The following is a 572737-nucleotide window of genomic DNA, read 5'->3' as shown; positions in this document are numbered from 1 at the left end:
TTTAATGTAGAAGCTGAATGCAGTAAATGCTGTTCCACCACTAACAATTGTATGCTTTTATATAACGCAAAGGCAAAATAATATTTTTTCTACAGTATTTGTTTTTAAAAATAATCCTCTATATTTTACTGAGTAACTTGCTGGAAACTGAAAGCCATGAAGACTTTTTCAAATGTTTTCTTTGAGGAGGTCCAACAACATGGTTAATATCCTTTAACTATTTTCTCCATGTAAGATTTCATTCAATTTTTTGCTATCCAACCTCATCCAATTTGTTTTCATCAGGTACCAGCTTGCTGTCCAGCAAGCCAATCTCATTCCATATTGATTTGTGGTGAGACAAAAGGATAGAAGAAAGCAAAAAGAAAAGAAAAAGAACGGTAGCCAAAAAAAAAAAAAAAAAAAGAGAAGCACCTTGACCTCTATTCCTTCCATTCTGTGGCAGTCTAGCTAGTCTGAAAATATAAGTGCAGTGCTATATTTGTAAGGAATTCCTCTGACAGAACTGGTACAAATTTATTTGTGCCCCCACCTCCATACGATAGCTGCTTGCTAGGTTTGGTTAGTTAATGTTGTGTGTGACAGCAGTTATGAGTCAGCAGAAAATAATTTTTAGTGCACACTTGAAAAATCCACACGATCAATAGCTAGGGGAAGAACGCAAATGTGTAGTGTGTTTGTTTGCCTCTCCTTTATAAAGTACCTCATTACTGATCCCCTCTGAGCTCAAACATTCAGACCACAAGTATTTTCAAAATGGTTTGAGCCTGTGTCGTATCTGTTTATACACTGTCAGTAAAATGCTGTTGCTGTACTAAGGATGAATGATTTTCAACACCGTTCTTATAGAATATCTCTGCAAAAATAAAGTCTCTGATCATCTGAGATACTGAAATGCTCAGACTGTCTCAGCTCTTGAGGGTAGCTATGTTACAACATGTCAGAAACATGTTTAACACTTGAGGGCTCATAACAAGCACCGTTTGGAATCAGTGGAAATATGTAATGGGATAACAGAGAGCTATGGTATGAGAGCTAAGATAACCAGACATCCTCATTACAATTGCAAGTAACTTATGCACAGAAAGTCTAATGTGGACAGAAATTGAAACAATTCTCTTGTGTATAGTTCACTTTAGCAAAAGATCATTTAGCAGAAAGATACATTGTCAGGAGTCAGCTCTTTTCTCCTTCTGTTGTGTGAGCTATGTCAGTCTTCTGTTGAACAGCCGTCCATCCAAACAGCTTTCCAGACAGAACTTCCTAAGGTGGTGAAAATCTGTACCTGATTTATAGATCACAAAACCAGTCTGACTCAGCTTTGAAGCTGACCTGACAATATTTGTCAGTGCATGGAAGCAAGCTACAGAGCAGCACTAAACCAATAGAAACATTGCTGAGAAACACCAGTGCTGTTCTCGCCTGTGGGATGCTGCTGAACATTGCCAAAAAAGTAACAGACCAGAAAATGGGGACCACGAGCAAATAGGAAACCCGTAGTTTAAATTGTTCATATTTGTTCAAAGCAATCAAAATATCTCCTGGCAGGCCTAAAATACAGTGCATTGGCAAGCAAAATAAAGGTTTAGCCATCTTTTTTCCTGCAAACACATAACTTATATCACCATGTGATATTAAAAACATGAAAGAAACAAAGCTTCTTTAGCATATGGTAGTCAAACTTTAGTTTACCTCTTTTTTTTTTTTTTTATAAATTACACAATTAGCTAAGATTTCAAACAGGAAATGAAGCTTAATAGACTGTCAAAGAAACAGTTTGATGACTTCTGGTCCATTCCTTCTCCCATTGCATACAAGGTAGAAAATGTTATGCACTATTGGAGTAGAATTTCATTCTTCCCTTTGAGGAAAACAGAAAATAACTTGAGTAATATTTAAAAGTTAATGTTCCCTTTATTCTAAGCCATCACATGGAAATGCGAGGGTTTGTTGTTTGTCTGTTTAAAACAAAACAAAACAACAACAACAAAAAAACGAACAACAACAACAACAAAAACACTATTTTTTACTCTCCATAGGAAGAGAGACAAGAAAAGTGAAGAATAGAGTGGGAAGAACTATCAACCTAGAACTGGAAATACTTACCATTATCTATGTAATCTCATATTCATTATATGCAAATATGTTAGCAATCCATCAGCTCAGAGATCTGCACACATTTAAAACATGACAGCTTTAATTTCACTACCATAAATTCAAAGCTATGTTCCCAAATGCAGCTCGTGTCCATAGTGTAAAAAATGAAGTGAATGAAAAAACAACCTTTTTTTCCTGATATTTTAAGTCACATTATTCATAGACCAGAACGTTTATTTGGGGAGGAGAGGTTGCTGGTTATCCCAACCCACCTCTTTAGGGACTGAAATAAAACTCCTGAGGATGGCCAAGAACAACACAAACAAATAATATGAAGTGATTCGGACTCTGGAGAGTACACTTTCAATGTCCTTTCCCCTTTGGTACAGCTTTGCTACAGTAGCTGGCAGACAAGGTTACTGATTTATTGCTATTGACAGGAAAATGCTGGTTCCATAGTCCTGCAGCATAAACATGCTAAATCTACCAATTCTACAGGCATTCCCTGAAGACAACAAGGGATGAGTGGTCTGGTCAAGAAATCTACATTTAATTAGCCATTTTCTTTATTCTGCTGCTCTGCTTAGGAAAAACAGACTGTCAAACCTTTCTGCATATTCTGAGGGGTATCTTCATGTCTCAGTAAGCAGGTATCTTGAAATATATGGATCTGCCAGGGGGTGAAAGAAAGGAATCATCCTTCTACAGTTTTCTACCCTCATTATCTTTATTTTGAGGATGAGAAGCAAGAACATCTCTGTCACTGAACAGTAAGCCTGCACAAACCCATAACAAATATGTGATGTTCTCACTCTTGAAACGGGAATAGAAAGAGTGCCTTTCAGATATACTAGCCTATTTATCTGTACAAGGAAAATAAATATTTTAGATTCACGTTACACCTTCTGGAAATCTCAGAGCACCATCTGTTTTTAAGCAAACAATTGCAATTCATAAAGTAATATGCCTACAGTGATTTACAAAGAATGGTTCAGACCTTTATCCCCAAATCTGATGACAGAAAATTACATATTTTTCTAAATCAATGCTTCCTGGAGATTCAGAATCAATGGAGATGTCCTTTCTTTCTTCGGCATTGTATCTTTTCCTAAATTAGATTAGGCTAAATACTATTAGATTGATAGATAATACATGTATGTCTTTTTTCTCAATTTGACTAAAAGACACTTATAATGCTCCTAAAGCAATGCTCTTTCATTTGAGTCTTCATGGACAAAACTTGAGATTCAACTGAAGTTCGATTTTATGTTTGTCCTGCTACAGTCTTTGACAAAACTTATTTGGATGTGTGAAAATGGAAGAGGATGGCATGGAATCCATTCAGATTTAGAGTAGAGAGAAAACTGGAGAGTAATGAACAGATCTGTATAAAGCAGGAAAAAAAAAAAAGAAAAAAAAAGAGCTCTAATGCGCAGAATATAATGGAAGGTTCTTTAGTGACAACTGTAGTCATCCCTAATGAATCAGGATGATATCAATGTTTCATTAGTGGTGCTTTTACCTTTAAAGTATACATTTCATACTCCTGGTGTGATGATAAACTCCAGTGCAAAAATAATCCTCATTGTTTCATCCCTGATAATTTAAATCCTAAAGTGGTATCTGCTGAACAAGTGCCCTGCTATTCAAGTTCTTCAAAAATATAATCTACCTCAGGTCTTTCATTAACAACAGGCACCCCAGATTATGGAGATTTCACCTTATTTATTATTGAAAAAAGAATTCAACCAAACAAAAATTGTTTGGCTTTACTCTGTACTGTTTCTTTTAGTCGTCGTTCATGTTACCCCTTTTACAATAATTCTCAAAAGTCCTAATTCTGAAAGACAGTCTTATCTGAACATAAGGTTCAGAATTAAAAATGTTGATCTAAAAGTATTCTGATATGAGTTCTTAGAACTCCCATCTCAGGTCTGCTAAGTCAGAAGTAACATTGTTATCTACAACCCTTGGAAAACTGTTATTTAGAAATACGTGTAATGTTTCAGATATTACACAGCTACTTTGCTCATTGTAAATCTGAAAATAATTGGATCTCAGGGAAAGAAAATGATGTGATATAGTAAGTTAAGAAGTGGTTTCATTTACCTTATAGATAAGTGGACATGTCAGGATTTATGAATGGTGTTGGAAGGGTCTGAAATGTTTTCAGGCAATCTAAAGAATTGGGGTGTTTTTAAAGTTCAGGACACGATCAGTTCTTCAGTTCTCTCTTTTAATGTGATATTTTAGCCTTTTGTTCCTATGATAGTTGCCATCAAAATATATAAAAAAAAAATATTTAAGTCCAAGCATTTGCCATTGCAGTCGTGACTGGAGAAATACAAAATAAAAATCTCGGATTCTTTATGTTCTTCTCCAGTTGCCAGTCTGCTTTGAAGGAGAAAGGGCACAAACACAGGAGGCAAAAAAAAAGCCTGCAAGTTCTTTTCCTATGGCTATCTCCATTGGAGGTCTAACAAACCCAAGATCAAATGTTCTGCAGAATTATGCCGTGGTCACAAGTGTATCAGTCAGATATATTGACTACTGGCCTGTTCACAAAGAGATATATTTCCTGCATCTCTCTATTTCTCCGCTGACATCTTTAAACTGTAAAGCTAGCCCTTCAAAAGATTGGACAAATTGTCACAGGCAGCTTGAAGCTAGATCCAGAATTGTGGGTAAGAGGTCAAGGCAGCAGGAACGATGCATAATTAAGTGTGCATTTTAGTGGTCCCTGGTCATCTTCATAAATTAGCAAAGCATGCATCCTTTAACAAATGTTTGGTATATCCTTTGAGATCAGCAGGCTTTGGGATATCCCAACCATTGCTTTCTCCCTGCAGATATTATTTCTTCTTCAAGAAGCGTAGGTGGAAGTGTAAAGTGCTATTATTTCTCTACGTTCTCTCAATACTAACCTACAGAATGCAGCAGTAAGTGGCTAAACTCAATTTACATCCATTCAGACTACCATGATATATAAATTATCTTTAACCCTAGACACTCTAAAGTCTGCCTGTAAAGCTAGCAGTATATTGAAGAACAGATCTGTAGGCTACTTGCAACACATGCAGGCTAATTAATAATTGTTTTAGAAGATAATTGTCATCTTGTTATAGCTGAGGTAAAAATACTATAAGAACAGCTATTCTAAGTATAGAGCAGACATTTGGTTCTGGTGTGATCTGTAAAAGGGTAAAGGTATGAAATTAAAAGGTTACTGGAGAAGTTTGGGAAGAAAAGCAGGTAAACAATCACTGATCTTTGCAGAACCCTTTAAGCAATAATTAACAAGAGTTCAAATAACATCCCCCCCAGCCCCCAACAATTTGTTTGTTCCTAACCAGAGATTTAAACTGTTACCAATGACTGTTATGATGGCTATCAACATGTGTAGCTTTGAATTGTATTTTAGAAATATGCCAGCCCTATTATCACCCAACCACAGCAGAGTCATGAGACAGAGCTGGAAAGAGAACCTTTCCCCTGGTGAAAAGTTCAACATTTTTATATGCAAGTGTTTAGAGCTGAAAGGCAAAGGGTATCCGAGGTTATTTAAGAATCCTGGCATCTTTTTCCCAGCACTCAAACCTGGCAACAAAAAGCATCATTTTTTCTCGTTCAGATCTTTTGGGGTGTAACATTTGCTCAAAATTTGAAGGACTAGAGAATTGTAGAAAAAATAACTTTTATGCAGCATGCCAACTAAAAATGGAAATACTCAGAATTTTAAAAATAAAATGTTCTGATGCATACACCTACTATGGTTAAAATACTTTCAGCAATGTAACAGATTGGACATCTGAATTCTATTTGACTTACTTCTTATCATTAATGTTAAAAATAAAAGTTAAACATACACCTCCATGTCCATTTCTCTGTTAGGTTCCCTACAGCTGCGAGCCTGTCCGAGTTGTATTTCTCAGAAGCAAGTCAAATATTCTGCACAAGCTAAAAATGCTGAAAAATATGATCTTAAACACACTTTTTACAAACTCTAGTTTGAGAAATAAAGCAAGTATTCAGATCTCAAAGCAAGCAAGGACTCATAAAATATTAAGAAAAAAATGCATTATTTTGTCCAGCTGTCACCATTAAATGTTTGTAGCTTACCACAACTGCATTGGTCTACAGTGGCATAACACATATCATTCTGAAAGGACAACTTAACTAAGTATAAATCAGTGAAACTTCTCAGATTTTAATGTGTGAATTTGACAAAGAATCTGAGAAAAATCAGTTAGTGACTTGCTCTCCAAAGATACTCTGGGGATAAAACAATAAATAAAAAATGAGCTGTATTGAACTCTAATAGTCTAATAGATCTGAAGATGGAAGCCTCACAATTTGTTGGGGTTTTTGTTTAAGTCAGACATATTGTCCAGGGTTCATTAAATGCCATGGTGTCCAAAAGAGAAGTCTGGTCATGCAGTAAAATGCTTCTCTAATGGTACAAGAAACCTACATTTAAAAAAAAAAAAAAAAAGGAAAAAAAAAAGTTAAAAGCAGTGCTTCTATGTTTTAAAGTTAATTGAGCTTTTCCAGAGGGAAATTCAGAGCCAGACATTATAGAATGATTAAAAACACCTGAATTCTCTTTGCTTACCTCCTGTGAAAACCCCAGGGATTCATAAGAAATTACACATTAGGCAGTGCCAGTAGAGCTAGGTGAAGTCTTTATCATTGTCTTCAATGGACAGTGATTATATCACTAATCCATTGTTATTTTCTATAGAAAAATTAATTTAAATCAATATTGCTTGCTTTTTTTGTTATTGTTGTTAAAACAATTTTTGCATTGTATTTTCAGTAGTTTTTCAATCATTAAGTTTAGCTTCTTATAACAAAATACTTCCTGTTTTCAGTTAAAAACTCTGGAAAATAGATTAAAAAACTGAATCACAATTTCTCTCATTTTTTCCTAGTTTTTCTTAAATCATAGTTGAATACCTCAATTCTTGAGAGAGTAATTCAAATACTTTGGAATAAAAGACAATTAAATCAGATCTACTTCTACTTGCTCCTGTCACACAATTCTGTTGATGCATCAGTCTTGCTATTTCTACATGTCCTACATGTCTACAGAAGTCCTTAGGGTCTTCTCCCACCCTCTTGATACTCTACAAAGCTGTAGAAGTCCCAGGTTATAGTCAATGAACATACTAATATACTGAGAATGTATTTCTTCCCTCCACGGTATACATGCTTTACAAAAAGTCTAGATTTTTCTATTCAGCTGGAGTCTTCTAATTAAAGACAAACCCGTTGAATTCCATAGACTACTGTGGTCATAACTTCTTTTGTGACATTCATTCTAATCAAGACTTGCAAACCATACCAAAGTTTTCAGAATAAGCACAGTGGTACTCAGATCCCAGGTCTAGGAGATCTTTTCATCAAAGAAACTGAACACAGTTACAAGACTAACCACCTTTAAAGGACACGCTTTTAAGCATTCTAGAAGTAAGCTTGTTCAAAGCCACTTTTGAACGTGCTGAACAGAAATTAAAAGACCAGATAAATGTAAACATTTTAAAAGGAAAACACATGTTTTCCTTTGTTCAGTAATCTCAAAAAGCCTTTTAAATAAATAATGCTATGACATTTGATATAATTAGGTTCAAAACCTATCATGAAATGCCATCCATTTAAGAGTTTCTATTTAACAAACTATCAGGGCTTTGAATGAGGGGAAAAAAAAGAATCCTGATGAACAATTAAAACAAATGTCATCTCTTTACTTGATTCACTTTTATTTATTTAGCAGAGAAAACATTAATAGAAATTCAGATACATTAGGACATTATGATAATTCTAGTACATTAATAATGCAAATGGCATAAGAAGGTTAATTACTTCTGAAATGAGCAGTTATTGTATAATGTTCTTCCTTTGCAAAACACACCAACTCATTCCAAGACAAAAGCGCTTTTTTTTTTATCTGCGCTTTGCAGCTAGTATCATAATACACATAAGCATTTTGACCTCTTCAGTTTGAAAATAATTATCAGTCCACTATCACATGCTGAAGTCCAGCATTCAAAGATCAGAAAACATTGTCAGTTGAAAAATGAATAAATAAATCTAGCCTTTATGCAGCATCAAAAACAGATAGAATTACTTCTGTGCAAAAGGGTCATGTGACCAGAGCATTAATGTATTCTCTGAATTGTTTTAACACTGTAGGAGCTCTAACATATGAAATCAACTGTCCATGCCACGTTCAGATGGTTATCTGAGTTCACTTTCCTGCTTTAAACTGAAAACAGTATTGCCTGAGAATTAGGATTTCTACATCTGTAATATTTTATTAATTACTCAAAATAAGAAAAAAGTTTCACAGTGCCCTGCCACAGAGAAAAAATTGTGTTCTGCTGTTGCAACAAGATCAGCATTGCAGTGACTGTTACACAGGTAGGAGTTACCAATATAGCTATGGGATTAAATCTCAAATCACAGCTTTTATTTATAATCCTATATGTAACAACACATTTATTAGTATGCTCTGCAGAAAGAATCTGTGGTTCTTAATTACACTGAATGCATCAGTACAGGATTTCCACCTTTACCATGACAGCCAAAACATATGCAGAATCCTCTGTCCAGATAAGAACTGCCTTGGATAAAATGTTAAAAGACATGGTCCTTAAAAGTGGAAAAATATGTGTCCATATTTCCAGCAGCTCAAAGCTTACTGGTTGGCTCTGGGCTAAAAGGGCAACCTCTCATTCCCCAAATACTTTATTTATTGTTACCCTTATTCCTCTGATTGTGCTAACCCTATGATTAGGGAGTTTGGCACACCTCTCCATATGACCTGTGCTAAAAGTCTCTCCTTGCTTTTTTTGTTTTTCTCCCTAAGTTAAATCGTGAATTATTTATCATGCACCCCTATGTCCAATAGGCATAGCTCTTCAGATGGACAGTGCATGTCTCTGCAGTCTTATGTCCCAATATAAATTACCATTCTTGACATAGTAATTAACCTTTTCGTTTATCCTCTTCGCAAAATTCAGACAGCCTTGAACTGTCTTGACAGTGCAAGAAGCACACTGAAGTTTATTGCAATGCTCCAGCAATGATATTTTTTCTTCCACTTAGTTCTGCAGCTTTCAGTTTTCCAGACTTGCTCCTACCCAGCTGCAGTATGGAAGTATTGGGTAACCCTGGTCCCCACACTCTAATCAAACAGATGACATATTAATTTGTGTTCTTTGATACATGCACATCTGGTAATTCTGTCCCAGTGCCATGTATCATAAAAATCTATAGACAAGAGATTAGCCCAGTGCACAACCAGATTTAAACATAACCATATTCTGTATGAACATCTGGAAGAGGATAAATATTGTTGGGGGAAGAAAGAAATAAAGGAGGATGTGATATTATGAGTATATCCTATAATTATCTGATCTCTTTCAGTTATCAGATTGCTTCTATTCTTAGGCAAGTCACCAGTGTGTGTGTAGGCCTTGGGCAGCTGGAAAATATGCCTTTTTTTTTTTCTTTTTGCAGATCTTAGTCAGCTTTAAAGAGAAAATATATTTAAAAATAATAATAAAAAAATAAAACCCAACAGACAGCCTCCTTTTTCTGCACAATGGATCTGATGTTTTATTACAGCAGAAGGGCATTCAGGAAAGGTCAGTTTGTTTCTGAGGAGCACTCTTATGAATGCCACATGAAACATCACAGATTCACATCTTGAATCACAAATTTCTGGGTACATATGGCATTTGTACCAGAATTTCCCATGTAACCTGGCACCAGCTTTCAAGCTTGTCACCACCTTCCTCCAGAACCATCTGCACACATACTTTCAGGTCCTGAAATCCAGTGAATCCACACCAAATCATGAGTCGCAAAAAGTATTCTGAAATTATGGAAGTGTCTAGGCCCTTTCCATAAGGCATAACACACCAAAGACACACAGATCTGCCTGCACATAACCATGTTTAAAGCACTTACACTCTCTATGTGCCAAAATTTGTCAGGTAGTAAAACGTAATAGTTTTAACTCTGAATGTCACCGTTGTCAAGGCTGATAGCATTCAAGTTTTCAAAGCTATGTTGCCCTGAGGTCCTTGCTGGCACACAGAATCAATTTCTAGAGTCTGCTGATATCAGCTCCTCATAAGTCTGCCATCTGCACCTCAATCACCAAGGCACACACAGAAGGGACTGCAACTGCCCCAGCCACTGACCCACAGAGCATAACGAAAGTCTAAATCTACATAAATGAAAAAATGTATAAGCCACTTAAAAGAGCACATTTTGGATGAACTTTTATATTTATTGTCTTTTCTATTTTGTTTTATTTTATTTTTTAAAGATTATTTTATGAAATGATAAATACAATTTGTGGCCAGATCACATTGCTTCATTATGATTTGACTTAAAATTTTTTTTTTTTCCTCCTCACATTACAACTTCAGATAATCTAAGAGTCCAAGTATTTGGGAAGCATATTTCAGCTTTAATCAAAATGCAAAGATTTTGTGAAAGAGCAGACTAGAATGGGATGATGTTTTTCTCCACTACAGACATTGCAAAGAAATGATTAAATGGATACAGTCTTAAAAGAACTTAAAGGTGTTAACTGGGTAATTTGATTCAAAATCTAGTAGTGACTTACAGCATTTCAGAGTTATCACAGAAATTCAAGCAGTAATAAATACTGTGATATATCATTGACATGTGATATACCATTTATCAATGTGAAATGTATCATTAACATTACATGTTAGTGTATTTTGCATTAGGAGAAAAGGTGCTAAATAAATATGGGGCATTTATTATAATTACCAGGATATCATATTATAGGCAAATATGACCAAAACTCAAGTTTTATGAGATAACAAACTAATAAATGTTTAAAAAAAATTATAGCTTCATAAAGTAAGTGAGTAAGTAAATAAATAAATAAATAAATAAATAATCAATCCGTAGATCGTTCTGCTGTCCCTGTGACAGAGACACGGCAGGAACAGACCTCTGAACATTTGGCTCTGTGGAACTATGACAATTTCACTCGTGGTCTTTAACATTCTTTTTTCAAGCAAATGTCTTCAAAAAGAAACAAGTAGGAATTTCTCCTTAGATCTAGAAAATATGGGAAAGACATAATTATTAGACAAATAATGGTAAGCAATGAGGCATTCCTCAAAATTCACCTTAAAGTCTCATAAATAGTATGATCCATTGAAACTCAATAAACCAGCTCTGCGGCAGGAATCTGTGTATACCTACATATACCTACAAATGTTAACCTACAAATCTATCTAACATATGCATTATAACATAACACTGGAATTATTATGACATCAAAATTTAAAATACCAAAATTAATAATTATGCTAATATGGACAGGTTAAATATATTCACACGGGTTTATTTATATATATAAGTAAATGTGTGTGTGTGTATAGGATTTTAGTCTAACTTTAAAGCCTATCAGTCTCCAGTAAGGCAGCTGTATGAAAGCTGGAAGTAATCACAGAGCTGTAATCATAGCAGAGGCAACAAAGCATCCCCCCAAATGCTCGACGTGTCAACAGCAGAGCACAGGGTGTTAATAAAAGTAAAATTATAATAATAATAATAAAATAAAATCTGGAAAAAAATGCTCAAGGAAAAGCCTGCTAAATAAAAGGCACACTAGGAGCTGAGCATTAGAGCCTGGCTGACTGCACAAGGCTCTCCCTAGCAAGGAGGCAGCACTGGGGGAAGTGAGCAGAGCAGGGATGGGGAGGGCAGCTGGGAACCCAGGCATCACCTGCAGGTCTGCAGTAGGAGTCACAGAGGGAAGCCAGGTCAGCAGGTGAGGATCAGGGGATGCAAGGTGGAGGGATAGGTGCCATACAGGTGTGGAGAGCAAGGGCCAGGGTCTGAGCTTTAAGGCAGGTGGGGAGCAGAGAAGGCACTGCGGTCCCCTCCACCACATCATCACCACACACTTGCACCCCATTGGAGCTTGCTGTGAGCCCCAGCAGCTGAAGAGTAACAAACGGCCAGGAGGTAACCAAACAGCAGCTCTATTGCTGACCTACTAACCTGTGGATTAATATACATTTGGGTATGAAAACAATGGGGAATTGTAAGAGTGGTCTAAGCAAAAGGGTCCAGTCCTAATCCACGCTACTACAGACTGAAAGAAGTCTTATTTAAATATCAGATTAGTTAAAAAAAAAAAAAAAAGAAAAAAAAAAGCTGCAGTTAAAAACAGGAAAAAATACTTCAGAATAGAAATTCCTGTGCGAACCCATATTACATAGTAAAACAGCCTATATGATTTTCTTTCATCTACTGCAAGTCAGTGCTCAGGAAGCTGCTGCAGGTTTTGAAGGAGGACATAAAGATATGAATGAAGGTGATGCAGTCAGTTCAGTGTCCTTGCATTTTCTGGCAACATCCCTCCTTATAGGCAATAATGGAATAGAAGGGAGTATCCTCTAGCAAAATAATTGCTGGCAAAAGACAGTAAACAAGAGTAACAAGCCATCAATGTGCAGAGGAAAGAAAGGTTGCCAGCATGGCATGAAGAGATCATATACAGATAATTATCTCACAGTGCAAGATCCAACTCAAAGGAAATGGCTGAGTTGCCAGCTTAAAGCAATAGACTTGTTTTCAATTCTATAATTATCTGTGAAGAACCAAAGTACAAATGGATTCAAAAAAGAGGTAAGATAAGAAACTAGGACCCTCTCACCACAGTAAAAAAAACTTCTACATGGCCTTACCAGCAGGCACAACAATTCTCTCAAAGAATATGGTACCCACCAAGTGTCTGCTTCACAGTCAGCTATTTCTGTGAAAAATCTACTACAGCTGTATGTTGCTATGTCCATTGACAAAACGGGAATCATCAAGAAGTTAAAAGACAAAGAAATAAAGGGGAACTTCATTGACTGTGCATCTCCAAAGAATTCTGCTCAAGAATATGCAAAGATTTGCATTGATCAATTGTCTTTTTTATGATGGGATTTTTCAACTATTATTACCATGGAAAAATGAAACTGATATTCATACTTTGTAATGTATTATCCCCCTCTCTTGTGAAATTCATTCTGAATATGAATGTTTATAGCATTAGCTAGATCACTAGAATTTATTTCCTCTTTTGCAGGCTGTTTGTATAAAGTTCCAAAGGACTCAGTGTTTTCAGTGCAAGCAGTAGAAATAGTTCACACCTCACTGTAACCATTCCTTTTTACATTTGGCTCCCTAGGTTCATGTCATTTCAACATGCTTTGTCCCCATCTTGCAAATGAATCAATGCTGCCTTTTTACATTTATTTGTATTCTGACATCAGTATCTCTCTGTCCGTGCAGATACCCTTATATGTTCAGGGACTTAGTTTGCTTTGCTGTTTTCCTTTTTGATTCTTGTCAATCTCCAGGATGATGTACTGTGACAAACATCACCTTGTATTACCATCTTCCATGTTATTTGATGAACAACTTAAAAATGAAATGATATGCTATTTTCCAAAGAAAGCTCACTGTCAGAATTATGATTTACTCTTAGGTTTGTAATCACTGCTTTTTTCTTCAACCTGTAATAAATAAATAGGATTTCCTAAACAGCAAGCAGAAACAAGCTATCCAATACCCCAAACAAGAAAGGAGCTAACTTCTGGAAAAGGTCATAAGAAGAAGCAGGGTCATGCTGCTACTTACGGGTTATTCATGAAATGTAGGAGGGAGAAATCTCCCATCCAAGCTGACTGTTGGCCTTTTACAGATGGTGGCATTCTTGCAAACTGGTGTTCTTACTGAAGTCTTACTCTATATTCCTAGTTACTTTCTGCATTTTCCTTATTTCACTCCGTCCATCAGTTAAGTATGCAAGCAATCCCAGCAAAGTGACATAGGTGTCTGTAGGTACCTTCCAGCACAGTCTCACAATCCAGGAAACAGAAAAGAGGTGGTCTCTTGATGAGCAGCAAGCTCATCAGTTTTTGCAAGACTTTTCACCCCACAGGTCTGAAGACAGACATGTGAATGAACTCTGTGTTCACATTAAAAAAAAGGGTAAAAGGTGAAAGCTAGGTCCTAAAAATTACAAGCAATAACAAACATTCAATTAGCTCAAGATTTGTGTTTGTTTTATATACATATATAAAAAACATATAAAACTATATTATATACATATTTATATATAAATATACGTGTTTATAATATATAATATATATTATATATAGATATATAATTATATATTTATATTTATATATAATATATAAAATATATTTAACTATATATACTTATATAGTTAAAACAGCTACACAAGGCTGGAAATTCTCTACATGCTTGGTCAGTACCTTGCAAAACAAGGTTCTGATTCCCTTCATCACTTTCGAAAAACTCATACAATCAATGTTAATATTAGGAACAATGGCATCAATAACAACAAAATTACACGTGAGCATCACTGCATTTAACAGCAGTTGTTACTATAATCGCCTTTAAGGATCAGTTCCAAATTAAACACTCCTATACATGTTTTACAGTGATTTCCTTTATATATTTTTTTTAACTTTTTTTTTTTTTTTTGGTTCTTAGATATCATGCTTTCTGCTTGTCGGGATGCACTTGGTGTATGATCCTAATACTGACATATCTAAATTTGAATTTCTATGGCACAAGTGAGTTTAAAAGACTTTCTGAAGTGAAATATATGGGTGCGTTTTCTATAACAAAGCTTTCACAACATCAGGTCATTTTGTTTTCATTTTAGAATTTGGTTTCACATTCACCTAACTTATTGCAACAGCAGTCAAACACCAAGGGCATCTCAGCTCTTCCCACCTCCTCTGTGTTGTCCATTCATCACAAACCTACCATTTTTTTCAGAAGGAAATAGATTTCCACCAAGTTCAGCAAGTTGAACCCAGGCCCTCTGGTTGTTACATTTTTGCTAATCCATCTGAAAGCAAATGGCAGGAGTAGGATCAAGCAGAGCAGGACAACATCTGTCAGTGGTGTTCACGGTGGTACAGATGAAGTGTAACATTGATGCTGTACCTTTATCCTTAATGAGAACAACACTTAAATTCTAAACCTCAGATACGTATTAAACGCATGATTTTATGTTACTAATGTGAAATGTAAATACTGTCCCCTCTGTCTGTGACCACTTCTCCTTTTAAGACTTTTCAGTCACTGTTGAAGTGTTAAGAAATCATCTTGCTAGGTTTCCATTTTCTCTCTTTACAACAGAAAGAACAATGTAGTAACACTCCCAACTATTTTCAGGTAAAGCTAAATGTCATTTTTAATAGGTGTAAATTCTATTCATACTTCTGTGTGGCTTTTAAATATTAAATGAAAGAAATATGGTAATTATTAATATGACATGTTGGAAAGAAAGAGAGTTCATAAATATATTTGCATTACTTAGTTAGAGCATTTTATTTCTATTCCCTATGGAAGTCATATTAATATTAAGCACAATTTTTAAGCCACAGAATGCAAGCAGCAGAGATACAGGCTGCAATACTACAAGCCACTGCATGGCTATACCGTACATCATCCTGATGTAGCCTAACCATTTATATCCTACTCTTTACCAGTTACTGTAAGAGAGGACAGTTAGTACGGCTTTACTGGAACTGGACAAGAGACCCATCTTTCATATTATAGATTAACCTGCTTCACAATCCTATGATAAATACGCTGCATTTTTTAATACATTATTTATTTAGTATATTTCTACTCACTGAATCTGAAAAATTGGTATTCAATTTCTAAGGTCTTACCTTAAACTTCACATATAGGTATCTACCAGTAGAGGGGAAATAAAACTTTGAGAGTGTGTCTTAAGTTAAAAAAAGGCAAAAGCTTTTGTGTTTTTGTTGTTGTTTCTTTTTTGTTTTTCTTTGTCATAGAATCATAAAATCAAGTTTGGAAAAGATCTTCCAGACCATGAAGTGCAACACTCAGCCTGACCTACCGAGTCCCATTACTAGACCATGTCCCTTAGTGCCACATCCACACATCTCTTAAATACCTCCTGAGATGGCAACTCAACCACCTTCCTGGGCAGCCTATTCCAATGCTCAACCACTCTCCATGAATAAATTATTCCTAATACCCAACTAAACCTCCCCTGGTACAACTTGAGATGATTTACTCATGTCCTGTCACTCGTCACCTCAAAAAAGAGACCAACACCTTCATCACTGTAACCTTCTAAAATGCATTGAAGCGAGTAACATACTTAGCCAAGTTATATCTTTCTGTTAACCATGACTTCTTAATTAAGAAATCTAGATTTTAAAAACTTTGTAAAATATTTTTGTATTCTTTAAGGAAAAAAATAAATTCTTTAAAGTGTTTTAATCAGATTTGGGTTAGGTCACAGGAAGCTCGTGAACTACCCATTGGATCAGCTATTGCCTTAATCGTCCACTGTTCAGAAGGAGCTCTTCATTTCCTGAGGCCACATGATGCCATTTATATGTCTATAGGAGAATATCCACATTTGCTGAAAATCGGTGTATTTCTGGAATGAAAACTCATCTAAAAACTATACAAAGATTTCCTTTTTTTTTTTTTTCCCCTAATGCTAAGAATTTGGATCCTGTTCTTAACTATTACACTTAATTAAAAAGTCTTCACTGATTTCAGTGAGATTGTATTAAGTCAGAAATGCTTAACATTTAAAAGCATGAAGGCTCAGAGGAAGCAAAAGGAGGGAGTCACATGTATTTTCAAAGTGGTTTAAAAAACACTCAATTAGGCAGTTGTATTCATCCTTTCCCAATCCCTAGCTCACCAAGTACTTTTAGTTTATCTGCCACAGTGTACAGAAATGTATGCCTGAGTTTTAATCAGCACAATCCACTCCTCATTTCATTCACATTTCCTAATAAGAGGCATACTCATCCTCTTAACATATACATTTGGCAAGAGCAGAATGCAGCTTTGGGGGAGTGGAAATTACAGAGAAGCTTTAGGGTTTGTGTTCTGAAAAGAGTATGCGCTTATGGTCTTATACCCATAGAGCCTGCTTTTCATCTGAGCCTGCAAGCAGCACTACTGAAGCCAAGGGCCAGTTAGTAAGTCCATTGTAAAATTTGCTTTTGAGAGTTCACATGTAAGAATTCACTGTGGGATGAAATTTGGCATCAAAGGCTCTGGCATAAAGCACTCTTAAAATGACACCAGTGCAGAAGAAAATCATTTCAGATCTAATTCAGTATTTCAATGGGGAACTGCAGAAAGTGTTCAAACCTGCTAAAAATCTGGCTTTTATAGTATTGTCTCCAGTATGGTGTCTGATATAAAAGTTTCAGTGCCAAGCAAAAACAGAATTATCCTCCATTTAGAAGGAAGTAAATAGATCATTTCTCTCTGACCTCCAAAGAGGAAGAACTATTCTATCCACATGTCAGTGAAATGTAATAAAAAGAATGATACTCTTGGGATCCCTTCTACCAACGAAAAGCCACTGAGCACACTAACAGCATAGATAATCAACGCAGTTGCATGAAAAATGAGGAATTTAAAGGATTGCTGGGAATGGGACTCTGGCCAGTAAGAAAAAAGGCTTGCAGACTAGCTAGGGGCAGTGAGTATAATTTCATATATTTCTGGCAGAAAACAAATAAGAAAATACTCATCTGCAATTACAGGAGATATAATCTCTTCTGAAATACAGTTTGCAGGACCTGTTTGTAAATACCGCTACATTTTTCCTCATCTCCACTCCTATCCCAGCATAAAGCCTTTGCTCTACAATGGCGTTAGTAAGATATATACTGAAAAGATTAACGCACTTTGAAGCAGAGTAATATTTCACATTTCCACTATGCTGCACATTATTTGCAAGTTCATTCAGAAGGATATGGATGAAGTAAGTACTTGGAATTTTGAGATCAATTGGACTTTTTCATAGCCACATGTAAGAGCACAGTAGTTTTGCTCCAGGAAAAGCCTGGAGGTGGTAGCTGGCTTCCAGCCCCTCCCTGCCCTTGCTAGAAATGATCTGTATCGAGTTATGACCCAGCACAGTTCGTATCCCTGGCTTAGCTCCATGGATATAGCACAGGCCCTCCTGCACCCACAGACGTGGCTGCATGAAATGAGATTTTCTAGGGACTGCAGCAGTCTTCGTGCCAGCCTGCTAGGTCTGGCCTCGGTCCAGGTATTGTTAGCAAGACAACTAATCTGTATGAACCATGAGGAATACTCACCTGAGCACCACCTCTCTGTCCCACCGTGAGGTTTAGAGCACTGCCTGGGCACCTCCTCACCAGACACAATGCAGGATCCTCCCACACACGCCAGAGAGCCGCAGATCTCTGCAGTATTGCACCCCACGCTCAGCATGGGTTGCAGGGTCTGGTTCTGCCTCAGACCTTGCTCTGAAAATTTTACAAGGAAAAAACAGCTCCATCTTAAGGAATCTCAGCTGCAGATTTCTATGTCTGACTGAGCAGGGTGAACTGTCCTTTCAACACTTATAAAACCAGAAATTATTCCACTGATTTCGTTTAAGAGTAGGAGAGCTTACCTAGACCTACAAAAGCATTATCCTACATGAGTTAAATAAGTAACTGCTTTTATATGCTGTTTATTAAATGTGAGACTGTGTGTCCATGCTAATTCATCCTCTAGATAGCTGCTTCACTGTGTGAGCTATGCGTTATCAAGCCATTATTCAGCATCGGTTTTCTCATCATTATAGCAAAAAGATAAAACACACAAACTCCAGTGTAAAGCACTGATATACTACGTTAATACCTCAAATTAAGAATACTATCAAACATCGGTGTTGTATCTAAATGCTTAATATATGTAGGCCAGTTGCCATGGAGATAGCAAAGCTTCCTGAATGATTTCGTAGTAATGGTAACAACTTTAGAGCCTAAATACTTCCAATTAGGCTGGAAAGCTGCATAAACAGGGAGAAAAATGGCAATTGTTATTCTTGATACAAGTTAGCTATCTGATATATTTCTGAGCAGGTGTTTCAACAAGAAAACTAGTATAAGCTCTTGCTGTACATGTACCTATGGCATATTTTATTTACCAAGTCCTCAGCTTTTGCAGCGAGTAATATAGTCCATATTACTTTGAACTGGATTTAAGGTGTTCAATAACTGTAACATCTGGGTCTTGCAATTTTCTCTGCCCTACATAAGCACTTTTTTCTTCTGTATTAGGAATGAGAAAAGCAGTCAACAAATTGCTAATTTGCGGTCTGGGTAAAAAACTTACTTAGTAGCTCATAAGGCTTAAGACATCACATTTGGCCCTGGCAGCAAGCATAATAACCTACCTAAACTGTCTTCCAGTTTGACCAAGAATTAGCTTCAAGCCTTGGTCCTTTCAGAGGAACAAACTAATGTGTTCTGTAAGGCTGTTGTTTTCCATGGATCAGACACAGCATGTTGGTTGCAGTCAGTGATGATTCGAGGGGATTTTTGAGAGGCTAAAATAGCACTTTCCTGTTCTGTGACTGGCTGAAGCTTTTACCGTGTCCACTAATCAATATTCTGTGTATATAAGCAATTTTAAATGAGAATTAAGACTAAGTCCACTGAATGTGCTAGATCTGTATAGCAGTAAATCTGACATGAGGGGAACAGATCCTTCTGTATCCTTCTAATTATCTCGTCAGTGATATTCTTTTCTGCCACTAGAAAAAGGCATAATATAAATTACGTAGGGAACAAGGAGGAAGAGAAAACGGAATCATCTCAATCTAGCATCTACAGTCTGATTTTAGAATATGAAAAACAGAGTGATATTCCCTGGCAGTTCACGGCAGAAAAGCTTACTGGGACTGTTTGGACTACCACCTAAGATACTGCAGTAAACAAAAGGGTGAATTACTGATGCACATTTTAATGGACAAAGACTTGCAGCAATTACCCTTTATGTATGAGTACATTATTATTATGTGTAAAAATGCATGAAAAGGATAATATAGGTGAGCCAGTTACTGTTTTGTCCTAGTAAAAGACTGACAAAATAACTAGTTCCATTAACACAAGCTTTCCAGTGATACTTGAGGAAGGGGAGTATGAAGAAGCTCTGTTTTCTTCACCTAACTTTGTCTGAATTGTATCAACAGAGGCCTAACCTTAAGGGGTTTTGAAAAGCATTGGCCTACCAGTTCCAGAGGTTTCAATTTCCAGTTTTTGGGGGAAAGCATCTATTATCCTGCATCTATTGTGGGATTACAAAGAAATGATATCTTTTGTGGAGCCTGTCTATGTTTCTATAACTTCTGTGACAGCAAAGGCAACCCACGGCTTCATGGAAGAGTTATTGCACACATCTTTCGTAAAAGCAGTTGATATTGAGATCTGAGATACATTTGTTTGGGAGGAGCACAATTACAGGAAGCAGACTCAGAAATAAAACACTAAGCCATCATATTTCACCAGAGAAAGTCAAATCAGAAGGGAGTATTTCCAACATAAGTTAATGTCAGTGTTAACTGAAATAACCTGTGCATTTTAGCAGTCGCATATGTGTAGTCAGTAGGGATTTTTCCAGCTACATGTGTTTTTTTTCCCCCTGCATCTGTCAGATAAATCAGAGAGCCAAATGAAAATCTAGTACTCAGGAACATTATGTATTATAATATTATGTCACACCCCCCTGGAGGGTTGCAAGTTCATAATGCAATGAATAAATTACAAGGAAGCAGTTTGAGATCCTGAAAGTTGCACCTGTCCTTTAGGACATGCATGTCAGGACAAATTCCATTTAATTTTGCTGAGCACAGGTGAAAAAAAAATATAAAACAAACAAACAAACAAAAAGCATTATCTTTCTCTCTGATAGATGGAATTTTAAAAGGCTCCATGTGTGTAAAAGCAAATTGACCTCATTTACTGCTGCATTGCTTCATTACATTATAACTCCACAGAAGTGACATTGACATGGATTTCAAGTTGCAGAAAAATAAAGCAACATGGTGTTTCAACAGGCCCATATATCAATCTTAGAAAACAAGGTAAACAGACAAAACTGGCTAAGTGTCGATTATTATATTAATGTAAACACAAACAATTGCTAAGGTGTTTTTTTTTTCTTCTCTTGCCTGTAGCCTTCTCCTACAGAAAGAAAAATGCTCAGCAGTTCCCCGTAATCAGTATTTTGAAATTTTAAAATAATTAGCACAGCAGGAGAATGTGCACAACAAGCAATTTGTTTCCACGTTAAAATTCTCATAAAGTAGATAGCACCTATAATTTCCTTCTTTTTGTTTTACAGTAGTAATTCAAAGCGAACACCAAGAAATGATATGGTATGCGTTGTTTTTATTTAACCTGAGGCTCACAATAGTGTTACATCATTTATTTCACTGATTTTTTGCTGATTAACATTTCTGTTTAGAAAAAAAAAAAGTTAGTTTTTCCAAATGTGGGTTTTGTTCAGAGGCTTATGCCAGGGATGTGAGAAGTTAGTCCATGCATCCTTTTAAGACAGAGCTACAGCTGTTGGTAACTTATCAAGGCAGCAAAGACAGATATGAGACATATTCTTAAATATAAACTCTTCTTAACAAAATACGAAAATGCCAACAGCCAGGTTGTTCTGAACAATTTCCCCATGTAGTAGCAAAGACCAGTCATTGACAGCTTTTAAGCAATCATTAAAAACAAAAACAGCTCACGTGTGTAGGAACCTGTACCCATATCACCCTCAGGGATTTAAGGAAAGTATCTCCCAGTTAGATTATATTTGGCTTCAACCAGCTCCCACTTGAAATCAGCAGTGAGATACCAGCTATCTTCAGCAGAAGCTGGTTAGAGCCATCCAACTCACCTTCTGTGTTGTGTTCTATCCTAATAAAAAAGAGGACTTTGGGGAAAGTGAGTTTTGGTCACAGGGAGAAAAAAAATATATATATTTTTTTGTAAAACCACTGCTTACAGGAACAGGATTGTTTCCAGTGAGGAAGAAGAGAACTGAAAGGATAACAAATCTTTTTGATCGCTGCATCTCTATGGTTTCAGCTTGCCCAGCTTGATTGCAGAGCCATCTTCTGGTTGCAAATAACAATTTCATATTTGTTAAAATTACGTGTACATGTGTGCATTTTACTTTAGCTATGCGTTTTGAAGTGTTTCAATTCCCTGTTTTTAACCACTTTAGAAAAATGACACTGGAAAGAAACAAGCTGGATTATGCTTTGTTCTGAATCCAAATAGCCCAGTGGCATGTCAGGATTTTAAATAAATTCTACTTTATGCAGTTGGGACTACTTGTGATTGTGTAAGAAACAAAGATTGCAAATATGGACCCTGAGAAATGGTGAAAACAGAATGAGAAGATTAAACAGAAACAGGATGAGAAAAGTTCTGGACTTATCCCATGAACAGTCTCTTTCTGTAATACATCTTCCCTGCTGTTTTGACTTCTAATAACGTTACTTTCTGAAACACAGAACCACCTCATTAATTTTCTTTTTTTTTTCTTTTTTTTTTTTTCTTTTTCTTGATTTCTGAGCATTTTCTGTTTTGGCTTGATTGCTGTAAGTTTTAGCTAATACAGCATTAAATTTTGAACTGATTACAGTGTTAGAGGTGTCTGTCAAATGATTATAGCCTAGACAGAAAACTAATCATACAGCACCTCAAGCAGAGCATGACTGTTATAATGTCACTCTGATTTGCAGTAAGTTTTCCTTATAGTCGTGTGATTAGAGATGGTTGATCTGATTCCAGTATAGGTCTCGCCTCACACATTTTAGAAAGGCCAAGGATTACAAAGACACAGAGTTAGCAGTCTCTCAAAAGGATCATTACTAGAGATACGATGCAAATACTAAGGAAAAAACTGTTGTATCAAAAAGAAATGTTTGTTTTCCATTTTATAATGAAAAGAGGCTTTTACTTTTTGGGAGCAGAGACAGCAAGAGATCAATCCCCATCTCAGAACACAAATCCAGTGGCTGTAGCTCACTGTGCCCCAGAGCAAGAAACAAGCCCCTCACACCCTGACAGTTTAAGCTGCGTCTTCCACCTATCAGGTAGATGCCCTAATGACAGCCTACCTCGTTTACCTGGGAGCTGTTCCAGTCTCTACAATAAATTTTCTTCCCATTAGAGCAATGACGTGAACCTCAAGCTGCCACCCGCATGCCAGGTAAGTTTCTTAACCACAGGCTCCCCAAATCCCGTCTCTTTTATTCAGAATGCAGAATTATTTATAGAAATTTAAACAGCTGCAACAGAAATGACTGCAAGAACAACTCTTTAGCCTCTAGACAGCAGATTAGAGCCTTTCTATATATACGTGCCAAGTTATACACTAACCACTTGGCATGTGATCTTTCTCCCAAATAGAAATTCAAATCTGAATAGCAGTTAAAGGCCTTCATTATCAAAATTAGCATTTTCTTACAAAGTTCTTTTTGTTGGGACGCTGGCAAGAAAACATTTACTCCTGACATGCGTGACTAGCTGTAGCAGAGGCCAGCTGATATGACACAACACGGGGTGAGTGTTATATGGGGAGGCAGCCCCGGCGCTCTCAGCACAGAGCCCTTCAGGTCCTGTTGCTGATCCTAAGGCAGTGCAGAGCAGAGAGTCAAATGCTGCTTCCTTAGCAACTCTGCAGCCATCGGGGAATTAAGGTTATTAAAGGCTGAATTTTATGAAAGACTTAAATCCTAAATTCAATAGTACCTAAGCCAGGTACTATTGAAATCAATGGTGAAACCTGCTCCAATTTAACAAGGCCAGATTCTAACAGCCATAAAACATGCATCTGTTGCATTTGAAATGTTCTTGTTCTTTGCCTTATGTGCACACGTTTGTAAGGAAGCAAATATATTTAAACAAAGCTTCAAAAACATTTTGTTATCTAGAAAAGAATAGATCACATTCATTTTATTTTTAAAATTCTATATTGTTTTGAAGTTTAGCTGTAACTGTGAGACAGGTTTACGAATAGTATGCTTTTATGTTCACAGCAGCACAATTGAACTATTTAGTTCACTTTACATTGATTGCTGCTGAATAGAGGACTTCTGAAGTATCACTTTAAATCTGTTTGATATTTTAAAAACAAAACTGCTATATGTGTTATCTTTGTAGTAGAGTCTTTCAAATTATTTCCCAAGAATAATTATTAATAAGTTAAATTATTTATAACATTTAAAAACAAGCAAGTTCTGTTATGCCTTTTAGACCAGTTCTTAACAGGAATTGTTTGTTCTCTGAATGTGCCCTTCACACTGCTTGCTCTTAGAGAGTGTATTAATAGCATATTATTTGTGAGCAAAAATACAATGTTATTAGTAGCTCCTGTTTAACGCCCCCTAATTCCATGTGTGTGTTTCTGCTAAGGAGGGATGTTCACAAGCTGCACCAAAAGTTAGAAAACCAATCCATTTCTGTCTAAAACCAGGCACCAGTTCCTTAACTGAGTAAATCTATGGCAGGTTCAGTAACTTCAGCTCATCTGCAACAGCTGGAACAAGATGAGGATGTGGCTCAGTGCTGTCAGAAACAGGATCTTTTTCTATCAAAGCAAACAGAACAGGTTGCTCTACAAGACTTACCTTACCACACTCAGCACCTACCAAATTCACCAGAAATGGGCAGCAGGGAGCCAACAGCGTTAAGATAGCCCTGCTACCAGTGATGGGGAATGAAACTCAGAAACCCTTGCAGGGGTGGCATTTTTGTGTCTCCTAGGGTGTTTCTGAGGTTTGGTGCTTCATGGCTGACATGGCCTCACCATCCCTCCTGCCTGCCCTCTCATGGCTGCAGTACCACGACCTCAGATGAGAACATGGGTCAGGATGGTTCTCAAACTATTGCTTCATTTCCAAGTAAAAAAAAAACCGATACACAGACATATACACCACATGTATATAATCTTTTCTATATGTGCAAATATAAATATATATGTATATAAGATATATATAACCATATTAAGAAATCTTGCATATGCATAAATCGATGTATATGTATTTTAATATAATAAAAACACTACACATATATGCAGGGTTCCTACTTTTACAATAAAAGCCCTGCTTTTTGTTTAAGAAAGATTTTTTCCAAATTCTAATAGAACAGAAGTCATAGAGAAGATCAATTAAAATGAATGGGGAAATTTTAAAGTGCTGTATGTAAGCTTTTCATTCTTTTCCTGACATACCCACTGGCTACTACATTAGTAAAAAACACTTCAAAGCAACATTTTGGATGCTCAGCTCATGTTCCTCTGTAGCTATTTTTAATGCAGTTGTTATCAGCAGTGCTTTAGTTTCTTCACTTTTTCGGTCAGTTTTCCTAACACTTCAAGTGGAAAAAGAAATACAAAAAGGAGGGGAAAAAAAAAAAAAGATATGCTTAAAAGCTAAAAAGATAAATGTGCAAAAGCATTCTATAATTGCATGTTAAAATGGTAAAGATGGAAAATCAAATCCAAAGCACCTCTTTTGTTACAAACTTGAAGTCTTTGCTTAGCTCTTCTCCTATATGCATGCAATATTTTCACATATTTCCATAAGGTGAATAGTGTCTTTATTTACAAGCAGAGTATTTGTTGATATGAAAAATAATTAGTAGTTATAATATTCATTTTATTTATGCTACCTTGATTATTAATTTCAATTTCTTTATCATCAGGGCTTGTTCTTCTCTCATTTCTACTCAAAGGATTGGAGAAGTAGAATCAAAAAGGAACCAAATATGAGACAGATGAGTGAATTAGACACCATAATTTGTCAAGATACAGATTTAAAAACTACCACATCTGCTGCAGAGCTATATAAAAATTATAGTAAGTTCTAGTGGCATAGAAGACCTTACCTTCATGACTTTTCCTGTGATGTGCTTTGTGATGTGACATGATTTGAAAACAAAATAAATTACTAGTCTCCTGAGTGAAAAACAACTTCGATTGGGATGTTTTTGATTACTAGGTGCCTTATTCATTTAAGCAATTGTCTTGGAAAATGTTTTTACCTGAAGGAAAGCTTGGAAAAATGCAGTTGCATATCCTTCTAGAGGACAGAAATTTGACATTCAATAACAAACTCTTTTGTCCCTTAACCTGATACCTCCAAACACCCATCTGGAATTGTAAGTTTTCAGTGACACATATCTTCAAAACTCATGTCCAGTTACAATGAAGATGTAGCAGAGATATCAACCACAAAAAAAAAAAAAAAAACACTTTACAAAGTTTTTTTTTTTTTATACAGTAATATGAATCTACTGAAAAGTTTATTTCCTCCTACTGTCAGCCTACCAAGATACGACTGCTGTGCACTGAGATCAGAAAGGAACAAAGAAACTCTTTTTAAAAGAATGGACTGTAAAATGCTTTAACATCGAAAGAAAAGGAAAATTTACTACACTAGTCCATCCAAACACAGTTTTCCAGAAAGATGGAAATGAAATACCATAGATAACTATTCTGATTATTGCTCAAGAAATCCATGTTAATTCATAAATACAAAATGAAAAGCTCTTGAAGTTGTTCTTACATGGGAAAGCCTTCCTAAAAAAATACTGTGTTTGCATATATATTTCAATATTGTATTTAATTTGTCTGTAAGCCCACATTTCAACTGAAGCATATGCTTAAACGCCTTGTGTCAATATAGATGGACTTAAATATATGCTTAAGTGTTTTCTTAAAATGGGATTTATGCCACAAATTATGCCTTATATTATTACATTGAAAGAAATTTCCAATTATAATGTATTACCATTTATGTTGTCTATTTTCCTGCTCCATTTAATCAGGTTGGAAGGAAAGCCATTCTGGTAATTTCATCTTTTGTTGTAGATGTATGGGAATTAGAACAGAGACTGCAAGCAGCTGTACTTTGGGGAAATCAGGATTCAGATCCAGAAACATTTAATCTATGTCTTTGAGATGTTTGTCACCTCTTGTAATGTCTGTGTAGGTTTCAGCAATTACATAATAATCAAATTGTACTGGCCACTTTTGGATGCCATCATCCTCATTCCCTGGTTTTCAGATGTACAACACTGCAATCCTTTAATGCTGCTGTTTTCTCTTTTCATGTTTGCTTAATTACATTTCTGCCCATAGATTTCTACCATAATACCATGGGAGATTTCTTTCTACTTTGGTTTCAACCAGACAAGTTATTTAGCCGAACTATTAGCAAAAGGGAGCGATGCTGCACAGATGACAACCTTGAAATTAAGGACTGGGAATAAACAAAGCATTCAAATACAAATCTTAGCCATCCTTCCTTAACACTCAATGCATTAAGGGTACAGGGAAATTCTATTGATCTAATTAGTAAGCATTAAGTGATCTTCCACATTAATCAGCTCTTTAGTGATTTTCTATAAAATTAGTATTGAATTTTTGTATAAAAGCAGTCTTTTCAAATTTTTCACAGCTTTCACTGCTACTTCCAGGGTGAACAAGATGAATTGTCTGCTCACATGCTTGCACACCCAAACATAATGGACGTGTATGTATCTACTTTTTCCACAGCTGAGAAAGGCAAACTACAGACGTAAAAGGAGAGGGGCCCTGGGCCTGGACATATCACAGATCTGTGGCATGATGGCAAGCACCTGCCCTTTGCCAAACACTCCCATAGGATTCCAGATGTGGAATGGGTTCCTGGAGGAAAAAGGTCAGGTTGGAACAACTTCTCTTGGCTCACTGTGTCAGAAGAGAGGAGGGGACAAGGTACAATTATCTGCAAGATTGAGCTGTATCCGGATTGGACTGAAGGTGATTCCCTAGGCTGCACCTCAGAAAGCCTTAGGCAGAGGTTAGGCACAAATATGTTTTTGTAATTTTAGAAAAAAGTGAATTCTGTACTCATTTCTGAATAAATTTTAACACAAGATCTTCATCACAGCTGGTATATTTTTAAAGCTTACTTCAATTATCTATGCCCATGCAAATTTTTTTTTCAAAGTTCAGTATTCCTATTTAAGTCAGATCCTTTAGTCAAATGAATACTGTCACAGATTTCTGCAGTTCCTGTGCTTATGCATATGGCTAAATGCCCCAGCAAATCAGATTTCAGGATCTGCAAATTCCTTTTCACATCTGTCTCTCATAGTTTCCTTATACTATATCTGGAAAAAGTTGCTTTATTTGAACAAGAAAGAATTATCTAGAAATCATCAGATAGAGCTAGTTAAAAACATTCTCACTATAGAGCTTCCTGTAACAAAATGCAGTCTCATCAACTTCTTGTATATGATAGTATTTAATCTTAAAAAGATCTGAATCTTAATTAATTATTGTGTCAGGAAAATATCCATATATTTTAAATAATTTTTTTTTTTTACTCATTGACATTACATGTTTTCTGTCAGTTATCACCACCAATGACATTTTAACTGGACACCAATAAAGCAGTATTTAATATTACAGTTTAATAAACATGTCATATTCTGTGATCTTGTCATATGCCATTTTTCTCAATACTGTATAGGTATAGGAATCATGAATTTTCTTCTTTTCTTTTTCTATGCAGACTTCTCTATCTTTGCACAGAACTTTAGCCTAATTTTACTCAAGCAAATCCCTGTCATATCACCATTGTTTCCCATTCAAACTCACAATGAAAATTGTTAATGATTAATGTTTGAAATAACTGAATATTCAGGAAAAAAAGTATTTTATATACTTGGCAATACACATTTTTTAACATTGAGATGTTTTAAGTAAAGAGCATTTTCCTATAGGGTGTTAATAAAGTGGCCTTTCTTATTTGGGAAAGACCATCTCACCACCTCCTATCCAGCTGATAATATTTGTTACAGTTTCAATTTTGTAAAATGATTTTACTACCTGAATCCAATTTCCTTTCTCAACGAAATGAAGTGGGACTATAGTATGAAGGAAGAGGCATCCAGGCTAATAGTCACCAGACACTCAATGAATTTTACAAAGCGACAGGTTCACATTAGTGTTCTTAACACAGCTGGAAGAAGCAGTTAACATTACAAATGCAAATCTCTTCAATCTGTAAATGGAGAACTAAATGAATCAATCAGCGCATCAGACGGTCAAATGAAAATTTACTTATGACGTGAGAACAAGGCCCCCTCAGCACAAAAACAAATAGCAGTTGGTGTTTTGAAAGATCTGCATGCTCAATGGTACAGGCAAGGATTATGTAGCACATCCTAGCTACGCTGTGCGTGTGGCACAGTTGCTTGGTCCTGGATGAGAAGCCGCAGACCAATATTCTCTATAACACTCAAAAACTGGCACAGTGACACCGCTAACAGGACAGACCCCATGTCAGAAGAGTGGCATTGGCCCTGAATGCACAAGGGGACAGGAAAGGGACCAGAGACGATGTGTAGGGGATTGAGTCTACTGAAATAACCAGAGAAGACCTGAGCATCAAGCACTTGAGTTATGAACCCCGATCTAAATATTACTAGCTCACATCAGACTATCATGGTAGGAAGTGTTCTGAAATATCTGTAGCTTCTTGTGAGATTTATTAGGGCAGCAATTCAATTATCCTGAATCAAATCTTGAAGCATTAAGAGTCCCAATGGCAATGAACATTTGGAATCCCATTTCCTCCTCCCTCTCTTCCCATGGCTCACATAAGTTACCTCATTAACACAGTCACATATTTTTACTTCCAAACCAGAATAATGGAAGAGTAAATTTGTATGTCCAGAAAATGCAACATTAGCATGCCAATGGGATCCAAAAATACAAGCCTCCAACAGAAGAGGAGTAGCTTATCAGTTCTGTCCAATCCCTGGGATTTCTCACTAACAAAAGAAGCTTCAGTTCACCTTACTGCTAGCTACCTGACTCAGTAGATTTGAGTTAATATGGAACTGATGTAAAAGGGGTTGGAATTAGGTCCTTCAACTCAGTGTAATCTCCTGGATATCAAAATAAACACAAATATGTGAAAATGTCATCAACAACTTAAAGAAATACCGAATTTAAATAAAAAATCTAATAAAAGAAGAGCATACAATAATTTTAATTTGCATTTCACTTGAGCCAAATTCATTTATGCTAGCAGCATGGAGAATTGCTTTCATTTAAGTCTTGCTGCAGAAAAAGCACATTCATTTCTTTCCCAAAAGAAGTTTTTTCACCCCTAACAAGCAGTAAATTCAGAAAAAAATGCAGCTTGTCAGTTTGACATTGTTTAATTTGCAACAAACTGTAAACAGAGTATAGAAAATGGAAACTCTAATAGAGACAGGCAGAGACAAACCATATTTTTTGTCACAAGAAAAATCTGTGTGGCAAGAAATGAATCACATATATTTGCATTTGTCCCTGTGACATAATGTTAAGTTTAATTACTTATGTGTGAAGCACCCTATTAGAAGGTATGCACCTAAAAATAAATAAATGCTGGTTTAGTTAATTGCAGTCTGAATTTTAGTCAATGAATGAATATTCTGTATTTATTCACAGACACTTCCTATTTACATACTTCAGAAAGTGTGTAACACTCTCATTTGCTTAAATGTCAAATGACAGAATTATCCTGATAAATACCATTTAAAATCAAGAAATATTCAGAAACCCTCCAACTGCAGCTCAACATTTTTTTGAATCAGAATGTCTAAGTCATCATGTAGGAGGAAAGCATCCTCTAGCTTAAATTTCCACTGAGGAGCTGGTCCTAAATTTTATGCTAATATAATTATACGTGTTAGTGTTTCTTATTCACCATAACATTTATTATAGCGTCCAGTTCTTCCAATTACTCTTTGTTAACCAAAACCAGCCATAAGAGAAGTTGTATACCCATATTCCTTTGGGCAAGCAGTTTGCTCAGTGAGGAGCACTCCTATTTATCCTTAAGTCCTTTAATATTTCCATGTGTTTTAAACATTAGCTCTCCTTGCTTGGGGTTGCTTTGACAAGCATATAATACACATGAGAATGATGTGAATACAGCACTGGAGGCCATTGAGAGACCTTGGGAGAAAAAAAAAAATGTATGACCAAAGCATTTTTAGTAATGTAGTTACTGATCATGAATATAAATAAAAAAATCCCCTGAGCTATTGTATGCAGAAGCGTACATTTAAATATTTAATTATTCATATTCAAAGTATTAAGAATAAAGATCCTGAGCTATAGCCTGTTGTAAGATAAAAACAGAGAACAGATCTTTGGCCATTTCCAATCCTCAAATCTCAGAGATCTTCACACATTTAAAGACGTGAGTTAGACAAAAGTAACACCAAGTTCTTCAAACAGGCAATGATGACACCTTTGCTGAGACCTCGTCCAGAACCTGCTCACACGAGTGACATGTACCACATTCACTGAAAGTCCATATTGTGCATACTCCTCAGTACTCTGGCATATGGAAGACTGTGCTTTGAGTGAGCATCTAATGTACTGGTTCAAATGTTTGCAACAGCTGTTTTGTTGTTGTTGTCATTTTCTTTTGCCTTTGCTTCCTCTCCATTTACCTTCACTAAGTGGGTGTGATGATACTGAGCTTATAAGATGCAATTTCAGCTGCTCAGGCTAGCTGTAAACCATTCAGTCACTCATATTTCTCTTTCCCACTCAGACACATTGGCTCACATGGTGTCTAAATTTCATCTAGTAACTTCTTCATTGGAGAAAATAAACCATTAATGGAAAATAAAAAATACAGCTAATTTGGAGAGCATAACAAAGTCCTTGTACAACTCATTATTGTCCCTGTTCTTCAAGTAAATGCGTAAATTTCAGCATGTTGAACCAGGCAATGACTCAACACATGGTTAAGCCAGGCTTAAATAAGCATTGACAATTCCTGTTTTTTAATTAGGGCCATTAAGAATAAATAAAACCAAAAGTAATAGGCAAGAGAAGAAAGTACTGACAGACAGCAAGCTGGAGAGAAAGAGAACTTATGAGTAACTGACAATGAAAACTGAAGAAAAAGATAAATCTTAGATTCTGGAATGGAAACACTGAACGTTAAGAAAGAAGCAATGAGAAACGAGAAGCACCTGAGTGAGGTGAGCCACAAAGAATCAAGCTCAAAAAATGCATAAAACTGCAGAGTAGAATTGAAATCATACCATACTTTTGTAATTACAGTCAGTTTTTATTTAATCCCGCCAATTATCTAAAATGTGATTCAAGAATACTTGACTTTAGTGAATTATGTTCTATAACACTTTCATATGTATCATTCGCAAAAGTCAAGTGTGCATTGATTGCATTTCAGATAACCAGTTATATTTCTGAAACAACGGCGAGGGAAAAAACAGGCTTAAACCATCTGTTTAGCATGAAGTCATATGGAGCTTGGGCGCATTTCCTCATGCTCTGCTCCTGCCAGGCCTCCCCCTGCTTGAGGCTGTGTGCACCTACGTGTCGGCCGTGACCAAGGACAGCTGCATGCAGTGCAGGTTAGCTGGGCTGGCCGAGCCCAAAGTCAGCTCCTCCACTGACAAAAGGAGTTGTGAAGAGAGCTGGAAGCAAGCTGGCCCCTGTTCTCCCACCACTCTGCATGGGAACCTGACCTCTGTCTCCGACCCTGATCCTGGCCTGGGCTTGCTGCACCTTGGATCCTTGCTGGCATGGCCACAACTCCCATCTGCCTCCTGCTCGGCCCCGGGCTCCCCGTCCCCTGCAGAACAGCCACGTTGATACACCCTGGCAGCAAAGGCTGGCAATGCCTGTTTTATCCGCAGACTCCCTGTACGAGTGGGTCTTGTGGAGCCCAGGATCTGCATAAATACACTATGCATAATGTTGATGTCCTGCAAATCTGCTAGGGTAATCTAGTTCATAAGTCCCAATTGCCATTAACCCTATTCCGATCCTCTTCCCTTTTTGGCTGGATCACCCACTAGAAACTTTGTGGGGTGAATATTCATTCTGACTAACTGCTGTATTAAAGTATTAAAATGTCACTAGATCAAAGCATGAACTCAACACTGGGGAGCTCCATGCAGCATGGTTCTCCAGGCACTTCGGGTAGGGTAGAAATCACTCTTCCTATGCTGAAACAGGAGCTGGGCACATAACCATTGTATTTATGAGGTGTGGCAGCACTTCCCTATTCATAGTCAGCAGTCATAGGCTGTAAACAGACTGTAGATAAAATCCGTATCGTATAACATGGATAAGATATTGACATTAATGGCAAAGTCCTTGAGAATATAAATCTGAGAATTAACCCAGGAAACACTAGCAGCAGAAAATCTCAGTTATGTCAGCAAGAGGCTTCCTTCATCTGCAGTATTTTAGTAAGGTAAGCCTGGAAGAATTACCCCTATCCCCTTAAAAACCTTCTATAGTTGTTGCAAAGCTTTTCATGCAAATTCGGTTGTGCTTTTATTCCAGCTGCTTTTGCCTCTAAAGACACTGCAGGTGGTGATTCGCTGTGTCCTTTGATGAGAGAACAGGCAGTGGTAGGTGTCCTATGGCTGCTGCTTGTAGGAAGTAGCACTAAAACAACAAGCAACCTGTGTCTGTTGTGCAAAGTGTTTGAAGATCAGCTGCCAGCAGATGCATTTTGATCAGAGACAATGAAGGAGCACTTCCTAAGGCATTTTTCTTTGGATATCTGTGATGGAAATTGTTGAACATGGACAGGTTTCCTACTAAGCTGCTTCCACTTCTCTTTTTTCTCCTCTACCTTAACCAGTAGTCCTACAGGGAACTCTAGGGGTGGGAATTAAAGATGCATATAATCAGTTTTGTACATAATCAATAGACAGTATTAGGAAATTAAACTAAATTTCTAGCAAGGCAAAAAACAACATGAATTCAGCATTTTGGTTTGAAAGATTGGTGTGAACTTCAGAAAGATAAAAAACAACAAAGATTTCTCATAGGTACTTCAGGCCCAAGTTTTGAGAGCCACATTTCCAGAGATTTTAAAGCATTTGTTTTTGAAGAAGACAAAAGAAACAAACTCCTTCAGATCACCCCCACAACCCCATTATTATACACACATCTGATAATAACGTCCCAGGGCTGCTGGAAATCTTCCCACTAGTTTCACAGGGATGGCCCACAGATGGTTGGATGTTGAGCGCTGTAAGGGTGTGTCACATTATTCCTTCAGGTGACTTTACTCTCCTGTTTCAAGGGTAAAACGTTCATTCATTTTTGCTATATTGGATTAATTTAGGTCAGAAACATCTTTCTTGCACCTAATTCTACTCTCAAACCATCAATGATCAGCCTTTTCAGACTAGGATCACCCTTTCTTGAGCGAAATTGTCAACAACACCATCCCTAACAATTACGAGATTTATTTTTATGTATCTTTGACAAGGAAACCAAACATAAGTTACTAAGACAGATGTTAAGTTTTAGTGATCACTTTGACCGTTTAACTTGTACAAAATTAACTACTTTCTTGAGGTCACTTTTCAAACGCTCTAGGCAAACTCTTAGTTTCAGTGTTATTCACATGTTCTGAATTCACATAATTCTGAGCCTGTACTTGAAACGCATACAAAATCACGTCCTAAGAAAATCATTTTTCAGCCAAAAACTCTTGTAGCTTAAATATTTGACAGGGAAGGAGGAATTAATTTTTCTTCCAGAAGATCATTTATTCATTAATAATTCCATGTTGGGGGCAGTTGGATTTTTTTTTTAATTCTAGTTCTATTCACTCAATGATTTCTGCTGAAGCAAAAATGACAACTTTGGAAAAGTTGTAATAGAAGTCTACTTCATAGCAAATCTTTCCCTCCCTGAAATCAAAACAATCTAATGCAAGTCAAACTTGGTGTCACAAATAAACTATTTTTTCTTGTTAGTTTATTTGAAAGAAAAAGGAATGTGCATTTTTAGTTGATCCAAATATTTGGGGGGGCAGATCTGTACTTTAATTCTATTAATTCAACTAGTGCTACCTGGCAGCAACTGAGGTGGTGACAAGAACTCAGATATAGTCTTTGGACTTTAAACAGCAATATTTTACCAGTCTAACCCAGAGCAGTCCTAGCTCTCTGGAGGAAAGATAAAATAACTCACAGTTGATCTTGCAAGCCTGCAGCAACGGAAAGAAACCTTCCTGAATCACAGGCTGTTCAGGAGTGCCCGAAGCATACTGGGAGGCACAAATCCAATAAAACAATAGTGTATAAAAACAGAACACTTGAAGCTGTGGGAGGAAGAGGGAGAAGATTTGACTTGCTACCCAATACTGAGATGTGTTGTGTGCTCCAGTAGCCCAATTTACAATTCCCTTAGGGAGGATGAGAGAGGCACCGTATGGTTAGCAAGGCTTAGACCTGCTGGAGAGACTGCAAGAGCCTCTCTGTCTGAAAATCATGCCCAAGAACCTACACTAGTTTTTGTGGAAGTTTACTCTGAAAAGCTGGATAAGAGATTAGTTTCAATAGGTAAGAGCTTATTTCTAGCACAGTTTACATCAATATATCTTTCCTTATTCACTCTAACAGAGGTCAGTTATTTTCCATCATGTGAACGGAGGTAATGAGTGTTTTACCCCCTCTCAACATCACATTGATTTTGTGATGACACAGAAGCTGTATAAAAGCAGTGAGATCACATGGTACACTGAAAATTGAGCGTCAAAGAAGCATCATTTTTCGAAGGCAGATATAGTACCAGTTCAGGACGCATTTCATTTTCAGCTGAACTTCTTCCATTCAGAGTTGAAGCACAGAAAACAAGCTGCTGTTAGAGAGGTCCAGGCTAGTGCCTGAGTAACAACTACAAGTCATCCCCAGCCATGCCTCTGTAATCCACAGGTGTGTCTCTGGAGGGCTTCAGGACAGCAGCGAAAATTATTAAAAATACCCACTGGAAAGTGCTGCAGACAGCAAATGCCTGAGGCTTTTGATGTGGATAAAGCAGGTCCCATCACCCAGGGCCAGCATGACTTTGCTGAGGCACCCTTTGGTTGCAAATGCGTTTGCGTGCAGCAGTGGGAGCCTTTCATTTATTCATTCATTTGCATTTAAAAAGCTACAGCAACTTAACATGTTCTACTGGTGACATCAATAAAAATAACATAAAACTCCCCAAAAGGACACATTCAACAAGAGCAATGTTGCCAGGTAATATGCAAGCTAATGCACAGATTCTCTAATGGTAAAAGAGTGAAAGGTTTGTCGTGAAAAGCCTTTCTAACCTGTTGAAAGTATCAATACCACATGCTGGGGCTGGCACTCTCCAAGAAATAAATATTGATTTCCCTCTTTCCTTCTATACAAATGGCAGACAATGGCTTTTCTAACTCCCAATCTTTTCATTGTTTTAAGGTTGAAAGATTTGGTTAGTATTGACTTTTTATTGTTTCATTGTTCTCTTGCCTTCTGCTATTCCCCCCAACACACTTTGCATCTTAAAATGCTTAAAACATTCATGGGGTGTGGGGGGGTGCTTTGATTATTGTTTTGTTTGTTTTTTGCTAGACAGGACATAAAAAGGAGTAGTTGAAATTAATGTAGCACTCCCTGTACTGCAGTTCTCTGTCAGGTCTGATTCATCTAATTTTAGGATAACTATCAGGAACACTACCAATTCCTTGGGTGCACATGGTGCTAGTGATGATAAAACATTCTTATTTTTTTTTAAAAAGTACTTTCCTGCAGATCATGCTATAAGACATACATTTATCCTATAATTGTGAACTGTAGACATCATATTACACTCACTTCAACTAACAGAAACACCAATCTTTCTGTCCAAAAGAATCTGTAATTTCACAAATTATCCAATGAAAGTGAGATGCAGAAGTGGAACAAAAAGTCACAAAAATATGTAGGCACATGTGATTCAAATGATTCAAACACTAAGCAGAATCTGGAGCAAAATGCAGAGGGTAACAGCAAAGTTTTATTGGTGGTGGTGGTTTTTCTTTTTTTTTTTTTTTTTTGGATGGAATATCTACTATTCTTCAATATTAAGTATATGTCATGAAAAGCTTACAGAATAGTTATTCATTTTCCTGAAGGTCATCCAGACATAGTAAGTTCATTTCATTTTCTTGACAACACATCTAGGCTTGTTACGTACCCTACAAAACATGACAGCGAGTGATTGTCCCTCCCATCCATTTCAAGCAGATGTGATTTTACCACTGAGGAACAGGGAGAGAGAGGAGGTAGCTAACTGATCCAGCTGTACCTGTGTGGGCCCTGGGACAACAACTGAAGGGAAATGCTTTGCAGAAACATCCACCCATCTAGAAATAGGCCAGAGCATGCGGATGTCTGAATCTGGCCTTGCTGTGTGCACAAGGCAGGCAGCAGTGCTCAGTTGCAGAGCAGCCTGCAGGTCTGCCCCTTCACGGGCCACACTCACACAATTAAATCCTTTCTTCCCTCAAAACACAGAGGGAAAACCAGCACTGCCTCAGGAACGGGGTGTCTCCCCAGTGCTGCCCACAGGTGCTGTGGTGGTGGCTAGGCTCTGCAGTCCAAGTACCGCAGGAGACGTGGTGCAGAGCATGCCTTGCAGGATGGTGCTCAGCCCCACGCCCCAGCCCGGGCATTTGCTGGCATAAAGGCAGCCGAGGTGGGAGGGTGCAAAACCGCAGTGTGCTCAGCTCACCTTCTGCCTGATCAGGGCCCTTTGCTCTGACATACAACATGAGCATGCAGAGAAAGCAAGCACGGATCAGTGCATTACTGTGATGCCATGAGCTTATAACATATTAAGAAAAAAATCTTTTGATAATTTATTTGCATGCACTGATTACTTATTTTTCTTTCTGCTTTTCTTTTGCAGCCTCTTTCTAATCTTATGTCTTTTCTTCATCCCAGTCCAATTATCCATGATCCTTTTCATTTTTCGTTTATCTGGACACAACACCTTCTATTCTGCATGGATTTGAAAGTGTACGTCATCGGTGATTTGAGTTTTCTTGTCACATTTTTAATTACTGTCACCTATCTTATGGCATATGCTAGAATGAGATCTTTGGAAATACGGATGCAACTCCCATTTGGGAATTACACATATTCAGACTGACAGCGTAACAAAGGCACAATGCATAGGCTTTTAGCATCTTTTCTAGCGCTTATGTTAGTAATGTGATGAGGACGAAGCAGGCAGCTCCTTCACAACAGAAAATCTACAGAAGTACCATGTTGAGATGGGCAACTGCAGCAATTAAATGGGACGTCAAGCATGTATGCTAAGGATAAACATGCAGACAAAACTAATTAGTTAGAATTTGTCTGGGAATTGTGAATAATAAGAGCTATGAATTATGAGACAGCTGTTAGTATTGCCAAATTTTCTCCTGTCTATCTTTTCAGCAATGAAAGTCTATGAAGACACTGAGCTATGGCTGATATTTATCCATTACCATCTTGGAGAATAGAAATGCTAAAGCAATCTAAGAAGCTCTCTTCTATCTTACTGATATTAAAAGATAGGCATTCTCAAGTTATATAAACCACACTTCTATATTATTATAACTCTAAATATAATTATATAGATATAGTAATAACATTGAGACTTTTTTTTTCTAATTTACTTTTATGGATTTTCAATGAAGTATCAATCTATAGCCTGATTTTTAGCTGTTGAAAAAAAAAAAGTTTTCTGAAAACAAGATATGATCTTCAATAAGAAAAAAAAGAAAATCTGACTTTAAACTATGGCTTTTCATTTTTACACTTTGATAAAGTTCCTCAAATTTGGCTGTCAAATTCTTTCTTTCAAGCCAGCAATTTTGAATTTTTATTTATTATTTTGAAAATCCTAGAACTTGAATATCATTTTTGTAAATGATAATTCTCAAAATTGTAAATGTAAATTCTCATAATCTTCAGAATTCTGTTAGCAATTTAAATGAAATGTTTTAATGTGATGTATTCAAAAGGGAGAAGTTATGTTAAGAAATTGTGAAAACTTGCGTGAATAATTGCAATCATTTTTTTCCTGGATAAGTCTGGGAGAGATGCCAAGAAAACTCTTATCCTCTGACAAAAGTTCCTAAACACCACAGTTCTAGAAAGAGTAAATATGTAAATATTGGTGCTAGTAGTAAATCTTACAAAGAACATATGTATATCGAAGGAAAAGGTGGTCGGTGAAGCTTTAATTTTGCTCCATCACTGTGATCAGCAATTAGTGCTAAATGTATTGTAACATTTTATGACGTGCATGCATCTACTAAGAATTGCACAAAGATTTTATAAGCATAATGCAAGATGATGAACAACAAACAAAAAACATTACTGACTGTCACTAAGTTGGCCAAAATCAAAAGTGTGGCAATGTCACACAAAGCAAGGTAAAGACAGAAGTTTGTTAAACTTAAGAGCAATAAAACAACCCAGAGCTGAGAAAAGTGATAATTTCAAGCCAAGTAAGATTCTAATGAGATTGTCTTCTGAACACTTGTCATCTGAATGATCCGGGAATTAAAAAAAAAAAAAAAAAAAAGTGCTAAATACAAGTAAGGGTTGAAACTGAATAGAGAGCCCTGGAGGAGACAGTTTGGATCCAGATCTAACCTTTGATCAAATTTTGCATGGTCAAACTCAGATTTTCAGTTATTAGCCAGACTCCTTAATGAGAAATTATGACTGGATAGTAAGAGGATGTTTTGGATGACAACTTGTCAAACATGTTTGTAGAAATCAGTGGATTTATAACAATTTACACCAGCCAAAGATGTGGTCCTTTACGTTCCAAAATCACAGAATACAGAGACATAATCTACCACTCTTGGTCATAGCTAGAAACACGTGACTGATGAAGCTGGAGATTCCCATGAGTATTCATGCTTCAGAAGGGAACTGGGACTAAAACTGAAATGTGGATATCATTGCTCGTATCACATAGCAATATCAGACAGCTTACAGTACATTACCTCACTTTCCTGCAATTTAGTGCTTGGATGTCATAAATTACATTGACACACTATTATAAGATAGGTAAATAGAGTAAATAATTGATCCCTCCAGAGAGACATTAGAATCTACTGTAAAAACAGATCTGCAGCACATGTGGGCAAGTCGCTGTTAGAACCTTACATACCTCAATTGTATCTTCTTTCATTCCTACATATACAAAAGTGTTCTTCAAACTAAAATTATTTTCTTGATAGTAACTACTTTGGGGCTGCTATTCATCCACTCTGACAATACAATAGGTCTTTATTATGTAAAATGAGAAAACTGGTTTAGAAATTTATAAGATAACCATGAAACCATTTTTTTTTGCTTGTTTGTTTGTTTTTGAGGAAAACAGAAAGTTAGATTATCTACTTAATCTATGCTGACAGCAAATAATTTTCCACAGTGAGAGAGCGTAAACAAACCAGTAAGGTACCTTAATGTATGCAGGAGAGCAGGGAAATAGCACAGCTGTGGAAACAGGAGCCCACCTCTCAGTGTGGCTCCAGGATGAGGCGCTGTGCCCCTGTAGCCGTAGTGATGTGGCCCTGAAGAGGTGGATATGGAGCTCAGCACGTGCCATGTGCCTGGAACAGTGTTTGGGTCTGGCGCCCAGTGCTTTTTGGATGGGCTTATACTGGTTACTAGGCCTCTGCCACAAGCCATATTAGTTACTGTGGTTCTTTACTCTCCATTCAAAACTTTGCATGGATCAAGGGCTTTTTTGTTTTTAAAGGGTGAAGGTGAGGTAAAATCAGATTAAATAATATCTGGCACTAGTTAATGGAAAGAAAGTTCTTCAGCTTTTTCAAACCATTTTTATTTTCTATTAATCCCAAGTTCTGCATGCTGCGGGTAGGCTGAAAACAGCTCACCATCAGCCCAGCTACTGAAGGTAGAAGCCCCAACATCATCATCTGCTGCCACTTCTTGTGTGGGCAACCAGAGGACAGCTCTATCTGCAGGGAACAGCCTTCATGTCTGGGCGCACAGCAGCACCCCAACAGGCAGCCTGGCTACCGCAAGAGCCCTGTGGATGCTAAACCTGGCACATAGCCTCTCTTTTAATTACAGAGGAGTATTACCTAAAGCATTACCTTCTTAAGAAGTGATTCAGGCCTGGGGGCAGCCTATGTTTATGTGTTTTTTTTGTTGTTTGTGTGTTGTTTTTTTTTTAATTTGTTTGTAAATATTTTAATCATCAGCATGTTCTTTACAGTATTAAAGACACCAAAGGAGAATGGTAATGTTGCAGCACAAACTCACACTTTCCCCATTTGTTACAGTATTACATCTCCATAATGAAGCAAACGCTGCATAAAAAAGACCCAGTTAGGACTGATATTTAATGATGAAACTGCCAATAAGTCAGTTGTGCTCAGCCTCACAAAAACTTCAGGAAATGAAAGCGAATTCTAGTTCTTCCCCTTCACCACCTTGCTCAAGTGTCCTTTGGTGTTTTTTTTTTTTTCTTTCCTTCCCCCCCCCCATTTAGATTTTGGTATGTTTGTGGTCAATAAAGGATGTGTCTGCCAATAGATAAAGTCTTGAACAATTATAGATTATGCAAGAAAACATGAATCATAACTCCAACTGTTTGCAAGAACAATCATCTCTTAATGCTTTTTCCTCCATATACTGTCCTCTTACAATGTCTGCACTGGGTGCAGCTGAGTTTCTAAATGATACAACTGACTAGTATGCATCATTACTTTGTACCTGATTAGAGATCAGTGGTATACACTTCAATTTCATAGAAAATGTTGCAACAATAAAACAAACATTTCTTTCCTAACTTACTGATCACCTCTATTGTTCCAGCACATGGAATGAAAAGTGACATCTATGATTTAGAATGCATTCACCTTTTAGAAAAGGTAATTTGGCCGTGACTTTCTTCGTATGAAACGCATCATTGCCTTATTTGTGGACAGAATTGTTTGAGATAACGGGTCAATATGCCACAGATTTTAAAATTTGTAGAACGTGCATGCTCCCTGATAAAGGGATTATTATGAAGACACAGAATAAGACACAGACAAAAGCTGAACTCTACTGAAGAGAAACAAATAGATGCAGAAGTCAGTGCTGTGTGAGGTATGGCAAACCAACAAAACAATAAGAAGCAGATTGTTTGACTATTTGAGAACAGACAGAAAAGAGAGACAAGGAAATCCTGAAGGCAAAAAAAAAAAAAAAAAAAGGGGAGACAAGGTGGCAAAATGAGTGAGTAAGCAAGAAAAAGAAAACAAGAAAGCAGGAAGGAATCCACCTGAACAAGCAAATAAGATGAGCATGGGAATGCTAGGCACAAACAGATTCACATTTTAGAAATCCTCATGGGCTTTATAGATGTAAAATAGGATGCCATTATCAGATGAATGATATTGATCTGATAAGCAACGTAACTGAAATTACAAAGGTTTGAGGTAATAACAGGAAGGGAGGGAAGGAAAGGAGAGAAAAAGGCCTCTGGAAGCACAAAGAACAGTTTACATTTGTGGTTTTCATACCTTACTAGAAAATATGCTGTTGGTATATGCTGTTTAAAGAAGAGAAAATATGTTAAAACTGGGTTATTAATCCAGCTCTTCGACTCAGCACAAGTGATGAAAGGTAGCCATGTGTTCAGATAGCTGAGGTATGAATCATTTTAGGACTAGTAAGCCATCCCACATTTTCATAAGCCATCTGTTTAGTGAATGAGCATTAGGTGTATGCAGCACTAATAATTCTTACATGTAGCAATTATGCTCAGCATGACACATCATCGAGAACAGCAGAAAAATACTTTTAGATGCCTGTATGGGATTTTAAAAATAGTAGGTGATGGTATGTTTGAGTGGGCAGTGATAAGCAAGAGGAGCTTTGGGCCTGCTCTGAGAACACGCCTCTCATTTTTTCCACAAATTCTAAATATTATCAAAGTTTTATGTTTTCTTTGGATCTGGTCAAAAATTCTCAGAAATGAGACTGAAAAAAAAGCAGAACAAATAGAACACTAATATTTTGACAGGCTCAGGCTGTTTTGGCTTTGGATTCATGTATCACAGTTCTCTTATATATCATGTTCCATTACAAAATTTAGTGGACAAACTCCGGAACAGCAATCCTCAGCTTTGACTTGTCCATGGCAAAAATATTGAGCAAATAATACCCTGATGGTAATGTTCTCTCCCTCTGCCTTGTCCACAGCAGAAATGGTGTCATCTTTATCTTCAAGTTCCTGAGATACTTCAAAAGAGTTTGACAATTGTCCAAACAGCCTGTTGTGACTGAGCTGTCATAGCAGCCTGCTTCCTTACATGATCTATAGTTAGGAACAACTCAAGTTGACCTACTCACACCAGGAGTGCAGTGATTGCACAAACTGTAGTATTAAATTTAAACTTTGGGGCTTTGAATATATCAATAAGGTTCTACATCTTAGTGGAAGTTTAGGTTACCATAAGTGTATTTTTTTTTTCAAGACAGAAGAGAAGGGATGCCACCTCAGAAAGGAATACACCTTCTGAGTCCAGGCTGCAATCAGCTGTTGAGGCTGCTTTTAGTAGACATATGATGACACGGTTTCCAACTGTGATGCTGTTGCACTCCCAGAGAAAGTGACTCTCTTAGTAAGAAACTGGCAGCTCACATACAGATGCAAGCAAACCATCTCAGCAGGACAGGAAAGTTGTGGCCCTCTTGGAACGATGCAATGAGCTGCAAGTATGCCTGAAAGATAAATGAGCACTTGCTATAAAGTTGGTCTTAATAAATGTGCTTGTATCTTTCATGGTATAGTTACCTAGCGTTCATGAATTCAGAAAGAACTAGATAAGTGAATCACAGACATGTTGTAAATAAATATGCACATATCAGAAAGATTATATTTTCGTATTTTCAAATTGTAACAAAAACAATGTGATGAATCTTGTGTAAATTAAAACAGTAAGTCATAGCTTTGTTTATAGAATACAATGGTGATCTAAATACTACTGGAAAACAGAAGCACAAAGCCTAATAAATTCAAGCATTGATCATTCTTCTAATGGGTCAGCATGAAGTGTTTTTGTCATGTGTTCAACTCTATTGGACATACCCAAAGCTTATGACTTCTTAAAACTGACCATTGAGTTCATATTTATCCAACACCAACCAACCTCACCTGTCTCTTTATCTTTACTTTCTTCTGTTATGTCATAATATATTTTTGTCTTATCATATTTCTGGGAAACTTGAAACGCCTTTAGGGGAGCCAAAAGTGCATGCCAATAAACAAAGCCCTCAAGCTGTATAGATCCAGTAATTGCAATACTGTACTTGTATGGCCAGCCATGGAGTATAGAAGCTTAGCAGCCTAACTTTTTTTTTTCCCTCTCCTTTTTATGAGAAAATAAATTGGTTCTTTCTGAAAAGAATTTCTCCTAAACTCAGGAAAACCCAGCATATCCAAGGATACAGTGAACTTTACTGATTTAACAAAGAATATTTTTACTGTTTATTGACAGTATAATTTGTCTAACTATACTGATGAATAGACAGTGTTGAGAACTAACGCTGTATATATAACCCTGTATTCCAGTTTCTTACTCAACAAACACTGGTTTAAACGCACATAAATACAATGTGTGGAGCATGCCTGTGCCTCCCAGACTGATACTCCCTCTACACAGTAAGTCATGTAACTGTGTCCCATCCTGAGATTTTTCCCCACTTCACGAGATTTGAACAGTTCTTCCTAGTGGCACTGTTTCACAGGAACATTGGGGAACACTTGGAGAATACTTCCCTCTTCCTTTTAAGAGGCTCAGTGGTTGGCTTATTGCTTGAAAATGAGGATTTGAATATCCTGGATCTGGACAGAAAATAAAATTACTCTGTCTAAAAGCACCAAGATAGTGTTGTTTTTGTTTGGTTGTTTTGGTTTGTGTTTTTGTTGTTGGTGTTGTTTGTTTGTTTATAAAAGGCTACCTCCCACCTCTTTGGATTGCAGGCATGAAAACTCAGGCAGCTAGAAATCTTTCAGACTCCCCTACATTTTGCATTTGTTAAATGCTAGGTGCTTGCCTGAGAAATATGCTATACTATACAAACTATACAAACTGGTGTTAATATTTTCTAAGCCTAGTCCTCCAGCTGGAATGAATTTTCACAGTATCACAGCACATATTGTTAAATACCTTCTCATTTTGCTTATAGAACATAGGGTTTAATGAGATCTGAACTGTGATCTTTTAATGTGATCACTTAGTTCATTAAAACACCACATCACCTACACAAATTTCTTGTTCGTGAAGTTCACTGCAGTGAATCACAGCACGCACAAGTAACTGTAAAGCAATACTGAGTTTTCCTGCATTTCTGCAGTACAATACCCATTGGGTTCTCAGAGTGAAGACTTTCCAGACGCTTCTGTTCTGAAATAATTAAAAATCCCATTGTGGAGACTCATTTTCATTTTTTTTTTTTAAGAATGGAACTCATTTCTTGGTGAGCCATCACACTAAACCTCAGGTGCATGAAGTTCATCATCCTGCACTGAAGTGCCTGTTCATCCAGCATTACAAATACAGAAAACCATTGCATTTGGTTAAAGTCTGGCATTCTGGGAATCTTCTGCTGTCTAAAAGCAGAGGACAGAGAATGAAAGGATGGAAAAACAGACAAAAAATAAAGAGAGAAAACTTATTTGAGATGGAACCTGAAACTGTTTCAGTCAGCGCTAACACTGATCCCTTCCAGGACTTTGCAGGAATAGATCAGTTTGTAGAACAGTTGAGCATTTGAAAGCACCCAGTCCTACAGTTCTACAAAGAGTTTCAATATTCCTTTTCCCATGTCAGTGTTATCAGACTTCTTCCCAGTAACAAATAATTAAATTCCTCATTCCTGCTCCTTCCTTCCTGCAAGAAGGAAACCAGGGCTGACAGGATGCGCGGAAATGTATGGCATCTCAGAATAATTGCTGGGAGATTAACATTTGCTAAGTGTTTAGGTGACAATGAATACAGGCTGAAAAGCACCTTTGCGACCTAGATAGAAAGGTCCAAGAGTTGATGCCTTTTTGCTTCACTAAATAACTTACATTATATAACTTCAACTCAAGATTCAATGACTCAACTGAAAATTATCCATATATTTTCCTATTTTAATTTTTTGTGGAAGCATATTTCTTCTGTTAAAAGAAAATCCATAGAAACATTTCTTCATTTTTTTCCTTTCCAGACAAAAGACATTATTTTAAAGGTGGATAAATAATAAAAAAAAAAATCAACTAAAACCAGAAAATGTGAGGGACAATGCTCCCTATTTCTGGTAAATATTAGGCATTTTTTGGCAAAAACAAACACTAATGTTTGAAGAAAAAAATAGAGATATACAAAAATATCTACATATACAGAAGGGTTAATCTTTCCATAATCAACTTTCTCCAACCATCCCATTTTCAAACTAAATCTAACTTCACTTTGTACTTATAATGCATGCTTTTCTCCTTGACTATGTAACACTTGGCAAAGGCCTGAAGTGCCTGGGGTAGATTAGTACAGAGAGTGAAAAGACACTGCCAGAAGTGCATGATAAATGTAGTTCATCATGTGGCTGTCCAATTTATCACCCAGATATCACCACGTAGGGAGGGTGTGTAAGTTTTATTAACCTAATCAAAATCCTTCTATTCAAAAATAATTGACTGAGAGCACTACTACTTAGAAATCTGTGGTCTAGCATTGAAAGCCTTGTTCTGGTACTTTACAGCAGCTGAGTAGAGTCCCATGGCTGTTCCCCTAACACATGAGATGAAGCATCACCCTGGGCAATTAAAACTGACAGGTCCTGCCCAGAGAAGTATCAGCCTGTATAAGCTCTCCTCCAGGGAGTGTTGAATATATTTTCCTAGACAGCGTCAAGTTATGCTGCACCATTATTATAAGCTTGACAAGTAAGAGTGCAAAAGGTAAACAGCAGAGAATAATGTAAAAGGGCAGGGAAAACCAGCAGTCAACAAGATGTGAGGAAAAAAAAGGGAAAGGATTTTGGTGGAGAGTCCTTACGCTAAGTTCACTTTAACGCACACAGCAGGAGAAGCAATGTTCAATGTTATCATAGGATTGTTGTACAGATGACCCTAAATCAGAATACACTGAAAGCAGCATTTTTAATCTGATAATCAGAGGTAGAGAGAAAGCAGTAACAGAAGGAGGTATGTCCCAAAAAAATTACTTTTACAAAGAGCCAGGGTCCTGAGCTTCAGGACCCTGCAAGCAGCAGTTTCTGATTAAGCTGAGCTGAGAGCCTTTGGGACATATAAAGAAAAAAACTACTAAATTTTTCAAAATAGCTTGAAGAATAATAAATTTTAAAAACCATTTATTCAAAATAAATGACTAATTTATTCTCAGAATTTTTCATCATTTCTGAATAATATACGTGATGAAGTGTGAGAATGATGCTTGATTAAATGAGGTCCCTGGAGTGCATCAGAGGAGATTTAGTCTGGAAAACAGCATCTGCTGTCTTTCTTTCCTTCTCTCAATGCTGTGTTGTTTCCACATTTCACAGCATATTACCCTCTTTCATTCTTAAGAGAATGGGACAATATTTATTCAGATTTTTCTGTGGTGGCCATACAATGGGTCTTTTAATGCGTTAGGTCTGAAAAGTATTGCTGAATATTTATTTTTCCTGGCTGGAATGATAATAATTATCAGATATGTTCATCAAATCCATTACCTTCTCTTAGTCTTCACAGGTTACACAGACCTAAGTCATTATCTAATATAATCATGCCAGCAAATTTAATTTTACTGGCTTCTTCCCGGACTAAGTTTTTTTGTATTTCTGTTCTTAGCTACCAACTCACATGATATTGAAGATCATGGTTCAAAAGTAGCAGCATTGAGGGCAAAACAGATATGTCGATGACCAACAGTTAGAAATTTGACCACTTTGATCCTTTGTCATTTCATCTGGCTTTATAACAATGAAACACACACATTGTCCAATACAGCTGTGTTGTACACATCTACTCTTACTCAGTCCTAGAAGCTGAGGCCATGAATTGCTCAGTTTAAAGACCAGGTTAAAGTGCAAGTTATTGGACTTCAGATGCAAACAACAATGGAGAATTTTGAACCACAGAAATAAAATGGGTTAGGAGATCCCATTAGCTCCATTCTGATGGTGTTTGGAAAGATGAGGTCGGGGAAAAATTATCAAACAATCATGATAATAAGAGAAGTCAGTGATATCAATATCAAATCTCATTTAATCTCATTATATTGTAGCAAAGTGCACAGTAATAAATGTTGTGCCAGAATAGAAAGGTAAAAAAAATAAAAATAATAATTAAAAAATAAAATAATTAAAATAATATTTTTTAAAATGGTGAATACCTTTGGACAGTCCTCAGAAAGTCATCTAGAGAACACAAGCCCGGCACTAGCCTTCTGCAATGTCCCAGCCCACTGAGCGGGATTTTCATCCCACTTTCTCTTGCTGCACTCACACCATCTGCTAGCAATTCATAGTGCTATGGGAACATTCAGTACCTGTGATACCAGAGGCTTGGATAAAAAAGCCCATTATAACAGTATTTATCCGGCATCAGAAAATGTCAAAAGATAACTAGGATGTAGGTGGCCAGATGCTTGTCCACAAACCAGTTTGGATTAATAATGGCTTCAGTGTGTGTTTGCCTTTTTTTTTCTCCTTTTTTAATCTGAAAGTAAAACCATTCACCCACTTCCACTGCACACTGCTTCTTTATTAGCACACATTTTCTCCCTACCATATACTACATTTGATTAGAGAGACAACCACTTTTACAAGAAAATGTTATGCCAATATTAACTAGCAAAGATAATATCAAAGATAAAACTGCCATCAAATTATTACAAGGCTGTAATTTACTTGAACATTTTTATGAAATTATAAATTGGATATCATATCTATATCTGATTACGAACAGCAACATATCCCTGTGAGTTAATAATTACAGTCTTGTTTTTACTTGTTGACAGTCTATGACTAATTGCTGTCTGAAGAGAATTTAAACAGATCAATTCAAAAACCAGCTATCTAAAGAAAGGTAACATGCTTAAACCAGGTATTTACTGTGAAATTTTTGTACTTTCTTTAGATTTTAGATACCTTTATGATATGGTAGATCTTCAACAAATTAAAAAGAGCATTATCTAAAAAGATAAATTACTAGTTTTATCTTTTAATTCTTTGGGTTTTGCAATGCTGTTATTTCTCCTATCTTTAGGGAAAAAGAAATAGTATAAGGATTCCTCCTTTCCAGCTTTAGATCTTCCACTAACTAGCCATGAGGAAGAAGCAGTGAGTGACCAGACTCTGCCCCAGCAAGAGGCTCTCTAGCTCAGCCTCCAGAAGGGCACAGTGTGAACCAAGAGGAGAGCACCTGAGGAGTGAGATGCTTGGTGCTAGACCTGCTGTCTACACAAGACATCTGGTGTTGGTCTGACAGACAACCAAACAAAAACCTTTTGACTCTTTCTGATCTAGTCCCATGGACTGTATGTCCTTTTGGAGCAGGAATGTATTAGATGCTCAGTCAGCGCATTTTCCAGTTTCGTTTCAGCTGAAAGGAAGCCAGGCTATGCTCAGAGCACTCTGGTATGGACATGTGCACAGTAAACGGGATGATGCAGAGATCTGCTTCAAAAGCATGACTGTCATCCACGTTAAATCAGAAATGCCCTCGCTGTGTTTAGGAGTGAAGCCTGACTGGTTAGTTGGGTAAACAGGAATGACAGAATCTTATCTCAACTTTTTATCATCCAGCTTTCAGAAAGGATATCTCTATTTAAAGAACAGGCACCTTTATCACATCAGAAGGTTTTTATTATTTTTATCCGGAATGCCATTTGAAATTCAGGCTCGTGTGTTCTTTAACAAGCAGGCATCACCACTGCTTCTACAAAGTTCCAAATACTGTGTGAAAGATAAAGCAAAGCTATACAATTTTTCTCCTTCTATGAGCTTCTCTTTATTAAAATGCCAAGTCTGATTTCTTTTAAATATGATATTTAAATTGTAGATAATGGCTGAGATAGCAAGCATACTACCCACATCTGACATACAAGGGGAGGCTGAGAGAGCAGTGAGTTACCAATCTAGAGAAGAGAAGGCTCAGGGAAAATCTCAATGTGCGTAAACACCTGAAAGATTAAAGAAAATGGGCAAATGCTGAACTATTTTAAAAATAAGGAAGAAAGACTTTACTGTGAAGGTGGTCAAATATTGGAACAGGTTGCCCAAAAATCTTGTAGAGTCTCCACCCTTGAAGATAATCAAAGGCTATCTGGACATAGACCTGAGCAACCTGCTGTAGCTGAGCAGAGGGTTGGAATAGATAATCCTCAACCTCAAAACATTTTGTGAACTTATGAAAATTAGTACCAAGCAGAGATAGATCCTGAATTCCTTCCTTACATCAATGACCGCTATTGGGCAATAGCCTTATATTACTTCTTAGAGTATTCTCAAGATGACAGATTAATTTCTCATCTACCTATGAATTTCTGAATCTGATTTTAAAACATTTTACCCGGAAACTTCAAATGCATTTCAACAGATACATAATCTCTTCAAGATAACAATAAGGGCTTAATGTAAAGGGAGATTAGAAAGGATTTAGGAAATTAGTGTGTGAAGTCACAGGTTCATTAAGCAACACATTTATTTGGCAAAAAATAATTTACCCAACAAATTTATTCTGTGAACAGAAAATCATTTTCAGATATTTTGGTGAGTAAATTTAGTTGGTGAACTTTTCACAAGTAGTCTGCTTTCAACTTTCATTCAATATTTATTTTTCACAACTCAAGCTAAGGATGGTCTCTGCAATTGCATCTTACCTTTCTGCTTCTAAAGTTGGTAAGTTTTGTGGTTTCTCCCCCTGTAGGTAGGCTGAAGTGATATGAAAAGAAAGAATGAAACAGTGTGCAGCTGAAGAAGTTTTAAAAGTAAAACTGGAAAACAGAGCAAACAATTCTTCTCTACTGAAAAGGGATTCTTAGGAACACTGAATTACAAAAGGCTACAAGACCTGTACCCTTCAGTCACCAATATTATACAATTATTATATCTTTCAATCTTTTAAAAGATATTCATCTGATTACATTCATATTTAATGCACATAAAAGTAATGGAGATAAATGAGTGTTGTTATTAGTAAACACTATTTTAGCTCATTTATTCCTTCCCACCACTTCTACTGAAAGCATAAGAAAAGAAAAGCAACTAAGACATACACAGACAAAGTTCAGTCTTCAGCAGACCAGTCTTTCAGAATGCCTCTTTGAAAGAACTACCAGCCAGACAAAGCAAAGCATACCCCCCCACACACAGGGACACGTGAAAGAGAGGCAGGTGTCCTCCAGTTCCCGTATGGTCCAACAGGTTCTCTTCCCTACATTTGGTAAGCAGGCTCCAAGGAAAAAGGGAAATCCATGACTGTACTTGGAACTCATGAATTCTAAAGGATGGGAATGAAAGTATCTACGAAAGACCTCTTATTTTCTGTTCCTAGGAAGTTTCCATAAATCTGACCAGATTTCTCAGAATATACAAAGGCCAAACACAGAAAGTTTTAAAGAGAAGAATATAGAAAATTCCAGGTGCTTTAATACCACTGGCAAGAGTAGAGAAACTACTGTTGCCACAGAGAAATGTTGGGTTTAGAATGTGAAGTAAGCCATTGACAGAACATTCTTGAAAGCCTATTATTTGCTCCCCACACATATTATTCCCACTGATGTCAATAAATATTGATCTTTGTTTGGGTATCTATTGAGATTAATTGAGTCAAGAACTAAATATTGACCAAAACAAAAAGGAGGTCAATACGTACATTGAAGGAAAATATATCTTCATCTTTGCTGAAAACACTAAACCAATAGGCCAAATATTTACCCTAATTTATTTACCCTCTGGAACTCCTCGAGATTCAACTAGTGTAACCAAGCACAAAGCAATTATGCTATCTAGAATATGCAACTCTCAGCAAGTAGCTGAAATGAATTCTCACTATTTTGTCTGTTTCAAGGGGAGATAAGGCTATTAAACTCATCCCAACAATGCCATAAGACTCAGCAGTTGGGATTAACTGCTCTCCAGAAGTAGTGCAAGTTAAGTACTATTCTGCAAATTCTATAAGTGAGTAAAACTATTTATGAAATATAATGAAGACATGTTCCCCCTCATATGTAGGGTATTTCAAAATGAAGTATGTTGTTGAGAAAATATATGATTAAGTATCAGAGGAATAAACTGTGTAAAACAGTCCAGATTACCCTCAGATATTCCTTCCTACCCATACTGTTTTATGTTTTTTGAATTTGTTATACACATGTAAGCAGTGTCCAGAAGGTAAATAAAGACTCATTCAGCAGCTATATGGAAGTTTGTTTTTTTTAAACTAGAACCAAACCTGTAATAGTTTTATCTTTAATGATTAGATATTTTGCATAATTGTAACTTCAAATTCTTTTCCTATCTAAAACCTTTTCTAGTTAAGAAGTATTTCATTTGATGTAGAACAAACACTGGGCTTACTGATATTTGAGTCATTATTTTCCTTGCAATTTAATCTGACCTAAATAGGAAGCCTATAATGACAAACATATTATAAATGAGCAATGGGTGCCATTTTTATCCCATCTTTTATGAAACATTTTATCATGGGTTCTGGGTATTATACAAATTAAATAAGCATTCATCTAGCTATTGCACTGGAAAAACCTCATATGGTATGTTTAAAAGGCAACTTTTAACATATTCATGTCTACAATACATTTCCCAGGCAAAAAGTCTTTGCTGAGAAGTAGGCATGGCATAGTAGGGAAAAACAGACAACATATTTTTTTCTTAATTTTTATCTGATTTTGTTAGGAATGGCAATGTTCACACACACTCTGGATGCCACTTTACTAGAAAATAAGAGAAACTGCTACTTTACACAGACAAGAGAAAATTAGACACCTGGCTTTTGAATACATGATTTAATTGCAGCCTTAATATGAAAGCAAGGATCTCTTATACAAAGGATTCAGCTTCAGGTAACAGCTTTTATCTTCATTTTCAACCTGGTGTGATGAAGAAGCAACACATGAGCTTCTTTGTTTTAATATTCCCATTTTGCTTGTGGGCAGCAGTGATAATGTCTTCGTCAAAGCCTGCTATGACACTGTTTCTAAGGGGAAGAAAGCCCAGGAAGAAAAAGACATCCAAATAAGGTCACCCTCACCACTTCAAAAAACTCAGCCTTCTGAATGATTTCTTTGTATTTGTTTCACTAAAAAAGTCCCTTACATACCTTATTAGAATTGTGGTCAGCCTTCCATCTGTGCCACTTTCATATCGAAGAGGAAAATAACTGTAGAAACTGACATTTTAATTTCTATCTGTCAGGACTGAAATATCTGAATGAACACTTACTCTATCAGGGCAGAGGAAACTTGATTGATATCTTCACACTAGATTACAGCAAGGAACAATGAATTACTGAAGTCTCTAATGATACACACACAGAAAAATTCCTAGACTTTAGTTTGGGTGGACATGTTACTTTTGCATAAAATTAGTAAATTCAAAGTATAAGTGAGAACAAAATGAAGGACTTCTGCACTATTTAATGATTACCATCCCAGAATCAAATTAGGCTTTCCTGATACCAGCTAAACCTGTTTAAGTTTCTCCATAGATCTCAATATCATCTCTCCCTTGAAAACACAAAAATATCACCTGTAAAAATACAAAAGTGCCTGTTTACTCAATGTCAATCTACAAGTCAAGGAGACAAATCTCACTGATTTTTACATGAAGAGAGAACGTATTTAAACTGTAAGCCAAATATTTAGAAACAGTTGCTTATGACTAGATAAAAATGATATTTCATATGCTAGTATCATCTTTTAAGAACATCTGTGTATCTTTTGGTATATGCTGAGCTCTTAAAAACATATTTCTTCCTTGAATATATCACATACATTTGTAATAAAAGCAGGTGAAAAAGATAAACTGATTTTTTTTGCTCCTCATAAGAACTGAAGAGAATAAAAACTGCTATTGTCCTTCCCCCCCAAAAATGGATTCCTCCAGAAAGTGTGAAGGAGGAATTAAAAATAGTGACAAAGACAAGTAATTACTAGAAAGCGTTTAAACTAGCAAGGGAATCAGAGTGTCAGAAGTAAAGTCACATAGCCATTCAGCAGCAGCATGTGGAAGACGGGCACTATTACAGAGTAATCAGATTTCTTAACATGCTAACTGCATTGAGAGTATTTAGTACAGCCTAAAAAAGAACTTTAGATTTTCAGATTTACTGGTCATTGATCCAAATTATGCCTGTCATTGTGACAAAGTAATGATAAAAAATATTGCTGTGTCATAGAAGAGCAAAGAGCTCACTACTTGTAAGCAAATAACTAGCTCTACACGTTCTTAGCTCCAAATTAGACCTAGTTCCAGAGATATTTCATGATCAGGTGTGACAAGTGAAAAACCTGTACATACAGCAAGATTGGAGTTAGGCACACTATAAATGTGTTTTATGCATTTCATTTACAAGTATGTCTATAAAGTAAGTCTATATGAAGAAATTTTAAAAGAAGTAGGGTTACCAGTGTCAGTAACAAGCGGACGAGACAAATGATAGCAGGGATAGTCATGAAAGCCTCATTTTGATATATCTGTTGCTTTTATCATACTTCCACAACAAATGCTTTCTATAAGGAAAAAAAAGGCAAAGAAAAGCAGTTCTTAAATATGGTAATAGTAGCCCTACCACATTTTGATTCCTCACACTCTATGGAATGAGATAGAGCCCTATGACAATGTACTAGTACAATACAAACTAAGTTGCAAATGCTATGAAAGCAACTTGTCCAAAGTCAACGGTTTTCTAGGGAGTACGGTAATCAGTGGTGTTCTTTCATTGTTGGTTTGGTGTGAGACTTTTTGTTAAAGAAAAGTCGTTGAGATTTTGATTCTTTGAGGATAACAAAGAAGTACTCATGTCAATTATTTCTGGAGGAGTTAGTTATGACAATAGGTGAACAGCGTAATCGTGAATTAATTGCTGTATATTCTTGCATACAATTGCATTACTTATTGTGCATTTGTAAATGTCAAATGCAGTCTGCCCCAGATTATTTCAACAGTAGAGAATAGGAGAAATTTCATATTAGTTCATTGGAAAAGTTTAGTAATTTGGTTAAGAAAATTGGTTAAGCTGCAAATATACTGATTCAAGTAAGAAGCTGCTTACTGATGCAGACATAGATAGGCTGGCATACAAGCAGTTATTGCTCTGAAATGAAAAATTTCCAAATCATCACTAAGGTATTTCTGATTGTGAGGAGAGGAAGGAGTTACCATGGGCATGGCTCTGGCTCTGTAATCATAAGGTCAGTTCTAACAGAACAGGATGTGGAATTGAATAGTCCAGGACTCATACAGTGGCTGACAGAAGTGCAAAAAGGAAATTTGCTCTACCAAGGACCACCAAACACTTCATATTTCTCTACACTGGCACAGAAACCAGAGCTTCACAGATTCTGTTTTCAGAGAAGTGTAATTTCTACATGCTGGATGGATAAATTTCTGCTTAAGACTTTCTTCCATGAAATAGTTTTTGAGACAAGATTCACACTTTTCAAAGAAATTACTAACTTGCAATATTTTTCTAAGACAAACAGAGCTTTTCAAGTTTTGTGATCCTTTTCCTATGATACAAACACCCACACCTCACAAAAATTGTGAAACTGAGATTGCAGATAATCTATTAATGTATATAAGATCTCAGACAGAGGATAAAACTACTCACTCACATTTATTCAATCCTTAATTACTCTCTAGTAACGTTAATCTTGATGGTGGTTTCCCTAAAATATTGCAAGGTGCCTACCCAAGGAATTAGTTGTAGGTAACTGCTGCAAGTTATCCACAAGAACAGAAGTTTGCTATTATTACCACAAACAGCTGTATACTTCGGCAGAAAAGCTACGCAGTGGCCTCCAAACAAATTTACAAATAAAGCCTCTAAAACTAATTAGAGTCCTCAGGTAATTAAAATGCTGTCCTGGTCTGAAGCCTTGCGCAGGTCTCTGCCAACTCCTGTGCCTCAAATTGCAGCTGTGGCTCAAGGTAGGAAATGATCAAGTGACAGAAGCATGGCGACACAAGGTAACTTGGTAGTAGTCAAGCTCTCAGCAGTCATTGGAGACAATCTTTTCCTTAAACAGAAATTTAGAGCAGGAACCAATTTAGCTGTTCTGATCAGTCCTGGACAGGAGTGCATCCTGAAGGTGGTCTGATTCACCGGTCAAAATAGCTTTTCTGGGTATCTTGCTATTTCATTTCCAACACCAGGGAGATCGTTTTTAAAAAAAAAAGTCTAGTCATGTTTTCTAGGTTCAAAGTATATCTCCATACTTACTACAGCTTTGCCATATATACAATTCCAGAAAACATATCACAAATTATCAAGGTAAAGTCATGTTGACAAATTCATGACTGGTGTAACTCTATCAAGCTCCATGGAGATGAAACCCATTTTCCCTTTTTGTACTTAAGTGATTCAAATTCATAAAACTGCATGTACAGCTTGGTCTATACAAGTCTCCAGTAATACACACCTTGATCAAGAGGGTAACTGTACAAAAAGGACTGCTGGGGTGGCATTTCAGCATGCCTCTTGAGAGAAATTACTCGCTTTGCTTAGGTCGAAGGTATTCATGGAGCCACTGTATTAAAGTTTATGGAATTACACCAGAAATTAATTTTGTCTTCAGTGTTCAGAGTGTAAACAATGGCATTATTAGTGCATTCAGACCTCTCCAGTTTTAATGAACTGATCAGATTATTCTATTCACAGACTTCACAATGATGAGGATCATTATGTATTGTCAAAAGAATCAGCACATAACATTCATAACACTGAAGCTTAGTTGAAGTATCCTAATGTTAAAGGCTGATAAATTAAGCAGCCTCAGAATTCTCATTAAGTATGCCAAGCTGAATTGCTGTGTGTTTTGCCTTAGCTAATGGGTTGGGTGACCAGCAGCAATTCACAATTGAACTGAGGGCATAATAAGATCATCTTATTAAGGAAGCAGAATAGTAGAATGAGTATTTAGAGGTGTATCAAGCAGTCAAAAGCTGTTTAAAAAAGAAAAAAACAAAGGCGAATTTTAAAGTGGGCTCTTCCATACCATAAAATATACTTTTAGAATAAAGTTTTTCATTTTCTTAATAAGACAGGCACAAGCAAGAAAATACATTTCCTAGGACAATATAAAATAAAAAGCGAATTCTTTCATGATGATGGTTAAACATGATTCAAACTGCTTGTTCTCCACCAGTTTCAGCCACTGAAGCAAGGCACAAACACTCCCATTACTGATTCATCCTTCCAGCTAAGTGTTAAATGTCATTGTACACCATCTGTATTTCACTCTTTTTTCAAAGAAAATCTCTCATCTTCCCTATCTGCTACTAATGCTTTCCCCTCGTTTTTATGAAAATCTTGTGAGTTCTTTTCAAAAGTCCCATCTTCATGCACAACAGAACCAAGAAAATACCAAAGATATAAAACCCTAACAGCATTGTTACTCCCTGGTGTCCTTATGAAAGGCCTAAATCATTTTCCATCCTTACTAAACCTCCTCTGATATGCTTGGTTTGGTTTTGTTTAGAACAGTTAAGAGACTGATCAGTAACCCCGACTGTTAATGAAGCTTTACATAAGTGTAGCTGAAGAGAAGAGAAACGAACCTGTTATTCTTAGATATTTATCTGTGCACCACCACTAACAGTTTTAAGTCTGGTAAACACTTCTCACTGCATTTAACGATAGTACTAAAAACTTGAAACAGATACTACTATGACTCTGCTTATATTTGGAGATACTGCAAGCCATTATGTTAAATGACGATTCATTTTCCTTTGAAGAGCCCTTCTACAAATCCTTAAGTAACATTTTTTGTACAAAATGAGAAAAAGTACAGAAGCACTAATCACAAGCACTTTCCCCTGCCCCATCCTCCATGGGCATGGTTCTTCCTTGTAGGAATTGATCCGTGACAAGTTGTCAGTCATTGAACAATGTAACTCAGCAGATTTTAGACTAGCTTGAGTTCTTTATTTACATGTATTCACCACATATGTATAGACATGCATGGACTTTCTTCTTCTAATGCAATTTTACATTAACTTTTGGCTGGAGGATAAAGCAAAGCATTCCTTTTTTTGTTTTTGGTGGATTGACAGTGGGCATTTAAAGTATACACTGCCTTTTTGATGCAAGTTTCCAGATTATTTTTCTTGGTTGTCTCTCAATACTTGAAGACACACCCCTTCCTTATTCTTCTATTGCAGTCAAATGGCTGCGTACCGACACTCCAAAACATTAAAATATTTCAAATGTTTGTCTTCATCACATACAGTTAAAAATGGAAACTAGACATTTCTTTAAGGATCAAGTTCTGTAATTTTTGTTTCAATTTTTGCTGAACAGGTCTGACCTTCCTCTTAGTATCGTCTGTAACCTGGATTGTGAGAACACATCAATGCATTTGTTGGAACTAGGGCGTGTTGAGTGGCTTTGATGTATTTTCTGTGTACATCAGGAATGTTTAGTTAGTGCAATGGAGCTAGTCCAAGAGCCACAATAATAGTTCTGCTACTGATATATTCTACAAGCATATTAGCATTCACACAAATAAACAGTTCCTTGAGGCCACAGTTCCTTCGTTACAGCGTTCCTAAAGCACAGTTATTCTGTACGATATAGAGACATACTCAGGCTCTAAATTATAACTCACCTTTTTAAAAGCTTTCAAAGCTACAGAAGGCAGTGACATTCTTGAATCTAGAATGGGACCAGATATACAAAGGAATATAATTTGCTACCCCTTATACATACATAAGTGGATGTATTTTTCAAAGCAAAAATGCCACAAAGCAATTTAGACTAAATGATACAAAATTCCTGCAATACAAGGTCTAGTTAATGACCTTATTCACTGTGTTTCAGGATAATTAAAGAACATAACTGCTAGTGACTATTTCTTTGAACTTTATTAAATTTTGTGATGAACCCATCCCTATCAGTTTGTCACACGAGTCCCGGGAGGATTGCTCAATGCAGTATCTTCTAACTGTCATCTCAGGAGCATTGCAGACTGTCCCCCATGATGACCTTACTGAGGGTTGTAAAAGGAAATTTTCATTATGTGAAGTGTGGAATTTCTGACTAATAATAAAGTTGATCTTCGACTCTCTTACTGAGAATATTCTGTTTGCCTTTTCCTCATTTGTTGCATTTGTACTTCACCAAATGTTAAAATTCAACCCATAAGAAACTAAAGCCTTGTGGGAACAGGGTGTAGGTGTCTCAAGTTGCATGAAACAGAGAGACTCAAGGGGCTTTCAGTTGCATTTCAGCCTGGGCTCCTGGAAATTCACTTTAAACTCTATAGAAGCACTGACTTTAAAAATGCATAGGTAAAATGTAGATTTGAAATATTCATTAAAAGTAAAAAAACACAGTGACCATCCTGGTACCGGACCTTGTATAATTCAAGCTGGTCTCTCCAGCTAGCTCAGTGCTAAGAGAGCAGAGATGCCCTAGTAACATTCCTGAGATGATCGTTTCCAACAGGAATTTACAACAAACAGTAAATGCCAATAACCTTTTAAAAGACATCCTCAAGAGCTCATCTTCACCATATACAATGTCTATATTGTACAAAGATAGGCATCCAACCTGAAATTTTGTAATTATGAAAACATTTTAAATTTAAATTTACAAACACATTTAATTTTTAATGTAAGTTAGGTGAAAAAAAATATGCTGCCTGCCCAAAATATGACCTCTTATTTTGGTAAAATCTGTTAGCACTTTTCTTGCTCTTTCAAGAAACTGGTCCTAGGTCACCAACTACTTAGCACATACACATTTTAACATAAGTTATGGAACACAAGGGGTTTTCTTCTTTCATCATCTTAAACAAATTTAGTCCCCAAATGCCCACATCACATGGACAACTCAAGAACTCCCAATGAGAAAGTCCATTCTTTATGGATCGAGTACATTTCCTGATTGCACTCATTTTTAAGATTTGGATAGGTACCAAGTATTAAGACCCTTGTCTTCAGTATAGAATTGTAAAACCTCAAGGAGTTTTTAGGTCTGCAGATAACAAAAAGCTTGTATGGACTACAAATAAGCTGGAGAACAAACTAGGAATTCAAATGAACTTCACAAATGGGAAAGCAGATGAAAAGGATAGGATGTTTATTCAGCAGGGACAAAGGCAAGGTTCTGCACCTAAGCAAGAATAATTAGCTATACAAATGTAGGATGTGGATCAAGTAGATAGCAATTTTACAGAAAAGAATGTGATGTTTGTAATGCACCAATGATGAACAAGAATCAATGATATTATACTGTTGAGAAAAGCCAAATACCACCCTCAGACACCTGAAAATGAGAGAGTCAAGAGCCATCTCAGAAAGAAAATCTTTCCCTTTAGAAGAATTGATAAGGCTTTGGCTGGAGCATGCTGTCTGGCTTTTAGCTTTTGTCTCTGAAACATGGATGAACTGGAGAGAATAAAATAAGGGCAATAAAGCAGTCAAAATCTATTAATCAACAAATACAGACAGAAGTATTTGGAACTGCTTTGCTCAAAGAAAAGAGTACGGGAAACAGTAATGATAGCATTTTATAATAAATAAATAAAACAAGTAAAAGCATTTTGTAAAACAGAATTGATTAACATGTCCGTAACTGTGGTGTATAGAAAAAGAAAACTGCAATAATAAGGTTTCAATTTACCCTCCAGGAGGAGAAAAAAGTCTCTATTTCAGCTCTTCACTTTCCTTATCAACTGGAATGAGTTGGGCATCCTTAACACGGGATCTTTAAGACCAGGTAAAAGAAATGGCTGGTAGAAATAAAGAAGGTGTAACAAATCCTGCTATTGTGTTTCTTAAAGTGCCTTCCAGTATTTTATCTACTAAAATGTCTAGGAACTATACAGTTACACATGAACTGAGAAGTGGGGAGTAAAAGCAATAGAAAAAAGAAAATCTTTTCTCCTGTAACTTTTTTCCCCACTTTTCCTTAATTATGGCAGGAGGAAATAAAGGATACAGCTAGCCTGAGCTGCTAACTAGTACTTTGTATTAGAGGAAGAACACATGCCTTACTTTGATAGTTCAGAAAACAGGAAATAATTAGTTTTTTACATTCAAAAAACACTGCAAAATTATATCCAAGAGTTCTGTCAAAGCAATAATCTGATGCTGCTGATAGTTGGTGGTTTATTCCCCGTGAACAATATTTAGCCCATGCCCTCTTAAATAAGGAGTACACATACCTTTGGAGTATGGAACAGAGGCAGTGCTTTTAAGAGTGTACTCCTCTACCAAGAGGACCACTCACTACCATTTCCAGATAATTAGCTGGGAGGAAAAAGCCTAGGGAATAACATTGCAGTGACTCCAAACTGACAAAAAGAACGAAACTGGAACAGAAAAGAATTTCTCCAGATTTGCTTTTGTAGTGTTGTGATTTTTTTTATGTTTTTTTTTAATAAAAAACATGAATATAGCTAATATGTGTCCAAAGTTTGTAGACCCATCACACAATGTAAGTCAGATGCCAAGCTGCAAGACAGAAACAATAGAGATGGTACAGACAGTGGAGGCCAGTAATTTATGGAAATAAATGGTACAGGGACATTTTGTGTTTCAATGACAGTGGATTCTTCTTAAGTCTATAGGAAGTATTAAGCACAGAGGCAAATGCCAGAAGAGACTGATGTTTTTATAGTACATAAGCCATCTAGAAAAGTGTTTTAGATGTTCCATGAAATGGTCATTCTAGAGCAGAAACAATCTGTCAGAGAAATATCACAACTGACAAGTGAAGCCGAACAGAAAGCACAAGCCTTTAAGCATTAATACCAAATTAAACCTGCAATTAAGTTTATTTATAAATCAAAATTATACAGAGGTGCATTTCAATAGTAAGGGATTCTTGTTCACAGATGGCCTGTGGTGCTGTAGCTGTATCTATATTTTTATTATCACCATTTCTATAAAAGCACCTATGTCATTGTTTTGAATCTAATCTTTCCCATCATCCAAATTTCCCCTTCCTTGATCTAAACATACCAAAAATCTTTAAAAAAGATAACATCAGACAAACAGCTACCAGCACTCATAGTATTTTCTAGTCTATGGTTTGTAAATTAAATTTCTTAAAGGGGCTTTCATGTGTAAACATAATAAACAGAATTTAGTTAATCCATAAATGTATTAGCTTAAGGAACAGTTCTACTACATGGTGCTATTTAGAGATCTGTGAGGCTTTTAGAAATTCAGAATTTCATTCTGCAGAAGAAAGAGCTTTAATTTCTGTTGCACTGAACTTTCATAGTATCAGATTTCAGGATACCTATTGGCAAAACAAATAACACTGATTCAAATAAAATGTAATTTATTGTTGAGAAAACAGCTAGACAGATTAGACTTCAGGAGATATTCTCCTCTCAGTACACGTGCTTAATTCCTCTCAGCACTAAAGGGTATTATTTCCATGTTTCAGAATAGACTATATGCCTTTCAACCCTACTGCAATATTTAGGTTCCACTTAAAAAAAACTAATGGGTGTTAGACGTAAGAACATTGTACACAGTACTTAATATTACCCAGTGATACAAATAACATGACCACACCATGACCTGAGGGCTTGAAGCACTGCTGAAGGAGATGCAAAGCAGCAGCTATCACATACTGCTCTTAAGGCCATGAAAATATTTGTTCTTACTCATTTGTGTTTGTTGTGTGCAAATTATATCATCTCTTATTCTATGTCAGGAGCAAGGAACACGGCCAAACTACGTTCTCCTGCACTAGGACTCACCAGAAATCTTGCAGTACAAAGAAGTGACACCAGAAACCTTTCAGTGCTGTAAAATGTCTGTGTCATCATTTGAAATACAGAGTGCTTTTGCTTTGAAATAGAATGAAATTGTGACTGGAATTCATTATCACTACATTATTTGCTCAGATTGGCCACTGATTTTATACAGCCTTGGAGAAGTAACCCAAAATGTACATCTCCGTTCATTCCTGATAGATCTGAGGTTTAACTTCTGATTGTTCACTATTCTGGAATATCAGTAGCAAGCAAGAGAAAAATGCAAATCATTTCTGTAGGTCACATATCTGATACAACTAAGATTATACACGAAATTGTGGTGATATTAAATATAAGGTAAAAATAACCACAGTGCCAGGCACAAACAGGTATTGGAATGAGAAAAGATGGAGAGTGTAAGAATAGCTACTGGATTTGAAGGTCTCTTCAGCTTTGGCTACGATATTGAAGGACTGAATCCTTCAAAGTGTTTGACCAACTGAAGTCCTAGTCATACCAAACACGTCCCTGAGTATTTTTATGCCTTTAGCATTCCAGTGCTCACCAAGAGAAGTGTCTTACAGAGAAACTCTGCAAGTATTTGATATAAATCCAAAAATTTTCATTAACACTGGATATTTTTCAGAATGCAGGTCCATTCAAATGACCAATACCGTGCTAATAATCTAATTTCTTAGGGAACCTACTTAAAGCAAGAAAAAACATCATCCTTCCTCATCTACTATACTGGCAATGAAGCAATATATGACACTTAACTGAGATTATAATCTGGTCTAGAAACAATAAAAGTTTAGGGAAATACGAAACCTTTGATAAAGTCGCATTTCTCAGAAGTTTTATGGAGTTGAGCATTACACACTTTCAAGATGAAGAGTGAAAGGTAGAGCTAAGGAGAAATTTTTTCTGAATAACTTTAAAGATACCTTACAGATACTACAATAAATTATTACTGATCTAGTTTTGCATCCCACCTACATGCAGTCAAACAAAAATACAAAGGAAATCCAAAAACTCTCAGTTTACATTTTTACTGGGAATATTGCTTTTGAAAAGTAAGAATAGCTCATGACAGAAACCAGGAGATAAGAGAAACAAATTTATTTCTCTTCAAAAAGATAATAAAAATGCTTCCCTCAAAACTTACACAAAATGTGCTAATTCTGCAGGAGAAAAAAAAACAAGTACTAAAAATGCTATTTGATGTATGATATTTTTCCAATTGGCAATGTCAACTCCTCCCTTGAGGGATGATCTGGATCCAGGATGCTTGTTGAGGGGCTTGTGAAGCTGAGTGACTGATGCCCCCTCACCTCCTGTACAGCCATGTGGCGGGCTCACCTTGGCAGGCTTCCAGGCACCCACCCTCTCCTCAAAAGGGCAGGGGGGAAATAACATGAAAAAAAAAAGTCTCTCGGGTTGAGATACAGACAGGGAAATCATCTACAAGTTATCACCACAGGCAAAATATGTCATCACCTCATGGCCCACCCCTTTCTCCCTGAGCAGAGCCTCATTCTCAACCGCTTGAACTCCTCCCACCTCCCTGAGGAGCTGAGGGCTGGGTCACCACACAGCAGTACCTCTCTGTCGCTCTGTCCTCCTCACACTTGTCCCCTGCTCCAGTGTGGCTGCTCTCCTCAGCCTGCAGCTCCTCCAGGAGAACCCCACTCTAGCGCAGGCTCCTCTCCTCAGGCCACAGCTCCTGTCAGAAGCCCATTCCTGGCAGGCCCTCCTCAGGCATAGGGAAATGGCTGCCCTGCCACCTGCAGCACCCAACTGTCTTTTCCCAGCTCAATGCTGACAGAGCTACCCTCTACACTTTTCCCTGCCAGTGCCCCTTCCTTAAATAGGTTTTCCACAGAGGGGATGCACCTGTGGCTGAGGGGCTCAGCTGTGCCCTGTGACAGGTCCCTGGGGAACCTGGCCATGGACCAGGCCCCAGCCTCTCCTCACAGCGGCTGATGCAGCCACCCCAACACCAAGGCTGGGTCTAGGCACCCCGTACAGACCAGGAAGGCCATGGCATGGGCCTGAGCTCGAACCCACCAGCAATCTGCCATTTTAAAATTTGCAGCCTTATCTGAACTAGGGGTCTAGAACCCCCTCAGAAGGCAATGGCTGGTGAGGGAGGTGCCTCCTAGCCTTGACACTGAGGACCTAGACACGATCCCATGGTACCTTGTAACCACAGGCACTGAGGAGAAAAAGTAGCTGTGAGTAGCGATGTACCATTTAGCAAGTGATAAGGGCAGATGAGAAAGATCCATGCCTTTCTGGAATGCAGTCTCACTGCATTTTTATTCTGAAAATTCAATGCCCCTTTGATGCCTAACCGAACCAGCAATTAGTTGTCAAGGCACAGCTAAAACAGCAAAATAAAACCTGTAGATTTAATCAGCATTTCCATGGTAGCTGAAATTATGCTGCTTAACGGCTGGAATGTGTTGCAATGAAAATGAGTTGACTGCGTATCCCCAAAAATTGATTCCTGAAAGAACATTCACACACAGTTGCTTCAGGAAAAAAATAATATATATGTATATATATATATAAAACCGTGGATCTCTCAGTTGCCTTAAAACATGGACATAATATCTAAATCTCTTTAGTAGTACACCAAATTTAGCCATAGATATAGCTAGAGAAAATAAACTTAGAAAGAGAAATTTTGTTTGGAATAAACCTGCAGAATGGCCTAATTGACTTTTGGTAAAGACTACTTTTTCTGGGGAAAGAAATGCTAACTCCACTGATGTTGTGAATATTATTTTTGCTAGTGTGAAACACATTGTTTTCATTTTACTTCCACAGACAATAGTGCTCTGTCACTGAGACAGCATATATGAAAAAAAAAAAAATCAATTTGAAAATAACGTGTTCCACTTTGTTACAAAAAGGAATTAAAATGTTGGGGGTACTCTGATGAATGCTGTAAGTTTAGATGTGTTGTTAAAGCTGGACTGTTGCTATTGTTCCAAATACAACAAACATTTTGGATATAAAGCATCCAACATTTGTAGGAGAAAACTGAGAAACAAGACTGTTTGTTTAGGTTGCTGTAGACATCAATTTCCCGATAGCTCAAGAAGAGTGTATAGATTATGTTTAAAATTTTGGGGCTCTGTTATAATATTCATATGTTCATTCTCAGAGACTTCTGTGGTTTGGCAGTAATTAAGTTTTGTTTGTCTCAGTATGTTGTGATTTTATACAAGATATTTGGTAAAAATAATGATGGAAACTGGTATTCTTTTTGCAGTTCAGTTTCTGGATAATAAAATAGAAAATACTTCCATCATGGAAATTAATCTTTTGGAAAGATGAGACAGAATATCGTTAGTTGTTTTACTGTCAAATTTTAAAGGAGTATCTAATTTTCATTGAAATTCTGTAAGTGCTTAAGTCTATCATTATTACTATGTTTAAAAACCAGAGTAAATAGAAAAAAAAAAAAACACACCAAAACCAAAACAAACTTTATTAGCTTTACCCACTTTTTTTTTTTTTTTTAAAGTTGATAGTACTTGAATACCACATTCCTCACAAATCACAGTCTTGGGCCTGTGCTACCAACCCTCCTTGCCTTCCAGGTGTAGTGTTGCTTCACCTTCAGCTTCTTCTTACAAGTAGTCTTCTTACAAGTCTTAAGAGGAGCGGCCGAGGGAGTTGGGTTTGTTTAGCTTGGAGAAAAGGCGGCTCAGGGGAGACCTTATTGCAATTTACAATTACCTTACAGGAGGTTGTAGTAAGGTGGGGATCAGGCTCTTCTCCCAAGCACCAACTGATAAGATGAGGGGAAATGGCCTCAAGTTGCACCAGGGGAGGTTTAGGTTGGGTATCAGGAGAAATTTCTTCACTGAAAGGGTTGTGTGGCATTGAAATAGATGTGGGAAGTAGTTGAGTCACAATCCCTGGAGGTCTTCAAGAAAGGTGTAGATTCAGAACTTAGTAGCATGGTTTAGTAGTGAACCTGTCAGTACTAGGTTAAAGATTGGACTACACAATCTCAGATGTCTTTTCCAACATGAATGATTCTATGATTCTCCCCACATCCCTTCCTACAGAGATGCCCTGCAGCTGTTCTGCCCCAAAGCTGTGTGAATGCATGGGGTTGTTGTAGCCTGGGGGCAGTACTTTGCATTCACCTTTGGTGAAAACAAGCTTCCTTCCATCCCAGTCCTGTAAGCTTGCTGTTGTCCCTTGGAAAGTCCCTCTGCCATCCATCATATCCATACCCTCCATTTTAAAATCATCCAATTTATGAGAGGAAATTTTATCCCAGCATCCAAACCGCTTATAGAAATGTATCTTTGGGCATCAGGTTTTAGGGACTGAACTTTTAATGACTGGTAGTTTTTAGAGTTTATGCAAGATTCATTATTTGAGGAAGTTTATAAAGCTTTCTGCAGCAACAAACTGTGCCATAAACTCATGATAAGCAGCTACTGAATAGGATTACAGTGGATGAAATCATCACAGAAGGTGAAACACTTTCTTCATCAAATTGGAGATAAGAAACAGTAAAATTTTGAAGCCTGACTTTAGAAACTATGAAACTTTTACAGAATGTGATGCATTATTCACAATTCTGAAAAATATTTCTAAAGTTCAGTGATAGAGAAACATCTGCCATTCTGAAAGCTGAACCACAAGAAGTAACCAGTTTGCTTTTTGTCACTGTCTCTGTGGTTAAAAAAGACAAGTGCAATAACAATACAGCAAATATTAGGATTTTCACAGTTAGCAGCCTGCCTGTGACACTCCTCATTATTTCAATTGGTGTGCAGATGGCTTTCACAATACTTTTCCCAACTATGCTGCAATACTGAAATGCATTCTATAAAATGATTTACCATATGTTTATATTATGTACATAATAATTACATCCTAGCTGGAAGAGAGGGAGATTTGCATACAGAAGCTGTCAGACACCTCTCTAATGGACATTACATATACATGCACACCTTACAATTAATTATAATTGAAGATTACTATTGGAGAGGAATTGAAGACACTTGGTTCAGCACAGTGACAGGCTTCATGTAGATGCATTGAACTACCTTAAGACAATTTGAAAAGTCAGTAGTGTTGCGTGGACAGAAAAATAATTTGCTAGTACAAATGTATATCCAGTCACTTATGTCTTTCATCTCAAATGAATGCTTTGGGCCTAGCACAAATACTATGACAAGTAAGATATCAAAACAGTAAAAATAAATAAATAAAAAAAAAAGCCAAGTCTAAGGGCTGCCATGACAGAAATTTTAAGAAATGTTGGGAACGCCTGCCTTTCAAAAGAATTGTTCTTACACATTTGCTTGGCAAAAGACATGGGCTGAAGTACTGAGCTACCAGCAAGTTATAAGAGATGCATTCTTTATCAAATTTGCAAATCAACTTCAAAAATATCAGACATTTTCATTAGCAACCCGATGTTTACATTTATATTTAGCATATTCTTCATGATGGAAAGGACTGACCAGAAAGGTAATGAACCTCGGTCTTAAGACTGAAAAGATGCCATACGTTTTGCTGTAGCTTCTTGCAGTGGTTAATTTAACTCCAGAATAAGAATCCCTAAAACTGCTGGTTATGAATTTTTCTTTGAGATACCAGTTCTAGTTTTTCCCTCTTTCCACTAACTCACAGAGTTTTCTATTGTAAACATGTCAAATTTTTGTTTTCATCTCTGCTTAGAGGACTTCTTCCACTGGAGGACTTTTGTTCTCTCAGCCTGCCCACCAGGACAGCGACTCTCCTCTGTGCAACATGTTATTTTCTTTCACTGTATGTGTTCTGTAGCAGCCGTTACTCTGCACTGAGAGGTTTCCCAAAATGGAGGTGCTGAATTACTAATGTGCGTGTAGACATTTAGAAAGTGTACTCTATGAATCTCAAATAGGATCTAATTTGACATTATGGCTTATTCAGCATGCAGTTAGCCTTGGGTAACAATCACAGTCCACGGTCATGTTGTGATAAGAATTTTGTACAATTGCTTTGGTACATTCACTTTCTGAAAAGCTCTTGTTCCAGCCTAACACATAAACCTGAATGTAAAATCATTGTGTTGGAAGTTTCTCAACAATTAAATCTTTTAGAATAAAGAAAAATATTTTTGTTTAATGAACAAAGCCCTTTTTGATTGCAAGTTGCATGTCTCTGGTCATCATAACAAAATTTTAGCTGGGTTCTTTAAGAATGCAACGCGAGTACAGTATAACCATCTTTCACCAAACATCAGTCCACATCTTGAGAATTGCTACAAGGGGATTCATGCCAGAGATATTTACTGAAACTGGTTACAGGAATCACTACTGGTCAGTCTTAAAGTGGAAAATTAAAAGAAATCCATAGACATTGAAAACAGTACAAAAAGCAACTGATAATTAGCATAAGTTATTCAAATCTATTATATACTTCCTTATACATGTTCTGCAGAAGGTTTTGCAGCATTTCAGATGAGATGCTGCAAGAAGGGGCACTGACTTTGCTCCTGCTCCTCAGTGCTGCTTGAAGCCTGCAAGGTATACAGATACCTGCACCACACAGGCAGCTCAAGGAAACTGCTTGGAAACAGATTTTTACAGCCTTTATATACGAAAATGCATAGGTATCTTTTTTATACTCAAAGATTAAAAAAAAAAAAAAAAAAAGAAAAGAATCCCACCCAATTAATTAAAAATATGCAGCATCCATAATGCAGCATCACTTTCATTTTTTTCTCTCTAATTTAGTAATTACAGGAGTCATCACACTGCAAACTGACTCTTCTGAACATCAGACTTCTCATTGTTTGGAGTAGTTTGACATTAAAATACACTCATTGACTTGCTGCAAAGCCGAGACACCACACACTATTCCCTATGTATCTTTGTTTAGTGGCTCTGCACAACAGATGGAATTTTATGTCATGCGGCATTAGGCTACTGTTAAATTTTAATTTCAATTAATGGTCTTTATACTCTTTCTTTATGCACACCAGGGATATTTTAGGCATCCATTTCCCTTCTAATTAGCTTTTATTGCTGAATTCATTCTGAATCTCTGGAAGTCATTAGATTCTCAAACATTCACAGATGAATTTACTTACTCTCTAATAAAATTAATTAGTCCCTCACAAAAAAAAAAAAAAAAGGCTAAATTTGGTCTACCTCTATATATCTAGGTAAGCACTGAATGTAGAAGATGGATAGAAGCATCAGATGACCTCCCTCTTCCCCATCTCCCCCCTCCGCTTCCAGTATTGACCCGCGTCCTTGCAATTATCATCACTGTTTCTTGGGTTGTTGCATTGTCTGCTTGGGCTAAAATAAAACCCCATTCAAGTGCTTTGTCTTCTAGGTTATGGCACAACATCAGTTACACACTAATCTCTGTCAAAGGGCTGTTGTGTCATGAGTTTCCTTGGAATATGGTGTTCGCTGTAAAATTGCATGTAGCCTTAGAGCTGAACGCACAGGTAGTTTCCACAAATACAGCTTAAGAAATTCAAATTATGTAAGCTAATAAATCATTAAGTATGAAAACATTTCTTTAGTCTGTCTGAAAGAGAAACAACTAAGGTAATATAAGTAAGAAAAGTCAAGATCCCTCCCAATGATTTACTAGAAGAGAGGGTCAAGCAATTTCTTCTGGGAAGGAAAAAAGTCTTGCACTGCACAGTAGTGTGACCTTTTTTAATTTTTTTTTTTATCATTTGGATAGTTGCTTATAAGAAGTCTTGTTTCCTTTGTAGCACAACAACATTAAGCTCAAATTTATCATCATGCTATAATGATGAAAATTGAAGCATATACCCTCAAGGAAGAGGCAATGAAAGACTTCACGTACAGATTACAGGAGAATATTTATGACACTTGCTAAGAATCTGCAATAACTTGTGGTAACCTCCCATTTTAAGTGTAAATTATATGCGATTATGAAGATGCAATGCAACATAAATAATTGGTAAAATATTAAAATATTTGTAAGACTCACTTGAACTTTTGCACATGGTTTATTTATACTTTTAATACTGTTAGCATTTAAAAAGCTTTAATTTTCAAAGCTGATTATTAACATGCTAAAGACATCTCTATTTATGTATCTAAATAAATGAAAAGGTACATTTATACTAGAGGCACCAGGTGTCTCTGGGATTAGTTTCATTCAAATCTGCCATTTCCAAGGACTCAACTTCCCAGAGGCAATGCACCTTCCTCACAGAGAGGCATCACAGCAGACATACGGCAGTGGCTTCTTCTGGACTTTAGCAAATGGGGAAATACTAGTCTAAATACTGTTCACAAACAACAAAACAGAGTAAATGATGTTTCTGAAAGTGTATTTATGTAGGTGAGGGCTGCAGCAGTGAAGACGGGGCTTTATCTCACTGTCAGGTTTCGCATTCCTATACTTACCACTCTTCTCGCCAGGCTCCTGTTTGTGGTCTAAAGCTGTTTATGACCTCAGTAAGCCAAACACTAATTTAAAGAGTGTAATACTACAAAGCATTTGCCACCAAAAAGCAGTAGTGTGAGGATAAGAATTAGCTCAATTCCCTGCTCAGTAGAAGAGAAAGGAAAAAAAAAAAAAGTTTTCTCAAGAAAAAGAACTTTGGAAATTGCATGCTTATTTAACATTTCCCTGGTTTAGCCTTGTAATAGAAGTTGATTTTTTTTCCCCCTTTTGAATTGCCTATAGGGCATTCTTTTGCTCTCCTAATTTCTCTTTTTTAATTAGAGACTACATGATAGACCCGAGAGCAGAAGTACCTGACCTCATTCAGCACGTTCCCCTTCAGCTATTCCCTGTTTGGCTGGTGCCTGCTTTTGCAAAGCTCAAGCCCTTTCCTTCTCTGCAGCAGGGACAAATGACCACCCATAAAAGCCAACTTTTGTGTGTGCGCATGGAAACGGGTACAGAACAAATGTACAGATCAAGAACATACACAAAATAAATGGACTCATCCTAAATAAATGATTTACATTATATATTATATAAACACATTATATCAAGATTAAGCTTGCAGTCCACTACCAATGATACCGTTACATAGCTTAGCAAAGAGATCCAAGTAGAAAGAGGAGACAAGCTTCACCTCAGACCAGAAAACCGCTGGAGAGGGGTTGACCAAACCGCTGGGTTGATTGTTCAAGGAAGCCTATGGTTCCCCAAAAGTGAAGTACGTTTCTCCTCCATCAAATATGAGGCACCTTACTGTATTCCCTCAAAGAGGTGGAAAGCTCATGAGTCTTCACAACCTCATAAACACAAAACAAAGTAAGAAGGGCTCACAATGCCTGAGCATCTCAACAGTATCAATTACTGTGGAGGGAGGGATGAAAAATGTGAGCACCACACATTGGGGATATAGCAGCTATAAGCAGGTATATGCATTAACTAGTTCAAAGCAGTCACCAAATTAACTAGTTAACTGAGTAGGGACCAACGTCTCCTGTTTTAAAGATTATTTTAAGTCCCTTAAAAATCATTTCTGAAGAATAATTTTTATATTCTGGAATATTTCCCAAATTTCATTCTTTCAAGCAAGCAGCCCAGGGAAGTAGTTGAATCATGATCCCAGAAGGTCTTCAAAAACATGTAGATGTAGTGCTTAGTGATGGTCTTGGCAGAGCTAGGTTAAAGGTTGGAATCAATGATGTTAGAGGTATTTTCCAACCTAAATGATTCTATGACTCTATGATTCTATGCTGTATTAAATGGGGAAAACTAAAGAATTTTAATTCAAGTCTTTCCCTTAATTTAGGTGAACTTCAGCTTAGATACATAGTGAACAAGATTGAAAAAACATCTTGAAATTGCTTCATAGATGAAGTTGTTGTGCTGTGTTTTTTTTTTATTTTTATTTTTGTTTTTATTTCCTGTAATGAATAATACTTTAGCTCAATATAAAAGTCAGTACAGAAGTAGATTAAGGAATTAGATCACTCAAGGAAATTAAAAGGCCAAATCTGTTCTGCATTTCCAAAACAACTGGTGGAAACAAAAGCAAGAATGATTCCAAATGGTATTTTCTTAGGTTTCTTCATTATCATAAAACTATTCATTTTCAGGCAGTGCTTTGTCACAAGATTAAAACAAAAGTAGAGTTATTTATAGAAAGTGTTTAAATATGCATGGTCATGAAGCATGGCACAGCCTCATTTTATGTTATTCAGTCTCATAAGACGTGAAATAAAATGATATTTCCCCCCAATTCAACCTTCTTAGAAAGGAAATGCTGACTAAAACAAAAGAATCATGCTAAACAGATGATTAGAATAAAAGGATCATCTGAACTACGGATTCTAATTGAAAAGCTTTCCTTTTTTTTCCTCAAAAGCTATTATAAATTTTCATCTAGAGTTTTTGTGTTGTTTTGTGTTGGATTTTTTTTTTTTTTTGCATAAATAAAAGTTTAAACAATGGGAAATACAAATTTATATGTGAATTTTTTTAGATGAGAGTTGTAAATAGTCTTAAGAATTCAAGATGGTCAAAAATTAAATAAAAATAAGCCACCTGCTCCAATTAACATACCTAATTTCTTCTCTGCCTTATGTACCCATTTTTCCTAAGAGCATTTCACATGCAAAAGTTAAAACTCTAATATATTCCCTTTTACAATAATATTTAATCTCTCTGAATCTTCACTTAATTCTTATTTAAACAAAAAATCCAAGAAAATAAGTTAAAGATTTTTAAGACTCACTAAATACTGAAGTTGTTTTTCCTTTTTTTTTTTTTTTTTAAAGCTGATGTACATCCCTGTTGTACAGGAAACTTTTACTTTAAAGCATTGATTGAATTGTTCCCTTTACATTTTCGACTACTTGGCTTTGAAACACTCAAAGCTGCTTCTGCTACTAGAGGGCTATATAGTCACCTCTCCACAGAAAGCGATGAGCTGCGGCTGTGTGTCATTGGTGCCCTTTCATGCTTTTTTTTTTTTTTCTTTCTGCAGCTTTTGTTGGGGATTGTTTTATTGTGTCAGTGACTAACAGGCCTCCTTGGATTGTCATCTTTTATTGCCTATTCCTGCCAGCTGCAAAAATACTGGCTTCCTTTTTTAATCATGAAATGAATTGTTGCAGGAATGGGGAATGCTACAGTTTCCTCCACATAACATTCTCCAATCAGAAAATTATAATTTCTCAGATGCATTAGCACAATATACTAGGAAACAGCTGCATAATTTAACTTAATTGTTAAGCAATACCTCATTATAGCTAGACAGTAAATTCAGCAGTTCACATTTTTTGTATGCCTCTCTTTTCAGTGCTCACATCATGTTCTCTTTTTCATCTGTCTTTCTCCTCCCAAAGGTGCTGAAAGTCCCATATTTGTGATAAAAATGAGTTTAACCTTCTAAAATTCAGCTTAAATTCACAGTAGATGACTTAGATGCAAATCTATAGGAAAATAGTCCTTTCTAGATATCTCTGTAAAGTCTGGTAGCAGATATTCACCAGATCAAAAAAGCAACCTCCAAAGCCCAATATCAAGTAAGCATTCATATTTGAAATATGTCTTAATTTCAAAAGGCCTCTGATAGCAGTAAACATTGTGCAGCAGGGTAGCACTGCAAGAAAAGTGCAATTCAATGGTAATGTGTGGCTAGCAGCTAAGGTACACTTAGAAGCATAAGACACTATTAGAAAAGAAACCATTTGCATTCACTACTAGTTCATCTAAGTGAAAATGCAATTGTTTGTACAAACTAGAGCAGGCAATGTTGGCAGGCTAACACCATCTCTTCTCTAGGTATTCGGTGAATCTTATTTTCCTCTGCTTTTCTTTGACATGTCTCAATAAAGGTTTTGTCCCAAAACAATTTATTTTGTCTAAAATTTTCTTCACTTCCTAGATTTAAAAAAAAAAAATCAGTACTTTATGAATCAATTTGAATATATTTATGCATTTATATTTGAGTCCAGCAGCCAGACTCAGCTATTTGCATTGTGTATTCATATATGTGTCTATGTGCTGATTCCTAACTCCTGTGCAAGTTATTAATTTACTGGCTCCTCTGGGCTGAGGGAAGAAAAAATTCAACTCAGTTAGTTTCTATATTAGACATAATCCATGTTTCAAATAACGCTTCCAAACATGCATCACTTTTATTGCTGCCATTGTCTAACAACACATTTAGGTTTCTCTAAAATATTTATATTGTATCATAAAATAAAAATACAAAAACTTACTGGAGTTGCTAGTAACTTACAGATGCACTATCAGATCTTTCTGCTGTTGCTGGTTTCCTCCTCTCTGAACCAGAAGTGTTTTGGATGTGGATTGAGACTGACAATGCAACTAGGAATGGCACACCGTACTCTGGTTTTAGTAGTTGTTCATTCCTGTCCTGTATTCTTAACCAAGGGTTCATCTAGTATCTAGGAGAATGAAAAGATTTTACCAAAATGGTGATACTCACCCTCTAGCCTCCCAGAAGAGATCATCAGGAGCGTGGCCTCTCCAAGTGTTGAAAATAAGGGAGGGAGATAGATAGCATCTCAGTTAGAAACTCTACTTTAAGTCATGCACAAGGCATACAGAACTCATTTTGGGTAAGGCCAGAAGAGTAAATATTAAGAAAAACTGTTTACATTTCCCTCTGTAAGTTAGGGCTATTATAGAGATGCACTCAAGAGAGAGTAGGAAAACTTCAATGACCTTTCTTCTTGCTGGTTCTATGTAGTATGAGCAATCAGTAATTAAAGCTTTTCTATAACTCTAGTCAAACACGGAAATAAAAGCTTTAAAGGTTGAGCCTCTGTAAGAAGGTTTTGGGTTTTTGTTCTTTTGTTCTTGCTCTGGTTTGTTTCCTTTTTTTGTTCAAGGAGATTCGAAGAAAATCACATACAAGAAACAGCAACACTAGGAATCTGAAAGCGTTTAGTCGGAACATGTAATTATTGATAACAATCAATCATCCCTGTAGCTTCTGCTCTGTATAATTCTCCACCCACTGAAATACAGCTAGTTTCTAATAAATGCGTCATTACAATAAATAAATAAATAAATAAATAAGCATAAAGTAACAGATTTTTAGCATATTTATAAGTTTAATGATAACAGCATCCTAACCAAATGTGATGCATTCCGATTGCTGCACATTTTCTTGCAGCCTAACTTCAATTAATAGATTTAAGAACTTCACACCACTGTAGACCATCTTTTCTGCTATGTGATATCTGATCATCATAATCTGATTCTGATTTCATGATATCTGTGTATTAAAGGTGGAGTTACTGACTCAAAACTGATGTTGGTAGGGAATTGAAACAGTTCTGTGAAGTTTCTTTAATGCAGTTGCTTGTTTTCCATATCATGGACTAATACGCTAGTCTTCCTTTTTCTCCTTCGTGAGGAAATCAAAGGGACCTCATCTCTACACCTGGACTGCGGTAACCAGGATCTGACAGTTCACAGTCTGATGCACAATAGTGAAAATAGCTACCTGTGTATTAACGTACAATTATACAGCAGTTTCTCTGTGGTGATCACTAAGGGGAGTGACTAATTATCTTTCTAACTTGGTCATCTAATTAAAGTAGGCAGAACTAGGCTCATTATATTCAGTTCTTAGGAGAGCTGACTACTTTCTGTTGATAATTACAGGAGAATAAAGAGAAACAGGCTTGACGGTTCTGGTGTAAGGGGAAAATATTTCACTTTTGCTTTAAGCAAGGGAAAGGAAAAGATCATTACAAATATGTGGTAAAAATTAATTTTGAAATGTATGATTTCTCTTTCTTCACTTCTTCAAAAATGCACCAGTTTATTTAGAAAAGACACCCAATTAGAGGAAAGCTGCAAGAAACCAACACCTGCTATGAGGTATTGTTGAGATAGAACAGAACAGCAATACGGCAGCCATGTCCACAGCTGTATCATTAATGTTTTCAATGTGAAATTAACATTGGTGCTAGAGCCAGTACTGGGCAAGAAGAGATGAGGAAGAGCAGAGCCCAGCCCAGGGCAGGCTATCCTGTAAGAAGCAGGTTCTTCCAACCTGTTGAAAGAGGCTTCTTCAAATGCAGAATAACGTATCACATATTCTAATATGTATTTTATATATGTACACTAATTACATATTCTTAGTATATTTCATGTATAGCAAGTGCTCTGCTCATCCTACCGACAATTTTTGTTTCCCCGTTCCAAAAAGAACTGTATTTTTGACCACATCAGGCCCCCATTGCTGTTATTTCTCAACATGATTCAGCTGGTCTAAACGTGATATAATTAATCTGACTCTGTGTTCACTGTTCCCAGTCAAAATTCAGGAGTAGCTCAGATGAAGAAATTGCACCTGTTTAGCCGGGAGATGAGTCAGGTCTGCCGTTGAAAAAATGTCAGAGAAGGACAATAAATTAGCAAATGGAAAATGCTAAAAAGTGACAGCTATTGTTTTTTTTAAGCCAATTCCCCCCAAGAAAACTGTTTGTCAATCAGCTACTGTAAAAATATTTACAAATGGTTCTATTGAAATCTGTGCATCTTCTTACAACAGGAAAAAAAATGCAATCCTTCTGTGGTCAGCGTAGCAACTCTGAAAATAACATCTAAAAACAGAAATAAATCTGAAATGCAAAAGCTAAAAATAATTATTCAAACAGTGTAACCAATGCCTAATATACTAATGTAAACAATAACTCCTTTAGCATATTTTGTGGTTCCTTGATACCCAACCAGACTTATCAACAAGGAACTGAGTTTTCGTTCTGCATGAATTAACCTTCATCTTTATCTCTCAGAGTTTTTGAATGGCAAACACTATAACAATGGTTGAGATTAAAATGTTAGCCTGAAGTCAGATACCTGATACAATGGATGAATCTTTAATTCACTTTTAAATTGCTTAAATAATGTTACATTCAAATTTTTCTGCAAGGATGAACATTAATTCTTCCACGAAAGACATGTTGCCATGTTTAATTCAATAGTTTTAAAAATTTAGTTATTAAAAGATTCTAATTTAGCATTTCCTTTGGTATTTTATGTCTTGCTTAGTGAGAAGATGCATCAACAGGCCATGATAAAGAGATTAAACAAAGCTGTAAAAATTCTGCTAGAAACAAGTATTTGCTTTTATTACAATTGCTTTTAACACAGACAATGATGACAAAAAAGAGTGACATAATTGAATTGCAGGTTAATACAATCACAGTCTCTGTTTCTGCAACAGTTCACTGATGGTTAGGTAACCACTAATACAGAAGGCTCTTGAAGCATAGCAGGTTTAACTGTGTAATTTATCACTAATTTGACACGTAGACAAACAGATGCTTTTGCTTGAAAAATAAAAGGTTGACCCTTGATGAGAAAGGTGCTAATCAAAGGCCTTATAAATCAAAACCTAAAGGTCTCAATTCTGATCAATGATATTTTACAAAATAAGCATATTTTCATATTTTGAAAGCACAGAGAATTTTAAAATTCCTTAAACTGTTTTAAACATATGTGGACTTGAATAACTGTGAAATGAATATTTCCATGAAATAACATGAATCGGATTTAATATAATATTTATTAAGGAAAAAATGGGAATGTGTAGAAACTATAGGCATTGAATATTTTGATGGTTTAGCTGTGCTTCGTATACAAAATCTTACGTGTTAAACATCCATGTTCTGTGAGGTATTGTGCAATTACTAGAAATGGATCGTTCTCTACAAATTGGGGAACTCAACATTTTTATTCCTTCTTGAATAATTTGCCTTCATAAATCTTTATACTCGTTATAATAGATAGCACTCTTTAGCTCGCCACCTTCCTCCTGCTGCCTCAGAAGTCTTGAAGGGGGTCTAGGAGAAATCTAAATTGAGGTGGTTGGGTTGAGTTGGGTTGGGTAGTTGTTTTTTCTTTTAAGAGAATAAGCTATCCTGAATGACTTGGGTAATAAGGAGGAAAAGATTTTTGAGAAAGTTCAAAAACTTTCTTTCTCAACTTCAAATAAAAATATGTGATTTTAATCACTGGTATATCCCTGCTGCTCGGCTAGTCCCAATAAAATATCCCAGCTCTCTAATGTCAGTTCTTAACTGAGCTTTAGGAATCTTCTACCAAAACCATTTTTTTCAAGCTGGGAAATTATAAAGAGAAAGCTCTATCAAGTACAGGTCCTAGAGTTAGGTTTGTCCGAGACACATTTTTTGGCCTGCAGAAATATGACATTCATCCAGCAATACGAGAAAGTTGTCTCTTGAACAGAGTACTCAAGGTCACGGAAAGCACTGGGTTGTTTCATTTCTGGCCAGAGCTTTTTGAGCGTCATCTGTTAGAGCACTCTTCCATTTAGTGTTGGCTGGCATTTAGCATCCACTGTTCATTTTCATACTTGGTTTGCTCATGGCACAAGAAGCAATCTGTGAGGGGATGAGGACTCATTGGAGGCATCCTTCAGATTGCAGGTCCCTCCACTACTACCAGTTGCTGTGAGTCTGCTGGGATAAGACATCCAGCCCTAAAGCAGCTTTTGTGATAGATTTGCACAGATAATCAACAATATCAAATCAAAACCCAAGCCGTATAACTTTTCTGTAGCTAATCATTCGTGTCCTGCCTTTATGTAGACATTCAGGGTATTCCTGAGGAATCACAGCACTTAATGCACCAACAAGTAAACTCCTGTCTCACAGCCTGGGGGTAGGAAGCTAAGATAAAGATAAAGCAAATATGACCCTGCATATTACAAGGTGCTTTTGGGGTGCCATTTGTACATCAGAAATGGACAGTGAAATCCCAGATCAACTGTGAGGAAACAACAACCCCCCAGTGAGCAGTCTGAAAATATTATATACCAAATGCGCTGTTATGGAACTACAGAAGGGGAAAAAAAAAAAAAAGAAGAAAAAAAAAAGGAAACAAAAACATTTTTCTTAGGATGTGTTCAGTAAAAACCTCTTTTGAAAACCTTTTGGTTAATAGGGCAAAAATTTAGGACAGAATGTGAAACTTTCTTTTGTTTGTTTTGGTGTGAGGGTTTTTGTTGTTGTTGTGTTTTTTTTGTTTTGTTTTGTTTTGTTTTTGTTTTTAAGCTGGAGACAGCTCATATCGTTCAGCTTCTAGCAAAAGATTTAATTAAGACTAAAAACTGTCCAAAGATTATTTTTGCTTAAACTTACTTTTTTAGCCTACCATCAGCAACACAGAAAGTTTCAGCTATTGTTAACTTGTCTTCTCCTATAAAAAGAATACATTAAATTTCAAGTATAGGTATAGGTGATGTTAAAAGTTTACAAAACATACTAAACTTTTCAAAAGAGTTGATATGAACTTGCTTCTTCATTGTGGTAGAGCTAAGAGTCAAAATGCAATATACTAGAGGTGTCTAGAATCCTAAATATTCAATACAGGTTTTTCCACTCTCAAGTTGTCCTACACATAATCAGAAAGCTCATCCTAAAATAGCATCAGAAACGTTTCTTTGAGTGCATGTGTGCCCACAATTTAATCATGTAACCTCAAAAATATCATCATTATCTTCTTCCTAAATTGGTCAGAAAGCTTGAATTGTATCTATGTGATATTTAACCAAGCCATAGGTTCATGTCCATAAAGCAATACCTGTATATCTAGCTCCCAGTAAGTGGAGCTTCTGTCCTTACCTCATTTTCAAGCAGGCGTTTTATTGCAGGTTTAGTGTAAAGCAGTGCACCTTTAAGACCCAAGCAATGGTTTGTGGTGCCATGTAAATAACTGTGCCCATTGCATGTTATATTGGACTTTTTATTCCACTGTCTATTGTGGACTGTGTGGCTATATTTTTGAAATATTTCAGCTGACAGAAAGACAGAAATTATCACTTTCCTAATTGCAAAGCCAGGTTAAGGAAATTCAGAGTCTTGCAAAACAAGGAAAAGAAAATCTGGGTGTTCCTAATACATATTTGTACTTCCTCTCAGCTTTCATTAAATGCAAGTAGTTAGCACACATCTAGCAGAACATGAGCCTGGATGGAAGCAGCATCCGTACTGGCCTTGATGGGAGGAAGAGAGGAAACCTGCCTCATTTGCACCCATGTGTCCTCAGATGATGGGGTCAGGCTGCAGCAAATGAGGCAGTGCAGCTCTAGATTGGTGTGTCACAGCTGCCAACAGTCTGCACAAGGGGATCTGGCGAAGATGCTCAGGGGGTAGGTAGGGGACGTGCTCCAAACATCTACAGTTTGTCCATGAGGTTTTGGGTGGTTATATTTATTTATTTGTTTTAAAGTTTTGGAACTCCTTTGGGAAAGATCTATTCATGGTTCTGCATTCATTATAGAAAAAGATCTGCTTCAGGAAAAACAAGGAACAAACAGCAATACACACTTTTTTCTGTCTTTTCAACCCTCTTTAATTTTAAAATTTGGATAATACATGACATTTACTCATGCATTGCATCCCAGGATAACCATATCAGAAATATTTGAGGTATAAAACACAAAAGGATAGGTGCCGAACTTGGTTACTTCTTTTTAATTTTGAAAATTTAGTTTAGCAAAATATTTCTAAATAATGCAAAGAAATATAAGTGAAGTACTGATTTTTTATTTTTTTTTTTTTAATTAACAGCTGGGGTCCACTGATTTTGTGACTGGACAAGGAGAATTATAAAAATTCCTGTATTAGCAACTTCCTGTAATACAGCAATTTAAAAGAGAAAAAGAACAGCCCAGGTGCAGGATGGAACTGTGTTTTGTAAAGACCTTCTAGAGGATCCGGCAGATCTCAGGAAACAATAGCTAAATTTAATATACTAATACATTAACATTAAAAAAAAAAAAGTTTACTGACCTGAAATATTGCAGAAAATTAACCAGCAGAAGCAAAATCATCCTGTTGTGCTGTATACATAATTAACCTAGCTTAGCTGAAGTCTTGTAAGTTATAAATTAAACAAAAGAATGTGTTGGATACTTAGCCTGATTTTCTATATGACTTGTCCGTGTAATTTGCAGGTCCATTTTGCATGTCAGTGTACATTCACCCCAGGACCCTGCCTATGGCCATACAAAAGTATTCCTGACTGTAATTTATGTATTACTTGTACAGAAAAGTTGTGATTCTCCAGGACAAAGGCTAGGAGTTCTGCATAAAGAAGGGAGGAAGAGGAAATAATTGACTGATATTATTTTACATCATAAGAATAATTTATTTTGAGTCAGAGAAGGTAGTCTCAAAAATACCCTCTGCTATACCTGCAATGAAGCCGTAGCAATTATATCTAAGTGATAATCTAACACTAAAAAACAAATTGCCTGTTTGAATATTGCATATTGACACTACAGGTGTCAGTCCTCAGGTCATCATCCTTCAAAGGTGTGGATGGAAGGGCACATAGGAGGAACAGCCCCAGATTCCCTTTCCAGCACAAGGTCTTTCCACTCCAGTGCAAATCCAGTGCATATCAAAGGTTCAGGCTGTGTCATGCACTTGAGTGCTGAATGCACCTGATATGAAGGCATCAGAGGGAGAAGTCTCTGACAGCAGCTATGATTTGTTTTTGGCAGGTAGATATCTCTTTATTCTTTGAAGGGTAGAAATATGTCACCATTTAAAATGGAACCATATTGTTTAAGTAGGGAAAAAAAATCTTTCTGCATCTTTGTGTATACTAAATCTGTCACTTCTGAGATGAATTCTCTTCCAGAATATGGGTAATGACTTGTCACCTCTTCAGTTTGATCCTCTGCCCTTTCACCAAGGCTCGCAATGGGAATGCAGCACTCTCAGCAGTACAACCACTCAGGGAAAGCCCTAAAGAATGGAGAAGACATATGACAAAATTATTGAAAATTATTCTGACAAAAAAAAAAATTATTCTGACAAACCTGCGCTTCAGACTCATTCATTTCTGCATCCCCTGCCTCCTTGCCAAAAACGCTTCCTCCTGCTGTGCTCCCTCTTTGCCTGTGTCTCTCACATGTTGCTGAGCAGCCTCTCGCTGTGCTCAGCTTCATTTAGGGTGCTGCTGCCAAGGTGAAACTTGCTCCTTGGTGGTGTTCAGTGCAGTTCAGATTTATCTGCATTTCTTGCCTGGGGACCCAACAAGTAAGAGGAGGACAGCTCGTGAAGGTGAAACACAGAGGGTTTTCTTCTACTGAACTGTGACTTTGGAACCAGGGAGAAGATACTAATCTCAGCACTCAAAAAAAAAAAAAAAAAAGTGAAATGTCCCTCCCTCTGACTTTTAATACAGTAACACAGAATAATCTAAAATGTCAATATACACTCCTTCCTTTCAAGGCTACAGAAGATCAAGACCAGTTGGATTACAGGGACCAGCTTGGTTTAGGATAATGCTTAAAGCACACAGTGATAAGCAGGATAAATAGGAAACTATTTCCATCAGGGCACCAACACAAGATGTTTACACAGAACGTAGAATATGGACTAGAATAATGCACCATCTCCCTTTTTACCTAAGATAATGCCCCTGCCACCAAGATTAACTCCTGGATTGTACCCTTGGAATTACAGAAATAGCTGTGATGAGTAAGGGCAAGGGCAAATGTTATAATGGAGACCATCCACAGTTCTCAGAAGATAAAAGCAGGGTCTCACTTTGTTCAACACCAGAACGTGTTTAGTTTGTTCTCTTATAAATATTCTGAGCTGATCTATCAATCTGTGAGGCATCTCTATCATTCAGACATGTAACTCCAATAGGATTGATTCGCGTTCTGTAACTGCTCTGTAGCCCCAAAATGAAAAGGCTGTTATTAACAAGAGCAGTTTATAATCAATCACCCAGTGAGCCTATATCTGCAATTTCTGTACAATGAATTTATTTCATCGTTTTAATCTAAGACCATCTGATTAGGTAATTTACAAACAACAGTTACAAATTAGACAGCTGAACCTAAACTATGTGAAAGGTTTCTTTTTAGGTCTACTTTTTACTTTTGTGAAAGTTTTTGGCTTTTTTTTTTTTTCTTGCGAGAGAGATATTGGTCTTCAAAGAACTGTAATTAAGGATGCAAGTAATATTCAGACTGAGAATGATTTACAGCACATCAGCTTTGTTCTAAAGCAAAGGCAGAAAACAACGGCGTGTTGGTGAGAAATGAATTTCTCTAGGAAAATTAATTATTAGACCCTGCATGCCAATAACAGTGAAATAATTCATGTAAGAAAATACTTTTATAAATTGTTAGAAGATGGGGTAAAAAGCTGATTACAATATAGTACATTATAAGCATGACATGGTATGAAGGAAGGTCCTCTTCAGCGCTCTGCTGAAGGATATAACGCAGTCACTTTGGGTATTTGGCACATTGCTCTGGGGTTTGTTCAGGTGTTGATATGATAAAACTACTGAAAATGTTTACTAGGTGAGGAAAGTACCCATATACATCAGCTTTAATAAACGTTTGCAGTTTTCAGTCTCAACGCCTTCTCCATACACAGTCTCTCTTTTCAACAGCAATGAAAACAATAAGAACCTCCAAGACACGTTTACAAGATGTAAAGGATAAAAATGAACATTGCAGAAAATATGTAGAATATATATGGGCTATAACCAACCACAGAATCGGGGCCTTGCTTGTATGGAAATTAAGAAATGGCATCGATCCAGGAGACATTTTGTTTCGGCTTCTCACTTTCTCTTATAAAATTAACAGTCAATAGGAGGAAATGGATCTTAAGTTAATTATTGCTCTGTGCCTTTGAAAACAGGGCTGTTCAGCATGACAGATTGAAAAGCTAAACTTTGAGCATTCATTTCTTTTCTTAGACTTTCTTAAACATCGTCTCTTTCTGCTTTTTCCAAGGTGACTTTTACCACAGCTTCAAAGCCATGGCAATTCTAAATAGTAAAACTTAATGCATTGAGTTTTACATTTTGGGCAAAGCTACAGTTACCAAGAATCACTTGGTACATCCATTAAAGCAACATCATCTAGAACAAACCTAACTGCTGTTGTAGTCAAACAAAATGGAAACTCTCATAAATAGTTTTTTCTTTTTTTCTTCTTTCTTTTTTTTTTTTCTTTTCCATTTTTCCACTGCTTTTCAAAATCAGCTTCTGGAAAAGGAAAAGGAAAACCAAAACCAACCAACCAACCAAACAAAAAAAAAACAGAACTCAGGAAAGGAGATGGAGGAGCAAAACATAACTGGGGGGGTTCTTTTTGAAATCACCATGGTAAACGGGGAAAGCTAAGTATTTTCTCATATATGTTGTTCAGAATAATGCCAGCTTTTTAGGTGCTACAAAATTGCTGCAATAAATGTGATATAAGTATAAAGAAAGACAGGCAGACTTAATTCAGATCATATTCAAGTATATTAAGTGCTTGAATGCTGCATAGTTGTTAAAACTTCCAAGCTTCAAACACATTAAACTTCCCCTATGCAGGAGCCATGTTATCTACTGCTCTTCATGTCTTTCCTTTGAATTCTTCCTTTGCTAAACAGGAGTTGGCCAGAGCAAAACTGAATGAGCTGAAGCTGAGCAAGAGAGTTTTAACATTAAAAAAAAAAATCCATGTGAGAAAGAAAAACAGTTGCTTCAGTGCACAGATAAAAATTATGGGCAGAAAATGTTTTCAGAAATGCAAATGGCAGCTCAGCACCCTACATTTCCATGTACCCTGCTGAGAGTTTTCTGAAGCCTGGGTCAATCTGAGAGACTTGTCCTAGATTCTCCAAAAGCTAACAGAGAAGCAAATTAATCCTAAGTAAAATTACACAGTAGCAAATATTCTTTTGCTGAAGGTATAGGGAAAATTTCAGAAGTACAAACCTTCTATCAACCTGAACACTTAACAGTGTAAACATAAATATATAATATGTATATATATAAAAAAAACAGTTCCTGAAAAAGATAGAAAGTATGTGAAGTTCCTTCCCTTAGACTTATTTCAAATCTATGAAAAAGAAAGGGAAAGAGAAAAAGAAAGAAAAGGAAAAAGGAAAAGAAGAAAAAGGAAAAGGAAAAGGAAAAGGAAAAGGAAAAGGAAAAGGAAAAGGAAAAGGAAAAGGAAAAGGAAAAGGAAAAGGAAAAGGAAAAGGAAAAGGAAAAGAAAAAGGAAAAAAAAGAAAAAGAAAAAGGAAAAGGAAAAGGAAAAGGAAAAGGAAAAGAAAAAGAAAAAGGAAAAGAAAAAGAAAAAGGAAAAGAAAAAGGAAAAGAAAAAGGAAAAGAAAAAGGAAAAGAAAAAGAAAAAGAAAAAGAAAAAGAAAAAGAAAAAGAAAAAGAAAAAGAAAAAGAAAAAGAAAAAGAAAAAGAAAAAGAAAAAGAAAAAGAAAAAGAAAAAGAAAAAGAAAAAGAAAAAGAAAAAGAAAAAGAAAAAGAAAAAGAAAAAGAAAAAGAAAAAGAAAAAGAAAAAGAAAGAAAAGGAAAAAGAAAAAGAAAAAGAAAAAGAAGGAAAAGGAAAAGGAAAAAGAAAGAAGAAGAAGAAGAAGGGAAAGGGAAAGGGAAAGGGAAAGGGAAAGGGAAAGGGAAAGGGAAAGGGAAAGGGAAAGGGAAAGGGAAAGGGAAAGGGAAAGGGAAAGGGAAAGGGAAAGGGAAAGGGAAAGGGAAAGGGAAAGGGAAAGGGAAAGGGAAAGGGAAAGGGAAAGGGAAAGGGAAAGGGAAAGGGAAAGGGAAAGGGAAAGGGAAAGGGAAAGGGAAAGGGAAAGGGAAAGGGAAAGGGAAAGGGAAAGGGAAAGGGAAAGGGAAAGGGAAAGGGAAAGGGAAAGGGAAAGGGAAAGGGAAAGGGAAAGGGAAGGGAAGGGAAGGGAAGGGAAGGGAAGGGAAGGGAAGGGAAGGGAAGGGAAGGGAAGGGAAGGGAAGGGAAGGGAAGGGAAGGGAAGGAAAGGAAAAGGGAAGGAAAGGAAAGGAAAGGAAAGGAAAGGAAAGGAAAGGAAAGGAAAGGAAAGGAAAGGAAAGGAAAGGAAAGGAAAGGAAAGGAAAGGAAAGGAAAGGAAAGGAAAGGAAAGGAAAGGAAAGGAAAGGAAAGGAAAGGAAAGGAAAAGAAGAAGGAAGAGGAAAAGGAAAAAAGGAAAAGGAAAACGAAAAAAAGAGAAGAAAAGAAAAAAAAGATTAAATAGATTGATCTGGAGACATTTTCCTCTTAATTTATATAGCTCTGAACAGCCAGTTCAAGCAAAAAAAAAAAAAAAAAACAGAGAAGATTCAGTAACTAAGAAAATTCATATTTTTTTCTGCTCAGGATCTTTAATTTCCATTGGGACTTTCAAGCTCTGCACCCAAAATTAGAGGTTAGTTAAGTAAATATTATACATGTGAACTTACCTACCTGAGTCACATGTACTCTTCAAGGATTCAAATTGAGTTATTTGTTAGAAAGACTAAAATTAGCTGGAGCTGTTCAAAACATGCCTCCCAAAACTAAATCACTTTGGCAGCTTGCAGAGTTAAGTATTGTTCTCCAAAAGCAGCTTTTATAATTCTGAGATGAAGTCAAGCAGCAGACTTAGTTTTAAGCTACGCAAAGTGACCAAAAGTTTACACTTATTTAAATTTCAATCTCATATCAAATTTAAAAAATTGAATTCATTTGCCTGCTTTTCACATACATTTTAGTTTATAAGATTGTATCTAATGAAAGTCTTTTATTGATTTCCTAATTCATTTTAAAATCCATATTATCATGTATTCTCCTTGAAAGGCTTGTGATGCATACCATACTTGCACAAATCTAATGATATTTTTCTTTACCTATTTAGCTGAATGAGTTATGCTTTATCAAGATTTTCAACAGCCTACATTTCATATTGCTTTACATTTTCTATTCTTTTTTCTCTTGCCGTATTACTAGCTTAAATCTTCAATTTCTCAACCATCATCAACAGCAAAAGTACCTTTCTTCTAATCTTTTTATTTCAATAGTTTCCACAATTTATTTTCAGATTTTAAAATCCAAAGTATTGAAATAGTTTTAATAGACCTAAGTTTAATATCAATAACAGTGTTGAAAAATGGTGGGGTGCATAAATTTGTGAGATTTTTAGGAAGGGGGAACCAATTAATTCTTGAAAATAACTTCCCTTTACAGGTAATGCCACCTGAATTTCTTACTACTTATGAAAATTTTGGCTAAGCAGTAGAGACTCTTTGACATTTATTCAGTTCCTGTATTGCACCATCTTTAAAATAATCATTTGAGTATTTAACTATCATTGCCCAAGTGTGGAGGAACAAATATTGAATCATCTACTGCACTACTCCCCCCACTGGCTTGTCATCTTCACTGCTGATTATTAGGTGTAGTGGGTTTATGTGGCAAGGTTTTGGTAGCAGGGGGCCATAGGGATGGCTTCTGTGAGAAGGATCTAGAAGCTGCCCCACGTTTGGTAAGGGCCCCGCTGCTGACCAGAGCTGAGCCAATAAGCCATGTTGTTTTGCGCCTCTGTGAGAGCATATTTAAGACAGGGGGGGGAAAAAAAAAAAAAAAAAAAAAAAAAGCTGTGCCACACAGCAGCTGGGAGAGTGAGAAGAGTGAGGAACAGCCTTGCAGGCGCCAAGGTCAGTGAAGAAGGAGGGGGAGAGGTACTCCAGGTGCCGGAGCAGAAGTCCCCTGCGGCCTGTGGCAAGGACCATGGTGAAGCAGGCTGTCCCCCTGCAGCCCATGGAGTGCCGTGGAGCAGGGTTCCACCCTGCAGCCTATGGAGGAGACCACGGTGGAGCAGGTGGACCTGCACCGATGGAGGCTGCAGCCTGTGGAAGACCCCTGCCGGAGCAGATTCCGGGCCGGACCTGCAGCCCGTGGAGAGGAGCCCACGCAGGAGCAGGTGACCTGGCAGGAGCTGCTGCCCGTGGGGGACCCAGGTTGGAGCAGTTTGCTCCTGAGGGATGGACCCCGTGGTACGGACCCATATCTGGAGCAGTTCTTGAAGAGCTGCTGCCTGTGGGAAGCCCACGCCGGATCAGTTCAGCAAGGACTGCATCCTGTGGGAGGGACCCCACAGCACAGGGGACGAGAATGACTGATAAGGAGCAGTGGAAAAGCGCTATAGACTGACCATGATCCCCATTCCCCCGTTCCCCTGCGCCGCTCGGGGGGAGGAGGTGGAAGAGGGTGGATGGGGGGGAAAGGTGCTTTTGGTTTCTTTCCTTTGTTTCTCACTTCTCTAGCTTGTTAGTAATAGGTAATAAATCTTGTTCGGGGCTTGGGGAGAAAAGGAGAAGAGGAGATATAATAAGGAAGGGGTAATAGTTTTGCATTAATATCTCAAACTAGTTAATGACAATACATTTGGTCTGTGTGGTAAGATAATCACCATAATCTAACACAGTAGCCGAACATCTTTAAATATATATATATATATAAGTGATGGTTATTCTTTATACCTTTTTTTTATTATTATTTTTTATGGTCTTTCTAGTTTTGTAAGTTAATTTGAATGTATTTTTTTAAAGATAAACATCAGCATGGGTTTTTACCAGAAACTGCCATATTGCAAAGTTCTTTCTGGCAATTTACTTCAGAGTCTCTATCCTTTGCAGCCTAGATTCTGTCTCTACTTTAACATTTTCAAATTTATATGCTAACAGGAACACATGACTTGATAAAGACTTTCCGATGTCCAGTCTGCCAACTCTGACATCCTAATTCCACTCTTAGCCTAACATCTCAAATGGAGGCAAAAGCTGCCCAATAGCGCGTTCACCCAGTTGCAAGTAACCAGGGAATAGGGATGACCAACATATCAAATAACTGAGCATCGAAAAGGTCAAAATGGTCTGATTTACAGTACCGCCGTGTTGTGCAGAATGTGGGAGGCATTTTAATCCTCATTTCACATTCTGCAATGACAATGCCTTTAATGAATAGGAAATGACATATTATGAATTCATTCTTGTGATGATAATTGTAATGAAACTAGTGAATGGTACAACAAATCTAATCCATCTTCATGACAATTTAAAAACTGTAATCTGATTGCAATCCTGGGGTATTTTTCAGACACTTTACAGAAGAAAACTAAATACAATTAACTAGCAAACAAAAATATTGCATTTCCCAGATAAGTTAAACCTGTATTTATTGGAAAGTGTTGAGATCTGAATAAGTCTTATACAAAAAATCTTCCTTTAATTACATGGAATCTTTGATTTCCCTTCTAATCAGCTTAGTATGTTTTAACCGTGTTAAGAGAACTTTAAAGGTCATCAAAACTCAAAATCATGCATTAACAGGGGATAAAGAAAAGAATTGGAAAAATGTTGAGTTTTTCCAATAATAATCAGATGTTCTGTATGTAATAGAACACAGTGATGTATTGCATTTAATAAACCTAAATGTTTAGAAAATCAAACTCTCCACTACAAAAACAAAACTACAAAACAAAACAAAACACTTAGTGGCTTTGCACAGATCTCACAAATTTTTTATTTTGAGCATGAGGGAAACAGGCTTTGTTGAGTAAAATATACAGTGGTACACTCCCTGCAAATTTTCAAATGCAATAATTTCAGCATGGGAAAGAAAAATAAAAATAAAAAATAAATTAAAAAAAAAACAACAGGTTCTCTAAAACTGTAAGTATTGATGTGAAAACTGGCAAATGGCAGGCCTATCAGTTAGATCTCCATCTATTCTTTGTAACTAGTAAAATGCTATAGCCCATAAATAGTTGAGGGTTTTTTTTTGGTTGGTTGGTTGTGTGGGTTTTTTTTGTTTGTTTGGTTGGTTGGTTGGTTGGTTGTTTTTTAATTAGTGTTTCTACCAAAAAAATATTGTTTTCCTCCCAAATAGTACCCTATTCTCCCTGAGATATCCTCCCTTTGCTTCACCGTAACTTCAGTGCTATTTTATGTTTTAATTCTATTGCTTCCTTCTCACTGTGTAATTGAATGAAGTCTGTTATATAGCGCTGCTCCAAACCTTGGCTTGAAATCATGTATAGGAGGGCTCATTTAATGGATCATTGCTTGCTAAGTTTATGTATTATTGCTTGGCTTGCAATCCGGTTCTGTATGTATCTTGTTACTCAGCTGATGTTCTTGTAACTGTGCTGCTGCATCAACTGAAATTTATGTTTCTGCTTAAGATTTACTTTGGGGATGATTTATTTTGTTTTCAAGAGTAATTTGTATTCTAACAGGGCCTGTTCTAGCAAATGCAGAAAGCATTCTCTGAAAGGTTTACATAAGCAAAAATAAAAATTATAATGACAGTTTGTAATTTTCACAGATGAACTTCTAATGCTAGTGCTCTAGTAAGCAGTGACAATTTGCCTTCACTCGAAGAATTAAAATCACTTGATAGGTTGATTGTATTGAATTAGTCACCTGTATAAGTCATGGGTGTTGACTATTGAATTTTTTTTAAAAGGTCTTTATTGATTTTCTAAAGGAGAAAATGTATTTAAAAGGTGGCCCACTAGTGTAATTCTGCTCATTATAAAGTGCTAAATAGCTATAGGGGACTAAAAGAGTATTTGGAAAAAGAGAATCTATTTTTAACTAATTAGCTTTGAATCATTTGTCTGGCTAATCCATGCTTTCAATCTATGGCAGTATTTGGAAGGTAATTGAAAACCAGCCTTCTAATAAATGTACAGATTATTCTAGTGCTGCCCTAACCAGGAAAGATTACTGTACTTAGGAAAGGGGACAGAGATGATTACAAATGGGTACTGGGAGATTTGGGGAATGATCAACATCCAAGTGGTCACTGCGGTGCCCTCAATGTGTGCTAAGGTGAGTTAGTACTCACACTGTGACACAGCCACTGATCTCCTAAAATCATAGAGCACCATCAACAAGAGCACAGTTATTAAATATTGGAACCTTATGCTGCTGGAGAACCTTTTTTTGTTTTAGTCAAACTGTGTAACACTGTGAGTGCGCTGGCTTTTTATATATAGTCAGTAAAGATGAATGAACTTTGAGAACAAAAATACAAAAATATTTGGAGTAACAATTAATCCTATTAAACCTTAATAATTTCAGAATTTCTGTAAAGTTCTAAGTGTTATTGGAGTTTCAATTTTAAGTCCCTACTTTTGGGTTTGCCTAAATAATTGAGCAGTAAAAGAGAAAAGAGCACACTTCCTGGTTAAAATAAATAAATAAATAAATACTGCAGTCCAGGAAGGGGATAAATGAGGTATGGCTCTTTAAAATGGGGTGGTAGAAAGAAGATTTTAAGCTGAACAAACTAGCACCAATCAAATACTGTAAACAAAAAACTGAAAGGGAAAAAAAAAAGGCCTTATATTAAGATAAAACAATTAAATAGACAACGCTCTAGAAATAGAAAAGTATTACTTAGCATAAAGCCAAGAACTGGCTAGAGATTTAGAAAACGTCCATGCTCTGCCAAACTTCACTTGGGTCAAGGCAGAAAGAGAGCCAAAGCTAACGAGAGCAGGTCCAGCTGTATTCTCTCATACATCTTCCTGCAAATATGACTCTGAAAGTATCCAGAATGCTTATTAGTTTCTTTCAAATTTCATAGCATCAAACTACTTCTGCAATGCTTGAACTCTTCCTCTGTCATTCCTCTATTCCTTGAAAATTATTTAAAATTTCTTATTATACTAGAAAAGTCTATGTTTTAAAAACCTGTTAAGTTAATTGCTTGTTAACATGGCTTTTATCCCAAAACAAATGTACTTGAAAATTGTTACTGTTTTAAATTGTAATGTGTAATTTACTGGGGGATGATGCGATTGCTATAGTTATATCTCACTTCCTTTTAGACTTCTATTGTCTGAGAAACTCTCTTGTTGAAACCACTCAGTATGGAAGGTTTGTGAAGACCAGAGCTGAACTATGGCTCTTCTTCAGCATCAGGATGCAGACATCAAACCCAGATAGTATCCCAAACCCATCAGGTCCACTTCATGTAGAAAAGTGGCCTTTAATCTCAATGTTGCTCCGTGTTCCTTTGTTCCAATACAATGCAGCGTATGCACTTCGGTTTTTTACCCTTTAAAAAGAGGCAGAAGCATCAGTGTGAATGGCTTTGGAGCTTTGGATCTAGTAATTGTTGTTGTACTCGCCATAAAACTGCTGTGCTACTTCCTGACTTTGAAGCACTTTATAAAAGATATTTATTGTTGTTTTCTTAAAAAAAAAAAAAAACTTATCTGCTTTGATAAAGCAAATGCTTTTGAGAAAGTGTCAAACAACTCTACATTAACATGAGAAGAGAAAAAACAAACAAGTAAATTACTGATTATATTTCTATTTCTAGACATCCTGCAGAAGAATAGCCAGTCATATATTTTAAGTAACCTCACTTAACTTAAAAATACAGTGCCAGTAAATAATACCCTAGGTGCAACAAGTGCATTAAGATATAAATGAACATCACTATACTAGACAATGTAAACACTCCAATACTTTCTTTCTACCTCTAATTCTCTATTACAATTTCCACCTCAATTTTCAAGTAGGAGAACTTCAATGTTGACAGATCCATTACTTTTATCTGCTGTTTCATTACTTCTCCGTGAAAGAACTGTGTCTTTATTATACCATTGAATTGAATAGAAGTCTGGACCACAAAGGAAACAAGTAGAAATATTGAAATGCTGCTCTGTCTCCTTCCTACAACTTTCCCCCAACATATACTTGTCTTTCTCATCCACTGAAAGTTGCTGATGCTTGGAAAATTAGCTGCTGCAACCCCAGCCCCTATGAAGAAGCCTGAAAAGTCCTGAATACAGAAACCCACGCTGTACCTGATCTATTTTGGGTAAACTCCACAAAAGTTAATGGGACTAGGCTTGTTAGGATATTTCAGTGAAAATAATAATAATAATAAATATTCTGAAATATTCTGAAAGCCAAACTACTTTTTCAGAGTATTACTGTTGATAAATATTTAACCAAGACATTTTCTTCCTTCCCAGGGGGAAGGGACTCGTATTACTGCATTTTGTATATTCCGCTGGGGCGCAAAAGTTTTCTGTTCCAGTCCTATGGGATCCATTTGTGTATAAAAAATAAGCAGCCCTGGGGATTTAAATTTAATTCTAAAGCACATGGTTTGTGAGCACAACCTGGCAAGCAGAGGCTGCGGGGAACCTTTCTTCTCTGGGCATGCTCTTGCATGCTGCTACAGCTCTGGCTTCCTCCTGGGAGCTATTCCTGCTCCCACACCTGCAAGGACACAGCAGGACAGGGCAATGCTGCCGTGCATCTGAAGACCCAAAGCTACGTGGAGCTGCTCTGGTTAGAAGTTCACTAAATCTTTGGGAACCTAAAGTGAGACATTTTACCCTCTTAGGAACGTCCACAGCAGGGTTACGCACAGCTCCTGCTCCACAGTGAAGCTGGCATGAGTAACTTCCCCTTTGCTTTCAGCCTCCCTTCTGAAATCATTCACAGTGGGAGCTTTGTTTCTGTTTTTGGTTTGTTTTTCAGAAGCAAGTGTCAATCATCCCATTAGCCCTCCATTGGCAGGAGCCACTTGAAACTGCAGTTTCCCTGTAGTAAGAGCCTCTATTGCTTTGTCGCTCTTATTGAATGAGATCTCTGAGCATGGACGGGTAGTTTAGTGTCACTGGACATCACTTAACTACACATGCCTTCTTTGGTTCCTTCCCTGGAGTTGTAGAAAGGATATTAGTTTTTAAGTATTAATTTTTCATAATTGGACAGCAAGATAGATGATTTGAGGTTTGTTGTACCTTGAAAGAAGAAAAAGGTAAAAAATAATTTATCTTGACGTGACATAGCCTGACCGGGCAGAGAGGACTTTCTGATAATTTGCTTAGGGAAAGAGCTCGCCATTATCAGCAGCTGAAACATGTGGATGCTGAATCTCAAAGCCCTCTCTCCATCTTTCTCTGCTTCATTTTAAATTCTCTTTGGTGTACCGTGATTCAAAAGGATTAAAAGGTGATTGAGTCCGATAGTATTTTTGAAGGAGCCAGAGCAACGTCAGCTATTTCTCTCCAGTTTATTTGTCTCATCCTTTGCATTATGAAGAGGACTCAAATCCACTCAGATGCTCCCCTTTATTTAACAAAATACAAACCAACACTAAAAGCCCTCTCAGTCAGAAACACTAGATCTGCATTTTGCCATGCTCAACCACAGCACCTTGTGCAATGGAAGAGTTCACTCTTCATCTCCCCTTCTCACATCTTGTGTTCAAATGTGGCTGGCTTCTCCATTTGGATTTTTTTTTCCCTCTTCCATAACAATTTGCCTGAAGGATGATATGAATGAGTCTGGCTTTGCAGGATGAGTCACAATGCACTACCAACATTTTAATGATTTCAATGATTTACTAGACAATAGTAGAACTGGAAAAAAAATTGACAGCCTGTCACAGACAATGCGAGCTAAGTTGTTTAAATCATCTCTAGGCATGTTCTAATTTAGCTCATTATTAATTTCCTGCCAGGAAATCACTGCCCTAAACCTCTCTTTAATTCAAGACATAAGTCATTCTAAACTCTTGCACAGACAGCTGATTGAACTCAAGACTTTTGTCTCATTACAAAGCCCAGATGCTTTCAGGCAGAAGACTGTTCTAGGCATTTAATATTTTGAAACAAAATGTACTGTATAATTAATTGAGTATGAAATGCGTTGTTCATCACAGAATTAGTTTATCTTTTCAAGAGTTTGCTAGCTGTATGCAATCAATCATTCATATTTCACAAACTGTTGTAGGTTTATGAATTTTCACTTTTGATACAATTGAGTTCTAACTGTGTTGCAAAATGAATACAAAACACTATCTGGAGGCAAACTGAGTGAAACCCCTCTTGTTTTATCTGGTAAAATAAAATGTTAGCTCATTAATCACCTTCTTCTTCATCACTTTTCATTTTTTCTGGCAAATGATTTTTATTCCAGCCAAGTGGGGGATACTAGCAGAGAACAAATAAATCTGAACTGACAAAGCAGGAAATATTTCCTAATTACCAAGGCTGCTGAAGAGGGCTAGAAAGCAGAGACAAAGAAAACCCAATAAAAGATTGCTTTGTGAATCATTCTGTTTGCTAGGCATGAGATGTGCCTGTCGTGTTAACTTTGCTTGCTAACTTTCTTCAAAAGGCACTTCAAAATTGTGTGCTGGGGTGCCACCAAGGAGGGGGTACCTGAATACCTGTGCATTGTACGGTAGAAGAAACTGCCTCGGCTTGTACATGGCAGGACAGTTGTTTGGACCTTATTTGAAGTGAGAGCAAAGGGGTGAAATTCTTACCAGTTCCCCACTTTCTTGTATGGGCTGAGTAATAGACTGAGAAAATGTTTTGTTTCACCCTTCTTTTAAAAGTAAAAATAAATTAATTGATCACAGTGAGAAATGGATTGTGCTTTCTGGCCTTCATCCTCTCTGACCAGGACATGTGGAAGCTTCAGACATTTAAACATCATTATTTTCCTTCCTTGATATCCCTTTTACCATAAGATGGAAACCAGTGGCCCCAACGTTCAATGCTGTATGGGGAGATTATGCCCAGTACTAATGACAAATAACAGTCCTGTCAGGATGATTGTGTTCCTGTACCAGCACTTGATATCATAAGTGTACGAAAAAGTATGGTGCAAGCTAATGAAGTATTATGGTAGCATCAATCTCTGTCTCCATGGTTACTTTGCACAAGAAATACTGAAGAACTTTCGTCCAGCAAGACTCACATGCCCATATCCTGGAGAAAGAACATGTGTTTCCTTTAGACAGAGCCTTCCCTACAAAGGGACTGATGGATGTAAGAAAAATGTCTGCAGAATAAATAACATGTTATACTCGACTAGGTGCTATAATAACACCCCATAGTCTTTTAGGAAATCTTGGTGGTAGATTTGTGCTATTTTGATGATAGCTGTCGATTCACAGCTCCTCAGTCCATTTGACAATAGGGCTCCTACTGTGTTATATAAAACATGCACTTTAGCTTTAAAAGCTCAAACCTTTAATCAAATTCAAAATGCCAGAGTGGAAAATTTGAATCACTGTCAGTATGACTTCACTCACGTCTTCAAGTCTGACAGTCTCAAAAAATACTTTCCTAGCTATACTGTATCTAATGGAATTAGCTTAAATATAGTGGTAAGAATTTATAATAAGGAACCATTTTTATTTCTTTGTTTCCCTACTTACATGAAGAGCAGTATGCTGAGCCACATTTTCAATATTCCTGTTTTTTTTTTTCAGTAAAACCCAGAACTGTTTCAATCTTCACCATGTCGGTCTTCAATGACAGGACAAACATTTCTAGGTGCTGTTTTTATAAAATAGAATGACTGATAACAAATCAATATAAAAAGCTCCCCAAAACAGCTTTATGACATTCAGCTTTTGACATTTAAGATGATTCAGTTACTCACGACCAGACACATAAAAATTATGCAGCACTGTACCGCTATAATTTTAATGGCCTGCCTTTAACAGTCTTCCCAAATACAGACATGTAAAATAGAATTAATCAACAACAACAACAAAAGAATGATTATTTCAAAATAATTTGAAATAATCCACATTTTTATTTCCCATTCTATTTTCCATTTGGAAACCAAGGCCAGTGAGAGAGTTAAAGTTCCTGTCATCATTATCATTCAGAGAGAGGAATCTGACTAGGATTAAGAGATGCATCAGAAAGCCTGCTATTTTCCTGAATTGCTTAAGTCTTTCCTGAGCTGTTGTCCATCAGCAGAGTTCTCTCTTTGATGGAGATGGCTGCTTAGAGGTGATTTTCTTTGCACTGATCCTGCAGTATCCCTCTGCAAGAGCAGAGGCTGACTTAACTCAGAGCAGTCAATAAATTCTCTAAACATTGCCAATTTCTGAGTAATTAATGTGAAAACCAATGGAAACACTGGCAAATGCAGGGGGTTCCTGATGAGATGGAAGAGCTTTAAAGCGCTGTTCAGATCTGCCACCTTCATCTTGAAGTCCAGGTGGAGGGCTTGAAGGACTCTAGCCTTCTCAGATCTCATGCAGTAAACCCATGAGGTGTGTCTTCATTAGCCTGAGAATGCGATGTCACCACCATGGCCACAGGCATGGAATAATTGGGTTTGTATTTCTGCCTGATTCCAGCAGTGGTCAAGTCTTTATCAAGCCTCTTGCATATTTTTTTCCAGTAATCATTCTCTCTCTACAAAATCAGGAACTTCAGAGAGCTTTAACAAGATCAGTTAAAGGGGGCAACATCGCTTTAGGGTACAACTGTCAGAGACTTTCTGTTGGCATGGTCATTCGTCTCTGTTTCTTTATCTGCTAAAACTGAGTCATCCTGTGCTTTACATTCCTGAAAAAGATGAGTTCCCAGGCTCAAACTCCACACCTAGATAGATTCAGTACTTGACTTTTATAGTCAGGATAGGATGTTATATTACAGCTGCCAGAGTCCACCTATATTGACTCCACTGAAATATAGTTTCAAGCAAAAACTTAAATCCACTAGTCACAGAAAGTACAAACCTCTCATAACAGCATTATATAATAAGCATAAACCTCTCGGAGTGCTAGTGAAAGTCACAGGTGATATTAAATTCAAAATTCTGTATACCACAAGAGTAAAGAGATGATACAAAGGGTACAAGAGAATAAAAATTTCCAAATAATAATAATTGCTAAAGGAAAAGTGCTGAAAAAAAGCATATAAAGAAACAATGGGAAGACAAAAAAAAATGAGAGATCAAAACCCAGGATGTACTATCGAAAGATGGAAAGGAATAATATAAGCAGACATGAATTCATGATATAGTCAGAAAACTAAAGGGTATTACAGATACCTTTTAGGTGTAGAAGAGACATAGCAAGGATATGAAGATGACATGGTATAACATTTGTTCATTTTAGAACAATACATTTCCAGAAAGAAAGTAACAAAATTGAGATGCTAAAAAAAATCAAAACAAAGGAAAAATAGTGAAAGAACCAAAGCATGTGATTCACCAAACAAAAGAATAGATAAAGCCATTACTGAGTGAAAGCATGACAACAGCCTACAAAATAATAATAATAATAAAAATGTTAATGCAGTGAATAATAATTATTTAATGTGGTACATGACAAATAATGAGATAAAATCAGAATAGAGAAGACTAAATTTTAAGAAACCACTCTGAAAATTAGTTTACTAGAATGCACAGCAATCATGCAGAGGAAGCAATGAAAACAGCCCATTGGTTGGGAATTAAATATGGCATATGCATGTGTGTAAATGGCATCTCTAATAGATTTCTTAATCAATCTATTTTGACCAAATGATGTGTGTAAATACCTGGTAAATAAGTGAGTCCTTATCCCATTTGATGAATTTTATCTTTAAGTGAATAGTCAGGCAAACAATAGTTATTTTTTAATTATTTCTAGGTAAAGATAACGAATGTTCGTGTAAGTAATGGCAAATACCGTGATGAATATGCAACACACACAAAGAGTTCACAAGTATTTCCTGAAAACTTCTAATTAGGAACTCATCCAATCAAAGAACAGAAATATCACTTAGAAACGTTCACAAAATGAATGTCACATTGCAGATCTTGAACACAATATGCAATAATCCCTGTACTCTTTCTGTAGGCTAAAACAAATAATTCAAGTAACAAAGTAACACCAAATTATTAAGAACATTTACAGATAACTCTAGAATAGAATGGATTGTCAGTTTAAAAAATAATAATAATTGAAATACAACAAAATATTTTTGAAATAAATTTTGTTATTGTATGTGGCAAAAAATAAATAAATATCATTTTCCTTTATATCAAAGCTACTTAATATTTACTGCGCCTAAGTAGATAGTTATACTGAGATCCCCCATCAGAAAGTCATGCACTAGCTCAAACTTGTCTGATGGAGATGGGCATTGCCTTGCATTTCTTCCTGAGACACCAGAAAACATTGGTCCAAAGGTCTTCTCCACCAGCACTCAGGAGACAGCACGTATACAGGGTCTCGGGAAGGCCCTGCTCTGACTGCCACTTGAGTAAATTTGAGACAGATTATGTCAGTTGGTCTGTTATTGAATAGTACATTTGAGTTAAAACTTTTATTTCAGGGGACAAACTAATAAATCACAGTAGCTTCAGATGACCATTAAGCTTGTCAAGATTTCACTTTCCTACTCACATTTCTTGTGACTTGACTCAATATGAGAATTTTAATGGTGGCCATGTAACGTAATGCCAGGATGACCTTTCCGGTCAGAAAGGGCCCATGGGTAAACATTGAAATGACCTAACCTCTAGAGAGGACTTCAAAAATAAAATGAATATGAGCTTAGACTGTGTGACTGATGCTGTGGAACAGGATCCAGGCAGTACTGTACACACTGTACATGCCGGGAATCTGAATGAAAACTCCATCTGCAGCTTACTGCCATTTTACATAAAATTACACGGCTTATGTATATATCATGGCTGACATCGGTTCAGAGGGCTGAGCAGAAATTACAAAGATAACCTTTTAATGAGCAATGCAAATATAATGAAAAAGTATGATAGACATAAACTGAGTTTTTTATAATTGCTAGTTTAATGGTGTATAAGATATTAAACGTGAAATCAGAAGCAAACAGCAACCTTTCTGTAAACCATAGTATTGATTAGAGTAACAAATTCACAAAACCTCTGAAAAATTAAGCTCTACCCCCATCACCCCTCACCCCCCCAGCTTTGACTGAACATTTTCACAGAAGTTGGACTTGTGCATGATCTACTAAACCACTTATGCCTTTGTTTTAACAGGGAGAAAGCAGAAACGATTAATGTTTCCGACAAGGGAACCAGAGCAACTGCCTCCTCAAAAGTTCTCGGCGTGACCTATTACCTTCCAAAAAGTTATTTCCTTTTTCCTAATAATAACCCAATCAAAGCTTTTGGGGTTAAGTCCATTTCTGACTATCTTATTCTGACATGATTATTTCCCCTCCTTCACTAGTAATCTCTTAGCGATTGGAAAATTAGGAAGGGGCAAAGTTCAGTACTGTGTTCCAGCTAGCTAATTAAGAAGGGACAACTAAAGCACACTTTAGAGCAAAAAAGTCTGGGAGGTATTTGTATTCTTTAGATCTATCATGCAATAGATATACTGAGTTGAGTATATTCAGCAGCTGTTACAGCATCTCAAAAATACACTTGTAGTTTTCTTTCTGAAGAGGTATTCATCATATTTGCAATGTCAGTGCAAAGCCCATCTATGTATTTTTGAAATTATTGCATTGTCCAAGCAAGTCTTTCTCTGAATTAGCTAATGCACTATCCCACAAGTTATGGGCTTATCAAGTTAAAAGATATCAGCTAGATATGTTCTAGGAAACTTTAAATTGGTCATTTGTCAGAGATTTCTTGTCTGAATAGGTAAATTGCAATGAAATTCACTGTATGACAATGATGTGTGAGGAAAGAATACCATGTTCTTCCTAAGTGAGAATTGAAAGTCAATCCTTGTATGCTGTAATCAGTAATATGTGCTAGTGAGGCTAATAAAAGAAGAGCAAAAATGAAGTCTTACAATGACTGAAGCCAGGCTGTGGCATGCATGTTCTGCTTGCTTTTTCCCTCCCTCCTTCCATCTGCTGACCTGGGGAAGATAGCACAAAGGCACCAAAATCATTGAACAGGACTTGCAAACCTAATTTTCCTCATGAACCCCAGGCCTTCCTGTGGCTTACCTACAACAGCAATAAATCAGTGATGTTATTTTCACTCTTATATAGAGAAAGAGTTCTCTTAATCATTATTGTCATTGTGCTGTGCTCTTATATTGTATCTATCGTGTATGATCATTTAATGATCTTTCTGTTGCCTAAAAAACTCTTGAGTGAGTGTGTTTGTTTTTTGTTGTTGTTACTATTTATGTACTATTGAAGCAGTTGCCAAGCAGGACATAACAAATCTAAATTCTGACAAAATAAATAGATAATGTGTTGTAATTGGATTATTTGTAGACTGTCTAACTCAGCATAAATTTGTGTAACAGTCAGAGAGAACACTGCAAATATTGAAAATAAGCAATAGAGCTAATTACAGGTTTTGTTTACATGTATCTTCCTGAAAACACAGTTAAATTAAAAGTATACCCTCTCCTTAGTTTTCTTAGTAAGGCTTACTTTAAACATTGTTTTAAAATGGCCACTTCTTCCCTGATTATAATATACATGATAGATGATGGAAAGTAGAAGATACCTAGTATCTGATCTAGGAACCACACAGGGTTATAGAATCAACGGCTCTCACAACCAGTCAAAAATAAAATAAAACTCCATCACCAGCACAAAAAAAGGATAACATAGCCAATTCCAGCAACATGTACTATTTAATTTTTATTTAATTTTTAGTTTTTTTAAATAGGTAGATATATAGAAGCCAGCAGAACACATATCTGTGTTCATGCAGATGATCACTGAATTGACACAGAGGAGTCTATTCACTTGTTGTCTGGTCACATACAGGAGAAGGTTTGGCCTTTGTGCCTAAAAGTGCTCACGGGCTGTAACCAAAACTGGGATTTCTGAAGAAGGAAATAACAATTTTTCTGTTTTGCAGAAACAGTGCATTTTTAAAGTTCTTAAGAAAGATCAGCAGCTAGAGCCAGGCTGCATGCCCTGAGTAGCGGCACAGCGAGGCCACTCAGAGACAGCAGGTACCTCCCCCTAACCTCCTGCTGCCTGACAGGGGGTGTGAATCCCTCCCAGGGTCCTTCAAATGGCCAACGCATCACTTCGTGCCTGCCTGAATGGCATCATAAATTTACATTTCAGAAATGCCAGCCATTCCACGGTCGTCTTCTGTTCATCTTTTTTAAAAGGAGAATAACTCAGGAAAAAGTAAAAACAAATATTTTAGCATCTCTCATCCAAATTGTGTCCCACAAGAATCCCAAGTTTCAGTATAGTCTCAAGAGGGAAGAACTGTGTTAAATAGGATTAGAAGTTAATGAAATACTTTACGATGGTGTTTTACCATAGCAACTGGAAGTCAGATCTGAGCATTGCATCAATATTAATATTACTCCCCTCATCTCAATCAGTAAAAGACTTGGGGAAGGCGTACGGAGGGGTAAGAATCTCATTTTTATGGTTCTAAAATTCAAATGTGAAAGAGGAAGAGAGATTAGGTTATAAAAATAAGGTACTGCATAACTTGCCTAATGGCCTATAATCTTCGGGAAGTACAGCTGCAGTGAGCTTTTAAACAGGTGCTCTGATTATAGAGCATAGCAAACATGTTAGGCTTTGTAGTGCATTTAATAACTTATAAACAGCTAGGCTAATTTGGGTAAGGCTAATGGATTAGTTCAAATGGTACTCATGTAAAAGGTCTGCGATTATATCTCTGTGCATTAAAGCTAAAAGACTATGTTTTTGGTGCGCTGAGCTCCCCAACCCGTGCATCCCAGAGCAGAGGCACAGGCAATGCCTAGAGGCTGCCAGGTGCTCACAGCATGATGGGGAGATGGAGATGCTCCAGCATCCCACCACCAGCTTCATTTGTTGATTCTATATCTGTATAGCCTTTGTTTACAGGGGAGTGGGGGAAAATGAGCTCAAGGTACTCCATCTGCTGTCATTTAGATTTGCCTCTTCTTCAGAAACCTATGACTATGTTGCTGGTTTTTTTTTTAAGTGAAAATATATCAAGTACTGATAGCTCATCTGACCCTATGTTTTGTATTTTCTGAGGTTCACTTTATCAGGGTACTACAAGAAACAGAGTGAAGAACACAGTGCAATGCTGTATCCTCAGCTACGCTGGTCTTGTTTGGTACAGCAGCTCTCCAGGTTGGTAACACCTTGAATGCTGCCTGCAGGTGTTCAGTCTTGAGCATTAGTACTGATCTATGCCAGGTTTTTTTTTTGTTTGTTTGTTTTTTTTTAAATCTGTAGGGGACAGGACAGAAGAAATGGATGTTTGATAGGAAATAGTGGGGGTGCCTTGGAGACCCAAGCTGGAGCTGGAGCTCCGCACGGGGCTGTGGTGCCTGCAGGTACCTGCTTAGGACACAGCCAGAGCCTTAGGACTAGCAAAGAACAGAATGTTCCCAGATGCATAGAGAAAGTCAACTCTTTTAAGAGTTTTTATTTATTTATTTATTTTATTTACAGGTTTTTTTGTTTGTTTGTTTTGTCAGAATGGTTCTGCATACCCAAGATTAAATTCAACTCAAATTTAATAATTTTTTATGCATACTGTAGTTTATTGCATAGTCATAAATAGTTAAGTGACTCAGAAATTTTTGCAAGTTCTGGGATTTTTTTTTTCCAGCAGCTGACATGTTTAACTTTTAATATTTATGCTCAGTTGAGTTTTGACACCTAAAATATCAGAAAGTGATGTGACCTTTTAAGATTTCTATTTGGTTTTTATTTGAATCGCTGCTGTTCTTTCAAGCATCTGTTTGGTGACATACCATGCAGGAACACTTATTATTAGATTGTTTATTTTAAGAACAATGATATAATAGATATGTCATTGTTAGTTGAAATATAAAATGTAAAAAATAGGATGCAAAGCTGGCAACTCGAATACATGTTTCAGGGAGGCATATTAGATGGTGAATCCATTTCTTATTCCACTTGTTCCACAAAAGAAGAAAAGTGGATTCTTTCATAGCTGCATTAATACCACATGAGCCATTCTGAATCAAAAATACAGGGTTTCAGCTCCAGTGCTGTAATCCAAGAGAACAATGAGATGGAAAGTATGCCCCACTGTCAAAGTGGCGTTTCCCATTTAAGGAAGAATATTGGAAGAGAAAGAGATTAACCTGCTCATGCTGTAAGAATTCGAAGGTTAAAACCAAAAGATTTAGAGCAAGCACGCATGGCGGCTTAAGCCAGAAAACAGGTTCTCGTGGTGAATCCCAGAATTGTGAAGACATTTATCTCAGTCCAGTCAAGTTCCTTGATCTCTAGATGTCTCTAAATTGGTGTATATAAATGTCCCCAAAAACCTACAGTAAACCAACAGCAAAATCTGCTGGTTTATCTGCTATTCTACTGACCAAATGACTTAAATCACGCTCCTTTCTACAACCAGATATAGCAGTGGCATAACACTCGAGCCTCATTTTTTTTAACATATTGCATCACAAATAGCGCATACACTATTCAAGATCACTTTAGACTTTATGTGTGCTTCATTATGTGATCTTAAAAGCCTAAAATGTGATATAATGGAACATTTAGCTCAAAGATAAGGAAAACAGCACACTGCACTTTGCAGCCATTTGATATCCTGACAGGAAAGGGAACTGACACATGATAAAGAAATAGATAGCACTAGAAGTGAATTATGGCTAGCATGGATCTATTCATGCATTATTTAGCCAGTATCACGACACAGTACACTTTAGAATTGGCCAGGCCACCATTTTGCATTCCTTCAAATAGACTTGTTTCCTGTGTAAAGAACTGACAGGAGCAAATAAAATTAAAATATACATGCAAATGGTAGGTAGAGGTATGAAATAACAAACCCAAGGGCAAATGTGCACATCCTGTCAATTCCTAAGCCATGAGGGAAATAAAGTATTCAAACATTACAGTGATTCATAATGTATAAAGGGCAGATAATGTAAAGCAGTTGTGATGATCCTCTACAGCACAGGACATAGAACTTCACTGAATTATGTTTTCCTTCTTTCAGGTGAAGAGTTTTATGGAAAACATTTTTTTTAAAAATTGCATCAGTGGAAAGTCCAAAGCTGCCTATGTTAGTTTATGGTTAGCTATCCTCACTGTCAAAGATCATATTTCTGTAGCAGTCTCTTTGATTAGCAAAACAACACAAGCACTTGATTCTTCCTGTTAAACATATTTTCTATTCCCTCCATTTTTCCTGTAGCTGAAGAACTGTCTTCAATTTATTAACACCCAAAAGAAGAGAAAGCAATAAGCTGACTAATGATGTATAAAGGGGAAATTCAAGAACATAAATCCAGGAGGAACTTCCCAGTGCAAAAAAAAAAATGCTCTTCCACAGGGTCAGGGCTTCAGAGTTAAAAAATTTTGGGGGGGAGGGGGGGTGGAATAAAAAATAAAATTCTGTGTGCCATTTTCTGTTGGCTGGCTTAGGTGGCCCTGCAGGCACCATGTTGCTTATCCTGAAAGGGTGAACACCTTGGCACCCCCACGTCGGGAGTCAGCCCATCCTGGTGCTCACTGGGCAGAGAACTTGCCCTCTGACATGATGCTTGGGACCCTGTTTTACGGATGCACCTTTGCAAAGATGTTCATTCTGTTGTTTTTTTCCTTTTTTTTTTTTCTTCAGTGCCGTTGATCTTGAGATGCCCTGCATTATTTTTTAAATTGCTATTTCCAAGGAGTTTGACACAAATTCTAATTCAATTATTTCCTGCTTTCTGGATAATTTTAGCAATTGAAATAAATTTTGTGACTTTATCTTTTGGCGCTTCATTTCAGATATGTAAATACAAAGTACGTTTAGCTAATGTCTGTTCAAAACACAGAACACTAATAACATAAAACTATTTTTCTTGATTAATTTGTCAAGCACGGATCTTTGCACAGAGTACCTTAGTTTTTGTAGTATTAATCTGAGTTGCTGCTGATAAAATGAGAATATGTGAGGTTTCACAGCAAGAACATAAATTCCAATTAACAACCAAACAGAAGAAAGAATTAATTCAGTAGACTACGTATGCTGAAAGCATGTTGAAGTAATAAATATTATAAATATTTCTTACATTTTCATAGTCTCCACATGCCAGTAGCTAAACATGTAGAGAAAAAGAAATCAATAATAAATTGCACTCTTTGCAAACATTAATAAATATTCCCGTTACTTCTATAGCCCCTATGCACGGATCCAAAACAATAAATAATAAGGCTTGTTTCATTTTTACATTTGGCCACCACCCAGAAGAAAGCAGGTGGACAGATTAAAAAGGGTTGTTGGATAATTTTTTTCATTCAGTTATCTGTCTGTCTCTTCATTGTTTCCCTGATAGCACTGCTATTTTCATTTTCATATACAACACAGTTTTTTGTGTCCAATTAGAGTTCTGTAATTTATGGAATACTAGCTTTGGCAACAGAATGTGATTATATACACTACAGTAACTCCTTTGGATAAATAAATGCAGTTAATCATAGTACTCCTAGCTATAGGACTTTATCCAGAGCAGAAATTGCATCTGTGAAATAATACATGCAATTAACTCCAGACCAATCTGCAGTTCATTATATTCTTTAGGACACATGAGGGAAGGAGAAAAGGGATTGGAAAGGAAGTGAAAAGAATTCTCAAATTTGATTGTATTATACAGGGAAGGTTTCTTGGAGGGGAAAAAGGAAAGGAAATTATACAGCTGAAAATGAGCATTAATACTACAGCTCTCTTCAAAAACACTTTCAGCGTAGCTCCTTTTTAGTGTGAAGAATGTAAAAAGTCAGTTGGACAGCTCATGTGAATTGGTATGGAGATTAGTTTTCTCCAAAATATTTGAAGCTTCATTCAAATTATGGATATGTTTCTTAAAGGCAAACAAATAAATAAATAAATAAATGTTGCTTTAAATTGAAAGATTTTTATTGAAGTAAATTTATTTAAATTTTCAAGGGTCTCAGCCCAAGTACTGCAGGCTGAAGAGGACAGACTACAAGCCTGATTTGGGATTCCTGGGCAGAGCAGACACAGCGTTGAACCAAATAGTTCCTTCAACTCAAAGCAGACAGCCCAACCACCTTTGCAATGCTTTACCCTATTTTGCATGTGCAAGGGCTGTCAGGTCTGCAGTCAGCACATTAAACTTGTATCTGAATTTTTAATTTGAAAATTAAGGATTAATTAATGTGATTTCCTCCCTACTTATTTTCTGGCACCTTCCCCTCTCTATGAAAGGAGACAGTGAGTAGGAAAAGGATGAGTAGAAAGAAACTATCTCTGTTCCTTTGTTAATTATTTTGAATTTCAAGATGGAAATCTGGCAAGAAAAAAATATTTCTACAATATCCAATGAATTTTTCATCCATTCTGTTGGAACTTGTTGCAGCAGGAAAGAATCTTTAGCTTTAATGGTTAAACAGGAACATCATTCACTGGTACTTAAATGGCTGAATGATGATAATGAAAAAAAAAATCTTTTAAGCCATACCTGCTACGGTAACTGGCCATAATGTTTTGCATAGCTTTTGTTCTCCAGCATAATGGGACAAACATTAGTGCTCGTATTCCACCATTTTCTTATGTTACATCCTGTTTGTTTTCATATAATTCTTACTGGGGAGAAAAAAAAAAAGTACAAAGATTTAAAGAAATAAAACCTGGAATCTGAAACAGTATTCTGCAGAACATAAGCGTTATGTTGGACATCTGAATCTGTGAAGAGATGGTTAATATTGTGGTTCTTTGCAACAAATATTGTGCTTAAAAGTCATTTGTGACAGGGTCTTTGAGAGCATCTGTTGCTAGGAACACACAGGCTGAATCTTATTATTGAAAACTATTTGAGTGACAATCAGCACTATCTTTCACTATTCATTATCTTTTCTGCTTGACAAGAGATCTGTACCCTCTTTCCATCATTTCTGCTACCCAACAAATACATCAGACATTTTTTAGTTTGACAATTGTGACCTCAAAATCACCTATTTCAGGTTTTATTTTATTTCTGTTCTACACTACATAGTAGAATTATTTGTTTTCCTGAAGCAAATGATTGAGGAGACATTACCCCATGGATACTCTAGCCACTGAGCCATGATATATGGGCATATACAGTTCAAGCAGTGCAACTATTTAGTTCATCTGAGCAAACTAAGGTTTGAATGTTTCCTAAATGACTAAAGAATAATAGCTTAATGCTATTCATATTTGAATCTTCATTTGAAGTTCACTCCTCATGCTCTTTAGAAACCAACCTTGTGGTACAGAATGGAAATACTGGTTGTGGGAGGAAAGCTGTACCAGCTCTTTCAAAGGCCTATATTATTTTCATTTGCAGGGAGAAGGAATTTAGTATCTACAAGATTCTCTACAACAAACAAACAAAACCACATTGAAGTCAGAGATTATTGGCAGGTAGAACATGATACAGTATCATCAAAATGCATTTTTACTGGTTTGAAAGATTTTGCCAGTTCTGCTACTATTCCTCCAGTAAAAACATAAAAACACCAGATATGTCATCTATTCATCTAATAATGAAAGCACCTTTGCTGGTTAAAAATGTTCACCTCTGACTCCAATGTGAAAGCCTAGGGATCAATTAATTCTGCTTGAATTAGCATGGAAATATTTAAGTCCTGGAACCACTGTATTGAACACTCAGCTAGACATAAGAAAAAGCAGTGCCTGTGAAGTCTTGTTTCTGCAATGCTACTAGCCTGGAAAGCTGACCTTGCAGAGCACTTTGCAGTCTCTGAACACCATCCAACAACAACCTGAACTGTAGCAGCTCCATTTCCTTCTGAAACAACCTAGATGGGTGTCAGCATCTCTGACCTTCCTTGTGTTCTCCTGCTGGACACTGTAGCTTGGAGGACATGGAGAAAGGCATTTGCTGAACGATCAACCTTTGTTGTTCCATTTCCTAAGCTGCATTGGACTGGATGCCACCATCCCTCCCACTAAAATCCTACAGCTGCTGCCCAACAAACAGTAGCTTTATGTTCTTGCATTCCTGCTTGCAGAGGCTTTGTGCACACTTGAGGATGCCCAGATAAACTTGCCCAGGAGAGGGGGGCAGCACTACGTGGCCAATAGGAGCATACGAATTTGCAAGCAGGATTTAAAAGTTGTCTCATTTCATAGCAACTGGCAGCCCTCTTGGAGTACAAAGGCACCAAGGGTATTGAATCATAACAAACCACAATGATCCCTTGAAATGTAAAATGCCTTTAAATTCCAGTGTCTTACAATCTGGTTTACAGTATGACTCACAGTTACAAGTGAAACACACGGGTATACCTCAAAACAGATTACCAACAGACTACACAAATCCTATTTGACGCTCACATGTCTGTCATATTTTGTTTTGTGTACTGATACAGGGATGACATTTAATAACTTAAATATGCAGCAGCTGAAATGGAAATACAAGTTTCTAACAGCTAACATACAAGCAGTATTTGGAGTTTGCACATTCTGGTGTTTGTTATAGAATGATGGAATGGTATAGTTAATACAGATTTTTCCTCCCAGACAAACTTAAGTTATACGTTCATATATAATGCTTTTGAAAAATTCAGGGTAAGCATCCAGTGGGGTCAGTAATACTATATACTTATCTATTAATCTACTGACTCTACCATATAATATACAACACAAAACTGTTACCTGTGTTCAAAATTCTGTTTAGTTTCCTGCCACATTGCCTGTACACATCAGTGAAAATTTCATTTATTGAATTTTACTGACAATGGCAGAAAACACAGATTTCCTATTTTGTATATTATGTGTATATATCGGAACAGGATAGCCATCCTAAATTATTTAGTTTCCAGTACATAACATAGTTTTGCAAACAAGAGTCAGCACATGCCAACACAGAACTGTTAAATAATGTATTGGTTTTCTTTACACTGTGCATAAAGTGCTTTACCTTAGCATCATGCTGTCCAAAGAGAAAACCATGAGTGCTGTAAAAACAAATGCATAACAGTACAAATATAAATTCCTATGGGCATAGTTCCCATTGTCTTCCTCCTTATGTCATCCTTCATCTTTTTGTTAAGTGGGCATATAATACAATCAGAACTGAAAAGCAGCTGATTTATTACTCTTTTCACAATGGTAAATGAAGACACAAGATGTAGAACAGCAAGAAATTTGATCCTTGGTCTTCCATAAGCCTTTCTTGTTTGCTCTGAAGTACCAGCTGTGTTTCAGGTCAGTAGAGATTAAAGTGTATTGGAACAGCTCTAGTAGCTGCCATAAAACGGCTTTCATTTCCCAGCAGTCACTAAAACGATCATCTATTATCAAAAAATAAAAATAAAATTGTGCTATACTTAGGAAATATCTAACAGCTATAACAAAATAGCTTGCAAATATATATTCTATAGTTTGGGAAAATGACACATGCACGCTACTTTCCCACTTCTGTATAACTCTTTTCAGTACTGTTAAAAGGTACATTCTTTGAGCTGGTCACTACTAGATTTCAAAATGCATAAAATTGATAATTAGGCCTCAATCTTCAAGAAAACTTGGTGTACGCCCAGCCTTCGAGAAAACACAGTTGTTTTTCAGGTGAGATACATTACATCTGCCAGAAGCAAACTTAACAGGACTACCAATATCTAGTGAAAAGAAAATCTAATAAACCAGTCTTCCATTTGTTTAATTTTCAGACAGTGAAGATTTTACCTGTTTGCATTCCAAGCAGTTATATGATAATCTTAATTTACTATGAAATGATTATGAAAAGTGCTGCTTTGCAGAAAATGTCATCTGAATACATGTTGATTTATGTTTATTATATTTATTTTTTTTAATTTTTATTTTTAAGGTGGTAATGGTGTCAGAGCTGCTTACAGCCTATGGCCCACACAACACTGGGTCCATGGCTATTACCCAAACTACATATAATTTATGATTTCTTCAAACAGAATTATTTGTTTAAATAATCAGTAAGGGTTATGTAATACTGACACACACATACCCCTCCCATTGTCACTTTTCACAAATATCTTTCATGGAATATCAACTCATTTAAAATGTAAATACTTTTAGTTGGCTTCAATTTCTTCTGGCTTCTAAATGAGTAGCGTAGGGTAAAAAGGGAAAATAATTAAAAAAAAAAAAAAGTTCTTACCTTCCATTCACTAAATCATTCAAAACTCAAATACAAATATTTTGGTTGTCATTGCTTCTACTTTGAACTGCATAAATCAGAAAGTTTTGAGTTGGGATATTATTCACCTGAGATCTACAAAATCATGAAGGCCGTGGATATTGTTCTTTCAGAACTGTTACTCACTAAATTCCACAATACGAGAAAGAGATGGCGCTCAAACAAACCAGCAGAAACTGTTTTAAAACACATGGGGAAGCAGAGTAGATAGAAAACTTCTGGATTTCTTTACTACATAGATTTGCTGTGGAGGTAGACAGATATCATCAGAGACAAAAAGAGGAATTAGAGAAACTCGTGTTCAGCTTCATAAATGGACCCTGCAACGTATCGGAACTATTTTTGCTGTGAGATTACAAGGGGAACAAACCATTGCAAGTGGCTAGGCTTGAATACTCTTCAGCTCCTCTAAAGAGCATCTCCCTTCGCCTCCATCAGAAGCTGACTACTGGGCTGGGATGAGCCTTTTCTGACCCAGTATAGGATTCTGCCTCTCCTGAGGACTTGAACTGGGAACACTAAATGTGACCACGCCTCATGGCATCTTTCCAGGTGCTGTTCTTTTTGGCCAGTTACAAAACACAGAGTAAAAGCAGCTGCTCCCTGAGAAAACAGGGATTGCACCTTCCTGGTAGCCCTGGCACAGCACCAGGCATGCAGGTGACACCTCTCACCACTTCCAAACCCCTCGGTTCTCCCAGCTCTGATGGAGGAGCCTTCCCTCAGACGTGGGAACTTGTATGAGAAACAAGCAGACATTTTAGTCAAGTATTGTAGCATATTTTCTAAAATTGGATTTCTTTTTACAATATTTAATATTGTCTCCTGCTTGTACACAGCACATGTTTAACAAACATTCCCTGGGTAGGAGTTTAACATATGCTTAAAGATCGCAAAATGAGTTTTGCATCCGATTTTAGTGATACAATCTCATTTCAGCAATATTCAGGAGAAAGAACTTCAGTTTACACTTTAAGCACATCTTGTTCCCTGAGTACATTCTTCCTATAGGTGCATTTGCTTGTTTTTCTTATTACACACAATTTGATACCTTTCAGTTCAAATGTCAAGTTAGACGTTGTGTATGGAGTTGGAACAGATAAGTGATTTCTCACTGATACTGATGTATGAAAAGACAGACTTTTGCCAGACTATTCTTGGAAATAAGTTTGAATGATCATTCCCTATGAAATTAAGGTAAGGGCTTGTGATTCTATAACATTACAACAGAGGGTTCTTTGGAAAATGCCTCATTCTTAACAAATTGCCTGGCACAGACAGAGAAATCATATTACTGATTAAAAGCAACAAATATGAGAATCCGGTTTTCATCAAAAATAATCAAGCTGTGAGAACCAAAAGAAGTAACCTTTTTTTATTTTTGACTGTAGCTACATGCTAGAATATGAAATATGAATATGAACTATAATAGTTATCATATTTCACATTTTGCCTAGATTTTTGCCACTTCAGTCTAATTCAAATAAATACCAATGAGATGCATTCAAAATAAATCCTTAACAAATGGAAAAGCATGTACCTTTTTCTTTGGAATTAGGTGACTTAAATAGATTACTTTTATTTGCACGTTCTTTTTTTTTTTTTCTGCAAATAATGTCATTGTTAAGCAGTCACAGATACAACCAATAAAAATATCTGAACTGGCGTAGAAAATATAAAATAGCAGATTTTATACAGAGAAAAGTAAAGCATTCTTTTGTTGCTTGGCACATAAGGATGACAGATCAGACTCCCAGAAAATGAGTTGGAAAAGAGAATTCACTGTATCCAATGTTTTTGCATTCCTACATTTAGCCGTTTCTTGTACTCACTTTACTGCTGAACTCTTGGGTGAAATTCTGCACTTGTGAAAAGGCAAAGGCCTTGAGAAATGGCTTAGCTTGATTAGAGGTGAGATTTGCCAGTAGTGGCAGGAGCAGGGTATCCTGTCTGCATCACTTCACCTCTGCATAGAAATCCCAGCGGGGCCGAGCTGATGAGCTGTTGCAATGGAATCAGTGTTAATTGCATACAAGAAAGTGTTCCCACATCAGAAAGAAAGTCTTCTAGGCTGATTTCTGCTTTAGATATGAGTCACAGCTCACTATTATTATTTCTTACTGGATGGAGAAGCCCAGATGATGTGCAAAGAAGCAGAAGCTGTCGAAATACCAATGAGCACTTGTGCTCTCATGAACTGCACCTCTGCTGTCTTATATCCAAGCATGGACCAGTGATTTTCATGGACAAAGTTGCAATATTTGACAGCACCTTGCAATATGACACAAAGAAGAAAATATTTCATCCACCATTTATTGTTCATTTCAATTTTTCTCTATATCCTGCTACTTTATTTCTGCAACTGTATTACCTTATTCTGCAAAGTATTTTAGGGATGCAAAATGTCAGGAAAGAGGAAAAATACATCTCTTGATTTAGATGGATTTTAGAAAGCTAGAAGATGCTTCAGATACTTAACATCACCTGTTATTTTGAAACAATGGAAAGTCTGGATCACAGAGAATGAATTAGTTACAGGAAATTAAAGCTCATTAAATAATCTTGTTCACAAAGTAATCAGTAATCAGCAGTAATCCTTCAATTAAAAAACCTATCTTCTTAATGGCCAATGTAATGCTCGCTTCAAGTTAAAAGAACACGTGTTTCTCGTTTGCCTGTCACAGCAGAAGATGACAATACATCTGCAGTATGCTGACACTCCTTATCCGCCTGCACTGCTCTACTTGGAGAAAATCACTAGAAGTTGCGATAAGCAGGTACCTGAACCAAGAGCCGACAGATGGTTGCCTTTTACAAGGTGAATCATTTTTTTAAAATGTACAGCACAGAAATTTTACCATCTGAAAAATAAAATTACATTTAAGGAAATGCTTCTTAGTGTTAGAAAGCCAGGTATTTGCACTGACCAAAACCACAACTTTTGTGTGAATCCTCTGGGAATGTTTCCAGTTTATGGCAGGAGCTTGTAAATCAAGAACTAAATGTACCAGTAAAGCAAAATTAATTTCTACACACACTTTCATTTCCTATCTTCTCTTTCCTCCTTTATACTCAGTAGTTGCCTTTTTAGGGACTTGACACTTTCAGTTTTCCCTTTGTCTGTAAGAATATGCTTGTACATGTACGCATGAGCGTACATATGCATGTACATATGTATAAATAACCCACTTATGGAGCAGCTATGTAATGACTGGGCTGCAATTAAGAAGTACAAGTGTGCTACAGCAAAAAGGTCACAGACATAGACAGAAGAGCTTGGTTTTCCTTCAGGACTCTTCTGCTTAAACAAACAGAATCACAGCAAAGGTAGCACCTAGTGTATTGGTGTACCCATGGTAGCTACCAATGCAATGGCACTGTGCATACAATGATTAAATCTAGCTATGGTATGGATATTGAAGGTCATCAAATGCATCTCCAGGAGCCACTTTGAATTCTTCAGAAATGGATAAGAAGAGGTAGAATGGTGGCATCTATTCTAGTATACCTTAACAAGGCTGAATACTCAGCATAATGAATACAGTTGGAAATTTATCACTTTGAACATGCAAAAGATGGGACTTGAGATCATTAATATAAAAACTGAAAGTCTGATCAAGTAATTGCAATAAATAGAAAGCACTAACCATATTGAAAATAAGTCACAATGATATAAAAAATAGGCATTGTGACAGACTCTACTGCATCAGCTGTTAAATAAGAATTACTGCTCATATTGCAGCTGTGAACAAGATAAAAATAAAGAAATACCACTTTCTTTATGGATGGAGGAATAGACAATAGAGAGCCTATAAAGAAAGAATAAAAGCACACCTGTATAATGAATCTAAGTTCTGCAATGGCTATTTGTACAGGAGTGCTAGCATGGGGAGAAACCTGCACTGCTGAGCAGTATATTTTATTTCTCCCTATACCCTGTAGTTCCTGTGGCTCGGATTTACACCAGCTGTGACAAGATGCAGCAGAAGTCTCCATTTAGCTTTATTTTCTGACCAAACAGTCCATTTACTCCAGCTGTGCATTCTTTATCAGGATTTGGCCCTTTGTGTAAAGGTGAATGCTTCTTTGGCTGTGGTCCCAGTGGGGTGTTTGATAACTTTGTCAGAAAGAATCAAGAGAATGTAATATGACTGAACAAATAATAGGCTGTCAAGGAGACTTGAGTTACAGGAGCTGAAAGATAGTCCAAAATGCTTTGCTCTACAAAGAAACCTAGAAAAACTTTGTCTTAATTTGGCCTTGAGAACTTTGACATCAGCCTCTGCTTGTCTGCAAGCATCAGCTCAAACACAGGAGTTTATATGGATAGTTAGTCCTCATGAGAGATTTCTGGCAGGCTGCTTTCCCTCAGGTCAGTTACATATGGCATAGGCAACTGTTTTTTCACCTCAATTTTTTTATGAAAAGCTTCACAGACTGTACTAGAAAAGAATTCCTCTTTCTTAAAAAACGCTCAAACAAGGAATTATCCCTATTATAGAAAATAGTTTTGTTTTGTTTTGTTTTACCTATTTCTATATTTTGTAGTAACTCGTAAACCATATTTCAAATATCTGATTCGTCTTCATTAAAGTCAATAGATATTCCTGATCTACACTTTTTTTTTCTTTTGCTTTGCAAGCTGATATATTGTAAGAGGCAAATAGAACAAAGTTCAAAGATCAATATGTGTAGCCAATATCAGTTTTTTACTTTGAAAAGGGCTTTTAAAGGGGAAATTCTTCGATGAAGGCCACGAAAGAAAAATCTTCCACATTGCTCCCCACCCCATCCTTTATTCCCACACGTTGGCTGTGCTTATTTTTGAAGCAGGGTGTCAGTTCACCTTTAAGCAGCTCACCTTTTCGCATTGTTGGTTCCCTGCTATGGAAATTATTTCCTCTCCCTTCATATCATCATTCAGTTCAGCTAGAATAGTTAGATGTGCAAAGACATGACACAGACATATCTCCCATTTCTGCATTCAACATAATAAACAAATGAGGAACAGGAAGAACATGCAATACAAAGATTAAGAAATTGCATTTCTGTGCATGTATTTTTTCCTTACCACTTAATGCAATAAATCATTTCAATTAGGCATAATTAAAACAGTTTGCATTTGAAATGCAAATTAAAATTGAAATCAGCATTATCCAGTCTCCCCCTTCCACATTTGTCTCAACTATCAGGAGAATACTGCATATCTATCTACTCTTGGTATAAAGTCATAACTTGCATTTTTTGTATACAATCTCTGCTTGTAATCAAGCACTGGTATATGGACTTTTATAATCAATTCCACAGTTACACAATCTTTCCTAAGTTCCCATCCAGATACCTCTGGGTTTTACATTGTTTATTGCCTTTTATAATTTTTTCTTTTCATCTAAAATTAATTACAGCACAGACTCCGTCGTCTTTTTCTTATTCCATTCAGTTTTTAGGGTGCTTTTGTTCTCCACCTGAACAGCAGTCCTGTGAAGCTTTATTTAATACACTGCTCTCCTGCCTACAAGTGTAAACTCAACAAGAAGAGTGTCATGGCAGATACAGGGCAAAAACTATATAATGAAAAATAAGGAAACCTTTCGTCTTCCACTATACAAAAATACAATGTTATGATATTAGAGTGCAAGGCAGTGGACTGATTAATTAAGATAATAAAAGTGATGTAATTAAGCATGACATAGATTCCTTTTATTAGCCCTTCTGTTGTCAAATAAACCTTTCAAACCCTGTAAATAAGCAAGCCAAATGATGGTTTCAATTGATATGCAGGGGATTTGAGTTACTTAATGTTGTAATTTTTTTCCCTGATTTTCACTCCTTTAGAGCATCAGCACTAACACTTGAAATAAACACATTGATTTGGCTGTATTGTCAGTGGGTCACTAATCAGAGAAATCATTGATTAGACAGTAATCTGACAATTAAGTCTGACATTGTCTCTGGTGCCTTGGCAATAGGAGGCTATGTTTTTGTTTAAACTCAGACCTTGACCTTGTCTTCAGCATCTGGAGACAGAAATCAGGATTCATGTTAAGGACGCTCATCCTTATTTGTTTTCCCCTTAGTTCTTTTGAGATTGTCATGTGTTTTTCTGTATTTCTCTTCTTCTGAAAAAGCCACACCATTCCTGCACATAGTTGACATTTTGACAGGTTAAGACACTTTAACCATTTCCTCCCTCACTTCCTGAAAATTGATTTTTAGGATTCATTCATCCAAATTACATGGTGGTGTTAGCTTATAAACCTTCATTCACACATGTATATGTGTCACACTTGTTTGGCTCTTGAGGGGCTCAGGATTTCACTCAATGGCTGTTCCAATTGTAAGCATTTCCAAGCTCCTTGAGCACAATGGCTCAGCCCAACTGATGTGCATCTGCAGCATTCATGGAGAAAGGGAAATTAAATGTGATGTTAATCTCCCTGGATAGTATAAGAATGAGTAATTCTTCCAATCTAGTAATAAGACACAATGTTAGTCTTGAAATTAGACACTTGGGCTCCAGTCCATCATTAATCAGAAAAGCACTTGAGGATGTCTATACCTTTAGGCATGTACTCAAGTGTTTTGCTGCAGTGGAGCAGGCTAACGTAAATGCTTAAATGATTCATCGAACTTGTGTTTCAACATGTTATTGTTAGCATTTGTATATAGCAGCAGGAGTGCATATTGTTTTCTACACAGAGACAGAACACTGTTATCACTCTGAATTCAGTGAATTAAATCAACATCACTAAGTGAACTCAGTCACATGAAGTTGTTTGTGCTGTCATATAAGAAATCCATTGTCACTCTGTGATGCAGGGCAAGTCAGTGATACCCCATCAACTCACCCAAAAACAAGATTTCACTTATTACCATTAAATGCTCTTCATCACTTATTTTCAGACCCAGATATATTTTCCTATAATTTAGAAACATGATCAGAAAGCAGAATTTAGTATTTAGATATTAGGAGGCATTCACCTGTATTTAGAAGAGACTCGCATTTTCTACTGTTGACAAAAAAATTAAATCAACACTTAATTACTGCTTTTAATTTATCTCATGTCCCTTCATGAAATATAAATCAGTATATAATGAGGTACTGCAATATCTGAAACCCAGAAGTAGAAGAGTATAAGGTTAAGTTAATAATTAAAGATATATTTCAAGGTTTTTAGCTTTTATCTTAAGTTTTCCCAATAAAATGGGCCTAAGAAGCATAATAAATTTTAGGGAAAAAAGTTTTGAAGCATGCAGTAAATAGTCAACCTACATGGACCAGTGCTTAACTCAAAGTCTTCTGATATTAGTAGAGTGAAAATTTAATAAAACAGTACTTATCTCCTAAGAAGCCTATACAAGCATTAATCAAACTGCATGATGCATGGCTCCCACATGAATTGTTTGCTCTTAGTTCACATGTTCTGTTCCTTAAAAAATTTGAAGGACTAGAAGAGGAGATGGCTTTCTTTTTGGAGAAACTAAACACAGAAGAGCTGCCAGAGGCTTCAGACTAAAGTAAGAGAGGAGGCAGTCACAGCAGGACCATGTCCTCAAACAACCGAGTGTCCTCTAATTAGAGATAGGGAGCTCTAGTTCATTTGCTAATAAAAATAGGCCATTGAGTTAGTGTTTCATGGCTGCTTTGGGGAGTTCACTTTCGGATGGAAGTTTACGCAGATCCACCTCAATCCGATAGATCTGGTTTCTGCAACAGCAGGTATACACAATGCTGCAAAAATGCCAGCTACCCTCCCAACCAGAAAATATACTACATTCAGGAATCTGTTCCAAGTTTATGAAAATCTAGGGCACATTTCCACACACTAAGTTACTTTATTGGTCTTTGTTATTAATGGAAAACTATAGACCTGTCATCACCTACTAAAATATTTGTATTCACAAGGAATAGGTATGCTTATTCTTTATTAGAAAAAAATCGAGCTTTCTTAAAAAATTCCTCCAAAATATTCTACCCTGCCCCCACACACTGTTCTTCCACCTCATCAAACCAGCATGCTACTGAAATTGTTTACAGCATTCTGCTTACTTCACCTCCCTTTTAATCAGCTGTTCCTCAATAGAAAGCCATCAGATTTCTGTTTTTTTCTTCAGTGATGTAGTAGTAGCCTTCACCATGTTTCATTTTTCTACCATGAATATCCAATAGAAGAACAGTAGCACATTCAACACTATCATTTTCAAACAATACACAAGAGTAATAGATGTTAAAAATTGCCTCGGCCACATAGTATATTGTCAAAAAAAAAAAAAAGATTTCTTAGAGCAAACACTGACTTTAAATAAAAGGTGACGTTAACGAATATCGTCAGCATAATAAAGTAATAGACCCTTAGCCATTTCTCTGTAGACCTACCTGAACGGATAAGCTTTATAAAAGAAAATGATATTTTCCAAGAAAAAATTGGTAGAAACTGAAGTTTTATAACACCTTTTGCCTTTTCTCCAGCTCCTGTCTATCATAGCATTTGTATAACTTTTTTTTTGGTTTAATTTTGAAGTACATAGTGATAAAAGGTATAAGCACAGCTTAGAAAATTTTTCCCTCCCTCGTATTCGTTTCACCTAATATTGCCCAGTACCTGGCACTGAAATGTGAAAAATTAATCACAGTAATTAGAAAGCAATATTACCCTAGGTGTCTTCATATAGAAGAAAACATGAACAACAACAACAAAAAAATGATTCCCCTCCAAACTAATCCTTGGAATGAAGTGAAGTTGTCATGCAGAAAGACATCTAACAGAAAAGCATTTAAAATACAATAATTTAAGTGATTAGTCTAATATACTTCTTATGTCAAATCCCAGTTACCAGAATGAGAAAAAAGAGTGAGGTATTTCATTCACTGCAATCTTACACAAATTCCCACCCTACTGCATGCAATACTGAGGACAGAACAATAATCACTACTCAAAAAAAAAAAACAACAAAAAAAACTGGTGGTACTCAAGTCATCCTTCCTGTAGCAGTGCTGAAGTTAACATATACTTTTGTCTGGATACTATAGTCTCATCTGGCTATTTCTGACTACCTAAGGTCAGTAATGTTAAGGTCCTATTTATATATATAAAATAGGAAAGAAGAACAGTCATTTTCTTGAGCTGTCCAAGAACAGAATCCATAGAGCAGTTCCTCTCAGAGAGCTGCAGAGCATGCTAGTAAAGGCACTAGTTTCATGCTGGTTTTGCCTATGCTATATATTAAAACTGAAGTGTTATTTACAGAAATACAGAAACTAATAACTCACCTGTAATATTCACCAATAAGCAGCACTAGCAAATACCAAGTTATTTGCAACAAGTAATCATTTTGATATCATTTGCTCTTCTGATTCACAAGCCAAAATGCTTAACATTCCAACTGACAGGTCTTTGTCATTATTATTCATTATGCTTTGTTAAAGCCATTTAATCATGTGCAGGACCCTACAAAGGATTTCTTCCCCTTTCTCTTTTTAACAAACATGCTTTTTGAAGGTAAGCTTGCATAGCAAATAACTTATCAGATAGAAATAATTACAGACAGCAAGAAGGGGAAAAAAAACTAATCTGCTGGGAATTGTTCTTTGCTTTCATTGTCCTGCAGCACCATTTTACCAGAAAGTGCTCTGAATAATTTAGGCACTGCTAATATAATTGCAATGTCTTCTGACGTTCACCACAATTGCTTGAGGTCACCATGCTATCTGGTTATATTTGATGCCCAAGGAAAAAGGAAGCTCTAAAACTGAAAGCAGTCTATCAAGTAAGAAAGATCATTCCAGTTGAATTTCGAGAGATTTTATAGGCCACTTAAGGTGTACAGTAAGGACAGAAAAATTCAGATGACATTCAGGAAGATGATGGTTTCAGAGGTTTATTTCAGTAAAAACACAAAAAGAGGAAATTGATTGTTACTTTTGCATTTTCCCTGCCTATGCTTCAGAGTCATAGAATGAACTAACCTGTTACTTAAGGCAGTAAACATAAGCTGTTAAAAACATAAAGTTAGAAAGCCATCTTCTCCTTGCTTTAACAGATTAGCACTCTGGGGTACGGTGCTGTACTCTACCCTATTCAGCCATCACATGGATAGCTGAACCATGAGCTTTCAAGTCTTTGTTCACTCCAAGAAAGCATTTAGTGAAAATATGAAATATTAGTCACTTTCAAAATTACAAATAGCAGAGGATGCTATAGAAAAGCTTTTCACTTTCTTCTAGATATATGAAGAAATGCACAAAGGGGCATCCAGCCTCAGTCTTAGAAAAATACCGTATTGTGAGCTGCAACATTACTAATAACCAAATCATGTGCCAATCAAGCAAATAAGAACACATATGTGAAATACTTGTTCTGGGATTCTTCTTCAGTTTATTAGCTTACAATTAGACAGAGATTGACTTAGGATAATGCATGAGTTTCATCTAGCACTGCTTTCCTATGGGAGCTAAGGTAAGCCAATTGAAGTTAAGACCCATAGAAGGCATAAAATACTCATGTTTTTGACACAGTATTTTACACTTAATTAGTATTGATAGTTTCCACTCAAAGAGAAATCTGGTTCTCATTGCCTTTGAATAATCCATGGTTGAAGTGGCAGGTAATAAAAGATGGAAGACTTGTTGACTGCTGTTACTGAAGAAAATAAATATGTTGGATTTCCACACATTTTCAAGCCTGCTCCTTCACAAAGCAGCTTACCCTATATGTTAAGATTATGATAACAGAACAATCTTTAGGGCCTTCAGTAGCTGAAGAGGTATGATTTCCCTATTTCATACTTAAGAAATAGTTATCCCTATACAGCTAGATATAATGCCTTCAAGTTAGAAGAAACCACTGGTGGAAATATCTTCACCACCACACACCCCCTAACCCCAAGACATACAACAGCCAGGGAGGAGAGAGAAGAGGAAAAAAAACAAAACACACAGCTAAAGTAAAGCTGCAGAAACACATTTTCTCTGAGGAATCTGCTTGCTGCCTTGAGTACCACCTTACTTCACCTGTATCTAAAGGTATACTGAAGACCACCCGCTCAGGTTAATGACTTTCCAACTTTCCTAAATCAGCTTCCTCAAATACTATTGAAACATTCATGACAACTCTTTACGTTTGTGTGAGGAATAGCAAGCCCTCCAGAACCAACGTTGCTCAGGCAAAAGAGCTTCCCTCTTCTGCCATCTTACATCTCTACCCTTGAGCACCTCCACCCTCCAAATGACCTGCTCTACCCCCTCTTAATTCCCCACTACAACTCCTATCATCCAACACTTAACCTACCTACCTTTGGTGCCCATTAAATAAGGCCTTTAATTGCTCCCAGGTGTGTCATTATTGGTAATACTTGCTTGGTTTATTTTAAAAGCTTCTAATACCCAGCATTGTATAGCAATTCTCTTTCAAATATGAGCTCATTCCTACAATTGTTTCCTCAGGAATTTTTATTTTCTTGCTTTTACATAAGGATAAGGTGTTGTACTAACTAGTCTCAGGAGTCTATGCTCTATTTGATGTCTAGATTATTGAAAGGAAAAGGATTTTGCATCAGGCGTTTGTGGTAAATCTCCAGTAGCAGGGCTGGTCTGTGAGGGGCCTAGTCAGCGGTCAGGTTCCACAGGGTACAGCTGAGCCTATCAGCCCCAAGTGTGGACCCTCAGTGGAAAATCTATTTAAGGAAGGGAAAAATCTTTACTGACAGTGAAGGGAAAGGTGTGAGGGGATAGTCCTGTGAGTGCTGAGCTGGGCGAAGGCAGTAGGGTGCTGCAGGTGGCAGGGCAACCATTTCCCTGCGCCTGAGGAGAAGCCACCAAGAGCAGGCTCCTGACAGGAGCTGTGGCCTGAGGAGAGGAGCCTGCGCTGGAGCGGGGTTCTCCTGGAGGAGCTGCAGGCTGAGGAGAGCAGCCATGCTGGAGCAGGGGACAAGTGTGAGGAAGACAGAGTGACAGAGAGGTACTCCTGTGTGGTGACCCAGCCCAGTTTTTGTCTTTGCTTCTTACTGTCCTATACTATTTTAATTAGTGGTAAACTTGATCTCCTTGTCATTATCTTGCCTCATGGGTTCTCTATCCTGCTTTCTCTCCCTGGGAAGGGGATAGGGTGTTACAGCGGCTGGGGCACTCGGGTGACCAGCCAAGGCCAATCTCCTGCAGGTTCTAAACTAGTCGACTTGAAATCTTGCTCTTTAGGTACATCTTTGCACAACCAAGTTCTGTTTTAATATATTCAAAACATAACTGCCCAAACTGGAAGCCAATTAGAAAGTCTGTTTTTGCTATTCCTTTTTCCCTGGAGCCAAGAGTATCTGTGGACTTACTGTTACTTATCTACACAGAAGTGAGGTGTTTGGAGGGATTTTCTCAAAGTAAGCACCCTCCTACTGTTAGAATTGTCATGGAGTAGTTTCAGTAGCTCATGCCAGCTACAACTAAAGACTAGCTGAGATGAGAATTGTCACAGCTGCTGCAAGGTGTTGTGCATTCACCTGCATGCTAGTGTTATCCTGGGGAGGCCAATGTAAGCAGGGGCTCTGAATGGGATAGTTGCATTCTTAGGTGTTGCAACCTGTATGTGGATTAATTCCTGAGTTCATTCGCTTAAAGACTATGTGCAATGAATAAATCTGGAGGGTGATAGGGTGGAACTTGTAAATGCAAAAAAAAGGTAAAACTTGCAATTAAATTGTTCACTCTGAATCATTTGGTTTGACTGAAGGGTGTGCTGGTGGGTGGTTGGACCTGTAAATGTAGTTACAGAGACTGGCTGGAAGTTAAAGATTGCTATTTTGTTATTAGCATGATGTGTTCAGAGCTAATGATTAGTCTTAAATACTGGATGTTGGGCACTTTGGAGCTCTTCAAGAGTGAAAAGCAAATCTTTCTGCTAGACCTCTTGCTAAAGACTGTTTTTTGTTGTGTTAGATTTGGGGAAAGAAAAGGTTCCTTTAAGAAGACCATTGCTTTCTGTGATGAATTGTCTGACTATCAATGGCTCATTTTTTTTAAATTTGATGGTGTGATCTAGGATGTTACAGTAGGAACCTCAAGTCATCCAAACTACTAAGGTGTCTGTGAACAAACACTATGTGTCACTATTTCAACACATTCTTTTAGATAATTAATCCACATTGTATTTATCCCTGACAGGTTTTTTTGGCTTTCTTTTTTATGTAAAAAAGAAAGGTGGGAGAGGAAGGTGTTTGTAGCAAAAGTCCTGGAAGGAAAGCTGCGAGAGATGTGTGTGGTCCCAAGAGCAAAACCCTGAACCTTACCAGTATCTTGTGATGCACTATTTAACACTGCCATCAAATGGCCAAATATATTTATTATTGTACAATGGCATTTCAGCTGACCATCTGTAACACTTGTAATTCTAGGCAACCCAAATGAATCACGCAGGCTAAAAAGCAAAACAACAGTGGCTTTCCACTTTCAAGGTTCGATGGAAATACAGGCCTGATGCTGCAGCTAGCTACAGAGTGAGGAGAGTTTGTATACTAGATGTCTCACTGGTGCCTACAAGACTCTGTGCAGATACAGGTGTTCATTCAAGTGGATTCATTCATAGGATCCAGACTTGTTCCTTCTATGGTGTAAATATACATCTTAGAATTCAGAAAACTACTGAATTTTGTTGTTCCTTGGCATGTCAGTTGTTTGCAACTTCAGTGCTTCTCTCCCTAAGAGGCAATATTACTGAATGTTTGCATTGTCCCCCAAATTGTTTACTAAACATGCAAAGCAGATATAGAATGAAGTAATATAAGTTAAACATGGTCTATCACAGCAGAGGCAGATGAGCAAGTGTAGAAGAAGCCACATACCAGTGTGCAACGTAATAAGGAAATAGACCAAGTTTAATTGTTCTGTCACAGGCAGGTTTTGACCAAAAGCTTTGAGGGGCTTCTGGATGAGCTAGGCAACTCAAGTGTCCACCAGTGAGCCCAGGTGGAAACCATGCCTGTCTGCCTTCCTGTACTCCTAGCTACTGCTGAATAGCACCTTGCTGGCATTTTTCTACTTTGCTGACTCTTTGCTGACTCTTGGAGCACAAGAATAGAATTACCATACACAACCATTTTGCATTCTCATTACAGACCTGTGTAAGTAGTGTGTCTAAATACTATGTCTAATGTAAGCTGTCCAACTGCCAAACTTGTAGTTCAGTAATGTCTCAATGCCAAGAAGTATCAAAGGTATCTTTTCTGCTCTGTATTAGCTCTGGTAATTAGTGTTTTGCCATAACACTCTGAGGGTGGTAACATCAGTTTTAATTCTAGCTACTTTAAGAGCATCTTGGGCATCTTGGAAAACCTCACAAAGCTACAGCAGACCATGCTTTTCTCTCTGGGTGTTTGTAATGTTGTTCCCTAATGCAAGATTTCAAAAAATTCTGTGATGTCCAGGGTATTTGTGAGGTGTGGTTGAAACATCCCTACTATAGCTTTGTCTAAGTCCATTACATCTGTTTGTGTCAACAAAAGCAGCCTTTTGTAGCTGTTCTGTCCAAGACCTATGGGCTTCATGGATGCTGTACATGTTCACCTGGCACTGGTGCAAAACCTGTCATGGCATGGCAGCTTCCTGCCATGGTCTGACGGTTTGTCTTGGGGAAATGCATGATATTTTTAAAAATGTTTGGCCTGTTGTCTTAGGGTTTGTTTTTACTTTTTCTTTGTACAGCTTCAGACCTCAGAAATGATGAGGCAAGCATTAGCTTTAGGTTGTAAAAATACCACCAATCTACAACATAGATCATTGTCACTGTTTTGGCACTTAACAAAATTGTCTTGATGAGACTCGGGGTCTGTGTTGCCTTTCAAAATGTTGCCTTTTTTAAAAAAACGTTTTCTATATTAAGGGGCAAATGAGATGAGTATAGTGAAGGACAACGTATCTAATCTGTACTGAACTTCAAAAGTTCTACCCTAGATTATAAACACTTGTTGATTGTCAGTTATTACTGATGGGTATAGCATGTCACTTAAAATCTACTTGATGAGCATGATGAAATTGCTTGTTGATAGTATCTGCTAGCAAAGATATTTCAACAAAATAATGTATTAGAAGTACACTTTTTTCTGTTTGTACTTAATGCTTTATGCAAGAGATCTTTTGTGGAACCAGCATGAACTTGTTCAAGTTATAGGTCTATTTTTATCAATACAAAGAGCCTTAGCAATTCCTCAATGTTACTGTTCATTTGAGTTCAATATAAAGTGTCTTTGAACTTCTTGTGGATGATGGGGAATGCAGGAGATCACATCTTCTGTAACACTTTAAGACTGCAGGATGATTATTTCTAAAATAAGACTTATAATATAATAATAATATAATATATAATATATATAATAATATAATATATAATATAATAATAATATAATAATAATAACCTTAAAATAAAAATGAATTTAATCTCGAAATTCTTGCATTTGCAAGATTTGCAATTTGCAAGTGCACTTGCATTTCTGATGGTTTACTCCTTGCTTCTGTAATTCATTCTAAAGGGCCTCATCCTGGGCAGATGCTCTGACAATTGCAGTCCCCATTTTTTGTTCTTGGTGAATACTTTCAGGACAAATTGATATGGATATAGTATAGTTGTAGACTTTTCTTCCACAGCACTTCTCCCGGCTGCTGTAGAGAATTTCCTCAAACACCGTCTTTCTTAATCTCAATTTACAATATACAATATTAAGACTTGAGGAAAAAAAAAATCAGATCTGTCTGCCACATGGGTTTTAAGAGGCAATTAATGGTTTATAGTCAGCTTTAGTGACTACTCCCACCTTTTATATGCAACTGTTTATTCTCAGGAAGATGATTTTCTTTTTATTGCCCATATTCCATTTCATCCTCTCATCCTCTTACCAGTCTGAAAGAAATGGACATCTCCCCAGTGCTTTTTTTTGATGGCATTTATTGCTTATTTACTATTAGTTTTATACTTATTAATGTAGCGTCTCATCTCCGAATTCTTTTCAGTTAATTGCTTGAACTGCAAGGGACTGCTATCCAACATCTGTGCGTCTGTGGACATCTTTGTGTGGTTGCACACATACAGTATGGTTTTCCTGCGTTGTTCACAATTTAAAGTGGTCAAAGGCTCTTTGTGGTCTGGAGAAAGCATGCTGATAAGTATGAGGATTAAGAACAGTTTTTTGTGGGTCACTTTTATCCCAACCACATTATGGTAAACAAACTGTGTTTTAAGCAAGCTGTAACCTTACAGATTTAGCTCCTCTGGTGCTTTGCAGCATTGCCCTTGCTCCTTTGACAGATCAAAATGTCACCTGTGTAAGGCGGATGCCTTGAAATTAATCAAAATGGCATTGTAGGAAAGCAACTGTCTTGCACGTTTAGTCCCCATAGTGAGATTTCTTTATTAGTATAAGCTATGAATTTAGCAGTTTGCCTCTGCCCTACAGCTAACCTTTCAGTGCCAGTTTCACCTAACAAAAGGTGAACTTTGGGCTGGATGCCCCTACTTGGCCCATCCCTCCTTATCTTAAAAATAGGGGAAAAATATTAATGCATTGTGTTGTTTCTATACTACCTAATCAAAATAAATTCCAAATTTCATGTAAAAGTTCCTAACAATTCCCTATTTTTTTCAGATTTTAAAATGGTCCTGTCAATTTCTTATGTCTTTTTAAATGGTGCTAGGCATATTGACAAAAAATGATAATGAACATCTATAATTCTGTTCATGACCAATTTGTATAATGTCAACCATCTCTTTTATTGATTGCCATAGATTGCTTAAATATTTATTTAGGAAAAAAAATATTTTAAAAGTGAAGCTAATAACAAATAGGCAATGAACACAACCTCCCTGCTAACCTGCTAAAAATGAATTCTCCAGTTGAAAACAGGTAACCTTTTGCTGCTGTCAGTGTCATGCTGCCTAATGCTTCACTGTAGATAAGAAATCACATCAACCCACTTAAACTGCTATATATCTCAAGCTGCTGGGGCTTGCTTTCAAGTCATCGCCTTGTACATTGCACAAAGCTCATGAGAAACTAAGTTAATTGTCTTTGTCCATCTTTGTCCTTGTCATATATTTATGAAAATGATGGCAGGTCCTCTGCAGAGTTGGGAAAGGAGTGTAGATAAATCTGTGGGCTGAAACTGCCCAGTATATCACACTTCTGTCTTTAAGGTCTCTCCATTCCTGATTTACAATTATAAAACACCAAAAGTCACAGGAAAGTCTTCCTAATATTCCTTAAAGGAGTGGTTAACTGGTTTTATCTTCATGATTTATATGCTTTTGAGTGAGTAACCTTTCCCGGCACGTTCTGAATTTCTCTTCTTTTGACCAGAGTGCCCTCTGTGTCCAGAGAGTGACCATTCAGGTAATTCATTTTTACTTTGCTCTGAGCTGAATACTGACAAGTGACATGATCTTCAGGGATAATTACAATGGATAGCCCAATCTAATCCACGTTAGATAGAAAATGCAATGTCTTCAGAGCTACCACAGACAAATCCCATAAATGAATTCCTCTGAAAAGGTGCTATATACATGTCAAGATGCTGTGGAAAGCTCAGTGTAATGCTAACCGACTTGTTGGGTCGTTCAGTTAGAGAGAAGGGAACTAGATCTTCAGCTAAAGCAAAGTAGCCTAATTCTGTGAAAATCGATAGTGCTCCTCTTTCGTCAGTGGAGGATCTTTTACTTTCCCTTATGGGTTTGGCAGGCATCAGTCTGACTCTTTCCCAAGCTAAGCATGTGAGTAGAGGCACTGTCCCACCTCTGAGGGAGCGGAGACCTTCCCCAAGGCCTTCAGCTGCCTTTCAGAAGATGGGCCTCCAAACACAGTGGCACCTGAGCCCCAGCTCAGCACCCAGGGGGCTTGTGCACTGATAATGGCACTCCATCAGGTTAGCGGCATTAGGGTAGCTGAATGAGGCCTGTTTACACCCACCTCAAGTGACAGAAGAAACTGCAGCTATAACTCAAATTTCCCCTTTATCCTGAAGCCATTCTAAGTGCTAAACTGACTTGGCTTCCCAATGTTGCCCAGTTTATTATAAGTTGAGCAGCACGTAGCGGTGCGATGCTATTTTCTTCATAAATTAGAAGTACAGTTTGGGTCTATAAGGGGAGTACGTATTACATATCCAAGCGTACAGAAACATAACAGAGCACCCGTGAGAGCTGAGAATGGCTTCAAAAAACAATCTATAAATCTCTGGTGTTATCTTTCTGACAGCCTCCTAATCTCTGCAGGTTGTTAAGAGCTGCATTAAACTAGCCTGTCATTGATCCCAGCTCTCACATCTTCTCAAAGAGATGCACTTCCTGTGATCAATTAGAAAAAGAGGCAACAGCTTCTTAAAAGCATCTTTACAACAGTGCCCTGCAATAACATATCTTCCCAAAATGTGTATTTCTGACATCTACATCATACCTTGTCAAAGTACAGCCAGCATTTGCACCAACAACGTAATTCAGTCTTCTGAAACAAGTAAAAAAAAAAAAAGCTTGGATTCCTCACATAGCATCACCATTCTCAGCTCCAAATTCAGCCCCAAGAGAAACAGCTATGTTAAAATAGTAGTTGCAGTTTCTTGCCATTTATTTAATTTTGAGTGTTAAAGAAACTCTGAATGGGAAGTAGCTTCCTATCAGCAACTTAGGGGTGTAAACATAACATGAACCTTCTATCTCCGTTAAATCTTTGTGAAAGGAGTCTGTCTTGCTGTCCAATTCCTCTTTGTTCCACACATTATTTAGTATGAAAATACTTCCTCTACGAAGTCCTGTGTATTATTTCCAAAGTTATTTATGCATGATGGACTAATTACACTGCTATTATGGGATTTATGTTCCTATTGCATTCTCTTGTAGTACCTGGAGAAGGTGAAGTTCCTCTTTACTCCACTTCCAGTCAGGTTAAAGTCTCACTGTGTTGACCAACTGCAAAATCTGCTGTAGAAGAAGGTGCCTGACCCAAAGAGGTTACAGTGCAAGTACAGGAAGATGACCAGCTGCCTGGTTTCACTACAGGAACACGAATGTGGTTGGGAGGGGAAAAGAATGTGCAGAGGGAGAAGTAATACTATTCTGTTGCTTGATACAAGATATTCTGGAATGAAAGTATAAAGTAACATTCAGTGTATCACAAGAATAAAGGCTTCACTTTTATGTTCTACCCCTTCTTTCTTTTTCATCTTTTTTTTTTAAAAATTAGAGATCGACCCTTCAACTACTATGCTTTTTAGTACTTGGAATAGTCTGTCTCCTTAACAGGGAAATAAAGGAAGAGAAAGATAATGATCTTCTGAATTTAAAATATATATTCTCAACATTTGTTGAACTGTGGCAAGTTAAAGTAACACATTCTCCTGGACTGGTTTTCCATTTCACATCTTTGTAGCCACTGACACTGACAAAGAAAGCCAATTTGTGTGCCTCAGCTTTTAGAAATTTTAGGACAAGACTTTCTAAAATTGCAGCAAAAGGATGGCTCTGTTTCAGTGTGCACTTGCAACACTCCATATAATTAGCAAGCTAAGCAGTAGTGCTGTATTTAGCTCACTAGCTCTTAAATGGAGTTACTTTCATTTGTTTACTGAATGTCTCTACCCACTAAAGGCTAATGAACTAGTAATGGATCTGTCAGAAAACGGAAAAGACAAATACCTCTAAATGTTGCTATTATAGCCTAAGAATGTGACTATTATTGTTCCCCTAACTCATGATCTTCATAAGAAGGAAGGCGGTGAGATATTTCGTATTCAATGGGTGTAAGGAACCACAGGCATAATTTATGTACTGATGGAGTGGAAGGGAGGAGAGTAGCAACCCTCAGGAAACTATACAATAAGCCAGCATATTCTTCCTGCATATTTTTGCTACTGCTTTTCCATCTTCAGTTCCATGCTTCTGTGTGAAGTATATTCATCTTCCCAAATCTTGTAAGCTATGTAAAGCCTGAAAGTCTTAATCAAAAGCAGTGTCCTGCTGTGTTAGATACTGCAGATACACAAAGATGTTCAGGACTGGAAAAGCTTTCAGCAGAGTGAATCTGAATCTCCCTGGTCTTTATAGGCAGGGAAGAGACACAGAAGGGAGCTTTGAGTCTCCTTTTTCTAATGTGAAGACCTGTACTGAAAAAAAGCTACAGCCTGGGTTATGGGACTTGAAAAAGAGCAGAGCCTGGGTAACTTTTGCTGGCTCCAAATGTCATCAGCTAGATGGTCTGGGCACAAAAGATCTGGATATACTTGCATTTCATTCTCCAATAAATATAGCAGGAGATCCAAACCCTGCACAGAAAAAAACACTGGGTTCACTGTAGCAACTAGTGGAAGGATGTTTCTTCAGCATGTTGAATATTGTTACAGAGGGTAAATTAAAGTTGATACCATGGAAGGAAAGTGCATGGATGATAGGATTTACAGGCCTTTTCTTGACTCTGCCTTTTACACACAATGGTTAAGTCTGAGGTTGCTTTACATGTTTGTGATGTGTTCTTCAAAAAGCATCAGTTTTTCCAACTTAAATTCATGGTCCTGTTAAACCAGATGGGATACTACGATACTACCCCCCCCCCCCCCCCATTCATTTCCTTCCTTCCTAGGACTATCCTCTCTAGTGCTGTGACCCTAACATCAGTGCAGGCTGAATAGAAGAGAAATTATCTGCAAAAAAGTCAGGTCCATGGCTGTACCCTGAAACACAAATAGTCCCCAGACTGTTGCAGGATGAACAGTATAGCTTGGAAGTATTTGGGATATAGGGTTATTTTTCCCTTGCTAGGCAACTGTGAATAATCACACTATTTGCAGCTAATTTTCTAATCAATCCTCACCTTTGCTTATATCAACACAGTCTGTTGTACAAATTTCCATGGGTGGTCCTTGCTTACATAAAGCCAGAATTCATCTGTGGGCTACATTTACACTTTTCTGTGAGTCAGAAAACAGATCAAATGTCAAAGTAAATTACTTTTCACCTGCTTGAAATTCAACAGTTGAAGCAAAGGGGCAGGCAGGTGCTTGGGCCAGTCAGATTGTAAACAGAGGGTGTAAAGGGGAAATGCAGCATTTGGAGCAACAGCCAAGTGACAGAACTTCTATCACTAATTTAACAGAAACTTTGACCTGAGGAATGTGAAAATAACACAGGCCACCTGCTGCCTGGGAGTTATACTTGCTAAATTTTGGGAGTTTGAGCGTTTTTGTGAACTAATATTCTGTGCCTATGGATCTACATCACTAGATTTGGCCCCAAATGGGAAAAAAATCAAGAAAACCTGACTGGGCAGACTGTCTTTAGTTGAGCAGGTTAATATGAAGTATAATCATTCAGTTCAAAGCTTATATGCAGATTTGCCACAGCAGTGCAAGCACACCCACAACTGCATTTTGAATAACAGCACTAGTAATGTTCTAATGAATTAAATTAAATCATTCCTGCCTTTAAAAATAGAGATTAAATTCCATAATATTCATGCATTGGAAAGGTTCTTCTGTCTGGCTCATACCACCTCTGTCCTTTAGAGACTAACGTTCCTGTAGATATGTAAAATTTTCTATTATGCGGTACAATCTTAGTATTTTTCTGTAGTTTTATTCCTTCCCTATATACCTTAATTTCTCTACTCCAGTCCCCCCGTTAGTGTTACTCTGCACTTCTTTTTTTTTTTTTATTGGGGATTATATTTATGACCTTTGTTTTTTCACGGTCGATGTGGTACTATTTCATTTCATTGCATCTGAAGGCTGGGACTGGGTTAGACAGTCGCCTGTGTCTGAGTTCAGATCTAGACAAGCACAGAGGAAGCAGAGGAGCCTCTTGGCTCTCAGCTGTCAGACCTTTCCCTGTTTGAGACATCAGAGCTGCCGCTTCGTGGTCAAGCTTGCACAAACTGTTTGAAGTTCAAAATATGTGGCTACAGGAGCGGATCAGTTCCTTACCTGGTACCATTTGCCACAGTGAGGACCCAGGCGTTGAACATTTCTCTAAAGTCTTTACTCAGATGGGAGATGTTTGTGCTTACCACCTGAAGATAGTTCCCAGTTTCCTCAGCTGCCTTCAAGGCATGGAGTGTCTGGGTATGGTTACAGGATCTAGCTCACCACTGCAGTTTTCTGCGACAGAGGTAGATGTGACCTAATTTTAATAAAGTAGAAGCTAAAGAACCTAATCAGACCCTCAGCTTCTCTTTGAAGTGTGGCATGACTGTTAAGAAAAAGTTCCAGTCATTATTTAAAGTCTGATAATGAGGAGACTTACTTTCCTTTTGGAGAAAATAAAAAAGGAAAAGTTACTTTTCTCTTGAAATCAGGTTGCTGAGAGTCCCTCTTGCAGAAGAACATAAGATCGAGGAGAAAAAAGTATGTTTCTTTATCCCCAGAAGACAATAATACATCCCTTACAGCTGTAATTGCTCTCCACCCAAGTATGTGCATAGCTGATGTTTAAAAAATCAGCATGGTATTTAGGGACTGGTATGAAAATGGGCTTTAGTTACTCAACAGACCATCATGACTAATTCCAAACTTAGTCCAGTATTTCCTGTAAAACAAACAAACAAACAAAAGTAGTATAGCAATAGTAGTCCTTTCTGAAGCACTCTTTGGTTTTAACTCGGTAGGCATAGATCTGACAAGAATTAAGTTATGTCATGCATTGCTGTGAGCTCTGTCTTCCAAGAACTGAGCTCTGGTCCTGTTAAGGTGTGTAACCTTCAGCTTGTAAAAATGTTTTAACGCAGCTATTTGTAAATACTGACACATCTTTATGAAGAAATTTTTGTGATTCCCTTCCTTTCACCCATACAACTTTGACACCTCTAGGCTCCATTCTTGTGCAGTAACTCGCCTCCCTTTGTGTCTCACCTTCTTTTGGATTCATGATCCCAAGTCATTCCTATAGCAATGAAGCACAGTTGCTAATTAGGAAGAGCAATGTTAGGAAATAATGCATTTGACGGTCACTATGCTCCTTTTGGAAAGACAGCTTACTTCCACTGTGCCCCACTTCATTTCTTTTTCCCTCCCATCTGTTCCTGATGAAAACAAGGTGGATGGTGTGGTGAGTCAAATGCAATCCACGCCCAACTGGGACAGTGTTCAGCAGACCCTCATCCTGTACCGAGTCAAATCGTGATCAGTCCCAGCCGTAGCCTCACTTGTAACCAATCTGTTTTGATGTTAAATTTGAAAGTAGTATGGAAAAAGCTGTTTGTTTCCTGTAAGTTGGAAGATCCTGTCCTCTCTGGTCCACAGTGTGGTGACTTCTGTTTTGCTCAAGCTCTAGTAGAATATTTTTTCATTGGTTATGAAGGACCCAAGCTGTTAGAAAGCAGACGTGTATTTTATTCAGTATACAGTAAAGACCAGTGGTGACTATTTATATCATTGGCCATTAGGTGACCAAAGTCAGACTAATGTAGGTAGAATTTGTCAAAAGATGTCATTCTTTTTGTTTCACTAATGTCTGCAAAATAATTAAACATTTAAAGTAACATTTAATTTTATATGCATGCACATTTCTTGTTATATTTTGCATATTTTGTTCATTTAGCATATAGAATTAAATTTTTAAAACAAATGCAAATGTTCTGCCATGCTTTTAGCTCTAATGTCCAAAATAACATCTATTCTCTAACTAGATAAATATTGATTCTATCTTGGAGCAGCTTCATGATATCTTTACTGTCTCCTAAATTTTTCAAAAGTCATAAAAATGAAAACACTATGGAAGCTATAGTTTCTGGAAAATCCCCCACAATTTCAGTTTTAAAGTAAATAGGCTGTTTTCATGGCATGTTCGGAAGTATTGTTAATACTAGGTTTCCACCATAGGGCTTGAGTGAAGAGTTTACAGAGAAAATTCACAGGCAAAATCTGTCCTTTACAGCCTATGGATGTATTTATTTTGTGTCTCACTGAACAGTGCTGGAATGGATGTGTTCGTGTTTCTGTCAGGGATTATTTTGGGAGGAAATGGTAGCCCAGGTGCTCATGTGCCTCCATGTTTCACATACAATGCATAAGAGCAGCCAGATCAGACAGGTTAGAGCAGCACTTTGGAAGGATTCTGATCTTAAATTTACCTCTGCTCCTACTGCCTAGACCTCCCTTCTGGGGTCCCTGAGTCTTACTCAATGAAACCTGGGTAGCTGCAGAAAGTCATAGATATTTGGTAACCCTTAGGAAGCCCGGTGACCACCTGTGACACCTGTGACCTGTAGGGTTCCTTTTATTGTGTGACATTTTTAATTGGACTGTGGACTGTGGTCAGTATTCATGCAGAGTTCTTTAGCCTCATTTCTAAGTGATAATGTTGCTTGCATAGTCTTTGTCTTTTGAAAAGCAATGGTGTGATTTTTTTTTTTATGAAGATGGTAGAATAATTGAAAATATGTAATATTTCAAGCATGCTTGGAAGTGAGCAGCTGTAGCTTTAATAGTTGATTTATTGTTTTTGGAGCTTGTATTTTCATACTTTACATTTTTCATGAGTAAATATATTTTGTAACTGAATTTGCAAAAGTGTCTTATACAATCTGCATACACTATCGTAATAAAAAAAAACTGCTTGTGTTGACTACAGAGGGCTTTAAGATACTCAAATCTTGAGGCGGAAGGTATACATTATATGCTTTGTCAAAGCCTAAGATGCTTCAGAATGCAAACTCTATAGATATTTTCTATTGTCAAAATGGAGGGTTTCATGTTAATGGTTCCTTAGTGCTTTTGATTAGGGATCTGTTTTGTCACGTTCTAGTAGTTTTTATTGTTTTCTTGGCTATGAAAGTTTCAGTTTTATGAACTAGGAAGAAAAGTTCTATGGCTTCTAGTAACTCACAAAATGTCTGCCTGAAATCTGAAGTCAGATCTTGCTGTTTGTCTTGTCTGCTTGTTGGTATTAGCTTTCTTTGTGAGTTAAAAGTTGCACTGTCTTCTAACAGAAATTTTAAAGGCCAGTTTCAAGTAAGGGAATTTAGGTAATGCTGATAAAACAAAGCAAAGTGCCTCCAGAATATCACAGTTTAAAATGCTGCCCTTTTGAAGATTTAATGCAAGAATAGGGAAAGATTTGGTGTGCTAGCTCGAGCACTCAGATACTGCTGGGAACTTTCTTGGTGTCAGTGCAGGACTTCCACTCTGGCTGCACGGGGGGCAGTGCTGGCCTAAGTCAGACATCAAAGTATCGTGATGAGTTACAGCAAGATCAATAACGCTCGGCAAGCACACAGACTGGGAAGGCATGTTTTTGCTCAGATTTCTGGCTGCACTGGTCTTCCACACAGCATGGGTTCACGATAGCTCTGCGAGAAACTAACACATGCAACGTGCAAGAGAGGTGCCCGTTTCTAGCTTTAACTGAACCAAGGTGGCTAAAATGGTGAAAACAAATGTCACTGTGCTTCCAAGGCTTCAGTGTGGTGTTAGTGTTCTTGTGTGCAAAAGTTGAGAAATTTCCATGTTAATGTGGCCAATGCAGTCAATCAGAAGCTGGCATTGCACATGATCTCACCACGGTCATACAGATTAGTTGAAGGATACATAATGCCAGAAACCTCAGCCACAGGTTGCACACAGCATGGAATGACTCCCAAACCAAAACTAGGAAAAAACATGGAAGCAAAAAAGCATTCTAGAAACAGATGTCAATTAAGCATTTAGCTTATATCTCCAGGGCAGTATAGACTGTGACAGTGAATAACAACATTAACAGAAGAAATTAACAGCTCCCCAAGTCCTCTGGTTGCAATGCAAAGACTACAGTTTTTCACCAGGGTGCTTAGATTAAATAGCTCTGGTAAAAAACAGAAATCGCTGCTTTCTGTGTCTGTTTCCTCTTCTCATTATGATATTACATCAGCAGCTCTTGACAATTTAATGAATTAGGTTCAGCGGAAACACATTTTCCACCCATGTTTGATTGATGTGATGGGAATCAGAGCTAGCAGATCTAATGTGAGATGGCGTTGCAACGGCAACTCAAAGGTATCTGAGCAGTGACGAGCTCTAAAATGTGATAAGGAATTTCTCTCAAAGATGGTATGAGTGAGTATTCAGAGTATACGTGTGGAACTATCCACGGTCCTTGGAATAAGACTGAAAGCTTGAAACAGAAATTAAGTACAGAGTTGTTCTCTTGACAACACTAGGGACAGAGCTCAGAATCTAGAGGGGCAGGGATTTCTCAATACATCTGGAATATAAATCCTTAGTATGATCACGTTCTCAACACTCATCTTGTCGTGGGTCTAGACCTAATAATCACAAAATGTATAATTTAATCCTAACAACATTTTTAAAGCTGTGTACTTCAACCAGAGTGGCCAGAATAGCAAACCTAAGAACAGCTAAATAGTAAAGGCTGAATAGGGGAGCTCATCAGTGAATAAATGGCAAACTTGGAAATATATGCCACTTACTCAAAACGATGAACTCATCTCTTAAATTTGGCCAGCATAGCTCCCTTTTCCTGAATATCTGATGGCATTTTAGGTTGTGCTTGTTTTTAGACACTGTCAGTTCTTGCCACTCATTTCCTGGAAAAAGAGGTTCTGTAGAAATCCGTGTCGTAACACCTTCTCTCAAACTTTGTAAATGTAGGGTAAGGGGTAGCAAAGAGGGAAAACACCTAGTTGTCTTCTTTGTAAATAAAATAAACCAACAGCAACAAGAAAAACAAAACAACCCTTGGCCTGGACGTTTCTAGTCTGCCATAACAACCCATTGTAGAGGACTGGAATAGGGTATGGGTGGGAGCTGCCCAGAGATTACCCCATTTTGTGCCAAGGGCTAAACAGTCCTCATTAGCTCCCGGATTAACTGGAGACTCATAATGGCATTGAGCAACTGTCCTTCCTCCCTGCCTGAGCTCTGCATGAGAGCTTTGCAGCCAGAGCCAAGGATCTTACAAGGAGAGAGAATACTGTGATTAAAACCTGTTTCTTGCAAATAATAGACAGACAGCAATTTCTATCAAACTGCTCTGTACATGAAAATCTGTCTTGCCAAAGCCAGTCAGCCAATAACATGATGCTAGTTAATAAAAAAAACATGTCCCAAACTTGCCTCAGACAATTACTAATCTCTCTTCAGAAAAGAGGAATGTCAGTTTCTTTCAGAAATACAGTTTTTCTGTATAATTCTGATACTGGGGCTCAAGTGCCCATATTTTATCAGCATATGTAGCGATAATAAACAGCTATGTTGTCTCCTCTTTTAGAGCTTGATTGCAAAGAACCATTTTCTGTCAGGCACTGGGAGTTTGTTTAAATATTGTACTCTGCATCATAGCATCTTCCCAAGAAGCAGTTTAATTTTGTCTAAACATTTTAATTGTGATCCTAAGGGAAGGGAAGTCATTGCCCATATTAAACATGAATCCCATTATACTAAAACGTTTATGTTCCTCAAAGGCTATTTATAGATGCTTCACTACTGTATGAAAATGTAAAATGCCAGAGCTGAACAATAATCTCCTGGCTCTGCTTGCCAGCCTGAACCTCGGCTTGTTTATTCAAATGGTCAGGCAAGGCACAGACATAGCATTACTTTCGGCATTACTGTGATTTCCTATAAACATTTATGACTGGCTTGTTGAGTCAGGGCAGATGCCAGCGGAGAGGGCTATGCCCAGCAAGGAGAAGAGTCGTTAGCATTGCAGACGTACCAGAGAACAGTGAGCAGATCGAAGACGCGGGGACAAAACCAAGCTGCCATCGAATACAGTGGTTCTGCCACAAAGTGGTAGCTAAGAGGAATGCAGATGCCTACTGCTGTATTCCTATCTCATAAATGTGGTGCATGTTCTTGAACTTTGAATGAGTTTCTTTATATCTGCTTGATGCCAAATGCATTCAAATGATGTTTAACAGGCTTGAACCAATGGCAGACAAATGCCAACCCATGTTGGTAGGACTCTGCAGACTTAAATGGCTTTTCACATATGGCAGCAATGATCTCCTCCAAAAAATGGCTTTAAAAATGGGTACCAGGCTCTCCAGACTGCTGTAGAACGTACTAGAAGGTAACTGATTTGGCTGATACAAATAAAGTATCTTTGTATTACAAAAACTATACATACTGTACACTGTGTGACTATAGGTTTGGATCTTTTATAACCTCTTACTTTTCAAACTTATCAAAGCAAGTGAAAGCCTTATTTTGTCTACTGAACTGGAATAAAAACTTGAAATTGGGAAAGTGGCAACACAGTGTGTGACACCATAATCAAGGAAATGTGGGGATTTAACACTAATACAATTGCAACTACTTTACAGATATGCCAGCAAAAGAAATAGATTTTCCTCCAGATTATTAGTGAATCACATGCTCAATGAGAATGAACCTAATTTTGGACATTTAATATAAAGTATCAGCAATAACAAAATAGCACTCCCAGTAATAAATACAACAACAAGCCCATTACTTACACAGAAATCACTGAAGGTACTGCTTAACTTCTGTCAAACACAAAATACCTAAGGAAGAGAAAGCAATTATGTATTTCTTAGTGCTCGGTGTAGTCTTATCTGTTTTGTTCTGTTACTGATAAAAATGAGTTTTCCTTCCAAAAAGATCTTCAATAAACAAAAGAACATTTATGGAAAGTCAAAACGTGATTTTTATATAAAAAGTAGGATTCAAAGGCTCTATTGTTGCAATCTGAATAAATAAATAGAAAATATTTAACATTCTTTGCTCTTTTTTATTCCAGATAATTTGTAAAGCTACTAAAGTCTTTGAATTTCATAGTGAATAATAATCACAGGAAATTATCTTTCCCTAAAAGAATATTTTTGTTCCTGGTATGTTGAGATTAGCTTTAACATCTCACTGAACTAGCCTGACAACGGACAGAGTAGAATTTCTTCCTGTACATACATCATTACCGAAGAATAAACTATAATAAAAATTAGAGCAGTGGAAAATGCTGCTGCAAACCAAGATATTTTACCGAAGACTTGCCTTTTTTTCTTTCTCTCCTACATGACACTACTTAATAGATCACATGGCCCTACTGACAACGAAACTGTGAAACTGCAGTTTCTAATATCCATAGCATCACAGGGAGCATCCATTTCTAGGAACCCCTGAGTGCTGAGTTAATATTGCAGGCTTATTTGGTCTTACATAATTAGTTATAATGACAAAAAGGACTACCAGAACATAAAGTCTTTTCAGCAGGCACTGTCATTTCTGTGTGGTGTTTTATATAGTCTAGACTGTGGCTCCCCAGCTCCAGCGGAATTTCAATTAATGTGCAACATAAAAGAGGGTAAAACACTTTGATTACTTTGGGCATGGAGACAAGAAATGATGCTCAGCAATATATTTTAACATAATATTTTAGCCTTTTTTTAAAGTAGTTTTGTGATCATGTTTGTTCTTGATGTTAAGGGGAAACCAGTGCATTACAAAACTTACACTGCAAATTAAACAGGAAGAAGTCAGCCATGTATCTTTTTTTAAGATGTTTGTAGCCAAGGCAGCTACATGTGTATTATGTATTTGTGCATGTTCATGCATGAATTAATAATTTAGCGAGTTAAATAGTAGTAGGATGTAAAGTTAAAATTATGAATTGTTACAAAGAACATGTAACTTTTGAAATGTAATAATTACTAAACACCATATCAATGTGGCATCATAATTGACAACTGACAACTTAGTGGGAAATTTTTAGTTTGAGTGGTGTTCTTGTCCAGTTTTTGTATATTTTAACTAAAAGTTGTAGGCAACTTTGTATTTATCAACACGTTTATATTTTATCACTTTGGGCCCATCCAAAGTCATTCATTTGCAAAGTTCCTAGGGATGAGAAGGATGAATCATTTAATGACACTCGGGTATCTGCAGGAATGCTTTTTGCATTGGCAATTAGCTGTATTTTGTTTAATATTGTAGATATTTTACTTCTCATGCTCAAAGTTAGCCTGCCTGCCTGCCAGAAAGGAGCTTTAGAGAAAGGCAGGGAATAGAAGTGTGACTAAGGTGATGTTTCGTTAGTTATTACATGAGGGAAGAGTTGTGGAGGAATTTGTGGGGGACTGCGGGTTTCTCTGCAGCTCTGCTTGCCAGTGGTGGTACTGCATAGCCAAAGCTCTGCTGGATACATCTTCACCTCAGCCTTGGGGAAAAAAGGGGGGCAATAATGATCTAAATTTAGCCAGTGTTTATTCTAAAGCATCAAGTGTGTTAATAAAAAAAAAAAAAGCCATGTTTCTAGGATTTAAGTACTTTGCTGCTTTACTTCTTACACTTTATTTCAGCCAAAAAAATATTTTAATAAGATTATTTTCAGTAGTTAATAGTCAGCCAATGTAGATGTCAAGACATTTTCTTGCAACTGACAAGTCAGCATTAGGTCTTGTGTTAATGTTTGGAGAACAAAGGAGTTGAGAGGCAGATGAAGGACACTTGAATGTGTCCTACCTGGGAGAGACTATCTAACTATAGGATTTAAGCAGAGTGGTAAAGCTGGCCATCTGCTAACACAATGGCATTTTGCACCTTCTATATTAACACTAATAATGAAGTTAGAAATATTGCTTGGTAATAAAATAGAACTGTGACTTTACTTTTTTTTTTTTTTTAACATACAAGAAAAGTTAGTGCCTTTCCTGAGGAGAGTCTGTGTAGGATGTCCTATATGAAGAGGAACTGAGTGATGCTGTGCAGTACTTGTGTGTATGATGAGCTGGGTGGAAGCGTATGTTTACACTGCTGAATTACTATTCTGTGCATCTTTTGTGGTTGTTTCTTAATTTAGATCTTTAGAAGCTCATTGTGATATCTTATAATAAAGCAAACAAAATTGAAACACTAATCAAAGGAGGGAAAATCATTAGATGCTACTTTTTGTGAAGTTTTACATCAGCAACCTGTGACCTTCCTGTAGGTTAAGTCTAACTCAGACCACACATTCTTACAGGCCGAGTGCAAAACTCAAAATATATCTTTCTAATCTAAAGAAAGGATATATCATAGTGTAAATATCTATTGGCAAGCAGTCAATACAGCGTATATGAATATAATTTAATTACATTGTTTATAATGACATGTAATTGCTTATGGAATCCCTCGGCTGTGTAACTCAGCTGTACCTGGTCTGTGCACATGGCTCAAATTGCTTTCTGTGCTATCTGCCTACAGCTAGCACTGAATTATCAGTTTCAAACATAGACTATTGGCCAGGAAGCACATGTCTTTGCTTGTGGGAAAGACTTTGAGGTTGTGAAGTTGTGATTTGATGTTGTGATTAATGAGGCTGTGAGGCTTTTCATTTCTCAATCTATATTCCAGCCGAGACTGAGAAGTAACAGCAGAACCCCCCACTAAATGTTTTATTTGATTAGCTTCCTAATGATAGATTCACTAAGAATTTTACACTGAATTTGTCTCTTTCCACATATTAATGTTAAAAATAGTAAGAATAGCCTTATGCTCTCTGTAGGTATTTGATGGACTCATGCTATAATCCTCTATCTGTATCGAGTGATTACATTAGTGTGTCTTCACTGCAAGTTGCAAGTTAATACTTTCTCCTTTAGAAAATTCTTATAAAAATAAGGAAAAGGAATCTTCTTACTAAACCTCTGCAAATACGACTTGAGCAGTGACACAGTTCATTGACTTTTTGAATGTTGTTTACCAGAGTCTTCACTGGTTCACATTTGGCTAGCACTTGTGTTTGTGCCCAGTGAAACCCACTCTCCACTAAGATCAAAGGCATAGCAAATCATGCTTATTTACTGAGCATAAGGAGCTGGAAAGATGTTCTCTGACAGTCTGGCAAGGACAAAAAAGGGCTCAGCATTAAAGCCATGTATAGGGTTGCGAGTATAACATAATAGCAGATGATGAAAATAGAATCCATTCCTAGAATATGTCTATAAAAACTTACAGCTGGAGTCTGTAACAGGGCCTTGTTCTTGTTTGGCAGCAGTGCCTGTGAGGTATGAGCCAGGCAGATGGGGAGGTTGTATCTCAGGCACCTGCATGTCAGCTGCCATTTGATTTCTTTAAGCTGTTGCACCACAGACCTTCTCTTCCCCATTTAAGACCAGATCCTGACAAAAAACATTGGCATACCCTGACCCATGGAGGCTCCTGCTCATCCTTAAACTTTTCTTAGGCATGTAAGTCTTCCTTTGTACTTTCACAGCACTTAGGTTTTGTAGTGATGAGCTTCTGAAAAAGCACTAGGTTAAAGAAATTCTCACTGCATCACACACTACTTTGGGACAATTTTGCATCAATACTCAAACCTGATATTCCTGCTGAGTTTCTTATGCCAAATCATTTCCCATTTCTTGCACAGAATATATTAGGTTAAAAACTACAAAAATGCATGTCAAAGTTTCTTTGAAGAGTGGTTTCTTCTCCAGGGTTTGCCATATTTGATCTGACACTCTTCTGTTAAATATTCAGGTCTGTAAGAACACTATAGAAGACTAAAATAGCGTAAGGGATAGGATTATATCAATATATAACCCCAATTATGATGGGAAAGCCAGGTTTGCTGTACTACTTTCTGGTATCTAGTTGACCAATAGTACTCCTTCAGGCCTGAGAACATCTTTTAACATCTCTAACAAATGTAAACTGTCTTATGAAGAGTAAACCAAATTAAAATAGAAAAAAAAATCTAGAAATATTTTCAGTTGGAAGTAGTAGAAATATCTGTTTTACAAAGATGAAAGCAAGCTGGTCAAACCTACAAATTCCTCATTTTAATGTCTAATTACATTTTAAGATGCCCAAGTTTCTTTTTATGATTAAAATTCACTGACTAATAATACAGAGTATCTGGACTATTATGTTATTCTAGAGCTTCATTCTGCTATGCTAATTTGGTATATTTTAGTGTGTGGAATAACTGAGCTCCCTCTCTTTTGCTAATTTCTGGAAGACATATTGAAGGTGTGATCTGCTTTCAACTAAAAACAAATAAAAACTGTGGAAAAGACACTCAATTTGACCTGGCAAGTCTGTCCTATACTTATTTTAGGAAGCTCAGGCTTCGTTTGAGCATTTGATCCAAGCCCTAAGGCAGCAGGAGGATGGCTGTGAATTCAGAATGAGGTGACTCCTGTTAACATTCCACTATGCAGAGTAACTTCAGAAGCAGCGAACATTGCACTGGGTTTTAACAAAGCAGCAAGCAGGTACTCCAAGTTTTCCAAAACTGTCACTTAAAAGACCCTTTAAAAAACTGAGACATCAAACCCCACAATTTATTCTTCAAAATCTTGTCCACAGTTGGACTGAAAACTTGGGTGGAGTGATGTTCCTTTAGAGGTTGCCCTATTGATCTTTAACTGTTTTTATTAACTGTGTAGTTAATTATTTTTCTCTCATTTTATAAGTGAAAAGAGCAATTCTGAATATAGACAGAATTTGGGACATTAGAGGAAACAATTTGGATTACACTTCTGTCTTCTACTATTTCTAAACTCTCATTAAAGAAATACAGAAAAAGGGAGTTACTCCTCTTGTAGCAGCTCTTCTTGTTTCAGAGGACATGTGCCCTTTGAAATACCTGTGGTAAACAACTGTGCACTTCTAAAAGAATGTGAATGTGCCTCAGGTTGCCCTGTCAGAGGGCACTTTATCTTCCGCAGCGGTGTTTGAGAGGAGGAAGGGCCTGGCGCAAGACCTTGCATCTCCACAAACTGAGACAGGGCAGCGGTGGGAGAGCAGGCTCCATCAGACATACTCATTTAAATGAACTCATTTAGCTATGGTCTGCCTGAAGTTGCATTTTCCTGAGCTTTGCCAGATCTGATCCAGAGGAAGTATAGTTTCAGCAAAAGACATTCCTGGAGGAAGAAAGGATTTTGCATTTGGAATACGGAAGCCAGTACATTGTCTGGGAAACAGGCCTCTGGGGTCTCAACCCATCATCACTGAAGTGTGAAGTTCTAATTGTATTGCTTTTCATAATGTATCTGCTACATAAATATTATTCAATACCTGCAAATTTGTACTAGTGGGAAATGGAGAGGTTATAATGCAGGGAAGATTTATGCCTGCTAGATGCTGGGCTGTCATGATTAAAAATTTTCCACCCATTATGTGAATCCTATTGATCATTGCAGGAAGCAGAAAATTGTGCTGTTCATTGATTTTGTGTGGCTACAGAATGCATTAGGCCTGATGCATTTGATGGGTAGGCAAGTTTTCAAAGGAAGCTCAGTTAAGCTAATCTTAGTTCAGAGGAATATGCACAACAGAATAAGAAACCTTGTAATTGCAAGAGCAAATAGAAGAGTCAGAGGACTATATTATGAGCCATATCAGCATAAGAATTAGACATGAGCCTTCCCAAGAGACAACAGTAAAACGCATCAAGGCTTTGATGCTGTTTTTCATGAACGTAGCAATTACTGGATAAATTGGGTTTTAGCTTCTCACCCATCAGCCAAGATAGTGAACAAAAAGCAATTAGTTCTTCTGCCTCCTTAGCAAAGGGGGGTTATCAGGTTTTCATCGACTCCATAAAATAACATAGTGAAGAAATGAGTTTGAATCCAAAAGTAAAACAGGGTTCAAGAGAGAAGGAAAAAACTTGCAGGCAGAGGGAATATTTTACCTTTGAAATTTTGTTTCTACTGATTTGGTCCTTATCTCTGTCTTTTATTAGCTTATGATAATGCTTAGTCATCTGTGTATCACATGCTGCATTTCCTATGAACAAAGGCTTTGAGCAAATTTAATCCCTAAAACAAATTCTGTCAGTATCTAATGCAGGGATTAATTCCAATCTTGGAAATAAGGGGAAGGAAAGATCAGTTTGCATCCCAGCTGGATGCTGTCTTACTGGCATGTTGCTACAATGTAGAGCTACCTCTGTGATAAAGGAAATATTAGAATATCTTGTACTTTTTTTTTTTTTTTTTTTTTTTTTAGCCAATGAACTCTTATTAAAACTCTGTGGCATGTAGAGCCCTAAACATCTAAAGCATTTCTAAGAGTGGAGGCTAAACCATTCAGGTCATGCAACACCTCTGAAGGATACGTATATTTAGGAATCTGGACTAAGCATGTGTTTATTCTTATATTCTCATTTACTAACTCTGGTAATTTTGTCGAAAAAAAAGCATTATTACTTGAAGAGAATTTGAGTGTATAAAAGTTTTCTTCATCTTAAGAATCTGCCAAAAACTACTGGCAGCAATATTAAATATTTTTAAATTGTAATGCAGAGTTTATTCAAATAATATGCTGGTTTAGGCGGTGAAAGTGAATGGGTGCTATGACATTCTTACTGCCCCTTTTATTTTCAAAATCTGATGTTTTAAAATGTCTGACAAATTCAAGGCATAACTCCTTTAAGTTTCAAGTATCATCACTATGTGAACAATAGTCATAGCTGGCCTCCATGTATAAAGAGTGACGAGTGAGGTTCAGAAGTTATATTTTCCTTCATTCAGTTGTGGTTCGTAACCTGGGGGGAGGAACGAGTATTTGGTTTTAATAGTGCAAAGATGCCATAATCATCAATGTAGACTCTTTAAAATGACACTGATCATACTTGTATGACCATCATTAACATTTTTTCAGCTTTGGGATATATCTTTTATACAAAGAATATATGATCAAGTCTACTTAAGTATTCCCAGTAGATACATGATGTCTTGTTCCTGCTGAGGTTGAACTAGCAGGACTTTTTTGTACATACAGCCTAAGTCCATACACACAGTGTGGCAATGCCTGTAACAAACTTTGGAATCAAAAGGGATTGTTATGGAAGCTTTTCCCCTGTTTTTATCTCCATTCAATGTGCAGATCATCACAACTATTTCAATTTACCAGCAAATTAAAATTTCAGTTAAATTTTCTGTGACTAAATCCTGCAAATGCTTAAAGAAAAACTCCCAAGTCCTGTAAAGACTTATCCCATACATATGAATCTTTAGAGAACTAGAGTCCTAACCTGTAATGATGAAGCAAACACTTGTACAGTAGTTTAGTTATTCGTACTGCTTTTTTAAACCTAGCAGTGTCTAGGGGATTAAAGCAATAGTAACAAAAGCAATGTTGTAATATAAAATGTCAGGAATTGAAAGAATGGGAAATCACAGAAGGAACAATGATCATAGCTCTGCACTGAGGTCTTTAGCCATACAGCCCAGAGGATAGATTTGCTCTTGTCTGGAAGCCAGCCCAGCTCAATTCAAAAGACCAGGTTCAGGAATTACTCAGACACTGTCTGGCTAGACTGTAGCAATTGAAATATTTGCCCACACAGTTGCTTACCAGACAATGTATTCATCTTTTGACAGACCTTTCATCAATATTATTTAACAGTTGTTTATTCCTAAAGCAACCAATTACCAATTAAATGCTATTAAAAGGCTTGCATCACTTTTCATTTAATTCCACTGTTTCCCCAGGAAGATGTCGCAGACCACATGCCTTAACTTTCCAGCAGGCAAATTTGAACTGTAATTCTGTACTGTTCATCAAGCTGAATATAAATAATGTGGGATGACAAACAACCCCAGGGTGGGGGAAAAAAAGCAGTTTGACAGAAAAACCACCTGCTGATTTGGGGTTCTCCACTGCAAACTTGAGGGTTCCTGCTGTTGTTCACACAATATTTCACTGTGGCAGCCTCTGAGATTTTAGGCCTGTGGCAGCTGCTCTCCTGCCTGTATTCCCCCGCCTTCGCAGTAGTTGTCAAAACTCATTGCAAGGCAATTATGGTGATAAGTACCAAGACAGACGAGAGAAAATTAGATAAAATGTAAATGAAGGGAGATGATGCCGAAGCTGTAGGGTATGATCTCAGTGACCTCCTGTGGGGCTCTTAAGAGGCACAGAAAAGAGCTGCACAGCCTTGCTGTTCCATAATTTGTCATAAACCTCATTTTGTGGTATCTTAAATCTTAATGCTTGGGAACAAGAAGTTCACAGGCCGCAAGTCTCCTACCTCAGAGCATGTAGGAAATTTGGGGGGCGGGGGGGGCGGGAGGGAGGGGAACACAAGCAACTCTTCCTATAAATGAGCATTTCTGTTCTGTGAAGCCAAACACAGAATTCTTGCTCTTGTATTTCATCCTGTGATTGGGAGTTGGCAGGCATCATAGCCGAGCCTTTAATGGGCTAGACCAGCAGAAAAGTGAAAAATGAAAACTCTTCTTGTAAATCATCCTGCTGGAATGTATTATTGCTTATCTAAAGCTGAAGGCTTCTTTACACAATGACGTTCATCTGCAAAATGTGTTATGTAGCCTGCAGGAAAATTAATAGCTCTTCCTCTAAGATGGGTTCATAAAGGAATGATGTTTTGGGTGAAAAGCCAAAAAAGGGTCAATATCTTCAGGAAGAGTAAAATACTAATGTTTTTACACAGAAAAATGATGAACAGGAAAGATCCAAAACTCTGTGGGTTCAAGGGGATGTTTCTCCCGATGTCAGTAGTTTTGGATCAGGCTTGAAACACCTGGAGTGAGTGGGTAGTACTGGCACCAAAACACAAATGGCTGTCCAGGACCATGACAAATCCACTTGAAAGAATAGAAATATTTTTAATAACCCACATAGAATCCATTTTAGGGGTCCAAGATTATTGTACTTGATTAAATACAAGATTATTACACTTGATAAAATTTATACAGGTGTATGGATATAGTTTAAGGAAGATCCTTTGCTTGTTAGAGAGCAGTCCGACTGCCTCACGGTCCAGCCCCCACTGAGGGGATGTCTCAGGTAAGTCCCAGCAAGAAGAGAGCCTCACCAGTTCATCTAGGACACACGAGAGTGTGCTTCTGCAGCCATATGTTCACTGCTGGGTGACAAACCTGACACTGAGTTATTGGCAACTGTTTTTCAGTACAGCTTCCCCTTTTCCTTTCTAAAACCTCTCAGTTAATGCTTACCCAGGACCACACCAAAAAGATGAGTTAGCTGTATCTAATACATCTATTCAGAGCATGCATCAAAATACAGCTGCCTGTACTCTTGCTGAGATGAAAGAATGAAAAGCTTTTTGGCGGAGTCCTGAAGCATAGGTAGAATGAATTGTCGAAAAGTCCCAGCTGACTGAAGCGTGACAACAGCTTGTGTCTGCTCCTATGGCTTTCCTGTCCTCTCACGTATATAATGTGTGCTACTTTCTTTCCTTCAGATTCACATCCTGGGTACATTCCGTAATGCCAGAAATGTGTCTTTGTTCACAAACACTCATATATGATTTAAGAACTTTTTGGTTGTTTTTTGTTGCATTTTTTCCTCACTTAATGATCCAGCACACAATATTTGAAAAAAATTATTGCTTGTTTGTAGACAGTTCCATTCTGACAGGCACTGAAAAGAATTTTATCACGTTCCTCACAGCAGGCCATGCATGTTTTTATTTTTGATTTGTATGTCAAATATCTTGGGTTATTCCCCAAGCCACCCTATTAAATGTTTGCTATTTAATGACAATAAAAGGTGATTTTTAATGTCTCTGAAGCTTGTTTGCTTCCATTTCAATGGAAATTTAGCTTTTTTTCAATTTCCATTAGTTCCATGGTTTCTTTTATTTCACACTGCTAAATGCAGTGGAACAAAACTGATTTTGGAGAATTAAGTTCTATTTAGATTCATTTCAATTTTATTACCAAAATGCCCATAGGGTTTACCTTCTGTGTGTGTGTGTTTGGTAAGAGAACTATTTTTTTAAAACACAATATTATATAAAAGAAAAAAAAAAAACATGATAGAAACCAGTAAAAGCTGCATAAATGGGGGAAGTGGGAAAGAAATATTTACATCTGTTGATGGAGGTGTAGGGTAGTTAGTTACTCAGTTAGGTAAGTTAGCAACTGATGATGGTTGAGTGTGACTTCCATGCCATATTGTCTATAACGTGTCCATCTGGCTTATTATAAATCTGCCTTGGTGAATGTGCCTCCAGTGCTCCAGGGAGCGTTGTGTGCTCCATGCTCTGCTTCTTCCCCATCTGAATGCCTGCTTCACTGAGCAGCCTACCTAAGCAAATGGGTTTGGGCTGTCCTGGCACACGCAGCCCCACCTGTACCTGCAGTGGCCTTGGCAGGAACTGCCTCTAAAAGCTCTGGGCTACAGGTGTCTGCAGTGACCCTCAAAAGGAAATGTGGACATATCCACATACTTAATTGACTGACTTTGCATTTCCCATGGCTCTGTACTGAAGATTTTAAGCACTGCATTTGACCTTAATTTCTTTAAAGCCAAGGTTTAATACCTGCTTTTGTCCTTTTCTGAACTGCATCCACAATGAATTGTTTAACTAAGTCATTAGGGCTGTAAGCCAGCAGGTATCTAAGCCAAGCACACCTTTAAGACCCATTGAAAGGACTGCGGCTATCCATGCCTAAAATCCTGTTTTCTTCTTTGCAGTGCTTGAATACCTTAGACAACACAATTTAAATTTAGGGGTAAAGTTTAGGGTGCTAGAACAATTTGAGAGGCTACTTTTCTTCATTTAAAAAATACACCTGATAAGTTTTCCATTTCTTTGCAAAAAGAATCATTGCTACAATTCCCCTTTGATTTTTATTAGAAATTATTTGGAGCCATCTAACTTAATCTTACCTAATTCACTTCAGGATTTTAGGTTGCCTCTGTTCACCCTGTTATCTGGATTCCTTCCATTTAGCCAAAAGTGATACTGAAGTCCCAAGCAAGTGTCATGGAGCTCTGCTACTTTTGTCTTCTGCTGTCAAAGCTTTCTTTGGAGTATGGGTTTTTGCTGTTCTTTTGTCTTACTTTTTACCGCTTTACTTTTTTATTAGCAAGGGATAATTGATTTCAAGTGTGTCACTGACAACTGGAAGCATCATTCTCATAGTGGAAAGTTATTCTTTTAAATATGGTTTGTAAAATTTTCTATGTAGTATATTAAGCAGAAGGTCAAGGTAGTAGACATGCTGTACAAAAGTACATAAATAATACATATAAGCCAAAATAACAAATGGACACTATAAAACAAAGCTCATTTTATCATGATGGGACAAAAATGAAGTAGGGGTAAATCTCACACTATGAGTATTCTCAGCAATCATTAACAGTTTTCTTAATTGCTTCTGTGCCTTATACAATGTGCTGATTTTGCCAGTTAATAACAAGTTAAATTCCAAATGCCATGGAATAAACCTGCCATTCCCTGCAAATAAACTCCTGTGGATTAGAAGAATGTGGGAGGAATAAAATGTTGGCTGGAGAACAAGGAGCCCGTTGTTTCCCATCATGGAAAGCGGGATACCATAACACTCCCTATTCCATCTTTATCTTGTAGGAGAAAAAAATCTGTTCTGGTTAACTATTTAGCATTCTCCCGTCTGGGCCCCATCAAAACCTATGAATAAAAAATACGTAATTTCTGTAACTTTTAAATGTAACATACCTTTTTTTCAAGATTTTCTTAGCATATAAACCAATATTTTCATGTGAAAAGGTATTGTTTTAGTCAACCAGCAGAAATGTCATCATTATAAAAAACTAACTTCTTCCAGCTCTCCTCCAGATTCTCCTCCAGAATCAAGTCTGGAGCTGTATATCAACCAGATCTATTCCTCTTGTGGAATTGAGGGAAAAAAAAAAAAAGAGCCTTGTCATTCTGTTACTCAGCACCTGTATTGGAGGATAAGTTGCAGACCTTTTTGGTGGGATAAGTAGGCAGAAAACCAGGGCCCAGTGGCATTCCCTTTCTCTCTTGGCAATACCCATGTCAAATGTGCTCACTCAGGCTTGAGGCAGGGACTAGCCTTCATAAAGGGAAGAAAGAATCTAGCTTTTCTTCATCAATATCTTCAAAAAAAGGTTTAAGAAGCAGTCTAGATAGGGGAGTAATTGTATGCTGTTAACCATTGTTCTTAAAGTGACAAAATAACTTTGCAAACACTTTTTGAAGAAGCATGTTGAGTATTTTGCAGCATTTTCATTGTCAGCAGTAAATTCTGGATTTATGGAAAACTTTCCTGTGTAATCTAGGTATATCAAAGATGTGATCTAATAGATGCAGACAAATCAATTGTGTTTTCTTAGGAATTCTACAGGTCACTTCTTTAACATCCTTGCAGTACGATCTAATTTCTAGAAAGTTTCACCAAATGCGGACAGTATAAGGGTATTGAATATTCCTCCTAACAACCATCAAGCTATATACTGCTGTTAAATCTGCATTATTTATACAATGCTTAACAAAACTTATGTAGATGGTGACTGCTCATTCTGTATTTCTATTTCTACTTCATATTTCTATTTCAGTATGTTTCACAAAAGTCTACTTCAGTGTTTCACAATGAAATTTCTTCATTATTTGTCCTCTACATAAATCACTCCCCAAGACAAAATGCAGTGATATAAGCATAAATGATGGCTATCTGACAGCACATCTGAAGAATGTTCCCCTTTTTCTCAATTTCAAAACTATTTTCTCTGTATCAGTATATTTTTTGAAATATAGAGTTTAAAGTTACTGGTGTTGATGACAGATACAACGGGAAGCTGGAAGGGAGACTGGATTATAGCGCTGTAATAATTCTCCCTTTTTAAATAAGATAATTCCCTGCTGCTCCTGTATGTTTCTGCTTACTCCCTATATTCCAGGGACCAGGGTATAGGATATTCTGGATTTGTTGTGGTGATAGTTTGTAGTGAAGAATGAGATTTAAACTTCAGTCTTCCTATAAGAAGACAGAATTGCTCCTTTTGATGGTAAAGCCTTGGCACAGTACCTGTGTACCTGCATCTAGATAAATCAGCTAATTTTATAGACTGATGTAAAATTCCTGATTACACTTAAAACCATGTAACATTAGCTTCTTAATGAATATATTTTTTGTTTATATAGTCTTAAGCTTTTATACTTGTGAAATAGTTCAGATGCTTCAGAATGTAAGATAGCTGAAATAGTTCAGATTCGTTTTACTCTCTGTAATGAAGCTTTATGGGTAGCTGTAATTAACCTCTACTGATATAACTATGCACAAAGTAGGATCTGGGAACTGGTGACCATGCAACTCATTCAACAACTGAGGTGATATGGATTGCACAGTGCTTATATGCATCTTTCAGCCTCTTGCACAATATGAGGCCAAAGTCATGAGACTTACACTTGGGGAGAAAAAATACATTTTTTTTTTTCATAGTAAAATCACTGAACCTTACTTATCTTGGAGCTAAAAAATGACTACAGTTTTCACTAAGATAGCTCTGTAAGGGTCCTACAAAAAAGCCCACAACTTCATAAAAGGTTATCAAGCCTAGTTAAACTTGAATACATTTCTCAAAGCACTTCTTTTATGAAGGCCCAGTTCTACAAGGAGCCTACATGGAGTAGTAATGCAGCTTCCCATTATAAGGCACTCTTTACATCCAGGTAAAGCCAAAACCAGGAGCTGAGGAGACAGCCATTGTATGCTATGTACCACTTCTGCATTGACTTAACAGGTTGTGGTCATACCCCCATGAAATACAGATGGGTGAGGACACTTATTTTCTGTTTCACGATGTAAAGGTGTTACTATTTCAACAGGCAATGCTTAGTACCTTAATAGTAGTAGTAAAGCCTAATTTTTATGGGTCAGTTTTTAAGACTTGAGGCAAAATGCTCACCAGAGCATCTCTCCATCAGAGAATTAATTTCTTGTTTTATGAAGGGACCAAAATTATTTATCACTGCACAATTTTTCCAGGCTTCAAGGAATGTTAGAATTATAGACTTGCAAATAATTCTACAGACTAAAGCAGTTAAATTGAAATGAAACTGTTGGATTTGTGACAATGGTCTTTGTACTGAATAAACTCTTACGGCGCTCATGGACCATTTAGGAGATTTACAGAGTTCTCTTGTGCAATGAAACCTCTCCAGAATTAGTTCCTCTTATGTATACTTTCTTGCTATGGAAATACCTACTGAGAACTTCCTCAGCATAAGCTTTGAGTTCTTCTTTGCATACTGACTAAATTGCTTCAATAATGTTAGAGAAATACAATATCAATGCTTTAATAATATCACCTTTTCATATCACCATAATTTCTGCTATTTTCTTGAGTTGGAATTAAAAGGCCCCTTTGTCATACTGACATTTACCTAATATCATCACAAAATTTATTCATCTAAGTGTACCTTTAATATTTTCTGAAGTAACAAGCTGAAAATGCAGCTTTTGCCAGCAACATGTTCCTGTAGATGGAACTGGAAATCTGCACATCTTGAAGGTTGATGAAACTTCAAAAAGTTACTTTGATCTTTGCTAATCACTGTAATTACACTGTGTGAATATAATACTGATCCAAAGCAGTGTCTTTGTACATCTCCTAACAGGAAGCTTTGGCGTTGCAAAATCCTAAAATACCACACACTAAAGCTAATAAAAGTTTTTATTCTTTAAGTTCCCATCTATAAGCCTCATCAGCAAACACCAACTTTTCCCCTGGCTGTTTTCCACACAAATCTACAACTAAAATCTAGATCATTTTTTTCCCCACCTTAAAATCTTGTACTGTGCCTCAGATGTCTTCCTTTGGTTTAAGATTGCAACACACAATTGACAGACGGAGCTTTTAATCTTGATTCTCAAAACTCGTCTTACTATCTATTGTCCTAATTGCTGCAGAAAATATCACTATCATGATACTAGTCTCCTGCAAGTGATAACCTCAGTTCAGACCTTTTTGTGTTTCCAACATACTAATTTTGCAGATTTTTTCTGAATAACGTAACTAAAACATGCACTTTATATCAAAATATACAGCTGAAATTTTCATCTAGCCTTTTTGTACTTACATCACTTAAAGAATTCTTTTGCCCAACCCTGAAAAATGTAATCTTTCCTAGTTCTCTGCCCTGCCCCTCCAAATCTCTCAGGAAAATATTTTGAAGATTTGTTTCTGGTACTACTTCATTTTTAAGTTCTCTGTAAGCATTTCTCTGTAGTTCTATTTCTGTTAATCTAATCAAATAGAAGCTGCTAGCCATCAATTTTGAAGCTGCTGAGTCCATTCCCATTTTCTTACGACTGCTCTATCATTTCTTAAGTAATCTCCTATTCATTACAGGGAAGCCAGTTGTCTGGCTCTCAACCAGTCCATGCCATCAACCTTTTTCTGTATTGCTGGATTCACATTAAAACAATCTTTCTGCCTTTTGTGATGCTTCTTGTACCTGCAGGGAGTTATCTTCAAATAAGTGCAAAGTTATCTCTCACCCTTCCTTTCCATGATTCCATTAAAAGCTTACAGAAACTTCATGAAAGTTTGAAATCCAAAATGCTGCCTATCTGCTCACCAGAGCTGTCTTACGCCTTTGGTATTTCTAGATCAGTCTGCCAATGGGCTGCCTCTTTTATACATTGAGTACGATTTCCAGGGGACAAAGGTAGTCCTTTGTCTACGTAGGCCAGATAGTATAGGCAACTCAGGACTAGACCTGATTAATCTGCAATTCCATTCAATTGTACTTAGCATATTACTTTTTTGTATAGTTTATGTACATGAAATGTACAGATTTTATGAATAAGAAACAGTATTCTCCAAGTGTTAAAGCAGATTGGGATTTCCCCAAAGCACTTGTTTGAGGTTTCTCAGCAGATTTTTAATTTACATTCTGTACCTTTGAGCTTGTTTTCAGATGTCATGCACTAAGTAATAGATTGCCTGGGGATGTTGTGAAGGCTCCCTCATCATGGGTTTTTAAGAAGGCTCTTGACAAACATCTGTCAGAGAAGACTTGGGAATAGATGCTCTGACTTTGGGACAACGGGCTGATCTAGATACTGACTTCTTTCTATTTCTAGGTTTCTGTATCTCCTTTTCAATGACACTAAAAATTAGTCTCAGTCCCATCTGAAAAGTCCTGATGTAAGTACAGAAGTAGAGCTTTCTGCAGAAAACGTCTGTCACCATGTGAAGCAGGTGCTTGGGTGCCAAAGTTGTGTCCACCTGGGGTAAGGTACTCTACCCTTTTTGGATTAGGTAACTAGAATAGTTGCAGTACTACTGTATTGAGCTAGCTTGTTCACTTCCAAAACAACCTTAAGTGTCTCCATGCAGCAATGCTAAATGTAGCGTAACCTGGCTCTGGGCTTCCAACAGAGATTTCAACCTACAGGTAGGAATAGCTGCTACTGGGGAAAATTAATCTCTCTTTTTGAGCTGCTTAAGCTACATTTCATGCTTCTATAGTCAGACTCCCTGGCTAAGGAAATTAATTTCAGTTTCCTCACATCATGTTGAAGAATGTAAACATTTCTTTATGCAGGGTTCTATCTGTGAAATATGTAATTAGATCACTGTCTGGTGCATTTAATTGTCTTTCCAGCAGAGCTTTAGAGAAGAGTCTTTGGAAGTGTGTCCATGTGCTCAAGTTGTATAAAACAAGTCAGAAGTCCTCCCTGGTCCTCACTGTGTTTTGTCACTGAACTCAGCGGCTGAGATTTCACCTTGGTCTCGTGTTGTTGTACTCAGTTCTTTTCTTTGATAACTGGTTTAACATTTCCCTTTCCTGTTGACTTTGAGTGTAGGCTTGAGTTTTGAGCTCCTGAAGTATTAAAACAAACAAACAAACAAACAAAAACCTGGTTTTAGTAGTCATGTAATATGACTATAAGCCAAATCCATACATGGCCAGGAACATTTATTTTGTCAAAAGAATTCTTAAGCCTTAAAACCAAAAGTTTTATATATGCAACAGCAATATGCATAACAGCGTTGAACAAGAAGTTTATTCCAGTCTACCATAATTTGAAATGAAAATTTGTAAATTGTTTTATAAGAGAATTGCAGAACAGTCTACATACAATTAAAGAAAATAGCTTGGGGGTGAGGAGGGCTGTAGAACATATGTTGGTGCTCAATTTTCAATAATTTTAAACATTAAAATGTACTTTCTGTTAATTTTTTTATATTCTTCCTGCTACATAGCTGGGTTAAAAAAAAAAAAAGCTAATGATCATATTCATAACGCTGCAACTTTTCTTCCGGGGCTGTTTCATCTGTCTTTCATGGACTAACTTGAGGAGAATCCAAACTTAAGCCCAGCTGTTTAGTAACATTTGATTTTCAATAAATTTACTAAAAAATTAAGGATCTACTTTTTATTAATTTCTTGTTTTAATCTATCATCTAATTTTAGAGAATTCAATTATTACAAGAAATGCTTTACCTTGTCTCACTTGAAAATTACCCAGGCAAATTTCTGCCTTTGTTCTTATATGCATATGTATACCCTGGCATAAACACCAGTACCCCTAGTTTCAATGCAGAAACGCACTGTATGTTTATGAATATTCTATGTGAAGGAAATAAAAATCAAATATTAGAGTAAGTTTTTGGCCTTTCCTAGAAAGAAATAAAAGCCAAGCTAAACTATATTTGAAGCCCACAATTTCACATTCAAACAATAAATGTTAAGCTGCACAATTTCTAAAACAAGCTGCTGAAAAATATCGTATGCATCTTTTAATATTTATAAGTGTTTTATGAAATGGTGATGTAAAATATAAATTTTGCAAAGCAACTAAGTCCACCTCACAACAGTTATCTTTCTTCCTCTATTTTATTGCTTTGGTACTGTAAAATCTGTAACTTTTTTCAAATTTAGTTCCATCACTTCATAATATTTTCTTATTATTTTTTTTTCCAAAATCAGTGACGGATATTAATTTGTCAAAAGCCTATGCTTTAATTTTATCAGACAGAAATGTGAGTTAGTGTAGACTCCCAAAGTTTGAAGCAGCAAATATGTTTTAGTGATTAAAAAAAAGTAAGGGCAACGTTTAGTCTTCCAGTGTGGTGTTATACTGTCAGGGTACCCAGTCCAAATTGTCTTATGTATAGACTCTCAATATGACATAGTTCACAGTACCTTTTCTCTCTTGTAGGAGTATTTTTGGCAGAGATCTTCATGTATATCTATAACCAAGTGTGCAGACCAAAAATAGGTCCTTACTACAAACCACTTCTACACTGATAGATTTAGTCCTAAACCAGTTTAGTATTAGGGGGACATTTGCAGTGATGACGTCTGCTGTCCCAGTAATTGTTAGTGTGCTGGGCCCTGCTTTGCTAGAAATGGTTGCACATCTGCCTGCTGATGGGAAGCAGTGAATGAATTGCATGCTGTGCTTTGCTTGTGAGCACAGCTTTTGCTTTACCCCTATCTCACTGCTGCCATCTCACCCTGTGAGTTTTCTCACTTTTAGCTTTCCAGTTCTCACCCCAACCCCACTGGGGGAGAGTGAGCGAGCAGCTGGGTGATGCTGAGCTGCCTGGTCAGGGTTAAACCACAATTCCTAACTTTCCTGGCGAGTGCATGCCTTTGAGTCCAGAAATAAGAACTCCTTACTGTGGTTTCATTTATTCCTTTGATAGCTGTTTTTTACATTTGCACCAACAGCTCTTGTGTTTCACTTCTGCCCTCCACACTTCCTAGGTTGGCATTCAGACCTTTCAGTTGTTGTCTTCTTGTCCTTGCTTCCTTCCTTCCTGGATACTGCTTTCTGGTGTGCTGCATTCAGGCATTTATGCGAGCAGCTACTTCCTCTCCTCTATCTGATTTTGTACTCCTATTCATCTTACTTTCCTTTTTCTGGGTATCAACACCACGTAGGCAGGTGCTTAACACTTTTGAGCTTCATTTGCTAGGAACCAATACCATCTTGTGGCAATCCATAGAGGCTTTAAACAAGGAGGGCGTGCTCCCTACAACATTTTCCACTCATCATAGGTGGTCCATAGCAACTTGACTAGGTCAAGGGCTAGCCTAACCTAACTCTTTTGCAATTGCTGTCCTAGAAGGTAAAAGGGCTGTGGGGTATGCAAGTGTTATGAAAGCATTGCTTTATGATAGCTAGAGACTACAGCATTGTGACTGCATGTGGAAAATGTGTACATTTACATGCAAAATTGTGGAGCTGGGATTCCAAAAAAAAGAAAAGAATTGCACCAAATCTGTACTCTGTTTCCTCTGAATCATTTGTTTCTTTGAATATCTTCTAGGGAATTTTTTCTTGGGGAGAAATACATCTTTTGTATGTTTTCTCAGAAAATGAATGCCTAAATGTTATTTTTGTTATTGTCTATAAAGTGTTTACAACAGTAACAGTATTATTTTGTCTGATTGCTCTGTGGTTATTTAAATAACAGAAATAGAAATCCATTAAATGATATTTTATCTGGGAGGGAAAAAAAAGTTATGAGTACTTCTGTATGAATATGAAATGGCACAGTTTATGTTGAAATTGTTTTGCATTTTCTAACACCTCCATATTTTTGTCAAAAACCTTAAGAGATCGAAGTAATTTAATTTTTGATGTATACACTGCATCGATTGCAGGTATATTATTTCTGGTTTATTCATAGAACTGGAAGGAAAAAAAAAAGACAAATTAATTGACAGTAAATATGTTGATAAACAAGAAAAAGCAGAACCTGTTGGAAGTACAGCAGTACCACGAAACAAGTGTGTGGTCAGCTTCTTCGCTGCTAAAATTATCAGGGACTAAATAAACAGCTTTAGAGTATTTAAAACATACCCTGACTACTAAGGCTCAGCTGCCGAACTAAATCTATTGCTGAGACAGCCTTGTCCTGTATGTATATATACTATGCTAATTATAAAATAACAACCTGGATTTTCAATGTGACTCTCTGTGGTCACAGCTTTAAGTAGGTAAATATCATTGACATGAATAAAGTGGGTATCTACACTGCTAATTAGAGCCATTGCTGGCCAGCAGCAGGCACCAGGCTAGGAGTTAGGAGACCTGTGCTCCATTCATACCTTTTCTGCTGACCTGAAATCTGACCTTTGCTATTTCACCCCTGTGTTTCTACTACTTTTTTTTTTTAAATACTGTTTTCTTCTGTGTTTTTTTCTTTTTTTGGATTGTTAGTTCTTGGAAGCCTATGCAGAGCTGAAGGTTGTTGATGGTAAGCTTGAATTTTGAGAAAGAGACACTGACTTTATTTTTTTAACCAACTTTTGCAGAAAACAATGTCTTGATAGAATGAATTATTAAAAAAAAAAAAAATATAGTCAGAATAATTTCATTCAAAATGAGCCAAATGCAATGAAAATAAATAACCAGTCTGGTCAAATAATGACAAATAGAAATCCCCAGGGAACTGGAAGCTGTACTTCCCAAATCCACTTACTCCTGACAAGCCACCTCTGGATACAGGAACCCTTGGCTGAAAGATTCATAGATCCATTTATGCTTTGCACAAGCTGGGTCTACTTTAAAAATTAAGGACAAATTAATTTGAAGACAACTTAAGTACATCCAGCTGGCTAACTGGGGGGGCAGGTGGGGAGGTGGTGAATTAAGACATCTAAATCAACTCAATTTTAAAAAAAAAAAAAAAAAGAGCTTGTGTCACTCACTAGTCAGGCTTACCAGGTGTTGGTAGATACATGATAACAAAATAATGGCTATATAAAGAAGAGTGACCAAAACCTTGGCATGCTTCTGTCAATAGATCTATTCCAATGTATAGTTTCTGATGGTTGGGCTTGGCGTTTTAATCTAGCCATTGTCAATTCCAGTTCTGTTTTTATTAATCATACCGGTGATGTCTGAATAAGTAACTCCAGAGAAATTGGATTTAGGAGGTTGGGATTAAAGAATAAAGTGTACAAGTACAAACTGATGAACAGAAAGATATATATTGGTTCTTTTTAGGTAATATGTATTGCTGCATACGCCTTCAAGGTATCTGTTGAGCAATTTAGCTGTGTTTTCTGGCAGCTGTCACTAGTATCATCCATCAGAACGAGAGCCTTGGCCGACAACTCTTTGCTGAGATGCTAAAGGGATGTGGATTTTAATTCTGGGCAGTTTTATATGACAGACAGTGTGACAGATGAATGCCAGAAAGGCCTAGGACCATGCTAGAATTTGCACGGTTTCAAGTAAATAATTGGGCAATTTTTCAAGTAAAAGAAACAGCTGGACTGTTGCTGTAACTTCTGTGCACTGTTATTTCCAGGTTTAGGGTGGTTTTTACCACCTTTGTTCAAACAAGTTATGGGGGTTGGTATTGAGAATTCAGGGACTGCAAACCCCAGAAATCTGAGATTTGTAGGAGCATCTCTGCTTTCTCTTGGCCTCTTTTGTTCATTACATACACAGAAGTACCTAGATATAGGTGCAAGAAAAGTGTGGTGTGAGGATGAAAAGGAGGGGAGAATAATAAGTATTGCCTGCAAACACATACTTAACTTCTTGGAATGACAAGGTAGAAAGACATTGTGGGAGAGCTGATGGCATCCACCCCTGACACAGACATCTTCTGCCCGTGCCAAATGGAGAGGTTATGGTGTTTCATATTTCCTTAGCTGCCTGACATTTTTTCCCTATTCTATATATTAAACTTTCTGTCCTCTCACTGAGCTCTTTGGCTGCCAGGTTCAAAAGCAAACAGGTTTACCAAGGAATCTAATAGATAGGTCTTTGTTAACCCAATTTACTTTGACTTGATTACAATAAACTCCAAACTCTAAAGCAGATTAGGAAGCATCCACGTGAGCAACTTGGCAGGTAGGAGGAAGCAATGAGGGTAATGACATATAACTGCAAGGGCATTTTCATTTGCATCAGTATTAAAAAAAAAAAAAAAAAAAGGCAAAAAAGCTGTGCTTCAACAACTTCACACAGGCTCTGTTTAAAATTATGGATTGCTGACTGCCCATTAGGATGGGGGATGTTTGCGTAGCCATGAAATGTTTTAGCTGAATGGGGCAGGCATAGATTGCACTTTCACACAGAACGAAGAGGTTTGAACACAACTGGAGATTCTCTGCAAGTGAATTTTACATCTCCAAAAAGAAATAATTGAAGCCATCACTGGTCTGGTATCAGCTGGAGTGCAGCACAGTTGGCCTCAGGCTGATTTCTCTACTTAAAATTTAAAACTAGGAAATTGCTGAGCTTCATCCTGCCCTAGCTCCGAGAGGTTTCTGTTGCTCCAGTGTGAGGCAATGTGGGGATTACTGGGGGCTTTTGCCAGCAAATGCAGCGGGGGGGACCCTCCTCTAACAACACAAGGAAATCCAGGGAGTTTACAGTGTTCTGGCATATGCTGATTTTATTTAAGTCTTTACTAGAGAAAGTAACGTTTCCCTGCTTAATATTTGCAAGAATGTTTTCCCCACCTCTTGTAAGTCTTTGATACGATACCAAGATAGGAATGTTACATCTATGGTACTATAGTAAACATGCAGCTTTTGTTCACTTCGATCTCTCCTAGAAGTGCTGGGTGTCTAAAGATGCCTTGAATAAAACTTTTATAACCTTAAAAATGAAAAAGCTAAAAAAAAAAAAAAAGAGGAAAAAGGAAAGGAGGACCAGAATGCCTAGTGTTTACAGGTGTCCAATTTAAGGACTAATTTTTGAAAATGTTGATTGCTCATAGTGAAAAATCAAGTAGCCAAACACAGCTAACACTTCTAAAAACCTTTAACCTAATGTATAAATTTATTTCATAAAGAGTATTAGATGCATTGTTTATAATAAGGTTTTTGTTTCTAAAATAACAAAAAAAAATCTATTTTGTTGAAAGCATTTCGCTTTGTATCTCTCTTGAATTGAATTTAAATTAGTGAAGCTCTTATAACAATAGCTGTAAGAGAAATTGATTGAACCAAACAGATATTTTTAAAATAGGATGCTTTGGTCTCTGAAATAATCTGTGTTTTGATTTTAAAAGTATGTTTAAAATATTACAGCATATTTTCTGTATGCGATAAAGCAGCCATGTACTCTGAATTATAAATAGGCAAAACTGGAATTCCTATCAGGTTAAAAATTGCAATATTTTCTGATTTTCACCCTGAATTAAAATTGTAAAAATACCAGGAATGCAATTACTTCTGTAGAACAGAAAACTCCAATTCAGATATCTAACACCTATAGGTCTGCACAAAGGAAGCTGCCTTCCTTTAAAATGTAGCGATAAAAAGAGTGGTGTGTTGCTGTTGGTGTACAATGACTGCGTATGAGTGGTGGGGATAACTCCTGAGATGGGGCAACAGACAGCCTGGTGTATGTGTCCAGGACGGCTGCTGTGGAGCGAAGGAATCAGCTTCTCTCTGGTGGAGGTGCCCAGCATGAGGAAGGTGGCAGAGGCTGTGACGGTGCCAGAGCAGGGGAGGGAAGAGCAGGTCCAGAAGCAGGGCCACTGCTGTGGGCTCAAGGTGACAGGAGAGGGGAGACTTTGTGCGCCTCTGGTGCTGCTCAACCCAGGAAGCTGCCGAACTAGAAAATAATACTGGAGGGACAAACTCACCCATCAAGGACAGCACTGAGAGTGGAATGTTTTTCAACCGTTTTTAATATATCTTTCCACCATGTTTTCTATTTAAACTGACACCTTGTTCTAGTTTATTACTTTAGTGTTCTGATAAATGTGTTTTGATATCCTTTGGCACATTTTCTTACATAAATTAAAAAAAAAAAAAGAATAGGGGGGGAAATGTGTGAACAGTTGGTGGTTGAGCAGGTGGCCAGGGCTACTCCGCTGAGCTGCGTTTTCTGAGATGCACAGTCTTCCTCACCCCTCTGAGACACCATGACAAATCACACCAGCACCAAGTAATACTGAAGTGACCCAAGGTAAAATGTAATAATGGCAATCAAACTCTGAATTTGAACTTTGTGCTTCCCAAACTCGCTAAATGAAAGGATTTCTATGTGAAGCTGTTCAGTACACTCAATCTGTTTTCTTTCTCTTCCACACCTTCTCTTTCAGCCTTTCCTTCCTTTTTGTTTTTCTTTCTCAAACACTGCCTACACTGTATGTGGCGTGCCTGCAGAGTGAGCTGGTAAGGCTGCAGTGATGGTGCCTTGTAGGCAAACCCAGACCTCTCATGGGACAGAAGGAATCTATCACAAACAGCCCCATGAAACAAGAGCTCAGAGCCTCAGAAAGAAAGGTGGTGGTGTGCTCAGGAGGTCTTCTGACCTTTGAGAAAATCCCAGATGCATGATTGCTTCTTGGTAATGATGGTACCAATATTCTTTCCGTACCTTTGGAATTGGAGGAAGGAAGATTTGAAACTTTTTGAAAGAGAGGGCTCTCATGAGAAATGAGCAAAACTATTCAGTGAATCGGAGCCTAAAAAAGACAGTGTACAAAGCAAGAAACTCATGAACAAAAATCCTCTCAAGGTCTTGTATTTCTGGTTCACTGGTGTAGATGTATAAGCTTACAAGTGTGTATATGTGAGAGTTCTGTTCAGATAATTTAGCCTAGTGAAGAAAACCGCCTCCCTACACTATGCTTTAGTCTGTGTCTCAACATCTGTGATCTATCCTAGCTCTTTAATACTTTTCTAATATATGTTTCGGTTTGCTAAAATTTGGGACTTTGTAAGACTTAAATCTTGCAATGATCTTCTGGACCGTGTGGTGCCCTAGATAGGAGCTAGCATCTCCAGTGTGCACAGAGCTGTCAGAAGTTTACAAGGCGCCTTGGAATCTCTGCCAGGGAGATGACAGAAGTGGGAGGTTTCCATTTGTTAGAAGAGAGGTCAATGATGTGCTAGTTTACGTTGTTTATTTTTCCTTTTTTCTTTTTTTCCCCCAAGTTACTTAAAATCTCTTTACTGGGTGTTATTCATACTGAAAGTCATCAGCAATAGAGCATACACCAGAAGGTTTGAGATAACTGAGCAAATGGGCAAGCACCAAGGAGCTCATGCTCAAGAGCAGCCCACGGCCATCCCCTTCGGTGCCACCTCTGCTGGGTGCTGCTGAGCAGGGTCCGGCTCATGTCCCCCCACAGCTGTGAATGGCCTCGGGGAGGTCGGTCGCTGTGCCCAGACTGACAGCCTCAGCAGGAGAGGCAGCCACAAAGTCTGTGCATTCTAATAAAATATTTTTTTCATAAATTCATAAACTGAATTACAGCTCCTAGATACTTTTTTCTTTGGGTTTTTTTTCAATGTTGTCACTCAGCTATAGGGACAGAACAAAATCAGTGTTTATTTGAGAAGTGTCATAAAGTATTAATCTTTGTTTAATATTGTTATGGCTGACTGGCTCTGAACACAAAGCGAGTAGCCTGTGAAGTTATGTTAAATCTGCTGTGCTCTTCTTCACATAGCTTTTGACACTGATGTACCTAGCAGGGCAGTTCTCCTGTTATCATCCATGGCTGTGTCAGATCACACGGTGTTTTACTTATCACCAGAACCAAAGCCAGATAAAACAGTCCCTGACAAAATTCAACTCACAATGATACGGCAATTAAAGTTAGCTAATGAACTGTAATATTAAACAAACACAATTCTTCTCTGGTCAGAAAAAGGCAAACAGAAATTGGTGCACAGGGGTGTTGGTGGGAAGCGCTTGGGCCCCTTGCCTTCGGGCAGGCGCCATCTTGTCGGCGCGTCCCGGCTGCTGCCGGCCTCAGAGGGGCAAGGGAAGGGGAGGAGGAGCAGGTCATCGGGTGTTTGTCCTGGGTTTTCGCTACTCTTGTTTTGAAAGAAGGCTGACGTTTCTTAGAGAAAGGGAAACAGCTTATCAGCTCATTTGTTAGCATAAAGTACCCTCGTTCTCTTCTTTTTGTTCTCAGATGTTGGCCATTTTCACCTCACTGCACATAAGGACTGATGTGATGGCCGCCATTTTGTTTTCAAGGCTGGAGGCAGAGGAAGAATCAGCCTCGGGGCAGGGCTGCCCTGGCACCCGGTGGCTCGGGGTCCTCTCAGCTTAGCATCCCTCTTTCCTTTACATGCCTTCCTAAGACAAGTTTAACGCCGATCTGCCTTTGTAATTAGACACCACAGGTGCTTTCAAGCAGGGCCATAAGTATATTTCTGCGTGGCTAAGGTTGCTACAGGAGGAGGGTGGTTTCCAGTGGAAAACATCCTTCCTCAGATTTCCCTCAGGGCCAGGGAGAGAAAACAAAACCTTGTATGTCCCACTGAGTGACTTTGGAAACCTTCTGCTCTTGCCTGTGCAGAACCTATGTCAGCACTTGATGTGTTACCTTTGTAGGACCCAGTAGACAGACAGACGCAGTTAAACTTGGAGATAACTTCTTGGTTAAGGTTAAAAAGATTGAACCAGGCTCACTGTTGTATCCAAGAGTCTGTTGCTTTTCCCACAGATCAGCTGCTATGAGAATATTTACCTAGGCTTTCTAGTGACTGACAGTATTTTTGATTTCAAGTTCCTTCATCTTCCCATTCTGTGCTCTTCACCAGCAGTATCTGAACTCCCTGATACGCAACATTTGCCTTGAAAGAGACCCATCGTTGCCCACTGGGATACTCTTATGACAGCCGTCCTAACCCCACCTGGTATTGTACAGATTGAATTCTGCTCATCAGCGGGGCCCAGCCAGTCTAACCGCAGATTTAAATAGAAGGAGAAGTGTAATGAAACCCAAAGGCACCCTTACAGTTGTGGCAGGCAGTCCATTCCTTAAAGCGACAAGCTTTACCAAACCAATTTTTCAAAAGGGTGTGAGGGCAGGGCTTTTCACCTCTGATGTACAGACCCTGAAGGCTAAATTGACCATAAGATCGACTAAAGCTGACTGACAGTAGGTTTGCATTTACTGTATGTACCTCATGAAAATAATCAAGGACTCAAATAAAAATAAAAATTGAAAACCACTGGTGCAAGGTAATATTTTAGTGTTTGTCGCAGATCTGCTGATCTGACTGGAAACATGCTGCACCTGGAGCCTTTTGTATCACAAAGAAAGTGCAGAAATGTTCCCGTTTGCTCAATATTTCTATAGTGCTCCCTCTCTTTTTTTGAGTTTTCTGAGTAAGAGTCCACTTTCCTGTACCACTTCTCCAATATCTTCTTCCTAGGAGATTGCCTCCCATCATTCTGGACCTGTATAACAACCTGTTGAACTGTTACTGATGTTTTCTGATCAGTGTTTATTGGGGACATGAATCCAAAAGTGTGCAGCAGCTTCCCAGCCAGTTACCCAGGAATTTCCTGCTCTGGAATTGTCCGTGGATAGCAGATGGCTCATGAGGGAAGATCAGGCGTATGCCTTCAAGCCCAGGGAAGAGGTGGATGGGCACAGGGGATAAGGCAAAGCAGCAGTGCTCCGTCCAGCGAGGGGAGCCCTAAAGGAGCCCTCTGCTCCCATGGGGATCCAACAGGTCTGGGGAAGCCTTCACCTCACACACCTTGCTCCTTTGCTTGGGCAGCCTGGGACTAGAAAGGTAGCAAAATATAGCTACCAGCTTCCAGAAGAGAATTAGAAAATAAAAATCAATACTGTAGTTTTTGGTGAATAGTGTATCAGGTGTTCCGTTTTCAGCAGAGATGGCCACAGAACACTTATATTAGTAGCAAAGAAGACTCGTCTTTAATTTGCACCTCATTTGCTTTCCAGAAAACGAGTGGGATAGTCTGCATCTGAAACTTGAGCATTGATTGTTATTACAGGTTGCTATACTTTCCTTCCTTTGGAAATTTTTCACAAATCAATGAATAAGCATCATGAGAGTGGGGGCCCCAGACATCTGTAAGGATCACTTCACGATCCGTGTAGCTAGCCATGTCACAGCATCATTGCTGGGAATGACAACATTTTCATTTGAGCTGTGCAGAGAATTTGCTGTCTTTGCACTTGAGCACTGTTAATTGTTTGCACAGTTAATTAAACCATGGGTGAGGTATTCTGTTAAATATCCATGTGTAATGCACATATTGACTGTTTCAAGGTGAATACTTTTCTAAATCATGAGCTATTGAATGTTGACTCACTGTGATCCATTTTCTCTAATAGGCTTGAAGCTTCTCCCTATTGCTTGTTGTGATAGTATGCCCCCCCCAAAAAAAAAAAAAACAAACAAAAAAACTCTCAAAATATGAACACCAATGGGTGTTTTGAGAATCACTGTGCAGAAAGAGATCCTTTTGTGTACACATGTAGGTCAGTATTTGGCTGTTGTTCACCTTCTCTGTGTTAAACAGCCCTTGGGTGTGTGCATGGGGGCCTGGTAGGCCCCACTGTGCCCACCAGTCATGCCGTACAAGTACAGCAGAGGACCAATGTCTCTCGTGGGGTCACAGCTTTGCTTTCTTCCAGCACTATGACTTTATATGAAAAGATTCGAGAAATGATTGTTTTCCATATGAAATGACCAAACTATAGTTTGGTAAATGTCTGCAAGCTCTGCAAGAATTCTTAGTGTATAACAGAAGCCATAAAGATAAGCAAGTTTTTCTGGCCTCATCTGATGTAAAAAAACTCATCATTCCATGCAAAGCCTGCATTCAAAATATACTTTATATCATAGCATGCATTCAGAGGCAAACTGATGAGGAAAAGTAGCTCTCAGATGAAATTTCCTAACTCATTATACATTCAGAAAGAGTTACGTATTTGAAGAAATTAATTCAATTCTGTAGTTTAGTAGAATCTCTTGATAACCCAGGCTATGGTTTGAGCTACATACTTACAGTGAAGTCAGGGACATTTTTAATCCATATGTATTTGTGTGACTCTGTCCATTGGTCAACATCAGATGTAGGATCATATATGGGACATCCATTTTTAGCTGAAACAATTATAAAAAGAGACCTCTTCGGCTTTGAGGGATTTTACCTTGAATTGTAATAAAAGAAGTAGTGAGATTCAAACCCCGATAGCAATTTAAGAGAGATAATTCTATAAAAACTGATTTCACTTTATTTCAATGGCTTTTTTTCTCACCAGTATGAAAAAGTTTTCCTCTGTGAATTTAAGTGGCATTTAGAGCATTTAAACCTATCTATTGAATGATAATTGCTGCATTCAAAATTCATGCTCTCTTCATCACGCATAAGCAATAAGATGAGAAAGAAGAGTGTTTAGAGAAGAGCAGATACTGCTGGTTACCACTCAGCTGAGGCAGAAAGGATGGAAGAAACTTGCCAAGGCTTACAGCGCGGTGGAAAGTAAAACACTGTCCATGGTTTTCACAGGTCTGTTTCTAATAGGAAGCTGAACTCCTGCCCTCAGGAAAGAGATGCTAGAGTTAAAGAGAGATGAAAGCAGCAGCCTTTGCCTCTGTCCTTCCTTATTTGACCTAGAAGTCAAATTACTGAAAAAGACTGTGTGGTGTAATCTCGTAGGTGTAAGTTGTGTGGTCAGAGCATCCTTGGAGCAGTTATCAAATTCTGAGTTGATTCTTACAGGCAGAATTGGTAGAATTGCACAGGCAAAAAAATCAGTCTGCAAAGAGCTCTGCTTGTTAGACAAAAAAATTAAATTCCCTCCAGGCCGTGTGGGAGAAGAACTCTCCACGGAGAGTAAAAAGTGAATTCTCTTCCTTTGGCTGCTGCAGCAGGGGAAGGTCACACCTTCACGGGCCTCCTCACCTTTCTTGCTTCTGCCAGAAAACTGCCGTTAATGATATGAGCTCCTGTTGTTTTGTAGCCACTTCTGGAAGTATGTTTGGACTTGATAATCAAGTAGGGAGGTGTGGAAATGGCTAAGCAGAAGTAACAGCTAATAAGCGAAGACACAGGTGAAAACAGAACCTGAAATGTACAGCAGTTTCTGACCACACTGATGAAAAGTTAGTTGTTTTTTTTTTGTAATCACAGTCTTTGCTTATTAGGTAGTATCTAGTCCTGCTCATTATTTTCCAGACTAAGTGTGAAGTTTTATTTTATCTGTCAATGAGCTAAACTTTTAATTAACTTTCATATTTGCCTTAAGTTAAGGCTAATGACTCTCAGAGGAATTGCTTACAAATCCTTAAAGTTTTGAACAAAGGGACCAGAGAAAAAGCACCAAGCTTCCTTTGAAAACCAACCTTTCTATTAGAGAACAAAATCAAAAATAAGCAACTTGAAACCAGGAAACACACAGGGTATTAATATTCATCATTAAAACAAACTGAAAGAGAATTTAAATCTGTGTTGACCCCAGAGGATTTTTGTTAGAGTTTCAGAAAGATTAGCAAATTATGTTAATGATTTCAGTACATGGTCTCTAAACTGGAGGGAAATTGTTGGTGTTTAAATCAAGAGTTTCTCTGAAATATTAAATACTTTGCTTAATGTTACATGTTTTGATATAGACATTTAGAAACAAATTATAGTTTGCAATAACTTTTACAGAACGTCATCCACTTGTACAGATTTCTTTTCTCTTCCTTCCTCCATATCTTCATATCTGCTTATATTGATGGGAGTCAGAGCTAGCAGTGTGCCCAAGAAGGCCAGCAGCCTTCTGGCTTGTATCCAGAATAATGTGGCCAGCAGGAGCAGGGTGGTGATCGTCCCCTTGTACTCAGCTCTGGTGAGGCCGCACCTCAAGTATTGTGTTCAGCTTTGGGCCTCTCACTACAAGAAGGACATCGAGGCCCTGGAGCGTGTCCAGAGAAGGGCTACGAAGCTGGTGAGGGGTCTGGAACACAAGTCCTGTGAGGAGCAGCTGAGGGAGCTGGGGTTGTTTAGTCCGGAGAAGAGGAGGCTCAAGGGAGACCTTGTTGCTCTATACAACTACAAATGAAGACAGGAATAAGGCAAGAGAAACACAAAATTTTACAAAGGTGTGTAACTCAGTTATAAATCCTACAAGTTTGGTGAGAGTTTGCCCCAGGGTGAAATTAGAAAATTAGCTGTGAAGGTTGAGCTACACCGTTCATGTTTCAGCTGCTGATAAGAGCCTGTTGCTTTAGTATGTATCCTTGAGATGGTGGTATGTTAAATGCCTGAGCATTAAAGAGATGATGCAGAAGAGAGAAAATAATGTGGCCTTGTACTGTATATTTGACAAAACTTGGCTGCGGCTCTTTTTTTTTTTTTTTTAAGTCAAGTAGTGGTGTTTTTTTTTTTTTCCTTCTTTCTTTCTGGCTTCTCTGATAGCATGTGTGCTTTCCTGCTCTGTTATTGACTTTGTTGCAAGCAGTCCTCCAAGCAGAATTGATTTATGATACACTTTGCAGCCATCCAGACAGCTTCCAGTGAAGTGACAAAGAAGTTCTGCTTCTGCACCCACCTAATCAATGAAACACAGAGAAAGACCAGACAAAACAGATCCCCCACATGAAGTGATGGGATGCCAAATATCAAGTGCAGTTCACAAAATCCACGATGTAGCTCTTTTAGTTATCATATGAGCATAATATGCCTTTTTTCTATCTTCCCCCCCCCCTCCCCCCCCGCTAGGAATCTTTCTTTTAAGGAACAAAAAGAATAAAATAAAAGCATATATCTAGCCACAGATCAGTGTGTAGAAATGGACTCAAAGTTTGGCAACTGGAACATTAAAACCATCAGATCTTAATATACCAAAGTAAGCAACTGTTAGCTGTTTCCTCCATCTTTTACAACAAAGTATATTTTAAAGCTGAAAATTCCACAGATATTTGAATAATTAGCCAGTAGTGGTTTGATCTTGCAAAGAACTGAGCCATGTGGTTCCGATCCAATGATTTTCTGAAGTGTGTATTTAATTTGAGTGTGAATCAACACTTCAATCCTTGGCACAAACCACATAATCAACATTAAACATCAGTAAATGTTTTGTTAAAGTGAGGCCAAATGTCCTCTTCTGGTCGAATCAAGCCAAGAGAAACTGGAAGGGCTTTGTCAGGTCCTTGTCACCCTCATACCTGTACGAGGATGATAGAAAGTTGTTGGTTTACATTAGAAGTTTCTTCATTATTTAGTACAGAGATGCACATCAGGATCTAAAATGAAGGGCGGTGAAGGCACTTGCAATAATACAGTAGTCTGCAGTTCATGGATGAATTTTTGGAAAATGTTATGCCTCTTTGAAGTATCTGATTGCACAGTAGTGCCTATACCAGATAAAATGGTTTCATTATGCAGTGGAGTACACTTTTTCCTTAAAAGGAAGCCACAATAAAGTTTTGAAAATACCTTTTTCCTTTCTATCACATGGCTCAATTTCCACAGATTATATATAGCACTGATTATTTATGCAAACTGTATTGATAAAATAGTTATGTACCTGAATAACAACCTGATAACCTGTTGTTAGGGAGACTTATTTTCCAGAGCAGTAAATCATCATACAACTTCATTCGTTCACTCAGGAAAGCACGTCCTATTATATATGATTTATATCTATGTAGAAATCTCCAGCTGGTATAATTTCAGCTTTCAGGGTGAAAAACTTCACTATTTATTGAATAAATGGTAGTTCTTTGAAATTATCAGCAGACATTCATACCCCTACTAACAATGTAAAAAAGTAGGTGAATCTCTGTAGTTATGGCTGTAAAGGGAAGATATATCTGGATTCACGTGATATTCATGAGCTCAAAATTTACTCATAGATCAAATCTTTGGAAATCCTATTAAGGGTAGCACCTTGAGATGTCATGATTAATCCATACTAGTCCTTCAGGAAATCTTTGTGTAGTCACTTTGAATGCCTCAGTAATTAATTCCTCAATGTCATTTGGTTTGACTCAGGAATATAATTTAGGCTGTGCTGGAAATAACTACAGTGAGAAGGACATATGACAATTATGGCTCATTTATGCTTTTTTATTTCTGGTGTAGTTCTATATTTTGATTTTTCTTAGAACTTTATTCAGGTTTTGACACTATCACTCAGTTATGTACATTAAATTGAAAATTTTTATTTTTTATTTTATTTTTTTTACTGAAATAAATCCAATTGTGGGATAAAATGGAGAAAGTGACCATTAGAGATCTCTCAGGGTGGGACAATGGGCTAATTCATTTAGTCTGGAAGATAATGTACCTACAATCAGAAATATAGAATAACGAGAAATCTGGGAAGAGTTGTTCTTACTAGTTGATGTTCCAAATTTGTGATTCTTTAACCAAAAATATCCCAATTTCTAGAAAACAAGACATATAAGGAGCAGCTGAGGGAACTGGGGCTGTTTAGTCTGTAGAAGAGGAGACTGAGGGGGGGAGGCCTTATCACTCTCTACAACTGTCTGAGAGGAGGTTGCAGCAAGGAGTGTGCTGGCCTCTTTTCTCAGGTGGCAAGTGACAGAATGCGAGGAAACGGCCTCAGGTTGCACCAAGGGAAGTTTAGATTTGATATAAGGAAGACTTTATTCACAGGAAGGGTGGTTAGGCATTGGAATGGGCTGTCCCGGACGCGTCGGTGGAGTTGCCGTTCCTGGAGGTGGTTTCTATTTTTTCATCTGGGAATGTTTTTAGGCCCGTTCAGTTTTGCTGGAAACATGTTGGATTTTACAGACATTCTCCTAATCTCACCTGATTTGGGCCTTGTCCTGACTGTTTTGCCAACGAGCCCCACCTACAGCTACCAGATGAGACCTGCTACGTTCATTGACTTTGGGCCTTCCTTCTCCAGGATCTTCCGAGAGCTGAGAGCCATGACCAGTGGTGGGGCGGCTTGGAGGAGGTGATCCTCGTGAGCCTGGGGAGCTGCTGCTGAGGCTATGGCTCTCTGGCAGCCCCCAGCCAGAGCCAAGCCACCAGCTCTGCCCCAAAACTTCCCCAAGGTTTATCTTACCTTCCCAGCCTGGGGTCAGGGACCTGAAAAAACTGGGGTGGTGTCAGGCTCAGACCCCTGAAACTGGAAATTGCTATTTGATGGAAAATCGTAAAATGTAAAAGGAAAAAGGTAATGAAATAAAATCTGTATCTGAAGTAGACACCTGACTGCAAAAGGGGGAAAACATCAAATGCTATGTTAAAATCTCTACGGTTTTGCCATTAATTTAATCTGGAACTTGAGATTTCATGCAAATATTTAGGGAGAAAGGACATCTTTGGGGGAAATTTTGCTAAGATTTCTTAGCTATTTACCACAAACCTGAAATACTTGTTTGCATATGCCTTGCATATAGTAAAAAATATGTCTTGTTAAAGATGTAAATCTGAACATCTCAAAATCATCCACAAGCTTCACTTACCCATTTTTTCATTACATTTAAAAGGCAAGTTGGACATTCGAGTCTACTAGATTAGTGTTAAAACTTTTAATGTTGTGAATCTCTTAGATTCAAATCCCTTAGGAGGTGAACCATTTCATTTGTAACGTTTGGTTAGACTTAAAATACTGCTTGGTAGGGCTTTAACCGCTATCATACACATAACTAGAGAAAACTCCCCAAAAAAACAAGGGTATGGGATGTAAATAGGTAAAGAAACAACTGCTGTGCATAGGATTCTGGGTTTTAGATAGAAATATGGCTGAAATTCACAGTGTGTATGTATGAGCGCACATTACACTATCTATGTATTAACAGAAATAGATATATGTAATGCTTGTATATGCTTGCATGCAAATACATAAATGTGTATATTTGGTTTAAATATTTACACATGCTTTGTCTATGTATATCATATGCATAGGTGTAAATATTCAAGCTAAACATACATTTATGTATTTGCACGTGAGTGTCTGTGTGTTTTTAAGGGGACAGAAAGAAGTCAGGGACTTTGAGCAGCACAGATTAGTACACTGTTTACTTCAGACAGGAACCAAGGAGAGCAAACACAGCACATGAGACTTGTTACTAGCTCAAACACAGATGCCAGTGCTGCAGCCTGGGGTGATCTGACCCTCCTGATACAAGAGCCATGAGGAGGAAAGTAAGCTTGTTTAGGACATGGCTAAGCAGAGTTTGAAGCTGCCGTATTGTTACTCTGCCCTAAAATGCTGCACACCCTGCTTTGAAAATGATGGCTTGGGGCTGCCGTGCTGTACTGCTTGGTGGCAGGGCTCAGGGTGTCCTTACGAAGGAACACATTCCTTCTCATTTCAGTATAAAGTTATTTTAAAATGATGGGTTATTAGTGAGCCTAAATTCATAAAGGAAATTATTTTCAAGTGAACAAAAAAGGGCAAAAACCCCCAGAAAACAGATTTATTACTCCTATTTTAGATATAGTGACAGGTTTTTTAGCACATTTCCTTTCTGAGGTGCAAACCCCAGCTTTATTACTCAAAAATTGACTGCTTTCAGATGTGTGTTAAGATGATTTTATGAGCAGATGGCTTTCCAAGAACTGTGATAGCCTGATCCATAAAACACTTCCATGCTTGATTTACTCTTGCTTCATTTATAAACTTAGAGAAAAGCAGACTCTTATGCTCATTGTCAGGTCAGAAAATGAAGAACCAAACTTCACGAGGCAGCAAACATCTCTGCTGGAAGATCTAGCGTATGACAATGATTTCAGTACCTGTCCCAATGCTGTTGCTGTCCTTTTTGTGAGATACTTGCACCTCTTGTAACTCAGGTTGCTGTGTCCTACAAGACGGAGGTATTGTCCTGCTTTATGGACTCTGAAGGAAGAATATCATACTCTTAATAGTGTGGAAGTATCCTCAATGTTAGAAAAAGAAAAAAAGAAAAAAAAAAGATGCTGTTGTTCCTTGACTGAAAGAATTCACTGCATGGGTCACCAGCCACTGGAAGCCACACACACATTCAGGGGTTTGACCTATATTTGGAGGAGAAAAACAAAAATAACTGTTTGAAATGTAAGGATGCTCTCCTCTGCAGTGACAAAGTACCTATCACTACTTTAATAGCAGCAGCAGAAAAAGGTGGGGAAGACAAATGCTGACACACTGCTGACTTCGCAGAAGCATGCCGTATCCATGTTTATTTGCTTTTCCTCCAGACTTTTATTATATTTTAGAATTTATCTATTTCTATTCTGATTGATTTTCCATAGTAGCGAAGTCTGGATTAATTTTGTTGTGTGGGTCATTTGATGTATCAAGAGACAAATTTTGCCTGTTAGACATGGTTCAAAAGAGACAATGCAAGTCTAAACGTCTGAGGTTTGGCAGTTTACAAATCAATTATTTCAGTTAGGTAGCCAACTGCTGCACCAACTGGGAAACAGATTATATCAGATTACTGCACTTTTAATTAGCCGATCGTGACAAGCAAGGTTTGAAGAGGAAAAGAAATCAATCAGGAGCTGCCAAACTTGGTCAGCTGAGCACACAGCACCGTTATTGAATTTTAGATGTTGTTCTGAAGCTGAACTTGATCTCCTGGGCTCCAGCAAGGGGACCTGCCTCACACAAGTGAGCCATCTTAGAGCCAAAGGTTATTCTGGAGCAAATATTTCCAAACATTTGTTATAATTAGCTTCTGACAAGATCTGTTGCAAAGCAGAATCTCGTTAGTGGGAAGGAGGAACAGGGCACATTGCACAAGAGCTGTTCCCACAGTGATATGGTGGAACAACAAATGCCTCCGCATACAAGAAATGTGTGTGGTTGGGGGAAAATATTTGCTTTGTACGTGTGGAGGTCAGCTTTTGTGCATAGAGGAGGACATTTTGGCCAACAAATTTTAGAGACGCTTTCCTCACCTGTTCAAGGGACTGAAGTACTTCAAAACTGAACCACTGTTTGCTTTTCTATCTCATTTGATTTATAACAAGGTAACTCTAGCGACCCAAATTACACAGTCGTATAAAACAAAACTTATGGCATGCTGTCTTAGAACCTAATTCTCTTATGCCTTCACCTCACCTAGTCGTTTGCTCTGTAAGCTACATATACAACAACCTTACATCAAGATGGTCCTGCATTGCGCAGGCAAAGGGGAGTCAAGATTCGCAGCTCAGCTGAATTACAGCTTAAAAAAAAAAAAAAGTAAAAAAATAATTAAACTGAGGACACATGGAAAGTTTCTGCGTCTTTGCAGGAGTACAGAGAGCAATGTGTCAATTGGAAGTTAAATTTTGGGAAGCCTTGTTGACCTAAGAAAGTCTTTCACTGATCAAAAAAACATTGCAATTGACTTGAAATCCATTAATAAAGCATAAAATTATGAAATTAAAAAGTCACAAATCTAGATGGTCATGTTTACATGAAGAAATAGAGAAAGAATACATCTGATTTTCTTTTCACTTTTTGCATTGCTTTCTAATGTAACTTTTTTCAAAAATTATTTTTACATCCTTTGATCATTTGCACATATATGCAGCCTGATTTGAACATGATTTATAGATTTAACCACAGTAATTGTATTTTTACTGAAGCAAAGGCCTCAGTCTTGCAAACACGTGATTTATTTTCCAAGCAAGTGAAATATGCATATCTTCATAAATCAAAGCTTATCAAAATGAAGATTAATTTTACTTCAGTTGCAACGTGGCTGGAGTTTTGGTTTTATTCCCAAGTTCTCATAACTTTGCAGCTGATAGTAAAGGGATGTGGCTGCTGCCGCTGTGTCCCAGTTCTCTGCTCCAAACTGCTGAAGTCCCACGTTACTTCAGATGTGTTTCAGTACCTAATGCCACACTAACCTTATCTGAATTTCTCATTCTTTGGTTTGGCAGCCAACCTGAGGCATAGTATCCATCAACTTTGGGCAGAATGAGTTTCCATTTTTAACTCTGCCCGTTTTTAAGGCTCAGCTTTTTCCTTAAATGCAGGTACCAAAGTATTCTTAAAAGGCCTTTATGCACATTGCAACTAAGATTATCAGGATGTATGTCTGACCTACAAAGGAAGGTAAACATAAAATGCCTTTTGGTTTAAATATGAGATAGGACCTATGCATCTTTGTTAAAATGATCCTCAGATTAACAGTAAATCCTCAATTCTCAGATTAACTCAATTCTATCACCTTTTCTGACTGTGACCAGAACATTAAATTAAGAAGTGCCTATCACTGGTTTTACTGCCAGAGATGTGCACTGGGCACCAGAAAATGAAAAGGATTGCAAGGGTGAAGCCTTAATTTTTGGAGGTTGGAATGAGCTTATTTTCCGTGGGGGATAACAGTCAGCGGTTTGGGAGGCGCAATCGTTAAATCCGTCAGGCAGTCACTATAAATTAATAGAATTTCACCAAAGACCATACTTTGTAACATTTGAGGGCCGGGGCACAAATGTTTTAATTTGGATAAGATGAAATGGAGTTAAAATTTATGTACTGGTGGGGCCGGGGGGCAGCAGGACGGACACACAGACAGAAGGCCACTCGTGATGGAAAAGCATGGGGAGGGCCACGGCTGCAGGTGGACGTTCAATACAGCCAGCTCCCTGCCCTGATCTGTAGCCTGCTGACAAACAACTGCCGCCAAATTACCAGGAAAAAAAAAACACTCTCCCTTAGTTTGCCCTCATTAGTTTTTAATTACACAGTTCTGAAAAGGTGTTGAAGAGGTGCTAATTTGAGCAGTTCCTCTCTGTCGTGGACTCCTGCCACCCCAGGCACTGCAGAGAAGGAGAGCAGCAGCCAGTTATCCCTTTTCTTTCAGTTCTTCCTTATTAAGTACTCCAGCGGGGACTTGCATATTTACTGTTAACTGTTCTTAAACTTTTTGGTGCGTGATATTTTAAGGCGTTAATTCTACATCAGAAAATCCAGAGCCGTCCCCATAGCCTCGGGGTTCAGGCATTGTGTTGCTCCTGCCCAAAGCACCACGATCACATCGCGGTTATGGCTATGGAAGGGTTGAGGTCCAACATCTATGCGTTGAGAATAACCCTCACCTGACAAAGACCCGTTACCTGAGTGTGACTATGGCAGTGGACACATCTGTTGAGCTTTCCTTTGGGCAGCCCTGCAACAAACATCTGGAGCTTTCTCTCAGTCAAAGAAGCAGTTGCTGTAAGGAAGAATAATGCGTATGACCAGCTGTTCAAAATTTTGTGTTATACACTGACCACTTCAGCACACAGAGCACTAAAGCATACTATTCACTTTGTCCTCTATAGCTGGGAGAAGTTTAAAGCTGAAATTTCTGTGTGCACCCTCACTGCTGCTCAATAAGCCCAATTTCTGTAGCAGGATTAAAGTGTTTAAATGGTGCTTTAGCTCTAGCATGTGTTTGTAGGAAAACAGTGGCTTAATTCATATCTTTGTTTCTGGGCTGGATGGTCCCTGGAGAGGTTCTCTCCAAAACAGTTTATAGAGGGCTTTAATTTTCAGGAAGACTTCTCGATTCTGGGGAGTGATAGCACCTGTAACATTCAGCTTGTTTTCCATCTTCCAACACAGCAAAAGAGAAAGCAGCTTGCATGGTTTTAGAGCACAGTACAAGCAACACACGCCCTTAGACCAGGGATTTGTGAGGTCTCACCTATGCAGCATGTGTCGGGTAAAACCCTACACAAAGTATATTGGAGGTGATGTTTGTCTTGGAATAACGTGAGGATTTTCCCTTTGACATAGTACTAATTTCAGTTTATTCTGTGAGTCAGGATGACTTCACAGTGCCTAGCCTCATCCTTTGCTTTGGGAAAGCACTCCCAGAAAAGTGTTCCTATTAGACTTCTCTGTTCCTTTTGTCAGATTCCCACCATGTGAATGTCTCGTTGGATGCTTGAAGGTGTCCACTTGGTGTTTTCAATAAAATCTGTATTAGTTATTCCTGGGCTCATGCTGAGATGTCACTTAGTTTCTCAAGATGCTACATTTTTTCACTTTAGAAAGCCTTAAATTGTTGTTCCAGTTTATTCAAAAAAGTTCTATTCAAACAGATTTTATTCTCTTAAGAGCATACCTGGAAAAATAAACTCTGTTTATTAGAACCTCTGCTAAAATAAAACTGTGTTAGCAAAGGAGAACCCTGACAGCTCTGGGAAAATGTAACCTTGCAGAGGTGGAGGGCAGAACAGGAGAGAAAGATCTGAAAAATTCATTTTTTTTTTAAATGCATTATGGTGATCCAAGGTCAAACCATTTTGATTTGGGTCATTTGTAATAGTAACATCAACAATAATGATACATTTCTTTCACTTTTTACGCTTTGAAATCTGTAGTACTGAAAGACATTCCTCTAAATAAATTTGATGATATTGGATGCCTGCTTCTTATCTAGCTGAAGCATTTCCTTTTCCTGGAACATGCGTTCTTAAATAGGAGAGCAGAATACCAACAAAATTAGGTCAGGTTAATATTTTCAGTAAAGGAATTTTGGTCCAAGAAGGCGGGTAGATTTAGAGAGCCTGTTAGCTGCCCTCTGATATGTCATGCTTGGTCTTAACACTTCAGGATTATGAAAATTGAACTGAATTTCACGTATGAAGACAAGTGTTTGGGGCTCATGGTTCTCAGCTTGGTGTGTGGAGGGGGGGAAATTCAGCCAAGAATAAGACCTTCTGCTCCAGAAGGAAAAACACATGCCATTATTATTAGTAATATAATAATTAGTAATAATTGGTATTTTCTAAAGCTATAGGCAATAGGCGATAATTCTGAACATGGTATGAATTATTGCCTATAACTAATGAGAAACATCCTACAATTTTAGCATTAGGGTTGTTTTATTTTTTATTTTTTATTTTTTTATTTTTTTTTCCTTTAGTGATGGGATATGGGAAATGAAGTTTTGGAGGTTGTTTTGTATCTTGAATATTCCCCAGTACTTCACACCTACACTTTCATGTGTTTTTCTCTAATGCAGAGACAATTTTTCTATTCTTTATTTTCATTTATGTTTCTGAACTACAACTGTCTTGTGTATTCCTCTCTGTCTCCCAGAATCTGGGTCTAGCAGGCAGGGTGCACACCTTCACTCTAGTCCTCATTCGTAGTAAGTTGTGCATATCCTCAGTGAGAATCCTGAGCTTCTTGCCCAGTTTTATTCTGGTACCAAGATGCTGATCTGCTGCTGTGATGTTCTAAAATTGCTTTCTCTCAGCTTGTGCCGTATTCAGTTTTTCTTCACAATGGAACAGTTAGCAACATCAAATAATAGTTTCAGACATGCTTTTACACTAAGAAATCTAATATTCTGAACTAATAATTAGTAATTTTTATGTCCTACATTTGATTTTAACCATATAATATCCCATTTGTAATACTATGACATGGTGTTTTATGTACTTATGCATTTTGTGAATATTTTAAGAATATAAAAAATATTTTTGAGTAGCTAATATTGAAATCAACTTTATTTACATTATTTGATTGCTTTGGGAGATTATATGAGGTGATAAAAACTTCCCAGAAATCTTATCCATGGGTCTAACAGCAAAACTAGTCTTATTCTCAGACTGCGAGAACTGTTCTATATTTAGGTTTCTAGTTAATACGTTAACATTTTTAACATGATTTATGCATGTTCAATTAAGATTAGAAGAAACGGGAAAATATATACTCCTAAGGAAACAACTTTATTACTTCAAAAATTAAAACACTTGATTAAAAGGAGAAGATCTTGAAACCTGACTTCCACTCTTCAAGGCTGCTTCCTTTATCTTGTCTGACTTGTTTAATTTCACTGTGGTCATGATTAAGTGCTGAGCCCAAGTGGACTCAAATATGGACGCAAATGCTAATTATTCACGTGTTACTGGAATGCTCTGAAGTGTTTCAGTATTACGTTATTGACTATATATGTTTTAGCAAGCTTGAGTCTCTTTAAAACAGCATTACTTGTTCTGATCCACATCGTCTTATAAATTATTCCCCTCTGGTTTCTTCTTACTACTTCAGTTAACCTTATTTTTTGGTTCTTTTAATCTATGATTTAAAGTTAATATTCATATGCTGTTACATAATTCTTAGCTGGGGGATTAATTTTGTTGATTTGTAGCTCAATTTCATCCCTTATTTAAGAACATGGGGGTTGTTGTTAATTTAAAAAAAAGAAAAAAAATAGTCTGCCGTTGTATCTTTTGCATGTTCTGTCTCTGCAATAGCTGCCTTCTATGTTGTTTGGCAATGTGATGGCTTAAAAGCAGTGAAACTTCTGGAGGAGCTCTCTCGGAACATGAGTCACTTGCTGCCCGATAGCAAGCGGCGGCAGCTGGGGCGCGGGATGCGTCCTGCTCCCACACACCCGGCAGTGGGGCGCTTGGGCAGCATGTGAGACCAGGCGGCTTTCCATGTCACCTCGCCTGGCTCTGAGCCGGCGGGTGCTGTGGAGAGCAAGAAGGGTTTGGGTGCACATGGGGGAGACCTGGCAAGGCGGGGAAGGCTCAAGGTTATCTGCAGGTGGTATTTTGCCTTGAATAAGGTTTGGCGTGACCTCTGGGCGTGACCTAATTTCACTGTTGATAGCGTTTCTTCTGGTTATTTAGAAGTGGATGAGAAAAGCAGTTATAATGCTGTGGACAGGAAGGGAAAAAATCACAGTCTCAATCAAAAGCCCATTTTGACAAAATGCTATGACTAAAGCAAACTTTGAGGATTAAATTTATGTAATTATGGGAATTAACAATGCAGAACATAGTCATTTCTTTCACTGCTGACTTCATTGTCTGAGTCTTTGTCATATGGTTAAGTCCTTTTTTTTTTTTTTTTTTCCCTAGCAAAGAACTATTCATGGCAAACCAGAGAACAAATTGCTGCTTTCACAAGCTTGAAACTTTCCATCATTATGGGAAGGAAGTTCTTACTAGAAGAACACACAAAATCACTAAATGTACTTATGTGTGAGTGAGATACATAGTACTTTTCATTAGATAAATTAGGACTATATTAGAGGTTAATTTTGGCTGAACCTTTGATGTGTGATAATTTTCAAACTGTTGAAAGCAGCTCTTCAGTCCCAGAGTGCTTATTTCATAGTGTCATTATTTCAAACCTGAATGAATGTCTGTCATCATGATTTCCCAAATCACCACTGTTTTTTGAGCTGTTCACTCCCAGAGAACTAAGCACATTGGTCATTGCCTAAAAATAATAACCAACTATATCTTAAACATGTCATAGAAAAACTATGCTATATATAACTATACAAAACTTATATATACTATATAACTATATATGTAACTTATACTAAACTATACTATTAGGAGTTATATGAAAAACGTTTTTCATTACATTTTCTTCTGTTTTCTTTTGTTGGTGTAGAGGTAAAGTACAACTGGAAGGGCATAATATACTGCAAAGCTTTAATCTTTCTAAAGCTTTCCAAACATCCATGAACAGAACAATTCCAGAATAAATTTGGTAACTTCACAAGGAAACTAGTTGTTGTTCACGTTTGTCAGTTCAGAGCAGCTCCTAGTTCCTTAGCATGTGATTGTGCCATTCATCTTTATTAACAGTGGAGCTGGTACCAGAATCAACAGGAAATTTTTAAAACCAATGTTAGGTTTTGTTTTTTCCCAGTTGGTGTTCCTCAAGGTGCAAGCAAGCTTCTTTTGAACTGTAGGTGTTTGATCACAACGTATCTTAGTCTAAGAAAACTTTTATTAGATAAAAGTTCTCAAAACTTGTCTTTGTTCCAAGAAATTAAATAAACAAACAAACAAACAAAAACACCTGTTGGTGACAGTTAGGGTTCTTCTCTGGTATTTCTGAGCCTGTATCATTTTTGTACTACAGGAATAGAAATTAAAAGCAACTTTTTTCTGAACAGTGGAAAAGTGAATGTGAGGCAGCTTCAGTAGCCAGCCTTATTTTGCACATTGTGTATTAATGTGAGAGGTGGCGTACTTTTGAGTACAAAAATATTTTGTACAGTGATCAGCTGCATTTTATCTTGTTGGTCAAAAAGCAACTCAGTGACATGAGCACAGAATGCAAACTCCTAGTATGTGGCAAACAGACATTGTTTTAAAAAAATTACACTTTATCCCTCAAAACTGAAGCAAACAAACAGGCTCCAAAACATAGGAGGGACCAAATAGTAATGCAAAAAGATAGTGTATTGCTGACTACCTGCATTATTTTTGACTTGGGCATGCTATAATATTCTTCCACACTGTTTTGCTTTTAAACTGTAGCAGAATAATTTTGGTAGTCATTGCCTGTGTCTCTGTTCTTGGCCTGTTCTCTTATTTTCTAGCCAAAGCTGTCATTTCACATAAAAGTCCAGTCATTTACCTTTTTGCATTTGTGAGTATTGTGAGTGAACTCCCTGTAAAATCTTTATCAACTACAAAGTGAGTTTTTTTTTTTTTTAAATAGCGCACTTCAATCCAGGCTTTGAATTTAAGTTACTATGAAGTTGCCAATGACAACTTGAACTTGTAATTTTTCCTGAAAAGGTTGTTTTGTAGTAGAGGTGATACAGGACTAAAAGTACTCCTGGTCCCATTCATTACTATGTGCTGACTTTCCTGTCTTCTTTATGTAAGTCTGTTTATGCTACTAATTTATTAATTTTTACAGCTATCTCGAGAATCTGTGTAGCAACCTTGATGCTTAGATTTGACCTAGTCTGATGCGACCTTGTGCATTAGTCAGTTTTGCAATTGCTTTCTTTATGTTTGTTCATTCTTAGCTTGGGAAGTAGTGGGACCACTTAGATACCTTCAGACCTTTTCTTACCTCATTTACCTCATCATGGCTTCGACACGTCAGGCCTGAGTGGAGATTCCAGTCTGCTAATGGTTTCCGTGCCAGACTTCTTGTATGGAGACTGGCCTTCAGGAACCCTTCTTCCTTCTATGTCTTCCTTCTGAATTTCAAATTCCTCTGCTGCACTTTTCACCATATTAGTGACCTGGTAAATGGGAGGTAGCAGGGATTGCTCATTTTATTTTGTCACTTTGTTTTGAATGCTTTTTTGGTGGTAATGATAGAATCACAGAATCACCGAACGGTTCGGGTTAGAAAGGGCCTTAAAGACCACCTAGTTCCAGCCCCCCTGCCATGGGCAGGGACACCTCCCACCAGACCAGATTGCTCAAAGTCCTATCCAGCCTGGCCTTGGGTACTACCAGGGATGGGACATCCATAAGTTCTCTGGGCAACCTGTGCCAGTGTCTCACCACCCTCAGAGTAAAGAATTTCCTCCTTATATCTAGTCTAAACCTACCCTTTTTTAGTTTAAAGCCATTACTACTTGTGTAATCAAATAGTTCACAGCAAACTTACGTTGCTGTATGATCCCATTGTCTCAGTCCTTTAACAGTACTCTTGCGTAAGTGGTTTCAAGGCCCAATACGCACCTCAAGGGGAAAGGACATTGTCCTAATATGTTTATATAACATCTAAGACAGTGGAGCATGATACAGAGTGGAGTCTACCTTAAGCAATGGATAAAAGTAAAAGAAAACCATGCTTTTGTACCTGTGTCATTGAATTCATTTCTGATAGACATGTGGCGGTGAGGAATATGCCAGTCCCAGCACCGCCGGTTATGAGGAGCATGTGTGTGATGCGACCCTGTTACAAAGCAGGAATTCAGCTTCCCAAGCAAGAGCTGAAAGTCGTAAGCATGGTGGGTTTACCAAATTAAGAAAAGAGAGTAAGACATCAGCTCTATAATCCCATTCATAGCAATGGTATTACACGTTCATGAATTTAGGGTTTTTCCTCTTCAAAGGACCACTGAAATGTACTAGCACATTATATTCAAAGTTCAGCCTTGATTTTTGATCCTGATCAAAGGGATACACTTCAAGTATTTTGACATCTAATCCTTTTTCCTCACTTTGATCGTTTCAAACTGAGGTACAAGTAACCACTTCCACTGCCTGTGTTAGCCAAGACTGAAAAGCATCTTATCTGCAGATAATGGATGCTGCTGCTTGGAACTTCATCCCCTTGATATTTGAGTGTAAAAGATGTCTCTCTTCTTTTGCCTGGGGTTTTTAACACTGTTGCACAGTATCATGGGAAAAAGGGGAAAAATCCAATCTACAAAGTACTTTTTAAAAGAAAAATCTATTAAATAATAATTTGGGGCCATCAGATATGAAACCTTCATAGGGTATGTGTGAATTCTGTGCAATACAGTGTCAATGAGGCCTTAGAGAGTAATAAAAGATTAAAACAAACAGGCGCTTTATTGTTGTAATATAAAATTTCTCATGAGATGCAATCATTAGGCAGATCATTACAGACTTTTTTTTTTTCCTTCTTGTATCGTAAAACAGAGCTGGCATTTACTGGGGCTGATATCTTGCACAATAAACTATCAGAAAGATTTATGGTGGCAGCAGAAGCCACATAAAAGTTCTGTGGTGTTGAGTGCTATGGGATGGGCTCCAGCAGCCAGCAGCCAGAGGGCTCGCCAGAGTTCCCTCCAGTGCCAGTGATGGGGCAAGGGGGTCCTAACCAGTCTGCTGTAGTCATCTTCTGCTTTTGTCACCAGGTTGCTTTGAGAAGATAGTAAATTCTTGCAGCTGTGCCACTAGGTTGGCCTTGAAGCTGTAGCAGTACAACTGTGACCCAAAATACTTGTCTAATATATCACTTGGTAAATTTAAGAAGAAAAAATGCTGGGGAAAGTCATTTCCTGGTTTTATGTTTCCTCTTTTTTAATGTGCTTTTAAAAATCAAAAGAGATCATTTGTATTCAGTTCTGTAAAGGAAGGATTGTGTGTAGGGTTAAGTAGCTGAAAATAGCACCATTTTGCATCCATAAAATATCACCAGTTTCTTAAGACTTTTTTTTTTTTTTTAATTTTAATGCTGTCTTGCTTTAGATGTCTTTGCCTTCCTCAGACGATATTGTTAAGCATCTTTTAAGAGGGACCCATATCATTTTTTTTTCAAGAGTATGTAGGGAAATGCAGGGAAGATAATACCAAAAGTGAGGAATCCTGCTGTCCAGATCTTAACCACAGTGCTAAGCAACTGGATTCCATCTCCAGTCTTTCCATGTCCTTTTAGCTGATTGCTTTCCTCCTGTGCAACTTTCCTTTTTCCACCACCTTTTTCCTACTCCTTGCCATTATTTTGTCCTGCTTTTCCCTGCTGAGGTCCTGTACTTCCTCCCAGGCGTCTTCTTTCTGGACTTTGACCCCATCTCTCCTAATGTGGTGGCTCCATGAGTGGTGAATAGGGCAACTGTTTGGGAGCAGGAGGGGAGTGTGGACAGGCCCCAGTTCCCATCTCCGGGCTCCACCAGATGTGACAGGGAGGAGAAGGATGTCCTCAGGCCTTGGAAGCACCAGGATGGGCCTCTGTTGGAGCAGAGGGAGAAGCTAAGGAGAACTCGCTGTTACTTGCTTACAGCCTTGCTAATGAGTGATGCTTCACCCGCTGTGAGTGACAACATGGGAGACGAACCACTCTCACGTCAGTTGAATGGCACTCGGCAGAGCTGGGATGGCTGCTCGGTGTCTGGGGCCTTTTCACAGTTTACATCTCGCGTTTGTTTCTGGTCTGGTCCACAGTGGGAGCTGAAAAATCTCGCAGCGGCTTCATGAAGCAAATAAGTCCACGCCTAATGCACGTAAGGCCGTCAAGAACTTTGTGGGACTTGTGCTGCTTTGTGTGTTTTATGGACAGCAGGGCTGAAAAGGAAACAAGTGCCAGCAGGTAATTTTGTTTTCCAAATAGTCCAGGCATGAAGTGTGTGAGCTCCATTTATCATTCCAGCTGAATCTCTGTGGAGACTGACCTCCTGTTTGCCCATTTTTATCATTTTTTATTATTTTTTAGTTTTCCTTGACTAAGTGTAGCCTGCTGGAACAAACATTTTTGAATCTGAATTTCTAACCATGCACAAATGATAAATTGCTCTGTTTGTTCAAGAAACCTTTTTGGAGGAATGTTTTAATTGTAATTAATAAGAGGGGAAAAAAGGCTGATCATTGTTGCAGGCATTCTTTGTAAGCAAAAACTGTGTTGATAGCATCAGCAAAGACAATAGATGTGAAAAACAATTCTGTAAACTTGGAGGGCTACAATTACATGATTTATTTATTTTATGTACAGATATATTAGGAATTTATCCTTTGTTTCAGAAAATGTTAATTTTAGAAAAGTATTAAGCTATAAATACTGAGATGAATTTGCTACAGCTTTCCCCCATCATTTACCAGGTGTAGAAAAGACCAAGTTAAAATAGCAATGAATGTTTTACACAGGTTTTTCCAGTTTACCTGAGGTTCTTTATCATGGAGATGCTGTGACTAAGACAAAAAAGACAAAATATTGTTACTAACTCTTTTATTATTTATATCCTTGAAGAAAAACAAACAAAACCACAACCAGAACAGACCACCTTTCCTTCAAACCTGATTCTTCCACTGTTTGTTAGCAGCTTTCAGTGGTAACACAAAACTGAGTGATCCTGCCTTCAGGAAGATGGCTCTTTCTCTGGAGAAAGAGGAGGTACCAAGAATTTTTCCAGAAGCTCCGAAGAGACGACTGTAATTCTTTGTCTTTGATCAAAATGTAAGTGCTCTATTTCTCAGTTTAAACCTATGTGACCTTCTGCAAGAATATATAGGCTGAACAGTCAGGCAATTAATAGGAGAAACTGTAATCTTACACTACAATAGCATTTCATTATCCTTAAAATAGCCAAAGAAAAGAGATTCTCTGATTCCTTTGACCTGCAGCATCTGAGTGGTGTTTTCAGTTTTGCAGAAGCACTGGTCTGTTCCTTCATTGCTGTCTGCGGCAACTTGAGCCTGCAAGGGTGAAAAGGATAAGCTGTGATGAGTGCCATAAAACCGAAGGGAGCGGAGAGAGATGCCTGAACAATTCAAAGTGCTTTTATTAATCCCTCTTTCCATAACTTCTTAGAGGGAGGGGGAAAACATCTCTTTCAAGCTTGGCTAGACTTCGAATTAGCCGCTGTCTTCCTTTCATTGTCTCGGCACTTTTGTGGTACTGCTGCTGTCTTGTTAGCAGCTTCGGCTCATGAACAGCCAGTCTGTTCCTGCCTGCAGAGGGGCTGTAATTTCATCCCATCTTTACAGATATATTGCTTTGACTTTGTGGTGAGAGCTCTGAGGACACTCTCAATGCTAGCTTTAATTAGTTATTTTTGGTTGTTTTTCCCTAGTAAAATTTGTTTCCATTTAATGCAAACGGTAATTTGCTTTGAATACCTCTATGTCATTGCTTGGGTGATGAAAGCCCTTTCTTTATGAAAAGAGTCTCTTTGCAGCTCCTTCTCAAGGCATACAAGAGAGCCTTCTTAAAAGCTTTTGGAAGAGCTGGATTCTAGCTTTCTAAATGTAGCAAGGACATAATTTGGTAGGCTGAAGATTTTCCTAACTATTTTTATAAATCTTTCTTGGATAGTTTTACTTATGTAGTAAAACCAAAATACACTACTTTATTTTGGCATGTGAAGTGCTTTATGCCTTTACATACCATCAACAGTAGGGAAGAACTTGACAAGCATCTCTGAAGGAGGTGGGGTATATTCCAAAACATGCTGCAAATGCTCATTTGTAGCTTGTCAGGAGTGTGCTGTAGACAACATTTTCTGTGTCGTAGCTATCAGAGTCTTCAGGTGGTTTGTGGTGTGTCTCTTGTTTTGGTGTGTGTTTGTTTCGTTCTTTTTGATTCAATAACTTGAATATTGAACCTATTAAATAGCTATTCAGAAAAGAGGAAGGAAGTCCTATCTGGCCCACAAACTGTCATAACCTACAACTGTGTATGTCTTTTTACGTATCTTAAAAAGCTAAATCACTTTATAAAATGCAAATTTTCAGTGCCAGAGCTTTTCAGATATCAGCCCATTTAGGCTGTCTTGTATGCACGTTTTGCTTTGTTGTTGTCCCTGGGCACTGTGTGAAGGTTTCTTCTCACCAGAAGGCCCTGTAAGGACAGGCTCTTACGTGCTCACGCATCCTGAGCACATGAGCATCAGTATTTTGCTGCTGATAGCATAATACTGTGGATTACCCTGTGTTTGCTGGCTGAATTCAAAGGTATATCTGCTCATATGTAAATGTTATTAGTAACTCTTTCAAGAGAATTTTGGCATAACTTTCTTCATATGGGTTTCATGCTTAACATCTAGTGAAAGAGATGAGTTCTGTCTCTTAAGATCCCTTGGTTTGACTTTCCTTTTGAGCAAGGGATTTGCATTTATGGTCCATCGTTTGCTAAATGTTTGCAGCTTGCATACTTTACAGTGTAAAACAAATGAGTCAGTCAATGCTTTTCTGAATCTTTTGGAACAACATAGCATAACGACAGGTTGCATAGAGAAATGTCTGGCACTGAAAGCAGGCTAAGAGCAAATTGAAGGCATGCATTTCTTTGATGTGTAGCTTGTCCTGAACTGTAGGAAGTGGAAATCTTTGGGCGCTTATTTTATTAACCTGAATATTTCCATTAATAAAATAAGTATCTAAAACCCTAAGCAGTATTATAGTCTAGAACCAGCCTGTGTGTGAAAGCACTCACAAGAGTCTCTTAAAACCCGGTAACATCATAGGTAAGTTCTCATTTATCTAACACAATGAACACAAGATGTAATTTCATTAACAACTATTCTGGCTATTAATACCTGGAGAGGATACTTGAACGTTACCCTACAGCAAAGAATAAAACACAATGATCTCTCTCTAAGAGTTAGTGTACACAATGTATGTAATATGCTGTAAAAGCTATTGGGGATGACAAAAGAAAAACTGGACCAAGTTAGAAAGATATTTTTTAAAGATAAACCTTTTTATATACAATGAAAGGGGATGAATCTGATTTCTTTCTCCCCACTTTATGAAAGTGCTGATTGCTGTGTGGGGAGGTAACGTTTATCAAGTTACAAAACCGAAGGTAGAAGTAGAAAAGAAGAAGAAGGTACAGAATAAAACCCCAACTTTGCTACAGTATTTCATGGCTTACACAGATCTGTACCAGGTAGCTTAGCCTTGTTAGTTATAGATGCTGTGACACACTACAGTTGTTGCAATCAGTTTTTGCATGTCTGCTTTGCATGGTTACAAAAAGCTTTTTTGCCCTTTTATTTAGAGCTGGTTACTGCTTTCAGATACAGAACATTTACCTACTTCAACAGGAGAATTGTTTTTCTTAATTTACCAGCTATTCTTCCTGTCACTGTGACAGATCTCAAGCTACCTCAGGCTCAATCCCAAAAGTAACTTCATGTTTGCTTTAAAGTCAAGAAGGATCTGAAAGAACAATGTTAGGTGTTAGTTTTATATTGATTAAGGCCATTTCTCTCTACTAGAAACATCATTGATACCTTTTGCTTATTTTGAAATTTTTTAACGTCTTGTATTTTAATATTGGTACACTGTAGTTTGAGTACTTTAAAATGTCATAAATTCAAGCAAATTCTTAAATATATGTATATAGTTTTAAGTTTTAAGAAGAATGCTTGGTCACTTCTGAGACTTCATAAGGAGAGAAATTGGAAAAACTTTTCTGTGACTCAAGAAAGTAGAAAAATGATTCCAGTACATTCCAGTGGCTCTCCCTCCTATTTGAGGGAGATGCGGATGGATTCTTCATTTCTGAGCATGTTACTCTGTCCAGCTGCACGCAGTATATGGTGTTAATTCTGCCTCTGGAATTTAGACAAATGCTAATTTGAACCAACGTTGAAATTTACTGAGAAGGGGCTATTTTGAAGAATAAATCACTTTGTTTGAACTGGATGTGATTTTTTTTCCACTTCAGTTAGTGACTGAAGTGATAATAACACAATGTGACACACATTTGTATTTCACACAGTATAGGAGGACCTGAGCTCCACGCTCACTGAAAAAGTTGGCAAACAAACAATTCCTTCATCAGATAGGTGTATTGCAGAGAGGGAACTCAGAGAAGCTTCACTGGCACTAACAGAACCTAAAATTACGTCTACTTGGCAATGCCTGTGGAAAGATTAAGTGGAAAAAGAGAAGGAAATATCAGAAGCTGATAATGTTAGATGATGATATCCTCTTTGTGTTGGTGGAAATATACTTGGCAGAACAGCGGTGTTTTCCAGTTATCTTGTATGTCTCTGACCTTTTCCACCAACGGGAGATGTGCTGATGGCTCCACAGAGCACAGACTTGCGCTTCCCCCTTCTCGGTTGTGCATCAGGGGACAAAGTCACCCTTGAGAAGAGGTGTGTTTACTTATTTCCAAAGGGCTGAGGTCCAGCATGTTGCTGCACTGAGGTTTCACATAATATGTAGCCTGCAGCCAAGGTGCCTCATCAGCACCACTGCAGTAGGAGTGAGGCTAGCCCGGTGCCACCTTATCCAAGAGTAGTTGCTCTACAGCTGGGTGGGTGTTGTGGGCTCTTTTTCTTCAGGCTTGGCCAAATTGATACGGTTCACTTCTGGTTTGAATGCAAGAATTTGACTTTGCTTCGCAAAGCTGCCAATGCTTCTGCAGGCAGGAGGAGGCTACTTTCCTAAAAGGCATCAAGCGGAAGGGAGGCATTTTACTGGTTTGGTTCGATAACCTTCTCTATGTTCTTGGTGTAGAAAGGAAGGGCTGTGGAGGTCAGAGGAAAATGAATTAACAAAACCTGCTAAAACACAGACCAGGAACATGCTTTTGTTGGCATAGTGGCAGTCAATCCAGATTTTACAGGAAACACTCTTAGAAATAAGCAAGCTTTTTTCTTTTAAAGAGATTTCCAGAAATATTAACTGAGATCTCAGAGTGCTGACTTAATTTTTTTCCCAACACCTGGAGACAGAGGTAATGCCCTGGCATATTCCAGTGCACAAACTCTTTTGCACAAACATAACAAGGCAAAATCCTCTGGTCAGGAGCAGCTTTGCAAAGCATTACGCTAAACACATATGTATTTGCCTGTTTTTGACTGGAGGATTAGTAATTTGTTTCTTTGTGAAACTCTACACTGAGCTCTTAATTAAGCTTACCAGGCACAAGTGCACTTCAGGTGATCTAGACGACCTTTAAAGGGCCTGCAGCAGATGGTGGGAAGTCTGTGTTCGCACAGTATTCTGCTGTTTTGTCTGTTAAATAAGTATCTAATTACTCCCAGTCTTATCTTATTTCAACACTGTGTCACTAAATTACTTACATGGCTGTAAGTAAGGTAATCCTTTGCCAATCCGATAAGCTTTCAGCTTGACTTTTTGGGAAGTAAACTTGCACCTGATGAGAATTTTCTTTCGTGCAGACACAAACGTCTTCCAGTACTTTTCCAGAGGCTCTTAACAAGATCATTTACCATCTTTCCCACATAGCTTTTCTTTCAGCTGTTTCAAATAAATTGCCTGTGACAAATTCTGATTTTTAAAGTTTGTTTCTTGAGGGCAAAATGGCTTTTGTGATGTTTTACACTGTGATGGGCAAGGGGAAGTAAGCACTTCTGAAGTAATAGCATCAAGTCTTTGTATTTGCAGATACAGAATCATTTCCCTGTTATTTTTTTGAACTGCTGCCCACGTCAGGCAGAACGGCTATTATGTAGAGCAGCACTTAGGCGGGTGGTTGAGTCATCCAGAGTTAATTTCTTCTTGAGTATTGTCTTGAAGAGACCTAAAGTGCGAGAATAGGCAGGTTGTTAGTGGAGTCAATATCTAGATATTTCCTCACTTATGGCTCTTTTTTTTCCCCAGCCTTACTAATTCTGTAGTGGCATGTGAAAAGCTTGGCAGCACTGAGGCTCTCCCTTCTTCTGTCTTCCACCTCCATGTTACCCCACCTGCAAGCCTGTTTGCCATAAAGAACGTGCATTGCGCGTGTGCACTTCTGTGCATTGCAAAGAGCGACATGCCACCACCATCTATTCATACCTTTAATAGGTATTTTATTTCTTACTATCCCACATGCCTGTAGAAATCAGTGAAGTTCTACACATGTTCATGGCATTCACACAGAGTTCAGTATAGGGTGAGGCTCCATACGCATAAGATTGCCCTTAACTTTTTACCTCAGCTGCTATTCTGCAGTAACAATATTGAGAGGGGGGAACGTTTAGGAGAAGCATAAAAATGTCACTGCTCAATTTTTTTATAGTGCTCACATGCCTCAGCTTTGCCACATAGGAGCCCAGCTGGATGTTTGCCACAAGCTTGGAAGCAGGTCTTTAGGCCAGTAAATGCTGACTTTTATTTTTGGCACCACTGTTTTCCTCCTTTGTTTAATCAGAAACCACCATTCAACTAAAATGGTGAGGAAAAGGGGCTCGGTTCTGTCAGGACTCGAGATGCCATGTTAGGATGGAAGTGGCTGCTGTCCGTTTTGGTCTTGCAGAGGAAGGAAGCAATGCTCATCTTGTTTTCCTCTGTGAATGTGTATGTCTTGGTACCCTGTGATGCTCTGTCTTGACTCCATGCCAGCAGCATTAAGGGAGGTGGCCTCCTTGCTGTCTCCCTGTGTCTGCGAGGGAAGCAGAGTGCTTCATCCTGCTGAGCTGAGGGCCGCTGCGCTACTGCATCTCCTGCTCTTTGCAGAAGCCCCCCTGCTTTTGCACAACAGTGCTTTGTCCTGCGACTTCCTCCCTGAACACCAGGAGGTGATCAGTTTTGTTCAGAAGCTTCAGGATTAGACCAGTATTCATTTAGTTGCATTTAACAGGAGGTTAGATAAAATAATGCAATTTTCCCTCCTGTCGTGAAAGATCTGTGAGTCTCACCAGCATAGGGAAATGTCTTATTCCTGTAATTTCAGTCATTGTCCTTAATCAAATGCTCAGAACAAGATCCAGGAAAAGGCATGCTCACAAGCAGCCTAACAACCTCTTTGACTTTAGTTTCTGAGTTCCCATAAATGTTTTATAAAATAATTGTCCTTTTTAAGAGAGAGAGAGGAGAAAAAAAACACGTTACTAAGGGCAAGATGTTTAATATGTTTCTGGTAAATATGCAATTTAATCTAATAGCGCTGTTCTTAGCTGTTAATATCCATGAATGACCTATTTTGGCATGAGCATCTGAAAGCAGATCTGTCCTATTAACCTGCCAGGGTATCTGTTAGCCTCATTTTGAGAGTGATTTGGAAGAGCTTGATGAAGATTGTTGTAAACATCATAGCATGATGCCAGGGAAGTATTACCATGAGCACACTTGCAGCTTTTACTGCGTGATCAATTGCTAAAAAGGTCGCTTTGTTTATGCTTTTGCATTAGAAAGAATACCAAATTAAATAATATTTTGCTCCCTCTGTGACATGCTATTGGTAACTTTTGTTAAACTGGATAAAAACTCCAGCTGCAGAATTTGAGCCCTATCTCATTCTATGGGTTAGAAGCCATCCAAAGGATTTTTTTTTTTGCCCTAAAATAAAATCCTTTCTTGACTTGCAGTGGGGTCTCCTATCTTTAAAAGACCTTGGCAGCAGTGGTATAAATGCAACCCCTGCTGGCTGTGGTTGAGTGGAGATGAAGCCTGAAGTCCCTGCCGTTGCCCTACAAACATGAGTATAATTAAGGATGCAGTGGAATGAAAGCAGCCGCACCACCCGGGAGAGGTGAGTGACCTCTTCACAGCAAGTCTGGGGAGGGCTTTGGGACTGCCTGGCTTTGCTGTCTGCATTGCTCTGTGCTGTGCCATGTTTAATTGCTACTCTGTTTCTTTTGTCTCAAGTAGGAGAGAGCCATATATTCTTGCTGCTTTTATCTGTGTCAGTAGATGGGAATAATCACGCAGAATTAAACTTGTTGCCACCATTTTAAGTATTTGTCTCCAGAAGGGTGCTTCCAGCTCATACAAATTTTTGAGCAAGGCACAAGAAAGCATGCAGCAGGGGGAGGCCATCCTTCAGGCATGTAATCAGGCTCTCTGGGGTTGCCTACCCCATGCCCCGGGCTGCAGCTGGGGGCTGTGGAGGCTCAGGCCCCACGGGTGCAGTGGGGGGCCACTGTGCCCCCCAGCCCTGCAGCATAGCATTGCTCCTTCCCCTCGTCCCTGCTTGGAGAGCAAAGGAGGATGGAAACCTACAACCCGTTCCCCATGTTCTGCTCATTATTTTGTATGTTTTCAACACAGCTCTCTCAAATCTCCTTTCTGAAGCAATCAATCTCATCTCTGAAGTAATCAATCAGGAGCTGTTTGAGTCTTTTCACTGCAGTTCTCCATTTCCTTAATCACTCCTGTTGTTCATACAATTGCCCTTGGACAGTACTTTACCTATCAGGTTCAATAACTGCACAGTACATGACTTTTCTCCCTCCCTCTTTTGCCTTGCTCTAGTTGATCTGTTTTAATACCTGTGGAAAAAAATCATATCAATGTAAACTTATTTTTCAAAGAGATTTTATGTTCGTGCATATACAGATAGTTTTCATAGCTTGAACTAAGCAAATGCTGAATTTAATTTTCTGTTTAGAGTTGCCACTATGGGGTGTTAAATTGTTGCTGCTATAATGAAACTGCACCAAATGTAGTAATGAATTTAACAGCTGTATATGCACCACAGTAGAGCATAACAAGTCAATTTAGGGTTTGATCTGCGGAAATACTGAATTTTTTTTAAAGCATTCACAATTCACAGCTGCAAACTATCCTGTCTTCACATAAGACTCCAGGAATTAGCTAAATGTTTATGCATGAGTTTAAGGATTTATTATCAACTGCAAGAACTCTTATTTCTAAGCTAAAACTTCAAAGAAAGGTAGTATAATTTGAGTAAGCGGTTTTGTTCTGAAATATTTCCAACCTGTGCAAGCAGCGTGATTTAAAAATGTCATTTCCTTAGGTAATAATCTCAGGCAATGTATACTGGAATGCTCACATGGACCTTTCTTGTATTCCATTTTTAATTTTATTTAGTCCTCTCCAGGCTTTGGAGAAAAGTTAAAATACACAAATACTTGATTCAGTTGGCCATGACTTCTCTGAAAATGGCTGACTAAATACTAAAGTGAGAAGGGAAGTAAACACATATTGAAATCATGAGAGCTTTTCTATGATGCTGAAGAGAAGTCCTTCAGAAGCTGAAAGCGGAGGGGAAGCCCTAGTTGTTCTCAGTGGAATCAGCTCTGTAGATTTCCGGATAATTTTTTTCAGGCGACATTATGTATTCGCAATTGCTGTATTAGCAAAGCTTGATTTTTGTGTATTTGAGCTGTTACTCAGTGATCATTTAACTACATATTTCATAAATGAACTGAAACGTACTCGTGGGCACGTAAAAACTACAGTCATAGCCAAATGTCGGTATCCATTTCCCAGGCCAGGAAATGAGATGGACATTAAATGGTTTATTTCCCGAATGATATAGGAAACTTGTAACAGGAATAAATACCAGAATTCATGTTTTCCAGTACAAAACAACCCTTTCCTCTTTAGCTATCTGATGCTCTCAACAAAAGGTAAGTATCTGATGTCAGAATTGTTAACACAGGAACCCCTGTGCTTCGAGGTACCAAAGATCCTCAGCACTGAGCTTTGTGCAGTGCACACACATACAGCTATGCTTCTTCCACTGTGCTTTCCACCCCTGTTGTGAGAGGAGTAGCTGTAACATGCTCAAGAAAGAATTTCCAGGTGCAAATCCTATTTGTCTGTCGCTCCTATTTCTGCCATTCACAACGATGACAGTTATTATGCTATCAATTATTTTGAGAGGAGAAGGTGTTATATATCTTTTTCCTGGTAATAATGATTTCATAACAAATACTAAAATCTCATTCCAGAGAGTGAGGGAAGATAACAATAAAAAAAATACACATTATATAGCTTTCAAAAATTATACTGGTTTTGTAGGGACAGCCAGTGTCGAGTGATTCTTGCTGAAGACGACAGGCAGTTCTAGCCAACGATACGGAGACTTACCTGCATACAATCAAAGTCAACATTTTCATGTGGTAAACACCTGAGCCTGCAGGCGTTCATGCTTCTATGTTTTTCCATCACAAGTGGTCACATTTCTGTCCTTATTTTATTGAAGAGGATGGTTAAGCATCCTCTGCTGGCTTGGGCAGCTCCTGGGGCTGCCTGTGCACTTTTGTAGTGCTGTCAGGAATGTCTGACAGCAAAACTCTGTCCTCGCCAGGTTTCCTCTTAATATGAGAATAGGAGGTGGATGGACCAGTGATAGTGTGAGTGTGGGTTAACTTGGAAGATGCACCTTCTCTGGTTTTATGCTTTGCATTCATTCTTTTAAATTGCTTTCCTTTCTTCTCTTTGCTCCAAGGGGAAAGCCATGTTCTTTAAAACTTTAAAAAGTTCCCCATCAAGGTTCTCCCCTAATGGGCTGCTCTTCAGAAAAGAGAAAGTAGTTCAGAGTCTGTGTCCATTACTCTTGAGTGCTTGAAAACAATATTGAGACAGTTTTCATGTTCAGTCATGACAGAAATATTTGCTCTCTGTTTCTTGGAAACTTGATGTAGGTTTCTTCCCCATTTGATCTTGAAGCATTAGTTTTCTATTAAAATTTAAAAAAAAAGTTAAATATTCACTGATAGCTGTACAGTAACACTGAGTTTGTTGTATGTAGTGGAGTAGCAATGTTTTTTATTTTGAGATTTAAGATCGGTTCTACATACTTCAAAATACATAGAAAGAGAAGCAAAAAGCAACTTCCCATGCATAAAAATCAAATTTCTGTGTATAAAATGTTTTCTTCACTTAGTTTAGGTATGGGCTTAATAAATTCTCCAATTTAGCCCAAAAAACTTTCAAAAATCATATATTTCTGGTTTGTTAGGTCTCCGGGATAGATTCCTGTAACATGACACTCATCAGGAGGAAGTGGGAATTGTCATTCCCTCTTTGTCATTGTCGTATGAAGGGAGAGAGATGAAACTCCTTCCAGAGGTAATAGATTATAACAAAAGATGTTACTGTTCAGGCATGGGGTGCATAGAAAAGAATATACTGGGGTCTCTTCCAGAGGTGTACTGGAGCTTATTGCAGGGGGAACAGGAAAGCACTGAAGATAGCTGCATTTTAATGGTATTAAAGTACTGCTGGAAAAACCACTCTAGCAATAAAATTATTTATGGAATTTGCAAGTGTCATATAAATGATGATCCTCACCCAAAGGTTACTGAAGAAATCCCAAGACCGCTCACCTCAGTATATGCCCACAAGCAAAGGTGTTCCCTCTTGTTGTGACTTCCTTTTTTTTTTTTTTTTTTACAAAACAATTGGACAAAATTTAATCATAAAGATGGTATTTTGTCGAGCAGCTGTAATCTGCTCACAGATAGCAGTCAAGTCCACTAATTTGCTATATATTTTTATAACAGTCATGAAATCAAACAGTTGAGATGATAAAGGTGCGGCTCAGCAACTGGTGAGGGAAGAAATACAATACACTTAAAAGCAGGCAGGACTGCACATCAGAAAATACTTTGTTCATATACTTTGGCAATTACTTTCCTTGAACTATATCTGATAATGGTTGGTCATAAATGTTCAGTGTTTTTTGACTCCCTATTTAATAACCCCTAAAATATGAGATTTGGACAAACTTCTTCTACTCAATTGTACAGGATGCATAGGAAATAATATAGCATATTATGCCAGATTTTTTTTGATGTGCTTCTAAATACATATGCTAACGTATAACACATGCACACTATTTTGAGGTTAAAATGTTCCCCTTTGCAAACAATATCTTTCTATTCATGTCAGATTTGAGCAGCGTGTGACAAGGAAGCTGTGACAATGATAACAGTTTTGGGAGGAATAAGTTGATAATCACTTTCAAAGAGCAGTAGGGATGCAGGCTTAAATAATGTCTGGAAAACTCCAGTATTCTCCCACGCACTTCAATACTGTATGAAACTATTAACAAATTTAAGTATGTTTTTGCTTAATGTGCTACCCTAGGATCTGGAGGCCATATTTATTTCCAAATGAATTATAAGCCCTTCAGGGCATTTCTGTCGGACCCGCACATCATTTCTCTGAAATGCTGAAGGATTTTTTTTCTCTGAAAAAGCAACTCAGGTGGGGTGTTAGGAGAGGGAACTATCACATTCAGTTTAATTAAAATACCAAGGAAATTTCGAGGAGCCGCGGTCTCCATGATGCTCTGCAAATTATTGTTTTGCAGTCATTGAAATCCATCCAAATTGCTTAGGTTAGTAACTGTTTTTCCACCTCATTGGTCCTGGTGGCTCCTTGCATCCAAAGGCTCTCTTCTGCTGCAAGTGCTGCTGCCTCCTGCTATATACCCCAGTCTTTATTGCAAAGTTACTGATGTTATGATAGAGTGTACAGGGCGTTTCTTATCTCACGTTCTTGCCTGGATTCTTGTCATGCTTTTTTTTTTTTTTTTTTTCTTTTTTTTCTTTTCTGTGTGCTGGACACAATATTACAACTTGGGCAGCATCCACTGTAGACACAGGAGCTATTTTCTGCATCGCACCCTCTGAAAGGCTCCAGAACATGAAAAATGATGGCTTCAGAGGCAGACAACGGGGATACTGAATGCAAAAAAGGACTTTCTCGCTCCATCTCTCCAAAAGACCCATGCCTTGTGACAGTGGTATCAGGGCAGCAGATGGCAAAGTGTGAACAGCATGGGAAGTCGTCAGGAGTCCCTGGAAAGTGTATTCCGGGAAGCTGTGTGGCAAATCAGGGAACATTACAGACAGTACTGAGAGCAAGGCAATCGTCTGCATAGCCATAAAATAACCTTCACCTTTTCTGGCGGAGACTGACACTGCAGTAAACAAGCTCAAACTGGGGAAGGCACACGGTAAATGTTACAGATGAAGTCATAAAAGTCTGGCAGCCACACAGTTCATGTCCTTCATAAAATCTGTGAAGAAGCAAATGGGAAGCCAGGGACTGGCCAAAGTACCAGCACAAATCAATCTACCTTTCACCATCTAAGGGAAAGAAAAGCAGACCTGAAAAAGACCTGCTGAGCAGATCTCTTCCCAAACCCTGTTAATGCGCTGCCACATGTTACTGGAACTTGCAAAACAAGATGAGGTCCAAGAAGATTGAATGAGTTGGGACTGGTAGAGGGGCAGAAAAATCTTTTCTTTTTTTCTTTTAAAGTTGGGGTAGCCTGAGATAATTTGGTCATCTGCTCTCTGTGAGTCTGCAGTGGTCTGCAAGCCAGTTTGGGAAAGCTATACACATACCAAAACTACTTGCTGTGATTTGTATGGCTGCCTCGATCTGTTTAATTTTATTAAAACTTCCAGAGGAAACCATAGTAGATGTTTCACATGGAATAAGAGGAAATAATTCCTTGGCTTTGGAGCTTCTAAGGAAAACCCTTAAATGGAGATTTTATGTTTTATGAGCAACTTCACAATGACCATTTAGAAATATGCATCAGTTGGTTTTGGAGCCAAATGCACGTGTATTTTGTGCTGGAGTTCAGACTCTTTCCATCTTTCTCCTGCTTCTAGCTCTGTATTCCTCCCTTCGCAGGACTGCCATAGTGTGGTGAATTGAAGTGAACCGACTTGTCTCTGTAGGCGCCAGGGTCAGTACAGCAAGGCACAGGACCTACAGAAAAGAAAGAAAAGAGGAGAGCACCCTTCTTTCAGTGGGAACAAGTTACCTAGTGAAACCATATCTTGATCAGCTGGGATTTTGGATTGGCTTTGATTTTTCTTTGAAACTCCAGGGGAAAAGTAGTTAAGCTTGCCACTGAACAGGGCAAAAAGATGGACTTTGCTGTTTTCTGTGACTACCTAGCCCTAATCTGTCCTGTAGGATTAGCAACTCACCACACGTCTTCTGAAAACCTGTAATCCCTGGGTTGTTGATGATACAAACCTTTAATGCTTCTCTTGGACAGGAATAGGGTAAATCTCATCTTCCAAAGGAGCAGCTCTTGCACAGGGAAATGAAATTTCATCTCTGCATGAACTGAGCCTGCTATTTAAGTGATCCTGGGGGGGAAGAGCTGCTGAGCAATTTGTTGGGAGGAAAAACAACACCTCATGATTAACTTTCAGAGAATCATACCTTTTGGCTCTTTGCCACAAACATTTAATAGTAGGTCAGGCTTGCTGGAGCTGCTTTCCTGCCCAGAGCTGAACTGGTAAGTCAAATCCACTACTCCTTGACAACTTAATTTTGACTTGGGGACGAATCAGAAAGGAACGTGAATAATTATACAACAGCTGTCACTGCAGAAGAAAAAAAAAAAAAACTAGCTTGTAAGTCATGGCATCCTACTTTAGGAAGCATAAAACTTGTGAATGTGGTGCTGGAGCAGAATCACTCATATGTCCAAATTTTCTTTCATAAAAGAAAATCGAACTAGTTGATGAACTAGACAATTATTCCACAGATGTTTGGTTGGCAGCAGTTATAACACAGTTCTGGGAGTAAAGGAACATGTCTCATGTGCTGTGTACACAATTCAAATGACATGTTTAACTTGTCAAGAAAAAGGATTTTGAGCATAAGGCAAAATCAGTAAAAACGGGTCTTTTGGGATGTTTCTGGCTACAAGGCAAAGTTTCCTCCCCCCCAAAAAAATGAAACTTTTTTTTTTTTTTTTTTTTTTTTGGTATTTCTGGATATGGAGATGGCAAAGATGAAACTGAGCTTGCTGAGTTACTTGTTCTAAGGCTGAAGTGTTTGGACATTATAGTGTTCTTAAAAAAAAAAAAAGGAAAAGCAGGGTTGTGCTGCTGGGGAGAGACATCAGCTGCTTCTGCAAATTAAAAGAGCATTTACTGCAGTAACTGACAGGGAACTGCAAAAAGAGAACAAGTATAAATTGAGCTAAAATAACAAACATCAGATTTTGCCAAACATCTCAAACTCAGATTGTAAAGGGAAAAGAAAAGAAAGATGCAACCCCTTCCTTCTTCTATTAATTCTTCATTTTGGGGGGACATCCAGGTCTTCATTCAGAACTTTCTGTTCTCCTGAATAACTATAAATTCAGGGTCAACTACTGTGCCTGGGAAGAGCTGCTCTTCTCATCCTCTGGATTTTGAATAAACTGGCACTTGGATTACCTGCAGTCCTCTCAGCCCTTGAGCATGGTACAGAAGACACCTCTCTACCCAGATTCTAGCAGACCAGCACCAGCTAAAAAAGGAAAACAATGAGAATTGGGGACTGTGAATGAATAATCGCCGTGATGCTGGAGGTTTTCAAGGTGCAGTTGGAAAGGGTGCGAGATAACCTCATCTAGACTCCCTTTGCTTTCATCAGGTTGGACCTGATAATCTGTAGAGGTCCCTTCTGAATGGGGCTGTGCAGTGATTCTAAGTTGTTTTCCTCTTATCTTTATGCAGGAAAATTCAGTTTTGCCCACATATAGCAGAGAAGCTTTGAAGCAGCTTTTCGTACGCTATATAAATATGTATGAAGAAAACTGTTTATGACAGGGTTAATTCCTTTGTGCATCTTAGGAGGCCTCAAAATGGATTTAAAATGCCGAAGTATTTATATCTCCACTTAAATTTTTCCTAACCTCTCCCTACCAAAGAGGGAGAGAAGATAATGTTTAGAACAAAATACCAGTTATGTTTGCACTGTCAAACATGAATCCTTTCTGACAAAGAGACAGCCTCTGCCTCTTACAGCAGTATGTATACTACAGGTTAGCAAAGTTCTCCATGCATTTCTAATTTCTTTCACTTCTCTGGTCTTTGCAGTAGGTAATACTGACCCAGATCTCTTATCCAATCAATCCTTTTTCCCAAATTAGGGCAACGTTATACCTCCTCTCCCTGGCTGCACTTACGTTCTTGTTCTCCAAGTTTGTTTGAACTAATTCCCAGAGAGCCTTAGAATGTGCTAAATGTATAGAATATATTATTTTGCCATCTGTTTTGGGAAATAAACTTTTTCCCATCACATTCCTATGCTGCAATTATTTAAACTTTACGGTGAACTCTCCAGACTGCTGGTATTTATAGCCCTGTAAACATAATTCCCTTTGTTTTAACAAGAATAAACAAGGAACAATCTTTTCTCGATCAACTTTTGAAAAGGCTTTTGTTAACACTCTGATGCAAATGTTGACACGATGGTTCAAGTTAAAATTAACCTTCATATGCAAATGTCACTACTGACATGAAATTTTGATTTGAGGTTCAGTCCTTGCATAAAAGTTGTGTTGGTGCAAGGCAACACATATCCATGAGCATTCCTATGATCTAAACGTGTGCTAGATCATCCAAGATTTTGTAAGAAAAACTTGTCCTCAGACAATTGAATGTTAATTGAAAACATTTTCATATCGCTCTGGGCAGTTTTACAAACTCTTGTTCACTGGTTCTCAGCAGCAAATTGATTCACTGTTAATGTGTCACCTATTGTTGTGGCTATTTCCAACAGTTATTTACAGCACACCAAAAAAAAAAATTGTCAATAAATAAATAAATACAAACACAGCCCACCTACTGAAATCAGTTCACCTTGTAAAGTCAGAGAATCAAAACACAGCCAAGGTTTGCCAGGCTGGAGATTTTTTTTCTCTTTCTTTTTGTTTGTTTGTCACTGAGAAGAGCAGGGGAAACTTAGTATTAGCATAACGTTCTATCTGCATATGTGTTGTTCATGAAGATCTGATACCTTCAAGCATGATATTTAGAACTTCTTATATATGCACAGCACTATATACTGTACTATTAATACATAGTAAATGCATGTTATTGCAATGCATACTAATATAAGTTGGATTTACTTCTTAGGAATGCATGTCAGATAGTGATTTCTTCTGATTTGTTCACAGCTGGAATTAATGCAGTATAGATGTGCTCTGAATGTCTGTAATACTCCAGTTAAGTCGCAGATATCCTAAATGAATTGACTGTGATTGTTTTAGGCTAACTACTAAGTTCCTACCAATAGCACAGGTCTAGCAAACATAACAGAGCAATATTGATTTAGTGTCATAGCTGTGTTCCCTGACTGAGTTAAGATGCCTTGGTTTGGATCAAGAATGTGAATCTTGAATCTGATTCTTTGGGTTTCAGTGGAAAATCTGGGGGGTGGGGGGAATCCTCTTTGGCCTCTTTGCTGCCTTGATGTCACCTGAACACTTCTGTAGCACTGTGTCCACCTCTTGCACCCAACCACATTTAGTTAGCAATCACTTTCAGAAATCATGGTTCAATCAGTTTTGTTTTAGAGGAAGAATCTCATGTGCTCTTAGGAGAAGCCCACAAATTAGATTTCAAATGTTTTGTTTATATGAATGCACTTGCACAGCCATGAAACAATTGTCAGCATTAAGGCTTTCAAGTCCAATACCGAAAACACGCTTTTTATTTTTTGCATTGCTCACTGTGATGGTTTAGATCACTACAGGTCATGACTAATTTGCATTTAGCTGAATAAGGAGAAAGATATCAGTATGTACATGCAGCAATGCCATAGGACCTAAAAGTAAAGAAGCACAAGCTAAAATCTTTGAGCTTTCACTTCAGTAACAAGTTGGCTGCAGGAGTGAAATATTGTGAGTCTCCCCAGGTTAATCGTAGAGGCCCTGGAACAGCTGATGGCTGTCAGCGCTGTTAGGGTTACTCTAAGCAATAAACTCCTAACCTGTTTTGGTTAACTTTCTCTTGTTTTTGCTTTTTTTTGTTTTGTTAATAATTAAAAAAGCCTTCCTTCCTGCTCTGTATTTTACCCTTGAATTTATTTTTAACTTTCATTGATTGCTACAGAGCAAGAGAAAATGGCAGGCAGGCATCTTGAGAAAGTGACAAAAAGCTCTTAGCTTTTTTCTGGCTACTCTCAGCAAATTTATGTACAAGCAATTTCTCTCTGTCTCTTTTTTTTTTTTTTAAATCTGTTTTCTTGGAGAAAAAGGTTTGCAAGTGAATTTTAAGGTGTTTTTAAAAATAAATGCAGGAAAAAAAGTTACTGGTAAGTGTTGATCTAAAGATAAAGACACCACGAGGAACCAGCAGTGTTGTGGAAGGAAAGCTAAAAGCCTGAGCGCTTACAGTCAGGTGAGGAAAGAAAGTGCTTTGGTGCAGTACCCTGTATTAATCTCTGCTGCCACCTGTGTCCTTCTGAACTGAATCAGAGTTCAGATTGTGCTATTACTTACCTCTAGCTACTTATTATGGTGCAGAAGCTTTTCAAGTGCACGGCCCCCCAGTCTAAAAATTCAGTGGACTTACTCAGATTTAAGCACGTACACAGTTCCTATCCAAGAATGACCAAACTTGTTTGCTATGCCACTGAAATACCATTGAAATCACATCCTGAGTGACTGCTGGCACTGTTACTTCCAGAAAATCATTTTCTGGAACTGTCAAACCTGTTTTGCTGTAGTTTACATGGGTGATAGGGATTTGCGCTAAAGTAGAGAAGCAAGGCTGAAGATGTTTTCTCTTTGGTGTTGTTCTTGTCTTTCCTATAACAGTATTTATGTAGGGCCTTTGCTGGTTTTGGAGGGTATTAACATGAGCCATCGGTTTGACACGGAAAGTAATTCAAGTATAAAATACCTAAAATCTGACTCTAGATAGTAAGGCATGCCAGAATCAGATCAGCTCCTCTGGAAACTTCCAAACGTATAAACAATACTGCAAAAGTAACTTAAAATCCTTCACCACGGAACAATCAGAATAAGGTACAACAAACGGTTTGTTAATGACTTCAGTTTTTCATTTGCTTGTATTCCAAACTTCTCAACATTTTCAAGTGCTTCCCATGTAGCAATTTCAGTCTGCAATTAAACCGAAAATACAAAAATAAAAATAAAAAATACATCTTATTTTCCTAAAGGTAACTAATCAGGCATCAATTTTTAAGTATTTGTAATACAGTGACTAACTTTGAATGCATAGGATGATGCAAATCCACAAAACAGTTTTGGGCTGCTCCAGTAATTCCTGTTATTGTGAATCTCTCTGGCATGGAGTGAGAAGTTGGTACAAGGGGGCATCTGAGAGAAGATTTGTTTTCAGCAGTGTAGGAACCACAATATTTCCTGTGTTATGTATGATATTTATAGTGTATGTGCTGTCACAAAGCCAGTAATAGATTTACAGGCACAATCTAGCCTTGTTAATTTGAAGAAGTAGCAGTTAATAAACATAAAGTAATACAAGTAATTTGCCTAGCAAAATAATAGGAACACTTTAATCCATATATCCTAATGCTTAATTCAAGGTAGAAAGGGTGCTCTACAGTTTTGATGGGAGGTTTTAAAAAATAATATTCTTCTTAAAGGAGGTTGTTAGGTTTTGTTTGTTTGTTTTTACATTTAGATGGAAGTGAAGTGACTCTTGCACTTCCTCTGAAAACCCTGTCCTGTTTGGTCTGTTTTTTCCCCTTTCACTTGATGTAAAATATCTTCATTTGGGTTCAACATGGGTGCAAAATTATTCATTGTTTATGGACCAGAGGTGTTGAGACTGGAACACTGCAACTCTTGCAATGTACAACCACCAGGAAGCCGAGGTGGGTGAGGAGCCGCTGCTGTAGGCTGTCTAGTGCAGCCTGCTCTTAAAAACCTTAGCAGAGCTTGCTTGGGGCTAGAATCCTTCCAGCAAGGCAGATTTTACTTCTGTATGACCTGATCCCACAAGTTTTGGTGCTGCTAATCTAGATTCACCTCTCAGTTAACTGGTACTGAGAAGGCAGAAAATTATAAAATTAAAAGCTAAGCTCAAGGAAGATGTTAGGATTTTCCACCAAAACTGTTCATTTTTTATTTTCTCCAGAAGTGTTTTCAGGTATATTACATTTACATCCACCTTTCACCTATCCTTGGCACCCTGCTGCCAGCGCTGCAGTGCACAGCCCATGCAGGGGCTGCGCCACGGCCAGCGGATGTCTCCTGCCATCACTGGAGTGGGAGTTGCATGGGGTTTTCTCCACTCCCTAGGTTGTGCAAAGAAATGATCTGATGTTGAATTTAGTGTCTTTGGGACAGGCTGGTACTGGAACACCATAGCTACACACAGGGCAGCTGTGCTGTGGGCAGCAGCAAGGGAAACATGTGGAAAAAAATTTGAGCAATCCAGAGGGAAGCAGGAAGCTTGTAAGAAGAAAAGTGATCAGCTTAGGTTTTCTCCAGTCAACTTTTATGATTATAAATAGATAAACTTACTACAGCAAACACAGTAACAGAATTACTCAACAGAAAATTATTGACGACCTTACACCTGCCGTGCGAAATGGGTGTTTTTTCTGTATTGACGGACTTGTTGTCTGCCTGATAACTATACAACTTTTAGATTACTTGGCAATTTCCTCTTTGATATAGGTAGTCAAAGAAAGAATCCCTTCCTCAGTTTCATGAAAGAGATGATCTTAAGGGTTTTCAAATTGAATTTGTTTTAAAGCATTAGGGCATTTTTTCCTCTAATTACAAATCAGATAAGATTTATGAGCATTTTTAGGATAAATTCATTTCTAAAAGTGGAACGTATCCTTTTAACAATGTTTTTGATGAGAAGTAACATCCACTATCACCCCAAAAATGTATGCCCCAGACTGGGAATATTAAAACCTTTGTGGTAGTGAGAAGGTTGACACGCATTTCTTTTAAAATTTTCACTCTAGCAAAGTGACCAGTTCTGCTTCACTGTTTAAATCCTCCCCAAATGACTGACGTGGCTGGAGAACCAACAGGCTAATAGTAATTTCTTTGTTGATCAATGCTTCAAGAGCAACTTCCAACATCTTTGTTGATCAACGCTTCCAGCAGTTTCACACACAAAACCTTAGCTGCTGAGCAGAGCTGAGCAGCCTTCCACTAGCAGACTTGATACCAAAAGATCCCCAAGTGAAAATTGTACAAAATCCCTGCAAGAAGGTATATTGCTTATAAAAGTGCTCCCATTTTTTTTTAACTTATATCATTTTATTATTTTATTTTTACAACTTGAAGGGAAACAAAGTGCTTTTATTGACAAGATATTTTCTTCTGCTGTTGGATCAGCTGAGATCACCAAAAAGACTCCTCTGCAGAATGCTGCCTGTTTCTAGGGGGGAGCATTCAACATGACATCTGGCTAATGCATTTCTCAGTTTGCCTGGCATTCACTGAGCAGGCAGGGTTATCAAGTACTCATTTTGTTTTCTTTTTCTCAGAGAGCCCCCTGGGCTTGTAAATGTAAATTTAATCTAGTGCTGACATGCCATTAAAAGTGAAAGGGAAGAAAATAAAGAATTTGTAAAATAAGGAACAGCAAAAGATCTTTGTAAAAGCCTATTGTTATTTACTTTTGATGAGTTAGGTGTAAAAGATGTGGTTTAGATAATTTTTCCCTCACTATTGGGTTCTCCATCCTGTCAAAGAGGGTTTCACTGAGCTCATCCTGGCTGTACAGAAAAATATAATCCTGTACGTGTATTTCCAGTTTATTGTTCAAGTAACTCAATCTGAAGATATTGGAGTCTGCTTTCTTCTTGAAAATATAGAAGACAATGGATGTATAAAGATAGTGTATAAACCTTATGAATAAGACTCATTTACTGTCTTCTGAATGCAAAAAATATTCTGAATTTGAATCACTGCGTCTTGCAGTGTGTATTACTAGGGCACCCCCTAGCTCCCATTATTTCCTGATCAGAAAGGAAACAAATTGGTTTCCATCAATTCCAGGCCAGAACAATGCTATTTTCTAAGTTGTAATAACGTAGTGTATGATTAGCAGTTGCCATTAAAAATAAAAATAGCTGGCAGAACTTTTATTGCACAATTTGTGTTTTAATAGGATTTTTAATATGAAAGGAAATTATCCAAACATTGTAGCAAATATAATAGAGTGGTGCTGATTTTTTTTCTTCTTTCTTTGATTCCCAAAGCTGGTTAAGGTAGAGCTGGATCGCTGCTGTGTATCTGGAGGCAGATTGGGGGAGGCAGACTGGGGAGGTGTCTGTAGCAGGAGGGTGCTTGTGCAATGAATTTTACAATCCCTCACAGGCAGCACAGTGCCCTAGGAGCACCCAAACTGGTTTAAACCAAAACAACAAAATTCTCTGTGTGGCACAAAGCTGGGAAGTGTGCTCTGGGAGCCCCCAGTGCCCTTCATCTGCCGTCGGGCATTCAGCTCGGCCCCTGGCACTAGGAGTCACCCAGTGTCATTCTTCCTTCCCTCCCACCTGCCCCAAAGCCCTCAGCAGTAACCATCTCACGGAGTAGTTATGTGCTGAGCACATCACCCTACCTGTGAACATAGAGGTACAGATGTGGGTTTAACTTTTGGACCAGAAACAGGGGCAGCACAGGGCCTCAAACTGTCTCCCTTTTGCTTGGGACCTTATAAAGCAGCACTATCCCACCAGTCTTACTGGTTATTATGTTCCCCAAAGGCTGTAGAAATAAAAAAGTGCTGAACTCTTCCATGCAGGGGAAACGGTGGTTTCAAACAGGTTCTTTCAAAAGCTGCTTCCTCTATACTCACCCACATAATCAGACAGACTATACTAAACAGGCTGTTTCTTGGCATTATGTTTCCTTAATGCAGATTTTTATCCTCCCCGTTCTTAACCTGCAGTTTGCATAACTCATTTTATAAGTAGTTTTGTATCAATTTTTTAAGTGCAAGCCCATGGCCTTGTTTGTAGGTTGTTTTCCTCTCGATACTTACAATTTAATCCATGCATCCCCATTAAGCATTCCCTAGAGTGACTATGTGGGGTTTTCCTTCATATTAATTCATTAGTTTTAAAGGCAGAATATCTAGGATCAGAAGAAGAGGTTTCCAGATTGAGCTGTAACATTCTGGAGGAAAATAATCTTCAGTGCTTCATAACTACGCTCACGTAGTTGCAGCAGGCTTAAAAATACCCATGAACCTGTCATATTATTTGCTAATTGTTTCTTTCATATATCACCTGGATTCATTTATATTAAAAATATCATTTTGAAGATCATTTGAGCAAGCTAAACAGCCCTGCAGGTACAGAATGTGAATTAATGAATCTCTTTCTATCAGCACATTACATTGCTGCGATTGTATTGCTAGCACCTTCAACACAAAATCAGTCATGGTACTGAAGTCTGCGCTGGACTTCCGAGACATCACTGCAAGGGACAGCCAGAAGGGACTTCAAAGGATCACCTAATCCATCTCTTGTCTCTGAGGGGGGTGTTAAATGTGCCCAGACGTTTCTGAGAGATGTAAAATGCTTTGAAGAAGTCTGATGAAGGGAATTCCACAAGTCCACAGGTAACTGCAGGGGTCTTTTAAGTCCTTCACGTTTGGCACAGTTTCTGACAGTTTACATGATTTTTTTATTTTTTATTTTTGTCCAAATTGAGCTAATTGGTCCTTTCTTCCAGTGGAAAAGGAAAACGATTGCTGTCCTCAGCAATCAGCAGCCCTTGTTGTCTTGGAAAGCCATATAACATTCACCGTCTCCTCTTTGACAGAAAGCTGCTTTCCTTCAGCTCTTCTTCAAATTGTGTTTTCCAACTTTTCCTTTTCTTGATCCTCTGAACTCAATAAGAAATCTGCTTAGAAACTACTACCAAAAAAATGGGCATTGGCCATCTATGTGAATTTTGCCAGGCACTCTTTTTCAACCATTTGTCAATGAGTTTGTGATCAATGATAATTTTTAGTCCCTTTTGGTCAGTAATTTTATTTTCCATTTTGTATCTCTGTATAGGCCTTTTATTTTCTAAGTATTGTACTCTAAGTGTGTCTTCATTTAACTTTTCTTGCTTTGGTTTGGAATCTTTTTTTCCACTTTTTCAGGCCTGGCCTGTTCTCAAACCTGGCCGGCTCTTCATTGCCTTGCTACTTGCCAGGTGTTTGTAAATAGTTTAGCAAGTGACCCTTTTTCAGGGTTTCTGCATGTCTGTGGTGTCAATAACTATGGTTGCACTGAAGGGATGAACACCACGTCAACATGTTGGGTTGAGAGGCACTTGCAGAAGGGCTGATTTTTCATGGTTGACTTCAGTGCGTTGCTGGGAGGTGTGACTCTTGCTTTCCATGTATTTGAATCATAGACGTTGCTTTGTGCTTTTCTGTCTTGTTTCGCAAAGCAACATTATAATTTGTCATTTTTTAGTGAGTGCCCTTCTGTTAGGATTGCTCTTTCTTTTTCTTGTCTTTGATTCCACCACAATTTTACATTGTAGTCCAATTTTGAATTTCAGTCATGTACTTAAAAAAAACAACAACAAAACCACCTGTTTCTGCTTTGATGCTAACTGGAAGTTTTCTGGAATCCACATTTTTGTGGTTTTGTAGTATTGTCAATGTGGACTGTCTTTCTGGGTCTTCGATTTCTGAATGCCATGCTCCTTCTAGCAGGGAAATCTCTAATAGAAAATTTGTGTTACTCAGCTGGAGAATAAGATTTGGTTACTTCCTGAAGTAGGGAACTGACAACATCCTAAACCCTTCAAAAATAACTTTTGTAAGTAATTCAGAGATGAAAAAAAGTCCTAAAATGTTATTTCTCAACATGAAACAAGATCATCTCATTCAGAGTATATTGAGTCGGAAACAATCAAACTTTCTTTTCTACTATGTCTAGAGTATATTGGAAATGTGAATTGGTGAAATGTGAATTGGATTTTGTGTAAGAAAGCTTTCCTGTTATGCAAAGGAAATTCCATGCTGGCGTTTAACCTACCTGTTATGTCCCAGCTGAACAGGAGATATTGTTTATGTTCGATTTCTCTTGTCAAGGATTTCTTTCTTTATTACTTGTATAAACACAAGATTCACTGGAGCTTGTATTAGTTGTTTTTTTTTCCTTCTGATCACATTCACACAATTGGAATTGAGCTTTTTTTCACATCTGAAGCTAGACGTGTGAGCCAAGTCATGAAGTTTACAAAAAATACTATAGACAATAGCTGAAAGTTTCTAGTTTCTTTGTAATTATCAATATATATATATATATATAAAGAAAATGGGAATGCATGAAAACAAAGTGGAAACCTTGTTATTGTATGAATAGACACGTCTGTCTCCTTTTTCAATCGCTGCATGTCTTAGTAGACTAAAACAACCATAGACAACACGCACTATTTTTCATCCCAGTGTTGTCATCAGGCAGCATCCTGCCTGTGGCAGAATCCAAGTTTTAAGATTTCAGACTTTCTGTGCATGTGTATGTGTGTGTGTGTGTATATATATAGTGAAAGGTGATTAAGAAATTTGTGTAGTTCTTAGTACCCTTTGTCCATATGCCACTGCATGCAAATGATACTGTATTGCCATCATGAGAAGAGCAGATGGTCTGGTTCCCTCTGAACACCAGTAATTCACGTTTCTTTGCCTTTCCCCTATGATATTTGTATTAAAACTGTTGTCCTGGAGTAGTAAACTTGGAGCCAGATGGACCTATCATTTGAACTACACTTCTAAACTTGCTTCAAAAATGTTCTGGAAAATATTGCATGATTTTTTATTTATTTATTTTTTTAAAGTAACAAATGAGGAATTCAAAACTAGCCAAAATGATGGTATCAAACTATATTTCATGCTTATAGATTTATTGCAGCTTCCATTACAAATGTATTTTTAATGAGAATTTAGAAAAAAATCAATACGGTCTGCAGGAGAAAAAGATAGGATCTTTCTCGAAAAACTTGCTGCAATGACACTCACTGATAAACGTGGCGAGCAGGGGAAGGGAGGAGCAGAATCACTGCAGGCACTCAGTGTAACTTTACTTTTCTCTCCTTGGAAAGTGAGATGAAACCCATCTGAGGCAGGGCCAGACTCTGCCCAAAGGCAGGGAAGGGCACTGTGGGGCTGCTCCAGTGCTGGGGCTGCAGCACTGGAGGCACCTCCTTGTATGCTACCTTCTGCAGGCTTCAAAGAACTTCTCTCTCTCTGAACACTAGAGGAAAAAGTTATTTTGAGTTAGCCCATGGACTTCTACCCTCAGAGATGCTTCAGTGCTCTCTTGTGCTTAAGTGTGTGTATTTATTTGTATATACATAGCTGAACATCAGTTACATTTCTAGTGCTGTTATCTTGGGAACCTCCCGACAGATTTCTTGTGTTGGGTAATCGGTTATACAAAAAAAATTCTTGAGTATACAGACTAGGTTAAAAATATATATATATATATATCAATTTCTAGCCAAAATGTATATATGAAAAAGGGAGACGTTTTACATGGGTTAAAAACAGTAATCTGAAAGGCAGGAGAATCATGTTCAGGTCTCTGGGCTGATTTCACAGGGTCCTCCTGGTGGAGAGTCCTATAAGTACAATTGGGCTACTTAGAAATGTCTCTTCCTTTTTTTTTTCTTTTTTTTTTTTTCTTTTTCCATTTTGTCCTAAAAGAAAGAACATGATCTGGAGTACCTGCCTAATGTTCTGCTGAACACTTGTAGTTCATGGTTCTAGATAAAAGTTTTTGTCTCTAAAATTGTCTCTAAAACTGATCGAGCAGATTGTTTTTGCTAAGTTGTGGACAGAGAATGTTGGAAAACGTGCCCAGCTAGAAAAGCTGCAATCCATCAGCAGCACAGAAACTAGTTGTTCTGTTCTTTGATACAGCTTTGAATGAATGGATGCCTGTTCTAATATTTCTTTCTGAGTAGATGAATAGTTGGTTTATTCTGCAGAATGCTTTATCTTCATCAGAAATACTTGATATGGTTTCCTTTGTAGCACTGACTTGAAAAACATCATCTTGGTGTGAAGCTTTATATTTCTCTTGTGAATGATTAACTTGATTAAATACATTTCATTTCACTTTATTTCCCATTTATCATGATTAAGCAGAATATATTTTTAATTAGAAAGAGGTATCCTTTCTTTCTTGGATTCAGAAAACCCTATGAAGTCTTCTATGGAGGTGGGAGCTCTGTTTTTCCTTCTGTTTGGATGCTGTTGCACTACGTTTCAAACACTTCTCCCCAGCTGGCAACTCCCTTTCACAGATAAGGTTGTAAATGTCTTGGTTCTGTGTGATTTCATAATGAAAAGCCACTGTGTGCTTAGCTCTTACAGGAATTTTTAACACGCTCATGTCAGACATCCAAAATGAAAGTTTGATTTGGGATTAAATAATTCTTGAAAGAAGTGGGACATTCATGGAATAAATCGTGTTGAGCTCCAAATGAGTGTTCTCTTTTTGCTTTCAGAGCATTTTTGGCCACAATAATTTCTTTTGAGCAGATCCAAGAGCTCAGTGCTTTGCTAGGAATTGGTTTTATTTGAATGTCCATGAGTTATCTCATGTTTCCAACCAATAGACTTTTTTTCATGCAAACTAATTTGCCTATTGGTTGGCAATATCTTACCATTGCTTATCCTTATGAACTAAACAGCCTCGTGAGGGAGGAAATTTGTGTTAACCCCAAACAAGTCAGCTTAACTATGTATTTTGGCCTTCACCTATTGGAAAAAAAAATAAAATCTTCCCTACTGTCAGAAGACGCTCTTGATATTTAGGCTTCAGAGATGATAATTTTGAACTTCAGTGCCCTGCCTGCATTGCTTTCCTCTATGTACTCTTGCCCTTTGTTATGTGAAATTGCTCTTTGACCCTGCTTACATACAGATATACTAAGATCACTGAGAATTTTGTGACTACTCATGTACACTTCTGTGGTGAAGAGTGTAAGGTGAGTTGCATTGGTTTGGGATGTTGCACTGCAGCCCTTCTTGGCCTTCACTTTTCAACTAGAGGATTCCAGGTAAACACATGAGTTTCACTAGCAAGAGTACAAAGTCTAATTTGTGAAGAGGAGCATTTTGGCAGGCTGAGGGAATTCTTTTTTCCTTGAAATCAATGAAAATTTCAAAATAAAAGGTTCTGATGAGAACTGGCAAAAAGACCATGCAAGTCCTCTTCATTTCATGAAGAAATGCAAGAAGCAATAGACTCACAGTAGGCAATATGGGAGAATATCATGCTAGAGGCAAAACAGCAAGGTTGACTTCAATCTGAACAGACGATTAAACAGCTTTCATTCTACTGAGACCACATACAAGAATCTGATATTGTAATTTAACCATATTAAAAATGCTTAGTAACTCTTTGAATGCATGAAATAACCACATGAGCTCTACACTCTGTTTACAATCTCTTGATTAACCCACCCAAAGGACCCTGTAGTGTACAAAGCCACAGCTTCTGAGCCCTTGTTAGCATAACGTGCCTTAATTTTTAAGGGGGGAAGAAGGGTAAGCAACCAGAAAGGCCCTGCAAAGTGTTTTTTGTTTTGGTTCCCCCCCCCCCACCCCCCGGTCTCTAAAAGGAGCTTGGCATATCAAGGACAAACACTGCAGTTCAGAAAGCTCTCCGAGTACTATATCCTACTTAACCAACAGAACCTGGTCTGTGCTCTGGTTATATTCAATCTCTAAAACCAGAAAACAAACACATGAATACAGTCAGAAGAGTACTCAAGTGCTTGTCCTGCAACCAGCAAACTTTCCTCCTCTTAAGTGGAAACAAAAACGTGTTCTCCAACAGAGATCCTGTTCCTGCTGACTGTTGTGTGGCTGTTGAAAGGATGAATAACTTGCAATAAACAAGTTAGCACAGAGAGGGGAAGCAATAGTCACGTTACGATGGCACTCTGCCCAGTCTAACATCTCCTTTCTCACCAGAGCTGAGAATTAGCATTTGTGGGATGCTAGATGAAAATAACTATATAGCACATCTCAAAACTCTAAGCTGAACCTTTGTAGCCCTCTGGCACACAGAGTTGTGATACTTCCTAGGTCTTGGTAGAGTTCAGCCATCTGCCATGGCCCTGCCTGGGGATTTAGGCCCTAGCTGTAAGGTTTCAGTCATAGAATCATAGAATCATAGAATATCCTGAGTTGGAAGGGACCCTTAAGGATCATCAAGTCCAACTCTCGCACAGGTCTACCCAAAAGTTCAGACCATGTGACTAAGTGCACAGTCCAATCTCTTCTTAAATTCAGACAGGCTCGGTGCAGTGACCACTTCCCTGGGGAGCCTGTTCCAGTGTGCAACCACCCTCTCTGTGAAGAACCCCCTCCTGATGTCGAGCCTAAATTTCCCCTGCCTCAGCTTAACCCCGTTCCCGCGGGTCCTGTCACTGGTGTTAATGGAGAAAAGGTCTCCTGCCTCTCGACACCCCCTTACGAGGAAGTTGTAGACTGTGATGAGGTCTCCCCTCAGCCTCCTCTTCTCCAGGCTGAACAGGCCCAGTGACCTCAGCCGTTCCTCGTACGTCTTCCCCTCCAGGCCTTTCACCATCTTTGTAGCCCTCCTCTGGACACTCTCCAACAGTTTCATGTCCTTTTTATACTGTGGTGCCCAGAACTGCACACAGTACTCGAGGTGAGGCCGCACCAGCGCAGAGTAGAGCGGGACAATCACCTCCCTTGACCTACTAGCGATGCCGTGCTTGATGCACCCCAGGACACGGTTGGCCCTCCTGGCCGCCAGGGCACACTGCTGGCTCATATTCAACTTGCTGTCAACCACGACCCCCAGATCCCTCTCTTCTAGGCTGCTCTCTAGCGTCACATCGCCCAGTCTGTACGTGCAGCCAGGGTTTCCCCGTCCCAGGTGCAGGACCCGGCACTTGCTCTTATTGAACTTCATGCGGTTGGTGATCGCCCAGCTCTCTAACCTATCCAGATCCCTCTGCAAGGCCTTTCCACCCTCATTCGAGTCAACAACTCCTCCAAGTTTGGTGTCATCAGCAAATTTGCTCAAAATACCTTCTATTCCTACATCCAGATTGTTTATAAAAATATTGAAAAGTACCGGCCCTAAAATGGAGCCTTGAGGGACCCCACTGGTGACCGCCCGCCAGCCTGACGCAGCCCCATTTACCACAACCCTTTGGGCCCTGCCCGTTAGCCAATTGCTCACCCATCGTATGATGTTTTTATTTAGCTGTATGGTGGACATTTTGTCCAGTAGGATCCTATGGGAAACCGTGTCAAAAGTCCCTAAATCAGTCAATATGGGAAAACGCAAGTAGGACCACAAAAAAAAAAAAAAAAAAAAAAAAACCTTTAAATCATTTTCAAATGTCTCATTATGAATAAAATGTCGGTAAGTTTAAAATAAGGAAAAAAATCCATTATTCTAGAATAACATTATAGTAGTATATACACACATGTTCCAGCTATGTTCTCAGCTGTCCTTGTTGAGCAGTCCAAATGCTTTATTACAAACATGTTATGTAATTAGGTGAATAATTACGTTAAGTGCCATCACGGTCTGAGGAATGAAACAAACAATGGCAAAATCACCTCTAATTATAATACTGGTGTGACTGAATGTAATGCATTCTCTAAATGTAAAGCACTAGCCTTTGCAAAATGGCCTAGTAATTACTTCAAAGCTGTCCATATTATCTCAAAGGACATGTGTTTTGTACGTTCCTCTTCTGACAACTCTTTAACAGAAAGTTTAGGTGGTACATTAATTGGTTTTGCTTTAAAACTGTTCCAATTACAATTTTTAACTAACGGATATACAATAACTGAAATTCACCTTAACTGGTAGGGTAATTACTATATGCTTACTATGACATTAAAATACTGAGTATATGTCATAAATGAATAATTATGTTGCAATTTTTTCATACATTTCTGCTTAATGGTGGTGTGAGTACTGTAATTACCATTAGTTATTCATTTCTTATTATTTCCTTGGGATTTTTTGGCATTTAGTAATGTTCTGTAATATAATGCAGTACTTGTTCAATTAATGTTTGACAATTTTACATTTCCCTTACTGAATGCTTATATACAGTGTTCTACCAATAGAAGCTTATGGTTAATCAAAAATGTAGTAAAATGTAGATGTTACTCTTGATGTAAGATTTTGGAATGGTGTTTTCTGAAACAAATACATGTTAATGTGAGATGAACTGCAAACAGTGCAAAGAAATGTGCTTAGTTTGAAGCTAAAGCACATCTCAAGTATGAATTTACCCTGGAGGGAGAGGCTGGTCATGACAGTTCCCTTTTTCAGTCACATTAGCATCACCCAGAAGGTGACGGGCCAGACAGTACTCCTTGCAGTTGTTGGACTGCGTTTTAGAAGATCATGCTGCAGTGCAGGTGGGCCAGGTGTTTTGATTACAAAAGCTTGGTTAGCTTCAAAGAATGTAACAGAGTCACCACAGAAGAACTGCAGGTTGTATAGTAGTGCTGCTGTTATTAAATAATTAAAAATAGGATAGGGGCATTTATTTTGTACTTTCAGCAGAAGGAGGCAGTACTTGTTCATAGTGATTTCTCATGTTAGGAACTGGCAGTACACAGGTCCTGGGAGGACTTCTTTCGCCATGTTTCTGGAATGTCTGAAGATACAATGGTACAAAATTTTAATTATTTGGGACCTTTGCTTTTATAACTTTAAAAAGAAAAAGTATGTTAGCAGGGATAATGATAATTTTAAAGATTGAAGTTGTAACAGAAGCTCCAGAGGGCATACACATGTTTTATCATTGCTATCTCTAATTCCAAGTCTTTGTTAATATTTTCCTAGTTTCCATGCACAGGGAAAAATCCCTGTGTATTTCTTTAACTAAAATACCAACAAATATAGTACAGATATATGTGTTTATATTTGAACGGGATATATGTAGATTTCTGCACATCAGCACAACCTCCTCAAATTACATTTATTTTTATGTTGCCTTTTTGAATTACTCCTACAATATTGTCATGGAGGCTTGACAATAAATGTGGTTGCAGTGGAGGAGGATGTCAGATGTGAAGACATGCGCTTATAATTACTTGGTCTTTTTGTCAGAGTTAATGCAGGGAAAAGAGGAGTATTTTAATACTGAAGCACAGCTCATAAAGAGTAGGTGAAGAGAAACACCTCTCTAGGCCTTCTGGTCATTGTTTTCTGCTTTCTGGAATCTATACCCAGTCCTTTACATGGTCTAATCCCTAAGTGGTATGCCTTGCTAGCTAATACTTTTACTTTTGGATTGCTTAATTTGTATGTAAACTTGCTTAATTGTATGTAAACTAGTCTTCCAGTTGCTATAATACAGAGTGCTTGTGTTTTTCCTGTAGGAAGAGCACTGTGCAGAGCCCTCTATGTTCAGCCTCCTCTGGTTATTGCTTCAGGGCTCCAACTATGCCAAAAAGGTGGTGTTTTTCTCCTGCCCCTTATGATGGGAAGTCACTAAAGTCTTGGAGAGGGATGGTATTTCCAGCCTTCATGTTCCGGTTGTGTTTTTTACCTCCTGTCCACTCTGCTCTCATGCCGGGGGGAGGGAGACCACAGAGCTGAGAGCCTGCTCAGGGATTGCTTTGACAGTCAGGGCTTGAGGGGAGCCCCAGCTGTGGTGTGTAGCCGTCAGCAATGCCATTTCAGCACAGGTTGGTATTCAGCTCCTGCATCTTAACAGTCAAAATTACAGCCACAGACATACTCTGGAGAAATGCATGCCAGAGCAAAAAATGTCTGGGTAGGTAGCTGGGATAGCAATATGACTGTTACAGTCTAAATGATAACATCTCAGGCTGTTTAACAGCTAAGAACAAGTTTGTGTTTTAATTATGGAGACAGTAGTTTGATTAGCAAGCACTATGAAAATGTACTGAAAAATAAAAAGAAAACTTCTGAAACATTTGAAAAATAAATTACTATGGAAAATTTTCCTTCTAAAAGTGTCAAGTCTTCAAAAAGGGATGAAGAGGTGTGTTACAGAAGGGATGGCAGAACTGAAGTCTTCCCATCCCATGAAATCCCTCTGAGGTTCCTCAGAACCTGTAGTCAAAGAGGTAACTTATTGGACAATAAATTTAGAAAAGCTTCTGCATCCTGGACAGCCTTGTCAGAGCTGTCAGATGCAAGTTTGACATCATTCTTTCCAATGTCTTTTAGGTTGTGTTTGCTCAGAATGTGACTGAGATAAAGCTTCATTTTTATCTGATTTTTCAGAGTTTTATTTATTTTTTTTTGGTCTGTTTTCTGTTTGAGCTGAATCCTGGTTTATTTATTTATTTATTTATATTTAGTATGTGATAATATCTTTGAAATGAAACACGTTTATCAGCCTCGCATAAATGAATGGGAAGCAGGAAAGAGGTAGGGCAGTAAAGCCGTACAGCTGTGTGAATGACTGATCTTTCAGGTTTGCTGGCAGCTTAAAAATAAACATAACATCATTCAGCATAAACATGACTCTGGGATTGAACAAAATATTTCTTTGTTATGTAAGGTGCAGGTATGAATACATATGAAATGCACAACCATATTTCAGATTTCACAATCCTGTGAAAGCAATGTGCAAACACCTGGGAAATAATTTCAGACCAATTTCAGAAAGTGAGTGTCAAAAACATAAAATCCAAGACTATTTGAAATCTGAAAAGATGAGACTTGGGGGTTATCCCTAAGGCTAGAGTGATAAGGCTCCCTTGTAAACTCCGTCAGAGAACAATGAGCCTCCCAGTTTTGAAATTTGTGAAATAGATGATTACTTTAAAGATAATGGTATCAGCATGTCTTCCTGACAGCAGCATATCCTTGCAACTATTGTGACCACAGTGCAGTCTTAGTCAAAATCTTATCCCCTTATTAAATCAAATTGTGAGGTAACTCTAATAGTGTTTCCCTTATTTATTTATAACACTTTAAAAGGTACATGTGGCAAGGTTGCAGTATCGGCCACATTTCTTTCTGTACAGCTATTTTAAAAATCAAAATCTCAAAACTGAATTTAAACAACATTTTTATTTTGTTTTAATCTCAATTATATATTAAAGATTGCTATTAGAAGGTATGTATTCATTTTTAGAAAATGGCAGAATAATTATTCCAACAGTCATATAGAACTTTAATATACGCACCAAATCTTACAGCTGCCCTTGGCTACACTAACATATGCAACCCTACAATATTTAATGAGTATGCCTACACTTTCCCCTCATTAGTAGGTTTGCTATTACAAAAGTTCTGATACATTATGTTGTTTTGGTTTCCTAACTTTTATGTCTGCCTGAAGTTTAAAAACAAACAAAAAAAAAGACAAGCAAAAACAAAGCTAAAATTGTTCCTTTATGTCGTTTTTGAGAGGTTGGATCCTCAGGGCTATGTAAAAGGAAGCCTGGCAGAATTCTATTATGGAGGATTTTTTGATATAAAACTGGTATTTCTGAATCTGTTTGGATGAAAGAATCATTATCATTTTGTCTCTGTGAGGACTCAGGAAAGCTTAAAACAAATCAAACCAAATTAGCATCCTGTGTAGGTTTCTCATCTAGAAATAAAGTGATCTTAGTTCACTGCAGCTTCTCTCTTCCTTTTTTTTTTCCTTTTTTTTTTTTTTCCCTGAACTTATTCTTACAGTGCTGCATTCCACATCTCTGAGAAAGACAGACCAGGATGAAGTTATTTATTTCTCATGACATTTTCTAGCACTTTAGATACTTAGCTAATGTACTATAATTTTAGCTTATGCTCTTTCAATTAGTAAGACAAATTTCTTGTATTGCTCATTTATGGGCTGTTTTCATGCTGCACTCTTTATCTGTCTTGTTCCACAGGAACAGACTTTTAAATTGGGAATGGGTCAAGATAGCACACTTGAAATGACTTCTGACAAGCAGCTGACATTTTTCTGCACCTAAGATGTTCTAATCTTCATGCTAATAAGGACATTTATTCTCATAGACTTGAATAATTGTTGATGGCTTTGGAAATAAAAAAAGTAGTACTTAAGTCATGCGCAGTGTATGCTCTTGCAGGATGTAAGCTTAGTGAAGTGGCACACAGCGCTTCTAAAATTGAAGACTATTCATGTCTTTAATGAAAAAGTTAATAAAATATGGGCAAAGCCTTACAATGTTTTTTTATAACTATCTTAGAATTATATTTTTATTCATTAATCAGGGAAGCATGTTTAACCATAAGAATAGTTATAAAGTGCACGTAACTCCTTTTGATTTTGGAAATCAAGATCAAGCATGTATTTTTCACATTTTAAATCTTTATGTGTGAAATAGCAGTTTTTAGAAGTGGCATGAAAGGAAGAATGCAAGCTGTAATAATATGAGATCACATCACAAATCTAAGCACTAGGTTGTTACATCTGCTTTTAAAGCTTGATTCAGTAACTGCAATGGATATTGGTGAGATGGTCAATAATGAGATGATTTAGTGAAACCTACATATATGTAAAGTTTGGGGCATTTCATTGTTTTTCTTTTTTTAAAGGTGAAGGATGAAAGGAAAATGAAGCATATTGTTTAGAATGCACTATCCAAAGAGACCTATTTGATAGATCATGAATGTGGAGAAAGAATGGGAGCAGAATACCTGTCTTTTTGTTTATTAAATTAATTTCATAGCTTAAGTATTTTAGAACTATTTTACATCTTGAAGTAATATGTATATATATATTTTTTTCACCTTCAAAACGAATTTGGGTAACCATCGTCTGGTATCTTTGTACCCATTTAGGCAATGGAAACCAGGTCACCAGACTGTTGCAAATAACTGGCATCTCTGAGAGATGTATTTGTTTTGTGGTGTCAGGTATTTGGTACTCATGTTGGCCATGTCATTTCTTTTTAGGTGTTCATCTGCAATACCTTCATTTGCAAGCGGTGGTTCATGTTCAATCATAGTTTCTGATTCCATTAGTTGACCACTGGGGCTTTTAAAGGTAATATAACTGATAGTGACCAGCGAAACTTCTGTTAATTATGGCTCAGTCCTTCAAAAGTAGGTGCCTAACTGTACAAAACAAACACCAAGGAAATGTGGGTTTCACTTTCCTCCCTTTGAAGTCAAGAGCTGGATAGGTTCCCTACAGAACTTGTGCATGGCATTTCTGTACAGAGGAAATCCAGCATTTGTTATGTAAAAGTTTGGGCCCGTGTTGAACCAGACAGCAGATCTCCGGGCAAAGGAGGGCAGGGAGACGATGGCAGGGTGGGATGGTGATAGATGTGTCACAACGGCACCAAGCTGCTGCTTTGCTGCCCTGCCTAGGTGGCTGTGCACAGTGTGTCATTGTAGTCACACATTTCAGAGTCTGGGCACCTTCTCCTGCAGTGTGCAACCCACTGCATTTGGCTGCCCTGGGTAGCAGTCCAGTTCCTGTACCTGGCAATGCTTTTGTTCTTGAACGGTGCCTTCTGCCTTTCTCCTGGTGATGTACTGCTCCCAAAAACACCTTTGTACAGTGACAGTCAGTCAAATCCACAGTGCTTAAAGTAAATTAATGTTCTATTGCACTACATTTACATCTGAAACCACTGTATTTCCAAATAAATGCTTCACTGTTGGCTTGGACCAAAATACTTGTGCATGGGGGGGTGCGACTCTATAGATATATATTTATAATTTTCAGCAAAAAGAAAATATTATTGTCAATTACTGTGCAGTTATCCACCTATGACTTTTTGCATGAATGATTTATGTTCCATCTACACACAATTTAGATGTAATTTATATGGAGAAACCATGACGGATGCCCTCTGTGTATATTACACAAAATTGGTATCTATCAAGATTGAATGCTTGGCACACAACAGGGCAATTGCCTGCAATCTGGAAGTGAGAAAGCCATAAAGAGGAGCAAGAAAGCATAAAAAGCACTCTCATCTGCATAAGTATGCAAATACAGCTGATGGAGCAACTGAAAATCATAGCAATACCCTGGAAAACTCTTGAGCCTGTATATCAGCCCTGAGGAGATCAAAAGTATCAAAGCAGATAGGTGCAATAGAGAATTAGACATTAATATGAATGCCTGTGTAAAATTTGACCTGTACGCAGGCTGGTATATGTAGGAAAAGGCTTTTTTTTTTTTTTTTTTGGGGGGGGGGGTTGGGTGTCTGGAAAAGATGTCACTAGTGCATAATAATAGTAATAACAATAATGATAATAAATTAGCAAATAGCATAGCTATTGTATGTCTGGCTGAAGCCCTCCTTATCCTTCACATAAGTGTGTACCCGAGGCAGTATTAGCAAGCATTGCCCGTACTGAGCAGCTGTTCAACTGTTCAGTAGGTGCAAAGTTGCTAAAACGATGCAAAGCACTGAGAAACTTTTCCTGATATAGAGGAAATGCACATTTCCTTGAAAGGGAATAGGTGCTGTCATTGTTAGCAAACTTCATTTCATTTTGGGGCTTGCTTGCAAGGCATAAATCTGAGAGTAAAGGCCAATTTACTTCTCTGGCACTGTTTTCGCCCCCTGCTCGGAGACAGGGAGTTCACTGGACTGTAGGGGAGGAAGAGGTTGTTCTCTTGGAGGGATGGGAAAGTTGTCGGCACACTGAGCACTTACATGGGAAGATGAATGGTCTTCATGTGTAGGCCTAAAAACTGCTGGAATGACCAGTGCTGTCCAGGTCTGTGTTGCTCTGTGAAACAAACTCATGTTACAGGCAGAGCTGATGGCCACAATATGTGTGGTATGCTGTTCTGCACTTGCTCTTTAGTTAACAAATTATATAGGAAAGAAAATAATCAAACGTTTGATCTAGAAGCTATTCAGATGCTTCAAACCCTGTTCCTCCATCCCTAGGAAATCAGGTGTGTTTGGGCCAGGTTCTTATGAGGCAGTGGAAGTCCACAGATGTTAAGAAAAAAATACTCCTGTTCCAATTAAATAAATAAATAAATAAATTAATAATAATAATAAACACTTTTATTGCAGTGCTTGGAAAAATCAGTATAACCCATCCGTAATACCAGTCAACTCTATGACTGCATACCAGTGATGAATTCTATGGTTTGCTGTGATTTCACCTAAATAAAAGTGTCTTAAGAAGACATCAGAGCTATGAAAACCAACTTTCAAAATTAGCTTTTATGTCATTTTAGCACCCTGCATTAGACTTGCACAGATTAGGCAGCCATATATTAGACTTGCATTTTAAAATGCTACATTGAAAAATAGATAAAAAGGAATTGGGAAAAAAAATAGTTCTGAAGGTCGCAATGGAAGAGAAGATTTAATAAAATGTTTTGCAACCTTTAAAAATATCCTAAAAGTTTATTAGAAAACTGCAAAATGTCCATGAGAAATTAGTGGTCATCTTGGTTATGCAGCTTACTTGCAAGATAAATAGCTGGCACAAATTATTCTCAGTCTTCTTGTTTACTAAAGGCTAGCATGCGGTTTGTGGAAAACTACCTAGAGCCTGAACTGCACGAGATTTTAACATGCTTCTTGTTATCACCGTGTCTTTACAAGGGGCTGTGCCTGTACTGCAAGATACTTTGATGCACTGGGCATAGATGCCCAGATGGGCATACTTTAAAAAAAAAAAAATCCAAAACATTAACGTGTGGGTTTTAGATGCAATTTTCCAATACATAAATTTCAGTAGTGAAAGTTGACACACAGACACAGTCTTTTGCCATTTTAACATCTTTGGTATTTTTACTACCTACTTGGTCTTTGGGCCGTCTGTTCCTCATTCCGGTTAGCCGTACGTTTGGAGGAATGGCATTAGATCGTGTGTCCTCAACGTGTGGCTTGATAGGCCTTTCTCATAGTTCTGTATGTAACACGTATATTTAGTGTTTGATATGGAGTACTTATGTTTAACAGCACTTCAGGGTTTGAGTGGGCATGATGGTGCCCTAGTGTCAGCCTCGTGCTCGTGAAGGCAGGCAAGAGCCTGGAATGCTGAGCTCTGGCTGAAGGCTGCTGGGGGGAGAACAAAGCAGTTACCTTGCGGGAGTGAGGGGGAATTGGAGGAGGGAAAGCTGGTGAGTTTTTAGCACTATTTAGAACTCCTTTCTCTTTTCTTTTACACCAGCGTAACTTGGTTAAATGAAGTTATTCCTCATCTGCTCCCAAGTAAGGAGAAGGCCGGTTTCTAGAGCCAGCACAGAATTGTCAGAACAGGTTTTAATTTAGCAGCACCAATTCGCCAGAGGGTAGTGGTATTAATTTTAAACAATTCTGTGAACTATTGTGAAATGCAATTTTAAAACAATTAAGTGTTAAAATGTGCTAGTGCTATTAAAAAAAAAATCTAAAGAGGATCTTGCTACTTTACTCAACAGATAAGAGCTAAATGTTATACATTAATAGAAAATCTCAGACGCTTTCTCTAATAAAAATATTATGGCTATATTTTTCTATTAACTTCATAGTCTTAAGCAAAGATGAATAAACCTCTCAAAGGTATATTTGCTTGTTCTGTTTAAACTGACAGCACAAGCATGCAAAGGATAGTTGCCAATGGACCATTTCTGCAGGCTGCAGCTGCAGCAAACCAAGCACATCGGCGAGTTTAACCGCATTAGTGTGGCCCTCACTAGGCACTGCTAGAGGACAGGACTTCTCCCTCAGCTCACCTGCCATCTGAGCAAATCCTTTCACTAAACCTTGCTTTTCTTTTGGTAATCCCACTCATGTTGGTTGTAAGAGTCCTGTTGCTATGAGAATTACAAAATGAATTATCTGCGTCTTCACAATTACTGTTTTTATCATGGAGGAGATGATGTACTTTAATTATTGCTTGCTGTGGTGCTGTGCCATCGCACTGTTGAGCTGTTTGTTAGGAAACAGCACTAGAGAATTTCAGGTTTATTTTCTGAAGAAGCCAAAGAGATACTAAAGCATTTATGACAACATCAATTTATGAAACATTATTTATGTGAGCATTAGATTAGTGATATTTTAATGTTATTCTTGAAGTCATTTTTCTTCAGTACTAAAAATGTTAGAGGGTAAACAAACAAACAAAAAGTAATAGTAATAACAATAATAAAAAAAAAGTAATAGTAATAATAAAAAAGCAACTTTCTTTCTAGGTCTTAAAAGCACTTCTTCTGTCATGTATGGAAACTGAAAAGTATATTAATTTACTGTGCAAAACAAATACCTGCATAGAGAAGGACTTTATGTAGACAACCTACACATATCCTTGATGGCAATGTAAGTTCTTAGTAGGTAACACAAAATACAGAACATCATAAAATATTTCTAGCTAAGAAAGGATCCAGTTTTGAGTGTTCTTTTCTATTTAAGCTCTTAAATGAAAGAAGTTTCATTTTCGCAAGTGCTAGTCAGGTACTCCCTTTGGTCTTTGCTTATCACTGAATAATTTAGCCACCTTTTAAACTTGAAATATGATCATCTTTGAAATATACTGCAAAAAGAGTGTTCATTCATGCACGCATTTAAAAAAAAAAAGCAAAAAAGCACTATAAAAAAAAGACAAATAGGCACATACATTCCCTACAGTTTTGCTTTCTCATGCCACAACTAGGGCATTGGAATTTTTTCTTTGTTTCAGTAATATGATGTCAGAGGACATTATTACTGGCAAAAGCAAAAGCAAGTAGGTGGTTTGGAGCTGAGCAGTCAGCTTGCAGTGATTCCCACTAGCACGAGAGGCACAGACCTTCCCAGAACTGCAAGTCAGGCTGGAATCATCCCCACTACGCTCTGCTGGTCTTCTTCTCCCTTCATGTTAATGTTCTTCCCCCAACTTCTTATACAGCTACTGCACACTGTCTTCTGGGGATATGAACTCAGTGCAGATTAGACACATGTATTGCTTCTTCTATACACTTCTGCTAGCAACTGTGAGCATCTGCATTGTCTAGCAAAATCTAAAATTTTGAATTAACAGAACCACTGAATCATTTCTAGGATGGTATGAAAGCTGATGAATACAAGGATCATAGATGAATTCTTTCCTTTTTTTTTTTTTTTTTTAACCCATAGTTTTCTACTTATTCAAGTAGTATCTGTAACAACAGAAAATAGAATGATATTTTTAAACAGAGGGTTTATGCTCTTTTATGCCTCAGAAGCAGCAGGAGACCCAATCTACTTCCTTGGCATTAGGGATGCAAACACACTTTTTTGTGAGAATGCGAATCACCCAATTTGCCTGTGTCTGAAGGATGTATCAGCCTTTAAACAAAGCAGCTTAGGGGGAAAAAAAGTAGTTAATTAGCAAATGCGTTTGAATGCACATTATTGTGGCTGATTTATATGGACAAAATTCTCATGCCATTTATATGGCTAATTTAGCATGGACAAAATTCTCATGCTAACTTTGGTCTTTTGGGGGCCTGTTAAAAACCTCTGCCTCTGCAGTGTTCTGTATAAGTTTGCAGAAAAATAGGCAAAGCTCTTATAAACTTTCTAATTTCAAGAGCTGACATGGATCCTTTCTTAATTTTCTTTAAAAGCTCAAATTACTGCATGCCTTGGCACTGTATATTTGCATAACAATGTAGAAATTGTCTCAGATATAACAATATGTTACCAGATACCAGTTCAACATTCTGGTGGGAAGCTCTCAGGGGGATTTGGGCAGGGGTAGGATAGCGTCCTACCAGCTCAGCCAGCTATGCAGAGATCCTGACCCCGAGGTTCAGGGGAGAAGGAGTGATAGAAGGTGGTGGGAGCAGGACGGAGGTGTCTGTTCAGTGGGTTGCAGGACAATTATGCTGAGCCTTCTGCTGTGATGCGGAGCCCGTGCTGCAAGTAACCAGGTGTTCAGAGTGAAAACTCCTTTCTGCAGAGTAAGTGCTGGGAGGTCCAGACTCCCTGCTGCTGCTCTGGTGTTTGAGAGCAGATTGGACTGGAACCAGTTTGTATTCTGTTTTGATCACAGAGGTTTTCCCATACGGATGTGGTTCTCTGCTGAAAACTGTTGTCTCTCATTTGGTAGGGAGGCAGGCTGGAAATTGAATATTTTACCATTGAATATTTTACCATAATTATTGTAAATAAAATTATTTATATATTATTGGAGGAGGAGGGAAGTCTTCCTTTCCAAAGAGGGAAAACTGTTTTCCATGTACTCTAAAATTTGGCCTAAAAGATATACCAAACAAGTCCCACCCAGCAAAATTCCTGGACTGAATAACACAGACTTAACAGCAAGCCAGGAAGGCAGCTGGGAAGGTGTGCTGTGTTGACGGACAGTGCATTTTTAGCAATGTAATTTACTGCTGTTCAGCTTTACTGACCTTTTGAAAGATTAAAAAAAATATATTATTCTCTGTGGTCTGAGTGATTTCAGCTGTTTCAGCTACTGTACTGAACCACATAAAGGCTTCATATCAAAGGAGCCCCAAGGGAATACAGGGTTGGAGAAATTTCTAATAGTCTCAGGTCTGATTGTTATAACCCCAGCTTGTAATGGTATGCGAGGGTGCAGGAGTGAGAGCAGTATTTGTTTTGTCCTAGCTCAAGTGGCATATTTTTATTGTGCTTTGTTTATACAATTGTTTTCAAAACCCCATCCTGGGAAACAACCTGGGGATCAAACCTGTGGAAGAGGAATGTTTCTACCGGAGATTTCAAGCTCTTTTCTGCGGGACCGGCTCAGTACATGTACAACTGGGAGTGAAATGTGTTTTCCCTGCCACGTAACCTGCCTGCAGCAAGGCGCACGTCTGCAGGGCTGCAGCCTGTGCGGCTCCTGCAGCCGCTGTTCCTTGGCTGGCACTTAGACACAAGGTGTTCAAAGGTAGCAGCTGCTGCCTTGTGTTTGCCTGTGCAAATAAATGCCCACTGAAGCCAACACTTTATTAAACAAGACCAAGACATGCAGGTGACATCTTACCTGATGTTCCGCCACCACAAAAACCTGCTACGGAAAGGTGCCATCCTCTCCTTCCCCAGCCCTAGAAGAGCAGAGCCACCCTCCTGTGACGTCCTCCCGCTGCCAGTGCATTCACAGGGCCCAGGTGAGCAACATCATCAGGATAAAAAATAATGCAACAATAAACTCAGTGCCCCAGTCCCATTTATCATGCTGCTGTACAAACACTTCTTGCCAGAAATGCTGGGCTATGAAGGATAAAATTTGAGTTCCCAGAAAACAGCACACAGACAAATTCAGAATCCACACAAGCCATTAATCATATGACAAATCAGAAAAGGGAGAGTATGCTAAACTGCCCTAGTATTTGTAATTCTTAGTATCTGATTTATTATTTTTAATGCATTTTTCTGTGAAACTCAAAGTTCATTAGTGTTCTACCCAGCAAAGTCGTGACATCCTTTGACTAGGAGTAACAGGAGCTTAGAGTTAGATTTAGCTGTTGCAAGTGAGATGTTTTTTGGGGATAAAAGCACAATAGTGATAGGGGTGAGGAGGATGAAATAAAGAAATTGCTCTACTAAAGCAGAACAGAAATCAATCTAATCTAATATCTTTCTCTGCCAGTGGCCAATACTGGGTACTTCATGAGAACATATGAGAAAAACTGGGATAATTGCTTTCACAGGAAATATTTCTTTCTGCTGCTTCTTACCCTTGTATTTCTGGCTACCATATCTTGAGATACAATGCATCAAATCCTTTCCAAAATTTTACTTTAAGACTCTTTTTATAGGACCTCTAGAAGTTCTTTTTATTGAAATAAACATCTGTTCCCTTTAAAAAAAAAAAAAGTGTTGATTTTTGGTCTCAAGGATACTCATTCCATAAGATCTCATAGGATTATTATGCTTTGAGTGGAAAAAGTATTTACCTTCACGGATTTTTAAAATTACTGTCTTCCAGTTTCACAGAACAGATGACAAGAGAAGTAGGGAGAAGTTCCCATTATAACTTCTGCACTGTTTAATGTTCCATATAAATTATCATGTCATAGTTCTGTGGTGATGTACTTAAAAGGATTACATTTCTCTGAAGTTGAGATTTCTTCAAAAAATACATCAAAGAAATGGAAAACTTTGGAGAGGAAAAGGAAATCATTATTTCTTGTAAATGGGCATTAAAGCATTGCCATTTTAGTTGCCATGTCATGACTGGCTTTGCTTAGTGCAGATTATTGCATATCCTTTTTTTTTTTTTTGTCTCTAAAGTTTTTCCCGAATACAGATGTTGTCATCATCACCTCCGTCATGCTGACAGCTGTAGAAGGTCTTTTCCCCAGAATGCAGTTAACCGCTATAAGGAGACTGCACTGTCTTACTGATCAGCTGCTCTGGTGGTGTCTTCATTGCCAGCTGAGCTTCGGTGTGATTTTAGGAATGGTTTAGCTTGAGTGGATCAGTATCAAGTTTAAGATAAACTGAAAAATACTACTCTGTCTGAAAAACAAACATCCTCAGAAAGCTTTGTGTGAATTGAAAATGTGTCTTTTAAGAAAAATGACTTTCTAGCACAAACAGATTTTAGGTCCCTGTAATTTGGGATGTATTATAGATGGTTGTGCGTTGCAGTAGCTGGTGGACTGAGCTCTGACCAGACAACACAGGCATGCCTCAGCAACCTGGGCATTTTGCGATATCTGGTGAAAAACAACCAGATGCCACGGTGTACGTAGTGCATTTTATGACCTGGAAAAGGAGGTTTCCTGCTCGGAAATATAGATGCAATTTGTAAGCACGTAGTTAATAAGTGTGGAAAATGTTATATGTATTTCTCTGTCCAACAAACTATATACAAGAGAATTATTTTCATATCCATGGTTAAGGAGGGAAAGACAAGGGGAAAATAATATCATGGGATGTTGATTGGTTTTGATTATGCTTTCAGAAATGCATTTATTTCACTACCAGTGTTGCTATTGAGCATTGTTTGCTTGTCCCCTGCGAGCACACTGGTCGGAGAAGAAAGGGCAGACAAATGGCTGTAAGCAGGGCTGTGTGGGACCTTGTATGACTCCAGGGTGTTTAGGAGGAGCAATGATTATATTTCTTTCCTTTATCAAAACCAGTTCACCATCCTGCAATGCGTATGATCAGATAATTCAGGCCCCAAATATGCTGTTTTTTTAATTTCTATGTGGAGCCTAGAGGCACATCTCCAGCTGCTGTAAACTGGAGGAGCCTCTCTGGCAGCAGCAGCAGAGCTCTGTACCTGCTGTCAGCTGAGCATCCGCCTTCATGCAGTGTTTCTGCATTTTTGTTTGAACAGTGCAGGAGACTGAAAGGGGATACTGTGTGGGGAGAAGAAAATCCAGGTGGAGCAGTTGCTGTATACATTCACATGATTTGAACAGTAAGCCCACAAGCTGGCTGCTCTCTCCATGCCCCCAAAATACTGAGGTTTTTCAAGGTCTGCTCACCCTGAGTTAGTTGGATCTCCTGTCTGATGGAAAAGGTCACGTGCAACCACTTCTTCCTAGGCATTGCTGCCACGAGAAGAGTGCACTTTTAAAAACTTAGTGGATATTTCTTAATGATCCCTTCAGGTGTGGGCCAAAGCATAGCTGGAAATAAGCATGGGAGCTGTCATGTAGGTCTTACAAACCTGAACTCAGTGTAATTATTTTATTTCAATGGATATGCACCAGTTTACATCAGCTGAGAGTCTATTTTTTCTATATTCTTTTGTTGTAACTTTACAATAAAACAGTAAATGTAGGAAAACTGCAAAAGGTATTCATTTGTTCTTGTTTCAGAGGCAGTGATACTGACTGGGCACTTGATGTGCTCACTCACTGTTGCATTTTGCCTGAATACTTTAGCTGCCCTCTAACAAACAGTTTGTTTTCAAACTGAAACTCCAGATTTGTTCGCACAACCAGGACATGAAGACAAACTATCAAGTCACCCTGCTGTATATACTTGTGAAAGCATAAATTAACCCCAGGCACAGTTATTTGACTGCATTTCATGACCCTTTTTAAAAACATTAATGAATGTTTAAAGTCTTTTCCCCATGTGGCTAACACTCTGTTAGTTCAGTGCTAGATAAGACTCCACAGTTTCGCTTTATCACTTCAAAAAACATTGAGACAAAAAACGAGCCTATTCTCAGGAGATGGCAGCCTTCTACATTTATGCCAAGAAGATTAAGACTAGCATGTTTGTGATGGCTAAATATAGATTTTGGACAGTCTTTTCCAAAGGAAAGGTACATGATGAAATACTTGCTCAAGAACACTATAAATGCACAAGCAATTGTATTTTTGAATAGGTGAAAAAATGATGATTTTTGAAGCTCAAGCGTATCGAGCAGTTGTTATAGTATGATTAAGCCACTTACAGGCTGCAGTTGCATGCATTTACCTGTCTAGTTTGAAGGCAAAAAGGTTTGACACTTTTTTTATTATGGTAGGAAAGAAATGAAAGTGCAGACAAGGAAGCCTTTGTATTTCTCCGTATATTTCATTCAAAATAATGTCTGTCATTCTTTGTAATTTAAATATTCCTTTGCAAACAGTGGGGGGAAGAATCACTTTTCTGTTTAACCTAGGGACACCAACATATTTCTTTGACAAACATTTAGAGCAGCAAGTAAAGAAAAGCATTAGAGAGTCAGCTAAGGGCAATTATTCCCACACAGCTATGACAAATATTTCTTCCTGTATATGTCAGAAAGTAGTCTGGAAGTCTGATTACCACTGCAATTTGCTTGCATGTTTTCCCATATTTACTGTATATGCGGTACCACGCTGCATCATGTATAGGAAAACTATTAAATAGTTTATAAATAATGGTAATAAAATCATGTGGGTTAAAGAAAAGTTCACGGGCAAACAGAAAGCATCTGAACCTATGGACCTGCCTTCTCTTGTGAGGAAGGAAGGATGAAGTCCAGCTGCATGTGAAATTGTTTGCCCTACCGATGCCGTTGTGCCCTGGGTCCTGGGATCAATGCTGTTTGGTGTTCAAGTTGTGCCAGTTCTGGCCACCCGGCAACACAGGTTAGCAGAAAAGGTCCAACAAATCAGTTTTATATCCTTGGATGGACTAACAGAGAGAAGAGGGTTTCGCAATACTAAAGTTTTCCATCTTTTTCTAAAAGTGCCATTTCCCCCAGGCTGTAAACAAACAACTTGCTGTGCTCTGCTCTGTTTTGTAGAACTTTCAAACCATGATACATATTTTTTCAGTATCATAAGATTGCATTGGGCTAACTTCTCTTTTGCTCTTTCTTTTCTAATTCTAAACCCTATTTTAAAGGCAATGCTTCATAATTCTGGTGCACAGGATCTTGACTGTTTGGACCCATGGATCCTTCAGACATATATTAAATGAATTTTCCTGTGCAGATTTCTCTAGGCTGTTGTACAAGCTGGTTAGATACAGATTCTGCAGGACCATTTAGGCAAATGTTAAGTGATGTGTGCCAAAAGGTTTGTTGTGCTGCTATGGAGAATAAAAGATTAGCGATTTATCACAGACTTCTTTCACAGATATTTCAATTCCTCTCTCACAGTGGAGCATCCGATTGTGTGGGACACCCAAGTAACAGCGCGTCTGCACCATGGGTGCCCCTCTAGAGCTCAGAGACCAGCGAGCCCCACATGTGGTGCACAGCATGAGACCTCTCTTCAGCAGGGCACAGGGAGAGGGTATTCTTTACACCAGTCTGTTTGAGAAAAGCCATGCTAAGGGAAAAGACATTTTAGCAGACAATGTTGGGCAGGTCAGTTCTGACAAGTCTGTGTGTCGTAGAGGTGTGCATGTGCTCTGGCTTCTTCCAGAGATATGTATGAAAATAGGGTCCAGATGTGCACAGTTCATTCTGTTAATATGATTACTTTTTGCTCTTCTGTGATAGAAACCCTGCAATACCCTATGAACATTACTGCAGAGCACGTTGGATTAATTGTAGACTTAGCTGAATCGTGCTCTCAAGACTGAGAGCAATGGAGGTAGCAAACAGGCTTTCTTATGATGTAAATTTGGGAGCAGGACTCCAAAGAGTTATTGCACCTTCCCTTTCATAAAAAACAGTGTGTTCTCCAGGGATGCTGGATGCAAGATTAGCTTTATCCATATACTTTAAATGTGAATCCAGGTGGGAAATAAAAATTACAGAATAAGCTATCTGGAAACAGATTCTATTCTTGTTATCAAAGTGTTGCCTTTATGTTTTTCTTTTCTTATTTTGCTTTGTTCCTCCTTCTCTCTTTTATCCTCATCTTTGTCTACCTTTAAGCCCATCCTCATCTCTTCTCTTCAGCCTCTGTGGAGACCAGTGGGCTCATCACGGAGTTGGAAAAGCCCCAGCCAGAGGTGCTCTGCAGCCATAGGCAGTGCACGGGTGACACAGCAACTCTGTCTCTAGATTGTCATAGCTGGGCTGGCCTTTTGTTTGGCTTGTATATCTCCTTCGTATCTTCTGCGGCCACCCTCTACCAGCATCCTAATTATTCATTAGTTTGTCTATATTAATTTGTGTTATACCCATAAGACCACAGCACATGCTCTTTATGGTGTTGTATTAGAAGGCTCTTCTACAACTTCCTTGGGAGAGACAGTTGACTACATTATTTAGAGGAAACTTGGTTACTGGTTTTTATCACCATTAAAGGCTCTGTTACAGGTAGGTGAACAAATATTTCACTAACCTGGAGGAATTAACCACAGGATAAGAGTTAATCATCTTTGAACTTGTTGCCAGGCCCAAATAACAACACAAACCACATATGCCATGGATGTGGCAATAGGCAAAAAATCTCTGATTTATGATTTGGATATCAGACCTAAGTAATATGATATGACAGGACCTATGGTTTGTTGTTATAATTCATAGCTACTGTAGTAATGGGCACAAAACCTAAAGCACAGGGCTGTCAGCCAATTAATTGTGAATTAATAGAACTTTGCTGAAGTGTCACATGCAAAGACAAAAAGCTAAAACTTTTTATATATGAATATGATATATTTATACATACTTCCCATCATACAATCCACCCCATTGTAATGTGTATTATGGCCTCCACTTTCCGAACACTGAGTTAGCAGTGACATAACTTGATTTCTCCTTCCTATTTTCTGTTACCTGGTAGAGCTCATCAATCTCAAACCCTTGAACTGTGCCATATTACAGTCATTGCTTCTGGAGTTCTTACCGTCAATTAAATGATGAGAATCATGAATTTCCTGCCATGAAACGCAATATGTTAAATTCTAGAACAGACATTATAACACAGTGGGATTGCTCAGTTTCTTGTACCATTTCATTACTATGGACAATGAATATTAACTTAAAATAAACAGGTAGGTTCTCAGGCACCTTTAGGTCTCAGTGAAGATGGCACACTTACCACACTTAATAGTGTTTAATGCCCTAGTATACATTCTTAAAGTGATGCTAGCTGTTGTATTTGACCCTAGGATTTCACAAGGTGACTAAAGTAATTAGCACCCAAATTCCTCTGGCTCAAAAAAGGAATCATAATTAAGACCTTTTTGACTATTTTATAGTTACAAAAATATATTATAAAATAGCTTTATAACTCATTAGTGTTAGCAAAAAGTTAGTGTTATATTAAAACAGATAACAAAATGCAGGGAGCGCAAGAGCCATCTGCCTCATGAAAAGTCTGAACTCAACCTAACTCCCCAGTGTCCATGCTGATGTTTGGGCCTGCTGCTATCTGAAAGCATTCCCTCGTGAAATGGTGAAAGGATGAGGCAAATCTTCAACAACAGCAGGCATGGGGAAAAGAAATCCCCTCCTTAACCCCCAAGCACAGCTATGAGAATGCAGGGCTGACTGAAATTTCTGTTATCTATGTAACACTTGCTGGTGTTGTTAAACTCTGCTTTCTTTTTGTTGCTAAAACTCCACGTTTTCTACATCTAGAGAGAAAAAAAAAAAAAAACATCTTGTACCACTCTAAAATCTAATTTTTTGCAAATGTCATTAGCTGTAGATTTCCCCTGTTAATTCTTTCTACTGTAGCCAAGGGGAAGAAGACATCTTTTGCTCCTCTGGGTCTCTCACCAGGGATGTTCAGAAGAGAGTAGGATCTATTCTCTCACAAAAAATGTCATGGTCAGGAATTATGTTTGCATGTAACAGCCAATAAAGAAAACAAAAACAATGATAGATCATTACTATAGAACCTCTTTTTCTTTCTCAGCATGCTCCACAGGAAATGATGGAGATAATGAAACATGTTTAAAAATAATAATTCACCACGTTGACAAGAAAACCCTCAAGCTTCATTTAACATCTGACTTTATTGGCCCACTACCTTCACCATTTACTATACAGTGAAAATTTTGGAAGATAGCCCAAAAAGTCACTGTTTTATTCCTAAAATAACAGAAACACAAGCTGAGTGGTTTGATATTCCCCAGCCAGTGAAATGAAACTGAAGAAAATTGGTTATTAGAGGACCACTGCTGCTCTGCCTCAAAATCTCCCATGGAGGCTAATTGGAGATACCCAACTGGCTTTAGGAAAAATAGTAGCACTTACAAGAATGGCGTGTTTCAGGAGGAAACAGTAGTACGACCATATGATGTTATCTCTGGTTAATTCATTGCTACACTTGGGCTCTTTGCTGTGTTTTTATTCCCACCGTGCTTTGGCGGCTGGTGTACAAACCAGGCACCTGTGATCTGAAGCCAGCTCTTCCCCTTCTCCATGCTTCAGGGGAGCCTCATGCTGGGGGAATGGGATTGTTTGTGGGACACAGGGTTGGCCATGCTGGGGTGGGGGCAAGGACAACAGCCTTGTGGTCACCTTATGCCTTTTTGGGAAGCTAAACTGATGTGTGCAAAGGTACAGGTGCATGTTTTTCAGAGCAGATAAAGTATGCACAAGTCGATGAAACCTGTCAACTGCTGGCTACAATTAAGGAATAATACAGGTGATAGTTTAGTGCAAATTCACTTTCTACTGATTTGCAGAGGGGCTATTTTTATAGTGTTTTCCTTGGGGGGAAGATTACTTATTTTCAGAAACTGAAAACATCAAATGGCAACCCCTGATATTTCTATTGATGTTTTTCTCATCTGCCAGTGCTCTACACTGGATCTTGCAGGAAAAAATCCTACTACTTCTGTCTCAATAGCACCTTAGTGTTGTTGATAGTGAACTTTATTCACACTCATCTCCCTCATGCAGCTAGAGCAACTGCAGCCCCCTCTGAGTTTGTGCTATGCAGTGGTGTGTTTGAGTGTCGGGAGGGGGGAGGGGGGGGAGAAGGGGTCATCAGCCTGAGCAGTGCTGTCCTACAAGTGCTTTGATATGTTTCTTAGAGACAACTGGTGCATTGGCTGCATGGTATGTGACCCATGGACTGTCATCCCCCAAAAGCTGCTGTAAGTAGGAATTATGTGAGTGAATTATGCAGGATGTAAAACAGAATAGAACAAAGTAGTGATAGTCACTTTGGAAGGCTTCAATTACCTTTAGACAGCAAAAATAGTTATTGTTACAGTTTTTGGCTCAAGCTGAGCCAAATCCCTTTTGCACCATTTGGCCAAAGTGGTAGGAATAAGAAAATCAGAGCACAGAATAGCCTCTAAATGCATTTTCTTTGCATGTAATTGCCAGTGAACGTAAACCTGACTAACAATAAGACTATAGAAAATAAAACATTTTAATTCTTTTATCTAAAAATAAATTGAATATGTTCATGTGTTCATTCTAAGTCATATATTTAAACATTACTGCTTCATCATCAAAATCACATTCTCTGTACTCCATAGAAAGAAAAACATGCATGTATAGCTGAAAGTAAAAATCTACCACATCCAATTCGTCTGTAATGAGTGATACATATGTGTATCCACAAAGCGATAGATTAAGCTCTACTAAATGCTAGCATTTTCTTCCAATGAAGTTTAAACCAGTTCCAGAACTTATTAAACTCTTTCGTGTTATTCTCTAGGCCATAATTACTTCTTCACATGAAGACGTGACTACAAAATTCATGCAGACATTCTAACACTCCCAAGACAAATCCAACAACAGCAATGTCATAAAATATGTTCATTACTTATGTATGGTTTTGGTTATTGATAGGAAGTAGTAATCTAATGTTTACTAGCTTTGCTGCTGCTACAAATATAACCGTAGGTGAAGGTCTGTTTTTTTATTTTTCATTTTGAGTGATGGGAAAAAAAAGTACCAAGAAAATATTCCTCGACTTGCACGTGGGTAATATAAAGTTGCTCTATTGACCCAGTTGTATGAGTTGAAAATGATGATCATTTTGCAGTTAGATGCAGGGAAAATGTATTGTCTTAAACAATCAGACTTTCTGAGCTTGACTTCTTTGGTTGTGATTTTGGGGCTGTACCGTCTCAAAACAAACTTGGGGTGAAAATGATATAGCTCAGATGTCTTCAGTTCACAATGAAGCAGCGCTTTCTGGCTCTCTTCTTTAGCTTCTCATCTCAGTTTTTGTACTCTTTATATGTTGTCTTTGCTTAGAAAAGACAAAAGATAACTGACATGAAGTGAAACTTGGAATGAAGAAACCAAAATGCTTGTTTCTATATTAACATCAAACCTATAAAAAATTCTTATCTTTAATGAAAATATTTCAAAAACTGACAGTTTCTATTTTCATGAATCAATATATTTCACTAAGATTTTTTTCAAAATGTTTATCATTAAATCCTTGAGCTTACTTCTCAAGATAGCTTTGTTTTTCTCAAGACCTTTTATGAAAATATTCTGACTGATAGAATCTATTGAGTGCTTAGTTTTAAAATTGGGCCAGCAGCTTTCTGTAAATAGCTTAACACTAATTTCACACTGATGTGGGTTCTAAGTTCACAGAGAGGGCAAGGTATATGCAATCTTATACTGAGATTCTAAAATTCTCTATTTTTTTCTAAAAATCTCTAAATGTAAAAACAGGCAGTACTGTTGTGACTTCCTTATTCCCAGGTAGGTGGTATTTGAATCAGACCCCTTTTCTCATCCTAAAATAGGGTAAGGAGTAGGTACATACAGGCTGTTCGTATACAGAATCACAGAATCATTTAGGTTGGAAGAGACCTCCAAGATCACCTAGTGCAACCTCTGACCTAATGCTAACAAGCCCTCCAGTAAACCATATCACTAAGCTCTAAATCTAAAAGTCTTTTAAATATCTCCAGGGATGGTGACTCAACCACTTCCCTGGGCAGCCCATTCCAATGCCTAACAACCCTTTCAGTAAAGAAGTTTTTCCTAGTATCTTCTTTACTTTATATGTGAGAGCTGAAGTTGCATAGCTGAGGATCTGGGAGAAAAGCCTGTGAAAGATGTATATTTTGGCTCTGGCAACAGTCCTTGTAATCCTTTTCAAAATTCCTTGAAGTACTGCCTTCATCTTACTCTGCCTTGTTCTAGTGTCATTTAGCACTTCGCCTTTTTCACAGGCAATTGCTTCTCTAACCCACTGCTATATACATGAAACTATCAGATTTATGACATGAGTCCAGCAGCTTTTGTATTCAGAAACTGTGTTGTAATATAAATGTTTCTCCCTGAATACAGTGGCAAAGCAAGATGCTTGTTTGTTTCCATGGCTTGGAGTAAACTGAGAAACTAATACTGGCAAAAAGGGAGCTGTGTTAAGGGCTTATGTAGGAACAAAAACAAGGAAAGGGAAGATTTCAGCAGAACAGAAATGGCATCACTTACTGCTTAACACATATTGATCTGAAGGAAATAGCCCAATTTTTATCAGGTTGACCAATCTTGAAAACAATCCCCATTGTAGCATTAAGCCAAGACTCACAGATACTCTGTCCAAAGGAAAAATTCTGATCCGTACCGCTATGTCCAAGGGAGTGTCAGTTTGTAATTAACCGTGTGAAATCCTTTCCCCTCTCTTTGAGACTGCTGTCGTCTGAGAGTCCCACTGACTCGCTCCGGGAGCTGCTGACTCCCGGAGGTGGGCAAAGAGACCCCTGCATCCGGCCCGACACAGAAAATTGTCACCTTTGTGAACCCATACGCGGCTCCTTACTGCACAGAGTGCCTTCATTGAAAAGGGTTTGACTTTGCAAAAAGCAAGCTTGCTCCGTGCTCGCACCAAACTGAGTTGTTCTGGCCACTGCAGACATTCATTGACATCAGCACCATCCACCAAGCCACTGTCCTGCCCTCATTGCTGGCAAGGATGCTTGCTCCTCAGTTCGATGGCCTCGCTGGTTTCAGAGTAAATGGAAGTCCAACACAGACATTTCCCTGATGACTTTCTACAGACACTTTGAATAAACTGAGGAGTAAATTTCCTTTCACCTGGCTTTTCACTTCTATTAAATACCTAGGAGTGCACTTATCTCACCGAACCTCTGATCCTTTAAAATTAAATTACCCTCCCCTGGTGAACCAGATCAAAAAAAAAGACCTTGTAAAGCAGAATAATCTTAGCTTGCCCTGGTTTTCCTGATTAAGCACTATTAAGATGAATGCCCTCCCCCATGTGAATTATTTCCTTGAGGTCCTCCCTGTTCTGCTGCCCTTGAGTTATCTTTAAAAGCTGCAAAGTGATTTGTTAACATTTTTGTGTGTTTCAGAGCTTAGAAAGAATTGTTTCTTATATAAATAGAGCCCTGTGACTGAATTCCTCAAAACTTTTTCCCCATAAGCTTATCTAAAAATGGAAATGGGAGACTACCAGCCAGGAAGGAGAAAAAATAAATAAATTATAAAAGCAAGGAAAAAGGCTTTGTTTGGGGAAAAAAAAAAAAAAAAGATATTCCGTTTAGGAGTTTTCATGAGCAGTCTGCTGTCTTTCCTGCAACTCTCTCTCTATATATATATAAAGTTATAGTACAGGCATTTCACACAATCTCAGTTAAGTACTTAGGGCATTTTCACCTTCAGGATGCTACAGTCAGTGATAGTTAATTGCTGTTAAAATTATGTTAAACCTACTGGGTAGTGAGGTCTGCCCTCACCTCCAGTTTTATCAGCGAGGACAATGAGTCAGCCTGAGATAAGAGGTAGCTAGTGTAGAGTAGCTCACAACTAGCCCCTAACCAGCACTGGAGTTGCACATGCCAGGATAAATTCAGGAGTCCCACTTACTGTCTAATCAAATGCTGTGGCTTAATCTCCCCCAAACAGCTGCCTAGCTGGGGATCTGAGCTGCACGCCAGCCTGCCTCTTCGTAGAAACCTGAGACAGAAAGATCTCTCCTATATTTATATTGTTTATACTGAGCTGTCTATCTCACTATTAAGACCCACGTGGAGACTTAAGTATAAAGTGCTGTTCATGCTCCTGCCTTCATGAGTTCAAGCCCTTTCTACAAACAGCAGCGGCAGCAGTGACACCTCTGCTCAGGTTCTCAGAGCAGACTGCTGTGCTTAGCACAGCTTGGCTGTTTCATTCAAAGTTTCTAAAGATCCAGCCTTCCCCTGAGTAAATTATTAAGAAGGGACTTGATCAGCTGAGACCCAGTGACCTATTTAGAGAACTCATCATCATCACCCTAAAGTAATGTCTCTGTGAATTGAAAAGAAAGTTCAGCAGTTGAGGACCTCAATAATTTTTTGCTTTGATGTAATCATTCAGACATGCATTAGTCTTATTTTTTTAAAGCTGTTAATATAGGAACGAACTTTTGACTTGGGACAGCTCTGTGATAACCATAAATCTTTTCCATCATTAGGAAAAATCCAGACTTGAACAACTACTTTTATTTTGCATTCAGCTACAGGGCAGCTAACCAGAAGAAGTACCATTTCAGGCATATTCTGTGTGTGAGATAATGCCCTTAATTCAAATCGGAAAAAAATCCAGAAAATCTTAATGCTGTTTTTAATGGATAAGTTGTGGAAAGCCCTGTCACCTACATTCAGGAAGAAATAGAGGAGATGACTCAGATATTTTTATATAAACTTTCCTAAAAGTTAGTAGTAACACAGGATGACATCCCACGAGTAGGAGGACTTGTGGATTTAGCTGTATGGTTTTACAAATACACTGTTACTAAATAACAGAAGCGGTTTCTCACAGAAGAGTAGTTTGATAATTCTTACTGTAAGCAGAATGCATGGCATAAGTATTAGGTTTTTTATTATTATGGGCTTTAGAGCCATATTTGTTTAGATGAGGATACAAATAAAGCATGTTATTATCCAGTGATTACTCGAAGGCAAGCCTCTTGGTCTTTTTATACAGGATAATATAATGTATCAGGTTATGCTTTTAGTAATCAATTAAAGTACTAAATTTGTGAGAACCTATGGCATCTAGAATAGCACAAAATTGTTTTAACAAGTGTGAGATCTGTCTTTTGTTTGATTCTGCAAGTTTATCAAGAACCTGATGGATTCAATTTTCTTCCACTTAGTTTTGCCTGGTGTGGTACTTAGGGTATCTCTCCAATGCATCTCTGTGGTTTTAGCTACACAAAGGGTGAAAGAAGTTGAAGGCAAAAATCTGCAACTATTCCTCTTAAGCCTCCATTCTGTTTTAGTATGTACCACATTTTTCTTCATAAGACTATGAATAAAAGAAAATCTTAAATTGCTAATGTATATCAGATTTCAGAAGAGCAGATTTTTCAACACCAAGAGCAAGTCAAATATACGAAACTTTAATTACAACATCTATATATCAAGCTCCTTGATATCAAGATGATCCTCTGAGGTTAATTCAGTTGGAATATTTTTAGTAAAGTTACAGGAAAAACAGAGCTACACTTACATGTTAAAATGCAAATAAAAATAGAAGTCTCACTTTCTAAAAGAAGATTAAAAAATAAAATCCTGAGTTGCACAGGTAGTTCGAGAATCACTGGTTCTAATCTTTTGAGCTCTATACCTTAAACCACAGCATCATCCAGTGTTTTGCCCTCCTGTGTGTAAAGCATAAGACACAGAATGTTGCATAATATTTCTGAAATAATATGCTTGATAGTGGGGGTAAATAAAAAAGTAGATTGTTGTCTGATATAACTCAGAAAATTCTCTATGCTAAATAAAGGTTTATCTTGGCCTTTTTTCTGATTGGCAACTTTTTTTATAAGAACACTGTTAACAGATTGAGAGTACAAAATATGAAGCTCATCATCCCAGAGCTACTGCTGGTGGCAGCTAAACATTATTGCCAGTTCAACAGAAACATAAGATCTGCAAGTACATCAGGATAGTAGGGCATCCTTTTCATTGGTTACTTTATTTTCTTTCACACGTTTTAGTGAAGATGAATGAAGAGCAAAGTAAATCATAGCACTCATATATGCTAGTTTTCTATCTTGTGTTTATTAATGTGGTTACGTCTATAAAACCAGCATACAGTATCTGAATCTTCTTGATCTTAGATCTTTTGGGGATACATGCTATCAAGCAGATACACCCTGCAATGCAATTGGTATCGACAACTACAGCAGGTGGGATCTGTGACAGGATTTTACATATTGAACCTATGCACAAAGTTTGCACAGAAAAGCATAAAGGGGAAAAAAAAAAAAAAAAGTAGACACAGAGAAGAGTTTAAACAGCTCCAAGCCTAGCAGTTTACAAACTGATGTTAAGAAAACCTGGAGTTATAATGGTAAATATTAAAACACTAAAGAAGACTTCTGAAAGAAAATTAGATTTTCCTAGCTCTAGGGTCTGAGTTATAACTATTGGATGTTCTGAGAAAACAGCAGAGGAGAGTAATTTCTAGAAATGAGAAATTTCTTCCTTTTTGTCAGAAGCTGCTGGTAACCACTGAGCTGACTCAGGGAGGCCATCACTACATATTCCAAACAGTGGGTTTTCTGTAGTGTCCAGTTCCAAACACAGCATATATTTTGGCTGGTAACGTGCTGCTGAACAGGGAGAACAGCTAAAGGGCTTTCAAGGAATAAGTAATATCCCTCTTTATTCCCATCAGGCTGAGAACTTTTCTAAACAGAGGTGGCGTTTTGCAATATGTCCAAATAATGTCTAGCATACTCTGGGTATTAAGCTAGTAAATACATGTAATGTACATAGTCATGTGGCATTGTATGCATATTTAAGTTTTTTTTTTCCTATGCTGTTGTTTCAAAAAATCTCTAACCCAGTAACTTGTGACCTAAATCCAGATGTAATCATGTGGAAAAGATTTTTAAGGAATAGGTTTCCGAATGAACTGTGACTCTAGATCCAAGTCCCATTAAGGTGAATGGTTTTAATTCTGCAAGTTTTAATTACTTAAATGAACCTGAGCCTGTGCCTTTAAAAGAACTTGAGCACATCCCACTGAAGTAAATAACTGCTGAGATAAACCACATATGAAAGTTCAACCTTTTTGTGAAATTACAATGGCAGGGTAACATGCGGCTTCAGGGACAGGGTAAGTTCCTTGCTTACAGTGTACAGCCAAATGGGCTCCACACTCACATATGTATGTGACAATCTTATGCCAAAACTCCTGCTCTCTTACAAACACAGAAACACAATGACCCCCCAGTTTGTTTGTTTCCGCCCCCCACCTTTTTTTTTTGTTTTAACATCCTGTGAAAGTAGAACTGCTATGCCATGCGTGTTACCTCTGCTCCATCCTGAACACCTCAACCTCACCCTGACTGCCAGTGTCTTCAAGTATAATCAGAACTGGAAGTACAGTCTTTCAGAAGAAAGATTGTATAAAAAAAAAAAAGTGGGTAAAAATTATTCTTACATGTAGTAGACACATCTGTAGACATTCGACTCGGTCAAATGGTGTGGAAATCTCTGCCAGAAGCATCTCTGTCAGAGAAAAAAGCTGAATTAAAAAGATAGCAGCAGAGAAGGGAAGACTAGACTGGACTAAATGTAACACTGTGCACATGGCTTAGGAGTACTCATGCATGAATACCCTTCAGGAGAATAAAAATAATCTTGATAATTTTATTTAAATAACTGTATTCAAAGTAGGTCGATAGCTGCTGGTAGTTAGTACTGTGATTTCGTGAGTGCTTCAGTTAGCATTTGCAACACTTTTCACCATCTAATTGTTGAGACAAAGAGAAATCTGGAAGAGCAACCTCCTCCTTCCAGAATGGGATTTCTGTGTGGCGATGAGAAGCCCCCTCTCCCTGGAATTTGTCTTGCTCCATGTTCCGGTTTCTGTCTGTGCCTTCTGTCCAATTGCATGCACTGTGCAAAAAGCAGTAACCAGTGTTATCAGTGTTATCTCCAACACTTACGTCTATAAAATTGCATTCCTCTACTGGGTGTTTTTTCCCAGACTTTATCAGTTAGGTTGTTCTTTTAACTTGCCATTCCTCCCTCCCTTCTGTCCTCTCTAATTCCAGCTGGTCTTTTACAATGTCTTGGCTGATCATTTCCTAATAAAATACTTTGGTAAATTTTAAATGTATAGTTAGACAGTTAGTTGCAGACCTCACCCAGACTATCCCACCTTCTAGATAGTGTCTCTTGGGATTATGTGTATGCGTTCAATTTGGAGTATTTGGTTGTATTCTTTTCAGTGCAGAAGTGATTGACCAGAAGGTCACATTTTTGCTTCTGTCCAGTTTTATCTTCCTCACATATCACCAAACATTTTACCGTGAATTTTAGCATGGAAAAAAATACTATTTTACTTATCTGAGGGCAAAAGCATCTCTTCTTTATTAGATGCAATGTCGATAAAATAAGAAAATTTCTGATTCTGAAACGCAATGATCTGCATGGTGATGGGAAAGATACTTCAGATATTTCTTTCCAAATAATTCAGTTTTGAAGAAATGAGAGGGAAATAGTCTCTATTTACATAGAGAAAAGATCCTGTATCCATACCATTCTGTTACGGCCAGTTGACAAATGCTGCTTATTTGGAAACCTGAATAAGCAATGTTGCCTTAGACTCATCCCCCATTTATTGGGAATCCATATATTATCTAAATATAATGTATATAAAACACACAAGGCCCGGTTTTTAACATCTCTAACATCACTTCCTCCAAGGAATTAAATACTTTATGGTGCAACAAGAACTCTTTGATCACTGAAAGGTCAGGGAGATCCAGAAACACCACTTAATGATTCATTAATGTTGAAAAAGTAGGCACAGTTGCAAATGATCATTCTTCTCTTAAGACTAAGTCAATGAATCTGCTATACACAAATAGGCTCCTGTTTGTTTGTTTCCACTAAGCAGTTTCCACTAAACAGTTAGACTGAAGCCAAATTAAACAGTTAGACTGAAGTCAAATGCAGTTTTCTACTTGCTTGCCCTTGCTCTCTCTCTGCATCTCCCTCCCCTGTGCAGCAGCAGCCTCATTGTGTCCTACACGTAATGTGAGTTGATACTGCCATGGTGAATCAGTGAGGGACCTTCACAAAGGAGCCCCAGACATTTAAAAAAATTACTGAGCTTCAGTTATGGGGACTGACAGAGAAATTTTCCATCTATTGCTATGTATATGTTCTTTTTTTGGTGTATGTTTTTGGAAATAAGGACAACAAATACATATTTTTATGAATGAAAACACCCCAAACTGTTCTGTCTCACTAAACAAAGACCCCAGAAGAGACAGCATGGTGAAATGAAAAAGGACCTAGATCTCTGCTGTGCATCTTCATATTTAATGTTTGTGTATGAGGAGTACAAAATTAGAAGTGTGGGAATATTTCGCTTATGCTCATGTAAACATATTTAGGACACCTGAACCTATTTTTTTGCCTGTCAGAAAGACAGCTAGAGGCACAGGAGTGCAGTGTGTGGGAGCTGAATCTCTTGGGAGTGTTCTCGGGAGTGTCATGGTTTCTTCTCCCTGAATTGCCTTGAATTTGGAAGATCTATTTTATTATCTTCAGTTGCTGTTTTCTTTTTTCCTACAAAGAGCCTTACTCAAGCAAGCTATCCTTTTAGCTAATTCATGACCAATTAACAAGACGTCTTTTGAAGTTTGTTTCTGAGTGAACTCTTATGGACATTGACTGGCTAAATGAAAAATGAAAATGATTCCTTTGAAGGTGGTGTTAAATGTTGTTTATGAAACAACAGCATCTGTGATAAATTAATGGAAAGGAATCCCAAATATGAGCAAAGCAATTTTGATTATTTTGTTTAAGTGGCTATTAGTAAAAATTGATTTGAGATACTAACTCAGTTGTTATTATCCTGCCTGCTGTAAAGTATATTATTCTGGTCTTAATTGTCTCGCCATGTTTATTATTGACACCATCATGGCTAGACTTTGTCAATAATTACAGCTGATTATCATCACTAAAAATAATTCTACACTGCTGAATCCTCAAATATATAAATCAAGGCTTCTCACAAAGTCTTTTTAAAATATATTTGAGTACAAGGTGGATGTCAAATGAAGCTAGATTAAAGAAGCAAGGGTTCTATAATTGAACATAATAATTACGATGTTTTATCATGTAAAGGTGTTTTAAGGAAAGCAGTCAATGTTAGATTATTGGGCTTGCAATAATAATGTTGTTGCTATTTTAAATGTGATGCACAAGTAGATAAATATGTAAAATCACAGAGCACTTTCTTTTTTGCATTAGTGGAGAAACGTGCTTCATAAATTTCCTTTAAATGCTACCTGTAACAGAAGCTAGTGTCTTTTTCTTGGGCAAGAAATGTATTAGTATGAAGATAGTAACAACCTCAAAATTAGAAGTTTCATTAATTCGATTCATAAAAACATGTTTATAAAAGTGTGTTCATACCATTTATAAAACATGGTAATTTCTTTTCAATAAGGACCTATAAACATATAGACTCTCCGTAACAGTTTTAAAGTGAATGTTGGAGTTTTTTAGCAAGGCTGTAGGTGACTGACTGTCTTATTTCAGTCTCATTTGACTGTTGTCGTATATTCAGCTTGTCTAATTTTAGGTATTTGGAAGGTAAATGTATGCATCTGGGCAAGTCGCTTACACCGTGCTTACGTGAATGTAGAGAAGTACACTTCCTGAATACTGCCCACTTTGACCTATTGCTGTCACCTAAAACAGGACATTGAGTCACATTATGCAAGACTATTTCTGGCTGCAAATGTGTGTTACAGACATTTACATTTTAATGTTACATCAGATTAACTCCACTTTCCATCTGTAGTGGTTCTACCCTGCTGGGTTGGGTTCTACCCAACTGCCCCCTTACTCCCCCTCCTCTAAAGAACAGGGTGAGAAGAGAGTATGATGGAAAGAAAAAAAAAAAAAAAGCTCATGGGTTGAGGTAAGGATAATTTAATTAAAGGGAAAAGAAAGAGGAAAGAGAAAAACAAGCAAAGGGTGTGTGGAAGCAAAGAGGGAAGAAAAAAACAATCATTCTCTACTTCCCATCAATGAGCAATAACTGGCCACATCCCGGGAAGCAGGGCCCACGCACTATGATGCATAACCTCCAATGCTGTTTATCACATTATGCGGTCTGAGATAAAGATATTTATGCTTTTACGTAGAGGCATTGAACCTTGAATTATGAGAATTTGAGGAGAAAGAAAATTTGCTCTGGTACTTTCATTTCCTATTTGGATTAAGTCTTCAAGAGTAGACTGTTCTTTATGATTTGAGCAGTGGGTTTGAGCTGAGTTTCCTGAAAGAATTGATAACTTACATGCTGGCTTCCCTCGTCTCTAGATTAATGTTTAATCATAGTAAGACTCATGTTCAGATAAGTCCATTTCTTCTCTGCTCAAAAGAGTCTAAATAGTTTTCCCAATTAGCAGAATAGTGCCACTGGTATGAGAATGATCTGAAAGAAATGACAATTTAAATGACAACATTTTCTTACTTTGCTCTCTACATCCATCCCTAGATATTCAAACTGCAGATCAGTGAACCCCTTAACTCACTGTACACTCAGCTCACTGCTGTGTGACTTTTCTCTCATGGTTGTCTGGTTAACAGTGTTATTCTTCCTCTCATGCTATGTTGTTTGATTGTGGGTTTTTTTTGTTTATTTGTTTGTTAGTCTATTGTTGCTTTATATGACATTATTCATCACAATTGCAAAGGAAAAAAACATCAAGCTGAACTCACAAACCAAACTACTACCAAGGGTTGATTTTTACACTTGGAATGACAAGCTATCATTTTCAGGTTAACACAATACATGTATAATAGTGATTGCAACCTACACATGACACAGTTAGGTCTAGGAATACATTCTAACACTCCCCAGGTTATTTTCAGCATATTAGTAAATGGTATGATTTATCATGTTCAGGCACACTTTTTTTTTTTTTTAATTCCAGCATTTCAGCAAACACTTAGGTCAGATTTCACTTTAAACTTGTTTGTATTAGGTAGGTACATTATTACGTTATTACTTCCCTTTCCTGAATATAATTATTTTCCATAAATGATTCTTGTCTTGAAAGTCAAAATGAATTGAGTAATATAGCTTGGGGAGAGAGCCTACTTAGGTTTTCCATGTGCCCATTACTAAAGATATGATATTCATTTAAAAAGAAAAAAAGAAAAAAAGAAAAAAAAAAACATCATACCCTGAGGAAGCTCCAGAATCAGATTAAGAGATAATGGATCATTATCAGGAATATATAAACAGCATTTGTATTGATTAATCCATGTTACAACTCTTTAAAAGAGCTAATAATTTTAGTGCCAAATAAAGAAGAGATTGCAGTTTCCAGTGAGGAAATGGCCATAATTGCCATTTGGGTAGTGGATAAGAGATGATTATTAGACACTATCCATTATTATGATCCAACAGTGAAGCTGCTGACCACAGAGGCCATTATTCTGCAGATGAACACTGAACTGCAAAGCATGTGCTTGTCTCTGACACCCACTCCACGTGCTGAAATAACAATAAAAAGTAACATTACTGTTCAATGTGCATTTCAGGAACCTACGCATTTTTAAGCGTTCTCCTTGTCCCTAATCATGACACACCGAAACTACACAGGGATACTCCTTCAAAATATTCTGTTTATGATGTGTCCATATGTCTAATCACATAAAAAAATTGAAAGGTTGAATATTTAGTAATAATTTATTCCTACTTTCCAAAAGTTCATAGACACAAATGCTAAAAACCAGCATCTATTCTCACTAGCAGATCTGAATTCTAAAAACATTCATGGGGAGACGTTACACTTTGATCCTAAAAAGACTTTTTTTTATTATTTCTATAAGGGGAGGGTTACTTTTGTGTATTTATAACTTTGTGTTCTCATCAAGTACAAAATGTTATCAATCCCTCTTTTTGTGGAGAGAATAACTAGATTGGAGGTACTGTCCTCTGTGTTTGAGACATATGTAAGACCTTACACTACAACGAGGAGTCATTAACATATATTCTCCATTTATCTATAATTAAGGAAAAATAATCAGAATCTGGAAAAAGTTAATTTTAATCTAAGTTCCAAATGATAGCTCAAATTCTTCAACTTTCATCAATCTTAATTCATGACATTGTTTCTAGAATATAACCTAAGAGTGTATATCTGCCACAGCTGTTAAATTTTAGCTTACATTTTAATATTGTTATAAGTATTGTCCCATTCTTTCATTCTAACACAAATAGGTGAAGTTGAACAAAGTTTGAATGGTGCAGTGTGTTAGGCATTGAGTCAGCTATTTGTAACTGAATTCCTACCAGTAAATGGTGGTATTAGTGCAATTATTGGCAATTTACAGCTATCAAGCTAAAAGCATTCTTAAGTGGGCCTAGCCAGTTCAGAGGTGATCGCTTCTTAAGGTAGGAAAAAGATACTTGTTTAATCTTTATCCTTCCCTGTATTCTTGTTTACTAGAGAATACGTTAAGTGTCCTGTAACTCTGAATTCAGTTATTTTAAAATTATTTTTACATGTTTCCGTAAGGATTCCATTACAGTTTAGCATTAATGAGGACACATAATAAGCAGTTACCTGTAAAATATTTTCATCTGAGATGTAATTCTATATAGTACATCTTGGTGGTAAAATTTTTGCCTACAGTAGCTATCATGTCAGCCTACAGCATGCATTATGCTAATTGTATAAATGCAGAATTAGAATGCCTAAGATTTTAAGAGATTATTCTGTATTTCAGTGAGCTGATCTGGAAGCTAAAAGCAGTTATCTAGATGATGTTGATCTGAATGACTATAAATAAGATGTGCTTATACAATTGCTGATAAAATGGCAAACACGAGTGATTAAAATTTATATTTCACTAAAAGATACAGCAGATTGCTGTCTTTTTTACCAAAACTTTTCTCACCATACTTAGCAGTTGAAGAACTAGATATATAGCCACCAAGCCTGTTGGAGTTTAAGAAGCGTTTGGACTGTGCACTTAGTCACATGGTCTAAAATTTTGGGTAGACCTGTGTGGTGCCAGGAGTTGGACTCGATGATCCTTATGGGTCCCTTCCAACTCGGGATATTCTATGATTCTATGAGTCTATATTTTAATAGGGTAAGAAAGACAGTCTGAAGTTTAAATTGGAAAATAAACCTTTTAAAAGATACACTGTATTTTTTAATAAAGGACTTTTTTATTGTGTCTAAGTTAGATTGCAAAATGCAAACATTTTTGTTTTTATTACTCCCAGAAGTACTCGAAAAAGATGTGTTTTCAAAAATGACACCACAACAGAAGGCATTATGATATACTACTCACTAATGGTATTAAAATAACAATGCTGCTAAATATTCAGCAGTGGAATTTAGATATGGATGTGATAGGTACCTTCACTTAAAGGGGAATTTTTCATTATAATTTATTTCACACCTACTCTGAAAAGCTTCATTTCTGTGGGGTTTCTTTCTCTCTCTCCTTTCTTCCTCTAGAAGAATATTGCACGGGAGAGATCATGCTCAGGTTTATTTTCATGGCATTCTCTCCAAATTTTTTGATCGATTTTCCCCATCACTACTAGCTTCAGCTGCTTTAAATACTTCATTTGACTTCCTTTATATTTTATGCTCTCCAGGGACTGCTTTTGAAAAGTTGCACTACAATCATAACCCCTAAATTATTGCTCAGTAAGAGCTCTACATGTTCACTAGTTCTTTTAATCTTTTAAGTAAATATGGTGATCAGGTTTGTTACTGTGCTCGGGACTCAATAATTTTATTTATTTATTTCTGTAATGTTAATCCCAGAACTGAGTAATTTGTAATGCACATTTCCACCAAACCTGGTTAAGATTACTAAACATTACTAAAACCATTTCAAATCACTTCGGTTGCTGAAGTATCGGCCTGAGCATTCTTAGCATTCACCAAGCCAAAGCAGAAATTCTTCCTGTCTTGATGTCATGGACTTATCAATGTCCACAATACAAAAGAGGGCTGAGGCACAATACAAAAGAGGGCTGAGGCACATAGAAGAAGACTATGTGAGTATTTATGATTTAACATGTATTTATGGTTTTCTAGCATTTAGGTGGTTTCAGATGTGTAGAATTCAAACTCACAATTAATGCAGAAACAGAAGGAAGGTTTTAAGGTGCAGACTTCTTGAGAGTAATGGTCTGTGTGTTATTTCTTCCAAATAAACTCTCATATTATAAATTGGTAGCACTCCTATTCCACCAGTAAACATTTTGGTTATCACAAAAGCAAGTTGGGTCTGACTTGATTGTTACTTAGACTTAAACATGACAAGCACTTTGTTTGAAAACTGACAGTCATGTATAGCATCTTCAAGCTGAAAATGGAAGGCAAGAAAAAAAGAAAGAAAGCCACTCCTTTTTGTTATGCTATTCCTTGCTAAAATAAAGTGGTGATGTTTGTACCTAGTCAAGCACAGCTCTCCTTTGATCTACATAATGACTCATTCACACATTCACAGTCAAGCTTGTACTTTCCCTGACATGTAGTTTTTAATCAACAGACTGACATCCTCTGTAGCAAATTGCCTATAATCAGTGCTGTCCTGAGATGGGGGAAGGTACCTCAGCATGCCATAGCTCCAGAAATTTGTAGGTTTGTAGGATACTGCTAGCAGTTCTGGTGAAGAGTAAACTATAAGCTTCCTTTCCCTAGTAGATCTCATGTTAGTGTCATCCACAGAAGTATCCTTCATCTTGCTGTATAGGCATCAGTGAGACTGAAAATTGATATCTCACTGTAGTCTACTGATACAGATATTTATAATTTGCCTAACTGGTCTTGCTAGTTTGCCACCAGTATGTGACCCTGTTGTGGTTTAACCCGGCTGGCAGCTAAACACCACACAGCCGTTCGCTCACCCTCCCCCCTCCCTCTCTGGGATGGGGGGAGAGAAACGAGAAAGTGAAGCCTGTGAGTTGAGATAAAGACAGTTTATTAAGACAGGAAAATAATAATAACAATAATAATAATAATAGTGATAATGGTAATAGTATTAACAATAATAATGTGTAAGAAAACAAGTGATGCACAATGCAATTGCTCACCACCCGCTGACCGATGCCCAGCCTATTCCCGAGCAGCCGGCCCCCCCACCCCGGCCAGCCACCCCTATATATTGTTTAGCATGACGTCAGATGGTATGGAATACCCCTTTGGCCAGTTTGGGTCAGCTGTCCTGGGTCTGTCCCCTCCCAGCTCCTGCTGCACCCCCAGCCTGCTCGCTGGCAGGACAGAGCAAGAAGCCGAAAAGTCCTTGGCCTGGTGTAAGCACTGCTCTGCAACAATTAAAACATCAGCATGTTATCAGCGCTCTTCTCATCCTAATCCAAAACATAGCACCCTACCAGCTACTATGAGCTACTTAACTCTGTCCTAACTGGAACCAGGACAGACCCATATTAATGGTACCCCCATGTTAATGTTGTTTTTGTTAACACAGAAATTCCCAGTGAGTTATGTTAATCCAAAGCCTGAACAGAATATCATTTTATAAAGATTTCTACAATAGAAAACTCAAAGCTCCAAGGAAATAAACCCTTAGATAAATAAGCATTTTGAACGTGCACCTTGTTTTACTTGCTAAATTTTCTGGCATGACAGGAGAGAAGGGTTTTCCTACAAGGTGACATTCATTGTTTCTGTCTTGCACTGCAGCTGCCCAAGGTTTCTGTTTTCACTAATATGACCCAGTGGGTTCCTACTTGCAAGCATCCTACTGTCCCCACTTGGAGTTGACCTCGATCTGACTTTGGCATTATTATTGCTAGAAGAGAGTCAGAGCTTGATATGGTGATTACTTAACTGTATACAGATTTTACTGTGTGTTGTTTAAACTAGCACATTGCACTGTTTACAGTGCTTCACTAATATATTTTAAAAAGTAATTGGATAGTTTTAACTATGTAAAATTGCTTATAAGAGTGTGACAATGCAGTACACTGCTGCTAAGCAGGTTTTAATCAATTCAACATTGGGTTCATTTGGTTACTAATCTCAGACGTCTATGCTTCATTTTTATATTATAGGAAGGAAGTTTCCATAAATATTCAAGACATACTAAGTAAAAGTAATTATTTAGGACTTAGCTGGGAGAGTAAGCAATGGAATGAAAAGCCATATGAGCTGAAATGGAGATTTTATTTAAAAGTAATTCTTTGAGTGTAAGCTAGATTTACAAGAAAACTGTGGATCACCAACATTCATATGAAAGCAATATAGTAGACGTGTTTACTTGGAGTATATGTGTGCTCCAAGAGTCACCTTGTACAAAAAAGGATGAGCTTTAATTACAATAAAACATCTGTTCCTCTTATAAAATGGAAGTCAGCTTCTAACAAATTGTGCTTTTCTCTCACATTCTTTTGATATGCTTACAATTTTACTAAGAAACGTTTTCAGAAAAAAAAAATAGAGTTTTTGGAAACTTTTCATTGCTGGTTCTCTTCTCCCCGTGCAGTTTAGCTGGGGGATAGACTGGGGACAGGCCTTTGCTGTGGTGACACAGGAAGCCTCCCCTGCTGCTCCCTCCTGAGCAGGGGGGGAATCTCTTCCATTGGCTTGGGTTGACCTGGCTATGATTCTTCCCCTCGGTTTTCTGAGAGACGTGCATCGTTTTCTTCCATTTCTGACATTTGCTGACACCCACGGTATTGGTACCTTGTAGCTTCAGAGGCTGCTGTTGCATTTGGATTTTGAATGCAAAGCCAAAAAATGTCCTCTGTTGTGAATGCATTTAGTGCTCATGGACTGCCAGCTTCCCCTGATGCGGGCATTCTTCATTTTTCACCGGTGATGGAAATAGTGTACGGCTTGCTTTTAAAACAGCCACCAGACGAGGAGCCACCTCCGCCCCAGTCTCACAGGCAGGTCTGCCGATGTGAGTGTTGGTTGTGATGCTGTTTTGACATGTTATTGACATATTTAGGTAAACATTTACATGTTTTGACATGTTTAGGTAAACATTTACATGTTTACCCTTTCTGTTTGGCATGTGTTGACACAGGTGACCTCCCTCCTGCCAACAGGCCTGATCCTGACCCCCCCTGACGGGGACATCCGAGCCTGGCCTTGGCCCAACCCCATGGAGGTGTCTGGGGGTCAGGACTCTGGGCCACCATTTCCCATCGGCCTTGATCCCTCACTGAGGTTCTGTAGGAAAGTCCCTGTCAGCCATCTCGTGGCTCCCCTCCCTCAGGGTGCTGATGGCTCTGAGCCCTGACAGGAATTTTGTGCTCTCTCTTCCTATTTCTTCTTAAAATGCTACCTGAAGGTCTTTTCAAGGTTAAAAACTGCTAGAAAGGAACTGAGAAATGAAAAGAAGTTATTTTCTCCACTTTGTGTGAAGAAAGCTTGTACGTTGCTCTGCCTAGTAATAGCTAAGCCATTTAGAGTACCAGCTTGTTTTAACAGATGAACAGAGTCTAATATAGCCCTCATTATTATTTTGTTTGTTTGTTTATTGTTATTTATTCCTCTTTCCAGGTGTTTTCCTGCAACTAGTGGCATCGGGTTCCCGCCTGGAGCACCCCAAGATGGCAGCCGGTCTCTGGGTGAGTCATGGCTCCTGCAGCCTTTTGCAGGGTTTTGCAGCTGCTTTGACAGTTTTACTGTTTTTGCCTTTTTCCTCTGTTTTTTCCTGGAAGATTTTTCATCTGCTGTTGTGGTAATTAAAGGCAAGCAAGTCATGTCTTACCTTGGATGAGAGAAGATGAGAGCAGGGGAAAAAGAGGCTCAGGTTTAACTCTTTCCTTTGTTCTCATCTATCAAAGAAGAGATTGCCATATGTTTTCTCTGCTTTTGCTGCTCGTTATATTTGTAAATGTGACATATATTAATCACATGTTGCACTAAAAGAGTTTTGCTCTTTGAAAGCTATTCATATTTTATCCTGTGCTTCATTTACACTGATACTTTTTGATTTTATATTTGCAGACTGGATATTTTCATGTTTTTACATGAAGTATGGGCTAGCTATTTCTGCCTGAATGGTATATAGGAGAATATTATGTATGGCAAGTATATTAGCTATATTTGATTCCAGTAATGGAAGTTGAAGTTTCTTCATTAATGTTAATGACAACATAATGATTTATGCCAGCTGTGAATATCTGTTTGGTTGTATTTTTGCTTTAGGAAATCCATTTGTTTGGTAGAACGACAAAGTTCTTTTTTTTCTGAATAACTTGAAAATATTTATTAGACTGGTTATTAATTCTTAATACATAAACATTCATATTCAGAGGATTATTCATAGTGAAGCTGCTTTGTGACTACAGCGAAACTGTAGTTTCTACAGGGTTATGGTTTGCCTAGGTATTGACCTGGCGTAGGTTTACAATTGCTGTGGTGTTTGTTCAGCTTATTGAGAGGTGATAGATGCTCTCAGGTTCAGGGCCAGTCACTTGCTGTGTACACAGGGGGTGATGGCAATGGACAGGACCTGCTAAATGCTGGGGTTGGTTTGGTCACTCTGAGAGCAGGGATCAGCAAACGTGAGCCCACTTTTCCATATGTCTCATTCCAGAACAGCTGCTCTTTGTTATTAATGGAGGTTTGACCTTTTTCTGGGAAATCTAAACTAGTGTTGGTATACATACCTGCAAATATTAACAAAACATCAACAAAGCAATCCTTTTCTGTTTTCAATATTGACACTTTTGCAATGAACTACTCCTCACAATTTAAAGTGATTCTTATAGAAGGCTTTCAGGCAAAAGTGTTTGTCTTCTTTATTACTTTGTATCTTCCATGGTTAAAGCTGCAACAGCTGAAATTTCACAAAATGGCACTTACGTGCAGGGATCTGCTCTATACAAAGAAACAGCACGTGTTTTGCTGTCCATGCTGTTTTAACACTTGATCTTTCATTTCTGCCTTTATAGTATGGTCTGACCTTTCTTCTGTACCATATTGTGTCTGTCCTTGTGGACTCCCTTCCTTTCACCCTGGTGATATTTCACTTTAATTTCTGAGTCCGTATGTACTCTACTGCCTATTTCCAGTGGAATTCAGGTTTCTTTTCTGCAGACCAAACTCTATTCAAACTATAAATTTCATCTCTCTCAGTATTTTTTGCTAAGGTACTGAATTTTGAAAATTTTTTTGCTCTGACTTCCCACAGTTTTAATTTTTAGCCTTATGAAGAAATGATCTCAATGTACAGACAAGCAAATTGCTAAGCATTTTCAAGCTTCATTTGAATCTATTATAACTAAGTCTCTTTATTTGATAAAACTGAGCTAGACAAGTGGATTTCCGTAAGTGTGGAGGTTACAAAGTATATGCAACCCATTTTTGTTTATATATGGAAGAAAATTACTGACTGTTCATAAAAGCAAAGCAGTTCAGAAATGATTCAGTAATTCTGTAATAGTGATGCTGCAAGTGCTTCCCATTTCTTCCCCCACAATTTTTTCTTCCTTTTCCTTTTCCTTTTTTTCTTTTTCCTTTTCCTTTTTTCTTTTGCATAAGTTTAGTTTAATGGTTAGAGATTTTTTTTTGTTTGTTGTTTTTGTGTGCGTGTGTGAAAGAATAGTATATTGGTTTCCTTAGGATTCTTTTGCTTAATTGGTTTTGTACATTAATATCAAAAAGCACAAATCAATTAATCTCATCACTTGATTTTAATTCAAAATTTAAGAAAGTGTGTGGAAAAGATGTACCTTCTGAATCTGACTCCTTTTAATACCTAATAAAATTACATTATAGGAATTATGAAATTATTCATTACTGGAGAAAAACTGACAAATAAGAGATCTAGAAAAACTTAAACTTTATGAACACAGAGCTACTAATAGAGGACTTGGGAGCAATGTGACTGTGCATTTTAAATATGTAGTCAGAGGTAGTCAGAAGGGATCATAGATATATGTGTACACAGGTATAGAGGTTCCTCTCCCAACACACTGAAGAGGTTCAAGGAAATATACGTCATTATCTCTTAAACAAGTGTTCTGTCAAATGCCTTTAAAAAGCAAACAGTTCACTGGAGTTTGAAATTAGAAAGTGATATGCAATTACAAGAAACACTCTTTAAAAATATATATATGTAGTTCTACATGCACACACATATACCTGCAAAGTTACTCTGTGTGGAAGTTGGAAGGGAAAATTTATTTTGGCAGTCAGTAAACACCATTTCACTAGTCTTTATTTTCAGTCAAGAAGGTCATGGATTTTTCAGGATGCATTTTTTGCATGGATTTTCAGGGTCAACCTACCCTGAACGTGTGCGGGATTTGCTGCTCCATCTGGATCCATACAAGTCCATGGGTCCAGATGGAATTCATCCCAGGGTGCTTAAAGAGCTGGCTGACGTCATCGCGGGACCTCTCTCAATTATTTTTCAATGATCTTGGGAATTTTGGAATCCAATCCCATTGGACTGGAAGCTGGCAAATGTTGTGCCAATTTTCAAGAAGGGTAAGAAAGAAGACCTTAGCAATTACAGGCCTGTCAGTCTCATGTCAGTGCCTGGTAAAAATATGGAGAGGATGATCCTTGAAGTTATTGAAGTGCACCTGGGGGACAATGCAGTCATTGGTCCCAGCCAATATGGGTTCATGAGGGGTAGGTCCTGCCTAACAAATTTGATTTCCTTTTATGATAAGATCACCCATCTAGTCGATCAAGGGAAATGATGTGATCTTTTTGGACTTCAGCAAAGCTTTTGACATGGTTTCCCATAGGATCCTACTGGACAAAATGTCCAGCATACAACTAAACAAAAACATCATGCAATGGGTGAGCAATTGGCTGATGGGCAGGGCTCAAAGGGTGTGGTAAATGGGGCCACATCTGGCTGGCGGATGGTCACTAGTGGGGTCCCTCAAGGCTCCATTTTAGGGCCAGTCCTCTTCAATGTTTTTATAAACGATCTGGATGTAGGACTAGAAGGTGTTTTGAGCAAATTCGGCGATGACACCAAACTTGGAGGAGTTGTGGACTCGGATGAGGGTGGAAAGGCCTTGCAGAGAGATCTGGACAGATTGGAGAGTTGGGCGATCACCAACCACATGAAGTCTAACAAAAGCAAGTGCCGGGTCCTGCACCTGGGACGGGGCAACCCTGGCTATCCGTACAGACTGGGCGACGAGACGCTGGAGAGCAGCCCCACAGAGAGGGATCTGGGGGTTGTGGTTGACAGCAAGTTGAATATGAGCCAGCAGTGTGCCCTGGCAGCCAGGAGAGCCAACCGTATCCTGGGATGCATCGAGCACGGCATCGCTAGTCGGTACTTCCCTCAGGAAGTGATTGTCCCGCTCTACTCTGTGCTGGTGCGGCCTCACCTTGAGTACTGTGTGCAGTTCTGGGCACCACAGTACAAAGAGGACCTTAAACTGTTGGAGAGTGTCCAGAGGAGGGCGATGAAGATGGTGAAGGGCCTAGAGGCGAAGACATATGAGGAGCGGCTGTGGTCACTTGGCCTGTTCAGCCTGGAGAAGAGGAGGCTGAGGGAGGACCTCATCACAGTCTGCAACTTCCTCACGAGGGGGAGTGGAGAGGCAGGTGACCTATTCTCCGTAATCACCAGTAATAGGACTCATGGGAACGCTGTTAAGCTGAGGCAGGGGAAGTTTAGGCTAGACATCAGGAAAAGGTTCTTCACCAAGAGGGTGGTCGCACACTGGAACAGGCTCCCCAGTGAAGTAGTCACTGCACCAAGCCTGTCTGAATTTAAGAAGAGATTGGACTGTGCACTTAGTCACATGGTCTAAACTTTTGGGCAGACCTGTGCAGTGACAGGAGTTGGACTTGATGATCCTTATGGGTCCCTTCCAACTCGGGATATTCCATGATTTTATGATTCTATGATTTACATTTGGAGTGAAAAACTTATACTAGTATGAACACTTGTTTGTTCTTAATGGTTTGCATTTACCCTTCCCTAAAGCTTCTTCTGATGGACTAATATTCTACTTGACTGAATCAATTATCAGTGGTCTTTTCAGGTCCTTCTTTTGTCTGCAGAAGCAAGTCATCTGGTTACGGAACAAATGCATTGCTTTGGGTCCAACTGGATACTTTTATCATGGAAGTACAATCTAAAATCTCCTATACTCTATAGCACTTAGATATTTTTAAAGTTTATGATTCCTTAAATAAACAGGTATGATAAAGAATTTTCCCAGTGCTCTTGCATCAGTACTTTCTCGTCTAAAAAAATACACAGCCAGTGAAATGTACTAAATTTTGTGGTAATTTTTGTTTTATGTCTGTGAATTGTTAATTTCTACTTTTCATTTTGATGAAGAACCAAGGAGTGGAAAAGCTTTTTTGAAAAGAATTTCAGATCTCTAAATAATGGCTTATATTAAACTTCTTTATGACCAGGATGCCTCTTTGTATTGGTTGTTTTATCATCTGTTTATTGCATTATTTGCGTGGTCTTCAACCAGGGTATGGGATTAAAGCAGATAGAGTATCGCAGGATTCAAATAGTATGAATGCTAGATAGCATATGTTTTGATTTAACTAATATAGCAATAGCATAGATTATAAAGCCTTTGAAATGAAACACATTTCTCTTGTTTAAACATTTTACATTCAAATATTAGATTCTACTACTTCCAAATAATTATATTTCACCAGATTATACATGCAGATAGTGTATCTATGAGGGTGAGATCTTCTGGAATATATAAAATTTAAAAGAGAAAAGTCTCCTTTTTCCTCAGTAGACAGTGATTACGCACAGAGAAGTAATTAATAAATTAATCTTACTGCAGAAGCTTATCTAACGGCTTGATTTCACAAGATACTGAATATCTTGGTCCTCAACAAGGCCACAGTGCATGTTTAGATCTAAATTATCCCTAGCCTGAAAGGAACAAAAGGTTAAAATCTTCGACTTAAGTGAATGCTCATCAGTTTGCAGGATTTAGACCTGCTCAGAGCCCTCCTAAACCCTAAATTAATATTGTTTATTGATTCTCTGAATATGGGGGTGATCCTTGGATCCATCTGAAGCCCATGCATTTCAACACACAGGTTCCATGGGTCACCATCTGAGTCAGTTTTCAGGAAAGGGCTTAATTCTGTGACCTGCCTGATTTCAACCCCTTTTCCAAACAGAGGCTTAGGAAGACTTCGAGCTAATCACACAAATCAGTACAAACCAAAACTGTCACTCAGAGCTGATTTTTTCACTTGGTATTTATAACTTTGTATGCCTAAGAGTAAATCTGAGACCTAAAAAGGCATTTCCTTTCTTCTAGATATGTTTTAATGAAAATAACCCCCTACTTTTAAAGAAAGGAGTTATAAAATTAACACCTGCTTGAAGGACTGCTTAGATTTATTTCAGCTGGGTGTTCATACATAAAACATTATCTTTTTCCCACTAATGACTGAGACGTGCAGTAAGTTAAGTACAGTTCTTGGTTCACAGTGCTAGTTTATTCACTTTTCATTGCATTTGAGAGATACTGTAGGTGCAATCATTTTAAAAATGGATTTGCTCAGAACTGATTGCTGGTTCTACTGCTAATCATTATGCTATTCTTTACTTTTTATTCTTTTCAAAGTGTAAGTATAGCATTGTAAGGCAGCTTACTTCTAGAAGAAGCAATGTTGTGTAATGATGAGCTATTTAAAACTATACCAGAATCAACTGAATTAAGCATTGGGTAACTACATACATCTTTCTGGCAGAGGACACCGGTCTAGAGGCCAGTAGATTCAAGGAGCATCAAAACATGGATGCTGGAAAGCAGAGACGGTAAGACCGTTCAGCCATTTCATGTATTTACCATTATTAAACCTCAAGAGGACATTACTGTTACAGATGAATGAAGCTTTGGGATAAGGAATATGAAGGTATTTCCTTGGAGTCCTCGTGCCTGAAGTATCTTCTAGAGGCTAGGTTTGATTTCATCATCTTAAGGCCAAAAAGTGTTAATTGCAGTAATAAATAATAAATAACCAATATTATTCACAATCAAATATTAAATATGTATAGCCAGGCATTTACTAATTAGTTTCTAGATATCAGTTTAATCACAGTGCATATTCGTGCATATGCTCTTATTACACAGCAAACATGATATTAAATGTATTTACATAGGAGATTTAAATAAATCATTTTACCTCACATTTTATAACGCACAATGAATACATGGAAAGCTTGTTACTATGGCTCAGGCTGTTAAGCTGTGGTAAAATGACCATATGTCTAATCCTTAGAGTGTCAATATCAAGATTTAATGCTGTTTAATGAATGCACTTTAAATTGATACCTCTTGTTAATTTGGATTAACTTTCAAGGTGTCTCTATGACAAATGTGGAGAATATGATAGTATTTGCTTTACTGTCCTCTAAACTAGCAGGAACCATTATACTCCAACTTACTGATCCCTAAAAGTATCATTGGAAAGCATTATTTTCATGACTACGTAGTCTCTTAGGAATCATATAAAGTAGTGTTAATTGCTGTGTATTTTTTTTTTTTGAAGATCAATGAGTACCATCTCTACAGAATGTCCATCTACTTTTTTTTTATACAGGCTTTATTTTCAGTTTGGCGCAGCTTTTTCAATAGGTTAGTAATAACTATATTTACAAAACTATTAATGTTTTATAAGAGATAAATGTGTAAGTCAAAAAGAGTGTCAATTTTACTTTTATATTCTGAATATTCTACCTTAAATTGTTTGTGAAGCAATATTTTGAAACTGCAGTAGCTGATAGTAGTGAGCGGAAAATATATTTTGTCCACTGTAATATGTTTAAACAGCTGACAAAAAATAGTCATTTGTAGCAAAAATGAGTGCTGCAAACCCTATGTAATAACTAAATTAATCCAAAGCTCTCAGAGTAACTTTTTTTGGAGTAACATGCTTTTGTATGGTAGTCTTGCTAGAATCCCATTGTTCTTTCCTCATACAAGAAGTGACAGATACTGCAATCTGGTCTGGTTAAACTCACAGGTTTCTTAAGTTTACAGCTGGGACATTGTAGTATGCAAGCCTGCATTATTGAATGCAGTGTTATAACCTGTAAAAAGCTGTTACAAAGAGTCACTCTGAACGTGCATCAGTTTCATTTAAGAAGCTATAGAAATGCTCAGAGATCTCATTTATTTACCAAATGCATGGAACCTAGTATAACTTTAATCATGTACTGGAGGCACAAGTCCTCATTAATATAGCTAGTTTCTCCTAAAGAAATAGATGTAAAACTATTTCTCACAACTGTAGCAAAAATACTTCTAATTCTCCTAGTATTTGTGATTTTTCTATTGCCATTTATGTATTTTTTGCCTAGATCTGTCTCTGTGAAACTCCCCTTGAAAGGCAAATGCTTTGAACATTCTAGGTATTTTTGTGCTCTAAAGAAAATATTTACAATGGAGTGCAGACCTGTTTTTTTCTTTTTTCTTTTTTCTTTTTTCTTTTTTCTTTTTTCTTTTTTCTTTTTTCTTTTTTCTTTTTTCTTTTTTCTTTTTTCTTTTTTCTTTTTTCTTTTTTCTTTTTTCTTTTTTCTTTTTTCTTTTTTCTTTTTCTTTTTTCTTTTTTCTTTTTTTTTTCTTTTTTCTTTTTTCTTTTTCCTTTTTTCTTTTTTCTTTTTTTTTCCTTTCAAAAGAACTATGCTATTACGAGGAAAGTTTATTGTTGGAGCTGATCAAAGGACAAGACTTTTCCAGCTCTTAAGCTGGCTGAAAATTGTCAGTGTTAAAAGACAGGGTATTTTTTGCAAGTCTTAATGAACTCACTGGGCTTATTCTGAAAAGCAAATAGGCACAGAAAATGCATGTTGAAGTCCCAACTTTTGGACTTGAGAATTATCTATAGTTAAACTTCTAAATTCTTCAGCTGGCAAGGAGCCAGTTCAGAGAACAAAGTCAGCTTACTCTGACTTAATGAGGAATGTGTTAAAGACAGGAATGGATTTACATTGACACCAGGCCAGAACAACAAAGCAACCAACCCTAACAAAAACAACAAAACACAAAAACCCCAAACAAACCATACTGAGTGGCAATTTTACACTTTACAGTTCTCCTTAAGGGATAAGATGAAAAACTCCTACTGAAAAAATAACAGACAAGCATCAATTGAGATCACGTAGACATTGAACACATGTTGTTAAAGCAAAGTCTCTAGATGGAAAGTCTGAATATCAGCTTTCAGGGTCCTCAGAAAAATGGTAAGAATGGTAAACTTTGAAAGTATGTTGTGCAAGAAGAATTTTTATCCATTGAAAGTCTATAACATATCTAAAGTCAAGAAAGATAACTAATCCTAATCTTTTAAACATCTTGAAAAGAATCAGTTGGATATCATGAAGAGTAGAGAATAGGAACATGAGAAATAGACAAATGTCTACAGTCAGCCATTTGCAATTTATAACCAGAAAATGTTAGCACTTAATTCTTTGACCATTTTAAAAAAGACAACACCACAGAAAATCAAGAAAACATGAAAGAAAGTATTCAGAAATTCCTTAGTCCTGTTCTGCTGAGCAAAAGGAAATGCTGGTCAGATTTAATTCATACTTGTAGAAAAAATATGAAGATGGAGATGTGAATTTTCTTCAGCTATCCTGGAAAAGAAAATAAATCATCAATAAAATATTTTCTTGTAGACATCTTTTCTATACAATTTCTGAAGTATTAGGTTTAAAATAGGTTTGTTCTACATTTTATATAATCACAATACTATTCCTCTTTGCAAAAAAGTCATCAATGCCACTGTTTTCAGATTTTTATTTATAGCTAGGACTTAAGATGTCATGAATTTATCAAAAGACTAAAAAGTACCTCTAAAATTACAGCAGCATTTTTATGCCACTGGGGATAAGATTGTGTCAGTATTTCTCTGATAAACTTATCTTTCAGGTCAATGATCCATGAACTAGGAAGGATTTACAGATATGCCAATGACGGCATCAGAGTAGCTTCTTATCTTTTGTGTCAACAAACAAACACATCTGAAATAATGTTGCATTAACCAAAAAAAAAAAAGTTTTTAATATGACATGTCATATTGAGCTGAATGATTTCAGTGGCAAACCTGGAATTAATTTGGTCTTTTAAAAGGGTAGCTTAAGCAATATTTTACCATGTAGGCTGGCTGACCAACAACAGCTTGAACAAAAGTTGCAATGGAAAATCTGTATTAAAATGTGTAATGGCTGTCCAGTACATCAATGTGTTACAAAATACATCCTGTAGAATTATCAGCTTTGTGGGTTTCCTTTTAACCTCATGTCTGTAAGAAGACCAAGACTGTTTGTGTAATTGGAACCATTCTCATTTATGGGGTGACACCACAGCCTTATCTTGTATGCAAGTGACACCCTCGTATAGGGTGCAAGGGTGGTGTATAGGCAAGAGGCAAGGCAGTGGACAATGTGATACTACTGAGAAACTTCCACTTTTCCACATATGCTAACAGTTCCAAAACTGTTGAAAGAAATGAACAAGACAAAGGTTCCAAGATGTTTTGGAAGAGATCCGCGTTTTGATGGATCCATTTGCAGTCCTTGCTTTTGACCAACCAAACTCAAATAAACAAACAAACAGAATGAAAGCTAAGGGCTAGCTATACTATCTTCTTCTCCAGTGTGGTTTTCATATCATCAGCAGCAGTCTGGGGAGCTGTAACCATGGAAATTAGAAATGACCTTCCAAACAGCAGTTTGGGAATCATTTATTGAAAAGGGTACACCCTCTGAGGAAAAGGTAGGGAGTAGGGAAAGAGAACAGGTTGTGTGAATCCAGATGAAAGACCAGAACTTGAAATACTGAAGGCCTGAACTGAGATCTGATGACAGAAAGTGGATGTACTTGGTATCAGTGTTAATGAACCAAAGAGGAAGAGAAATATATTAGGGTAAAAATAGTCTATTGCATAATAAAAAAAAAAAAAAAAGAAAAAAGAAAAAAAACACTATTTTTAAAATCTTTTCTGCCTCCAGAATCCTTCCTATTCATAAAAGCACTTGATGGTTCTAATTGTTTGAAATCTCATCAAAGCATCCAATATCAATGGGAGTGTTCACTCTTCCTGGATATGATATAATAATTTAATCACTATGGTTTCTTACAGAGAACCCTGCTAATGGGGATCCTACATAGATTACTTAAATTGTATTCACTCAAGTACAGTAAATGGTGAAGCACTTAATTCTGTTATTTTTTTCCTCAATTTAATTGAAGCGGAACCATTTAAATAGAGCAATTAGAGGGTTCTCTGGCAACCCAAGAATAGTTAAGGTTATCTTTTTTATTGTGATTGCTTTCAGAGATGGTAATGTAGACAGCTAGTTTGGAGTTATTTCTTATGTTACACTGATTATTAATACCATGTACAATGCATGTATACAGGCATGAACTGCATTCCTGACAACTCCCATGCCCTCTCTTGTCAATAATGTTTTCCATGAACTCTTTCACTTGATGCAGGCTTTCTGTGTGTTTCTGTTGTTGGGGCTGCTTGGATAAAGCAGATTTCACCCTGCCACCTTTCTTGCCTTTCCTCCTGAAGCTGTTTATGATAATGCCAGATGAGTATTCAGAGCATGTGCATGCTATTGTTGCCTGTCACACAGGCTGTTTGGCATGAAGGCTTTCTCTGATCTACTTCTCCTCTTAATAGGCTCTTTAAGGTGCTGTGGAGTCACATTTGTTAAATCTTTTCAGGCTAAACTTACATGTAGAAAGCTTGCAGTATTTTCTAACAATTTACTCTAAAGAAAGCACACAAGGCAGTATGGCTCTGTTTGCACAGTCTGTTAATTTCAATCAAACTTGCTAGCAACCTAGCTAATACATAGAGTTTAAAAGTGCCTGTTTACAATCTATGGTTTATAACTGCAGAGGGTTTTCCTTAGTAACTTGCATGTTTAAGCATACACGATTGTAGTAATAGGTGCCTAGATACAGTTACATTATATTTCTTTGAGATTTCTGTCAGCCAGCTCCTCCTTTCTCTTTTGCACCTCCTCTATGGTTTTATCTAGATTCTAAGATTATGCATCCAGGATAGCTTGGCTGTAGAAGAAGCTAGGATTTGGACTGTATTCTGAAGTTCAGTAAGTTCAATCAGCTTCATTTTCAAAATAAATTATTTTTTTTATCAGATGCCTATTTCTTCAAGGTAACTTGATCCTAAGTTCTTGATCCTACCAATGGGACTGGCAGGAATTGGTGTGGCCAACAGAGATTATCTTCCAATTTCACTTCCGTTGACACTGAAAACTAATTTTTCAGATATGTCTCCCTTGTACTTCTCTACAAACAAGAGAAGAGATGGTGACAGCTTATTCTAGGGAAAAGATTTCAAATGGCTTAGCTACTTTCCTCTTTTTTTTCACTCACCCACAATACATGTACATTTGTTACAGCAAAATATATCTGAACATTCTAGTTTGAAATACCCTGACATGTTCAGTCACAGTTGTATGCTGGCTGGGAAGACCTACGTATCCTGTGGTGTAAAGCTATTTATGACAAAGCATTAGATTGTGAGATTTCCATGACTCTATTCAGCTATCACATGCTTACATTTATTCGCTCAAAACCACTCACATCCCACTCTGCATTAGCAAATGTTTAGACTTCAATGAACACACCTCCATTAGTGTTTCAGTTTGGAGCAGGCAGGCAGTTCTCAAATTAAAGAGGCTTTTTAACCTCGCCAGCTGGGGCTTGTATGATACCTTACTCTGGTTTGCGGGAGCAGGGTCAACCAAGTTCCCTTCAGATGAGCTGGGAGTATTGCCACAACAAATGCACACAGTGGGCTCAGTCTGCTTGCTAGGATGGGATACAGGCCTGCTGGGACCACACTGGTATAGCAGGCTAAGGTGAATAATTTGGATACCTTGGGATAGGACAGCTTTAGATCATTACGCTGACTTTGGAATATTAGATAAGAATATGAAAGACTTCAGATATTCTGACTACAAAAGACCTTCCTTGCAGGAATCTTACAATATTCCTGCAGTTATAATTTTCTACATTCTTTATGCTTTTTGAACAGGTAATAATAGTTTTGCAAGTAAAATTGTAAAATCTTGAGTTTATGAACAAGACAACTTAAGTTTCCAATTTTAACTTCTCTGGATAGTTCCCATGGTTTTATGGAAAGAAAGAGAAGCAAGCTTCTACAAAATACCTAGAGATATTTCACAAACAACATTTCCTGTAAGCTTTGGGAGTCAAATCTTTGTAGATCTGTTCAAACAGATCTAAAATGAACAGTATTCCTTTTTTTTTTTTTCCTTCTTAATTCACTCTGTCTATTAATATAACTTATATTCCCTTCTGAAATGTGACTTGCATCAGAAAACTGTTTCCTGTACAAAATAATAGCTGATATTTAGAGTTCTGGAGATCAGCTAAGATATCCAAACTCCTTGAAGGTTTATAAGTTGTTTGAGTCTTGTCAAGAAAAACTGCTAAGTTGCAGAACTGGAGGAGGCTATAGAAACTTCAGTGAAGGTTAGTGTATGTTGAGCTCTCTTCTCATAGGTTGTATATTGTAGGCAGGTTTCCTCTGGTTTGCGTACTCAGGTTTGCAATTTTATGAATGCCTATTTCACAAATGTAGTTGATATTTTCTGCCATTTCTGCATAAAATTACCCATCCTCTTTTGGCAGTCTTAAAAGGATTCATTTGCATCTGTAAGAAGATAAACTGTAGTTGTAACTATAGTTACTCAATCACAGTGATTTAAAATTGACCACATCTTCCACTTCATCAGTTTGGCTTCATGTTATGTGGTCAAGACTGGAGGCACACATGTTTAATTAAAATACATGCTGTTTATTGCATCATCTTAAAATTGTATCAATTGCATTAGAAAACTTGTGCTTACCTGGTAAAATAATTTGCATGGCAGCTGACATTTGCATATCAATGGAAATATCAATAGGCATTAGTTTTTTTTATTTATTTTATAATCAGACTTAAAGTACAATCAAATGAGTTCTAGAAATGTAATGCCTTCTTACAGAAAAGAGAGCTGAATCTCCACAGCTTTCTTGCTGATTGTCTGCTAAACACTAGGATTAAGACACCAGCGAATGTCAAGGCAGTTTTCCAAGAGCTGTTTCCTATTTGGCATCATATTTATTATTTCTTAAACACTGATAATATATTTGCCATTCTTCATGTTGTAAAGAATGTTCCTATTGAATACCATCAGCAACCTATGTAAAATTCTTGGAAACAGAAATAACAAAGGTGAAGTGAAATAATTTTCTAAAAAGGATTAATATTGAACTATGTCTACTTTAATTATCCTTTCTGGTCTAACTTACTAAATAAGGGCAGTCTGTGTCTTAAGATACATAGGCACAAGCTTGTGTCTTTTCTCAGCATGGAAAACAAATCTGCAGTTGTGATGTCCTCATCATCACTTAGTTTCTTTACTCCCAAATAAAATGTTAGTATTCTGAGTAATACTATTCCACAGCTATTTTCATCATGTTTTACATCGATAGATTAAAAATTTTCTCAGCTCCTTCAAATCCTTCCAAATATATTCAAAAGTTCTTCTAGGTGTAGTGTAAGTCAGACAAGGATTTTGCCACAGCTGTCCTTATCTGCTTCTGTTTTCAGTTTCATGGGTCAGATGTGTACCAAGATGATCTGTGAAGACTGCACAAAGGGAAAGATTTTATTGTAGGATCCCCACCATTTTGATAGTCCAGGCCAAAGGATAATCTGTGTTCCAGCAAGTGGTTGATACCTTGGTCCATTGGCTTAACAGCTGTCCATTTGGACTAATGTCAGAGAGCAGCCCATTCAAATCAGGAACCTGACAGACACACAGGAGAGTTTGTGTCTCAAAGCAAAGGTGGCAAAAAAAGACCAAGCTTTTTTATTTTTTTTTTTAACTAAGCTTTTATTTTAACTGAAAATAATATTGCCATTTAAAACTCACAACTAAAATAAGAATCATGTAAGATGTCACGAGCAGTCAAAAAAAGAGGGGGGGCACTTGAGCTGTTGATCCGATCTCACTTAACAAGCTATTGTGTGAGTGATATGGGCACTTTTGAGCTCCCATTCCCAGAGGGAGAGGCTGTTACAAAGATTAATTGCTGCTCTGACAGTAACTTTTGTCCATATGTTGTAGCAGGCTGCATTCTCTTCAGCAAATGTACTTTTTCCTTTATTTTTTGTTTCATTTTATCTGTTGGATTCCTTGCCTCTACCGTTTTTTTCACATGCTGAGTAGGGAAAGTTTTTGTTTTAACTTTTGGTTCACCAACATCCTGGTGAGGATCAGGTTCTCAAGCACAGTAAGTGACCTGCTGGATTTAAAACTTTTATGTTCCCATCTGTTTTGTTTGTCTGTCTGGAGTTCTCTGCTCCTCATTATTTAAGTAAATGGTAATACTTCTGAAAGACTACCAGATTATTTAAAATAGATACCTTTCCACTTTCTGGTTCTTGCAGTTTATCTGAAGGGTTTAAGACCATCTGGTTTAATATTATATTTTTTCTTCTCCTGTAAATGTACAGTGTCCTTTGTTCCAAGCAGCTTGTTTGGGATTTAAGCACACTGATGTACCTTGTTCTGCCACGGTGAAAAACAGGAAATTCAAGGCCAGACAATTCCAGGCCTGATCACCTGGGAGCTGTTCCTTCCTGGTACAGTCCGTGTCCCCACTGAGGGCTTCTGCTGTTCTTTCTCTGATCTTTCAAGTGTAGAAAACATGCAAACTCATCATTAGCAAATTTCTTACATATAGACTATTCACAGACTAGTGCATTTTTGCATGGCCATGTGGTGGTTTTACTCGGGTGGGCGACTGAGCTCTACCACAACCGCTTTCTCACTCCCCCTCCTCAAAGAGGAATGGGGAGAAAATACGATGAAAAGGGCTCAAGGGTTGAGATAAGGATGAGGAGATCGCACAGGAATTATCGTGACAGGCAAAACAGACTCAGCATAGGGAGATAGTAAGATTTATTGCTTATTACTAACAAGCTAGAGAAGTGAGAAACAAAGGAAAGAAACCAAAAGCACCTTCCCCCCCATCCACCCTCTTCCACCTCCTCCCCCCGAGCGGCGCAGGAGAATGGGGGAATGGGGATCATGGTCAGTCTATAGCGCTTTTCCACTGCTCCTTCTCAGTCAGTCTTGTCCCCTGTGCTGTGGGGTCCCTCCCACAGGATGCAGTCCTTGCTGAACTGATCCGGCGTGGGCTTCCCACAGGCAGCAGCTCTTCAAGAACTGCTCCAGATATGGGTCCGTACCACGGGGTCCATCCCTCAGGAGCAAACTGCTCCAACCTGGGTCCCCCACAGGCAGCAGCTCCTGCCAGCTCACCTGCTCCTGCGTGGGCTCCTCTCCACGGCCTACAGCTTCGGCCTGGGGCCTGCTCCAGCAGGGGTCTTCCACAGGCTGCAGCCTCCATCGGTGCAGGTCCACCTGCTCCACCATAGTCTCCTCCATAGGCTGCAGCGTGGAACCCTGCTCCACCGTGGCACTCCATGGGCTGCAGGGGGACATCCTGCTTCACCATGGTCCTCACCAAAGGCCGCAGGGGACTTCTGCTCCGGTGCCTGGAGCACCTCTCCCCCTCCTCCTTCCCTGACCTTGGCGCCTGCAAGGCTGTTTCTCACTCCTCTCACTCTCCCAGCTGCTGTGTGGCGCAGCATTTTTTTTCCCCTGTCTTAAATATGCTCTCACAGAGGTGCAAAACAACATGGCTTATTGGCTCAGCTCTGATCAGCAGTGGGGCCCTTACCAAACGTGGGGCAGCTTCTAGATCCTTCTCACAGAAGCCATCCCTATGGCCCCCTGCTACCAAAACCTTGCCACATAAACCCACTACAGACCATTCCCTGTGGTATGTCCAGGCTGTATCTGTATTAAACCACCTTCTGTCACTCAGAACTCAATTAAGCAACAGCAGGGCAACCCACATCAGGTCCTTTCATGTCCATCACTGTAGCAGCGAAGTCAGTTACCTGCTGCTGATGGTGCCAGATATAATTCTCCCCGTTGAGTTCAGAAACACAAGGTCAGGATCAATGGAAAGCATATGCAGCTGAAAACTCACAAAACAGAGAAAAGAGACAACATTCTTTGAGTCAGCAATATTTAAATCAATATGAGGCCTTTTTAGCACCTATCCACTGTCTTCTTTCATCAACTTCCTACCTGAATCCCTCTTGACTGCATGGAGGGTGTTGAATGTACTTGATTTCAAAGATAAAGGCTTCATTGTAAACGGGAAGTGAGAAGGTGGGAAAAGACAGAAGAAATAATAGGAAACATTGTGTTTACCATGTTTGACAGGGAACAAAACCCTGCTTTCATGTGCAACATTGTTCTTATCAGACACTCCAGGCTATTTTCAATTTCAATTACTGGCACTTTTTTTTTTTTTCTTTAGTTCCTTTATGGATAGCTATCAACTTCTACAACAGCGATGATTCCTTGTTAAAGCAGACACCTGAGTTAAATTTGGTTATATTGTACAGTATTTCTGCTTTGCTGAAAGTTCTGAAAAGCACAATAAAAGCATTTGTTTATAAACATCAAAGTTACAGTGCTGCGCCCTGCTTTTGTTTTCTATTTCCGCACGGAGATGTGTCCATATGTCAAGTATCTGGTAAGGTTAGTTCCAGGCAAGCTACCTTCTAATTCTTCTCTGTGTCCCTTTCAATTCTTAAACAAGATAAACTAGGAAGCCAAGATGGAGTTTATATTCTATATTGCATTAATGTTTTTAAATAACTTCCTCTACTGAAGGTAAACTGTAATACCCTACTCTATTACCCACTGGTGAATTTGTCCATAAATTAAGTAATCAGTGAAATAAGTATATGTAGATGAGCTTATCTGTGAAAAGCCAAATAGTCTGCTTTCAAAGATAGTTGAAAATTCAGTTAACCTTTGATTCTGACCACAAATATGACTAAAAGATAAGAGAATTTCCTTTTGAATTGTTTTTCATTGCAAAAGCTGGGAGGAAGAGGGTTCTTTCTATATCAGAAAGTGAAAAATGTGATATTTGGAAAGAGGTTAGGTTTAAAAATAGACACGAGACCTTAAGGAAAGGGGAGTGCTCGCTCTGTAACCTAGAAACTGAAATCCCTGAAGAAGTACCCACTACATTAGGATGTGAAAAGAAAGAGAAATTTAAAAATCCAGCAAAATAAGCACAGTAGACTTTCTAAAAATGAATAATTACAAATAAAGTAGGAATAATAAATAGAAACTTTGGTCTGTGGCTCTTAGCACATGTGGTCCTTTGTACTGAGGAATTCTGTTTGGAGATGTTTTTTTCGTGATTGAAAATAACTGTCTCTCTACATGTCTTTGAAAAATATAACAGGATTTATAAACTCTTAACATACAACTAAATTGCTTGCATACCAGAATTTCATGGTGAGAATGCTAACTGTACGGTTCTGGGGCTTATTTTATATATTCTAGAAAATGGGTCATCCTGCTACTGTTCTGTACTTAAAATGTTGCAGAGGGTGTACAGTTTTAGTTTGTAACATAAAAATCAGATCATCCCTTCCTAGGCTTCCATTAATGTCAAAGTGAGCTCGGTACGTAGAATTTGTCAGTAAAATTTGGCTGGCGTATCCAGCAATCTCAAGGATGTGTAGCAGTTTAGTGAAGAGTAGAAACCCTCCTTTTCCTTGCTCAGCATGTGTAGTGGCCAACTCAAACTTGCAATCTGTGTACTTGCCTCTGACGGCTGTTGACAGATGATGCTAAGACAGTAAAAGTGTTTAATGCCTCTTTTTCTTGCAAAATCCTGTGGTTGCTGTATTTACCCTACAACTCCAATTAAAATAAAGTTTTCTACTACCATACCTTTTCCTAAAAAACTCTATTTATCCTTTGAGTTGTGCACAATCTCTAAATCATGTAAATTCCTTTTCCTACGTCAACATGCTTGTTGACACTACAGACTTACAAAAACAGGCAGTAGAATTCTGCAGCTTTACCTTGCCTAGCAAAATAGTTTTTAGGTATTTTAACAATTCTGTTCTCTGGTGGGCTTTGTTTGTTTGTTCATTTGTTTCTTTGTGGTTTTTTTTGTTTGTTTGGTTGGTTGGTTTTTGTTTTAAAGAAATATTCAGTGAAGATAAAATGAAAAAAAAAATGAAATGGGGGAAAAGGGTCATGGATCATGACAGGAACTGACTGCACATCTTTATGCCCAAGTGACTGATTCCTCAGGTCAGGGTTTTCCTGGTATGGGATGAGAAAACTCTTGGACTATGTCAGTTTTCACAGATCAGAAAATGCATAAAAGGTAAGACAGCATATTTCTGGTTTCACTGATCAGACTCATGTGTTGATTATCCTGCATTTCAAACAAACAAACAAAAAAAACCTGCATAGATAACAACTAAATAGATGTCAATATTAAAGGGGGTACTGCTTGCCAGATTTTTTTTTTCCTGAATGTAGCACACTTACGTTTGTTTTTCTTGCTGAATTAAGTGTGGAGTAAGAGAAGAATCTTTGTCAAACACAACCCAGCTCCTTAGGTCAATAGAAATAAATAAATAAATGCAGGCAAATAGAAGATCCTGATTTTTATGTCAAGGTAGCAGAAGTCTGAATTCAGGTTCTGTTTAAATGACGTTTATCCAATAATGAAGACCAGGCAGAATGATGAATGTGCTTCAGTGTGCCTGTGCTGAAATAGGTTTATAAACAAGCACCTGCCATAAATCACAAAAACGGCTTTGTCAAAAGTAACTAGAGACCAGATGCATCTTTATAATTACCTGTGACACCCTTTGTCCTGCTTTCATATCCTCTGCTCCTCACTTAGATAATCTGTTTTATTTTACTTGTGGTTTGAGTGATTTGCATTCTCTTTTGAAACCTGGACTGATGTCTGGGAAGCTTCTTGAAAGTCTCTAACAACTGCTTTAGAGGTAGTAAAAATTTGTGAGGTTCATTGGTTAAATGCTGCAAATCATTTTTTCAGGAGAGAAAACGAAATTACTCACTAGTACTTTTACAAGAACTTTGACAATTATTTTCCCAGAGCAATTATTTTTATTTGCTTGGCTTCTGGAGTCTGTTCACCAGGAAGGGGAAACTTCATACTTGTTTTCTTTGGCTACATCTCATATTCAGTGTCATGGGGGTGGTCTCAACTCATGAAGGTAATTTTCATTTCTAATTAATAAAGAGTTGTAGAACTTTCATGAATATTTTTGTTCCTTGCATTATCCTTTTGAGTTGATCTTGCAGTGTGAGACTAACCAGTTTTTTGCGGTTCCAAGTGAAGAGTTGTTTCTTGTTCAGCTTAGAGAGGGCTAGAATATGAGTTCCGTCTCTCTCTTAGTCTTTGCTAATTTTTCTGCCTTATTGTGTTATCAGGCATCTAGAAATAGCATTAATGCAAACAATGTTAGGCACAAAGCAGGCATCACACAGGAAAGGAGATTAAAATAAAAGAGAATATGAAAGCTTGGAGGTAAATGCTGATTGAATTTGACTTTTTAAAATGTTTTTCTATTTCCTACTGTGGCTACCATGCTTAGCTGATGTACAATCACAGTAATGTGTTCCTTCATATTGGTTTACAAAAGAGCTTTGCAGTAATCATGGAATAGAAAGCACAGAGCTAGACAATAAATGTGTCTGCTCTTAGGTCAGCCCATTTAATTTCCTTTTCAAATCCAATTGTTCACCTGCTGTGCTTATTAAATATAAGCATACTGTCTGTATTTGAATACACTGTCTGTGCTACTTCGGCACTCTCTACCTATTGCTTTGCCATTACTGATGCAAGTTGCCTCTGAAGATGATAGTAAGAATATGAATGCATGTTTTTTTACTTAAAATGTTGCCCACAGTTATTTTCTGTCTCTCTTTTTTTTTTTTTTTCCCCCACTCACTGTCATGATCAGTGCCAGGACATTTAATTTGGTGGATTTACTTTTTAAATATAAGTTCAGCTTCCCAGTGCCTACCGCCCATATATTAAAATATCTTTCTAATAAATCTATTGCTTCTGGTCACCTTAAGAGTCTACCTCTACATGGAGTAATTCCAAGTAATTCATTATCCTCTCTGACCCTTCTTGTGTGATTACATTTTATGGTGATAATGGGATTATGGCTATTTAATTCTTCCTTTTCACAACAGGAATGAATGAATCTCAAGTACCGAGAATTAAAAACATGATTGGATGTAAACTAACAGTGTTGCTACCATGACAAAGGCTGACCAAATCCTGTATCTCATCTGTAATGAAAATAGCACTCATGCAGGCAATCACTTCACCTAGCAGATTATTCCTGCTCAGTATTTTTTCCTGTTCTTTTTTTGTTTGTTTGTTTGTTCTGTTTTGTTTTTTTTTTTTTTAAAAAAAAGTCTCAGTTCCTTAAAAAGATTATTTCTCTCCAGGGCATATACATGAGAACCCCAGAATAAGTTCCACAGGGAAGAAATAGAGAATGTTCTTCTGCAAATTCAATCAAATCACCTAGGACACAGCCCAGACAAGCACAGTCAGTAGCAAAGAGCCATGGCCATGGTCCTGTCAAAGTAGGAGGATTCATCCTGGCTGTGAGTGGGGGCCCATCTTTACAAATCCACTACATGGAAAAAAATCTTAGTTCCCTGTCTTTTGTGCAAGGCCCTCACATGCTTCCCTAGCCATAGCAAAATACGGACCTTTGCATTTCCCTCTAAAGAAATCATCTCTTAAATACAGAAGATGAGATGAGTCAGCAGTTAATCCAATCGGCAATCAGTATTAATTCAGTTTCAGAATGGGTCTCTTGCTGATGTAGTAAAACCACAAGGACTAGCAGCCCTTTTATTTCTGTCCTTCAGGATTTAATGTTCATTGGGAATTGCCCTGAACCAAGTGTCTGTCACAGAAACACATCCAAAGCTCAAAGTTACATTGAGTTACCTTTTCCGCACTTCAGATTTCAATGAGGGAATGCAGGATAGAAATATATTAGTAAAATGAATGCTGTCTGACCATTAGCTACAACTCATATTTCAGTACGTCTGAAAAGCAATATTAACATGCAGTTTTAAAGGATGAGCACTGAGTAGCATTCCATTTTTATTTTGGTTTATTCAGATGTAGGTTTGTTTTAAAATTTGCATATCTTCTATTTATGTTTATGAAATCTGATTATATATATCCAATTTAACATGCAGCATGCATACCCTGAGCATTCATTTCTAACACAACAAAATAACATGATGATCTCACTCCTAACTGCTATTTAGAGCAAGAGATTAGCTGCATGGTGAAAGTTTCTGTGTTGTCTTCTAATGATCAGTAGTGCTTTATTCAGTGCTGTTACCAGAGTCCTGTAGTACCAGTTCAAGTGTTACACTAAACTTGTTCTAAAATGGTTTGAAGAATGTTTATACCACTGTACATAAACTGATGTTTCCTGTGAGTCTTCATATACACATGGGTGTGGTACATGTTGTTCTGTGTAACCTTTTTTTTTGGCAGGAGAATAAGATTCTTTGCAAACATACTTGATTTTCTTACTGTATAGATAAGAGTATTCTGTTTTTAATCTAAGTAAAACATAAATATTTATTTTTCTTCCTAGAGCTTTCCATCGGGTCTTTCTGAGCTCCAGTGCAGCCAGGCTCCTTGTAGCTGAGATACCTATTATAGATTTAGGGATATGGGATGTGTAGGTAAGCTGCTGCTTATGACTAAAGCAGTCCTAAAGCAAATGTATAAAATCACATTATATAAGGTGGGGTATTCTTGAGTTTAATCAGAATGTATTAGAAAATAGAGTGCACTTTGCTACTCACAAGTGATGAATTCAACTAAAAAAATCTATGGAAATGATATATTAGTATGCTTTATGTGTCTTCCTGTGCTTTCCTTGGTTGGTTTTAATCGAAAGTTAATTTATCCAAAGCACACCTCATCCTATTCCTGAGTTGCCTCCCCAGGCTTGTTTCTCCTGGGAAAGGATCTCATTTAAGTCATGAATAAAAAATACTCTATTTCCTTCATAGGGCTTCACTCCCTAAAAGTTTTATATATTCATGTATGTGTATATAAATATGCATATATGTATGTATGTATATACATGTATGTGTATATATTATACACATAAATAAAGACCTTGATAGTCTTTATGATACAGATTCAACTTCTGCTAAGTTAATATAAGCACTTTTGACCACTAAAATTTTATCCTGTATTTGTAACTCTATAACAGAACACAGAATACGTCCATGTTTCTTCACTTGTTTTCTTCAGGTTATGTATTTCTGTTGTTTTAACTGAATTATTCCTTTTTTGTTTTAGATGAATAACTAATGATTAATATCTTCAAAAATATATAACCATTAGAGACATGGCATTTCAATATTGATGAAGTCACTCGAATGCAATTTTTTTCTCTTCTCTGGTTGTGTTGATAAAACCACACTAAAGAAAATAATTAATCTATACATATATATGTTCCTTTGCCTTTGTTGTTCTGTGATTATCTACATTATGTATTTATGCTAGCTATGAAAAAATTGCAATTTATCCTGACTGTAAATCCAGTCTGTTGAAGAGACATACTTAACAGAAACAGATCATTTTGCAGTAACTGGTTTATGTGAGTGTACAGAAACAATGTGCTTAGATAGATGTGGTACACTTGCAAGAAACTTCCATACTGTTGCTACATGATCTTTACACAAAAGTTTCCAGGAAAGACAGGACATTTATCAGGGAGAGTTCTTCGTAGCTTGGATCTTTAAGCACAACTATTATTGAAACACAGATGACAACCTATTCCTCACCAACTGCTTGTTGCTAACAGTAATGCCCTTATGGGCATTAGGGATGAATCTTTCCTATTAATCAGATCTTGCCTAAGGGAAAAAAATATATATATATGTGCATGTGCTTAACCTTACATATATATGACCATGCTTAACAGATTCCCATCTGGGAACAGACTGGCCTGTTCTCATGGCATTGTCTCATATAAGGGCAGTATCTGGGCAGAGTTGGTGGTTCTGCCATATGCTTATGGAAGCATGATACAGTATTTTAGTTTTGTACCTCAGAACTGTGCATATGCCATGTAGAATTCAGCTTTTTTTTTTTTTTTTTTTTTTTGAGAGGTGTAATGCAAAACTGGACTTATATACATGGAATGAATTAAAAAAAATACAATTTGCAGCAGAGGGAAACATCAAACTCAAGTCTCAGAAATTCTCTGGTTTTCTTAGAGACCATATTTACATGATAATTTTTTTATAACACTTAAGCTTTTCTTCATGTTTTGTTGGTGGTGGTAGTTTCTTTTGTTTTGTTGTTATGTTGTTTCAATGTGAGGTTCTGGTTTAGTAACTATGTTCACCACAAACATTTTTTTTTTAATTAATACCTTCACCAAATATTTATGAGGATTGGGAGAGAATATGTAAACTGGACTCTGTATGATAAGTTAAAAGCCTACTACACTGCATGCAAACACGCAGAAGCCAAAGAGCTTTGCAGCAACTGTACACAACAACAATGATGCTTGCAGTAGTATCATGGTATGTGAGGAATAAAACCAAAAAATAACAAAACTATTTTAGGATTATTACATTCTTTTGTATTGTCTCTTGTCTATGCTGCATATTACTGGGAGATATCACTGACATAATTCATAGTTTAGAATCCTTTTATACATACTTGTTGCCAGCAGCATCAAAATTCTCTGGAATACTTTTGCAGGAGATAGGAGCTTTCTAGCACAAGTTAAAAAAAACAGTGAAGATTTGTAATTGATATGAGTTTTACTGGTGAAATTCGAGTTTACAAAGGAATTATAGGATCAATCAATAAAGGATTGATCTGACAATTTTAAATACTCATAAGTCTAAAAACAAATTATCCACATACAGTTTTTTGTAAGAAATATTTCAGTCTTATTATACAAAGCAGAGGAAAGAGGAGTTGACCTAAACAAATCCCTTAATGACCTGTAATCAACCCAGTCCTCTAATCTTCATGACTTTTTTGTAAAGGGAATACAGGGGACAAGTTGTTGCCATTTCTGATGAGGGGCGGCGCCTATTGGTCTTCTGAAAAATCTAATTTGGGGTACATGCTGTTAAAAGAAGAGTAGATTTGTGGTAAAAGACCATGATTTGTGACATCAGATTTGTCAAATATTCCCTACCTGGAGAAATCAGTCTCTTTGTTAAACTCTAGCAAGATAATATAGAGGTTTTGATTTACTTTACATGTGCTACAAAGTCCTAGTGTCATACTAGGACATCAGCTTCCCTTTGAATGGCAGCTTTGTTGGTACAAACATCTGCAGAGCACCACCTACATTCCAAAGCCTTTCACTAACAGCTTTATGTAATAAGGGTATGATAAGCACATATATTTTTGCAAATTGTCAGGCTCTGCTTTGTTCTTTGTGGCATCTTGTTCATGTGACAAGCATAGTGGAGGCAAGTTTTATATAAAAACTGTTTTAAAAATTTAACTTTGAAATTTTCATGTTGTCTTTCAAGGTACATGCAAAATCAAGGCAACGATTTCTCCCACAGGAAAGTTATTCGGAATTCCGCATTACATAAGACTTACTCTTACTTTAATGGTTATTTTCTATGCATAATTCTCTTAGACCCCACAAAATCGTCTCTGCAGTTTAGCATGAACCACTAATATTTGCTTCAAGTTGTTTATATTTATTAAATGTTACTTTATTACGAGCACAAACTTTGACTATAGCCCCAGCATTTCCCCTTTGGTCTTTCACATTTTAAACAAAGATTCATTTATCTCTGGATTTTGTTGATGCTTGCATATTTTTAACTTCTACTTTATCTGTGTTTCAAAGTGTGTTTTGAAGAGGGAAAGACTGCCAGTGATTTTTTTTTTTTTTATTGATTATAAAGGAAGTAAAGGGTGTTTCTTTGCTAACTCAGTTGCAAACCCTCCACTAGTATTTTCAAGTAGCCTTTAAGCAACTGTCCGCCGTTTGCCTGTGAAGAAAGACTTCAAGTTTTGTCATGCAATTAGTGAATGTTCAAAAGGCCACAACATTCACAGACTGATCTCTGCCATGAAACTCTGTACAGGCAATTCTCTTTCTTCTTAGCATACCTGCAAAAAAAGCTACCAGAGGTAGAAGGACTCAGAATAAAATTATAGAGGGGATGCAATAATAAAGTGTTATTTTAAGGGGACTCGACAATATTAGGAACTTGCTTAGATGCCTGAATAAAGGGCTTAGTTTTAAAATATAGCCATATGCCTTATGACAATGTTCCTGAGCATATATGGAGACACAGTGCACCCACAAACATACAGTATGACACTGTTCCTTCAGCCCTGCCTAAGCGTACTTCTGAATTAACTCAGTTACTATGGAAAGATTGTCTCTGAGTGTGGATTATAGTGAAAATGCTACGCAAAATTTTGGTCTTCATTCAAACCTCAGATCCTGCTCTAAGGAACCTGCTTTGGCAGGGGGGTTGGACCCGATGATCTTTCGAGGTCCCTTCCACTCCCTACAATTCTGTGATTCTGTGACCATTCAAACTTTATTTTCCAAGTATTTGCCCAACAGACCTCAATTCTGGAAGCAATTTCAGTAACTGTCATTTGGCAGGTGCCTGGCAGCTCACTAATTGTTGCTTTTAATTTTAATGTGGAAAGGATTTCCGTAGTGGAATATCTGTAGGTTTTTCTTTTCTCCTTCATGTGAGAATTTCTTACCTTTTTTTCTCCTGTTGTTTTACCACTGTTAGTTTTTCTGAAAATGGCTTACACTTTTTCTCCTATAAAACAGATTCTTGACCCTCCAGCCCTTATGTGTTGTGCTAAAATTGTTCTTTGGAATTAAAGATGCTGGTTTAGTGATGATATATCCATCAGCTTCTGCTTTCTTCCTGTTCCACAAAAACTAAAGACAAATGGGAGAAAATCTGGTGAACATTTTTATGATTGTTCTTGAATTCCTCAGCTTTATGGCACTATGGTAAAATATTGTCCATAGTCATACTGAGGGGCAAACACTGTCATAGGTTCTAGACTAGAGAAAATATCTTCGCATAAATGGAAGACATATATATTGTTTACTCAAGCATGAAAGTAAAAAAAAAAAAAGTAAAAAAATGTAAGTAAAAGTAAAAAAAATAAAAAAGTAAAAGTAAAGTAAAAAAAAGTAAAACAGAAAGTAAAGTAAAAAAGAAAGTAAAAAAAATGAAAGTTTCAGGCCTGCCATCCCTACCAAGATCTCCTTGAAATAATTCTGTCCATTAATAGTTGATACACCTTATTGTTTTAAGATATTACTCATTAACGCATGTTTATCTAAAATTGGCCTACAACTTTGGTACGGTAATATTTGGTTCATAAAATGAAGCAGATTTCTTTCCACTGTGGAGTTGTTCAAACTAAAGATACTGTCTTCCTGGTAGGCATAGAGCTCTGTGATTGTCAATAACTTGATCTCCTGTAAGAAGATCCTAATTAAGCCATTCAATTATTTTACATAACTGAGAACAATATTAGAGAATTTGGTGCTGTTTTCCAGAGAGGTGTATTTATACACACAGATATGTACACAGACACATCCACGTCCCCATGCAGCCTTGCTCACCATTTGTGAACTATTTTCTTTGTAATAACTAATAGACTTCGGCATCTATTGCATCAAATAAAGTAATGGAAAGATTTGTGTGGATAATTCCCATTATCATTAATGGTCATTTTAATTATCACATACCTCAGTGAGATGAAATACACCTACAATGCTGAGGTATCTCTGGTCTTCTAGTGGGTTAACTGTATGTGAACTTCCTAAATTATTAATTGGTGCTTCTCATTATTTAGTTATTTTAACAAGTCTCATCTAATATCTAATTAGTCATATCTAATTTTCCTGAAGTCCTGCTGCTGCTATTAACTTCTTCCTTTAATAAAGGGCAAGTGCATTGACAACAGCATCCCAAATCCTATTCATGATAAATAGCTGTAAATCAAGATTAATTCCCCTGGTAACCTGCAATTTAATTGTACTGTTTGAATATGAATGTATTCATTGTGCATCTGTGAAGAACCAGCCTCTGATTCGTAACTCTTCAGTGACTTATCGTGTATCATGCTGAGGGCTGTGAGATCATTTAAATGTATTATGAAGTTTGTATCATATTGAATGATAGTAACAACTGATGTTACAATTTCAACACAATCTTTTTAAACAGCGAAAGATCAAATTAGAAACCCTCAGAAACCAATACAATTACATATATTGTCACTAACTACTGTCTAGACTGATATTTTTTTATTTTCTACTATAAATAGAAATAGAAATCTAGTAAGTAATCACATAAAAAAGAGATTTCACATTGTTCTTAGTTTAAAGTTGCTACCAATTCGTTTCAGTCTTCTATTTGTAGGATAATATTCTCTGCACAGAAATGCATTGTGTAGTTTTAGTGGCAAGATTGCACATGCTTGTCCTGGCCACTTTAGCTGGTTTTGAATTATGAAAAGTGTTAGTGTCTAGTTAGCTCCTCTGATCCAGGGAGGTGCCAACGTGGCCAATGGAAGCATGCTGGAAACATCACGATTTATGCTTAGCAATTGAGTGGCTCTTCATTTTCTCTTCAACCTTTTATTTTCTATTGTACTAGCCTTATTCGTGCCTGAGTTTCTTCTTCTAAAGCCCTTGAAGTCTCCATAGGCTAAAAGCCTATGACCAGTATTTCAGGGTGATAAAGGACTATCTCCTATGGTGAAGCTGGACCTAATTCTCCTGCAAGCTCTCTTGAATATTTGTTCTTCATAAATACAGTGCCGTTTGTTTGTTCTAAAAGTGCCTTTTTGAATAAATATGATATCGCATTTGGAGTAGTGGAAAGGTGAGAAAAATAATCTAGACCACAAGACAAAACTATTTCCTGATTTTTCCCTTTTAAGTAATCAACCATGAAGTCTTGACATTTCTAACAGAGATATTGTGTGTTACAAGTCTCAAACTAAAAAAAAAAAAAAATCCATCAAAATAAATAAGGCAGTTCATAACTCAGGCTTCCGTCTGCCAGGTAGACAGATAACATTAGAAGGTGTACATGCAGATCAATTTTTTCAAGGTTAGCTTCAGACAAATGAGAACACTGGATATAATTGAGAAATATGTAGACTGAGAAAAATATGGCATCAGTCAATTTTCATATTTTCATACTGATGGTCATACAGTTCGGTATCTAAACAGCAAAGTAGCATTTGTATTATCTTGGTTCTGTCCTTTAAACTATCTCCTTTGCTCAGTTGTTTTCCAGACCATCATTAAACAATTACTGTCTTTTTTGCTCCTTCCCACCTGAAAATGGAAAGGAGAACCTGGGCTCCAGAAGGCCCACGATTGCTTACGCAAGGATGTAGTTAATAATCTGTCTTTCATTTATTAATTGTGTCACAGTGACATGAAAAAGACATAAAGAAAGAGCTATTTTCTGTCACTTCAGAAATAAAAATGCAAACACCTTTATTACAGACCTGGTTTCCAGAGAGCTTGAGCATCACAAGAAAGGTTCAAATAAGGCGACAGTAGCCTGTTTCTTGAATGCAAGTCTGTGGCAGGCCTGCCTGGTGACATAGTACAGTGTTTGGTTTGGTGAGTTTGGGAGCTAGCAAGTAGGGATAAACTAACAACAGAACTCCAGGCTGCAGATCATATTATTAAGGAATAATAAGGAAAGGGGATAAAACAGCTTCATCCTTTGAGCTGCATTTGGCCATAGGAAATTAGCAGATTTGTTGTCTAAGAAATCAGAATGAAATTTGTTAGTGATTACTCTGCTCTACTGTGTTCGACTTTTTGCAAGACTTCTGCCATGGAGGTCATAAATCAAAAGGATTATATCTACAATTGAGCCTAACAAGAAGAGTTTTCAAAAGTGGTGGATTACACAGCTGCTTAGCCTTCTGTCTTTGGTTCAGCACTTTCACATCTTCCTCTGCCTTTTTTTGACAGCAGCACAACATGAAGTCTTAGAAGTATAGCGTCCTGTGTAAAATTGCTTTACACTAAATGAAAGACCCTTATTTCTGATTCGTGCTCTTAGGATGTGTTGAGAAGCTGAGATACTGAGCAAGTCACTGCTTCATTTAATTACCCACAGACCTGCTGACATACATGCACCCATACCCACAACTTCCAAGGTTCAGATTTGTGATCTGCTGCTGACAATGAGATGATTTTTGTTATTGTGTGTGTCATCTGAGACTAGATTAGATAAGCAGTTGGTCTAGAAATGGCAACTGAATCCAAATGTAGAACACTCCTTATCTCTCTTATATTGGTTTCCCTAAACATTTTGTGTGTACAAGAAGATTTTTTTATCCTGTTTATATGTACACCCATCCATGAATCCCTAGGGGACTGGTAAATATGTGTGAATTTGAGAAGCTCTAATTTTTGAACTATTGTGTCAATTTTTTCTTCCTGATTCATCTTTAAAGCTGTGGCCGTATCTTGTGCTTTTAAGTCTTTTACTAACTCCTAACAATTACCATAAGAATATTAAATTAGTTAACATAAGTAGTGCCTTTTTCATTATTGTTAGCGTACTATTATTTGTATTATGATAGTGGCTAGAAGTCCTGCTTAGTAATGCAGACATCATTAGGCTAGGCATACTACAAATTCAAAATAGAAGACAGCTCAATTCAAATCTAATAAAACAAAATCAAAGCCCAAACCAACACTTTTAATTTCTGGAAAATAATCACCAATATCCTTCTGTTATGTAACCTAATGTAGCAGCTTTATACTGATCTTTGTTGGAGCTTGAACTGTACTGATAAAATGTAATTCATAAGCAGTGGTACAAGTTTGTTGCTTTCTCCTCACGAAATAAAGGCAGCTATTATCAAGAGGAGGGCTTGAAGAAATTTAAGTTATCTCTGAAGAGCTACACATTTAAATTCAAAGGAATAAACCTGTTAGAAATATTCAGTTTAGATGCTTTCAATTTATCTTTTTACAGAGCCTCTATAATCTGGTCTAATTAGTTAATCATAAAAAGGAAAAAGGCTTATTTAGATATTTACTAGTGCAGACTTCAGTACAAACTTGTTGTATCACATATATATCTATATCATCCTACTACTAATCCTAGTTATCCATTCATGGTTTTAGACGTAAGGGTTATTCTGACTTCCTAAACGGCACCTCTGAAATCGTCGGGAGTTGTCTCACTCCATGACAGCACAACTGCTAGTGGTGGGAGTGTGCCCAAATCAAGCTGCAAGGATGTCTGTTCCAAGTAGCTGCTGTATGCCCAACAAGGAACCAGTCATAATATCCTTTTGTAGAGAAGTGATGCAAAGTGGGGAGGAGCAAAAGTTAAACAAGTAAGTAAATATATTATTAAAAGAGAAAGAGAAAAGTAAAATTGCATCTGAACTTAACACACACACAAAGTTTTTGTGGTATTCGCCCAGCTCTGTGCTTGGAATCTTTAAATCAAATTAAAGAATTACCTCAATTAATACCCAGCTGACAGTGTAGCTGAACTAGGCAAAACATTAGTAGCATAGCATATTTTAGCAAAACTGTGCTTTCTGGTGTATAATTAATTCCAGTGGTTCCCTCCAGCCTTCCAAGAGGTCGGTAAAGAAACAAGAAATGTAGCTACAGGGTTTTTCTGCCTGGAGGGCTATATCATCAGAGCATACCCCTTTGTAGCTCTGTCTCAGATAGCTAGACCAACAGAAGTCTGTATTGTAGACCTTGTGTAAGTAAAAGCTTCCTAACAATGCTACCACCCAAACACTCAGGACTTTTTAACCCTCCCTGAAGAAAATATTGGTTTCTTTTTAAAGTAGCTTCAAAGGAATAAGCCATCTGTAACATTCAAATGGAAAAGCTTGTCCTTTTGAGAGTATGTAAGAGCTTTCTATTGACTTTTCTTCCTTTTGATTCCACAAAAAGGGTCAGTCTTTTCTTCTACTTCTTTGTCTTTGACAGAGACCTGCAGATTGCAGGGAACCATACTACCTACAGCTTGCCCAAAGGGATCACAGCAAGACAGAGACTTACACCAAGCCCAGTTTAGTTTCTTATAACAAGCTTTTTGGAGTATTAAAGCTTCTGGATCTGTTTTCCTGCTCAAAGCAGATTCAGAAACTACTGCTTGTTGTATGTTCTAGGGATCATCCGCATAATATGAGAGAAAAAAAAATCATACGGTGCTCTGCTATGAAGGAACATGAGGGAGCTCTCTTTTGATTCTTCCATTTTGTCTTCTCCTTAGTACACAGATAATTAATATTTGTAGTTAATATTGACTCAACAGATGGACCAACTTGTTTAAAATGAAGAACCTCAAAATATGTCAAAGTTTGGTTTACTCTGCAAAATAGCACATGTTCTTGCAAGTTATCCAGAAACTATTTCATGTGAGATATTGGGATCAAAAGATAAGAGCCCAGAATTACTCTTTTCCTAGCTTAGGGTGCTTCCCACTAGCCAGGACTACACAAGCATACTTCCTCTCCTTTCTTCCCTCTTTTCCCCAAAGTAGCTTTCATTCCAGGTTGCATAGCTCCTATGGCTCAGCAACAGGAATGAAAAAAACTGTGTTATCTGTATTTCTTTTGTGCTACATTAGTGTACGTCGGTGTAGTATAAAACGTCAGCATGTATTCTCTTTGGGCTTAGAATGCATGTATAAATTGAGTCCTTTTCCAAGATACATTAATTGAAGCAATATATTCTCTTCCACAATATAATATATAAGCTGTTACATACAATGTGTATAGAAGAGCACACATTTTTCTGTATTTGAGTGAACACATATACATGATAAAATGAGTAGTGGCATACTTCTAACCATAGCAGGTATATATGAAAATATGTTAGCTCATTCTTAAATTAGTCTATTGGAGTTGGTTGAAGACATACAGAGAATAGTTTCAGTTAATAATAACGTCTTTTCCTTTATTTTATTTCACTAATCATTAATAAAAAGTAGCAAACCATAACAATAAATGTTGGTTGTTCTTTTTTGTTTTGTTTTATTTGCCTGACTAGCCCTGCTCAGAAGGTAACTAATCACAAGCTAGCACAAGAAAACCATTTTAAGTAATGCATTTTAGAAATGTCAACAGATAACATAAAATTAGTTTCTGATACCAAAAGAATTTTATCTTCACCTCTTTCTCAAAAGCTCATGCCCGCTTTTACAGCTTTTTTAGTTTTCTAAACATACATTTCATTTTACAGTCAGGAAATATGAGATTAAATTAATTCTTAGAATCTCAGGACTGTGAATAAGATGTTTTTAAGCCTAAGAGGGGAACATTTATTCGAAGTTTCTTAGACAGAAAATGGTGGATGCTTAAAGATTTGTAAAATTGAGAAGTTGGACTGGTAACTAGAATCTACTTGGATTTTCAAAGGTGTATGGTAAATTGTTATATTTCAAAGCCAAATGATGTCTTCTGGATTGAACCATTACATGTGATTGTTGATCAATATGTTCATTGGTTTTGAAATAAGAAATGATGCTGGTGCCTTTCTACATTTGATTTGCCTTAGAGAAATTGAGAGATTATTCTAATCGCTTAAAAATAATAATAATAATAGCAAGAACAAAATAAAATCCTCAGTCCTTTAAACTTTCCTTTAGGAATGAATGAAGAAATTAACATGAAAGACTTGAAGCACCTGTTCATTTAGCCCTTCCATTTTAAATCGCATTTGATGCTGTAGTTTCAAATAGTTATCTTGATGGTACAAATAATCGCTCAGATGAAAAAGTTAATGACACTAACAGTAACTAATGCATAATGTACATAATGGAATAATTACGGGTTAACTGATGATCCTTTAATATTTGCGGTCTAATCCTGTATGAGTATGCCAAGCTCTCTCCTCACACTTTATCTCCATTTTCCCGATATCACTCATACTTACCCTTAGGCCTCCATCTTCATTTATTTCCTATAGTTCTACTCCATTAAGTAGATCATCCTGAAATAGCCAGTTACATTTGTCAGTCTTTTGTTCTGGTCCCCAAGCTCTCTGGTACCTGGATAATGTTTCTCATGCCCTTCTACCTTTAGTGTCTTCAATGAAGTTTGTCATTCAGTATCACAGATTAGGTCCAGAATCAGATGAATAATTAAATAGTCAAATATTACTAGCTGTGAGCAGCGAATGAGACTACTTGTTTCTTCCTTTCTGGACCATGTTGGAAGTTACACTCCTCTCAGACAGACTTTTGCTTGCAGAAGTTTCTCATTTGTATCAGGTACCATAATTTTTAGTTCTCCCATACATATTATTTTTCCTTTTTCACAGACTGATCTATGAAGGATTACACCTAACAGGTGTACAAGAGGCTTCATTGCTGCAATGTTTAGCATCTAACTTTCAGACTCCTACTAAAATTTAATCCAGTAATTTTTGCACAAAATGCAAACTTCAGTGGGAACACTGAGATTAGTCTGTCTTTTGATGAGAATGCTGGGAAGAGTGCTGGAAATTGGGAAGTTGATGCTTTTTCCATTCTGAAATGCAGCCAGAGAAGTGTTACTGCTGCTGCATTTTTTGCACAATAAATAACTCATTGAATGAGTAGTTCCTCAGGATAAGTGGAATTTAATTACCACTTGTATTTGAGGGGAATTGCAGTCAGTTCACTTGTAGCAGGGCCTTTAACCTCCAGCTGCTCACTGTGCTGACCAGACTTTGATTGACCATCCAGCACTCCTCAGGAAAGGTTTGTAGAGGGCTTCAGAGTGACCATGGATCTGCTGCCTAGTGATCATCTAGCAAGAGAAAGTCTTAGGTTCTCCTCTGTATTCGATGCACTGCTTCATGCGTTTTGTACACATCCAGTCACTGGATTAAAAAAAAAATGAAAAAACATCTTTGAAGACAGGTACGCATGGAGGAGGTTTCCAAATCTCTAAAATTAGCTACCCTTTAGGCACCTGCATTGTTTTATTTGGGATACAGACATTGGTGTATTAGAAGACAAATTGTTTTTTTCACTTTTTGTTGCCATTTAATTTGCCCTTTAGCCAACATGCTGAGGAGGTATGTACCGCTAATGAAACTCTTATGTGGAACTATCTTCTCAAAAACAGCTCCCTAGGCATCTTTGAGCTGGTAGACTGAGGAGTAGTCTGGTATGACAGCAATAAATTTGCACTGTACTGCTTCAGTGATCTACCCTTTGTAGAACACTTCTCTAGGGCTCTCTTAAAAGCCATCACACATGTTTTTGCATCCCCATTACATTCTGAATGATATGCTACAAATCGGATACGCTATAGCACATCCGATTAAAGAAGTCATTCAAAATGTGGAGACGTAAATGCAAACTCATTGTCTGAATTTCTGGGAAGAATCTGACACACCTGAAACATATCATTCAATTGCAATTACTTTATTAGTCACATTAGCTTTCATTTGAATTACTTCTGAAAAGGAAAGGGGGAATAATTACTGGTTAATGTAGTCTCTTTTCCTGAGGAATAGAGATTTCTATGGGTAGACTTTTTATCCGATTCTGTGTGTGTATCTATCATCTCACTCTATGTCATAGGAGTTACTCATTGTAAGTAGATAGCGCCAGTCCTGTACCAAATAGAACTTCTCAGACTATGTCAGTATTAGCAAGAATAATTCCCAGGAATGTGAGTGCAATATTAATTACTGTAAATTCCTAGATCACTTATTAAAAATCTAACCTAACTTGGTGCATGTTAATGGTGTGCTAGCAGTCTTCATGTGATTTTTCAAAATCATGCTGCCTGCTGAGAGTTAAACTCAGAAGGAGAACTCACAGAACAAATTATATTTCTTTAGATGGTTTCTTCTTTAAAGAGATACAGGCACATGATTGGAGTAGCTGCTGGGGATGAGCTGCTGCCTCTGGGAGCACTCCCAGTTTCATCCCAGAGACCTGCTTCCACTGCGCAGGGGCACAGAGGTGCAAGTGAGCCATACCCACTCCTGTGCACCCGCAGCAGGATGGAACTCTCCTGCCCCTGCAGGGCCTGGGCCAAGCCTCTGGCTCACAGGAGGACACACCCAGTCACTTTGGCAGACAGAATGTGTTCTTTTCAAACAAAATGAGCTCACTCAATCCAGCAGTTATTTCTACAATTAAACAATACTTGCCTGGTTAGGTAATAATCCAAAAAACCCTCCACGATACCATCTGGAAACAATTCCAAAATGAAGCAGGTGTGTTGCCCTTCAGGACCTAGTTAGTCCCTTATCCCTTTTGTAAGATACATACTTTGATCATAAAGTGAGTTAGGGATCATGGGCATGTTCAGGCACCCATTTCAGAAACTGGGGATAGAAAAGGTATGTCATCAGACATTTCTCAGAGCATTTTAAATCCTTCCTTGAGGCCAGGACACTGATGCACAATTAACATATCGCACAAGAAAGAAAACAGTCCTACAGGTGGTTATGTGCTTTAATATAGGTCTCACTCTCCTCAACTCCTCAGCTTCAGTTACATCTCATAAGGCTGCATTAGATGAGCAATGACTCTCACTGCTGTTTTGTAGCCAGCTTTTCCCAGTATCAATTTAGTATTTCCTGGGAAAACAACACATGTTAAAGTAAGACTGGTGTACTGAATAAGCTGAATTGTATAAAATACACAGTTTATACTAGATGCTCCCTCTCTGTCCTTTTTATTCCATTATGCAATATTGTAAAATATTAAAGGACTATTGTTATTGCTTTGGTTTTACAGTGGTGAAAGACATTAATCTGCCAATGATGATGAATATTGCAGACAATTTAGTTCATTCTAATGTAGACCAGTTAAATTAAAGTAAGAATATGGAATATAAAGTATAGTTATTGGTATAATATTTGCAAGAAGCAAATAGTTTACAGGCATATTTATTCAGATGAGTATGGCATACTGGTGGCTCTAATATAGATTGTAAGAAAGTTCTGGCGATGATATTTTAGTTTCTTTCAGATTAAATGATGAGAAAAGACTGATGAGGCTTATTGTTTCTGAAGGACAAAATGTCATCCAATAGCAACCTGTTGCTAAGAAAAAGTTGTAAAAATACTGAATGGCTAGAAAAGGAATAGTAATGTTCATGCATGAGGGTAGAACATTATTCATTTTATAAGGAATGAGATCTTTCTTAATTATTTACAAAAACAGTCAGCAGTAGTGAAAAAGCAGATTGAAAATGGAAGCCAGGTGTGGAATGACATACGTGAATGCCATATGGTCGTTTAAGACTGTCAAAATATGAAATCACAAGGGCTGACAGGGAACACTTAGAAATATCACAAAAATATCAAAAGGTTTTTTTAATAAAAAATTATCAGTTTTCTACTAAGATGCTTGCCACAATGCACAGAATAATAACTAAAACAATAACTTCACAGAAAAAAAAAAAGTGATAAAACTGCACTAGGAAATACTGTGTTTATCTAGGAGATCACTAGCCTTTATGTCAGCTGAGGCAGAGATAAGTGGGTCAGTAGTTGTATACATTGAATTTTTTTTGTTGGAAAGTTCTATTGATCTTCATCTTATCACTAACTAATAGGTTACTCAAACTATGACCCAGATTTGAACTTCTGAATTTCAGGGTTCAGGAAGCCCAAAGGTTGGGCTAGCTCTAGAGTTAGTGGACTACGTGTAACAAGGAAAGATATTTCTGGCACAAAGTCTTAGACGTATTATTATAAATGTCCTTGTAAAAAATAGGGCTGCTGTTCATGTTATCATTTTTCTTTGTGCAATCTGGCTATGTAAATCTCCTGAAACAGAATGTATTTCTGGATTGGATCCCAGAGTATAAAAGACACTAAGGGAACAGCAACAATCACAGTGACACCTCACAGCAGTAGTAGAAACACTCCCATCAGCCACAACAGGATGAGCTGGGAAAAAAAATGAGGTGTTATTAGTGCAATTGAGAGTACATATCATCAGAGCCATCTTTTATTCCTCTCAGCCACATCACTGCAGAAGAGGACATGTTTTCCACGCTCTAATAAAACTGGAGGGGGTGACGGGAGGATACTCTTATAATGGAAAACCCAAATGCGTCAGTGAAGCATTGCTGATGTATTAGAAATAGTTAATGGTCCAGATTAAAATTCTCCTGAATTTCTTCATTCAGCTAAGTTAGCTGCTCTCTCATGCCCTTGAGAAACCTTGCAGTTTCCCAGAGCACAGCATTCTCTTAAAGATGAAAATATCATGGTTGAAATACCTGAGCAAAATTCAGGTGATATGTAGTAACAACACGCTATTACAGGTTTCTTAAATTCTCCACATCAGGCCTTGCGGCCCTGAGGAACTCTGCCCTTACGGGTCCTCAGAAGCCCCTTCTCTCCCTCCCCCCAGCTCCTTTGCCTAGGGGCCCACAGCCCCGTTTTGGCTCTCCCTGGACTGCTCAGCCCTGCTGGAAGTGTGCGGGGCTCCACTGCTGTCGTCTGGATGGACCAGCACTGAGGCATGGTTCCCAGCCACACTTACAGAAGGTAATTTTAAAGTCATTCAAAAGGACAGATTCAAAACTGGGAATAGAAAGCTCTCAGTTCTGTCCACTGAAAAGAAAAAATCATGAAAGAAGTTACAGCAGTTCTTGAAAATTTCTTCTTCAAAAGTTTTATGAAGAAACCTGTCAGCAGGGAATGCACTGTCTCTGTTACTAAAGCTTCCAGTAATCTGGAAATCAACAAGACCTAAGCAAAGTGTTATATAGCTTCCTTATTAATTCTGTCATTCTGTTTCACTTGTGTGTGCAGCTCTTGTTTTCACTCTGCTTTTGTACTGAATGACAAGAACTCAAGGGCAAAGAAGCAATATGTCATGCAGGCATATATCTTTATCATTCAGTGAAATCCAAGAGCACTCTGTTGCATTGCTGAAGACTTTAAAATTTCTATATTCTCAGAACAAATTAAGAAATAGGAGCATTGAGTTTCATTTCTCTTCCTTGAAGTCATGAATCTGAGTGTGAGATGATTAGCAGCACCAGATTGCAAATATCATCAAAAGTAAGGTTGAGAGTCTCAGGAAGTCAAATACATAATCCCCTCCAAATTAACCTCAGCAATGGGAATCCTGGCAGGGTTAACTTGTAATTTGAAGTTTCCTGTGATGAAAATTTCTAGCTCTTTCTTTCTGCTGCTCAGATATCCTTACAAGAGAAAGCACTTTCCTGAAGTCCAGCCTATACTTTTCTGTCTTGTTTGGCATGGTATGAAGAGCAGATTATTCCACTTTAGTAGCAGTTTATGCATCTTTATTCTTCCTTTTTTTTTTTTTTTTCTTTTCTATTGGTCAACCTCAAGGATTTAAATCTTCATAAGTAAAGATCTCTAGGCTGCTGATCACTTCTTACAACTGTCTTCTTAACTTGCCTTTTGATCCATGTCTCTAAGTCAGTGTCCCAGGTCAGTCGCAGTACTCCTGCTGAGGTCTCACTGTGCTGTCTGAAGCACCTAATTGTAAGTTGTTCATGGGGTACTCCTCTCTTCACAACCCTCATGAAATTCCATTGAGATATTCTTTTGGGAGAAGATGAAGATGGTGACAGCTCCTATGACAACGTCACTGAATGTATTTCCAAACATTATGCCAAAGCATAGAAGAAATCCAAGTTATCTGCTTCAGGCCTGGTTCCATAAGCTACCCCTGCTCAATCGTATAATAGTTGCCATGGTACCAGCAATGAAGTAGAGGTCTCTGTCCAATTTTCCTACCAGTGCCAATCCCATCCTTCCTCAACCTCTGCAGTCGAGACCATTCAAACCCAATTCTGTTATATCAATTGCAAGTCTCGGTGGTTATGCAACTATGTCCCTCTGTGCCATTTGAAAAGTCATGGAGTTCTTTAACTGCTCTAGGGCTGTGTGCAGGTTTGCAGTGAAGTCTACAGATAATTACTAAATACTTCAATGTTTCTGGTAAAAAAATCGTGGGTTTACAAGTGTAAAAAACAAACAACAACAAAAAAAAACAGTAGTCAAAGGGCATGAGAACAAATATCACACAGCTCCTTGGTAAACTCCTGTTATGATAAAATGAAGGAGTTGATCTTATTTCACTTTTAATAAAAACTTGTCATCTAATGTGACAGCACAAATAGCTAGCAGTGAATGGTCAAAGAGAACAGCTCCCAGATGACTCACAGTATTTAGACAAACAGTTTGGCTGATTCTGTAAGAAAAAAGGAAAAGTGCAGTTAAGTCGTAGACAGTTTCGTAGATGAAATGGCTAGTATAATTTGCAAAGCATATAAATGAATAGTTAACCATCTTTACTCAGTGATCCACTATGGCAAAAAAGAGAGCATTTTTTAATCTTTCAGAAATCTAATAGTGGATAGAACAACAACAACAACAAAGGCATTTTTAAAAAGTGTTCAGTATTAAATACAAGATTTGCCAAATCAACAAGAAGAATTTTGGAAGGAGGAATTTAGAAAATGAATATTCACTTAGTAAGTTTGAGACAATATCTGGACCCATATGATAATATCAGCCCTACTGAAAGCATCCATACAGCCTGCTGAATCCGGATTTCTCCTAAACAGTGAATGTGAATGGGAAGGATCTTAGTCAACTGAGGAACAAGTTCTTTCCAATTAAGAAGCAGAGTTCCCGTTGTCCTTTGATTTGACGCTAAATAGGGCAGGGATGCGGCAGAGAGGTTTACAAGTTGCTCTAAATGAAAAAGTATGACAGCTCTTTATTTCCTTGTATCCACAGAGCCAAAAATAAGGTGTTACTCAGGTTCCTACAAAAATATTAATTTAATCATTTGGTTTTGTTTTTTTTCCTTACAATTAAACCAGCTCTTAGAGGTCTATGTACAACTCCACCCTTCTCCTTCTAAGCCCTTGCTGCACTTTATGAACTAGAGTGATCAGCTCTATAAGCAGAGTTTGTACATTTCCATATGGTGGTTGAGTAATTAAGAAATTAGACTTCTCTGAAAGCTCTGTATTGCTGGCCTTAAATGAGTGGGAAAATGTTAAAAACTAGACAGTGACTTCAAGCACAGTGTTGAACAGGAACTGATGAAGAAGTAGCCCTCATCTCTTTGTAGGTTCTTTCCAACTGAACTATTTTATTCTATCTCAAGAAAGTGAAAAGGTCAGATTACAAAAGGGGTTAAATCACTGTTTAGGATTGCTTCTGGTGGAGTTTGCCAGTTTATGCTTAAGTTCATCTCCCATCTCTTCATCTCTCTCTCTCTCTTAATAGAATTAACCTGATCTGTACCAACTAAATGATGTGATGGCCTTTTGAACCCTTAAAATTATTATTTGACTCTCTTGCCTGGCTACTTACTTCAGTATTACCTGAAAGGGTGGATCCAATTCGCTCCCCCCCTCATTCACTCCTTGCGAGTGTGGTAGGTTTAAAATGTAAAGAAATGAAGCTATGAAGGAGAATAATAAATCAGATAAATCTACCAATTTTTGTATCTGTTCTTAGATTTTCTATCTCTTTTCGAAGAACTTTGAAAATTATTGAGAATCACATAGATAAATGAAAAGGTCATGCTATCTATATCTAAATGAACGGTACAAAGATCACCCTGTAGTTTAGTTGACTGTTGAATGTGTGTGCTGTATAGCTTGCAATCAAATTAATATGTTTTACTTTAACTTTGTTTTGTTGCAAATAGAGTCACATACAATTGCAAAGTCAACAAAATTTATGTTCTTACCCAAAGCTACTAGAAAGCAATACCAGAAAACTCTCAGAGTTGTCAGAAATCTGCCTTTAAGGTACTGCAGAAATATGCATGATTTTATTTCCTTTTTTTTCTATCTGTCAGTGCCGATGTGAAGATATGTATTTCTTCTCTTTCTGACATTCCTATAAAGGACGTACAACTCAGCATAAATTTTGTTATCATTTTTCTAAATTTGTGCTTCCCAAATATTAACATACTGATGTGCAAGATACTGATGCACTAGTTCCAGGTCTAGTTTTCTGTCTCAGATACACGGGGAACTAAAGGGCTCAAAGAGTCCTAGTGAGTGTAAATCAACATAGCTCCACTGGTTTTAATGAAGTTATGCTAATATACACTAGCAGAGGATGTGCTAAATCTCTCAAGAGCAAATGTTCCCTTTGATTACATTTTGCTGTTAGGTATAAGCATTGTCCCATTCCAACACAATTACTTCTTATTGTTCTTTCTGTATACATATATTCCCTTTAAAGTATCATTACATGGTTTTGAATGTTCCTTGCCTATGTAAGTCCTTATAAAAACACTTCTGAAATTACTTACATTTAATAAGGCTTGAAAGATGCAAAAGATCTAAATAAATTCTGAGGTTGCATTGAACTGTTTCAGATTTTTCACGTCTTACAGGTGAGCTAAGTCTCTACAAGCACGCAGTAAGCTGCGTAAACTGTGGAAATATGCTCCAGTCATACTGGGAGCAAGAGGTGGGCTATGAACACAAGAATATGATTTCAGTGCTAGTTATAAATATCTCAGCTATTAACAATGTCAAAGGTAAAGCTAAAGTAAATTCCTCAGCAGATTTACAAGTAAGTTTCTAGAAGCCCACATTAGCTATGTTTGGCATCCAGTGGGGTAGCAAAAAGCATTTAACTATGTAGTATAAATTGAAACAAATAGCATGACCTATATTAGATAAAGACAGTTAGGAGCAGGGAACTAGTTGAGAAAATAACTGCCAAAACTTAAGGTAATATCAAGCAGTAATGACCCTATATCACTTTTCCTATTTAAATGCTACTGTGTGGGGCAAGGTCAGTAAAACATTTTGAATAAAAAGCTCAGCAATCCAAACTGACAGCACAGAATAAACAAGTATTGAAGGGGAGGCAGTGGATATACACTGTTTCCCCCAGCTTGTAAATAGGGTGTAAGTGAAGCAGCAGTAGATGTGCTGGGAGTGGTCCAAGAGGTCTGTGTAAGAAAGAGGAAACTAAACGTTTCAGGGCTAGAACCTCAGCAGAAAGCTGTGCGTTGCTTTCCTATGCAATTCTTAAATCAGAGTCTCTGTTATCGCTTACGGCAACCTGAATTAATCCTTTATTCTTCATTGATCTCAAAGCATCTAAAACCTGGCCGTTGATATAATTTGCAATAGCCTCAGGTTTGCTTTTATTTTGTGTCTCACTACAGCACAAGCTAGACAGGAAGAAGTCATTGAGTTAGCAATATTTGGGGAATGCCCCCTTCCTCTGTTTTTTGCCCTTGGTACATTTGTTAAAATGGGAGTTGAATACTACTTGTTAGCAAGCGAATTCTGAGTGTGCCCACTTGTAAGGCTTTATGCAAGGAAACTTCTGTCCCCTCTGCCTGTTTTCTCAGAGCAGAAGAAAAAGAAAGGACTATTCAACATAATCAAAGTTTTAAAATCAGGTTCAATAAATGTCTGCAAGTAACAGGGGAGAAAACAGAAATAAAGTTGGAGTAAAACCTTTGAATGATTAGTGTACAACAAGTTTTTAGAGGATGAAAAATAAGAACCTGGAAAATGGAGCAGACATCTTCCTGAAATACGAGAGAGCATAATCCTCGCATTTTCCAATTCAATAGCCAGATGTAGGAGTTTATTTATAATTTTAATCCTCCTCCTGGAGTTATACTGAAGAACCAGTTTGCTTCAGCAGCTTTTCAATTGTATTTTGCTGTGTAAAAATAAATAAATAAATAAATAAATCTAACATGAAATCAAGATGAAATAACCACTTTGACAGATCCCTTTAACCATGCAGGGCTGGTTTCACCCACCACTGAAATGGGCTGAAATTTAGTGACACATTATTGAATTGAAATACCGAGGATTTTGAGGTAGTTAAAAGGTAACCACCTTCCCTGGAATTTGGCCAGGACACAGAGGATGTTAGACCTTCATTTCAGTACTGCCCTGGGATTGGCGGTGACAAAAGAAGCTCCCTTTTGCACCATCCAGATGCTGGCACCACTAGCAGAACAGTGACTCAGCTCTGTCTTGTTCTCCTCATTCAGTCGTGACCTGGCCTGACCTCCCTTAACAGGAGGCTCTCAGCCTGAGGTGAACTGATATGGCTGCAGGCTTGCTGCCAGACTAGAGGTGCTGGACATTGTAAAGAAATCTAGCTAGAATAATTGGAAGCCACAGTTTTTATCGAGAATTATTAGAGTGTGTTTTGGTCTGTATTTAAGCAGCTTTGTCAGATCAGCATTCCTTAAAGAGATAAAGAAACACAGTTACGTACGTAACAGTTGCCATTGAAGGAAAATTGCACAAACCCAGGCTTTGGCTTAAAAGATCAATACTTTACATAAAGCATACCATGTAAAGTGCACTGTCTAGCTATCTAGGTGAGTAGAAGAATATTTTAATCTATTCAGAACCCTGTGAAATTCACACAAAAGAATCTGAACTTCCCATGGTATCTCTCCTTTTGTTTCAGAGTGTTTGAGTGGATGAGAAAATGCAAACTAGCTCATTCAGAATCACAGAAACTGAAGGCTATTGATCTTCCTGGCTGTCCTTCTGCTAACATGCCACTGCATCTTACCTTGGAATCCAAATCCTTTTTCTAATCCTCTTTTACATCTCTGAAAAGTTTTCTGTAGCAGCATATTTACAAATCAATGAATTTGGCTGTCTGTAAAATTTCCTAATGGCCTTCTTTAATTTTTTTTCTTTCAAGTCCTTTTTCTTAATCACAAGACTTTAGACAATCTGATGAAGCTGATCTTCTCTTTCTTTGCCATTTCTTTTCCCAGAATATCTGTACACAACAATCTAATCCCCTTATTCAGTTTCCTGTACTGTAGTTGGTATTATCGGATTCAAAACTTAACCTCTTAATTTTTTTTTTTTTTTTTTTGGCCTTAGGACATATATGAACTTATCACTTCCTAAAATTGTAGAGGTCAGACTAGATGCTTTCACACAGACTCAGAGATGGCCATCTTGCCTATTTTTAAAAGCTGGACCATGAACTTGACACCACTTACCTCTGGACAGTTGTAATTGCTATAATTTGTAGTTGATCATTAATTGTATCCTATATCAGTGAGGAACCATTAGAGGCAGAACTGCAGCACTTCCCTTCTTCCTTTTCTTTACTGACATGCCCTGAAATTTCTTATGACAGTTTTCAGAAGAAAATCTGAAGTTTTTGACAAGTGGCATTTGTTTCATTAAAATACTTGTGGACCACCCCATATCTGTTGCACCCAGCCTTCCTAGCTATAGCTTACATAGCTAAAATAAACAGCATGTTGTTTTTTTGGCTTTTTTTTTCAGCATAAAGCAGTGCTGTGAACAAGCAAGGAAAATAAGTGAAAGGGGAGGAAGTACTTCAGCCTGAGGAGAGCATTCTAGGGAGCTGCAAGCATGCACAGGTAATTTATTTTGCCCAGCCAAAACTCAGCAGACCATGACCAAGGGAATTAGAAAAGTACGTTATGTGCATGAAGCCCTCTACACCAAATACAAAGGAAACAACAGAAACTGGAAAGTATAGTGACGCACAGCAAAATGGAGGACACTGAGCAATAGGGATGGCTTTGCCCTCTTAGCAGTGGTAACTCAGGAAGAGCCTTTGTGATTATAATAATATGAAGATAAAGATCTCTAAAATGAGAAGAAAATGATAAAGATTCTTCTTCAAAATAATTTCCAAGCATTCGTTTTCTTTTACTATAGTCGATTTGATTTCACTCGTAAAACAGAATTGGCCAACTTTGAATATATTGGCCGTTTTAAAACTGACTGTGCATTGTAATAAGCACACTAACAAGCTAGTTATGTAGCAATTGACTTCCAAACAGCTCAAGATTTAAGTGTGTGCTTAATTTTCAGCATGTTAGAAATCCTACTGAAGCTGATGGGGATTATTCACCTACTTAAATTCTGTACAACTTTATATATTTTGCTGAATTAGGTCCAAAATATACTAGATTCATCCCAAAGCAGCCCAAAGTGCATTCAGGAAAAGAAGCATATACATTCAACCCAGTGTAACACAGACGTTGTGCTGGAATACAGCAGGCCATTTCCATTACTGCTAATCTAACTGGCATAGCTGATGGATTTATTTTTTTATGTGATCCAACACAATTAAAATCAGAATTTTTCTTACAAGCAAATTCAAGCCAGGCTTTAGCTGAAACAGGTTTTAATACAGCATTCAATAAATTTAAGTAGTTACTAAATGATCTTTGAAACAGGGACTTCTTTTCATTACATGTATGTCAATATAGTGACTAGCACTGTGAACCCTTACTTTTGATAATGGTTTCAAGTTTTGTTAGTATTATTAATGAACCATGAACTATTGACATAAAATTATGATTTAGATTAGCAACAGAATAGCAGCACTGTCAAGTTTACAGTCTGCCCTAGGACAACATTAGGAATTTTGTTTAGCGTCTGCTCTATAGAAAAATATGCTTTATTCAATGTATTCTTGATGAATCTTGTTTCTTCTAAGCAATGTTAACCATGTCTTAGACTGCCAACCTTAGTCCCAGTAGAGTGCTATTGATCTGGCTCCAATAGGCCCATGTGATAAAAATGAAGCAATAATGGTCATTTAAATGTGTACTACAACATGGCTATCTAGACTGATTTTCAAAGAGAAAAATGCAAGGTAACGTAAATGAAATATTATGATCAATCATTTATGAAGAATAAACAGGGCAACATTTCCTTTTTGCTTTCCAGTGTGTATTCAGCATACTCTTGTGGATTGGAGTATAGCATTTCATTTCCCAAAAAAATAAAGTGAAATATCAAAATAATGGTTTACTTTCTTTGGATGGCCTCAAAGTATGCTGGATATATTTTCAAATGCCTGTGCTTCCCAGGAGGAGGGAGTAATTGAGTAAGAGATTTCAAAAGAACATAAAGCAGAAAAATTATTTGTATATGTGCAGTGTGATACTTCATTTCACTGCACGTGATAATAATGCATCAGTGTGTGGGCAGCAGACCTGTGTATTTATCATGACTCCATTTTTTTGCATATTTGATGAAGTCAACACTTTATTTTGATTCTGGTGAATTCTTGTATGGCTGTGAGGTATGGTGTGTTTGAGTAAATTTCTATGTGTAAAATTAGGTAAATAAAATAAGGTCAGGTGTGCCGCTGTAGAGAAAATAAAGTAAGAATCTTAGCTTGTCCTCACAATGACTCCCCACGAATCTTTCTCAGGGCCCAAGGAAGTCTGGTAAAATTCCTTCTCTTTACTCCTTCTTTCTCACTTATAACTCACCTTGTTCTTCAGACTCCATGCTTCAACCTTAAAAAGAGTAGTGACAAGATAAGACAAGAAGCAGTTCCAGTGGTTTTCCAGCTTTGACCAAAACAGTAAATACTAGAAATCTACCTCTCCTCCTCCTCCAGAAAAAGTAATGCTATTGAATCTTGTATCAACATAGTATGTGCTAAAAGCTAAATCATGAAAAAGTTTACTTTTTAATATCAAGAAATTATATTAATTACACACATCAAATTATTCCTGCACAAAGTGATAACATTACCATACAGATTTGTAAGCCTACTTTGTGCTAACCAAAATACAGGAAGTGCTGCTCACCGAAATGCAGGAAGCATCCCTTTTTGCAGTCTTACATTCATTACCCTAGTAGACTTAGAGGCTACAGTCTTACTAGTGACTAAAGCTGGATGTGTATTTCAAATTCTTCCTGTGCAGAAAGTGAAGAGGTTGTGACTTAGTGAAATCACCAGTCCTCTGGGGAAAAAAAAAAAAAAAAAAAAAAGAGACTGTGTGAATTCCTAACCTTTCATAAACACTACTATCCAGCCATTCATTAAAGAGGGAGTACAGCACTTAACATGACAACAAAATCCGAAGTCTAAAGCTGTGCAATGGTTTTGCAATGGCAAGATACATCAAGCATATTTTTCCTACATATTTTCCTTTGCTTATTAACCAGCAGCTCAGGCAAGTCAGAGGAGGCATGTCTTTATGTAGAGCTGTGGTTATGACCTATCAACACATGTCTAATAGATATGATATTTATGTCACTTAGTGGGCCATGTTTTCAAAAATTCAGCTAACCCATAGTTCTGAGCACTTTCATAAAAGCAGAAATATGTGAATACTTCAGGTGAAAGGTAATACTCAGATCAGAGGTAATAATGAGATCATATTCTATTATTTAGTTTTCCTTCAGTGAACAAACCTCCACAGTACTCTTAATCCTCCTAACTAGAGAAAATCTCTACACCCAAATTGCTTCGATATGCAAGAACTTAATTTCAAATTAATGTTGCTGTTACTTTAGAGTAACCCTGCGTTTTTTAAATTGTTCCATGTTACTATCAAGTATTTCTACATTATTACATGAAAGCAATAATGTAGTTAACATTCATTATCATGCAGATAAGTAGTTGCTGGAAAACTGAGTCTTCAGATCTCAGCAAGGATACTTAGAGACACTTAACTTCTGGAAGGACTGTAGTATATATAGTGTTTAAAATTATAATGGGGAACTTCCAATGACTTTGCAATTACTTTGTGACAAAATAATTTCATCTTTTTACTCCTGCTGATTAGGATAATGATTAGTATAAGAAGAGGTTTTATTCTTGACTGATACAGCGATGACAGAAGAAAGCCATGGTGATATCAGTAATAGTATGTTCTCAGCAGTTAAGTTTCCTTTGCTCCTGGGAAGTGATTCTATTATATTCCCTGTTCATATGTATATGTCCAAACAAATATCATTCCTGTTGTGGAGAAAATAAGGAACAGGCAAAAGTGTAAGAACTGAGAGTGGAAAACCAGAGGTGCAAAAATGAAGCTAGTTTATGTACCACATCACATTGTGATTAAACTCTTACTTCAACTGGCACCAGACGTTCGTGTAATTGGTTCAGCTCCAAATCAGGAAAAAATAGCAGTTAAAATTATTTTTGGTTTAAGTTTATATTCAACTCCTTGGAAAGGGAAGGGAAGGGAAGGGAAGGGAAGGGAAGGGAAGGGAAGGGAAGGGAAGGGAAGGGAAGGGAAGGGAAGGGAAGGGAAGGGAAGGGAAGGGAAGGGAAGGGAAGGGAAGGGAAGGGAAGGGAAGGGAAGGGAAGGGAAGGGAAGGGAAGGGAAGGGAAGGGAAGGGAAGGGAAGGGAAGGGAAGGGAAGGGAAGGGAAGGGAAGGGAAGGGAAGGAGAAAATTAATGAAGAGAAAGAGAAAAAAATACTTTTGTGGGGATTTAAACTCTTTGAAAATGTGATTTTTTTCTATTTATATATATATATATATATATATATATTTGAAACATCAAATTCTTCTCTTAAATTGAAGTATACCTTAGGGACTTATATTTAGATCATGATGTCCTTGTGTAAAACATCAAAAAAGCCTTTAGAAAGCTTTCATTTTATTTAGTGGACTTTGGTTCAAAGTTGTGTGTAGGCCTACAAACACAAAAGGAAATTCTGGGCATGTGTTTGATTCTGTTTTCAAATATACTTATTTTGAATGATACCAATTTCACTGAAGTCATACATTAAAAGGAAAAAATGCATTCATCTTCACAGTAAGAAATGGTTTATCCACAGTAGCATGGCAAGTCAGCAGCAAACCTAGTAGTAGCTGAAAGAGTTCTGAGCTTTTTCTCCTGGAAGATTCAATTGCAAATAAAATCAAGATCCAATATCTTAAACCCTTCTATTTCAACCACACTATTAACTTGTATTTCAGTAAATCCAGATTTCATTTCAAACTCCTAAGGCAGTGTTGGTTTATTTCAGTATGGTGATTTGTTCAGCTAAGGGGGTCTGGTTCTCTATCTGTGGAATTTTGTCTGTGTTTTTAAGCACCCAAATAAGCATTTACCTTTGATTAAGAGCCCTATGGTGTGAGACTAATGGCCACTATTTATCTGCAGTAGAGGGATGTTCATGGCAACCTCAGTTTAAATTTCCGTGAGCCTTTGGTATCAATCCTGCTAAATTACTGCTCCCCTCTATCAGAGGGGGGAGAGTAGTTCTATTCATGTGCCTTAATGCTGTGGTATCTGAATAAACTGATGATAAAGAAGGTAAGTAATGTGAACTGGTATTTTTCTTGTTAGGTTTTGATAAGTTGTCTAGTGACTGCTGGTCCCAAAATTGGCACCTTTCAGGAATGAAATTCCTAGAAAGGCGTGGTCTTATAGGTGATGAACTGATCTGGATTTCAACCTGCAAAAAGCATTAACAGCCCATCAGTGAGTCAGACCATCACCAGAGGTAGTGTCTACATTTGTGAAATTAAACCACACTGCAATTTCCATGACTGATAGTTCTGCAAATTTATGGCCAGTAAACAGAACCCCTGAAAAAAAAAAATAAATGAAAAAATGGAACTGAAAGCCAGGCAGCTTCAGCTGTTACAAATGCAAATTTACTTTGCCCATCTGAAACATGTTTCTATTGCCTCTTTTCATCAGACTCACACAAAGCAGTTGCGTCTTCATGGAAGTTAGAGACAGATCTATAATGGATTCAAGCTTAGTAATGTCAAAGCACAGCAGTTAAGAGAAAGGGTAAATCTGATGAAAATGAATGAATATTGCAGAATCATATAGTCAGTGGCTTACACAGAAGCCTGAATGAAAGCAGTGAGAAGGCTTCCAGGAGTCTGCAGTCTTCTCCACCTACTGCAAAACTCCATCTGGTGTCAGGCAGCTGAGGCTCTTCGTCTTTAGTCAGCTGGGGGGCTCAAGGGGTCTTTCAGGGCCTCTGTGCAAAAGCTGTCTACAATCATCTTTTATAATAAAAAAGCATTGCTTGCCAAATTAGTCATGGAATATTTAATAATACTTTTTGGTCAAGGCTTTGGTTGTATAAGTGATTCAAAAGATGGATTCAGATATTTAAAAAGTGTGACTTCATTGTGCCTTCAATATTTTATGAATAGAGACTCTTGGACAAGTTACACTCATCAAGAATTCTTAAAGATGACAACTCTTGAAAAGGAGCTCTCTCACTTGCTCTCTCTCCATCATTTTATTTATTCATTTATTCATTTGTTACTTGTATATGGACTTCAAAATGTTACTTCATTATCACACTTCTGGCTTTTCTAGACTAGCACATGCATTGAGATACACACATTACAATCAAAGCATTTTATCATGGCTTTTAACAGGAAATTACCTACCAGTTATGCAAATTACTCCAATCATATAGATAAATGCAAGTGTGAACAACACGGAAGAATCCTTTGGAACTCATTCTATGCAAGTTATCAAATTCATCACCCTCACTGTTAGTCTGTGGTCCACTGGAGCTCCCAGTGGTGTTTGTGCTATCTCCTTTACTTTCTGTTTCTCGTTATTTATCTTTTCTTTGTTGTTTTATCTTTGTTACTGTCAGTCAGCCTGACAATAATGTATATAAAAGCATTAAAGAAACAAATAGTTGTAAGGGCATCTCCTGACTGATAACTAAGAAAAGAGAGGTTCTATCTTTCTACAACAATTTACAGTTTTACTGACAATGTAATTCACTGAAACTTCACGATTTCTAGCTAGGAGAGAAGAAACAATCAGCTAATGTTGCTAGAAATAGGGAAAGAGACTAAAGGATTTATGAAAAATAAAAAACAGTATAAGAAATGTAAATTTTATAAAATTTTATATTTTATATATACTGTGTTGCACACAGTCTTAGGTAGATCCTTCGTATATAACCTATAAGTATGTTTATTTCTATTAGGAAAGAAGCTGTCTTTGTAAACACAGCGCCAATTTTGATAAATATGCTGAGCCCACAATAACTACTAATTCATACAAATATTTTTCCTCATAGACTTGTCTCTCATTTCTGGAGTTTTATTTAGCTTATTCAAGTCTTTTGTAATGTCTAGTATTTATATAGTGAACTCTTACAACAACAATCTGTCCATTTTGTGGGGGTCCTGTAGCTACTATATGTCTGTCCTGGTTTTTCATTATTCTGCTTAGCCAGGACTGAGGTAAGAGTTACTCACACGTTACCTGCTTTCAAGTTATTTAAGTAGGATATAGCTTTTCTTTCCTTTGGCATAGTTTTTACTTAAATAATACCATATATCCAGATATACATGCCAACTTGCATTCCCTTGCAAATGTCTTCTGTACAATTAAAAGCATTACTTAGAAGTTCTAATCTACATTTCCGTTCACCATTGGCAGTGGTTGTTCAAATGAGTTTATTACTAATAAGATTGTGATAGAAAACTCATTGGAAATTTTACATCTGTTGATAGATCTAGAATTGTAAATAAGAGGCTCTTATATTAAATAAGCTCTCTTGGAATGAAATTTTTCTATATGTGAAAGTATAAAAATACACCTTTTTCTTGAATTCTTGTGCATTTACAAAGGGCAGCACAAAAACTTAATGTCTTTCTTACACACAGTGTTATTTTGGTATAAAATAATTAGTAAATTGAATTGATGTGATTAAAGCAGCTCAACCTACTTGTTTCCTTGTGAAAGTAGATTAACTCATTTCAGTTCTTTTATGAGCTGAGTATAAATAAAAATCTGCAGACCTTTGAGTTCTTTTTTTTCTATAACAGTTCACAGAACAAATTCAAGTATAATTGTTAAGTTTTATTGTGTATACAAGTCCTAACTTTTCAGAAGAGTTTGCTAAGAATATTTTTTACTGACCACTAAAGGCTGAATTCTCCATAGTTTGTATAAAACAAACTCAGAAAACTCAAGAAGGCCAGACAGTTAAAAATTAAAAAGATGTGAATGTATGTTTGCGGACAGATCTTTAGAACTAAGTCCTTGGCTCTTATCTTTTCATCAACTTTACTACTACATCCTGCAATAACAATCCTTTTTAGATATCTATATTAGTAACTTTTGAGATGCCTTCTTTCTGCACATGCTGAGATTCTTTGCACCGCTGGGAAGACAGCTCCATAGGATATGGTTCTAAGAAGCTCTGTAACTACACAGAAGTCAGACTCATATGTGAAAAAGAGCTTGGGGTAAGAAGGTTGTTTTGGAGGATGAAAAAAACTCTAATGAGACAGTCATTTTCATACAAAAATGCTTACTGGTGCTCACACATAGAAACAGTAAGGAAGGACATAAATAGCAAGTTCTTTGCTTTGACTATTGAGTCTGTCTTCCCAAAAGATGCAACATAAACTTGGTGCTTCCCTTATAACATATCAGATATGCCTGGGCCGTCAAGTATCTGCTTAAAGATAAAACAGAAACAAAACCAAAAAAAAAAAAAAAGTTTTAAACATATTTGAATTAAACTCAGTCAATCCAGAATATGCCAAAATATATCACTTTTCAAAAGGGCAGTCTCCAAAACGGCAATAGATGAATCCTCTTCAGCCATGGGATTAAACTGGACCTCCTATGATAAACCACAGTTGATGTTACTTACACTTTTTCACTTAAATATTTACTGGGATATGTATAACTCTGAATTCATCTGTTTAATCTACGGCATCAGTTGTCTTTGAAGTTGTCTTTGAAGCAGGTAAATGTATATCTGTTCATGCTTACAGCCTTGTAATTGCTCCAGCTATTTTGATTTTAAATATTGAAAAGAATAAGGAGGGGTAAAGAGATTCTCAGGGTGAGTCAGCAGTGCTGGAAATAATATTTTGAGCACAGTATTCTTATGCATATGTCTTCCACTGCATGTTGTTAAAGGCTGTCTTCCTTTCCCATCAGTTGTTGCAAGAAAAGCAGGATCCCACTTGAGTCAAGAACTGCCAGCTAAAACTGTTCTTTCCTGGGAACTTTCCCTGGACTCAGAAAGAGTACCTGCACAAAGAGGTGAAGGTGATTCTGTTCGTCTGACATCCCTTCTACCAACCAGATCTTCTTGAATTTGAGATGCATCATATAATGCAGATGCTTAGAAATGGTGAATCCAAAGCTGGCACAGTGTTTATTTTATTTTATTGCATTTCAATTCACTCTTCTAGCTCAATGGTTAAATACACTGTTATGAGAAACAGAATACCATACATTCAGTCTGAATATTTCCGAATCTGAATTCTCTTAGATCCTCTTTCAAAGTGATGTTGTTCTCTCAGGACTGAGCCAAGGACTAAGGCAAAGGGTTGATAGGATATGTCTGGGACATGCAGACAGTATTCACAGAAAGCACATCTGAACAAATGGCACTGCCAATTCAGAGCCACTGCTCTGCATGTCAAGTACTTAATTCCCAAGGATTGGAAATATCCATTCTTGGACAGATCTTTCAGCTGTGCCCACTATGGGAAAACAGTAACGAGCAATCAATTCTGCTGCTGTCCAAGGGACCCTTTCAAGAACATTACAATGCATTTTAAAATGAAAGCAGACTTATCCAGCAGCTATATCATTGTTGCCCATTACCCGTGTTCCTAGATCGCAAATTCATGTACAAAAGCATGCTGAGCATTAGGAAGGTACCAGGGTCTAGTGTCAGAAAATCTCCTTTGCTTTTTTCCTTACTACCAGCATTCTTGCAGTCCTCCTGAGGCTGTCACCAGAAACCCCGAGGGACAGAGGGCATGGCTGAGACAAGGGAGGAGTTTATGTGGCAGATTGATGGCTTTTATCTTGTGATGCCACTGTGTGACACACATCAGGGCCATGGCAGGTAAGCAGCTGGCAGGCTTCGGGTGTCCCCAGTACAGTCATGGGACAGCATTGTGTATAAACACCAGTGGGACCTAGCACATCACAATCCATCACTTTGGAAATTAAAAATAAGCTTTTTATGAAAGAGCACCAGCAGCACCATAACAGAAGTTGAAATTAGCTCACCACTATGAGCTTCTGTTTGTGTACACATATTTTCCAGCAACTGAGAACAAAATCTATCAGATATCCTTATAGCTGCCACAGTGGAGATGCACATTCCTATTCAGACATATGCAGCCACTCTGAGGCCCATATGTCCTTAGAACTGACAAAAAGGGTGACAGGATGCTTTGGAAAAAGCCACATTGGCACTGTCACCTTTGTAACAATGTGCAATGTGTCCGCAGGCTGAGACATGTTAGAAAACAGAGTTCATGAAATGTCTGCAGAAATGATTGCTTTGGATCATGGCATTTGCAGAAGATTTTAATGTCTTAGTTGCTTTTTGAAAATCCCAAGATGTTCTTAAAGCAAAAAGGTAACGAGCTTGCCCATGGATAACCAGGGAAAAATTCCCTTTAAAATTGTCCTCTTACTGCATTGTCATTTAGATGGTTGCATCTTTTCCCTTTGGAATGTATAGATGAAAGAGGCCAAATTTATTCTCCTTTATCAGTAATTCTGCAAGGCTTAAGACTTGAATAGACATCAGTGCCAATGAACATGCCATAAACATTCTGCCGACCTTTCAGAAACATCTTTTTAGAGGCCAGAGTCAGGGAAAGTGCTTAAAACTGCTGTCTCCCCGGCGGCCTCCAGATTAGATTCATGACATCTGATTTTTCTCTGCTTACAGAAGCAGAAAAGATAACTTATGTTTGTTTTTAGCAAATTAATTGTTCCGTGTTTTTTTTTATTTTAAAGGTTGACTCAAGCAAGGAAGGAATAATTTATCAAACGTAGAGGGAATATGATTTTGTAGAGCGAGCTGAAGAACACAGCTGCACAGCAATGAGATGGGATATTGTGATGTTCTCTGTGTGTGTGTGTGTGTGTGTGTGTGTGTCCTTTCTGCCCGTGCATGTGGGTGCCGTAGTGGGCACTGCCTGCTGGGGACCAGGGCTCCTGGCAGGATAAGCCGTGTGGGTTTTGTTGCCATAGAAACCAGCGTGCACTCGTGTATTAAAATTCCCTAAGACAGGAGAGCACCACAGATTGTATTAAATTAAGACTAGTCCTGGTATGCTTCCTAACCTGTATTATAATTTCCTTGAATGATGAATCAGTAGACTGTCGAAGTTCAAGGTTCACAGGAGAGCTGAGCAGTTATATCAGGTTAGCATATTAATCACCACTCTTATGTTCAGGAACGTATCTCTGTGAGCACTGTCGTGCTTTAGCCTTTCATAACACTTTAATTGGTACCTCGGGTGATCTTAATACTGGTTTTTGTTACTGCAAGGTAAGTAGGCAACACAATAAAAACCTGCAGAAAGAAGCCAGTAACATACATTTATGTAATAACAATATAGGCTCCTTCAATGGAATTAGTAAATCAACCTGATGGAAATCACTCTGAGTGATGCAATCAAAGCTAATAATATATCCCTGCCAAAATATTTGAGTCATATTCATTGCATTTCCTGTTATGGCTCTGGCCTGTAAACTTGCCCTGTGACTGCTTAGTTGGACTCGCAGTTGTCTATGGGGTGAAAAACCCAGTTACAGGTCTTTGGAATACACAAATGAGCTACAGCACTAAAGGCACCGTGGTAAAAACCACACACACTTATGACAATTCAGCTTGCTGGCAGATCAGGAAAAAACAAACAACCACAAAACAAACAAACAAAACACAGAAAAAAGTATAGTCTCTTTTGGGACCGCAAGTGTGAGCAACTGGTCCAGTTAGTATGTCCACACATATACTAAAAATATTTACAGCTGTGTAAAGATAAGTGCTGGTATACTACAATCATTGGTATGTTTCTACATTAGTGTGATGTTAAGAGGTGAGATACACCACTCCAGAGACAAACGTGATAAATGTTGTGGCTTCCCCAGTGTACAGACTGAGAAAAGAAGGCAAGTTTTGCTCTATTTTGTACATTCTGCTTGACTTCAGTTTTATGATGCCACCTCACATTGGCTGAGAATCTGGTCTTGGATGATTCATGAAGAATATTCAGACACAATATAAATATTTATCTTTTTTTTTTCTGTGTTGTTTATCTTTTTTTTCTGTGTTTTTTTTTTCTATGTTGTTTATCTTTTCTTTTTTTCTATGTTTGCTTGCAGATGCATGCACGTGTAAATACATGGATACATAGGTTAACCCATCCTCTTAATAGGCAACTGCCCCCTCTGTTAACAGGCATGGGCCAGAGCTTACTCTGAATGTGGAAAGTTACCACCTGAACAAAGAGGTCCTTACCTGCTGCGTTGTTGGCATATGCATCAATCATACACATGTAAATAGCTACAAAATAACCTGGAACAATACAGACCAGAGACTTAACAACATTTTCCACTCACTTTTTACCCAAATCGCTGGCAAGTGCAGCCTACACTCCTCTGTGCAGACACTGACATGCAGTCTTTCAGTTTGGGACATACGTGATTTAGATGACAAAGAGATGATTCAAATAGCAAAATGGAGTGTTCTGCTAAATAATGATGTTCCCATTAGGTTTCCAAGGTCTATTACCAACTGATGGTTTAAGTCCCAAACTGTCAAAAACATAATCACGGGGGTAATTGTAAGTGCCTTGGCCATGCTTGTAGTGTTTCTGGAAGGCGGCCCTGATGCCGGTCTCACAGCCGCATGGCGGCCATCAGTCCAGCCGACCTTGGGCGGACAGCAGTGAGGTGCAGAGGGGTGGCACGTAGCAATCGGTGAGCTTCATTGGCACCACACTGAGGCGGCTCTTGCAGGGCAGGAATCCACTGGCTGCAGCTATCAGCATGGTAGAGCTCTCCTCTGTGATGCTGTGAGGGTAAATGAAAATCAATGATCGCCCGCTCAGAAATTCAGATCAAAGTGCAGATTAGGCACTGCCTGGTTTTGTAAACTCAGAGATGGGAATGAAAGTGAGGAGTAAGTTTTGGGAAGAAAATTCTTTTAGAAAAAAGGGAGATGTGGAGCTAACCGTGGTATAAAGAGGTGATGAGCAGATTTAGCTATGTCACTGCGCTGTCCTCCACTTTGATCACAAGGAGCCATCATCCCAAGGATTAAGAGTATTTTTGTTTGAGTCAACCTTGTTTCCTAAGCTGTAGTGACACATTGTGTTGGCTACGGTGTAATATTTTCTGTTCAGCATGTGTATCTACAGCTGCCAGAATTAGATTGCAGTGGTGCTTTGTAAGACAAAATACAAAAAGGACTTTGAAGACTAACTATAGGAAACACCCTGAAAAGTCCACCCAGGCTGTGTGCCAGTCACTTGGTCACCACCTGAGCAGGGAGGCTGGGTGGGCAATGTGACCCTCCGCAGGATGCCCAGCTGTGGCCATCATTGTACAGCCCTGGCGCTCAGAATCTGAGCCCTCTCACGCAGTCCTGTACTGACTATTTCCTTCTTCTGCCAGGTTCTGAAATGTATTGACTTCTATGTTTTTTAATGCAACAGTTTAGGATATTGCACTGTATGCCAGATAAGTTGATTCCCGTTCAGAAATAATCTTTATTTTTCTCTTCTCTTTCCATAAAAGAAAGGGAGAGAAACATTTGTTTTTAACCTGAATCTATTCAGTGAGTAGTTATACACAGTGGCCATGTAAAAGATTATGTACATAAAGAAGAAGGGAATTAATTCTTTTGAATGCTGGTTTTGCTGCCAAAAAAGCATTTCGCCTAAGCAAAGTCTGCCTAAGCACTGAATTTGGAGTCTGTTTTGGCAGCATACAGATATGTGTAAAAACTGGAAAAGTTAGATTGGACTTCAAAGACTTTGTCTGACAATGTATAATGGAAGGAAAAAAGTGAAATAATTGCAATTATTTTGCTTTTTGAAGAATTCCTGTGTCATTGGACTACTGCAAATTTTGTGGTGCCTATGGAGCTTTCAGTTACAATTACCTGCTGACTGTCTGTCTTTGATTTTACTCTAAAAGTGGCTGTTAGTGGTACATACCTACTCAGTTGATCTTTCTGTATGTGTATAATGCTATGGCTTGGAAATTCAGGTTCAGCAGCAGGTGTTGCATTTAGAAACACAGCTCTTTCAGCATCTGCTGCTCAGTGAATCATAAAGATCACTGACAACAGCTGGGGTTGTTTGCTTGCCTTATTACTTTAAGGAAAGCTGCTGTGATAGATGCAAGACAAAGAAGAGAAGGAAGATTTGAGTCAATCTCTGAGATTTGCAACCTTATTTAAGGAGGGTATGCCACCTCCTTCAGTTTCTTCCATTTGAGAGCGTTTGGTGGGAAAGAGGAAGAGCAGGCAGACTGAATATGGCTACTCACAGTGTTTATGTGTGGGCTTTCAAATGAACCGTGTGGGGATAGAAGCCTGCAGTAGCCTGATGTCCAGACACTGGCAATTTCTGTCTGCTTAGCAGCAAGAGGGCAGGTTTCAGCTATAGCATTAGCAAGGGATTTTTCCTTTTGTTGCTGTCAGGGAGAATGGGAAATTAAGGTCTTCTTTCTGTTTCCTTAGATGATAACATACCTCTTGCTGATTTCTGTAGGAGTGTAGATGCGGAATCATTTTCTTACAGAGCCTGATCTCCAGGTATCCTTTTAGTGAATGCTTCATGGTTAGTTAAGTGCAAGGTGGTGTCAAGTTTTTCTTTCTTAAACTTTTCATCTGTATACTTCCTAAATCTCAAGGGGTGGTTTCAGTACCACGCTGCCTGTGTACCTTTATAAAATCAGTTCATGAAGACAAGGAACATCCCAAAAGGTTTTTGGGATCCTCTTAGCCAGTTTATATTGGGAATACAGTAAGTGGAGCTGTGCAAAAGCAAACACAGTGGTTATGCTCTGTGTTTCACCAGAGTCCTGACAGGTAACTGGATATGAGCTTCATCTTAAAGGATGAGAAGTTGTAAGATTGAGCCCACTGCAAAGATTAAGTGGGGGGGCCAAGAAAGAGCAGCAGGAAAAATACTCATGATCTGATTTTGAGAGGTTGAATTTTCCCCAGGCCCTTTCTCTTAAGTTGCTCAGTGTGAACAACGGGCATCACAGCGGCTGCTTTTGGCCTGCCACCAGCACCTGGGCTAAGGCTGGTGTCAACCAGAGGCTTCAGGCAGGGGTCAGCTACAGAGAGGTGCTTTCTGTGCAGGTATTTTGGGGTGGGAGGCAAGAGCCAGAGGGGAAGGAATCTCATCTGTCAAGGCTTGTTGTTCCAGCTGCAGCACTGTGCTGTTGTCACTGACCATGATCAGTGTAGGAAGAGGAGTGGCTGCAAGCACACGTGAAAGCTGGCTCTCTCTAGCTGAAGTCAGTTGGTACTTCATGGCAGTTTGTAAAAGAAGCAGCAACAGCTGGTTAGGGAGGATTCAGCTATGCTGCAAACAGCTGAAGAGGTACAGTTCTGTCAGCTACCAACTGCTCAAGCAAGGAGCTTCCCTGCCTGCCTCTCAGCAATTTGCAAGGGCTAATTCCAGGTGATTAAATCAGATGAAGCAATGGGGGAAAATCACAGCAGTTGCTCCTCACAAGCAGTTCATTTTTTCTGTATCTTAAAGGGCAGGGTGTCTATACAGAGTTACACCACAACATATGCTCAGTCCAAGATTATATTCCAAAGCCTGGAATGTACCATGAGGGGATTCCCTGGCTCTGGGAGCATGGGTTTTCAACACACGGGCACTACTGGCTAAGCAGGTAAGTTAGCGAAAGGAGTCCCTCTGTTTCAGCCTCATTGGCAGTGGAACACTCAACCTGGGAGCAAACTGCATGATAGCTAAAGCAAGGGAGCTACAGAAGGGCATATATCTATCTGTTCTCTGGGAGTTTTCCTATAAAAAGTGACCTTCCTGTTTTTTTTTATAAGCTGTATGTACAGTGAGAAAACTTCCTTCCTCGCACTGTTTGCAGCAGCCCCAAAATGACCATCAGAAATACCCCTCCAGCATTTGCACTTCCCCCAGTGTGTGTGTCCAGTAGACTGGGACCTTAGTACAAAACACCAAAAATAACTGTTTTTATTCAACCTCTGTATTATCAGAATAAAATCTAGCTGAAATGGAAGATGTGATAAATCAATCACTGACATTGCTTTGACAAAATGACATGGGTACTTGGTTTGTATTTTTGCTTTTCAGCCAGTAATTTTCAATGTCACCCTTGTGCCACCAGCTCCTGCTGGAGTGAATGAGGTTCTGGGTATACACGAAGTGCTTCTGAAAATGTAGGTGTCTGAAATGTTCACAGTCAGTGAACAGTCAGTTGTTCTTAATAGTAGTTTTTAGACGTGAATATAGACATAGGCCTACAAATGTTGGCAAAACTAAAAAAATACTTGTCTCAGCCAACACAAATAACAAAAAGTGCCTAAAATTTTGAAGGATTTTCTTGTTTTCATTTTCACAAGTTTTACTTGTTTTTAGGCAGGATCAAGATAAGCTGTCAAACAATACTAACTTGCAAGAGAAACTGAATAAACAGGAACAGAAGAGAAGCAAATCCTTTCTCAACATAAAATACAGCTTTCCCTGTGCTCTCTCTGTTGACTAGCACAACTTAATATTCAACTTCAGCCAGGCATTATTTGGGAAGGAACGTTAAAAAAGCAGTGCCTTCTGAGTACTCCTAGTGTACCTCTGCAGAGTGTCTGCATGTCTTGTTATGTTTATACACACACATGCGCAGGTGTACATGGAGGCAGATGTGTATGTAGATAAATGTAATGCCATAGCATCACAGGTAACATAATCATCTTCATCTTAACTAGTAGGCTTCTTAATACCTGACATTTTCAAAGTAGAAAGACTTGGGAAGTAGGTCACGAGGATTTATTGATAGAAACTAGAAGTGTAAGTCTGGGATTAGAATTGGATCTAAACCAAGACATCCTGAAAGGTTCTCATGCCAGATTCTGTCCTGGACTTGATTCCTTCTGTCCAGATCTCAGGAAACAAGTCTGCCTGGCCCCTGGCAGCTTCAGTCACTGCGGTTTACCCACATTTCTGATAGATGTATTTGTAATGGGCCTAAAGTGCTGTGTGTCCTCAATGGTATTTAAAGGAAGAGAAAACTTTCTGGATCCCAGAATAGATAAAACTGCTGTTGTGGTGTATCCCAGAGGATTCTTTGCAGAACTGAACATTTTTGGAGATAAGCAACCGTCTGGTGATATTTTAGAAAAAAAAAAAAAAAAGAGAAAAAAAAGAGATGTGCAAGTCTCCTTTCTGAAGAGAGGGAGGTGTGAATATCACAAGGAGAAGGGGGCGGGAGGAGACTGCAACAGCTGCACTGGCCCTTTCCTTTTCTCTCTTCCCACTTCCAGAACTCAATGGAGGAGGAATCACAAAATATGTCTGAGAAGTGTAGATAATGATGAAGACGTAATGAAAAAGTGCCCAGACATCTAAAAGCTCAGAGGAAAAGTCTTAAAGAAAAGTAGCGGGATGAGAAGTGGGTGAACGACAGCTTTGGAGAATAGCTCCATGACAGTAAAAAATTAAATATATTTTTAAAAGTCCTATCCAGCACTGTTTGAGACAGTTGGGAGGAAGGGAGAGTTTCGCATGCCAGACTTCGTTGGAGGGAGGGAAGCTTCAAGAAAAGGGAGGAAAAAATAAGACAAAAAAAGCTTGGGGAAAACATTTCCAGGGCCCATCTGGAGAGTAAGTAGAAGACAGAGCAGTGAGGTGGGTAAAATGGAGATTAGTGTAGTGGATTTAGGATGTTACTGAAGCAAAAAAGATTCTTAAATGTCAAGAGTCAGGATTATTAAGTGTTCAGGAAGCTGTTGAAGAAGAATGCAGTGAGAGCAACATGAAGAGTGCGTGGTGAATTGCATGAAAATATGAGTGAGATTTTAAAAAGCAAATCTTTTGGGAGCATCTGAGTTGCAATTAATATGGAGAACAGTAGTGGCTGAAATACATACCCTCTTTTTTTCTTAACGCACTATTGCTGGTCCATGTGAAACACTTCAAGGTGCAAGAAAAGAAAGTCTTCCTGTTTGTTTCTATCCCTGTGTAATTGCAATCCCACAAGTTTAAGGACTTCTCCCTAACATCTTAATGCTCTCCATTGCTTAGCATTTTAAGTTGTAGAAGGAGCAGGGAGAAGGTCTAATTTTCTTCCTGGATTTTAGTGTCTCTGTTTTTTTTTCACCTATAACACCTCTTGTGCCACTGCACTGCAGCTGCACGTGATCTTCACCATAGTCCTGCATTTTGAAGCTGTAAAGGAGTCCGGTTAAAGGATGTTTCCACATGTGTGTAACTCATAGTTTGAGTGAATGGCCTTCTCTGATAGTCTTCACATACACCTTACTACCTCATTCCCCACCTTGCAATCTGTACAATGTGCACATCTGAGTGTCATAAGCAGAACAGAATTTTCCTGGTTTCTCACATTGAGACACTTCTTAGAAGTGTGGCAGGTCCCCAAATCCTTTCAGGCACTACTGAAACCTGCCAAAAGTTACAAGTAAGCAACATGTGATCAACGCCATTCCCTGATATAAGAGCCTCTTCTGTGTCATTTAGGCAGGCTCTGGATATGCAACAGTGCATCCTCTCCTGATGTTAGCACTGCGGTCTCCAGAGTTCACAGCTCCTGGCTCTGAACCAGAGCTCTCTCCTCCATCAACATCTCTCTCCCTTGAGTTGCTGCTCACTGATACTTCATATTTCATGGAAGTTTCACCCTAACTAGCTATGCTAGGTTTAAAAGCTGCTATAGTTCCAAATTATGTTGGTTTTAAGGTACTTTCACCACCTTTTTTTATTGTCTGAGTAAGGAATATAGCTTTAAAATATTGTCGTACCCCTCCCCTGGCTTCTCCAGTCACATTGCTGCTTGCTAAATTCAGTATTACTTTTTTTAACTTTTGCTCCTGTGCAGCATTATCACTACCTTTCTCTCTTGTTCCATCTGTCCTTTGCTCCAGCTGAGATATTTAACTGTAGTGTACAGAGGATTTCACTTCTCCCCACTCACCTCTTTTTCCCAGGTACGGTAGGTGCTTTGCTCTTCCCTGCTGCTCTTCATGCTTCACAGAAGTACACCAGTTTGGAGCCAGCCTTTGGGTTAATGGCCATGTTAAAAAACATCCCTCTGTGAAGCATGAAAGACAATGCAAAGCACCAAAGTAGTCCCGAGAGACAGGGTGGGAAAGCAGCTGACTTTCTGAAAATCAGAAATCCAATTACCAGACGGGCCATGACCTGGCACACCTTACATGAACAAACTCCACCTGTCCAGCAGTTAGCATTTTGCCGAGCTCTAAGGCTTGCCATAACTGTGCTCAGTTGCACCCCACACCTTCAAGGGGGTGACCAGAGGCTGAAGCTCACTGTGAAGTCGAGCTGGAGCCTATGCTGACTGCATCAGGAACAGGTTCAGCTCCCACCTGTGCCGGACGAGTTGTTTCATGAACAGGGTCGATTCTTCTATGTTGTCTGTGTATGTGCCACCTATTTGACATCACAGGAATCACTGCTGCCCTACTCTATTCAAAGCAATATATTGTTACAAGAATATTTTTCTGATATTCAAATCTATTTTACAACCCTGAAATTAAATGGGTGACCAATGTCCAGACTAATGTGTTTGTACTGTTCATATAATTAAAAGCTTGTACCAGCTTAGCACAGAAAATACTGTGGACTCGTAACCAGAAATTTTGAATTAGTAAAAAGCAGAAACAATGTGTTTTCAATTTACTTCCATTCTGAGCACCCTGAAACCACTGGCCAAAGGATAACAGAAAAAGAAAAAAGAATAACAAGGGAGAAGGTTGATGTAGGACTCCTCTATATCTTTTCTATGGGTAGAAAGTGTCATAGTAAGTACCAGCATACTTTTATTTTCAGTACCACTCTCACTGGTTATCTTCAGGGACTCTTGTTCTGTTCCTTTGTTTTGTATCTCAAAGAACAACTCAAGACTAATTATTTAGGAGAAATATTAAAATAAGTGAGTTTCTTCTGTGACAAATTCCTTTAATATAAGGTTGCACGCTGGATATAGCACAATAGATGCATTTTGAAAGTGCCATGGACACAAATGAGGTCAATTGTCTGTATTGGGAAAACAGTGAATTGCTTGCACGAGCCTTCATGCCTTAATAGGGGAATGATTTTAAACTATTTATAAACATGCTGTCTTCTGTCAGCTTGTCCTGTGAGCAATTGATTGCTAGATTATTCAAAATCTGACACTAAGGTTTTATAAGAATAGTTTCCCCATTCATAAAATAATCTTATAATGGCATTAGCAGAAGTGTTTACTCTATCTGCAGATAGAGGGTTATCTTCCAGGTTGTAGAAGAGGGTTGGAAAAAAATAGCAGTCTTAGCAGTTGGAGATGCATAACTGGCAAGAACAATAGCTTAAATTATAACATAGAAAAAGGCTATTCTGTTTAATCAGTAGTGGGTGACCTTCTGTAATACCTACTGTATCTAACATAATTTCAAACTCAGAAATCAACTTTTGTCTTCAAGACATTCATTATAGAGAGGGAGGAAAAAACACGTATTCCCAGCTACAACAGCAGAAGCCTTACTAAACATACTCAGCAATCTGATGAATTTGGCTGTACAAAACGCCAAGGCATCAGATGGTGCTTTGCCTGGGGAAGGTGGAGGGAAAGACTAGGGAAGTAGAAGGCATGGATATGCCAAGGCCATACTTTACAGTATGGAAGTTTAAGTATGTTTGTACAAAATAAATGGAATTACTGGAATTGCATACATGCTTGAAGCTCTGTGGGTTACCTCTCTGCTGGCTTAGGGCACTAGGTTCTTACAAGTCATGGAAAGGGTTGCAGGCTTTTAAAACTTTGATCTGTCCGGGTCCAAGATGACTGATTCAAGCCAGCTCCCTGTGGAGAGCAAAAGGCTAAGAGCGGGGATCTGTGTTAAACAGCAGATGCCTCACATGCTATAAATGCCTTCAGTATCACCAGGAAGTGGTGCTCCTCTGCTTTGGTCAAACGCAATTGATACAAGAGCTCCCATGGGTTCTCTGTCACAGGACATAGCTGCAAAGTTTCTTCTCACTGTGTACACACAGCCTGATTTTTGTTGTTTTTAGCAGCAGCAGCAGTCAGGGCTGGCTTTCTGACTTCTACCTTAGGATTCTAACTAAGATTCTGAAATTGGAAGGAGCCAAATTGCATCTGGTGTAATGCATGCATTGAGAGAAAGGAATATAGAGTGTGCAATTTGACCTGACCAAGATGCAATTTTAAACAGAGATTCTTATTATGAGGGATTGTATACATGCACTCTTAGAGCAGGTATCGAAAGTTTGTGCTTGCTGAGTTCAGGAGGAACACATGCATGGGAAAGTTTAAAGCTAATGCCCAAACTCCCCAGAACATGGTGAGATCTAAGTACTTCTGGTAGTGCATTTGTATTCCAGACTTCAATACCTCAATTTCATCTAACTAGAAATGCAAGAATGTACTTCATGAAAGCCAGTGGCTGCTTAGCAATGCTGCTTGCTATAGTTATATCAAATCTGTCTTCCACTCTCTGCTCCATGTCTTCCAGTGTAAAATCCTGCACAAATAATTTTACCCAACATTGAAACTGCAGCTTGGGATTGTCTCTTGCTGCTTGTGCTGCAGCCTTTCACCTGTGATCACAGTGCTTAACAGGAGGCAGGAACACAGGAGGTTGAAAGAGGCACTGGGCTAGTCCCCCAGGTGACTGTGGAAGAGGATCACTGTAGGAACAAGGTCAACCTGGAGAAAAAAAAATCTCTGTCAGCTCTTCCATTGCCACGAGGAAACCACACTTCCTCATTCTTCCATGCTGCGAACAATGAGAAAAGAAGCAAAAGCTTATAAGATGATCAAACTGTTTTAGTTACAGATTGAGAAGGAAGTAGAAGGGATGTGTTGTCATTTCTATTTTTAAAAAAGTTTTGAAGCATTTGCAAGCTGGGGATGTGGGCTCACGTGGCAAAATAAGTCATGGTATATACACTTTGTCAGTTCTACAGAACTGACAGAGTTCTACAGAGTTTTACCCATTTCTGATAGGAGTTAGGTGACTAGGAATATTCAGTACCCCTGAGGATGTTATACTCCATATAGAGATCATTTAAAATTGTGTTTAAATCCCAATTTTGTTCAGAAAGTTTCATATGAGAAATATGTGCTTTGTTTTCAGTTATAATATTCTAATCCTCACATAAATAACTTTGTTAGTCTTAAACAGAACTATGCCCAAATAACAAGAAAATTCTCTTCTCCTGCTGCATTTTAGAAAGTAGTTCTTGTTTTTCACTTCAGTTAATGACAACGATGCCTCTACAACTGAACAGGATCTTCTGACACTGCACACACCTGCCTTTCTATATTATTCATCATAAAAAAACCTCCTAGAAAGCTCTGGAGGGATTTATTTCTGAATAATAATGGCTTCTTAAGGGAAGAGTGGAAGTACAATCAGAAGTGGAAATACTTGAAGCAAGAGCTCTAGAATATGCTGTTTCTCACAGTAATCTCACTTAGCAAAGCATCTGAAGTATGTGCTTGAATCTTAGTAACTGCAAAAGCAATAAACATACATTTTTAAGTAAGAAGGATCAGCTCACATACTTTAAATGTGGCCTATGGTTAATGTGTTGAAGAATTATGGTCTATATTAGACCAACATTAGAAATTATGATAGTAATGAGCACTGATAACTGCGTTTTACAGCTTCTTTCCCTGTCAGTGCATGAACATCCCCTACATACTATCTCTTTGAGTTTCACCTATTTCTTCTAATTGCATGAACTACCCCTAGGACACAGGAGCACCTTATCGGTCAAGTAGAAAAGTCTTGTCATAAAGAAATATGTTCTGCTCTTTTAAGAAGTTAGTCTGGAAAAGGATGATACAGGCTGGTGAAATGATTTTCTTAACTCTTTAGTGTCTTATTTATATATATATATATTTGTTAGATACTTAAACTACAATACTTGCTTTTAGAGATTACTCTAAATTGATGTAATTAGAAATGTACATTTTAAAAGTTTTTCAAAAATGAATGGCAAAGTACCCAAACAGTTTTTTTGAATGAGCAGTAAAACATCTAGAGCCATTTCATTACTGGTGCATTATAAGTGAACTTGGTACAAACCTTTTGACATAACACCATCACAGCATCTTGTTGGAAACAAACATCATAATTGAGCCTGACTTGAAACATAGGAAACAGACATGGGAGCTGGGTAGAAGTTTTCTTTCCAATGCATTTTCTGTAATTCTTTGATACAATATTGTGTGACAAAAAGGAGGATTATTCCCTGGACAAAGTGTGTTTGGTAATATATGATGAAGTCTAAAGGCTAGCTGGCATAAAATTACTCTTTTGGGTCAGTTGCTGCTTTTTTTTATTATTATTATAAAAGAGTACTATTGCCTATTACTCAAGCATAAGGAAAGATAACCGTAATATTAATGGGAATTCATTTATCTAGTGTAGTAGCTTTACCAAAATATCCCTGAATTTCCTTCATACAGATGACCTTGGAAAAAAAATGCATCACAGTGTATTTCAGTTAGTAATACATTTGTGGTAGAAACAGTTCTACTTATAAAAGGAGAAGCATTTATTGAATCTTAACTATGTTGTCAAATAAGCATCATCCATGTGACAGGATTTGCTAAAACTGTGGGAGAGGTGATTAAAGTAAAGTAATTCAGAAACTAAATGCAAGACTGTCATGAATGTGTGCAGTCAGACCCTTGACTTCCCCTGTGCTTGCATTCAGAACTCCCACTGGCATTTGTCATCACTGGCATTGGCCTCAGAGTCCAAGATAATTAAAATCAAGCAAGGATTATGTATTCTCCCATCTAATAAATATGCGTAAGCAAATAATTGGAGGGTGGGGGGGTGAATGATCTGAGTAGCTAAGTTTTCACTTTAAACTAATGAAAATTAAAGGTTGCTTTTGTAGGAAAATAAGAGTTCTAGTTCACCTGCACAGTTAAAATTGGTGAACTTCTGAGGCCAGGTCAGTACTGACATTTCACCAAAATTAGTGCTTTATCAAGAACTTCATTAAGGCAGTGTTCTCATGAAAAGAAAAAAAAAAAAAGAAAAAAAACCTTTCAGCTCAGTTCAATGTTATTGCTAACAAGTGCTGTCACAATAGCTTCTCAATAGCTTCTTCATGCAACAAACATTCTGAAATGATGCAGGTGTAAGGAGAGTTTCAGTGATGTCCTTGCTCTTTGGCAGGTTGCTGTTCTTTTAAATAAATGTTCCAGAAGCTATTCAAAAAAGCTTACCAAGAATTAGAACCTCTCCTTACACACCTTTCAGTGTGGGAAGGTAGCTCTGTGAGGAAGAGTAGAAGTTATATGTGGCGCTAGGTTGTTATTAATTTATCCAAAATGTACATGCAGAGTAAGTGAAAGAGAAAAATCCACCCTTCGTTCCCAGAAACCCAACAGTGAAAGTACAGCAAAGAAATGCTTTTCTATCAGCAGTTTGGTACAACTGATGATGTGAGAACAAAACCAGAACAGAACAAAAAAGCAGTATAATTTGTGAGGTCTGAGTGAGTTAAGCAAGAATTGCCAGCCTACAGACTATGAAGAAGAATGTATAAAATGGGAATTAAGACACTGTTGATGAACTGCTTTCATTACTGTTTGGCATTCTTTAGTAGAATTTGGCTTATTGTCATTTAAAGTGAAAATAGTTTTCTGTGTCACACTGTGGGATCTTTGTCCCAAGTTACAAATGCCCTGGGCTTCATATTTGCCCTCTTACAATATGAGTTATAAAGCCAAGGGGTTTGTGAACAAGAGCCACACATTCACAGATTCAGTATCAATATAGCATATCCACTGTATGAATAAAGACCAGCTTACACTGGTATTAGCCTTATGGGACTGATTTCCCTGCTGACTTCCCACAGGTACACTGGAACACTCCAGTAGCCCAGCAGATCACTCCTCGGGCCCCCTCCCAGCCTGCTGCCAGCACAAGAACACAGAATCCTGTTCATGTCTTCCATCGGCTCCTGAGGATTCCAGAGGTCAGATACACCTAACCTATGCTTACGGTTTTCTTTCTATTTTCTTTAAGAAATTGTTTGTGAAACTTTGGACAGACTAAGGTGATGTTCTACTTTTATCACTGGGTTTAGTATTACCAATTGCTGGTTGCTGGTTTTGAGCCCATCGCCTTTGCTTCTGGCCAGGATACCTCAAAATAGCATGAGCTTGTGTTTGCTGTTGGGTTGACAGAGCCAGCCTGTAATTAGCCCTACAGTCTCGAGAGCTGACTGTCAAGAGACTCTGTCTGCACTTCTCAGTGGAAATTGTCTGAATATAACTGCTACTTTGCATTCCTGTACTGCAGTTTTATTCTGTGCCAAGTATATTTTTTTACTGTTTAAGAGTTGTTTTTATAGAATTGAAGTTTCTCTTTTGGTGTATAAAATGAGGGCCTTTGGAAGAAAGCGATATTGGATTTTCACTGAGAGCTGACAAATAGTCATTTACTGACACATGTATAGGTGTGATGTCCAGTGGCAAGACATCCATAAGTGAGTGTCATTCCCAGCAAGTCTGCAAAGAATAGCTTCCAGCCACTCTAAAAGGCAGGCAGAAAGGTTTCCTGTGAGTTAAAACACACCGTGGATTTCTGTCTTCTTAATGGTGGCTTTAAATTTACCCAGTACTCTTACCAGCTTGTTCCAAAGTTCAGGAATTCTATCTGGTAGTAAAAAATGAGACCAGCTAAATGTCTGTAGGAAATTCATGGGAAAGAAATGCTTTTCACCATGAAAGTCATCAGAATGAATTGCAGAATTTGTGGTCTCTTTGTGGAGGCAGGGAGACTTGGCTGCTAGATGGATCCAGCTGGAGCTCCACACACCATGAGCCTGTGAATTTGTTTGTGTCCTGACATGAGACTGGGTGACCTCTTTTAAGCTGAGATTTGAAGCAGCTCTCCTGCGCCTGGATTCACTATCACCCTTTTCATGAGAGTAGGACAGCAATCTCCAATTTTATAGAAAATTTCAACATGGGAAATGACTTTGGCCTACCTGTCTTTCCCCTCCACCTTTGAAGAGAAACAATATCTTTCTTATCTGAACTGTCCTGATATAAGCTGTTGCCATGCATTGCTATAACTCCTTTATTCCCTGATGCGTCAACAGAAATTGAGGTTCTAGCAATAAAAAACATGACTACTGGAAAGATAAAATGTCCCAAAGAACAGGTTGAGAGCCAGACTTTGAATATCTAGAAGATTGAAGTGGCCTCCCAGCTCCCTGATGACTTGTGATCTTGTCTAGTTGGCTGCCATTGCTAAGAGATATTCTCTTATTTTTTAACAAGGATATTCTCCAGGAATTTTACCACACCTGCTTTATTTCCTTTGTTTCATTCTTCCTTCTGTAAAGAAGGAACATACAATTTTGAGTATTTCTATATGTCTTTCTATATGTCTTACAATAAGTTAATGGTGTGTGGACATTTTAAGGCCATACAAACACTAGATTTTTTGTAAACAAGAATGTGACACCCATATCTTAATGTGCTGTCTTCATTTTCATGTGCAACTGGTATGTTTTCCCTTCCTGTATGAACTGCAAACTTTAACACACTTCCTTCGCTCTGAATGTCAGTGTGTACAACTTACGCTCCTTGGGTGTTGCTCCACAGGGGTCATGCAATTAGACTGCAATTGAGCAGCTGCAAATCCATAGGAGGCTGTAGAAATCCTATCTGAAAATGGATCAAAATAAACCAATGTGCAATTGTTTCCCTTGATTGGAAATTGCTTTCTATTGATTAGAGCAACAATCCATGCCATGACACATACCAAGGACACTGGAGCTGATGCCAATCACTACTAAGCTCCAGATTCCTGGCAAGATCATTTCTGATAACGCGAGACTTTAGAAAAATAATATTTGTTCTCTTTGAGATTAGTAGACTCTAATTAACAACTAAGTCCTGTTGTGAGACTATTGTGCCATAATTCTCTCTCCTCCTTAGGCTATAAACCCTGGATCCTTTCAGATTCCATGCATTACAACGGGGTCCTGAATCCAGTCTCAGGCCAGTAGGAATTAAAGTTTGCCTGAACAAGAGAGTTTTCTACTCTTTTAATGAGAAAAATACTGCTGTTGAGGTTTTGCATGAAAATCAGAGTTTTTTTGAGGAAGGAGGACTAGCTTTGCCAAAATTCTTTTTTCCACACTTAGGAAAAATAATTTCAATGGAGAGCTTTTATTCATACATTTTAATGGTGTTACAGTGTATTTGCATGAATTTAAATGAAATCATAAACTAGCCAAAATAATATCTCATAGATTTTGCTTTTAGGGCTTGCTTTAATGGTGGTGACAGTGGCATACAGGAAGGAAAACAATGACTCCTATCTTAATGAAGCAATAGGAACTGTTTTCATTTCAGCAGCAATATTTTTTTATGCTCTGAAATCACCTTATAGATGTTATTTGGGACACAAAATAATGATGTGAAACAAAGCAGTCATAATATCAACCCACAGAAGGCAGCACTGTTCTTTCAACAGATCAGCAGCAAGTAAGTCAGTCATTGCCAAACCTAGTCTGGAACCCTGACTTATTGTACTGGTGTTCTTTTGTTTAGCCTTGCAAAGTGAAATATTCCTCCGGGACACTGCTAGGTGCCTGTAATCAACAGCATGCTTGCTTTGGTATTTGTGAAATCAAAATCTCAATTATTAAAGTATTTGCCGAGTATAGCTCAACATGGAAAGTCAACACAGACAGAAAAAGATAGTCCTTAACCTCAAAGCTTTCAGTCTCAGAATAGTTTACTCATTGCTGAATATATTTTCAATTACAAATTTAACAGGTTGGACAGAAATACAATACTGTGATGGTACAAATAGACAATTTCTGTAAGGGCAAAGTGCCTTTGAATACAATGAAGGACAACAGCTTACGAAAAAAATCCACAAAAAAGGTTAGGGAGGAGTTGGCTACAATCAACTAACAATGGAAATCTTACAAAGTACCTGGGGAAAAAGGTAATTTTGCTTTGATAAAATGAGGGCAATCTGAATTTCAGGCTCTACTTCTTCCACCTGCCTCAGGCTTTCATTGCAGGGCCTCTCTGTCGAAGTGAACGGCATTTTTGTAGGACCAGAATATTTTCTCTGAAAGTGTGTCTGCAGTGATGCAGAAGCAATCTAAGGCTCTACTTGCATGGCTATGTCAATTAACTATAAGAACAAACCATTACAAGAGAGAATTGATAAGGCTTGCTATTTCATTACTGCAGGCGCCTACAGTAATAGTAATGTAGGACAGGACACCTGGAATACACTGATCACTACGATGCAGAGCCACTGTAACAAGAAAATAGCCTGAGCGAACAGGAACAAGTGAAAGGAAGGGCTTGACAGTCCTGACCTATCCATCTTAGAAATAATAAAACACACTTATTACAACAGCATTATTTCTACTTTACAACTACAGCATGCAAAATTGCCACAGATAACAACTTATATCTTTGAAAGGTCTTCACATGTTATGCAAGCCCTAATTAGAGCTCACTGATGGAAAGGGTAAAGTTAAAATATTTTTTTCAAAATTTCTTTCTGACTGTTTTATTTGCAAAATTTGGGCTTTGCAGAACTGTCTTCTGTCAAGTCTATAGCACTGTGTTCGGGAGGCCTGTCTGCCAGAATATCTACATGTGCATATTGAAGGATGATTTTACTAAAAGAATAATCTAGTGTTGTATCATGCAAAAGCAGATGTATTTATTTCTTATGCTTCAAATGCTAGTATGCTAGTAGCTTCAAATGTGTGAGCCTTTGCCAGGTCAAGACCCTTCTAACAACAAAAAAAGGAAGGAAAGGAGGAAATAATCTCATTTTACGTATGAAGAAATGTGGCAACAGCAGTTATGTGACATTTTAACCTCTCACTGCAGCAACACTTATTTCTGGAGCCAGGAATCATACTTGGTCATAATTTCACTTCTCTAAAATTCTGAAGCCAAGAACAAGATAAGCCACTGCTATTCAAACCTTACCAATAACAACAATGTGGAGAACAGTTTGCCAGAACTGAGCTTTACAACAAACATTTCCAACAGATTTCTACCTAGCATAGCTTCCTCCATCCCGTGTATTTGTCTAACATACTCTGCTGATTTCCAGCCTGTCAGATCCCAAGAAGCCTTTACCATTATTATGGTATCAGGATCTGGACATCAGTTTCCATGCAACTTAAAAGATTTTAATAATGATAGTCTGTCCTTTTCTGCAGGCCTATTCCTACCTTTGGTGCGTGGTTAACAGCATATTATCTGTTATCAGGCCATCTTTTCCTGTTTAATTAAGCTTGCAGGGAGGTTATATTTCTCTGCCTGTGATGATATTTACTGTCCTAAATTTAATTTCTTTTTATAATCCTTACAGTGGCAAGTAGTAAAGAGAACTTTTAACTAATAAAAATGTTATTTGAGCATTAAAAGAAATCAGAACTTGGCAAAAAATATGTATTGGAAAAAAAAAAGTAAATTAACATAGTTACTAGCAAACATACACACACTATAAAGCACTGCCTGTATTAAGCTTGTGAGTATTGGTGCTTTCTTATTGAAGAACCTTCCTGGCTTTTAGGAGAGGGATGAAGGGGTGGAAAGGCAAATGTCAAAGCAGTGTGGTTTCTTCTCGTTCTGGTCTCCACTCTTTCTAAGCAACCAGAGCCATCAGCTGGTTTCCCAGAGCCCCTGAGCTAGCCTGTGGGGCAGAGTGCCTGCGGAAAGGGAACGTAGATTCACCTCAGCTGCTGGCTGCAAGCTGGATTCTTCAGTCTGCAAGCCACTATAGACTATCAGTTAAAAATATGCAAAGCTGTTGCTTTCAAACTGTGCCTCACAATCCCTTTGGGACTAAGAGACTTAGTAAACAAATCTGAGGATACAAATGAAAAATGGGGGGCCCTAATTCAACTACTCTAGCTTTGCTGCTTTGTATTAACAATGCAAAACACTTAGAAAATATGACTGCTTATTCAGCATGAAATTTATCCTGGTGTTCAGTGTTGTAGTTGCTTTTCACACCACTGAATTTTACGTAAATATTTTAGCTAGGCTGAGCATAGGTTTAAATGTTGTATCCCTCTACTTTTACCCAAAGGGATTCATTGAATTAGGTGCTGTCACCTTTTTAACCTTGACTTTTTGAAGCACTTTCAAAACAGCTTTTGATTTTCTCATAGAATCAAAACAGTGGCTACATCCTAAAATTTTGAAACGCTTAAAATGATTTCATAAATAAGCCACTTATTTATTATCTTATATATTAGCTATGTATATTATACAGTAAAACTGGGTGACCATGAGTCTATGAAAAATCTGCATTCCTGCCATAAAAATATTTTTTAAGCTGAGGAAATGATTCACAGCAGAAGAAAGCTGTTGTGTTTAGCAGGTAACACTTCCAAATTTAAAAGCAAACATCACTTTCTTTAGAAACAAGGTGCATGACTGCCTTTGAGAGAAAGATCATCCTATACTCGCAGCAAGATGTTCTTTTTTGGTAATTCACAGCAAAAACAAATGCTGAAGTACCTGGTGGCATGAAATAAGGGGGCTGACATTGGTAGGAGGGAATGGTGGTTGTTTACTTGGGACAGAAACGCTTATATGAGGTGCAAAACTCATCTAACAGTAGGAATACTTGTTACATTAACAAGATTTACTGACAGACTCCATCTGTGCCTTCCTACCAAACAAGGTCACTCAGTTAGATCCTAAGGAGCCTAATGAGCAAAGTGCCAAGTCTCTGGAGTGATAATGGAGGCTTGCTCTGACTTACGCCTCAGGCACCTGCAATATTTTTAGTACTGAAAAATAAAATAGGGGAGAGGAAAAAAGGTCATAATTTTTATCAAACCAATCCACCTTGAAAAATATCAGTGTGTGTGTCTGTGCATGAACATACCTGGGTATTTTTTCTCTCTTCCTGGTTATTCACAGTTTACTTTTCTCTTTTACTTCAGAGTGGCCCTCGAGGCACTTCAATGCCTTCGTCTTGGCCATTCACTTCACAGCTGCATCTCGGTTACAGAAACTTCAGCGTGGTGGCAACATGCCCATTCCTTTCAAAATGCTGAAACATCAACAGCATGGGCAGTGGTTGCATAGTTGAGGGAGAAGCTTTAACCATGAATTTTTGCTGCATATCCATTTTCTGTCTGCAGTTTCTGAGATAGAGTCTGGTCTGCTTGTAGCAAATAGTATGCTAGTGTAAAGCTGGAAAGGGACATAGATAAACTTCGAGCAATACAGACAAAACCATCCGTGAATCACTTTTAGTATCTGTTATTCTTGGTATTGATTTGTTGCTGTAGACTTGCTGATAATTCAACAACAAAAAACTGTTTATTATTTTTTCAAAATTTCCAGCAGAACTATAGGCTACCTAAAAATATTAAGCCACAATTTGAAAGAAAAAGACAGTGCTTTTTCTATGCCCTGAAGCATGATTTGTGTGACTCTTTGCTGTGAGGCATTGTTGGGGTACAGTTATAACTTGTTCATCTCTTAACTAGTAGCACAGTGGTCTCAGTGCCATCTTAGGGTCAAGTTTCTATCATTGCTTATTTGCCTTATTTCTTAAACTTTTTGCAAAAGTGTCTTCTGGTGTCATCTGAAACAGAATTATGGGTCCTATAAACCCTGGGTTTTATCCAGTATCTATCAAATTTACTCACTATTGTTACAAATATAATCTAATGAATATTTATCATACAAATGCCAATACATTATGAACTGCCCACAGAAAATTGACACCTTATTTAATTGATCAGTGAATAAAATAATACTTGTCTAAATCTGTGAGATAGGATTAGGAAGACTAAAACTGCTTTGTTTTCCATCTTGTAAAATAAAATATCATAGTGATCATTAGAAAAACAAGATGAAGGAATAGAATAGAAAGACAAATTTAGAAGCAGCGACTAGTATCACCAGTGAAGTTTCTCAGTCCCATCTCTAATGTGCTGTAATGTTTCTGGAATGAAGTAGTGCTTCTCATGGCAAAGGATTTATTGGGTCATGTTGAATTCCACATATGGCTACCCGCGATGAAGTATGTATGTATGTAGTATGAAGTATGATGTAGTATGAAAAATACGCCACAGCAGATCTGGTGGAAATGACTCCAGTGCTTCACCTCCTGATACATTTATGTTCTGTCTCAGTGTAGAAGAGCTCAAGTCCTAGCATACAGCACACAGAATGCTTGTTCATAGGATGAGGATTTAAATTTTCATCTATGTGCCTTCATACTTAGTGTATACAATAGGACATGGCAAAATTGTACACTTGGAGATCAGAATAGAGCATTAATTTAAAAGTTCTTGGGGGAGAAGTTGCCAGGAAAATGCACATGTACAAATGAATATTTCAGCATTCTGAAGGGAAATGTCTCTACAATTGTCAACGGGTTCTGCATGTTAACACCAGTGCTCAGTCGCCTTGTAAAATACAATTGAAAAAGATGTCTTTATGTGATGATATAACATCACTGACTTTAGCAGAAGTAGAATCTGTACAAGTGGAAATTACATGAGAATCTTAATCCTGACTTGAAGTATCCACAAATACTAAAAAACACATTTTTATTGATCATTTAATTTATAAAGATGCTATTGTTCAGGCCCTGCAACAATATCCATCCATCAGCTGACAGTGCAGGCTGGGAATCCACAACTTGATGTTAAGCCTAGGGCCGCATGGGAGCTTGGTCCAGCCACACCAGTGTAGGTGTCCTGGGCTGCCGATGGCAGCTGAAGAGCACGTGTCAAAACATGGATGTGCATAATTCAATTCCACTCTTTTTTAAAGACATCTTGCTGTCATCATGAACAATCAGCAGTAGCTGTCATAAAAAAAAAATATTCCAGGCTCACATATTCCAAAAATATATATATATATATAAAATTAAATTTATTTAATAATCCTCAGTATCTTTTTTCTGAGTGATAAATATTAAATATTCTGAAAGATGGGGGTGAAGCATTGCAAAATCTCAAAACTATGGAAGTAAGAATGTCATTCATTTCCATACATCACACAGAGCAGCACGTGATACTCCGTACACATGCTGGGAGAGACAAAGGTTTAAATTTCAGTGCATCTCGATTTGTGCCGTAAGGAGCAGCACCTTGTTTCCTAAAGCCCCTGTTCCTCCATTCCCCAATTAACTCTGGCAGGCTCCTCCAGCCAGGAAGCACATCATTAAGTACAGCACGGGTTTTACCCTTAGGTCGCTGCAGGCAGAGCTTGCCAGTACCCAGAGCAATTTGTTTTCTCTCCAGTCACACTCCATTTCTGTTAGCAATGATTTTCTTTTAATTCCAGCCTTCCCCGCAGTCATATTTACCTCAAGCCTGTATGTATGTTAACTCCTTTCAAGCAGGCCTTCCTGTCCAAGGCCCCGTGCCCTCATGTTTGACCAAGGTGAGTGGCAGCCTGCTGGCACCTTGCACCTCGTGCTGCCCTCTTACCAGAACTTCCTCTCTGGTCCTCACAAGTACCTGTTTCTTACTCGAAATGGAACAATTTTAAAAAACTGTCTAAAAAACCTGGCTTGCCCTAAATCATAGTTTGTGTTGGACGAGTTTCTTCAACTTGTATATTTTTTGCATGGCAAAAAAGGAGTGGCCTCAGATGGCTACTCTCATTCTGGGTAGAGAGAAAAGCATTTCTCTATAAAATGTGTTTCAGCTCCTCACCCAACCTATATTATTCAATTACTCATTTAAAATTAAAAATGTGTGTACACATGTGTCTGTATAGTAAAAAGGAATATTTTATTTTTGGAGAGGAAAACCAATTTTTAGAAATGCAAACAAAAGGAAGTAGTTGATACAGTATAATTTAAAAACCTTGTCATAAACTCCAAGGAAAATTAATGCCTGAAAAAAAGAGTTTAAAATATGTTTTTCTATAGAAACTCTTTACAACAGAAGATTTGACTTAGAAAGGTTACAAGTATAGTCAGCAACAAATCTTTTGCGTGTGTGTCTTACAATGCTAGCATGCCAAAAACAACACAAAGATCAATAGAGGAAGCTATTAGGTAGCACATATGCAGATGTTGTATTGAACAGTCTTATCTAAATGAAAGAAAGAAGTGGTTACAATAAGCTTTAAGTACCCACTTTGAATAAATTGCATTTAGAGACTTAAGATCAGGTAACACAAACTCATATAACATAACTATACAGAGAAATAAGCTATTTCTTGGGATCTTTCCATGTCACTGGTTTAACTTGACAATAAAAGATGTAAGCTTGAGCAGCTTTGAGTTAAACAATAATATGTGAAAGAAACACAAATGAAACATTTAAAACTTCCTGCCATGGTAGCAATTTATGGGCTATTTCCTCGCAGACTTCAAAGGTGTAATGTCCAGGCAGGTGTGAGACCCTGAGATCTCTCTGCCTTGCTCACTCATGGATGGACTTCCACCAGGTTTAATCCCTGCCTGAGTCACTTGCAATTCTTGGTCAGTGTCCACTGGAGATGGGTGGAGGAATTGTACAAGAGCATGCATAAGAGTGGCCAGGGAAAGGTAAAGAAAGGGAATACTTGTATATGATAACACCGGACTTGTCATAGAGCAAGTACTCCATTTCGTGAGAGTGATGCTAAATCAGCTTTGCTGAGGTCTGAGCAGATGGTGTTTAATTTTTAATTACTTCCATATACACCTTTCCCAGCACTTAAGGGAGTGCCCCACCCAGTGCTTGAGACCATCACGGGATCTGAGATCGTATTTCCATGAAAGGTACTGAAGTATTAAAAAAGCAAAGCAAAACCAAACAAAACACCTGTCTGCTTGTTGCATCGTAGTTTGACGAGTCACCTTCAGGAAGCAGTGCTCCTCTATTTACCACCTGGTGATCAGGCATTACAGAGGATTTAACCAAATAATAGGGCCCCCATCTGCTGATTTTTGACTCGTTGTGCTTCCTGTCACATACCACAAAGCACAGACTGAAGCCCCTGTAGAGATTACCATGATAGTATCCCTCCCAAAGACACCGACTGACAATCTCATGCCTCAGACAGTGTTCGATACCATGTCAGTGTGCTGTTTGCATGCAGGGAAATGCTAAGGGCAAATAATTGTAAGAGTTTCTCTTTCTCTGAACACCTAGTATGTACAATGCTTATGATCTGTTTTTCTAATAACCACTTTTATGTGGAGGCAGCGGCAGTGGAACTTATTTTGACTGGTTCTCTGAGGATTCACATGTCACTTGACAACTGAAACAAAAGTGCTGTCTTTTCAATCTTTGTACCAAGTCATCAATGAACAGCTGCAAAGCTACTCAAGGTGCACAAGTGTCTTGAAGCCACCCACTGTCCTAGGCACTGGGGACATAGTCCCCCAGGTATCTGAGAACTTTTAGAGTAGAAGAGTTCTGTTGCTGGAAAAAAAAAAAAAAAAAAAGCAATGACTGTATCTAAAAGCCTGTCTCTTTTCTAACTGCTGTGTTTTGTGAGATCAGACCAAACCTGACTCAGCCTTACCCACCTGCCCCATGTCACAGAAGTTCGAGATGCACCAGCACAATAGTTCCTCCATCAGCTTTGCTTACAAGTCCACCTCTGCTTTGTGCAGCCTGCTGTAACCCAGTATCAGGTGTAGTCTTCTCATTAATGGATGATAAATCAAACGTATTGGGTGGGAATGTGTCAAAGGGAACTGAAAATATTTCTCACCTACTCCATTTTACACAGTAGCATAGATTCCTTGGGACAGGTTCCCTTATATTTCTTCTTTGGTTTTGTATTTCCGAGAGCAGAGTTTTCAAAATAAAAGATTGCCTCAAAGGAAAAGGCTACTAAATGGCTAAGCTGCGTGACCTAAGTGATAGTTTAATCTGTGTGCCAGAAAGTCTTGAACTGGTGCCTTCCCTGGCCTTCTGGACACATCGACAAGAAATTCCCAGTGCTTTTCTTCTCATATTATACCACTATGGAAAAGATGGAAAATCCTGCTGGTTACGTCCTTTGCGGGTGGCAGCAAATATAACTGCAAAGCCTCATACTAGCTGAGGATCTGGTCTGTGACGCAGGGTGAGAGCAGGAGGTGAACAGCAAATATTGCCTTGGAAGGAAGTCTCTGAGGTCTTACAAACGTTTGGATGTTTCTGTTTCATATGGTAGGTTTTCTAAGGCGTCAAGCACTGAAAACAATACGTAGTCATTTAGGATACAAGAATACAAACAAAAATGACCTGACTGTCCTTCCTGGAGTAGCTGGCTCACAGGTTTGGAGGCGCTGCACGCAAAGCAGCTTTGTGCGCATCACAGAGGGATGTGACGGGGCCTCTGGGACACAGCTGCCATCTGGGGGGGAAATGCTCTCACCCATCAGCCCTTACGTGGTGGCGTGCAAGCCAGAGGGGGTCACACCTGGGAAATCTCTTCAGTTATGTGTTATGAGGCTACGACTTTGCTCCTGCTAAACACGAGGAAGTGGCGCATGTTTTTGATATGGCATTGATTCTGTTGGCTAAACCTGTGAGCCGGCAGCTTGCTATGTTCAGAAGAACTACCTGACAGAGGCTCCAGTAATTCCCAGTTTGCAGTAGATGTATATTTTGTATAGGAATCCCACTATACAATTATGATTGTTTGCAACCTGAAGCCCAGAGTCTCTATTTGCTATTTGTTTCTGACAATTTAAGACAGCTTGGAGAAGAGGGAGAAATGTCAGCAATCCAAGTTATTGTCATTATAGTGTGACTATCGAATGAGCACAGATCCACTCCTGATAAAAACTGTTTGAGGGTACAGAAAGAAGAATAAAAAGATTGCACGGTTGGTGCACAAGCTGCTTGGCATTAATTTTATACAGAAGAAATCCTAAAAGAACGTCAAAAACAAATCTTTTCAAAGTTAACAATGTTGACATAGACATAAACATTTCCTCTTCATTGGATGTGTCCTTTCACAAAAAATAAATAAATAAAAAAAAAAATCATTGCAGCTCTGAAAGGACAAACCTCCAGGATCAAAATTTTGTTTAGGTGTATGAAATCTTGTTTCCGTTCTAGAACAGACCTAAGTTTAAAAAACAAATTTGTCTTATAATATAGTTCTTTGTCTTTCCATGGCAATTAAAATAATTGCACTTTGTCAAGTTGCATCTTTTATCCTAGTTAAAGATAGAGCTTACTGAGCAAACATAGACTAGTCTGGTGACAGATGAAAGATTGCACAGTGTGTCTGAAGTAGTTGAGAGCATCACATTATGCTATGCAGAGGGAAAGCTTGATGCAGTAAACCTTCTCGTACTCACACAGAAGAAACAGAGTACTTTATTAAAGAGCGATTCATTCTGTGTATCACATTCTTAAACCCAGATAGTTTTAGGTATATATCAAAGTTAATGAGTGCTTTGGATTCTGCCTCAAAGTTAATTATTGGTACGTACCTGGTTGTATTTGAAAGCAAGTGTCTAAAATCACAGGGAATAAAATTAGATGAAAAACATCTTTGATCATTAAAGTATATACAGCTAAGTTTAAGTTATTGGTGCAGAAAATTTGGTTGTTTACAACATAATTACTGATTTGACTGTGGAAAAAAAAAAAGAATTGCAAATTGTTTTGCTTCAATTAACAGTACATAAATAATTCTGGTATGCATAAATATTTTACCATTGAAAACTGTAGCACGCAACTTTTTATGGTGCTCTTAAAACAGGTCTAATGCAAAGTTAATAAGACACACGAAAAAAAGCCTGTCTGGGGGATGGGAGGGAGGAAGCCATCTGTCATATAGAGGACTACAATGGTGTTGCACCAGAACTTGTTCAGAGAGTAACAATTACAAACGTCAGTAGTGAAACACTGAAAAGCTGAACAGCACTACAGTGCGGCAGCACAGCTTCAACAAAATATAAGGGTTCATCCTGACTTTTGCCAGTTCTGAGCTTGATGGCACTGCTTAGCACCTGCAGGTATGCAGGCAGGTTCTCCACTCCTACGCTCACATGTCTGGGACACGCTCTGTCTCAGACTGTGAAATGTTTGGTGTTTGGAAAGGTATTTGAGTCTTCAGTCTCTACTGTCATGTTTTGCTTAGACTTGGAATTATATATATTTTTTTTTAGATAGAATTTGCTTTAGCAAATGCTTTAGTATTTCGGGGGAAAAAAAGAAAGAATAAAAAAAAAAAGAGAGTATTATCTGTTAATATAGTTGTCCCATTTCAGAAAGAACATTTTCAAATTGCCCTAATCCAAAGCAGTGTTTGTTCTCCTTGTGGAAAGGAAGAAGACTTCTCAGTCCTGAGAGTTACTGAAAAAAATATGTGCAGTAACAAAAATAGGGTACTAAGAAAGAACTATTGGAAGAAATCTAACAACAACAAAAAAAAAAGCAGAAGTGGATCTGTGTTAATAAGGATGTTCTTACTAATAGATTTAGCTCATTAAAGTCCAGATTCCATTCTAGTGCACCAGTTCTAGCAGATACACAATGTAGACTTTCTTTGTAATGTTTTTCTAACTCCTTCATTTTTGTCATTCTTTGTTTTTCTTTGATTTTTTAAAAAAATCTGTTACTGTTCTGAGCTTTAGAATCTAAATCTGGCATTTACCTGATTAACACTTCTTACAGAGGCAGAAACCCAGCTTTAGAAACAGTTGTCAACATTGTGGTGTAACTGCACAATGTGATCTGAATGTTTTCCAAACATGGAGGGGCAAATTATTCCTTCTTTCCTGTATACAGCAGAGCCAACATAAGTTATACTAGTTGAGCATCTGCTCCCTCGTTTTCTTAAAAATTCTTATCTTTAGCATCAGCAACTCGTGGGAATAAGAAGTTCTTGATAGCTTAGTTTAACAAATGCTTGAATTTGTCCATGCGATGAGATGCTGATAAAATGCTTGTGCTTTCTTGAATCAGGCTGGTAGAGCGGGCTGTGTAAGTGATCTGCCTGATAGAAGAGCCAGGGCCTTGTCTGCCCAATATTCATTTACATGCTTGGTTGTTTGCTGTCATGAAGCAAAGCCTTCTTCTCTTCTGGTAGGGGCCAGCTGAGCTGGCATTTGCTGGGCAAGGGACATGTGGCAGAGATTAACAAGTATTTTTCCTTCCTCATATTCATTTCCTTTACCCACAAGAGAATAATAATTCCAGATGTGTAAACAGAACGAAGTTTTTAATTGCATCTGTAAACGTAGTAATATTCTCTCTTCTTATTTAAAAAGTTAATTTATGTACGGTGCCTTTTGTGTGATTCTTGGGCTTTGACCATTTACATTTTAGATCATTTACCGTTAATATAATATTTAACATCAGTAGTTCAGGTTCTGGTGTAAGGTGCCCATCCCGTTAGACAGAGATTCATAACTGTCAGGAGCTTCAGCCACTGGAAATATTTGTAGAAGGAAACATTAAAACAGTACTGTACAGCAAAAAAAAAGCAGAAAACCCTGGAGACAAAATAGAAAAAAAAAAAAAAAAAGAAGAAGAATGACCAGTGAATACACGGTAGCCATTACTAACTTTGATTGCTAAGAATATAAAAACTAGTCTTCTAGGAAGAGAAGGAAACGTTTCATTAAGGTATGAAATCACTGACAACCAGATGAATCAGCTGACTTTGACCAAGAGCTTCTTTTTCAGTGGCAGCTGCTTGGAAAACATACTTGCTTATCTTCTGTTCTCTCTTCAGAGGCAAGCTGAGACCAACAGGCTGCCTGACCACGCAGGCAGCTTCCCTCTGAAATAATTCCTCCAGGTATCCCTCCTTCTGCCCAGCTTGTTGGCTGAGATTTATGGCTGTATCACTGGCTCTAGCTGCAAAAATAAAGAAATGCAAATCCCACAAGACACTGGAGCTGTGTTTAAAAATACAATTCTTATGGCTTGGAACAAGCATTGAAACTTCTCTGAATTGGTTGTTTGCTTTTATGACATGTGGTAGTTTTCTAAAAGAGGGATAATCTTATGAAAAAGAAGCAAAAATAAACAAAAATGTTCAACTAGAAAAGAATTTTATTTTTAACTAGCTCTTGCAATCTTATAAGTATCTGTACTTTATATAAAGATCTCATTAAGTAACTGAGGAGATATTTTTCTGAGTTGCAAACACATATGCATCTCGTTCTAATTCTACACATTTCAGTAGAATTACACCAGAAGCCCAGCAAAGCACCTCAGCTGAAACCATGTTGCCTGCTACCAGGCTAGCTGGATCACAAGAAGAAAGAGGAAATATTATAGCTTTTCTGTTCTCTGTGTGAAAACTGAAATGTCAGAACTAGCTGCCAGATCTTCTTCGGACCTGTGTCTAATGATCTTGTAGCACAGAGATCAGATGTTTACATTACACTTCATTAACCTTGGCAAAATCGCTTTTCCATACCTTCTATAAAGCCACGCTTAAAATCCTAAATCCAGAATAACTACTCAAGAATAAAACAAGAAATCCTGACAATCACTGCAAGTAGTGTAGTCAGGGGAGGAGAGGAAAAAAAGTCAAAATGTCAGAATTTAGCAAACAAAGAAAAACCTAGAAAATGGAAAAAAAAATATTATAATAAAGAGCTTTTCTTGGCATGTCACACTCACTTCTGATCCTGTTCCAGTCAGGGCAGAGTCAGTGGGATTAAGAAACTGGTGTTAAAAAGTTGAGCACATGATGGGATCTGGTAAGTTTGGGGCTACTTCGAGCATAAAAAAAAAAGGGAAAAAAAAAAAAGGAAAATAAAGGAAAAAAAAAGTATGAATTGTATATTGTAGAACAATGCTTCTATACAAAATCTCCTATAACAGAAGAAAAAAAGAGAATTAAAAAGTATTAAAAAGCAATAGATTTAAAATGTATTAAGACATTTTTACAAAGCATATAATTAACCTGTGGAACTTGTTGCCATAGGGTAGCACCGAGGCCAAGCACTGAGCAGAATTTAGAAAGAGCAGGCATTTTTATGTATAATCAGAAGTTACCACGTCGCATTAGAGAGCATAAAGTGCTTTTATGGAGGACATAAACTCCAGTCATTCAGGCCGTAAGCCGCGGCCAGTCTCACGGGGGTGAGGAGGAGAAGCTCATCTGGCAGGGAGCTCTGCAATCACCTCCAGGCTTCCTTGGCGCTGCCTCCGTGGCTTGGCTGTGGTCAGGAGAAGGTGAGGTGGGAGCCAGCCCCATGGAGCATCGCAGCTCAGTGGGCCTTATCCCTGCTCTTACTCTTGCTTGTATTTTTGTTCATTTACCTCTCTGCAACAACGTTTTATTAAGAAGACGAATATCTTACAGGTAAATCCTGTCTGGCACTCTCTGTATTGCTGCTCAGCAGAGGAGAGCAAGGGTGGGATTTGCCCACATAACGCCTCTGCAGCAGCCTTCATCAAACAAACACGTTGAACTGCAAGGCAAATGCTTCCATGGTTGTTCCTATCTGTGCTGATGGAGACGACATATTTCCTTTACAGAAAGACTTTCAAATCACCTCATTCTTCTATTAATCCAACATAACTGATTGTAAGAACTATGTTAGTAAAATTAATATTTCAGAGCAGCACTGCGAGGGATATTTTTAACATGCGGCACCACAGACTCTGTCTCTTGTCACTTGTGTCATCCTGTCATCATGTACGCCTTCAGACACAGGCAGGCTGATACTAATGAGCTCACCACTCCATGTTCCTCTATCATGAAGTTCAGTACTAATGAGAAAAATTCCCAAACTGCACTCACACTCTAAATCAATTTGGCAAGATTGATCAAAATATTCATTAAAACAGTTTGTTCTTCAACTCAGCCTGAACCCTGCAGGCATATCTTTTTTACTTCTATATGATTGTGTGTGTGTGTCTGTGTGTATCTATATGTGCATGTGAAATTAAAAAAAAAAAAAAATCAGTTGTTTTCCCTCCCCATGTGATTCGAGCACTACTTTCTGAAGAAAAAAGCCAGAGCTGATTTCTTGCTACACTTTCTTCCTTGGGAAGTGCCCAGGAGCCTGGAAATGATACAAAGAATATTCTGCACCCCTCTTCTCCTGTGCCTGTCAGCTGCAGGCCTGAGAATGACCGACGTGAAGCAACAAATTACTGTCAAAAGGGCAACAAGCAACACAACAAATGGGAATCTGTCAGAGAAAGAGAGACATCTCTGGCCACACAACCCTGGGAATTTAATATATCTTTTGTCTGTCATCTGCATGCTAAATTTCCATGTCTTCCTTCAACAGAATTTCTTCTTGCCGTGTCAGCCTTGATAAGTATAGGTTAGTTCCCGCTGTCTACTTTTTCACAGGCATTTCAAGATAAAACATAGTCTGCAGAGCCAAGAATGACATTAGCTGACTAATGCTCAGCCAGCTGGGCTCTCTGCTCGCGAGGGTCTAGACACAAAACCAGAGAAGCACAAATTGCACCAAGGGATGAGCAAGGGATAGATTTACAAATCTCAGCTATGATGTTATCTGTCCCTCCAAAGGGACAAGAGTAATTCCTGCTGGTACCAGTTTAAAAGCCAGACACCCTGACTAGTCATATGTTATGTACTTCTGGTTCATTTCAGCAATAGAGAAGGTTGCTGTTGATCATCAGACTTCACCACTCATTGCCTACAAACTAGGAGCTTTTTCAAAGGCTTTAGAGGGCTTAAAGCAAACTTCAGACAAACTTAAACCAGACATAGTTTTAAAAGACTTGATGGATTATTGTTCACAACCCTGCAAACCCACTTTAGTTTCCAATGTTAAATACATAAACTGCATTTGTAACAGCCTATTTCTTAGATATACTGTATGCTATAAAAATGAGATAATATTATTCCAGGAAGCTTTCAGTGTTGTTATGAGCCCAATCATTCAGAAGCTCTAGCACAAACCCCACAGACAGTGCTCTGCCAGGGCTCAGGGCACCTCAAACTAAAACAGGCGTAAGCATTCCTCTGAAGAAGGAGGCACAGGGCACACAAGGGCAGCTCTGCGTTTGCCTGAAGGAGAAGGAGCTCCCACATATGCAAACCCTCAGAAACAAACCCACTATTTAAATGGCAATAATGCAAAGCTCTGTCTCAGAGGTAGCCTAAGCTCTGCCTGTGCGGAACACCGTTTTTCTCTTTACAACAGAGAATAACACTGCTATCAAGCAAAAAGCAGTCGTGTTGTCCAGACAGGTTCTCTGGAGATAAGGTGTTATTAACCAAATGCTCATTTAACAGGCATGTCGTCTGCCATAGAAAGTGAGGATCAACTCCTGTTACCTTCCTTTCAGAGTGCAAGATGCTAGTTTTAATGTGCTTCTTGCTTGTCCACTTTTACTTGGCTGGTAAGGTTTATTTCTCGTGACAGAAGCTGTCCCCAGGCATCTATTTCCACAAATAGAGGGAAAAGCAGATCCTGGAACTATCTGACTCTCTATTCGGTGCATAGACTCTACTAGATGGCCACTGTAATTTTCATGAAAGGAGAAGTTTTAGGGAATCCAGAAGCAACCATGCTTTTATAGTTTTTCCCTAACTCTGCAAGAAAAGTACTTGCAGGAATGAGTTAGAATTTCACTTATTCAAAATGTTTCTGCCAAAACCTTTAATCAAAAGTAAAAAATAATCATTCAAAGTATATTGTGGCCTAATAATTGATGTGAGTCTTGGGTTACTTAAAGATATTTTTTTTCCTACACTGGATTAATAACTGCGTAGACAACAGAGAAAGCAAAGTTAAACACATAGTACCTCATTTCCATTGTTTGATCTTAACAAGCCAACTCATTTGTTTTTAAATTGTGTAGGAAAAAAAAAAAAAAAAGCTGAGGAATGTTGTCAATTCAGAAGAGTGAGACCTTTGTTTTGCAAGAGACTTCTGAAACCCTCCATGGTCCTTTTGCACCTTGTTTTAAATTACCATGTTCCCTTTGTGTAGCTTTGCAGTATCTCAGGCGTTTTTAGCACCAGCTGAAGATTCCTTGGCTTCACTGCAGGTTTTTATTTATAACTTTTGTTCCTCAGCAACTTAGGCAGTGGGTACAGGAGGAGATACATCCACTTGATACAATGACAGAAAAAGCTACGGGATTCTTTGCCGTAGGTATGGACATGCTTTGCAATGTTCTCTGTTGCTTTTCCCCTCTCACCTCCCACCAGTGCCAGACTGTTCTAGAAGAGCTGCAGCCCATGCTTGAAGGAAGCTGTCACTCCCCTGCTGAAGGATCATTGTGGTGCATTTTCAGTTGTCTTGACCTGTATAACCTAAATTAAGGTTGTTACTCTTCTTCAAGATCCAACAAATATTTCCAGTGCACAAAAGCACGCATCCAGATATTTCTATTCATGTATAATAGAGTTAGTAGAGAACAGGGATGATGTTATTGATTTTTGTTTGTTTGTTTGTTTTAATTTCTGTCTTCACATAATGGTTGGGTACAACTGTGGCTAAGGCATGCTAGGATTTATTTTACAATTTCTTGGTCACCACACAAAGTGGATAATGATGCTATATAGTGTGAGACACTGCTATTCTTAATGGCTGTCATGTGGTAATAATTATGCTTATTAATGTGTGGTAGTAACAGTTATTATCAACAGTAAACTCTAGCCCATCACAGGTTTTCTGTTATTGGTCTTATTTCAGGCAGCATCTTCCTTTTCGGCAGCTTTTCAAGATAGTAAACTTGGTAAATCCTCCTCTCAATATTTAGTCTGAACTACCAGAGGCAAACTAAATTGTTAATTAAATATAACACTTTCAATTGGATGCTCTTTTGATATGAACACGCAACAGAGATAGAAGAGAATATTGGGTTTGAATGACAATGATGAATAATATTAATATTTACCTGTTAGTGGAACCTGGAGCTGCTCCAATGAGCTACAAAGTCTTAAAATCTTAATTAAAGGTTAATGAAAGAAAATATTGAAAAATCTGCTCAAGGAGCAAGAAGTGAGGAAATAGGGTATTCTAACTCATCCACAGCACTGCTATTTCCAAGCACAAAAATTGCTTCAATCAGGCTTCCAGGAGGCTGGTCTATGCACAGTGTGTGCATAGCTTTGAATTCACCTTTTGGCTTTCAAACCTCCTAGGCTGCAGGTACAGTCCCATATCCACTCCTCCTTTTTGCAAAAACATCCTTTTGTTAAATTCAAAGATGGGTATGTGATATATTCATGTGTCCCTAGGAGTTCAGTTATAAAGTATTACTGAGATTCACAAGAAAGATTGGCAACGTTATGAGCAGATCTACAGAACAAAATATTCAAGAAGTATTGATTCTATTCCTTTTGAACTCTTAGGAAAATTCAGGCAATTTTTTCAGCATAAAACACTGGAATGATATAATTGGTTCTAAAGTCAGAGACTGCATCTTCATTACATTCCTAATATATGATACTTATTATGTATTAATAACACCTTATTATCTCTTGTCATCTATAATAAATATAGCAGCTGAATATTAACTTGGTGTTTTATGCCAGTTCATAAAGTTTGAAAACAGAAGCTCTGTTTTCTTGTACACCTCAGACGCTACTTCAGCATTAGGTAGTGCTTTTAGGGAATAGTAACTCTATAGAATTCAGTGATTATAAGCTTGGATACATGTAGAATGACCAGTTTACAATGAAATGCTTTCTAACTGAAAATGAATTTCAGATAAGTTTGTGTTTTGGAAATATTGGAGGAATATACTTTTACTGCTTTGGTTTGTGTTGGAAGCCCGGCATTCATGCTACTGCTGCATTTGAAATTAACTAAAGAATAATCCCATTTGAGTCTTCAGAAGTGCCACTAATGCTGCAGAAGTAAAACGCTTGGGAAATTCATCCTTGATGATACATTTTTCCCTCTAAGCTTTTGTAGCATGACTAACCAGATGCAAAAAGGGTGTCATTATCAATTCAGTATTGTACATGAATATGTACACATTAAAATTTACAGTGTCACTTTCTTACCTTGCAGACTTTTCGAGAGGCTCAGGAACTTCATATTTATAGAGCATTCTCAGCTGTGGTGATATCTACTTCGCAGTCACGTGAGTCAAGATTTTTTCTTTTTTAAAGAGTAATAATTATGAGTGCTTCTTTTGATGCTTAATTTAGTATTCTTTCAGATAGTCCTGATTCTCAAGAGTTAAATATTAACCTTCTACCTTCTTTAGGGCTCCTAGATATCACAAAATATAGTTTTACCAATCACTTTGGAAGACGTTGGTTTATCCGCTCGTGTTGCAGAAGGAGTAATAGCTATCTATAATCATTACAATGATGCCATCAATCCTAATATAAGTAAACATTAAATTATTTATTTACTCATATGCAAAGGTCTGGGGAAATTTATGCTGACAATATAGATATGTGATCAGAAATTAATCTATATAGGGGAATGCTTCAAAGCAGTTTCACCAGCTTCTTCTTAAAGTCTGCTAGTCTCCTTGGTGTGTTGGGAATGTAACTGTTGGTCAAGTCTTCTAATTCCTTGTAGGCAAGCAATAAACTTTTTTTTTTTTTTTCATCCCAGAAACAAATACTTTGTAATTTCACTAACAGAAATATACCATGGTATCCAGCACTAGCAGTACAACTAGATTAAACAATGTTGATCTCATGGGTGTAACTATTAGCACACAACAAGGAACTCACTCACCATTAGTTGCTTTTCTTTCTCTTAAAAAGAAGTCACTGGAGTTCTTAAAAGATCTCTCTTCTGCTTTCATTCTGAAAACTGTTCTTATTTTTCTAGATATTCAGGTAAGTTCTCTGATTCTTTCTCCCCACTCCCCCATTATTTCCATGTACTTCCCCCATGTAATTTCGTATATCAAAATGAAGAATGATCCACTGAAATATACAGTTCATTAGGGACAGCATTACTTAATTACTGAAGAACTTGGATATAAAGGTATGAGTATAATTAGCCAAATTATTCAGTGCTATACATTGCATAGGCAAATAGCTTGACTTAAGGCAGTCCCTGCCAAATATGGCACAGGTAGTTGGCATCAAGTATTATTACCCGTTACAGCTTGTGTTTGTATTGGAAAAAGATTTACTGATATGCCTGCATCTTTGAGGATGTTGCACCAAAAGCCGTTTTGATTGTGGCAAATTATTTCTGATAAGATTCTTGCCCTGTCTAGTCATTGTAATATGTAATATTATGGAGACAACAAAGGTATAAAATGCTGATTAAGGTCAAAAGGATCTTCAGATTATGTCAGTCATAACACCAAGCAAATGCTTCAAGCTCTGCAGTGATACTTCTTGAGAGGAGGCACCTCATAGATCCTCTCTGGCACATCAGCTAGCTTTTGAATCTGTGACGCACCTGAGACTTTCCCCTATTTTGAAACAACTGGCCTAAAAATGGCCCATCATATACTTCTGGGAATAGCCTCATTTCCTAATAAATTCTGAATATCTCTGAGCTTTGCTGGTCAGACTCAAGTTCAGCAGTATGAAGGCAAAAACTGCTTTTCAAGTGAATTTTCTTGGTGGGATAAACTGAACAGAATGTATGGAAATTCTGAACTTTTCTTTTGAATTTTGTAGAATTTTAAAAATGATTATGCATGATATTTCTGGTGGAACACAGTGACTGTCTTGAATTTGTTGAACTTATTTGAAGTAAAACTGACTTTCAGCCTCATGGTAAAAAGCTGTGATCTTTAGTCCTAACAAATGAAAGAAAAAAGAGCAAAATTTTGTTTCCTTCCTTGGAGTCAATAGGAATATTACAATAACATGAGATCAGACCTTGACACAAAAAGGTTTCACAAAAAAGATATCAAATCAACACTATGGATATTATCAAAAACTCTTCAGTCTTACAACTTAAAAATCACTAAGAAGGGTTCTATTTATTCCAGGGAAAACTAATTTTCCCTGTTAAAAAATGGGAAAGAATCTGATTACTACCAAATTCCACAGTGTGGTTATATTAAGAAATCTTAGTTGTATTTTTTCTTTAAACTGTTTTTCCCTGTCTGGTAAGGGTGATGATAGAAAATAAAGGACAAGGTAGAGATCACCAATTATATGCATGCCTGGAATATGACAATTAATTACATTTTAAGTGAATAAATAATAAAACCATCTTTAACATGTAAGTGGTACACACTGATGATATACATAACACAAAATCAACCTGTAACATTGAATATATCATTTTAGCTAGCCAGTCTGTGATCTTTCACAATTCAATTTCTAGTTAGAGGAGACAGAAAAAAAGGAAGTGAGAGAAGTTTCTGCATTGAGTGGAAGTTGTAGCTTAACACTTAACATTACCACTTGACACTTCTGTGGCCTGCACTTTGGGCTGGTGTGATACCTAATGAAAAGTAAACAGCTAACCTATTCCAATTCCTGTCCATTATGGACAATCAACTTTATACAGAGATTTGTTTCAGCTGTAAAATATTGTCCACCATAAATATCTTTCAACAAAACCTGCTTTGAAGTAGGTCTTTGGCTACAAAAAACAACAGAGGCTGCCCGTGCTGCGCAGACAGTTCATAGGACCTACAGATATCAGTTGAGTGGAGTACTAGTATAAAGGTGGGGAAAATCAATTTTAAAGGTAGCAACACATTTCTCTGTTGACTGTTTCTAACCTGTTGTCAAGCTGCCTACTGTGAAAAAGCTACATATTTTTATTTGTGAAAACCTATCCCCATTTTAAGATAAGAAACGTAAATGTAATATAAAAATAAGAGCTTTACAACAGCAGAAACAGAAAAATTCTAAGGTCATAAGTAGTCATAATAATAATATATTTTCTAACATATCTGGAAGCCCCCAGGTATAGGATTGGTAAACCATTATGATTAGCTTGTAATTAATATGTTAAATCTGTGCAACTTAATTATACGCTCGTGCTATCCTGGAGCATCCATTTTGGTTTGTTTTAGGACTACACTAATCATAATGACATTGCAATATTCTTGTTATTGGAGATTTATCATATTTACTAAGATTTTTACAGTAGACTCATACTTCATACAAAGTTCAGCTGAACCCCTATCCTATTTAAGGAGCAAGCTAATGATCCAGGTGTTGAATCATGGCAGTAGCTTTTTGTCTTACTTATTTTCAGTCACACTATTAAACACCAAAAGTATTTGTGCTGCATACCTCTTAAACCAATGAAAAATCCCCCAAAGCAAACTTGTATGGCTTTTTTTTTTTCAGTAGAAAATTGATCAACAACCCTTTAAAACACAGTGGTCAGGACCTTAAGAAAGTGTTCATACACTCTCCTAAGGTAACTCTACATCCTTCCATTCATGTTTTCATCAACTTCTTTTTTTCTTTGTTATGGGCTTAAGTACTGTGGAGATTAAAACTGACTCAACAATACAATTACATTTCCCTGGACAATAATCTAAGCAGATCTAGCTATTATTTTATCATTGACTTCTGTTGTTCTTAAATTTTCATCAGTAACTATATAATCTTTTCTCATTAATTGATTACCACCATATATCTTTATAGACAGAAGAGACCTTTTTTTTTCCAATTCCCTCATATATCCCATTAAATAAATGTACTTCTGAATGCACTTAGAAGACTTTAAAAATTCATTTTATGCAAATTCATTATTCATTTTCTTGGCATTATCAGACATTTATTTAAAAGCAACTTGCTATGAAAACAAGATCTATGTAAGCTGGTGTATTCTAAATTAGTTTTTGAGAATCCCATTATAACATAACTATTCATTGAAAAGGCCTCTGATAAATGTCCACTTTGATCTGCAAGGCTGGTTTGATACTCTAAATGGAAATGTAAATCCATTGGCAGAAGCCTGATTGAACCAGATATACCAGAAGAAAATTAAGATGCAGGAGATGTGGTTTAATCAGGCCACAGTTGTACTAATTTAACTCATCTGGGAAGTGTAGGGCCGTAACTTGGACAGTGCAGATCACGATTATTTCCTTAATCATATCCACCTGGTAGGTGGTAACGACTATCTACCCTCTACATCTGGTCCTGTACCTGTTTGCAGGAGAGAAATTTAGGCTGTAGTGGAAGTAGATGCTCTTCCTCTTAAAAGTGTAGGCTGCCAAAGGCTATAACTGCCCCTGGATGTGGCATGTGTTGTATCAGTGTCAGAAAGCAAGCTGGAGAGCGCAAAATGCAAAAGCATATAGGAGTATAAAATGTGAAGTTCCTAAGCCACCGTGCCAAATCCACAACATGGAAAAGGGATTATCTGCTTACTGTTGCAGCTCAGCTGTCTAGCCTCTCTAAGGCATGCCTCCCTCTAGGGCTAATTTCAGGCATGATTTATCAGGGACCCAAAACCCAATGGGTGAAGATCACCACTAGATACCTGACATCTGCTGGCTGTGACAGAACAATCCCAAATCTATTCCAATAAATCTGAAATATTGTAGTTAAAAAAATAAATCACCTTGCCCTTGTCAGTGTAATTTTAAACAATTTCTGATCCTTTGGAAGATAACTCTTGCATAAAACCTGATACTATATTAATTTTAGGGCTGGAATGTTGAGACTTGCTATTCTCAGTGGGAAAGGACTCACACTTCAGGACTCATGATTGAGTTGTACGTAATACTGTTTACATATGCAAACTCTACAAGTCAATTTACACATAAATGATTCTTCTCTCTGTACTTTAAGGTATGTCTTTATGAATAAATCTGCTTTAGATGCCCGCTCTCTCCTCCAGGATCTTAGAAGTTCCCTGTTTGCACCTGCCTCTGAGTTACACTGTACTGTAACACCCCCACAAAGTAGCGTGACTACACAGCTGAGTGGAAAATGATCTGTGGCTCGGGCCAAAGCAGGGTGACATCTGTGGGTGCCAGCTCGGATGTGGAAAAAGTATGTATCATTGCAACCCCATTATATGAAAGTCTCCAGTTTTTCCACACTTCAAAGTATCTACTAATGTATTTTCCACACCAGTCCCATTGAACATACCCCACCAGTTTTGTTGATAGGAAGTGCTTTGTATGCGTCAGTCTTACATCTTATCCTTTTTCATCTATGACATGGAAGAATTAATTGTCCTACTGATGTTCTTCTTCATTCACATCACAGTAGGGTCATTGTTTATAACCTCTTTCCTTCCGTGGAAAAGGAAGTATGTGCATGCAGGAAGCAAGATGTTACAAATACAGTATTGTTCTATCGAACTGGGGGGGAAGAGGGTGCATAAGCTACTTTCCATAAATCTGTCAGTTTTTTGGAGTGAATTTTGGGACTTACAGAAGCCAGTAGCAAAATGTCCATGATATTTTGGAATGCACAGTAATACAAAATGAACATACCTCTGTGAAATGGTTTAATTTCAATTGGCAATTATCTCATTTCAAATGACAAGTATATGCATTATGAAACTAGCTACCTTTTCAACATACAATATTGAAAACATTTGAAATTGAAGTCTATGTAGCAAAATGCAAGACATCTTTGACTTCCGGTGTCTTCTGTGAATACTCATCTTTCAGCAGTGTCTAGGTATGAGCAATTTATTTGGTATGAGTACAATAAAAGCTTCTTGAAAGCTTTATCCTGTGCTATTTGAAGTCAATAGGAGTTTTGTCATTGGCTTCAAAGGAAGTGAGGTCAAAATCCTAATTAATAGTGTCAGCTCCAGCTATCAATCAAAGGCAGAATATTCATAATGAAACATAATTTTCAAAACAGATTAAAATGCGAAGTATTAAAAGAGGGTATGTACATATAAAGTGTAGGACCTACACCTTTGAGATGCTGAATATTTTCTGATGATGGATGTCTTTGGGGTTGTTTAGTTATTTTTTCATATATTGGCAAGGTTTTATAGGCTACTGTATAGAAGAAGTCTGTAGGCTTACACCCCTGGGTAGCCTTGAAATCAGCTACCTGACTCCTATGCACTGCACAGAGCAGCCTTAAGACTCTGTCCTCGTCTGGCTCTGTGATGGTGCACCTTCTTTGGGGTCTGCACAATTCTATACTCAAAGTGATCATGTAAAAGTAGAAGGGATTTCTCACCTGGCAGCCTATTCAGCCCTGCATACTCACACTTGGAGAGACTATCTGTGTGGATTCCTTCTTACAGTTGCAAGGATTTTTACATATATTAAGAATGAATAAAAAACAAATAAAAACATCATAAAGAATTTACAGCAGGGTAGTGTATACTGTGTAAGAATGTATGTAAATGTAAGCACAAGCAGATTAAAATGGAAGTATCCTCTTTTGAGATGCCTTTTGGTTGTCTCCCTAGAGTTAAAAGTGCATGCATAACCACTGCCTAACTGCAATAATATCAGTTTCTGTATCTCATACAGCCTGACATTCTTAAATTTTACATTGGGCCACAGTTCAAATTGTTGTTTTGACTTTTAGTATGCTCACATCTTATCGCCAAGACATTCAGTATTTCAAAATAAGAAACAAAATCCGTGGTATATAATGACCTCCCTATAAAAATTGAAGCATATTTCCTCAAAACGTTATGCATAATTGAATAAGCAAAGGAATCCCAACATGGATTTTAGGATTATTCAGGAACATGAAATCGATAACAGCATAACACAAAAGTCGTAGAAGATAATCCTAAGAAGTATACAGAAAAATGGTTTGGACCTTGCAGTACAAGGTCTTTCATAGGAATCTTCTTAAAGCCTTATCAGCTCTAAATGAATGAAGTGTACAACAATACATCAGTGTAACAATAGGAATGCATAACATTTCTTCAGAATAAGTGTCTTCAGCCTAAGTATGCTCAAGCAATTAAGTGAAAACCTGATATTTAAGGCTGAAAATAAGAAAACCTGTGGGAATAATGTTTTGTAGTTAACAAGAAAGGTCTGGCCTCTCATTTCATTTAAAAGAGATTAACCTCTCTAGGCCAATAGCTGTCAGCATCATTTGCTTTCTTTGTCTCTACATATGGTGAAAGGAATCCTTAAAAAAATCACAGGGAAAAACCTGAAAAATATATTTTATATAAACGATTATGCTTCCAAACAGCAGCCAAGAAAAAAATGTGTGTCTAGTTCAGTATACATCACTCTTTATTACCAAAAGTCTCTAGAAAACAAACTGCACTGCTAGAGTATTCAACATAACCTAACTGAATTAGGATATTGTGTCTTACTGAAAAATGGAGTAAAGAAAAAATACTCCAGGACCATACAGATTTCTTTGAAAGTGCCACATGCCTGTGCGCTTACTGTCTCTGTGAAATGAAGAGAGTAAATGGCCCAGCCTGCACCTCAGAGCAGAGACAGCTCCAACTGGCCATCCCTATGCTGATGTGCAGGTATTCTGTAAATCCTAATGGTTAGGCTCGCAGCTTCTAAAAGCTTCATGTAGGTACATGTAAAAGTGCTAAGGTTTCATGACAATTTTGAATTTACTTTGTCTTCTTTAGTAATAGGTTTTCCCAAAATTTGAGTAATTGGTAATTAATTTTTACAAAAATGAGTACAATTTAAGCTTCAGAAGTCTTATTAGAAAAGAAAAAGGCTTTGGCTTCATTGGACCAGAAGTTAAAATGACCTCAGAAATGTAGAATAAAAATTAATTTTAAATTCCTGACTGGTTTATGAGGAGCCCATTAAACTGAGATACTGCCCATTCAAGACCTAAGACAACAGCAATGGCATTTGCCAGAACAGTTAAGCAGTACTATTTTAATAATATATAGGACTAGAGTTCTAATTATGATTTGCTATGTCTCATAATAGTGTACTTGGAAAAGCAAACCCGGTCTTCTGTGTTCTCAGCATTTGAAGGAGATGCTGAACATTTATAAGGAAACTGTAAAAAATAATAATAGTTCTGATACCAAAAATTGAAATACATTGAAGATCTTTTAATAATGTTAACACATCACCCAGGAAAACCAAACTAAACTCTTTACAAAAAAAATTAAAAAAAATAAAATAATATAATATAAAATAAATCAGACATAGTAAATAAAATCAGACGTAGTAAATAAAATCAGGTGTAGTAAATAAAATCAACACAAAATATATATATATATTCACTAAAATGCATTTTAAGGTAAGATTTGATATACAATACTAATTTGTGAGAAGTAATAGTTTTGTTGGAGGAAGCTAAGCAAAATACCTGAAATTTAAACAAATTCCAAAGAACTAGTTATCTTCTGTTGTCTTTTATCTTTTATTTGATTGTTTTTAAAATGCTACTGGACATTCCAGTGAAAGCGTTCCAAAAAGTCTGTCAGTTTCTGGAATTTCCTTTATGTTCATTACTAACTTCTGGATATTCACCACTTCATACAAACTCTGAAGGTGAGTGAAAAGTGTCTGGAAGTAGCCTTTGCCCAATAATTCTTATGAGACAATGACATCAAAATCCTCCAGAGATTAAAACAAGGTTTCGAGGATTATAGTTCTGTGTTTCAATACCTAAGTCATACCTCTCAGACTTTGAGCACCAATCCCTTTTTCAGATCATAAGCAAAACAGAAGCATGACAACAACCTGAATGTAGCTCTCTTAGAGACTTAAATTAGTATATTCATCATGGGTCCACTCTTCCCCTCATATGAATGAGCAGCTACCTATATTTTTAAACATAGACCACTCCACAAATTACTCTCACTATATAGAACCATTGCAGATAAGATAAAATATGTCAGTTCCTTGTCTTAGAAAATAGAGCTTTTTTTTTTTTTTTTTTTTTTTTAACAATGGAGACTGAGCCAATATTGCTTAGGGCACTAGCAAAATGAGTTTACAACAATCCTAACAAGCAACTGTCTTCATCAAAGCCCATTATTTCATATAAAGCTTGTGTAGATCAATCCATATTATACATAGGAAAAAAAGGATGGCTAATTTCTACTTTTAAAGGAAAAAAATGACATTTTAATTCAAAACTCTCATGTTTCTAAGAGTCCTTGACTTATAATGATGGGTTGCATTTTGAATAAATCAATTGTAATGTTCTCCACTGGGAATATATGATCTATGTCAAATCTCAGATTTCATTGCACACCACTAGCATATTTATGTCTTCTCTGCAACTGCAATTATTTAAAGAATAACTAAAATAACTCCATTTTCAGGAGTATGTCTGGAGGTGTAAAATAACAACTATTCAAAGCAGTATATTTATATTACCTCATGGAGTTGAGGACTGAAGGCAATATTTCATGAGAAAATGTTTTGGAATTTTAGCTAACTTTAGCCTGCCAATACTCTTTTTTTTTTTTTTTTTCTGTTTTCTAGTATCTTGTGGGCATTCAGTCTAAAATTCTACTCTTTGAATGCGCAAGGCCAACAAACATCTCTCACTGTACTTGACATGCTGAGTTATGAGATGAGACTGACCCGAGGAGTAAGAGATGAAAAGTGACTACAATGGCAGAGTTAGCTTTTGCTGGGTCACAACTTTGTAGTATTTGATATAGCAAACATTTTTTGATCAACCTTCTTTTCAGTAAATTACCCCCTGGCTCCCAGAAGCTTGAGAAAGTCAAATTAGAGGTGTTACAGTATGACACTGGTTTTAGAGGAGAAAACATTTGTAAGGCATCTTCCTTTTGGCATTGCATGCCTTACAGTGAAGCAAGAAAAAGGCATTTGTCTCACTTTCCCCAGGGAAAGTATTATATCTGTTTTTCTTGCTGGAAAGTTGGGCTTTTGTAAGGGGAGGCTCTAAGTCAGTTTAACAAATGACTGTTTTGTTGGGGTTTGGGGCCAGTGATACATGTTAGCCTTTGGGGTCTATTTTGTCAATGACTTTTGCTTTTCTGGTGGTTAATCTCACTTAAAAACTCTTCTGTTGTTATACTTTTACAATGGCTGTTTGCCTCCTTCCCATATGAGATGTAGATTTACATAGGCTAAAGAGAAGAAAATACAATTGAATGATCTTATTATTTTTCACCACTTTTCTCATGTTCTGAATTTCTCTTACCTCTTCCTTTTGTGTTCAGGCTCTGTTTCTCGTATGCTCTCATTATTTTCTAATGATCTGTATTTCATACAAGCAATAACAATCTAGTAAATGCAAGATGTAGGCATTAGCATGATAGCAGAAATCTCTTTACCCAGCACTACCACTGTATCAACCAGACTCACTGCCAGGTTTTACAAACTGCATCTTATTTACTGAATCACACAGATGACACAAAACCTTTTTGCCTTTTTTCCAACATATTGCAATGTGCAGTCAGTATGGAGTTTTATCAACAGCGAGCTTTTTACTGTAATGGTCTGTTTCTCTGTTGTGCTTTCAGTAATAGGCTCTCAAAATATCTTGTAAAAAAAACAAGGACTGGATTTTGACGCTCCCATGCATTGATGCATAACTGAAGGAGTGCAGGGAGGCCAGGAGAATAACCTGTGCACAGCCTCTGCAAGGGCTGGTCATAGCCAACAGTCCTGTAGCTGATGAATGGAGCACTTCCTCCCTCCCAAAGCAATCAAAGCCAAAAGCCAGCCTGGTCCAGGTGCTCGCAGGAGCCCCCCTGGCAGGCGTACTTCCCTCCAGCAGCCTGGCGTCTGGATGAAACATAAGGGGCACTGAATGTTCGGCTGATGTTACTTATGGTATGGCATAAAGTGCAAAGCAGAGTAAGGCAGGAGTGAATTAATCTTAGCATGAGGTATTAATCACAAAATCAAGAATGTTGACCTTATTGTAAGTTAGTAAAAGCATTTGAAAATGTTTCTGAAATACCCAGACAGACCTCTCTAAATTGTTGTGCTCTAAGGTGACAATGATATGCTCTGTGGAGGTCCTTCTAGTGGTTCATTTTCTCTTGTGATATAGGAAAAACTCTAACCACAGAGAGAAGCTTGCTTCATCTGACCAAGCATGATATTTGCACTGCTTATATTGAAACAGCCATCCAGATTTCATCCAAAGTGGAGAGGAGCTGGCCTTCTAGGTACTGATATGTGTCACTTTAATAGAGCTGTATAAATTAGGTCTAAAGAATCACTCTGTAGAAATGCCATTAAGTATAAAAAGTTCCCAGGATGACTGCATTGAGGACACCTAGTGTTAGAAAGGGTATATCCCAGAAGGGTCTCACTGCCTCCCTCGCTGCTTTTGTCAGCACCCCTGGGCAGAAGATCTAATTTTCTTATTGTTCAGATGAGGTGTTCCACTCCCTCTCCCTTTCAGTTCATTTCACTGTAATATTTTGTATTCAAATCAAACAGCAATGTTGTATTTTTAAAGAGGGGATTGTACATATGAAATCGGTGTTCTCATGCCATGTCAACACATGAGTTTTGTCCCACTTTCAGCTTCACCTAACAAATACTTGAACACAGCTCTCTGTTCGTGAATTCCCAACAGCCCAAGAACATGGCAAGGCACATCTTGTCTGAGCGTCTGGCTTTGGATTCAAACTGTACTAATTGCTTTCACCTTTCCTCAAATACAGAGTCCTGTGTATACTGAAAAATGCCACTTTCATCATGTGTTTGGCACAATGTTTTAGAAAATCTACATTAAAAATGTATTTCTGACCAGCAACAGAACACCAAAATACTTCAGGCATATCTTCCTGCCCTCCACATGACTCATTTCTGCACTGAGATATTGGGAGCTATTTTAGATAAATGGGATAAAGAGAAAAGAACTACCAGGTCAGGATAATTTCCCATATGGATGTTTGTACATAAATGTATTCCTAGCCTGACTGTGTGATAAGAACAGCTCCAATAGCTTCAAAGTGAACTACAGCTCTAATTATATTTACAGGGATATAATATTAATTAAAAATACACATACATTATGGGGTATTTTGTGTGAAAGAATCCTTTCTACTTCTCGTATTTTGTTCTAACAGTTATTAACCCTGTGCAAAATGATTAAGCAAGAGGTTTGGACTAAAATGCATTAAATAAATCTCGTTCATGGCAAGCTGAAATATGCATGGTGAATGCAGTGCAGTTTTGTCTCCAGTAATTGCAGATCACTGTTTTTAAAGAGATCCATTTCAGTTGATCAGGTAATCACATAAATTAGGACACTTGCAGTTCATCATGAAAGTAATTATGAAAATGTATGAACCATGATGTATCTTTTTCTCTCTTTTTGCACCTTAATGTAAGACCTTGCTACCGACTTTATTTGTAGAAGGAAAAAACAATTAGATTGTATTATGAGCTATTGCTGTTTATTACTTGTATTATAGTGGCACCAGGCTGCCTCACATTAGATGTCATTTCCATTACACAGTAACACATTTTAGACATCAGGTAGATTACAGTCCAAAGTGAAAAGACAGATCAGGGAATTATTCAGAGTTCTTTGTTTCCAGTGAAAAGAAAGAAACAAACAAAGACACTGATAACATGCACTGATAAACTGGAGCTACATAGCTAAGTATAGGAAGAGTGCCCTTCCTGGTCAGAAAGTATAAAGGCACTATTTTAATATTAAGCCCACATTATTCCTTTTGAATAAACAGGGACATATTTTTAAGATTAAGCATGTTCTCCAGAGCTTTCTTAATTGGCAGCCAAAATGACTTGTACATACACGGAGTTACATACAGGATAGAGGATTTCTTAAATCCCAGTGAAGCTTCAGGATTTCTCATTTTTCCATGAAAACAATTGGCAAATAATATATATTAAAAATAATACTCTGTTAATTTCCATAATAACTAAGTGCATCGTTACATGCAAAATAGTATCTAACATAATCCCTTCCATTTTATGTGCTACCACCACATAGAAAATACATTTTTCAGAATCCAATAAACCAAAAATATATAGTTGAGTATTTCTGGAGGGCGCCTAGAGCTCAGAGTCATACAGTTTGACTGGGACATGAAAGGTGTCAGCTAAGGCAGACGGCAACAGATGAAAAGATAGTGTTTGCTGGTAGTTTGATAATAAGAGGGTGAGTGCTCCAAAGTTCACTCACAATTCTCCAGTATCTTGCAATAACTAAAAAGTCTTTTCACAGCAACACAATAACACATTTTATAAAAAAGTTACAGTTTGGTAACCTTTCACAATTTCACTGCCTCCATTTCATTGCATAGGACCATGATGTGGGCCCTTTGAAATCCTGGGAGATAAGAGACAAAGAAAAAAGAAAAACAGACAGAAAGTGTGGGAGGGAAAAAAAGGGAAAAGGTTTCTGCTCAAGGCTGTAAATTAATACATTATTGATCAAAACTTGATTCAGCAAAGTTCAATGATCTGGTCATGACTGGCCTTTATTCTCTCCCTCTATTCATATACAGTCAATATTCTATTATATTGCTACTTTGAAAAAACGTCTAAAAGAATAATAAGGTTGAACCACTCATTCCCGTTAACATATCCGCATGTAACAAAGGGATTGGTTTTCTTCCAGTTATGAGAGAAATACATAGGACCTAGTGAGCACACAAACGACACAGGTACTTCTGCAACGACCTGCGCGCTAGTATGGAGCTGACATTAGTGAATCTGTACCAGTGTCTGGCATGCAGTACGGAGGGAAGAGAATTGTTGTTGTTGTTTATATCCATATTGCTGGAGTCAGTGCTTCCACTTCTTATTGATTCCCGAGGAAAGAACTTCTGAGCACCTTAAGCTAGTGTTAACATGCCGTGTAACTTCCTTCGCTGTGTCTTGCTGAAACTAGCACAAGGCACCCATAGCTCAGCGTACCCAAATGTGGGTAGGGCATGCACAGGATGCAGCCCGCCAGTGACTGTACCACTCCTTCCTGCAGCGGGTACTAGGCCTGAGCCAGCTGAGCCCGCAGGGCCCCCAGCTCCCCGCTGGGCACCCTGCAGCAGGGATGGCCGGCACAGCCCCGCCTCAGTCATGGGGCTGTTGGGGATGGGAGCAGGGCCAGCTCCCTTGGGTGCAACCCAGCCACGGAGGAAACCAGGCAGCCTTTGCTGCCAGGGACCCTTCGGCTCTGCGGGGCAGGGGCTGGAATAAAAATCGATGCCAGGATTTTCACATACTGCTTTGTGCAGCCCCCCTCTTCCTCTTTAACAAATTGATGTAAAGTGATTTCACAGTCACTCACTAGGAATTACACTGAAGGTAGCGTACGTTTTGAGACTTTCTTTCATTTCTTTTGTAGTAGTTGGAGCTCAGGGCACATTTAACAACACAGTCATCTCCTGCTGATCCTCAATGTATTTTTTAAAATTACTCCTGCTAGGATAGATAAAAAATGTTGTCCGTACCATACCCCACTAGATTGGCCTGTGCCACCACAGTTGCTAACTGGAAAAGGAAGGTGAGGAGGAGCTTGAGAAATAACACTTCTTTTGCAATATGTCACTGCAAATTTAAGGTCTGAAAGAGGCCTGTGGGGTTCCCTCTCCAGCCCCTCGCTTCTCCCCCCTGCCCTGGCTGCAGCGACGCACAGGGTTACGCAGGTGGGGACATGCAGGGTTATGGTGTGATGACACCTGGCAGCTGCAGCTGACAACCTGCAGGTGCAAATCAGGGCAACCGCAAGGCTGCGGCAGGTTGACCAGGGCTCCTGGGCCTCCCTGTCCTTTCCCCACATCAGCAGCGAGAAGACAGCAGAAGTCAGTGCTGTGTCTGACTAGGAGATCTTGCACCCCAAAGTTAGGTGTACGCTTAATAGGAGCATTCAGCATTCATCACTGTGGCTTCAGTGCCATATGGGATCTGTAGGATCACTTCCAGCAGAGTGCTTCCAGGATGCACAGCAGTTTGCCCAAAAAAGTACAAACAAAGAGCAAAAGAAGAAGGCATCAGTGATGATGTATAGGAAAAAATGCATCAGAAAAAGGGAGCATTCAATTAGAGACCAATTGTGGATACTAATTGAGAATAGGTAATACAAATGTCATAACCTATATATAATATAGATATCAGTTCAAAGCATAGCACAGAGAGTGTTAGATGTGTTTTTCTGTTATAATGAAAAAATACTTAGTTTTTTGAGCCTTTTGAAAACGTTTATTTGAAGACATCTGGACTGGTAACAAAGTATCAAGCAAATTATTTCATTTTGTGTAGAAAGGCACAAACCTTCCTGATGTTCTCTGTTCTTTGTGCAATTAAATCAAAAAGTTGGCTTTACTGTTGATTAGCTATGGAGTTGCACAGCACTGTCTGCTAATGTGCAGCAGACCTGGTAACACAGAGAAAAACAAGTGGTCAGAGAAACACGTTTTTCTTTTTCTTATGTGTATATGTAATACATTATATATACTATATAATATAATATTTTATAGATTATAGATTACATATATATTAAATAGCTGCAGAAGCAGGAGAAGCTGCAAGGCAATGAGGCCAGTATTTTTTTTTTCTTTTACCAAACAGTAAGGCAGCATTTCTCATCTCCAACAGAGCTTTGTTAGATAACCAAATACTTAATGTCAAAAATCCTGTTAACGCAATGTGACAGGAATGACTGAGCCAAGCAGTCCAGCTCTGGGGTCCCTGCTACCTCCTTCCCCTCCTTCTCCATGTCTCATGAAGGGAAAGGAAAGGAGCACCTGCCAGGGGGTGCCTCCAGGACAGAGATGCAGTGGGGATGGGGTTATTACGGGACGACAGCAGCAGCCTGACATTGATTTCAGCAAAGGGGAAATCCATGTTCTGGTGGCTCATAAGCTTAACTTGTAGAAGCTGAGATGGTTGGCTCTGTTACACTAATTGCCATTTAAATTACTTCTTGCCAGCCACTACATGGATGACAACTTTCTCTGCAAGGCTGACTTCTCAGCTTCCTTCCCCCACCCTTGTGCTGTTAGTAGTGGATCTGAGAGCTGATAAATATGAAACTGGAATTTCTGTGTGCTGTAGCAATAAACGCATTAGAAATTCGGTTTACAGCCTGACCTCTGTTCTCTGAGGAGGATCTTAAGGACTTATTACCAGTTTGGTTTTGCTGCTTGCTAGTGCTTGTGAGCATGTATGTACAAGAAATTACATTAAAATGATATATTAATCTAGTAAGATATTAGTCTTCCATCCTTAGAAAGTTATTCTACAGAACCAGTAGGGTATACGGGAAAATGAATTATAAAAAACAGTGCTGAGAAAGAAGCGACTATTAAAAAAAGAGCATTTTAATTGACCATTCCAGCTTTATTCAGCACTTCAGTTTAGTTTAAGGGAGAGGCAATAGATACATCTGTTCCTAAAATGAGAGAGAGATTAGATTGCCTAATTCCTAAACATGTTTCCTTACCTGCTTCCAGTGGTAAATCTGTATTTATTTATAACAACTAACTTTGTTCAGGTACTGACTTTTTAATTAAAGATAATAATTCAGATGACAACATGCTCCTTTGTCCAAATATTAGAGCAGTAGCTACGGAGTACAAGTATAAGCAGGGGTCCAGCAATTAAGCCTCATACTGTTTCTCGTACAGCTGTTGTGAGAGTTGTCAAACAGTATTTCTGTTGGTGTCTAATGGTAGTGATAGCGTAGATATTTGTTATTGTCTTTAAAGGTGCTGAGTTAGTACTCAGAACTAAGAACATTCGTGGTCTTTGCAGCTTGTAAAGGTGAAAGTACAAAAGTACTGATATGCAGAGATGTCTTTCCAACACATTTTGATGCCTTTATCAGAATACAAGTAAAAGGATTGCATAAAATAATGGTCACATTTAAATGCCCCCATTAAAATCTCCCCATCACTATTTACACTCTTGCTAGGAACATCTTCCCTGCCTAGCACAAGATGTAGAGCTCCCTGGAATCTCTTGGATCTTGATCTCTGAAAAACATTCAGAAGTTCAAGGACAAATATGATGGAGTTATTCTGATTCTCATTGACAGCTGAAAAAACCCTTCTCTGTCCTTATTGAAGATAATCATTATTATTTCATCTGTTAATGTCAGTGGCAGAAACACAATATTACATTCTGTTCCCTTTTCAAGGTGTTTGGAATAGTAAATGAGTTATTTTTCCCCAGAGATTTGAAAATAAATGTCCTCTGGAAATCTGGCAAGATAAAAGAGCTCCAGACAATACCAAATTAAAGCCGAGATACACAGTTTTTACTTAGCTGATGTGAAACAAATCCTATACTTCAAAGCGTTTCATTTCTCAAGGTCAAATTGCAGATCTCTTTGCATTTTCCTGTACACTTCAATGACTAAACAAGCAGCTGAATCCACTTGTTGCCTTTGAAAATCTCAGCGAAGGACTTTCCCAAGCAGCCTTCCACAGCTATCTGATGCTAAAAGAAAGAGAGATTTAATGGCTCTGGGAGGCACGAAACGCTGGGGCTTTATTGCAGGGCTGCATTCACTGGTGAAAAGAAAAAGCCGTACACGTGTCTCCTTGGCGCTGCCATCTATTAACCCAATTTCTTCTTTCCTACCTTTTCTCTACTTAAAAGAAAGGAAGTGTTCAAAGGCTAACTTGCTAAGCTAAAGTGTTTCTGGTTACCTAGCTACTGGAAACGTATCCTCATCAGTAACAATAAGAAATCCACATGGGCAATGGGCAGAGACATTCTCCTTCCGATGTTTCCAACCTCGGTATCTGACAGCAGCCAAAAGCTTGTTTTAAAAGATATATAGTTAAAAAGATGCATTCTCTAATGCATTTGCAGAGTTTTCTTGCTATTAACAACTTACTCTAAATTGCCTTTCAAAGAACCTGTGTTACATTTGATTTTTTACATTAAGACCCTGCAGTACACTTCAGCTTCCACTTTGTTTACTGTAAGAAAGTAATGCAGTGTGCTGGCATTACCAGTCCGTGTGGGATGTATTCCTTCCCTCCACAGCACGACTTACCTTGTTTTTGTTAGAACTTGCTTCTTTAGTCTCCTACTGAGGACAGGATGTTGCTGTGTTTTTGCTGGCTAATTTTGACTGTGGTAAACATGAGAAGTGGACTTCAGCATTTAAAATCTGAAAAGCATTTATGACGCTGGCCTGCTTAGGGTTCTGGACACATACTGCTGCTGATTCTGATTTTGCAACTGTCTATAATTGTTATCAGCATTGAATTTCTATCCTCTGTTAAGCAGTTGAATAATTCCAGGATATTATTTGGTGAGGGAAGACCCTCACGTTGCATAGTACAGCAACATCCCAGCAATTGAAAGTCCACAAAAAGAAAAAGCATGAAGACAAGATACTTTCTTGCCTTTCTGGGAGATTCCAGTCCAGACTCCATCCTTCACTTGATCCATACATTTAATTGTATTACAATCATTTTCTTTCTTTTACACTATTGTTATTTTTTCCATGGACAGCAGTGCTCATTTTATACATATGTGTATATTATGCCTACTTTTAAAAATGGCAAAAAAAAATTTTGAATGTTTCAGAAATGCCTGAAGGCCCCCTGTTAGTATCCACAGTGTGGTATAGAGCAGGGCTGCCAAATAAACATACACCATTAGCATCTATTGAGTTGTCTTGGCAACAGAAGAAGGAATCTCACCTCACAGCAAGACCGTGCTGAATACCCAAGCTGTTAGTGACTGAGGGCAGTTAGTTACCTGCTACAATGTACGAAATGGATGACGGTTTCAGGGTGTAGGATTTGCATGTCTGAAACGCTCCACATGAACTAATTTGCTTTTCTGGATTCTAGCCATGCTCAGCTTTTTTTTTTTTTTTAATTATTTATTTTTATTTTTTTCCCCCAGGTTTCAGCACTGGTGACCTCTCCAAGCTTTACCAAAGTGAAACCTCTCAGAGTTTTGCTGGAATCATTTTCATGTTTCCCCCTTGCAGTATTTCAATCTTTTTATAATGAGCAATACACACTGCAAGGAAACATTTAGTGCAGCTAAATGCAAAGGTATCAAATACGCATTTTTTTCGTTGCTTGTCCTTCTCTGTTAAGATTATTAAAGCTGTTCTGAGTCAGAGCTTTGAACTGAATATTTAAGAAAATTTTGGGTGAGGTAGCACGTGAAAACTCACAGGAGAGAGAAGTCTGTCTGTATGTAGTGCCAGCTTCGTCCAGCAACATCTCTTTCAGATCATAATGTTCCACTGCCTTCTCAGGGTACTTTTCATCACCGTGTATCATCCCTTCTTGCACTTCTTGCTTCATAATGAATATTTCACTTCTGTATGAAGCTCCCACCAAGGGTCCCAGAGCTTTACTGAATAAGGAAGCTGGTGAGTAAATGAAAACAAGTTATGCAGCTTATTGGAATAACAGGCCTTTCTTCTTTTTTTTTTTTTCTTCATTTTAATTTATAATTTTTTCTTCCTTTGTCTCCACTTAAAGGGATAAGACTTAGGGAAAAAAAGCACTAGTACTGTTGGCAGCATTCAGATAGTAATAGCAAGGCAAAAATACAGCTTTCAGAAACATGGGGAAATATCATAACATCCATCCCTCTCTTGGCATCATCTAAGATTATAGTCCAGAAGTCAAAAATTAGCTTACTGTGAATGTTAATATGAAGGAATAACATAGTAGGAGTCCCCCAATACTGAAGGGTCGCAGAAATTGTCAAATATGACTTATGTTGCTCTTAAAAAAAAAAAAAAAAGAAAAAAAGAGGACCTGTGGTGAAAATTTTCATGTTCTCCAAATTTCATCTCAAGACAGTTTTCAGGATAAAGCTGCACCTCAGAAATGCAAGTCACTGCTCAGCACTGAGATTCCTTGACTGTGACAAGATTTTAGCATTTTCTGAAATATATTTCTGAAAAACTGACCTAACGTAAACCCTACCAGAGGTCTGTACTCTTGACTGATTCTGTAATTCCATGAAACCTTATTCATCTTAAGTCCTAAAGAAGACTAGCCTTCCTTTCCAAACAACACCCTGAAGATATCGTCTCACTGACCATGCTAAATAAATGAGCTGTCTGAAAAAAATATCTCCTGTGCATATTCCTACTTTCTACATAAATCACATCCTGTGGAAGGGAAAGGTGTTTGAAGAACTGATTCATCAACATCTTTGATGTCCATGACAACTTCAAATAAAAAGCTCCAAAGGAGAACTTGATATTCACTGCTTTACAACTTCTTTTTTCATCCGCTTAAAGAGGTCTCAGTGCAAACACTTTCCAACATTTGATCAAAGCTCAGGATAGTCTCTTAAAATGTGTTAGCTTTAGAAGAAAGGGCACTGTCACTCAGCTACAGTCTTGCAATCAAAGAGATGAAAATATACAGTAGCTCACCCACTGCAGTACATGTGAAATGAAGAAACTGTTGCTTTAGCTTACCCTGTGCAACTTACTACCATTAGAAAACATAGCATTTATAGAATAAGATCTTTTTTATCTCTAATGAGGACTAAGATTTTTTGTTATAGCTAAAATAAAAACACCAGTCAGTATAGCCTATCCAATCCAGATCTTTCTTTCCATTATCTTTCTGTCCCTTTCCGTGATTCAGGGGTCAGAAGTCACTTTTTATTATTTTTTTGTGCCATTTATCTAGAACTCACTTTTTCTTTATTCAGTCCAAGACATTAAATCACCTTTTCTTCTAAACTCTCTGTATAAAATCTTGCTTTTTTCCTTAACTTATAATTGGCTCTCTTGCTGTATGGCATTCTGTGATACTTATCTAAAAGCAAGTTATATAATGAAGAGCATGGAAAAGACATCCATACTTCTTAAAAACTTTTCTAAGCCTACAGTTGGCTTGGCAGTATGTCAGAAAAATGACTCTTGTGTTTATGTTTCTAAAACAGTGTCAGGAAAAAAGTCAGTCATTCCACATCTGAATTGTTTAAAAAGGTTGCTATGTTTCCATGTCCTATTCTAACCATGCATCTCATGAAGGATTGTCATTTAGAACAGTTCTTAAGGAAAAAGACCGAGTCTCTGGTGCTCGTTGTTTTGAGTTTCACACAACAAACCAATAAATCACTGTTCTGGCAACTGCCTTTGCAGGAAGCAAGAGAGCACAGTTATTCCCATTTGCTGTAGAAATGTTCTTTCCCTAAGAGTTAGGTCACCTCTTCCAGGGACACCTTGGAGGGCTCATTTGTTGTGTTTCAGGTACGGCCTTCCTCTGTGCAGGACTCCTGGGCTGGCCCAAAAGCTTATTAAATCCACTATGATATTCTCTTTGGCGTCAGGTGGCTTCAGGACCAACCTTGCTTTTGAGCCAGATCTTGGTTTCTTTACCAAAATGGGTGATGTCTGTTCATTTATCCTGAGATGTGGTCATCATCTGAGAAGACTGTACAAGGGTGTGTGGCAGTAGCAAATGTTTAAAGTGTATCTTACTTTGGTGAAGCCCTCAGTCACTTGTTTCCACTCATGTTGTACATTTAAGAGCAGTGCTGTGGTGCAGATCAAGGGATACTTGTGGTTGAAAAACACTTTTGAAAAAAAAAAAAAAAAAGACAAGTTTCTCAAGTTTCTGTTTAGCTGGATCAGTTCTCATGGCTGTACAAGTGCTTTAGCTAGCAGACATGAAGAGAGCCAAATGGGTATGAGGGGGAGTGGAGCAGGCAGCAGCTCCTTAAGCCAGTTTCAGCAGTTCTGATATAGAATGTCCTGCATGGTGAGGATCTCTAAATTCTTACAGAGATGAGAGCCAAAAACCATTGGAATGGTTCTTTAATTCATGCCTGGGTCATATTTACTTCACATTTTTTTTGCAGTTTTCCGGTCTAATGCATCTACGAACAGATCCTGAAATTGTCAGTGTATTAATTCATTGGCTATCAGTCTCTAGCCTATGTATCCTTCACTGTCATTTAGATGGGCCTGTGCTATGAACACCACTCAGAGCTACCTTTCAGACTTGTGAAATGGCAGTGGGAGGACATGATGCATAGAAAGTATCAGGAAGGATGTTTCCACTCGCACTGCTGTTTGGTGGTCAGTGGACAAGTGGGCTGTAATGCCAGATCTGTGAAAGGCTACGCACCTTAACAGGCAGGATTCGGTTGTTTGCCAGGTTGCAGCCAGCTGATGATTATTACTCCTACCCACAGTAAGCTGTACAAGCTGATGTCTCCTATATGAGGCTGAATGAATTTTTTTAGGCAGCGGAGAGCACTTCTGCACACCTTAATTACGCTTGTCCTGGGGAGTTTGTTGGCTGCTGACAATAAATACCAATAGCAAATTTGCAATGTGTTCACACTGTCTAAGGTCAAAACACCTGAAACCATTATTGAACCCTGAAGCAACCCTGTGGATCCTATATGTTATTCTAGAAATAGTGAAGAAATCCAGAAGCATCTTTCTGTCTTGTTTAACCAACTGAAATAAAAAACTAAATAAAAGCTTAGCTACTTTTCTGTAGAAATTTTCACCCAAGACTGTAAACTTCTGGGCTCTTTGCAGTCCTGTTTCTTACACGTGCATCCAACTCGCAACAGGTTAGTTTACAATGGAAAATAGTGTTTCGTTCACATGTAATATGCACTGTCTGCTAAATAAAGGAGAATCCTTAAGTTCATGATTCTTATAACGTGTACATATATTTGATCTAATTCAGATTTCTATCATCTTCTGTCTTACAATTAATCTATTTTACAAGATCAAAGGGCAAAAAGGTCTATGATCATTTCCTGTTCACAGCCTGGTCAAAAATACCTACAGCTTCGGTGAGCTACACTTGGCTTGTTTTCACTGCACAAGTCAAATATTGCTTGTAATGGACATATTTGGTCTGCAAGGACAGACATTCTCAGTGTTAATGGTTTATTTTTCATCTTGTTTGCACAGTGGTCACTGTCAGTCAGGAACTGGACAGCTAAACTAAAGAGTGTCAAAACAAGTGAAGATCATATGATCATTGCTGCCCAAGCAATGCCCTGAGACAGGGTTTTACACGATGTGATCATCACTTACACATAATATTAGGAAAAATAATTTATTTAAAATATACTAGAGAAATATCAAAGCCAGTTAAGAAATTAACTTTCAGCTTACACTGTTGCATGTCTTTTAATGTCTATACTGTCCTTGAGCCAAAGTGCTGTAAGATAAGAGTGTCACGGAAATACGGTTTTAGACAGTTCTTCTGCTGTTATTATGCAATCTGTTTGGTATATTTCTTATCCTACAAATGTAATATGTGGTAGATTGTGTTGCAGATTCCAAATGCATTTGAGTGAAACTGCCCTACATTTTAAAGTGTAGTATACAACACAGACGGCTGATACCTTTCCTCACCTGATAATTTATTGTGTGAATTGAACAATCTGCACAGACTGCAAGTTTTCTCCTGTCTCTGGGAGCAAAAGGTGTGCTAGCAATCCATCATGGGAACAACCTCCACTTCTCTAAAGTGGTCTCTTCCACCCTTCACTCCCCATGGTCACTTGGGCTGAATCTGAAAAACTAGATGTGAGCGAGTTTGCCTGGTCTAACCAGAAATCAAATCCAAAGTCTCTCTGGGGCCAGCAGTCCTTGGGGTAATGGAATGTTAGAACAGATCAACTAATACAAGTAAAACAAATCTGGAAAAGCAAATTAGCTGTTTTACTACAGCTCAGGCCCTGGGAACCTTACAGGGCATAGCAGGGATGCAGGCAGTAATTACCTACCAAGGATGCTTGGGGGAGCAGAGGAAGAGCATTTGTCAGGAAGAGCAGGAACTGGGGCACTTTCAAGCTCTTTCCTTAAGGAAATCTGGGTGGGCACCCATCCTAAATGCCAAAAGCCTGCATGGCATGGAGGAGAGGCATACATACATGTGTGTGTACCATACGGTCCTACAGGGAGAGGGCAGGTGCCAGGGAGAGACCTCAGCTAACAGCAGAGCAGCAAGAAGTCCTCTCCCCCGAGGAGTGACAGAGCCAGCCCAGCAGTGGGCTCTGTGACGGTCTGACTAGCGCGGTTCTGCGGGGGGCAAGGGACCTAGGGAAAGAAGGACAAATTGCCCCAAAGCACCATCTGGGGCCAGCCTGCCCATGCACAGCTAAACCAACTGGTCTCTCTCCTTCCTCTCTGGAACAGTCCTGGGATTACTTAAAAAGACTCCTCAAATGCTCAGATCCTACACTAAGGAGTAAAGTCAATGACTGACCTCATTTTAGGCATTTACACTTTCTAAAATGTCTTTCATCACATTTTCTGCCCATATGTCCTTTGAAGAATTTCCACAGGACAATGTGATTACTTTTCATCCCGCAGCTCCAGAGTGGGAGGGGAGAAGTAAAGTTCATTTCCACAGCGGTCTTATGAGAATCAGTTTTGAGTCTTTGTCAGCTATAGACTTCTAGATGGTCTTGCATATTATCATCTATCATTATTATAAGAAGGAACAGCAATATTTACCTACTTCAGACAGTGCTTGAGAAAGAAAATATAAAAAGCTGTATTACTACAGTCAGGGAGCCAAATAAGCACTCAACTACCGTGTGCCAAGCAAGTATATGGTTTCATGCATTTAAAAAAAAAAAAAAAAAAAACCAAGAAATGGTACCGTAAAGAAAAAAATATTTTTATTTCTGTTGTGTGCATCTTGTTTAATGCTTGTACATAAATACTGTGTATGTCCCCTCAAGTTCTCTTTCATGTTTATCATGACTTTAATCATGTTGCATTTGTACAACTCTTCTCCAGCAAAGAGCTTAATACAGTCAGTTTGTGAAATGTAATTTCAACATCAGTAGAACATGTTTCTATTATAGGCTCTTTCAACAAAGCACAATGTAACATTTGTGAATTGAAAAAAAAAAAAAAAGTTAATGTCTATTCACTACATGCTATTTGCTGGTTGTTCTGGAAATTCAGTAGTCGAGTGTCTCCCTAGGAGGATGATAAGCACAACACCGAAGTCATCACATTGCAGCATTCCACTTGTTCCTCTCAGTAACTCTTTCATTGCTAAATTCTTCTTATCCCAAAGCTTAGTAAAACACTCAGAAAGTTACTTAAAATGTATAAAAAATACTTCTGTCTGAACAGAAATTTATGCACCAGCACTAGTGTGCATAGTGCAATCAGGGTAAATATATGGTTGGACATGAATATATATGTATATACACACACATACATACGTGCATGTACCTACATATGTGTGAGTAAATAGACCTGATGTTTAATTACAGGTTACTTTATCCGAAGAAGCACTTATATTTATGAAGATTTGTTGTTATTCTTTATGGAGTCCTCATTTTATTGCTGTGTTATATGGTGCTTGATGCATTTTTAATGTTAATTCACTTAGAAGAAATTAGCTACGATAATATGCCATTAAATAATACTGGTTTTATATGAAAACAGTGTATGTGTATGTGCATGTGTGTTTGCGAGTGTCTGCACGTCACTTTAGTGACGGCATGTCCTGCTTCCTTCTTCTTTGAGTTTAGATTATTTATTACAGTATTTCAATTGTTTATTTGCAAAACAATTAAGCGGGCTTATAAAGCTTGTTTTACTTTTTGCCATAGAATTGATAGTTCAGAGAAGACAGAAATATAGCATTCAGTATCAAGACATTTTAATCTAATATATTTACATCAGAGAAAATAAACCAATTACACTCAAAATCAAGATGAATTTGTAATGAAAATAAACTAGAAATACCAGCAATACCTTAAATATCAGATCTTTAGTTATTTTTGGTCTATTCATTCCATTGGAATTTTTTAGCTGTGAAGGATCCAATAGCTAGTATACATCATCTTATAATTTTGCCTGATTACTTGAGTGGTTGTGCCTTCCAGAGGAGCTTACAATATATTCAGCAAGCCAAAAATGTGCCCTAGTGCGGAACAGTAGAGACCTGTAAGGGTCTCTGTGGGGCTGATATTGAACCTCCAGCAGCAACCCCAAGCTGCTGGCTTTGAGCAGCAGAATCTAGAGCCCTTTGTGTGGTCTCCTGCAGGGCCACTTTTGCCTGTGGCTGCTTTCACCAGCCTGCATTAATAGAAGTCCTGGTGGTTCAATGGGATTTACAAGACTAAGATGTTATTCACAATTACAAGTACGCTTTGTGATTTCTTATTTAGAATTCACGTTTTAAAAGAAAAGAAAAATAATTGAATATCAATCAGTATAATAATTAATTTCTAGCTAAAGGTTAGGACTAGTATCAAGTGAGCATTACTGATCTATTTCATAACCAAATACAAAACTAGATCCAATCGATTTGAGTTTTGTGACAACTCCTCACAGTTACTTATAAAAAGAGAAATAGTGAAACTACCGTGAAACTCTTGTACCATTCCAAATATAAACCAAAAAAGCATTAAAAATATAAAAGTTATAACAGCTTGATATAGCAACAATCTACACTGATGACTCCAATCAAGTAAATGACAAAAATTATCAATCAGTCAGCACTCCGCAGTGCAAGACCAATGTAAATCAGTCATTAACAACAACAAAGTGTGTGATTAACAAGTGCAGAATTATTATCTTCCAATCAAATAGCCAGCAGCTAAACAATTATTTGCTTTTGTGCAATTTATTTCAACTCCTTCCAGAATTATATTATTTTTCATTTTCAGTAGAGTCTGGTCATTAATTTTGTCCTCTCCTCTCCTCTCCTCTCCTCTCCTCTCCTCTCCTCTCCTCTCCTCTCCTCTCCTCTCCTCTCCTCTCCTCTCCTCTCCTCTCCTCTCCTCTCCTCTCCTCTCCTCTCCTCTCCTCTCCTCTCCTCTCCTCTCCTCTCCTCTCCTCTCCTCTCCTCTCCTCTCCTCTCCTCTCCTCTCCTCTCCTCTCCTCTCCTCTCCTCTCCTCTCCTCTCCTCTCCTCTCCTCTCCTCTCCTCTCCTCTCCTCTCCTCTCCTCTCCTCTCCTCTCCTCTCCCCTCCCCTCCCCTCCCCTCCCCTCCCCTCCCCTCCCCTCCCCTCCCCTCCCCTCCCCTCCCCTCCCCTCCCCTCCTCCCCTCCCCTCCCCTCCCCTCCCCTCCCCTCCCCTCCCCTCCCCTCCCCTCCCCTCCCCTCCCCTCCCCTCCCCTCCCCTCCCCTCCCCTCCCCTCCCCTTCCCTTCCCTTCCCTTCCCTTCCCTTCCCTTCCCTTCCCTTCCCTTCCCTTCCCTTCCCTTCCCTTCCCTTCCCTCCCCTCCCCTCCCCTCCCCTCCCCTCCCCTCCCCTCCCCTCCCCTCCCCTCCCCTCCCCTCCCCTCCCCTCCCCTCCCCTCCCCTCCCCTCCCCTCCCCTCCCCTTCCCCTTCCCCTTCCCCTTCCCCTTCCCCTTCCCCTTCCCCTTCCCCTTCCCCTTCCCCTTCCCCTTCCCCTTCCCCTTCCCCTTCCCCTTCCCCTTCCCCTTCCCCTTCCCCTTCCCCTTCCCCTTCCCCTTCCCCTTCCCCTTCCCCTTCCCCTTCCTTTCCTTATAGTAAAAATGGAGTCCTGATATCCATGCCAGTTTTCACTTAATGGTACAAATAATCTTGATCTTAAACAGTTGTCAAAAATGTTGGCTGGGCCAAACACAGTAGGAGAATTGCCATTGGGGTCCCCGTGGCAGGTTCTCATGCATCACTTCAAAAAGTGTTAAATGCTCCATAATGTGCCATGGTGTTAGAAAAAAGCTTTTATAGATTCACCTTTTTTATGCAACTAAGTATTTCTCACTTTCTGTGCAAGTTGTTATTCTAAATACACATTTTATGCTTAGGCTTCCAGAATTGTTATTGTTCAATTTCCAGTAAAACCAAGAAATACTAGTGAATTATACCCGTGCTTCCTCTTAACTTGTACAGCTCAGATTATCAAAGATAGATTAACTAGATTAAATTTACTATATATAATATTCAACAGTCATCAGGAGAAGATAAATTTAGAAGTAATATATTTTGTGCTTATTTATTCACCCTTCAGAAGTAAAACAAAAAGTGGTTGCATATTCTGCTGCTTTTCAGATATTCTGATAGTTCTTAATATCCGAGCCAAAATGATGCACAGTGAATAAATGAAGACGTCCATTATTTTTCATGGTGTCAATGGAAAGACGATAAAAGAAAATAGGTTTGGAACAAAAGAAAGAACAAACCCTCTCTTGTAACATGCAGATAAACTCTGGAAGTTGTTATCATAAATAATAGAAGCTAAAATGTCTCCAAAAAAGCAAATTAGACAACTTGATGGAGGACAATTCCATTGGTATCTGTTTCAGCTGACAGTCCAGATGAAAGCTGTTTAAACTGCTGATTTCTGGACTGTTGAGAGGACGTGCAAGAGAGAGACACTAGATAAATGCCCTGGTTGCTTTAAAGTAACCTGCTACAGACCACTGTCAGGAGACATGCTGGGCTCCGTAACTCTGGCCAAATCTAGCTTATGTTATTAGGACAAAGCTAACATCAAACAATCATTTTCCACACAATGTAACTGAGACAATTTATTTAGGGAAAATCAGCCAGTTTCTGGAAATGCAGAAAGAACTAAACTTAGGCTCTTTGGTTGCTTCCAAAGCTCTGCTAAGTAGCATAATTCGTGATTCACAATTCAGGCATGAACCTCTTTCTGGAATAAATACACAGTGGTTTTGACTGAGAGGCACAAACCTCCAGTGATGTGTTCAGAGGTACAATAGCAGAGGGATGTAGAGCAACAGGAAAAAATAACAGGTTCTTAATAACTTGTGTAATTAAAAGATCATCAGAGTGCACTGTTAACTAAGAAGAAAGAAAGAGCCATTGTCAGCTCTAGTGCCTTTTAGCTCACGGAGTTGTCAACAGAAAAATCTGTAGTGTGTGTGTACCTGTGTCTGTGTTTAAGAGAACAATGTCATACAAAGCAAGGCAAATGCAGGTTACTTATTATCAAGATAATGGTGGAAATGAGAAAAAATTAAGTTGTATTAAGTTGCTGCTGCACATCACTATAAAGACAGAACGACAGTGACAGGTTTTAGCAAGGTGTCCAGGGTTCTGCTGGGGCTGGATCAATGCCTGAGGACAAGCAGTGCCCTGCAGGAGCCTCAGTCCTGAACGTCTCTTCAGCTCACCAAACAAGGCATTGTGTGGGGATTAAATTCCTGGTGGCACTGAGAGGCACAAAATGGACTGAACTCAGCCTCTTGCTCTGAGTGAAATTGTGATTCCCAAACCTCATAAGCACAATGCACATCTTTGGCCAATAGAGAAAAGAAAACACATGAGCTGCATTTCACAAAACCAAAAGCATCTCTGAGCTTAAAATATATTGTAAAAGTGCCTTTTTTATTATGGCCTCCTCATCAGGGGAGAATTATTTTAGGGAATGGATACTGCAGTCAAAAATACTTTTGAGTCTTTGCTGAAGATTTTTCATCCTTTTTCCTCTTTCTAAAAATATGCCAACAGAAAAAAAGTACAGCACAACAAACTGTAGATGGGAAATCAGTTTGAGATTAAAGTACAGAGCAAGATAAAACAAGAATTGATCTGAACCTTCCCACAAAATGCAGAGGACAGCATGAATCATTCTGAGTTTAAAAATATGGCTGGCTTTGAGCTCTGTTTCCACACTTTTTCACATCATCAGAGATTAGAAGTAAAAATAAAAGCCCCAAATCTCTTCTTGATATGCTTTAATATGCTTGACCTTATATTCTTTGATGATGTTTCAAGCTATGGCCTAAGTCAACACGAATGCCAGAGGCAGACAAAAGAGAGGAAACCCTCTTAAGAAAAACATTGCTCTGAATTAGCCCAGGTCAGAATAGACATTTATGGGAGCTAATGTCTTTGCAAGTCACGGACCATAACTGCATGGAAAGACATCCAAATCATTGATTGTAAACTTCTTTCAGGATTTCTTATTCAAAAAATTGGAGTTTGTGCTGGGCATTGAGCACTGGGGTGTGGAAGTGCCACAGGTACTCATAGTCGAGCTTCTTCCTTAGTTTTTGGTTTTCTCCTTTTTTTTTTTTTTTTTTTTTTTGCTACCTTCTAATGCAAGCAGAGGAAAAAAAATCCATCAGTTTAGTTTCACAGATGTTTCCATTTACAAACAGAAGCCTTTGGTGATGCTAAAAGTTTCTCAGCATTGTTATAATTTGCATACCATTAGACATGATGTTTTTATTTTGAAAAGTTGAAATGTTTGTGGCTCATCATTACCTAGTCCTAACGATGTTCAGTGCATCTGCTTAAAAAGTCACGCCCAGGCAATGTTCTATACTACAAACATTTTTTACAACTTTTACTGTCTTCCAAGTTTTTCCATTCAGATATACTTAAAGACTCTGTTTTATGTACATACAAATTGGAAAATAACAACTGGAGAACAAAGTTGGGTTGTGCGCTGCATACTCTGTCTGTATTTCTGCATCTGTCACAAGAGCTTTGTGCTGCGTTATGCAGACACTTCACAGGTTTTGTTTGGGTAGGCTCATAAAATTAATGTCTCGTTTTGTAGATGGCATAGTGAGCTAAACAGGTGTAACAGGAAATTACAATAAGAAGGAGTAGAAATCATGATGACAACTAAAAGGCATCAGTAAAAGAATAATTTCTTCAGTTCTTTATTCTTGTTTCTGTCCCCTAAACATACTAGCAAATTGGTGACTATTCTTGATCTAACATTAAACCAAATCCTAGTTAAAAGCAGTAACAAAAGGAGATTAACCATGTTTCAGAGATGTAATTTTATTAGCAGAGATCTACTGTAATGTTCACCTGCATCTTTATTCCCAACTTGGTTGCTCCTCTGCTGTCTTATGTGGGACCTCTCAGAAGAAACGTAAATCCTCTGTATCTATCAAGGTGTGTCAACCTCTCTTTTATCTAAGCAGAAAAGCAAGCAACCCATTTCTGTGAACAAACAGAAAGTTCAGCACTTGATATCTGTTGTGGTTTAACCCGGCTGGCAGCTAAACACCACACAGCCGTTCGCTCACCCTCCCCCCTCCCTCTCTGGGATGGGGGAGAGAAACGGGAAAGTGAAGCCGGTGAGTTGAGATAAAGACAGTTTATTAAGACAGGAATATAATAATAACAATAATAATAATAATAGTGATAATAATAATAGTATTAACAATAATAATGTGTAAGAAAACAAGTGATGCACAATGCAATTGCTCACCACCCGCTGACCGCTGCCCAGCCCATTCCCGAGCAGCCGGCCCCCCACCCCGGCCAGCCACCCCTATATCTTGTTTAGCATGACGTCAGATGGTATGGAATACCCCTTTGGCCAGTTTGGGTCAGCTGTCCTGGGTCTGTCCCCTCCCAGCTCCTGCTGCACCCCCAGCCTGCTCGCTGGCAGGACAGAGCAAGAAGCCGAAAAGTCCTTGGCCTGGTGTAAACACTGCTCTGCAACAATTAAAACATCAGCATGTTATCAGCGCTCTTCTCACCCTAATCCAAAACATAGCACCCTACCAGCTACTAGGAGGGAAAATTAACTCTGTCCTAACTGGAACCAGGACAATATCATACAGAGGTTTTCCTGACAAACATCGTTGTACACTTGCCTTCAAAACCCTGACCAAATTCACCCCCATCTTCATTTCTGCTATTTTCTTCCAATTTTTTTTTTTTCTTTTCCAGTCACCTTTCTAATTGCTTTTTTATCTCCTTGCCCTGCATTTGATGTGGCAACTTCCTCAGTGCTTCCTCCTACAGTTAAAACAGCCTTTCCATGGTCACCTGCCAAACTCCCCAGCTCTCCTCCAAGTTCCTACCTGAAACACATTGCGCCAGTTTCTGTAGTGTGGCACTTTCTCCATGCATTTGGTTATGAGCTCCTAAGGCAGGAAACTGCTATGTGCTTGTAACACATACACTTTTAGTGCTGCATAAGTAAAATTCCAAATGCAAAAAAAAAAAATGTGAAATTAAGCATATCTGTCTCCTTAGAAGAAAACATCTACACATGTTTAAAAGAGAACAATTAGAAGTGTATCAAGGTGGTATATGTGCACACATTTTTAAGCTCATGATAAAAATATTAGACAATAACAGATGATTGAACCAAACCAAATCTGAATCATTGTTTTCAACATCTAAAGTCACTCCCATGAACCCAGAAGAATTTCATTCACAGCTCCCCTTGAATGAGAAGTGAATAAACAAGGTACTGCTTCAACTTTTTGTCATCTCAGCTATGTATTTTAATACTCTCTAGCTTTTCAGGCATTCCACAGTAGTAAAAATATAAGCAGAGCTGTACCAAAAAAAAAAAAAAAAGAGTTCTGTTTTTTTAATGATGGAATTTGCTCACAGCTAGATACCAATTACATAGTCCCCGGACATTCAAACCCCAGCTAACTGCCACGGAAGCGCCGGCTGACAGTCAGGCAGCCCAAGACAAAGCTGTACGTATAAGATCCAAGGCAGTACTGAACACATAACCCAACAGTTTTCGACTGCTCCTCAGCATATGCCTGCTAATAGCATGCTGGTAACAGGATGCGAGTTTGAAGGCAGCTGAATAAGGGACTTCCTATATGGGGAACTAAAATTCACTGGGAATTGTCAATTAAAAAGAAATGGATTAGGTGGTATTGCCACTGTTTGTAATGTATTTATGACGGTTAATTTTCCTAGGGAAGGTGGTCAAAGGGGAAATACTGTAGTAAATGTGAAAGCAAAAGCGCTTGCTCCAGGCATGCAGTGTTCAGGAGCTGCTCTCCTTGTAGCCCCACGAGAGGCAGACTGCCGGGGAGGGAGCACAGCTGAGGACAAATGGCACTGTTTGGTATCCAGAAGTCAATGCAGTGCTCGGCAGGAACATGTCACTCGTGGTAAGCCTCAGTTTGAATCCAGCTGCAGCAGCAATCGTGTAGCTGGAGCTAATTAAGGGCTTTAGCAGCTTTTAAGAGTAAAAGCTGCCTCTAGGCAAAAACATGAAAGGAGATGAAATTGGCCCTTTTTGCAGATGTAACCATTCTAGTACGGATACCATATTGTCCAGGGGTTGGATGTTGTGGAATCTAGAAGACAAGAAATCCTTCTTTTTTTGCCATCTGATGCATTTTTATATCCTATTTGACAGATAGGACTTACTACGTGAAAAATGAGATACACAAAAAATAACAGGTCTTAACAATGTTGGCTATGAGAAAAATGAGTATCTCAGTGAATATCTTGTTTTCCTATGGATCTGTATTATATTTTTTTCTGAAGAAGCAGAGCTCCTATAATCTCTCTCTAACTTGAATTAATTCACTCAGATACCTCTTCCTCAGTAATGGTACTAATAGGTTCTGGCTACTCTATTTTCATTAAACTAATAGGAATTTGATATGCTTGAAAATGCTGTCTCCTTGCCAAATGTAGCTGAAATTATCCAAGTAGTTCAAAAATTATTAGGGCAGAACACACAATACGCAAACTTAAAAAAAAAAAAAAGTCAACAGTCCCAGCAATGTTCTGGAAAAACTCCTGAGTGATCAGTATCAATAAAATGGAAAATCATAACCTTTCTGCATATATCATAATCAGGAGATTAAACATTAGCAGCAGAGAAAAAAAGAAATCAAACCATCACACAATAATATTGGCAATTAAAAAGTAGAAATAAAATAAAAATAAAAATAATAAAAATAAAAATAGGTGCCCAAGCAGAGGGAGACTAGGACTACAGTCATGGAACAAACACACAGCTACTACAAATAAGAAATCAACTACAAAATAAAAAATACTAAAAATTAAACCTGATGTATATTAGAAGGAATGTTAATCATAAAAGAATTCAAAGCCTATGAGGAGTTTATGATGCAGATTAGGCACTCTGGGAACCAAGCTGACCAGACGTTGGTGCCTAGGACAGACACCTGGTTGTCAGTGGAGCACTTTTCCAAGAGGTTTCTTCTCACCCAGCCCCATTCATTTGTACCTCTCTGCTGACAGGGTCCTTTTTGTCAGAAAGATGGGGAGAAAGAAATAGTGGTTTAGTAAACATTTGAAAAATATATCAGACAACTGTGAAAACCTCCTGGGTATGTGGGTTTAGTTTTTTTTTCAAGTCAAGTTGGTTTTCAAGTCACAGATTTCACTCTGAGAAAACATATTTTATGTGTGAAGATTAATTTCTTTCCATCCTGCTGTGTCTGCCAGCATCAGCGCTAGAGAAAAGCAAAGGAAAGATAAAGAAGCAACAGATGGGAGAGAGAGAATAGAGAGAGAATAGAAGGATTTTTTTTTTTTTTTTTGAGGCTTTCATTCTTGTGTTTCTCCTTACTCTGACACCAGCAGAAGTTTATTCTGCTGCACAGCATGACCCACAGCACTGGAACCAGGGCACAGTGCCATGCCAAACCCTTGTCCCCGCTGGCCTGGGGTCTTGCGCATCTGCACCCTCGGGTGCCTGCATCTCCCACACAGCACAGCACCCGCCTGCCCCAGGCCTCCCTGGGGACCAGCCCAGGAGCAGCCTTCCAGCCTCCTGCAGCCAAAAACAACCGAGGCAATTGGTACAATTGGTTTTGCTTCTTTTTTCCTTTTTCTTCTTCTGTAAGCCAGTAAAGAAACACAGATACATATTTTCTCCAGTGCTGAAGCACTAACAGCCCAAGGGTTAATATACTAATGTAATGGAGCTGTTATTGCCCAGATGTGTGCAAATGTAGAAAAGAATAAAAAAGGGGAAAAAAACAACCACCAGGAAGGGGTAACAAATATTACTATTTTCCGAACATCTATCCCTCTTTCTAATCAAAGCACAGGTACTACAACACAGGTGGAAAAAAAAAAAACATTCTCAACTGATGTAGACTTTTTTCCCTTGCCATATTTCTTCCTCCATTCCATCTCTGTTCTCTCTTCTTCAGGTTTTGCATTTTTATTTTCACAACTAGTCCTTTCCATTTATTCAAGGCTTTGTCTGTCACAGGTTTTTACTTATGCATTGAACTGCACTACAGCACTACTAAGATTAAAGACTATTAAAATTAATAATCTTAATTTTACAAAGATTGAAGGTTAAGAAGGATTAAACAAGAAGGCTGTGGTGATCGATTGTCCTTGCACAGGCAACATGACCCAGATGTGGGTGAAGACACAATACACTGAGGGTAACCAAGGAAGTAAAATAGCTCCCTACCATCTTTTATCCTTGCTCTAAATTTATCATATACTAAGTTTGGGGAAGTTCCAGATTCATCAAAATAACTTCTTAATCCATGAGGAGCCAAGTTTTTTCCAAAACTAGGGCTTGTCAAAAATGGTGAGAAGTTACCTGCTGGTCTTTAAAGTGTGTTGGTAGTGCTACAGATTGCAGGAGCTGAATAGCCCTGGAATCTGTTCAGCAGGATGCCTGAGATTTTATGAATTCATTTGGCTCCTCTCCTGTCAGGCTGGCATCAGCTTTTATTTTAAACAGAAATCTCCCTAACAGGAGAGAATACAGGAGAAAACAGCAAGGGAAATATCAGGTAATTAAAGATAAAAAATACAGAGCTGTTGATCTGCTCAGTATATCCCTTCCTATATTAGCAGTTAACTTGTCCATGCCTGTGCAGTGTGTTGAGGCAGAGGAGGAAAACTTTTGGTAACTTAGCTTAAAACCAGAGTCTTTGTAACAGGTGAATGGGGTGCCAGCAGCACACAAGGACTAACCAAACAGGTCCTGCCCTGCTCTCCCCAGCCCATCCTGGGGGAAATACTGGCTCCAACCCTTCCTGTCAAAGCAATGAAACACCAGAACAGCATTTGCTTCTGATTTGAACCCCTGCTTCCACAAAAATCTGTATCAGAGACGAGATGCTGAGGGAATTCAAGTTCCACATTCTCAGCCATTTTTAATCTACAGTCATAGAATTAAAACCTTGTAAAGTTTTAAGCATTTAAGTTGTTCCCCTTGCAGGATAAACTCACATGGAGATAGAAGGTGAGGCAGGCTTATCTTCCCAGCTTTACAAAAAGGAGCCATGTTTCTCAATGCAGCTGAACCTCCGTCGTCTAAGAACATAATTCCTCGGAGGGACAAAGGCAGCCTGCCTAGTCACGCTGCAGTCGGGTACAATAAACCACATGCCTATACTTTGTAAATCCCACCTCTCCAGCTTATGTACAAAGACTTACTGCGCGCTGCTGGTGGCCATCACAGCTGAGGAGCTGCTGTTTGGATAGGGGTACACATGAGAGAAAAGAGGACTCAGGAAAGATTTATGCAGCTCGGTAAAGAGCTTAACAAGGTGATTTATAAGAGAGGAGAGCAGCTTAGAGAAAATTAAAAATGGGAAGCAGAATAGAAAAGGGTACAAAGATAGAAGCTAAAGCCATGTAAAAACCTGATAAGGAACTAAGGTCGAAAAAGTGCATAAATATAGCAAAGGTAATACAAAAGGCAAGCAACTAGGAGCATGTTAGCAGCAAAAGCAGCAAAGATCCAGGCCTGCATCAGTGACGATGGGGGGCCAAGAGGTCATAAAACCATGTTAATGACAGAGATAAGGTTGACATCCCTGGAAGCCTGGGTTCATTGCTTTTTTTCATACTTCAAGGAAGAAGCTGAGGTGGTCACGACTCTGGAACAGATTACTAGAGGGGCTGGTGGCAGAGACATGGAGTGAAGTGAAGAGGCAGTGTTAAAGGGCTTTGAAATGACTCCAGAGTAGATAAGCTGTTGAAGGAAGAATTAAAATTCACCTGGTGGCAGTGGATTTATCGCAGAATAGGGAAGTAGAAGCAGCAAGGTAAAATAGTGATAACCCTTCAGAAAATATAATTAAATGTTCACTAAGGGCCTGGCAAGGAGGAGAGGCTTCCAAGAGGACTCAGGAAACTACAGAACCATAACTTCCTTTGGTATTGCTAATGCTAGTTTTGTATGGAGTGAATAGATGTAGCCCATCCATAGCATAAACTGGTTTGAGATCATTAAACTAGTCTGATGGCATTAGTACTATAAAGAAACCATTAACTTGCAGAAGGACGAAGTATTAGAGTGAAAGGTTTTTCTAAATTATTTTGACCTTGTAGCCAAAAGTAATACACGCGTGTATTTGTGTTTAAAAAAATTCTAAATTCCAGAAATCTGTAGTAGCGATGTCAAACCTGTGTGAAGTATTTCTGCAAATCTTACTGTTCATACATATTAATGAGGAATGCACTTAGATCACAAAACAAAACTTGGAAAAATATATGGCAAAGCTCCCTCCTATTTGGGAAGAAGTGGAAAAAAAAGAAAAAAAAAAAAGTATATAGCTCAAGAAACAGCCCTTAAGTAGAAATAGATTCAACTTTACCTTTCCAGGAAAGCACAGTCAAAAACAAACATAAATGCACTTTTTTCAAGCACAGGTGAAAAACATAGCATTAAGCCTAGAAAATGTCAACTGGTTTTCATGTTTTCTGTCTGCCATGCGCTAACGCATGTCACAATGGCTGTGGAGATGGGTAAAGGAAGCCGATATTGACTGTGGTCCAAATGAATCTTGGGTTTGTTTGAGGCCTTTAGGGCTAATATACACATACAGATAATCCATATTAATTCAACCTCTGCCAAGTGAAGGTTTTCGTGATAAAATTTTTGTATTGTTAGGAAAAAATAAAAAAATAAAAATAATGCAAATGCACTTATCGTTAGACCTGCAGGTACATTTAAATATTCCTAGCATATATTAAGATTTCTGTCATCCCTTGCAGGTTCTCATATAGTTTAAAAATGGAACAAATTTATAAAGCTACACTTGAAGGTCATAATAATTTTCTCCATAGAAAAATAACAGAAACTGAATGGGCAGGAATATTTTGTGCAACAAATACAAAGAAAAATTTCCTCCAAGTCTCAAACGTGAGATTATTTCAGGAAAAGAAGTCTGTCATTAGGTACAGAACTAAAGTTCAAAGACTTTGTATCTATTCTCAACTCTACTTTGGCTCAGGGTATGACCTCTGACAAATTATTTCAAGGGAACCTGTAAAGCAGAAGGAAGGGGTTCATCTGTACTGTGGTGAAGAACAGATCAATGCTTCATCCAACATAAGAGTGACCATCCTGGCCCATCTGGCCCAGTATCTTTTCTTTTAAGTGGCCCTAAAAACGAATCAGTAGGTGCCTCAAGAAGGGCAAAAGAGTGCATCAAGTATATAGAGCACTTCTCCTTGAACCCTTTACACCTTCCTGAAATCTTCAGTTTAGGGCTTTACTACAGCTTGTGTATTGGTCTGCATCCCATAAAAATGCACTAGTTGTAGGCAAATAACAGTGGTACCGAAAACAACCTACTCATGCTACTACTTAGAAGTCTGTAAGAATCCTTTTCCCTTGCTGAGTAGTTGGCTCTAAGCTAACTTGCTTAAGGTTAGTTCAGGTTAGTTCCAACAAATTATGATGCAGCCTGCGTACATTGCAAAAAACATGGCAAAAGATGTTCTGAGGCATTAGGGAACGTGTTTTGCTGGCATTAGGAAATGTGTTTTGCTGGAGATAGATGCTAAAGAGGGATTTCTAGGTGCAGCCTTCATGGCATTCAGAATAACATAGGTGGGAGCAGGTTGGTTCTGTGTGGCTTAGAGACTTGGTTCTCTGATTAGAAGCCAATCCCTCCATAAGAGGTCCCCATCCATTAGGATCTCGTTACTGCACACTCAGGAACATCAAGTGCGGTGGCCCTGCCCCTCTTGCACCTCTCCTCTGCACCTTCTCAGCTGGCATACCCTGTGCCTCGGGTGGCGTGGACAGGCTCAGATGACAACCGTGCACTGCTCTGCTCCACTGCTGCTCCAGGGGCATCTTCTCCTTTGGAGCAGGCATTTTTATAGTTGTGCACTGCGCTGTGCTGGCCTTCTCCCTGAAGAAAGATGCCAAACACAGATGTTTTGTTCAGTCCAATTAGGAAAGCGATGGAGCTCAGGCTCTGTTTTATGGTAAGATGAAGTTGCTGCACAGTCTAGAATCCAGACATGTATAACCCTCTGTTTCCCTTCAGGTACTGGAGCTGATAACAGAAATAAATCATCAGCTATAGCACAATGGTATGAATTGCAGAATTTAGTTGAAGAGAAAGGATGTAAAGTGTGCAGAGTTAGGAAGATTTGAATAACTAATGCAAATATATACATATATAAATTTTGTGTCAAGATCCTCAGGATCCTGAGAGCAATTAAAAAGAAACCTAGCATGCTCCTCACCTAGCTATGTTGCTGTCGGTGGGAAAAACAGGGCTCAAAACAAGTTCCATCCACTCCTGAGTCTCAGAAAAACAACTCTAGAGAAATCCACAGCATGTTTTTCACTTGAACAATTTATTGGACCTCACAGAAGTGCACTTATACTTTCTGTGAAGGATGCCACTATACCACAAAGGAACTTACACCTACTCCTATTAGGTAATTAGCAGTGAAAAGCACTGACTTGGAGAACCATTCTGAGAAGAGTAAGATAAAGTCCATTTCTCACTCATACCCAGTTATTAATGGCAATTTTAGCAATATGTATGAAGAGTATATCTGATCGCTGCTGTCGCACACCAGACAGATTTTAACTCAATTACTTCCCTCTCACCTTATCTGAATGCGTTTATTTTCCTGTATGAAATTAGATCAGCCGTTATCTCTGAACACATACCCTCTGAATTGTGGATGGAAATATCCACAAGGAAAAGCAGATGCTCTTGTGATTGACAGAAAACCCTGAAACACTGTCTGCTCCACAGAAACAAAGCCAGAGTTGTCATAAGGATGATTTACTGGGCTATATTACACTGGCAGAGAGAGATTTTTGTATGACTAAGGGTCTGGTCTCATTGCAGAATAAGTAAATATACTTGCCTCAAATTCAATCTAATCTAATTTGCAGCAGAAAATTAGAAATATTAGTATAGCAACTATTAAATCAAGTGATTTAAACACAGTGTAAGATGGAACGAAAAAACATCTCTGCCATTTCATAGTAGGAAATCCCATACTGCATGTTTTGGATAAAATCAGCTAGAGAAATAACAGTAAATAACACCTAGAAGACTACAACTGCTAGAGAGATGATATTTTGCTGTATGCAGAGATTATTCTAAATCATGTATTCGTACCTGTATTCTCTACCATTTATTCATAACCCTTGATGTCAGTGGTATAAAGTACATGTAGTGAAAATAGAAAAGGCTGCCATTTCCCAGCATTATAGTTTCAGTTTTCTTAAAAAGACAAATAAAAGACACAAAGGCCACAACTGTAGGAAACTATGGATGTTTTTTTGTGTAAATCAATAGAATTTTGTTCCTAGCTGTAGTGAGTACTAATGGAACTCTTGTCTTCTAATACTCACCTGTGGCACATCACTGTGGTAGTAATGCCTGAACAAGAAGGACTGATCACATCTGGTGAATCTCCAGTTACTCGCAGCTGAGAGGACCTGCAAGGTGAAATATCTAAACAGTTCGTTAGCAGTTCTCTGCAAGGAGAGCTCTGACCTGTGTTACCATGAGTTAAGGTTAATGGGAAAGTCTTGGAGTCCTTAAACATCTTATTTTACTTTGGAGATTTGCTCCTTCCCCAGGGAAGGCTGTAAGAGCAGGGATGGCACCAGGAAGGTGAGAGACTGAGACCTTGAAGGGTTTGCTCAGAAAAGAGTGAAAAGCCAAGCGATAGCAAGGGAACATGCTCTCACTTCCTGAAATGGCAGCTGTTTGAAAACTTTATGTCCTCTATTTTTCTGTCTGGTCTGAATTAGTTGGGTTTGTGTCCCCTGCAACCTCGACATGCAGCACACGAATGAGTACATGGCATTTCCTCTTTTTCCTTGGATAGCACAAAGACACCACAGTGATGTCTGTGCTAGTGAGATTGCAAAGTATGTCACTGAGTCAGTCCTTCCACAGATATAAGTCACCATGAGAGGGATAAATTATATAGCTGAAAAGGCTATACGTGCCCACATGACAAATGAAGAACAAACTGTGGAAAGGTGATGGGTGAATTTTAGCTGGGGAGTGAACTGGAGGATGGAAAAAAAAGGGGACAGAAGTCTCTGTATAATGATGATTTACAAAATGAAAGCACTGGGGACTGGGAAGGTCCGTTAGGAAACTGCTGTGTCATTTGTTGCAAATCTGAAGCTCTCAGAAGTGCTCTCACTGTGGGTCACAATGCCTCTTTCCAAACAGAAAGTTTCCATGCCCTGCACAACCAAGTTTGCACAACCATCTCTCCATCTATTTAGAAATCTTTCTGTGTGAGTGCCAAATAAAATGCCAGCAAGCTTCTTTTCAGGCATTTGCCTACCCACCTTTGATCCATCCATGTGAAAGCAGGCAGGACATCTCCAGCTCTAACTTATATGAAAGCAAAAAAGTCTTCAGCAAATCTTTAAATAAAACCTTGTCAAAGTGCGGCAGCGGGAGTTTCTTAGAAATCACCTGCAAAGTCTGAAGCAAAATAATTGCTTGAGAACATAGCAAACTGTATTATGTAAAGAATAGCATTTTCATTACACTGGATTATTCTCAAAAGCCTTTTCATTAAATGGCTTCACAGATTTGATCATTTGTATAAATGTATCCAAAGCTGCCTGGGGTGAGCTAACTCAGCTTGCAGTCCCACAATGAGAACTGAATATCATATCATGGAAAAAGAACAAAAGAGCGATTTTCAGAGATGAGCTTCCTTCTGAGGGTCACATTTGGAAAGCGGTAGCTCTCCCAAAGATCCTTCTGTCCCTCAGGAGTGATGTACCGTGCACCAACTGCTAGAAGTAAAAAGTGAGATTTATACAGAAAGCTGACTTCCATTGCTGAAAAAATACAGAAATTTGAAAATACAGGAAAATGCGCAGTGCTGATAGTCTTGTTATGTAGTAGTGCCGTTAAGCCAAGAGACCTTGCTTGGGCATACACATTTCCATAATTCTCTGCAGGTATTAGGATGAAAGTGTGTGAGATACTCTGTGTTCAGGTGTTGGCTTGGCCAGCAAGATCTGCTTGGTGGGTGGCTGGAGGCCAGACTATTCAAGGTATTGCTATGGCTTAATGTTCTAAACTTTTAGGAAAGGATTAATGACAAGAACCACAAGGCTGAGAAAAACATATACAATGGACATATCGGTATTTTATCATTTGATAACTGAATGCCCTTTTTTGAGATGGATTGAAGAAATCAGTTTTATTTTAAAGGTCTCGTAAGCAAAAAGCGTATGTGGAAAATGACTTTCAATGTTTATGGGTGTACTGGAGTTATTAAATTTAATACAGGTAAAAACCAAACAAACAAACAATACAACACATCACCTTATGAGCAATGGATACAAGACAGAAGAGCATATGAAGTGCCTCTTTCCTTGAAACTCCAATATCTTGTCAGAAACCATTTAGTCATGTCAAATTGCTGAATTGTATTTAGTTGGATTCATCAAATAAATGGAATTGTGGATATAGTGTTTTCTTTTAGCAAGCAGAACTCATTCATTTAGTTCTATAAAACCTCTGCAAAGAAACTCCAGGAAATTACACCATGGGGACAAAATGTCTTTTAACTGATGAGGTATAAAGACTGATAGTAAAATGACTGATAACGCAATTGTCAAGCAGTTGCAGCAAAGCCCAGTCTAGCAGTAATCAAAAACATTTGTCTTGATAAGTGTGAGAAGCAAAAACAAGAAATGGTACTATTCCAGAATTTCTTAAGAAGAATGTAGTGAAGGGTGAGGAGCCTGCTTCTGAAACAGTGGCTTGTGTGGTAAAAAAATTCAGACAACTCTGTCAACTCCTGCCAAATGAACAAGGGAATTATTCATAACTGTTCTGATTTCAGAATGAGGAGGCAGAAAATAGGCTTGAAATTTTTAAAAATCAATTAAAAATGAATCAGAAGCAAAAAAAAATCTGAAAAATGATATGCCATTTCCTGCATTTAAACTGTTCTCTTTTTTTTTTTTTTTTTTTTATTTCATCTTTACACCTCTGGGCTGTTTACAGGCTGCTTACTGTCCACTGTTGTTTTCAAGTGACAATGTAAAATTATTTCATTTTTAGACTACTTTATTATCCTATTAATAAAACAGAAAGCACAGGGGAGAACAGGAACGCCTTCTTATTCTAATTTAATTCATGTCTTTAATAATAAAAATAGATAAGGATGTCAATAATTGTGAATATCAGAAATTAATTTATTTACTGTAATTTAATCTCTTTAACTTCTTATACAACCTTCCTAACACTACATTATCGTGCCATCTTTTGGAAATGAGTTAAGTCAGAGGACCTTCATAGATCTTTCTTCTATCTTCTTCACATAAGGAAAACCATGTGGTGTGTGCTGTTTTTTCATATATATAAAAACATTTTCATACAAAACTCAACAGTGTTATTTCTGATGCCTGTTAAGAGGAAGGGCAGAAAAGCATATGTTGCTTTTTAAAAAGATACTAGTAAAGGTTGTGGCTTTAATTAGTACTCAGTCTGTATGGCTTTTTGTTCCTCAGTCTTGGGCTATTACTTAAACCATCTGGCTTTAAAGTCTTTCCAAAGTTTACACCGACTTCTTTTCTGTTACAGCATATCTACAGATCTTGTGTCAGCAATGCATTAGTTCCTAAACAAAAACTACTGCTTGGGCTGGTGGAAGAGGTAGGTGACTGGCCAGTATCTAAAATGATCAAAAAGGGAAATGTAGTTATTTTTCAAGTTGTCTAAAGCAGTTTAGTCTTGAAAGCCTTCTCACCTGCCTGGTAAATGTAGCATGTGAAAGCCACTAATAGCAGGATCAGGGCAATGGGGAGCACAAAAGGAAGCTCACTGCCACGTCAGAGTTGGCACTGTGCATATGTATGTCCTCTGTAGGTCCAAGGGTCTCCTCCCATCAGTAAACATACCTGGATGGACAAACATCTCTGGGATGAGGGGGCAAAAAAAAAATGAAGGAATGCAATGTCAGATAATAATTCACAATAATCATGTAATGCCCTGGACTGCCAGGGCCTTGGCTACTAGGGTATCAGAGTACCAAGGAAAGAAAAACAAACCAGGACTGCCCTGCCTGCTTGTACATGCTATGTGCTTGAGAAGTAAGGCTTCCTTCAGAAGTAAACATGCCTCACTGCTCCTCTTTCCCCAGCACTTTTTGTGCCTGCTTCTGGCCTTCCATTTTGCCCAGGTTGTTGAGAAGCTTTTCCCGAGCTGTGTTTTAGTGGCATTAAACTCATTACAGAAAACATGCCACAGTATATTGAGCACTTAAAACTGTCAGAATATTTTAGTGCATTGTGCAGATGGGTCGTTGGCAGTTTACTCTCCACTCGAGTTGTAACAAACAATTTTTTTATCTGGGTATTGTCTTTCAAGCTCTACTTTCTCTTGGAAATCTCTGAAGTTTAAAAAGTGCCTTTCTGAAACTTTCTTTTGAACATCTACAAGGGGAGCATCTTTGAGCAAGACTTGAGAGAGTTATCTATCAACCTCACCTGTAGTATGAAGGTTTGATATATTACAGCCCATGAACTTGGGACCTTTTATTCTCTTTGTTTCTGGCAGCAGAAGCTTACTTGGAAATAATTTTGCATGTCATGAAGGCTTAGTAGTCACATAACGGTACTGCTTGTAGAGCTTGTAAATTTGAGAAAGTTAACCCTTACAATTGAAGGACAATTTATTTTTCAAAGGGAAATTCCACATTACAAATCAAAGCGTATTCACATGAGATATTAAATACAAAGAATCAGCACAGAAAAACAGATAGTTGATGTGGCTGCACCCATAATTCACCAATGCTTGGCTTTTAGTAAATAATATAAACTCTTACTACTCTGTCCTACTAGAAATTACCCAAAGGGGGGAAAACACACACACACACAAAGCAGAAATCAACAAAGCACCAACAATGACGAGGATCCATCTCTTCAGTTAAGAAAGCTTTCAAAAAAGCTTTTTAGCAATGCACTTTCTTGAATAGCTTCCATTTGCATTAGAAATGCCTACACTGGGTTGGACTGGATTTTAAAGCATCTTTTATCAGTCTTCTTTTTTGTTCAGCCATGGTTAAATGCAGCCACTCTGTACATCCTGATACACTGCAACTTTCAGAAGAGAAGAAAAAGGAGTCTTTCAGCAACAGGTGCCCATTTATGAAAATTACAATCTTTAGTGAAGGAAAACATTTTCTAGCTTGTGAGCTGATGCCACTAATTTGTTCACACACACTTCTCTGTAGTATGCAATTAACAGAAGCAGCATTTTTAACAATTTAAACAGTAGTAAATTTAAACTACAGGCTGTAGTATCTTTAAGAAGTCTGTTATTTCATCCAAGCACTGGGCTCTCAAAAACAAGAGCACAGGAGACAAAGAGAACAGAAATAATAAGTTCAGATGGGAAAAAAAAGAAAAAAAAAGAAAAAAAAAAAGTACATTTATAACTCCTCATTACCCAAAGCTCATGCTTTTTAATCTGTGTTCATAATAAAGTATAGGAGCAATAAGTAGTCAAGCAAATACCCCATGTTCCAGGATGAATCTGTTCCTGCTTCTGTCCTTGGGGAATTGGAGGTTAAACATTTCTTACAGTGTATAGGAAGAACTTGGTGTCTCTTCAAACCACTTCCAAGTAACCAGGTGTTGACAACATTCTGTATTTTAGAAGGAACATGAAAACACAATGCTAAGAATATAGCTTAACCTTTCATGATGCTTAATATATGTAGAAATTTAGGATCTAAAAGTGCCTGAATGCTTTCTGTGTTCTGACATTGTACCAGAAGAAGTAAAAGCAGGGATGTTGGGCAATAAATGGGCATAAATCCCAAATTCAGCAGCAGACCCGACGAAAAGCCTACTGTAAGAGGGGAAAACAGTGAGGAGATTAAAAATGCCTGTTGTAAAGGAAAAAAGGGCCTGCCTGATAGTTCACTAGTATGCTCAGTGAAAAGCCTGAACCACCTCTAATAGCATCGCTGATGAGATAAAGGTACTATTTTTCCTGAGTGTAATGGGGGCAAAAAACCTACAACTTGCTGTGCAGACTAAAAGCCTTTGTTAAACCAGCGGACAAAACAGTTGCTGATAGCATGGAAAAAAAACACTTCCAAAATCACCTGTCTCTGAAGTTTCTGGTGATTTGAAGAGCATTTCTGTTTTTGTAAGCAGAATGAAAAGAAAATGAACATTTCTGAGTATGTGGCTGAATTAGGAAAATTAACAGAGCATCACTTGTTTGGAAGGAGTTTAAATGATGCACAAAGAGCCCCGATAGCATGTTCTATACAGAACGAACTGATGCAGAATTGCCTGTTTACTGAGGCTGTTTATACCCTAAAGCGTTCCCTAGAAATCGATGGTTAGGTGAGGACAACTTCTTGCAGTGCTATAGAGTTGCAGCATAAGTATTTAAGTTATAAGCATAAGTTTTCTTATGCATAAGTTTTCTTATGAAATTTTCCACGGGACCGCTTTCTCTTGTGGTATTTTGGTACCTACATTTGTCTTCCAGACAGAATAAAATACAGCCATTCAAAATTAACAAGCAGTTTCATTAACAGTTCATTTTATTTTAACATAAAAAAAAATTTCTTCACATTGATGCTTGCTAAGAGCCAGATTGTTCTGTCCCGGGATAAACAATTGATTTCATTTACAGCCGGACCTCTGAAAGGCCTCAGCAATAAGCTGTACCTGAACAAGTTTCCCTGTGCCTCCTACATGCAGCCGAGCCAGAAGCAGCTCTGAACTCAGTCTTACTTGGTATTAGGACAGCAGTGAACAAAATTGACCTTTTATGCTGGGCCTGGTGTTCTTGACAATATTTCATTAGTACTTGCTGAAGGATTACCGGCTTGTTTTGCTTATAACAGCATCTTCTTTTCTTAAATTTCATCAGGGTTGGGATTGAAGATGATGGTGAGGAGGAATGAAAGCACGGAGCCTTATTACATTCACTTTGAGACCCAGAGGTGCCCCAGCCTGTGGCACCCGCCAAATCAGATATTATTCATTTGATATCATAACCTTACTCAAGAAACTGTGTCCTATACATATTCTAAGTAAAGAGCTTTCTAGACAGAATTACCTATCCTACCCATCCTTACCCTCCTTACTATCCTTCCCATGAACTTTCTTCTGGTCTACTCCAGCAGGAGTGAAGTAGATGTCTTCTCAGGGAACCTGCACTCTGCTTCAGGGACCATCTGTGTTTCAGATGTCTGCCAGAGCCATGGCTATACACAGACACATTGGCATATAGAAGAAAGATATATAAATTGGCCTAAAACATAACCGTGAGGGAGGGAACAAGTCATTCACCTCTGCGGTCCTTCCAGGGCATGTGTTTACAGTGACATGCAGCTGGAAATCCCTGATGTTGCTTCTCAGGAGAAGGTCATCTCTCTCATATTATGATCTCCCTTGTAGCCCTTTTCACTGATGTTTGCTACGAATGGAGCAAAGATGCAAAGGGGAGTTCAGTATGGAGCTGACATGAGCCCCATGCCATACAGACTACACGTTCCCCACAGCACTACATATACATATATATATATATGTATGTTTCTGGGTTTGGGTATTTAAATATATGTACACATGGATATAGAATTATATGCAGGAGATTATGTGCGTGTCTATACTGTTATGTATTGTATACACTGTGTACATATGTCCTAGCTCATTGCAGTAGGACAATGTGAACAAGGATTGCCTAATGGCACTCAGCTTCTTCTGGGATTGATTCAAAGCACAGTTTTTGCACTAATTTGTTACTTAATCTTCTCCCTATCATTTACTTTTACTTTTACATTCAGTTCTGCTTCTGATTAATTCTCCTATACACTCAGACACGGCAAGCTTTCTTTTTGTTTGTTTTGAAAGACAGAACTTATTTGCCAGATTGGCTTTCTTCCACAAAGCCTAATAACTCCAATGCTCAGAGCTTGTTAGGACTGATTCTTTTCTAACTATATCCATGCATTCAGGGATGTGATTAATTCTCCTGGAAAAAAAAAACCTATGCAGTTGATAGCTTTAAAAATGTATAACATGGATAAGTGTCACACAGCTGGCTATGAAAAGAGAAGGGTATTAATCACAACATTTAAATTAGATTACAGATGCGGTTGAACTTTTTTCTCTCTTGCTGCAACCATTCTTTTTGGAACAGTCACTGCTCTGCTATTCTAACATGGAGAAAAACACATTTAATTTATACAGCTGAAAAGGCTTGGCCTTAGTTTCAAGATCGTCTCATGAATTTGATAAACATGGCTCATTGAAGAGTACAGGCTCAAAGACAGGAATTATCCTTAGTGTAAGACGCAACAAGCTGCTGGAAGAAAAAAAAAAGTCTGAAAGAGGCAAAAGGCTCTCAAGACAGTAAACACATTTGATGGAGGCAAATGTACAATGTTAATTAAAATCTCAGACTGCCTTTACAAAGTATGGAATTTGTGACCCTTAAAAGCATCACTGTGAAGCTGGTGCTTAGAGCTTTGGCTCAAGCCTACTCTGGCTCCGTTAGCAGCCAAGGGTAACACCTCTGGTGTCTTCAAAAGAAGTCAGAGCAAGCCCACATTTCTGCTTTTGGTTCTCCATTTTTAACAATGTTAACAGCTTACCAGTCCCTATGAACAAGAGCAAGACAGTAACAGGGCTTTCTTCCTTTTCGGCTGTCTGGACTGTTGTGAGTTCATCCCAAAACAAGCAGGTATTTATATGAACCTCAGAATGGGTTTTCATAACACTCTTACATGGTGGCAGGGAAATATGTCCTCAGCAGAGGTTGTTGGGTGCTTCTTTAAAATTGTCTTTAATCTGAAAATGTTGCTTTGCTAAAATGACCGTTAGCTTAGATGGTGTTTCAGGTGAAACAGGAGAAATAAACCAGTATAAGAGCCTCAGAACTAGAACAGATACTTGAAATAGCAAAGACGCAGCAATGCAGGAGCAGATACAGTGCTCTGTACAGCAGGCCATACATCACCAGGCTATACAGCAGCTGTTGCCCTCACCCAATAATACATACTGCATTGCTCACACGAAGTGTTCTTTCAGGCTAAATGTGGGAAAAGCAGCGGATCCACAGCAGGGTACGTGCCTAACTCAGAGACCTTTTTGCATTCTGTTATGAAGCTCTGGAAAGATTCATTTCCTTTGGCAGCATAAACACAACCATTGGTGACACTCCGGAAGGTTCTCTAAGACAAAACAATTTATCCCCTCATTCTCTCCTGTGCCCTCACAGATGTGGGTGAAAAGCCTTTTCACCAAACAAACTTTTTGCTGTGGAAATACGCACCTGTGACAGAGCAAGACATAGCATTTCTTCAGTAAAAAGGGGATTTCAGTGTCCCTCAGGAAAGGCAGAACATTTATATGGCTGCTGTCAGCTTGTGCGGCTGTTCAGGGGAAGAACACTAAGAAGTGCCTGGAGAGCAATCAGATGTCTTTGGGCTAACTGCAGGTGTTAATGCTGCGGCTTTCTCATTAAAGCCAGCTTCAAAATGATACCAGGCCAGTTCTAGCTGTATTCTTTCTACTTCTGGTTTACTAGTGGGAACTAAATGATGTAAGAAACCTGTGATTCCTTTTTAACCAAGTACTTCTCTTCAGATGTCATCATGTTTTTATGTTAAACAGTCTCAGAAAGGCAACAGGTCAGCATGCGGAATAAGTCAGTTTAAGTTCCTAACTCTCATTCCCGTCACAGCATTGCAGTTTTCCAGTCTGAAAGGTGCTTTTAGTTTGCTAAAAGTTAGTTCTGAAGTGCTGCATTTCATGCTTTACTTCAGAAATATACATGTTAGACCCGATCATGACCAGGAAAGGCAAATGAATAGACTAGTAGACAACTTTTTATTCATTATGTAGCTCTGTACTGGACCATTATTTCAATTTAAATGTAACAAATTACATGTTTCCATGCTTTAAGCACAGATTTTGTCTGAAGATTTTTGTCACCTTACCAGCGTGCCTGTTAATTTCTCACCATGAGGTTTTTTCATGGCCACCTGATGGGGTAATGTATCACCCAGTTTGGTATACCTGCACCTGGTCAAACTGTTCCTAAAGCATCGTGTATCCAAATAATTTAACCTTTCTTCTCAGTTCTACAAAATATCCATAAGAAGAATGTGACTTTTATTACTTCATTCCTTATTCATAATTGTTTGTCAGATCACTTACATGAACAAATAATTGCCTATATATTCTTCTCAAAACTTCCAATCATTCCTGGCCATCTGGACTAGGAAGCTGGCTTTGTTAGTCACCTGGTCTTATTTATGTCCTTTGGTTTCACCATAACCATCTTCCTGGAGACTGAACAGGGGCTGCCCAAGCTAAAAGCACAATTTGCTTTAGCTTCAGTTACCTCCCACTCGAGCTGCAGTGGGCTCGGATGCTCCCAGGAGCACACCAAGTAACAAACACCTGCTGAGGGAAACGAACAAGCTGAATTTAAGGAAACTGCCTAGCATTTACTTGGAAATGTTCTTGAAGGTTTTTTTTGTTTGTTTGTTTGTTTGTTTTGACTTTCCATGGAAGAAAATCTATCCATTTTCCTTCATATATATAGTGTCAGTGCTCAACCAGCTCCTGAATACACCAGCTAGGTAACTGTGCTGGTTCTCTAGAATACTTCTGGTTTGTGTTACGTATCTTATATACCTATGTAGATGTGTTTGTGTACTAGAACTAAGTGAATTATTTGTATTTCTTTTCTGATATATGGAGCAGTTGAGGCAGTAAGTGTCTAGCCTGGAAAACTCATAAAAATAAACACATGCATGTTGTATATTTAAAAATACATCATTCATCCCACGGGGCTCTGCCCTCACTCCTTGCCTCTCACAGCCAGTTATGCCCCTGCTTGTCTTCTGCCACGTTACTGACTGTCCTGTCCAGCCTTCAGATGGATTATTAATACAGGTACTTCTGGCTCAGCTTGCCAAAGGTAAAGTCACTTTACCTTCTTTTCTGGTTTAGATTTTAAAGAATTTCCATGACTTAATTCTCTCTGTTATTAATAGACTATAATTTCTTGGTATATATCTTTTTTCTATTAAACATTTTCATTTGGAATTCACACCTGGAGGTTTTCATTTACTTTTCTAACGGCTCATTAAAAAGTGAATATCGTGTGTTAGGAAATGATTTGGGAACATAATTTGGTGTATGAGCTCGATCAAGTTACTAATAATCATGTGTTAGTGCTTGAAGGGCCAGGCTGCTTTCTGAGCAGCCCAAATCTGCTTTGACAGCCACAGAAGATTCGCTCCCTCTGCACGCCCTGCGTTAGGCAGGGGGTGAGCTGGGAGCCTGGCGGTCCTGCACAGGCAGTAGGAGTGAGCAGGCTCTGCCTCTGTGTGAAAACGTCTGGAAAGAGACAAAGAGCGTTATTGTACAGGAGTAAGTAGAATTCAGTAAATAGTATTTAGCAAATGGTAAGTTGTATTTAATAAATAGTGGTGTTTAAAAATTAAAATACCAGAAGTCTGAATGTTGTACATTGACAAAGAACAGAGCCCCAAGGTAGTAAGTCTGTGCTTTGGTGCTACTCGCTTGGGCTGCTCAGCTCCCTCATTGGCCTTTGGGTGTGAAAAGAAAGGAACAGGCACTCAGCTCTTTGGAAGCAAAGGATTGGGCTGTGATGCTGCTTAAATGCAAGGAAGACCTTGGAGCACGTATTGCAGTGGTGTACTGCAGGCAGTGAGCCCGGCAAGCACAGCTTGTAAGCCTTCTCACAGGGATCAGCCAGAGCTCCTGCTTTGAAGCACCTGTGACCCCACCACCAGACTTCTGGCTGCTTTTAATCTGTTCTGCACGCAGTGCATTTTTTCATGTTCATTACCAGCTCTTCCACCATTTTTATTTTGTGTGCATGCATAAAAAGTTAAAGAATACTGATTTCAAACCTAGATAATTCTCTGTAAAATTAGACCTCCATCCTTACAGCCATGCACCCATGCAAAAGTCTGAGTGCCTTCCCTGAATCCAGCTATTCGGTTATGGCTTTGCATGAGGAAGAACCAACAGTATGCACTTGGCAGACAGGTGCCAGTCCTTTGTTAATTTGGGAGGAGAACACAGTAAGAAATATCTTTTCAAATGGGTACATTGTATTACTCAGGAACAAATAGGTATATGCTGGGGGCAGAGTTTAGCTGGGAAATAAGTGCTGTCAATGGGAAAGAGCGAGACCTGAGAGGGGATAAGAAAGAGGAGAGCAAAGCTGTAGAGCATGCATGCTGCAGCAACACGATAGATGGATTCTTGACCAGCGGCTTAGCAACCACTGGTCCAAATCCAATAAATCTTATCCACAGGGTTAGCAAAAAAATCTTCCTAGTGAGAAATAATTGACTGTGCCTCAGGGCAAAAGCAAAAAAAAAAATTTCATCACGTACACAGCTGCAGCATAGGACTCTGGTGATTCTTCTGTCACAATTTAGCTGAAGACTTCAATGCATCTTCTAATGCTCTAACCTCTGTCCTAATGAATTAATAATTAAAAAAACATATAATGGGAATACTGAGTTAGTTATCAGATTAGCAGAAGGTGTTAGAGCCCAAGTAATATCATCTTGGATACAGTTGCAGACAGTCATAGACATTCAGTTTGTGCTCATCCTGTATGGCCCTCACCATCCTCTTTCTGGGGTTGCTGTCCCTGCAGCTGCCCCTGTTTGAACAGGTCCAATCTGCCCTCTTAAATCAGTCCTGGGCAAAGAGAGCTTGTGAGAGAGGTGTGGGAAGGGGCCTGGGTCACTGCAGCACCAGCTGGGAACACTTAGAGCACAGTGGGCATGGCTCATCCTCCTGCTAGGGTAATTGTAGTTAGGGAAGTACCTAACTGTTGGGAGCACGGCACTGTAAACCAGAGAGCAAGCTCTCCCCTCCCCCCCCCCCCCCTCCAAAAATGCTCACCTTTTTCCTTGTGTAGGGGCTTTTAAACTTTGAAAGAACATCAAACTTGTAGTAACCAGTATAACTCAGGTATTACCTTGTTGCATTTATGGGTTTGGGGATGCAGACTGTTTCCTGTTGATCATCTGGCAGCACTAGAACTCAACATAAATTTTCACATTTATACATTTCAAACATAAGTGGTTAATTTATTTTACTTCTCTATGAAAATAATAAGGCTCCCGTTGCTTTCATTTTCAGAGCTAACCTCTTCTGTACAGGAATTATTTTAAAATTGTGTTTCCTACTTCTGCAGTCATATTAACATATGTTCTTTAATGAAAATCATCAAGTTAATTTAGATGTATTCAGTTTTCTTGGATGTTAGCCACAGCTCTCATTGCTCAATGCCAAGCTCAAGGAGTGCCTCAGCACCCGTGTGGGATGAGGGCCCTGATCAGCCTTCAGTGGCCACTTAATGACACAGTTTGTCCCTTTACTTCTCCCAAGTCACTTCAGCCATGTGAGCCCTACCCCACATCTCTTTTTAATTCCTCAAATACCAGAAACCAAGGCAATTAAGTGTTGTGAAAGTGTGCCTGCTGAAAAATTTGGGAGGTTACAGGACAGCATGTAGGTTTATGCCATTTTGCACATTGATCCCCTTTCAATAGGAGAATTCACAACCACACTGTTGTGCAGTAAGGTCTTCCCTTTGTCTCCCTCTTTCAAATGACTGAATGCCATAAATGTTACATAAGAGACCCCACTAATTCTGCCACAAATATGTATGTCTGAGGAAAGAGAAAAATTAAAGCATATACTTCAGTGTAAAACAGCTCAGTTTCTCAGTTCAAATACTGGCTTTTCTTTTTCATGGTTTAGAACTGGGGAGCTATTTTCAGTTTGCATATTGCTGGATGTAAGAGCTAGACTGATAGCAACTGCCAGAGAAATATGAAAACAATGGCTGATGTATATGGAAATTCGTATGTTTTAAACTTTAAAGTTTTATTTCTCCTCTTTAAATATATATATATATATATTTTAAGCTTTGGTGGTTTTGTTTTGTTTTTGTTTTTCAGTGGGGCATTATAAAAATGCTGGTAAGCAATTAAATCAGTGCGCTGAACTGGAATTACATAAAATATTAACTGTGTTTTTAAAGCAACCAAGAATTGCGTAAACAAAAGTAGCAAGGTATACTGCATGGAGCAACCCATCAGCAGTGCTTCCTTATCTTGCTTTTATAGGGCATTTCTGTAGCATTAGAAATCTTTTCTTGTTATGGAGAGGTCAGTTGGATTAAGAAAAGTTGGATGACGAATTCTCTTCAAGCTTGAAGGCTTAATTGATTATAGTGTATCAATCTGGAAGAGATAATAGTCCTGATAATTTAACTCATTTCATTTCTTCTTAAAAATAAATAAATAGGTAGATATGGGAGAGAGGACATGTAATTCTGACATAATTCAGTTCTCCAGTTAAAAAAAATTGCATGAACTTGCCTGGCAGAGCAAGGCATTTTACAGCCAAATGTCAGCTCTGCTGTGTAGTTTGTCATGTCATGTATGAGCTAAAAAGTGTATAGTCAGATTGTGGAGAGGTCTGTTTGCTGTTGCTTTTATATGTGACTTTATTTTATATAAATATGTGTTTATAAACATGTATTGTTAAATATGCTCCAGTCATTTTGAACACGATGTTCCTCCTAACCATTCAAACTCATAAAGGCTTAAAAGAATATATTGACAAAACTACGCATACAAAATCAGTTCTTTTCAAACAAATTCATTATCAGTATTTATTCTTTAAAGATACTGAGAGGAAAATAATCAATTGCTTTCCACCTCTGCAATTTCATCAAAACCACTATTTCATGGACTGAATTTGTTAAACGCTGTCTAGAATAAATGAATCTGGCCATTCAAATTGTATCTGACAAAGGTGCCTGCCACTGGAAATTTTATATTAAGTTTTAGGCTGAAGCAAATTTATGAGACCAAGCTATAAACGTCTACATAAGAGGGTCTGGAGAAAATGCTGACAGGCCCCTATCTGCAGTGATGCTGCCAGGTGCTGTTATAATTAGTTCTTTGGAAGCGAAGAACTGTTCATTTCTGCAAGCAGAGTAAAACCTTGTCTGTAGAGCAGGTCTGTTAATTTGAGACTGAGCATTATTTTAGCACTTGGTCAACATAAGAAGAATAAAGAGCTTTTGGTGTAGGTCTGTGGCACCGAATAAACATCTTGAGGTCTACCTGTTGGGTTCCCTTAGTCAGCAGAAACTGGCAAGGGTTAGGAAGGTCTGAGCATTTTCAGCTCATTTAAGATTTAATTTATGAAATAAACCTTTAGACAGACATTTAAACAAGCAGCAAGCTGCAGGAAAAAAAAAATGTTTTCTCATGCAGCAATGCAGCTGACAGTGAGTTAGGGTCTGTTTGCAAAAAGCTTTTAAAACTTCGAGAGAAAAAAGTGTCCTATAGAAAAAAAAAGGAAAAGGTAACAGAAAATAATAATAATAAAAAAGAAATGCTACAAGATATGTCTTTATATGAAGATCCAGTAATATTTTGTAAGAAGGTGCGATTTGGTCAAATGTAAAAATGTCAAAGTGTACAGCAAGAGATGGATTGTTAGCCTTCTTATCTCAGTCTCTAATATTCTTACTCTCTTTGCAAGCAGAACCTTAATTTATCTATTCATAAAATGTATGTGCAAATATTTTGGACACCTCGGGGTATATTAAGAGGCTGAATTAATGTTCTTCATTAGTATCCCAAATTGCTGTATACATTCTGTTGTTTAGACTAGCTGAGAAATACAAAAGTCTAAATGTGACTGTGGTGTGAGTGAAGAAGGACAATAGGTCTGATCGAGATAAATTACTCTGAGAAAAAGAAAATTACAGGAGAATTTAGTACTGAGGGCGAAAACATCAGCATCTCCTACAGCAGAGACCGTGCTCAAATTAGAAATCGGCTGCCACCGTGTCCCATGGTAAATTGTGGGAAAGCTCACCTTATAAATAATCCACAATGGTGAGATTAGATGTGTAATGATAGAGGTAGATATCGGGAGAAATAAGACAGGTTTGGTGGTTAGACAATAGCTGCAGCTATGAACCCCTACTTGTTTTATTGGTTGTACACTGTCCTCTGCAGATGACATTATTAACTGTGTCATTGCTGAGAAAGCATTCTCTTGGTCTCACTACAAGTGGTTTCCTCTGGACTAATGTATCGGAGTCTCAAGGAACTTTGATGTCGAACACTAGGAAAGTCTGAACAGAGTTGTAATGTCACAGGGGGCAAAGCATTTGTGTTAGCTTTCACATGGTCCGCATCAGAAGATGCCATGATAGCAAAGAACATAAATTCCTGAAGCTGTTAATGCTCAAGATGTCTCAGCTGTGGAATCATGGCCATCATCACTCTCAGGTGTCTGACAAGCCCCCTTCTGAGGACCTTTTGGAAAAGCAGCTACAAACGTCTGCATCAAAAATGTGTTGCTGACACCACCTGATGAGAGCAGTTACTGATTATAGTCTGATAGCAACAAGTAGAAATTTACATTTGGCATCAATTGCCCTCAGTGCTAACTAGGAACAGAAGCCACAAAACTGGGAAGCTAGCAGCGATAAATTTACAACCTTGACAAAGAGAGAAATATGAAGATGAAGCTAATGGTTTCGAGCTCTCTCAGTCCAGAGGCAGTCATCCTGTTGTTGAAGTAACATCTTTCTACCTTTCTCAGGATGAAATAGCTAAAATTCATTTTATCAGCTGAGAGAGGGGAAAATATGACACACAGACTGCCTGGTTATAGGACTGTCATGCTGTGGAGTCCCATCTGCCCTTCCCAATAAATGTGAGCAAATTACCCCATTTCTTTGCTGGTTCCCTGCTTGCAGGCTGCAAGACAGTCCTGCCTTCTCATGTAATCAGAGCAGTAAACTGCTTTCAGCTCTGTCAGACACCAAAACCTTCCCCATGTCCCTCATCTGTAGGACTTTACAAATTGCACCCAAGCAGCAAGTGCTTTGAGCTCATACCCATTTCCTCTAGGAACCTAGAGGAGTCTAGAACTAGTGAGAACCCAGGCGTCCTGTCTGCTCTGCTGTGTTTTTGCTGTGCAAGACATCTCTGTTCTCTTCTAAAGGTATTTTTACACAATTATTTTATGAATTCCTGTTTTTGAGTTCAACCCTGCTGTTTCATGAATTAGTCCTTTTGTAGTTTCCAATATTAGCAGGATTATGCTGAAGAAAACACGAAAGCGATCTATTAAGTTCTGAGAGTGGGCTTTCTTGTCTGTTGTGGGTTTGTTATTTTTATGGTGAACTAGAAAGGTTTTCTGTTCTAACTATGTTCCCTGGGGTCTTGCCTAGATCCAACCTGACTGTCAGGCAAATAAACTGAGAAGAAGGTAATGCAGATTACCTTTAAGCACCTGTATGGTGATCTGAGGACTTCCTGCTTGTCTCGCAAAGTCATTTCTGTAGCAGCAGTTCCCAGTCTGCATCCTGCCACTGCTTCCTTCCTTGCTTCTATGACTTTGTCCTGCTCTGTGAAGGGTCAATTATTAGAAAGTAAATTTATATTGTAGAGTTGTAAACTTGCAGTGTAGGGTCTGTGGAGGACAAACTTCCCTGGTAATCTCTGCTTGCTAGCACCAACTGGGGCCCTGGGGAAGGGGAAGCTTGCTGGAGGGGTTGTGTTTTGTTGGACTCTGAAGGTGGAGCTGTGTAGTAACCCTGGGAGGTAAGGCATGATGTGATCTTCACAAGAAGATCATCACTAGACAGTAAATGAATGAAAATAATATCTACATAAGTTTGAATCCCTAATATTTGTTTCTACTCCTGTCTGCATATAAATCACTCAAGTGATGCTGCTGACAGGTCCTGTAGCAAAACTTAATAATGAAAGCATGTGTTTTCTTAAGCTAATTATCTCTGCCACCCTTGAAATTCAGATTAAATTTCTGCTTCCAAAGAGGGATGTTTTAAATGCAGGTTTTTAGTGTTTGTGTGTTTTCTGGTTCTGTCCATTTTCTGTAAGCATAGCTTCTAATGAAGCCTCTCTTTTGAGGCAAAAGCAAGGGTCACGGTGCTTATGGATGGTCAAATAAAAGGACTGTAGCTTAAGATGTATGTGATATGCAAACTTGCTGAGAGGCAGGGAGAGAACTTGTAAACACAGCTGCCCATATGTTGTATCTTGAGCACTTTAACAAGGAAGTTGATTATTTCTCCCCTCACTGTCTGACAACACTTGCAAGGGTTCATGATTTTTCACTGATAAAGCTCCAGCAACTTTTTTCTTTTTATTTTTTTTGTGAAAATAGAGAATAAAGGCGCATCCAAGACAGCAGTTCACAGGATAGATGAGCTCCCAGGGGGCTTAGTTTCTTAGGGTTGGCAGATGATAAAGGAAGCAGCTTGTTTTGATGAAAGAATTTGGGGAGTCTGAATGAATAATGACAACAAGTATGTATAGAAACAGGAATATTTTTCTGTGTTTTTGACCATGCATGAATTTCTTAAAGCTTGTCATCGAGATAAGTAGTTTGAAACTATATTAATGATTAAAGTGAAAGGAGGCTGTGGGAGGCAGAAGAGGAAGAAAAAGGAAATGCATACAGTGCTGTGGGTGGCTTTTTTCTCTTTGAGAGCTTCATGAAACATAAAGGTGATAAATACAGGGTAAGGATAGAGCAGTTGAAAGATCCTGACAGGAGGAGGAAAACATGGGTTAGCATTTATGAAACATCTGCAGAGCTCGGGTGGGAGAGTAGGAGCGTACGGCCCATCTGAATGGCGAGGGGGACAATCTGTGTTAATTTGGAACCTACAGCCACGTAAAATGGGACCGAGAATTAGGCCCTGAGTATTGGAATAAATGGAGCCATAACTGAAAGAAAACTGCTATGAAGAAACAGTTAGTGAAGGCAGCTCAGGATGGAAGCGGTGAAGTAATGAGGAAGAAAGTGGAGGCAGATAATAGGCAAATTGGGGACCGAGACATAAAAAAAAAATAGAAGTTCTGTCAAATTCACCCCATGAAAGAAATCAAGGTTTTATCAGAAAGGACTGTCTTTCCCTTCTTTAAACCACTTGGCATTAGGAGAACTCAATAAGCAACTCCTGTTCTTCTCCAGTGCCAAAAGGAAGAGAATCAAGCCTGTTATAGCTAATCTATTTGATTTTTTTTTTTTAATACCTCTTGTTTTCCTCACAGATTTTCTTTGTGGGCTTGAACAAAACCAAGAGAAGTTAAGATTATTGATGTCAGGATTGCACTGAAAGAAATAGGCAATAGCAGTTTGATGCAATTTCTACCTTTAATTGTGTAGAAATCAGCATTGCATTTGGTTTATTGTGATGCTATCCTTTTTAATGTTAATTGTGCATGATTTGACCCATTTACTGTGATTTTTTTCATATTCAGTCTTTTCTCTGCATTGCTCCCCAGATTCTCTTCTTTCTTGCTTAATGAAACTGTACCAGCTTGTATTGGTGGTTAAACAGTATCAGAAGCTAGATATCATCTTTAACCTTATTTTCTATTCCTAAGTGTAATTTTAACAATTAACCTTTTTGTGCAATGAAAAGAAAGTAATGCAGAAGAAGTGACATTAAGAGAAAAACCGTGCTGTTATTAAAATTGCTATCAGGATAAATTAGTATCTTCACAGATAATTGCTTTCATCTTTTGAGCCTCCTCATGCTAGAGAGCAAACCCTCGCCTCCCCCATGCAATGGAAATATTTTTCATTAACTCTTTGAGGGGGGAGGAAGAAGGTACCAGTAAGAATGTCAGCGCCTCTGTACCATGTTCTACCATGTAGCATTATCTACCAAGTATTAGCATCTCAACTGAAGGCAGTTAAACTAAATATGCCAGTGTGAAAACTACAAACAGCAGTTTTGCAATGATCTCTTGGTGGGCTTGTTCCGAACATACACACACGAGTCTTGCTGTGGTGAGGTCAGGTTTTAGTTCTGCAGTAGGGTAGTATTTAAAACAGCTTTGGTTTCAGCTCTAAAATCAGGTTTCAAAGCTGCTGTTCATGGAGATGAAGAAAGCAAGCTGCATGAGCACAGTATAACACTTGTAACAAACATGTCAATACTTAGTTCATAATCCTGTCTGTAGGCTCTTCCTAAACACTCAAGGGCAGTGTACTTGAGTGCAGAGCCAGGGCAAATAAGCACGCTGTGCACTGCTTCACTGCAGTTCTGCTGGGAGTGCAAGTGATCCAAATCAGCACCACAACAAAGGCTTTTTAGCTTCTGAAGAAAAGTACTGATGTACCAGAAACAGCAATATCATCAAAATACAGAGGTACTGGGACTTGTAAACTGCTGATCAAGATGTGAGGAGGAAAGAAGAGGGGATTGCTGTACTTCAAGTGAGCCTTTGGAAGAATTGAGGTGTGGGGGGAAAATCCACATTTTTGAGCCCTGTGGCCTCTGAATAAATTGTAGGAGAGGTTTCTGAACAAGAGCACTGTGAGGCAGGGCTGGCTTAAATAACCTGCAGATAAGGGACTTCTTCAGCCTGTCCTGCTTTTGCTTGAGCAAATGCTGCTTTGGTGCCCTGCTGGGATGTGGATTACTGGTTTAGACGATCTCTTGGCTGGCTTGGTTCAGCGCTAGGACATGTTTATAGCAATTCCCAATGATATAAGCTGCTTAAAGGGATTGAGAGAAACAAACAAGTGGTGTATATAGTCAATCTGGGAATAAACCCTGAAGATGAGGGTTGATGGGGACTCATACACTTTGAATTAGTTGTCCCAGCTATCCTAGAGTGGGACCCTGTGCCACAATATTGCAAAATACCACCTGGGGAGATAACCGTTTCATTGGCCTGACGGTACCAGATTTGTCCACTAAAGGGCATTGAAGAAGGCTTGCTGAATACACCTGGGACTGAAATCTCAAACCTAGTAACAGAATGTGCTACATGAGTGCTCATTATGTGAGTTTAGAGATACCACTGAATTTAAGGCCAGGAGGGACTACTAATATCAGCTACTCAGGCTTTCTGCTTTATATATGCCATAGAAACTTCACCTAGCAATTCCTGTATGAGGCTCATCATTTCTAATTAAGCTAGAGTACAATCTTCAGAAGGTTAAATGGATTCAAATATTTAATGTGTTGAAGAATACAGATCCACCACTTGTTAAACTTAATAGGGAAGATAATTTACCTATATAACAAATGGGTATACATTTGTTTAAATTTGTCACATCTTTTTCTGATGCTTCAGCCTTCATAAGGAGAAGCCACCTGACGTGGTGAAGGAATTGCTCTGCCTCCACTGAACCTCCCAAGATGTGTTTGGAGGTAATGTCACTTGTAGCTGGATGCAGCTGAGCAGAGAGCTTTTCCTGGAGCCTCTCATACTCCCTGCTTACAAACCTGCTCTGTAGGTGCTTGCAGGATCAGCCAGACAGCTGATTTTTCTATTCCTATGTGGGCTGTCTTTGAGCACAGTGAGGCTTGGCTCTAATGGTGCTTGTGGAGATGGTACTTGATCCATTATGACAATACAAGTATTGACAGTCTTATTATTAGGCATGCTTATAAACAAGTATGCCTTGTGTTTCAAAATTTGGCTTAGTTCACAGCTGAACAGATTAGCTGAACAGCAAAATCACAAAAAACAGCCCTGTAAGTTGACAAAACGTTAATCAAGCAGATGTGTGAAAATGGCAGAGCATTATGTCTGATATTACTTTCTACTGAGTAGGAATTTTCAGTGAATTTATGGCACATTTGGATTTTCTATGCATACTAGGTGTTGAACACTCTAGCTGAAGTCTACTGGCGTCTGGGTGTGGCTGTTAAGTTCTTACCTTTGGGTATCAAAAAGGGTCTACTTAAAGCCTTTTTTCATATCTGCCTACCACTGCAGTCATGGAAGGAGATTTCAAAAGTCCCACTGACTTCATGAAGCAGATTTTAAACTCTCCTGATCACTGTAATTTTCATGCCAGGGTCAGTAGTGTTTATTTTGTGTAATTAATTCTGCACATCTTCTGCCTTCATTCTCTGAAACTTTTTAGCTTGAAGTCACAGGTATCTTGCATATCTGAATTATTTGTGAAGAATAAGATTAAATTCAAAATACATTTTAGGCATAAGGGGCCTGAAAACATCCAGAAATGTCAGAACAATGAAAGAGATTCATAATAACAAGACCTGAATTCATTTAAAATCTGGATCTAAATCTTTTCTCTAAATGAACTCCAAAGTGTCAGACTGAAACACATTACTCTGAGGTGTGAAAATGGAAGGTGAGGAGTTCAAAAGGAAGCAGACTCTACTGATCGAGGAACATTGCTAGATTATCCTTGTCTTCACAAAAGCCTTCAGTTACAGGGGGCTGTTAAGTGCTAATGAGTTTTTTGTTCTTTATTATGATATTTTCATCTCTTAAAAATGGTGAAAGATTTTCTTACAACCATGAAATTGAGGTCCCATTACAGCAATTTGGTGCTTGCAAGTCATGTTCCCACCATAACTGCCCTGTGACCAAGCTGTTTGTTTTGCTGTATTCTGCAGTTTGTGTCAAAGTTTAGATTACCAAGTGCTCTTGTAGCCCAAGTTTTCCACATGGTAGTAAGGTTTTGCATCTGCTATCTGTTTCTTGTAGTGAAGTAATATTTGCTAGGTCTTTAGAAGATTGCAGAAAAGCATAACAGCTTTGATAGATAGCTCCATCTCTCCTCTAAATTAAAGCTTTATTTAACAATAGGAGTGGCACTCATTCAGTGTGCACAGGTAAATGTCGTGTGTTCTGAAAACCAAAGTTAAGCATCTGAAAAGATATATGGCATGTAATTTGCTCCCCCAAATTTTATGTTTTGTCCAAACAGTTGCATAGTATTTCTAACATCTGCATGAATTATACTGAATGAACAAGATGAGCTTTTGTTGGTGATTAGGAGGACCCCATACTATGTGTTTTTCTTACTCTGCTAGATAAAGAAAAATTGGAGTGAGGGTTACTAACGTTACCGCTGTGTGCGTTAATTTAATAGAAGGAAGAAGCACAGTCACTCAGGCAACAATATATAGTAGCCAGTAAGATTGTAATAAACACATCACCCTGTTAGACATATATGGAAGAAAATGTGCAGATAACAATGCAGGGGGTGGATCTTTCATGGGCTGCTGAGTGTTTTGTCATAGCAATTTGGAAAATAAAGGGCAGACAAAAGGAAACAGGTGAGCATGGGAACATCACCAAATGATCAACATGTGTGGGAGCATGCTGCAGTTGGGCTATGGGGCCTTTTTATAGGGAAGATACAATGATACAGAAATGTGGGGAGGTTTGGAAGGGGCCAGGCCAGCCTGTGTTGTGTGGGCCCTGCTTGTGTACAGCTAGCTGGCTTTTGGGGACATGTGGGAGTTTGGGGAAGTATGTTGTGTCCTACGGTATTTAGCCATGAGCTTTGTCTGGTCCCAGGCATCCCACCTGTGTCAGCTCTCACAGCAGGAGCCTGCAAGCTGTGCACTCTGCTGCTGAAGGCGAGGGCAATGCAGCTTCCTCTGCAGTGTGAGGCATGCTGACTGCCTTGCAGCACATGGGGATGTTCTGCTTGTAACCCCACCTTGGGGTGGGAAAGCAGCCAAACTTGGCCATCGCTATCCTGGCAACTTGTGGTCCCCTTAGCTGTCACTGGGGGAGAAGATGGATTACTTGCATGTTAGGAGGGCGAGAGATTTTGGAGAAAGGGAATGGTAAAGACCTAAACAGAGGTGTATTTCCCCATTTTTATGACCAGGGCATTTATTTCTGAAGATCTGTATCTTCAGGAGTGTTTGTGCTGGCAAACACGATCTTCCATAGAGCGTGTCCTGATGGTGGCATGGCGATGTGGCTCCTCCAGCACTGCTGATGCACGTGGTGATTTTTGTGCTCTCTGAACTCAAGTCCTGCAGCTGCTTAAGAAGCAAATCACACTGGTCTACAGTGAGAGTAGGAGACAAATGTCTGATTGCCAGGTGTCTAATATAATTTCTAAGGGTTGGGAAAACACTGTTTTCATAATCCTTCTGAGCTTATTGAATATGAAGACATTTTCTGTCTGTGAATAGTATTTTTTCTGCAGCACCTACTTCAGCCCATGTTACTCTGTGAATTGTTAAAGGAGTGAAGACAGTAGAAAGTGCTTAATGTGGGGTCAGTGTGTTGCTGCTTCTTGGCCATAAGAGAGCAGTCTCCCATATTACTGTCTTTCAGGTTTGGAGTGACTTGAGCTATTTCCTACTTTGATATGCAATACTATATTGATGTAATATTGGCACCAAGGAGATAATTCACAGTGACTTGGGTGGCTTAGATGCAAAAATCCAGCATCACTGCCCTCACTGGCTGAGAATAAAATTCACTCTCTTCTAGCAGAGGCAATCATTAGGTGTTTGCACTGCAGCAGTACAGTCATGGCCATTACACTGAACTTTGCCTCTAATGACAGTGGAAGTGGATTCCTCCAAAACCACTGTTGCTGGGTCACACCCACACCCTGCCCTTTCCTACAACACGGCAGGTTCAGTACCAGCCTGTGGGTTTCTGCAGGCTTTACAGCAAAGTGTTGGCCTGGTAAGGAAAATGGTGCCAAATGGGCCAGACATAATTGTTCTTGCCATTTTTCTGTGTAACTTAATGAAAGAAAAAGTCGGTGACAGTTTACATCAGTGTAAGTCTGGATAAGCACTGGTGTTTACGTATCTTGGTCTATGCTATGCTCTGCCAAGGAGGGGCGGTAATGTTATTTTAAACTACCAGGTGTATAATTTCAGTGAAGAAAAAATACTAGAGGTAAATTCTTGATGCTGCCTCAGAGCAGGTGCGCAAGTGACAACCATGTGCCATGCAACAAGTTGCTGCAGGCTCGGATGCCTTGTGTAACAACAAACGAATGTGGCATCCAGTCCCCAGTGAAGTGACCTGCACCAAATCCATGTTGTCACCTCAGACAAATGCCCAAGAGGTCTGTTCCTTTTTGCATCACATGCTGATAAGATCTCATTGCATCGTGTTCAATTAGCATGTAGAAGGATTTCTGTTAATGGGTCTAAGCAGCTCTGGAAAGGTGTGTCCAGATCCTCAAAATGCTTAGACACAACCCCCATTTAATTGTAAATGTTCAAGTGCACAAAACAAAAGCTGAAGATGGGAAGAAGCAAGCTGCTGCAGTAGTCTAAAAAATAAAATTTGGAGAAAAATGGTGGGCAGGACACTACGTATTGGCTAAAGAAAAAGCAGAAGGGAGCAGTGTGCTTTTCCAAACATCCCCGCTATGTTATTCTAGTCATTATAAAAGAAAGGTGTTAAAAAAAAAAAAAAAAAAAAAAAAAAACTAGTGCTTTGAGTGAAGTTATTTTTTTATTATGTCCACAAATAGTTGCACTGTATCCAACAATGAGTTCAAGGGGGACCACTTTGATATGAAGCAGATAGCAGTGCATCGGTATCCTTCCTGGTAAAGCCTTTAGTTTCTTTCTTGGTATGCAGAAAAGTGATTCTTCTCTCAAAGTAGGTAAAGCGTATCATCCATACAAATCACACCAGTGCATCTTTGCTAAGCAACATTTAACTTTCCCATGTCGTCCTCCTTTTGCTTTTCCTCTTACACATGTTTTTCTTTCGTCTCTGAAAGCACAGATCATTATATGCCATTTCTTAGATGCTGATACAAGAGCATCACTGTCACTTAGTTTTATATATTAGAATCAGTGAAATATTTTAGTAGCCGGATACATCTATGTTTTTACTGGTGCTGCTCTTCTGGACTCTTTTGTGGGACTTCATGAGAAAAGATTTTTAGTGTTCCTGGCAGTGTTAGACTGACAAATTCAGCTGAAAGAATGGCCTGTCATTTGATTTATCTACTGAGGAGATGCAGAGCTTCTCGAAAAGCAGAGAAATCTGCTAACCAGGCTATGAGAGTCTCTCATAAATTGCATTATAACTTCCAACTTTATTATAAGAGGGAAATTATTTGGCCTCATTTGCTATGTTTTCTATTTTATCTAGTCTTACTAAAACAGAAAACAATCAAATGGCAAAAGCATTGGAAAAAGTATTTAGCTTTCTAATTGTGACTTAAATTGTGTAAGCTAATGTATTTCAATATGCATTTTAAGGCTGTTGTCATTCTGAAGCCAAGCACAAACTATTTAAACAATCTATTAGTCACCAGTTGTATTTGCCAGTCATTCAGCTAAAACAGTTTTTGGTCACTAAAATGTTTAGCTATGCTTGCTTTTTGCAGAAGCACTAAGAGCAGTTCATCTCCCCAGCAAGAGATCTGGTGTATTAGCTCAGATTATAAGGCTTATGTTCTGAATGTCTCAACTTAAATACGAGACATTCTGAAGTTTCATGTCACCATAATCAATAGCTTCAGAGAAGCACAGTAAAATATTAAAAGGGTGTATGTCATTAGGAAGGTGCATTTGGAAAATATTGTATAGGAAAATACTTTGCTACTCAGTCATTTATACTTCAGTTTATCTTGGAAAATGTCTTTTCAAGAAAGAAAATGGTTTCCACAAAGTAATATTTGACAGGCATCTCTGCCTCTCTATCAAAGACTGTGGAATAAATGATTGTATAGTTCTATCATTAGTTCTAAATTAATTTGGGTCTATCACGGAGTTGTAGATATGCCATCTAATTATGCGACAGACTTCCATTAAAGTTTAAAAGTTATCTGTTAATATGGCAGCCTTTTAAATGAGTGAACTACAGAAACAGCTTCATATTTCTGTGACAAGTAAATATTTTCTGTATTTTAACACCTTTTAGTTTTAATGACATCTAAACCCTTGTAAATACCTTACTTTCCAGGCCAAATCACTTATAAGCCTTCTCAGCCTCTTCTTTTTGCTAGAAAATACAGTTTGAAGTAGTATTTATCTTCAAATAAGAAGTATGATGTTTTTATACTAGAATATTTTGTGTATTTTTGTGAGACTGGAGTGTGCCCGTGGCTGGCACCATGCCCAGCACCTTCTCTATCTGTGAACGGGGAGGGTGGCATTAGCTCGATTCAGTGATGTTACTGAGAGTGCTGCCGCTTGGCGAAATTGCAGCAGCAGAAGATAGGATGGAGATGCTCAGAATACCCGTTGTGAACACTTGCTGTTATCTTTTTTTCTTCCCTATAAATATTTTTGACTTTTTTTTGCATAAAATCTTGTGGCAGTTAAGGTTAGGAGAAAAATAGTCCAGCCAAATCTGTAATTACCTCTGCTGTCAACTGCTTAAAGTGTCCAGGATCCCATAGCACAACCATGGCAGGGAAACGATATGTGAGACAGCACAAATCGTGGAGGGAAATGTCCCAATGCTTGCTGGTGCTTCATTTGGCCATGGCTGCTCTTGCTTCCCCATTTTTAGGCACCTTCTGTCATCTTAACAAAGCAAGCCATGCTTGCAGGCCTCCTTACTCCTCTGCTAGCGTGTTGCTTTCCTATCCTGATGCCTCTGCATCTTGAAGGAGCTGTAGGGCTTCTGTTGCAGCTACAAGAAATATAAACATAAGCCTAATAATAGAGATCTGACTCTAACCCCATTCTTTAAACTAAATTTTTCTCCCCAACCATCTGGGTCCTCTTCCAGGGGGACACTGGGCCTGCCCTGTGCACACCCATTCCTGTCTCACTGAACTGTGGAAACTGGGGAAATGTATTCAGCTGCCCAAGGCACAGGTGCTCACCCTGGAGTGCCCTGTGGTGGGGCTGATCCACCGGCTCCCTTCAGGGCCCTTTTGCTCTGGTGACAACTCCTACGTTACTGTCCTGATACCAAGACCTTTGCACAGGAGACGACAAGGATCTGAAGAATCCTGTTTTTGAACACAATAAGCATGCAGACTTCCACTGTCTCGTTTTGAGGATGTTTTTGTTTTTAAGACTTGGATACCCTGCTTCTGTTTCAGATCTCTGCTACAACTGACAGAAGATGGATATGAAACCCTAGCACCAATCCATATACTATTAAATATCAATTTATTATGACAATGTGCTATTCTGTCTACATGACTTCCTATTAGATATTAATTCAGAACAAAGGAAGGTGACCTGGCAGGACAAAAATAAGCTGATTCGATACAAGCATAGCAGAAAATATAACAATACAATTTACTAAAGCAGAGCCCTCTTATGTGTGTAGTGTATGTAACAATAATAAGGATTAATGTCCAAGGTCCTCGCATTGGAGGCTTTTTGAAGAGAAAATAACTAATGGGCTGCTAATAATTTGTAATGTAACTTCAAATATGCTATTACCTTATCACTACGAAGACTATTTTTTTCTCCACACACATTAAACCACTTTCAGTAACAAGAATTACACTCCCAATAAATGCTTATCTAAAACCTTTGAAAGGATGAAGGTAACACTTGGGAAGCAAGAAGGCAGTGCGAGACAAAGACAAGCTCTAATCTGTTCTGTTTATGCCATCTGATAAGGCTGCCAAGCAGCGTGGCAGCCGGGCAGCTGGCATGACGGAGTCTCTTGGTGTGTTGCACCACCAGCTCCCTCTGCACACAGGTGCTTACAGTGCTAGGTGGGTACCAGGACTCAGTCCTTTGTCAGCCCTTCATCACAGCAGGATGGGGTAGAAAATCCAACAAATCTGCTGCTGAACAAGAAACTCTGAACAGGAATTGGACTCTTAAAAAAAAAAAAAGTCGTCACGATATAAGAATGTTCACTGTACTAATGCAGTCTAGGTTCTGTGGTTTAACTTGCTGCATCTTGTCTCAAATAAGGACACCTTTGTAGTCTGAATAAAGCCTTCCTCACTCAGCAGCTGAGTTAATCCTATGGGCCAGTCTTGCAATGAAGCTGTAACTGGGAGTTTATGGTATCAGAGGAAGTTGGGAAAATAATTGCCATCACCAGCCTGGCTTTAGAGAGACATGATGTGATGCTGAACTGTTTGAGTCCAATGAAATATTGAAGAGGGTAATCTGTTTAAAGCACGGGATGCTATGCTCTTCCCAGGGTGCGAACGCCTGGGACAGCTCTCCAGCTGGTGGGAGCTGGCAGTGTCGCACTTGCTTCTGCAGAGATGTGCAGGCTTACTGCAGCTGAGCAGGCCCTCAGCTTTGTGGCTTGTGTGTGCTTTTTCATGTGCAGAAACAGCTTATTCTGATTCCAAGTAAGAGTTTAAGTATGGGAGGATATTTGCTCCTTTCCACGAGGTTCTTGCTCCTCTGAAGATGAAAAAATAAAATGCCACTCATTTCTGTAAGTTAACAGTGTTTCCTGGCTGAGAAGTTTCAGGCTTACTCTCAGTGAACTATTCTGTCCTTTTTGCTTTTCCACTTTCCAGACTTTCTCATTACCCAGCTCCTCGTTTTGCTAGCAATATTTTCATGTGTGTTTCAGAAAACCAAGCAGAGAAGGGTGGGCTCCTGCATTAGGAGCAGTGTTGGGGCCCCAAGGCTCGCTCAGCACCAGCTCCCCCATGCAGAGAGCAAGCCCTGCCAGGATCAGGCCCCTCTGCCCACCTTCCAGCATGAAGCCTTGCTAAATATCTTCAAAGTTGCTAAGCAGGATGCAATGACCAGGGGAAGGTCAATTAATTGGCCTGGTCCCGCTTAAATATGAGCTGCTTTCTGCTGTCCTTTTAAACTCGCACGCTAGATCCAGCTCAAAACTACTTGCTTAAAGATATAACAAGGAGAGAAGGGGGGGATGGAGGGGGAGAAGGTTATCATCTCCCTGCAGGTAGGTGGATGCTGACTGTATTCAGTGATTTGATGTGTGACACTGCTACAGTCGCTAGACCCCCTGCAGTAAATAGATTGTCTGCTGCCTGCTTGCTGTTTTTCCACCTTGTCACCTTTCAAAGGTTTTCATCTGCTGTATTGTCAATGGCAGCCTCCTTCCATGACATACTAGGAGAGGGAAAGCTAATAACTTTCACAGCCAATATATCTTGGCTATCTAACAGAGAACCCCTTTCATTTCACTTATCAGTAATGGAAGCCACCAGTTGTCTTTGGAAACACTCAGATCTAATGTATTTATACACACGTGCTATTTATTGATTAAATAGCTAAACTGTAAATATCAGCAACGTTTTAAGCACTATTTCCCCCTTGTTAGTATCATTACTTTTGGCAACCTATATACTTTTCAGCAGATGAGCTGGTCTCGTGTAATGTTAGGGGAGTAGCAAAACCCTTCGCTAATTGAAAACCAAAATAAATACAAACAGATGAAACAAGGAAAGTTTATCAAGGGCTCTTCTCATATTACAAAGGGGTGAAGCATCTAGGACTTAATGACTAGCTGCAAGCTTTACACTGGTTTTTGAATGGAGTTAGGACAGCTTAACTATGTTCCATGTTTTTTGACACTGCTTGAGAGATGGGGTGAAAAGTATTGTTAATTATGAGGGTTTTCAGGAAGGCGTGAATTTGACATGAAATCTATAATTCTTCCTTCTGGACTTTTGGTCCTAGAACTAGGAGGGAATGGACCCCTTGAAATTGTACTAAGATTCAGAAAACTTTCAGCTGTACAGGTACAACTATAATCCAGTAAAATCAAAGATTTAGGACTAGCTATTAAAACTTAACTAGTGTCCTACTTGAGCATTATTAAATGCATTGTTGAGCCCTCTTTTATGCTCTGTAATGTTACAGCATAAGGTATTTAGGAAAGGCCATTAAAAAGTCTCAGGCTCTGATGCCAGTTATTAGAGAGCACTGCAAGTAGAAACAGTTGCAGGATATCTCTCCCTCCTAGCTTTGTAATTCAGTGCTGTTTGCCATCATGTTCTGAACTATAAGGGAAAATGTCTTATTTGACTCTCAAAACAGCGTGCTGAACTTATTCCTAGCAAACCATGGGGCTACTGGATAGTTAGGCTGGTTTTTCCCATCCATCTCCTCCCCTCCTCTCTCTCCAAAGGGAAAGTGAGCTAGCTTACCTGTCAACCTGCTCTCACATAGGAAATGTTTGGAAAATGTTCATACTCGATTCACGCTTGAAATTCAGTACTGTAGGAGCTGCAGTATGTCTGTCACTTTTTCTTTTCACCTGCACCGCTTTCAGATCCTCTCATATACATTCATATGACTTTTATACATTTCAAAATTGTTCACAAATGTTGCAAAAGCTATGCTGCAAAGGCAGAAGTTGTTCTTGTGTATGTTTTAGAGGTCACTTACTGCAGCAGCATTAAGTTAAACTTCCAGGGTTGCGTATGGGAGGTGAAAAAAAACAGCTAAGTCTTCAGGATGGAGCTTGGGAAATAACTATGTATTGATGCTGTCGCTTTCACACACTAAGGGCTAATGTGGACTAATACCTCCTGAAAGTCCAGCATAATTCAAACAGTGTGTAAACCCTCTATCTGTCCTCAGTTGGTTGAGTTGAAGTGGATCTCCTGTGAGCCTGGCATTGTTTGTGTGGCCCAACTCTTAGCAAGAAGGCACAAATTAATCCATCCAAGGAACCCCTCAGCAGATGATGTTGGGGTAGCACAGCCCCCTGAGCCCTTGGAGAGGGAACACTGCTGGCACAGAGGGGAGAATAAAGCTTGACAGCTTGCTACCATCAGAAAGACACAATAAACCAGTTACCAGGGAGATGCAGACCCTGAGCCTCTGCTGAAAAACAGTTTTCACTTGGTGCTATTTCTAGTGTTGTAAATGCAAAGGTCTGTTTTGTGTGTTTTATGCAAAGCAGGTTGAAATCAACATCACACTTCATTTGGCTCCCAGCAGTTGAACAGAGAAAACATATAGAAGTAGAAACATATTTATTTCAGAGTACTTTCTGGAGGGGAAAATCAAGCACCTGAGCCAAGCTGCTGGTTTGGGCACTGAGTAGGCTGAGGATGAGAAAGCCATTACCTGTTTCAGGCTGAAACTGTTGGGGTAACTGCTTGATGTAACTCCATGCTAAAGCCCTCAGCCCCCTGGTGTGGTAGAAAAGGGATGTTCTCCTTCCTCCTAGCCATGAAGAGGCTGCCGCAGGTGTGTGGCCACCCAGCCCTCTGGGCAGTAACAGCTCATCCTCAGGGCTCAGGCAGAAGGGTAGAAACAGAGGAGACTTGCTCTGGTGTCTTAACTTTAGAAGGTTAGTTTTAAATGTCATTAATGACAATGGTTAGCAATGTTATGGGAGTTTCTAGCTCTAAACTATGCTTTTGTGTTTTGCATCCCATGTAACTCTATTCCATAGGAAAGTTACTTTTGCCCTGCTTGAGGCTGAAAGCTCCCGCCCCAGAGATTTCTGCTAGATACAAATTCTATAGTCCATAGGGCTCTTGCTATTGCTGTATAAGTATGTAATACCCCATAAAAACCCACGCTGCTGCTTGCAGCCAGCACTACCTGTGCAGTGCTCTGTGACAAGAGTCAGATAGCCCAGGCTCATGTCCGATGGAGGCTGTAGGCCTGGAGCTGTTCTGCTCCAGTGTCAGCCCTGTTCTTGCTCTTATCCCTGTATTTTTACAGCTGGCTTCACATTTACTCAGTGAAGTTGCAAGAGACGCCTTTCCTCTGAAAAGCATCTGTCACCAAGCTTTGTCCCCCCACACCCTGCAGGTTCTTTCAGTGTTTTCTTGGTGAAATATATATGATTTCTGATAGCCCCTGTACCAATGGTGGCTTCCTATCTCCTGTTTGTCTTCCAGAGACAAACAGCATCAGCTGCACCAGTCCTTTCACCTCTCCTTAAGATATTAGTTTATTTGAAAGTAGGCTATGTGTGGAGCGTGCTGTAAATTACTGTGTGTGATGTGTTTGTATCCAGGCGCAGAACAAAATACTGAGCGCAGAAGGCAGGTGGCAGGCTGCTGGTGCTTAATTTCACTGTCTCTTGTTTTCATTGCATGAGAAGTTTCATCCTTGGGTTTATATAGACATTGAGAGTTTCAGGTGATCAAAATCAATCATTAAACAGAACTTGTTTGACTCTGACAGATGACTTCTTTTTTTTCCAAGCATCTTTTATCACCTGGGTCCATATGAGAAGCACAGGGCTCTCCCCTGCCAGCCCTATTCCTGTGCCCCTTTCCCCCAGCCTGGGAAGGGGCGGCTGCATCTCAGTTCTCTGCAGCACAGCCGACCTCTGGCTGAACCATGTCCTCACCCAAATCTCCCATCCTCAGGGCAAAAGCCCTTTGGTGCAGAGCAAGCTTCCTTGGCTTTGAAGTTCAGAGTATGTGTTGTCCTTTCTGTTACATGCAGCTGTGTCTGTTCAGCCACAAATGCACCTTTTGGTTGCCGTGAGAAGACGAGCAGTGGTGACTAGCACAGCTCGCTTAAACCTGCGACAATGCTGAAACTCTTCCTTTGCTCTTACTGTCTCCTCCAGCTGAGCTCCCCTCGGAGTGCTGGTACTGCGTCGCTCTCTCACCCTCTCACACATCTGGCACAGTAGTCACAAACCTGCTGCCAAATTGTGAAATTATCCTTTCCTCTCTTGACTGCCTCAAATAAGCTACCATCTTACAGGATAAGTAACTCCCTACCCGCAGCTTGTCAGCTTGCTGTGATGCCTTACCAGCAAATAATCTTAACGCAAAGCAATCGTTACAAATGGGACCTGTAGATTATTTTCACAGTGAAAATCATTAGCAAGGATAATTAACTAAGACTGTGGTGATGAATAGCGCTGCACTACTGATCAGTGTAATAAAGAACAGAAGCCACTAATTACAGATAGCAAGCCTTGAAGCCAATGAGAAATTTAATTTAACGTTGCTACACAGACTCCACACAGTCTAACGTAACTTTGCAATTATCATAATAAAATCTTGCCACAGATGATGCTTCTGGGAATGTTCCAGGTACAAGGATGTGTGTCCGTCAGGGTAAAATGGTTTGTGATCTATCAATTACAGCATCTTGAGAGAACAGGTTAAAAACCTTAAGTCTGAGCAGGCGCAGCGCTTCTGCATCCCTCAGACAAGTCCCGAGCTCAGGTCCACTTCCACAATCTCCAAAGGTCCCAGCATTTCTGAAGTTTTCAAAGCAGAACCCTAATGTTGTTGTTAGAGATCTTAGAGGTGTGTTTTTACTTAAAGGCATCTCAAAATGTCTAGTTCAGTGTTTCAAAGCACCTTTTTTGCTTGATGTTTGTCATGCTCCATCATATTAAAATGATGAATCCTGGGCAAGAGGAAATGATGGGGACCAACCTTGTTATCCCCACACACATATACAGCAAACCATGTTAGACACCTACTAGGAAATGGCCTTCAGCTGCAGCATGCTGTATTTCAACCCCTGAATGAGGCTGTGTGAATTAAATGCTTGTGTTGGTAACCAGGGCTATGACATGACTTCCAGAAATTGAGGCAAGCCCTCTCTCCTCTCAGCTCTCCAGCCTCCATTTCATGTGCACTTGGGGAGCACACTGAGTGAAGAAGAAAGCAGTGGGGCTCCCTGTTTTTGCATCTATTTGAACAGGCTTTCTGAAGTTATTTTTAAGTGCACTGCATGTTATCTTTGATTGCCAACTGCGATGTTTATGAATGGTGTCAGGATATGGGTTGTCTTGTGTGAAGATGAGCTTTGCTTTACTGAATGTGGGATGAGGAGCCTACATTAGTTAGGTGGAGGTGGAGTAAGTGGGATTTTTTGATAGCATAGATGATTTTTTGACAGGAGTATCAATTGCTCTGAGGTTGCCAAAGTTCTCCTATCTGGTAAGACTGAAAGGAGAAAGGAGGAAGACAGAATCTTCAAAATGTTTAAAGGCTTGCTGAAAACAGGTAGGTAAGTCTCCATGTCAGTCTCTATTGGATACGTATTAATATGCTGAAGTTAGATTTAAGTAAACCTACCAATTTGAAAGCTTGTAGTATAGTAATTTGAAAAGATATCAGTTCAGAAGACTTGTAGAGGGAGCTCTTAAAATTGTTTAAGTTGTCAGGAGTTGTAGGGCTGAAAATGTTCCTCCCCTGAGCCAGAGGAATGGACCAATAGGCCCTTCTAGGCCTATTTTGGATATTTTCCTGTAGTTATTGCTCAGATGACCAGTAACCCTGGCTGCACCTGCCATGCAAAGCTCCAGTGTGTTTCAGTTGCATTTCCATTCCCCCAGTCTCCAAGTTAGCTTGGAGTAATTGTAATCCTGAAGACACCAAAAATCTTGAAATACAAGTGACAGCAAAATTGGGGTAAGTTCAATTAAAAGAAAAATGCAAGAAATCTTCCCTGGCCAAAAGGACATGGGGAGTTCACTTGGGTTGTGGTCAGCTGCTGCCTGACCCTCATGCCCACGAGTGTGCCTCTGTTTGCTCTGAACACTTTGATTTTGTGCGCTTCAGTGCAGAGGTGGGGAGTCAGGGCTCAGGAGCTGTCTGTCACTGTTTTTTCAGAGCCCAGTGCATGGGAACTAAACCTGCAATGGCCCCAAACTGATCCTGAGGATCAGGCACAAATCCAGGGTCACAACGGTGCCTCACCACCAGTGTTTGCTTCCTTCTTGAATCCATACAGAGAGCCAGCCCTGGCTAGGTAAGTACAGTCAGGGAAATAGCACAATGCCTGAGATGCATCCCGGTTTCATATATTCAGTATGATTTCATTATATTCATAATTTCACTATGATTTTTGTTTCTGCTGGTTTCCACTTGCAGTGGCATTTTTGGAAGGGCAATTTCAAGAAGAAATAAAAATAGAAAGCTTAAAAAAAAAAAAAAGGCACTTCATTGAAAACTGATCTTTTAATTAAACTCCCAGAATTCGAGTGTGTTAGTGTGACCAGTCAAGAAAAGGTACTGATTGATTAAGCTATTACCATTGACATCATATGATATTAAAGCAATAATACAAATGAGTTTAGCACTTGTTAGAACATGATGAGAGCAAAAGGTTGTGGTTTACTGAGATGGAGAATGCGTCATAATCAAATGGAAAATCATAACACAGAAGTAGGCTAGTCCCTACCGAATTTAAGATGTCAGGCAGTGCTCATGTTTACAAAACTTACTCCTACTACTCTTCATTTTGGTACTTGTTACTTGTGTGGCAAGAAAATGATAGACGATGCTTTAAACATAAAGTTGGTGCTTCCCTATCCCAGATTGCTGACACTGACTGGGAGGTAATATTACCTGATAATATTAATGGTGGTAATATTAATGATAACAGGAAAGGGATCAAGACTCATTCTTTACTACTAATATCGGTCAAAAAAAGTAAATAAAATCACAGACTAAAACTCCTATTTTTATTAATGAAAGGATTTTTTTCCAGTAGCTATGTGAAAGTGCAAACTGATCTTTTAAATATTCCATTTATCCAGAACAGATAATTCAAGACACACAGATAAAACAAATTGCTAAGAGAAGGCTTATTTTGATATACTTAACTCAACTCATTCCAGCAACATTAATTACATTAAATCATGTCACAATCAAGTTGTTTCACTGAAGCAAAACTAACTTGAAAATTTGTCACTTTTTTTTTTTTGGGTGGAGACTTTCAGACTTGTTTGCAATACATGACTTAATGAAATGCTAGATAGTTCTGCCTGCAAAAGAAAGAGGAGTGAGAAAGTGGGTTTAGTGTCTGTGATACTGGCCTGGGTTCTATCAAGAGCTGTCTCTCTCCCAGATCTTTTTAATTCAATGTAAACTGGAATGAAGAGTTTTGCCCTGAGTCATGTGGACCTCATGCATCCTCAGGTAATGCCCTGATCGTAAAACTATTTGTGAATCCCTTCCTGCAGTTAGAAAGCTCAAAGTCATGGTTTTGTGTATTTTTATTTGTTTGTTTTTGTCTTGAAATATTATAAATGTCCTGCTTTTATTCCAAAGCAAAATGAAAATGACTTTTTGGAACTTCTCAAGCTGTTACAAAACAAAACTGTCAGGTTTTTTCCTTCGGGTCTGTAGCTGAAGAGCTGCCTTGATCCTCCTTTGTACATTTCAGTTTATATTTGTATCTGGAACATTCAAAAAAGCATCATAAGTTATAAATTTTGACTATAATGGCAAATTTATGTAGCAAATAATGCAAACTGAGACTTTAAACCAATGCCTTCCCTCATGCTTCATAGTATCAATTACCAAATAAAATGTATGTCCCAGTATGATCTTAGCAGAGGAGCATAGACTAAGTGAATGGAGTAGAGATGAAGTAGCTTACTAATGATGCATGTTGCAACCTCAGAATTTCTTCCAGTAAAGTTTGTTTTAATAAAATAAGGAAAATGCCTGAAATGATCTCAAGGGAGTTACAGATTTGGTAGGCTGTAGTGCTGTTTCTGTCTCAACAGCTTTCATGTCCATAATTCTGTGCAAAGGACATGCACATGTTTACCTGAGGCCTCCATTCTGTTTTAACTTGTACTGCATTTTGATGGGCAGATCTCTAAACACTCTCTTTGCTCAGACTTAGACTGTCATGGTTAAAATGAGTCAAGACCACACACCACACTGTCATGATATAGCACGCTGTCAGAGCACGTCACTTTAAAAAGCCATTATCTAAAGCTAGTGCAGCCTGGGGTGTGCTCTCTCAGCTGTCCCAAGACAACCTCTGTGAGCAAGACTAATTAATTCTCTGCTCGCCAGTCCCGGCTGGTGGTGACGTTTCCTTTCTTCAAGTCCAGCTTTCAGGTTCTCCCTGTTGCAGCAAGCTGAGTTGGCCTTTGCTGTCCTGCAGCCATATCTGCTGAGACTGGCCAGTCCAAATGGCTTTCTGCTACAGTTGGAAAACAGGTTGACTCTGTGTTTGTCTGAATCAGCCTATATGTACAATACCTTTAACAGCAATCTGTAAACCCCCAGTGGTGGAAGGCAGCCAGGCAGCAAGCATGGATGAGGTTGTGTCACTCATCTGGTACCAGAATGTTGCTGGGGATATTTGGCTGAGAAATGGGAAAGAATTACGGAAGTTTGAATGAGAAGTGGTTTTAAATAATGTGTGTTAGTGGAAGAAGGTGTGCTAGTTCATATGCTCACATATATCCAGTTCACAAAATATTCACATACGTCCAGCATATACTGTATTTTCTGAGAAATAGAGTATCATGGGAAATATGTGAAATGAAGTATTGTTCTCCTCAGTATCTCACTATTGTAACAAGTGCTTCACTAAATTCAGCTGAACAGATAAAGAAATTACTACATCTCTGGAGAATCCATGTTGGGTCTAAGAAAATCTAGGTTATTATGATTTACTGTTTAATTTTCTCAAATTCCTTAAAAACTTTGGAAGTGGAAAATGCTGGAGGTTTTGTGTGCTGGCTTAAATTGCAATTAGACTCCAGCTGGAGACTGCAAAACACAGCAGAACCCTTGCAGGGAGAGTATTTACCTTGGCTTCTATTTGAGACTCCTTAGCAGTATCACCTTGTCGCAACAGCTGTTCTGAGAGCTGGGATTGGTGTGAATTTCTCCTCTGCTGCCTGGCAAGCTGAAAAGTTGTAATACATTTTTGGTTCATTTTAGGTTCAGGTATTGCTAGGAGCAATCTTCATGTTCATCTAAAGGAAAAAGATACTAGGATTGCAAAGCAGAGATTCAGGAACTTATGCAAACTGCTCTCAGTTGGAAGTCTCAACTGGGACTTTATTGCAAAAGCACCAGGCAGTAGAAGATCAGTTGCTAAATTAGCCAGAATAAATGTCCAGAGGTACAAAACTACTGCCAACCTACCTGCTCCTTCGACAAGATGGGTAGGCTGGCAGTAGGCCTGAGTAAAGGTCTGCGTAAACAAGAATAAACTCGGTACCTGTGCCATTTCAGCGATTTGCTAATCGGTGATCTTGCTTGGCAGCAAAGCCTGTCATAGCCACTGGTTGTTCCTCAGCTGAGCTCTTGGAGAGCTGATGTTCTTGGTTAGCAGACAGTAAGCAGAGCAGGCTAGGTTGGTAGCAAAGGTTTCTTTGGAAACACAAGTGTCTTGCATGGTGAATGATGGGGAGATCTGAGACTGTTCGTTAATAAATGTGGGGGCAACCTGCTGCATCTGCTTGTTCTGGTTTATCCGTTTTGTTTCTTGGCAAAATTCTTGGGAACTTCTTGATGCGGGGATGTTCTCTAGCATGTTTCATGTCATACTTCCAAACATAGCCGCTAGAAGCTTTCTCAGTTACCCGGATGAAATTTTAAGATCCAGCAAAAATATTCTTAATGCCACTATTCAAAATAGTCTGCCCAGACATCCAGATCCTTGAGAAGAAGGTAGAAAACATGGGTCAGGTTTCTTTGTCCTCCCAGGAAGCTCTCTTGGCCTCTCTGTACCTCAGTGCTGGCTGGGAGCTGCGAAGCATCTGCAAGGATGCTGAGACCTGCTTAGCTCCTGAGGCAAAGGCTGTGTGCGAGTGTATGGGATGGAAACTTCCCACAAATGTTAAGGTTTGAAAAGATGGTTGAAAAAGAAAGCAAGGCATGCTAAGAAAGACAGAAACATCAAGTTAGAAAACTAAATCTAGAGTCTGTTCTCAATTTAAATATAGGCCTTTTGAAGGAGTCTGGTTTCCAGTCACCATTTTTGTTTGAAAAGCTAGATGAAAAACACTTCCATGCTTGCAGAGCATAGCAGTCCATCATGAATTGACGTTTGCTGCTCTGAGCATCCCTCCTAAGGTGTAACGACAGAGTCTCGCAGCAGGGTGCCTTGAGGCTGATGTGCTGCAATTAACTGGCTGGGCCCTGGGCATTGCAATCTGTTTGGTGCAGGGTTCAGATTAAATATCTGCGTTGAGTGTAAGAGAAAAGGGAATATTCTTTCCCCTCTGCAAGCCCTGACATCAATTGTTTTATTCCTCCAAGCACAGATATGAACAGAACAAATCCTTATGTCTTGGCACCCACGTACCTTCTATCACTTTCTCTGAGAACCATGCCTCAGTAGCACACCAAAAGCCCCATTTGAGCAGGGAGACTGCGCAGTTATGTCACTGGTACAGTAAAGCACTGTCTGTGTTGGCACCATTAGGGTTTCGTTTATTGCTGCCTGGCACGAGAGCACAGATGAACCCAGCAGTGGCTCTGGGGTGCAGTCTGCATTTGTTCTCACCTTGGACTCTTCCTTGGCAAATCAGGAACTTATTTGATGTCAGTGTAGAGATGGATTTAAAAAGTGAGCTATGACTATACATGTATTTAAACTGTGTCTGTTTTTGGAGAACATCTATATAGCATTTGCAGCAGATAAATATCCATTGTTTATAATGTGCAGAAACTACTGGGTTTATCATTAACATTTCTACTCATGTTGCTATAAGAGGAAAGCAAGTATTCTGAATGTACAGGCAATCTGTTACTGGAAAGTGGGACTGATTAGCTGTGGTCAGAGTAAAATTAGGTTATTTATATCTTCACCACTTTGCAGATTATTTCTTTTCAAAGGTTTTTCAATCAATTTCTTGGCTATTAGTATTAGGAAATTAAATAGTTCTTCCAAATATCTCATCACGGATAGGGATGAAAACAGTTCCACCGGGAAACCATTCAAGCTGAAAGAGGTCCAGTCAAGCAACAGATGGACTTCTGTTCCTGAGCAAAGAACTGACCAGGTTCAGGTTCACCATCTTTCCAAAAGAGCTGCAAGGGATTCTGTGGTCCCTCTACATCGCTGAGCAGGAAAAATTCATTGCGGTGCAAATGTTTTTCAGATTTAAAACTGACCTGCCTGTCTAGGACCAGGTATGAAGGTAGTCGTAGAGAGCTCCTGGGTACCCCAGCCCCAGATTAAAGCCAATGCTGGGATCACCTTTCAATCCACAGAGTTTACACCTGCAGTAAGAGATCTGATACCAAGGGAAGCTTCTCCCTTCAAAGTCCTAATGTAAAGCAAGGCTGAACTTGCATCTCCTATATTAATATTTTAGATATTGCTGAGTTTCTGTAGCACAGTTTGGCAAGTCATTTTTCTTCTCTCATTAGTGATTAAGTGGATTTGTGTGAATGTTTTTCTCCCTAACTTCTGTGGGATTTTTTTTTTTGTCTGCACCAAAATACCTCTTTTCCCCCAGAGAACAAAGAAGATAGATTTTTTCTGGCCATATGGCTGCAGCAAAGTGGTTTCCCTGGCAACTGTAACCTACAGAACTTCTTAAAACTTTTCCCCTCTGTGGATTTTTTAGTGGTTTGATTTCAGGATCTTGTCATCTTCTCCAAAATCATTACGGCAGAGGAATGGAGGTTAACTGTGGAGGCCCTGGAGTGTGCTAGGGCCCTAGCTGTCTTCAAGAATATGCGTTCATTTGCAGTGATTCAAATGGTTTTTCCTCTGTGTGGATGTTTGGCTCAATTTCCAAGATGTTTAGCAAATTCCTCTGAGTTAGTGTAGCAGTCTTCACGTAACCATTACTGAAAGGTGTCTGGTATGATTTAGGAGGAAAAAAAAGAGTGCAAGATGAAAAGTGAAGTCAATGGGGTTGCGCACAAGCACCCTCTTGCTAGGCAAGAGTATTAAGCAGCCGGGGTTGCACCCTGTTGTGGTACCAGAGCTGGAGCGGGCTGCAGACTTTCTCTCCTGCCCATGCAGTCCCTGCTCCTGCAAGGCAAAAATAAAAATAAAAGAGGGGGAAAAGAAAAACAAATATTGCTAGTTCCGAATTAAAAATAAAAATTTTGCCCAGTAGAGATCAGTAGAAATTACAGAACTTTTAGACACGGTTTATGAAGCAAAGCAACAAATGGGCAATTAACTGCCCTAAAATTTGTCCCACTCCCTTGTTTCAGCAATCGCGATGCAGTCATCACAAATAGTGATAGCACAAGTGTTGTTGCAGGAACCTCATCTTGACTGCCATGCATTCAGCTGAGAATCCTGCTGGTGGCAAGTTGCAAAGATGAACTTGAAAGTGTTTTTCACCCTCGGCAATCCAGATGGAGCTATTGTTTGTACATGTCTGTCTGACAGTCATCACACTGACTTTTTTCCAGTGTTTTTATGTTCTTCTGGGTATTGTTTGGAAGATAATTAGTAGTCTGAGTTGCAATTGAGCAAACGATCAACAGAACCACTTTATAGTAGTAGTAAGAAATTCGTGGCAAGAATAAGTATGTTTGCAATAATCCTCAGAAAAGTCAAAAAAGAGCTAAAGTCCTGTAAAAATGTGTGAAAATTGGGGAGCTTAGAAAGGCAACACGTGGGCCAATAAGATCAACTTTGATGCAACTGAATACTGGTGCAGGTGGCTTTTGTCACACCAGGCAGGACATTTTCAAATGAAATTTTCATACCTCCTGGTTTAGATAAAGGGGTACAAGCAAAGTACTTTCTTTCTACTTTGCATATATCATGTTAAATCCAGAAATCAGTGTTTCATTCCTGCAGCCTCTACTTATTTCTTCTGTGGTTTTATCTGTAGTTCTAGCTTTCTAGTTCTCACGTAGGAAAATATAAGATGCTTCAGGAAATGGGCCAGGAGTTTTGTCCTAAAGTAGTCAGACTATACAGTAAGACTATAGGCAGTTGGAGGGATCAACAATAAAAAAAAAAATTATATATTTTTTTTACCTTTGTTCATTTTTTCCTCACTTCCTCAATCTTTATTTTGTAATACTGCAGCTCTTTTAAGGAGGGCAATCTGGAAATGGCGTGAATTAATCAGTAAGTTGTCAAAAACTCATAAGTCGTTCCATTCAAATATTAATAATGTTTTTCAAATTCCTATTTTTTTCTGAGTGAAATAAACAACAACAAAAAAAAAATCCAGAAAGCCCTGCTGTAAACAAATCCCACAGGCACACTCATCATTAGGCAGTAAAACACACAGGACAACAGATGCTGGATCTGAATTTTTCCAGGATAATAAATGTGTTCAATGTCCCCAAGAAGAAGATTTTAAAGAGCATTTTCTGCAGAGAGCTAAATAATTCATCCTCAAAACCTCTGTTTTACATACTGTGTTAAAAGAAAAAGCACAAAATAACACTGGAATAAAGTCATAATGTGCTGCTAAACTAAGGGAGAACATCTTAGAAGTAACCAAACTCTGTGTTTAGAGTAATTAATTATAATGAATATGAATCACTGCTTCAGGGTTTAACCCTTTCCTCTATATCTTTTACTTGGAGTGCTATTGGGAACAACCAGAAGGGATTTACTCTGAAAAACCTCAAAAGGAGAGTCATAACATTTCACTTTACTGCCACTATTTGGATATTTGCTCAAGCATTTGGGGGGCAGAGAGGGGATTTCTCTTTAAAAGACTGAGTTACCTCTGAAGCTTGGACATTATTTCCCTTTACTTTTGGCATGCTATTCTTCTGATTCTTTATCAGATCTGAGCTGATTGGGGTTTTCTGTTGGGTCTGTGGATCATGATTTCTGCCTGTATCCCCATGGACATGAATACAGAAGTCAAAACTAAATTTACTTGCCTCTTCCTGCTGCTTACATATACGATCTTTTGCTGGATGCCAGATGTAGTTGTCATCCTGCCTTTGACTTCAGAGCTAACATAGGTTGCTACTCTCTTCTAAAAAAGTAGCTGGAGTATCCCAAGAGCTATAATAGAAGCATCATTTAATTGTATTCTTAATTATTTAGTAGGAAAAAGTCTAACCTTGGGGTATAGTTTAATGTTGGATTGAATTTCAGCCAACATAAGAAACCACTTACAGAGGCAGGAAAAGGAAGATCGTGTCAGCCTGGATGTTTTTATAAGGTGCACCTTACCATAAGCCCAAGAGTTTGTGATTATTCCAACATCTTCAAACACCAGGTAATTTAAAAGAATTCATAGGGGTAAAAAGTCCGCACGAGCCTCTTTGGCATTCATCTGTTGGCACCAAGTGGGTGAGAGGGCTGCAAGTGCCTGATGTTGTGGGGGTGCTGGAGCTGCCCATGGAAGAGCAGCTGATGTGCAGCCAGGGTCAGTTCTGTGGGCTCAGGGACTTGGCAGCTGCTCTCTGCAGGAAGGCAAGAGGAGAGCAGCTGTGACCATCAAGGAGAATGCAGCATCCCTTCTGTGCTTTTTTGCATTTATCCTGTATCTGTGCACCTTCTCTCGTATTCCTGTGAGATCAGTTATTAGCAGCAATTTCTTCTTTAACTGTTAATGGATTCTAGACAAGAATCACAAATATTAAAATTCTTTAAACTCATATAATTTAGGAGGGATAAAGAAAACGCTAAGCTCCTTCCAGGAGCTGTCAGGTTTATTAAATGATACAGTCAACGTGAGTTTTCTGGAAAAATGGGCTAAGGTATTGGTCCTGAACTTTGCTTGTTTATGGCAAGCTGTAAAGGGATTTTTGAAAATGACAGTATTTCTCACCCATAGAATAGCTGTTCCTGTGAAGAAAGCTGAAAGATAAATGTATTGCAGTTTGGACCCTACAAGTGTGTATTTATACCTTCTGCAGAAAGTCACAGAAGTGTTCAGAAGTGCTGTGCCGGACTCTTGGCTGCATAACGCAGGCTATGTAGCACATCTCTTATTATTAATTCAATTTACTCAGAATACGTTTTCACGTCCACTAAAATATGTCCATCATAGGTAGCTGATTGCTATCATGATACTTATTTTATTTTTGTTTTTCCATTTCTTAATCCCTCTTCTGCCATTCTTTATTGACCCCGATCTGATCCCTGTCTAGCCATGCAAGATTACTGGTGCTCATTCTTGTTTAGACCAGGTCAAGAGGATTTTTGTCAGTGTGAAATTCCACGTGGAGCTCTTTGCCAAGTGCTGTGGTGGCTGTTAAAATATCCCTCTACTCATCAATCAGGCAATAGATGGATGTGTTTCTTTAACACAGGGGCTTTACTCTCAGTGTTCTTTGTTAGCCATTGCTGCCCCAAACTACCCTTCAGTGCAGAGGGCAGGGTGCGGCTGTGGAGTCCTCACACCAGGCTGGGGCATTCGGCACTAGGCCGTCATGGTTTGTATCCTGAGCATCCTTTGACCCGAAGAGCTAACTGAAGCTTTTCATGATAGGCACAGGCACATCAGTGCATGTGAAGCTGCAAGGGATAAGAGAAATAAATATTTCATTTTCCAGATGTAGGAGGCTCTGAGTGGCAGGCCATCCCTTGAAGGACCAGATAGTCAAATAGATACTGGAGATGTGAGCCCAGATACTCACCCAGCATTTAGCACAGATTGTCGCAGAAGCTGAAATATTAAAAAGAATAAGGTAACATCAGCAAACTGATGACACTCATATTCACATTTAATCTTTTTCTTATATTCAGAGTCCCAAGTGATCACACAGCTGAGAGTGAAAGGCTGAAGCCCTTACTTTAAATTAACCTAATAAGAAAATAAGTGTTGGCAGCGTGTGGTTGCTTAAAAAATGAAAGGAAGACTGCTCTTTCCACTAGCAAGATCCTTTAGTTTCAGTGGAAAATCCATAATTAGAATGAAAACATAATTAGTATTAAAACCTACTGAAATATGTGGCAACCTCTGCACAAATTATGTGGCCAATGGGCACACTGGGGCTTGACTGCTGTTGTCAGTGGTACCTCATTCAGCAGCTTCCCTGGTGGAATTGGAAAGCTCCAGAAGAGTGGAAGGTGTCACAGGGCTTCGTCCATGGGTTTGGTGACCCACATTAGGAGAGAGGTGCAGCACTTGTGACAGTGATGTCTGCCACCAGAACTGACTGCCTAGCCTATTACAGAGGCTGTTTAGAAGGAGATGTGGCTGTTTCCTACGATGAAAGTCATACATTGTTTATAACCTTCAAGACAGGCAATTTGTAGGACATTTTACAGACGTAGGATAAGATCATGTAAAAATAGGTCTTGCAATAAAGTCTCTCTTGTCTCCACTACAATGATAAGATCTATTCTGGACATAATGATGGGAGAGATCTGCAGCCATGAATATTTTGTGAAATACCAAGGTTTTTAGTAAGACTGTTTCAGGTGGAACCATTCTTTTCCTGTTTCTCAAGTACTGATGTTCTGATAAAGAGGTCTGCATTGTACTAAGGTGCTAGTGTCTGGTTAAGTTCTGTTTTTTTAGGATGCATCTGTAGTTATTGCATGCTTCTGAAACCCATACCAGGGTCTGTAGAATTAAGCACATGCTGAGGTTACTTAAGTGCTTTTAGTATATTCTGTTTGCAAAGAAATGCTTTCTTAGAGTAATTTGTGTGAACATTTGCATGGCTGTATTTGTATATAAGCTATTTTGGTGAAGTACTTTAATGGCATTGCTTAATGTTCAGAGACTTACATATTATTTTAACGAAATACTCGTGTTTGATCTATAGGAGGAGCAACATGAAAGCTTAGCTTGTTCTGTAGGTGTAGCACAGAGTTTAACTCCTCTACAGTGGATATGAGTGGAAACCAACTTTTTTCTACTTCATCTTTTTCTCATTTCTGAGAGTTTCAACAAAATCTCACCCTGTGCCTGTGTTTAGTAAAGGGTGCTATGTATAATCTGGGAATCTATGTATATAATCTGTATATATGTATATAATATGTATATAATCTATGTATATTCAGGGAACCTGTATAATCTGTAAAGAAGCCTTTATATCTTAAGGAATACTTATCTGGGAGTGAATAAAATGTTTAGTTTAGGCTAAACTGACCCTATCTATAGGGAGAAGTCAGTTTTGAGTGAAGTCAAATGCTGCATCTCATTTTCAGTTAAACTATTTGTCCTGCTACCTGTACTAGTTTTCTTGCAGACAAATCTAGAAACCACAAATATAAAGCTCAATTCTGAAGCTGAAACAAAAGCATGCAAAATGGGAGGCAGTGTCTCCTAGTTTGGGGGATTGGGCTTTAAAGTCTCAACACCTAGAAGAGAGGAAACTTCAAAGACTTGGAGTTTGCTAATATTTTATCCCCAGTTGCTTTCACTAATGGAAACTCAGATGTTGCACCTTGAGAGTGGGTAGAGGGAGTTCACAGCTTTAGCCTATGCTTCAAAGTGCAGCTCGTGATTCTATGGAAAAGGTGATGAAGGATCACCTCATTGCTTCATGCAGGCAGCAACTTAACATCAATCCATCTGGAGTTGTGCTACTGAAAATCTGTGATGAAGATAAACTCAAAACAGCTACCAGGTATTTTATCTACTTTCACCACAGTAAAGCTCTGTATGTTCTGTATTTGATTTGAAGTCTTCTGGGTTCTTTTCACTTCCACTGCTAGAAGTATAATAAGAGCCAAGGGCAAGGTTTCAGGAAAGGTCTTCAGATTTTCAAGCAAATCGTGTATCGCGTTTGCAGAGATGAATTTGACGGTGCAAAATCCCATGATTCTGTACCACAGTGCAGAACTGCTTGTTTTTTATGTTGTTTGTTTTGTGTTTATCCTAAAACTTCTGGCAAAAACTTCTGTCATCTACAGCTTCTAGGGGAAGGTAAGGATGACATTCAAGCACTTTTGGCTGTTAGAATCAAACAGCTTAAAAATAAAAATATTTTAATGTGTTTCCTGCACCATCATTTTGTGGAATCAGTGTTCAGTAATATCCATTTCTTAATCTTTGTGCTAGGGGATTAAGTCAATATTAAGGCTATGGTAACTCTATCAGAGATAAGCAGTTGCATTTAACTGGTGATGAAACTGAGCTTTTCAAAGAACTTGTTAAATGGCCCTTGACTGAACGAGGCTGATTCAACTGGGTGAAATTTAATTTTTCTTGTCAGTTGGCAGAATATCAACAAGCTAGAAGCCTCCTCTAATTCAGCGACTTTTGGCAGAGAAGTGCTGCTAGAAAGGAGGGAAGAAGTACTCTGTTCTCTGCGTACTGTGCTGAAAGGAAGGTTTTAATGTCAAAGCAGTTCAGTGGCATTTGTAGAATTGCTTTTGTATAAGAGGAGAGATGCTGGCCCTCTCTTTAGTCAACATTGGATTATTCAAGGCAAAAATAGACTTACTGAAGAAAATAATTTATTTTTAGATAAAACTTATCTAAATAAGCACGATATTTTAGTTAGTGGAGAGGTGTCCTGATGTTAACTGAGAGAGTTGGGACCCTTCTGTCCCTGGATGTAGCACAGGCACAAGCTATTTGTCAGAGTTAGTCCCACAGGCAGATCTGTGTAACTATGTCAGTGACACACAGCCGCCTCCACAGGGACAATTTATGTCCCAGTTGAAATGAAGCTTTTTCTACCTATAGCAGCTTTCTCTTTTCTACAGGTGTCAGTTACAACAAGTAATGCCAGGCTGGAGCAAATTGGGATGCAGCACATTCTTGTAACAGGTGGGCCACAATTTCTAACAACAGAACAGCTATCTTCAATTTTCTTGTTAGAGAGAAATTCTTGGTTCTAGTCTAAGTGATGTAGGAATTCTGTTTCTCTGCTGTCCTTTACTTCTACATCATAGAATAGCATAGGTGCTACATCATAATCATCCAGAACATTAAGTTATTTGCTAAATCATTATATTGCATGTATTGAGAGACTTTTCTGTGGGAAGTTTAAAATGTGATTTGAAAACAGTGATAAGGCAGGGAGGTCATACAAAGTGAATTTAAAGAAAAATGAATAATAAGAAGAATGATTTCTCATCTCGACATCCATTTTATTTGCTGTCAGCCTCTTTGTCAGTTTGTCACCACAGCTGATGTTTTCTTCTCTTCCATTTACTCACATATTTAAATTGATCAATATTTGTATTGTGCTTGCTTGCATCATCTTATCATTTGTACACTTATAGAAGTGAAAGTTCCATTTCTTGGTATTGATCCCTACCCTGCTCTGAGAAGCAGATATAAGTTGTTCTGTCTGCCAAGGCTGACCTTTAGTCTAATTTAAATATCATCTCTGAAAATGGATGGCAACATAGAGGAAAAGAAAGCAGGAGGTGGTTTTTCTGTTTGCAAGTCTCCAAGAGATGCCAGTGCCCCACTGTGGAAGAGGCAGTGCAGCAGAGAAGAGATGGCATAGGCTGCTGTATGAGAAATCAGAGCCTCCCCTCAGCATCGGTCTTTGTCTTCAGCATGTGTATGGGATTTACTCTGATCCAAAGTATCCTGTGAGAAAGAAAGCCAACATGCCCGACTACTCCTGTCAGTCCTACACACACTTTTTCTCTCCACCTTCAGTTGTCTAATTTAGACAATTCGTTGGTAAATATCCTTTTTTTTTTTTTGCGGTACACAGACTGTGATAATTGTTTTATGCTGGTTTTTCTTGTCTTCATCTTACGTGGAAGCCTTTTGTTGCCTGCAGTCTCACAAGACCCAGTCCCGCTCTCTTAAGTCAATTAATATTTTTGAGGTTGCCTTTGCAAAGTGAGGACCTCACTTGAGATCCTGTTGAGGCTACGATTTACCTAGTAATGTGGGTTTTGCTTATTTTAATTTATGGTTATTGAGGTAATAAAAAATATTCTGCATGATGCATTTTTCCTTAAAGATTCCTTTGACTCCAGTGTCCCCTGCAGTTTCTCTACTAACAACATCCAAAAATACCTCAGAAAAGGAAGATAAGTGAGACAGTTCATATCCATTTTTTACTTCTTCCAGCAAATGCTCACTTATCCGAGTAAACGAACAGCTCAGCAGCCACGCAAGACTTGTTTATGTTGTTATGGGCTGTCTGTGTAATCGTTTCCAGAGCCAACCGAAACCTAAAGAAAAAATTTGCCAAGCTGCAGCTGGAGCACTACAAACAAACCATGACATTTGGTGGAAGTTTAAATTAACATATGTTAGAGCAGGCAACAAGGAAACAGCTGGGAACTATGACAGCTGTTATCCATTAATAATGTTACATTATCGGCACCTATATTTATATGGGATTTTATTGGGTAAAGATGCAAATAAGTATTTCATTACTTAATGTGACTGCACTGTAGGAAGATGCTTTGGCTATCTTCAGTGTGCTCCATGTGCTGTGCAAGCAGCCTTCCCAATTTGACATCTGAAAATCCAAAGCCTTATGATAAGCAGTGGTTGAAGGTCTGCTTTTAGATGAAGTGCTCTTAGAATTTCAGAAAGGCTTCTCTGTTACCAACATAGGAGTTGTAGTGATACTATTGTTCTCCAGAACTTACATTGTTGGATTGGTGTATGGTGGTGGTTTGTTTGGTTTCTTTTTTTTTTTTGGTTTGTTTGTTTGTTTTGGTAAAGACATCTAAAATTAGGAAGGATTGAAAATTCAGCTCCTTTAAAGAGCAAGGGCACACTGGTAACTCTTTAGACAGACTATTTTGAAGCTACTGGTGCTGCTCTTAATTTTTGTGGTCCTTGGTCTGAGACAGCAAGATACAATCTTGTCAATTTTACTCATAATACCTGTTACATAGAAAATGGAAAATTCACTCTTGAGATAATTCTGTTAGCCAAGTAAAAGAAAAGACTTCTACAGGCCTCAGAACTTAATCCCTTTACTTTGTTTCAACTCATCCCTGGAAATACCAGTGGCAAGCTTAAGTGAAGTAAGTGAATATGTCTCCAACATCCACTGATGACATCCAGCTTGATATGGATTCTCAGTTACATGGAGATGCTTTGCTTTAGACTATACATACATATAGCGTTAATGGTCTTAAAGAATTATGGTGCAGCATAATACTTCCAGTATAGCGAAGTGGGATTACTTGGGATTTATTTGTTAAATCCTGAGCGTTTTTATTCTTAGCGTAAATCTATTTATTTTTTTTTAAATAGAAGTGTTGGTGACTTAGTTCATACACGAAAAAAATGACAACAGAAGATTTGAAGTCAAAATATCCACAAGATGTTGGATTCAGGTCTTGACTGTATTCAGATTTGCCTGCTGATTACAGACTCATAATAAATGAACTTAATCATTGATTATAGATGGTCTGTCTGTAAAATAGTAAGAATAGTAACTGACTACTTGTGTCTGGTTTTTTTTTGGAGAACATTACCTTAACACAGATGATTGATAAGAATTTCTTCAAAGTTTTCCAGTAACATTTGTTCAGGGGAAAAATAAAAAACAATACCTGTGGAGCAGCTTTGTAAATAATAATTGATTCTTTCCGAAGTGGTGAGGCCTGTAGAAGCAGTGCATGGGGGGACCCTTCCATTGCATCAATTGTCCACTAGGTATTTTTCACTAAAGTATGGAGATGTGCACTGGCTTCATAAATATTTATACTGGAATTTTAACATCCAAAGAAAGATGACAAGCTTGCTTAGGAAAACAGTTTCTTTGTAAAGCTAGATAGTTATTTATTGTAAATACACAGGCTTGTATTGGCAACTGTTTATGCTAAGGAAAACATTCAATGCGAATATATGGAGCTTAAAAACAAACGAATGAAAAAGGGTCTTTTTATCATCATCACACTCAGCATATTGCTTTTAAATAGCTCTGTAGTACAGATAGAAGTTACATTAAGAGACCTATTTAATTCAGGCGCTTTGCCAAGAGTAGGCACTGATGTTGTTTGCAGTTTATTAATACTGAATAAAGTGAAATTATATTCAATTTTAGCATCTGGAGAAAACATGTCTGTAGAAAGGTCAGACAATTGAAAGGCTGTCCAGGTTCTACAAATGCAGAAGCTGAGGATCTGATCCAGAAAATCACAGTAAAAGCATTGGAAGAGCATCTAATAGGAATCTGATCAGAAATATTTGTCTGCTCTCAAACTGCTGTATCACATCCCTTCACATGGAAATTATTATATATGCCTTTGCTCAGTTTAAAGAATCAGCAATGTGAAAATAAGTGGAGGCTGGAAAAAATAATTGTAACTTTAAACCAAAAATTGGCGTAGCTGACCTAGAATTACTTTCAGGCAATTTGCCATGCCTTGTCTGAAGAAAAGTGAGGATCCATTTAAAGTAACCAATTCGCAGCAGCAATGACATAGATTTGCAAAGCTGAACCAAGTCACTACAGTTACTGGGGGCGAACAAATTGTGTCATTTGTCCTCGAAGAGAGGCTTTTCTACCCATAATGTTGCTTTCCCTAGTTCCCAGCACAGTGAAAACCATTTACTACCCATCACGGTCTTAACATGTGCTCTGGAAAAGCCAGCAGTTTAAATGGGCATATCTGGGAAATGAGACGCTCAGAATAATCCATCATTCCTGTTTGGGATTTTTCTCTTAATAGATCTGTTGGTGTCCTGGTAGCAAGAAGTAGTGAGCACTAATTTTCACCTTCGTTTGATGGTGACAGAAAAGGCTTCCTGCCCTGCTTTGTCCCAAAGGACCTAAATAAAGTAAATCCTTTTGCCTTGGGGATTTTCTGTAAGAAATGGGGAGCACATGGCTCTGAGTGTGCTCCACATAGTCTCCCTTGGATTGGGGGTGAGGGTGGTGGTGGGGAAATGTTTGCAAGAAGTGTGGAAGTGAAGTCTTTAACATGTGTAGATATGCACAGCATTAATAATGCCAGTTTAACCCTGCTAACACAGTCCATTAAGATTTTGGACAAAAAAATAAATAAAATAACTGTGCTGCCATCTCTGGAGGGGGGGCATCTTTGTAGTCACGAGATTCTCATTATGTTAAAATTTTGAACTTCCTATTTTCTTTGGTTGGAAAATCTGTAATTTCAATTCACTATCATCTATTTGCAAGCCAAATGTAGCACTGGTATACTAAAGTTTAAATTTTAAAGGAGGAAAAAAAAAAGAATTAACGGTCTAACAATTTCTTGAATCAAATTTCTTGAATCAAAGATTGGGAGTTAAAATTCTTGATAGGTCTTCAGCTTCAGCTCATGTTGATGCCAAACTCTTCTTGCCTTAATTATTCTTGTACAATTTGTGGTGGTGTCCTGGTTTCAGTTAGGACAGAGTTAATTTTCCTCCTAGTAGCTGGTAGGGTGCTATGTTTTGGGTTAGGATGAAAAGAGCGCTGATAACATGCTGATGTTTTAATTGTTGCAGAGCAGTGCTTACACCAGGCCAAGGACTTTTCGGCTTCTCGCTCTGTCCTGCCAGCGAGCAGCCTGGGGGTGCAGCAGGAGCTGGGAGGGGACAGACCCAGGACAGCTGACCCAAACTGGCCAAAGGGGTATTCCATACCATCTGGCGTCATGCTAAACAATATATAGGGGTGGCTGGCCGGGGTGGGGGGCCGGCTGCTCGGGGATAGGCTGGGCATCGGTCAGCGGGTGGTGAGCAATTGCACTGTGCATCACTTGTTTCATACACATTATTATTATTTATTTTCCTGTCTTAATAAACTGTCTTTATGTCAACCCACAGGCTTCACTTTCCCGTTTCTGTCACCCATCCCAGAGAGGGAGGGGGGAGGGTGAGCAAACGGCTGTGTGGTGTTTAGCTGCTGGCCGGGTTAAACCACAACAGGTAGGAACCTTTTAGAAAATGTCCTTGTTCTCCTGCCCTGTGGGCCTCACTGATATCTACACTGATGCTGAATATTGACAAATCACATGCCTCAATACCAAATAAAAACATGAAACAAAATATGCAGCACCAAAGAAATCTGCAGTTTTTAACACTTAAAAGGGAGAGCATATAACTGAACCTGGAACTTGGTGACAGCCATGGAGATGTGCTCAAGGTTTTCTGCCAAATAAAGCACGTACAGTGGACTGTTCTGGGAAAACCTCGGCATAGCTTTGGGCCATTTTAGAAACACCCACTAGTTAAGCTGTGATGTAGTGTTACTTTTGACCATGCATTCCAAAAATCCATCTAAGCAACACTGACATTATAAGGCAGATCTGTCCTCCGACTTGTAGAGTCTGCAGAAAAAGGGACTACTTTCCAGACAGGTGGGTTTGCCTTTGAGTCCTGCCTTAGATTTCCTCCACTTAATCTCTGTCTCTCAATGTTCTGACTTCCAGGGAGATGATAAAACTGAATTAGAGGCCAGGCAAAATAATGCACTCCGAAATGATCTGCATTTATTTTTAAATGAGAAGAGATGGTATACTTGTTCCTGTTCTCTATAGCAACAAAAAGCATCTGAGCATTTTGGTGGTAATTAACCTGACTGTGAATGCAAAGTAGCAATCAAATTTTTTCTTCAGCAGTTATATATAATCCAAAAGTATTTCTCTTGACAAACAGAAATCAAGGATGTAATTTCTATATCTAGTTACACATGCTGAAAAGTTACCACTCAGAGATCCTCAGGCATGTCAGAAGAACCTAAGTCATTATAACAGTGAAATAAGCTTGTTGCAATAAAGTGTGAAAAATGGAAAATCTTTAGCGTGATACAAAAGAGTACCACTAATTAAACCTGGCTTAGAAGTGAGCAAATGTGACTTTAGTACATTATATCTTAAGATAGTTGACTAGCCATTTGTAGTCCACTTGCAGTAAGAAACAAGAATGTACTGTGAAACTCAGGGATAGAAGGCATGTCTTCAAGGTGAAACAAAGGATGTTACCAGTTAGTGACCCTGGTCAGTAGGAAATAGCTACCATTAGTATGGGCTCCTGTACAGTGTAAGAGGTGACCAAGTGAAAGAACAGTAATTGGACGTCTGTCAGGAATAATTTTCACAATAGGTTTAGGAGTATAATTGTGGAAGGATGCAGTTGCTGTCAGTTAAGGCTGGCTGTAAAAAGCAGTTTCTAGGTATCATAGTATTTCTGATGTTACTCGCTTCAGTTTCCTAAAGACAATAGAATGAGGACCGTGAAGATTTAGGCAGAATATGAGGCTTGCCAAAGGAAACCTGGACATCAGGTAGGAAATTAGAGGCAGTCTACTTAACTTTATTAATTGGAGTCAAGTAATGAGGACAAAATTGTTGAGTTTAGTAAAATGGCTGACCATGGAGACCACCATAGTGACTTATAAAACTGAATATGAAAAAATATTGTAACTGAATTTCTTTCTCTGAAAGTGAATAACTGTATGATTAGTGGAGATGTGGTTTTGAGCTTAAAAAAAAAATAAAATATAGTTAACTAAAAAATATTTCTTTTGGAATAAAATTAATTACAGATGGTTATTAAAGATGGTGCAGTTACATGAGGCATGAAGCCATTGTATCATCTACAAAGAGCATGCTTTTTTCTGTAGCCTTTGAATAAAGACTGACAGATCCAAGATTTCAAGCAGATTAAAAGTCTCCTGTTCTTCTTTACAACTTTTACGCAAATTAGAAACTCATGTGGTACTACCTTGGGCAGATACTTACCCTTACGTAAGTACCTTTAGGATATTTTCACTAACTTAGATATTTATAAAATCAAAAGTGGGAAAAAGTGCTGCTCCTCAATCACACATGCACTTTCCAGGGGCAGTGTACATCTTGAAATGAGTGTATTATTAAATATTGAAATATGATAATTATTTTGCCACAGGTCTGTATACTGCAAGTAGGTTTTTAAGAAGTGCGATAACCTGACAGCAGTTCTCCCTCCGTAATTCATTTGGACATTCATAACTATTTTAATAATTAGCTAACTTTAGCAACATCATCTTGCAAAACCACTTGCCTACACTGTAGTTTACGTTTGTGGTTGGAGGTGGTGGGAGTGTGGGAGCTGCCCATGGAACATCACTGGGACTTCCTGATCTACAGCTGTGGTAAAGCAGCTTTGCTACATGTATATCATGGGAGGACCTTACCCATGATATTCACAATTTCACTTCAAGTCAAAGCATTTCCCTATCTTCCGTGTCTTAAATTTAAAGTCAGAGAATGAACTTGGAAAAGAATGAGGAGAAGGAGGCCTGAAGACAAGAAAGCAAGTTAAGAAGAATATACAGTAAAGAAAGGCAAAGTGTCTTGTTAGGATCTTTATTTTCTAGTTTCCTTTGCAATACCATATGGGCGCACAAAAAATACCCCTGACAGGATCAATATATAAATGAAAATGAGAAAATTTTTCCCCATACAGACATTTGTCTAGCTTTTTCACTAAGGGAATACTGGCATGTTTTCGTGGAGAAGCTGAGTTTCTACATGCATTTGCATAAACATGCACAAGTAGGGCCTAGTGTTTTGGCAAGGAGACAGTAGTATCACATATTCTCTCATAATTATGCCATTCCAGAAATATTAACACATCTTGATCTTTTCCTAACTTGACTAGTGTTACTGCCATGACTTTAAATTTGAGAGTTCCCTTTGTTGTTTGTTTTTTTTTGACATTTTTTGCACAGCAAGCAACATCTGAAGTCTTAATAGAGAAGGAGAAGCAGATAGCGCAAGCCATCATTTTGTGCAGTGAAACAGGTTACTGATCAAGGATTCTGTGTAAAGTAACGATTGCTGCTGGCCTTTGGGATGAATGCCATTATAAGAGATGTAAAGATATTCCATGAGTGTTAATAGGATTGTCTTATTCCTCTGTACTCATCTACACTGAAGTCCACAAACACTTTCCACTGTTGTGTTAATTACTGTAGTATAGCAGCATACCCAATCTATATTCTATTTTTATTATTGCTTTCATAAACTGAAAGTGATAAAAATTCTAAAGCCTCTATGAGCATGTCACCTTGCTGGACAGTATTCTCATGTCCTGAGCTGCATTTGTGAGGAGGATGTTTTGAGGCATATAGTATGACTGACAAATAAGGTACTGCACATATACCTTGAACACTGGTAGGGCTGTAGAATTAGATTGATCTCATTCACTATGAAGCTGGAAGAGAACTTCATCCTGACTCATAGCAGATTGGTCTCCTTTTGCAATGAGAAAAGGAGATAAGGAGACATGGCTTATTTTTTTCATGGAGAGGTCTCATTAGAATTATTCCTGCAGAGTGTTGACCTCTTTGTGGCATTACACAGTCCAGTCTTCAGCTTTGAAGCTTGTAGAGGGAGGACAAAGCAGAATCACAGAGGTAGTTGTATGAGAAGTTGATTTTACTCATGTATTCTTTGAAGGCTGTTAATCTTGATTTTTAAAAATGTAAGCTACTTTACATTTATGGATTTGCTTGGCATTTTTGATATTATTCTAAATCTGCTCTACGATTTAGTAACAACTTTTATTGATTTCCAGTGAGTTTCTCAATTATGGCAAAAATCAGATTAAATGAAAAAGATAATTCAGACTTCTCCAACAATAAACATCAGCTACCATGGTCTATTCTGTTCTTCTCATTTTCTCCTTTCCCTTACAGACACAATTGCTAGAAGTTGGGCTTTGATATTGAATCATATCTTCATGATTTTGTTATATATAGTGACTGCATTACAGGAAGAACTCTAGTATATAACTTCTAAGTTATTGAAGAATAAGCCTAAGAAGATAGAAAACATAGTTAAGCCAGTGTGGAATAAACACAAAAATACATAAGATGTTTTTTTATTTTGATTTGAGTATGTGGCTATAATACTGCATTTATTCACAACATATTATTTTGTTACTTTTAATCAACTTATTCTCTTTGAGTAACAGTTTTGATTCTCTGTCTCTGTATTTAAAATACCCATCCATTAAGCAAACCTGTTATCAGTGTAGAGGAACAGGAGTGATTCAACTGAGGTTGAACTACCAGGGTTGAAAAGCGTCTTGCCAAATGAAAGGTGCAAGTGGACCATGTTTATCTCAAGTCTGTTTAATGTCAGCACACGCATCTTAAATGTGAAGAATGTAACACAGAGGCAGTTGAGATCCTTTTTCATGGCTGTTTTGTGCCCTGTTTTTTTAGCATCCATGCTTTCAGTGAGAGCACATCTCTCTCCTAACATATCTATAAAGGGGTGGTTTGTCCCCTGGCAGCAAAAGAGACCCTTCCTGTAAGGAAGAGCAAGTGAGGCACATACAAGGTAATTATTATATCAGAGCCCATCAAACACCAAGTATGTATTCTCTCGTTAAACAAAGCTCATCCCACTGTAGGTTGTTGTGCTAATGGCCCACTAACACAGTGTTAGTGAGATCACTTTTCTACTCAGCTATCCATTCTGTTACTGTCCAAATCATAACCTTGATTAGGTAGACTCAGTTTGGTTACAGCACAGGATTTTTCCCACTAGAAAGCTAATGGAAGCTCTAATCTGTCTTTCTATGTTTAGCATCTTGACTGAAGTTTCTTCTGTATTAAAAATAAACGTTAGAAATAATTCAAGTCGTATCCACTGTGAAGGAAGAGATGATGTAGCCCAGTTTCTCATCATTTCATTAAGTAAATTTCACATTACTATCCATTCCCTGCAGGTGAATAAAAGAAAAGTGGAACAATTAAAAATGTGGGTGATCGTAATTTGGAACTTGTTTCCTTTTCTACCCATTTAAGTATGTCACTTTCCCTTTAGCTCACATCGTCTCTGATTTACTTAATTACTGCACCATTAGTATCCATTCTTCTCAGTTTCAAAATCTTCCTTGCTAAATTTTTAATGGCATTTCTTTACGAACACAATTTTCCATGTCTTTCAGAATTACTGCGTTAAATTGTTGTCAGTAATGATCAGATCAGGAGCACAGTGACCTGCTTGCTACTTTTATTATACTTGCTATGGCAACTGCTACTGATGTTTAAGATGCTTATTAATTTCTATGACTACTTGTCTTTTCCAAACTGCCACTTGGCTATATGACCAAGAAGACCGTAATGTGAGGTGTATGGTTACTAAACTGCTTTGTGATCTCCTTGAAAAAAGGTGGTTTTTCCCAAATACCATTTCTTTCCTATACTGCTTGGGGCAGGAAGGGGGTGTGTTTGCCAGAGCTGGATCCCAGGAGAAAAGCAGCAAAACGCTGCTTGCGTTTTGCTAATGGAGACAAAAGGTTAGGAAAGTGCTTTAGTTTGTACTACTCTGCCATGAATGAGTAAGACTGGAAAACTCCTGGTGTTTGTAAGAAGCCAAGAAACATCTGTTCTGTTCTTATGAATGCTCTGCAGAGAAGCAAATCTCGGTAAACTCTGGAAAATTTAAATTGCAATGCACAATATCTGTCTGTGCCCCATAAGAACTACTTGCTGAACTCATTTGCACCCATCCTGACCACCATAGGCTCCTCTGTGTGGCATTTGCCCAGCTCTCCTCGTTGAAGTGCAGGTTATGAGTTAGGCCTGGCTGGGCTTCCTTCCATGTAGCAGTTTTACTCCAAGGGTGAGTTTCTACATCACTTAGCGTTTGCTGTCTGCTTAGTCTACATGGAAAAGAAACACAAGAGAGGATTCTGTGCCCCTGTTTTGTTTAAACTAATATTGAGAAGAAAACAAAACCAAAACAAAAAACCACCACCACAACAAATCTGATCTATCCTGAGGTTGTGACTTTATTACTATTGTCATTTTTTGAGTAGTGGCGTGCTAGGAAGGGCCAAATCTGAGCTACTGCTAAGTAATGTAGCTCCAACTGCAGAAGAGCTGTGCTATGTGGCAACAAGTAAAGAATGGGGCAACTAAAACATGCTCTCAGGTCCTGTTTGTGCATGGGCATGACATATGGCACACATAACTACTCTAATACCATCTTGGTGTTGCTGACTTGGCCAGATGCCATATTAAAAGCGTAGAATACTATCTCTGACCACATTTATTGTGAGGAAGGAGTAAAATTCCCAATTACAATAATAAAAAATGAAAGGTCCCCAAGAACTGACAGCACATTGCACTGAGGCAGGCATAAACTGCAGTCTGGTACCGCAGCCTTGTGAGAAAGACTGTAACAAGAAACAACACTACACTGGTTCATCTCTGTAACATAATTGTTTTGCTGACTGTAATGAGAATGGGAAATGATGCTAATTTAACCCATTCTTTCTTCTGAAGTATTAATACTAATTCTCTTCAGATGCTACTCTCCGCTGCTGCCAGTGCCAATCTTCTCTGGTGCTGAAAGGGCTCCTGGAAGTGTGCACACCTACTTACAGCATAGTTTGTATTTAGTGCTCTGCCAACCCAGTGCAAGTGACAGATATGTTAGCGATTTTTTTTTTCCTGTCAGGCTGAACAGCAGGCTACCTTCATTCATTGAATATGTCAAGTAAAATTCACTGAGAGCTCTTTCTCCTGATACAGACGCTAACTACATGGCTCCCATGAGCAGATTCTTATTCAGTCCTTCCTTCCTGCACATTAGCATGGTGCAAAGACAGATATTCTCGTATTGTTTTTTTAAGCACTGATTCACACCTTTTATTTCAAGCTATTTTCAAAGAAAGCTTACAAAGGAAAAAGGAGATGAGCTAATGTATTGTACTCTTTTTTTTAAGAAACAAATTGTTTTGTGAACAGAACCTGGTCTTAAAAATAATTATTTCTATGTATTAGTGCTTTATGTTCCCTAATTGCTTCTTGCTGCCAGTTACAACCAGTTTCTTCCAGCTTTCTCATTATTCCTTGACAATCTCCTTCTTGCAGGAAGCCTATCTCCTTCTAGCATCCCCAGTTTATTTGACTGGACAAATTGCTGTGGTTCGCTCAGAGCACATGTGTGCTGATTTGCTGGCTGTTATCTCTGAGAATGGGAAAAGATCTTTTCCTTAGCTGAGACAGTAATTTGGATTTCTTTTCAACAGTCTACTCTTTTCACAATATTTGCAGGAGTTTCACACCTCTGAAAGCCATGCCTTTTAAAAGTGACCATGAAGTTCAAGGGTTATTAAGGTAAACAGCCATATAAATGGGCTTCATAGATGTCATTTAATCAGGAATCTGGAGAAAACGTGACCCCGAATGAATTTGAGGCTGGAGAGAATAATGTTAATCTGAGAAATTTTTTATTGTTCTGAAAATCAAATCAGTCTTAAAATTGCATATGGATGTGTTTTGTTTGTTTGTTTGTTTTTTAGTTTTTCAGTGCTGAGGTTACATGTAAAATATTTTGTTGATGAAAGAGTTGTAGAACCTATTCTGAGTGAAGAACAGTTAAGAGTTTTCACCTTGCCTGTATTTATGAATATTAACTAGTGGCTCTTCTATATCTCCATGAGAAACATGCATAATGATGTTATCCTTGCTACAAGGAAAAGAAACCAAAAGGATATTTAGGGGATCACTTTTGGAGAAAGGATTAAAATTCCATTCTCTGAGCCTGTCTCAACCAGTGCTTTGACCACTACACCATGAGGGACCACAGGTGTTTGTTTTTTGTGTAAAGATCAAAAAAGAAAGCAATCCTTCCATGAGCTTGCTAAAGATGTCGGTGGAAGATGGTATGGAATATTACTTTGCCCACTGGTGAATCATCATACAACCAATCTGTTTTACCCTAACAGGATTCTGTCATCTGGTGTCTCATACAGAGAATATCGATCTGCTGCCCTAGCTCTGAGATGGCTTTTGCTCTGTGCTTGTTTCTAAGATGTTTCCTTGGTTTTCTGTTCTCTTCCTTTCCATTGTTTTCTCTGAGCTGTAATTCCATCAACTCTGATTCCTGCAAGTCCTTTTAAATTTTCTTTTGTATGTGCTTTCTTACTTTTTGTTTATTATTATTCCTATCAATATTAGTCAGGTCAAAGGAGCATTTTTGCAATAGCTTATCTATTAACTTTGGAACCTACCTTCAGAAATGTGGCATATAATGTATAGAGTTTTGGTAATATAGTAGTATGCAAATCTTTCACTGTATTAAAACTTTGTACTGATGGGTTTTATATACCTAATTGTCTAGGTGCAAAAGAAATACCGATTTCAGGGGAACACAGCATAGTTCAGTGCAGAGAAAATGAAAACCTTCACCTTTATGACTTTCTGAAAACCAAAGCAAAAAGATTCACAGTACCAGAGATTAATGCAGGAAACAGACACTGATGCTACTTAACCTTCTTCCAAAGCAGTTGCTGGATTCAATTTCCAATAGGAACTGATAGGTGAACCCATACAAGAAGGGCATGACTCAAAATAAATGTTTCCAACAAGATAAACCAACTAGCAGTGCACCTCAATCCCATTAGCTCTTGATAGCACTCAGGGCTCTTTCAAAAAAAAAAAAAAAGTATATTGCCACAAAATACTATCAAACAGAACAGATCTTTTTATTACATGGAAAAGATGAAGTAACCTTCTAAATATAAGGTGTTCAAAAAAAAATGTTGAAGTTCATAGAGTGAAAAGTTACGAGCTTGAGTTTTTATAAGATTTGAAAGGTCAGAAGGGTAAGCAGATGGTTAGCTGTAGAATTTACTGTGCTTTTAGCAATTGTTTTGATGTTCCAGGTGAAACCTTGCAAGCTGATGAGACTGTAAAATTCTACGACCCTGCATTAGAGTGAGGATTATGCTCATAATATGCATGTGATTTTAGAGATCAATCTATCACACGTTTATCATCTGCCAAAATCTCACAGGATTCAGTGTGATTAATATCCTGAAGTACAATTTTTACTATTCTGTAACAGTGAATCCTTTTTTCTGTCCATTTTGCATTTATTTCCTTTATGAAAATAACACAAGCTTATGATAATGAAGTGATACCCTAGTAATGCCAAATGACTTTCCAGCAACCTTTCTGTACTCAAAAATTATGTAATTTTATAAAGCATGTAAAATATATACAGAGATGATTATTGCTCACACTTGTTCACACATGACAAGCTGTGCTCAACAGATCCAGTATTATCAGGGTCTCAGCGCGGTACCTTGTGAGAAGGTTAACGACATCAGTACAGAAGTGTCAGAACAGGGCTCTGAGTTTGCCAGTACCTACAAAACAGACAACAGCAGTGATGCCAAGACTTACTTTTGTTCTTCCAGTAGCCCAGTAAACAAAACAATTCCCTCTCTGTAGCTGTGTTGTGTTCCAGCGGGTGATGTTTCACGTCTCCAGGAGCATTTGTTCATTGAGTAAAAAGATATCCAGATATGTAGACAGCATCTGAGATTATGCACTGGAATTAAGCTGCTCTCCTGAGCTTGCAACAATAGCTTGAATGCATGGCAACACAAGATTACATTGAATTTGACTATAAAGCTCATATGGCAGGTCCACCTTGTTATTCTAAATTCAACATATGAAATACAAGACCACGTATGTGACTCCTGGCTCATGACTGAAGTTTCTACCTCAGTGTTAATGATGAAACGCTGGTAGAAATTTCCTGGTGTCTCATAGGAATTGAAAATCATAAATGCTTTTTTTGTTTGTTTGTTTTGAAGAACTTCCTAAACATTTTCTCAAAGATGACAGGCCCTCTGTGTTTGAATATCCCATGCTAATAAAGACAAGGTATGGGGTAAATTCCAGTGACTTCCAACTAATTCAGCTCTCCATTGAGTTTGGGAGAAGACTGACCGGGCACAACAGGTGGGTCAAACGAGGATGACCATCAATATTTTGTTAAACCCTAACTTGGTAAAGAAAGGATAAAAGCTGTTTTTTTTCTTACGTGAAGGCAGAGGTGTATATACTTCACGTGCAGGAGGTCCTTTTACAAGTCTGTGTATGTAGTGATACACATCTGTAGAGAAGACCTATTACCCTCTTTATAAATTCAGCCAACTTCTTGATTCAATTCTTTCTTCGTCAGGATGAGTTTTAATTGTTCAAAAAGCAACAAATGCTGATCGTGGTAACACAATAGGTAATTTTTGTCATTCTAGACTGATCATTAACTCATGTCCTAGTAAGATTTCTGGTGCTGAGTGGTGGTAGAGGAAGGAGTGTAGGGCTCGTGGGAGGCTGATGTTCTAAAACTCCACAGTCTGATTTTCAAAAGCTTGAACCTCTATTCCTGCTGAAATAAAGCACAGCAGCTGTAATTAAATAGATTTCTATCGGGCAGAAAGGAAGGCAAATGGAAATGATAAGAGCAATGACTGCAAAATTTGTTCAGATGAAATCTTCTACATCTATGTAGGTGTAGCACTTTTACAATGGAAGTTGCTATTTGTCATGATCTGAGCATTGACTGTTGTGCTGGCGTTTGTGTAGGTAGGACCCCATTATGTTTTAATGCATAGTGACTTAGTGACTTGAAGTTTGTTGCCTAAGATGAATTATCAATAATAATTAACTTTTGTTCATTTCATTGTTGCTGTATGCACAGTTTGAAGTCACATTGAGTCCAAGAATTGTTAGTGTGTTACCCTCAGAATCTGAAATGGTTGAAGTAATTCCACCCAAGCTCCCCCACAATCCCACCCCCACCCTTAGTTCAGCACCTCTGTGTTCACTGGAGTTGGTGTTTAGTTTCTTCTGCACAAAAATGAGTGGTTAACTAAATGCTAATTAAAAGCAGCATGTCAGTTTATTGTGCACAGTAGGAGCAGTCACAAAAGAACATGAACCTGAATTAACTTTTTTTTATTTGCTCAGCAGACTCCATGAGATCTGAGGAAAAATCCTATTAGGATTTTTCAAATGAAAATTTCATTGGGCTTAAGAAGCCCGTGATCCTATGAAATATTCTGTTAGAGCCTCCAAATGCCAGTGCAGTAGCTCCCCAGCCTGTCAGATCAGTATGCCACAACTTCTGAAACCCAAAAGCTGCAAGATGTCTTGGGCTCCCATTAGTTATGGGACCACTTCTTAGGTATGGACCTGGTCCTGTGAGGTTTGTTGATGTAATGGGACCTGAAGGCATTCAGCAGCTCACAGAGGTTATCAATATCCATAATGGTTAGTCCCTACAGGCCTGATCAGAATTCTGTTGCATTCAGTGAGGTTTTGCATTTCACTTCAATGGACTTTAGGTTAAGCCTTAAGATATGGGATAAAAGCAGATAATGAGGGCAGAATGAAAGGCAGACCAGAGGAGGAGTATGAAGAGAAATGAAGCATGAGGAGAAGAAGCTTGGAGAACTGGAGTTCACCTCACAGATGCAGTAAAACTTAGTTGATTTATCATCTTTGGCTACCTCATAACACTTGTGGTTGCCAAACCTACAATTAAAGCAAATAAAAATCATTTTATTGTTGGCAACATTCAAAAATAAATCTGTACAAACCAAGGGCAGACCTTCACTGGTGCAGTGGAGCTCTACCCATTTACACCAGCAGGAAGCAGGGATACATAGAGTTATATAGATCCATTTTTGAATGCTCCCAGCAGCAGAGGAGAGGGAGGATTTTCCTGTGCTTTTAAGTACAAAAGAGCTGTTTCCTTTAGCTCTCCCGTTGTGCATGTTTGGGTTGATCTACCATGTATGTAGTTTTCATTAACCATCCCACACTGTAGATCTTCCCCATCACTATCTAATACTTAGTGCCCCTGCTTTGCTGTTCATGTGGGTCAAGTTGTGTGGCCTTCTCATGGCTGGATGACCACCTCCCAAATTATGAGAAATTTTATGTCCAGACACGCCATCTGAGATCCAGCATACTAGCAGAGGGAAAGTTTTTCAGCTGCCTTCTCTTTACTCCTTTAATCTCCCTTTGGCACTGTTTAATGTATGAGATATCAGTATGATATGGTAGAAGAGCCTTTGTTTTAAAGGACACACTGGGTAAATTAAGTTGTGCAAAAGATAGAGTAGTAACTTACGTGAGCAGTAACAATTTTACTATAAGATCTTTAAGCAACCAAATACTGTTAGACAACCCCAAGAGATGCATCTCCTATGAGTCTAATCTAGTTACATCTTATTATAAATGTGCTGTCCTTCTAGTTGTACAGAGGATATAGGGCAGAAATCAAAAGTTTGAAGTCAGTTTTGGCTCAAGCCAAATTCATAACACACCCTATTTGTTACAGTCCCAAGAGTGCTGTAACCTGCAGTACCCTGTAACAACCCCCTCCGAAGGCTAGAAAGCACACCATCACCACAACACAAGGAATCCAGGCACTTTCTCTCCACTCCCTTGTAGAGTTACAGTACAACTACAAATGTGGTGCCAGGACATGGCAGAGTACAAGTGGAGGTCTGATGAACAGAAGTAGAACATATTCAAGCATGATGCATTACTGCCCATCCTTATCTTACCTACCTGTTATGTCACGCTATACCAGTATTTTGTCAGATCATTTGGCTTTCCTTTTCCAGTCTGTTGCTTTCCACTGGCTCTTAATTTCATCTGGCTAAGAAGCAAAAATCATATTGTAATGAGACAAAGATATCTTCAGATTTGCCAGTGTCACAAAGTACTTGTAAGCTTTCGATGATCCAACCATATAAGTCTAAGATTTGAATTGTTTCAGATACACTTCAGTTATTTTCTTATAAAGCCTTAAAGAAGTTACCAGGTTTTCATGCTTTGCCCAAAGCTCATAAGAAGGATAAAGATCTCCAATACTACCAGCAATGGAGTTATTCCCTTAGTTCCAGATTCGTTCTTCCAGCTTCAGTGACTCTGTGAATGGGATCATCTTCTAAAAGCTGCTGATAAAGTTTCTTTAGTCCTGAAGACCTTTAGTGTTCAATAGCCCCCTCGTTTTTCTAGCGAAATTAGGGATCCCATGATACTGCCATATCCTCTTCTATCTGATCTCTTCTCTTGCAAAGTACTTTAACATACTAAGAATGCAATTGTTACACTCCATTAAATCACTGACTTGGTTTGTTCCTCAGTATCTTAGGCTGTGTGCTGTTACTGAATGCATAAAGTATTATTCATTGAATCATTACTGGTCATCTGTGGAATTTTCACTTGCTAAGGAATCTCTCCAATTTTGAGACCAGCTGTTATAGCAGGTTGAAAAATCAATGGGCTCCTTCCATCAGATAGCACAAATCCCTTCATGATACCTGTAGTTTCTCATTGAATGCCAACAATTTATAATGATTTAGGACCACAGGAACAGAAATGAGCTTAACCACAAGTCTGTGACAGAGGTTTGAAAAGACATGTTGTGAACTTTTACTCTGAAATCATCAATCTCTTTGAACTATAGGAGATTCACAATTACCTATCGCTACTTATTTCCTTTGTTGTTAGATGGTCCCGACAAGTACAGCAACACAGGTTGGACTTTATTGTATGATTATGCTAAGCTTTCTGGGGGATTCCAGTCATTGAGGGGACTAATTTCCTAACCACTTATATAATCCATTAAAATCTATTTCTTTAATATACATGTTATACAGTCATAAACATGGATACTGAGGAAGTTGACATAGTCATTCATCATACAGTGAGCTTTAGGAAATAAGCTCAAGGAAAACAAGATATCCATATGGCCTGTGTAACATCTGTACATTCACCGTGTACATTGGATCACGTTTCCCATCACTATCAGAGAGTCTCTTCAGCCTGTGGGGACCAGGCCCCTTATTTGCACTGGATTGTTTTTCTCACCAGAGCTGTACAGGAGCCTCTGTGCAAGTTCCAGATCCCAGGTGGGACTGAGATGTCTGAACTGGTTTCAGCTCAGTGGAAATGAAGTGCGAAAGCATGAAGTAAGCCCGTGTTGTTGTTCACATACAATGATTTTCTGTACTTGATACAGAGAATATGAGCAACTGATGGGTTATTTTTGTGGTATACTTTCTATTATGAAGCATAAAACGTCCTAGAGTTCTAAAAGCTGTTAACTAGTGCAGTCATTTAAAGTGTTATTGATGCTTAATAGGAGCATATGTAGTCAAATTAGTGGAAATGTGGTAGTGGTTTTGTAACACTCAGCAACAGTTCGTTTTCCCTGCGTGTTCAGAGTACGTGTGATTTATTTACTAGACTAAAATCAGGCAGATTGTTGTCATTCTGTGATTACTCATGCACCCTAGGTATGGATGGCCAAGTATAGATTAGATAACCAGAAATGTGCCAGGATCATTGCGAAAACACATAAATTGGACTGTGATATGCAAATTTCAAACTGTTTTCTTTCAGACCTAACTGAAGATATATTTGTCCGTCTCTGCACTAACACCTGCTTAAATGCTTTATCAAATATTATAATAAATATCTCAAATGTAATAAATATTGAACTTCTTAAATTTCCCTGGAACCTGTTTAGCACAAGGTACAGGATCTGCACTAGAATTACAACCTGAAGATTTCTCTGTGTATTATGACTTCTTGAGCTTTCTGCATCATCATTTACAATGCAATCTGACTTAGAAATACTGTCAAGATTTGTATTAAAGTGTTAATGGATATAAAGTACATCTAATATTGATGATAAAGGGTTATTTATTGTTCAGAAAAATTACTTGAGGCTACCCTTTGGGCTCTTTTTCCCCTCTTGTTGAAAGGATGCACCTCAGAGCCTTTCTGAATCTGTCCTGACAAAAGGGGCTGCAACTACAAAACAGAAAAAATATCAAAGATCATCCTAGATTAAAAGATCTACATTAAAATTAGTAACACTTCCCCATAAGTACAGCATATAACTAGCAGCACATCTGGAGAGTGCAAAGGGGTTTTAGAGACTGTCTGATCATATCTTGAATGGTCTGATTGATGCTACTTGCAGACACGATGTCGAGGGCTATGAAAGAAGTAATTGCAGAGTTTCTATTTGTCACAATATTCCTTGATGGGATTTCTGATGCTAGTAATTTGTCACAGCGGTTCATTGTCTTGCCGGATGTCAAGCAGAATGGAGATGCCACAGAGCTGATGATTTGCTTTAAGAATGTCAGTGTCAGGACTGTGGGAGCAGATTGATAGTGAGTATTGGGGTGGCTGAGGAAGGGCTCGGTGTTTTAGGAAAGGATTGGTGGCTGTTGCCATTTCTGTATATGCTTCAATACCTGCATTCAAACTCCTCCCTGAGATCTCACCTGAAATGTATTTGATGCTGCACTGTCTAACAAACCATGTATGCTTTGAACCTGAACCTACCCAAAATTTATTATGCAGCAGGTTCGTTTGGGATTTACAATTTCCCATAGCATTTTCCCCACAACTTACAAATTGTGGGGAAAGACATCCCTCCCTGAGACACTTCCCTGTGCCACTGTACCACAGCAAAGACTCCTATTGCAGGCTGGTGACTTCCTATCAAGGAGTAAAAGAGGTGTAATTACAGACTGGTTTTCCTTTGGCTGCAGACGGATGACCTTGGCAGTGGGAGCACTGAGCTTACCCTGTGTGCGCCTAGGGCAGGTCTTACCTCTGCTACCCAACACTTCTATGGTTTCTCACTCATTGGTCTTCCCCTTGCCTGGGAAAGGATGCAGTGGGGACAATAATAGTTACTTCCCCTCACTGACTTTGTAATCTATTTGCATGAAGAACATTTTAAGACATAGGCAAGTCCTTCCCATACGAACGTATTGCATGGTATAAAGGGATCCTAATGTTGATAGAGGTTTGTGCGGATTCATTTATACAAATAATAATAAGTCACATTCCTGCATCAGTGATGTTCTACATGGGTTTCACATTTAAAAATATAAAGGAAAAACTATAAATGTAACTAGAATTGAAACCCTGGCATTTCTCAGAAATTCTTCTGTTAAGTCTATTCTATCGTTTTTTTTTCAACAGTTTGTGCATAAATAAATGATAGGAAGGGTCACTGATCTCCTCTGGAGAAAGGTAGCTATGCCTTCTGTCATATCAGAGCATGGAAAAACAACCTAATGTTTAGATATGTCATTGATGGCAAGTTCCAGGCATAAGCTGCTATAATCGCTCCACAAAAAAAAAAAAAAAAAAAGGACGTACAGAGAAAGCTGTGTCAAAGCACATCTCGGTAAAGTGCCCATGCAAGCTCAGGGAGTGGAAATAAAGGCAGAAAGGAAATAATGCAATGGGAAAAATAAGCTTGGTCCAAGAAGATCACATTGCAAGTTGAACAATGTTGTGGCCTCTCGCTGGGATATTTGGTGGCTGCCATAATATGGCCATCAAGCAGGCAAATAAATAGAGGAGACCACAAAAACAAGGGAGTGGGATGTGGAGACAAAGTTTAAACCCCCGTTCTATGCCAATGTGTTTCAGATCATACAAATAAAAATACAGAATGAATGAGAATCTGGCCTGAAATACAGGTCCTTGTTGTCCTGACAGTTTCAGTACACCATATATAACATGGATGCTTTTATTCTTATCGACACATATTGTTATTCTCAGGCTGTGCATTAGTCTCCGCAGAGCCATACAGCCCATGTGTTGGGCCTGGCTGAGTGCTGACTGAGCAAATTCACTTTCTCTGCCGCTACAGCCACTGCCACTGCACAGAGGCTCAGGCAGATGGTCACAGGGGGGCACCTAGTTCAATCTATAGGATGCACCTGCAAGAGCCGTATCTTGGTGTGTTAATACATAAGGCGAGATAGAGTATGTGGCTACTATACATAGGCAAGAAGAGGTCGCTGGAGGAGGATGCTGTATTGGCCAAACAAATAGGGTTTTGAGTGAAGCCTGTGGAAGAAGAAATTGGATGAGAAGGGAGAGCAAAGCAAACTAAACACCACTGCAGAGACAAAAAAAAAAAAAAAGTGGGAAAGCAAGAAAAAAACAAGGGAGGCATGCAGCGGGAAATTACTGACTGGGGAGTGTGTCACGAGATGTTACAGGAAGGTAGAATAGAGATCAGAGTGAACATGGGAAGGAAGGAAGAATACCAAGGTAGCAATAGTGAATAGGATATCCCTAGCAAGGTTGGTATAACAATATTCAATGACTAAATTGTTTCATTGCTTAATGTGTTTTATCAGGATATAGTAATTAATCTGTCAAATGCATTTTTATTAGCATCTGGTCAGCTCTTAGGATGTGTAGAAATACAAATGGATGAATACATTGGAAAAGTGGGGAGTGACAATTTAAAAACATACCAGGGCACTATTTCTTTCTGCTATTTGTGCAGCTTAAAGTAATAATTTCTGAAAATACACTTATCAGTCATTAACTAGAAAGCTGAATAATAACGTTACATGCTTATTTTACTGCTTTATAGTTCAAGAAGGGTAGTCAGATTTTTAGATTGGCTAGAAGTATAAAACGTGTCCTCTTTTCTAGATCTGTGTGTGCAGGCCTTTTTGGCATGATTATCTGTATAAGAAAGGCACAGACCTGGGAGTACCTGTTATGTCCCCATAGATCTAAGACGTGAGTGTTACAGACGCTATCAGTTAATTCAAAATGAACTGGTAAGTCCTAAAATAAATTTCAGAGACAGTGTTGTTAATTATTTTTGTTAATTTCTTTTTCTAAAGCTGACTCTTTAAGGAGGTATTAAATAGTTGTATGTAACAGCAAATAATGTTTCTGGGCTTGCCTTCTCTGTCAGAGATAATTAACTCGGGAAGAAAGATGAAATCTCTTTTGTGTGTTTTCATATTGCAACTCCTCATTACTCCAAGTTCTCCACATGCCCTGAATGATATCAGGAGTCTTTGCCCAAATGCCTTTTGGAGCGTTGTAGCAGGCAGATAAAGTGGTTAATGATGTCACTATAATGGATCATTATTTTTTAGTGCCAAGCTCTTAGCAATTTTATATTTTCTGTCTTTCACACCTGGAATCTATAGGTTAAAAGTGAGTTGGGCATATTCGGAAAGTGAGGGAAAGTTTTAAGACAGACCATCACGTATTGTAGCACCATCTCACCAGACAGTGATAAAGCCGGATAGTCTTATCTATAAATCATGCTGAAGCTTGGCACAATTCACCTCTGCCTTGAACAATTTGAGAGTGGTTAGGTTTTCCTATTAGAAACAGAACAAAAATGTATTTATCAGAAACATCTGGAGTCTGGGAGAAGTATGTGCGTCTCATCAGGTGGATGGCTTTGAAGCTCGTGCTGTTGAGGTGACGTTAAATAACACCACGTGAGCTGACGTGGAAGAGGATTTGGCACTGTGAGCAGGGGGGCTGTTGGTGGCAGCGGCAGAAGACAGGACAAGCTGACCTCAGTGGGACCGTGCCTCAGCAGATGAGACTCTGAAAGGAGATGGTTTTTGTCTTGGGCCCTACAAGTACATGAGGGCTATCAAGTCATATGTGCTCAAATGTATGAGTATGAGAGTTCATAGCAACTGCAAGTTCTTCTTTAGCTTTTATTTGCTTCAGATACTCGTTTCCTTTTTGCCTAATGATGTGTCCTTGTTTGCCACGTGAAATGCAAGCTGACCAGTGGTTTGACCTGTCAACTAAATACCAAAGATTAAGTCTTAGACTACAATACTACTGCATGATCGTTTCCCTTAAACACAATCTTCCACGTTCAAAAAAAAGTGCCTCTGTTTGTTTGGTTAACGACTGTATTTCATCTTGAAGAGTGACACATTGATTTTCATTTGAGGTGAGCTTCCAAGTTGCCATTTAGAAAGATGTGTTTTGACGAGGCTCTGTCAGGCTTCTTTGTATTCTTGCTTGTCCTTCAGCTGGGAGGGCAGGCAGCTGTATTCCCAAGTACAGGCCACCAGAAACATCTCTTTCAACCCCAGTTCCTTTATTCCACTTTCTGTTGGTATGGTCCTGCAGTATCATTAGTTTATTCACGGGCTAGTAGGAGGTGCTTTACCCAGTGCTCACAGTCTCTTATTTTTTCCCTATAAACTCCCTCTCTAGGCTTCAGCGGCTACATTGCAGGCTACAGAAATATTGTACTACCTGTTACTGACAGTTTCTGCAGAGTTTCTGCTTTCCAATAGAGAACACATTCATTTGCACATTGCTCCTTTGGTTACCATTTTTAAAGATTATCAACTTTTCCAAAGGTTTGGTGATGGGAGAAGGAGGGGTGTATATATTCTTTCTTTTTCATTTTTTTTTAATATTAATTACATTTATTCTGTTTACATCAACATATATGAAATAAGCGAGGCCAGCCTTCCGTTTGGTACTACCTTTGTTATTTACCCTGGAAAATGACTGAAGGTAGAAACTAATCAAGAAATAATGTAGCAGTAATGTGGAAGTTACTTTTTTTTTTTAATCACACCTTTGTGGAATTGTACTTTCATGAATTCTGAGTTTTTCATGAGTATGTGAATGCAAATCAGACAACCTATTTCTTTACATGCAAAACTTAGAAAAGATCTTTTCCATAAAATTTTTGCTAAAGGCAGTGAAGTAGAATCTTGAGTTTTCCATATTTCTGAGGAATTTAGTGTGAGTAAAACTGATGTTAAGATATCTGGACTATGCCCCCGTGCTGTTCCCATAATTACCATTTTTTTAATGTTGCATACTGTAACTATGGAGATGCTTTTCTGAAGCTTGTATAAGGTGCACGAACCAGCAAAATATCAGGTAAATGTTTATGTTAAATGATGTTTGGGGCATATAAAGTTCTACTGATTTCTTTTTAGAATCCATAAAATATGCAGTGACTTCAGACAGACTGATAATTTAATATTCCAGTCTGTCTTAAATTAGATTTTTCTTTTGTCCTATGTTCAAAAATTTTGTATACAATTGAAACTTATTGCCCTAAGTGAACAGTGGAAGATTTAGGTGAGGAAGTACTGTTTTGTTTTTTTTTTTTTTTTTTAATATTGCCCTGGAAAAAAAAGTGTTATGATTACTTTCCAGTACACACACACATTTAAAAAGCTTATATTAGCTTGCTGGGTAAGTGGGTAACTTGACTATCTTAGAGAAATACGTTAGGCAAGTAAGACAGTCCCTTGGAGAAAGTAGTAAGAAAAGAAAGGTAAGATTATAGACAATGAGAAAAACAGAGATTAGTGTATCTGACAGTTCATAATACAAGTGAATAATTTCAGTAAAACTTGACAGAGACTGAAAGAGCAAAAAATCAAGGCTACGTTAGACAGAGTGAATGTTATTTATCCTAGTGCAACAATTTCAGCTCTTGATTACTGTTGGCATTCAAGATATAGATAAAGTTCAGCTATAGAAAAGCATTACAACATGCCCTTTTTTTAGATGGAAGTCTGATAAAGGGGCCTTAGCAAGAAGGAAGAGCAGCTACTAAATACTTTGAAAAATAAAGTACTGAAGTAAATTTTGAGTTCTCATTAGAAAATGTTTTACAGAGAAAAGGATCTAATTCAGAAAGGACAGATCTATGAAGAGTTGAAAATAGCAACTCTAATTAAATTGCAGTGATTTCAGCAGGCAGGGGATGACAGAAGCATCTCTTTGAAAATCATTCTTATCAGGCTTGGACCCTTAGCCAATAAAGAAGAAGAAAATAGGAAGTATTAAGCAGGACATGAAGCTCTTACAGTAAACCACAAGTAACAAGAAAATATGTCCTTCCAGAAAGAGAGGGCCAAAACACTTTTTATAGACAGAGGCTAAACAGCTCACCCTTGGCAGAGAGTAAACGTGTCTTGCAGCATTAGCTGGATGTCACCAGCAGCGCCACGCTTTAGTAGGAGCTGTGGGAGTCCACAGACAATGTTCCAGTGAATTCCCAAATATCCTCAGGATTACAGCCAGATGAATGTGTGATTAAGATGACTCACCAATTGTTTTGCAAGGGGCTTGTTCACCAGATACAAACACTCCCTGACACAGACATGGAACTGGAACAAACTGCTCCATGTCCCTCACCATGCCCAAAAGAGCATCCCCTCGTTTTGGCATCTTTCCCTCCACTGAGTGTTAGAAACCCCTGCTTGCTATTGAATGCAGTATTGAATGTGCCATGTATTAAATTGTGCAAATGGTTTTCACATCTGTTTTTCTGCCGCTCTTAGACCAGACTATGTGACCAATAAATTCACAGGCTGTCAGACTTGCCAGTGGACGACTGATACATTACTGAGATTATATAGATGTGGTTGAAAAATGTGGGTGAAGATGACCTGCAGAAGATCTGAAGGGAAAGCATTTCCTTTCTCAGTGAGGTAATAAAAGTTATGAAAGGTCATTCAGAAAATAAATGATCAGGAATATGATGGTCTAGTGTCAAATGGAAAATTAAAAAGTGAGAATGTGAACGGTTGTTGTTTAATAAATAAAATAGTATATGGCTTACAAATGATGAACTAGTAATCAGTCCCATCAGAGAAACACAACAATTGGATATTAGCTTTAGGAAAATGCTGAACAGATCAAGTCCCAGTTTTCTTGTGCACATCCTAGAGCTGTGTGCTGTGAATGGGGTGTGGGATAATGGTGCATTGTTGTCTCCTGTGGCTCAGAGAAATTTGAGAGGTGTCTGGTGCTACAGTCCACTGTTCTCTCTCACACACACAGACCTGATTTGTGTCGTTTACTATATGCATTTTGCTTTAATAGCCCTCTGATTGTTCATGCTTGGGGCAAGGACTGTCGTGGTACTCATAGGTACTGCTACAGAGCAAATAAATCACGGAAATTGTCTTTGTTCCATATTCTACACATTTTAAATATATTTTGCCTCCAGTCCCTAATTTTGGCAGATACTTTTTTCATTATTTTAGATTGATTACATTAGGGATTTGGTAGTGATTTGAAATGGTCAACAATTGTGAGTACCTTTTTACATGAAAAATTACATTTTGGAACTTAATTAGCATCATAGTGTGATATATATTTAAATTAATGCCTACCTTCTTAAAGAGGTGTCTTTTGGGGGGGATTTTTCTGAAACTAGACCTGAAAATGAAATGAATGACTAAAATAAGGGACAAGTAAGAAGTCATTGCTAGGTTGATTTTTTCTTTTTCTTTTTTTTTTTTTTTTTTTAATGCAGAAGTTCCTCTGGGCTGTATCCCAAATTGTTTTAGTCTCATTTGAAAGGACATGTAAATTGAAAAATGACAGTGTTTTCTTTATTTATTTTATTATTTTAGGAGATCAATGTTTTGGTCTTGGCTTTGGCAATACTTTCCTGAATGATAGTGGGTAAAAGCAAGTACCTGTCCAGAGTGGCAGAGCTGCCCCTGCTGTCATCTGGTAGCAGCTAGTAAATTCCTACAAATGTCAGAAATATTCTGCTAATTCATCCCAACTAGGGAGCTGAGTGATTATAGACTAGTTTGTAAACACCCTTCAGAATGTGTAGTACAATGGTTAAGCCAGAAACCATCTCTGTGATTTAGCCACCCAGCACAAATTACAAACTTATTTGTTGATTGAGTACTGGAATTCAGAGCTAATATTAACATAAGTATTGGTCAGTTTAATTTATATCAACATTGATTTAGACCATGGTAGTAGCTTAAATATTGTACAAATTCACTTATTAAGTCAATATTTAGAGTAAGAAGGCAATCTCCAAAACCTGTAAATGTCCAATTATTTAATATTTATACCTATAGCCTAAAATGAAGTCAGTTTTGCATCTTCCAAAATTATGAAATAGATTGCTTTCACACAGAGGCTGCACGAACCACATATAACCCTGCAAAAACTTTATGTTGTGGTAATAAAACTCTTACTCTGTAAAACTGGTATTAGAAAGTGCTGACACAAGCCTAACTATAGAGATACAAATGGCAACACTATAATAATCATTCTTGTTCAATTTCATACCTAATGGATGCAGCAGGGAGTTGAAGCGCTGCCTTTTCAGACCTGTGAAGCTCCTGTCAGGATAATTTCATATGCTGATGTATGTGTCTCGTACAGGATTATATTACGTTAGGATCACACTTACATTTTGAAACCCCTGAAGCATGCAATGCTAAAGTGGACCAAAACAACTTCCAGTCTTTATCTCCCCCATCAAATTGTCTTCCCATGAGAGGCAGAGCTCTGCTCTCTGCCCTTTTCAGTATGTGTTTACCAGCTTGAGTCTTTCATTCAAAATCATTTTATTCAGACAGTTTAAGATTCCTTTTAAGGTTGATTGTGATTTTCTCCTCCCACTTTCCTTCTTGAGTGAACTTATATATTCATTAATCAGTCTATTTTTGTTTTAAATCCATTCCTTCAAAGACTGGGCTATCTGAGGGCAACCCTTTCTCAGAAATTATAGGCTATCTGTTGCATGAAACAATCATTTAAATGATGCCTCTGTAATCTCTGTTCCTAGTCAATTTTAGAGACGATGGCAGACAGAGCTATTATCAGTGTAACTGACTTGGAGAAATAAAGGGAAATGCAGATGTTGTCTTGTTGACAATTTTATGAGTAAGCTGAGTGCAGACACTAAGAGCTGATCATTGATATGGGCAAGATTTGGCGGGGGGCCGGGATGGAAGTGTGACAAATACAAAAATTGCAATGCTTTTTAATGAAAATGTTTCTGTCCTCCTTCTTGCTCCTTCTTGAAGGATTTCTTCATGGTGCTGGAAGAGATCTGGAGCCAGAGATCCCCTTCTGTAGTCACTGGCGGTGACAAAGGGACTGGCCAAGAGCAGTCACTGTACACACAAATCAGTGCACTTACAAGAGAAGGTACCCCAATTATCACAGCATACGGAGAATAAGATGGGCAGGCTGGCTGCTATCCTTTTCCTCGCACATGTTTTAGCAGTTGCAGCCCGTTCTCTTGTTTTAAATGACGCAAGACCATGCCAGCAAATAATCTCAGTTGCTATAATAATCTTTAGGCCAGTCATTAAAGACCCATATTTACCATGTGCAGCTAAAGTTCGACAGTAATGGAAGATGGCAAGATGGAAGGCAATTGGTTTTGTCATTTTAGAGTGAACAGATTGAGTGACTGAGGTCGTTTTAAGCTACTCATACTTACAGCTGGTAACATTGCCATCTGATAGCACTTTCATTTTGAAAAAGAGGTCTAGGAAAACAAGTCTGTTCCTAAGTAGCATGTTTTAATTTTTGTGGCCACTGCTATTTTCACAGTTGTTCAATATTTTTGAAGAACTGAATTGATTTCTTTGGGGAGGGGAGGAAAAAATGCTTGAAAAATACTCTCTGTTCTTTGTGGTTGGTTCCTCCCTGTAACTATTGGGTTAGACAATCCACCAATGACAAATAATTTGCCATCTGCATAACTGTATCCCAGATTCTGAGCCCCATTTTGAATAGGCTCATTTGGGGTTTTAGAAAATAAGAATTGCTGAGACAAGTTGCTTAGAAGAAATTATTATTTCATTCTCTTTTTAGTGAATTCACATTAGATAAAGGATGAATAATACAAGTTAATAAAGTGTCTGCCTCTTTATGTTTGCATGAGGATTTTTTTTTTTTTGAGAACTTGGGAAAGCAGACTAAACACAGTGAAAACCTGGATGGTCACATGCTCTGAGCACAAGAAAAGCAGTTTGTTTTTTTTTTTCTTAAATGAAAGACAAATAAACAAAACTACCTGCTGGTCAAACATATTTTAGAGAGCTTTTCTACAGTCTGAATTAGCATGGCTAGTTACTGTTTAGAAGAACAATGCTATTTGATAAACAGTAAAGAGGGTAACTCAGCAACTGTAACTGACTTGGGTTCTATGGCACATAAAAAAGGATGATTTTTACTTATTTTTCCTTTGCTTTTGGAGACTGGATACCTTAGCAGAGGTTCATAACTGCTGTTAGTTGTATAACCATTTGGGTATACCCATCTGGGAATACAAAGATTAGAAATCTAGGGCTTCTAGCAATGCAGGTCCTCTTCTGCTGCAGTTTTTCCCCCAGCTCTACCCCTGGTGAAAGTAAGAAAAATAGACCAATTACTTTCCTAATGTTGCATCACTAGGTGATTCACACAGTGATGAATCCTTGCCTGACACGTTAAAGCAGGCTTAAGGAATGATGAGAGAGTTATGAAATCATTTTAATGGAAGTGTTCTTTAATGAGTCTGTTTCTTGTCCTCTATTCTGGAACTCTCTAATAAACAACATTTCAAACAACTCTTTAATGTCACCTGTGGAGAAGTACCCAAATGTAAAATGCATCTCTTTTCCTATTCTTTTTGATACGTATTTCTGGTGACTTTTTCAGAGTAAGTGAAAAGCAACAATGAGAGGAAGAGTATGTGTGAATGATTATGCTTTTTTTTTGGCTGGCTAATGACAGAATTTATTGGACTCTGGTTCCTTAATTTTTTTAATTAAATCCTTATTTTAGTTATGCTAAGAGTTAGCATATGTAATTCTCCAGTCTATGGGTGCCTTATGAATATAAATGCATTGTTATTAACACTGCTTATCATAACCAAATATCTTTCTCACACTGGTTGACTACTGGGAATCATTAAAAAAAAAAAAAAAAAAAGTTTTAATGCTAAAATCTGTTGGGTATGTGCCAGAAAGTGTGCTGAAGCTCAGGAGGAAGGAGCAGATTTGTTTATTTGAGGTATGAATGTCCTTATAGACCAAACAAGGGTGAATATCTGTGTAACCATCATAGACTGCATCTAATTGACATGGTGCAGTGCAACAAGGAACATGAAAATTCTCTGCATTAAAAACATTTCTGCTGGATGTTGAGGCTTTTCCCTACCAAGTAATTGCAGTATGTTATTGCATACTGAGATCTGAGTTTGCAACATTTCATGTCCACTGCATAATGCTCAGTGCAGGCTACAGCAACTGTGTTGACCTCTACTGGATTAAGGCCTAAGAGATTTTGGTACAGTATCTTTAATGCTTTTATAGAAATCTGGACTTGGTGCCATGGGTGAGAGCCGTATCACTGAGATCAGTAGGATTAATTATGAATTTGAAATTAACTGTGCGTTGATGTGCAACATCGAACTGGGACATTCACAGGGCAAGAAAGCAAGAGCACCAGCATCATGGTAAGGGAAGAACATTGGATATTGTCTCTTGGAGGACTCTGTGATAATGCCCAAGAGTGCTCAGGTTCATGCCCAAGGTGTTTGAGGTGAAGCATCCCTAAAGTTAAAGTGTTAACTAATGCAGTTGGGGGCAGAAAAGGCACCTAGAGCTATCCTCAAGGCTGGAAGTGATGTATAACTGTGAACCCTGGCTTGCTCACTTCTATTTCAGAGATTTGTATTTAACCACTGTTGGTATTTGGAGAAGTGTGAGGTTAAGTAAAATTAAACAACCTGAATTCCATGGCAGTGCCCTTTTAGTCCACTATTATCACTTGTTTTTAAATACAATCTGTGAGCGCTACCTCTTATTTCACAAAAATACAGTCAATTTCCCAAAATAACAGTACATGACTTTCATGTACTTCTGAATACACGGTATTTCAGAAAATGAAAGAAGCCATATTTCCAGCATGCATTCCTAAGCAGTGGGATGGTCTTCATTCATGTGGGTATGACTGAAGGCACAGTTCTCCTAGTTCAATAACAGACCATTTCTCATGCTCACAAATTGTAGTGGTTTCAGTAACCACACACAAGTGCAAATCCAGCACCCTTCCAGGTTGTCAGGGTTTTCCCATTCACCTCCATGTATATCGAGACTCTGTGACACACGTTGGATGCGACAACAAGATCACAGTTCTTAGAGTGGAAAATGGAGCTTCAGGATATCTGAAATTTTAAGTCAGGATAAGAGACTAGCTATTTAACTCCATTATTTTATGAAATATTCCCCAAAAATATTTTCTAATACCTTACAGCTACTCAAAATATAATTTATCTTAGGATGGCTGTTAAGTGGTCAATTGATAAAATAATTCTTTTACTTTTTATAAATGCTTGAAAGAATGGTATTATTTGCAAAGACTGCCGAGTAAAAAGTAAATTGACAAGTAAAATCTTGATAAGTTCTGCAAAGTAAGCAAGTATTAAAATGTTTGCTATTGGTACAATGAGTGTCTGCAAGGATGACAGGATACTATTTCTAGTGAAGTTAAAACTTTCTGTCAATAGGACTGCACAGAGTAAATTTCAATGTAGTTTAATCAATTGTTTTAATTTGAATAAATCACATTTACTGTTAATACTTGTCACCAAAATAATAATAATAATAAAGGCTTTATGTCAAACAAAGGCTTTATGTCAAACATTTAACCTAAAATAACATTTTGTGAAGATTTTTCTCCCTGATCAACGTATGGATCCAAAGTTTGAAGTTAAAAAAAAAAAAGACTTCAGCTGAAGCAATTCTAACTTAAACCAGTATGCCTAATTCCAAAAGTATGCATTTTAACTGTATTTTCAAATAGGTAATTGAGTATGTATCTACAAGATGCTTCCCTCACAGGTTGTGGATAGGTGACAAAAGAACTTCAAGATCTCTTTTCTGCATGAGTTCAGATTCCCAGAGGAAAAAAGACTTTGTTCTGTGCATTTCTGCCAGCTGACACACAGAAAGACTAACGGCTTATCTTTTGCTCCATGGAAATCTAACTGTGATATGTTAATGGCCTTCATTAGATGTGTCACCTAACAGTCCCAAGCCCTGTCATGTGCTCAGGGTCCTCTCCTCCCGCCAAAATGTTTTATCACTCTTATAATGATGTGAAGGGAGGCACGGGCCTTTAGCGGCAGCACCTGAGACGTCTGCAGGGGGATGATGAAATGTACTGTCATCTCCCAGGTCCTGTGCAGCCATCTTAAGCACTGTCTTCCTGGTTTCCTCAAATCACTCCACGTTTTGTGATAACTCTCTATAAATGTGTGTGAATAGCCTGCTTTCATGCTTGAACTCGGTTACGTGATTAATGCTTAATGAGTTCATTATCCTATTTAACGTTTCATGGATAATTTGTGACTATTTAAAAATAAACATGTATATTCAAGGTCTGAATTAATGAGGAGAAAAAAGCAAGTATTGAAGTACGTATTGATAGGATAAGTAATTGCTTAGAACAGGAAAAAATCCACTTCTCCTCTCCCACATGTAACCCAAATGTATAAATAGGTCAGTAGATACATGCACATAAACAGGTGTTTTTGTTAGCTACATTTATGTCCTTCCACAAAAAGTATCAGGATGGCTCTTCGTGCTACCAGTAAATTGTGGATTCAAAAGAGATTTGTAACCTCTTTTCTGAAATACCGAGAACTAACAAGCTGGTTAAGCTTTAGGTATTCTCGGCTTGAGCATTTTGATCCTCTTCTCATATATTTATAGGGAAATAGAGAGTAGAACTGAATTTTAGAAGTAGAATTGGATTTCATTTGCATATATTTTGTTGGACGACTCAGAAGGGATGGATCCTACTCCTATGGAAGGCTGTATTGAGAGAAAAAAAAAAAAAAGTGTTTCTGAAGTATATCTGCACTGCTTTCAAGGCATTCCCTAGCACAGTTTTTGTCTCTGCCACTACCGCTTTCATTCCTGCTACTGTGCTGTTTCTTTTGCTATCCTTTTCTTCCTTGAAAGTGATGAGATCTACAGCACACAGGACATAACTGATAACATTATCTCCTGGTAGACATCACATGCCAGGTAAAGAGATTTGTATTTAGCATAGAGCACCTGAAATGAATATACGTTCAGCCTCCACTTGACAATATCCTTTAGATTACGGTGTCTTGACGTGCTTAATGTGGTACTATGCTAGATGAGACTTGCGAATCAGAAACTGTTATGTTTGTGTCTAAATCAAAAACAATATTCACCCTAAAATGAAATTCCAGTCCCCCACAGAAGCCAAGGAAATTTTGCCTTCAACTTTCCTGTGACCAGAATTTCAATCAGAGTTGTTACAAGAAAAACAATTGAATAGCTTTGGTGGTTATCATTTCACTCAGAATCTCCTGCATTTTTATTAAATTAGCAGTCAATAACAATAACTTCTGAGAGTGTTAGAGGACAACAGAAGAACAAAGAAGAAAAGGAAACCTTGAAAGGTAGATGTTTTTCTTAGGCAGGCACATGCTAGCCTTTGATAGTGGATGTAGTTCCGTCCCCATCTGTGGGAACCTGAAAAGGAACAAACAATTAGTCTGCTATAATCTGTATCAAATCAAAATTAATACTACCCCTTGGGGTTACATACGTCTGGGCAATTTGCGATAGTGAGATCTTATTGGAAGTACACTCTGGAGTCTGCCCAGGAATAGGTTAGTCCATTATAGAGATAGACAAAGGCATCCTTATCATTGTGTCCTAGCAGTGCAACATGGCTTATGGTCTGTGGAGCTGTGGTTTTGTGAGGCTGGAATAATAAAAAAAGAAAGAATAGACCATGTCTGTGGTGAATGGCCATGTTAGTGTGGAGCAGTAAAACCAGGAAAAGGAACCATATTCAAAAAGGATTTTGTTCCAACAATTTTGAATGCTGTTTTGTACTCCATAGAAAGCAGTATCAAAACTATGAGTTTATCTTTTCACTTGAGATAGTTTTGCTAAGCCAGAACAGATATTGGAGCCTAGTTCATGCATCATGAAGAGAATTACTAAGTTATGAAAACATGGGAGACAGAAATAGTGTTTATTAAACTTGCATGTTGAGTTTGCAATTACAGGCTCCAAAACATAGCAATAATATAAATACCTATTTTCGACAAATGAATCCAATAATGCTGCAAAAGAAGGGCACAAGTTTCAGAGTCAAGTTTCAGATAAAATATTTCTGATTTTCTCATTACTACTTTAAAGGGCAGGCCAAATATGGTTTATCGTATTTTCTATTTATATTTATTTTATCAAGGAGAAGATGCCACAGAATTGCTACCTAATGCTCTGTCATGAGCATAACACTACTGGAAGGGGGTTTACAGAAGGAAGTAGAAATCAAATCATATTGATGAAGTGCATGTCATGAGGCAAACAAATCACAAATAGAGGAACTCAGGGGAACAACTAGTTTTCAAGTATTTAAAACTCCATCATGATATGTACTAAATTACTCAGGTATCACACCTATGGAAAGGGTGGAAGAAGTGAACAAATCCAAAAATAATGTTTTTCTTCAGAACTCTGGTTATGTTTACAACTGAAATATATGCTTCTCTAACAAAACTAAGCTAAAACCTTTCATATAATTGTAATGTGTTTCAACTGGAATTGCAGAAATGTTGTATCATCTTACAGCTAGGGTATAAAATCATAGGAAGAAGTGAACATTTAAACTAGATTTATCCCCTGTGGAGGACTTCATACGGAAATTAGAAGATGATCAGATCTCTGAATGGTAATTTAATAGCTAATTTAAAAGCTTCTCTTGCTTAAATTGTAAAGAAACCACAAGATACATAGTTAATATTACACAATGCATACTATAGCACAGGCATATGTTAGTGAGGAAAGGACTCCAAAGCCACAATTTGAGTTTCATATTAATTTGAATATATAAGATTACCTAAAATGTCAGGTGCTTTTAATCACGTTTTAAGCCACCAATTAACACAAAAACAACCTACTGTTCTGACTTTAGGCAGATTCTACCTAATCCCAATAAACCACTCTGGGAAGTAATTCTTCATTCAACATCCAGTCTATTAAATTCACTTGCAAATAAATGAGTGTTGCACTACAGCCAGAAACTCAGTAAATTTATCCAATTTGGGGACTCAAAATTCTCTGCCTTCACCTCCCTCTCTTTAATATTGAAGGCTGTAGCTTTAATGCCTCCACTATCTCAAATGCAGTGAGAGCTAAGCCCTAATCACTCGAGCAGGCTAGTGTCAAGCCACCTGCGGGTCTGCACGAACATTGGTACTCACACTCAAGCCCAAACTGCCTCCTGCATTTTTGTCTCTGCTATTACCTTTAGGGGCTTTTTATATATTTGCTTTTATAATAATATTCCCCATGCAGAGAGGTCAAGGAAATTAGAACTATTAAGCTGATTGCACTAAGCACAATAGAATTAAATAGCACAGCATCAAAATCATGCAGAAAGATTACATTGAACAGTGCTCTGTGCTACATTCAAAAAGTAATTTCATATTAATTAATCACTGGTCATTTTTTACACTGACTTCTCAAGGCTTAAAGATGCTGTTGTGAGATTTGGAGATGGTTTTGATTGCTCAGCCGCACAGGGAAAATGGGCTTTGTTAATGCGTTGTGAAGCACGGCTCCGCTCTTTCCCCTGGCTGGTTGGATGAGCTCCAAAGGGACTTGTCCCTTCAGTGAATTTCTTACAGAGAACCTTGACGTCCTGTGAGTTTCTCTCTCTCTATTTAGCTCTCCTTTTTATTTGGACAGCTGTGAAGGAACAAGGTATATTCTCCTTTTCCAGCACAGAAGAAAGAGAGAGGAAAAAAGAAACAACAACCACCAAAAAAAAAAAAAAAAGAGGAGTCAGCTTCATTACTTTTTCAAGTAAATAAGCCTAAAACACTCATGGATTTCCCCACAGGGAAAGCTTCTGACTGATATGTTGAGTCAAGACAACGTGAAGCTCTTCCAGCTGTCACAGCGCAGCAAAAGTACAGGTTTGTCTGCCAAAAGCCAGAAGGTTATTCTGTCACTGCTTCTGAATGAGCATGTCGGGGATAGTTTGCTGATTAATTCAATCCAGTTGCTTCTAAGATGGTTTCACTGAAAATAACTGACTGATATTTATGCACTGACCCTCTGCTTCTGTGATTTGGACATAAATGTTTCAGAAACAAGGAACTTTGAACCACCTTGGAGCTGCATCTCTAGCAGGGGCATCGGTGGGGCAGGCTGGGACTTCTTTCTGATAGCCAAAAACCCTGGGCCTCTGGCCAGGGAGCGTGGATCCATCTCATCCGAAAGGGGGAAGAGCCCCTGGAGCAGGTGGCACAACAGCTCCCGGTGCTGGTTGGATCAAGCACGCTTATCTTTCAGGATGGAGTAGTATAGCAATCTGCATAAAAGAGAACAGGACCACATCTTTATGTCAAGGAGTCAATCCAAAGTCCTCAGAAGGGAAAGAACACCTGAAGGCAATCAGGCATTTTCAGTCAACTCCAAGGTGTGAAGAACAGCTGTCTCTTGCATTCTACGCCTGATGGTGTCCATTCTCCTTATCAAAGAGGACCATGACCGAAGTGCTGACATGTGACTACCTACAGGAAACTTCTCATCCCCTTCAGCAGGGGTTTATTTTTTTAAGAACAGCCTCTTCTGTATCTTCATGCTGTAAGGTAAAAATATTTGGAATCAGAACAACTTTTGGAGTCAGACTCAACTTCTAGCCTAGACAGGTGAAAAATTACCTATCCTACTGGGTTTTGATTGAAAGTTAGGGTTTTACATGAACAATGAAAGGTGTGCAAATTCTGTTTTTTTCCATAAAATGAAAAAAGTTTTTACTCAAAAATGGTAAACCAGTATTTTAGAAAATACCAAAATAGCCACTATTTTTGATAAAAGAAAAATAACTTCCTCAAGGAAAAAGTCTTAATTTCATGGAGCTTTGTAAGTTCAAAAAGGTGTTCAAACAGCATGTAGTAACTACCTAATTATAGTGGCCTACCAATAAGAAACACAGAGAAGAAATGCCTTTAATTTCTTATATAAAGCATATCTCTCACCATTTTAAGGGGGCAATTTCTCAATTGCAGCTGAAATCTAAAATTATCAGTTTGATCAATGGTCTAGGTAGATGAAAAATCTGGTCAACCCATTAAATAAGAAAGTTAATAAGAAGAGAGAACCATCTCACAGTTCATGAAATAGTACAGCAAAGTATAATTTTTCAAGTCTTAGTAATTATGTTGGCTATCACACCATTACTGATATAATGTGAAGCTAATAAGCCAAGTAATTAGAATGCACTAGGTCAGAGTTTTCACCTTAATATGTGAAGGGTAAATGAGAATGAGGCATTATAATATTTAGCATATGGCTAAAACAGTACAAAAGCAATACAACTGAAAGGTTACTTTTTAGAGGGAAAATGCTCATCAAGTTGAAAGTTGTTTGTATTGACTTACATGCTGGGCCCAATGAAGGTCATTATGGGGATTTAATCATGTTACAAATGCATCAGAGATGCTGGAGTTTCTTGTATGTGAACAACTTGCTGCATTGTGCAGCTGTGGTGAAAGTTCTTACAATCTGAATTGCATTTCTCTCTCACAAGCCACTGGCAAATCGAATGCAAGACTACAAGAGACTTCCTAGTAGGAAGCCCCAGATCAGTCAGTACCTTAGAAAAGGAAGTGTGATGTTCCTGAAAAGTGTTGGGGGAAATACTTCCTTTTGTTATGTTTCTGTCTACAGCATCACCAGACCTAATTCTGTTGTTTTATGTTCGCACTATTAGACTCTTTCAAAAGAAATCCGAGTACAGAGAAATTAAGCTCTGCTTGCTACTTTTGTTACGGGGCACAGCGATGCCCCATGTGTGACTGTGATGCACAAGGCTACCAGTTGTGTTGCCATGCAAAAGGTCTGTAACCTTTGCTCGATTCCACCTTGTAATAAAACCTCTCTTTTTGATTCCTATTTGTCAGTATCAAAGAAAAATGGAGATCATGAAACTGGTCTGCAACAATTGAGTGGAAAAATGCACAGACTGAATGAAAGAAGTCAATTGGAGAAGTCATTTGAATTCTTATGGCAAAGCAGCAAGAAAAAGACTGCCTCCCAGAAGGTTTTGAATTCAAAAGGTGCCTTTGAGGTTTTAGAATCTCTTCAGCTTGCATGTTGTAAGCAATACCAAACACTAAAAACATTAAGAGCTCTGAGGAATGCACATTCCTACGCTTCGCTGAGCAGCATTACTTTAAAGGGCAGTTATGTAAAGTTCTGAAAATTGCTTCAGAAACTGAAAAGGAAGATAACTCTGATGGGACAGAGCCTACAGCACGCTTGATCAACACTGAAAACGTAGGCATTGTCACACGTGTGAGGTAGTTGTCTCTATCTGAGGATCTGATCTTGATGAGAACAGGAGTGGAAGGCTCCCTTCGTCCCACGTCCCTGTTTCAGATGATGGTATATGAAAGGTGCACTTAGGGAATAAGCTTATCATTTACAGGGAAACGATTTTAACAAATGTCCTTCAGATGTAGTCATATAAGAAATAACTTTTTAGATGGAAATTGGAACATGCCCAGCAAACAAATCATGATAAGTCAGATCAACCACTCTAACTTCACTTTCTAAGGAACTAAAACAAAATGTAACTGTAAGGTGGGCATGACATTTATGATGTGTATAAAATTTAGTGAAAAAATGGACTGTTCTAATGTTAACGTGTTTTATAGACCAAAATTATTTTATTTAAATTTTAGCTACATTACCACTTTAGATAAAAAGCTGTGGATAGAACTACAGACTGAGTTGTTGACATTCATTCATAGGGCTTTTACATAGCTGTTAGGTAGAAAGCATTTAGGGAGTAGGGCCTGACCTGATTTCTATGGCTTCTACTACATTGACTTTCTTGAAGCAGGAGTGGGTGCTGGAAGAGGTGAGAAGTCATAGTTTTCCAAACCTCAAAGGAAAAAAAATTAAAGAAAAGGAGCTGTCTTCTTACAGCAGCACCACTACCATCCTCAACAACTTTTTGCTCACAGCCTGCCCAAGAGCAGAGGTTGACTGAGCAGTGCAAGGAATGAGCACAACAAAGGGAAACCTCCACCTGCATCCCAGCAGGAGATTTGGGTGACAGTGGTGGAACAGAAGGTCTTGCAGCAAGTTCTGTGCCTCACCAGTGCTCTGCATAGGGAATGTCCCATGGTCCCAATCAAACTCCTCGGTGACCTTTAGGAGCCACTTGCTCCTTCTTTGCCTCTGGTCAAGAACTGATGTGTGGGAAGCTGCTCACCAAAGCAAGTCTTCTTGGCACCAACAGTTTTCGGTTCTACTTGTTTAGATCCTGCTAAATAAAATGTCAGTGAAGTGAATATAAATGAGCATAAAAATAACTTATCATTGCCAGACTATACACTCAAATTATAGTTCCTCAATAATTATTGACTGATGCGTCTAAGCATATACCTTTCATATCCATGCTAATTAATGAGTTGGCACCTCAAGAGATTCAAAAATAAGCCTTTTCCTTCACTGGAAATGATGTGTAAGACTCCAGAGTATTTCCATGTAAAATTCCATCTAATATTTATATTTCATTAAAATATACTTTTTTTTAACATTTTGGCACAGTAGCTATCATTTAACTCCCACATGTCTTAACTATGTTCACACAAGGGCATGAATAATTGAAAACATGATTTATGCAGTTCATTTCACTATTGTTTTTTCTGTTGCACGCACTGTCCACGAACTCAGCGCAGACTTCTCAGGTGCACTTCTTCCCAAGCACAAGTTTTGCATCTCTCCAGTGAGCAGTGCAAGAGGCTAAAGGAACTTCAGGGAGGAGTTGTTGCACTTTTGTTGCTAATCACTTCAGGAGATAACACGGGCTCAAGCTTCTGAGTGATGAAGATCAGCGAGCTTCTGTCTTCCTATTGCCTCTCTAAAGGGCTTTGTGATAAGATGCTCAGACATCCATTTTCTTTTTTTCCCTCTCAAATGCTTCAAGCTGATAAAGGACTGAAAAGTGCTCAGATATCATCTATTCGTCCGCCCCGTTCCCCCTGCTGCCCCACACCCCATGTATATCAATGAGGAAAAGCAACAGGAAGTATGATACTGAAGCCATTGTAAACCTTGTCCTTCTACTCCAGAGTAAAGTTAATTTGCATCAAATTACAAGTCTGTCACAGTTGCAGGTGTGAATGTCACTAGAAGACATGCATTGTCAGTTTTTATTTCATCATGCACTGAAACCTGGAGGCAATTATTCATGTTTAATATCTGAACTTTAAATAGCTTTAAAGATGTTGAAGCAAAAGTCCACTTAAAAATAAAAGTGGAAATAAAGTTTAAAGTTCCAGTAGGTTTCAGAGGCTAAGATAAGGGGAAATATCACTTAGTAAAGACTTGCTATAAACTGGAAAAGTAGTTTTTTGTTTCAAATCTCTTCAGGTTTTCAGCAGATCTCTGCCTTGCTTGATCCTTTGGTAGAATTGCAATCAGTGCCTAAGCCACAAAAAAAGACTGCTGCCTAAATCATGAAGGTATATGTTGTCTTCAGACAATAAATGATTGTTATTGCCCAATTTAATTTTAAAGGAAATGAGCAATGGATGACTGGTGTAAAAAAAAAAAAAAAAAGTGGATCTTGGATCTCCTTTGCTTATTTCACAGTGCATAAACATAAAAAGTAGTTTTGAAAAAATGAATGTTGCAAGTCTCCAGTGGAAGAAATTCAGATCTACAAGTATTGCTTTCCTTTCTGATTAACTGTGGCAGGGACGGAGCTCTAGAGAGGAGCAAGAGCTCACTGCCCAGCAGTTGAAGGCACACTTCACTAATGCCTCTCTGAATCCTGCAAGTCTGCAGAAACAGAGAAGAAATCTCCTAGGACAAGCCTTCCTTCAGGCATTGAAAAGGTTCTTTTTTTTCAAGTCCTAAAGAAAACCTAGAAGAACAGAAGCTGCAGCAAAATGAAGAGCTGTTTAAAGCACTGCCCATACTGTTTCTGTGACATTGTGGTTTCATTGCGTTCAGTGTGTCTTTGTGGTTGGGAGCAGGGACTCTGCCAGCCCTCACGATGTCACTTTTGCTCTGGGACCTGCATCAATGATGAGGGTACAGAACAGGTCAGAATGGAGCTGGCTCTTACCTGGTCTGGAAATCACTGAAGTAAATGTTCCTGCATTACAAATAAGCATCAAAGCCTGCTGGAATCAATGGAGAGAAGTCTTATTGCTGCTACTGATTTTTATTTAAAATTTTATTACTGCAGTTCAGATGAAAGCTAGATGCTTGGCATATGCAGGTCATAAACCCCTGACAGCTGATTGTCAGCCAAGGCTAAAACATGACTTTAAAAGTGACAGGTGGGGAGAGGCTTACAGAACTTGACCTGCCTTAAGCACATCAGCATGTGACACCAGCCCCAGGTTAATAAATATTCTTTACTGTGAGCATGTGCAGAGGGGCTGTTCGAGTATAAGAAGTTGCCATATGGTGTAGCCAGTGCACCTGTGGTGCTGCAAAGAATGATGGATCATGTGCTCTCGCAGTTACATGGTGTCATCAGTTATTTGGGTGAGAGTGGGAGAGACCACATGTAAGCTAGGTAGTGTGTCTTCTCAAAACCTTTGAAATAATACAAGATTGGACTGCAACGTGCTTGTAGGAAGAGATGATGCTAATGTGTATCAGGTGGGTGGAGGAGCGCAGGAAGATTTAATGTGCTTTGTGCTATTTCCATTCCAGCAAATCCATGTCTGGAGGTGTCCTGGAATACTTCAGAGCTGAGGTCAATTTTGGCAATGCTGTATTATTATAGGCAATTCCAAATTTCTCACCTCAGAGAGCTGAAAGGCAGGGAAGACTGTAGCATAAATTTAAACTGACCAAGAAAAGAGGTCTTCCAGGAGAATTTAATTCCACCACATTTTTGAAGTAGCTAAAAAATGAGGTCTCAGACAGCAGATGCAGCACTAGGCGTTTGGTGCAGGATGGTGTGCATTCCAGGGCAGCTCTCTGGCTATGGTTGCAAGCTGGCTACTGGCCAGTGAATAAAGAGCTTAAGGGGTGGGCAAAAGGCAGCTTTTGTGGTCCTTGTTTTTAGCAGACTGGCATTCATGCAGAAAGCAGCTAAAGACAAACAGGGAGTAGAGTGCTCCATGTCATGGCCCTTACTGTGGCAGTGGCCTTCCCCAGTGTTGCAGTCTACACTGGGCTGGTCTTCGGCCCTGAGTGTCAGGCAGTGCCTTGGCTGGAAAACTGATCTTGCAGTGCACGTGCCAAATAATCCTGCTGTTGAGATTACTGAGGCACAATGAAGTATTTCTGCTGGAGAGAAGCTCTGTGTTGGAGGAGCTCCTGGGAGCAGTCTTCTCTCTGCCTTCCTGGGAAACTGCACTCCGAAGTGAAATTGCTGGGCTTAGCTGTGAGATATCAAAAGCAGTTAGGTAGTTGGTGTGCATCAGCAAATAAGTGGACATTACTTTAGGAAAAAAAAAGAAAAAAGAAAAAAAAAAAAGGAATTTGTACTACTGACTGCATTTTAATAGTTCACTACTGTCTTGTTGGTTTAGACCACACAAGCTATGTGAAACACTCCAGTACCGTGAGTTCAAATACCATTCCCCCGTCAAAGCACAGATTTATGGCATTTTTATTCTTACAGCATGCTCTCTCCTGGATAAGGCATTTTGCAGGATGAGTAGCAGAGTCTGCCTCTTTCTTTGTTTTCCCTTGACCAGAATACACAAGAGAAAGAAATGGAAAACAACACAGAGTAAAAGACCTGTAAAAATAGATCCTGCTTAGTATGGGGAACATTCATGTGAAATTACAGAGAGGGAGAAACTGAACTAGCAGTATTGTCAGGTAGAATGGCTCTATAATTGAAGGAAAATGTGGGTGAAGTAAGTACAAAATAAAGGTTCAGCAAATAGAAAGAACAGGCAACAGTATCATAGGTGGGTGACAGCAAGCCTGAGCCTACACTGCTGGCAATAATCTGAGAATAAAGGACGGCATTTCCTGCAAATCAGGAAATACTTCCTGGTGGTACGATCTGTTCAGCTGAGGATGTTTGTTGACAGCTGCCAAGGTACAGGAGAAAATAAACTCCTTTGAGGAAAGGTTTTCCAGGTGACAACATAGCACAGAGTCAGGCAAAGTCCTAAGGAATCACGCAGCCATGTTCAGGCACAGGAGCAAGCATATCTTGCTGGGGCACCGAGGATCTGCCAAAGCACGCAGGCACTACATGATAGCCGCAAACCTTCATGAGTTGGAAAAAAGGGCACAGCATTTCCTCTGTTTGGAGCAATTTCTTCAGAAACAGGGCTATGCAAACACAAGAACTCTAGAGAAATTATTGAGCCCATTATAAGGCATTAAAGGACATTGTAGGAAGCTGGAATGGCTTTGTATGGGCAACTAAATTTCCCAGCTCCTGTTCGATACATTGCTTGAGGGATATGTCAACAGAGATCGGACTTTTTGACAGATAATCCCCAACCCCTGTGTGCTGCTATCAAAACTGTGTCTGTGCTGAGGTGCCCAGCCTTGTGGAGGCATGACAAGTGGAAGGTTTGTAAAAGTAGATGGGATGTCATGTAACTGCATGATGGTAGGGCCAACACGGGTGTGCACTATATGTGTGCATGTATAATCACATTGGCATTCTCAGGCATCACAGGAAGACCTACAGGTTACACCTTCAGCAGGAACAGGGGGCGCTAGCCAGTACATAAGAAGACTTTGCCAACCTTGTCTAGCTTCATGTCTTTGACTTACATTTGTCTCTTTCTGACATGCTCTGAAGCCTCCTGCTCCATGGAGATTGCAGGCTTTGGGCTGTTAGTCACAGCCATTAGAGGTTAGATTTTTCCTCCAGTCTTTAATAAGAGCAAATAACCTCCTTTCAGTTGAAATAGATCCCATCAGCTGACCAGCCTGTGGGCAAACAGCAAGGAAAGGGCTGGTGCAAGCCACTTGGAATGCTGTAATTGCCCCAGATATTTTTTTGGTGTTTCCCCCGCCTTTTTTCTAGATTTTCTTCTTTCCTTTTGTGTTGTGGAAGGTCCAAGAACACAGCAGGGGAAATGGAGTGACCAGTGGTTCTCCTGGCAAAGTGGCAAAGCTACTCAATGGAAGTGCTGTCAAATCACAAAGAGAAAAGTAGGGCATGCTCCCCTCCATCTTTTGCAATGAGGAGCTGAATTATGAATAAGAATGATGAGTAAAATAACTGCGATTTCTAAATCAATCCCAACAGTAATAGGATTTATTTTCCACCTTTCATGTCCATGACTTTTCATTCTGATAGCCTGATAAGCATGAGACTGCCCATTTGCTCCTGTTTCTCACTGGTTTTGCAGCAGGAGGCAGGCAGCAGGGGCAGGGAGTGGAGTGGGCAGCAGCACAGCCCTGCTCTGCTGTTTGGAAGCATCCTTTCATGTCACAGCAACTTTGTCAGGCATCCAAAAGACATCTTGTGCAAAGTCAGGATGCAATTAAAGCCCTGCAAGGCTCTTTTGTGAAATCTCACCCATTGCAGATTACACAATAGCGAAAATGCTCACCTGGGAGATTCAGATTTAAGTTTCCTTGTAGAAGCAAAACAGAGACTTGAATGGAGTGGGGAGGAACTCCTGACGTCCTGAGAATATCTGAACTACCAATTATTCTCTCTTTTTCTGATCAGAAATTTTGTCTTGGGTCCAAGAAAAACCATCCTTCAAAACTGGTAGTCTGTTCCCACAAGAATTTCTGGCTGCAATGAATTAACATTTTCTGAAACACTTCTGCATATTATGAATTGTTTGGTTGTTTTTTTGATCAGGAAAAAAAGCATTTCATAATGTTTGTCCGTGTGATGTACAGATCAGCATTTTCCTCTTATTATCACTTTTCTGACTGATTCCACCCATTTGTTTTTATTTTGTTGCAGAATGAAAAAATAAATAAAGTGGGGCTGTTCTACATTTCTGCATTAATCTGAATAAGACCAGCGCCTGAGCTCACTTCCATAGTCCCCAGTGGGGTTTCAAACAAGCAATTATGGTGCAACAGAGAGGGTAAGAGTTATTTCTAGATAGCAGAGTAATGTTTTATGAAAAGGTGGAGTAATGGCAGGGTTGCAGTGTAGTATCCAAACCTCTCAATGTTCCTCAAAATAGATACATGAAAATAGCATATCATATTCTCAATATGCCTCTGAACCAAATTCTGTAACGTCCATCATAAGTATACCTTACAAATTTATTTTTCTTGTTATTTAAGAGGCGCATACTTAGATTCTTCAACTATGTGTTTTATCAGGAGAAGATCAGAATAGCTCTGAACAGCTGTTGGTGCTGAATACATTACTTTTTTGCCAAATCTTCTACCAGCTAGTTGGGGATACCAGGAAAAATGAATCATTCTTCATGGAAAATCTCAAAAATATTTTTAAATTCCTTGGGGCATTAAACTGGTGTCTGTGACACTCCCTTCTTTATAAACACAAGTATAAGTACACCATATTTTGGTAAAGTTTTCAGAAAATTTGAGATGCCTTGTATATTTATTTGTTTAGAAAATATTTGTTATTTTCGTTAGTAAGGAGATTTAGGTTGTATCCACCCTGATCATTCTCATCCCTAAGAATAGGAAATGCACTACCCATTATCTTATTGATGCATAAAATGTACCAATACATGTATTCATAAAAGAAATACAAATTATTTATTGTGAAATAATAGAAGATAGAAGTTATATTAAAAATGGAGCTTTAGGGATGCATGCTAAATGTCAAAGAATTTGTCTAAATACTATAAATGTTGAAATTATGCAACTTAAAATTGTGGGCATTTTAACAAAAGAAAACAGATTTATCTACAGGAATTGTAATTGCCTAATGCTGACAACTTTGAAATAATGTAACTATGTAGAAAGCTTATAGGAAGATTTTCAGGCAGTGGAATATAGTGGGAAAAACCTCGTGGTGGGTATCTCTCAGAAGAGCTCCTCTGTTCCCAGAGAGGTTGTACCACACAAATATTTCCTTTTGGTTTGACCCTCAACTTCCCAAATTTTACATCAGCAGCAGTTAAAAACTAGTGAGAAAGCAAACCTGTTTTACACTGCAGTTGATAAATCAGTATCAGGCCTTCACGGTTAGGTTAATGTCTTTACCAATGGCGTCAAGGTCTTAGAAGCTGAAGGTGGAGCAGATGGGGGGTTCTTTTCTGGTGGGCAGTGCAGAAGATATAGCGGGGGCACTTGGGTTTGGGAGTAAACTGTCCTGGCATCCCACAACACCAGCTGTGGTGGCCTGTCACCTCCTCTTACACACAGCCTCATAAGCCTGTTCCCTTCACAGGTCCCCTTTTTGGGCTAAGTTGTCCAAGCCTGGGATAATTCACATGCTTGCCCATTTTTGCCAAAAGGAGAATAATAACAGGGAGTATCTTCTCTGCAAACACTTCAGAAAGCAACTATCAACTGTCTTTCAGACTTCAGGGTTTTCAGTTTTCAAGGTGCTGAAACAAAAGACTAGGAGTAACATCAGGGCTGCAGTGAATGAACCCAGCGACCAGTCTGCCAGCTCTGGGCAGGCTCTGTTGAAAAAATCTCCATAAAGTTTTTCACTTGAGAAGAGGAACTGCCATTCCCCAAATCTAAGACTGTCAAAAGCAAGCCATGCCCTCAGAATGGGTTGGTGACAGCAGGTCTAACTTATGTCCTGGCAGTACTCATTCCGACTTCCTAATGAAGAGGTGGGTCTTGCAGTCCTGCCCTTCATGGGCCTGGTTCTGGATCAGGCTTAAGTTATGAGGAATTGCAATAATCAGGGATATAAAACAAGAAGGATAGAGCAACGAAGGGACAGAAGCATACATGTGTGCAGACTTCCACAGGAAGAGTTTTTTCAGTGTGACAGAACAGGCTGTCACCGGGGTCAAGGAATAGATGGGAAATGAGAAAACCATATGCCGAGTAATGGCTTCAGCATTCAAGGCTGGGCTTTCTAGTCACTATTCACAGGATCATTAAAGAAAGAAAGAAAGAAAATTTATTCATGTCTTTCTATCTCATACAGTCTATCACTTTCATATTTAAGCAGTGACTCCCATATATGTGTTTGTGTTTACTAGAAACTGAGGTGACTAGCAGAAATCTGATAGTCTTTTTTATTATTAGGGCTTCTTGAAGTTTAAACTTCTAAATCATATGCGAAAAATATTAAAATAATACTATCAAAGGCTCCGTCTTTCGGAGATTCAGTTCATAAATATGCACTTTGATGGAGGAAATGCAGACCCTTTTATGCAGTATGAATGTCATCAAGGAGATATTCTCATGCTAATTATTACAGACAATTCATGGCTGAACAGCTCTCAGATAATGTAAGAAATGGTGGGGGCTTATTGCCACGTTCTCCTATTCTTCTGCTAAAGCTCCTGTTAACCACTTTTTCACTCGCTCTTCTATTTATTTGTGACTTTTCATCTCGAGGGAGGGAAAATGCATAGTTCAGAAATAGTTGGTGGGGATGGTGTGAGGCCCCAATGGTGCTGAGTGATCCCAGGGACCCATCCCTGGTCCAGGAGCCCCATTTCGACCCCATGTGTGCTGCTCCCTTGCAAGTGGTAGGTGTGCACACAATCCCTGCCTCTCTGTTTAGACCAGGTAATGGCATTAGAAGAGGCAGTCTATCCCAGTCTGTGGTGATATCCACTGTAAACGACAGCTATGCTCAGTAAGAACATGAAATACCAGTTTTTGGCATTGGGTGGACGGAAGAAATGCATATGCATGATGAAATGGGAGGATTACATTGCAACGACCCACCTTAAACAACTAAGTGCTCATTTTCATGAGCTTTCTTACTGAAATTTCCATGCCACCAATGGGATGAAATCCCAGCGCTCTGCAAATAAGATGAGAAAACCACCATGCCCTCATTGAACACTGAGTCTCATGCTTGTAGCCAGAGATGTGAGCATCTTGAGCTGGAAGAGAAGTAGAAAATAAACAAGTGAGGAAAAATAGCTTAAGGCATAACAAGTTTAATATATTTTTCCTTTAACATCTGGGGGTAAGAAGGGGAGGGTGGAGAAGTGTATGCCAAATTTAAGGTTGATTGCCGACGGCCATTACTTATGTAACGAACTTGCAGTTGCCAGCAGTGCACAGGGCTGATTGACCTTGGCAGCGGTACAAAGGTATTATTCTCGCACAAATCCAGTAATCTTTGGCAGTTTCTGCAATGCTCTAAGCAGAGGCAGGCTTGTCAGCTGCTAGAGTATGTTCCCCCTATCTTTTTGCCATTTTCTTTCAAGAAGCAAGGAAAAACTAATGCTAGTTTCTGTCCATATTAAAGAATGTTTCAACAGGGCAAATCTTTTAATTTGCTGCACTGAAAGAGCAGTTGTGGAGCTGGGCAGCATGTAAAAAATGTTGTGCAGAAAAGCAATAACTTAAAAAGGATGCTGGAAAAATGAATTTAGGTAGCAGAGGAGAAATAACTGGGGCTGAGCATTCTCACAAGGCTGTGATGTTCGTATTTCCTCTGGGTGGGTGCAGACTCTATTTTCTGTGCCATTTTGCTGTCAGTACAGATCCTAAACAGGATTCAAGAAAAGATGAAATGTGCATAAGTGTGAACCAGAAAATGTCAGGTTTCCAGGTCAGGGAACTTGCAGAAAAATAAATAGGGGGAAAAATCCTGTTCTGTCTGCAGAAGGGCATCTGCAATAACTGGCAGCCGAACCAGGGATTAATTACAGCAGCACATCACAGCCAAGCCTGTGAGGATTTTACCACCCTGGGCCAGAAGCTCTATGATGCTGGTAGAGTCCCACTCTTTGGATGGGATCACAGTTAGGTTTCAGGGCATGTTCCTTCTGGGGAAGCTGAACCTCAGGACAGAGCTGTCCCCTGTAGATCACACAGAGGGACTGGAGTCTCTGGAGTTTGGTGATGAGAGTCACCCAGCTGTACTCCAAGTTTGTTTTTTCGTTTGGTTGAATCCCAAATCTGAAAGTAAGTAGGGTAACCTGAAAAGCTCAGGTGAAGGTTTGTCAGATCCCCAGTTATTCCATGACCTTCTTAACAAGACATCTTGGAAAAGCACATGAGACAGTGTTGGGGTGGCTGGGTGCTAGAGTGGTGGCTAGCACAACAATGCAATCCTGTGATTTTCTTCCAGGGGCACCCAGCTGCCCAATCCTCATCCTGCACTGCACCTTGGTCAGGGCTTTATTGTTTCAGCTGTAAGTGCCAAAAAGACCATTTAGTCTCTCATTCCCTTCAGCTGAATAAAAATTACTTTCAGCTAAAAAAGTACTTACATCTGAGACTAAGCCACAGAGTATTGCTTCGGTTACTGTTTGTGTCTGGTTTATGCTTTATACATACATAGGCAGGTAAATAGGAAATGAAATATGAGTTTGCTCACTCTTACTCTTTCCATCTGCTACGAGGGTCCCTGAGCATGGTGCAGCCAAGTCATCAAACAGACATACAGGTTCTGATATGTGTATATATTGAGATTTCTTTTATATCTGCCTCCCTGGGATAGGGTAGGAAGACTACTTGATTTTCAAATTCATGTAATTGCAGATACACTTCAGGCATGAACAAGATCTTATTTATTTAAAGCAGATTGATTTCATCTAAATATGGATAAAATCTCTCTATGCTATACCTTTCACCTTTGTTCAAAAAATATGTATTTTTAATCACCTCTCTTTCTGTGTCCAGTAGTGACTCAAGCATCTAATTCTGTACTGGATGAATATTTAATTTGCAGTGTGATCTTGCTGTTGTTGCAGGTTCACCCATCCGTTAGGCTTCTTGGGTGTACCCTCCTGAAGGATCAGAGCTGCCTTTTGTCAGCTAACTTGGTAGCCTGATAGTCTGTCATACTGTTACCAGGGGTGTAGCCAGAGCCCTGAATATAGACCCTGTACAACCAAGCTGGTCCCTTGAGTTTTCCCATAACTTTTGAACCTTCCAGCTGTCAGTCCCCCTTTGTCATGAGAAAACCTGTAACAGAGGCCACTCCTCACATACCAGGCTTATTTGTTATTTATAAATAATTTTGTTACTCATATAAATATTTAGGGTGCGTGTTTTGTTGCTGTTTTTCTGCTGAGGGAATGGGCTCTGCTTTTACATTTTCATGCAGCTATAGGGTAAATGCTTGAAGGAGAAGGCAAGGTGGGGCAGTAGAGGAGGGTTTTATGCTCGAGCATCCACATCCTTCCAGACTCTGATCCTGCTAGCAGGTCCCCATGGAGGTTTCCAGGTCCACCCTGGAGAGGCAGGTTTTGCTGGGGAGCCCTTGGGCAGACCCAGGGCACGGGGCTTGACCTCAGCTTCTGAGTGAAGGCGGCTAAGGGAGAGCACAGTTTGTGCTTGCACAAAGTAATTGTCTGCATTTGTACAGCAGTTGTAAAGGGGTGCCACAGGAGAGGGGTGCGTAATCTTCCTTCCCTTTAAACTAAACCTTTTTCATTTTCTTTAAACATATATTATACATTGTGCTTTTCTTTCTGCACTTTATAAGCTTCTATTTCTTCTGTATCTTAATAAGGACAGCAAAGCTGAACTGAAGTTTTTAATATATTAAATCAGAAACCTAGACTGGAATGAAAGATAAGAATCCAATAACACCAAAAAGACACATAGAACAAAATCGGTTGTAAATGATTTATGCAGCAGGATTAGGAGGTTAAAAAGGCAAAATCTTTAATGTTCGCTCATGCAAGAATGTCAAATCACTGGTCTAAATAAGGAATTTGACAGTAATAAAACTTTGAAAGTGGACATTTTCAGGTAGCACTATCTGCCATAATAGAGGTCATAAAACTTTGATCTGAGTATTTGCCAGGGATGTTAATGGCTGAGATGGTCACTCATCTGAACTTTGAAAATGTGTTTTATAACCTGCTTTAATAAACAGCTATTAATCCAAGGCATATTTATATGCCTCAATAAGACCACGCTTCGTAGGCTCGCCCGCTTTATCTGCATCTCTGCAGTCCTTGTGTAACGGACAAGGGTGCCAGTATTCCGCGGCTTTTGCTGCAGGACTAACCCTCATTTCCCTTCCATGTCATCGAGGGCAAAAGTTGCATGCAATCGTCTTGAAAGTTTGACAGGAGGGCAATTTCTAAGCGCCGACGAAGGACACCTGTCCCTGAATGACTTGGGATGGAACTTGTAATTCTGTGCAGCGCACGGGATGTGCCAGGAAAGCCGGGGTATTTAGCTCCCCGGAAAATGAAGCCTTCTCCCTGCCACCTAGCATTGCTGAGGGTTTGCATCTGTCGTGAACACTGAAGAGCTGAATATGAAGCCTAGCTGTAGGCAGATCAAAAGTAATGCCACCGATCCCGCTCTCCTTCCAAAATCGACTTTACGAATCAGAATACCAGAGGCGAGAATAAAAGCTGGGTTAGTGCATCCTCAGGGCAGCGGGACCCTTGGCTCATCCGCTCAGCCCGTGTCGCTGTTTGTGACTGGGTCCCGTCCCCCGGGGACCTCCCGGTGCCAACGGGGAATGGGCCCGTGCAGGGGAGCAAGAAGCAAGGCGCCGAGCAGCCCCGGCGGTCTGTCTGACAAATTAGCCCGTGCCTGCTTTAGCACGGGACGAGGGTGACATCGCCTGGCTGCGAGCGATAACTGCAGCGGCCCCTAGCGCACGGCGGGGACCCTCCAGCTGCCAGCCTGGTGTCACCGCGGGGTCCTGCCCCTGCCCCTGCCCCAGCCCCTGCAGGGGCTTCTCCCCATCGCGGTGATGCTGGGAGAGCTCCCGGACCCTCAGCAGAGCAGTGCCCCCGCCTCAGGGGGGCTGCAGGAGGGGTCCCCCCGTTGCGGCACTTTCCCCATCCACAGTGGGCCACAGGTACGGGTGGAAAGCAAAGAGGCAGAGAGGCAAAAATCCTGATTTCCACTTGCAAAATGTTCAGGGTTCACCGTTCCTACAAAAGCTCGGGAAACTCTTCAGAGAGTACAAGCTAGTTAGTCATTAAATTGGTAGTTTATTTGTTTTCCGAGAGAGATGGGAGGAAGGAGGGAGTGCGGGGGGGACACGTAGGAGTTGAAAGAGCACTCGTGTTATTCACTGTGCAGCCAGGAGCAGAAAATAAAGAGGCAATTAGAAGGTCAGAACCAGTAATAATACGCTGGCAACCCACAGAAGCTGTAGAGCAGGTGTTTGTTCGCTTGGTGTTTTTCCTGTGAACCATCATTAAAGCCATGTGACACCACCAGTTTTCATGCCACAATTATTTGCATGCAAATTTGACATCTTCAATGTGAAGACAGATTATATCTTCACTAATTTGGTCCAAGGCAAATTGTCACTATTTCCTTAAGAAAACACTGCTATTCATGAGGAAATTATTGAGCGCAAACTGAGTTTTTCATGAATTTAGCCCAGGCAACCAGACAGAATCATGCTTTTATTATTCACTTCCACTGTATAATCAGCTTTTCATTGGAGATGACAGCTTTCAGCCAAGGAAGTCCAATTTTTTTTTTGGTTTTTTTTTTTTTTTTCCTCGGGAAAACATGACAACCAGGAGGCAAAAAAGGTTGAGCTTTCCTTGTGGCTGAAGAAATCTTTTGGTTTTGCTATTTTTCCTACACATATCCATACATGTACCCAGATATATGCTCCCCAATACGCAGGCAGGAAGCTGTGACCTCCCTGAGAGCTGCGGACCTGCGTGAAGCCTTGTGCAGTGTTAAGGAGGTCCAAAAGGACATTGAGAAAGGGTTCTTTGGGGCTTGAAGTGGAGAAATTGGGGCAGAAATTTGCTCCAATAAGCACAGAATAGATGGGAATATAATAGCTGTTTGTTTTATGTATTTATCACACAGGTGATAGTCTGATAGTCATTCTCAGGCTTGAAATGGAAGTGGCATGTGGGGAGGGAGTTGCTTGATATTGGTCAAGCATTTCCACGGTTTTGGGGTGGAAAAGGCAGAGCTGCTGCTGCCCCGGCGAGCCCCGAGCCCTGCAACAGACACCTGATGACCCCGGTTCTGTGCCTTCAGGGTGGGCATTGCGAAGGAGCTTTAGTCACTGAGGAGTCGAGTCCGTGACTCCTGGGGATTGTGTCCAGCATGGTTAGTGGGTCCAGAAGGTCTGTGCTTTGCTCAGCTTTGGAGCTGGAGCTCGTGGTTCAGTTAAATACATGGTCATGGTTAAATACATTGTCATGGTGAGTTGCGCGAGGGCAGGTACTTAAACCAGCCCTCCTATACAAGTATTGCCCTGCAATAAAATATGCCAGTTCTCAAGGGCTGAAATGGGGAAAAAAGGGCTAAAACGTGCTGCTGGCAGCACTGCCTTTGCTTCCTTTTTTTTTTCCTGTGCCCTCACTCAGTATTTTTTTTCCATGTGTTCATTTTAAAGCGACTTTTTTGTATACCCAGTAAACGCCACCTGCCCACCCTACAGCTCCCATTTACCCACCTGAAATGGAAAGAGCCTTCTTATGCTTGGCCCTTCCATAAATCACCTCGGTGTTGAGCCCTGCTGGCCTTTTACTGAGGCTCTGTGCATGGAAAGCGTTGGTGCTGGTAAGCATCAGCTGCTGCCTCTCCAGAGCCTTTACATTCATTTTTATCAGAACAGACAGCAAGGCATTGATCTCACATGCACACTTGAAATGGAAGATGGAAAAATATTAATGTTTCATTGTCTTCATGTTTAAAAGTGAAACCTTTTAAAGAAATGGGTCTTCAGCAAGGATAAGAGATGTTTTTCTTAACTGCATAGCAACAAGCTATAGCTGCAATTATTTATATCAAGTATGAAATTCCCTCAGTGCTTCATTTATTCAAAGCTATATTTCTACAAGGTTTTTGTTTTCACAGATGGCTAAGCTAAGATGCCGTCTTGGGCTTAAATATCTACACAAAACTCGGCAGTCCCCACCAACAAACAAAAATAGATTTAAAAAAATCAACACCAAAAAAACGTGGTGAAACTTGCAACGACCACTAAAGAGCACAGCAATATTTTATACTAATTTAAAACTATGATTATCTACTGAGGAACGTAATGCAATTCTGTCATTGCAACATAGTATTAAATATGCCTTTATGGGAACCACTGATTGTCAAATGACAATTGTAAGTGGGATTTTTTTTTTTTTTTAATCCCTTTACAAAAGGCACAGGTTTGTAATTTGATTCTGGCTCTTGTTCTGAGTGCTTTGCTCAAGGAAGGTTTATTATTATTGTTTAGGAAGGGAAAGTTGAGTACTTGTAACCAAAATGTACACACTCAGACAATTCAATTTCCATGCTTTTTCACAATCTTTCATGGTGAAAAGGTGTGGTTTGCTTTTGTTGTTTTTCAGCCTTTTGCTTAGTTCAGGAACAGCACACACTGTTTGCTCTTAGTGGGAGAGTCTTGGTGTACGTGGGAAGCAAATTCTGCTCTGGGGCAGCAGAGAGCACCTACCTGGGCATCTGCTGCACTCACATAGGCGTGCTGAGCCCAGGCACCATGGTACCAGGCCATCCACACCGGAAATGACAGCCTTCATATTCAGTCTAGATTAGAATCCGTTTGTTTTTCACTGTATCTGCTATTTAAGATGTTAATTTTAGAAGTAGCTAAAAGTCCCCACTATTTCCAAAGAATGAATTTGGGTGCGATATCATTTTGCATTTGGGAACCATAATTGACTGCATTCTTCCCTCCAAAACACGTATTGCGTTCCCACATCAACAGTCTTCATATGCTTCAACAGCAATGTGTTTTCCTACTGTTTTCTACCCAGCATGTAGTGTTTTGGTGATGTGCTCTGTTTCAGCTGTCTGTAGATGCCCTTTTTCTCAGTCCAACTCAGCTTTCTACCAAGGCAGCATGTTATTTAAGAGCAACGCAGAAATAGGATGGGTTTGCCCAGGCCTCAGGGACCACAAAGATTGTAGACTGGTAGGACAGGGGTACTGGTCATTGCTGTCTCTACAGAGCACAGAGATACTGAGGAGGCGATTTTCATCAGATTAGAGATTCCTTCCTCACCCAGTCCTATCACCAGACTTCATTTCTGATGCAACATAATTGATGGAGTTCAGGAAAATTTTAATCTTTTTCTAGCACTGAGATCAGTCTGGAATGTGAGTTTCCTGAATTGTATACCAAGTCTCACAGACACTGGTTATTTTGGCTCTGCTACCTAAAGATGCTGAGAAAGTTGCTTTGCCTCTCTCTGGCTCGTCTTTCTGAGCTATAATATTGAATAAGGGCTATTCTGAAATTTGCAAAGGATAGAAGATGACATCTATGGACCAGGTAGTAGAAAAATACTGATTCAAAGCAATGTTCTGCATTTAAAATAAAGTGTATTGGGAATGCTTCGACGTCTGTGGAGGTGTCACACAACCTCTGTGCCAGCACCGTAGTTCTCATCAGCCAGCACGAGAGTGGCTGGTGCAATCAGAAACAATTACTCACTTCTATTGCAGTTCCAAACAGAGAGAATAACGAACATTTTTCACCAGCTCCTGCCACATTATGTTTTCATATCAACCAGTCAATCAGAGTCTGTATAAAACAGCATGTGTCTGTTCATTAAGAGAAGAAAAAGTTGATTGGTACCAGAAGATGAGTGCAGAGTGATTTAATTGTAGCCCTTTGGCACATCTGCGTTAGATATATTAGGCACTTAGACACTCGATGCTGACAGCAACAATGGGAATTATATTGGAATAATATGATTTTTAAAGCTGTACTTACAAAAAAAAAAAAAAAGAAAAAGAAAAAACACCCTTTTGATCTCCGATTAAGTGTTCCAGGTAATTTCACATCATCATTTAGTCTTTCTCCAACACCAGACTGAAAACTGTTAAATCCCCTCTTCTGTGCAAGCTACCTGATCTATAAATAAGGAATATGTTCTTACAAAGAGAGTGTTCTTATTGATTGGCAAGATGTATTGTTACCGTTTCATTATTCTTGATCGTTACACGCTTCTCTCCTGACAGAATTTTTTTATTCATCACTAAGTTCAAGACTTGCAAACTTTGCAAAGGCTTTCCCCTTCCAACCATAGCTGTAGGGGATATTGTCCCCCGGCCAGAAGCAAGGTTTACCCCAGTGAAATTGCTGGCAATGAGCTATCATTTTACTATTACATTTGAAACTCACCCTGGATGTTCTTAAGTGTGTTTCTTGGGGTACCTTTACTGTCTTTGTCTTGTGGAAACTGTGAAAAGAGAGCCATGAGAAGACAGCTTTCTGGAAAGATAAATTGTAGACTGCAGTTTCTTAAGAGATTGCAAACTCCAGGCACTTATTACCTTCAAGCAGAGAAAAGAAAGGCAAGTTAGACTTGTTTTCTGTTGCTGAGCGAGCATGATTCATGATCTTTTTAATAGCATTTTAGTTATTTCAATCCCAAAGACAGCCCACCTGGGATGCAGCTGCAGAGCGGCTGATCTGTAAAGGACAGCAGCTCGGGGGCTCTGGTGGCACCTCAGCATGGATCAGCACAGCTCCAGTGCCCTGCAGCTCAGCCTCCCTGCCAGCATCGCTTCTTGCCAGGCTGCTTCAGCATGGCCGGTACGTTTGGCTGCTTCTGTACTGCTCGTTTTGCCAAGTTCTCCACCCTACTGCAGGTCTCTGAATCTGCAGAGTCTCTGCTGAAACCGAGCACTCCTGACAAATGGGGGCATGGCTATGGTGTCTGTCTGGCTGCAAACATTGAGCCATCTTTGTCAAGGAGCCAGCAAGCTTTCAAACCCTGGCCTAACAATCCCAAATGTATCCTTATGAGAAGAGCATGGCTGAGTTTCTTTTATGTTTCCATTTGAAACGTATCCTGCACTAAAACATTTTTGTGAGGCTGGAAATTCTTTGCAGAATCTGCTAATTATTTTCACAATCTACAGTCTGCTCTTACATTTCTAATTGCAACTATTAATCCTCACTCATCTACATGTCCTAGATCTGTGCAAGGCAATAACGCATTTTATGCTCAGCAGCACTCTGCCTCTTTACTCATTTGTCAAAAGGATTATTGTACAGTCGATGCTGAATGTGAGGAATTAGCTGCATAAACTTGGCCACTAAAAAGAATACCTGTGTATTACCTGTGCATCAGTATGTAAGCAGTAATTCCCTCCTCAACATCTCACTGAGTTTGTTACAGTCATACAAGTGGCAAAAAATAAAAATCAAAAATTGGAAGTGATTTGAATGCAGATTTACCTTTTTTGTCAAGTCAAATGGTATTAAAATTGTAGTTAATAAGGACTTGACTTTAGTCTCTTAATTCATATTTGGTTTTTAATCTATTTTAAAACATGGCAAGTATGATCTGTTGCTTTCAAAATGCAGTCAGGTATCTACCTATAAATATTGACTCCAAAGGACTGACAGGTATTTATAACCAAACACTTCTCAACACTGCCTAGACAAGACAGCATCCCTGCCACTGCATTTCCAGATGAGGAACAGCAGTCAGCATAGAGCAGTACGCATTTCCTTTCAACTGTGTAGAAATGATGTGCTTTCCATTCCTCTCTTACAGCAAAGAAATTCCTCTTTTCTGCCTAATGTATATTGTCTACCCAGGCATCTCTGGGTAGACAGATTTCAGTGAGAGTTGTTTGATGGTGAAATCTGTTAGTAGCTGCCTTATCAGAACACCAGCTGGCACTGTCCCTACCGTCAGTGCCAGAGACAGCAGCCAAATATTTTCTGTTGGCTAAGTATGAAGAAGTCTACTGAAGCATTCATTTATACTAAAATTTGGCCCATTATCTTCATGGACAGCCTTCAAGCTGCATAAAGGTCTGTTCACTTCTTGGCTTATGGTTATTTGCATTCATCATGCACTCTCTACAAGAAGACCACTGGGAGAAAAATGGTCTAGAAGGTACTTTTCTAGTTATATCCTGCCTATTGGTCCTAGCTGCACCATGGTCAGACACAGCCAGAGCCTACATGCCCCATCGTTGGTGTGCAGTTGGGTTTCATGTTCACTTCTCAAGCTATGCCACAACCTCTGCTCCGGGCTGCTGCACAAATCCAGCACCATTTCCCAACATCTAGCATTTCGCCTATGAGGCTCATTGAGATATGGGAGGGTCAGACTTCTCACACTCACCTCCCACACCATCAGTCTCCTGGTTTCTCTTGGGGTATCCCTTGAGCAGTCTGACCCTCCATTCCTCACACCAAATCACAGCTTCCTCCAGCAGAGACAGTGGGAATCCTCCTACTGGAGGATTGACTGGCACGTGGCATTCAAAGCAAGTTCAGCCCTTCCTTCGGATCAGGCCAGCTTCAGGGGTCAGTCTGTTGGACTCACTCTTCTCCTAGTGGTCCCTTTGGGCTGTCCCACTCGGCAAGGAGGAGACAGAGCCACGTATGCTGGTTCTCCTCTCAAATTCCCACAAACACTGTACTGTTTGATGTGATGGGAGTCCACCCAGTACCCTCATGGTTCAGTTCACTTGCCACCACTGCAAAATTGCTTCCAAGCCTTTGTAGTTGGGTTAAATACAGAAGGACAAAATCTTTTCCTTCTCCATTATCTGGTATAAACTTTTCCAGATGATTACTCCTATCCTGCAAAAGCATGAAGATATATCAGCCTCAGGTTTAGTATATGTGGTAGAAGTAATTGGGGTGACATATTCTAATGGGAAAGGCTTAGTTGAAAGAGGTTTTACTTGGGAGACCAGAAAAAAACCTCTTTCTGAAATAGATCAGATCTTGCAAGGGGGACTGTGTGTTTTTTTCCTGTAACACCTGCAGATGTGCAGGCAGCCATCCAGGCAGAAGTGTCATCGTACTGCCTGACAATGACTCAACAGTAACCTGAAATCCAGCCGTGCTTTGCAGAACTGCTTCTCTGCTCTATGTCTGCTTTCCTGTCTCACCCAAGCTGTTTAGCCACTTGCTTTCTCTTCCAAAAGGTGGCATTTATTCTAATTCTTCCTTCATGTTCACCCCATTAAGCTTCCGTTTGCAGTCATCAGCCGCTGAAGCACTTGACTGCATCACTAAGCAAGTCTCAGTGTTGGGCTTGTGCTGGAACAGCCCTGTGCCTTTCTTTATCAATTTGCTGACACTGGACTGATAAAACTTATCTTCTCTGGAGGCTGATGCAGGGAAGGGGCCTTTAAAACAAATTGAAATTCTCAGTATGTAAAGATAGCTCTGTTCAAGAATCGAGGACTCGCACTGCTTTAGCCTGGTGCGGTGTGTGACCTCAGCCTAGGGACCGCACCCCAGGGCTGCTGGGAGAAATGCTGAAATGAGTCTGAAACACCATGTTATGCTGCATCATATTAATTTATTTCTCATTCTAAAGTTTTAGTAAGAGTGCCAAGAAAACTGAAATAGAAGAGCACTTATCTGTATTTGAAATAGCAAATGCAATGCTGGAGTAAGGAGGCAGAAAAGTCTCTTCTGCAAGAGTAAAAACTCCTGTTGAATAAAAATCAGACAAAAACAATCAAACAAACAAAAATTATGTATTACATAGTTTATTTTCTTTCCCACCCACAATATATATATATAAATTATTATATTTTCATTATATTAAAAATTATGTGTATATATACTTAACACACAAAGGCTGGATGTAGTCTAACTTGTGAATTGAGTCCTGGATGTCTCCAAGGTGCACGGTGTGCCAGAAGACATTGTAATGGCCATATGCACGTCTCCCTTGGAATTCATAAATCCTAGCTACCTGAAACCCTTTGAATAGATGTAGAGCCCTCAAAAACATGCTGATGTTTGATATCCACACCAGTCCCTTAGACCCTATTGCTTTGACCAGGTAGGGCAGACAAGTAAGCATGGCACCATGCCCAGCCTTCTCCAGGACTGTCCTGGATGAACTGTCCATGGCAGTAGCTTCAGATGGAGTATAAACTCCAAAAGCTACCATGCGTTTGATCACACCCAGCAGAAGAAACTGTTTCTGATGCAAATGTAGGTCAAATTTGGCAAAACCTGTAGGTTGATATCCTCAGTATTTCAAACAAGGTGAGCTGCAAGTAATCTGAGCTTCCAACAAGTAGGTTAGAGCTGGGTTAATTTTCCTCCACAGCTTGGCACCTTCACTGACCACCACTAAAACTGTCAAAGTATAAAACTATTCTGTTTTAAAACAGATTTGTTTTGAACAGAGTTTGGAAAAAGAAAAAAGAAAAAAAAAACTACAGACTGCATGATCAGTCTTTTCTATGACAGTTTTTTAATTTCCCCAGCCTTCATTGAACCCTTTCATTTCTCCTTTTCTTATTGTTCAAAAGCACTTTCCAGGAGAACATATGTAATATTTCAATGTGATGACAGGGTAGCATGTTCTTGTAGGATGCTCTTTGAATTTGGGAGTTTTGATTTTCTTTTCTTTAAAGATCAGGATCACCCCACCATTTTGTCTTTCCTGTTTCTCTGTGATAATGAGCATGTGAAGGTTGCAATTTCCCTACAGCAGCTTTGGCTTCCTTTCTCATTTATCTTTTTTCTGACCATGCATTCCCATACTTTCTTAAAAATCAGGCAAAGCCCAGACAAGAAAATACCCATGCCTGTGGGCAGACAGTTGTTGCTGGTTTCTGATGAGGAGGAAAACCAGGTGCAAAAAGTCAGCAAGAGAACGATGACGACTCAGAGGCTATAAAGGAGAGACCCACAGATGACGCAGGGGCACTTTGTGGTGACATAGGCTGGAATAGTTATCCTTTCTTCTCTTCATCCAGAGGTATTTTCTTTTCCTTTTTTTTTTTTTCCCCTACCTGCAAGGTTTATATTTGTAGTTTATAGGTTGTTAGTAGCATCAGGTTTAAGAGTATAGAAGAGTAGCTTTCCTCTGTGTGTTCTTTCCTGGGTTTTGGGTATTTTTCTCAAACCAATGAATCAACTTCCTAAGTTACTGGCTAAATCTTTCTTTCTTTAGAAAAAGATTTAAAAAATAACAGCACACAAACAAGCACAAAACCCTTCAAAGTACTGTTTATCAAGGGCACTACTGCTTTCCATCTTTGTGTAAGACTTTCTGGGCTCAAGAATCTAGGCATTCTCTGAATTCAGAGTGGAAGAATCGGTAACATGAGAAGATACAAGGGTTTCCTTTTCCTTTATGAAATACCTAAACTAGGCTGAGCTCTTACAAAAGTACCATCCTAGGGAAGGTGTCAAATTTGAGGTTAATCTCAGTGCTTCTTTTCTTTAAGGAAAAACTTCTCGGTGTAGATGTGAATTCAGAATTCCATCTAGAAGAAAAGCTTCTGCAACAGTCCTGAGCTAGAACTGGTATGCTGAGAGTTTCCTCTTCCCTTTTGATGTTAGTGACTGAATGTGGTGAAATTTGATAGTTGAAGCTCTTACAGCTTGATCTTTAGGATATGGAGAATGAAACATCTCACTCACAGTCAAGTGATTCTTGGCCTCTTGTTTAATCTATGTCAGCAGGAGCTATACGCAAAACCATAATTAAAGAAAAATCATTTTTCCAGTGATAGGATCAGAGATTCTCAAAGTCTTTACTTAATTTGTAACAGTGGTGAACCTGTTCAAAAAGCAAAACAAACAATTGTGAAAAGGCGGTACTATCATTGATTTTTCTTATTATTTTTATAAATGTCATATTTAAACCAGAACAAAAACAGTGCCACTGTTTCTCCTTTAACTGTTTGTACAATTGATAGGAAGGCAAGTGAGTGCTCTGGAAGCAGCTGTATTAAACTTTTATGGAGCGTTGAAGAGAGCTAGGAATTTTTTTCCTTACTTGTCGAGGAGGAAGAAATGTTGTAACTTCACAGCTGATTAAATTGATCTTATAAAATATTAAGCATGAGTAAACTGAGTTTATTCAAACCTTTTATGGTTAGCCACTGGTCATCTTAGGTTCTTTGATGTAAGCAAATTGTTAAAGGTGAATTAAAAATATGTAAATTGATCAGGGCTTAAAACTAATGGGCGGCTTCTTGACAGGCATGGTGCTCCCACATCTCCCAGTAGAGCTGGGGCAAACACAGCACTTCTGAAATTTCAGTTGTAGTAAGGTTGTTTCTAACAAGCTCATGCATCTGAGGTTGCTCTGATAGCCCCAGAGGCGCAATACAGAGAGGTGTCCTGGGACATCACTGGGGGGAATAAAACCAGGAAGGGTGTGTGCACAAACCCATGGGTGGAGAGCTGGAGGCAGGGTTCACAAACTGGAGTTAGCTCATCAGGTCTGTAACATACAAAGACAAATGCCACCATGCTCCAAGCTGTTATCTATGTTGGTTGGGTGAACTTGCATCGCTTCCTCTGCTATGCCCCTGTAGCACTGGTACTAAGAAAAGCAGGACACAGAAGCAGAGCTGCTTGCAAAATCTCAACTTTTTCTCTGGCAAGTGAGTATTTGAAGGAACCATACTGAAACAAAGCTGAGATTTGCTGATCCTAGTGTTGGTTAAATGTGGGCTGGCAGTTAAATCATGCATCCCCACTTATCTTGACTTTCTAAAGCTTTTTCAAGCAAATTCTGTGTATTGCAAGGTGTATGCAGGAAAAACTTAAACCCCAGAAAAGGCTATGTATTTTCCACAGGGAGGAACAAAGGCATGAATGCCATCTGGTTGCCAATCCACTTGATGCAATTGCAGTCCAAGCCCATGACAGCAATTTCCAAAGGACTGCTGTGATCTGCTCATACAGGTGCACATTATCTGTGTAACAATAATGCCTAATGTCATTCTGACTAGTTTAGGCTGAACTGCACTGAAATGCAAAGCAAAACAAACAGGAAACTTGAGCTTTCATTAACAGAAATGCGAAGGAAGATCCAGAGAGGGTTGAATTCTTACCTGAATTTATAGCCCAGCACTCATTTTAGCACCAGCAGCTTCTGACTCCTCGCAGGATGAGTTTTTCCTCCCAACAATACATGCAATAGGAAGAAGCAGGTAGCAGATGATTGTGTATTCTCTTTCATACCTACTTTCAAGTTGAGATTGAAGGAAGCTCTCGTTATGAGTTAACAGAAATAAGTTGCAGGAGAGATTGGGGAGGGGTCATTGTGAAAGTTAGGGAAAAACATCTTATTTCCAAAATGTACTTTAGTTTGATCCCAGGGAATAAAATAAATAAATAAAACACTTTAATAATGCAAATGTGTGCAAGAAGCAATATATTTTTACATTTTTCAAATATTAAAGCAATATCTCTCTTGCTACATTAGGATTTTGTTTTTCAACACCAGTATTTTCTTTCATATATCAACACAACCTATTTCTTGCTTTATTCAGTTTTTATTTAGATTATGTCTCACTTGCATTTTGAAATATTCCATACTGAAATCCTTTTTCTCCTCTTTTCTGGCACCTGTTGCAGAAGTATAAAAATAAATCAAAAGCCAGAGTCTGTGGCACTTACAGGGTGATAAGCCCCACTTTTTTCCCCTTTCTGTCTTACACTTGCTGAAATGATCTATGTTTTAGGACCCTTTCTGTAAGATAGGAGGAAGGGAAGATGTGAAATTTTGAGATAAGAGCTGGATGTATTGCCAAATACATTTTCCTCACAGAACAAGTTAGCAAATAGGAACCTTGGGTTTGTTGAGGTGGTGTCCTTCGAATCCAGCTCTGTGATGTTTAAGAGAACAAATGGCTTCAGCATGTGGTGCTTTGTACGTGGTAGGGCTGCTGCTGCTGCTTGCCTCAAGGTTTGTCATACAGGGATTCATTGACTGATGCCCTACGTGGACACTAATTACCTGTTATGTATGTGAATGAGGAACATCCCCTGGCTCATGGAGGACATATTCTCAGCAGAACTTCACCAGAAGTCTCTGCTGGACCTCTCCGGGCTGTGTGGATCACTCCACAGGGTGGATGCCATAGGATGGGCAGCAGGCACAGCAAGCAGGGAAGAACTATGGCTCTGCAGCACTAGTGTGCTTACAGGTGCTGATGAAGGTCACCTGTGAGAGTTGCGAGGAGGCAAATGCTGCTTTTCCTTTGAGCTGCCCCCAGGAGCTGGGTTATCACATGGAGGTATTGCATTAGCAGCTCTTTGTCCAGCTGTACGGACTATCCCATATTTAGACAAGCAATGTCACATCCAAGCATGCTGTGCTTACTGTGTAAGTGGGCTCATGTTAATTCTGCCATCAGGAAAAGCCTCTAATGTCTCCTGAGCATTCGTCCCTAGATGCACAGCCTCCTGTGCAGCCCCAGGAGAGATCCCTAATGGACCGTGCTGCACAGCATGCTGTGCGTGATGATGCCTTGCCTATCCAAATCAAGTAATGTTTTGTAGCTTATATCAACCTACCCAGTGGTTTAAAGCATTGTAGCACTTGTCTTGAACAAGCAATTTTTAATGACAATAGATCCTTACACTCGCATATAGCTTGCCAGAAGCATGATTTTATTTCTTTTGTGACTTGCTTTTCTGAGTTATTTGTGAAGGAGCTCAGGATCTACATATTACTCAGATGTACAAGCTAGTTTTGTGAGTAAAATGTAGAAACACGTGTCTGTGAATAACAGGGCATGTTGCTCTGCACAGGATGGCAAAAAGATCCTTGTGAGGAGATATTTCCAGTCTACCCTGTGAGATGTTGCATTTTTGATCCTGATTAATGACTGAAGAGTTTACAAAGCACTGACGGTTTTGCTGTCTCTCTAATCAGGGCACACATTCATAAAACATCAACTATTGTGGAGTTTAAAGGTGCCCAGATGACAATAAGCCTCCCCAGCCTGCTGAGTTCCCCTGGATGTAGCCTTAAGAGCTCTGACCTCAAACCAGTGAAATGGCCGCCCATGCTTTGAGGAGCTATCTTTGGATATTGGTCCATGATGGCTCTTTGGTCAAGCACAATGGGTCTTTAAATGTGGAGTTGCTGAGCTATGATGCAGGAATGATTTATCAAGATGTATGAGGCCAGCACTCAGATGTAGCACATCTGCTGGGTGGTAGTAACAGGGCTTTTGCCTGATCGTGGCTTTTCTGAATTTACTTTCAAAAAGTTGTTCTGATAAATGTATTTGTCTTTTCTCTAAAAGACAACATGACAGTTGCTAAATATCTTTTGTTCTCTCTTAAAAACTATTGTGGATGCATGAAGAAATTTGTGTTTAAATATGATAAATCTGAGTCTATATAGGTAGGTTAAAATGAAGCAAATAGGAAGCTGTTTAATTTATGACTTTAATTCATGTTGTGGACAAAGTGGGTGTTTATTTCAGCTGAACCAAAAGTAAAGAGCAGCAGTGAATTTAACAATGCAAAAAATGTTTTCCCTCTTTGAAGCCTGTTGCCACACACCAGGTTTGAATGTCTATCTTGTAATGATATTTCATGTTTTGAAGTATGACAAAGTGTGTGATCACTGGTTGTGATTTCCAACAGTGAAAAGCAAAGATTGACATTTGGTAGGTTGTGGGTCTTTCTAAGCCAAAAAAAAAAAATCAAGCCAAAATCACTGCTCAGTTGAAGAGTCCTTGGGAAAGCTAGTAAATGTTTTCAGCAACAGAATTGAAAAAGTGGATTTGACAACTCTTACAATTACTTAAAAAAAAAAAATCTCAGGAAAAGTCTCAGGCTTTTTTGGAACAGTTATTGTATGCTTTGTGTACTTTTGCCATATGGCTTCTTTGCTTTCTCAAGAAAAGAAAAAAAAATTAGACTTGTTCCCAGCACAGATCATCATCACAAAGATTAAGTGACTGGTCTATAAAAATGAAGAATGTGCAATTTACAGATTGATAAATCAACAGTCTCATAGGCACATCTAAACTCCATTATACTGGAATGGAGCTGGGGATGAAAGTGAATTGTAGTAACACCTTTGAGTCAGAAAAATATAAATGGCTGTTGCAGGATTAACTTTTTTAAAGGAAATGAAGTTAACAATAGTTTATTCTGTTCTCTTAATGCTGTTAAGCCTCTTAGGAGTTTTCTCTTCTGCAGAAACCAAATGTTTAGTTTTATTAAAGGGACTTCAAATTCTTTATTCCATCAGTCGGATGTTATTTTTATAATGTTTTGCCAATTGTTTCACTATGTATTTATACAAGTCACATTTTAATTTCTGAGCATCCTTTATCTGTTGCCACGCTGGGGAGTTTAACTGAGGCTGGGAGGATACAAAGATTTAGTCTTTTGTAATGAAGAAAAATGTGTAATTCCTTTCAAAGAAAATAAATACTGGGAGGTAATTTTCGTGGGGAATCAGTACGTTGGATGTAAAGCTTTTTGTGTTCCTCCTTTGTTCTAGAAATAAAGCACTTATATGACTTCGTGCAAAGTGAGTCCTGTAGTGAAACAATTGTGTGCAGCTAAAAGATTTTTGTCTGACACCGGGTTGCTGTTTTGAATCCAGCTGGTCAGAGAGACCAGAATTCCCATCTCCCTTTAGTCTGAGTCAAATAGGAACTTTCTGCTATGTGGTGCTTCTCTGACTGTATTCAAACTCGATTTTCTCCAAGCATTCAGCAGCTCCTGGTCGTGGGCTGTTCTGAATGCTGGAAGGATTGTATTCTGGTGGATCAGGCAGTAGTGTGCTGCCTGACCATGATATAGTGATCCACATTAAAGAAATCAGCGGTCTTGCAGAAGGAGCTTTCATCTCAAGTGTATAATCAGTGTGGCATCTGATCAGGTGCCAAGTGGAAGATGTTATGCCATGCCATTAAGTCAAAAATGCTTGATGGTGCAGAGATAAGTAGTTGTGCTCTCAGTTACTTGCTGTGCAGAGCTGAAACAGTGCATTGGTTTTGTAGTGTTGAAAAACAGCTTGGTAAACATGGGTTCACAGCACACTACAGGCATGCTTTGGAAGGACTTAGACTAGGAAGAACTTTCCCCCTTCTTACTGCATGCACAGTGCTTTGTGCAGTGATTTCTGTACCACTTCTGGGCTCAGGTAGCTTTGATTTGTGACCACCCTGTCTGGGCAAACAGGGTCGGCACTCCTCTGCACTGTTGGGTGGTGCAGCACTGGCACCCAAAAATTAAGTGGGTAAGCCTGCAAATACAGCACATGTACTGTGAGGTGACTGGGGTTTCCTATGGTGCCCTGTGCCACGCTGTGCTCAACTTTGTTCACCAGTCTTTTTCTCTGTTGGGGCACTTAAAGGAAATCATATTGTGTAGAAACAACAAAGATCGTATTTCATAAAGCAGAGACAGAAGTCCTATGAAAAAGCTGGAATTTAAAATCACATTGGAAAGACACCACCAATCTTTCCTTAGTATCACTTCTATCATGTGTCTATCACTAAACCAAACACAAAATAGTCATCATTGCCTTTATATCCACCTCTGTGGCATCTTTAGCATTTTAATCATTTAGTGTTCTCTTTTCAGTCCTAAATCAGTCATTACCGTGCTGTCGTAAGTAAGTTTTGGGTTAATACCTTATGCATGCTGGCCAGTGGGAGGCTTTGGGATGCAGCACTGAACCCAGCACTGCTTTCTGCTCTGCCTCGCAAACCCAAACTCCCCTGAGGTGCAGGGCTCATTTAACTTGGAAAAAGAGTGACCTGATGTTGTAACAGCAAGGATGCAGATGGCTTCCACTGGTAACTCAGTAGTTGTAGGACCAAGTCTTCTGCTTCAGCAATTAGGACCAGATCTGCTAGTTGAGGCTGTTATGCAGCAGACACATATCATCTGGAAAGAGAGAGGGCATCACCAGCCTTAAGTGGCCTCACAGCAACTATGAATGGCTTTAGTTTGGTGCCCCAAAGTGAAGTAAAGACTTGAGGAGTGAGAGGATGAGCCTTTGTTTTTTCCAGGCTGAGCAGAGATGATGGGGAAAAAAAAAATGCTACTGCCCTGAAACAATCAATGAAAACAGGATGTCGGGAAAATTCTAAAACTAACCTGCAATCGGGTAAATTTTGCAGTTGTTGTCTGTACCTGACTCTCACAAGAACAGGAAGAAGGATGTCATAGAAATTATTTTGAATTAGATTGTTTGATGTCTGCATCATGGGAGAGTTACAGGTGGCCACTGGAGGGGGGTGCAAAGCTAACAAGGAAACTAAAGTGACTTTTTCTTTTAAACAGCAGCTAATGTATGCATATTTTTTTTTGTAATCAGGGCAGATGAAAATCTATAGAAAATGATCTGCACTGAGAAAGTGAACAAGAGAAACAATATCTTCATGAATCTGAAAGAAATGGGGAAACCTATTAGCCTGCCTCTGACACTGTTAAGCCTTTTTCTATTACATTTCTTTGTGTAATAGCTGCTCTTTTTGAACACAGTGGCATTTTTCATCTAATCTGATGATGATTCAAGGCATTTATGTATTCTACTTATAATATGAACCACTGCTCTTTCACTACAGGGTTCACATTTAAGATTAGACTGCAGAGATTTTCACTGCTGCTCTGGTTGAAGGTCATTCCATTTAGGAAATGGAGAGGGCAGTTGCCAAAAGGTAATCTCCTCTCATTTTAGCTGGCAGTTGGCTGTCAGGTTCAAATCACAGCGTTAAAAGCCATGGCTACAGCCTTGCCTAGCTAAAAGCAAGAAATGGCTGGGACACACTGCAACTGTTCCTCAGGAAATTCAAATCTCAGCTTTTCCAGAAAGTTTGCTTTGCTAATGTGGGATTTGCAGAGCAGGTCTGATTGATTGATTGCTAGTGTTGAATGCTGTGCACAACACAACTCCACTTCATGAGTATGTAATTTATATGTTAGGTTGCATTATGTCATAATAGTGCTCATAATTATGCTTGCTTTTGCTTTTTCTCCCCCAAAACACATTCTCTATCATCTTGGAGTGAAATTTTCTTTAAAGTTCCTCCCAGCTGTGACTTAAAAAAAAAAATAAAAAACCAAACACAGAAAATAGAGAAGTCAGGCTCATCAGTGGTTACAAGCTGTAGCTGAAAATGCTACGAGGTAAACTTTATTCAAAGGTCAGATCATTTCCTGAGAGGTGAAATGTCCAGATATTTTCATGTTCATTGCCTCTACAGGTTTCTTTAACAGCATCCAAATCATAGGCAATGCTGCAAAATTTTGAAGTCTCTGTATCTCATGTATTTGTTTTAGAAGAACATCACTGCAAAGGGAAGAAAAATGTGACACCTCCTATCCACCCAGCAAACTGTCCTTAAAAGAAATTTGCAATCCAAAGCGACATTGATATTGCACACAGTGAAAAGCAGAATGGTGTTGAATGCTCCCACTTTGCAATCAGCATCTCCAAATGTCCTTTACTCTATCTTTGTTCAGTGTATTATAAGGAAAGATGCAGAGCATTAAACTGAGTTTACTGAGAAAGGGCCAACATATGGCCCTCTCTTTGCAATACCTGCTCAGAGCCGCTCAAAGCTGCAGAGGAGAGGTGGTTTTAAATGATTTCTTTGCACATATGTGGGGAGCACAGCGGGTAATATAATTGGAAGGGACAAAAGGCATCTAGAGGCCTCTCTGTCTTGAGGGTAGTAAATACTGGAGATGCTGAGCCTCCCTTTGGGAAGCTGAGTAGGAATTACAGAAGTGGGTAGAAATTTTCATCCACTGATTAGCATCTGAGCTTAAACAAAAGATAACTGGAAGCTTGATTCTGTTGCTTGTTAATTTTAGTTGCAAAAGTATATGCTCTATCCCAAGGCCCCATACTGTGCAAAGGAAAGCCTACAGATCCCTGGTTTGCAAGACAGTTGGATCTTGGCTTGCAAACAAACTGCCCTCCTGCTGCTTAGCAGTTAAAATTCAGCATCAGACTAGCAGTAAAAACCTGTACTCTACAGTTTCTTTAGATTTTCTCATTAGTTTTTAGAGAATCTACACAGTTGCTTTTTTAGCTTTTTACTCTGTGAAGGCTTAAAAATCATCGTTGAGGACAATGTGCCTGTGGGAGTAATAAACCTACATACCCATGGAGTGTTTAAAGACAGTCTTTACTGAATACGTAAAGCTGCTGAATTGCTTTTGCATGTATGAACCTTGGAGAACCTGGTACCTCATGTTCAGGATGTTCAGCTGTTTATGAAATTAAAGATTTGAGCTATAAAAGGACATTTGTAGGAAACATGATTTATTTCATATTGCATGGAGTTTAAGTGCTGTTTTGTTTATCTGCTGGCGAAGTGTGTGAGAGGGCCTTTTGCACCAGTGGTCTCTCGGTAGCGGGCCAAAGGCTGGTCTACTATGGGAGCCAGGTACTCCTTCCTGCCATTTCCTTCAGGAACTGAGTTTAGGCTTTCCTGAATCCAAAAGAGAAGTGATGTGTATCCCCTGGCCTTCTGTCACTATTCTCTAATGTCTCACCTTCCAAGCTTTCAGAAGGTCAAGGCTGACTGCAGAGTTCTTGTTTTCCACAAGAATATTTCCTAAAGTATTTGTGTTCATCTGATTTAAGAAAAATAAATCTAGTCAAGAAATGTGGCTTCTAACCCTATGTTTTCACTTAGGGAATAAACAAAGGAGAAACAAAAAAGAATCTTATGCACTTGAGGGTTTTGCCTCTGTTGGGGTGACTCTGGTATTAACTTACTGATATTCCTCCCATGTGACAAATGCTTCATGTGCAAATAAAGAATACAATTACCTTGATATGCTTGGGTACTAATAAAAGAAGATATTTGAATGTAAAATATTTATATTCATCAGGAAACTGGCACTGTTTATACAACTTATTTACTGAACTTGGATGGTTAGGAACTGCCTCTGGAGGTTGGAGGAAGAAAGGAGACAATTTGTGACAACTGCTTAAAGTAACATTTTGATAAGCATTATTTTAATTTAAAAAATAAACCCACAAAGTCTCCTCTGAAATAGGACTTCATCTTTGATTTTTTTTTAACCTGATAAAATCAAAGGAATTTCTTAATAAAGATATTCAAGCTCCAGCTGATTTTATTAAGTTTCCCTCAATCTTTTAAAGCAAAGATCTTCCATTTGATACAAAGACTTCGATAAAGTCACCAAAACATAATTACCATATTTTGTTTAATTGAATTGAGTTGTTCTTTACTGGCAATTCACTCCAAGTGTTCTACATTCATTTTAGCTATCAGCACAGTGTTCATCTTCTCTGGCTTTTGCCATCACACAAACTAACTCATAATAACTTTGGAGGATTATTTTTGTTTTATAATGCTTGAATAGTTAACTGGAGTGAACGGGGGACTGAATACTGGAAAAGCCGAGGAAAAAACTGTTGCCCACAGCAGGATAAATCTGGAGGAACATAAAAGCTGGCTGTAATATCAAAGTACAGAAGGCCTTGAGCAGAGGGACCCCAGAAGGGTCTTTTCCAGCACGTTCTGTGCTTCGGCTGGGTCTGCTCCTGGTGCCGGCCTCTGAGGGAGGGAGCAGTGGGCTCGGGCAGTTCACCTTAGCCTTCCCCAAAATGCGAGCAGGTGCACAGCCCGCGGGTGTACAGGTTCACAGCTGCAAGTGCAGAGGTTTCTGTGGTAAATAAGGACACAGGTTTGTTTTGCGATAAGTTTTTCCTCAGTTTCTTGTTTTTCTTTAAATCTTTGGAGTGCTCCTGGTGTGAGGGGTTGGGCCATGCATCGGGGTGCCCCTGGTTCTAGGCCGAGGCCTAGTTCTGAGGTCCGCTGCCTCAGCATTCTCTCATCGGTTTAGCAGCCATTTTATGTCACAACTTCACTTATTACAGTCAGGTTACCTTTGTAACTGCTCCCTTCACCCTTTCCACTTGCATTCTCTATGCTGTATGTAGAGTAACTTCTCCTGTGGGGTGAAGCTTGCAAACATTCACCATCAACCAAAGAAATATTGTCTATTCATCATCATCTATTTCTGAACAAAAAATTGTATCTCAAGAACAAGTAATATATCTCTTTTTATTCTTTTCCTTTGCATTCTGTATTTCTTCTGGATCTGAAATGGAAGTCAATATATTATTTTTATTGCAATTGTGTCCAGGTACAACAACAGAAATGAAAGCCAGAGAAAACCCTCAAAGCTGCATGTACACCTACACAGTAAACAGAGCAACTAAAAAGGAAAGGGAAGAGGCAGAATCATCACTACTCATCTGCTGAGCTGTGATCAGAGCTGTCCCTTTAGGTAAGTACTGTCTGGTTGGCATATTCATTTCAGTCTTTCTTTTAATGTGATATTTGTTTGGCCTGACAAGAGAGGCTTTGAGTTGGGTGGTAGGAGGCAAGAGCCAGCCTGGCTAACATGTCCAGCCTGGGCCTGAAAAATGAGCTCAAAAATGTTTGGTGCACCCTGGGTGGTGTGTGGAGCGTCATGAAGCCATGGGAAATGTGCTGGAGGTGCATGTGAGACCTTCTGTCCTCATAAACATATGGAAGGAGTAATCAAGGGAGCAAAGCACCAGTGGCTGCATGGGTCCTGTGGGGCTTGGAACACTTGCAAATGTAGTGACACCTGTATCTCCTAACAAAAAGAAAAAATGGTTGCTATCAGCTTATTGTTTATCACCTGGTGATTGTATAGTTCTGTGATCAAAAACTAAATTTCCAACATTGGTTCTTTTTATGACCTTGCCAGAAAGTATTTCTCACTTTAAATTCCAGCTATGAGCTATATACGTTGCAATAGTTCTGCAGAGCATCAAATTATTTTTGTAAACCATTGGTACACAGACCTGAGTTCATTATTCTAAGTATCTAAGCAGGTATTTTATCCTGTTTAAATGGCTATTGAAACTACCTCTTTACATCCTAATATTTACATACACGGTGCTGGCAATTGTTGCAAATTCAAAGACTTTTTTTCCTAAAAGGGCAATCAAGAAACAAAATTAGAAAAAGCTTGACACCATAATAAATCAGAGCAACAACAAAATTGTAAAAATCATTTGTAATGACATATTTTGTTGCTGTACTTGCTTGTTAGATTAGATTTCCACTAAAGGTAATTGAAAAAATTGTTCTGGTTAGAGGGATAAAATACATTAAAATTAAATGAGCTTCTTGAACTCTGCTTAGGCTTCAAGATATCATATCAAGGAAAGAAAAAAACATTAAACAAGCGTAATAAATACTGTGTGTGGTTGACCATAAAGTACTGTACACTAGCCTTTCTGTTGTACTAGACACCAGAGCTCTCAGGTAATAGACACAAAAAATGGGCAAAATGAAAGCGTGGTGTCCATGGGCTTACCATCCTACACCTGAATTTCACACCTCCTCTGTGTTCTCTTGCACAAGCACTGTTTGCTACCTAGCTGAGGAGCCAGTGACAAGTCACAGGGTGTAGAGAAGAGCATCACCCAATTTAATGAGCATACATGACTGGTCATGCTGCTGCTCCAAGGAACGAAAGATCTTAGTGTCCTTGGGGAATAATTCCTCAGAAAACTATAAGACAACTAAACATGTCAGCAATCTTAAAAGTATTGTCTCCTTGAGAAACTCCAAGTCTACAAAAAGTCTACAAAACTTGCTTTCTCCACCTGTTTCAAAACACTGCCTTTAAAATTGTGTTGAATTCCTCATGGCTGAATGTGGAAGTAGCATATACTTTGTTTTGTAAACTTTTTAATTTGTTTTGATTTGTGATCTCCCATTATGTATACTGTCTTAATTCTTTTTTAACATTCCTTTCTCTTCTGTCCACCTTTCTTTCTCCCCAGAAAGACTGAGTCAGTCAGCATAAGAAACTACATTTAAAAAAAAAAAACAAAAAACCTTACCTGTCATGGATGTCTGTTCTCTCTGCCACTGGTATAGAGGAAGGAGCAATAACTCTTTAAGAGCATCCTGTAGAAAACACTTAAGATTCTTTTATGTACTAAATCAAAGTCAGTGCATCTGAGGCTTACAGTGATGATAGCAAAAATTGCAAAGACCTTTCATATACAAAGAAACATTTTTGTCTGACTGAAGTTTTGAAATATATTATGCCAATCTTGTATTCAAAGAACAGCTTCTTGGGGTTTGAATATTATGTGATTTTTCAGGAAGCTTTTTGTTTCTTGGGTATTCTTTGTCACTTTCAGGAAGTTTGTATTATTAGTACTTAAGTTATACTTTCACAGGGCATTTCCTTTGAACCCTGTGCATGAGATGAATAAAGGAGCTGGCTTTGCTTTGTGAATCAGCCTCCCTAATAGGTCTTCTGGCTCTGGAAATATTACCAGAATTCAGAAAGCCAGCAGGCAGATCTTCATCAGTGGTTTAGCACTGGCTGCACAAAGATTTGAAATTAGAAAGATCTTTCTTTTCTACTTTTATGCATCTTGAAGGGACGTGTTATCTTGTTGTTAAGGGATTTGGAAGGGGAGGGTGAAGCACTTATGAGAGGTAGAACCACAATATTTTTGACTGAATACATGTTTTTAATCAAAATTGTCAGCTCCTCAGAGTTCAAGGTTGCTCTCTTTTGCTATTGCAGATACTGGAACACGGCCTGTCTGTAATGATCTATCAGCTGTTTAAGACTTGCAGAAAAATAAATGTCGTCAAGTTTCTGGGTTCCTGGACTGGTTCCCATTAATTGACTTGTGACAAATGTTTCTGGCTTTTCTTTGCCCTATCTCCCGCTGGTGCTGGGGTGCCAACCTGACTGTGAGTTACATCAGGCAGCTCCTACAGCCTGGGGTGCAATCTCAGCACCCTGTACTTCAGTGGAGTTGGGATTTTTAATTTCTTCCTGCCTTGGTTCCCCCTTTTCTTAATAATAAACCAAATACCGTTTATTACTACTTTTGAAACTCACCTCTCCTACCATCATGGCTACAACAGTTAGTGTTAGGAGGGAACTGAGAAGTATAAACTTGAACTTTGTTTTTGGCAGATGACTCCTACCTCATGGTGTCTAATACCCAAGAAATTCTTGCAGCACACTGTGAAAAGGTGTAGTTATGGTCATGCCTTAAATGTCCAAAACAGCATCAGTTCAGACCCTTGCTCTTGCCTCCTGTTGCATCAGCATGCGTGGGGGTTTGGGAGGTTCATCTATTGCAAGGCCATGGATTCTGCCTTCTGCTGCCAAATCCAAGCACGTATGGACTCTGCAATGTGGAGACAAAGATGCCTACCAAAGGAGACCACAAAGTGAGTTATTGTTAGAAGCACCTAGCTGTACCTGGCAACAAGTGCTGAATGCAGCTACTAACGCATACATTGTGTTAGCATGCATGTTAGTATCAAGTGGGAAGCACAGGATAGAAGTCATTGATTTTGAAATAAAACTGATTCAGAAGGTTAAGGCCAGATATTGTCATGCCACTGCCAAAAACAGCAGCTACCAAAATGGAAATCAAAAAGATTTTTCCTATGAGCTCTTGCCTTTACAAGCTACAGCTATATTTTAAATTGAGGGCAACAGGGATCAGCTACCTATTTAGAACTGTTTGTGCCTTTTAACTACCAGTATTTTTGTGCTAAATGAGAGAGAGAATTACAAGAGTCTGTGAAACAGTCTTTCTCTTGATGGCTTATTTGGGTACGTACAAATGAGAGGTAGCCTACAGTGCTCTAGCATCTCAAAACGCTTTTCATAAACAATCCCAAAATTGTCCTGCAAAGCAATATCTATCTACCTTGCTGACAGATTCAGAACAAATTGTGCTATATGAAGTTCAGTTTTTAATAGACTAAAAAAAATGTGCACAGCTATGCAGATGTTTCAGCCATTTGGCTTACTGTAATCAAACATGGTGAAGAAGCTCTAAGTGCATTTCAAGTTTATAGCATGTCAGTTCAGCTGCCTTGGCTATTTTTTCTATAGCAAGTCTGTTGGAAAATGCATTCAGCAGAGCAAAATGGTGCTGCTGCTAATATTAATAATAATGCTTAGCACTTCAATTGCATTTCATATTTTCAAAGTGCTGTACAAATGCTAATTAATTCGGCTATGAAGCTGAATGACAAATACAGAAAAAGCGTTGTCATTGCTTGCAGAACAAGTTATCTTGATTATTGCACTTTTAATATTTTTCTTGGGAAACAGCTAGTAATCCAAGGAGCAATTCAACTGCACAGAACACTGCAGAGGACTGGGGGGATAACTGCCACCAAAAAAAAATGGATGTGCTAATCCCAAGGCTGTGATAAGCGCTTGTGATTTTAATGTTTGATATGAAAGGATCTCTTATTCCAGGGCTAGGTTTTTAGTTAGCAGTGGAAGTGGAACAAGTGTTCTCCTGTTCTGTGTTAAATCTGACTTTGTTTTTCTAATTCCACTGTCACACTTGGAAAAAGTCAGAAGTCAAACCCCTGCCCTTCTTCAGATGTGGTAGTTTGAAACCTGAAAGTTGTCCCTGTGGCTGGAAGCTGCTTCTTTGAGGTTAGCTGTGCTGCTGAAGACTGTGCAGGAGTTTGCTTTTTACTGGATATGATCACTAAGTTTCAGAGAAAATCAAATATGAGTTACAGTTAAATAAGACCTTGGGTTGTGCACTGGTAGCATTAATTCTGTACCGAGTGGCACAGAGACATGAGTCATCCTGAAGTGGTTGGTGCACAGTCCTGGCTCAGGGTCTTCTCCCTTGTGAGCACTGTCACCCTCTGGTGCTGCCACAGCTCCTCCCATGGGGGTGGCCTGCAGCCTGACCCTACCACTGAATGGTCCATCTCTGCTGCAGATGCGGCTTCACAAAGGAGACAACATGGTGTTAGGCTTCCTTAGGAGCCGGGGCAGGGAGGGTCAGTCTTTCTTGGTGTCTGTCTTGTTTGTATTTCTTTTAATTATATGCAACAGTGGTTGTGACAAGCCAGAATCTGGTAGGATTGGGGTCTACTGAGCAGGAAGGCATTTCTTTGGCCAATTTGAAGTGGTAATTTCTTTTGCTTGCTCTGGGTGTCAATGTTTGTTGCATACTCTTCCAGACTGACATACTGTTTTGGTCAAATTTTCTCACAAATTGTTTTTGTCTGAAGAATGCTAGAGAATTCATACAAGTCAGCTCTGAGTTGGAATAGAGAAAAGCAAATCAGATCCAGTACCTCATATGTGTCAGCAAAGGCTGAAGCATTCCCTGGAGCCCAGACTGCAGTTCTGTGAGCTTCACTTGATATAGTTGTCTCCTGATGCAAACGGGCTTCTAATTCATCAATAAATAACATCACTGGCAAAAGTAACCTGACAAAAAAGGCAGGAAATGGCTTTCAAAGTTACTCTGCTGATAATCTGCTGGTATAAAAGAACATCCTGAGGTGGCTTTATAGGAAATGTTTTCCCAGTCTTAGATGCTTTGTTATCCATGGAAAGGAATGCCATGCAATGCCATGGGAAGGAAGCATGACATTTAAATAGACAAAGTTATTCATATCTGGGAGAGACTTTATGAACTATTGTAACTGATGGAAATAGAAATAATGGTGAAATATTAGTTGTCTTTTCTACTCTCCCAAAATTAATGGGGGTATGTTACTGCATTCAAAACCAGCATTTTCAGGATAAAATCCTGATTCTACACTACCTTGCTGTTTCAAAGAGACAAATAGGCTACTATTTTGGAATCAACAATTCAGGAATTTTCTTTGCCTGTGCTGTGTTTTTTCAATTGCTCACTATAATTATGATGATGAAACAAGCTAATTGTTGGTCTGACCACCAGCCCTTTGTTAAACAATTAATCTTTGGTTTGATGACAGCAGTGCATCTAGCATCCTATATTCAAACTGTCTCTTGAAATTGTCTTGTTTTTTCTCTAATACCAAGAAATCACTATTATTTGTACACAGTTTGCATAGGAGTGCTTCCTTTCACATATTGAAATACAAATTGCAAGGTGCTTCCATAACTGTGTTGACAATATTCTGTGACAATCACTTCTTATCCAACACTTTTCAAAACGCATATATGTTTGTTGATACTGACTTTACCAGACTTTTTTTAAGAGGGAGATTAAGTGGTAAAATTGATGAAATTACCTGTGAATAAAATATTTGGGTATTTCATTGTTTTGTGGTTGGCAAATCATTTTGAAGCAGTTGTGGTTTCTGTACTGGTATTAGTTGCTCACATGCAATTCCTTAAACCTGACTTGGACTAACAGGAATTTGGCCGTGTTCTGATTCATACTGAGTGCCAGCCTAACATGTGGAATGGGATTCCCCACTGCAGTCTTGGGAACAGCTCATTTAAAGGATCACTCATCTGATGACATGCAAATAAGAGAAAGTGATGCTTGCAGTCAACGAATTCTCTCCAAGTGTGAATGGACCCTTCTTCAAGCATGAAAATATTGAGGAACCCATGTACTAAATCTTTAAAACAAAAAAGGCACCTGCAATGACCTGTATTTGTCATACTGTTTCATTTCCATGGTGTTTTGAAAGTAGTGTTTATAGTTTCCAAACCTGTGGTGCTGGGCCACGCTGCCTGTTGCCAACCCGCAGAAGCAGCGGGTTCAGAGGGTTCACCAGTACCCTCGCATTGCTCGCTGCACTCTGCTGCTCAATCCCCTCTGTGACAGGAGCTGAAAACACTCTGGAGTCAAAAGCTAATTGAGAAGTTATAAAGGGTACTGCACAACTCCCCAGCTCTGTAGTGGGATGGGTGGTTGAGTACTAATCAATTCAGAGTGTATTTCTTCTGGGACCAGCAGTTACTGGTAAGTAATTATTCTGTAAAAGATATGCATCATAACGGATTGTGCTTCCCAAGAACAAAGGCTCAAATGAGATCTCCAAGAACAATATGGACCAAAATGGGCATCATGTTTTCCCAGTGTAGATGAGTATACTGTGGTTATATTAATACAGCTGGGCCAATTATGGGGAGCTTCTCATTTGCAATTAGACATTGACTGTGTTAACATTCCCTGGCAGTAGCTCTATGCCAGTGCTCATATGCCAGAACCATTTATTTACATGCTCGTGATGGACGATAAGGCACCTTTGCACTCCTGGGAGCCTCATTCGTGTTTGTGCTAGGATCCCTTTGTGCTCTCATCGAGCATTAAAATTACTCAATTTTTACTGCTCAGTGCAGAGTGCAGAAGTCTACATGTAACTAAGAGTCAGTCAGCTGTGTTTGTTTACTTAATAGAAGAGGGTTGATCCGGCTTTAATGAATGATATGGCATCTATATCTTCATGCTGAATCTGCTGCACTGTTTGCTTTTTTCCTGTAGCATTTAGGAGAAATCAAATTATTGTGTGTTGTGGCATTATATATCTTGTTGCTAAAAATGTACCCCTTGGTGTATATATGTCCTCTGTGTTTGTATACAGAAATATAGATCTTATCTATCCTGCAGGTACACAGTTGCCCAGGCTTTGTATTTTATATTCTGTTGTAGCTCAATAGATAAAGGATTACATTTGAGTCCTCTCCAGCCATTCACTCTCTTCCCTTGCCTCTCTGTCTCTGCCCAGTTATAATTTGGGTTAGTTCTTGGTTTAGCTGAATTAAATGTATGCTCCATATCCAGCATTCTAAACTCCAAGAGTTGCAAATCCTTTTTGCACTGAATCTACAAAGTCTTTTTTTTTTTTGAGTCAATTCCACTGTCATTTCAGAATATATCCAGTGCATCTGCACTGAAGATGTACAATGGGATAAGCAAGGCAAAATCTCACTCATACAATATAAATGACTTTTATGTCTGAAGAAGTAATTATCTAGTGTCATAATAAAAGCAATAATAATTTCCTGATGCTTCTTCCAAGTGACATAGGAAGCATCAGACAGTCTAAGTCTGTTCTGTAAAGTACAGGAGATGTTAGTGAGGATTAAAACTGAATTAGTGGACATACCAATACAATCACGTCAAACAAAAGCAACGGATACACCAGATTATAATTGCAAACACTGTTTTATGGTACATTCTCTCATGTGGAAGCAAAAATAACCATATTCTTCAGTCCCATTTCAGTCATTTTTATGAATGTTGCATTTTGTTCCTTTTCACCACTGTACAAGCCAGGTGTTCCTTTCTGCTGCAAAACAACAATACATCATTTAAGTGAAGTTCGTTTTCTGAAGCTCGGTGAGTTGAGGCTTTCTCCATTTCCCTGGCTGTATCCAATCAGCTAGTGGAGGCGCTGGCATGTGTCATAAATTTTGCTTTGAATGTGGATCAGCTGAAATGTATACCCAATTCAGATATCACATCTCAGAATCCCACTAGGCAGAAAGAAATGAATTGTTTGCTGTGTTCGGCTGAAGCAGGAGGACAGAGTAGGAGCTGAAGGAATTCTTAGCAGGAAAGAAAACCTCTCAAGGGAAAACTTTTAAGGGGGGGGGGGGGGGGGGAGGGTGGAATTAACCCCCAGACTGCTGCCCATAGTTTTCTTACAGAGCCTTTACTGAAGCAGTCTCCAAGTCCAGCATGCCCTGTGCTTGGAGTGATTCATCAAGGCTTTCACTTTTATTTCCCCAGCAGTGGATGCCTTTTCTGCTTTAATCACAGAATCACAGAATCGTCTAGGTTGGAAGAGACCTCCAAGATCATCTAGTCCAACCTCTGCCCTAACACTGACAAGTCCTCCACTAAACCATATCACTAAGGGCTACATCTAAACGTCTTTTAAAGACCTCCAGGGATGGTGACTCAACCACCTCCCTGGGCAGCCCATTCCAATGCCTAACAACCCTTTCAGTAAAGAAGTTCTTCCTAACATCCAACTTAAGCTTCCCCTGGCGCAACTTTAGCCCATTCCCCCTCGTCCTGTCACCAGGCATGTGGGAGAATAGACCAACCCCCACCTCTCTACAGCCTCCTTTAAGGTACCTGTAGAGAGCGATGAAGTCTCCCCTGAGCCTCCTCTTCTCCAGGCTAAACAACCCCAGCTCCCTCAGCTGCTCCTCGTAAGACTTGTTCTCCAGACCCCTCACCAGCTTGGTCGCCCTTCTCTGGACTGTCTCAAGCACCTCCATGTCCTTCTTGTAGCGAGGGGCCCAAAACTGAACACAGTACTCGAGGTGCGGCCTCACCAGAGCCGAGTACAGTGGGACAATCACCTCCTTAGACCTGCTGGCCACACTGCTTCTTATGCAAGCCAGGATGCTGTTGGCCTTCTTGGCCACCTGGGCACACTGCTGGCTCATATTCAGCCAACTATCAACCAGTACTCCCAGGTCCTTCTCGGCCAGGCAGCTTTCCAGCCCCTCATCTCCCAGCCTGTAGCGCTGGTTGGGGTTGTTGTGCCCCAGCTGCAGGACCCGGCACTTGGCCTTGTTGAACTTCATGCAGTTGACCTCAGCCCATCGGTCCAGCCTATCCAGATCCTCCTGCAGAGCCTTCCTTCCCTCGAGCAGATCGACACATGCACCTAACTTGGTGTCACCTGCAAACTTACTGAGGGTGCACTCGATCCCCTCATCCAGGTCATCGATAAAGATATTAAAGAGGACCGGCCCCAGCACTGAGCCCTGGGGGACTCCATTAGTAACCGGCCTCCAACTGGATTTGGCTCCATTCACCACAACTCTTTGGGCCCGGCCATCCAGCCAGTTTCTAACCCAGCAAAGCGTATGCCAGTCCAAGCCACGAGCAGCCAGTTTCTCGAGGAGAATGTTGTGGAAAACGGTGTCAAAAGCCTTACTGAAGTCAAGGTAGACCACATCCACAGCCTTCCCCTCATCCACCAAGCGCGTCACTTGGTCATAGAAGGAGATCAGGTTCGTCAAGCAGGACCTACCTTTCATAAACCCATGCTGACTGGGCCTGATTGCCTGGTTGCCCTGCAAGTGCCGCGTGATGACACTCAAGATAATCTGCTCCATGAGCTTCCCTGGCACTGAGGTCAAACTAACAGGCCTATAGTTCCCCGGGTCTACCCTCCGGCCCTTCTTGTAGATGGGCATCACGTTTGCTAGCCGCCAGTCGACTGGGACCTCCCCTGATAGCCAGGACTGCCGATAAATGATGGAAAGCGGCTTGGCCAGCTCCTCCGCCAGTTCGCTCAGTACCCTCGGGTGGATCCCATCCGGCCCCATCGACTTGCGTACATCCAAGTGTCGTAGCAGGTCGCCAACCATTTCCTCATGGATAGCGAGGGCCACATCCTGCTCCCCATCCCCTTCCACCAGCTCAGGGTACCAGGTATCCAGAGAACAACCGGTCTTGCCGCTGAAGACTGAGGCAAAGAAAGCATTGAGGACCTCAGCCTTTTCCTCGTCTTTTGTAACTAAGTTTCCCCCCGCATCCAGTAAAGGATGGAGATTCTCCTTAGTCTTCCTTTTTGTGTTGATGTATTTGTAAAAACGTTTTTTGTTATCTTTAACGGCAGTAGCCAGATTGAGCTCCAGATGAGCTTTGGCCTTTCTAATTTTGTCCCTGCACAGCCTCGCAACATCCTTATAGTCCTCCTGAGTAGCCTGCCCTCTTTTCCAAAGATTATAAACCCTCCTTTTTCTCCTAAGCTCGAGCCACAACTCTCTGCTCAGCCAGGCCGGTCTAGTTCTGCGTCGGCTCGTCTTTGGGCACATGGGGACAGACCGCTCCTGAGCCATTAAGATTTCCTTCTTGAGGAGTGCCCAGCCTTCCTGGACTCCTTTGCCCTTCAGAACCTCCTCCCAAGGGACTCTGCCAACCAGTGTCCTGAACAGCTCAAAGTCAGCCCTCCGGAAGTCCAAGACAGCGGTTTTACTGGTCCCCTTCCTGACTTCGCCAAGAATAGAGAACTGAACCATTTCGTGGTCACTCTGCCCAAGACAGAAGTTTACACACAAGTCTGCTGTGAACTTGCTTTATAATACAAGTATGGAAAGTGGGATGAGAATGAACACCATTTCTAATTAAGGAGTGCCATGATGAGTAAGAAAACTTACTCTTCTGTCCAAAGACGAGTCTTTTGTGGCTATTCCATTTGCAGTTGAAGAGCAGCGTGGTACAGCTCCAAGGCTGTCTGGTGTTCCCATCCCAGCACCATGTCCAAGAGCAAAAGACTGTTCCTTCTGTACATATGTTTTCTCACATAAATGCAGCCACAGTAATCTAGAAGCGTGGGATCAAATGTCCTGCTCCAGTTGTCTAACACCCAAAATAACCCTACCTGGTTCTTGAGGAGGGCACTGTCAAAAGCTGTACTTGATCAGCCTGATGACCTCTGCCTTGCGTGCCCCAAACAGGCTGCTCTTCTCTACAGGCTCTGTGTGGGGTTTCTAGCATTACTTGTCATCTTCACAGGATGATGCTCTCCCTTTTCAGGTCTGAAGCACTTGTTGTTCCAGCAGAGCCACGTAGTCTGTTGAGGTCAAGGGACTTAATCCATTTAGCTCCTAAATCCAAAAAAAAATCCACAGAAGGTGAAGAAAGAAGGTCAAGTAGGCCTGGGTTCATGGATTCAGCCCTTTGCTCTTGGACGGCTGTGTGGCATGCCCATCCTCATAGCCAGAATGTGTCATGTGAGGAAGGGGATATATATCAAATCTGGAGCTCTGGTCGTCCTGAGGGTGTCAATTTTACCTCAGATTATGGACTATAGAGTCACTGTGTGGTGCATCTAGTTCACTACCCTGTTAACCTTTCTTCTGACTGCTGTTGCCATTCAGGGGGAGCAGGGGTCAAGGTAACAAAATGTGTCTAAATGATGGTTTCTTACTGCTGGGCATAAACGCACTCCAAGACTACTCTTTGGTATATACACCAGGGGAATGTACAGCTTGAACCCTGAATAGTCTGAGTAAATATGGGTGTTACAAAATCCCTTGGAATGGCATGAGATGTGGGGGCGTGGGTTCTCTGTGTTTATTTCAGGGAGCTTCCATGACTGTAATGGAATTCATACAAAAAAGTGTAGTGAGAAATGCTCTTAGGTAATGTGCACCAAAATGGGGGGGACAAGTGGAAAAGGATTTAGCTGTACTACTTCACTTTCTGGATTACTTGCTGTTGTCTGTTTGCTTCAGGGCTTTTTCTTAACTTTGCATCAAGGGTGTGTATTGACTTTGCTGAATTATTGAAGGTAGTTGCAAATGATGCATGAAATGAAAAATCCTTTTTCACCCTTTGCACAGACTGCCAACAGACAATTCTTTGCAATCACTGCTGAGCTGCACCATGCTATCAGGTACACCTAGGTACCCACAAAAAATTGATGAATTTAACAGTAATGGAATTTTGTTCTTGATACTTCTCTTATTCTTTTCACCCATCAATTTCTGTAGAAATGCAAGGCACTGCCATGCTTGGCAGGGAATTGCCATGACTGAAAGCAGCTGCAGCCACTGTAATGTATATACTGTGGTATAACTGGGGGTAGCGTTGGTACCAATCCAAAGAGAATAGCCCTCTAGCATACTTCTAGAAACCAGTTCCTTTGGTTTCTCTCAGATTTCAGCATACGTGTGCATCTTCAGATATTTATTAAGGGTGTTCTCGGCATAGGATACTTAAGAATTACCTAGAAGCTGCTGCAATGTAACGTACAGTTGCAAAATGAGAAAAAGATGAATGTAGAAGGTTACGAGCAGCAAAGATTAAGTACAATTAGAGAAACAATTATTAAATTGTTGCAGGAGAAAGAGGTATGCACAGTAAAAACAAACAAGAAAAACACTATCCCATGCAAGCAAAGGAGAATGGGTGTTGAAGAATGGGGGGGGGGGCGGGGGGGGAATAACAGACCAGATGGTAGAAGACTAGACTGTTTCACAGGATAAGCCCTGAAGAACATGTGGAATGTGCAAAAGTTGTGGTACATTAGAAACAGCTTTAAGAGTGGCATGTGTCAGGATTAAGGCCTCTGGCTGGTTAAAATTTGTCTCTGGTTTAGAACAGGAGCAAGGAATGGGCGTTCTTGGTCTCCCCACCCTAACTCAGCAGGTCTGAGAAAGCGCGAGGGATCCATGCACCGCTGGCCTTCAAAGCTTGCCACAGGCTCCAGGAAGCGAGGAGCCCACACTGAATAAACATATGGGTTCACTTTTTTGATTATGCTCTGCCTCTTAAAGGATCTTTATTTTGAAAGGCTTTCCACATAGCTACAAAAAGAAGATTGTACCACGTTTTGCAATTGAACAGTATACGTGGACAACAACTGATTAGAATTATGAGAGTTTCTCAGTAACTTGCATGCTTCTGTTCTGAGTGGTGTTTAGTTTAGCAACACAGCTCTTGCTCAGAGGCCCCTCACCCAAAACGTTATTTGGTTGACGTAATTTGAAAATCTTCTGAAAAGCTGTATTCTAAATGTGATAATGTTAGGGTATGGCATTTAATTGTGCCTGCTGCACAGCTGCTAACACCAGCCTGTTTGGAATTTATATCCTCATCTAGGTTTTCAGGAAAATTTAATTTGAGGAAGTCATGTTTATCAACTTCCTGGCTTGCTGTCAACAGCATGTTGCTTTCTTTTTAATATGAGGTGCTAATTATGTTTTTCTCAGACTTCAATAATAAATGAAAAGTATTTGGCAGTTGCCAACAGCTTTGGAAAGTATGATAATGCCATCATGCGAACTTTGAGGCTTTCCGAGCATGAGTTTGTGCTTCAGAGCTGTGTAGCTTACAAGTGTATTCCATGCTATGAGCAATAAGATCTGCCCCGCAGAGGTCATGACCAGAGAAACCTCTTCTGCAGAAATTTTGGAGGACAAAGAAATCATCAGAAAGGGCACCAGTACTGAGTGTTAGCAGCTCTGGTTCTTTGTGGAGATGGAGTGCAAGAAAACTGGTCTGTAGTGAAAATCTCAGGTGTCAACAGAGTTTGAATCAGATTAAGCAAGAGCGCACCTGTGAAATTCCTTTGTGCCTAAACCTAGAAGGGTTAGATAAGGGCAAGCCATTCAGAAGGGGTAGCTTCCTCATTTTCAACAGCACAATAGTCTGCATGCTACCAGTTTCCACTCCAAGAAAATTCACACTTAGCCTTCAGTGAAAGGAAATCACAGAACTTTCTAAAAACAAAATAAAGGAAGCCATCTCTAATAGCTAACATCAATTTTTAGATGATTTAATTGATGGTTGATTGACATTCAGCTGTGAGTGTAAATTGAGTAGATCATACTAGGAGATGCTCTTGGACATGAGCACTTGAGTAATCCTTGGAGATCTTGAATTAGGGATTGTTAAAGAAGTATTGAGCTTCTTCAGTTCCCATAACAAAATTAAAAAAAAATAAAATACAAGACACAAAGAAAGGAATAGATAAAGGCTTGACTGCAGTTTGAATATAGCACAAGATAGAGGCAACCTATTTCTACAGGCCATCACATTAGAACAGAATCATATTAGTGCAGAACAATCCTGTCATTCCTTTTGACAGTGACAGTCTCAATAGTGGTATTTTAAAGCTAAATAACCTACGGGCTGCTGGTCAGAAGAAAGGATGATGGGGTATTGATTGCATTTTAGTTAAAGGGAGATTGAAAGTGAGCAGTATATGTGTGTCTGGTTACTGCCATGGACAGACTGAGACCTGGAAAGCCTGGAAAACCTTTGTTTTCATCGGAGAATAGAATTTCACTGGTCTCAATGACCTTTGCAAATAAGTCACCGATATCAAAACTGGAGGATGGGGTGGAGAGGGTGATGTAGGAAGCCATAGTATGAAACTATTAGGACCTTTTAGGATTAAGATATTGATCTATCTTTTTTGATTATCTTGTGTATTCCTAAAAATCAGACTTTAAATTACATAACACTGAAAATAACACCAAAACATTGTTCCTAAACAAAACTTGGTCTTGGCTTGTTTATAGGAAGTCTTGAAATGGGTGGCTCTTTAAAAAAAATGTTGGTTCTTGAAAGCAATTTTTTAATAATTCTTTTTGCGAAATAAATGTTACATCTCCTATGCATATATAGCTGTAATTTTACTGTAATTGAAAGACACTTCCTAGACATTTCTGCATCCCCTTTTTTCCTTAAATATTTCTTTAGAAATACTGAAACCTGCAATTTTCCTCCTGCTGTGCTATTACTCCCATTTTAGAATTAGTGTCATATTTGTATTCACCATGACTGCTTCATGGCTCCCTTTCCTTCTGAAAGGTGTACTGTTTGCATCTTCCTGGCAACATCCGCTCTAGGACCTGTGCATGATGATGACAGGATCATTTACAGTGTTCACCTCCTTTTGAACAGCGTTTGACTGATTCGCTTGTGTGTGGTGGTTGTCCTCCTGAGGATACACAAAAGTGGAACACCCCTGGGGACTCCTAAAATACTAGCCAGGCAACAAGGATAATATCTTTTTCCTTCCCTCAGGAGCCACTAACCATGCACAGATACAGAAGATGAACGCATCTTTCTTATGACTGCAAGGAAAGGCACATAATTCAGATCCCCAAAGAGATCTGCAATATAAAAAACACATCCCTTTTCCCTACCCAAGCTAAAGCAAATTGACTTCTCTGGTCAATTTGATTTAGGGCAGCATGCCAAGTGCTGCTGAGCCCTTCAGAGGGACAGATTCCTCAGGAGTGAGGTGATGTCCAATGTAAATGTACCTTCTGGCACCCCCCTGTCTGTTCCCTCGTGATTTTAAGCCATTACATCACCTACCAACATTTCAGTAGCTGCTCTTGTCACTGCAGTAATGCACACTTTTTGTGCCTTTTTTTTTTCAAGAAAGTATTTATGATTTATCAGGAGGAATAATGTTTTCTGTGGCTGCAGTGGGGAAAGTCTCCTCTGCTAAGATTGCTCTTGGTGCTCTCCAGTATGCCCTAAAGCCTTGGTCCCAGTGACAGACTAAGTTATCCCCATTTCTGCAAATGGGTGAAGTGAGGTCCTTGGCTCAAAGGTTGCTCTGGGGACAAACTGCAGCAACCATCCTGCTGGATGGTGAGTCTCTGTAAGTGTCCTCACTGGTATCTTAACATGGAGGGAAAGCTGGTCTCAGTCAAAAGATAGGAGAATAAGGGGATCTTTAAATAAATAAAAATCCCAATGTGCTCCTTCTGGGCTGAAAGTAGACTGTAGAGAAACAGTCTACTGTACAAAAAATGATGTCCCTTTCCATGTTATATTAGAGGGCTTCTGAGAAGGAGTCCCTCCTTCCTTTGATGGGAGATGCAGCTCCCATCAAAGGGTGTAAAATGGTGTAAAATAAGCAAATGGTGGTCTTGCTTAGGAATAAGATCCCCAGAGAGAGCTCACCTATCTGCATTGTTCTGGGCAATGCTTCCACTGCACACAAGGAGCCTGCCTGAATATTATTTCTCAACTTAAAATTTACTCTTATGGTCTTTATATGCAAAACTTCGGCACTGATACATTCAGCCCCTGACAAAATGCATGTCTTGTTCATCCTTTTGTTCTCCTTTAACTTAACCATAATTTAATTTTGCATAATTAAAAAAAAAAAAAAGAAAGAAAGAAAGAAAAAAAAAAAACCTTCAGGCTTTAAATACCATGTTTTTTTTTTGAATTAGCAAGCTGGAGTAAAACACCAATATTCCACTTTTATGACTGTATTTATATATTTGAAATCACTTGCCATTTGTTTCTGTAATGAAATTTAATCTGATCTCAGGGAAAATAGTTAATTCATTTTAGTTCATTGAGTCGTCTTCTGAGCTTAATTTTATACATGAGACTTTCCCCTTATTTATATTTTTTACAGCCACTGCATCAAATTTATAATTCACAGTTGTGTGATGGAAACAAAATTGAAAGAAACTAGTGAGATTCACTTATTTCGAATCAATATGTTTTTGATTCTAAATGTCAAAGGTGCAGCAGAACCTTTCTTTCCATCACATCAGAAATATTAATAAAACAAATAAAGGAGACCATCTTGTAAAATGTGAATTAAAAAAAAAAAAAATCAAAAGGAAAAGCTGAAACTCACTGCCTGAAAATAAAAGGAAAGAATCCTGAATTTTTTATTAAAACTGTATTTGGTCTGCATTTTTGAATGTATTTGTCATGCCTTATCTACACAAAAAACAATCATAAATCATCTGATTTTTATTATTTCTCCAGATTAAGGCAAGAAACAAACAAAAAAGAAGACAAACAGCTCTTTTTTTCCTTTATTACTGTGTAGTTGTTGACTCTGATGGAGTGACTTCAAAGACTTTGCATTTCTTCAAGCACGAGAGTAAAATCAGACTCAAATTCTTCATGTAAAAGAGCACTGTTTGGCTGAGAAAAGCATTTTCCATCTTGAACTTTCTTTACTGTGTAAAAGAAATCCTCAAGTCTCTTCTCCTAAACCTTTTAATGAAACTGAATATTGTTAAGTTTCAGTGAAGAAGTGATCTCTATGCGCAGATGAAATCTAATAGAGATCAAAGGGTGGGAACTCGGTAGGAAGTTTGAAGTGAGAAAACCAATCAGAAAATCATGGGAAATCCTTTTACAAATGAAACAATGAGAAAAATTAAGATATCAGTCTAAGATTAAAGATCTTTCTTTTTAAAGAATCTTTAAGTGTAAAAACTGCCCTAGTCCCCGTAATTGGTATCCGGATCCAGTGGGACCCTGCTTTTTCTCAGGAGTGCAAAGCTGCGTTAATTTTGCTTTGGAGCCGTAACCACTCAATCACACCGTTGCTGGTTCACAGATTAAAATAGCTCTGCTGAGATGCCTGTTGTCTTTTCTGAGAAGTTTGTTTCAAAAGCAGAATGGGAATTGTCCTGGGAATTATTTGCAATGGGAATTGTCCTGGGAATTCCCTGTTTTGTTTTTTGTCGTTTTTCGCTGATTAGGAAAGACAAGTTGCATCAGTCTGGGTTCCAGTTAAGTCTGATTGCTGTGTAAAATAACCTAGGATTTAAACCTTAATTTATACTATGAGTACAGAGAAAAAGGTTACGACACCGTAATTTTAAGCACAGTTTCTATGGCCTGTTTGTGTGAAGAGTGACAGATGTTTGTAAATGCAGTTGTCCATTTTGCAAGGAACAATTTCTACAAATCTGTCTTCATTCAGGCCAGAAAGACTGTTTCAGCACTGAGACAGATTAATGGCCTTCCTATTTCTGTGTTTTGAAGACTAGCCTGGTACTGGCTTAAACTGTGGTTCCAAGTATGAGCGTTGTTGGGGTGAAGGTAAACTGCAGCTAGATATAGTAGCAGCATCACTGTGTAAAGTAGTTACTCAATTGAATCGTTTTAGTCAAGAATGGGGCATCTTAGTTCTCATGGTTAGAATTAATATTTGATGCTCTTTAAAGTAACTAATAAAAAACCTCCTGTTGTGTTAAGTATGTCACAGGTTTTTTGGGTTTGCTGGGAGGGGGGGAGGCAGGCTCTGAGCAAGGAGAAGGAATCTGTATCAATAGATAGCACGTATACAATATATGAAGCACATGAGAAATTCCTCTTATTTCCACAAACTTCTAAAACTTCAAATATTTCACATTTTAGCCTGGATCCTTTAGATCTGGCCTGGAATCGAAGGTTGCAGTAAGTCATATAGCACCGAGTGATACTTGTTTGCTGGGCAAGACTGGCACTTGAATGTGGTGACAGGGCTTTATAAACGGCAGTGCTGAGTGGCAGGGCAATCTATAGGCAAATTTAGACTTTTTTTTTTTTTTAAGAAGGCGGAAGAGCAGTGTGCTATGATGCCAATCATGAAACAAACAGAACTATGCTAGAAGATTTTCGGAGATAAGCTATGCAGAACAAATAGATAAAATAAAAAGCAAGACTAAAAATCAGAAAACTAGAACAGAATTTGATTCAGGTGTAAATCATGAAGTCTGTGATTCCAAGTGGCACTTATCTGTCCAGAACAACCAAGAGTGAAGAAAAGGACTAAATGGACCTTGCTTTCACCCCAGAACAGTGACCATCCTGCATTTCTAATACAGCTTCTCTGTGGCAGTGCGACTTGTCAGGAGGACTCCAGTCCCGGGAGAGATGTTTCCCACTGGTGTGCTTGGGTAGGAGCTGCTGTTCTCAATCTTCTGTAAAGATTACTATAATTGTGGTGTCTTTGGACTGTAGAAGGATCATTAGCTCCCCACTGTTCTTAAATGTTTATCGGTCTCCTTTTCAGTTCAAATGATTTTCTGAATGCAGGTTCCATGGGAGCTGGAGTGTTTGTATCTCTGAGGAGTTGGATGCACTCGTTTTTTTTCATTCTGTCACAGGGAGAGGGCAAGAGGAAATGCTTGCTTAATGAGAACTGCTGGAGGAGAGTTCACTATGACGCTTACCTGTTTTGCACAGCCATTCATCTTTGCTTCTGTTGAATCAATTTAAATGAGAATGGTGTCACTTCTGCATTTGTCACAGATGTGAAGTGTCTACTGCTGTCTGCTGTACCACTGCTACTGTACATGTCTGTAACTCTCTTGTTGTTCCATCCCAGAGTTCTTGCCAGGTTTTTATATGAAAAGTGTATCAGGCAGCTTAAAAGTACTCTAGGATTTTCTGCATTTCTTGCTTGTCCTTTCTTCCATTTCACTTTTCCAAATAAAAGCTCCCTGCCAACTGCCCATCGATGCCTTGTCCTGCTACCAAAAAAAAAAAAAATGATGAAAAAAAATTGTTTATAACTTTTTGGTCAGGGAGAAAAACAAGAAACACATAAACCTAAAAATTAGCCGTGTGAGGAGTGGGAGTTTCGAGTCCAAGGTTTTAATGAGCTTGGACAGAAGTCATTTGAGAAGAAGGCTTCCCGATCAGAAAAATCAGAACCAGCAAAATTGAACTGGGTATGTTTTAAAATATGTTTATTTAAATGGGGTTTGACCCAAGAATCCTCATGTACACCTGTTTTTTTCACCTTTGTACTTTATCTTCTACCTGTGGAAACTGCTGGACCTCATTTGCCACACAAATAGGGCAGCAAGACTTTGCTAACAACTAACACCAACATGTGCGGAGGTTGTATTTTCTTTTCTGTTTGATCAAAAGGTATGCATCCTCCATGGGAGATGTTGACTAGCCAACCTTAATTTCCTGGACCTGTAAGGTTAGGAAAATGTCTTTAAGAGGCATCTTGTTGTTAAATATGGTAGGGAAGAAGGGTAGTTGGGTAAACCGTCACTGCTCAGTGGGGGTAAAACAGCCAAGAATGGAATCAGAGGAGACAAGGTGAATTTGATAAATTGGGTATGAGCAAGTTTTATGTTCTAAGTACTGTAACTAAACACATAGGAAGCCTTAAATGAGGAAGTAAACCTCATGTAGTAATACTATTTCTTCCCTAAAAGGTTTTGTAAGTTGATCATTCTGGGGGTACTTAGTAGGTGTAAAACAACCTGCAAAAGGAAAATACTATTGAAATGAGTGTTTTAATTATCTATTATTTTTTCATAGCATTCTTTCATTTTATATACTTTATATTGAATAGCATTAGTGATTTTATCTCATAAGCCTAAATACTTAGTTTTGTCAGGCAAACTAAAACCAAGCACAAAATAGCCTATTATCTCTGAGAGGATTTTCTCTAGTTAATTGAAAATAAACTAGAACTAAGCTAAATTGCATGAATGTTTAATCTTTCTTCACTATACTAAGGTTACTACAGGGTGCAAGCATAGACACATTTATAAAGAGAAATAACAAGCTATTTAGTGTTTCAGCTTTGGTAAATACTAAGAAGGGCAGTGACCTGTAATACTAGTAAGAGCACGAACATTTCAAACTCCCAGGCGTTCTTGCTAAAATACAGCTTCTCAAAGCTTAGATTTGTTTGTAGCCAAGGGAAATGTTAAAGAAACTTCTTGTAAGAAAGCTGATTGCATCCATCATTAAATGTGAAGAGAACCTTCAGAAAATTGAACTAGTTTGCAAACAGACAAGTAAAGAGGCTATTTTAAGGATCAAGCAGCAGGATAGACTGGATCTCCTGTCTTGAGGTAAAATTACAGTAGTTACAGCTCCCTGTGGCGTGAAGCCCTTGCTAATCCTCCAAGCATGTGTTCCCTATATCACCAAGCATATCTTACTTGCAGTGCTCTGAGGCGGGTCTTGAAGATACTGTATGTGGGAGCAGAGCAGCATAAGAAAATTGCCCTGCATCCCTAGAGAAACTCAGCACAGAGAAGGCAGAGAAGAGCGTCTTTCTGAGGAGAAAAGGTGCACCTTGCAGATACATAGATGCTAGGACCAGCATTAAGGCAGAAGCTAGGATGACAAAAGCCGGGGAGGTGCACAGCTCTCCACTGCATCTCAAGAAGGTAGGACATGCATGTCCAATGAGCCAAACGTTAACAAAAGTCAATACTGTGCTTTCATGAACAGCAGGCAGAGGCTAAACCTTTAAACAGTCACTTTAAAAGATGTGTCCTAGACTCCTCATTATTTCCACTGGCAGCAGTTCACCATGTCTTACAGTTCTTCATAGCCCCTTGTTAACTTTTGCTTTTCTTTCCCTTAGGCACAGGTGCTATTTCATTCCACTGCCACAATTAAATGTGGTACAAATGTGCTTTTTGCTCAGTCCCTCAAAGCACAGACATCAAGAGTGTGATTCCCAGCCCATTGATATCAATGGAAGTCGTTCTATTCCTCTCAATGGAGTCTGTGCCAGGCCAAGTAGGGATACAGATGAGAGGAGGCAACGTGGCCATCACTTTATCCTTTCATCAAGTGCTTTACACAGCCAAACTGTTTTTAGTGCAGCTTCAGCTCCTGAGATTTGGGTTTTGTCAGGGTGAAATGAATTTCTTTTAATAACTACAGTGGGCTGCATGCAATTTCAGGACAGGGCTGAGAAGAGCACTGAAGAACCTGAATCACATTGGACATGTCTAAGGTTGTGAACATTTTTTTTCACTCATTTCGTGGCTGAACTGGAGCAAAAGGGGTAAGCCAATTTGGAGCTGAGAAAGTGAAAAATGAAGGCAAAGGAAACGTCAGCGCAGTGGTGTAGCTTGAAGCCGTGCTCCGGCATGCAGTGAAGGGCCGGAGCAGTGGTGGGAGCCATGGGCTGAGGGGCAAAGCCCACATGGCTGTGAGTCCCTCAGCAAAGCATCGGTGTTACTACAGAGACAAAGGCAGGGCAGCACAAAGAAATGAGCATTTCAGTGTCCTGGGTGGGAGGGAGGATGGGCAGCAGCAAAACAGGTCTAATTACAAGTGAGATTTTTTTCCCCTCTGCCTCCGTATACTGCCTGAGGTGAGCAGGGAAGGAGGGCACTTGGGCAATCCCTCACCTGCAAGCCAGTGGAGAGGGCAGGGAGGCACTAAGTCCTGCTTTAAAGGGGTTAAAGGCCTCTTAGTCTCTGTGTGGGTAGCAAAGCCCCTGAATTATGTTCCTGCAAGCAGGACCATAAATATCTGCCAAATACCAGCAGACAAAGGTGGCATAGGTTTGGTTTTGGGTTTGGTTGGTTTTGTTTTTGTTTTTGTTTTTTGCTTTTGTTTGTTTGTTTGTTTTTGTTGTTTTTTGTTCGTTTGCTCACCTTGAAGTGGCTAGTAGTCATATTGTTTTGAAATTGACATAGGTGACAATCCCATTGTTTTTCTTTTGAGAGGTAAATTTCCTGAGGTCTGCCAAGAGCTGCTGTAATCGACTGGAGGAGCAAGACTGAAGGGGTCCCGTTATCATTTTCTTTTTCCACTCTTTTCCTGTGGCCTAAGGAGGAGGGAGTTCTTTAGCTACAATACCTTTGCAGGCTCCTGATGACTGAGCCGTAGCACCAAGGCAGGAACCAGCTTTCAGCCCCAAGTCTAGAATGGATAGAACAGATAGAAAGGACAGCACTCACCACAGCCACCTTGTCTCCAGTCTTCTTGTGAGTGTTAAGACAGAGGATCATCATGGCAGAAAGACAAGTTAGCAGGCCTGGGGACTTCAGTTAATGGTGTAGATATCATTTTCACAAGACACTGTAGAGTTTTGACTTTAAAAAAAATGGTTAATATAAAATTAAAAAATGACATTAAATATTGAACTGTCTTTCAGACAAATGGGTTGCTACTTTCTGTGTTGGGACAGGTGCCAAAAAAACAGTACCTGGGAGGTATCCCTTGAGCTATCAGCTTTCTTAGGAGGAAATATACTGAGTGACAGGCAAGATCAAAAGTGATGATTTGTCTCTTATTCTTCCTTTAACCTGATGTGAGCATGGCAAAGGCTTGAAACTCAGGTGAAAGGCTCACATTAAGTCAACTTTCTGGCTTCCCCCAGTAGCACCTCAGACATCTTAATATTTGGAGTTTCATTTCAAGGTCATCTTTATTTTGACAAGGCCAAGTCCCTGGGACACTCGGGATCATGGTCAACCTGTAACAGCTCAATGCATTGTCAGAGAAGTGTGCTTCTGAGGTTTCTGAGTGATGGCTGGAGAGCCATCTGCTCTTGGTTTTTCACTCCAGAGTGAGTAGAATGGAGAAAGGAGGCAGTTCTGCCTCTCTGCATGCCAGCTTGGCTGAAAGCTTGGGAGAACTTTTCTTCAGAGGTAAAAATGGAGATTTTTCTTTCTGCACACACATTTCTTTTCTTGCATCTTTTTTCTCTAAAGTTGTGGATGTCCATCCTTTGAAAAATGTGGTTATTGCTGGAGTAGGCCAGGACATCTGGGGCCTCTGACGAGGTTACAGTATAGGCCACTTCCATTCCTTTCTCCATTTAGTGACTTGATGCTGAAACCAGACCAGACACATCTTGGCTTTTTTAATTTAGGGATGCTCAGTGTAATCATGGCCATGATACCTAACCCATTTTAGGTCAGGACATAAACTCCTACTATTGAGATTCTTTTTGAAGTCATTATCTTGCTATGCTAACAATTTACACTAATTACATAGAAATCTGATATTTCCAGTTTATAGAAATCAGCCTATTTATCATTATGTAAAGCTATATAATACATATGGTGTGTGAGAAACATGCTTAAAATATGGACCCATGTACTATTTTTTCTCATTTTATCAAAGAAAGTTTTAATTGCCTTAGAAAATAACTGAAATCAGGAAAAATAATGATTTTTCCTCACTCTTAAACTTCTAGATCTCACTTTTTCAGAGAGGCAACTTAGTGTAGTAGTTCACAGAATCAAAATGTCCCTGAATGATTTTGAAAGCAATGCAACAGCCACTCATATGAGATATAACAAGATAAGCAACATGTCTTGCACATAGAGTCAGGACACCAATCACAAGCTAACTTTGTTTTTTACTAAGAGCACATGACAACAAAAGCATGTACGCTTCTTCAAGATTATTGCCTTGGTGGAGTTAAGAAACAATTGATACTGCTGAAGGACTCCCCCTGATTCTGTCAAAGTTCAGAAAAATTCTTTAGAAAAACAGACTCTAACAGAAGGAAAAAAAAGAAAGACAAAATGTAAAATTAATTTACACAAATACAGAAGCTGTTTAACCCTTTTATCTTGGATTTACTTAAAACAATAAAAACAAAATTACTATCCTGTAGGTCTACTGTAATTTTCATGTTTGGTCATCAAAAAACTGTTGAAAGCTGGCGGACATGTCAGGTACTTGACCCTGTCGAGTTGCATATTCAGCAGTAGAGGGTGCTACCCATCCGGAAGATAACTGAACAGGACACAGATTTGAGGAATTGAAAGATTATTCTTTACTAAGCTATTTCCCACCTGAATCCTATGAAATTCTGACTGTAACCATATGGCTTATGGAGTACACCAGAATATAAAGAAAAAATATAATATTCCTTCTCTCTTACATTTTCCATCCCAACAATGGTAGCTTCTTTGTTAAGTTACTGTTGACAGAGCATTGTTTTTACCCTTTGAGTGGAAAGCAGTAACAGTACTTGATGGCACTTCTAATTTTAAAACTGTTCTCCCAAAGTCAGAGCAGTGTTAACTACAGTATTTGTAATCTCTTTTCTATTGTAATAACTAAGCCATTTTAGCTTGTAGTCTCAACTCGTGGTTACTCCAGATTCAGTGCCTGATAGGCTGAAGCTAACGAACCTTCACTTTGCCATACAGGTTGTCACTGAACAAAATACGTGTTTAGCAAACCATCAGAATTCATGGATGATGGGAAGCAGATGTATCATTAAGCACTAAATGGGAATATCATTTACAGTAGGTGTCATGTTTCATTTCGATGAACTGCAAAAAACACCTGAAAGATACAGTCCTGTGTATCCAATGGTGAAAGCAGTATTTTGAAAGGTAATGTTATTGATACTCAGCTAGGCTCGCAAATCTAAGATTTATTAGAAAATATGATATATGACTCAAGCATTACCACAAAAGATAATGAAATGCTAGATGATATATGAGATGGTATTCCCTATAAAAAGCTCAAAGAATAGAGGCTTGGCAACAGCAACGTTCCTTACCCTAATGCTTCAAAACAATTGGGTTTCCAATTTTAAAGTAGTTTCATGTGTGAGTCTTCTTCCTCCAAAATAACAGTACGTACCCCTGGCATCACACTTCTGCCGTTTAAGGATTTTCAAGTCGTGAGCTAATTACTTATTAGAGAAGTTGTGAGCTAATTACTTATTAGAGCTGTCCTGGCATATAGCAAATGAAATCTTTACTTTGTAGAAAAGGTGCATGGAATTCAGAGACTTGGTTGGGACGAGGAAATTTGGCATCAGCTGTTTGTGGACCTCATGTTGCTGTAGCCCAGTCTTCCTTTCATAAGCAGTGTCTGTCTCTCTAGCTGAAGAAGAAGTGTTGCTGTCATTTTTCATAGCCTGTAATGATCAAATACATTTTAATGCAAATAAGAAGACATAGTGAAACATGCTTGAAATGATTCTGTTGTTGGGGAAGAAAATCCTTTGATTAATCTATCATACTTCTGTCACTCTTACTTGAGTGCCAATTTACCATTTTTAATGCATGTATCTCTTTTGCCTTTTCCTCATTTTGCACATTCTTCCTCCTTTCTCTTCTTCCTATTCGATCTCATATTTATTGTCATAGCATGTTCATCTTCTAAATCCCAAGTTACTTGGGAGAAAAATACACAGAAATAACACTCTTCCTGGGGCTGTTTTAATTTCTGTTTTTAGTCAGTTTCATTAAGACTTTGTTTTCTTCAGATTTCTCGCAAAATAATTCTCAACAGTTGTTTTCTGTTCTCTTTCTGGAATCCATGTCTAGGTATTATAACCCATTATGCATTTTCTTTGGGTATTTATTCCTACTCCCCTTATTATTCATATAAAATTTTTAATGTATGAAGCAAATGCAAATCATAGAATCACACAGAATCGTCTAGGTTGGAAGAGACCTCCAAGATCACCGAGTCCAACCTCTGTCCTAACACTAACAAGACCTCCACTAAACCATATCACTAAGGGCTACATCTAAATGTCTTTTAAAGACCTCCAGGGATGGTGACTCAACCACCTCCCTGGGCAGCCCATTCCAATGCCTAACAACCCTTTCAGTAAAGAAGTTCTTCCTAATATCCAACCTAAACCTCCCCTGGCACAACTTTAGCCCATTCCCCCTCGTCCTGTCACCAGGCACTTGGTAGAATAGACCAAACCCCACCTCGCTACAGCCTCCTTTAAGGTACCTGTAGAGAGCGATAAGGTCTCCCCTGAGCCTCCTCTTCTCCAGGCTGAACAACCCCAGCTCCCTCAGCCGCTCCTCATAAGACTTGCTCTCCAGACCCCTCACCAGCTTCGTTGCCCTTCTCTGGACTCTCTTGAGCACCTCCATGTCCTTCTTGTAGCGAGGGACCTATCATACTGCATTATTATTATAATTAATAGCAAAATTCCCTCTGCACTGACTAAGGATCTGCTGCTAGACGGGTACGGAAAGACACTATTGGCTCAGAAAGTGTAAATTACACAGTAATTCATTGAGAGGCTGTGGTTTAATATGAGATTTGCTAGTGGAATTTCATATAAATTGGCTTGTTTATTGCTCTAACTAGCAGAGGTACAAACTAGAGTATTGACAAGACAATTCTGAAATTTTGGACTGATACTCACTGCTAAAACCAGAGCATGTATTTATGATTCACCGTTGTGACTCTGGAAAAAACAAGGGTCTCCATCAGAACTAAGTACTGACAGAGCCCTCATTTGTGGAACAGCCCATACTCTCAGTCTGTTGAAACGCAGCCCTGTAGTGCTGGGAAGCAAAGTGACAGACGAATTGTTCTGGGGCTTTTTGCCTCTGAGCAGTGATGGAGGTCTGCTGGGAGGCTGAGTGTTGGTCGTTAGGTTGTAAGAGTGCTGCAGGAGTGCTGCTCCTATCCAGTTTGGCCAGATCATCGGGGCCAAATCGCAGGTTTGGAGGCATATGCATTCCTCCAAACCTTGAAAAACTGATTTCCTTCACCCAAACCTTGGATCCAAGTTGAAGTCCTGGTGGTACTTTCCCAAATAAGCAGCAGTTGAGTACAACGGGCATTCTTGAGGCATTCAAGTTTGGGTTTCTGCATGGGGGTTGTAGGTAGACCAGGAGACTGTATCTTCTCATGCGTGTTACATGAGCAAAGAGGACACCAGGAGGCAAACAAGTTCCTAGCTGATAACAAGGGCTGCTGGATGGTACAGAAGGTGGGAATGAGGACAAGGTTATAGACGGCTCTTACATGCAGAATGACAGATGTGGTTCACTTTTAATCATTATTTCACAGCCTGCTGGGTCCAGTCCGTGAACTGACCTCCTTAATGATAAATGAACAGCCATCAAAATAATTTGAGGAAAGCAATAAGAAATCTATAGCAGTACAATGCAACTGTTATTTAAACTGTTAGTGGCATGTGACTAATAATGCTCAGAAGCTGGGGTCTTTTTGTTCTTCTGACATTTACAAATTGCTAAGTCTTCACTTTCATAGTCTATGATGTCAAATGAATCCCTTGGGAAGGTATTTTCCTTTCAAATGATGTTTAAATGTCTATAGTTCTGCGTTAAATGCAATTTACCAACAACTGCAGTGCTTTAAAATATACAGTAAACTCCCTTATTTCTATATCAAGCAACTTGACATTTAAGATAATTTGTTAACTGCAGCAAAAATATATAAACAATGTAATTTTCTTGTAAACAGCTGCCATATAAGACATGCAGTATAATTGGTAATCTATATCTCAAGTGCAAACAGTGCAGTTTTAGAGAGTCTCTTTGCCAATATTGGTGTGGAAAACCAGAAGAAGTCCCTTGGGCTGTACCTGAGTTAGGTCCATTCAGCTGGGAAAGCAAAACCCTTCTAACATCTGCTCCTCTTCTTTCTGTGGCTGGGCAGCAGCGTGTGAGCTTTTGTCATGCACATGTGAGGATCTCGACTGTTCAGTCCGTCTTTTGTGCATGTTTGTGTTTGTGCCGTTAGAGCAGAAAGGAACCCCTTGCTCCTAGTGATCAAATGTGGTAGGATCACCCGACAGATCTTATTTAGTGTCTCTCAGCAAGGTGACAGACATGCACTGCATACAGCAATGCACAAATGCTTTGTTTTAAAAAGACAAAACTGCAGTCACTAAAAGCAATATATTCAACACATATGCTTAGAGATTACCGGTGATATGATTTTTCTTAACAACAGTTTAGAGGATATAACAGGTTTTAAAAATGTTGGATGCTTCTTGCCAGTCAATCGTCAACTGCACCGGCACAGCAACATTCATTAACTCCCGTCAATCATTAATAGTCTGTAAGCTCTGGTTCCTAAGTGAGCTTCTGAGAGAGCAGAGAGAGGATTTATTTCTAGAGGCACATTATTCTGAGTGCATCCTTCATGTGGACACTGAAAAGATTCATTTTCCTCTCCTATTCACTTTGCTTCCTTGCAGGATTTTCTTTTGTGACACATCTCTCTTTGCAGGGTCTAGGCCTCTTCTAGGAGATAACTAGGCTGCCACAAGCCTTCCCCATTCATATTTGCTCTCCTATTATTATAGCAGCTATCCTTTGTGGATGCTATTGTCCTCTTTACTTCTCTTTCACCAGAATCAAAATCAAATGCTCTGTTTTCTCCCAATGCATAATGGTAGAAACACACTTTTCACAGAAAAGATCTGTATCTCCAGTTCCACTGGTTATCTGCTTCAGTGCTGCAGTCTTTATTCTGAGTTTATATTATGAATTCTGCGTCTATTCAAATTCTGTTCACAACATATTAAGTGGTACATGAAACATTTGCAAGCCCCTTATCTTTATTTAAAAATAAAATAAAATAAAATTTTATTTCCTTCTTGAACACAGTTTTTTAGGGGAATAACATTTTATATACTCCTTGTGCATAGTAACGGTGTTGCTAGGGGGACAGTATTTCTGCAGAATCTCCTTCAGCTGAGGTTTCTTCTTAACATTTGTCAACTTGCTCAGTGAGAATAAAGTACACCATTAAAAACATATACACACAAAAAAACCACACCACTCACATCACCTTAAACTTTCTACAGATTCAAGGGTTATAGTAGCATAGGCTTTCTTCTATCAGTTAGACATGGTGTACACTAGCTTTGTGTGGAAGTAAATGAAACCAGACTATTTGCTCTTCAAAATACATGGAAATAATGTTTTTGTCTCTTACCTGAGAAGGATACATGTTGAAGGTGTTTGGCTTTATTTTGTTTCTGTGCAAGCTGAGATTTTGCAGTAATCCATGAGTTCTCCTCACAAGCAACAAAGATACACCCTGTGAGGACTTAGCTAAGCAAATGCAACCCCACAAGCTTAAGTATGTGCTCACCTTGCAAGCTTTTCTGTAAATATGTGCATAAGTGTCCACCCAGTCATCAATGTTGGGGAAGAGAAGTTGTTGCATGCTAAGTGCAAACAAAATTTTTATTTACAAAATTAATCTGATTTAACGTAGAGAAAATGTATACCAGGCCATACATATCTTAGCCCTTCTTTCTCTTTCAACACTCTCAGTAAGGTCACGCCTACTCTTTTAGACCATAAAGTTCTAGACGTGTCTTGAGGCATACCAACATTTAAAATGAGCACAGGAATCAGATACTGGCTGGGGTATTTTATCTACAGCAAAGAAGGGGAAGGATGAGAAGCGTGCATGTTGGCATTGACTCTTTAAGGCCAGGTGATGCTCCTGTAGTGATGTCTTTACCTGTTTAAGCTGGAAGAGGTCCATGTTATTTTCAACAAAATCCCAGTTGTATCTCACCAGAGACACACTCCAGTTCAATGGAGATAATTTTCAAAATACCGTCAGAACATAGGATTTACTCTTTGATTTAATTGGTGGAGGAGAAGATAAGATGCTGCTTCTCATAAACATGTTGTTTTGTTTTGCTGAAAAATCCATTAGCTTCTATGCAATCCTTTAAATATTTACAAGATTTAAATAACCTCTTAAAATATCCTCAGAGATGGCTGACTCTTCTTTTAGTTAAATGTTTCTATTTTTTTCTAGTAGGGGAATCATTTAAGAACTCAGTAAGCCAAATAATTCCTCAAATTAATCACAGTATTTTTATACTCAAGTGTCTGTGTAAGCAAAGAGAAGTACAACAGATGATCTTGTTATATTTTTGTGTAAACTCACTTACTACTTGTACGATGGGGATATTACACAGTGATTCGGGATGGACCTGCCTGTAAATTGGAGATGTTTTCAAATAAATAGCTCAAGAACTTCATGCCCATCTAAATATTTACATTATGAGCAACATTTTGCCACAAAATATTTCTCATCATCACATTTCTTCCTTAAAAACATCTGAAGTGTCCAGACTATTTGCAAAACGTGTGCTGGAGAGTAAGAAATAGTCATCTGCAGAAGGAGCCATGAAGTTTCTGGTGAAAGCCAGAACTAGAGACAACTCCAGAGAGAACCAATATTACAGTCTGTCCTAGCATCTTTGCTCACAGCTCTCAGCTGAAATGTGTTGCAAGCACAACTTACAGAAACAAAAGCCAGAGTCATGAACTACCTATTTCCAGTAATTCAAACAGCATGGAGACAACCTCATACCTCCTGGCTACTGCTTTGATTTCTTGGGACTGGAGGACATGCTTGTCCACAGAATATATTTGCATTTCAGGTGTCTCTTTCCACAGTCAAAATCTTTGGGAGGGCCTCGAATGCTTTTATACCTGCCCCTGCACAGCACAAGTGGATGAAGAGAGGCTCTTGAGCTGCATTTTTCAGTTAGTTGGCTCCTGGTTGTCTTGGTTTGTTCTGTTCTTTTGTTCAGCAGAGTTTTTGTTTCTCTGCTTGTTTCTGCTATCAGCAGTAGTTGCTACTTCTCTGCAGAGTTAAATTAAATGCTAGGCTTAGGATGCCTCTTCAGAACATATAATTGTGCTCAGAGGTATGAAAAAGGCGTTCTCCAGGATCATGAAAGTTCAACACACGTTTTTCTGTTCGTTCAGCTTGTGCCAAACCCCTCAGCTGAAACCAATACTTCTTAGGCACATTCTGCTGAGAAGCAGATCTGACATTTCCAGTTCCAAGTCTTGTTTCCTTGCCGACCACATCACCCCCAGAAGCTATCCCAGGGAGGCAGAAGCAGCAATTTCCTCTCTGTTGGGATAATTAATGAGAAGGACCAAAACCATCCATGCACGTGGTTGCACCCTGTTCAAAGATGGTTGCAAAGGTGATTCCTAGTAATGCTGCTAACCAAAGCAGGCACTCCGTAACTGTGGTCTACAGCACTGTGTAAGTGCATTGGAGTTTTTAGCCTTAGCCTAACCCTGTGGTGATAACAATAAATGATACAGTCTTTTTAGTCAAGGGAAAATGTTCTTCTTGGCTGAAAGAATTGTTTTTATATGAAATAGCTTCCAATAATAACCTGTCTTGTTAGTACTATGAGTTCTTCAGGCTGAAATCCTTTGTTTCTCATTAAATAAACTAATTATTGTCTCACTGGATCAATGGGTTTAGGAGCAACTGACATAATCTGGCTAGGAAAGGAAAGCTGCCAAATTCCATCAGCTTAAATATGTTAGCCCAGGATCTGTACACTGGCAGAAATTTACCATCGTGTAATTAATGGTTTTAGTCGCTGGATTGCTATATCAAAAAAGAGTTGAAGAAACAAGTTTTAAGCTTCACAAAAAAAAAAAAAAATGGCTGTGGGAGCAGGTATTTGTATGCTGGAAATGTGTCTCAGGGATGCCTCTGTGTTGCACAACTGTGCACTGACTGCCACACTGAGGATCCCATTCACCATGACAGGGGCTAGCTGACCCTCCAAATCATAAAAACAGCTATTGCTCCTGAATGATGCATTAAATGTTAATTTATTTCATTTTTGCCAGCTCTGCAAGGGAATATTTAGGGTCCTGTCCTATGTAAGAAATATAAAAACAGGATTTCACAGGATTAGAGAGCCAATTAATCTCTAAAACAGTTGGTCCATAAGGTAGGAGGACTAAATTTCAGAAGGTTAATGGTGCAAACAGGCAAAGCCATTTCTCAGCTGCAAGCACTGCACTATATCCTACTCCCAGCTTAACTATACAAGTGGTTTTATTATGTTAGTTCAGCTTTAATTTATACAAGTTTTAGCATACTCTTAGTTATTTTTAATTTTAAACTAAGAAACCCTTGGCAAATCTCTTTCAATATAATTAGAATTTTCCCTTTAGTTTACTATTTAGTCATTATTTTCTTATTTCAGCTTTATTTTCTGGGGGATAAATCCTCTTATTCATTTGTTTCAATGGAGCTTGAATAAAGGTCATTTAAATTGATTCACCTTTCTTATCTCCCTTGCATTTACTCTATAATCCTACCTTCCATTGTGTGGAGGAGAATAGCTTTCTTTTCTCTGCCTGTTTCTGCCAGAAGAAAAATGGTAACCTTTTATTAAATAAATCTGGAAAAGCTGTGCTCCAAATCCATATTATCAGTAGCCCAGGGAAACAAATTATTACACAAACTTGGAAAAAAAAGAAAAACATACAGCACTTTTTGGAGTTTGTTGTTAGATAGCCTGAACCTACTGCCTCAAACCCCTGAAATGAATGAGGGGAATACTTTGGTATCATTTGTAAAAGCAAATGCACACACAAAAACCCAGGCAGCCAAATACAAGAGCAGTTTTCATTTGTAATCCCAGTGTTATGTGATCTCTGAGATATCTGTCACCGCAAAAGAAACAGCGCTTCATAATTCTTTTATTCCTTCTGCTTCATAATTTGCAAGACAGAGCATAATGCTGATAATTAACAGCAGCATACCCAGATTTCCAAGTCTGTGACCATCAGTCCGCGCTTACACAGACTGGATTTTATTTCAAGCTAGTTTTGTTGGTGTTCAAAAGGTGCCTGAAACCAGTAAGAGCAAGCTGGCATAAGCCTCCAGAGGCAGGAGTGCGTGGACACCCATGGCAGATGCAATTCCAGCCCCAGCTGCACGAGCTGGGGCCCGTGGAGGTGGAGCCCACTGGTGGCTTTGGTGGTTTGGGCTGCTGGGGCCAGCACCTGTCCTGGGGGATGCTCTTCAGCTGCTGCAGGAGCCTACGCTAAGAAGTCCCAACCTGGAAGGCGTTAGATTTTACAGAGACAAGATCTTCTGAGCCCTGGTGGGATGTGCTGCTTTTCCCACTATTCCGGGACGTTTCCATGTTTATAAGCACCTCCCAAACTCACTGACTTACCTCTTCGCATACAGCTCAGCTTCTGAAGCTGCACCTGCCTTGGAGGAAATGTTTCTGCTCGCTTTTTCCCAACCCAAAACACATGCTATCTACCTCTTAGTGAACTTTTTACTCTTTTTAAAAGCAAAGCTAGACTTCTGGAAAGCACCAGCTGGAATAGAGCAAGTTTATACCATCTCTAAAAGGTTTGATATGAAAATAATCATGAGTGACTATTCAGTTTGCATTGAAAAATTACTTGAGTGTATAGTTTTATTTTCCATTTATTTTCAGTTGAAAGGTGTGCCTATAGTCTCTGGCACCACTTCCTGGGCATTTTCTGGTCCTGTTTCAGAGCATAATGTTTGTCCCTGATCAGATGTCGTTCTGTGAAGGAGGACAAGCTTTATGAAGACAGGAAAAAAAAGGTATTTTCTAATACTGGAATGTTTAAGGAAGTGAGAGGTGGAAATGTGAGATTGAGCCATATGATTGGGAAAATAACAACAACCCAAACCAATCTGTTAACAATATGTTCCCCCACATAACGGTGTATGTTCCTCATTTTAAACAACTAAACCAGTATCGCATTTTATTTTGTTGCCAAGGTTACTGAATTTTTAATAGTCTCTGGAGGGTGGTGGTTTTAACTCAGTGAATGGCATTATTGTTTAATATTAAGAATATTCTGATAAAAGCTGTTTGAGATGTGGAAAATCTCATCTTTTCTTCCTTCAAAAAACAACAAAAACTGGAAACTAAGTTGCCATTTAAAACTACTGGCAAGAGAAGGCCATTTTCTGGCTGAAAAAAAAATGTAAAAAAACAGAATGAATCAGCAGCTAAGTAAAAACACCCTCCACGTTCGGCCAGCACGGTGCCAACAGGGCCAAGGGGCTCGGCCAGCCCCAGCAGCACCACCTCGCACATGTGCCCTGGGAGTGTGGAATTTGGCAGCCCCAAGTGTGCCAGTGGCCAGCCTGGGTTTTGCAGCAGGGACACATCTCCACCAGACCTCCAGGTCACCCTGCTGATGCAGAGACTTACAGATGTAAATGTGCTTCAGTTTTCCCTGCTCTCAGTTGGCCAGCGCTCAAAGGCAGATTCAAGCGCAGGAAAGGCAAAGTTTAGGGGAGCAGGAAGAACTTTCCAGAGCAACATCACGAGCAGAATACAGATAAGTGCAGGGAAGGCACAGATGCGTATGGCAGCAATCAGGGGGATAGGGATGTTATGAAATCGTACCTCTTAAACGCTGAAATGAACTGGTGGAAGACCCTGACTGCAGTGCCAAGACAGCCAATCCTGCACAACAGCAAGGATAAAACTGATGCTAAAGAAAGGGAAAAACACTCAGGGCCATGACTCAGTCCCTCCATCCTAAAATGAGAGATTGGTGTTGAATGGAAGCAAGATTCTTCCAAAAGCCAGCAGCTCATAGAGGGGGAGTTGGAGTGAGATCGCTGGGCAGACCCTAGCAGACCCAATCTATGCACAAAGGGCTCACTGCAGCACCGAGATCTTTCCTTCTGTAGTCACCTAAAGAAAATGCGTGATTGCACTAACCTCTTGCTTTAGCGTTGCATATTCCAGCTGTCAAGGCATAAATATATAAGAACTGGTGGAGTTAACTTTCCTCCTCCATGCCACAAACTGCAATTTCACACCAGCAAAAGGTGAAAGGGAAAAGAAGATAATGTTTGTAAGCAAAGACTAGAGAGAGGAGGTAGACTCAGCTAGGGGATAGGGATGCTTCATTTCATCTTGCTGTGTTATCCTTTGCTGGTCTTACACACAGAAGTATTTGAATCTAACGAGTCAAATTCTCAGGCAAAGCACAGTTTATAAGAAAGTAATATCCAGTCTGTGGTATAGAAATTCATTGGTTATATGTTATATTCACTGCCACCAATTCATCCAAACCCACACAGACATATATATTGAAATATGTTGTCATTGATAGAGGCAGTAATTTGAATAAAATGTTTGATTTGGGAAATATTAACAAATATACATGTATGAATGGTAGCAACATTTTAGCTAGCGTATATTAGTCTTTAAGTATATCTGCATGCAGTTTTATTGTCATGAAAGACTCGAAAAATAGTTTTATACTGTAATGAGAGTACAAATAGACTGAAGGGAGGCACAGAACTCAGAGATGTTTGGGGATTTCAGGTATTTGTGACGTACTTTAAAGGAGGAAAGCTTTGTGTTGCCTTTGCATGTTCTTATGTTCGGGAGGAGTGGGCAGGTTTGGGATAACCCCCTGGGACAGGCAGGCCTCCCTTGAGCTCAGGGGTCAGAGGGAGACTCCAGGAGCATCCCCTAAATTCTCAGTTCTGTGCTAAACCACTGCCTAATGCTGGCCTGATGGTTAGTTTGTTTTATGCTAGATTTTCAGCGTCATCAAGTCTGGTGTGAAGTTCTGGACTAGTCAGAGACCCTACCCTACCTGAATCCTTGCAGTCATTTCAGTCTGCCCTTCTCTGAAATTTGGAGACCAAGCTGGCCTGAATCTGTGACTTTCCTCACAGCATCCTTGCTCGCCCCATGCAGCTTGTCTCTCGCATCCGAAATGCGTGTTATGCAGCACCCTGCTGTAACACAAAGTGGCATTTTAGAATCTGGAGGAAGACAGACTCAAGTAAGTTAGAAATCTCTTTTCCTACTGGTAGTCTGATAATGTAAGTGAAAACTTTTTAGTTTCATTAGGTTTCAGAAAATTGCTTTCTTCTAACTACCTCAGTGCTCAGTTCTCTGCAATGCTCTTCTGTGAGTTTGGCTGTTAAACGTTGAGTGCCACCGCTCGAAACTGGAGCCACACTACTGGGTGCTGCTATAATGACCTTCCTCATGAATATGTATCACGGGATGAGTAAAGCAGAATAAAAGATTAGAAACTTTTAACACTCAAAACTCTCCAGAGCTTCAGCATTGGAGATTGGAAAGGCACTCTGCTGCTTCAGGAACAGAGCACCAAGGGTACTCTCAGGTCTTTCTGGTCCATAGGTGCTGTTTCTCGAACTCTGACAAAAAAAAAAAAAGGAATACCAGACCCATTTATAGCAGTGCTACATATTTTCCCTGCTAAAAGCAGTAACGTGAAAGGCATTAAGAGTTTTGTTCAAAATGAAAAAATTAACCATTAAGGAGAGGTGGACTAATTACTGGGAAAAATCTGGTTCCAAAATGCACCTGAGTGTTAAGGAGTTTGAATTCATTTCAAAATTTGATCAAATTTAATTCTGCACAGAATGGATCATATTTGATATAATCATAATGAACATTACCATGTACTGTGCAGTGAGGGAACTCACTGAGTGAGGGAACAACTGAGCTTGCCAAAATTCATTCCTGAGATCACCGCCAAAGCAAAAAAATAGCTTCCCCCCCAGGCACAATATTGAGGAATTTTAAAAATACTTCAGAGTGATGTTAGAGTTATGTTTCAGAAGTACCTAGTTAAGTTTTGGAAACAGCACCGTGCTGTTCATTCCCAGGGCTGGGTCCTATCCAGGATCTCCAATGTTATGGCTTTGCATGATCATTCAGTGACCATCTGTCACTTAGCTCCTTTGGCTCGCTGTGTGTCCTCTGCTCTCTGTCACTCTCATCATCATCTTTTCTTTTCTTTTTTTTTTTCCATATTTTTTCATTTTTCTTTTTTTTTCCAAAAGGAGAGCCATAAACTAAATGCTGTAATTTTATCACATTCAGGTCAGAGAAAAAACCCTTTGTTGCTGTAAATTGTTTATGTGTTTCTAAAGTGTGGGTTAGAAACAGCCAACAAAAGGAGAAATGATTTTATAGGAGCCCTTTCACACTGGGATTATTTAAGCTCATGTCTGCAGTTTCATTATCAGACTTCATTTCCAGGGAGGTAAAAGTCATCTGCAAAATTTCCCATACTAAGTTTTAGTGCCACAGAGAAGTATTGACTCTGATGCCTGAATTCCCCCAAACTTTTTGAGCTCCATTTGAGTGTTTTCTGGTTCTCACACAAACTGCCTGTCTCCCCTAGAAAACAGCAAGGCAGCTGCTCTTCTGCTCTTCTCCCCTGTCAAGGCTGACTCACCCCACCACACATGGCTTGTGTCCCAGGGCTGTGCTTGTGTTCCTGGTCCCATCTCAGGGCTCCCCAGTGCCGGTCTGAGCAAAGTGAGGGTAAAACTTGGAAAAGCAGACCAAGGAGGGACAAGGGAGACATTATTGTAACAGGGATAAAACAGCACACAATACTGCCACGTATTTTCGGCAGAGCACTCCTCTGCCACTAGCAATGCTTGTAAGAAAAATCTAATGGGAATCCAGCATCACTCTCTGGGATTGCTCATTTACCAGAATTAATGATCCTGAGGCTATTTTTTCACTAACCTCCCAAATTATTCGTTGGGAAAGAATGTTTGGAAGACCACTGTTGCCTTTATAGCTGTCTGAATTGCACAGTATCATCTAAACAGGGGAGCAGGGCTGCTTTACTTTATATATGGGGACATTTTCCATGAAGTCCCCTATATCTGTACTCATCAGAGCACAGCTTCAGTGAAGAGCTGCCAAGAGGTGGCGGCAGAGCAGGGATATGAGCGGTAAGGTTTGTATATACACAAAGCTTGTTGCATTTGCATCATCACCACGATTTTTGAATTAGTAGGTTTTTCCAAATGCTCTTTGAGATCGAAAGTGCTGTTCTTTGCTTACTGCCACTACAGATACTCTAGGCTTACTAGAGCCACCCAAGAAGTTATCAAAAACAAATGGGAATGTGTGTAAAGTCATGTCTGCTGGCAGAATTATATTGCTATAATTTTTTGAAAAAGATTCTACCACCATTTGTCTCAAAAAATATGATGGGCATCCTTATTCTACTGAAGTCAATGGGATGTTTTCTGCTGGCTCCAGTGGAAGTCAGTTTTACCCCAAATGTCCCAAAAGATGCAGAAGTAAGACAATGCACTTAAAGCTAGGAAAAAAATGAAATGTTATCATGTTCTTTTTTACCCATTGTAATCAAATCCTGTAATCTCATAAAAAGACGGAAAGATAAATGTCTTCAAAAAAGAACAGACAGAGGTTTCTGTGCAAGAAATCAACACTATTGATTAGTTTTGCTTAAGATCCCAGGTAAACCTCTTCGCTGCTTCTGTGACTGTCAACCCCAAAACTGTTTCTACATCAGACAGCAACTCTGATAAGGACCACTTTGTTTCTTCGATTAGCTGCTTTCAGTAAGGACAAGCAGTGAATAATCATAAGGCAAGAACAGGGTCCTTTTGTATGCTGCATTTATTAATGAAAAAAAATAAAAGAAAATGAAAAATGAAAGCTGAACTTTCTTTCTCTAAAGTCAGCACATCTACCTTAATGGAAGGGCTAGTCTCCAGATGCCTTCTGGATTGTTCTTAGCCTTGCTTTGTCACGTTTTCAGATACTATCTGATTAACAAGAGCTATGGGTGATATTTTTGCTGGCTTCTTTTCCCTTTAGCTATGCCTTGAAATCTAAGAGAGGTTAGCTTTGTCCTAGCAGGTATGAAACTGGGAAACAGAACCCGCTTCAGCCCATTTCTGTGGCTTCTCTCCATTTTGTTGAAGGCAGAACCTTGCTCAGGTTATCTGAGGAGTCAGGAGTTGCAGGCTTTCTTTTATTCTTCACCTAAATTCTTAAGCTCCCAGGCTGTTGCTTTTAGGACTATTTGGGTGGTGACTCCTCAGAGGTATTTGTTTTGTTGTTTATTTAAAAAAAAAAAAAAGCATTTGCACAGATTTACAATTGCAAAGTGATGTGGTAATGGAAGTCTTTATTGGCTTTTTATTGGTAGCACTTTGAAATGTTTTGCTTGAAAGATGCTTTCAAAGTGTTTTCTTTTCTTTGCATTTATCTCTGCTCTGCCAGCTTTAAAATATTCCCTCGAAGACTTCTGGGAATTATAGCTGAGTGCGGTGGCTTTTTTCCCCAAGTAAAGGTTTGCACTAAGAATGCTATTTGCTTTCCAGAATTAGAATGTGTTGAATTCCTAATTAAAGCAATTGATCTGGTATCTTGTCATGAGATTACGAGGGAAAAACAACCTTGTGTGAGGCTGCACTTGTACCTATGCAGTCAAAACCCCATTTTGAGAGAAAAGTTGCTCAGTCAACACTGTCTTGCCCAAGTGGTTCTGGATGGGAAAAATAATAGAGAAAGTTTTATGTGTAAGATTAAGCTGGTGTGCAACTTTTCATATGAGGAGAGGAGAGGAGAGGAGAGGAGAGGAGAGGAGAGGAGAGGAGAGGAGAGGAGAGGAGAGGAGAGGAGAGGAGAGGAGAGGAGAGGAGAGGAGAGGAGAGGAGAGGAGAGGAGAGGAGAGGAGAGGAGAGGAGAGGAGAGGAGAGGAGAGGAGAGGAGAGGAGAGGAGAGGAGAGGAGAGGAGAGGAGAGGAGAGGAGAGGAAAGGAAAGGAAAGGAAAGGAAAGGAAACCTTAAGGAAGGGACCTTAGCTTCTGTTCTACATAGATTTCAGAACACACACTTACTTGATCGTTTTCTATTAAGATTAATTTCTCATGGAGCACAAAGGAGCTCAGGCACAAACTCTGAGCAAGTATTCCTAATTTGGAAACAGATTTTGATTAAAAAAAAAAAAAGGCAAAATGTGTTGAAGCTTCCAATTACCACAGAAAACAATTAATTGCATGGCTAGTAGTTTGAGACTTGGGCTATTTCAAGGCTTGGTAGAGTCTGTGAGACTAAAAAACTATTTATATATGTCATCTTTCTGTGTGTCAACTATTTGCATATGTCAAATATAAATATATATTCAATTAAGTAAGTAATAATTTACAACTTTCATACAGGCATGCAGCAAATGAGACCAAATCTAAAAGTACAAACTTATTTATAACTATGTTTTTTACATAAACATGATTTTAAGGATTTTTGTCTTTGAATTTTTCTGCAAGAAAAATGGTTTGCTTTTGGCCTCCAAGAGTTTTGGTGCATCATTGCAAAATGCAGATTGTTCTAAGCATAATAATTAGCAAGCATTTTCAGTACAGATTGCTATTGTACATTACTTCCTTCATGTACCGTCTTCTAACTGTGCATGTTTTGCTACTGCTTTCTTTATAATCCTATCGTCTTTTTTCCTTAATTTTTATACCCTGCTAGTGCCATTTCTGGCAGTGAAAGTGAGTTCTAACTTACAGCTTATACAAATGAAGTGTACTCAGGTTTGTAATTTGATATTCATATTTAAAATACATTCAGTGTACTTGACGCCAATAAGAGTAGTTTGGGGAAATGGAAATTTAATTTAGTGATAGATCAAATAGCCTATGATATCCTCTTCTTCAATATATTGCATAGTCTCAGGGCCTGATTCTGGTCTCTTTTGCTCTAATTTAACATTGGTTAAGCTCTACTGACAGGAGTGAAATTATTTTTCATTTTCTAGAGATTACGTGACACCAGAGATTCATTTTTATATATCATGTCTTTACGTTTCCTAATACAGGGTAATGATGCTAAGCACCTGCTCAAAAAATGATTGCTCATGCTGATAATTTCCATTATAATTTTAATACTAAAATAAAAATCACTTGGGGGAAATAAAATATAAAGCCATTGCTTCCTTTTAATAAACAAGCTTAGAAAACAAATATCTGTTAAAATGTTCCTTTAATCTTTGTTACATAAATAGCCACATGACATTATGAAAATTAAGCTTGTGTCTACCAGGGTGCACAGAGATTTGTAGCATACCAGGAATAGTTGCCAAGTGGGTGCAGTGGCCAGAAGAGGTTTAGGTTGGAAATTAGGAGAAAATTCTTCTTGGAAAGAGCAGTCAGGCATTGGAATGGGTTGCCCAGGGAGGTGGTGGCATCACTGTCCCTGGGAACATTTAAGGAAAGGTTGGACGTGACGCTTAGGGACGTGGTTTAGTGGGTGACATTGGTGGTAGGGTGGGTGATGATTGGACCACGTGATTTTGGAGGTCTTTTCCAACGCTAATGATTCTATTATTCTCCAGCCACACTTTCCTGGGATCTCATTCAGTCTCATACAATGAGAATGAAAATGGCAAATATCTATATAGGCATGTTTGTAGATTAGCTAATAAATCCCATATTCAAACTTCTAAAAATTTAACCACTGTCAAAGAGGAAGCAGAAGTTAAAATGTAGACAGTGGACTTTATTCTGTTTATAAAGGCCACATCTCTAATGTGTGCTCTGCCAACCATTCTGTGGATCTTTAAAACCTCATGCTGCTCCTGTTCTGTGAGACCAGAAGGAGAATACAAATACTTCAGTTTATATACAGTATATAGTCATAGTAATACTTTTCTCGACCTTTATGATTTTTAATACAGAAAATAAAATACCTTTTTAAAGTAGCAAACAATGGAATTTATGTAGGAAAGAAGGGAATTGAGTCATGAAGCAATAATAGCAGGTTTGGCATGCTACTCAACAGTTCAATATGGGCATGACTTGCCTCATTGTGTAGTTTATATATAGCTTCATTATGAGCAAAAGTACAACTTACTGTAGAGTTATTTTCTGGAAGGCTTGTTTTATGCATCATCTACTTTCCTGGCATCTTACAACCATGTTTAACCTGTATAAAATTAACTATATTTATAGGTGATATCTAAACAAGCTGAACATGATTTTTTTCTACAGCCTATTTCCTAAATCAGATACAGTAGCTTACCTCAGAACAGAACAAACCTGGTGAATTTTGCTTTGGCAAGACCTCTGCAGCCAGCTCCATTTCTAACTTGTAATAACATGAGGCAGATTGCCCACTGAAGTTTCCTTTGGCTTTCTCCTTTAAAATTGCACCCTACAAATGAGCTGGAGTGCTTATCTCTCAGAAGGGATTTTGGGTGAAAGTATATTGCCTAAAAGGCCAAAAAACTTTTCCTTACAAATAGAAAAAGAAAAAAAAAAAGGAAAAGAAAAGAAAGGTAATTTCTAAGGCGGCATTTTACCTCCACTAGAACTACTTTTTCCAAATAACATAGAAGATAGATAATCCTAATCAAACAAGTAACATTATTGTAAAGCGACAAGAGGCTTGGGGGGGGGGGGGGGGGGGGGGGGATAGTTTTCTGCTGTGTAGATTGGCATGTAACTAGTTGTTCAAGTACATGTGTATTTGTCTTACAGAATTACAACTTCAGGTGGTAGCTAGCCATCCTACCTCTGAGTAATTGCTCTTCAGTTTATTTATCAGAATTATTGTCTTTGCTAGCATTCAAATATTTTTGTACAAGAGGAACTCACATACAATTCACCTTCAGTAAGCTGTGTAATTAGCTGATATTTCTTAACACCTGAGACAACTTCAGGTCACATATTAAATAGAAGCTATTTTAGCTACATAGAAAAATGACTACCCTCAACCCATATGCAATCAAAAAACAAGTTCCTCAAGATTCACCTTAATATTCAATTCATTTCAGGTTCTGCATCTTATTCAGCAAGTATTCATTTATATTTAGAAAGTGAATATGCAGTAAGCAGAAAGTTTTCAATTAGAGGTCATTATAATTCTCTCTGGTTGTTATATGAAATAAACTTTTTTAAAAAAAAACAACAACAAAACAAAACTCTAAACCCATGCTTTTCTCTCAAATCTGCTTTTCCCCAGAGAATATTCACATGGAGTTTTTCTTTTCTTTCTTTTTTTTTTTTTTTTAAAAAAAAGGATGAAAAATATCTCAAACAAAATGATAGAAAATGATGTGAAGCTTTAAATGTCGCCTTTCCCAATGAAGTTAGCAGTAGAAAGTTGCAGGAAAAAGATATGTTTTAAAGTCTACTGTGTGATAAAGACGTGGCTGCCTCCCAGGAGATAGCCGCCTCGCTGATAAAAGGCAAAGTCCACTGGCTACACAGCCACCTTGCCTGGAGCACTTTCCCCGGTGACCTCTCCCCACAGACCCCTGTTGATAGCACTGCAGACTGAGAAAGCTGTGCTTCGGAGTCTGGGATAGGAAAAGATGATCATTCATTACCATATAATGACCTTCCAGAGTGGGAGTCCATCTCAATAGTATATTAAAGCAATGCATTCAGGTATAACAGAATAAATAGGCCAAACTATATCAAAAATCTCTGAGCCATAAACTATTTATTGGCAATTGAAAGATAAGCTTCACAGAAGAAGCTACTGTGTATTTGCCTTCTGGTATAAAGCTATTTTTGAATCCTCAAAGATATACTTAAAAACCCTTGCAAAGCCACCCGTCAGTCGAAGGTCCATGGGAAGAATGGGCTTCTAGCTCAAAGCTTTGAACACTGTCACTAACTTTAGTTTTCACCTTAATAGTTCAGTATTTATTACATGAGACTTTATATATAAAAAGTACACTGACATGGTGAGAGGACTCGGTGAAATTTGACTTAAGAAATCTGGGCAATGTATACCCAAATGTAAGTAAACAATCATCTGCCTTATTTACAAACATGGTTCAAAAGTCATCCTTTGGCCTAACATAGCTCTCTGCTGTTACCTTCTTGGGAAAACAGTAGTTAAATTTAGGACCTGAAGCTATAGTTACAGATTAACCATTAATCGGAGACAGTCGAGTATTAATAAAATACCAATATTTTTAAAAAGCATTTATGATGTCTCCCGGAACAACAGCAAGAACAAATTCTATGCTAGCACATACAAGTTGTGCCTACTGACTTGCATCCCAATCTATGCAAGCCAACCTTCTGCTTAGTTCTAAAAAATGGTCGCTGGTGTATCTGCAAAATAGTGTGTAGGACTATCCTTTGTTGCTCTAGAGAACTGCTTCAGCTGAGCCTGCTATTGGAAAGCAGAAAGAAAAAAAACGAGGTTTTACTTATCGGATCATTATTAAGAGACTGGAGAGCATGAACCCATTTTCAATCCAAGCCTTCTAAATATAAAGTGGTTTGGGGGTGAACTTTTTGTGTTTTTTTGTGGTTGGTTCTGGTGTGTTGTTTTTTTGTTGTTTTTTTTTTTCAGAAACAAAACATTGCTTTCTCTCATGAACTCTTCTTTTTTGTATATATAATTTCACGTTTTTTTTTAAATGTATTTAGACTCTAAGCCTAAATGACTGTGTGGCACAGAAATGAATAGGTTGATAAAATGCAGAAATGTGCAAAAATGAATGTTGATATCAATACTTATTACAGATTTTATTTTGGGAGACATCCTGCAATTTACCCATATTATGTTTAAATGAATAATCTTAAGGTATAATGTGAACTTTAGGAACATCTAGTAGAAAATTTCTTTGTAAGAATTCCAAACACTTTTAAGCAACACCGCTACCTACCGGGACATTTGTTCAAATCACATTTTAAAGCCCTTAGAAATGGCAGAGAATAATACTTCCATGACATCAAACTTGGCAAGAAGACAATGCCCAGATGATAAATAACTCAGCCCCACCAAGGAGTACCATTAAGTTGTTCAGAAAAGTAAGCGCTGGATGACCTTGCACTTGTAGCTAACCAACAGTTAAAAACACTAGTTGAAGACAACAGGAACAAAGATTTCAAAGGAAGACATTGTCTCCACATTCTCCTGATACTGATAGCTGTCTGGGCCAGTTCAAGAGCATAATCAGTGACAAAACTGCAAAACTTGTCTGAACTGAGAAGCTAATTTGTTCATGTTATTTCAAGTGGAAAGCAACCATTCTAACAGCAAAGCCAGATAATGTACTGCTCTGTCTAGGAGGCAATTTGTTCTGCAAGTCAAAACTTGCTCAAGATACCTATGGTGTGACTGTTATTTAAAACAGATAGTTACCTGCTATCAACTGTTATGGAAAGCTGAACATCTATTCAACATACCACCTAAAAAGTTTTTTGCTAAGTGCTTTCACGGTAATTGCATTCGCTTTATAGGCATAATCATAAAAGCTGAAACTGTTGAAAGTAACACCCTTTAAACAGGAGGATGTGGATTAAAATGAAAGTAGCAAATGCTGATAAGTAAAAGTATGCTGGACATGTTTAAAATGTGCATATGGCCTCTAAGAAACTGTAGATGTGATGATAAGTAAAAACAGGCTCTTGAAGATTTTTGGTATCACAAAGATTTCCTTTGGACCTGTTGGTTTATGATGTGAAGAGTCTGATGGTGACCACTAGTCATCAAATATTTTAATTCTTAGCCAGTCCTCCAAGCAGTGCTACTCCCTGCACAGAACAGATTGGGAGGCAAAACAAGAAATTTGTCTTTAAAAATATACCAATAGAAGAGACAAATAATGGCTTAGAATAACTGCAGCATTACTGAATGTTCAAATACAAGAGATGTGTTACAGAGCCAAATTGCTCTGTGTCCACATGTTGACAATCAAGACATGTCCTATTTCTTGCCTCATCAATAAAGCATGCCTAGCTCTCAGCCAGGAGCTCACAGGGAATGGAAAAGCTCAGACGGCTGAAAGCAAAGGACTACAAAAGTTCAGCCTGTGCTGCTCTCTCCAAGTGTCCAGGATCAGCCTCTCTCCTTTATATGTGTTTCAGGGCTACAAAAATACTAATGTTTGGAGAGTAGTAAATGAATAAGCACAACTATAACACTGTTTTTTTTAATTACTGTTATTATTATTTTTAATGTACTCATCCGCCACATTTAACTACTACCCTTCACTGACACAGGGAGCTCTTGTTCCCTTTTATTTGAGACTGGGAAGCAGAATGGATGGGGGTTGCAGGACTTGCATATAAGTTTTCATGTTACGCTAGTGAGTAAGCACTTTAACTAGGTAGGGGTCACATTACATCAGTCTCTATCAAATCACCTGTGAATCAGTTGATGTAGAAGTAGGTATTCTTTTGCCTAGATGATTATACCTATTAACACAAAAATTCATTTGATGTATATATGTGAAGAATTCCAGCAGTTGTCTTTTTGATGTCAAGTATGAAAGAGCATACGCTTCATTAAATGGCACATCAAAAGGATGAAAATGCAATCATTAATCTATATTTTATGACATCCTCGCAACAATGCATTGTAGAAATCCATCTTACATCAAAAAGAAAGAAAAGTCCTGAAAACATTCTTTGAGCCTTTTAAATGTCCTAAGACCTTCGATTTATAGCTAAGGATAGTCATACTCATCCTTTTCTCACTGATGTCATTTTCAAAATTGGCACCTTGCTTTGGAGGCAAGGTTAGGGATGTAAAATGTAAACATGCACACACTGTGTATAAATCCTTTGTCTTGGCAACAAATTGTTTATTGCACTTGATCTGTTTGACTCTTGGAGCATAGTGAACTCCAGACCTAAATTAAAGCAGGCTAATTTCTTCTCAAGCTTACCCAGCTCCTCCCTCTACTGTACTGATGAACGTCTCCATGTTTGGTGACACCACCCCCAATGTTAGATTTATGTCGCAGTAGGTACGTTTTGTAATCGACAAGGAAGTCCATAGCTGGCTAGGAGGGCAGATCTCCATCCTTGCTAGCATGACAGAACAGGGAAGTGCCCTTGGGCTGAGATGTCACTCACTGATTTTAACAAAAGGTGTAGTAGTTGTGAGCATCTTGCCTGGCAATAAGTTCTTGCAGGACTACGCCTGTAGCACTCAGTCACCTCTGCTGCTTGTGGAAAGCAAAAAGTTATCTGAAGCTTGAAGCTATTTTGAAAAAAAATCTGCTTAAACAGGCAAAAGTTTTCCATTCTGAAACACCGAGGGAAGTGGAACAACAGAGAGGATACAGAGGTGTCAGTGCCCTGCAGGCTCTGTGGTACTCATCTCCCAAGGAGCCTCTCCTGAAAACTTCTGAGTTAGTATTCTGCTGGACCACTCACCTGGGTACTTGCTTGGGTACCTGCATCTTTATGCCATGTTCTGTGATGGTACAAGCCAGGTGAGAAACTGCAGGATCTCATTTCCCAGTGCAGACTTGCTGTATCTGACCACAGAAATGTCTGAGCTCCTTTGCAAGATGGTGAGATCCAAAACAGTCCAGGAAAATCAGATCTGGGGTCTGGATGTTTCCTGGCATTAGGAAAGAGGGGCCTACAAAGTCTACAGGGTGGGCAACATAACAGCATTGCTGCCAGGCCCACTGTTTTCGGTGTCCAGTATTTTACAGCATATTTTGAAATATAAGCTGAGAACCTCAGCTTATGCATGGTTTCATTTCTAAAGACAGTTGCAGGATTTTTTCTTAAAGGTTCAAAATTATGACTACACCGCTCCAATGGGTCAAAACCCTAAGAGCAAATAAAAACTCTGAAATGTACTGTGACTTTAAACATGAGAGACTTGTTGATTTAAGTTGAATGACATTCCAAGAAATATAATGACTTTTATTTTTAATCTTTGAGAACTATAAAACTGATTTGACCCTGTGACTATGTCCTGAAAGAAGCTACATGGACAATTCCTCCTGACTTTCTTGATTTCACACAGAGCTTGATGAATTTTCACCCAATGAAGAAAAGCAATTCAATTTGCTGTTGTAGCTTTCCTGTTGAATTTGCATTCCCCAAGTATGCTATTCAAAAAGTTTTCTGGCAAGGATGTTCTCTTACACAGAAGCTTAAAGTAAATATTGGAGAAGATTCACAGAAGATTCATTTTCCTCCAACTTGTGAATGAGAATGTCAACACTGGAGATAAGCTTCACAATACAATTTTTATCCAATAACAGTGTGACCCACTTAGCCTATTAAAACCAAGCAAAATGGTTGGAAATAAACACGTAGATGGTCACTATATCAAAGAAGCTACTCTACTGAAAATATTGTATTTCTACCAGTACAATAAAAGTAAATACAGAAGAAGTAAAAAAGCATTTTTAAACACTCACTACCAGAGTGGAAGAATGAGAGTTTAAGTTTTCAGGCTGCAGGATTTGTCATAGCAAAATTTGTCATTTAAAAATAGTCCTGTATTACCTACTTATAGGGACATACATCATTCAGTCATGAAACAGAAGTGATATCTTATGACTTAACAGGATAATTTGCTTTCCATACTTCCATTATCAAATGCTAAGAGTAATCATGCCAATAATACTTAGCTGCATGTGTCAGGGAAAAAATTACTAAGAAAAATGTTAGTAATTCTGAATGAAGGATAAATTCAACATTTCTCTAGTCTTTTCATAAGCTTTTGAAGACGAGGAACATTTTTTTTCATGTAATATATCCTTTTGATACCAGTCATTTACATATACTTACTACAAATCCAGTATTTGAGATACAGGCATAGCGGTGTTTAAAAAATCCGCTTCAAATCTGTAGATGGAAACAAAAAGAAACCTCAGTCTTGTAGTTTTCCCCCATACAGTGTGGGGGCAGAACTGAGCTCTCTGAGGCCTTTGGGAAGTGTTTGCTTTCGAGGGCAGCGAGGTAGGTTTTCTCTTGGTTGTGGTAAATCACCACCAGCTGTAACTGTGTAAAAGGAAGGGGGAAGTGATGCAAAGGCCACTTTGCACGTACACCATGGCTAAATTTTCTGTCACTTATAAGCGTATGCAGTGGGGTACGTGTGCGGTGTGGTGGTCACCCAGCCCAGCATCTAAATGAAAGATCTGGCCAGAGGGCACCAAGATCTTTCCTGGCCCATGTGGACCTTTCCTGGGGCAGCTGGGGTTGCTTGCCTTGACTCTGAAGAAACGTGTTCCTCTGAGACATGGGGATTTCTTGGGTTGCCTTCATCACTTTCAGTATTTTGCTATATGCAGGTAGCAGTATAACCTTCTTTCCTGTGTTGAATTTGACTCAAACTAGGGCACCGTACAGTGTTTGAATCTGAAATTGGTTTCATACACCCATAAAGCAGGTGGCCGCCCCGGGATGGCAGGAAGGATATTTGGAAATGAGAAGAAAGTCTTGCACCATCAAGGGCCCAAGGGCTTTTGTGAGCAGGGAGAGTAAAGAGAAATCTTCACGATGCTGATTTTTTGTGGGAAAAAAAAATCCATGGCAACTACTCAGGAATATGCTGTGAGATCTACAGAGGGTTGGTCTCCCAGACAAATGTTCTACTGTTTCTGGCACTTAGAAGTATTAATTGATTAGGGGGGAAGTAATACAAATGGATTTTATTTCCTTGCAAGGCTGGCAATGAGGGCGAGATGCTGGCTGGCGTTTGACTCTAGCGGGGCACAGGCAGAGGCGTTTGTCCTAGTGCTGCCCCAGGTGGGCACCCCGCAGAAGAGCAAGAAGGAGGCTCTTCCCACCGGCATTTCACAGGTGGGGAAGGATAAGTTTTAATATTCTTTGCCCAGGCGTCACGTAGGTGAGATTTTGTCTAACATCACCATAAAATCCTCACAGTCTTTATATCTCCCCCATGCAGTAAATAGCACAAACAGCAACATAGCTGTCAATAAACTAGCTGAACCAAACTTTTTTTTTTTTTTTGAGTCAATCTCTATATAGTGGCAATTAGAGAAAACACTTCAGAGTTTCTGCTCAGACTTTTCAGCATTCAGCAAGGAAATCATCTCTGAACATCCCTCTTTTCTCTCAGGTTTTTCTCCCTTTAGTTTGAAGGTCAAAGGTTTAATTTGTATGCTCGTCTCTCTCTTTCACTTTCCAACATATCCCTAATTGAAATTTGACACATATACCCATTAGCTGAATTTATTCTTTTTCCACGCTTCATTAACAATGCTCTTTGCTATATTACGATGATAATGCTCATCATAAAATGCTCTCCTATGCAATGTGGCTTACAATGGATGGTGATTGATGGTATCAAAGGTAACATGGAATCTAGAAGGTATAACTTTACTGGATGAAATTGCAGGCTGTGGTAGGAATCTCAAAAATTAAGGACAGATTCTGGTTTTGTAACGTCTCATAGGGGATGTAAAATGCCAGCCAGCTTCTCTGATGCAGTAGCATTATCCCAGCTTCATGGCAGTGCACCTAAAGCAGGATCCATCCCCTCCTGCCTGCTCTGCACCTGAGTCTGTCGCAATGAACTTCTTCGAGGCAAATTTGATCTTAATCTACATTATTCACCTGAAATGTTGAATATAATTTTCTCCACTAAATTGTGCACAATTGGGTCTTATAACTAGAAAATGAAACTCAAAACCATAAATGCAAATGAGCTTTTCATTTTAAAATCGCAATTTCCTTTTCTGATGTACTGTACCACTTGTCCATGAAGTTTTGTCTTTTTTTGGAGAATGATATTTTCCTATGGCGTGTAAGTTTCATCAGGTTGCCATGGAAACTGGGCCTCTCTTTCTCTCAGTCTCTACGTCTTTCACCTTGAGAGGAAAATGGTTGTCATTTACAGTGCATAATTTTGCAGGTTAAACTTTCTCTGATCGCTCAGATAGCAATGAAATACAATTCTGGAGTTCAGGGACAGGGGAAAAGGGGAGAGTTCTCATATATTTCTGAAGGTGACAGCCAAATCCTTCACTGTCTTTCAGCCTCGCTTTAGCTGCAGGGGCAAGGGCTAGGAGCCCGACACGCTGAGGGAATGACCCAGGCTCCCTGTTTTATGGCGTGTTTACGTGGCCAAGCAGACAGAGCGACTCCAGCCTCTCCTGCCCTTGCTCCACAGTGGGATGTGGTGAGCCAGACCCGAGGGTTGGGTTGTTCTTAGGTCCACACCCACAAATCTCTCCCCCTTGCCCCAAACTGGTTTGTTTTCATCTGTGCAGGGGTCGTGCATGTCGTGAGCTGTACCCATCATGCAGCCTGTGAGAAAAGAAACCCACATTGTGCACCATGTGCTGCTTGTGGAGCGAGGGGATGAGGTGTCAGTGACGGTGTGATGGCCATGGGGACCCTGTCACGGCTGCCTAACACGGCTGCACGAGCCAATCCAGAGTGTGACACCCGGAAGTCTGGGACAGAATCCCTCCCAGAGCTGCTGTTAGGTAGATTGTTTGCCCATAAAATCTGAGCTGTATATAAGAATGATTTGTCTATATAGAAAGTATCTCAAAGTAAACCAAGAGGCAATAACATGAGCAAGAGACCTGCTGCTTTTATGGCCAACCTGAAACAAGATAAAGTGGTGATCTTTATTACGAGTGCAATGTTTGAGGTTTTAGCCAGAGAGGGCTGAGATGCATTTAGAAAAACATTGGCTAATCATCTGAATCTCTGAATGCTTCCCAGTATTATCAGAGGTTTACTAACCACTCACTTTAACCCCTGCAAACCAATTAGCTAATGTGTGCAAATGCTTGAGGAACGATTAGTCAGGAGGAGTCACTTCAGTAGCACGTATTTAGCAGAGAGAGAAACGGTTGTTAAAAGGAAGCTTTGTGGCAAATGAGTGCTTGGAAGCCTAAAGCAGTAGTAAAAAGTTCATTGGTCTTTTTCTTCTTTTTTTTTTCATTTTTTTTTTTGGCACTATTTCTTTCACCTACGGGAAGCTGTGCAACTCTAAATTCTCTGCGTTAGAATATACAGCTCAATAGAGGATTTTTTGTTGTTGTTTTTTAATGAATAGCACTGCTGTGTGCTGCATGATGTGAAGAGGTCTAAAAAAGCCTTTGCAGGAACACTACATTGCACTTTCACTTGAAGAAACACCTGATATGTTTTCCAGCTGTTTCCTACAGATGTCACATGTATGCTTAAAGGTCACTGTTCTTTTGAGAGCATCCATAGCCCCACTATTGTTTAGATATCACACAAACATCTCATGCCAGGATAGTGTTTTAAATACAAAAAGTAACAGAAATAAAAGAGTCCAAGCAGCAGACAAGGCATGGAAAATAAGATAATTCTGAAGGAAAAGCTGCCTGATATTTTGACTGTTGTTCCAGCTTTAGAGAACTGGGACAGGTCCCATGGGAAGAGACTTTGGAGGTGGCATGTGAGGTGGGGAAGCTGCACTGCTTCATGGCTCTCACTGCTCTGGCCATCCTGGCACTGATGGAGCCACCAAACTGTGTCACCTGCGGAGGCTGAGCTGCCTGGCCCCATGCAGTCTGCTCTCAGAGACAATCTGCCTGGGAAGCTGCCACGCAATGAGAAAACAGTCACTCTCTTTGGAAAATAATGAGACTTTGAGTTAACAAGTTTTAAGATTGCTACAATATCCTGGTGGAAAAAAAAAAATCAGACTGGGTTCACTCTTGAAGGTTTCATACGTTTGCGTTTGTGTTTTTGTTTCCTAATCATGAAATCACCCTGTAATTTATAGCAATATCTTTTAAAACATCCAGTCATGTACAACTGAAAGGGAAGATGTTCAGATGTTGATGTTTGAGTTAGCAGCAGACAGTATTTAAGACTGGCCTCCAACTGACCTCCAAGATAAGAGATGAGAAAGACTGCAATTCTAGGATCCCAAGGTTAATTACTTAAAACTAACTTGCAACTCTCAGATATTTACCCTGGGATATTTGGTCTTCATATTCTGGTGCAGCCTAGGTGAATTCCTATCATGGAAGTATGTGTCCTTTCCTAGAAATGCTGTGTCTGCTTCTGTATCTGCATTTAGTCACTTATCAGTCTGGTCGGGAACAGCTTGTACAAAGAGAAAAGTGAGTAAGTTATGGTACTTTGATAATAGCCCCTTATCCACCTGGCAGTTTATGAGAGGTTTCATAAACCTATTTATTTCAGGTATTTATTCAAATACAGTGGTACATTAGCAAGCTGTCACAGTATTTAAAGGTATCTCTCAGCTGCATATAAAGGAAGTGCACATAATTACCATTTGTTTCTTTATGGTGTTTTACTACAAGAAAGTAGCACAAACTGTCCTGTATTCTGCTGCAGAATACAAATTCTTCTCAATGTATCAGCAAGATAGTCAGAAATATTTTATAATTCCTCTCTCCTGGTGTGTCCATTAAACATCTTGAGGTATGTTTTTCTTTCCTACTGAAGGCGTGTGGTTCTCCTCCTTAACAGATGAAAGCTCATACTCTTCAGATTAAGTACATTAATTTTTATCCCCCAAACTTGTCAGCAGAAGCACAGACTGGTCTGACCAGCATGTCTAGACAGTGCTTATAGCCCATTTTCCACAGGCTCAGGGTGACCTTGGGTTTGTCACTTCACATTCTGCTCTCCACCCGTCAACTCAGGTTGTCAGGGCTTCTTTTCACATGTCAGGTTACTTTATTTGCAATATAGCTTGCTTTCTTGTATGTGTTTTTACAGCAAAATGAGGCCATCATCTTGGTTAAGATTCCTCAAAACTAGCGTGATACCAATAAACAAACAATCGCTACGTATTGCTCCAAGGGAAGCTGACTGCCAGCCGCTCTGTGTTTGCTTGCCGATGCTCCCTCAAACACAGGTTTTGCTGGTTTGCTTTAAAAAAAAAAAAAAGCTGCAATTGTGTATTAGAGGTATTTTCTACAGTCTGCCTTTTACTGTGAGTTGGAGGATGAGAGCATGAGTGGTAGGTGCAGCTTCTGAGCCAGGAAGAGAACTTGTGTTGCTGATGTGCCACTGCCCCAGCCTTGGGGAGATGCAGGGCTCACTCTTTTGATAAAAGTAGATGGAAAACTGTTTTCACACAGTTACTCTGAGCTGAAAAAAAAAAAAAAAAAAAAGTCCTTAGGTTAGGAGTGAAGTGATAAAAGGACTGAAGCTTCTAGCAGTCGTAAAGAAAAGCAGCTAAAGGCAGCCAGTCAAGAGATAGTAAAAAGGACATTGAATGTCATGCAAATGTCTGTATTTTTGCAAAGTATCTCATATGGAGAAAAATTCTTACAGGTTTTAAGACATGATAATTTAGAGAAAACGCTGTGAAGTTTCCTGTTCACTTTTGACTTTAAAATAATTATTCAGAAGAACAAAGACTATTCACTGAGCAGGGGAAATCTGCATTACTGCTCATGAGCTTATGAACAATCATTTCCCCAACAATGTCCTGCAAAAGAGAAAATGTCTGGCTGAATTTATGGGAGGCTGATGTTCTAGTGCAGTGTCTGCTACCAGCTCCTTGGTACCCTGAAGCAAACTCGAGCTTCAGGCTGCCTAAAAAGTGAACACAGGAGAATAGGGTAGTAGAGCTCCTTTCGTCTGCTACCTTGAATCCAGAATTTGCATCAGGGGGAAAAAAAATTCAATAGGCAATTCCTTCAGGCCCCTTGCAGCCAATATAAATCCATCTTGTTCATATGAAACGCAGTAAATATTGTAATAATTGACAAAGTTACTGTGCTGAGTTCTGCTGTTCTTGCATTCTAAGCTGCAGCATCCTAAGATGAAAGCATTAACAGAGATGTTAACTTGGCTCAAGCTATCAACCCCATGTATGTGGTGATTACATTTTCAGTGAGAAGGCTGTGTCTGTTTGCAAAATTACCTTGAATTGCATAAAAAATTGCACTCTAGCTTCAGTATTGTAATTTTTGGTGGCCTTCCCTTTAAAAGTACCTTTCTGTAAGCACAGTTAGTTAATAAACTATAGAACAAAGGCTTTAGTTACAGGGGAGTAAAAAGCATGCTTAGATTGGGAGTTTTCTACTCAATGTGTTCGTTCACAGACTTGTCCAACGTACTATTGGTCACACAAAATAACATTACTTCAGTCACATTTGCAGAATGAGGCATATTCTGGTGCCCAGTCCTGGCTAAACAAAGCCACCTGTTTTATCTTCGCTCCCAGTCAAATCCCAATCTGTTCCCGGTTTCAGTCACTGCAAGCTGATGCTGGAGGCTCCCCTTCTCTTGTCAGTATGCACACATTTAATCCATAACCATATCACTGCAGTCATGACTGCCTGCATCTCTGGATGGGTAAAATGCAACATAACCAATGGAATTCCATAAATAACATTAAATGCTCATTTTTGTGTTTTTATTGAGAGTGCTTTTGCAAGCACTTTGCTTATTCCATTCAGAAGCATTTTGAACACAGCAATATTTCCCAGCCTCAAAGCTCTTTCTAAATACTGACTGTGAGGATGAAGCAATGATTGATATTGTTATGCGATCACCACTAGCTATGTTTTTAAGGGCTACACAACAGTTTAGCAGAAGGGTTCCCATTCTGCTAAGGAACACTTTAAACATTTGCTTGCTGTGTAGACAAGTGACCTTCAAGACTCGTCTAAGGACAAGGTAAGGCACAAAAGCTAAGCTACAGCAGCAGGGAGCTGACAAGCTGGGAGTATACATGCTTAAATAAATTTCACTTATTAAAAAGAAAATGTAAGCTTCTTTTCTGCAACTTGTACTGTGCAGACAGAGTCCTACAATTACATGGCGTGCTGGCACACCCTAATCTCCACAAGCAAAAGCAAATAGTTCAGCAGAACAATTAGGACCAAAGTGGCACGTAGCCTCCTCAGCTGGAATTCTTCAGGTGACACCTGCAGATTGCTTGAGCTTTTAAGGCACAGATAATACAAGCTGTAGCCACCTAGACACTAAGACAGATAGATCTGCAACTCCCTGATGAAACTTCAAGCAAACCTGTCAGTTCGCTTTATTTTCTGGGTCATGACATTTCTGACTATTGCTCACCAAAGAAAAGAAAACAACTTGCTCTGTTTTTCATTGCCACCCATAGTTATAGACAGTGAAAGGACAGGGCATACGTATGGAGATATTTATTTGGTCTTCTTCTTAGTTAAAGTAACAAGTATTTGAATTTGATTTCATTCCTGTTTCTAGTATTAAAATGAAATAGTGTGTATAGTTTCTAATAGTCAAGGAGGATGCCACTGGATTATCATGTGCTGAAGACAAGACAGTTGAAAAACCACAGGAAGGCACAGGAGGAGTGCAAACATAGACTGATGATATGAAAACAGCAAATAAGGAGGAGGAGCATGCTAGCAGATGGAAGAAAAGCAGACTGTTCAATAGCTAAAGACTAGCTAGGTTACAATAATTTCAGTGGGGAAGACTTCGATAATCCCTTAAAAAAATGGCTTTGCATATGGCAAAAGCTGATGAGTAAAGAAAAGAGTAAGAGCTCCATTTAAACCTTTATTTTTTGTTATTGTGGGATTTTTTATGTAAACCTTGTATTTTAAAAGAGAAAACTGCTGGTGGAGAATTAAGGCTAACTGAAGGTCTCTATCCCTGATAACCTCAAGGTAAGGGAAACAGCTATACCTAGTTAGATCTATCTTCAATTAAGCAAATAGTCCAGAAGAGATGTTGGTGCCTTCTAGACTGCCTGTCCTGCTTTAGGGAGAATTTTAAATATTTAGGTGACTTTTGTTGCACTGAAAGGGTTCACGGTTGCTGTCAAATGGATCTTCATATAGATGCAGTGAGTTCATTGAGGTTGATGAGCATACTAGCTGGCTGTCAGTCAGACTAAAATGAAAAAAAAAAAACAAACACATTGTGCTCCTTTATGGAATAAGATAGATTAAATAAGAAGCTATTCTCTAAGGTACAGCTTGGCAGGGCGTTTGTAGAAAATAAGTCAGGTTGCAGGAGGGAAAGGTATTCCCAATTGTGCTAGGAGAAGAGTCCATTTCTTTTTTCTGATCTAGTTTCCTGCTTTGGGGGCTAAATCAGGCTCATAAAAGGTCCAGCTAAGAAGTGGTGTGTACGTACAGCATCAAAAAGTGTCATGCACCCCTTTCCGGGAGGTGGTGGTGGCTGCAGTAGAGCATCAGGCAGGCCCTGAAGACTGAATCTGTGCAGAAGAGGGAGGTAATTAGGATTAGCTCCTGCCCAGTTGATACATTGCTGTTAGAGAAAATGTAAAGTGTTTTGAAAATATGGAGAAGTCAAGGAATGTCTGAAACAGTCACGAAATGAAAATACAGTGTCAGCAGAGAAATTGAGTGGAATCATCAGAATAAATGGAGCCCAAGCAGAAATTTCCTTTCAAAGCTGTCACTTCAGGAGGCCTTCACATTTCCCAGAGACCCAGTGGAATCCAACCGCTTAATTACCATTTATGATGTAGATGCAAACCACTACCAATCTTTGGTACTCATCCTGACATTTTCTTTTCTCGCTTTTAAACAGGCACAATACTTCAGAGTTTTTTCAGTATTGCCAAGGCCTCTAACTCATTGGCCATGAAAGGAAAAAGAAATGTTTGCTGCCACTCAGAAAGCCTTCTCTATCTTGCAGAATTAGTCCCTCTGTTAATTGCCAAAAGGCAGAAGGTTATAGAAGTCAACTGCTAATGCTTTCTGTGTTCCTTTTAATCAGGGAAGGGTCATATTACAACTGAAATAAGATTTTCTTCTCGTTAAAGCAGTGAATTTCAGACTAAGATTAAGTTCTTGATCCAGGTGCAAATTTGTCCCAGAGGGCAAATTGGTTACAATTTCTGTTACCCACCAGTAAATGGGATAATAAATTATTCTCCAGCCCTTTTTCTGTTTGCCAATTAACCTGCGTTTATTTAAACCTCATGTTCTTGAGGAGAACGTCTGTGCTTAGGGTGCACGTGTCAATGATGATGGGGTCCTAACGCTGTTTGGGATCAAGCCTTAGCAATTTTAAGTATGTGCTATGCTGAGGCAGAAAATATAAGCAAAATACATGTCCCCACCTATTCCTCATTTCATTTATAAAAGCTTAGAAAGAATATTTAGGACAACTATGGGAAAAAGTGAAACTGTTGAAGATAACCCAAAACAAAGGTAATGTTCTGCCAATTACTGATGCAGATGCTCTAGGTTATACCTGACAGTGTATGAAAAGGACACAAACAATTTAACTTTTAATGTGTCCACTGAAGTTGTTAATCTATTTTATAGAGAAAAATTTTGTTACTGAATTACACCAAGAAAAGAATAATGACAAGATAAAACATACTTACAGGCTCCAATATGAGTTCAATTATCTGGTGTCATTTGGGCAGTTAAAACCTGGAAATGTGTATAAGAAGGACATTGCAAAACTACCGAACTGAGTACAGAAGTCAAAATCTTTCATTGTATATCCAGATTCTATGTCAAAGCCAAAAGAAGGTATATTCTCCTAATCAAAGTTACAAATTGACCTAATTAATTTTATAATTAACCTTGATAATTGAAAGGAAAAAGGGTGACCTTCACTGAATTTGTTCAGTGTTTAGTTTCAGACTATAAGCAAATTCATTCCAGCTAATAAGGCCACTACTCCCAAATGCTGATGGGATAAAGTAGAAATTAATTAGCACATGCAAATGAAGACTACTTTTATTATACTGCACAGTAATTCCTAATTTATTCTTCCAAAGTGTTTAACTATTTTTATATTAAATTTTGAGGATACTATATCTTAGTTATGTACAAACATGAGACTTCTAGCAAAACACCTGTCTAAATAAGAAAGTTTTTTAAAAATAAGATTAGTATTTATTTAAACTACATCTTTAAAACAAGCAATTTCTTAACTGTTTTTGTGATTTATCCTAGTTGGACTACATTTTGCAGTACTTACTCCCTTCAGATTTAGGTCATCTTCATCTCAAGTTGAAAAGGAAAAAAAAAAAAGAAATGGCTGATTCGTTTGATTTAGTATTGAGTAAAATAAACAGGATTTCATTAAACCTGCAGAGCAATGATCTTCTACATCTGCATATAAATAACTGCCTACCACCTGGCAGGGCAAATAACCTGAAATAAGTTTTAAACAGTCTGCTATTACAGTTCTGTCAGCTTGAATTAATTCTTTGCAAAAAGGCTTTAAAGACTGAGACTCGTGTTAGAAAGCAAGATGGTGTCTCACATGGGCTGTCCACTACTTGTGGGAATGATGGGAAACATCCGACCCTGTATCTCGCTGCAGTCTGACACTTTTATCTTAATGATGGGGGGCAAAGAAGACTTCTCAGCTGCCCTTGCAAATGCTATCACACTTCCAAAAACTTGACTAAGAGGTCTGTAAAACATGTTTTGAATCAGTAAGTGGCAGAGTGCTCCTAAAATAGGTTTGAGGAGAAGATCTTCTTGAAGAAAGGGGCAGGAAAGTGGTGTGCTTCTCCTAACGGCATCTAACCAGTGTGGTTTCTGAAGGAATAGCCTGTGCAGGGTAACCATTATCCTCAACCATATCCAAAACATTTTAGCTTAAAACTAATAACTGGTTTTTAAAACTGTGTTTGAGAGGAATAAAGCTGGGGGTAAAAGTGGAAAGGGAGCGCTGGAAATACTTACTGGTCATTTCTTACTTTTCTTGGTTGTAGTGTAATGCTTCTTGCCTGTGTTAGAGTGAAATTGCAGTCCTGGGATAAAAGAACAATAACAAAGTATTGTAAGTCTGTGCTGTAAGTGGCTGAAACTTTATATTCATTATACTTCTTTTTTTAAATTGACAACAATGAGTCGCAAAGGTGGGGTCTTCAGCTGTAGGTAAAGATAGTCCTACTCAGAGAGAAACTGCCAGGTGAGTGCAAGACTGCAATAGGAGTCAGCTGCTAGCATCTGTTGATCCATATGTAGATTTGTTGATCAATTTTCATTCACATACATCCACTCTGGATGTCAGTTTCCCAAGTTCTTTATTAAAATCTGCGATGAAATGGAAAGATACTTGCCTCAGTAAAAGGAACCACTGCCATCCTCACACACATACACCATGCCGGAGCTGTGCTTGGAGGGTCGCTGTGCTGCAGCTACCAGTAAGCATGAGGCTGGGAGCTGATGTGGGGTCCTAACAGAGACTTTGAAGTGCTCTGTGTAAATGGCTTAGCCCACACTTCCTTCCTCTCACAGGCTTGGGGTGGGAGGACAGGGTAGTGACAGTTTATAGGTGTTCAGCCAAAAAGAGAAGTCAGCTTTAAAAATCCCTGCTGCTTGCCCTGACTTATCTGTCTCACAGTAAATCAGAGCAGGCAGTAAACGCAGCCCCCACTGTGAGACTGGCACTTTTTTAATGATTATCTAAGGCTATTTCCTTCTGGAGTAAAAGAAGCTCTTCTGCTCCTGACACCTTAATAAAAATAAATAAATAAATAAATAATATATAGCTAATACATAGCTCATTTGTTTTCATTCCTTGAAAGCCATTGAAGTACTTTAAAATGGATGCTTACATTTTTGTGCAACAAGGACAATCTTATGCGCTGGAATTGATCCTGGAACAGAACAAGAATAAACAGCCTTTTGCTTTAGGGACTTACTGAGGCAGATGTAGGCATTATATAATGATGTCCACTGGTATTTTTATGTTCTTGTGTCCAAATAAGAGGAGCAGGCAACATTCCCTTCCCTGAAGTAATACACTCACCTCTCCTGCTGTATAATTCACAGTTAGTTTGGGAGTGTTGGGAGGGGGGTTAAATATCGTGGGTTGGAGCATTGCTAGGACGCTCTTCAGATGCTCTGAATGAATGAAAAATGAAAACGGCAGCTCTTGATCCTGGAGAGCCTCTTGGTTTTGGCACAGGGGGAATTCTGCAGCCAACACCATAACAGCCAGCAAGTCCTCAGCCTGAGCACCGTCTACCACCAAGGGCATTTGTCTGTCTCTCTAGGCTTGTCATCGTGTATAGCATTTTGAGAAACCTTGGTCTTCAGGAAGCACTCCTATCCATGCATCTGCTAAAGCATGCAAAAGACAACTGTAACTCCAATCACTTCTGCCAGGTGGTTACACTATTTTATTTCCATATGTGGTAGGGAGGGATTTACTGAGAGCTGGAATGAATGAACTGGGGGTAAAGGGAAGGTTATGAGGCTATTTAAAGTGTTATTTCAGGAAAAAGAATAATCTTTAGTACTTGCATAAGTAAAGCTGATTCTTCAGAAGTGTGAAGAAGAATTAACAAGCAGGTACAGAGTGTCTGCCAGGGCCTTCGGGCTACTGTACTATAAAGTGGAAAATATTTGAGATGTGTACATCAAGTATTTATTGCAGCTGTGTTGCATCTGTATCCATAAGTATAATATCACATATACTATATATACAAACAGTATTCATAAGTGTGCTACATCTGGACAGGGTACATAAGACCAAAAAAAAAAAAAAAAAAATTGCTGCTCAAAGCAAGCACTGTATCAGAGTCCCTAACTAGAAAATCAAATTCATAACATATTTTTTGTATCTTCTCTATTTAGTCTCTTTCTGACATCAGTAACTGCTATTGATTTTTCCTATTGATATTTCTAACGATATTAGTTCTGAAGCACTTGCACAATCCAACCCTGCTTCTTGACATGACAATATAATAGAAGTACAGTTCTGTTCAAATCTCTTGTGCAAAACCAGTGATGTCTGCACATACAGTGCAGTAAATAGCTATCAGAAGAATATAGTTGCACTGTTTATCTTCTACCATGGTATTTGTTGAGTCCATTGTTTTTAACTATTGAGCCAAAACCTGAGGAATGGGCTTCATGCAAAATTAGGGATACCATATTCTTGCTTGACAAAGTTAACAGCTGTTACCAAAGACACTCAATACTGTAACCATTAGCTTACCTCAAAGTGGAGAGCAACTTCAACTTTCATTTTAAACTGGAATAGAAGTTGGCACTTTCATGGGTTAAATTCTGCTCGAACCATGAAGTCAGTAGCTTGTGTACTCTACCAGCTAAGTTGTATTCACATCATCTCTATGCCATCCACCTGGGTAAAGTTCTCTCTTCTAACCATACCCAGGGACTTGGTATGTTAGGTTTTGTTTTTAGATTGCATAATAATATTTTGGTTTTATACAACTGTGAGTTTCATACAAAAACCTCAAAGGCTCTGAACAACCTTTTAGTTAGATAAATACAGTTGTATCTATAAAGTAGACACTCAGAGGGATTTGGTCAACACACAGGGAGAACTTGCCCATGATCACATAGACTGTATTTTATCATTACAATGGACAGCTGGAATAAAGCACCTTTATAGGCAGATGTAAACCAGTGAGGTTTTACTATTTCTTGAGACTGCAACTGAACTTACTCTTTTCTTTTTTTTTTTTATAGTTTCACATACTGTGTACCAATTGCAATACCCATGCTCAGAATTCACTTCACTTCCTTTAATTCTCAAGTACAACAAATAACAGACAAAACCTGTATCATGTCTGGTAGTACTGTGTTAAGAATCTGTGCGGTTTTCTTGGTGAGACTACTCAGGGAATTATCTTGGCTTTTGCTATAGAAACTTAGAATTATCCTTTAGATTTTTTAAACTACTTGAAAATGATCTACCTACAGCCAACAGCTGGTTCCCAATGTGACTGCCAGTTTCAATGAAGAATCTCTTTAACAGCCTTCAGTGGTTAATATTTCTGGTATCGCTGCATCCAGCTTTACTGAACTAAAAGCAGTATTTTCAAGACATATGTTGGTTCATCACTAAGGCTCATTTTATGAGATAAATGAAAGCACATTCTACCCCATGCGTAACAGCAATACCTGTCCTATGAGGAATCTGGAAACAAGGTCTTCAGTTTATGGTATATTTTAGCTCTTCCTCTGTTATCTTGAAAAGAAAAGAAACTAAAACTTCATGACCTGATTGTCGTCAGAAGTAATAAGAAGCTTCCTAAGTCACACAGAACACCTTCTCCAGACCCTTTGAAAACTGAATGCCAGGCTCCTCTCAATGACTCCTTCTAAAACAAGCCTGCTGGCTTCAGACACCATCTTATGGACAGCCCAAGATCCCTGAGTAGAGCCCAGGACACTCCTCTGTAGCCTTTCTTATCTGTACTTCTTTCCTCAGGCTGACAGAATATCCCATCTCTTGGTAAGAGTTCACCACCCCGTAGAGCATTGCTGCTCAAAGCTATGTAGGAGGTTGCCCCAAAGTAAGGAATAGCTACAAGACCAGTATGGGCAGTTGAGTCAACCACTGAGGCTTCATTTTTTTCCTTAAGTCTTGCCTTCTAGAAACCTATTTCAGGAGGACCTTTCCCTTTCAATTTGCATGATGGTATTTATTTTACTATCTCAGTCTAGCAGTGAGCCAACTTGGCTGATTGTCTTCTGTTCTTGTTGACAGGGACTCATGATGTTGTTATTGATGTATGTGATTACAGGGATTATCTCTGAGGGAGCCAATTACTTCGGCATTCATCTAAGAGGTTGCTGTAGAACTGGATATGACTTCTGAGTTCAAAATTATGCTGATCAATGCCTTAAAATAATGTTACAGAAATTATTCGATCGCACTAGTTAATTAACAGTTGGAAATGATTGGGTAATCAGAATTAATGAACATGGGAAGCCAACTCTTTTATGTGTATCACACAAGACAGAGAAGTAAACGCTGAATGTTAAAGTTATCACTTAACTATACAGTTTTAATTGTATACAGAAACTAAATATGGGAACTTCTATAAATACCCCTGTAAAAGAGAAGGAAAACAGAAAAATAGAATGTAAACTGGTCCAAAAACAGCATTGAATGAAAAACTAACATACTAATATTTTTAAAGACTCATTTTTCATTTTCTGAAATAGCGTGTAGGCACCTCATCAACTGTCCTTAGGTTTATTTTCAAATAAACTAAAACATTCTTAATAGAAAATGTGATTTGGTGAATGAAGATTTTTCTAAGCATCTTGAAAACAGGAATAAGCATTCCAAACAGTTTCAGAAGATGAACAGAAGACAGTGTTTGTACAATGTCCAGCTTCTTGTACACAAAAACTTTAGGAATTTTTAACCTCTTCTGTTTAAGTTATGCATTAATGTGAAAAAATCACTGCCTACTTGAGGAACCTTTGGAATGTTATTATTCTTTGATCAAAGTCAGTCTATGATTTTCGTTACTCAATTGAATGATGGCAAAATGTGTGTGTACCTAATTTTAAAGAATACAAGGAAGCCAAGAAGACACAAGGGCATCAAGAACAATGTCATCAAATACAACCACCAAAGATGGGAGTTGCTGATTATCCTTCTTCCATATTTACCTCTGGAATTGAATACTGTGCTCCTCGTATTTAGAGCATTTTAAATACATCCATTGATTCCTACAAGGTTCTTGTAAAACACTGTTGTGAGGCCAGGACTGGTGGTTTATCCCAGTAAAGAGTAACAGCAGATGCACACAGTCCAGCAGCACAAACTTGTTGAAGTGGTAAGCAACGATAAGTGGAATGTGTCATAAGCATGTTTGCTTTCCTGTCCTCCTGTTGATGAACAAAAGCTAGGTCCCCAACAATTTCTTCTAACAAGATTCATGTTCTTGTGGCAGTCACATTTGTCACATTTGTCACATGAATACACAATTTATCTTTGCATTTATTTTTACTATGAGAATCACTCTGATGCCTGAGATAACAGGTCTAGGACTCTTGCAGCCAATACCAGCTATGCTATTTGCATCATCTTACTCCAGGAAATGTTTATAACTGTGTTGCAAGAAATACACAGGCACAGTCCTCTTTTTGTCCCCCACTGATCAGTGTTGTTGGTGGCTGGTACAGAGTTTAAGAGTGTGCTGTTAATTGGATTACTTGATTCAACTTTCTAGAGGAATGAAATGCTTGGAGAGCTAATTTCACGTCAATACCAGAATGCTTTTCTATCAGCTATGTCACTGTGTTCACAGGATAAAATGAATAAACATGTACAACTTATTTGTGCACTGACTATGTCAAATGTAAAATGTCAAGCTAAGAAATAGAAAAAGCAGAGCAGAAGGCAACCAAATTATTTCCAGAGACTCAAGTTCTATTTAACAGTTTAAAATAAGCATTTGTTTTTTGAAATGAAGAAATAGTTTAGTTAGATTTCCTTTTTTTTTTTTCCCATGACACTGTACACTATATAGCACAGTTTTAAAATCAGGCAGTTAAATATTAATGGATAAATCCAGCCTTCATATCATGTAGTCTGTATCTTCCCTATCTGATTTGGTTCTTGTTTCCTGCAATGAGAAAAAAAAAAAATCCAGCTTTCTAGCCAGTGCTGTTGGGTATGAAGTACAGATGCTGCTGACAGTTAAACGCCAGATTTTGGATATGGTGGCTTCTTATTGATCCAAAAGTCCCCTTGTGATGCCTGACACACTGCCGAAGGACAAAAAGCCACCTCGCCAGCTGTGGCCAGCCACCAGTCATTAAGCAGATTGGTATATGGCAAAGAGCACAGTACCACCGAATCCAGAGCTGCTTAGTTCCACCCCCGTCTGAGTATCTCCTAAATATTCCAATATAAAGATGAGGAAGAAGAAGCAGG

General features: G+C 38.5%; 1 protein-coding gene and 4 long non-coding RNA genes across 7 annotated transcripts; 3 read left to right on the top strand and 2 right to left on the bottom strand.

The window, feature by feature from the left end:
- Nucleotides 1-41217: 41217 nt before the first annotated feature.
- On the bottom strand, nt 41218-64893 carry LOC308198186. Its single transcript, XR_013953720.1, has 2 exons — nt 64438-64893; nt 41218-43607 (listed from the first exon to the last, which is right to left on the bottom strand). It is a non-coding gene; the product is annotated as an uncharacterized lncRNA (long non-coding RNA).
- Nucleotides 64894-123164: 58271 nt separating this feature from the next.
- On the top strand, nt 123165-513568 carry LOC308198147 (uncharacterized protein). The gene is made up of 10 exons (XM_080599976.1): nt 123165-123484; nt 187461-187605; nt 188333-188466; nt 195281-195444; nt 257080-257147; nt 326202-326321; nt 347255-347327; nt 480464-480590; nt 507416-507559; nt 513468-513568. The coding sequence occupies exons 4-8, from the start codon at nt 195417-195419 to the stop codon at nt 480466-480468; spliced, it is 294 nt and encodes a 97-aa protein (XP_080456102.1). The 5' UTR covers nt 123165-123484; nt 187461-187605; nt 188333-188466; nt 195281-195416; the 3' UTR covers nt 480469-480590; nt 507416-507559; nt 513468-513568.
- LOC308198323 lies at nt 401838-436109 on the top strand. Of its 2 annotated transcripts, none has more exons than XR_013953828.1 (4): nt 401838-403966; nt 422195-422333; nt 434904-434967; nt 435593-436109. It is a non-coding gene; the product is annotated as an uncharacterized lncRNA (long non-coding RNA). The 2 variants fall into 2 exon arrangements; XR_013953829.1 differs by lacking the exon at nt 401838-403966 and adding an exon at nt 421379-421585.
- Nucleotides 468987-475215, top strand: LOC308198153. Its single transcript, XR_013953661.1, has 2 exons — nt 468987-472172; nt 473487-475215. It is a non-coding gene; the product is annotated as an uncharacterized lncRNA (long non-coding RNA).
- A 46136-nt stretch (nt 513569-559704) lies between the features above and the next one.
- On the bottom strand, nt 559705-568070 carry LOC308198150. 2 transcript variants are annotated; one of them, XR_013953657.1, is made up of 4 exons: nt 567144-568070; nt 566764-566831; nt 565443-565491; nt 559705-561223 (listed from the first exon to the last, which is right to left on the bottom strand). It is a non-coding gene; the product is annotated as an uncharacterized lncRNA (long non-coding RNA). The 2 variants fall into 2 exon arrangements; XR_013953658.1 differs by lacking the exons at nt 566764-566831; nt 567144-568070 and adding an exon at nt 566048-566329.
- Between the last annotated feature and the right edge of the window lie 4667 nt (nt 568071-572737).

This window comes from Anser brachyrhynchus (genome assembly GCF_964034855.1).
Source record: "Anser brachyrhynchus genome assembly, chromosome: 7".
In the NCBI taxonomy this organism is placed as follows: Eukaryota; Metazoa; Chordata; class Aves; order Anseriformes; family Anatidae; genus Anser; species Anser brachyrhynchus.
This window is presented reverse-complemented; position numbering and strand designations above follow the sequence as displayed.

What these genes read in the sequence shown, in the direction of transcription:
- LOC308198147 (XM_080599976.1), top strand. Translation starts at nt 195,417, where the DNA reads ATGAAAGCAGCCGCACCACCCGGGAGAG. An exon ending in AGATGGCAGCCGGTCTCTGG is followed by an intron (nt 257,148 to 326,201) that starts GTGAGTCATGGC and finishes GACTTCCCACAG; the next exon opens with GTACACTGGAACACTCCAGT. An exon ending in GGCTCCTGAGGATTCCAGAG is followed by an intron (nt 326,322 to 347,254) that starts GTCAGATACACC and finishes CTTACCTTGCAG; the next exon opens with ACTTTTCGAGAGGCTCAGGA.